The 498672-nt window shown below is 40.2% G+C and overlaps 4 protein-coding genes, 1 long non-coding RNA gene and 1 other non-coding gene across 20 annotated transcripts; 3 read left to right on the top strand and 3 right to left on the bottom strand.

Moving 5' to 3' along the window:
* Positions 1-97058: 97058 nt before the first annotated feature.
* Positions 97059-97167, bottom strand: LOC120753580 (U5 spliceosomal RNA). Its single transcript, XR_005701167.1, has one exon. It is a non-coding gene; the product is annotated as a U5 spliceosomal RNA (small nuclear RNA).
* A 21487-nt stretch (positions 97168-118654) lies between these two features.
* Positions 118655-356136, bottom strand: CTBP1 (C-terminal binding protein 1). Of its 10 annotated transcripts, none has more exons than XM_040063732.2 (10): positions 355970-356136; positions 300186-300344; positions 154292-154446; positions 144393-144537; positions 140278-140484; positions 134328-134542; positions 130325-130455; positions 128086-128213; positions 124722-124839; positions 118655-120127 (listed from the first exon to the last, which is right to left on the bottom strand). In XM_040063732.2, the coding sequence occupies exons 2-10, from the start codon at positions 300241-300243 to the stop codon at positions 119941-119943; spliced, it is 1344 nt and encodes a 447-aa protein (XP_039919666.1). In that variant the 5' UTR covers positions 300244-300344; positions 355970-356136; the 3' UTR covers positions 118655-119940. The 10 variants fall into 10 exon arrangements, with proteins under 10 accessions (XP_039919666.1, XP_039919667.1, XP_058276475.1 ...); XM_040063733.1 differs by lacking the exon at positions 355970-356136 and adding an exon at positions 351099-351173; XM_058420492.1 differs by lacking the exon at positions 355970-356136 and adding an exon at positions 157829-158045 and having other exon boundaries at positions 300186-300273.
* Positions 356137-356705: 569 nt separating this feature from the next.
* Positions 356706-405855, top strand: MAEA (macrophage erythroblast attacher, E3 ubiquitin ligase). Of its 5 annotated transcripts, XM_040065042.2 has the most exons (11): positions 356782-356911; positions 364561-364659; positions 366059-366241; positions 374489-374671; positions 378097-378300; positions 391992-392114; positions 395050-395126; positions 401108-401216; positions 403165-403298; positions 404012-404207; positions 404607-405855. In XM_040065042.2, the coding sequence occupies exons 3-11, from the start codon at positions 366206-366208 to the stop codon at positions 404700-404702; spliced, it is 1158 nt and encodes a 385-aa protein (XP_039920976.1). In that variant the 5' UTR covers positions 356782-356911; positions 364561-364659; positions 366059-366205; the 3' UTR covers positions 404703-405855. The 5 variants fall into 5 exon arrangements, with proteins under 5 accessions (XP_039920979.1, XP_039920975.1, XP_039920980.1 ...); XM_040065043.2 differs by lacking the exon at positions 366059-366241; XM_040065045.1 differs by lacking the exons at positions 356782-356911; positions 364561-364659; positions 366059-366241 and adding an exon at positions 356706-356761.
* Positions 405856-421882: 16027 nt separating this feature from the next.
* On the top strand, positions 421883-466061 carry UVSSA (UV stimulated scaffold protein A). Its single transcript, XM_040065345.1, has 13 exons — positions 421883-422124; positions 422362-422692; positions 426100-426220; positions 427278-427703; positions 428763-428872; positions 429411-429539; positions 442751-442862; positions 451085-451262; positions 452180-452329; positions 456743-456926; positions 457777-457888; positions 462325-462508; positions 465647-466061. Exons 1-13 carry the CDS (start codon positions 422027-422029, stop codon positions 465738-465740), a joined length of 2229 nt encoding a protein of 742 aa, XP_039921279.1. The 5' UTR covers positions 421883-422026; the 3' UTR covers positions 465741-466061.
* Positions 466062-474745: 8684 nt separating this feature from the next.
* On the bottom strand, positions 474746-480742 carry NKX1-1 (NK1 homeobox 1). Its single transcript, XM_040064139.2, has 2 exons — positions 480277-480742; positions 474746-476535 (listed from the first exon to the last, which is right to left on the bottom strand). The coding sequence occupies exons 1-2, from the start codon at positions 480740-480742 to the stop codon at positions 475739-475741; spliced, it is 1263 nt and encodes a 420-aa protein (XP_039920073.1). The 3' UTR covers positions 474746-475738.
* Positions 480743-488429: 7687 nt separating this feature from the next.
* Positions 488430-492252, top strand: LOC120753218 (uncharacterized). 2 transcript variants are annotated; one of them, XR_005701020.1, is made up of 3 exons: positions 488430-488576; positions 489066-489144; positions 490997-492252. It is a non-coding gene; the product is annotated as an uncharacterized LOC120753218 (long non-coding RNA). The 2 variants fall into 2 exon arrangements; XR_005701019.1 differs by having other exon boundaries at positions 489066-489140.
* Positions 492253-498672: the final 6420 nt, after the last annotated feature.

Raw genomic sequence — 498672 nt, forward strand, 5'->3', positions numbered from 1 at the left:
TGCATCTCAGATCACAGATTGCTGTACAAAGCAGACTATGAAAGAAAAGCGGTCTCTTTAATCACACTGCTTAAGTCGCTGTGGGAAGTAGTTCTGATAACTAAGAAAATAATAGAATTGTGTTTGCTTCAATGTTTTGTTTTTAATTTAGCAATATTACAGACAAATCCTAAAAAGCAACTATTACAAAAATGCATTTTAAAGTGAAAGTGAAAGACTTGCCTGGATTAGTTTACTTTTCCAATGGATAATCCCTGTATTCTATAACTGAAGAGCAGGCAAGAAAAGGAAGGAAACCATTTTTCCTTCTTGAAACCAAAGTGTGTAGTTGTCAGCTGTTTCTTTGGGTTTTGTTGACACATCAGAAAACCGTTTTAACAACTGTGATTCCCATTATTTAGCTCACTGGAACAAATATAGCTGTCAAAGCAAAATAGAGTATTGTAGAATTTCCACACAAAATAAATCATTACCCCTTCAAAAGACAAATGTTAGAATTAATAAAATTTAAAAAGTACATGGAGCTGACATCACGCACTGAAAAATGCTTAGATTCAGCACACTGAATCTAATATTTGTTTACATAAAGTATTGCATGAAATAGAACCAATATTTTGTGTCAGGATGGTGTTTGTGTATAAAACAGCTCTCAGTTGATAATATTCATATAAAACTTAAGAAGAAGATGTTAAATTACTGAAAACACAAAAGAAGGGTTTTTTTCTTCTGAATGCATAGTACTACATACAATGGTGCATGTGTAATAATATGTGCAAACCCCAAAATCTATTAAATTATGTGCTATTCTTGTATTTAATTTTATCTCGACCAAATTAAGTGTTAATAGATTGTGGCCTAATTGTAACATGATGTTTAATTTTTCACCTTATGCAAAATTTTACAGTGGGGAAGTAGAAAACAGCAAGATGTTTCTCATTAAAAAAGTGCATATTTGCTTCTGCAGCTGCAGCTTTGGCTTAATTTCTTAGTTAGAACTCTCAAAGGGCATAGAAAAAATAGTAATAACCACTATGGCCCCAAACTTATCACCTCCTAAATACAAATGGAAAATTTAGACAGGAGGAAAATTAAACTTGGATTCTCTTCTAGTAAAAAAAAAAAAAAAAATCACTAAAAAACACCCAGGAAGCCTCAAAACATCACCAACCCCCCCTGCCCCCAACACATTGACTCATACAGTTAGGCTAATGTCAGTGAACCAAATTCTGAAAAAAAAAACCAACTACTTTTTAGTAATTTGGAGAATGCTGAATTTTTTCTTTCCCTTTTGTAACATACTTTTTTTTTTCCTTTTAACCAGGAAAATCTGTCTGATAAAGAGCTGTACAAGCAGAAATTCAGCTCCTACAGAAGGGAAAAATTTAATTCTTTTGAACATGTACACACGTGTACCAAAAGGTTCCATCTAGATAGAAGGAACATCCACAGCATGAATTGTGGAATAATATAAGAATGTTCATTTTTTGTGAACTCTCAACTCCTCACCTTTGCCCTGCTGATGAATCCATTCCTCCTGGGATGAGTGGATCAGTACCAGACTCTCAGAAATCTGCCAAAAGCAGGAATTCTATGAGACTGACCAAAAAATTGATTTCCAAAGTGAAAGTAACTGTCAAAAAAAAATCTATAGGGAGGTTTTGGAAAGTAAGGGAAGAGAAGATTCCTACTTTTTTTTTTTTTTTTTTTTTTTCCAAATGCAAGATTCATTTCTTAACATTTTGGCCTAATTAGAACACATGTGGTAAAATACATTTTAAAAGCCTGGCAAAATAAAATACTACAAACAATAGGGTGGAGAATGGAAAAGTATGAACAGAGATAAACAGCCTTAATCACAGCTCTTAGCTGTGTATTGGAAAGTGCTCAGTGTTACAAGTTTAGTTTATAAATTTGAATGGAATAGAATGAAAACATATGTTAAATAATAAAAGAACCACTGAAAAATAATAAATTCTGGAGACTCTGGAAAAAAAATTACAATAGCTTAAATAATGAAAGGTCAATACATTTTATTTTGATAGAGGAAAATCACATTTTATCCTGTATTAATATATCTTGTGATTCCAGTGATTAATTCTAGAGATGATACATTTTTGTTAGTTTTATTGTTACAGTGTGGAGGGAAGTCCCATGTATTGTCCTTCCAGTACACCCTCAATCAAAGATCTGGTTAGGAAAAGAAAGCATACACTAAAATTTATATTTTCTGAAAGATCAAAATTTTGACCAATTTTAAAATACTCCCTTGCAGAACATCTCCCAAAGGCAGACACTTTTCTGCAGGAATTAAACAGAATTATTTTATATATAATTAAAACTACAAAATCATTGCTTACATACCAAACTTGACCTTGGTGCTTAGTGATAACAAAAGATGTAATACCTCCTTTGTTCATCCATTATAAACACACATCAAATATTGCAGGGGGAGCATCTGGTTTTAAGAGGCACTTACTTTGGAATGACAGACTCAGAGATGCAATATACCAAAGTGATACGTTTTGATTTCTATTACTAGCCCTCACAATTATCATCAGTATCTCTATAGCGTGTTTTTCCTATTCTGCCAAACAAACCGTATTTCTGTTAATTGTATGACTAAATTAGTAATTCCAAACTTAATACCTCCTAAAGCCATCAGCAGATGTTCCTTTATAATCATTGATGTCATATCCTAAATGATTGAAAAGGAGACATTGGAGTGCTCTGAGTGAATGGTAACTTTGGTGTTCTTGTCTAACTTCAGCTGTGTAATAGGGAAGCATCTGGCCTGCCTCGCTCAAACAGGCTCTCTCTGCAGACAGCAACACTTCCAACAGGAAATTCACCCTGCTTAGAAACACATGGAAGGAACAGCCCTGTCACACTGCTCTCTGTCTCTGCGGGCAGCCCAATTATTCAGCCCAGCCAAAATTGCTACCTTTGAAAATGCAAACTGGCAAAACCAATGCCGTCTTTTTAGCTGAGTATGGTTACGATCTGCAGGTCGGATTCTCTTCTTCATTTCAGCTGATCTTGTTTTATGTTTGAATAAGATGAGAGGCTGCCCAGTCTGGCAGGAGAAAAGGTGTCTCTGGGTGGTGAGTAATATTTAGCACCTTCCACAAGTGACCTCACAGGCAAGTACTACAGTCACATGAAGCCAGGAATAAAGATTCTTAGATTGCTGATGCTTATTTTGAAGTCAAAAATAATAAAGTTATTTTGCTTATGAGATCAGTGTAAGCATTTAGTGCAATATTTTTAAAATATGGAGGACACAAACAAAGCAGAGAGGCAATGGGAGGAAATGGGATTTACTTGGACTTGCAGCTACGTCCTTTGAGAATATGATGTCTTTTCTTTCCTCCTCCTTGCTGCTCTATCAGTCTGTACCATAATTTACTACTGGAGAAAAAAAAATTACTGTTTTCCCTCTAAATAGCTATCAGCATGTTCTTTCTCTATAAATCCTAGTGAGATCCCTGGTGGTGGCATAACAGTTAACAAATACAGAAAGTGATATAGAACAGCTTCATTTCCCCAGCATATTAAAACTACAGTTGTCAGCATTTAATGTCTCTGATATCCTTAACCCCCTACAAGCTGTAGAATTAGCTAAAGCTTTGCCTCCAGGTATCCCATCAGGATGCTCCAATACAGAGATTTACATTCAGTGTAACTCTCTAGGAGTAAAATATCTTTTTTGACATACTTAATGTGTCATAATAACTGCAAATTTATTGTATCAAGCATTAACCACTTTCTCCTTCATACATGCCTGGAGCAAAGAAGAAACATCACTATTACCATAACTATGCTACACTGAATGAACAAATATGCAGAAGCCTTACTGCAGACTTCAATCATTTGCATTATTTTTAAATGATATAATTTTAAAATACATTCATTTTAGAGCCATAAATGAGAATGGAGCAGATGGTTAGAGCTTAATTTAGAGTAATTTGTCTATTAAAATACACTGCATTGCCAGTGAGTCTTTGTTATAACACATTCATTACAATGGAGTTGTAATTTATGGGGTAGAGGGAAAGGTATTGGACCTTTAGGAAAAGTTTAAAATCTTAGAGTATTCAATAAGAGAAATGAACACAGATAAGCATTTCAATACAAGATTGTTAGGAAAAATGGGAAAAGCAAAAATAATACAATTAAGATTTTCAGTCTTTTCAGAACTCACGGTGTTCCTACACAGAAAGGATATTCACATATATTCACATGCACAAATAAAAGGAAGATATTTGTATAATGTTAATCATGGATTTCTTCATTTGCACTCACTTTTAGCTGTTGAAAAATGTAGAGGCTTATGGCTTCACATTACAGCAGTAAAGACTTTTATAAATAATTTTTTAGAAATATTTTGGATAAGCAAGTTATGAATATTGAAATTCATTATTGTATTCTTCTCTGCATTAGAAACATATTTTAAAGCTTTTTCATCTTAATACAAAAGCCTAATAAGGCTGTTAATGGGTACAGGCTGTGTTAGAATTAATTTTATGTTCATTATCTATCTGTGGGGAAAATGAATGAGCAACAGGGAGGCAAAAAACACACATGGGATGTAACAATTCAGGTTAATCAAAGCTAAAGGTAAGGTGGAGGACTTTAAAGGGACATAAAATATAAAAAGAATAAGTTTCTATCAGAGAAAATTCACTGCTGTTCCAGTCAAACTGGCGTTACGTGAAAGAAATCTTTTGTGTTTTCATATACCTTCCCCATATCTAAAGTATTTTTTTAATTCCAGAAAGGAAATGTTTGATCAGAGCACCAAAAATACTCACTTACACTTAGAGGTTGCTCAAAAGATGGTGATTAAACACATAGTTACAAATAAAATTATGTAGAAAACAGTACTAAATCTGTTATGAAGCTTATATTGCATATATATACACATCCATAAAAATAGATATGTGTGTATATACATATATATTTATAACTTATATGTAGTGTTCATATCTGGTTGCAATGAGAGAACACTGACAATTATTAAATATACTAAAAACTGCAGTACCTTGAAACTTGTACAGTTATTTAATTGTGACAAAATGCTAGAATAATTTATTAGGGGTGGTGCTGGGGTAAAAAGTTCATATTCTGGAGGCATGGAATGGTTCGGGTTGGAAGGATCCTTAAAGAGCAGCTGGTTCCAATCCCCTGCCACGGGACACCTTCCACTAGACCAAGTTGCTCCAAGCAAATTTATTGTATCGAGAATTGTCTGCCATATATGACTGTGGCAAGGAGGAAACAGAAGTTTAGGATGAAAGAGTCCAGTTCAGTGTTTTTTCCACAAACCAATAATACCTGAGAAATACCCACATATCCAAAGGCAATTCCTGATTGAGATATTTTAGAACAAAGCTACTAAAAAAGAGCTGCTGTGCAATATCTAATTTTCTAGCTTAATATGAATATGTTCTATTTGATATAAAAGTATTCTGCTCTCCAAGCTGACTGTATAATAGATTAAAACTTTGCTCAATTTAGAAGATCACACATAAATATTATTAGCCTAAAATGGAAAAAAGTGAAAGGCAAATCCATGATATGAGGCTGCAGGTTTATTTTAGAACAAAACACTAACTAAATTTCATATGTGACTTTCAGCTGGTAAAAAAGAATCCTGGATTGTATGAAACTAGAAAAGCGAAGGAACAAGATACCATTGTGTGAATTCCTCTTTTCAAATTGCTCTGATTCTTGCCAAAACTGTATCTTCTCAAGCCTGCTCCAAAAACATGGGTAAGAGTCTAACATCCCCCATAGCTTCTTTCTAATTTATACAGTACATTTTATAAATTAGTGGATATGTTTTTATCCTTTTGTCAAATATCCAAGCAATTACTGAAGTGCTAGATATGGGTAATGACATTTGGTACTACAGTAAGAGAAACCATTTGCAAAATTTCGTACGTAGTATGATCTTTAAGTAGAAATGAGCAAAGAAAAACAAACCAACCCCAAACAGCAGAACTTCACGAACTAAGGAAACAGTCTCTTCATGGAATACATAAACTATTTTAATAAGATAGGGATAGAACTAATTTTTGAAAGAGTATAAAAATCAAGAGAGTTAGAAATCTAGTCATATATCCTAGTGAAATAATTTTAGAGTTAGGATCAAAACTCTCAGTTAATCATTAAAAGCATCCCTTCTGCCCTGGTTTTTTTTTTTTTTTTTTTTTTTTTTTTTTGAAAAGCGGGCTTTGTTTCAATTTATTTTATATTGGATATATAAAACCAAGTCTCTCACAGCTCAGTTCTGATTCGACCTATTGACTACAAAGGGAACTAAGGGTAACTAGCTGAAACTTAAATATCTGACTTCTGGGTCTCTGAAATTCTCCAAAAACGCTAAAACTGTCTTCTACCCTGACAGTTTTAAAACTGTGATTGTGTTATGTATCTTCCTTGCAGCATAAATAAATACAAGCTTTCAATGACCATTTCATAATGACATGAGCTCCAATGCAAACTATTCCACGCATCCAAAAAACTGTGGTACTCATCTGGTCCTGCAACTGGCACACACAGGGCTTAGAGTTTCTGCATGGTGACATGTTTGGGTGTTCTATACTTACCTGAAAAACAGTAAATTCCCCCATAAATTCAAAGATTGGAACTTCACTATGCTTGGCTACAAGCTACTGGATGTTTTATGTAGACCTTTTTAGATTATATATATATATGTAGAAACATTCTGGTAGCACGTAAGTAATATTTTCAAGCAGTAATCACGCAATAAACTGAAGATTTCTAGCTGCCCAAAATCCCTCTGTATCAAAGAATATATACGTTGTGTTTTTGTCAAATATGACTTACTCAGTTTCAGTAAAGTATATTCAACTATATTTTTGGAGCCTGTGCTTTTCCAAATTTGAGATAATTTCCTAGAAGGTTGTTCCATATGAGCAGAAAAATAAACAACATGAAATGTATTAGATTACTTCCAGAAAGACCAAAAATATTGTCAATACTGTTCAATACATTTAATGAGAAATACACGATGTGAAACAAGCCTGATATTTTATAACAGGACTAAATCAAGTCAAAAAATTAACCGTGTTTGGTTCAAACTCATTATACACGTGTTAAATTAGTGTCTTGAAGTCACACTGAGATCCTCTGATGAGAAATGCTGGATTCTGTAAATGAAAAAATACTTTGTTGGTGCAAAAATTAATCTCAAAATTTCCAGAATTCCTAAAAGAAGACTGTAATCCTCTGGCAGCTGGCAATATGTTGTTGATTTATTACATTGCCTGCAGTGAAAGCCTTGGCAGTGTGGTTTCAGGGAGGGTTGAAAGGAGAGTCTTGGTTGTCCCAGCACTGAATCCAACCCCTGAAAGTCTGTGGGGCCATATGGATACATGCTGCATGCCAGGATCCCCACTTTTCCAGGGTCTCTTCTGGACAGGGTGGAATTAACAGTAGCTTCAGGATGAACAATGAAAGGATTAATACCAGTCCTTAATGTAAAAATATAGTGGTCCTGTGAATGGGCATAAAATCAAAGCTTTTACTTGCCTGTTAAGCACTCCTCCCCTCAACTCATAGCATTCTATGTATTCCTGCTTTTCAAAGGTGTCTTGAAACAAATCCAAATACAGACAGATTCTAAACAATGCATGTGGAAATTCCCTCCTCCCTGGAAGATTCAGTCTTGCAGGACTACTAATTGTGGAGTGGTCATCACCCCTTCCATGGGCATTGAATGCTCAGGGTTTCATTTGATTCCAGGCTTGAAAGAGACCATAAATAAAATGCTCTGTTCTTTCCTCTAAAGGGTAACAACACTCTCAACAGTGATAGTAATGTAGAATTGCACCGCAGATTGTTTCTGAAAGCAATAACAATTTTTTATATGTTTAATAGAAATTCATTATTCTGTATCTTAATAGTAAAAATGATGTCTTCAGATGATTAAATGAAACCTGTGTAAATATGAAGAAAGGTTTTATAAAATGAAACCTTTTCACCTAGCCAAAGCAGAGACTTGCTTATTGGTTTGAAGAGCAACTATAGAATAAGATTTATTTCAGAAATCTCTTAGAAGAATGATCAGGGTAATGTTTCATGGAAATAAATTTAAATATAAGACCAGCACAGCTTTTATTTGCTGAAGTATTACTTTCCAACTGCCAAAATATTTCAATGCTACATTTTTCTTATTGATCTACTCCATAGTTTATATCTTAAAACATTCAGCTTAGAAATCATTTACAGGCGTAGGTATTGAGATTCACAGCAGCCCAGAACTGTAATGAGTGGGTGAATATTTGTTTGGTCTACAGCCAAAATTGGCATCTTCTCCTCTGATTTTAATGTGATGATGGATGCTGGGGTGCAGCAGGGCCAATCACTCCTTTGAGCTGAGCAGTGGCAGCAGGGAAGAGTCCCCATGGGGAGAGGAGTCCTGAGCCCTTGGATGGGGCATGGGTAAGGTCCCAGGTCCCAAGTCTCAGAAGGCTGCTGAGGACCATTAACTCCTGCAGGTGTCCTCAGGGTCCTGACAATGTGGAACAGTTAAAAAAATTAATTAAGTAGTAGAAAAACTGAAAAAGAAAAATTCTGCTAGAAAAAAGAAGTCTTTAAGCTTTGAAAGTCACCTGGATAGAAACCTATCTTTGTCCTTGAATATATTTGGTATTCTTTTTCCTATCCAGAGTTCAAACTTTAAGTCTGAAACACAAGAGTGCAACTCAAAACTTTGAGCTAGGCACCAAAAGTATCTTTAACTGCACCAATCTCTCCAAATAGAGCCTTTTCTTCTCCGTGTGCTCAAAAAATGGTATAATGCATTAATTAATTTATTTAGATTGAATATACTAGAATCTTCTGCTCTGGGATTTGTAAGTAATGTCTCAATCAATTGAAATGAGACTCAGCATCATTGACTGCACCCAGTGACCTGAAAATACATTTTCCCCCCAGCTTTTACTAGACATCAACCCACAAAATTTTTATGAAATTGATGTTTGTCTGTAATGTGCATCACTCTAAAACACTTTACAATGCCCTGTATCAGCCCTGAAGAGCAAAGATAATTGAGAAATCCAGCATGAAAAGTACATACACTCTCAAAATACTTCATATCTACAAAGTCAGCACCTGGTGCACATCACATACAAGTTACTGTGAGAGCTTATATTAAAGCTTTCTGTTACAACAACAATAAACTTTGATTTACATGTTCAATATTGGACATATAATTGTAAAAAATTAAATTTTATAATTATATTTGGAGGAAATTCATGGGAATGACAACACAGTTTGAAATCTTAAGTCATTCCCCTGGAGAAGTGCTGCAGTCACACTTTGCTCACCTCAATAGAAAGTTTGTGCACAGATAATTAACTCTTAATTGTTCCTAGAGAAGAAAAGAAATGATGATGATTCTTCCTCTTCTGCACAGACAATAAGAATATTACGAAGATCCTGGCATCATAACACTATAAAATTTGGGGGTTGTTCAAGTGTCATAAAATTAATTGAAACAATTCTTAGCCACTTTTGTGCATGCAATTTGGAACTTTCAGAACTGTGCTGGCTGGCCAACTTATAATGGGAAGAAAGAACTTAGTAAAAGGAATAATTTAAGTTAAGAAACTTGAAAATGCCATCACTGTAAAATTCAAGTACCTTTTTTTGTGTTGGTTGGTTTGTTTTTTTTTTTTCCCTGGCAGCATGGACATTCCCTAGACATCTCTTCTTCTTAATGGAATTCCAGCTTCCAGTGCTGAAGTGCTTAGAATTTAAGGGAACTGTGATATCTCTGTACCTGCCTTATATCTGTGATGTGGTGGCACTGATGACTTAAACATTTTCTGAATTATTTTTGCTGTCAGGCAGCGCTGACAACATACAAAACATAAACAAAATTTGGCAAGCCCCTGGAGGGCAGAGTATTTCTTTGAAGGGTTCTTCCTACAGAATCACTTGATACCAGTGCTCTAAGACAAATTTATTGCTTGGATGAAAAATAACCCACCAGTTTCTGAGTCCCCCAAATGCAGTGTTGAAGACATGTACTTCATCAGGCTCTGAGTGAGAAATGCTACTGACTGGTTTCTTTGACCACGGTTTGCTGTGTGTACAGTAAATTGTTCATGGTATTAGAGGGGATGTGGTGAGCAGGAAGAATAATGACCTGTTTGTCTTATCCCACCTAAGCACAATGGATTGGAAAGAGGTCACGGAAAGGAGAAGCAGATATCTGAATCCCTGAAGAAAAATTATCACACTGAGCCTGGGGAATACTTTGGAATGAAGGTAGGAAGAGACACAGGAAACTGGGAGGTTGTAGCCTGGAAGACTAAGAGGAATGGGAGGATCTTCCTGCAATTGTGAGCAGACCCAGACTGCTCAGAAGTAATGAAAGATTTTCCAAGAAACATAGCAAACTGACTGGAACATATGGCATTTAACCCATATTACTCAAACTTTAGGGCACCCTGTGTTCCCTTGAACACAAAGTTACAGCCTCCTGAGGAGGCTGTGCAGGATAAATAATCATCACTGCTAGAAACCTCATGAATCATCGGGAACATAATTGAATGCATCATTACCAAAACAAAAAGAATGAAAAATTTCATTCCTTGTTTTGCTTTAGATTCTTTTTCAGAAACATCAGTACAAAAGAGAGAAAAATAGTACAGACTGTGTAAATTCATACCAAAAGAGCAAAGTACCCAAAACCTCTGAATATTGTGAGCTGCAAGGTACATTATTCTGCACATAACCATTTAAGAGTGACTGAGTGCCCAACACTTCTGAAGGCACTGCTTTTCAGATGAGCCAAAAATTGTCTCAATTCATAGACAGAGTTGGAAGAGAGAAATGTTGGCACTGGAAATAGAGGAAACCTCTGCTTGCAAAAAGTAATAAGGAAATGAGCAAAGTATTCCATAGAAGAAAATGTCATCTGTGCAAATGCAAGAGAAAGAAGAACTGGTGAGGTAGCAGCACTTCAGAAGTAAAGGTGAGTTCTTACAAACCAAAAGGCATACTGGAATCTATGATACACAACACAAAATAACAGAAATCATCATGTTAGAACATGTATAGAGACATAAAGGTTATCTACCCTATGCCTCACCACTCTGAAAAGTCCTCACTTGGTGTACTGCATCCCATCCCAGATTTACTTGATCAAGAAGGCCACAGATTAGCAAGACTGCTTGTCTTGATACCACATTCCTTCTAATACCTGGCAGAGCTGTTTGGCTTTTGTTTGACTGGACACAGAGCTACACTGACACAATTTTAGACGCTCAGTGCCTGACACCAAGAAAGCACAACTAATATACTCCCTGTGTGAATTGTCTTCTCACCACAATTATCTCTAATTGATTACAAGGAACAGAGATTCTACATAATGTTTTCCTTAATATCCTCCTGCAGTTCCTGACTTGTAAGATATCTGATGTGCAGCTCATTAAAATCTTTGTCCTGCAGAGAAGAACAACTCATTGCCGTTTGCTCCTCTCATAGTATCAGTGATTTTTCCTCTGTACCTTGCAACACTAACAGCTCAAGAATAGCATCCAAATTTACACTAACCTCGCCAAAAAATTATTCATGAAAAGATCATCATAACAACTGATCCAATTCAAGTATTTCTAAACCTCTTTGCTTTGCTAGGGCTGAAGGTCAAGAAACAAACATTCAAGCACACTAGAAGTCTGGGCAGAAGAACATTGAAGAACTGAAGGTCAGCAAGTGCTTATCTCCTGTGAGACTTAATCCAAAGAGCCACAAGTCTCTCTATTCAGATTCAATTCCATCTTTCTTGAATTCTTATAATCAAGCTGAAGCCTATCTTTTTTACATCCCCAGATACATTATTCTTGCCCATTGGCAAATTTCAGACATTATCTCAGCTTTTCAGATGACATTTCCATGGATTATTATGCTGCAAAGCTGTCAACTTCCAGTGTTCATGGTCTCTCACATGGATATTGTCCAACAGTTAATCTCTTCTTACAACCTCTGAGGAATTGGAAATATCAATAGAATATCCTGGAGCAGGTTCTGGAAAATTTCTTAAGTCTTTGAAAATACGGCTTACAAAAAACCCAAACAACAAACAAATCTCCCTGGCCCCGTCAGCTGTTTCTCCTGCTAGAATAAAGAGATAATTATTTCTACAAAAGGAGGTAGGGGAATAAAAATCCAACCTAATTTATGGCCATGGTCTGATAAGTATCACATAAAGACTAATGATTGAAAACCTAAATAAAAGTTTTATTTGCAACAGGTTTACAACTTTAGCTATTAATCCAGTAAAATTAAGGTTGTCTTCCAGCTGCCTCCAGCAGACTTAAGACTTCTTGATGTGTATCCAGGCTCCTTATGGTTTCTTTTATTGCCTTTTAAATACTGCTTTTTGTGTTTCTTTTTTCACATGTGTTTGATAAGCTGTTGGGACTATGAGTTACTGGGATGTGGATGGTGTGAACCACATTGACACTGTATGTATTTTGCCATCACAGTCCTTCTAATCTGATGATCCTCAAAAGGTTTCATGTCTGTGATGGAATAATTAGGAGTCTCACAATCATTCATGTCTTCAGTGTCTGGTGGGATCATAGTAGCTCTTAATAGACATTAGCTTTTGCATCTCCCCTGCACAAGCCAAATGGTATACAAGACTGTTCTTGGTCCTTTTTTGAGGCCCTCTGGCTGGTTGCCAGTACTCTGCTGTGGTTTTCAGCCTTGCAGAGACATTACAGAGTGTTGATAAAATTATCTCAGGATTCATTGCATTCTCCATGTCCTGGAAATTTTGCCCTATGCTGTATTTCCACAAAAAGTGAATATTTCTGAGTAACTTTCAGTCTTACCTCACAGCCCAGAAGTTTCAAAAATGTATCCTGTAACCGTTCAGGCACACTTTGGTAGTGTTTTTTTATAGCCATTTTCTAATGAGTCTGAGATAGGACTGTACCTCAAATTATATTGCTATTCCAGGTGCATTTTCTGAGCATATTAAGTATCTACTAGCAATAGCCTTGGCCTCCTGGTCTTAGATGAGTATTTTTTCTAATTTGCCATTGAAAGTCCCACCTTCCATCTAATCTTTTTGCAGGATAGTAGCATTTTAGTCATGATACATCTTTTTTAGTAATTATAAAGGTTTCTTTTTTTCCTTAAAAAATTTGGGGGTTGAGCACTTGACTGTTTTGTTGGAGGATTTCTCATCAGTTCTAGGCAACTGTGCTGAAAATTTCAAGGGTTTAAATGATATCTCTCTTGTAGGCAGCTAGATCCATCTTTCTTAGCTACGACACTGAAGACATTCTGTATTCTTGTAGGTTTACAGACTGTGAGGAAATATTTCCAGCTTCATCTTGCCTCTAAGTGTGCCATTTCCTTGGTTTCCTTCTCTGTTGGTTCATGGGCTTCTCACCAGGAATCTGCATTTGTCCACTGGCTCCTGAGTTAATTGTAGATGAACAACCCTTGGCCTCACTTCTCCAGTCTAATGTTGCTGTTTACTTGACATTAAATTATGTCTGTCTCCCTAAGCCAGTAGGAATTGAATTTAGTTATTGGTCTAACAGCATAGCTGCAATGATAGAAATAGAATCATTGGCATTTTTCTGCAAAACTTCACCCTTGGCATCTCCTCATCTTCTGAAGTTACATTGAAGTTCTCTTTCCCTTTACTAGAAATCTTTGCAGCCTTGTTGATTGTTACTTCTTCCCTCTTGAGATAGCATAAATTCTTTCCTTATATATTGTGCTTGAGATAGCATAAATTCTTTCCTTATATATTGTGCTTTATTACCTAAAAATAAGTGATTTTTCCTTCTGCACATTGTTTTCCACATAATGTACACCATGAAAATATGCCTGAATATGCATGAAAATATTTCAGGTCATCTGCTTCCCTTCTTGATTCTCATGGTTTGAACCCATGTATTTTGAATTTATTATCTATGGAATTTTGTTGGTATTCATTTTCATTTTGTATTAATCCCTTGTCTTGATCATTTTATTTGGGCTTGTTTTTCATGTCATGTTTTCTGGAATGCCATGTCTTGTGTACAGTCCTACCCCTAGCTAAGTATTTTTAATATATTTGATGTTACATGTGTATTTTGGACTTTTCAGCAATGAGAAATCCTTTTTTTTCTCCCCTCAGCTGGGGGTGTGAGGCCAGTATACCTTTGTACTCTTATTGGGTACATATGGTTAAATGGTATTGTCTTAGATCCATCTCCAATAAAGATGAGGGACTTTACAGTGAATTCCTGGCAGAAATATGAATTACCTGATACTGCATCAACAGGGTATTAGATGAGTGGGCCTGCAGATTCCCCTGTGTTGCATCCACACTGGAGCCAAATTTCAAAATTCAAAGATGTGGACATGGAGTCTAGACTTGAGAACAGCTTTGGAAAATCTCTTGAGCTGCAGTACAGATATATATGGACATAGATAACTGAAATTAAAGTCCTATATAAATGTCTTTTCTGGCCTTTTAGGTGTGTTTCCAATTAATGGCGCATTGCTGCCTTACCCTTTTTTGTATTTTCCATCATTTTCCTGTCTTCATCCTTCATTAACTTTGCACCAGACAGACACCAGTTCTGCTTTCTTACTGATTTCATGCTTGTAGAAGTAGCATTTTAGCTAGAACTTCACAATTCCCTGGCATCTGAGACTTTCCATGATACCTCATACCTTTGTTTCCACTACTGATTTGTTTCCATTTACAACACTTTCCTGTTTGCTGATGCTTTTGCTAGATTGGGCACTGTCGCAGTACTTCATTTACTTACTAGCTAGGTCCTTGCTAGTGAGTAGCATGAACATAGTAAAACCCTTGTAAAACTAAAAATTAACCTGGCATGTAGGTAGCTAAAGATAAGTGATATTATTTACATCCAAATTATCCACTCATCTGTAAGCTACAACAAAAGCAATCAGGACCACTTCTGCAGAGGCTTTGGATATTTTTCTTGTTCTTACAATTAATTGGTCTTGGAGATTTGTTTTTCCTGTTCCTATTTTAAGTAGAAGCACTAAAAACTCATAAAATCCGTGTGTACCATCACCTCTTAGATTAAAACTTTTCATATCCAGCGCTGCATAAAAAGAAGTGAGCCCAGCAGGTGACAGGAGGGAGGTGATCCTCCTCTGTTCCACTCTCATGAGATCCCACATGGAATATTGTCTCCACTTCTGGAGTCCCCAGTTAAAGAAATAAAAGGATCTGTTAAAGGGGTTGAAGAGGAAGGCCATGAAAATGGTCAGAAGAATCCAGACTGACTTTTTTTTTTGAAAAAGGGGGTTTATAAGAAAAAAGGAGAAAACCTTTTTACCAGGGTCTGCAGTGACTGGACAAGGGTCAATGGTTTTATACTGGCAGAGGGCAGATTTACAGTGGATATAAGGCAAAAAGTGAGACTGGAAGGGCTTTGAGAAACCTGGTCTAGTTTAAGGTGTCCCTGCCCATGGCAGAGGGGTTGGACTGGATCTTTGAAGGGCCTTTCTAACCTTAACCTTTCTATGATTCTGTGATCTTCTGTCGCTCTTTGAAAAGGTTTACAGCTCACCCAATCTTCTGAATGCTTACTCAATTCTTTTCACACCTCCATTCAATCAAAATAGTTCATCAGGAATAATTTTGCCATTGCGAAAGTTTTTATACAATGAATTTTAGATTTTTTTTTTTTAATTGAACTTTGGTGGTAATGTATAAGTTTAATCAATTAGCTTTTTATTGGAGTCTATCTCTGGGGTAGAGAATGAGATTGACAATAGAAGAGTTGTTGTCAAATGAGTCACCTCACCTGTGGTGCATCCAATCAAATCTTACATGATTTCGGTCAGGGACCTATTTGAAGTGGATGTTCTTCCACCAAAACCATGATCATGTAAAGTGGGATTCTTATTTCTCCTGACTGCAGCTCTTCCACATAAATAAGTGTTTATTGGAGCAGAAAATTGGACAAGTGCCTGACATACTTAGTGCAGGTTTCTTAACCATAGCTCTTTTCAATAAAGCAAGAAGAATATATCCTTCTTGGACTTAGAGCTTTCTGAATTAAATTTCTGAATTTCCAAAACAACTTCAGTTTCCAATTTACCACTACCTTTTTTTTTTTTTTTTTTTTTTTTTTTTCCCATGGCATTGCAGTGTCATTCCAGATTCAAAATAAAAGAAAGTTGGAGACTGCAAAAATTCAGGAACAATTGAGTCAACTGTAAAAGAAACAAGTTTTATGTGTAATAGAAGGACACTAAATCCCACTGATTTCTGCATCAAGATTACATCTGTAATAAATGTTTCATGTCACATTGGTTCTTCATGGAGACATCAGTAGTTTATTCCTCTGTACCCTAATCTTAAAGAAAAGATAGAGTAACATGCCCTGTTTTCAGTTTTGGCTGCAATGGATCAAGAAGGCTGAAGTTGAGCTAGAGCTCATCCACAGCATAGAAAAAAATAATGAACAGAGATCTGGTGCAGATTTTAGTCTTGTTCTTATTTCAAAGCATCTGAATATTAGTTGTAGACATTGCTAAAATTCATACACAAATCTTGCATGCTATTTTTCACAGGGGAGCAAAACACACTTGATAAAGTATCATTATATCTTTTCTCATCTTCCCAACCAGAATAAAAAAATGTGTCTTTTTTATATTCCAAAGTGGCAACATATTTTATTATTTAAACTTGACCTCTCTTTTAATAGAATAGCACTGTTAGTGGGCATAAGGAAAAGTTCTTGACACAATTTACTCGACTGCAATTTTCTATCTAAAATAAGAGGCTATAAAAGTAGGAAACACAGAGACCTTGAGGGTCAATATAATGACACAATAAGAAGTAACATATACCCAAAAGATGTAGAGTACTATCATGAAAAGCATATAAATGAGATTTTTATTTATAGATACTTGTCATTAATGCATAGTATTTAAGGCCAGAAAATAAAAAGCTCTCTTATTAATATGTTTTGTAAGAGCCTAAAAGTTTAGATGGTTGTAAAAAGATAATAGGAATTTAACAGTTTCTAGGGTTCCTTAATCTTACAATATCAGAAAAAGGAATCTTCTGTAGCCATGGTAACTTTATTCTTGGGTCAATTTTGTTTAAACAATATAATCCAAAATTCACTGTACATATCTTTAAAAATGTGCAACTTTCATATTTCTCCTGATATATATTTTGCAACATTAGACATGAGTGTATTAAAGAGGCTGTTGTCACAACAAAGGCAGCTTAAAGCTGAAAATATAATCTAATCAGGAGATAGAGTAGAAATATTTTCTGTGAAAAACTTGAGGAAGGGGAGGAAAAGGCACAGAAATGAAATGTTATGTGATTTCCAACAGCCAAAGACAAGAATTGCAAAAAAGAGCAATTGCTTGATTTTTTCTAGTTTGCAGACGTTCTCTTTTGGACTGCAGAATTGCCTAGAGCAGTTACCATCAGTGATTCTGGTAAGGAAAATGTAGCAGCAGCAGTCTCCAACACATGTTAAATTTAACACCAATTGCAAAAGGCAGCCGATTTCACAGCCTAGATGAGAAGCTGAAGTATCTAAGACATACCATTACTATTAGTGGGTTAAAATTGCTTCTACTCTGCTTGCAGTTCCATTTATTAACTTTGTTGTATTTTTTTATAGTAAGCAAATTTAAAACTTTTAAAACTTTATCTGTTGGTGAAGCTCATCTTTTTGATCTGGCCTGTAATAAGTTTTCATTTCTCCAAGTGTGGCACTCTTTAAAGCCAGCTTAACATGTCACAGTTCCGTATTCAGCACAACATTCAGGAGGTAAAGGGAGTTCACCCACTTCATGGTGCAGAAACACCAATGTTTGGTCATGGCCATTGTCAGTTTGGAAGAGAAATCTTTCTGTGAGTACAAGTCCCTGGTAGGTAGTCCCCTCACAGGCAGTGACGTAGAAGACCCTATAACAGTCTGGCACTTACATGTTGTCTGAAGAAAAAACACATTTGAGAGAAAAAAGGGAGAAAAAGTTATTATAAAATAGTTCTTTTATTTCCCCTATGGGGAGAGTCTTCACTGAAGTCTGAATTTTCTTTGTTTTTTTTTCTATTTCATCCTTTCCTCAGCTAAAAAAAATATTTGAGCAAGATCATTAGACTTGCTTAAGTTTTTTTCAGCATTACTGACTGGATAATAATGAAAAGGGCTTCAGGCTGTGCTATGAATAGAATGAATGGCAGAATCCTAGTATTTTAAGATGGAAAAGACTTCTTAATTCATGTGCTCCAGCCTTTGATCAAGAGAGACTCTTTGTAAAGCAAGGTCAAATTCTTCAACATTATATTGAATTTTTTAATCCACAATGCCTTCAAAAGATTTTCTCGTTACTGAAAGGAAAGAACCAAAGATCTTTTTTTAAGCATTATCTCCTAAAGACTATTTAGTCAAAAGTAAATAAAAACCTTGGTATCAAAGATAACATTTTTGCTACATCAATAAATAAGAACCAAGATACTTGTGATACCAAGAAAAAAATGGTCATTTGTTTATCTACACATTCCTTTTGCTGTGTAAGTGTTAAAATACAAAACAGTACAAATAGTTGATGAGTCAAACATTAAAACAAAACACTTTTTTTAAAAAATAATTGTTTAGTAAAACAGAGGGAAAGGTCTCAAACCTTTGTACTTTCGGTTCTGTTAAGCAGATGTGTTCCCTTGTGATCTCCTACTTCAAAGATTTTTTCTCACAATATTTATTTATATAAATTTCTGAACGTTTTCTAGCTGCCTTATACTTCGAGCTACTGCAAAATACATTTGTAAACATCATAGGAAAGAGAAGATGAATAGTTTTTCTGTTGGCTAATTCCAAAATATGTCATAATGGCTTTAACAGTGCAGGAATCTCTGGATTACCTCTGGCAGGAGAAGGAGATGGAGGAGGGAGGTTGCTGGGTTTTTTCTCTATATTCACATCAATGGTATCATCTGGAGTTCATCAAGCACTGGTCTGTTTCTAGTATCAGTATTTTGAAACATGCTCTATATACACTATGAGGTTACTCAATTGGAGCTTGTTTTTTTTTTTCTCAGCTCAACCTCATTAACTGAATTAAATAGACTGCTAAGACCTTTGCAATTCTTTTCCGTATATCCATATCCACATTATTTGTCCATCCACTGATTCTTTCTTATGGCATCTGTCACTATCAGCAGCAGCATTTCAGATTTCATGAGACAGTACTCTGCAAAGGAATGAGACAACATGTCAGCTGAAAATTGACAAAATATGTTTGCCCCAAAAGACACTCTGTTGTTCATATGCTTCAGCTCATTCATGAGCAATCCAAGAGAAATTCTGGTGTAAAATATTTTCAGCCAAACTGTAGTCCATTGTGTACAAAATAAAAATAAATTTGTGGTGAGACATAGCTAGTACCATAGAACTGGGGATCGGGACTATTAAATATTCCACTAATCACTTTGTCCTGTTACAATGGCTGTGGTGGGAAAATAGCACAACTAAATGAAGGATTTTTAAGGCTTTCATGAAATAGTGCAGATTTCACAGAATGGGAAGAAAGCAGATGCTTTGCAGTGGTAGCCAGGGCCCCTCCACACTGATGACACAAAACCATGGATTACTCTGAGGCTGTGATCCTGTCCACATTGCACACATTTGGCCTGAATTCTGATTTAGAGAAAACATTCAAAACAGAGCAGAATCCTTATTCTCCATAACCCCATGGGGCTCTGAAGCCTTTCCCCCTCCCTGTCCTCTCTGTCAATATAAATTTTCCCAGCAGTTTCTTTTAGCACAGTGGTCAGGTGATATACTGAAGAACTCTTTTTATCACCTTCTCCAATTAAAAAATTAGGAATCTGCCCCAGGAATCTCTTATTTGTACCTGCAGACCTAAAGAACTTCCATCAGCTGATTATAGATTATACTCAATTTTCTGCTCTTGAACACTAAGAAAAGAACAAATCTTTGACTGCTGCCATCTATGTCATTTTCAAGGACTAGAATGCAGAGAAAAGCTGAGATGGGAAGCGGCCCTTAGAGACCCTCTGGTCCTACCTGCTCAAACAGGGTCAGCTTAAGCAGATGGCCTGTGGCCATGTCTGGTTTGGTCTTGAATTTCTCCAAAATGGAGACTCCACAACCTCTCTGGACAATGTTTTCCAGAGTTCAACTGCTCTCACTGTCTAAAAAATCCTGAACTTTATTTGAATTATATGATATTTCCGATATTTCCATTTATTCCCATGGGTTTCCTTCCTTTCTGTGTGCAGCACTGAAAACTGAAAAGACTCTGGTTCCACCTTCTTTACATCATCTCATCAGGTATTTATGCATGTTGACATGATCCCCCAGTGAGCCATCTCTTCTTCCAGCTGAACAAATCCAGCCCACTCAGCTTCTCCTCGAGTGTCTGATATCCCAATCCCAATTAAATTTTCTTCACCTTTGCTGAACTCATTCCTGGATGTCCATGTCTCCCTTTACTGGGGAGCACGGTGCTGGGCTCTGGACTCCAGATGTGTCTCACCAGTGCTGAGCAGAAGGAGAAGATCACCCTTCTCAACCTGCTGGCAGTGATCTTCCCAAGCTCTTACCAAGGTCTCTTTCTGCAAGTCTGCTCTCCAGATGATTAGTCAGTCATGCTTGAAGCAGTCAGGATCTCCCCTGGCAGTGTCATTGGTGCCTCTTTGGAGGAGCAGCAGGAAATAATAATCCAAGGGCCCTTCAAGCCTAGACAGCCTTTCTACAATGCTCCAGACCTGTACTCCCAACAATAAAGCAAACATCCCCAGGCAGCAGTTCTGGCCATCAGATGGGACCTCCATCCCCTCCCTAAAGCAAGACTTGCCTACTGCTCTCACTTGCTGCTTCCTCCTCATTCCATCCTTGGCTGCTTTGTTGGAAAGAGCTCTCCTGGTCCCTCATCTGAAGTTATGGCACAGAATAGATTCAGATGTGCAAGTGGACATGAGTTATCCACCTGATGCCAGATGCCATCAGCTTAGTCTCAGGAATCTCCAGTTCCCAGCCTGATGAACACAGATTCTGCCTGTGTCCCCTGGAGGTTCAGGTTGTTCTGTCTGCAGAACCTCTGAGAAGGTCAGATCAACCCTTTCCTGGTTGTCCCTGATGCTGTGTAGTCTGCTGACCCCCTCCCATGGTTCTTTTACCTGGGAACACAGCTCCTGTGCCTGGACACAGCTCCTGAGGGCAGGAAGGTCATCTCCCCCTGCCTCAGCAAGACTGGAGCTTGTGACTTGTCTCCTGTACTTTGCTGGGGGTAAAGAGAGTGTGTAATGTGTCCACCTGTCCAGGTATATCCTGCAGAACACAACTCCATGACAGTAAGAGGATCCCTGTGCTGTAGCAGTATCAGCTTCTGTGTTCACTCACAAGAGCAAAATGGTTTTTGGACTCATTTTGCCTAAAAAGCAGCACTGTGACTGCATCACCCCAGTCACAAGGAGGCATCTCATGATCTAGTAACAATTTCCAATCCCTTTTTTTTTTTTTTTTTCAAAGCAGCTGCCTTGACTGCCTGCAGCTTTCCTCACAGATGTAACTGTCACCTTCTCTGACCTCAGTTCTGTGGTCTATCCCTGTTTATAGAGCCTAAGCACCATGAACATGAACAACTTCTAAGATGTTATTCCATATAACTTCATTGCATCCATATTCTCTTTTTTTTTGTTGTTTCTCTCAATGATCCCTGATGATATTTCTAACCTCAGGAGTCATCACATGTCTTGTCTGTTTAATTTCTATTTCCCTGGGCTAGCAGTTAAATGGAGCTGGAGTGAGACTTCTGTGTTCTTAAATCTGTGAAGTAATTTAAGATATGGTTTGTGAGAAGGAAAAAATACAGTATGTGAAATACATCTGTTCTCTGTCCTTTACACTTGGATTTCTAGTTGGAATGTAATCTTATATTTTGCTGATTAGAAAAACCCATGATTTTATTAGTCATTGTAGTGCTGCTAACCTCAAGCACTCAAACACTGTGAGCAAAACACCAAAAGTCCTGCAGTGAAGCTGAAAACCATGAAATCTAAAAATATATATACATGAGGACACTTCATTTCCTGGGCTAAAGTCTTTAGGGCATATTGAGGTCAGATTTTGAGACTTTTTGAGCAAACAGGAAGACTATAAATAAATCTCTTTTAACACAAGTTTATCTCCTTCCTTTTAAGAGCATGGACAATGAGAATCATACTAGTCACAGTAACATAATAAAACCTGGCAATAATGCCATTTTCTTCTTTGTAGGATGAACAATTTGATAGTTTTTTGTCTGTGTGGGGTTTTTTATTCCTTTTGGTTTTGGTTGTTGTTGTTACTTCTGTGCTTTGTTGGCTTTTTCTTTCTTTTTTTTTTTTTTTCCCCAAGCTAGAATTTACAGTTTATGTTGAACCAAGCCTTATTTATTTCAAGTGTGATGGACCTTAGGTCATGTTCCAAAGGCAGGGAATAACCCCACAGAAGAAAATTGTTACAGACAGAAGAAAAATGAAAATAACTGCTCTCTGACAGTAGAGGGTTTTATCTGTGGGGATGAGACTCAGCAGTACAGCCATTCAGAAGCACAAAAGATAAGACAGATAAGACTTAACTTCAATGACCCTTTTAAGGCTTTTTACTATTTGGAGAAGTAAAAGAGGAAGGAAAAAAGGAAAAGCTCACATGAAGTAGGGAGAGTGTCATTTTAGAAGGTAGAAAATTTGGTCTGTATTTTATTTCCCACCATCTCAAGCTCTAGCCATTATCATATGCTAATATAATTGGATGCTCAAGTTACATATTTAGGTGTTTTGGGCAGTTTTGCTGTCTCAAGTCCAGCTTCCCCAAACTGCATTGTCTCATTTAGATGACATCCAGCCAAGTGGCTGCCACCCAGTCACAGGATGGAAAGGATTATGAATAATTTGGGCATGTAAACACATGTAGTGATGGCTGTGGGTTTTCTGTGAGGCCAGCCTCCCTTGAGTTACAGCAAAATCATTATTTTTAGAAAGTGGGAACACATTTATAGGTGTGCTTCAGCTACTGTTGTTCTCCACATGTGAGGACTGCTATACTCTCTCCATACCTAAGTGGGTAATAAAATATGTAGGGTCTTCAGCATAAAGGCTCCAACATTTGATGAAAATTCAGGTCTGCAGAAAGCAACTGGAAGGTATGCCAATCCTTCTGGATACACTGGGATTAACCTGAGCAAACACATGTCCTAATTTCAATATATAAAATACTCTTGGGTATCTTCATTACTCTCAAATGCTACTTTGATTCAATCTATTTCTTAGGGGGTATCCTGCCCGTGCTGCTTCTTTTAAATAACATTCAGCTCAGAGAACCACCATGCATAAAGGATAAAAGTAGTGTATTTGAGCTAGAGCCACAAAATGATTTATGAGTTACAGTAATGAAACGTCATATATCTAATTTTTTTTGGCCAAGCCACATTTACAACCCTGCATTAGGTGACTGGAGTCTCAAAGTGATGCCAGGTAAGTATTAAACATCTCAAAAAAAGATTCAAAAAAGTGAAGTTTCTAAAGTGGGAACTAAAACTGAGTAAAAAAAGGAATGCTTAAGAACACGTCCTAAATGTTTCCTCTTTTCCAAACCTGCATAAGAGCAACCCCTGAGTTAAGGGATACTTCTGAATATAGGTACCACCACATGTCCTTCAAAGGGACGAACAGAATTATTCTTCTCTTTTTTTGTTCAAGTTACCCCACCATGACTCCTCCCTCGCCTTGTGCTGCAATCCCCAGTACAAATCTGACTCTTCTCCTCGACCTGGACATGAAAGAGTCTGGCTCAAGTTCTCCCCTCTGTCTGAGGACATTTCAAATCTATCCTCCAGCTCCTCTGGAGGACATGTAACTCATGAACCAGTTTCATTCTCCATTCTTCTGTCTCAAAATGCTCTATTGCTCAAGAATGAACAAACAAATCAAGATGCATTGGAATAGCAAAAGGGTGATTCTTCATCCTAGTGCAACAAAGGAAGGGAATATTGTCAGGTTCCAGTTTCAGTCCCAATGTCAAACCCTGCTTCTGCATTTCACCCAGTGCCCACTTCAAGTAAACTGTATTTACCATTATGAATTCACATTGCATTTCACATACAAGAAAAGAATCCATTCAGTTTTCTTTTATTTAATTCATTTTCCATATAAGGAAACAGGCACAAGTACAGCAACTTGTAGAAGCAGCACGGAAAAAAACCCCACAGAACCTACACCACCTACACCAAACTCCCTCACTTTTGCTATCAACGAGCCAATATTTGAAAATACGCAATAAAAATATCCACTAACAACTGACAGAATAAGGCTCAGGTCCTACAATGAGGAACCCCCTCTGGCCACAAATGGTTTTAAGGGACTGCTGCCTTCTTTTTTAACCATCTCTTTGTAATACAAACCAACCAAATACAACATAAAATCTGGCTTAAATACAGTGGTTAAGAATAAGGAATTTGCAAAACACTAGCATTCAAACATGCATTTCACCCAAATATCTAGGTTTATATTTTTTCTTTTAATGTACTCAAGGATATTTTCATAAATATAACCTAGCCTCTTAAAAGTCTAGGGATATATATTTCACATTTGGAAAATAACGAGCCATCTAAGAACAAAAGACTTATTAGATTTTTTCAGACTGGGCACAATCTTGAATTAGCTGATCAAAGCTGGAAATAGACACTCTAACCTCAGTATAACTAAAACACCCTGCAAGTTATACAGTGAAAGGCTGCTGGCTCTAGGTAGTGCTTGTTAAGTGTGTTCTGTTCTTTCCATAAAAACATAAGTCAATTTTCAGTATATGGTTTCAATTTGTTAAAAAGTCTGTATAAATTACATTTTATTTTTCCTTGGGAAAATATAGTTGAATATCACGTCAAGAAAAATTGACTTTTTTTATTCTTTTCAATTCTTTACCCCACCCTGCTCAGTGGAGCTGCAGTTTTTCCTTTTTTATTTCCAAGTCAATGTCATTCAAATACAGACTTCTCTTTGTTGCCATTTTTTATGTGTAGCAGCATCTCCTAGGAGCAGTAATAATCCTTGTTAGCCCTTGCACAACTCCTAATCAAAAGGAGCAAATTATTTAGGCTTATGCTTCATGGCTGTCACACTTTTCCTCAAAAAATATCAGAATACCTCTAGGATCAGGAGATAAACAGGTCTTTGCTCTTAGTCTGCCCTTGGTTTCTCATTACCTAATCTCCTCCTTCAGCAGGATGCAGAGAGCTCTTGACCTAAACCCCCAAAATTCTTGAGAAAACCAATTGATATGAACAAGCCTCCTGAGGTGCTGAAAGTTAAATATGTTCTTAAGTGCTTTGCTGGATAATGGCTGAAACACTCAGCACTACATGGGAGTAAGATCTGGGTAAATTCCTATACTTTTTATGCCTACAGAAAGTGGCCTAATTCCTTTATATAACAACACAAGGATTAGCAGAAGGGTGTTCTGCTTGAACCTGGAGGTTTAGGAGGGAATGGATGAGGAAGGAAACATGATCAACATCTTTCCAAAGCTAATAATTTATTTTTTTTTTCCAAGAAGAAAAAAAAGGCACGTTGGCAGATTGTGCATAATTAGTAATAGGTCCAAATCAGAAATTTCTCATTATTTTAAGGCATATTTGTTTAAGCTGCATAAGAAAAGTAATGTTAACTCCAAAGGTTTGGATAGAAATACTCATGAAGTGAGAAGTTTAGTTTGGAAATAGGCCCATGTAACACTCTTCCATTAAATAAATAAATAGTTTTGACTTAAAATTTTGCCTCAGTCAATCCTCCAACTGTTCATTTTTGCAGAATTGAATGTGACGTGTCAGCCTGTGGTCACAGGGTACATTAAGGAAGAGGTGCTGAAGGTAAAGATCCAAAGCCCTGAGACCACTCACGACCAGACAGAGAAAGTCTTTTGCCATGTTTTAAGGGGATGTCATGAGCATGAAACCAGAAATTCAACTCACATAGATATCAAACATCTGTATTTTTCACTCACTTGTGAGGGAGGTGTAGCAGTCCTGATACCTGTCTCTGTTTAGTGTGGGATTTCAGGGCACCGTCACTATAAAAAGGGAATGGAGGAAAAAGGAACCAGGCTTCCTATAAGCAAACTTAATTACCCGAGAAATACAACTAGAAAAACTTGGCACATGAGGGAACAGCATCTAGAGACCTGATTCTGTCCACACAGAGAGCCTCCTTTTCCACTTCCTTATGATTTATAATGTCATGCCTATGTGAAGAAATTAGAAATTTTTTTCTCATGCTGATAGCATTTTGCTCTCATTTTTCAGAGGTAAATGATGGCTCATGGCTGAATGGAGAATGGGGTGTGCATATCTGGGTTTGTGCTTCTGATTGGAAAAACAGATTTCCAAAGTTTTGTCATCTCACTAAGAGTCCAAGGCAATGATTAAATATCTGTGTTCTTAATCCCTTTCATATAGGTAAGTAAGTGTGTGTATGCTTATTTATGGAGAGAGAAAGAGAGAAAAGACAGATTATTTCTGACTGAGGGCTTGATCATCTGTCAAGTAGAAAAGTTTTCACTGACCTCAGCAGTGAATTATCAGGATCAAACTTTCTGACAATCACTTTTAGAAAATACAGGTTTTTAATAAATGGAAAATTATTTTATGCATACATCTCTGCCTCTGTAGTATTGTAGTTCTTTCTGGTTTTGTAATTGACTATCATGCCCACCAGCTTGTTTTGATGTGACTGTGCTCAGAATGTAATGCTTGGTGACATTTTCCAAGATGTTGCAGGGTCCTGCTCCTAAAAATAATATCAACGGGAAAAGGAAGAGTTTTTTCTGTGACTTACTTTCCTTTTAATAAATATGTAACACCATGACAAGCAGGAGAATAATCTTTTCTAATTTATTTGAAGAAGGCACATCCAAGTTTACAGCAATGCATTCACAGTACATTTTGCTAGGAAGGTACAGAAATATCTGAAAAAAAAAAATTCTAAAACCACTGAGAAATTCCAGGCTGTTTTCTTCCTGGTAGTTTGTGTGGTCCCTGTGCTGAGAAGGCTGAAATTCCACTTCTGCTCTTTGGTGGTGATTCAAAGCCAGGCTGCACCATGTATGACCTCTTTAGCATTAGAATGCCCCTTCATAAGATATCTAAAACTTGATTGTCCCACCTATACCTTATTTGTATCACAAATAATTGCCTGGCAGGGGAAAAGATCCTGGCAGGGGAAAAGACTGAGACAGTCACATCTATGGGTACTACAAAGGAAATTATAGTGGAACAATAAGATGTTTGAGTCACATTGGAAATTACTATACCTGACCAATTTAAATCTTATAAAAACTCTCCCCTCTCATGGAATTTTTTTACAAAAGTAATTCTATATGTAAAAGTATGTAAATAACTAATGGCAGCTGATTAAATAATTCTTACCTGAACTGATTTACCACCAACAAATTAACCCACAAAACACCTTGACACAACATTGGCTCTGCAATAACCATCTTCTGCCTCTGGACAGTAGTTCAGAAAGTGGAATCCATTATAACAGCACAGGGAAATGTTGCAAACTATTGGTGACTCCTTAGCCATAAATTAAATATAATGAGCCAATACCATTCCTAATGTAAGCCCCTTAATGCTAGGATTAATTTGATGATGTGTTTATGTGCTGAGGGATCTAGGCAATGGGGAAGGGAAAAAAAAAAAGAAAAAAAAAGAAAAAAAAAAAGAGGGCAATGCCAAACTTGGTGTCAATAACATATCAGAACACTTTCTAGAGATTGTCCACAGTGGTTTACTTTTGAGAAATTATTATCCCAACATCTCTGCCAAGTCTGAGCAGAGCACAAATTATGTGTTACAGATGCATAAATTAGACTAGAGATTAGTAAGATTTATGTACCTGGGGTGCTATTCTTACACCTATTAAGATTATTGACTTCGGAAATGTGCTTTTAGAGGATGTACTTTGTGTCCCAGTCACAGAGTGGGCTGTGCTGTTGTTCCAGATGGCTCCTGTTCTCTCACCACATATCTGTCCCCCTCTCAGCCAGCTGCTGCAGCCCTCAGCCCTGTGCTGGACAAGACCTGCAGCATTTTAAATTTACCCCAGGCTGACTCCTGCAATGTTTTATATAAGTCGCGTTGAGAAGACATCAGACATTTCCCATTCAGTTTACAATTTGTCAACAAACAGGTCGTGTACAGGGCTTTGTAAACATAGAAAGCAACTGTTCTTCAAATTTGATGGCTAATGACTTCCCCATCTGTTGGCTGGAAGTCAAGGGCTGTTTGAACAGCACTTAGCACAACGTGTAGAGAGCACAAACACCACCCATAAACTGTCCCTGGTAACGTATCAAACACTTTTTCCACATAAACAGCTGTTTCAGAAACCCATATTCACAGAATGTTGATTATAGTAGCTGGAGATTTCTCTGTATACAAAAGTCTACTAGTCAAAATCTTAAAGAAATGTAAAGAAAAGAGGGCTTAAGGACTGCGCAGACTGCACAGACTTTCCACATTTGCCAGTTACGTCTGAGCTATGGTTTATTTGTGGAAGTACCACAGGAAGTTCTTGCAGCTGATAAAAACTGAGGATTATCAAATACTGAGCAAAAGGTGGCACAAGTCAAGGAAAATATCACAAGAGTTCAATCCTGTATCACTCTAGAAAACATGTACTTAATGACAAAGAGCTCAAGAAGAGCCGCTTCGGACTTCCTGCACTCCTAAAATTTGCTGCAAGACGGAGTGGATTGACAAGAGTTCAAAGGCATTGCAGGAAGTCAGAATCATTCACTGTCTCAGAGGTTATTGCAGATCTATAACCAAGATCCAGATGAGCTGTTGGTGAAGATTTATTTACTTCTCTAACTATAAATACAACATTTTGTGAGCTGTCTGCTATGCAAAGCAGACACACATGTTCTATTCAACTCCCAAGTCTTCTGAAAGCATCAGACATCACAGACATTTCAGTTCTGTAACACTGTGTGTAACACCCATTTCCAAAAACAAAAAACAAACCAATCAACAAGCTTAGAAACATTTGTTTTATTTTGAAAAGATACTGTGCATTTTTTCTGATGAGAATAATTTTTCCAATAAAGGGGTCAGAAAGCAAAAAGATGTGCGTATTTGTTTCTAGTCAATATTGTGAAACTGCTCCCTGTCCCCTCCAAGCTACCACAGATCAACTCTCAAGAAGTTGCACAACAGTGCTTGTTTTGAGCTGGAAAGATCTTTTTCAGATGAGCAGAGAAAGACACCAGAAGATGTAAAACTAACCAGGACAAACAAAAATGGAGCAATATGCATCTAAGCAACCACAGTCAAAGCTCTCATCCAATGTGCATGAAGCCAGTGCTTGTGACAGAAGCAAAGGAATGCAAAGACAGCTTCCATTTCATGCAGGTTGTTTGAGTATATGCTGGAAAAATTAAGCAATGTGCTAAGAAATCTTAAAATATTCCAATGTGCAAAAGAAGAATTAGTTCCGAATAAAACCCAGTTGTTTGCACATTTGATTCCAAAAGTTCTAGCTATCTCCACCCATGTACTAATGTGCTTTCCAGGTAAAATAGATCTGCACAACAATACCTCTAATAGCCTTCATGGAGTCAGATGAACTCCTTTCCCTGTCATAGGCATCACTAACATCAGAAATCTACATGTGTAACATATGCCCAGAAACTACATTTTCTGCCCTTTGATGCCTGCCATCCAAGAAGGCGAAACAATGTTAGGAGACCATTAAACACAACATGTCTTTCCCTAGAGAAGCACCACAGAAATAACCATTTTCTGGTCCAGCCTCATTGAATAGATCATTGCCAGAACAAGCTGCAGTAGCTCAAAAGTCATCTCACAGAGGACAACCATCCCACAGTGATTCTCCCTCACAGCAAAGCTTTCATTCAAAATCCACTATTTTTCAACAGTTATAAAAGATGAAATATTCTTTTTTCCTTTTTATCTTCCAAACATGGTTTTGTATCTCAAAGGAAAATAACCAAAATCAAGGAGGGCAAATAAACCCAGTTTATTTTGAAGCAGAAAAAGTATTTTTCTGTATTTGGCCACACCTGCCCTTTTAGCTGTAAGGTGTTAGGTGTAAGGAAGGATCAAGGCAAATTTCCTTCTACATTATGTATTTATATGTACAGTCACAAATTTTATGCATAGAATCATAGAATCAATTGGAAAACAATGGAAATGTTTGAGTAAGATCATCTCTAAGATCACCAAGTTTAGCTGCTAACCCAGTAATGCCAAGGCCATTGGGAAACCATGTCCCTTCTCCACCTCTGATACCTTTCAAGAAAGCTACCAGTTTTCTTGTAGCACCTTTGTTCTAAAAATTATGACTAAAATGAGGAATATTTGTAGAATTTACAACTTGTCTCCCTTGAAGTAAGTGTGGCAATGGTAATGAGTGGATTAGGTAGGTACAAATCTAATTTCTGCAGAGCATAGCTGGAAGAGGAGATCTACAATCATGGACTCAGTGCAACAGCAGCAGTAATTTTTTAACACCTCAGACATGTAATACAAGTCCGTGGCAAGCGGCTATAGTTCATATAACCCATTAGTCTTTGAATGATTTTATTTTTCTAGGCCTTTGAAGAGCTTCTATTCATTGCTGACTCTACAGCCAGTTTTTGTTGTTGTTGCTGGAGGCTCTTTTCAGTGAGAGCATCCCATCATGAACTCTTTGCTCATTTTATTGAAGGGTATTTTTTGTAGCTCATCTCATGGAAAAACTCCATTAAATGTTTTTAAACCATCCTTGGGAAGAATATCTTTTGCCCTGAGGACACATCACAGAAGTTAGGGAAAAAGAGCTCCAAAGTTGTAGCTGCATTCAGAGTCTCACACACTTCATCCTCCTCTGGGGTCCACATTACAGAAACCACAGAAGAGCCATTCACTGTCATGCTTTTAATTATGTATATTTTTTACTTTACTTTGTGGTTTTCTTGTAGCTTTTACTTCTGTGACATCACTCTTTCTTTTTTACATTAAAAGTCAGAGACAGAAGAGGAAGCACACCCAATCTGCCAGAAATGTTGGGAATGATTTTTCATATTAATTCCAGAGTTTGCAACCTTTTTTTCTATACAGTTCCTAATGATGAAACATAGTGCTCTGCCTCCCTCCCAGACTTTTGGGGTTTGTCTCTGGACTATGCATCTGTGTAATTTCCAGCACATGCAGTTCTAAATAGTTCTAGCTTTAGACACATCAACAAACAGATTAAATGGTGTGTTGTCCTTAGGAACTGATTGTTTAGTGCCTAAAAAAAACCCCAAAACCAACCAACCAACCAACCAACCAACCAACCAACAAACAAACAAACAAACCCCACAAGCTTTTAGTCCCTAATGTTAATTTTACCAATTTTACTTACATAGTAACCCATAATGAAAATCCTGTATTTTTTGCTGTGCAAAAGAAAAACTCAGCATAGGTGGCATGAGAAGCACTTCACACAATGTTTACCCAAAGAACTTCTCCTGCACTTACTCATTCTTTTACCTGTGTTCTGGCTGACAAAGGAGTGTGTCAGACACGTTTGATTCACATGTAACAAAAGCCTGAATAGCTGCAGTCGCAGGGAAATGTTCAAACTGTGCAAATACCAAGTGTGGTTCCCATCACACATAAAAGAAAACAAACTGAACTCTATCTGGAAAATCTCTCTCTTGCAGTGCCTGAAAAAGGAACATCATGTCACAATGATTCACTGTTCCATGCTGATTTTGAGTGAATGCTGGAGAGCACACGAGCAGAACCCCATTATCTCTGTACCAGAGCACTGCAAAGGCGAGGGGCAGGCAATGCTATTAAGGCCCACACACAATGCCCCAGGACCTACAAAGGGCATTCTGGTCCATGCACTGACTGCCTTCCCACACAGTGAGTTGGGGCCCTGTGTGTCCCCCAGCTGTTTCATCATATCTGCCACTACTAAATCTCTGAGCCAAAAAAAAAAAGTTGTGTTTTTTTTTTTCCTACTTTTTGTGATACAACATGAGGTTTCTTTGTTTGTTTTATGTTCCAGGAGACAAATGATGGGGAAAACATTTCTGAAGCTCTTTCATTTGTCAATGACAAATGCAGAGATTTATATGAAACACAAGCAAAATGGAAATATTGACTCTGAGCCTTCAGTTCAGATGAAAAGTGCTACTACCTAGGTGAAGAGTGTCGTTATTGTAATGAATCAACTGCACACACGTCACAGGCTTAACAAAGTAATGTTTATTGCCAGTAACCTTTGCAATAATCATAGTTTCCAATAAGGACTCTTTAGTTAACCATCAAACAGTTCGGGTGAGATTTCAAGAGTTGTCTAAGTAAATTTGGTGCCAGCTCAGATGGAAAATTGCTGAAAGATGGGTGCCTGACTCCCACAAGGCCTTTGAAAAAGGGCTCATCTTGCATTAATTGAGAGTGGGGAGGAAACAGAAATTCAATATACTGTCACATCAAAAGCAGGAGAAAGGAAATGGCATATTAAACAACTTTGAAGGAAAAGTTCTGTGTCACTGACATAGAAATTGCTGCAGAATCTTTTTATTTACTGGCATTCTACTTTTCTTCACTGTCCGGAGACAGCAGGAATTAAAAAACATGATCTGCAGTGTCTCAAAGTCTTCCTTTGCGTTCTGAAGAACCCTTAGTGGCAAACCACAATCCTATCTCCAGGTCTACATCTGTGCATCTGTGTGGGGCAAAGGGAAGGGACAGAAGATGCCATGGGGATGAGACCAGGAGAACAGCAGCACACACTGCTGCTCGACTTCCTCTCTGCCTCACATTCCAACACCACTGTTGGTACTTCTCAGTGCATACGAAAACTGGTAAAAATATTGACTAGAGAGATCAGGGCGATGATGATGAGGTACATTTCAAATAAAACAAATACTTTCCACAGTACCAGCTAAGATTTGGGCATCCACCCTCAGGCTGCTCAGTAGCTCTTGTGCTCCTTGTGCTTCTGGAAGTACCACTTAATGGCAGCATGAAAACACTGGTTTGCATCTGGAACAGGATCTAATCCTGCAAGAGTCCAGACACTGATCCATGCCTGGTAAGGAAAGTTTTTTACTCCCCCAGGAGCTTTCCTCTCACTGCTCTATCCACAGAACCTGCTGTGTTTGGGGCTTTTTCAGCCCTGTGTTGGGAGAGCAGCAGAAGTCACCACTGGAACTACAGGAGGTTTCCATCCACTGCACTTGCTTATGCACTGCATTAATGACACTGAATGTCATCTTCACACCTCAAATCCTCCCAAGATTTCACTCTAATTGGCAGTTCTGTCCCCCCTCACTAAGGACCATCCAAGGATATCCACTTTCCTGAGGAAACACCAGAGAATGAGGGCACCACTTACTAGGGAGAGCTGAACTGCTCAGGAACCACACACAGCTGGAAATTTACCCCACTGAGAACTCAGGTCACACCAACCTACCAAAGCCACCATGTTTCAGTGATCAGATGGAGAGCTGAGTGAGGGTATTACTGCTCCATCTGGGTTTGAATACTTAGGGGGTCAAATACCACAAGGAAAGAGGTTTCCCAAATAAGCTGGCACTGGTGCAGAGACTTTCATTTGACTCACTTATATTTAATAATGTGAATAAGCACAGGTGATCATAAGGACATGGATAAGGCTCTGCACTTAATCTGTGTTTACTTCTAAAAATTCATTGACGGCAATGAGCTGCAGCATCTTTACTCAAATCCAAAGACTATTTTTCACTTCTGAAAAGCATACAGGACCTGACATATGATAAAAATAAGCCCTAGTAGTACCAATTTCAAGACCATAACACCATAATGACAGGACAAGGGGTAATGAATTTATACTGAAAGAAGTTTGGTTTAGATTGGCAATAAGGAAGAAATTCTTGAGTGAGGGTGGTGAGGCACTGGCACAGGCTGCTCAGAGAAGCTGCCTCATCCCTGGAAGTGCTCAAGATCAGGTTAGATAGGGCTTGGAGAAGTCTGGTCTAGTGGAAAATGTCCCTGCTTATGGCAGGGGCTTGGAACAAGATGATCTTTAAGGTCCCTTCCAACTCGAACCATTCTGTGAATAATAAAAAATTATCATAAAATATTATTACTACAATGATTCAGTATTTTTTTCACCTTACTGGGATGTGTTATGAGCTTCCAAATTAAATTTGTGGTAGAACAGTGGGCTAGCAAGCCTTGTGCCCAGTTTTTGTCAGGAAACAGCTGACTTGCAAGACAAAATATTTCATGGGAATCTTTGAGAAGGTGCCAACCCTCACAATTATACTTGACCTTTCTCTTGCGCACAGCTTCTCAGCACACTCTAGCAATTGCTGCAGCTCTGCACAGGAAGAGCTGAGAAGCCTAATGATGAACATCAGGGTTTTCTGAGTATGTTTTCAGAACTCCTTTCATTTAATGATCATTTATTTCCTTCTATTTTAAAGTTATTCTGTTCCAATTTTCCCACTTACTAGGAGACTGCCGTGGAAGTGATCTGGTGCCAGAGCATGTAGAGAGATGATGATGTGCAGCAACTTCTTCAGACTGACAGACTGCGATTAGATACTAGATACTATAGAACCCTGATTTAAATTCGGGTAGAAAGATTCTTCCATTGCTGAAATTTAAAGAACAGGTAAATATCAATTGTTTTGTGACTTGTTTCTTTCTCCTCATAAGAAACAGCACTTGATTAGGTGAAGGGCACTGCCGCTCAAAGAAAATGATTCTCTCCTCCAACAGTATCAGGATTTGACATGGGTTTTGACCCACAGGTTACAAGAAGGTGGCAGATGTGCAATCTGAACAAAGAGTGGCTGTGCTGCAGAATCAGAGAGCTGTTTTTGCTGTCACAACTACACAATTTCCATTTTTTCATCCTTTAGTCATGCAGTGACACCAAGGTGGAAAATGCAAAGCTTGACCTTACTCAGAGCATATGAAATCCCAGTGGTCGTGGGCTGCTGCAGCCTGGAACAGGGAATGAAAGGGGCTTACAAGGAGACAACAATCATGCCAGAAACCTCTGAAGGCCTTATTTAGGTATGGGCAAGTTTTCAGCTGGAAAATAAATGCTGCAAGTATGAACCTGCAGAATTACCCTACACATGGTGAATCCATAAAATCCCCCAAAATTTGCTGCATGAATGAGGTCTTTGGAAAGATCTCTGGTGTAAGAAGACAAAATCAGTCTGCAAGAAAGAAGTGGAAGAAAGCAAGCTGACTAAGTTTGTGGGTTTTTTTGGTTTTTTTTTTTCAATAGGAATATCAGAAGTCTCAAGAAACCTCAATCCACTGTCTGTATTTTATTTTAGCTGCATCTACTGATACATGTTGACTTCAGGGAACAATTTCCATGCATTTTCCAAAACTTTACCTGTCTATACATTTACATATAATATACTAATACCCTGCAGTAAGGAAAGATTTGCAGCTAAGTTTTAGATAGTAGATCAGGATTTGAGATCCAACATTTGCAACAATCTGACTGTGGCATTAAAAAAATAAATGCTTATTTTGCAAATGGTTCTTATTTCTAGAGCCAAAAATTGTTGTAAAAGGATTACATTAGTAATCAGGAGTCCAGGGAAGCTTATTCAGCTTATTTTACTGCTTCTGTTGATTACACTGTCTTTTGTCTCCATCCAGCAGTGGGAAGCTCTTTATCGTTCTCTGGTTTGGAAAAAGACCCAAGCAGCTAATGTAAAAAAAAAAAAAAAAAAAAAAAAAAAAAAAAAAAAAAAAAAAAAAAAAAAAAAAAAAAAAAATTCTCCTAGTAGCTGCAGCATGATTAATTTTCCACCCCACAAGATCACTGTGAATTTGAAAGCACCCTAGAGCTTTATATGCTACATTATAGTCATCAAGGATCATAAAGCATCTTCTTCCTTCCGCACCACCAGCACTTCAGAGAGCTAGTGTGGTTGAGTGGAATGAGCAAAGAGTTGAAAATCTGGAAATTTTTATTATGAACCTACAACAGCTTGGGTCTTGCCTTTGGCTTTAGTTGCATATTGCTGGACACAGTTCTCTGAAGCACCACAGTCCTGAACTCCAGCTAAGAAATTGAAGACTCCTGCCCATATGACACCCAGACCTTGATACCTGCATTATGAAATGGTGACAAGAATACCAATGTTTTTTCACCATGGATATTGGGGTTTATTGATGAAAAGCAGTAGGTAACAGTAAAACATTTTAATTAAGGTCAGTAAATCATTCTCCAAAGAAAGATTGCTCATTATTTTTGTTCCACATCATTCCCCACAGATAAGTACGTGGAGGAAATCCTGCACATTACATTTCCCCTATTGCTACAGAGAAAGTTGACCTGGGGACAGCTGCCTTTTGCACATCATTGGGACACTCCAATCCCAGCAGCAGTGAGTGGAGACTTTGGAATTTAGGCTTCCTCTCAGCCTTAGAAGTATGGTCATGCCTGGGGTACAGTGGTCTTTAGAGGTACCTAAGCCCTCCAAAACAATAACAGACATTATTACTGTAGGAGTTTTTAAGCTTATCCAAAACCAATTCAACTCTTCCATCAATCTGCAACTCGTCCATCTTTTAGGGGGTAAAGGCAGCTGGCAAATGGAAACACACCTGGGACAGGGACAGTAGGGCATGTGCATCATCTTTACTGCTGCCACCCTGGGAAGAAGCCAGAGAAAAGGTGTGAAATCCAGATTGCATCATGTTGATGATACTGCCCTTGAGTGGCCTCCAGGATGATCCTTAGAGGAAGTGGTCCCTACTGGAAATTTGCAGGAGACAAAACAGTGGGGAGAAGAGTCCACACCTGTATTTAGGAACCTGCATGGTTTGGAGCAGAACAGATTAATTTCTCTCCACCAGTGTGAACAGCCACACTGAAGCCATCAGAATTACACACAGAAGCAAAACTTAGACAAGACTTATCAACATTAACATCCTGATATTGATTAAAGTCAGTTCTGCCTGCAGTTGCACTAGAAAGAAACAGATGTGCAAATATATTCAGGACATGACCTTCAGCATTACTTTTTAGAAAATGTGTTTCTCCTTAGCAGCTTCTGGTTCTGTGTGCATGAATTAATTATACTTTAGACATTCTGTCAGGTGACACTTCAGAAGTTTCTACAAAGAATTAATTCTTGTTTTTTCAGGATGATTTTCTTTAAATAATTTAAAAACTAAAGACAAGTCATCTGAAGCTAAGTTTAAATTTCATCTGCATCTTTTTAAAATGCCATTATACTGGATTTTTACCCTTTTATTTTTACCCACATAATTTTTCCCATCCTTTCCTTCCCTCCTCCTTCCTCTCCACATGAATATTCTAGGTGCCAGCAGAGATCTGTTTGGCTGCACGACTTCCAGTGAAAATGAAAAATAAAAGCCAGCAGTGTAACCCAATGTACCTTTATATAAAAAATATTGAATTGAATTAAGTGTAGCATTAATTTTCATTTTGCATATTTGATAAATCTTGCTGAAAGCCTTCTCCCTGCTATATAGAGGGTCATCCCTTCAATTTATTTTTTGCTCATTTTGTTCCAGTCTCTGAGGTGATGAATTTAACACCTGGTACAATTTTCCTCACGCCTCTTGTTCACTTAAGACTATCAGTGCAAGCCACAATCCATGAGTGTTTATGTTCAGTGTCACCCTGACACTTCCAGCTGAAGACAGCCATGCATCATTTAAATAGATTCATTTTCTTGAGATGGACCCTGCTACTCGTCTCTTTTCCAGCTGGACAAAATAATCAGGTTGTCTCACACCAGCCAACAAAGAGTTCAATCCTCAAGCCCTCAATCTTCCATAAATCTGTCTGCAGAGAGCCACTGCTAGAAATTCTTTGTCGTTTATGTCATATCTTGTAAAATCTATTGGGCCTACTTCGAGCATGTGTCTGTTTTGACTTTTCCTGAAGAACAGTCTCTGGAGGGAAAATCTGAACCCTAGCATTTATCTTTCCATGCATTGGGATAGGAGGTTGTGAAAGGCTTTTTCTCATGGGGATATTTTCCAGTGAGTCAGACTTGCTCTCTCTGGGTTGACAGGCTCTGACAGCAAAGTACTAATACTGTCTTGCAGTATTAGTCAACTGGACTCCAGCTGAGAGCTGAATAAAAAGACAGACCTGCATCCTAAAACTGATTCCCAGGCAAGGCTCCCATTAAAGAAAAACAAGACCTTTTCCTGAGTAATCAAGAGGGACTAAGAAAATTAAGCATGTCTCTGAGTACATAGGGAACTGACAGTTGGGCCCACAAAATTTCTCCAAAACTAAACCCAAACTTAATTTAGGTTTAAAATATATGATGAGAAACAGAATAGATGCACTGTTTTTGATAAACCTGAGCAGTCAAAAATCAATGGTTTGTTCTGCTACGTGGTCAAAGGTGGTTCACGATAAGAGTTGGCTAAAAAAAGCTGAAACATCATTTTCCTTATTTTTATCACAGTAGCACAACTCAGATAAATGAAACATGCTAAGCTAAGTTAAAACCTTTAAAAGCAGTATTCCCTTCAGACTGAAAAATGAAGAGAAAGAAAAAGAAATTACTGTCTAATCCTCATTCATGCTGGATTTTTACCAGATCCAAATTAAGGTAATTTTCTTCTAAACAATTTCAATATTTCATATCAAACTTCTTTCTTTCTGAAAATATTTACCACCTAGCAGTCATACAAACATCTTCATTACAGATTAATTTCTGGTATTTAAATTGGAAATCAGAGTGCCAGATTAGTCAAACGAGTATTTCTCAGAATCACAAAATCTCTATTGCATATTATAGCCCTTATTTTCACTAGCAGAACTGGAGCTTCATTGAAGAGAATTTAAGAATTAGGTCTTCAAATCCAAAAGCAAGGTTATTCTACTCAGAAGAATAAAACAGAGGGGGGAAGAGAGGCAAAAAGAATGAGAGAGAAAAGTAGCAAACCCGACTGGAACAATCTAGTCACACGTGAGCTCATTCACTGAACAATGATCACATCTGTTGTGCTGCTTTTAGACTTGAGACTTCTGCTGGGAGAGAACTGTGGTTGCAGGTCCCAAGGGTGAGAACTGAACTTCAAATATGCACCAGCCAGCCAAGAAACATAGCCTGCCCTGGTGATAAACTGCAAGAAGCCTTCCTCAGCAGGAGGAATGTCAGGGGAACGTGCCAGGGGAGAGAACCACCCAGTGCCTGCTGGGGTACAGGGGTGCCCTTCTGCTGGCGCCGAGCAGATTCCAAATCCACAGTGAGGATCAGCAGGCAGTGGTCATGTTCATTCCTTGGAGTTTGCAGAGAGCAAGTGGATGACTGAGCTGAGGGTTACAGCATCTCAGAAAGAGCTGTGGGGTTCAAATTTCCAGCCAGGAGGGTCCCCACATCCTGGGGACATCAGGCCCAGCATTGCCAGACAGGCAAGGGAGGGGATTGTCCCGCTCTGCTCTGGGCTGGGGCGGCCTCACCTCAAGTGCTGGGGGAGCTTTGGGTGCCAAAATATAAGAAAATATCAATTTATTAGAGAGTGTCCAAAGGAGGCCACGGGGATGGTGAAGGGCCCTGAGGAGAAGCTGTGTGAGGGGAGGCTGAGGGCACTTGGCCTGTTCAGCCTGGAGGAGACTGAGGGGAGACCTCAGTGCAGTTACAAATTCCTCATGAGGGAAGAGGAGGGACAGACACTAATCCCTTCTCTCTGGTGACAGTGACAGGACCCAAGGAATGGCCTGAAGCTGTGTCAGGGGAGGTTTAGGTTGGATATCAGGAAAAGGTTCTTCCCCAGAGGGTGTCTGGGCACTGAACAGGCTCCCCAGGGCAGTGGTCACAGCACCAGCCCGGCAGAGCTCAGGGAGTGTTTGGACAATGCTCTCGGGCACAGGCTGTGACTCTGGGGGATGGTGCTGTGCAGGGCCAGGAGATGGACTGGATCATCCTTGTGAGTCCCTTCTAACTCAGCTTGTTCTGTGGTTCTGTGATTCTAAGTGTGATACAGAAGTGACCCAACCAACATCTGCTTCTCTCTTATGGGCTCATATGATCCCTTTTCCTCCTGCATGGGGGTATCTCCCAGTCCTGGAGTGTTTAACCTTACAGTGTTTTTCTCAATTTCTATATTCTTTGGACAACTGAGGCAGAGAGATTAAAAGTTGCAGAGGGGAAGGTAGGGAGAAAGAACTGTTCAGTACTGAAGCATTGTCACTGGGTCTTCAGAAGTGCCTGGATCCATGAGAAATACAAGGATCTGTGTGCAAAGGTGCTTTTAAGTGTACCCTGCATGGTGGCTGCATGGTGCTCCAAAACATGGCTCTGAATCATTCCTGTCAGCTGGGAGAAGTGGAGAGTGTCAGAGCAAAAAATCCCAAGTCTCATTCTGGCACTGACCATCAGTCTCTTTCTTTTTCTTTTTTCTCTCTCTCATTTTCTTTCTCAATGACCTTAAAATAACGTTTCAAGGAAAACAGAATCATATTTTTTGCTGGAAGAGGAGCAAAAGAATGGAAATTGACTCAATATGTTCTGTAACAAGTCACACTTGAAATTCATGAAAGGTGAAATCAGACTAATTTAGACCGAAAATAAAGCTGTGCCTCTTTTTTTTTTTTTTTTTCTTTTCTAACATTGAAAATTAATCATTGCCACAACTTAAAGGTGTCTGCAAGATTTTCCATCACTTCTAACTAATATATCAGCATTAGATGGCTTTTAAAAAGAAAAATAAAGTTCAAATATAAATTAAAGCAGGAAAGACCTACGACCTCTGTTACACAGGATCAGATGGTCACAGTAGTGTTTTTAGTTTTACAATCTATTAATTAGATCTTTCTATTCCCTTCTTTGGGATTACCCTTTCAATTCCACTTGAGTTCCTGTAGATTTTTCTTCTCAGGCACCTAGACAGGAGGCAGGTCGATTAAAAATACCATTAACCCTACAAAGCCCATTTAGCTGCTACCATTTCTCATCAGGTGGCAATGCAATGTCCAGAGGGAAAGACCAAATCCTACAACAAAAAGGCAAGCCCTGGAAAACCCTTGTGAGTCCTGGGGCATCATCCACATTGTGGAGCACATTTGCAGTGGCAATGACAGCCAAATGTGGCTGTAGCCCATTCTCAAGCTCAGATTCATCTTCCACTTATAAATCTGAGAACTATGTATGATTTGAACTTCAAATAGGAAGCCAGTCCGAGCATAGATGGTAATTTTTTCTTAGACTCTACTCAAATCAGGCAGGGGCCAACACACCATTAGGTATATATGAAGAAACACCTCATCCCAGCATGCTCGAATGTGATCACCCACTTTTCACTTAAAGACGGAAGTTTTGCATAGTTCTTGCTGACCATTCCCAGTAATCACAATTCTGTTCATTCTGGGCTTTCACAAGAGCCTGGCTAACACCTGATTGCTAGCAAAAGGCTTTTCTTCCAATCAGCTTTCAGGCTGAAGAATATCTTATGGGGTTTTGTTGGTATTTTTTTCATTATTTTCAAATGCCATCATTCAACATTTGAAACCACTCCATGAAAAGTCTGTATCTGAGGCACCTTTCCCAACTGAGCACACCCAGGTACCCCATTCTTTCCAGGGTATCCTCCAAGGATAGTAGAGAAACAACCAAATCAGCTCTAAACTCACTGCTTCAGACCCTGTTGGTACTTCAGGCCAGCAGCAATGATTTCACCTCACATGCGTTTTTTCAGTGCGACTATAAAGTAAGAACACATTCATCACCAAGATAAGATTAAACTGCTGATTCTGCATGAACTACTCAGTCCCTAAAACAGGGAAATGGCTAAAATTATTTGGTGGTTTGGTAAATAAGTTATTTAAAGAAACAGCAGCAATTGCTAGTGTTGTCCTTATTTCCATTTATATCCTTATTTATAGTGTTATCCTTATTTACAGGGATAATTTTTACAAACAATGACTTAATAATGCACTTTTTAAAATTAACTCAGAAATGCACTTTTTTTTACAGTAAGTGAGATTTTATTGGTGACTCAAACCTCTAGCAGACCATGAGGCAAGAAAGTAATTTAAATCTTCTCCTGTCTGAGAAATATGAAACACAATATTTTATATAATAATCCAATGCTATGCTCGGTTTTTCATCATAGGGAGATTCCAAGTGCTGCCAGGTCAAAATTGTTCCAGCAGGACAAGATTCATCTCACCTGACTAAATCTATCTGCAGTGTGAAAGCTTCTATCAAAGCCAGTCACCTCCAGTTCCTTTTATGCCACTGCACAGTTTTAAGACTGAGTTCATCTGCCATATTTTAGACATCTTCTGCAGGGTGAGCTGAATCACAACCTACAAGTGCCCATTTCTCCCCACTGGCTCTAAAAAAGCCTTTGCAACTGGCTCAGCTGCACACATCTGCACTGCAACCCTTTCCTGTTGATCAGCCTTGTGGCTGCTGTCTCCAACGATTGCCATTTTAATGTTCTGAGGGGAAATATGCCAAAATATTCAATGGCATTAATAAAATTATGCAGGCAGCTGGTGTCAGTCACACAGCAGATGCTTGAGTGCTGCAGAAACACCATGACTTTCTGAAGGATGTAGCTGTAGGTGTCCTGGAAAGGACAAAAAAAACCAAAAAACAACAGCAACAACAACAAAACCCACAAAACCATTTTTTATTGCAGATACTCATTTCCATGCATCAAATATGACAAGAAGTGGCCGAGGCAATGAGTTTGGAAGAGTGGCCAATCCTACAGAAACTCTGCAAAGAACTACCAAATTCAGTTATTACATTCACAGAGATGTGGATTGCACAATGGGTAGTTTTTTTGAAAATAAGCCATTTTTCAGTCTTGGGCTAGAAAAAAGATTATGAAAGAGATATCTCCCTGTGGATTAGAATAATTGATTTATCTGGTGCTTTCAGAGATATCAATTACTATGTGGATCAGGAACATAATAATCTTCAAAGACTTCTCTTTGAATTTTTATGTCATTATGAGTAGCTTTGAAAAGTTTCCTCAGAGTGTCTATTCAGTCACTGAAACTGCTGCTTTCTTGCACAGGTAGGAAAACAAATAACTATAGTGCTCTTTTGGGGGGCAATTTATTATTTATCTATTTATTATTATTTATTATTTATTTTTGCCATGTTTCTTGAACTCATAACTACTTCAGTGTAACAATCTATCATGAAGGACTGTTTTCCCAGCTCATAAAATTCACATTCTTCAGAGCTGGTAGCAGCTGTTTTGTAGCTGTCATACCACATAATACGGGTAAGGTCATTCTCTGTAGCAAACTCATAAGCCAAATTAGAGAATTTGAACCTGTGCCAAATTTTAAAAGAAGAGATACCATATTATTATGAACCGTGGTGTCCCGAATTTAATGTATTTCTTATTAAAATCAATGGGAAGTTTATTTCAACGAGGGTTGGATGGAGTTGTAATCACATGTCAACAAATGCTCCCCATATGCCGGTTCCAGTGCTAGAACTGCTGTTGATTACATATCCCGACAATGTTCTCGTCAGTCCTGTGGCCAGTGGAACAATTAATTTATATTGTCAGCATTAGAGTTAATTAAAACTAATTTTTATATCGAACACCAGATACTTCACCCTGATAATTTAGTTAGAGAGCAGTCCTGTTTCCAGTTCTACCACCGCATTTTTCCACGTTTTAAGAGTGTTACTACCAGTGGTAATTGCACAGTGGCCAATGACTCTCAAATTGTTTCCCAGACATGGCAAGATTAAGATTATAACAGTCCTGATTGCAGTTCTCCTGACTAAAGAACAAGTTGCAAGGCCTTTTCCTACATCACATTTCTTCCCTTGCCAATAATAGTAAAGATTCTTTAAAATCTTAGACTGAACTACAGGTTCAAGAGTGGGTCTTCCTGCTGGTTTTAGTGTGGGATAGATGAAGATCCAAAAGGAATAAACACAGGAAATAATATGGAAAATCAAAGATTTTTAGAACAATGAATATATGTTTGATGTTACTGTGGGAAATGATCACCTGATAACCAGACTTCATATCAGGCTGAAGCTTCTTAGTAAATTATTTTTCATATATATTTCATATTCTACCCTGATTGGTCACATGTATCGATGTGTGTGTGTGCATGTTTCCCAGTCATTTTGCTCACAGCTGTTGTTTGATGGTTGATCTTTCACCCCCCAGTGAATAATTGTCCTCTTTTTTACATTTCTGTCTCTCTGCATTCAATTTGTCTTCTGTGTTGGGGGCCACTGCTGGCTGAGGATCTGTCCTTGTGGTAACTGAGACAGAGCTATTTCTGTTCCTTAGCCCCTGCTGAGCCAGAGGATTTATTGGTGTGCGGGTATTTGGGTTTGGGCATTGGATTAGACCACTGAAGGAGCAGTTTGGGAGGTAAGGAATGCTGGGAACAGCTTCATGTCAGCTCTGCTGAGCTCCAGTGCCTGATTTTCAAAGTCTCCCTTTTACCTCACTCAGATTTTCCAAATCTAGCTGTCAATGACATGAGAATCCACTTTTTTAGGAGATGTCCTTGCTCTGCCCAGTTTAGAGTAATCTTTCAGGCACTTCCTTTTGTGTGCCTGTCTCTACTTCACACCAAGCAATGAGGGAAGGTGGTCTCTGCAAAATTTCCCTCCAGGCTGAAATGGGCTACACAATCAACAAAACTATGAGTGTTTACACCAGGCAAGGATCTGCCCCATGTTCCTTCCAAATGTGTAAGAATTATGTTTGTTGACAGCACAGTATGTCCATATGGAAATGGTAAGCTTTCATGGGGGGGGGGGGGGGGACAAAAAAAAAAAAATTCAGACATTTTGATTCAAAAAGGAGTCAGGATAACTTCAAAAGCAGCTGCTCAGAATTTCAAAATTATTTCACCATGAATACTGTGTGAAGGAAGTAAAATGTGACTTCAACTACCATAAGGGATCACAAGGTGGGTTCAGCAAGAATAAAACTTGTGAGACTTGTAATTAACAAGAAAATATACAAATTAATCAGCAACTGTCAATCTGGTGCAATAATCAAATATCAGATACTCACAGAAACAGTGAGGTAGTCCCACTGAAAAAAAAAAAAGTTGAATAAAGTCTCCCTGAACTAAAGACAACAATGCAGACTGTATTCAGTAGAAAATTTCAAATTTTTGGCATCCTTGGTAAAGGAAACTAGAGTGTTGCTCCAAGTGTTTAATAAAGCCAGCCAGTATGGTTGAGTGTAAAGTCCAATACCTTATTTCTACACTTTTAAATCTCCTCTGCTTTGAAAGCAAACAATATAAATCAACCTTTTTCCTTTCTGCTCTTCCTAGGGACAATGATTCCACATCACTAATGTTTTGTCTGTGCACTTCAGAGTATCTATTTTTTTTTTTTTTTTGTAAAGAAATAAACATTTATCTACTTTTTGATAGCATTATCAACAGCATTGCAAATATATCAAGTGAGCTGGAGTGAAGAATGTCTGTAAGATAAGGTTTGCAAATAGTGAACTAAATTAAACAAAGCAGAGAAGATTGCATATGGTTCTAAGTAATGTTGTTCTTCCTCTTAATCCTCAAATAGAGTCACTGAATTACACTTCCAGATTTAGTTATGATATTTACAAATTACTTAACTGTGCATTTAAAGAGGGGAAGCTGGCTACAAATGGGGGCAAGCTCATAATTTAAGGTCAAAGTGGTGCCAGCACAGAGCAAATGCTTATTACTGGGGTATTTTTGGTCATGGGGAATTCTCTTTCCCTAAGAACTAATCCCAGAAAAGCATATTTTTATTACATCTTCCAAATCTGGAATTCAGACTTTATGTAAATATACAAGACAGAAGGCCTTTCTTTTTTAAAAATGCTAAGAACTACAGAAACAGCTGAGAATTGTTGAAGAATATTTCCTTTTAAATCATTTGTATGAGCAATTCAAAAACTAAAATATATTTTAAAATATGCAAATAAGAATGAATAGGAAAGTATTGTATGAAAAACATGGCATTTTGCTGGAGGCTACATAAAATCACTTCTTCCTTCCTCCCCTAAACATAGCACCTCTAAATAGAAAAACAAAACAAAAGTTCAAAAGAAATTTACCAGTTTTGGTTTTTTATAACTGAAAACAGAAGACACTTTTTTTTTTTTTAGGATTATATCATTTTTGACTTGAGTTGCCCAGTTGCTCTCCTAAATGCTTTCTCATCTTTTGATATCCATCATATTTTCAATATTTTTTTTTCCTCCAGAATACTTTCATCTAACATCTGTCTCCTTTTTCTTGGTAGGGAACTACAGTGCAGATTTAGAATTTGGAAAAGGTGTAAACAAATACAGTCCCCCAAAACTCAGAGGCACTACTGTGACTTACAGAAAATTAAACAGAGTTAATTTTGACAGGAGCTAAATAAAAGCTATGTCATACAGTGAACTGGGCAACTCTCTTAACAACTTTGGAGGGCAGCTAGACTGCAGAGAGCTCAGGTTAGCCAAGAACAAGTTTTATTTTAGCAGGAATTTGGTGTGTAAAGAAAGAAAAATCGCAGCAGCAGCTATTGCTGGAACTCTGCTGCTATGAACTATGATTAGATGAAGTTACCCAGTTTTTGAGGGTCTCTTCCCACCACATGCACTTTGCTAAGGAGGTACTGGCTGTAACACATCACACAGAATTATCTTCTTGTGTTTGTAAAGTTAGAAAGATACAGCATCATATTGTGGTGCCTGAAATCAGCTGCAAACAAATCCTTGCCGTGAGGTGGCATATGTCAGCAGGAGCTAAAATACCTGAATCTATTCTTATAAATCATTTTAGTGGCATTCATTACACCCATAAGAATATATATATATATACACACATATATATATAAAGTGCCTTGTACTTCTGAACTTCTGAGATTAGTTTCTAGAAAGTCCCACCATCAAGCACCTTAAAGATGAGTAAATTCCATCTCAGTGAAGCGACAGTGAAATGCATGATGATTAAGTTGGAAATAGGACCCAGAGAGAGCACAGAAACCAGTCTCCTCCCTTGGTGTCATTTTGGATTTCCCCCAGCATCCAGCTCTGCAAGCTGAGATGAAAAGCAGCAATAGTTCATTTCCTGAGTGTTACCGTTCAGAATTGTCCTCCAAAACTAACTTGGTAAGCTGAGCCTGCCTATTCTGTCTCAGAAACTCCACTCTAAACCACATCCCTCACTCTTGACATGCTTCACCCTCTTTTTTATCTTTTTATTCAAAATTCACACCCTTTTTTTTTTTTTTTTTTAATCTGTTAATAATCATGGGATTATAAAATGATCCCTTGGTCTCCCCTCCTGCACTCAATGGGATGAGTATGAACACAAAACCCAATTCACACCAAGCACAATTCTCTACTACCCACTGTGTTTGAGGTGGTAATCCGATGGTAGGCTTAATCATTCTAGAACTCATAGAAACTTGAGACAGATACAACATTTTTTAAAATGTCTTAACAATTTAAAAATCATATAAGTATTCCTCACTATCTTTCACTTGGTTCTGGGTCTCTAGTAGAGACAAGATGTGAGAGATTAATCACGGAGTTTTTGGGAAGATTTGTCTGGAAGCTTTTCATACCTTTTCACACTGCTCCTTCCAGAATAGTTTAGCACTGGCTGCTCACACATTGCCCACATCTAAATGTTGGAATTTCTAGCCTCCCATGGCTATTTTTGCTGCCAGACCAGGGAATATGGTGCCTCAGCTGATATGCCAGTTTGTGGGTCTCTGAGAGTAGCAGATTTTTCTTTTCAGGCCAGGAGATAAAAGTGGTGTAGCCAGTATTTAAGCTCTCTGCTTTAATGTCCCAAATATAATAACCAGAAGCTTTTAACTCTGTTCCATGGAAGATGCTGTCCTTGTTCAGCTGATTAGAACTCCACGAAATCAGAAATGCAGGGATTATAAGATCTCTTCTGTGTTTAGGTCTGATCTTAGGATCACTTTCAAGTCCAGGTTCATGGATTAGCCATTAAACAACCCACAGCACACTGGCCAGATGTTCCCTCCAGCCACAACGTCAGCTCAGATGAATTATCTGCCATTCCACCTTCTCCCAGCCACACCTTTCTTTGTTGCACCTGGCTCTGGAGGAGCATCACCAGCCCCTCACAAAATCCCCTGTTCTTCACTTTGAGATCTTTCTTTTCCTTCTCTGCTTCCTGAAAGGAAGAGGAGACAGCCTGTGTATTATCATCACTAGAAGAGGGCTGGAAGGACATATTTTATGACAGTGTTCAGGAAACAAGCCTACTCATATGTTACACAACACAGTGGAGAGAGGGAAGGGTGCTTTGTTTCAGACTGGCCAAAGATACAGAACTAACACTTTCATCTCCAGTTCTTTCAGAAAAATGTGCAAGACAAAATGTTAAAATAGAGGATTCCCTAAAATTTCTACTTTAAAGAGAATACAGACAGGCCTGTGCTTCTTCAGTACTTTCATATGTTTTGGAAAAGTGGGCACTAAAGGATTTATGCCAGTCAAAGTCTGAGGTGCTTCTGGAATTGCATCACTTGTATGAAGAAGCTTGCAGCCTCCAAACCAGCCAGGGAAAACCAAAAGGGTCAGCCTCCAGGTCTGAGTTACATTTCATTTCTTGGTGGGTTTGTTTAGGAGGAAGTTGTTCTATGCATAACATTCTGGCTCCCAAACAGCAGAGATTTGCTGGGCTCATTGTGTTTCAGAGGGAAGAAGTGAGTCAAAAGCTCCTCAGGACTTTCCCACAGGCATTGAATGACCTTGGGCAGATCACTGCAAGACCATATGAAGATCTGATATTAAACAGCAACAGCCACTTTTAGTAAAATAAATGAGATGCCTTTATGCTAGCATCTGGCAGGCTCCTCACCTTCCAATGAAAATCTGAGGACCTTTTCAATGAAGTGTACTGGAGCCACAAGCCCAATTCTGCTTCCAAAAAGAAACAAGAAAGGAGGGCTCATTAGATGCCAACATAACCTTTCAAGTGACCAAATACAGAATCATGAGAGTTTTTTCCTTGGTACTTCTCTTCTACCCTGTAAAACAGTGAGATCTTTTTACCCATCAGACACAACTTTGTTCAGCTTGACTCTTTGGAAAATCGGAAAACTTCCAGCTGCAGAGCCCCACCAAAGTTTACAGTTCTACTATATTTGCAGCTATTAAAACACATATTTTGTTTAATAATTCCAGTGTTTGATGCTTCTACAAACAGCATTCACATTAGCAGTCACAGTCAGTCATGCAGGAAGGAGAAATGGAAATTTTGGAACTGGGCTTTTAGGTTGGAGTAAGGTTCAGGAAGACGAATTCATATTAGTGAAAAACAGACCCTGGCAAACAGACATAGAAAATCACCCCTCAGAGACATTAATAATTTTAATTCAAACCTCACCACAGCTATCACAAAGATAGAAATGGATGACCATAACTCATATGGTCCTCACCTTAATTTTGGAGTCTGTATTTTCTACAAATTACTCTAATTAAGAGGGCCACCAATGCATAGGCAATGGTTCAGCAGCATAATTAATGTCCTAAACACTAAGTCACATTCCTATGCCCACATTCCTGCAGTTATCTCTTTTAAAAGATGCTCATTGCTAAGCCTATACAGACTGAAATGAAATTACAGGCTGACAGAAGAAAAATATGAAATGCAAATGTGTCGGTCTTGAGGAAACATCAAACACTCAAGGACAGTTGCAATCCAGAGAATTTTGTTCTAAATACTGTAATTTATGCATTTTAAACAATTAATTTCTGCCCATTCACACTTGAAATTTTTTTCCCTCCTTACATTTTGTTAAGTGCCTTATTATATTTGCGAGGAAATTTATCTCAATTTACAGAAATCTGTGTTAGCAGTTTACTGTGCATTTCTGACCACAAAGAAGTGAGGGCTCCATCTTTTAACAGGTCTGTGTCTTCATTTTTCTCTCTCAGCAAAACTCTTGCAAACTCCAACTATAAGCAGTTACAAAGGAATACAAAAACTCATGGGAAAAGGCCCATTTATTACTCCTATTTTGCAGTCTCACAATCAATCACTTCATCATGAAGTGATAGATAGATATTATCATTAGCAGTTGTTCTGCATTCATGCTAAACCAGTTCTCCTTATCTTTTCTTCTCTTTATCTTTGTTTAATCTCAGAATTCTGAACTTCACTGTCAACAAACTACCTCTTTTCCAATAAGGAAATTATTAATTTTCACATGACTGAAACTAATGAGTTTTTGGAACTTGTTTTCTTCTCCTTGATGTAACCTTGAGTCTGAATTTCCATGGTTTATATTATGCAGTTTGGGTATAACATCCCTATAATTTCTTTCCTGCTTAGTACTTATCATCTCAAAATTAATCCCATCTTAGAAAAGCTTTTTGTCTTAGAATGTCTGCAAATAAATCACTGTATTCTTAGATAATGGAAATTGCCAGTGATTAAATTCAATTTGATAGGGTATGAGTGAAATTCCTCTAACTAGTTATCAACAGTATCTTGATTTTAGGTTTGGATTTATCATTATATTTCCGACATTTACAGCTGCCTGTACTTTTCTTCCAGTAGTTCTCCATATTTCTTTTTGCAGATTGTTTTCTTCAGGCTCTTGAATATATGGGTATTTGGCAGAGATTTTGTAACATATAATCAGAACTGAAAATTATAGTGATCCCATTTGTGTTATTATAGCTGAAGAATGTGTCAGACTTTCCATTTTAAACCTTATACTCTAAAAAATCTATGACTGGTCTTTCTTTGCTGCCAAATATTTTTGCAAAATTTTCAATAAGAATAATGCTATTTATTAGTTTGAAATTTTTCTCAGGATTTCTGGCAGTGAGTGCGAGCTTCTCCTCCAATCCAAAAAAAAAAATCTTCAATTTCCTGTCTCCTTATTCAGTGACTCCATTTTAGACAAAAAAAGTAAGATGGGTTTCTTTTTAAGGACCTGTAGTATTAATGCAGTAGTGGATAAGAGGGATTACTTGAGAATGACTGGAATTATTTCTTTTCACTGAAAACATAATATGTTCCTTCAAGATAGTGCCAAGGTTTTTCTGCCAGAGGAACAAGAAAATGGATAAGAGAATCAGCTCTCTACTCTGGTCAGACTTACTTCTTTTTAACTAAAATATCATCCAAAATAAACCAGACCTTCTCAGGTTCCGGAACATCCCCTAGATAAGGGGACGGTAGCTGTAAAATGAGGAAGTGCTTGGCTAGAGCTGGAGATAGGAAAAGCAACCTGAAGAAGAGCCAAGGTGAGACCGGCCAGGAGATACTCACAGTGGGTTACTTGGCACATCCCACTGGCCTCAAGATCCTCACTTTGTGGCCCCTTAAACAGATGCTGCATATATGTCCTGCCTTCTTCTCTCTTTTTGCCTTCAGCAGGAGGAAAAAAAACTGCACAAATGTAGTAAAATTTGGCCTTCCAGTTTCTCAAACCTATTGGTGAAATGACAGACAATGGCTAAATTCCATCCTGGAAAAGAGTAGAGTAGGTGACACCAAGTATCTCTCACCTCATCGCTCAAATTTTACCTCACAATTTACACTCAATTTCCAGCCCTTTGTTCTGCCCAAGACAGCATAATCGAATTTCCTTTGAGTTTCAGCTGCCTATTCTACCATCAGCTCCTGGGGGACCTTGGGCAAGTGGTAAAATGCAGGTTTCCAGCAAAGCTGGGAAATTACAGCGCCCTCAGAGAGCAGTAAGACAGGTCAGCTTGCTGTGGTTTGGTGAGCTCAGCCCTGATTGCTTTGGCCCTGGCTAAATTTAGGCTTTGAGTCTATTAGAGGTGGCTCTCAAGCACAGAGAGGGAGCAAATGACAAGATGCTTTGCCATGTCCTAACTATCTCCGTGTATAAACAAGATATTTCAAGACCTCAATCCTATGGGAATTGGTTTTGCTGTAAGACAACAGTAGGAAATGTAACACAGGAAGAAAGACAGACTTCGAGCTCCATTTTGGTGATGCAGAACTCTTGGGTCCGTAAAGAAGTCAGAAATCTTGTAAGAATAGTCCTGGTTCTGAGGATCTCTCCGTTTTCTCTCCACTAATGCATGGAAATCCTACAAAATGGAATTTTGCCTCCTGATATTTAGACACATCCAGTTCTTGTCCTACATAGTGAGAAAGATTTCTTGCTGAGCTGGGTTTTTTTGCCAGTTAGTTTGCATAAAATGTTGAGGATTAAAAGAACTCAGCTCTTGATGTACTTAGCTTATATATTTTACATAACTTTTTAAAAGGAAATAATAACTATGAAGACTGTGAGATAACACATGCCAGTTTTTCCACTATGAAGTAAATCCCGTTGTCAGTATTTCCATTCACTCTCATTGCCTATAATCAAAGGCAGTGGGAATAAACTCTGGAAGTCTCACCTTCAGTGGATGGACTCCAAACCTCAGTATGGCATGTCTGACATGACACATATGGAATATTCATTGCCTTTGAACCAAAACCTGCAATGAGGGGTTCTCTAGAACTGCAGATGGAGAAGCTGCCAGCAAATGGGAATGCAAGCTGCAAGTAAAGAACGATGAAACTTCAAAACATCTCTCCTCTGCTCCCCCGGGTGATTCCCTGGCTGCTGGGTTAGATCCTCAGCATGAGAGTGGCAGGTATTAAAAGCAACCTTAAATACTTGTATAAAATCTGGGCAATCCCTGTCCTAAAAGGCACTGCCCTGCGTATCTTTTCTCACATCTCCAAAATGCCATTAAGCGAGCTCACAGTGCCTAAAACTCGTCCGTAGGGTCCTGCCAAGGGTCATGTTGGGTCTTCTACAATGGGTAACCCATGCTTTAGATGGGAAGAGGACTCAGTGGTGGGCTGATACCACAGCACACTTTGTTGAAAGTTCGCTGGCTTAAAAAAACCATGAAGGAACCTGCCTTGGGTGGTAAAAGAATATTTTTAAGAAGTTCTCTACAAAGCGATCCCTGGCTCACTGGTATCCCAGTGTATTGCATTTGGGAAGAAAATTAAACCCCTGAATCCAGAGTACAGACCAACAGCTCTACCACCCTGGGCCAAGAGCTCACTCCTGGATAAAGCACTCTATTTGCAGGGGTCACTTTTTACCTGCGCACTTTATTTTGGAAACCCTCATGTATGTGGCCCAAGCTAAACAGAGAGAGTTCATAAGTTTTTAGGGGTAGCATATTTCATGTTTTTCCTGCAGTTTATTGGCAAATTAATCCTAATGCATTCAAATTACATCATGAAGTGTAATGTAAAGATATTTCATGAAGGTTACCTTAATAGGGTGTGAAAACCTGATGAAGGGTAATTCAGAGGGAACTGCTTGGCCCATCTCCTATTTACTTGGAAACATTACTGCCTTAAAAAACCCTTAAAAATATTACTTATTTTTATGGCTCAAAACCCTTTAATTTGGAGATTTTTATGACTCCTTTACAATACACATCGATTTAAATAATGTTTTAAACTAAAACGGATCATTTACTGCCAACTGTGCTTCAGGCGTATCATTGATTAGTCCAAGTGTGATAAAACAACCTTGTTTTTATTCATACTTTAAGAGAATAATAAAACCTGCATAGTTGGAAATACTGAAGCAATTTCTTGGCCCAAAGCTATTTAACTATGAATTATTCACATCTAGTTTATTTTTTTTTTCTTTTAAATTCATGAATCGCCAGAATGGTTTTGTAAAGTGTATCAGTGAAACCATGTTTCTAATTATTAAAGGGAGGGTGGAAGAATCAGAATGCATCATACATGTAAAGGGGTCATTTTTTATTTGTCTTCTTTTGCAAGGCACTGGAATCTCCTTGGAAATTAGTTATTCAGTATTCTCACTATATTTTAATTTGTGGTCCATAGAGAGAGAATATAGAAAGAGCTGCTTTTTTCAACTAACTTTTGCAAACAAACTTATTCTCACATTCTGTAACACTGGAACTGCATAGACTTAGGGATATTTAGGGATTTCACAGAAAAATTACTGGTAGCCCATTGCCCAGAACTGGCCTGCAGTGATCAGAGGAAATTACAGAAATAGAAAAAATTTTGTTTGCATCTTCATAAGAAATGGTTCCTGTAACAGTGATAGGGTGTCTATCTGGATATCACACTGCTGCAAGCGGGACTTTTTCCTTAACTGCTGCAAAATATCATAGCCAAAAATATCTTTTATAAGTGAAAGAACCCAAACATTCATCCGGCTCTTGCAACCCTTCCATCTCGTGTAGCCTTACCATGCTTCCTGCTCTCCATGGTCTGAACCCTGACAGTGGAGAAAATGAAACGGAGATAAAACTTTCTTCTTTCTTCACTGAATTTCAGTAGAACACCAGCAAATCACTTCATCTCAGTGCACCCCCAGTCCCTACACAAACAGACACACACACAAGACTTTATTTGGAGTATTGTTGGGGTTTAAGTCTCCTGTGGAATTTTTTCCCCCCTCCCAAGTTGCTAGGAGACTAAGTGCTGAGTGCTTAACGTAGACAAAAGAACTGATAACTTAGTTTTGGGGGAGGGAAAAAAAGCTCCCGGAGAGAGCGGAGGGTGGGGGGATCTCGCGGTTTTTTTCTTTTTTTTCTTCTTCCGGGGGGAGCACGGATGGGGCCACGGCTGGCTGGAGTCCACGGTTAACGAAGGAGTCTGGTCCTGGGAATTCTACCATCTGTTGGAGTGCCCAGGAATTCGGAGTTTCTTCGCTGTCCTGCTGGATTTTGGGTGAGCCCGGGTCCCGCCGCTGCAGCTTCTCCGGCACTGCCACCTCTGCCTGCCGAGGACACCCCCTGCCTGCGGAGGACAGCCCACCGCGCCCGGCTTCCAGCCATCAGCGCCGGAGCTTCCACCGTGTGCCCTCGGGGTTCTTGGTTCTGTTCTACTATTGTTATAATTGCTGTTGGTTTTTTTTGTCTGTCCTGTTATATTTACTAGTAAAGGACTGTTATTCCTTTTCCCCATAGCTCTGACTGAAAAGTTTTATTCTTAATCTTCTGAATTATAATAACACGGAAGGAAGGATTCAAATTCCTCATTTCCTAGAGAGGCCTGCCTCTCCATAGCAGATACCTGTCTTTTCAAAAACCAAGACAAGTATAAACTCTTCAGTCTACAAAACGCTTTTCTCTGTATAATACTCAGTGCAATTCTGTACTTGGTAACATACTGAATTATTTTTCCTTATACAATCACAGAAAACTATATGGATTGTAAAGACATCATCTAGCCCAAAAGAGAGTTCAAAGCAGGTCCAGCTAGATCAGCTTATACAGGGACTTTTTGAGTTTTGCATATTTCCAAAGCTGATGTTTGCAAACCTCTCTAGGTCTGTGCTCCTGAGTAATCCACCTCATGGTGAAAACCCTTCTCCTTTTATCTTATCAGAATTCTCTTTCAGCTCAAGTCCACGGCCACAGGACTCCAGGTTTGTCCTTTCCATACTCTCAATTTGCTTGCAGCAAGATCTCCCTTTACCATCTCTGTTTCTGCTCACACTTCATCTTCTCCAGCTGCTTGACCATCCAGGTAAGATTATGCTCTCAAGGACTCCTGATGTTTTCCTCTTCTTCAAATCTACTTGTAACCAGGGCCCCAGAATTGAGTACAACTACCAGAGTTGCACATCAAGAATGATGCTGTGCCTGCGTGGCTGCCACTCCCACAGGATGCACTGAGCCTTCAGCAGTAAGACAGAGAAAACAGAAAAATTCAGGGTTACTGAAAGAAGGGGCAAGACACAGACAGCAAGGAATGGGCTTAAATGCTGGTTGCCAACTTGAAACCAACACTTCCAGATAGCCAAAGCAGATTAAATGGTCCTGTGGAATGGGAACCCAAAACTATGGAGAAGTGAAGATACTCAAACACCAAAAATTCACAAATCACAAAGTGCCACCGTATGCCATCCAGTCTTACAAATTATAAAATTTTGAACAAAAATGTATCATAAAAAGGCATTAGAGACTGTATGGAGCTTCAAATGGATTTATGCTGTTTGCAATACTCATGGTTCTTCCTAGGACTTAAAAATTAATCTAAATGGTTGTTACTGAAGACACTTAAGAGTTTTCTAAGTCTGGAAAATGCAAAGAAACTCAGCACAGAGCTTGCAACAATGAAAAATGAGAAGAATCCAACCTTTTAACTTGGCTTCAAGGCCACATGTGGTCCCACTCTCCAGATATATCTGCCACACAAGGCTTAGCACAAGATTAGCCTGGAGGAATTGTGTCTTTTCTCAGCTTTACCCCACAGCCAGATGGGTTAGAGGACTTGTCTGAGATGGAGAAAGTTCACATTTCAGTTAAACTCATTTCACTGCATGGCTCTCTTTCTAGACCAAGGCAATTCTTCTGTACATGACTACAAGCAAATGTCTCCAAGTCTGTGAAAGGTCTGTAAGAAAAATTTAGAGGTATCAATAGGCAACAAAAATGCATCTTCAGGGTGCTAAGAGTAGATTTAATTTGTTTTACATTCTCATGGGAATCCAGTGCCAGATGTTAATCTTTAAGCAGGCATTACCCTCCTCACTACAGACTTGTATGTTTTGAAAAAAATCCTGGCCCCTGATTCAACTTATCAAAATCTGTGTGCCTCAAATTCTATGTAGATTTAGTCCCAACACCATGCTGAGAATTCTCTGCACAGTTTGAGGTAAACCAAGCCATATGTTTGAATACTTGCACCAAGGGAGTCAAACAACAGAGGTATTCTCACCTCATTGACATTTTCCTGGTTTTATTTGGCTCATGAAGTATTAAAATGCTGAAATTGGAAAGCAAAAATTATTTTAAGCTGCTGAACTTGACGAAAAACAATGCTTTCAAGTAGTATGATGAATTTGTTGGGGAGTGATTAGACATTAATAGCAGGTTTGTATACTTAATAAAGTTTGCATAGCCAATTTGCACTTTATAAAGTGCACTCCATTGTTCTGGAGTGTAGCCCTGATGTGGACTTTATGAAGCATGCAGGAGGCAGTACAGACTTTATGAAGCCTACATTGAGGGTAAGTATCAAATTAAACAGGAAAAGCACACCAAGCTCTGACTGATAATGTGGCTTGGAAACTCATGCCTGCCTGCATGAGTTGTTGCTGAGGTCACCCTGGGGCACACAAATCCCCACAAATTCCCACCGTAAAGGCAACCAAAGTATCCAAATGTGACTTCTGCCAACCACAGGCAAGGAGGCTGGGCACCTTAGAGTGCACTCCTGAATATTAGGCAAGAACATTCCTCCATGATGTCTTGACCCCTTTTGGTCAGCATCAGGTCTTTATCTTCAGTGAGGGCACATCGGTTCTGAATGGCTGTTCTTTAAGTTTTAAACTGGACAAAATCTGCTACATCTGAAAGAAAACCCTGCTCAATGAAAGGCTACAGATATTAGCTCCCAAAGCCACACTAATCAGGCAGGTTACTTTTTCTTCCTTTTCCTCACACCTTCATAATCTCCTGCACAAATCAAAGTTTGCAACTCTCCTTTCAAAACATTACAAATGCTTTAATGTCTTCCTGCAAATATTATCTAGATTGAGTTTGATTTACATTGTAAATAGAGAATGAAACTTCCTTAATGAAAGTTTCAGGGGGGGTTTTTTTGTTTTAATTTCTCAATGCATGCATTGCCAGTGAAATACAGAAACCAGATGTTTTCTAAAAAAAACAGACAAAAAATTACCAGCTCTAAACATTGCATGGATTTTTTTTTTTCCCTATTCAACAAGATTATAATCTAATCCCTATTGATTAGATAATTTTATCTCACTTTTGAGGAAAACTGGCCATCCAGATTGATATTTTGATTGATCACTCCCCAAAGCCTCTTAGTTTACAAATTGGTCTTTTCAGAATTAGAGTTTCACTTGCCTTGCACGCAGCAGCTTAGCAGGGATTGGATTGCTATGTTGTGAACTCTGAAAAGGATCTTTTCCTTTATAACCCAAAAATTATTTCAAGTATGGCATTGCAATGCAGATGACACAATCTTTCCAGCTACGAAATCCATGAGCTAAGATGATTGATTTTTTCTAGTTTAAATCAGTATGAAATTGATTAAATGACCTGGCAAATGCTATCATTCAGCTTGAGAGAGAGAAATCCAGCACGATGTTCCAACAGCTGCTTCATTGCTTGTCCATTACTTAACAACTGAAATACAGCAGTTTGTGTATGACTGGGCGAGGCACAGATATTGTTTTAGAGCATCATTATGAGTCTGGTAAATAGGTTTAGACTAAGGATATGAACGCAAACTCGCTGTAATTTAGTGTAGCAGGATTTAAAGAGCTCATGATTGGCAGCATAACTGATTGTATTGACCAAAAGAGCCGAGGACATCTGGCTTTCCAGCCCTACAGCTGAAAGACCATATGTTATAATGTTAGAGGGGAAAAGATAGTTGTAGACTGATACAAATGAGGAGAGGTCAAAGCTAACACAAGTCCAACCCTGTCGCCAATGTTGCTCCGACAAGGGGTGAATGATGTAGGCTGTTGGGCAATGTACAAATGTTGTCTTGTAGACAAACACACAGCTGAGCTGACGGCTGAATATCTGTGAAAACCTCAGGGATCCCGCCACTTCACCTGATGATGAGAAGAAAAACAGTTTACAAACATCTACAACTTACAAAAGTGTCCCATGTTTGTACCTTCAGCTGTTTCACCGAACTTCAAGTGAGTACAATGTAATTATTTAAGAACAAATAAGGACATATTGCAATTTTCAACAGCAATCCCAGTTTTCCCTGCTTACAGTTCTAGAAACAATGCACCCATTCAAGTTCATGCCAAACCCTCCATTCACTCATAATTTACCGTTTGATGCCCGTTTTAAATGCTAATGTCAAAGTCGAGGTCATAAACATAAAATGGAGAAGAAATGGATTTATTTTCCTTTACTGTTCCCAAAAAGGCATAGCAATTTTATAGGCCCTTCTTACAGTATGGGCTGAAAAGAAAAGCAAAACTTCTGCTGGATTAGGAAAAGAAAGTTATTTTTATACATAAAATGAGAAGTGAGGATGTTGATTTACATAAGACCAAGTGCTACAGTCTGGTGCATCTTTCATTTTTGCCAGTGACAAATGAAAAGGAAGATATATCGAAAATTGCACAGGAAAACTGTGCTCAAGAAATGAGGGAAGTGGAGATCTTTGCTCTCTCAAAGTCACAATCATACTTACAAAGGCTAAAGAAACAAAATTCACACCAATTTGGCTGGAATTTTGAAATGTGCTAACTCAGCATACTGCTGAAGTTTCTGCTGAATTGAGCACTTTTTATTGTTTGAAACAAACATCTGTGATTCAGTGTGATAGATTTTAGTATAATTAGACAATACAGCAAGATTTTTTTTAGAGGAAAACATCAGTATGAATGAATGGCTCTTGCAAACTCCACACACTTAATTTATATTAAATAATAGATTTCTTTCCAGACTATTCCTGTCTAAAGAATACTCTTTTATATTATTAAGTGAAGTCAACGGAGCAGGTAAAAGGGTATTTTTTTTCACCAATATATGATATCAACCACTTTCAACTGGAATTTTTACACTCTATACTGAACTACAGCAGTTTATGTCAGCAGTTTAAGGTTACTTAATACACTGACTTCAAAGTTGCCAAGGCACAAAATGTAGCGCAGCCAAACACTTCCCTACAGGTCACAAAATCATTCACTCTACTGCTTGCTTTCACAGGTAAAGTTAAACAAAGTAGTACTAGACCAGAGCAAGGATGGGGTGGGGGGGAAGAAGATTTGCTTCAGAATCCTTAGGAAATGGATGTTGTTTTCCACTTCCCAAGATAATTAGCAAATATGATCCCCAAGCCTGAATCAGTTTCAGTCTTGGACTTCTAATATTTTTCTAATCAAATTAATCCCAACCACTAGCTATGTGTGGCATTTTACAGTTCTTCCCCCGGATTTCATAACTGATTTATGCAATATGGGCCCTAAAACAGACAACTGCTTTAATTTCAAGGAGCACAGGCTGTAAGCAGAACATACGGTCATTACTCCTTGCAATCCCAGACCCACCATCGTCAAGGAAGCATTAAAGTTCTCTAGATACTTGCAAAAGACCATTGCATAACACATAATTTAGTGTTCAGTATTAATTTCATCACTGGGTTCCTATGATAAAGTGGATACAGATGTTCATTAGCAATGGGAACACAGGCAAACAATGAAGCATTCCAAGAAGCTGCTGCAACTGAAAAGACCGAGGCTGACCATCACGTGCTTCACAGTGTCAAACGTCTCTCTTTTGATCAAAAAAAAGAGAAATCTGACCTTTCCACCATCCACAGGAGACCAAACGAGATATTCTCCTTCTGCCCAGATGCCAAGAGTAAGGCCATTTTATACCGGGTATCTTTAACTCTCAGTGGCCTAAGACAGGTCTGGAAGTATCCAAAAAGCTCATGGCACTTGGGGTTACCCTTATTCTAAGCATGCAGAAGCGTTCACAACCTTCCAGCCAACCAGGATTTGCTCCTACATGTCTTTTCATACAAACAGGCTTCCCTACCACCCCTTTTCCCAAAAAAATCTCCACTGGCTGAGAGGAAGGCATTCAGAGCCTGGCTTTGCTGGTCTTATTTCTGGCAGCAATAGGTAATGAGAAAGATTCCCCCTGGGGCCTTTTCCAGAGGTATTCTCCATCCCAGCTTCCCAATGGAGGAGGTAAACACAAAGAGGATCATCTGCAGGGAACAACAGCTTCGTTTGTCACGTCAAACATGCCAGGCTCTATCCCTGTCCTCTGGAGGGAATCATTCACGTGGAGAAGATTAGCCCAAAGGATTAGCATGCAGCCGGATTATCCACACACACGGCTCAGCCAACTAATAAATCAGCACCTTTATACATTTTTTGCCTATTAACCCTCCCGATTTCCAGGCTTCTGATATTCATCCCTTTGAGCATCACCGTATTTCAGGGGATGATGAGCGCACGACGAAGAGGTGGTTTTGGCTGCTCTGGCGTGTCTGAGCCATTTCTCATCAGCCACAAGATGTCAGTGTTGCTGAATGTTATTATTCTCACCTGCACAGAGGCATCGAGGGATGCCGGGGGCACCTACCAACACCGCGCTCTAAGAAGTAGATCTAACAAAAATTCCACAACAAATAACACACTACCAAGGACAATAAAAATTTGCATAGAAAAGCGTGATTTGACCATAACAGTAATTAGTAAGACTTGAACTACATGGTAATTGCTGCCACCTACTCCTGATCCTTCTGTCTTTTTACAAACTCAAACTCGTGAACGTGTGAGATGGTCCTTGCACAGCAACATCACCAGGAAAGGAGCAAGTGGAGATGACACCAGAACTGTTTCATCATGAAACAGTCAGTCCATCTCTGCAGAAATGCAGCTGTCCAGAAACCCTGGCTCTACACACTCTCGCTAAACATGATATCAGAAATCAAAGAACATGCCAATAGCTATCTCCCTGTTTTACTCTTGGTATTTACCTCCACACCCGTCTGGCTCTGGCAGCAGACTCTGCCCACATGGCTCTATCATGGAGATCTTTCCATGCCCAGACTTGTTTCCACTCTGTATCACCTCCCCAGTTGTATGAGCACACATTTTTATAAGGCCAAAGCAGTTTACTGGACTATCTGGTTTTAAAACACTCTTTCCTCACACCCTTTCCTCTTTCCAGCCCTTCCCAAAAGGTCAAGGTCAGGCAAAAAGGGAACTTTTGAACCAATATTGTTGTGGACTTAATGCATTGTGAATCTGCACCTCGGATTTCCTCTGCAGACCGAATGACCCATATGTTGATTATTTTTCTGCTTCCGTCTTGGTTGCAGGAGATTTGTATCACCAAACACTGACTTGACTTCCACTTCTAAGTATAGCAGAACATGGCTACATTTAGCATGAGAATTCATGTTTACATTGCTTGCTGCCATTCATGTCCGCTGAATTTATTTACTTTTGGAATTACAGGAAGCATGACTGGTGGGAATGGAGACAGCACTGTTCACTGTGCAAAAGCTTTTCGATGAACAGAGATAGATGAATTTATACTCACTTGAAATTAAGAAAAATATGCAATGGCAACATAAGTATTTGAGCTTGGAAGTGGACAATTTAATACATTTGATCTGTCTCTACTTTCTTTTCACCTTTGGAATCATAGAACTCTTTGGGTTGGAAGGAACCTCAAAGACCTTTTCTTTCCACCCTTGCTGCCACAGGCAGGGACAAGAATCTATGTCCCAGTAGCAATACACAAATACATCTCCATTAATGTATCTCCCAATATACAAATATATCTCACAAATCCAAATATTTGAATTATGGGGGACATATTTAGGGGAAAAGGAAGATTTTTACTTAATTCTTGTAGCCTTTTCCTGGCTATGTTCCCTGCCTCTCTTTTCCTTCCTAAAACAGAGCCTGTTCCTTGCAGAATAGTTTACATAGGTAAAACCACAAAAATAAACTTCTGAGAAACTCTTTCCCACTTCCAAATCTTCCCTTCATTTGTGCTGAACACCTCAGCTAGGAAAATCCATCCCCAGACTAATAAAAATCATTCTTCATAATGACAGCTCATGACAGCTCCTCCCTGTTCCATTAAACATTCAGGTTGCAGAGACCATAAATCCCTGTATTTATCTGCATCCCATCTTCGCATTGTATTGAAGTTGGAGTCAGAGATCCTGTTTGCTTGACAAGTTCCTGCCTCCCTGTTAGTGACAGCAGGCACAAACACGCCAATATTCACAGTTTAAGGTCGCTGGCGTGCCCGGCTGCTGGGCAGAGGCGACTGGCTCCATGCTACAGCACAGTGACCATTTGTCTGTGCTTTCCAGCTGCCTGCAAATCTGCTACATTCATGCCCAGAGTGGTAGAGTTGGCAGGAGTGCAGTGGTGAAATTCTCAGAAAAGCCTGATGGTTTCTGTTGAACTCACTTGCCTCATTAAAAAGTTGCATTTGCTGGGGTCATCTGAGGATGAGGATGACTGGGATTTTCTTCTTTTTTTATTTTTTTTCCCTGGGGTCCTACTTGGTTAAGAGTGTTTCCATGCAAATCCTAGGATTTCCAAATCCTAGTATTTGCAAAAATAATAATTCCAAATCCCAGTATTTGCCAAAATAATTTGCAAATCCTACTATTTACCAAAATTCCATAGGCCTGCAGAGATTGTGCACTGCACACCCCTCGGGGAGATGGATGTTAGTTTTCAACAGAATTCCTGGAAAATTTAAAGAGGTGACTGAAGCAGGGTTATTTGATCCAGCTCATATGTAGGTAGCAGGCCAGCTTAGCTAAACGAGGGATTGTGCTTCAGATAACTAGAGCAGTCTAAGAGGTAAATGTTGGGACGGCATGGGAAAGGATTTCATCAGCCCAAAACTAATAAAACCAAGGATGGAAACACAAGACTTAGGAACTAGAGAGCGGAGGAAGATCTAATTTCAGGCACTCTGGTGTAAAGGTGAAACTGCCTTGTTAATGTGCACTTTGGCATAAGCCAGTTCTGGCATCAGAGCCTGCCCTTGGGGGATGTCTTTTTCACCTGCTTTTGCTTTTCTCCACCCCTAACAAACTAATGATTGTGCTGATAGGAGGTAGGATGAGACAAAATCCTGAACTGTTTCTTTTTTGAGAATTGACTTACAGAAAGAAAAATACAGTTCTTCTTTAAAATTACAAAAGGGCAAACTTCAGCCGTGTGGTTTAATTCAGTTTCATATGCAATAACCTTTCAAATGGTGCTTGAAAGCCAAGTCAAATTTCAATATAAATGATATTGTCAGGTTAACATTAATGTATGAGACACTGCCCTTTATGTTTTTCCATCATCTCTTCGAATGAGTTCAACAGTAATTTTAATAGAATCATAAAAATCTTCAATTTCCTCTGTAGATTTAACCAATGCCAAGAGCAGTGAAAGAGTTATGCTTCTGTGTCTTTTGTAATGTTTGTGATTGTTTTAACATCTCCATTCTTGCAGGCCTTGTGTACATAGAGCCTAAGCCTGTTCCTCCCTGCTTAGAAATACCATCCCAGGAAGAACTCTTCAAATTCTTTTGTCTTTTATTTGCTTCTTTCAACAAGGAGGTTAGAACTGGAAGCTGCAAGTGAAAAGCTACAAGTGAAAAAGAAAAGAAAGAAAGAAAGAAAGAAAGAAAAAAAAAAAAAAGAAAAGAGGTATGGAAATATCCAGACACCAATGTGTTTCATAATTTGGCTTCAGGGAATATTCAGAACTGTGAATTAAACAAGGGCACTGGAAAGTTATTTAAATACGTATTAAATGCAGAAATTTAAGTCCACAAAGTACTTTCTTCGGAAACATTCAAGTGACAGAAAACAGTGGGGAGAGCAAAGATACAATCTCAGCTTAAGCCTTTCAACACTTCTCTGTCACTGCAGGACAGAAAACTGCAAAGAGGGTGCAGGAAGGCTGAAGTGTCACCCCAGACACGCCAACTTTGGTGGCCACAGCAGCCCAGCCCCAGTGCAGCCACCTTGAGCTGGTGCAAGCAGCCATGCAAAGGGGTGGGAAATCAGACCAGCTGGAAGCCAAGGATGCAGCCAGTGCTGTCCTGGAGGATGGAATGGCCGTGGTGGATCATGTGTGGAGAGCCTGACTCACCCCTCCCTCCCCAGTGCCATGGGTGAGTGCACTGTGTCCCCAGCCAAAGGCAGCCTCTGCCCAGCATGGATGGGTTCTGGCACCCCATCCTGCCTTCCTGCCCCATGAAACACCCATCCTGGAGGTACCTGTGGGTTTTGAGCAGCCACCCCAGTCATGCCTTCCTTGTCCAGTTTCAAAGAGGAATCACTTGTTCTGGCTGAGTGCCTCTAGAAACAGTAAATGCTGCACAAAGGAGTACAGATTTACATTTTTATATATTTGGGCTGTGAGCAAGACATGGCTTCTAGTACAAAGATAGCTTGATTAGCATCTAAAAATTCACAGATATATAGATTCAATTTTTAAAAAATGGTAGGGTTTGGGGGATTTTTGCCTTGATGTATCTGGTGAAAAACTTTCAGCAAAAGCTCCTCTGTTTCCTTATGAAAAATATTGGTGTGGTCATGTGAAAAGGCAAAATGAAATATTCTGTCTCACTCCGAAGTTTCTGGGGCATCATTTCAGAGGTAGAAGAGGTAATTTGCTGCTTTTATGAATGTGTGCCGAAATTTGGCCAAAACAGCCACTTCAGCTTACAGAGTTTCAGTGAACTTTTTAAGGTGTAAAAGTGCAACTTCCAAGAAACTGTGGAAGTGTAACTCCACTTCCAGTATGTAGGCACAGAACTGGAGTTACTCAAGCTTCCAGGGCTAGACATTGTAAGCTGCCCTCAGAAATGGATTACAGGTTTCACAGTATTACAGGACAATGGATGAACACTGGCAGGTCATCTCATCTTTTCAGATGCCTTACTACAGACACCAGCTCTATGATTTCCAAGTATCTTTGCTATGAACACCTGAAGAACTATGAAATACTAAAGGCTTTGAAATAGGATATCACAATCATCTTATCCTGGTGTGTTTTTTTGACACAGAGGTGTCTGGCTCCACTCAGCATCTGTATGATAGGTATATTAATGACTGTTTACAAGGACTTTATGAACAGAAATGTAGTGGTTTGGGGGAACTACAATGATCCTCTAGCAATGAGAAAGACTGAAGGAAGTCCAGAGTGAAACTAATAATCCCGTATTAATTACTAAACAAAGCCAGAGGCAATACTTAATGAATAATAAATAAATAATACTTAATGAATAATAAATACTTAATACTTAATAAATAATAAATACTTAATAAAGGGACTAAAATACCTGTGATCACATCAGCTCAGAGTTCAGCATGATGCAAAAGAATCAGTGTAAAGCTGTGTTTTAAAAAATAATCTTTAATTAGTGTATTTTTTTAATTTTAAACACTCAGTTCACCCTTTACCAATTCACAGAATGTAGGATTTTTTTCTTGTACTCATGAATTACCTATGCAATGCACCCTTTTCTAAATTCACAACATTTTGATCTGAAGCAGCCTGAATATTTGGGGATGATTTATTGTGTGCCTAGTGATTGACTTCTTTTCTAATGATGGACTATTATTTTAATTTCTTAGGATTTGCCTTTAATGTTTTGCATGGTAAGCAATAATTTTATAGGACTGCATATCCCTAGGTTAGGATTAGCTACAGCCAACCTTATCCTATATTTATTTTTAGCAGAGGATATCTTGAGACTTTACACTTTAAGCATCAGTCATGCTGTGAGAGTAACCCACAAGAACAATCTGGATGATCCATTTTTTAGCAGACATGTATCGCATCAGTAGGACATAAAGCTTCGAGTCCAGAAAATGCTTAATTGTGTTTTTGAATTGGGCCCTGGATAAAACATCAGTTATGGTTATTTGCAAGTCACATTTCAATATCCAGCTTTTCAGGCTGTGTGTTTTTGTAGTTGCAACTTTCCGCCTCCCCCGCACCGATTTAAGTGATGTTATTCTTGGCTAATAGTAATTGTGAGAAAATTGAATTCCATCTGTTTCCACCAAAAGCGGAAAATAGAATGTGAGAATCAATAGAAGACTGCACTTGTTACACACATTTGTCACAATCAGTGACTTTGCTAAGGCAACATGTCCACAAGTATGATTTGCAAAATAAATAGCAAGTCACAGCATCTGATCACCAGCTGGCTTATTTAAAAGTCAGAGCTTCTTCTGACAGCTATGGATCATGAACTTTTAGGCATTGCATGGTCCCTCCAGACTTGTTCAAGGGAAAAGACATCCTTCAGCACAGAAATGGATGGAGGAGAATTTTAACACAGGTCTGGATGTGCACTCCTCATCCAAGTTTTGGGTTTACATGTGGTAGTTTCCCCATCTTAGATGATCACTTTCTCATATCCATGCTGATTACTCCATATCCCCTGTAATTTCACATGTACTTGCTGTACGTCACCAGAGATTGCTCTGTGACTAATGCCAGCATCATTTCAGGTTTTCTCTTTAGCTAATGTCAGAATTGAAATCTCTGTGGCTGCCTTTGGCTAAGCTGTCCAACCCAAGTCACTCAGTGATTCATGGCCTTGACCAAACCATGAAGAGGCAAACACAGAGCACTTTAGTAAGTCCTAGCAAGCCTGTGTTTCATGTACAGGCACAGCACCACTCTCTTTTTTCAAATGCATGTTCGAGGCACTTTGTAGGACATACCAGTGTCTTATCTGCCTGTTTTTATCACAACCATTGGCTGGGTGGATCATTTCAGGAGTCCTTCAGCAAGAATTTCTAGATTCCTTCCCAGAGTACAGTGTGTACTTTATCACAGTTTGCAACACCTTTGTCAAATTCTGCTACAGTCCCTGTGTAATACAGCGTATTTTTGCAGATGGTGCTGTGACACAGCCAGTCTCAGCTCATGATTTCTTGCTGTCAACAAAGCCCAGTTTAGCCATGGCAGCAGAGCATCTCCCATCTCCCCCTGAACCCATCTCCCTCCCCAAGTGTGCAGCATGTCATCCACAGGCTCCATTCCCAAATAAAGCACAGGTCTGGGGTGCACAAAGGTATCAGACTGGTTGCTCTGTAGCTCGGGATCTCCTCAGCACCATGCAAACCTCAGGTCCAGGTCAGTGGCACAGGATGAAGCTGGACTCACTCCACCCACTGCCACCAGGAGGAAGACCGAGGCCACCCCAACTGCATTAGCCAAGAGTCCCTCCCAAGAATAACAGGAACAGCTCACAAATTTAAAAGGTGGACTGGGGATTCCTCAGTCCTTAGGAGGCTCACAATCATGTAACTGGTATGGTTTTCATAAAATGGATACTCGACCTTAAAAGCTCAAGGGCCTTGAGCTTCAAATTTAATGCTTGTTGTTTGCCAAAATGCTCAGGAAAAAGGTGTGTTCGACTGCTGCACTGCAACAGTAAAAAAAGGAGTCATTAACAAGGAACATTGTTGGATGAATAATGCCATTATGTTCGTTAACAGTATGCCTTCATCTGGAAGTCTCTTTGCCATACCTGGGCTTGAATTTCAGCAAAGCGTACATGCAGTGAAACCTGGAAAGTCCAAAGTGGTTAATTACAATGTTCAGCAGCCTAAAAAGACTCCCATAGGCAGAGAGATTTAAGGCAGTGCAACAGCCTGCAATTTAGAGGGAAGCAAGTAAAAAGGGACAGAACAGAGAAGTGTAACAGAAAAAAAACCACTTGGGACAAATAGGGTAAAATTAGGTGTTTAGTTTTTCCTAGAGGCTTTCCTATAGTTTAGGCAGTTATACCATAAAAGTTCTTAAACAAGTCAAAGAAATATTTTCTACAGTGCCTAACAGCTATGAAAATGCTGGAGGGAACAAGGAGTCAACAACTTTAAAAGAGGGCAGACACTTAAATTTATATGTGTAATTATCCCAAATGAAATAAAACATATGGAGATGGATCTGCAGCAGGGTGCAGGACAAAATCCAGTTGCTAAAAGCCAGCCTCCATATGATATGGACTTTTCATATCAGCTGACAGAAAGGTGAAGTTTTGATAATTCATACCAATTTGGTATCTCATAGCAATAAGCCAGAGTTTCATGGTACAGTGAGTGCCAGATACAAATAAGAGTTTCCAAGTCTTACTTTTTAAAATTCAGGGAATTTACAAATGTTAGTAACACATACATTAACATAGAGTTACAGAGAGACATGCAGCTAGTATTTCTTTCCCAGTCATTGCAGAGTCTCTTCCTGCCTTTTCCAGCAGGAAATGGCCAGCTTAGGAATGGGGACAGCATGTGGCTCCAGTCAAAGTGAACATAATGGGAAATGGAAAACCCTGAATGGGGCAAAAGTTCATGAGTTTGGTGCCAGTAATCAGATACTTCTAAGCTTGTTTGGGTTTTGTTGGGAGTGGGGGTTGTGCTTTTTTAAGGGGAAAAAAAAAAAAAAAAAAGAGTGAAATAAATCATATCTGGGAGGAAAATTAGGCTCCCTGAGGATGAAAGCACGAGTAAACTGAAGTGCCAAGATCTGAAGGCAAAAGCTGTGGCAGATCCATATCCTGCATTAATCAAGCAGATACAGAGAGATGTACTGTACTGACCAGCTGGTTATCTGCTTCCTGCCCTCAGAAACAAGATGTCCTGACCACATGTGCCCTAGCACAGGCTGAACCTTAATCCGATCCCAAAAAAATGATAACTAACATCTATCTTAAGAATAACAACCGAATCCAGGACACTCTTTGTTAAAAATGAATCCTCATCCTTTGTTAAAAGTGAGGGGGTTTTGAAACACACTGATTTTAAAGGTTTGGTGTCTATTCTTCCTACATGAGTTTCTGAGTTTTGAATCTCTCAGGTGTACTCAAGCCTGATTTCCAGGTCACTTCTCAAGACTTAGTTCTTGATTCTGTTTTTTTATTACCATCTGCTTCCAGCTGCCTGGTTTCCCAGTCCAGATTGTAGAGGTATTTATTGTTTCTGACTACAGGCAGGTAAATTCCCAACATCCACTGCAGCAAAGTTCTGATTATGAATTGTGTCTGATTGTGTCAGTAGAGTTCTGGGACTGGCTCTCCAAGGAGAAAAAAAGAGTAAATATTGACCCAAGAAGCATCCAGAGGAGCCACTTTATAGATGATTGATGGATAAAGAGATAGGTAAGTGACACGAAATTAAATTGTATACATACAACTCAATAATGTAAAGGTGTAGATATTGATATCAAGAACATCCTGAAAATGGATGTGTGATTGTGCATGGAGAATTCCAAAACTATTTTTATTGTGGCCCAGTAAAGATGAGAATTGGCTAGGTGCTCATGACAGTCATGCTCCAGTTTCTCAAACTGAATAATGGCTAAACTCTGGGTACAGAATTTATTCCTAAAGTCTGATCTAAATCTGCTCTTTTTCAGTTTAAAACCATTGCCCCTTGTCTTGTTGCTGCCTGTATAAATACTCTCTCCTCCTTTATATAAGCTCCCTTAAGGTTCTGGAATCTTTGAAAGATTCCTACACCAGTTTGCACTGGCACCGCTGCCCACCTCACCACAGGCTGAACAGACTTTGTGTGATGTGAATCTCCTCTCACAGAATCCCTGCTTGCTCTGGGAAATCACCTCTCCAGGGGCCCTCTGCTACTTCTCCCTTCTTCACCTAATGTAAGGGGAACAATTCCCAAAGCTCACACTAACACTGAATGTCAGAGGTAAATAAACAAGCTCTCAGCAATGTTGAGCACATCCTCTGAAGGTTCGTGCTGCAATGTGTGGGTGGAGTGTCCTGAGAAACGCGGCTCTGTCTTTGGGTAATTTGTGAAGAACAAAGCTGCTTCCAGCTCATTCTTGCAAGAGCATCTCAGCACAGAGCTTAGCCACAAAACATTTCCCGTCCTGTGATATTTGTCAGCCGAGCAATCTGCAAAAATCCCTGAATTTCAAGGGGAAAATGTGACAGATTGTTTGTCGAATGCAAGCTACTAAAAGTGGTAAATGACTCCTTTTTACTACCTCTCCTGATACACGCAGCTGAACACACAAATCACTTAGTCCGCTGGAAGTCTGGAAAAACTCACAGTTCCGGAGTTAATCATTAATATGGTGGGGTTACAGGGAGGTATTTTTCAGATTGCCTCAGCATGTGGGAAAATCCCATGTGAATTCCCTGCAGGTTTTCAAGAAATAGCCTTTTCTATTTGGCTCAGATGCATTTGTAATTGTTTACATAAATTGAATATGAAGTATCAAGGTCAGATATTTTCCAGAAAGCCAAAGCAAACAATTTACCATTCTGTTGCAGAAGAAAACACCAGAACAATTCCATCATAGGCCAACTTCCTTTTCTTTCTCTTGCTCTATGTGGTATTACACTATATAGCAAAAACACTGAAACTCTGATTGCTTAAAAGCATGTCAATCTACTGGGTACAGAATGCCCTCATTGAGAGAAGTAGCAACAAGTTTAACCTCACATTCTCAAAACAAGTCTATTTCCTACATTCTGTTTTCCAGATATCCATCATAAGGTGCAGTATCAGCTCAGTTCCCAGCATAAGCTCTGAGAACCTAAAAAATTATATTCATACAATTATAATGGCTTGATTTTTATGGGCTGTCTATCTTCCAGTTCATATTATCAGAGCAAAGGATAACCAAGAACAATGTTTTCTTTTTCTTCTCAAGTTGATAAGGTTCCTACCAAATCAATGCATTATCTGCTGACATTTTTCCCAAAAAAACCCACTCAGAATGACCTTTGTGCTACCTAACCCCAATGACTTTGGATGCTTTCTTGGATGACTGGAAAAGTCATCCAGTCTTTCAGCAGCTTTGGAAGGAGAAAACCTTTTCCCTACTAACCCTACTCAGCTGGGATAGAAACCTTCTGTATGACACCCTGGCCATGACCCCTAGTCAGGGTTTTGTCACCAGCAATGAGGGTTTCAGAATTAAAGTAGCCTAATACAAGCCAAAAAATTCAGAATTTCTCCCAAGAGGGGCCAATCCTCTTGACCAATCCCATAATACATAGACCACAAATTTTGTAGGACTAAACAGATGAAGTTTGCACCATAACTGGCTCTCCTGACCCCTCTGATGCTCAGAAGCTCACACTGGGAAGTCACTTCTGTAGGCAGAACCATACAAATCGTTTATGTTGGAAAAGATCTTTAAGATCATCAAATCCAACTATTAACAAAGCACTGCCAAGCCCACCACAATATAAACCAACATAATAACAGCAAAAGGTATTTTAAAAAAAATGAAACTTCTATGCAACACCATCAGTTTAAAGATTATGTATCTTATGAAAGTCTAACACTTAATTATAGGAAATTAAATAAGAAATAAATAAGAAGTAATAATTGTACAGTGGCCTCTCTGATAGATTAACAGAGCAGAGTACTAAAAGGTGTTATGAATCCAGGGAAATTGTATATGGATCATCTTATTAGAAAAAAAACAAACAACCAACCACCACCACCAAAAAATAAAAACAAAAACCAAACCAAAAAAAACACAACAAAACAAAAAAAAACAACCAAACAAACACACACACACACACATACACACACACACAAAAAAAAAAAAAAAAAAAAAAAAAAAAAAAAAAACCAAAAACCCACAACATAATAACAACAGGAAGCCCAAATTTCATTTTAGACCCATATTCAAACATCTGTAATTCCTCCTTCAGAAAGCTGAGCACTCAGCATTTGCACTGCTTGAGAAATTCCAGCTGATAAAAACAGCTGGAAACAAATATAGGTCAGTAAAAAGTATTTTTAAGAATTAGACATCTTTGAGAATGGTACCACCATGTATTTTCTTAAAATCTCGCATTCCTTAGGGTACCAGAGTCCAACAAAGACGTGGAAGCTCCCTTAGAGGGTACTGCCTACCCAAACTCCAGGTCACATCCAAGACTGGGCATTTACCTAGGGATGCTTTAACAAAAACTCATGAAAATCCTTGCTGCAATAAAACTTGGAAAATAAATATCAGGATGAGAAATGTAGGTTTGGGCCAGTGTTCTCAGGAAGGACCCAGGCCAATTAGTCTGAGCTCAGGCAAGAATGAGGGAAGGTTTATACACCATAAATTATGAAGAATGATTAAAAGGATGGGATTTGTTTAGTCTAGAAAGGAGAAAATTAAGAAGAATCATGATAGCAGTCTCCAAACAGAGGCACTTGTAGCTGTGTAAGGAAGGAAATGACCATCTCCTGCGATCCCTGGGAGCCTGGAAAGAAGCAATGGTGTCACACAGGCCCCTGGGAAGGACATGAGCAAGGCAGTAGGAAAGAAGTTTGTAACATTAAGCAGTGATAAGCCTTGAAAACATTTCCTAGGAAGGTTGTGGGACCTCTCTCACTGCTAGTTTTTGTAAACATGCGAAGCAAACATATGTCAGGAGTAGTTAGTGTGAAGCCAACCCCACCTGGGTGAGGGAAGGGATGGGTGACCTCCCAAGAGCTCACCCAGCCCTATTTTCAATTATTCTGTTCTTCCTTTCTTAGGCTGTGTGGAGAGATGTGCAATTGCTTGTCACAACCTGTTTATAAAAGGCAATTCTCTTGCGAAATTCCAATAGGACACCCCAAGACAGCACATTAGAAGCAAACACTAAATCTTATCTCATTTCTTTACGCTGCTGCCTTGACACCACAGACTTCTCTTCCAGTCCTGCTTTTCATCCGGTTGTCACGGGTTGGGTCCAAGATTTTTAAGAATCCATTCAGAAGCACTGTTAAAAGATAAGTCTCCATCTCAATGAATAATTAACAACAAAGTTCCAAATGTTTTTAGAAATAGAAAATGTAGTTAACTAATGCTGTAATTGATAGTAAGACATCAGGAAGGAAAGGCACCACTGACTAGGATATATCCTCCAGTCCTGTAATTCTTATCCTGAAGATAAGCAAATACTAAAATTAATTCAGCAATTTGGTTTTGATGCACCAAAAACATCTCTGGAAAGAACATGTTTATTCTACTCTTATGCACTCCTCATCCAGAATTCTCATTAATTCAGGTCCAAAGCTACTGAAAGATTTAATTTTTTATCTCTGTTCCATTGGGAACCAGGTAATTGAGCATCACTGCAGAGCTGAGCCTGGATTTATACATCATGTCCAGTGTCATCCTGAAGAGTCTTCCCAAGGCTGCCTGGCCATGGACCTAAGGACTCCAAGCACTGTCTGCCCACAGCTGTGGTCATGGAGAAGTTCTCCGAGCAGGCTTTACCTAAGTGCAAACAAATACACTCATACAAATAAACACACATAGTTTGACATTTTATGCAGGCCTGGAGTGTTTGGTAAAAGGTCAGAAAACCACAACAAAAAACATTTCAGTGTTTTCATTACTTCCTTCCACCTAAAAATGTTCCTCTGCTTTTGAGGCTGCGATCTTCCTTCTCAGAAACTTTCAGACGCTAAAGACTTTCTCATTCTAGGCCACATCTCTTTTTCTATTTTTTTAATTTCCTCCCTCATTTTTCAAGAATTCATCTGGAAATTCAAATTAAGTTTTTTTGGTTTTTATTTTAGTTAACAAGTGATTGTACAATGTCTACACTGAACAATGATGCTGTTATTTGGGCTGATTGTCTGAATGATGTCCCTTTTCCTTTCTTAAGAGTTTTTCTGCCTCAAATCCCCATTTAGATTTCTTGTGACTGTTTGGACATGTGCTGTGTCCTGCAGACATTGCTGTCATTTGCAGACTTTGTAAGATCAAAGAGTAATTTCTAGCCTTTGAAGCTCACCACTTTAAAATCTACTTTCTGAATTACTGAAAGAGTTTTTCTACAACATCTTGGCTTCCTATAATACCTTTGTAAGTTTCTCTTCCTGACCACATGAGCCCAATGCCAACCCTAATGTCACCATTGATTAAATGCATTTGACATGTGGTGCCTCTCCCTCTGCTCCACCACAGCTGGCACTCCACAATGCAAAAACAAGTGAGGGAGATAAGAATATCTCCAGGTTGTAGCTGGAACGTAGGAAATTCAGTTTTGCCCACTTAGTGTCAGATGGAATTCTCCTGCAAAACTTGGTTGCAGACATCCTGAATGATTACAGAATCATGGAATGGTTTGGGTTGGAAAGGACCTTAAATGTCATCTGATTTCCCCCCCTGCCATGAGCAGGGACACCTGCCACTAGACCAGGTTGCTCCAAGCCCCATCCAGCCTGGCCTTGAAGTTCCAGGGATGAGGAGGCCACAGACTCTCTGGGCAATTGATAATCAATGATGATTGATCTTACAGTGTATTTTTTACCTTGATCCATCCCATCACAGTGGCATTCCCTCTCAGCCAGAGTGGTGACACAGACTCATATTTAGCCATACATAACTCTATGTAGCCTGTGAAGTAATGTGTGTGTTTTGCTGTTTTAAGTGAACTGCTATTTATGCCTTTTTTTCCCTAGATCACAATATCAGAATAATGATGGGAATATTTTAAACTAATGAAAGGATATGTTCTGATCATAACTCATTAACTCTGGACTGAAAAGTGCTACTATCCAATAATCCTAATGGCAAGTAATAATTTCTTTCTCCTTGGAATGGAGAATTTCAATTCACTGCAAATTCAAAACAATTTAACAATAAGACTGACAACGGGAACAAGAGAAGAGCCACATCTATTTAGACAACATAAAGCAGTGCTTGCTGTACAGCAGTGGCTTGTGACTGACTGAACAACTGGGAAAACTCAGCAGGGCTGCTTTTTGAAGAGAAAGATGGATAAGTGTAAATTCATTTGGGCACGACAAGCCGATAGCGAACGCAACAGCGACACAATTATCTGCCTTCAAAAGACAATGAGGAAGACACATTTCTTTATTCATATGGTGCCATTAAAAATAAATAAACTAACGAAGTGACAAAGGCACGTGGGCTGCAGTATTATTCCACCACAAAACACTTGGTTTCTGGAGAGACCTTCTGCAAGGGCAGGAGTCCCCCAGGCGCTGCTGCAGAAGACGCAGCCTCACGCTGCTGGGAAAAGCTCTTCCATGGAATAATTAAGCAACAAACCCAACTGTGGAAAGCTTTGGGAGTCAAAGTCCCCCATCCTCATCCTTCACAGTAAATAAAGGGTAAGTGATTGTCTTTGTATGAAAACAACCTTCCCCTCTACATTGGAGAATGGCAATGGGAATTACAGAAGCCTCCAAATTTGCTCAGATCTCATGCACAGTGCTGTGTCAAGGCAAGCCTGGAGGATTATGAAAGAGTAATTGCTCTGCAATAGTTCCTCTTTGTGCTGCTTTGCTCTTTGGATTGCTGTATGGATTGGTCTCCTCTCAGTTCCCTGAGTAAATTGCCTCTCCCAGCCATTCCATGTGATGGTTTTGGGATATCCTGAAGTAAAATGGCTCAAGGCTGAGGTCTGCTAGGACCCTGGAGATGTCCAGCCCAGGGTGTAAGTCATTGCATGCATATTGCAAAATAAATGTCAAAAGTTTTCAGTATTCACAGGCAAATGCAGAGAAGCCTTAAAAATAAAAACAAAAATAAATACAAAGGAATGCTTTACTCTTTATCAGGATGAGAGGAAAAGGCTCTTCACATCCCTGCTTATACATCAAGGTCTCCCCCCTTTCCCCAGTTCTCACATTAAGGCTGCGTTCACCCGCCTCCCCGTCTCACTTTGAACCAAGGAGGGACGGCTGATGTTTCCTCTGAGACCACAAATATGAGAGCAGGCACAGCAAGAAGAATCCCACACCATTATGGAACCAGATTTTGCAATCCTTTTTGCTCCACTTCCTCCCTTGAAATTAAAGCCTCATGTGTCAATGTCACACTACTCCAGCCAGATTCCTTCTCCTCCTCCCTCCAGCCCAGTTTTCTTCTGCTCCGAGCTGACATCAAGGACACAGCTCCCTACAGCAGCAGAATGGACACTGGAAGGGGATGTTGAGGGGATTTTCCATAACCCTAGTGCTAGAGAGCAGAATTAATTCCATCTGTAATACAAGAGGCTCTTCCCACATCCTTTTCTGGAGTATGGCAGAGTTATTGATCTACTCTCTTTCCCATAAGGTCTGTTTCCTGGGATGCACTTGAGAGCAGATTTAGAAAATACAATTGGCTGAACAAAATACGAAATATTCTTGTGTTGGGGATGGGAGCTGAGGGGGTTCTGAGGCATTCCAGCATCAGTCTTCAAAAAAATTAATTTACATTTATTCACAGTAGTTGGATGAATTAACCTTATTTTCTCAAGCTTTTCCCTTAGATGAATAGGACTGCCAAGAGGAAAGAACACAGAGGTGCTCATACCACCACATTTCATGGCATTTAATCACCCTTGATATTTAGTCTTCCTAGAGCCCAGTCTGTTGCCAAAGGAATCATCATAAAAGGGCAACACAGAGTCCACCTCTGGGCAGAGGCAGCCAACGGTCCCTGGGCAGTGCAGAGAAGCTTGAATCACCTTTCTAGATGTGTGACAAGAAATCCTGCTTTTGGAAGGCTAATGTTTGATGAGATTAAAGTAAAGGGATGTTTTTACAAAGAACTTAGTCTGAGCTCCTACCCAAGTACTCTTACGCTTCTCTCCTGTTTGACACAAAACTTCTTGCACCCAGTTCTGCTGTGCCTTCAGTCTGATTTACTGGGGTGAGAAGGTTCTGCTGGAACATAAGCTGGAAACCAGGGCTGGAAAAAAACTGCTGCATGGGACAAATCTCAGAAATTTAAAAAAAAAAAAAAAACCAAACCAAACCAAAACAAAATGACTTGTTCTGTGAAGAAGAAAATGTTGCAATGTACAAACCCAAAACACACAAAACTCAGACTGGTCAGTCACAGCACTTCATCTCTATGTTTCTGAGAAGTTTACTGAAATACCAACCTTTTATTGCTTTTTGTTTCCAGAAGGGATGTGGCAATTTCAGAATATAAATTTTGAAATGTCACTGTCCTTCAAACAGTGAGGCTTAGCCTTTTCTGCCAGTATTTCTCATTTCAATCAATTGGCAGGTCCTGAGGAAAAAATACTTAGGTAAAAAAAAAAAAAAAAAGTGTTTCTTACAGGTTCTGAGAACCTTGCAGAGCACACTGCAGCACAAATGTAAGCTGCATCAATCAAGTGCAAATATCGCCTTGGTTCTTTCCCACAGCTTCCCAAATGACACATATCCAATGGCTGCTTGTCCCTTCAGCCAGCCCAGGAAGTGAGCAGATAACATGGGGTTCTTGCACCCCTGCTGAGTCCAAATAAACCACACAATAAAATAACCAGGGAGGTCATTCTTCAATTTACTTTTCTCTACACATTGAGCATATAGAAAGCTGGTGCTGAAGATGGTGGCTTGAGAGGACAGTGAATCTTTAATCAGGGTTTATATTGCTTTTTGGAAGACACAAGCTGGCAGATATTAGTCTGTGGTATTTGAACAGTCTTATCTTTGGATGACAGGACTTCTCTTTTAAAAAATTAGTTTGCTTCAAAAAGCAAGCATCCATGTTGATGTTCACTCTCCTGCACAAGCCCTCTCACCCTTCCCCAGACCTCTCTGGCAGCTCTGTCATCCCAGGTGCTGGCATGTGGCTGGGCATGTTTCTGCTTTGGAGAGGGAGACATCCTTCCTGGCTGCTGACAAAACCAAAAGGAATTCCTGATACTAAATTAGGTTCTTGGGAGGGTGCATTATACCCATTTGCAACTAATTGTCAGGTTAGAGATTCATAATGGGAACTGATTCCAGAACAACACAAAGGACTCAGATGCACATCTTCAGCAAGGACATTTATACAGGAAAACCATAGACTATCCTGAGTTGGAAAGGACTCACAAGGATCATCCAGTCCATCTCCTGGCCCTGCACAGCACCATCCCCCAGAGTCACAGCCTGTGCCCGAGAGCATTGTCCAAACACTCCCTGAGCTCTGCCAGGCTGGTGCTGTGACCACTGCCCTGGGGAGCCTGTTCAGTGCCCAGACACCCTCTGGGGAAGAACCTTTTCCTGATATCCAACCTAAACCTCTCGGGACACAGCTTCAGGCCATTCCTTGGGTCCTGTCACTGTCACCAGAGAGAAGGGATCAGTGTCTGTCCCTCCTCTTCTCCTCATGAGGAATTTGTAACTGCACTGAGGTCTCCCCTCAGTCTCCTCCAGGCTGAACAGGCCAAGTGCCCTCAGCTACTCCTCACACAGCTTCTCCTCAAGGTCCTTCTCCATCTTTGTTGCCCTCCTTTGGATGTTCTCTAATAGTTTCATGTCTTTCTTATGTTGCAGGGCTCAGAACTTCTGCCAGGACTCAAGTTGAGACCACTCCAGTGCAGAGCAGAGCAGAGCAGAACAATCCCCTCCCTTGCCCGTCTCGTGATGCTGTGCTTGATGCCCCCCATCAAAAGCCCTATCCTGACTCCAGGCTGCCATCAGACAGGAGCTGACATCCTGAAATCATTCTTAAAAGTGTTTAGGGTGCAACTTGAATCTGGGTAGTAAAAAGTTCACAGATCTGTCCACCTTGAGACCATCTCCCAGGAGAGGATGCTCAACTGTGTGTGTGCAGAACTGACACAGAGGCTGGGCTCTCGACTCCCCCACCTTAAGCCCATGTGAAAGTGTGTGTTTATCTTCAGGCATAAAGTTTTTTAAAAAGCTTTCATTGGCTTGCACAGGGTGGTAGACGGCAGGATTAATGGCTGTTCTTCAAAGCTATAAACTGCACGGTGTGTTTGCTCAGACTTTGAGCCATGAGTTACTGCTGTAATTAAATCCAGAAGGAGGGACCATAATAACGTTCTGACTTGATTTCCAGTGGCAGAGCACTGATTAAGAGTGCTACATAATAAATGAGAGGCATTTCAGAATCACACTGTTGATGTTATCTGTAATTTTTTTGTAATTGGAAAAGCCTAAAGAAAATTGTATATTATAATTACATGCATTATTAATCCTACTCTAATATGAATTCTTCTATGATTACAGGTTGCAGCACAATTTCTGCAATTTTTTGTACGAGGTCCAGTGTTTACCAAGTATGTCAGAATTTCTAAAAACCCTTTTAAGCAACAGATAATTTGGACTATATTATTTCAGACTCATGCAAAAGCAGAGAAAGTTCCAGTTTATGACTCAAAAATCCAAAAGGAAACAAATATTTTAGGGTCAATCATTTTACTCTTTAAACTCCACGGCATGATGAAAAGAACATTAATATAGCAAATTTCTATGCAGTTCTTCACACAGAAGTCTTGAATAACTGAATGTGAAAGGAGGTATGCAGGATTTTGAATGATTAAAAGCCCACAATTTATTATTCCTTCAGCTCTTTGAGAGAGGACTGACCTAAGCACAGGGTTTTGTTCTTGAAAAAATTCTATTCTACCATTCTCTGTGGTTATTTAGTGTATAATCTTTTTAATATTCTTCATTTAAATCAGCATGGAGTTAGCAGAAGATAAACAGAGAAGCTGTGGATAACTCACCCCTGAAGTGTTCAAGGCCAGATTGGACAGGCCTCTGTGTGACCTGGTCTAGTAAAAATTGTCCCAACCCATAGCAGAGGGTTGGAATGAGATGATCTTTAAGATCCCTTCCAACCCAAGCCATTCTATGATTCTACAAACTAAGTTGTGTCTTTTATCATCTTTTTTTTCTATTCATTTTACTTAAAGGTACAAGACAATAGGATATATGGTAAGATACTGGATTTCCAACAATGAAGGCTCCAGCATTTCCAAGCAGTGAAGGTTCCTATTTTGATCTATATTTTCTGATCTATCTTTAGTAAATCTTTCTCCCTTTAGTTAATATTATTATTGTTATTGTTATTTTTTTTATAGCAAACGGCTCAGTTAAGTTCTATGCTGACCTTTTCCTGAGGTGATTTGGAGTACTGCAGAAGTCAATATTTTCTGGGCTTCTCTGTGATGAGAAGATGCATTAACAGCCCTTTCAGTGCTTGATGGTTACCAGAATATCTCCAAGGCTTCTTGTACTCACATGAGACAGCAGGCAGATCTCATACAGTGCTGGAGCTGAATCGTTTGACACACATTTGGGTTAACTTCACCATGTCTGCTAATGTCTGATTCCCATTTTAACTAATTTGGTGGACAAACTCCACATCCAAAAAGAAATTAGAAAACCCTTACCAAGCAGTAAAGCCAAAGCAACGTACTTTCAGCACTCTCATGAACTCAGAGATAACAGAATCCACTTGGATTTACCACATACCGAGCCTGAAATATCAGAAATTAGAATATGAAAGTGTGGGAGTGGACAAGTACAAATACACAAAAGCAATTCTCTCATCTCTGACCCCATAATGTCAGTAATCACCCAAATGGATCTCCCAGGACTGCAAATCCAAGTGCCAAGACCACCAACATCACAGGACCACCCAAGGCCAGCCTCTGCCAGCCAGAACCACACAACTCCCATATGGCTCAGGGAGTCAAGGCCACGTTAATGCCTGGTAAAGGCCATTTGGAGAATTGTTACAGGGAGGTTCTGAACACGTTCCAGTCACTGAGTGTTGATTCTGGCAGGCTCAAATTGAGCCATGCTCAGTCCCACACTGAGTCCCTGCACTGCAGTCAGGGGCTCCCTCCAGATGGTTACAGATGCCTCTGAACAGGGACCAGCTGGTTAATGTTTCCTTGCCTTGGTTACAAGCAGATAAAACCATTTGCGTCACGGCTACTTTTGATGGAAAATGGTTTTGCTTAATTCACTTTTGGCTCGGTAAGGGGCGTTTTTTAGCTGGAGACAATAGGGTTATTCTGTCAGATTATGGAAATGTTTCACACAGGTTTGCCTGTCATTTAAATGCTCAGTCCAAACTCAACTGAACTTTCTTAAGACAGACACAAAGGCCTCCGCTGGTGCTGTCACAGGAAATGCATTGGTTGTCTCGTTCACTTATTAGCTGCATTTTGCCATAACATGGCACGAGCTTTGATTTCAAGTTTTCTGGAGCGATTCCAACCTGGAGGAGGATTAGTCCCCATTCGTGTTTTGTCTTCATTGTCTTCTTATGGTATCTTACAAAGTTTTCCTTGCAGATACTTCTAGCCCTAATTCTTGCAGGTGAGAGATTTCCTTCTTTAATTTGTAACTGTTAATAATTAAAGAAGGAAATAAGAAGCAATATGGTGGAAAAATCTTCTCATTCCCCAGATCCTCAGGATTGTTTCAGGACAGAGATTCACCCAGCTGGAACAACACTGAATGGACTGGGAAGTGGTAATTTATCTGATCTTACCTTGGAAATTCTAATGCCCGATCTCATCCCCAGAATATATTTGATTTTATTTGTATTATGAAGCAAAGGGCCCTTCTACCAAGTAAGATCTTTCCGTTTCTCCCTATTTTCTGGGAAGATTTTACTTTTGTCTGAGCTACCAGATACAAATGTACCAAATTCCCTTAATACAGGATTCCTCCATCCAAACGTTTTGAAGCACAAGTATTATTCTTTACAGATTAAGTGAGGTAACCCAATTCACCTGATCAGATTTAAATGCAAACCAATAATCAATCAGTTAGATAATTTCTTAATTCAGAGATTTTCTCAATAGTACTAGCTTAAATTTATTAGTTTCTCAATACAATTGCTTAAAAACTCAAAAATTCATATTTTCCTTGGTCACACACACACACAAATCATATACCTCAACCTCTAAAGTGTGTGTGTGTATATATATATATATGTGTGTGTGTATATATATATATATATATGTGTGTGTGTGTGTGTGTGTGTGTGTATTTTTTTTTTTTTTTTAGTAGTGAGATCTAGACAAACAGCACCAGGAGTACAGATTTCTGGGTTTGGTCAGATTAATCTTTGGTGAACCTGGATTAGTCTTGAGAATTATTAAAACAGACCTGCTACAAGCGTGAAGAAGGGGAGCCACAGTGTGAAACAGTTCATTTCAACAGGAAAAAATTATTTCTTGTGAAGAGTTGTCATTGACAATGGTATAAAAATAACTGCAGACTACCTTAGCCGTGCTGGGAAATTTGCTTTGCTGGTACCCTAAACATGGAAGTGCAATATAAATTGTGTACATTTTCCTTTTCTGCTAACTGCTTTCTCTGCCATAAAAAGAGTCTCTGACTGCTAAAGCAAATTGATTCCATGTGCCAACTCCCCTACAAAATTAGTGAATCTAGTAGTGGATTCACTGCCCCTTTATGGATGCCTGCATCACTTACTGCTCTGGGAATGGGTCCGATGGGGTGATTCAAGACCATCTTATGCAGCGCACATGCAATTATTGCTGGGACAAGGACCCATTTTATACAAAGCTGTATTTATCCTTGGTGTGAAACGACGCTGCTTCAAATTATCTGAGTGACTCTATAGAGACTGTGTTCAGCAGTTACTCGTTAACATTGCAGTCTCCAGATGGGCAAAGACAGATCACATGGATTTATACATTTATTGAATAGCCAAATTCGGCAGCTCCTTTAAAATGATATCTAAATATTTTCTAACATAGCTAAGAGGTCACTGATCTATTTTAGAGTACTGCTTACAAAATCAAAATTTACTGCCTTTAAAAGCAATCTATGGGCTGGATTGTCTTTAAAAGTGCTGTAATTCTTGCTGAATATAATTGGCCACATTACTTGCCAAATTATGGCACAAATTGATATCCCTGCCTTTGAATAAATTTTGCTTCATGTGTTTAAACTCCAGATGTGGATAATACCTCTGGTTCATCTACATGTGATTGTATTTCTGCTACCCTTAGTGGTTGATGCTAAATCAAGTCTGACAGACTGAGATGTGACAGTATATTCCCATTTCAGAGACTGTGGAGCTTCTCATAAGAGAAGCCCAGAAATTATTTATTTCTGCAGCATTCCAAATCACCTAAGGAAAAGGTGAATGCTGAATTTAACCAAGATGTTTGCTTAAAAAAAAATAAAAATAAAAATTAAAAAAAAGGGGGACAGAAAGATTCATTGCTTAGAAACTGAAGATAAGGTAAATCAAATAATTATCATCACTATAAGCATGTGTCTTCAAACAGTGGGAAGATGGTAAACTCCGTCTCCTCCGGTGCCCTAGTGAAGAAACAGGTATTGGTCAGAACTGAAACAGAAGTTATGGAGAAAGGATTCACTGGGTGGTAGCTGATGGCCAGGGTTGGGACCTGTAAGAATTTGGTTATGTTTTGAACCGATCATCCATGAATCTAAATCTTTTCAAGTGTCATGATTTTGGTTATGTTTTCCCTCCCCTCTTTATGAGGCTCTTGAGCAATCTGCAGGACCCTTGTCTGATCATTTCATCTGCCCTAAGTCTGCTGTTTCTCAGAGAGAAATGTGTGAGGCAATTTACTAGTGTGTTGTTAAAACCTCTTCCCATAGATGGATGCGTGCTCATGTGTTGCCATGTTAACAGGAGTTATATAAAACATGCTCTCATTAGAATCTCCTGGAATAAAAATATTACTTCAGCTACACAAACCTAATTTTTGTGATCACAGAACATCCTATCCACCATTGCTTCCTGACTCCAACAGCATTGGATCACTGTGAAGCTCAGAGAGAGAGAGAGAGAGAAAAGGGAAACTAGCACCTTGTTTAACTTCCAGCCTGGTGCCAATACTTTTCTCACTGCAAGACAGAATAACCAAGGACCCAAAGTAAATTAATTCTCTGTTCAAACATTGCTATCAGAAATTATGTATGGCAGAGTTCCCTGAAAATCACCAGCATATGGAGAATTTCTTCAAAGATTTACAGTTCCCCAGGCTCTCTCAGATGAAGAAAACATATTTAAAGAAGGGAACAGCAAGTAAGAGTGACGAGCAGCATCATGTTGCCTTAACAGAATGTCTACCATCCAAATGATGGCGTCTTTGATCACTTGGAGCCAAGTCCTCCCATAGCCGTGTCTGACAACTGCCCTCTCCCTGCTCACCTCAGGTGTTTAATTACACATAAGAGAGCAGCAATAAATGAACAGAATTATGCAAAGCAGTACCCTCTCAGGATGGAAATAATGACACAGCCATGAACATTTCTCTCAGTAAATCACTTACATCCCTAGATTTGGAAAGAGTTATCAAACAATAGCCCTGAAAAGAATGAAAGATGCCTTTACTTGAAGGCAGTATGAGCATATGCCACTTCCCAAAAGTTTGCCCAATCTGTTCTTAATGACCTTACAATCACAATCTCCAAGAAACCTATTCCACAGGTTTACTGCCCTTCAAGACCTTTTCCTAACTCTCAATTTAAGTGTCTCTTCTGTTATTTTACAAAGACTACTATTTGTCCTGACAATCATGAGCACAGAAAGCCTTCCTGTCCTCTTTGAAATGGCTCTTTTTGTGACACTACACAACCCCATGCCTTTCAACTTTTACTCACAGGTCAGAGATTAAAAAAATAAAACAGGAAAACCCCTCACACTCTTTATCAGAGGAGGACATTAAACTCTGCCCTGTACATCCACAATTCCCTCAAAAATTAATTAATGAGAACTGGCCATTGGTTTCTCATGCTGAGCAGAGCAGAGAGGCCTCCTGTCTGACCCTGATGGTGGGATGTTTGTCATTCTCACAACACCAAGCCATTGCCTACTCACAGGAAATTTTTGATCTATTATACTAAAAGACAATTTGCTGGAGAAGAGCTTTTAGCCAGTTCTTTCCCAGCCTGTTTTCTTAGTGGAGTATGTCTGGTTAAGAAAAATTTTCACTCGTCCTCCACTGAATTTAGCCTTGTTTCTTTGGAAATTTGTATCCTGCATTTCACAAATATAACCCATTCCTCCAATGTGCTTGCAGTCCTTTCTCAGTTTTATGCCTGCCGTGAACTTTCCAAGCGAACCTTAACTTTTTTTCCCAATCAAGCTGTGTGACCTTTTTGCGTCCCCAGACCAACCCATGAAGGTTTTTTTTTCAGTAAGAGAAATTAAAATAATTTAACACAACTGATTTTTCACCAACTCATACCGACTACTTGTCTTCCAACTATTTTTGCAATTGTTACAGACAATTTGTTACCGTCAATTTTATTTTATTCTAGAACTGTTAATCTGACTGGACTGTAATTCCCAAGTTACTCTGGGAAAAAATAATTTTTACCCCCTCTCCAGTATTCTTCAATCTTATTGTAATTATCTGCAGACAGCTTTCATTCTCCACTGAGTAGCAGACCAATCCTCCCTTTGATCTTTCTCATTCTATTAATGGATCTTACAGAATTATTTCTGGTTATCTTTGAGGTCTCATTTTGTGCCTTGGCCTTTCTGGTTTCAACCCTGAATACTTGTATTGTTTTTTCAGATTTATTCTTAGAAATTTGACCTCATCTTTTTCTCCGTGTGTTTCTGTCTGGTGTTGAAGTTACGGAAAAACCCTTCATCATCTACCCAGCTCAGCACCTACTGAATTTCCTGTTCCTGCATTTGGGCAGCCTGAATTCAGCCCTCAACTTACTCTGAAAACTTGACAACTTTGTCCTCTGTTAGTCTTACCTCTTATGAATTCTTATGTATCACATTTGAGTTCATCAATAACTGTCTTCTCGAAACTCACAGCTTTTACCATGATCTCCCCCATCTTCCTCTTCTGACACAGAAGTCCCTAGGCAATTGAAGGAAAAAACAACAAACAGACAAAACAAAAACAAACAAACAAAAACAACCTAGAAATCATCCAGCAAGTATTACAGTCACCCGTCATTGGTGACTTCCTGTTTTGGTTGCTCATGTAGCGTGAGAGTTTCAGAGGGTTTCGTGACTGTCTCCATCCAAAATAATGAGACGTTTTCTGATCCTTTACTCAATGAGCCATAAGCTCTCAGTCCTGAAGTTCTGTTCTCCTGATGACCCCAAAAAACACCTAATAATCTCAACAGTTCAACCAAAACAGAAAGTGAAAGCATGACACCCCTCCTTGAGCAGTGACACCATATTTCACCACACTCTTTGTGAGTATTTGCATCGGCAGCTTTCAATTTCTTCCGTGGACAAAGCTTAAGTTTTAACCTTGAACTTCCTAGGGCTCATTGACAAAACAAAGCCCCAGCATAGAAGGAGAGTTCATCTGGGTCTCTTTTGAGGTACCACTCACCAATGGCACGTTCAATTTTAAGCACTTGCTTCAAGACACAGCTTCCCCTGATGGGGCAATTTACCCCAAATGGAATAAATTCAGAAAACATGGCAATTAGTCCAAATCAGCCTTTGACAGCAAAGCATTTAATCACCACCTAGAAGTAGTTATTTGAACAACTGTGGGTTTGGAACAGCATCCCCCCAAGTGCTTAAAATAACCCAGCAAGACCTAGAATCCTGGAAATCAGCACTGACACCAACTCCTCCTACACTGCTTACTCTATACCAGCCTTCCCTTCCCAGATCTGCTGCCACGGGTGGAAAGTGAAACAGGTTTGTCATCTTCACAAGGAACTTTGCAGCTTCTCATTGAGGTTTCATTCCAAGACAAATCCCAGACGTACAAGAACCCTCTGGCTACTCTGCATACACCCCTCTGCATGTGGGATTGACCTGATTGTTCTCATGTGGTCATGTCCCCTCCTGGTGCTGCTCAGAGAGACCCTTTGGACTGCGGGGGATGGGACTTTTGGAGGCTGCCAGAGGCTGGGCACAGCCTGCAGCAGCTGATGCTCATGGAGATGGTGCCTGCCAGAAGAGCTGACTGGGCCATGGAGAGTGCTCCAACAATGTTCTGCACACACATGGGGACAGTTCTTTGGGTGCCCTCAGCACTGCAAGAGATGGATGCCTGTTTCACGCCTTATAACACAAGGCTGTCACAAGAGTGACAGTGGTAGGAGTGTTTCAGATGCCTGTTAAACAATGAGTAGGTTATGAAGGACAAAACAGCATCAGCTTTTCAATACACTGAAAAACATAAAAACGTATAAAACAATATTAAGAGAAAATCTCTCTCTTTTTTTTTTTTTTTTTTTTTTTGCAGTTAGACATTTTAGTCTCTGGCCTGTGGAAATATAGGCAACAGCTGCCCTTTTGGCTGGACAGATGAGCCCCAAAACGCCAACGTCCAGTAATTTCTGGGAAGGTGTCCAGAGGCTGACCTCTGTCCCCAGCCTTCTGCAGGGCTTGGGAGCAGCCCCTGTATTCAGCCCAGCACACTCTTTTTTTTTCTCTGGCTTTTGGGGTGATTATCAGCAGAGAACCACTCTTTGAATGTGATCTTCTCAACAATTGAATAGGCAGCAGAATACCCTCGATGGAAAATCCCCACATCAGAAAGATTCTGTGCCTGGAAGCTGGCCAGGGGTTGCTGGCCTGCAGACTGGATTGCGAGATCCATCTTTGCAGCCAAGAATTTTCCCTGCTGGACCAAAGAAATGCAGGAATCTGTTTCCAAGCAGCAGCAAGTAGAAAAAAAAAAAGTGCATGGGGTGAGACAAGTCCAGTCAGTGCACAGCAGGAGAATGTAAGGTGATATTTCACATTCCCTGCCCCTGTCTGCTGTGTGGTCCAGCAGCAGCCAACTGTATGTGCATAATTCCCAGGAAAGGGATGGGAAGAAGGACCAGATGTTTAGAAGACAACAAACCTGAGACCTTCCAGGGAGAGCTGCCTACACTGGCCGTGTGAGAATGTGAAGGGAAGAACTGGGTTAAACCCGTGTTTCTCCTTCCCACTGAATCCACTGACTCTTCCCCGGAACCCAGACACCAAATGCTCTTCTCTTCAGCAAAGTCCAGCCAGAAGACATGGTGACTCCCTTGACGCAGCCATCTCTTTACTCAGCTGGGACTCAGGTATAAATCCTAAGTTAACCTGACAGAGCTTAGGGCCCATCTTCCACAAACTGTGGAGTATTTGCCTGTGGGACATTATTAAATCCCTGAAAAATAGCACAAGGTATTACTTGGAAGCAACTTTCCCTATCCCTCCCCTTTTCTTAATGTTCTTGTCAACAGTGCAGTCCTGTGCAATGCAGGGGAATACTGCAGGGAACCTGTAGAAGAGCTGCCTGTTACAGTATTGGCATCCAGCCCAGCCTGTGGGATCAGCCTCTGTGGAGTGAGGGATCCCCACTCCAACCCAAATTTCATAAACTTGTTCATCTCTTTATTGCTCACTCTCTACAGCAGCTCTTGGTCCAGCTGGGGAAGGAGTGTGCTGAAAAATTAATGAGGAGATTTAAATATCTGATTAAAAGATAAGTAGATGGGGGAGATGCAGGAGAAGCAGGAGGAGTTTTAAGGATGCCTCTGGTTCTGCTAGGTGTAACCTGTCTCTGCAGAATGGATCCAAATATATCCTCTGTGCTAGAGACCAGATATCTGCCTGGATCTTGATATTATCCTCTATTTTCAGAAGTCAAATTGCCCTTCCTGTCAGTCCAGACCAGCCTCTGCTGCACCAGTTTCCCTTTAAAATTTTCTATTATTTATTTTTGAGAGACTATAAGGGTCAATACCAGGGGAAATTAGATTTCCTTTGCTTTCCATAACTGCATTTCTCACAGTTTACTGGGCCAGAGAGATGGAAGCTTCTATTAGTAAACCAGTTTTTTATTATTAAAACAGTCTCATCACTGCTTTAAGCGAACAAATTGATTGACCAAGCTTTCAGGTACAACTTTGGGTGCCAGCAGGCTTGAATCAGTCACTGCACTGACTCTGCTCCACCAAGAAAAATTCCCATCCATTAAAGCTGATCATATATTTCCCTCTCCTTTGCGGAGAAAAGGAAAATTAAAAAGAAAAAGAAAAAAAAGGAAAAAAAAGTAATCTGAGAGAAATTAATGCTACAATAATGAAATAAAATTATATTAGAGGCAGTCTCACACAGAAGGGCATGAGAACTGAGCACTCAGAAGGCCACACCACTCCTAGTGTGCCCCTGCACTGAGCAGGCTCTAATCAATGGCACATGGCATTTCTGCTAAACACAGCCCAAAGCATGTCACAAGGAATTAGGGAGGCTATTTCAGCCCTAGCCTGGTCTTCCTGCTTTTATGAGTTAAAATCTGATCGCTAAGTCTGTTTGAAAACAATTGTTGTGGTTTAATTTTCTATGGTGGCAATAAGTCAATTGCCAGTCTAATATCTCCTGGTCCCCAGGCCGCAAACAGTGAAGAACTCAGTCTGTGGTAGAACTCAGTCTGTCTGTACATCCTAGAAGCCTTCCAAGCCTGCAGCTTGGCTCGTTCTTCCACGTGTACCAATCTGCTAAATGTCCCTACATGTGCTAATATTTTCAGTTACCACCTTCTAAAGCCTGAAATAACATATACATGTTTTTGTTCTAAATCCACATCTAACACTCTGTGATTTGATAGCTTGATTCTTCTCTTGCATTTGTCTAAGCCTGCATTAATTCGTAGGAGAGGCATGATTCAATCTGAACCTTATTGATAGAACCAGCTAATGGCTGGGATTTACATAGAAATAGTACAGGCATCAAAAGCTATCCAGGAGTTTTAAGCATCAGGAATAATCACAGTACAATGAATAAGATCATATGAATAATTCAAGAGATTCAGCCTCACAAATTTGGATTCCTGTAAGTTCACTGTTCTTTTTTTCCAGAATTGTAAGCTTAAAAAAAAAAAAAAAAAAAAAAAAAGCATCAGTCCTTGTATATATATTTAGCTCATCTTAAAAAAACATTATGTTCCTAGTAGTTCCCTGTGATTCATAAGAGTACATGTAGGTGTGTTAGACCAAAACCAGTACTTCTTTAGGCTAAAGTTTTCTAAAATATCTACTGACCACAAGGCAGGAGAACTTTCAAACAGAAATAAAAAATAAGGGTCAGCTTTAATTTCTATTTTATTTTTTCAATTTTTAAACATTTGTTCAAAATATTTTTTGGTCTGGCAGAAGAGCAGAATTCTGGGCTAGCCTTGGGCACCCTCCGGCTACTATAAATACCCTGTTTCGAACAATCTCACACAATTCCTCTTTGAATGCAGCCTGTGTGGGAGCTGTGCCAAAATACTGATTGCAGTGATTGTGCCCAAGGCTCTGCACTGGCCCTGCACTGCTGGCACGGTCCAAGCTGCCCCTCAGTTTTGTCCTCTCCTTGAGCCACTTGGTAAACATGTCTGGGCAGAGAGAAGTCCTGAATTCCCCAGCCCTGGAAGTGTTCAGCTCCAGGCTGGACGGGGCTCTGAGCAACCTGAGCTAGTGGAAGGTGTCCTTGCCCATGGCAAGGGTTTGGAATGAGATGGGCTTTGAGGTTCCTTCCGACGCAAACCATATTGTGTTTCTATGATTTTTCTCACTCCTAAACTTTTGCATGGCTCTATCAGCCATTTTTATTCTCTGTCACCCATTTTTATTCTCAGTTGACAATTTTTATTCTCTGTTGCCCTTTCCTCAGTGTTTCAGCCCCATTTTTTCAGTACTCAGCAGACTGCTTGAGTCCTTGCAGTGCGTGGAAAGGGTGGCCCAGACTGCAGGAATTCGCAGCCCTTGGAGAAGGGCAGACCCAGGTTCCAGCCCTGTCTCTGAATGCATTTGTTAGAAAGGATACAGCAGGATCTTGTTTGAATAGACAATAGACAGGAAATTAACAGTTAAGGCTGAAACTCTAGTCCTTCATACCTGTGATTAAAAGAAAACAGATATCATGCTGAAAGAGAAATACAATTTCAGCCTTCATGTAGCACTGTCCTTCTAACAGTGCTTCCCATCAGGCATTATTTCTCTGCAGATATTAGCCATTAATTTCCTTCATTTAAGGTAAAAAATACCCACAAAAGATTATAAAACACTCTGTATTCCCAAACAGACAGCTCATAATGGCTCATCCTGAATATGCCATTCTGTCTCTCCACACAGATATTAAATGGCTGAGATAAATCGTGGCTTGGGGGTTTACAGAGGCATCATGTCAGCAATAGCAATGGATTACAAACTTCCTCTTTTAGACAGCAAACACCAATTACCAGCATCATTTTCCTTCATGCTCTGAATAGTGAAGGGAGGGTTGTCATCCATAATTTTTCATTTCTCAGTAGATGGACACTGATATGGCAATGCTCATTGCAACTGAACCCATTGATATCCAAAGTCATCATTACACAAAATGCCACCTTGCAGGACCCATGGGGTGAGAGCAGGGATCCTGCTCCATCTTTGCATCCCTGCAAAGTGTGGGGGGGTGTGGGGAGACCTGCAACGTATTTGTTGGACATATTTGCACCACAAGCAAATGCAACACTTACGATAAAAACACATTTTTTCAGAAGACAGGCTGGAGAACAAGGCTGATGGGAACCTTGTGGAGCTCAGCACAGCAAATACCAAGTCCTGCATCTGGGATAACCCTATACAGCAGAACAGCCTGGGGACCAACTGCTGCTCTAACTAGGGCTCTGAAATCTTTGGAAATAACAAAGATTCTACTGGGCAAGGATTGAGCAACTTCAGCCTCCTTTGAGGATGGCCCAGTTGTAAGCAGAAGTCAGGTCAGAAATCTTCCAACCAAAATATTTCAGGGAATTCAACCCATGACCTTCCCAAGAGCTCCAAGCATGGGAGAAGTCTCCTAAGTGAATCTCTTTCTTGCTGGGTGATATTAGGCTTTTCAGCTCAAGCTTAAAAAGTGTTCTTTAGAAACTTGCTAGCAATAATACACCAAGAGATCTATCTGAAAACAATAACTAAACATAAATGATTAAAAAAAAAAAGACTGATCCCACTTGCAAGCATTCAAATGTGCCAAGTGCTAAATTGTAACATAATCCACAGACCTGGATGCCTGTGCCTGTTTCAGACAGTGCTGGATGAGGGCTGTGCAGAGCACAGGCTGCCCATGCTGGCCCTTGTTCTGTGAGCAGATCAGCAGCCCTGAACCCTCAGTGAGTGTAGTGGTCTGAAAATAGCCTGGGTTTTGGTGAAGAGAAAAAAAAACAAGGAGAACATGGAAGCAAAACCCCCATGGACTTCACCGGGATATGAGGATGTGACAACTGTTCATCAGCATGGCCAGGACCAAGGGATCACCACTCAAAACAGCCTGGAGTGGTTAGGAGGCTCTGGAGATTCTTCTTGAAGTTTCTGCTTAGGAAGGGCACCCAATGCAGAGCAAGTGGCATCTGTAAGAGGATGGATCATAAGTGGGCACATTTCTAATCACAGAATCATAGAATCAGAATGGTCTGGGTTGGAAGGGACCTTAAACATCATCTAGTTCCAACCCCCCTACCACAGGCAGGAACAATTTCCTCTAGACGAGGCTGCACAAAACTCCATCCAACCTGCCCTTGAACATTGCCAGGGATGGGGCATCCACAACTTCTCAGAGTAACCTGAGCCTGTGCCTATGTGCTGCAATTGTAACCTGCGTGCATCAGGCAACACAAGTACTGGAAGTAAAGCTCACACACAACTCCAACACACTCCAACAATCGAAACTACCTTTCCCAGCAGTTGTCCTTATCCCATTTTTTGCTGCCTAGCAGAAGCTTCCATTTTTCAAAGTATTAAGGCACAAGGTTGGCACACATTCCCAAGAGCAAAGATAGGATAAAGCTGCAGACAGGAAGGAAACAATCCCATTAACCCCTGTGAATAGGAAGGTCTGCAGCAAGTAGGTCTGTTTGACCCCTTACTCCACCAGCTCCGTTTCCAGGTTGAATCATTCCAGCATGAGGAGGAGCGCTCAAAAGGGTGCTGGGACTCATCCAAGGGGGCTCCACTCCCAGATAGGACTCATGGCACACTCAGATTGCTGAGAATACAGCGTGAGTTTTCCATGTACTCATGCTGCCAACTGGAAAAAAGGAATGACAGGCATGTGCAGCCCATCCTCGGGAATCATCTCAGGTCCCTTCCACCATCACTTCTGCTCACAGGTGTGCACCAGGCTGCGTATCCTGTGTGTCTCCTGCTTTTGTTAGTCATTTCATTTGCAGGCAAGGTCTACTACGTCTGCTGCTCCCTTAATTATGGAAAAGTTGTCTGTGCACAGTTTAAACAAGCCCCCGTTCTGCTCTTTATCAATATTGCACACGCTTCCTGTCTCTCCAACGCTCTGCTTTGCAGCCACACAACATTTGTTCATAGCTGCAGGCTATGTCAGCAAGGCTTTGATAGAGCAACAAAAGAGTTCCTCGCTCAAAAAAACAGCAGAGAGAGAATCGACCCGAGAGCTGTGAGCGCTGCTGGGATTGCAGCCGGATGGAGCTGCACCGGCTCGGGGCTGGAAATAGGATTTTCCAAGATGCACAGGGAATGCTGCAATACCCACAACTCCCCTGGGAGTTGTTGTCTGTGCTCTTCCAGTCTGGGGTTTCAGCTGTGAGTGAGCATCCAGGCACACACTGCAGCACTTCAGGAGGCTCCAGGCTACTCTGCCAGATGTCACATGGAAGTACAGGGCAGGAAAATCTCTCCTGCAGTCAAGGGACACGCACACCAAGTGCCTTGGAGGTCTTGAAAGCTCTTACCTCAGGTGTCTAACTTAGGTTTGCAAAGTGTCAGTGTGTCCAGGCAGCATTCACAGCCCTTCAGCACAGGGCACCAGCAGCCCATCCATGTGTTCAGCAGAGGTTCCTTCTGACCTTCCCATCCCTGGAGGTGCTCAAGGCCAGGCTGGATGGAGCTCTGAGCAGCGGGGGCTACTGGAAAGTGTCCCTGCCCATGGCAAGGGCTTGGAATGAGATGGTCTCTAAGGTCCCTTCCAACTCTAACCATTCCGTGATTCTGCGATCTTCAACAAGAAAGTTGTAAAGCTTATGACAAGTTTCTGTATTTTGCGTCTCTCCAGTTTAAAGAACACTTGTAAACACAAACTGTGCACCAGCATCATTATCCACACCAAGAAACACTCTGTTTATGCCCTGAGCTTTTTCATCACAGAAGCAAAATCAGGCTTTTGCTGATTGCCAAATACCAGGAAACTTTAAACCAAGAATCAGTTTTGTTATAGAGGATAAATGCCATTGAATCTATCACGCTGTGAATGAGGGCTTACCTTTCATTTTTGTAATGATTGAAACAAACTTGTGAATCACATACTTACGGAGGTAATTACCTGTTGTTTTTATGCAAGGGTTGATTTATTTCTGGTGGCTTTAGCACCAGTTTCCAAGTGATTGATTTTGGACCCTTCTGTTCTGAGCTGTCTGGACCGACCTAATTTCAAAAAGGCTTTGAAGGTCAGCACTTTCTGAAATTGAAACTTTGCTGAAGTTCTCCTCTTGTACATACACATTAAAAAAATCATAATTTGCTTTTTTAATCCCCAGCTGTCACTGCCTAGTCTCATGACCTTAAATGAACAAGAAGAAAGGAAATAGAAGATCCGTAGCCTACAAAAATGTTAGAAGGGTGTGACTGTTTTACTGCAGAAACAATACTAGGGTGTATAACTCAATATACAGAAGAAAAATTACACTAACCAGGAAAATCCAAACAAATGTCACAGCCCTGACAAGTGCTGGCAGTTCAGTTTTAACTCACATCATTGGAACTTGCTGCCAGGTAAAATCCAAGGCTCAGAGACTGAACATTAGTCAGAGCAAAGGTCCATTCAGAGCCCAGCACCTTGTGGCTTGCACGAGAAGGAGAGAGTGTAATACTTGGCCAAACCAGGAGAATTGCAAGTGCTCGAGTAGGATGTGGCACCTGGACCCCTATTCTTTTGGTTGCCACCATGTGCTGACCTCCTCACCATTTGCCAAAGACCTTTCTGAATTCACCTTTGTTTTTTCAACAGCCTATGCCAAGAGGGTCAAGTGACCTCAGCTGACCCATATTCTGGGTTAAAACTACTGCAGTCCAATCATTTTGATGCTACTGGTTCTTCCTTTGTGTAGAAGAGCAATGAGTCAAAATTATCTCTTGGCTGACCAAACCAAAACCCCTGAGAGGGCCTTTGGAGAAGGCCCTTGTTCTTCCACAGCCATTACCAATTCCTGGACCTTTTCCAGTTCCACTTGGTTCTCTTCAGAGAGTGTGGCCAGCTCATCATTTAAGCTGGTAGCATAAAATGTCTCCATACAAGAGCAAAATGTGGTTCATTTTCCCTTGCCTGAAGATGTTCAGATGCATTTACAGACACCTTCACATCAGGTACTTAAGCCCACAGATGAGAAAAAACTACAGATATATGTGGACTTCCAGCAATTCTGATTTCAGGTTTCCATTGCACCTTGAAGTGTAGTGCCAGGCGCCAAGAGGGACACAAACCTAAAATTTTTAAATCACACTCTGCATGTCAGGACCTCTGTGATATCCACTGCTGGATTTTAGCTCAGTTTGACACAGCCAGAACTGCAGTTTGGCTAAAAAGAAGCTTGAATTTTTTGTTTGTGGAGGGGCTGTGCTGCGCTGGTGTGTCCAGAGCTCATGAATGAAACCTCAGGTCCAGCAAAGATGGGCCAACAGATGATGCTGGGTCCTGCTTCCTTTCTGGGACTCAAACCAAGGTAACCCTCTGGCTTAGTTTTGAGGTTTTACAGTGTGACAGACTAAGTGCTTTACCTCAGAGCTCCTTACCTGTGCTCTGCCTGGCTTTGGTACAAGGTAAAACTAGAACCTGCAGTTTATTACCACCAGAATAATGTGCTCAGTTGTTCCACCAACAGAGGAACACAATTCAGAAATACCTTATGCTGAAGCGTCCCCCTTTTTTGTGACTACCCCACAGGTCAGTCATCGGGCAGAAGTGCCCTTCATCCCTCTGCCACAGCCTCCCAGCTCCCCTCTGCCGCTGCAGCTCCAGCAGAGGAAGCCTGAGAGGGTCACCAAGGCACATCGAGCAGCTCAGCTGCTCCCTCCTTCTTACCACCAGAATCACAGAATCACAGAATGTCTACACTGGAAGAGACCTTCAAGATCATTAAGTCTAACCCATGCCCTAACACCCCAACTAAACAATGGCATCGAGTGCCACATCCAGTCTTCTTTTAAACACATCCAGGGATGGTGACTCCACCACCTCCCCTGGCAGACCATTACAGTACTTTATCACTCTTTCAGTGTAAATCTTTTCCCTTATATCCAACCTAAATATCCCTTGGTGCAGCCTGCGTCCTCTCATTCTGTCAGTTGCTGCCTGGAGAAAGAGACCAACCCCAGCTGACCACAATCACCTTTCAGGAGGCTGTAGAGAGTGACAAGGTCACCTCTGAGTCTCCTTTTCTCCAGGCTGAACAACCCCAGCTCCCTCAGCTGTTCCTCACAGGGTTTGTGTTCCAAGTCCTTCACCAGTCTTGTTGCCTCCTCTGGACACACTCAAGCATCTCAACGTCCTTCCTAAACTGAGAGACCCAGAACCGGACACAGCACTGGAGGTGTGGCCTCACCAGTGCCGAGTACTGGGGAAGAATCACCTCCCTGCTCCTGCTGGCCACACCATTCCTGATCCAGGCCAGGTGCCATTGACCCTCTTGGCCACCTGGGCACCCCGCTGGCTCATGTTCAGCTGCTGGCACCAGCACCCCCAGGTCCCTTTCCTCCTGGGCACTGTCCAGCCACACCGTCCCCAGCCTGTAACACTGCAGGGGGTGATTGTGGCCAAAATGTAGGACTCAGCACTTGGACTTATTAAACTTCAAAAAATTATTAATTACTTGTGATTGTTCCTCCACAGAAATCTTTAGTAAGGCAAAAGATTTATTCAATCTGAAGAGACACCCGAGCACTCAACCTCCCTCTGCCAGAGGACAAGGAGGAAAGGGGGAGATTTCTGCAACTCCAGAGTCTTGCAGGCAGTTTTCTCTTTCAGGATGACTAGGATTGCTAAATAAAAATGACCATTTGAGGATTTTGAGTCATCAGAGCCATTTTCAAGCAGGCTGGGTATGCAAGAATCATGTACACACGGATGCCAGCAGTTTGGTCACAGCTTCAGGTCCCTGCACCTCTGGAGCTGGGACAGGTGCTGCTGATGCTCCTGTGGGGAAAAGACTATAGCAAGTTCTCTGCCAAGGATTGATGTGAGCATAGCCCCATCTCTGCAAACACAAAATCACAGACAGAATAATAAAATTGTTTAGAGTGGTGTAAGTAGCCACACGAATATGCAGGAGGCCTATAAAAATCTTTTCAGGCTGCTTGCAGATTTCTCACGCAGGAAAGGTGAAGCAGAGAATAGTACTCTCTCTATAAGATGAAGATAAGGAATTGACTGGGAGTTCTACTGATGGAAATGTGATAAGAAAGAATGAATGGCAGGGCTAAGAAATGGCCCTGCTTCCAAAGAGTGGGCAGAAGAGTGTCTAGCTGCCTTTTTAATCATGTAGTCTTTATTTCCAGCTGCAGTTAGGGATCAGCTGGTGTTTCTTTCAGCTATGCAGAAATTGGAGTAATATAATAAGTCCTCTTCCATGTGCAATTTTCAAGTGCCTGTAAGACATTTTACTGCTCAGATGATAGCAACACTTCCAAAGGCATGTAAGTCAGGTAGGAAAGCCTTCCTTTTCAGATATGACTTGGATCTCAATCTATAGGGGTTTTGGGAGTTAACTGCTGGTGAAGTATTCAGTTTTCACCAACACTCAAGAAAATCAAAGTGGGATTATTAGAGAGGAAAAAGAAGATACCAGGAATCTTTCTGTAGCAGGGTTTTAGGAGCCTAAGTACCAGTGCTCTTCAGATTTGGTCCTAAAGATCCAAAACTTGGTGCTAAAAACAGAGCCCCAAACCCTCACTGTGGGCTCTGCAAAGTCACCTTCCCACCTGTACCACAGCAGCCAGGACTTTTTAACAGCCTCTCAGGACTCACATCTCAGTGCCCTGAAACTCTAGAATGGTACTTCAAGCAGGTCTGCAGGGCAACAGATTGTCTTGTCTCTTGGTTTATTCAGCAGGACAGGGACGTTCATCTGTGGCTTCATTATCCCTCCCTTGGCATCCAAATGCTTTTCGCTGGCACAGCAAGGAATCAAGCAGAACTCAATGACCCTTGATATTTAAACAGCTTTGTATTACATTATCTGCCCAAGATGAAGAGTGCTTGAGCAGTGTTTTTTCTCTTTTCCTGAGATATCTCAAGATATTTTTTTTCTGCAGGACTGTAGCCGCTCTCTAAAACCACTTGGACGACAACCTCTTGGCACAGAAGTGTACGTGGGAACATATGGCCAATCTTTATTTTGGCGTGCTGGGGAGGTTAGCAGAGGTTGCTCCCAAACCAGGCCAGTGCTGCTGCACACCTGCCACCCAGCTGGAGCTACTCACACTGGATCCAGCACAGCTCTGTGGTGCAGAACGGGCCATCCCGAGCACAAGGGACCGCTGTGGACAATTTGCAACAGCCCAGAGAACTCCTACCTCCCACTCCCCATCCACTCATCCCAACGCCCGTTCAATTTAACCAGCCACTCTGAAATTTAGGCTTGGAGTTTAGTGGGATGGGAACTTGCACTGAAGATGCTAACAGCACAAAGGGTGGATTTCAGTGTCTAGAATTTGTGATTCTGCCTGGAAGTCCGTGGAAATGCCAGAGCACTGCATTACTCCTATAAAAGGAGTCAGCAGAGAGGGCTGCAGCTGTGTGAAATACTGACACCACTCTGATGTGATCTATCCTTAGAGCACGGCCCTGCTCTGCAAACTGCAGTGTCCCACAGCCGAGCCTGCCTGAAATGCTCAGCACATGATTCATCCAAGTCTCTTCTTCAGGAAAAATAACAAATGGGGTGTGTGAATGCAGCAAAAGCCAAAAAAGCTGCAGAAGATACATCTTGTCTAATGCCTTGCAAACACAACAGATCCCTGATAGATGTTGGCAACACCCCTGCCAGTATAACTCTCTCAGACCATCTCCTGAGGCCCAAACCATGTCATGGCCTGAAGTGTTATGTGCACTGAATGAGGTCAGGCACTCCCGGGGCTCTGGTGACCCTGTTGACTTGAGAAGACGACGAACAGGCTGCATAAAGTACAGGCTCCACAGTGTCCTTGTGTCACCAGGAGTCCTAGAAATGTCCCACATCACTGCTCAAAGCCTTTAGGAAGGAGTCAAGGCTGTTTCATTGACATGATACCATGGGATATAGAGCAGACAGCTTAAGTCAGACCCTTGCTCTGTCCCTGCTGTCTACAGCTCCTGGTATACTTAAAATAGCAATTAGAGATGGCCTCATGTGTTAATAGTCATATAAGCACTTGAGATTAGACAAACATCACAGTTTTTCTCACCTAAAGGCAGCTCATTTTATCAGTGATCTGCACATTAGTCTTGTTTCTATTAAAGGCACTAAAACACCCCCAAATCCCAACATCTTGAAACACCAGCATCAAAACCAGTAAGACAGATGACATTTAAAATACAGATTAAGGGACCATTGGGAGTGCAACATATATATCAGAACTTCATACTCACCTAACATGGCACATGGCACTGTACAACCCTGCACACTCTCAGCCAGTGGGTCAGGGCTGGGCTTGGGTAGAGGAACCGGTCCCAAGAATAGGCTGTCAAGGCTCTACTGCCTGCATGAATATTTCTGATGTGGTGGCTTGGAGGAGAGGAAGTGGAAGAGTTGTTTCCTGACCTGCTGCCCCTTCTGCACAGGGGCCAAGGACAGGTCCTTCTCGCTGGAAATGCTCAGGGATCAACCAGCAGGACTCTACCATGCGTGATTAAATTGAACACAATTCAAATGAAACTTTGTGTTCCTGCATAAAAAAGAGAGATTTTGAAAGTGTGACCAAAGGTGTTCCTGCAAAAGCAAACAAACAAACAAACAAACAAACAAAACAACAAAAAAAACCCACTGAAAGTGAGATTTTGAAATTGTGATCAAAGTCTTATGTAGATTTTCACCAAATTCAGAGGATCAATCCCATAATACTTTCTTAGGGCAAGTGAACTATCCCACAAGAACTGGTGTGTGATTCCCAATGGAAACAATTGAGCAGGATAAGGGAGTAAATGTGCTTTCCAATGCCATGAAAAAAACTAGAGAAAAGCTGAAGTGGATGGATTCCAAGATACTTCAAAGAGGCAAACTCTTCTGTCCAGACATCTGAGAAAGTCATTGATGATTAGAGCATGAATGTCAACCTGAAAAATTTATTGGCACACCTCGGAGTCTGTGACAACTTAACTAAGAGGGCAAAATTGCTTTACAAGAAGAAAGGCACAAAAGTGTGATGAAGTGTGCAACTTTATTAAGTAATTTTTGGGTAGACAATTTAAAAGACCCATTCATTCCTCTTGTAATTAATTATAGCTGGGGTAAAAAGACACGGAATAGAGTGTCTTCATCACCAGCCATCAACATCTGCAGTGCAGGTGCCTGGCCAAAGAGGACACCCTCAGGCACCCACCAAGAATGAGATGATGTGCTCTGACATGACTTTCACCTCCGTTGATCATAAAGGGAGTTTAAACATCTGGGAGCTACAGCCATCACAAATATGAGCAACTTCAGACCAGGGCAAAAGAAAGTTAGGTAGGAGCTAAGGGGATTGAAAGATTTTACAATGGCAGCCTTTGGAACTCTCATTTCACATACCAAAATGCTTCAACAGCTCATGAAGAAAGCAAGGAAGAGGAGCTTGTTTCATGGTCTGTAGGATTTGCTGATTGGAGTTATTCCTTCATTAAAAATTAAGCTCTCCATCCTGCAGGAGTGTCTTGTCTCTTTTCCATCTAACCTATGACAGAAGTCTTCCCACTGGCAGGGAGGAGCAAGGAAGGGCTGCTCCACATCTCCAGCTGGGTCTGCTAGGCAGGGTCATTGTGTGGGACTCTGCAGCACTGACAGGTTCCTCCCAGCTGGAGGAAAAACTTCAGGATATTCTGGGGCCACTGTAACCATCCTGCTCCAGGAGAGACATCTTTCATCTGGGGCACTGGGCAAACTAGACAGGGGACAATTAAACAACTCAAAGGAATGCAAATGGATGTTGAATCCAGGAAAAGATCTCAACATTTCAAGGAGAGATGTTCTGAGCATTGCAGAGTGCACACATTCTCATTACTGGGGATCTTTAGCACAGCCGTATAAGGGTTCAGGTTTGAAAACTTGCTATGAAATACAAAACCTTACCAGTACATAAGCAGTTTGCTGCACCTGAGGAACATCACCCTCTCTGTGCTTCTCTCTTCCAATGGGAAGACTCAGGATTGCTGCTTTTCCTCCAAAATTCCTGCCATGGTGAAAAGCACAAGCACTGACTGCTCAGGTGTTTCCACCAGTAACCCACCGAAAACTCCCTCCCCACATCTGCCACTCACACAGCTAGCACAGAGATCCCAAGAGAAGAAAATTAGAGACTTAAGGAAAAAGCAGTGGGAAGGAGCGTTTTCAAATCTTCCCACATTTTGTTGGCATACCTCATTTATAAGTGGCATTAATCCACGGCTAACAGGAGAGAACTGAAGCTCAACAGCTTAAGCAAACAGCCACTCCTGGAAGAGTTTGGATTCATTTGTAAGAAGAAATTTTTGTAGATCCAAACCACAGCAAAAGATTTCTTTTCAATTTCACAAATCAAAGCTGGAATATTATTTTTTGCAGGTACTGCTTTTTCCATCAAAGAAATTTTCAACTGAACATTTCTGCTTGGTTTTCAAATTGTTTTTTAGTACCTTTGTGACTGTCAGGAGAGGTTTCTGGATAGACTCAGTTTATTTTCCTTTCTCTATTAAAGATATAAAATCTGATGGAGTTTGAAAATTCAGTAACACTTTGATTAAACACTGTGATTATAACAATAAATAAATGGTATAAGTAAAAAAAAAATATATATAGATTCCAGAGACCGAATAGTTTATTTAAACTTTCCAAGGCCCCAGTGAATGCATCTCCAGGAGTGGATTGAGACATCAGAGGAGCAAAAACTAGTCACTTTTGTAATCCAAGAAGGAATTTTTACTCATATGAACTTAATGTAGCCCAGACAAACTCACAAAGCATTTAAACCATGTAACAGTTTAAATATTCAGTTCAATACTCTAGATGGTGTTAAATGCAATGCCTGGAAATCCAGTATTGTGTCTGGAAAGCATCTAAGCAGGAATGTGGCACACTAAAGCCCAGCGCTCTTCTCTTGCTCTTTTGAGGCAGCCTTCAGATAGGGAGGTTTGAAAGACATCACAACCTGTAAAAACACACATCTTTTCTTCTGATGTTGTTGATACTGCTCCACGTGGTCCCAAATATGAAAATGCATCCAAATAAATGCTTACTCAATACCTGAGATTTTACTCTTCCATTTGTAAAGTTGGATTGTACTGTAGAATTAAACTTGAATATTTTCAGGCAAGCCAAATAACAACCCACCAGGCATATTTGTAGGTCGGATTTTGTCTTCCCATCATGAGGCTTAGACCTTGTCTTCTTGCAGGTGACCAAAGCTTGGGCAAGGTGTTTCTCTCCTGAGAGAACCTATCTCAAAGGAGGAATTACTGTGGTGGAATTCTGTGGCATGGCACTTTAGTGATACATGCTACAAATAAATTCTCAGAATTATTTCTTTTAATAATTTGTCCTAGGTTACAATGTAAGATGTGCCCAAAGTACGTATTCTATCACCATCTACATGAAATGTTGAAACTAGGTTGGGCAGTGTTTCCCTTGCCCCTTCCCTCCAGACTATCTTCTGTTAATGGCCCATCAATGGCCTGCTGCATGACTCCCAGATAACTCCCTCTGGGGGCTAACTCTGTTTAATGGGCAATCGAGGACCCGTTGCAAGACTGATAAAATGATATCAGGCCATTGTGAGATGCTCCACCCGGGGGGAGGAGCCAAGCATTCCCACCTGGATACAATCTGGGATTTGGGACAGCACAGGCAGCCTTACCCACTGGATTCCCAGAGGATAACAGCTACCAGACCTTTCTGTGGGAGCACTGCTTCAACAAGACCACTTCACCTGGACTGCTACCGCCACAGTTTCAGGTTGCATTCTGACTCTGTCAGTGATCTTTCGTACCATTGCATGTGTTTTATTTTATTTTACCTTTTTTTCTCTCCTATTAAATTGGTTTTTTTCTGACTTGGACTCTCTGGCTGGTTTTGCCTTCAAGCCAGCACATAATTTTTACCCCAAATCATTTCAGCAATCCCATTACATGACTGCACCATCAACATCTGTCTTGTCATGAATGAAGGGTCAGGAGAAAGGGGTTGGGGGGAGGAAGGTATTCTAAAAGCCAGGTTTCCATGTCGGCATGCCCATTCTGCCCATGTGCTGTTGAAGTTTGCTTTCCAAGGCCTTGAGGGCACATCCTTCCTCTCTACCATGTACATTTCCTGTCCTTTGCTATGCAGGATGGACAAGCCAAAACCCCTACTGCTCCAAATTCATCTTCAGCCTCACAGGGTGAGAACTTCTCACCTGAAACCCTGCTGGATGCCTGACCCTCACAGACCTGAGTCTCCACAAACAGCACTTCCAGCAGTTTCACCACATCTACGTTTAGAGAGTTTAATTTAATTTTATATATATATATTTATGTACATATAAACAAGAAAACAGCTAAATGATCGACTGCAGCAATCCTAACCAGCTCGTGCTCCACACAAACTGCTGTCATGTATCAGACCCTTTTAACAAAGAGACAAGCAAAAGCAGGGCCAAGAACGTTACCTTGGCTATGTCCCAAGTGAGAAAGCATTTGGGGCTTGCAGCAAAAGCTCTTGGTTGTGGGTGAATGTGAACAATTCCCAGTGCAAAGCACTTATCTTAAAAGCAAAGCTTTGAGCACGCAGCATGAATCAGAATTCTGAGTGCTTCTCATCCCTTACTTTTCTCAAATCCTGCTGGAGGGGTCCAGAAAGCTTGAGTTAAAGAGAACCAGAGCTGCTGATCCACAGCAGGAGTGAGCATTAACAACTGCCTGACCCCCTACAGCCATAGCCTCCTCTCCATGACCACTTATGGCATGACCCTCTGCAGAGGTCCAGGACTGGAGAAACCACAGCTTTGATGGGGTGATGAAAAATCCAGCCTGGCTGATGTCTCATTCTAGTGTGAGGGTGGGAGAAAACTCTTCTCCCTGTTGCACCATGCCTCACACCTCAGAAACTCATTGTGGCTGGGGAATGTGCAGAGAATCAGACACAAATCTGCTGCTGGAGCAAAGTCACAGCATTTTACCCTGGTGATGAACTTTTTCTCTCATTTCCATTTTCATTGAAATATCAATTTGCATTTATTAAAAAGCTCTTACCCTCCTCTCCAGAAAAAGGAAAAAAAAAAAAAAGAACAACCACCCTGATCTAAAGACAGGGATTGGTTTACATAAAATCCTATTAGTTTAGCTGATTGCTTCCAAAACATTTCTGAGAAAGCCTTCCATTACCATACAAATGGTGCTGGGCCTTTTGCAGGCTAACTGCTAGAAAGCATAATGATTTGGGCAAATATTCATCAAGGCAGCTGCTTCTGTGAGTGGGTGTGAGCCTGCTGCACACCAGGAAAGGAAAGAACAAGAAATAGTTGCTCTCCTCCTCTGTGAAGGCAGCAACTACACCAGCCCCAGCGCTCTCCCCATATTCCCGCAGCAGTACCCCAAACAAACAGGGAGCACACTTGTCAGTGAGCCTGTGGAGCCAGGGAAAATGAGGAATACAGTGATAACGAGGAGTTTGGGAGAGGAGGAGGCGCTGGCAGCCCGGAGTGACCGCATGTGACAGAGCAGAGCAGCCGGGAGCGTGCCCACCACCTTGGCTGAGAGCTGCATTCCTCCTCGGTGTCATCATCTTCCCCTCCTCGCTGGAATAACCACGACATCTCCCAAGCTCTTCCTGGCCCATGAAGCCAAGAGAGCTAACAGTGCTGGAGGTTTTTAGATGCTTGTGCAGTTTTTGGAGGTGTTGGCATCAAGTCATTCCTGATGCTCTGAGCAACCTGACCTTGGCTAAGATGCCCCTGCTCGCTACAGGAGGATTTGGCCAGATGATCTTTAAAGGTCCTTTCCAACCCAATCCATTCTGTGCTTCTGTGACCCCTGAAGCTTGCTGGTCATGTCTTTGGGATTGCAGGGTGTAACCTGGGTGATGTGAAAACAGCCAGGAGTGAGGACAATCACCTTGGTGGCCACCTGGGCATTGTGGTGAGCAGGAGGTGCTCCGTGTTTCTAGAAGGAAAGCTCCCCACTGAAGGTCTGGCAAAGTCTGCAAAGATTTTACCAATTCAGTGCTTTTGAGTGACTGGATAACCACAGACCCCTGCTGTCATGTGGATGATGCCTGACACTTTCCTGTAAAGGTAAAGCCTTTCTTGAGCACTCCCCAGAGGTGCTTTTAGTGAATCAGACAGCCATGTGAACAAGGCAAGGATCCAGATCTAAAACACTGTCATAAATTTGGTGAAGATCCCAAATCTGGGAAAAGAACCTGTTTTTGTACTTTAACAACAATCATTGCAATCACCTTTGGGAGAGCAAACATCTCATTAATAGCAGTCATGGGATGCAGGAACAACCTCAGTAACTACTGTAACACAGAAAGCCACAAAAAACTTCATTTGTCTTTAAGAAAAAAAAAGGGGGGGGGGGTGGAGGGGGAGAATATCGGTGCCTAAAGATGCAACATGAGAGAGCAGTAAAAATTTAAACATTCAGCAGCTATCCACTTAATGTTTATGGGCAATTTCCTATTCTAATAAGCCAAAATAAAAAATAAAATTAAAAAAAAAAATAAAAAATAGAAGAGCTATGGTACCAGTGAGGTATCATGAATTGTTGCTGAAAATAAAATAAAATATCAAATCCCAGGGACTTTTCATCAAGGGGATGAGTGAAGAGAACATGCCAGTCCTAGGGCTGTGTTGCAACTTCCCAGAAAGCACCTCCCAATCTCACCCCACCAGCTCCAGGCAAATGAGTTCTAATTATCCAGTTTGAACCCGACCAGCACTGGTTACCCCACTCCCAGCCTGCTTTAGGAGCTCTGTGTGGAAACAAAGCACAGGGGGATTGTGAGGTGCTCTTCCCTCCCCAGCATCTCAGCCACCAGTGAGGCAGCAGGGACTGGGCTGCTAAGGAAAGCTCCCCAATAGACAGTGGAGGTCTGGAGCACCTGGTCAATTCAGTAGATTTGTCCCCTTTCAGGGAAGTTTTTCCCAAAGATACCTTTCTCTTCAATTTATAATTTTCTACAGACTTAACATGTCATTCAGGGGTCAAAATTATACCAGAGCTGAGCAGGGGTTCTTCTGCTTTTTTGACTGAGGTGACACAGCACAGAGGGACCATCCAACAAAAGAGACTTGGTCACACCTGGCCTTAAGCCCAACGTGCAGAGGAAGCTGGAGGGGCGGATGTGGAGGGACAGCCTTCCAAAGCAAACCCAGACTGTGTCTGCCCCTGTGTTTTTGCTGTTCAAGGTCACCAGTCAGTTCAGCGTGGCCCTGCCAACACCAACAGCAGCCTCTGTGTGTGCCCCCAGCCACGTCTGCCACAACAGGAGGGCACAACACCCCTGGCAGGGCCCTGGCTGCTCTTCCACCACTGCCCCTGCCTGAGCAGGGACCTGGACCTGGTGACCCGCCGTGGTCCCTTCCAACCCAACCCATTCTGGGATTCTGCTTTCTGGGACTTGGATTGACCAGCCAGGCTGAGCCCAGGGGCAGATCCCAGATCTGACACAAATCAGCAGATGCAGAAGGACTACCAAAAACCCAGTTACCTTTGCCTGCCTGCTCCCAGCCTGGGGTGTGAACAAGGAGCAGCAGGCAGGCAGCAGACAAAACAGCTTTATCCTTCCTTGCACTTCCAACCCTGCCCACAATTTTCCAGCTGCAGTCTGTCCCTGATGCCATGTGAGGAGTAGAGGGGAGCCAAAGGGAAAAACCAAAAAGAGCCCTTTCTGAAGACATCAGGCCAGTTGTACATTGGGAGGGAAAACCCTTGCTGATGCGAGACCCCTTCCCATCTGCTCCATGGAGGTGACTGGCCGAGGCAGTGGAGCGTGAGATTTGATTATAGTTATTGTCTTAACGCAGAGCTGAAATTGTTCCGAACACATGGAGCTTCTGGGAACAGGCAAGCATCCAAAATAATCTTTGGGCTGCGAACACAGTGACGAAGAGATGGCATAAACCGACAAACATCACAAACCCCTTTGGAGTCTACTTCCCATCGAGCGGGGTTATCCCTGTCAGTCTGCAATTTCACCTCCAGACAGTTCCCACTTTCCTGCTGGCCTTGGCAGACACGTTGTTTTTCAACAAGGAAAAAAATACGTTTATCAAGGGACCACAAACCAGCCCAACCCAATTAAATCAAACCCGGTGGCTGCCGGGCCGTGCTTCCCTCCGCAGTCGGTTCTGATCTCCTGCCTGTCCTGCAAAACCAGCGACAGCACGGAATGCAGCAACACAATTAGGACCAAAGCCCAGATCTGTACAGGTATTTAAGTGGCAGTTGGACATGTAAATATCTTTGTGGAGTGACATGCAGTCCTCAGGGCAGAAATAGGGTTTTTTTTACAGAGGAGGAACCACATCTATTCCCATGCATATTCCTGGGAACTCTTACACAACTCCAGGGTTGAGCAACACCTGTAGCTCAGGTTGTGGGAAGCCAGAGGCAGGGGGGGCCACAGTGCCTTCCCCAGCCACTCCTTTTTCTCTTAAGCTCCAGAAGTTGGAAGCATTTATTACTCTCCTGCTTCTCATTAAAATAAGCCCGACTTCCTGGAGGCCGTGCAAAGCTTTCAGCAGTCAGCAGCACACGGCAAATTAGAGCTAACGGGTTTGCTGGAACTTTTCACACTCTACATCCTTGGAAAAGACATTTCCAGCAGTCCACACCACATCATCAGCGGGTGCTTTTTGTCTGCTGGGTAGTTCCTGGTGGTAGAGCAGAGCTTGGTGAGCACCAGTGGGGATTTTACACAATAATTGGCCAGTGTGCACAAGGCTTAGGAGTTTGACTGCTGGCACCAGTGAAGCAGGATTTGGCTGCTCCCCCTGAGTCTGCTAATACCCAGATATGCAAAGGAATCTAAACAGCTTATGATATTCCAGGTGGGCAAAGCACTGTGTAGGGTAGGAGTTCACAAAAAGTCAATCCAGGAGAATTAGTATTTCTTCTGGCTGCTGTATCCTGCCTAATTCTAACTCCACAAGGAGTTATTTCACTGTGGCATCTGTAAAATGAGCCATGAAATTCCTTTTGTGCTGACTTGGCCACGGGTACCCCTGCAAGGGAAATTCACTTAGAACACCCTTCAGAGAAATTCAAGGTTGGAATGGACAAGAACAATCTGCAAGCAGGTTGTGTCAGGTACTGCTCTGAGTGGGGAATGAAAGTCCCCCTCAAATGCCTCTATATTAAAACTTCATTTTTGTGCCTCTGCAATAATGCATGGCCATATTTCCCTCTTCCAGCGTGCTCCTTCTGAATCACATTTCCTCCTGGCATTTGGAAGAGCGAATAGCAACAACAACTGTGAAACCTCTGTGGCCTCGCCAAGTGTGAACCAGCCTCCCTGCTGGGAAAGGTTCTAGGAAAGGACATTCTGGACAATAGGAGCAGGCGCTGCCAATATTCTGTTCTAATCTTTTTGTCAAGTGCAACGTGTTTTTGTTAATTTTCCTGCTGCAGCAGACCTGTGAGCCCTGCCTGCTGTGCCAGGTTCCTCTCCTGGCCATCCCACGTTGCTCTGATTCACTCAGCCCCTGGGTTCTCGCACATCTCTATTACTCAGAGAAAGCCCTGTCCTCTGATTGCAAATGCTGAACAGCTTAAAGACATTTTATATCTGATTAAGCACTTTGTAAGTCTGTTCATGCAAGTATCAGGCCAAATTTCCTCATTCTGTAGGCATAAGAATATATTTTTTGCTTAGTTCAATAAAACCATTTGTATTCATCTCTACTGATTCCACTATTGTTTTCCCTTGCTCAGCAAGATGTATATTACACTCTGTTTAATTGTGTGTTTGATCTTTACTACTTAACCAGCTCTATTTATCATTAGAATGCATCAGTACATTATAAAGCTTTCAGGCACATTTATCAACATAACAAAGCTCCCACTACAGAAGAGTCCTCCAGGGAAATAAAGCAACAACAACAACAAATACTTCAATGCAATCCACTTAACAGTACAAATATTTGTAATTACAAAAATCTTTAAGAGTGCTTCTTCCATAAATGGCATGTTTTACTTAAAATTGCATTTATAATGTAATAGTTCCTCCAGTGTATGCAGCTGATGGGTTCCTCAAATTAAAGAAAGCAAGGCAAATTAGCTGCTTTCTCATATATTCCCTTTTGCTAATGTGAAGGCAGAACTCAAGTTCACTGATGTGCCACTGAAAATTTAGTTACCCCAATAAAATGAATTGAAAACATTTAGAACATTAAAAAAACACTAGTGTGTGATTAATAACTAATAAATACATTACAGTGTGAATGCAATGCTGCAAGCCATGTAGGAACCAAGCCTACAACAATCAATTAACTATTGATTGCAATGCTTGTTAATCATTGATTAACCCTTTATGAATAACAGATACATTACCCTTGCTGTAAACTGGAACCACCAGGTTCTTTTACATGGCTCTTCATGTTTTTCATGTCCATCAAATACATGTTGTCAATCTATTTTAATTCCAGCAAAATATATACTTTTATATATTTAGTATTCTTGGAAATCTGGTTTTACTCCATTAACAGGTTTTTGCGGGGGTTGTTTTATTTTTTCTGGGGTTTTTTTTGTTTGTTAGCTTTTGTTTTGGTTTTTTGTTGTTGTTGTTTTGGTTTGTTGTTGTTGTTTTGGTTTGTTGTTGTTGTTGCTGCCTCATAGGAAACTATTGCAAACTGAAGGGCACCTCAGGAAGTTAGCTAAAAACTGTCATGTCACCTGATCAATCACAGTATTAAAACAGCCAGAACTCTTTGAAGCCACAAAAACTAAAGGTGAATTCGTGAATACAGATCTTAAAATATCAGCATTAAGATTCTGAAGGCAAGTACTCAAAAATTAGCAAATCCAAACCTTGATATTTTGAGAACATCAGAGTGGCCACATGAACATCATGATGCTCAAGTGGCCAGCACCATGCTGCATTTTCCATAGGACTGTACAGAACTTTCCACTCAGAAATCCAGTAGCCTTCCATCAGAAGACCAATGCTCCATTAATAAGTGACTGGTCAAAAATCTGTTTCATATCTACTGGTTTTTTTCTAGATCCAAAGTATTGGCATTATTATTGTGCCTAATTTTAACACTCAGACTTTAATGTGCAGTCTGCCAGCAACACAGAGAAAGAAAAGAAATCAAACACTGCCTACATTTCACAAAGTTCCAGACCAGGAGGTTCCCACCACAATCCAAAATGTGGTATTTCAGACCATTTTGGGTACTTCAGATCATCACTTGCCTTTCCAAGCAAAACCATTGCCAAAGAGGAGACAGTGAAGATGCCACTGAAGCCATTGCAGGACCCAGGTGTGCAGGGGGTGAATTTCATGTCCCAGCATCTCTGAAGAACAGGTATCACTACCCAAATCCAGGTAGGATCAGCAGGGCAGTGAGGTGCACGGCTGCAAGGATATTGTCATGGAATTGGGCAAGGGTAGGACAGGCTTGGATGTGTGAGAGCTGACTGAAGCGAGCCAGCCAAAAGCGCTGCAGTCATCACAGAAATGGAGCTGGAAACCGCCACGAGGGCCCCTGGAAGCTATTGAGAAAACAAAAAAACCTCCAGACCCTGACGGAAATCTGTAACTTGAGACATCTCCAGTAGGCAAAAGTGCAAGGATATATTCCACAGAGGACAAAATTTCATAGAGTCAGGATAACAAACAGCATAATCTGTGCCCCAGCTCTGGAAAGTGCCAAGGGTGTCTATGTTTCTCCTCTGGTTTTCTTTCATGCTTCCCCCCCACCTCTCCCCCTCCATATTTGGTCCTCTAAAACCTTTGGAGAAGGAATCATCCAATATTCATTTGTTTGTTTACATATAGAAGAAATCATTTACAGAACCCCTGTCCTGAGCAGATCTCATCAGTAATTTTAGAAGGGAAATTACACCTGATTTGTGATTAACGGGGGAGCCAGTGCAGGCACTGCTTTTTAAGAGTCTCACCAGCTTGGTTAATACCTTATCCTCTTCAGACTCTGGGACGTGATGGCAAAATCTGCTGCCAGCCTCGAATGACCAACCCGTGAAGAACAGGAGCATTTGCAGACCTTCGAAAGGAAGATGCTCCATGTGTGGTATCTAAAAACGCCCAAAACAGCTTATAAAAGATAATATTGATGGAGGCGGCTTAAAGCAGCGGCGGGGAAAGCCCAGCCAGGTTTTCCCGGGGGTTGCACACCTCGTTCCCATGCACGAAGTGCATTTTGCACAAGGTGCATTTTGCACGAAGTGCATTTTGCACAAGGTGCATTTTGCACAAGGTGCATTTTGCACGAAGTGCATTTTGCACAAAGTGCATTTTGCACGAAGTGCATTTTGCACGAAGTGCATTTTGCACAAGGTGCATTTTGCACGAAGTGCATTTTGCACAAAGTGCATTTTGCCATCTAGTGGCTACCGCGGGGGGACCTCCGGTGTCCTGCGCCTTTGTCACCATCAGCCCCCATCCCTTGGGAGGGAAACAGCAGAAGATTAAAAAAAAATAAAGCATGTATGACAGGCACAGGCCAGATCACCCGCAGGTCTGAAATTTTAGCAGAGAAACCCATAGAAAAGCTCGCGTAGCACAGGCCGGGTGCTGCAGAGCCAGGACACGGCCCTGGCTGGGAGCGGCGAGCACGGGGGAATTCTGAGAAGGGAATCTGAGAAAACAACAGCTCGGCGTCTGACTTGGTTCCTACTGTAAAATGCAGGGGCTGGCACAGGACGAGCTCGGATTATCCCGTCACTGCGGCCAAGGTTTGGGTTGGTACCGCAGCAGCCGGCACCTCCAGGAGCCCGGGGCTGTCGGGTGGGGAAGGAAGGACATCAATCCCATCGCGTTCTTCTCCTGCATTTTCATGGGATTAGCTTGCTGAGAAGGTCAGGCTGCAATTTCTACCCCCTGACACGTTTGGCCTCGCAAAGGCAGGCTGGGCGAGCACTGCAATTCTGAAAGTCCAGACTCCTGGAATGAACACACTGAAAAAAACATTAAAAAAAACCCCACAACATATCACAAACAAAACATTGCCCTTTCTACCCAGGAATCTACATCCCCCAAAGGCATTTCAGAGGCTGATGGAGCTGAGCCTAAGCAGCTGTTTAAGAGTGTTTCCAACATCTGGAGTTTTAAACCTTGCAACAATAGATTTTTGGGGTGGATTATCTATCAGATGTGGATTATCAAAGCAGTTTTTCAAAGAACAGCTCTGCAGGTTGGAGAGGTTTCATCCTTCTGTGTCCTCTGGGGAGGGATTTGGTGGGGGCTGCATGTATCTGGAGAGAGAGAGGATAAGGAGCAGCACATGGAGGTGTCTCTCTGGATGACACTTTATTTCTGCTGTGTGCATCTCCTAAGTAGCAAAGCCACTTTGAAACTAGAAAATTAAAGAATTACAATGAGAGGTTTATTCTGGACATACTCAGATCTGCAGAGACTCTCCCTGGTTTGCTCCACTGTGATCTCAAGAACTCAGCTGGAAAAACTCCATTCATGAGGAGCTTTTCGTCTTAGGATTTCACTTAGGTCACTGAAGACAAGCAGAAGAGAGAGGCTTGACAGATGAATCTAGATTTAAGAGCAGCCACCATCTAATGGCACAACAGCCTTTTTTTTCCAAGGGAAACTGTGGTGTCTCCTTAGTTCTGAACTCTGCTGTGTCACAGAAACATCACAAACTACCAGGAGCCACTGCAGCTCCACTGACAATTAATTGCAGATGAAAATGAGTGAGCTTTGGGGATCACTGTGACATCAGAAAGCTTATCCTACTTCCTGCAAAGTTAGATGTAACACACAGAGTTCTCCAAATGATGAGGTTTGGTCCAGACCCTGTGTCACTTGGAAAGGCATTCACTGGAATGACGTTTTGCTCCAGGATGTATCCAAAAATCCAAGTGGTTATGTGCCTCAGTCCAAGGGGGTACAATTTAATACTGCTCTTTGAACAGAATCAAGACTTCTATTTTTCCCTTAAATAGGATCAGAACTCAGCCACTAGTTACATGATTCAAAGCCAGGGCTTTTTCCTTTAAATTTATGGAGGTTGGAAACCACTGAAATGAGCTGAGTCACAGCGGAGGTTTTTCACTCTTACCTGTGCTTCTTGCAATATGAGGGCTGCATCCTGCACGGAAAGTGGCTGGTATGCAGGAGGAAAAGAAAAAATGAAAAAGAAAACTGCAGCTGAACTGAAGAATATGAACACTTGAAAACCTCATTTCAGCCATCAATTTCAAAGGACAGGCACTCCATGCCAGGAATGGGAAGTGATGGCCTTGGAGATAATTACCGAGTGCTGCAACTTAAGAGACAAAAATCTATGACCAGAACCTCATAACACAAAAAACGTATTTCACACACACTAAGCCTTGAAAAAACATGAGCAAGCAAACAGCAAAATGAACAAAAACTTGTATCAAAAAGAGGCTGGAAATCCCCTGACCCCATTTTCACATGGAAACCGCTGGTGCTGATAACTGCAAAATGTGTTACTGGAAAACACCAACAGCAGATTTTTTTTTCTGTTGTGGTTTAAGAGCAGTAAAATACAGCACGGACTTAACTTTACATGAGGGCTTAACTAAAATCCTACTGAACAGCAGCAGGGACTTAAATGGGATTTGCTCTGGTGCTTTTAGGTGTGCTGAGGAGGAAGTTTGTTGCTTCCCAAGCTCCCAGGGATGCGAGAGGCTGTGGAGTCGATAGCTGTGTTGGAGGCAACTGGCTTGAGAATCCAATCCATTGCATTGGGAGGGACATTTTGAAAATGGCTGGAGGGGTTTGGAAACACAAATCTGGGATGTCAGCTCTTCAGGAGATTTATTTTTAGATGTTGATTTGCTGCCCTAACTCCTAGAGTTTATCTGGGGAGTCAGCTCCATAAGCTTTTCCCAGATTCCAAAAGGTCTCTGTTTACACAGCGCAGACAAATAAATAGCACTGTCACACTGACACGTAATTGTCTGCTTCTAATACGTCAAACCTGACACATAACAAAAGGTTATTGTGGCAATTTAAGCTATCATCTTGCTCCACTTCATTGCTTTAAATCTTTGACCCTTGAAACATTTAATTTTGGGGTTCTTTTTAAACTTCCTTTAATTCTTGAGCCAGCAACTCCTTATCCTTTTTAGACAGCATATGAAAGAAGGGGGGTAGATATGTAGTTAAAGACTGTGTAAGGAACAAATATCTTCAAGGGACTGGCATGCTCAGAGAATTATCTGTGTCATCCTGGGCATGTCCCAAGTGCCTCTAATCATCCCAAGGACATACTTTAGTCTGTTTATGGTGGTCATGACACCATCATGACCTCCCCAAAACAAACAGTGCTGCTTCAAGAAAACACTCCATTATAGCTCCAAGCAGAAGTGTAAACGCAAAGGAAAGTGCTGAGACCAGACACAAAGAGGCTCATTTGTTTCTGTGGTACAGAAAATGAAGGAAGGAAACTCCAGATGAGGATCTGCATTAAAAAACAGATCAGCTGGGCGATCCCAAACCCCAAACCGGATACAAAATCTCTAATACACAACATGGGTTTAGGGAGGTGGCGTGCAAGGTCAGCCAAGGACAGCTGGGTCTGTGTCAAGCTGAAACTCACAGATGGAAAGTAGAACTGCCTTCCAGAAAAGGGAAGAATTCTAGGGGTAACAGTCCAGGTCCCCCAAAGGCTAGGAAAGAGACAAGGAAGGACTCGAGGCACATGCTGAGGGGCTGATCTGAAGTGTGAGACCCAGGCAAGGTCCGTTCTGCAAGAGGCAGACACAAAGCGTGCAGGTGGTGGATGAAAGGAGCACTCGGATGATGACAGCAGGACCATCAGCGTGGAGCTTTGGCTGCTAATGAGGGGCTACCTAGGGAAAGGACAAAGAGGATTAATTAATTTCTCAAGCGCTTGTGACTTTGAAGGAAAACAGTTTACCAAGGAAATTGGAAAGTTGATGGAAGGAAGAAGACAACAGTTGAAAGGCTGAGATCAGAAACCCTGAAATTCCATCTGCAGAAGATAACCATAATGAACTCTGCCATTCCAATGGGCAAAAATACAGAGCCACAAAGAAAGGATGTATAGTGCAATGGAAGCAACTGGAAAAGAAAACAGATGAATAACACAGCCTATTCCTCCTGGAAGATGTGTCACTGACCTCAGTACAAAGGCAAAATGGCTAAAATGTGACACGCTCACTAAATTGAAGCCAGCCTACATGACCTCATGTTTAACATTAAACAATAACTGGAATTTAGAGGCAGGGAAAGCCAAGTTAAATAAAGCCATTTAAAAATTACAGTGATGGTCATCCCCTCTTTAAACAAACTATTAAAGGAAACAGAAAAAAAAAATCACATGACATTTTAACATAAATACTAGAAAACTTTCTGGAAGATTTACTGAATTCAAAATGTGGCATCATGTTTAAGGAAGACTCGTATCACCTATCACACTTTAACAGCTTTACTAAGTGGCCAGACAAATGATCTAATACCACACTCTGCCTTCAAACTGATGACTTCTTTTTTTTTTTTTTTTCTTTTTTTTTTTCAATTTACAAAATAGTAAGGTTAGAGTGAACTGAATAAAGGAAATATTGGTAGTGCTGCCTTCTCCTTCAAGCAGAACAACCAACTCTATGTACCCACTCAAACAAGAGGAGAAAACCCTTCAGTCTGAGACAAGGAGCAAGCTGGGAACAGATGGACTGCAGCAGTCATGGTCATTTGGAAAGCCAGCCATAACCATCGGTGGAAACCAAACAAGAAAATAAGGCATTTTGTAAAAAAACCCTGTAATAAGGAAAAAAGCCTCGAGTCTTGTTAAAAAGGAAGCTAAAATGTTTTACCCTGAATGGAAAAAAAGCCTCTAGTTGTTGATTTGGTTGCAATCTTGTACAACCTTTAAACAACATTCTCACATTCTGGATTATAAAAACAAAATTGTACATAGAAAAAAGGACCCAAACACAAAACAAAAACCCCAACCCAAGCTGCAGAGACTTCAGGACTGAGTCCCAGGACATCCCTGATGACAGAGAACTTTTCCTAACCCCATTCAAACTGCCACGTACCAGCATTTCTTTAACATTTTTCCGTCCTCCACAGCATTTGTTACTTATAGCCACTTCCCCAACTCAGCCTTCACTTTTTAAGCTGAAAATATCAAGTTACCCTGATTTTCTACCCTGACTCCTGCACACCATCAGTGAATTTGAGAGCCTGACTCTCCTCTGGCTTCAGCTCCAGCTCAGTCTTTTGAAAATGCCTGAGGAAAATTACTGAGCAAATGCAACAGGTCCTGTGTAACATCTCTGATCCATTCTCAGACCTACCAAAACCACTGTGCCAGATGACTCTGCCACCACACTGCTCCTTCCCACCGCACCAATCCACCAATCCTACTGGGGGTCTTTTTTCCAATGAATTTTTGTTTGGTTTGCAACCACCTGACTTTGCATCTGCACAACTGGCACCTTTCTGCCTGCTCTTGCACCAAATTCTAGTGCAGCCCCAGAGTCTCTCCCGTCATTCTGCTGTTGCCTGCAGCCTTTGAGCCAGCAGCATTCTTGTCATGTTAAGCCTCATTCTTCATCAAGACCTGCAATTCATATAATGCCACCAAAAGAAATCATGTTCAAGGCATGCACTTGGACCAAACTCCTCTTTCAACACTACCTCAGGTCACCTATAGCCTCTGCTGCCACCTCCTTCTCCACTGCGTCTTTTTCCACTAACTGCATCTTCTGCTGTCTACACTTACTTAACACATCCTTCACCCAACAGAGGAAAATCTCATCACATTTCCACTACCCAACAAAAGCAGTCATAACAGACAGAAGGTTGCTCTGGCTTAACAGCTTTTTGTTTATTATGGGCTCCTTCTCCAACCAGTCACTTACCCCAAGTTTAGCTTTTCATTGCTTCTCAGATTTTTAGACCACAGCCCAAAGTCAGTACCCATCAGTCTTTTCACTGCCTAGATGGCTTTTCCTTTCTGAAGCAGGAAACTGCATTACTCTGCTCCAGCCAGACCAAAATAACCTCAAACACCAACAAAAACACTTTGAACCCAGTGCATTTCAGGCTCAAATCTTTGAAAAGCTTTGTGCCTAAACACGGACAACAGCTCAAATGCTTCAGAACTGAGCCCAAGAAGTGCACACAATAAACACCATTTCCAGTTCAATTATGGATCCACTAGAAACAAATCGTACTTACACAAGCCATGTCCAAATGATGCAAGGAAGCCTCTTGGTTTTTCCCTGGGAGATGGGGCTGCAAATGTGGCTGTCAGCACTTCTTGGCAGCCAGATGTTAAACGTTTGTGTTTTACATATGTTAAAGAAGCAACTTCAGTCTGACAAAGCAGCATCTTAAAATATGAATTACCCAAGAAATACGAAATCCCGCTTCAACAGCAGGAGACTGCATTTGGTGCTTTTCAAGTTTTTGGCCTCAAAGCTTAGAAGTGTCTTTGCTGGGATAACTCACAGCTTTAGGGCTGTTTTCTGTTTCGTTTCACAGAGGGAACAGAAATAGTTTTACCAGCAAATAAATTGTAATGGATGACATTTTTAGCTCTGAATGTTCAAGGCAAAAACTTCCTTTCTTCCATGGAGACAAAACTGCACTGTACATAGTGCTCCCTGCATACAAACCCACAAATTTCTGAGTTTTGTGATTTGCAGCCTCTTACCCTTTCCTGAACTGAGGCGGAGGCTGTGCAGGAACAGGGGCCAGAACTTTTCACAGATCCTATAAATCCAGCTCATCAACCTTAGGTGGGTGCATTGTTCAGACTAATAGTGAATAAAGAGACAACAGACCACCAAGGAGGTTCAGGTCCAGGCTCATTTTGCCCACCACCGATTTCCCTCCTGAAGCAGCTAAACTTTTTAACTTTTCAGAGACGAAGGACAGCTTACCCAGGAAATGTTGGAACAGCTTCCAGCTGGAATCTAACCTGCCTTGAACACACTTCTGCCTGTGCTCAAAGAAACAAACTCCTTCAATATAGCAAATAAAATTACATCCTGCTGCACCTTTCCATCATCACAGAAGCAAATAAAACAATGGACACTTCTCATGTTGGACTTCGGCAAAAGACATTTATTATTATTATTACTGTTGTTGTTGTGTTGCTGTTGTACCTCCTCTGCTCTGCCCACAGTGGTGGCATAAATGCTGTTACCACATTGTAGCTGATGATGCCGGTGTACAAATCAAAATCCATCTTAATTTCAAACTCCATTTGAAACACAGGAAAAAAGATCAACATTTACGAAATGTAAAGGGAAAAATGGTATGGAAAGAATTTTTTTTTTTTTTTTATTTTTCAAGCTTCCAAGACAGTATTACAAACAACAGAGAGCAAAGTAAAGCTAGAAATGAAATACTTGACAGCATCTGTTTAAAAATTACAGCTAAGAAACCTAATAAAAGTTGAATAAACAGTTACTAGAAATAAAAATTTTTACACATATGATATTTGTCTGGGATTTTTATTTCTTTAAAATAATTCATACAAATGGTTACAGTCACAAACATGATTTTAACCAAAAATATTGCTAGCCTACCACATTACCAGGAAGGAATCAATGTAGGCAATGAAATGCTGCTACTTTTCAGTAGTCTAGTGCCTTTTCCAGATACCACCAATAATATATACTTTAACTGGTGACAAAAAGCACAATGCTCGTTTATACAAAACCTCTTTTTTTCCTCAAAATCTCTTTGCAAGGTTGTCTTCATTTTGAAATAAGGGAATTCATGCCAAAATTAGGAGAAACTGTTTTTCTTTTGTTTACTAAATTATTCTAAAAAATAAGACAAGCAGGTAGAAAAAACAATGCACTGTGTGGCGTAGAAAGAAAAATGGGAAAAATTCATTGTCCTGAGAAGTTTGCCAACTGCCTCATTTTTTGGGCATGTTTGAAAATATAAAAGAAAGGATTTTTAATCTCAAAACTGGTTTGTTGAATGCCTCCCTTATGTTTTTCCTCGTTGACAGCTAAGCAAACAAACCCTTTTTAATGTTCTAGAAACTGTACACAGACAAGTACATTCATGATATAATTAACTACTAACTTCTCTTGCTTAACAAAGAACCCATAGGACACAGAAACAGTGAATCAGTCCACTGGACAGGGACAAACTACAATTTATACGGAGGAAAAAATGTTTCCAAATCTTCTTTTTGTCTCCCACCTTTTCCTTTTATACTGTATATTGGACCAGTTTCTAAACCAATAATCGTCTCCTCCTGTAAGTTCATGGTTTTGCCTTTAATCAAAATCCAGGGTTTTGCTTTGCGTTGTGTTGTTTTCCACGCGCCGCGGCTGAAGTCTCCGACGTTGGGAATGCTGTTGTTGGCTACAATTGGTCGCTCGGGTGGTCTCTATCAGCTTCTGGTTTGACAGTTTGGCCGGGGGAAGGAGCATGGGGCGGGTGGGCTACGGCAGGGAGGCCGTGTGATAGAGACATGGGGTTGGGGACTATTCCTTCTACTGCCGCAGGTATGCCAGTGGAGGCCACGCTTACAACGCCCGGGGGATACCTGCTGGGAGGAGAGAACCAGAGCACACGTTAAAACCAGACTGAGCAGAGCCCACCCTGCCTCCTGCTAGAGCTACAGAGATGATGCTTCTGCTTTCGGACCCGTTAGAGACGGGGGCTCAGCTCCAGGTGAGATGCCACGTGCAGATGCTGCTACATAAAGCGACAGATGCTGTATTTCAACCGAACGAGACATGAAAGTTTGCCAGATTGTTTCTTCAGATTTAATACCAGGAGTAACAGCAAAGGAAACCACCTTCAAGTTTTGCTCCTCTCAAAGCATAACCTCAACAAGAAGTAATTCCAGCTGGGTCCGTGCCATGTGTTCTCTACAACTTTTCCTTTATTTCCTCTTTCATTCTCATGTAAGAATTTTGAATTTTCGTTGTCGTTTGAGAAAATATTTCTTTACATTGTTTTTGCAGTCTTAGCTTCCTGACAGTTCCCCCAAAAAGCCATCACATCCACACACTCAGGACAAACTCAAGCCTGCTGTGAGTGATCACACCACCTGTAGGCCAGATAAGTGTGTTCCCAATTGTACATATATTTACAGGGCTTCCTATGCTAATTCCCTCTCCACAGAGGTTCCTTCGAATTAATTTGCAGTTGCTAATGGAATTAGTTGCTTGTTTCAGCAACTCCATTTGAATCTTACTAATCAAATTTGCTTCAATTCCTATGAAAACAGTCAGACAGCATTGTTTTACCTAAATTTAATTTTGAAACAGCTTTTCTGTTATTCTAGGTGCCTTGCAAGACACACGACACAATTTCATTTTAAAGTCTAACACTGCAGCTCTTCACAACATGCAATCTCTACTTTCTAACAACGTATTCCCTGAGTATCAACACACCAGAGCTGGATTAAAGCCAAGGAGAGAGCAACTTCTGTAACTGTGTCTTCCTCAGGAAGAAAAGCCTGAGCCTCCCCTTGTGAAAATGGACAGTGCTGAATCAGGAGCACTGAGAGTTACCTAATGAGCATGTGAAACATTTCAAACTGCACGGCTGCAATTCCACTCTGACCCCAAATTTCTGTACAAAAGGACACTCCCTTGGACCCCAAGTCATAACCACCAGGATTCTACCTGCCAGCACCTCACCCTGGGTACAGGTTTCCTACAGACTTTTAGTAACATACAGAGGCCCTATAACTGTTTTTCTTGTCCTAAAACTACACAGTGGCAGCAGCCCATATACAGATACCATACTGTTCCACAGAAACTGCATTTTACTTGACAACTCCTAACCCTGCTGTGCAATCCTCTTTTTGTCATTTCTGTCCCTTTTTAATCATCAGCGTTGCTCAAATCCTGTCTCTGAAAGAGCACATAAACTCAAGCCCCTACCCATGAGCATATGTATTTTATAGAACTTTTCCTTTTGCTATTAATTATTGCTTTTCTAGTCTTTCCATTTTTTTTTCTGGTCTTAACCAGCAAATACATGCTCTCTAACACTTCATGAAGCTCTCCTCTATGTTCCTCCTCTGGCAGCAGTAAGTTGAAATGTTTTCCAGGTAAAATGTCAGCTGAATTAAATTTTTGTGAAACCAGAAGTGAGCAATCAGTTATACCTCTTCTGCTAATTTGTACTCTTCCATCCTCTTCCCCCACACAGGAGGAAAAATACAGTACCCCTCTTAATTACAACAGATGGACAACTTTAATTTCTACTTTGCTCTCATCTAACTTTTTAATTGCAGAAGCACCTTGAACTCACTACGTTAAGCTCTGTTCAAAAAACAGAGTCTGTCCTAGAAGAGGTTCAACTTGTAAGTGCACTCTTATCATGCATTGAGTATGAAAAATCACCAGTGAAGTACCTCAACATGAATAACTCCTGATTTAGCAACATTCAACTATTCCCATCCAAGTACTGCTTCAGTACTTTGGTACTCACAGAATCATGGAATGGTTTGGGATGGAAGGGACCTTAAAGATCATCCTGTTCCAACCCCCTGCCATGGGCAGGAGGGACACCTTCCACTAGACCAGGCTGCTCAGAGCCACATCCAGCCTTATCCTCTACCTGTTAGGAGGCAGGAAGATGTGTGGAAATGTCTGCAGATGGTACAATCACTGTTACCGCTGCTGAATTTCTCTGTGCCTGTGGCCTGCCTGCTCTGTGACACAGGAAATGCCAGGGGATTATTTCACAGGCAGCTTGGTAACAAATGGACAGCAATAACACAAGATCAGGGTATGTTATGCTGCTTCACCAAGACCACTACAAATAATTCCTTCTCAGGAGTATTGTTGATCTTTACTCTTGGGATAGGTCCTGTTTGCATGACCTTAGTGCTGACAGGGCGTCTCGCATTTCACACAGTAACTGCTTTTGTTTTCCCCAGAATATGATGATATTCAGATGATCTAGATTACAATCTGCTGACTAATGCTCAATGTTCTTGGCTTGTGATAATATCTGATAATTTGAGATTTCTCTCCCACATGAAAATACAAGTAAATTATATATCCAAAATAAAACAGCCTCATTAGTTTTAGTTCACCAAAAGAGGAGATCAGCATTTTTTAACATATAAATTATTATCCCAGGTCTTATCTTCTAATGCAATTACATGAGTATGATACAGTTATGAGCACATCTGAAACATCATACTGTCTGTGAAAGACTCCAGAACTCACTCAGCTCAACAAAATCTTGGATTGCCAAGAAAAGACAGAAAAATTTTGTTTGAACAATCAATTTGAATGCTGTACTTAATCCAGGTAGGAATCCAGCATCAGCAAACACTGCTATTGAAACCAGTTTCTTCATAAAACCTGAGCTCACATGATGCATATTTTGCACTTCATGCAGTAGTAACTGCCTTTACCCACATTCAAACACTATTCTATTGCCCCTCCAAAAAGCTTTTAACATTTATTGTATAACTATTAACTCCTGCCTCAAAATTTCTAAAATCAGTTTTATTTTGCATTTGAAAATAATTAAATGAGAATTTTACAATAAATTTTCTTTATCAAAAGAATGGACTGAAACAATGTCTTAAAAAGCCACTCAGTTCTGTGTTTATCCTGCTTAAATTGAATACATATGGTCTTTACCTTGTAAATCATTAACTCCCCCAAACATTCCTAAGTTGAAATTAATTTCTGGCTGCAAAGCCTGCTTCTGCTGGACTTGTGACCCCCCCAAAATGAGAACAAAACCCTGCATTTTATTTGGGCATGGACCCCTGTTCTTAACTGCCACGACAGGGTAGGAGTTATTGCCTCCTGTCCAGCAACACCTGCCTTTAAGCCCCAATTACATTGAGCCATACCCTCACTACTCCAAATTGAAGTTTGAAACCAGATGCTGTGTGGTGGAGAATATGTGTGCTTGAGCAAATAAAAACACCCTCCTTAGATATTTAGGGCTATGGGTATACTTCCAGAAATAAACATCTTCAAATGATGTGATCACCAAAACCAAGTTATTCTTTTCCCTTGGTGCACCTATGGCTCCTGATGAGGAGATGGTGGCAGAGGGTGGTGACACTCATCCCTGCCACCCCTCCATCCTCTTCTGATGAGATTGTTCCAACTCATTGGGACAGGATAACTCTGCCACACTTCTCAGCAGGGTACAGATGCACAGGGCACTCAAGCAGACTAACACAAAATCAGGAAAACACTCCCCCGCACTAAAAGTATGGGGAGTCCTCCTAAAGAACAACAAAGGTGAAGTAGATGCATGAAGAAGGACAGTGGGAAAGATTAGGATAATGGGGCATGACAAAATAGTGAGAGGACTGCATTGCACTTTCCGCAAGGCACTGAGGGAAGCAGGCAATTCTAGCTTTCTGCCACTTTCATCCTACCTATGTGTAAATATCAGACTGGAAAATACAAAAACTGCAGGTGTTTTTCATGAACAGAAGTTGTCTGAAGCTGGCTACTAGAAGAATCTGCTGCTAGAATAGCTGCTAGGGATAAAGGGGCAGAGAAAGACTCTTGAGCAAACAAAACAACTAAAGAATGTGCATATTAGATGTAAAAAATTGTCCCTTTCTATTAATTATTAAGACCTGCTTTCACAGTTGACTGAGAATACATAGATCAAGTCTCTCAAAAGCTTCTGCTTAAAAATGAAACATATAATTTAGAAAAAAGTATTTTAAACATATTTTCATAATCACCACAGGCTGTTCCACTGTTTTCAATACTGAGTTATTTGTTCTCTCTCATGTCTGGAGGCCACAAAACAACTCAAGTTTATTACTGAGTCTTTCTGTAACCTACAGCTGCATCATTACCTTCAGCAAAGGAACATAAAACTTCCACTGTAACACTGGAGATGACTAGAACTGTTTTACTTGAATATACAAGCAAATGTATATTGCTCACACACTAACCCAACAAAAAAGATTGTAACAGAATTCATAGTTAGAGACAGCATGACTCACATCAACCAACAAAACAGGATTATTCTCCTAAACACAACAATTACAAAAACAATACAGCTGGTATGTAATGCAAAAACACTTCAGTCATTAATAGGAAAGTCTTTTACCTATTCTTGAATACCTACACTGAAGTATGGATTATTTCACTGAATTATTTCTTCTACCTCTTCAGCACACTTACCTGTATGCAGCACCATTAAGCTCTGGATGAACAACTGCAGGGTCCATGCTGGCCCAATGTGTAGCTGCAGTCAAGTGATCTTTGTTAACACAGTTCTTCAGACTGTCTGGAATACGACCTGAGATGAAGCGAGGAGGAGGAAATAAAAATGTATAAAAATTGTGTGCCTTATACTCTTAGTAGGTCTATGTTGAAAATACTTACAAACATTTGTGTATTTAAATCAATACATAAAAGGACATTAAGAGCTTATTTCTGATCCTTCCTGTAGCCTTTTGCCTGGGACTTAGGTAAGAATGGCTGAAATGCTTGCTTTAATTTTGATTTCCCTGTATCTCTTTATTCCTTGTATACTGGGTCTCAGTAAAACCAAAATCAGTAAGATTCATCTTTCCAAGACGCTGTAATTTGGATACAGAGCATAGCTACCAATCAAATTCTGTAGTGTATCCCCCTGCTTTCTGTCCTTAACATCACTTTCCTCCTTTTCCTTCCACCTGCCACAGCAATTAAAAACACTTAAAGATGTATTTATACACAAATACAGAATTCTGAATGGAATTGTGCCATAAACCTGAATACGATCAACACTTATTCCCCATCCTCCTGAACTTTCCCTTGTTTATCTAAATTGCTCTTCACTTTTATTTACTGCAATGTATTAATCCTCAGCCATGCCTTTCATCCCTACATAAAATGAAAATACACCAGAATTTCCTTTCTTCACTTCTTCAAAACCTTTCCTTAACCTCTGAAGTACAACTGAAGTTTTAAGACTGGAAAATCTGTCAACCTGATCCAGCATATACTGGACAAGCCTGTGACTGTCTTCTGCAGAATTATCTTCAGCCCTGTAACAAGTGACATGAGCAGATCCAACACAGATTTTCTTCAGAGCAACAGGAATATTTCCACCTATTTTAACAGGAGAGAGATCAATTGGAGCATGTGTTTTTTCTGACATCTGCTTTAATGTGTCTTCATTCAAGTTCAATTTTACAGTGCATTTGTACATAGAGGAGCGGAAAGAAGTAATTTTGAGTCCACCCCTGCCACTGCTGGCAATGCTACTCCAGGAATCCTTTCAAAACCGACTGTGCTCCATCATTAAAGAATTCAGCCTTTTGTCTCTAGCTTCCTATTGGAAATTTGATTCGGGACTTCACTATCTTTGCCTGCTCTTTCTATCCATCAGCCTGGCCACAATGGGGCTGTAAAAAAGCCTTTTCACAAAACTGCTTCTTGTGCAGTGCATTCCATCAAATAGGTGTTACTCCATGACTTCAGCTGATGTCCCTGAACCTGTCATGTCTCCTGTGCACAAGCTGAAAGGGCTTTTAGCTCAGGACTGAACAAGGTGAGGTACATGCCCTTCACATTACAGGTGAATTCCAACCATCTAGAAATCTTCTTCAAAATGTAGCTGAAATATACATCTATCTAAACTTCTGCCAGAACTGTCCAGAAATTTAAACATATCTTTCTTCTTCTGTTGTTTTCTTCAATCCCATCTTCCTCTTTGACCCCCTTGTTCTTCATTTTGCTAACTTCCCCAGGCATGTTCTACAAGTCTTCCCCCAAAACCCAGTATTTTTTTTTTTTTTTATTTTAAACTTATAATGATCTTTTCACTTGCCATGCTTGCCTTCCTCTTACTTCCATTCCAGTGGTCCTCTTTATTTCATATCTGGAATGCTTTCAAGTTTAAAAACATATTTCAAGGTATTTAATCTCTGCTGATTATTTCTATTTTACACATGACAACATCATTGACTTTTAAGCAACAGCAGAAGCACTTAACATTTTTATTGTCAGATGGTAGTAATAGCCTTCATTCCTACACTTCACACCTTTTTCCAATTATTCTCTCTCTCTACACCCTCTCTTCTTTGTGCTCTCCCTATGGTTTTCATATACCCAGCTTTATCCCACATTTCCTGTATCTTTCCTACATTTGTTTCACTGCAATTCAATGTCATTCTCACTTCCCTAACACTGGTCTCAGTTTGATCTTACTAAAAGCCATATGCAAACACTGAAGTGCTGACAGCTTCGATACAAATCAATGATCCAGATCGCTGAGAGCACCATCACACACTTGAAGGAACTGTAGGTCTGCCCTCCTAGGCACATATGCTTGGGCTACTGCACAGACTTACCATAAAACTAGCTCTGGATAGCTGGCTCTTCTTCAGTTTTCAGATCATAGCCTATTAACACTGATTTGCACATCAATCCTCCCCCACACAGGTATCGGATGCTGGTTTGTGCAATCTCCCCCAGAGCTATCTGGGAGCAGCCAACACTTATTGAACACCCTAACAAACAAATGTACCACTGGAGCTCTGGAGTACAGCCACAAGGACCAGCTCCAGCTAAGGGACAGTCAGGCTCTTCAGGTCACCTCTAAAACAGAGTGAAATTGTCCAGTAAAGGACAATTCAGATGAGGAGTTTAAGTGGTGCCTTTAATTAGCATCCAGAAGAGAATCTTCTTTCTGCAAAGGCTATAAATGAAACTAAATTGCCTGGCCTCTCTAGGCACAGGCCAGAGGGAAGGCTACTGCCAGTGCTTTTTGTGTAACAGAGCAATGTGCTGGCACTGAACTACTCTCAAGGTGACACAGATGGCCCTGCATGTCTGCAGAGCATTCAGACGATAGCGCCAAGGGGGACACAGCAAAGTCCAACTAAAGAGAAAACATTAGTGCTTAATGAATCATTTTCCAGTATGAAAATCCTTCCTTTTATTTTAGGCTACAAGGGATTCAAACCCATGCCAAATGGCTCAGTCCTCTCATTTTACTTATTAGCAGTGCATGTTCGAGACGTAGCTGTTTTCTCTTATGTGAGCAGTTTACAATTACATGGCAGTTATATAACAAAGACACTCTGCCCTTTAAAATGCCAGACTTCTTTAGCAAGGCTTTAAAGAGGGGAACATCTAAAATAGAATAACCTCCCAACAAAATACTGAAAACTTTACCTAGAGAACCGCTCATGACAGGTGTAAGGGAGCACCTAGGAAAAGCTGAGGAAGACACCAGCAATACCAGGAAGACTAGCAGTCAAACCCATCAAGTGGGTAATAGTTATATGCAACAAAGAAAAAAGCAGATTTTTCACATATATTTCCTTTACATGAAAAAAGTAAATTTTTTTGCAATGCCTCCCCTTCAAGAAGCCCCAAAATTACTCGTTCCAATTCTGAAATCAGACTTAGCGGGCATTTGCTGATTTCTGTGTTCCAAATATTAGAAACAAAACGCAAGGCTGCTTCTTTTTGGCATCTTTCAAGGCTGAAGAAATAGGTTTCTTAAAAAGAACTACTCAGGGAAGGAGCTAATAATAATGTGAGTCAGTACCTGTGATCGCCCTTCGGATCTCTCGTGCTGCTTCCTCCCGCATCTCAATCGAGGCTTGTTCACTATACCAGGCTGCGTGTGGGGTACAGATCAGGTTTGGTGCATCCTTCAAGGGGCCCTGACTAAAGCTAAATGAAAATTTAAAACAAGATCAAATGACAAAAAATATTGGGAGGCACAGAGAAAGCAAGGTGGGGGATCCAGATGGGTTTGTACATACACAGATTAATTTCTACAACACAAAAGAATTGCGTTTCTATTCTTTACTGAGTTTGTTTATAAATCTGCCTGTTAATTTAACGTACTATTTAGGGTACAAATAAGTAACAATCACTTCTTATAGACTTAAAGGGTGGAACTTAAGTATAGCAGCAACATTAGCTTCTGTCCAATGCACTTATTTTAACTACAGCCACTGCCACTCCAGTTCTGGGGCAGAAATGCATAAAGGAAAACCCCAAGTAATTTAGGATGCCATTCCATTTGTCCAGTTCATCACAATTTTACTCTTATTGCATTAACCAACAAAGCTCTTCTCTGTCAGTAGGACATCTAGTCATTTAAAGAAAAAAAAAAAAATCTTATTTCCAAATCAGAACTGTGTCCATCAGCAGCCTCTATGCCTTTTGGATAACTGAGGGGTTTTTCCTTGAATTTTTAACTATTTTTTCTTTCTTGTTCCTTTACAGAAACTCCACAGAAAGAAGGAAATTTACTTTACAGACTGGTTTTAAGGGAAAGCAATGAATCTGTGTAAAAGTGTTATCACAGATACCAAGTAGAGAAACTGAAAATAATGGAAACTTGCTCCTCCTACTTATTTCCAGTTTTAATAATCTTGCAGTCAACTGTAACAGGAGAGCAAATGTTTTAAGACAAAAGCGTGCCTTCAGAGTTGGTCATAATTCAAAAAATGATAGAATTCATCTACAGTTCAATAAACATCAAAATATCTGGCAAAACTCTTTCAATAAAGAGTTGCACACTGTGATCAGACAGACATGCAGCACTGAAGCCAAAGGAAACTGTGGCTGGAATCCTGCAACTGGATCTCTGCACGTGGCATCTCCATGCAGTAAATGGGGCTTCCCAGAGGTGCAATGGGCTGCTTGTGCAGATCCCAGATAGGAACTGGGAAGAATGTATGTAGCTGCAAACCCCTTGAGCTGCTACACTCTGGCTCTGCACAGCACCACTGTGTTGCAATGACTGTGTTCAGGAGTAAATGAATCCAGGGTATGCGTAAATAAAATGAAATATTTGTGATGTGGCATTGTGCCTCAGAAGATACAAAAATTCTGACTTAAAAGGATATTATTCTATTTTTTCAAAGGTTCTATTTCCCCCTCAAGCTGGAATGAGAGATACTGTCCTCTCTCCAATCTTTACCACCTGCCCTGAATCTGTTCTTCTTCAAAAACTTATGTGGATTGTTCCAGTTAAAAATAACATTTTTCCCTGCCCAGGCTGAAAAAGGCTTGTCACATGCAAGGACTAAGCTACAGCACTCTGTTCTCAAGACTCAAGGACATATGAAATAGGCTCATTTTGATTAGTAGTGCTGATATCTCAATGCCACTTAGGGGAGTGGTACATTTCTGCTTGAAACACTGGACTTGTCAGTCATTGAAAAACTCAGGCTTGTGCTACCAGCCCTGCTATTGACAGTAGAGTTCCTATTCCCCTTAGGGTAAAACAAAACAAAACCTGCACTCTGACAGCCTTGGCGAACTTTTTTTTGCCATCTCTTACACACTTATGGCTTCCCTGCAGAGGCAATCTGGACAAATGTCTCTTCCTTCAAAAAGGCGTCATGAAGCAGTTACTTCTCACACCACATCTCAACTCCTTGCCTTTGAAAGACTCTGTTCAGACATCAGTTACCTCCAGAGCTGCATCAGTGGCAAAGGTGCACTCCCCTTAAAGCCATGGCCAAAGCCATGGCCAGGATTTGAACCCAGGTTCCTGCCATTTCTACTAAATAAACCCACTGGATTTTGGTTTTTTTTCTTTTTAAGGAATTAAATCTTGGACGTCACTTTTTTCACTTCTAACCACATACACAAGCTCCATCTACATTTGCATTAGTGCTACACAGATTCATGCTGCTTTGCTAAGGAGTATTTAGCTACCAAATGAACGGAAAACTCAATTTACTTGTTGCTGTTGATTGTATCATGCACTAAGACTTAAAAATAAGAAAATGAACAAAATAAAAAGAAAAGAAAAGGAAAAGCACCTGAATGGTTCTGACTCATGTACATCTAAGGCTGCCCCTCGTATCCTTCCTTCCTTCAGGGCCTGTGCAAGTGCTTTTTCGTCTACTAACCCACCTCGAGCTGTGTTGACCAGGAAAGCCCCTTGTCTCATCTAGGGAAAGTTAAAAACAAGAATGATGAAATAAAAATAAATGAAATAAAATCGTTGTGGCATTATTTTTTACTCAAAAGAAGCATCCATTATAACAAAGGCTATTCAGCTGGTTTAAAACTGTAACAGTTGTCTTCCCTCTCCATTGGAAAAGTACCACCAAATGTGATGCTTCTAACATAAAATGCTATTTCACAGCACTTAATAACCTTTTGTTTCTTGTAAGTAGTGTCTTTTAATAGAAGCGTTGTTTCAGATATTGTGCAGTAACATGATCAAAAGATACAACTGTGCATATGAAAGTGACAGATCATTTTAAGCCTTTTTATTTCACTGTGAAATTGCATGAGACAGAAACTACAGCACATTCTTAAACAAATTCATATTTTGTGGCTTTCAACTTTCACACAAATAAAAGGCTACATGAATTTTTCAGAAAAACCAATGCTTTTGGATTTTCAAACACTTTTCCCTTTAGCTGCCAAAACACAGTAGATGTATGTATTATTTATTTCTGTTACTTCAGCTTCCTCCTCCCCTGTGAGACTTTTCAAATAAAGGTCTAAAGAATTCTTCTATTATTCAATTAAAAGGCATGAAAATGAATTTGGTTGAGAACGCTGTGTGCCCAGGAGAGAAGCTGTGCTGTGCATTGTGCAGATTAGCATTGTAGATGACACTACAATCAGAGTGGGGAGAACTACAAGAATTTACACCGTAATATATCCACAACTGGAAAACAAAGTGGTGGTTTAAGTAAGAGAAATAGTACTGAAATAAACATAAATTACAACCTCCTGCTTCCAGCCACCCTGGTATTTCATCTTTGACAGGTGTCTCAAGCACCTCTGCGCATGAAGGAAAGCACATGAAGAGCAGGAACCACGGTGAAGATGAATAATGAAAATCTCATTTTGTACTGACTCTGTCTCTCACCATAAAAATAAGCAAACCCCAACATTTTGACACCAACTCAACTCCATGAAACCTACACATCAAACTAAACCTTAGGTAAGTGGATCCTTACATTCAAATACCGATTCAAAATGCCAAATTCATCAACAAGAGGTTTGAAGAAGTCAGTCTTTTCTTTTTTTTTTTTTTTAAATGAGGTCATAGGTAATAGGTAATATCAATATGCACATGGTAGCAGTGTTTTATAAAGAAAAAACCCACCATATTTTCCTGGCCAGCTCTCTAGGTTTAACGTGGCCCTGCCTCTCTCCATTTGCAGACTCCTGGACGTACAGGAGAACCATCCATTGGTCGATACAGCAAAACCAAACTCCACTTACAGGAGCAGAACTAAAGGATGCTTCTCTCAGCTTTATGTAATTAACTTGGGAATCAGAACAGCAAAGAAACAGGGCCAGGATCTTAAGCTGGTGTGGTAACAAGAGGAGCTTCCTTATGGAAACAATCACTGCACCTCCCATTCTTGGGTCAGGTGTAGGAACTGTACCAAAACCAGCACAGGTGGGCTCACCCAAGAGCCATTCACAGCTGTGCAGACACACCATAAAGGCTCATGGGAGCTCATATACCCTTCCCATTTCTGTGCCAATGGGTCATTTGAGTTGTAAGTACAGCTTGCTGTATTTACAGGCCCTCTGAAGGACGTGAACATTTTACTTAAAGTGAATCCTGTTAAGATCTTCTGTCCAATCTGTCCAACAACCTTGCTCGAGTTTTCATTTTAGAACTATTTACAAAACTCCAGAACTAGCACTAGGACACGTTCAAATCAAACAGAACATGTCTGCATAAATGCATTCTAGAGGGAATGAATTATGTGACTCATGACAAACTGTCAGGGTGGATGCATCTGGAGATGATCCTTAACAATGGGTGGAAGCTTGCAAGAGCTTCACAGCTGGAACTGCTGACGTCTGTTAAATTCACCGACACCAAACCTGCAGAGCTGCTTTACGGAAGTATTGCATTTAAAGTGCAGGTTTTTTTCTTCAAATCTGTATAACTAAAGATGACCTCAATCTCTTAAGAGCACCTGAATTCATTCAAGAGCACGAGTTCATTGAAATACTTCTCTGAGCTACTCTGGGACTACAAGGACAAGCAGGATGGCTGTACAGAATAATGATTTAATTCACTAGAAAAGTTACCTAAGACAAGACAGACATCAAATTTTCAAAGATATTTTAAGTTTATGTCATTTCAGGCTCAAAAAATTCAGGGTGAGACTTCAGTGAAATGAAATGCACCATACTTTTCTGTATTTTGTTTAAAAGCTGGTTATTACATGAGCATGCAATATTGGAGAAAAATGGTATGCAATGCTCTCTAGAAATTCTAGGCCAACTCCAACATCTGTCAGCCTAAATCAGAATATGCTCTATATAAACTAAGCAGTCAGAGGGGTTACAGTTTCATGGGTTTCACATCCACTTTATTATCTAGAGCAAGAACTATCATCTAACACTTTAATTAATTCTTGCTTTGATCATGAAGGATAACAAATAGGAAGACAAATTCTTTCAAGATACTTTCCAGTGCTGAGTTTATTACAGGCATTTAATTTCAGATGGTTATTACTCAGTTTTAACATGTTTTTCCTTTGTTTGTTTCTTCGATTAATGCACTGTGTCTTTTCCAAAGCTCGACACATTTCTCTACCTCCACTCAAAAGCTTCCTGTGGTAAATTGGCCCGTTTCACAATTGCTGTATAATAAAGTGACCAATGCTCAATGGTCCCACAAAATTCAGTATGATGCTTTTTGGGTCTAGATGTCTGCTTAAAAAGACATCTCACCATGTAATAAGAACTGAATGTACCCAGCCACACAACAAAAGGCAATATTCAAGGCAGGGTGACAGAGCTCTGCTCTCCTAGATTTCATTTTAAGCTTCTTAATTTTTTTGAGTTTTAAATCCTAAATCCTGATTTTATCTTGCAATGGATTTGCAAAATCCCTAAACTCTCAAATCAAGAAGTGTGTTGTACTGTCATTTTTCTGCCATGATCCTACATGACTGTGGAACATGTTCAGTAAATTCTTCAGTTCTAAAGTTCAAGAGTAGTAGGTACAAACTATTTCTCAGAAGACAAGCAAGGATTTTACTGCAAGAGTGCTACTGGCATTGTTAAGAACATATAAACCCACTATATATATATATCTATATATATAAAGAACAGCCAAACTTACTATTCCATCGTAGGGTTTCTTTCCTGTACACTGCCTCCATTCTTATGTCTCAGTGTTTTACTTCTGGCTGTTACCTATACTGAAGTTGGAGTCCAACTTTTTCATTAAGTGTCTGGCTTCTAGTATCAAATTTATCAGTAACAGAGCAATTACTACACCCAGATTTTGAAATTTATTTTACATACTACCTACAACTTTAGGGAGAAGTTAGTACTAATTTCAAGAAATATTATTTCTCCTAATAATGCAATGCTGTAAATGAGCTCCATCCTTGAAGTGCTCCGCGAGCATCGGGACTGAGCACAGGGGGGAGCCATTTAGTCATAATCCTTAAACTGCATCGAAGTCACTCAAACTGAGAGACAACAGTGAAAGGCAGAATTGCTACCTGAAAATACACATGTAAAGGAAGAAGCTACTACAAGACACAGAAAAAGTGCTTTTACGTCAACGCCACTTCATTAAATCTGAGCGATATTAAGAACAGCAAATTATTTCCACAAATGCAATGTTACCGAGCCAAAAAGACAGTAAAAGCAACAACACATAAGCAACCAGCTAGTTCCTAACAAATTACAGACCTGTTTGCTCTTAGAGCAGGAAAAGAGGAAGATTTCTATCAAATGAGAATCTGCCTATTTACAGATATAAACACTACAGAGTTGGCAAACAGCACTGGTGCGGAGGGCACGCACAGAGATCATTACCTGCTTTATGGTGAAGTCATTAATAAGATGATGATTGTGTTCATTCAAGTTGCAGTGCAGGGTAACACAGTCACTGTGGAACAGCAGGTCCTGCAAAGTGCTCACCCGCTGCAGTCCCAGAGCACGCTCCATGCCATCCGAGAGGTACGGGTCATAGAAAATCACACTGAAGCCAAAGGCTTTGGCACGTAGTGCTACTGCTTGCCCAACACGCCCTAGAACAAGATAAACACGCCATGAGAGCAGATGTGAGGCAGCTGCTGTAAGGTGGCCTCCTCCTTCCTAATGGGAGAGCTTGTATCAAACCGTAACACTTGGTAGAGCAACTGCCAAGGGCAGAAAACGGAGGCGTCTCCCATCCCACTCGGAATCGTCCCTGGGATCAGAAATGGTACATCTGGACTGTTTCACACTGCCTTGAAACAAAGCAAGAGGCTTGCACCTTTTGTCACCAGATATGTGAAATGCCAGAAGATGTCACGTAATCTGCAATAACCTGTGTAACGCAAGGCTTGCCTGCTGGGCCTGTTTATGGCAAAACACCGCTGCCTGTGAACACATCCTGCCAAAGGCTTATCCTTACCCATGTCAAACCAGCTGGCTTTAATAAAAAGCTATAAAATTAATCCTCAAAAATGGATGCAATGACAGATAATTTGTTTAATCTCAAGCGCAACCATTCTCAATACATGAAATCTCATTTCTGGCATTTTCTTTCATTTTGAAGAACATCCTTCCAGCGTTAAAATGCCTACAAGAATCCTGTCATCTAAGGCTTTAAAAAATTTTTATTCAGCTACCTGAACGATAAATAAGCACAATACATCATATGGCACCTAATTAAGAAGAGCACGGTCCCACTTGGAATTCACACTTTCCTTACTGCCTTATTTCAGAGCTGTGCCCAAAAGTGCTGTATGGGCATGACTCCATACACAAGTACCAGGAGGTGTGTACTTCCCTTTGGCACACTACCAGTAAAACACAGAGGGGAAAAAACCCCTGAGTACATCTAATGAGTTACAGGCATTTTGAGGATTAAGAACTAACATGCTTTTCAAGTTAGAAGTTTACAGACCAAATATTCATGATAGAGTACTACAAATGCTGGATAAAGATGTTTCAAAAGCATCACTTGACACACCATAATAATAATGCCTAATTAAAGGGAAAAAAAAAAGTCAACAAGTCTTCCTTTGGAATGTCTAAGTTTATTCAAAAACACATCAAATCAACCCAGGGAAATCCTCTCTCTTTCCAATTGTGCTTGAAGGGATTTCCCTCTGCTTTTCAGTTTCTCTTTGAATAAACTTCAGAAGCCACAGGAAGAAAGGTTTTTGCTGATCACTTAATGTGAGCACAGCAATTCTGCAGTGCTTAGTGACAGATGTGCTTAGAATATTAAACAGTATATCAATCTGACGGGGGCTGTCTGCATTTCTTTGGGGATAGCAGGTTAGAATACTCCTCAAATCTTTCATTTCAACACTTGCATGCATGTTATTTGTTCGCCTTCCAAGATGTTTTTATAAATTTGAATTAGAAAATTTTTAACACAAACACTGTATTGTTTCCAAATTTTGGCATGTTCACAGCTCAAGGAATCAGTCACACAACTGTAAGCATTTTTAATTTTTTTTAACAAAGCATATAACTGTTACTCCAGCTTCATTCATTTTCACATGCAACATTCTGTCATCTGTTCTTTTTTAACACTCTTTACAACACGAATACCTGAGGGGATTCACAACAGCAAGATCTCTTACAACAGCATCTCCAGTTAAAGCTACATTCTTCATTCACCCCACCCAGGCTAATAAACCAAGGCCTTCTTCAATGGGCAGAAAAGTTTCTATAAGAAACATTTGGGAATCACATCTCTATTTCTAACCAGAATTATCCTGCTACAAATATTTGATAGAAAAAAAACTCTTCTGCAATTGAAAATTGTATTTAGTCTTACTAATTAAACAAGTATACAGCTGGACACAAGGAATCTGCCAATTTCTTTTTATATTACCATCTAACATAAAGAACAACCACAAAACTGACATTTTTTTTTTCCTTTCCTGAAAAGCCTCAATTATATAAGACTCTCCTGAGCATGAGGGGTGGTTCAGAACCTACCTCAATACACTGAGGACAATACAGCACATAAAGCATCCCACCTTTGGGACAACTCTATGTTAAAAGCATATCAAATTGTTATGAATATTCATGGCTGCTTCCAGGGAGGGCAAAACCTTAAGCCCAAAACCTTAAATTAATTTCTTGGTCGGTAGTGTGAGAAGAATGCAGAAAATGAATGTTGCATACAATTGCAAAAGAAGCAGAAAGCAACAAATGCATATTTTCAAAATCGAAGTTCTAGCAAGGTCCATTCATCATTTCAGAAGACAGAAACACCCAAGTCTCTTGTTACAGCCTCATCCATTCACTCCTCTACAAGTCTCCCAATTCCTCCCAAGCCAAGTGTCCCAATTTATCAGTGTGTCTGACCTTGACCCTGCCAGTGACCTGAGTGTGACAGTACAGCAGCTACAGGTCAAGGACCTGGCTCAGCCCTTGGGCAATGCACACTCATCCTCTGCTGGTATTACAAAGTTTTATAAAATGACCTTGACATCATGGAAATGATGATAATGACCTGCCTGAAGACAGCTATGGAATGACAGAGTGCTTTCACTTAGCAGCTCTTCCCTGCCTGTGCAACAGCAATGGAGAATATGGGTAATTTTTCCTCCTTCCTGGAGAATTCTGAAATGTGGAGAGTGCTGTTTTGTTACATTTCCTGCTGAGCACATTAAGAGAGACAGTAGGACTGCTAAGAGTAGATCATTTATTGCAGAGTAGTACCACCCAACTCTTAAGCCTTATTGTCTTATAACACAGGTTAGTAATTTGGCCAAGCATCTAGGTAGGGCACTTGGGACTGTTGAGAAGAGAGCAGGTGAGGAAAGACAAATTGAGTGATGACATTCACTGTGATGTGGAGACAAATTTATTTAGAAGAATTTCACCTTTCCCGGGTGAGGAAATGCATTAGTCATTAGTCATCAGCATTTCTCACTGAGAAGGAAGGGAAAGGGAGTGTGACTTCACTGCTGTAAAATTATCATTAGAGCAGAACCAGGGCCAGATGTCTATTCATCCAAGTACTTACGTGCTGCTCATAAATATTCCTTCATAAAAATCCCACAAACCCCTACATTTCTAGATATAAGGTGAAAAGGTAGCTTTTTTTTTTTTAAATTAAATGTGGGGCTTATTATCCACACTTGTGATGCATCACTTAAAATACAGGACACTGGATAGTAATAAAGATTAAAAGTGACAAAGACAGTTGTTTAATGGTGTGATATTATTATTTATGTAAGGCCCAAAGATCAGACACTTCAGGAAGACAGAAAGAGGCCCGGGCTGTGCCCTAAGGAGCTCAGGGGCTAACCAAACAACACAACAATGACGGATGGGATCCAACAAGCACACAAGGAGGCATTAAGCCCTTGAGTCTCTGCTTATCTTCAAGCTCAGTACAAGCAGAGGATGAGAGATGGGGTTAGATTTAAAGGAGGAACACAGAGTAATAGGATTAAGCAGGACAGACCAAGTGTCAAAGCAGGAATATGCATGAGAGGAGGGAAAGAGAGTGGGTGATGGAAAGAAGGCGAGTCACGAAACTTGGCTAGATCAGTGGATAAGGAAGTGAGTAGCTGAAACTTTGGAGACATAGTCACTCCTTGCACAGAGATAGGCAAGAGCTAGGGTGTTTCTCTTTGGCAAAGAGAAAAGCCCAGGAGCAGATGTTAAGAAGGTCTGCAGTTAGCTGCTGCGGCAGCAGTGATAAATTTAAGCAACCCACTGCTGAAGACACCACAATTTTTAAGACAAGAATAGAGAAACATAGTTGTGGTTGAGAGGAGATGATCTCAGACACATGTTAACGACAGAGGATAGAAACTGAGATGCTACACAGAAACAGAGGAAAAGGGCTTAGCAACAGATGATGAGAAGTGTTTGTGTGTAATACATTCACTACATAGCATCTGGGTGGATCATCACTTCTGACACTGACATGTCTAAATAATAAACTGAGGCAAAACTCCAGATGTGGGGAGAGGCCACTAGTGAAGAAACACAACCAAAGGACAACAGTCTTTGGTTGTAAATACATGTTAGAATCTGAAACTCAATGCAGGTAACCTCTTGCAGTGGTCTGTACTAGAGAAGGGCGCACGTCACAGCCTAAATGCCTGAAGTGCTCACACAGAAATTCTGGTAAATCTTCTAAGTCTGTATTTTCACTCTTCATTAATACACAGATTCATATGAGTTTGTTAGAACAGGTCAAAATTAAAGTGTGGTGCTAATTCACATGCATTCAAAAGAAGGAAGAGGGAAGTTTTCAAAAGTGACCTTACAATTTAGTATTCTTTGAAATTGTGAATATTCTAAGGTAGGAAATATATAGGACTAACAAAAGGGCAGAGATAATGACTGGTCAGTAACTGCAAGAGATGTGTGCCCTTAAAAATCAGACTTTACTAGCCTTTATAGTGTAACATGCACACAAAAGGCTTGCTTTTTAGAACTAAAACCAAAACCAAGCATTTTGTAAAGCTTTATACACATACTGGCAATCTGATTACCCATTTGTTTCTCTATACTTTTCAGTCATTGAGCACAAAACCAGCAAAACTCACTTAAGAAAGTCAATGATGAAAGACTTTTTTTTTCTAGTGAAGTCTGAATTTGTTCAGTAGAAACACCAAACTGAATGACAACAGTACAGATATCGGCAGGAAATGTGCACGTTGCATGTGAGCCAAAGCTTGTTTCAAAAACCAGGTATGCATTTCTATTTTGGAAACACTGCAGGCAACTGTCTATTATTTATGTACAGACACTATGACTGTGAGCACAATAATCACTGTGTGTTTAAATGAGATGCATAATTAAATTAGTATAGATTTGAGAAAGCAGCTTCATGACTAATTTCTTGAAAGTCATATTTTAAAGGCAATTCTTTGATTGTGAAGATGGTTCTGGCGTATTGCACACTCATTTAAATGAGTACTGTGTAACACCAAGCTATTTTCAGCTTCCAAAAGTAAGAGGTTGTGGCTTGAATTATTTGACAGTGATGCGTAACTGGAGCAGTCATTTAAATATGATGCTTTGTTGTCAAAATCGTATTAATAATTCCCGTGGATGAATAGCACAGCAATTACATCCACAGTCTATCAGATCTCTATAAGACAAGCACATGACTGAATAATTTTAATATAGAAACTGACTTGCTTGTTTTTCTTCTCTACTTCTGTAACAGACACTAATTAATTCATCTCAAGCAAGCCTGTCCATCTGTTGGATGCTGAAAAACATTTAGGGTTACTCAGAGAGGTAAGTAGGTGACTTTATTAGGTCTGGAAACATTTCAAACTTTCTTGTATATATTCTTCTTCTCATTAGAGTTGAAATACAATTACAGATTCGGCTCAACCAAATGCACACAATAACTGCTCTCCAGGATGTTACTGAAGCAAAGACTTTTTAGTTATGTAAAAAAGTGTAAAAGGAAGGAAGTCCAAACAAAACCAGATATGAAAATGGGTAAGGGATAAAACATACACATGTAAGTGGCCTGAAGTAGCAGGATCCTTGTCCTGGAAAAGGGAAGTGATGATGTCTCCTCTTACAAGCAGTATGCCTGACAGCAGGCAATATGACAATAAAAGGACGTACAGAAACTCAGAGAATATCAGCAATAAAAGACGTTTTCTGAGGAAAATGATTATGTCTAAAGGGAAAACATTTGAGTTATATAATCATCAGGAATAAATGCCTGACGTGGAGTGAACAAATGTTCCAATTTTACAGCTCAAACCTTCACTTTTTTTTTAAGCAACGGACGGCAAAGAGCACGAAAACACGTACGAAGACAACATACCTAATCCAATAATGCCCAAGGTCTCCCCTCTGATCCGGGCAGCTCCAGAGGCCACTTCCCGAATCTGCTCCACGCTCTGTACCCTCGTGCCTTCCCTCAGGGCCTGGTGCAGCCAGGTGGTTCTCCTGTACAGGTTCAGGATGTGGCACATGGTGGAATCTGCCGTTTCTTCTACGGAGGCGGCTGGCACGTTACACACGGCGATCCCTGCAAGCAGTGGGGAGAGGATGCCAGTTGCCAAACAATGCTTACTTTTCCATATTTAACAGCAACATAGGAGCATGATGTTTGAAATACAGGTATTTCAATGTGTCTTGCGCAAATATTAAGTTTCTGACTGTAACGGCAGGCAGATTACCTGGCATAATAGTTGACAACGATGTGCCAACTTATTTCTCTGATTTTTTTTATTACTAATTATTACGCTTTTATTTTTTGCAAACTAAGTCAGACAGTAAACAGGCCACTGAAACCACAGCAGGAAAGCACTGAAGATAGTTGGGAACATGAATCTTGGTAAGCATTTTACATTTTCACTGAGCTTGGTGTTTTGAATAGCAAAAAGAAATCTGCCTTGCTCTCAACAGTGTGGTCAATGATCATGGTATAGGTTTAATTGTGCGAGTTAGCTTTCCACCACTGAGCTAATACCCTCCCAAAAGCTACCTATGCAAGTCACTAAAAAGATAAAATAATTTATAATGACAGCAACTCTTATAAAGCCTTCACAGGATGACTGTCAGCAATTCTACAATCATGTATAAGTAATCATGATACAGGGAAGGACAATCAGTTACACGTTGAACAGGGGTTTTTAAATTAAAACTGACAAAACCCCAGGCATTTCCTGGTCCCCCACATCAAATGGAACCCATCTAATCGTCAATAGGAAAATGCAAAATCTGCTTCTGCATATAAAGGTAATGTAATGCCAAGTAAGTCCATGTTCCTAACAGGTGAAAAGCTACCAGCTGAAACTAACATAACATCAAGCAGCTTAAAGTGTTACAGACTTTCACGGAAAATTGTGGAAGGTGGATTATTGATTCAAGACTCACAATAAGCCTATTTTACTTCAAAAAACAGATGAAGCAACAAGCAATTGTAATTGCATGCAGGTTATCCCATTCTGCTTTTTACCTTTTAGTATTCAATACACAGCAGTTAAGCAAAATGCTTGAAAAACTTTGTGTCCTTTTTGACTTGTCTCTCTTCAGTCTTTCCATGTTCTGCATGTTCTCTCTCTAATCATCAGCTCCCACAAATGTTTGTGTCTCAGTTCTGCTGACTGAGACAACAAACAGCACACAGTATAATTTCATGGTGAAGGAAAAAAAAAAAGCATTTTGTATCCTAAAAGCACCCAAAACCTGTTTTCACTGTTTGGGATTTTACACAACTAAATATTCAGTAAGTCCTCAGCTAATGCCAGAGTATGTTAGGAAGCAAAGAAGAAGAATAAACATTGTCTTCAAAAACAGCATCAATAGTAATATGATAAATAATAAGCTCATACTATATTTATCTATGCTTTACATTCAAATGCCTTTATTCTGCTGCCGAGTACTTTTTTACAGTTTTCTCTACATCACTAAAAACCAGCACAAGGGATTTACAGAACTATTTTTCTTTCCTCTGCTGCAGAGATAAGCCTGTCTGCTGAGTCACTGCCCTTAAGACTTACAAGAAGATATACCAGCAACATTTGCTGGAGTATTAAGCTTAGCATCCTGCTAACATCAACGGTAGCAAGAAACTCACCGTTTTTAAAAATGGGGGAAAAAGCTCAACTGGGAGGGAGAGGTGAAGGACTGAAAAACAACATCCCTCTAAGTACCTCACATTAAACACCTGCATTTGTTTATACAAAAAAAGGTCTTTTTCATGGAGCAACAATGCAGGTTTTAGATGGCAATGTAAATTTAATAAATGTGTCTCCTAATACCTGCCATCAACAAAATTACGCTTTAAAGGGAGCTTAAAGAATTATATTATGTATTTGGGAAGAGGAATAATATACCTTCTTCCCTAATAGGTTTCCTCAGGAAACTGAGGGAACAGAAGTCAGATAATTTCTCTCCTGAACGGTAGGAATTTATTTTTCCATATTTTTCTTTAACTTTAAAAGCAGCTCATTTTTGAAAGGCAGAGACACAGCGAACCACAGAAAGCAGCAAGAGAGAGGTAAGGAAATGAAGAGACATTTCACATGGGAAAAGACAACACTCTCTCATCTCACATCCATCAATCAATGCTCCCTTCCCTTTCCCCACTGCTTTCAGTGATTTTGTGCACAGGTTCAATGCTGATAAATGCAGGAGTCAACAGGCTTTACCTGGGCTCCCGCTTCACTTGCATCCAGCTACACCCACAGCCTGTATGTATTTTCTAGTCAACTATTAATAAAGTGGAGAAAAAGCATGTTTTATGCAAGAAACACGTATTTTCATGCTTTGTGAGAAGATTAAAAGTGCTAATATAAAATAATGCTTAATAGGAAAAGCCGTAAACAACCCCCCGTGCCAGCTGTATAAAAATAAGTCAGGAAGTTACTACAGGTGAGTTCAGGGATATGTTGGACTCTGGTCTAAATCTACACTTCAAAAGCAAATCAAAGCCTTTTATAAAGAGCAGATCACTCTCACATTACCTCCTTAAGATTTGTATTACTTATACCAGTTCAACAAATGGAAGGCTCTTTGTCTCAAATATTTCATTCCAGCCATTTCACCCAAACTAAATACTAAAATCAGAGATTTTACTGTAATCTTTCTACCATTTACTGGCTTCTGACAGTGGACAATAATATTTTGTAAATTAAGGGATACAAAAGCAGGTTGGACCCTAACTTTATAAGTCAGTCTAATCACAAGACAGGAACTGAATGATGAATGTGGCCATTCAGCATTTCACATGAACAAGAATTTCCCAAATCTGCTGTGTATTCTAGCTTGAAGAATTATGTGGCTGTGCTGAGGTTATAACTCAGGTTACACCCCAGCATAGAGACCTGCAGAAGAGGCAGCCAGCAAACCTCCAAAGATCTTCCTCTTATCAGGGATTTTCTCCACAAACTGGGCTCCTGACTGGTCTGAGCCTTTGATCTGCACCTACATTTCGGCTTTTGATCTAGGATTTTACCCCAGGCTAATCTCTCCACACACACAGGTTCTCTGAGGCTCACAACACTGACTGTCTGACTGTGGCACCAGTTAAAGCAGGCAAAGCACAGCCTTGCACACTTTCAGCCCTGACCTGTTCTTTATAAAACTCAGCAAGGAGTGTTTAAGGCTCTGCCACCATTACAACAGGTGAGTATTTTTTTTATCATTAACTGATAAACAGACCACACCACAGCTCCTCACTGCATCAGTGGGGCTATTGCTACGACTAAACACTGTCACACTGAAATGAATTCCAAGATCTTTCCAGAGCACAACGAGAAACATATTTGGTCTCCACAACCTTGGAAAAGAAACAAAGAAAATCTTTACTCCAAGTGGTAGGCTGAACTTTAGATTACAGGTAGGAGACAGTTTAACCTAAAGTAAGAAAAGTGCAGATCAGACTGTTTTGTTTTTTTTTTCTTCAAATGTCAAGCACCATCTCTTCATAGTTCCAGTAGCTGAATTTATTCTGAAAATGCAACAACTGATTCTTCTATAAAATCAGTATTTCTGCTTTATGAAGTGGTTTAGTATTAAATCTCATGCATCATAAATAAATCTCAGACAGTTGCTAATGATCTCAGCTCCTTATTGAAACAGAGGCAGTATGCCATGGTTATGGAATTATATTTTGTAATTGAATTACAGAGGTAGTAATTAAAATATACAATTGGGGTAAAAAAGAAAGAGATGAAAAATTATGGCCTTACTCCTTGGGTTTATATTGAGCAGGTGGATTCTCATCCTGCCACAAAGCTATTAATATTATCACTTAATTAACTAATGCTAGTATCTCCATAATGAGTTTTATACTCTGATGAGAAAATTATACAGCTTACATATGACGCTAGTATAACATACACAGAAAACATTAATACAAAGATTTAGATGCTATCCCATTTCTGGAGGCAAGTGTAAGATGCAAAATCAAGTTTGTAATAGCCATACCTAAATCCCCAGCAGATTTGATGTCAATATTATCAAAACCGCTGCCAATTCGGACAATTATTCGAAGTGCTTTAAATTTCTCCAGGTCTTCTCGAGTTAAAGTTATAGTGTGATACATCAGTGCACCCACTGCTTCATTTAGTACCTGTAAATAAAATGGAAGAAAAAATACTTATTGTTTTCTTTCACAGATTCTCAGCTTAATCTCATACACATATTTTCAAGTATAAAAGACAGTAAAAGGATTAAATACAGATTCGGTTTGTTTTTCATTAAAAGGTTGTTTTTCCAAATACCTCCCAGCCCCTTGGTAAGCCTTTTTCATCTGAAGTCTCCATTCTAGCATGATGGGAACAGCTTCAACAGATCGGAGTGATCTGATCTGTACCTGTGTTCTTAATAAAGAGGGAAAACTCTCCTCATTCCACAGGAAATGCTCTGCAGTAGAGATCCCAAATACAGGTGCTGCTGGACTGTATCTGCACACACAGAAGCAGCACAACACGGGAGCAAACGCTCCCCACACACAGTATTTTATGCTTAGGCAGCTGACATTCAGCTTTGAATGGAGTTACAGAGCAGTATCTCTTCACAAGCACAGTGGTACAGGCATTCACTGCCCTATTAATACCACTTGATACCTGAATAGAAAACATTCAGTGAACACAAACCCCTTCGACAACAGAGACTGAAATTGGTCAATTCATTCACAAGAACAGAAGTGTTTGCTCCTCAGTTTACTGACAATGAAAATAAGCTCTGGCTGATGGAAAACTGGATGTCACATAAATTGGTATTAACTGAGATGCCAAACTTGACACTATTCAGGAAAATCCAAAGCCTCTGAGAAATAAGAAATTTGCATAAAGTAAAAATGCTGCACAAAACCCCCTAAAACTTGTGAGAGCAACAAAAATGCAAAATAAAAGATAGTCAGAAACCCCTGTCAAGGTAAATTATATTAGAGTGCATCCAACCTACTCAAGAGCACTTAAGAAGAAGGGGTGTGGAGCAGGGAGAGGGAGAAGGGAAGGGGTGTGGAAAAGGGAGCCAGACATGCCCAGCAGTTTTGAATTCTGCTACCAGTTACACTGCCCCACACAGCTGATATAAATTTATTTTTCAGATAGCAGAGAGCATTTTCCTCTTTATATGCAAATTGCATGACTTTACTTCTTCACAACACTTCCCTGTGCTCATGCCTTCAATGCCCTAGCTAATATTCTAATCATTCTAGGGACACAAAACATGCAGAAATCATTTCAGTAGCTAAGCCAGCTGTAATGACTTTAAGAGATTCCTATGACACACTTCACATAAAAGTTTTGCAGAGGCTCTAAATTTCTTATTCAACAGACTTTTGGGTCTGGTACATGTACAGACTCTGTCATATGAATTATTTCTGCTCATATGAGCATTTCCTAATAATCAACATACATGTGTTTTAAAAAAAACTATTGTAGCAAAGCAGTCTTGCACACAGAGGATTACAATTGCTGGAACCCAGGATCTGCAGCAGTATTTAAAAACGCATAAAGAAAAAATTTAAAATAAAATAAACCCAAACGCCACAGAAAATTAAAGAAAAGCACTTATTACTGAATACTTCACAGGATTGTTTATGCTATTTCAACATCTGTTTCTGGACTGAGAACTTCAGTTCTAACTCAGATAAAGACCAGATTCCTTTGAGCAGAATTTGCATTAACTAGTAAGAACTGCAAAAAAAAAATTTACAAATTACACATCCTTCAAGAATGCAGCTACAACATAATTCAAAGACCAGCTGTAGGCTCTGATCTTATAAAATGATTACACACACACAAAACTTGATTTTAATGGTGCAAACAAGTCCTTTGGAGATTACATCCAGCAGTTCCGAATCAGAAAGACTGAAATCACCAGAATGTGTTACCTTGAGCTGTTACACAGGTTTAATAAAAACCCAACACAGTTTACTGGGCTCACTTCTCCAGTGACATTACAGTGGGCAGGGACCAAGCCCGAGGCACCCTACACAAGAAACAGTCCCTCTTAGGATCACAGAGCCCACCTAAAATGCCCTTAGCTTATTTCTGCTCCCACTAGAGGCTGAAATAATCTTTTTTTTCAAGGATCTACCAGGCTCAGTGACGTGGAAATTTCTTCCAATTCAGTTGCAGCACTTGTTGCTTGAAGCCTCAAGGTCAAGTTATGATATCCTGGTTGTCTCCAACAAGGCGTGTCCCCTATTCTGTGTTGTATTATTTATTTTCCCCCATCCCTCCCAAGGTTGCTCTGGATGCCTGTGCTGTAGGAGAAAACATCCTCTGTGTAGCTGTCAGATGAGCTAAAAATGAAGAAGCCTAGAAGTTCCAAGGACACACCTCTAAGGCTCTGTGACAGTCAGAGCCCCCACCCCCAGACTGGAAAAGGCCAGTGCTGGGTGTACTTTGGGGGTGCAGAGCTGCCATTGCTTTAAGGACTGCAACCAGCAGGGGTTAAAGCACAGCTGAACTGGCTCAGACATTTGTGTTTTAGTATCACAATGATTCGCTTCGGGAAGCAGATTTTCATTTCATAATCATGCATATTTTATTAACTTAGCCAGTCAATTCTGGCATTTGGACTCTAAGAGCTTTGGTGTAGACCCATTATGACACATTTTTTGGGCCCATCTAGGTTATGGCTTGGCACTAGGAGGAGACAGAAGAGTACTGGAAAGCTTGGGAATGTGTTCAATAAAAGGGAAAATATTTCCTAGCTATAGCTTAATGCTGACACTAGCCATTTCCACAGGCAGTTATTTACCCATCATATGGGATATGGAACAAGCAAATACAAGTGACAAATCTCTTAGAATTTCTTTTTAGTGACTGAGCCTCTCCTAGGATTATGGGCTAGTTAGCAAGGAAATCCACTATTAAAATGTAACACCCTGCAAGTGTGTTTTATCACATTAATTTGATCATTTAATTATGTTACTGCTTTTTGCTTCTGGACATTGATCAAAAAATGCCAAAAAGGCAGAAAATAATAGCAGAAAATCTGAAGTTAGAAACATTCAGTATTGGTGAATGTTAATAATGCTACTTAGATTAAAGAATCAGTGGAAGTTTCTGTATTTTGGATTTACCTGCATTAATTATATTCTCAGTCATTATATATACTAAATGCACACAAGGAAGTCTGATAAGTTTTTCAACGAGTAAAACCAAACTTAACCTAAAACTGAACACATGAAACTGACATCCAGTACAAATATCAACAATTCCAGAAAACTAAATTATCTTTAGGAAAAAAAAAAAAAAATCTGTGCACAGAAGTAACTTACTGATGATTTAATGGAAGAGATGGATGCACTGAGAAAATCAGGGAGAATATGCAAATTTTCTCCATCATTTGCCATAATGAACTTGATGGAATTTTTAACAAATTCAAGAACAATTTTATTACAAGGAGATCAAACTTGTAAGCGAGATAGCAGGAGAGGCAGAAATTCCAGACCAGCCTGAGTATGTGGCAGTCAGACCATGCTGTTTGATGATTTCTTGTGAGGAAAGGCAATGGAAAAACCTGACAGAAAATGAGCAGAGTCAGGAGCTGTGTTCCTCCAACAGCCATTCCTGCTTTCATCACACTGCAACTGTGCTCTCTGGGAAGAAAGGATCCGAGGCAAAAGCTGAAACGTGGGATATGAGTTGGCTTCCTTCTGTTAGCAAATGATTATGCAGCTCACCTGCCTGATTTCTGTGCCTTCAGACTTGCTTCCAGGTTAAACTACAGCTCACTGTTGAAAGTCTTTTTCATCCCCTATTCCACGAGCTGACAGCTTTTCCCATCACAACAGCTTGGACAGGTCTTTCTGCTGTTCTTCAACCTCCAAATGACTACTCTGCTTTCACAACATGCCAGCTCACCAAGGCTCTTAGGGAACAGGTGACACAGTAGTAGGAGACATTTCTATTTCCAAGAACTTAACAAATCCTGAATACTGATTACCCAAGGTTGAAATCATTCTAAATGTTTTCCCATCTACATTTTCCTCCCTTCTTTCAGCACCAGAGTAGTCATCAGGCCAAACATCACTGAGTCACCACTGTGACACACACATCTCATTAGCTGGGGAAGAACTCTGAGCATCTTGCTTACTTTTACAAAAGCATATATCACAACATGCTAAGAACTAAACAGCAAGGCCTCCTCTTCTTGGAGCATCTCAAGACACTTCTAGAGATTTGACTATGAGAGGCTGATCCCAGACACTCATGGATGGAATCCAGAGCACAGAAACATAATACAGTACATAAAATGCCATAGTAATTCAATGCAGAGACATTAAAAAAAAATAATTATAAATTACAAGCCGAATATGACAAGGTATCCACCTTAAAATCAAAAATCATCACTAGAAAGTGCTGTATTTAATCTGGTTCTAGAAACTATTAAGCGCTGCATTTCTTGGACTTGAAGTTTGATGTGTCATCTCTAAGAAAAAAATGTTCCAGTGTCACCAACAGACTTGAGATATTTTGCACATTTGGGTGGAACAAATGTACTTTACCAAAACCTGAGTAGGCCTTGCCTTATTTAACTTGCAAAAAGCAGATGCACGTTGGATTTGTAACCAACAGTCTGTCACATGGGGAAGGCTGCAAAGACTTGGAGCTACTCTCAAAGCCTCCCTACAACACTGCAAAGGGTCCATGTGACACCAACACCATTAAAGCTAAAAAGAAAAGCCAGCATGCTCAAGTGGTATTTAGTGGCTCTCCAAAGCTGTTATACTGTGTTGCTTTTTACAAGTTCTTGCTTCTCTTTACAAGCTCTCAGCTCCCTGGTAGGTTCCTATGATCCATGGCACTGTCAGTAACCCAGCTATTTCATATAAACTTTACTCAGCCAGGATACTCTCTAGTGAGGACCCTAAACATTAATACTTAAGTTTATACTGTCCATAAATACAAGTACAAATATTTTACACAAACATAAACAAAACTTACTTGCAGGCTCCTGAAAACACACTCTCTAAAAGCCTATATATCCATACACTATATAAACTACATACATATACATGTGACATATATATATGATAGTGCATTTCTAGACTTCTAAAAATTAACATTAAAATATATCCACACAAATAGACACACAACTACATAAATAACCTGTATAGTCTATACACAACTTCCTTTTAAATACTAGATTGAAGCCAGTTTTCCAACCCAGGATTTATTGACCATTACATGCAGTTTTAATGACAGAAGTCAATTTGAGAATACAGACTATGAAAACATTTTTACTAAATAAAAGGCTTCAATGAAAAACCTTTAACAGGAGCTCTGTGTGTTACCTTGTCTATTAATTGGGCTGAATTGTGGCTATTCATAAGGCTGAATTCAGGTCAAGTCTATCAGACACTACACCAGATTGAACATCTGTACCAAACGATATTATGGAGTTATAGAAGTCACTGGTGAAAACTCAACCCAGTTTTTCCCAAAGTCTTTCATAAGGAGTCTGATCCAAAGCTCACTCGGTTTCAGTACATTTACAAGGTTTTGGATCAGCTCCGAGGTGACAACTTATTTCCAAACAGACAGTACTGTTTAGAACAAGGCTGTTCCTTTCAAACTGTGTTCTTTGAGAATTTAAATCTGATGGAAAACTAAAATGCTTCAACTGCATCATGAATATAAACAGCACTGCTGGTGTAAACACAAGCTTTACTGCTAAACAAAGAACTGGAAGCTCGAAAAATTATCTCACTTAACCCTTGCTGTAACACAGACTAATCAAAGAGCTGAACAACAGCACCATTCTGAATTTATTTGTATCAGTTTCAAGACATTTGTCACTTTTCAGCTCCTGTTTGAAATGGGCTTTGATAAAACTGCCGTCACTAGAACTGTTTCTCCATTTAATTCCTATGTACAAGTGTGACTGAAAAATTTTAGGTTCTGTTGAACAGAAGTTCAGCTCTTAATGTTTTTAACTGAAAACTACAAATATGGAAATGCAGTATCCTTTGGAAAATGATTTTATGTTGTGCTCAGAAAACAGGAGTCAGAGGATCTGACACATTCCAGCCCAGTCTCTGCTAAGGCTGGGGCACAGGTTTACCCAACAGACTGGTCCCACCTCCATCCAATGACTACTCACTTCTCTCATCAGTGTTCTGGTCAACTGGGTAAATGCTTGAAGCTGTAAACCAAACAATCACACACTTTTTTCTTCTACCTGATTTGCAACAGCATGTAGCAAAGCACACAATTACAAAAAAAAAAGAGAATGACAAAACACACTCAGCTTCAAATAAACTCTTAACTTCTTTCAAGCCTGTACCTTTTGTTTTAAGGACCATTCCTAATCAGTTGTGTTTCCGGTCTTTCATCTGAGTTTGCAAGAATCACTATTTTCTCTCTTCTTGATTGAGACGCCTATTACCAGCTCTTGCACATTGTTCACATTTATCCCTCTCGATCTACACAGCACTTCCATGTTACAGAACACACAGCAAAGGTCAGGAAGCCCAAAAAGCAAAGAACATGAACTCAAAAAAATCTTGGGCAGCACAAAGACCTCAAGGGTGTGCTTGAGTCTGTTATGCCTTTAGAGGTACAGAAGTGGAAAAGAGCAGCAATATTGCAGGAATCAGAGTGCTGGGTAGGCTGCCAAGGAGCCAGGAAAAGCAGGAAACTGTGAATGGCACCGAAACTAAGAGGAATTGGGAAAAAGAGGCAAACAGACAAGGGAGCATGAGATACTGAAAAAAAAAAGTTGATCTGGAATGAGGATGGAAGCAAGCTAAGTGTTTCTAAATAATTTTTCTGGATGAACAACTGTATTTTTGGCAGAACAAACCAAAACACTGTGTACACTTGGAAGCAGTCTTAGATAGTTACTGAGAGAACTTATTTACACATCATTTATTTGTAAAATAAAAGCCAATTTAAGCACAGTGAGTAACTTTTACAGACAGTAATGCAATCTCTAATAAGAAATTTAAACACTGAAATCTTAAAATATTTTTACCCTAAATGACAGAAGTTTTCTGATAGGATGCAATGAACCGAACTCCCAGTTATGCCATGATAAGAGTCTGATAAACGTAAAGCTCAACTTCACACAGCCATATGCAACATCTACAATAAAACAGAACTCAGGGGTTAAGGGATAAAAACATCTATTGCAGCCTTGTAGGCTGGCTTGAAAATAAACTGTTTTTTCGAGGGAGAATGGGACACAAAGAAACAAAACAAAAACCAGTAGAACCTTACACATGAGTAGATTTTTGAGGAAGTATGATAAGTAACTCTAACTACAAAGTTATTTCAAAACACTGGGTCACTCTCAGTAAATGTCAATATTCATTAAGCACTGGCAGCCTGATTTTTTAGAAGGAGGACAATGTATCTTTACCATCAAAGTTGCTTTCCAAAGCAGTTGAATAGGGAACAAACGCTTTGACCTAGGATCTTCACCTTCTACTTCATGTCGTTATTTATTTGCAACTTTAAAACTTGCTACTTATTTTCCACAGTTTAATCTCCTCAGCCATAAAAAGTGATTGACAAAGGAATGCTTGGCAGAAGGGAATTGCTACAGAACTGCAACTCAGGAATTGCCCAGTTGGAGAAAACTTCCTTGAATGAGCACACACAGTAAGGTATTTGCTAAAATCCTGCTTTCGACCCTGCACATAAATGGCATTCAAATCTTCACATGTTTTCCACCTTCCTTTGTGTTAAAATCTCTCAGCCTCCTTGCTCCTCTATGAAAAACTACCTAGCTTGTACTTTGCTGTCTCACAAGCTGCGATAGATTCCCCTTTATTTCCCTGAAAAACGGAAAACATAGTATTTTAAAGCACTGTCTTGTCCCTGAGACTCTCATGACCAGCAGAAATCCCTTCTGCAGGTTCCAAAATGTTAATTTCTTAAACTCTGACTCCTCACACCCCTGTATTTAAGGCTCCACAACTGTGCAAGCTGAGTCAAAATGGGTTTCTACTTTCCTAGACATCCTTCTGCTGTCTTTCACTCCTTCCCTTCCCATCTGATTCTTGGTTCACATCTTTACCCCAGCCCCATTACCACCACCCACCTAAGAGTTATCAAACAATGTCAATCACCTTTCAAACCCCATCCTAAACTTCCCAGACTCCAGCTTGCTTCCCTGCAACTTCATGTCAAATATATCTGTACCTGCTAGCCTATTAATTCAGTAGCTCTTCTTATTATCTAATCAAAATCTGTATTTCATCTAACAGGGCAATATCATTTAGTATGGCCACGAATGTGCATTCATAAATACATGAACATTTTTGGTTCTGCTTTAAATATGCAACTCTCTATTTCATAACCTCCCGTGAAAACAATTTTATATTTAGCAAAGGACCATTCCCAAATAACATATTATTCAAACAGAACTAAAATACAAATATTCCTCTAAAGATTGTTGAAAAATAGCAATTTTTCACTGCAGATGAACAGTGAACACTTTTCACACAGAAGTGAACATAGCTTAACACTTCATAAAACTCTTGATCTATGTTAAAGGAATACAAGAGTATGATAATGAATTCAGGTTTGTGACTTTTGTTGTAGAGATTTATTACCTTGCAGACCCAAATGTTTTAGGACAATCTCATCCTTTAGATAAGCAAAAATCCTTATGGCACTAATAAGTAGTGAAAATACATTTTCCTGATGTATTATTGAGATCATTGAGAATTAATTATTTTTGTATAATAAAAAGCAAAGTATGCAAAAAGCTTTAGTATAATCCCCTCAATACAGCAGTGTTGTGAAGATCAGCAAGAGATTACCTATGTCACTCATCAGTTATTCAAATACTTCTGCAAACCTGCAATTTGAGAGACACACACTCCATCTCAGGACCTGAAAAGTTCATTTATTACACACTACTAACAGAAAATATCTACTGTTTTTATGCAAGGCATTCATGGAACAGAGGAATTCTCCAGTCTTGATGCACCAGAAGTAAATGATGTTGATTTTAGTAATCAAATCATAGAACATACAGGTGGTGCAATGGCCAATGCTACAGCATTCACCCGAAGAGCAGATTGCTCTTATTTACTAATAAAAGTAGAACAGCACTTATATTACTTATTCTTCATGTGTCATTTAGTCCTTGTAAATGGAATCCATGTATTAACTACTAACAGCGATGTGAGATAGGAAAACAGTAAAAGAAACTTCTCAACATGATAAAAAGAAATACACAGATAAAAGGCATTCTATCATATTTTAATTCTTGATATGTAATAAAGTGAAAAGGAATTGAGAAAAAAAGCTTGGATTTCCTCTAAATTAAAACAACCTACATATTTTCCTTGAACCTTATAAATTAAGTTTTATTTTATTAGAAATCTCAACAAACATTATCTCTGCAGGTCCATTATGAATGAAGACCAAGAAGTTTTCAATTCCTTGCATGAAGTCTCAAGTTAGGTTGAGATTCACCACATTTTCCATGCAAATTCTGGGTTAGCATTTGCATTGAAACTCTCCTGCAGTGACAATTCTCTGGTTAGTGCAGAGACCAACCTGCCTAACCCAACCTGCACAACTCCTTGGCTAAACAAAGAAATCAGAAAGTTACCCACACAGACAATCCAGTACTTGAGATTTGTCTTTCCAGGCAACAGCTGAGCAGCAGAAATGTTTCCAAGGAGCATTTCAAGATACCATGTAGTAGTATTTTTGCCCAGAAGTAACTCCCTCCATGAACCTAATCCAATAGGGAAGCAGAAGGACATCCAGCCAAGGACACACTAAAGCAGAGCTCTCCACAGACATTGTAATGACACGTTACAGCTGACACAACACTGCTCCGAACCACTGAAAATTTGCATTTCCTAAAACACCTCAGTTTTCCCTCTTCAACATTACCTTCTCATGAATTTCTTGTGTAGACTGAGCATCACAAAATGCCACTGTGGCTACATCCTTCAGAATAGGCATTTCTACTGTACAGTCCCTGCCATCCAGCAACGCTACCAAAGGGCGCGGGTGCATGGGCCCATTCATGATCGGAGGTCGAATGCCTGCAAAGAAACAGAGTGGATTTGTTATTCAGGCCGTGCAAATGTAATTAAAAGTAGGTTATAGCTAGTCTTGTTTATTCTGATAGCAGAAAAACGTCTCAAGGACTGAAGCTAATAAAACAGGAACACGTTTACACTCAGCTGTCAACCAAACACAGAAGCCCTTACAAAGAAATGCCACAGAGGTTCAGAAGGCTGAACTTTGAAAGATGGAGAAAACCACTGAGGGAACAGTTTACTTGTTTTTTAAAGATACATCCTTACTGCACTAGTAACAAGTGTCTGTGCAACCTTATTCAACCTTTAGGTTTTGATTGGATTTTACATCTTTGTGAGCTCTAAAAAGAGTGAGAAATATCTTGCCCAGGCTTGCAAGAAGAGTGGAGCTTATGGAATATCATAAGCAACTGAGTGAGGATTTCAGTATTCAATTTACATACATAATGATGATTCTGCTGAGATGAAAATTTAACTTTAAAAAGCCTACAACAGCAAAATTTTCCATTTACTGAGGGTCCAGTGTCCAAGTTTACAGGCAAATTGCTGATCTATGTAGGTCTCCTGAGACTTTAGAAGCTTTACCAAACAGTTCTATTTTGCTTAGTCAAACACATCATACTTAATCCACCACTGCAAACTCTTACAAAACATGAAAAAAAAGTCCCTCCCTAAATCAACATCACACTCCAAACACTGTGGAGTGACAAAGAAATTCACGTCAAATATCTGAGAGAAGGAAAATCAGTCCAAACTGAAGACCTAATTTTCAGCCTCTTTACAGAGTCTGGAAATGAGAAGTAATCCGTAAGATGTTTAGAGAGCATCTCTTTAACAATATAGATGCTATAAATACACTGAAGTACTCAAGGGAATAATATTAAACCATTACATTGACAAAAAGTAGTTAAGCATGGGTGGGAAAAAGGACTTCCTGAGGAGATAATGAAAAGCAAAACGAACAGTAAAGTACAAGATTTTTTTTCCTCTTTTAAAATAAGAAGATTTAAGGACTGCAAAGTGAATCAGGCCAGATATTTCTTGTATACAAATTTCAGCACATTTTTGTTGCAGCGTGAATTTTAAAGCATTGCTTATTTCCTTGATAATCCAAGTTAGTCCAAGACCAATGCAAATGACTGAGGTGCCCCAGTTAACTTCTACAAGCAATCCTTGCATCTTAAGTCCCAGCCTGTGTCAGAAAGCAAGTCCTGAAAGACTGGTACCTGCATTTCAAGTGGATGGAAAATGAGTAGAATCCCAGCTGCGCAAGGTATCTGGTGAAAAAAAACAGCTGCTGGGAAGAGATTTTCACAACTCAACAAAAGCAGCATTAACTTCCTCCTGGGACCAGCTGAAGGACAGCTCCAGAGACTGCTGCCTTCACAGTCCCTCTCAATGGCCTAGCCTGAACCCAAAAATCCCATGTTCACTCCCAACCAACTCAGGATGGCCCAGTACCACTACAGTCTGGCACTTAAATTCTTTACCTATTCAAATAGTTTTTATACATGAAGACAAGAGAACAGTCACTACATTTGTTTTTTTTCTGTTCTACTTCCAGCACGTCCCCACATCTGAGGATACCCATGGACTGTCTCTGCAGTACTCTCACAATTTTTCAGATGGGAAAAAACACCCACCAGCAAAGTTTTCCATGGAAATTACACTCTGTTGCAAGAACACCCACTCCTAACCTCTACTATGATAGACATGCTTAGAAATGCTTCTGGTACACAATTATTTCAGTGATATTCAGCCACCAAAACTAAATGGGAGACATTAATACGTAATTTTTGAAAATTCTGCATCTTGATAGCTTATTCTTCATATTTGTTTGAACCAAAAATGGCCACATAACTCTCATACAGATATTTTTACTGAATAAACTACATACCAGTAATGTAGTACAGGACACACACACTAGAATATACAACATAAAACTACTTAAGTTATTAATGGAACAATTACATCCTTCAATGGGGTTTTAATTATAAAATACCACATTAAAATTACTTAAAAACATCCTAGGATAAAGCATGTTATAGACTTGTTCACATTTTTTTAAAAACAGTATATAGAAAAGCATTAATAAAATGCAATTATGTCTAGAAACAAATACAAAAATGACATTGCAAGACCTCTTCCTTTTGCTTAGAGTGACTGTGCTCACTCAACAACTGAAATGTTATGGTCATGGTCTTGTCAGTACAGCAAAGCCAGAATTTCAATTACAAGTCTGAATGCCAGGAAAAAAAAATGAAATAAAAACCCCCTGACCAACCAACCAAAACCACCAAACTGAGATCTTTGATACAAAAGTTGTTGCAGATGAATGAAGAAAAATGTGGCAGAGGTGATTTCCCTTAGAGCTACAACTAAAGCACCTCTGTCAACAGCAGAGCACATAGTCCAAACCGAACAAAGTAGATGAGATTAAAAACCTCTCACTTTAAGAAACACTTTTCTGATTACAGCTATCTCAAAAAATCATGAAATGTTACAGCACTGAACAGAGCCCTTTCAGATAATGATTTCCCTAAAATACATAAAGGTGTGGTCTGGTTTGCCCCACATGCCAGTATCTCTAAGATTTCAACCAAGTTCCTTGTGCGACACTGGTGCGAAGGGGAATGCCAGACCAAGCCCCAAAGCACAGGAACAGAAGTCAAAAAAACAACCAGAAGGACAAATCCTCCCTTAGAGGATTTAAGGCTTTTGTAAGACTCCTCAGAACTCAAATACATCCACTGACCTTGACCACAAAAACCCTACAAACCTCTGCTTGCCAAAATCCTTTCTGAACTTCAGCACAGACTTCCTGTTGCACAATTTTTCTGCCTAAATATCCTGCCACTGAATGGCAGGCAGTAACTCCCCACTTAGGTTAACTTACAGGAACTTCATCACAGTGGCAGTCACTATTTAAAGTTTCCATTTGGGAAGATATGGCTTCGCTATGAATCAGAACCTTTTGTACAAAAAGCTTCCTCTTCCACCATTTCGATACAATCTGCCTGGTTTTTATCTGGAAACATCACACTGCACAGCGCCTTTGGCTTTGCAGGAGACACCCAGAGAGGCAGCAGAAAGCAATGTGTATTTAAGAGCAGTATTTTCCATGCCTGCATTTAGAGTGAATAACGCAACCCTGTGCCAGAGAAGTAACTGTAAAGCGGTCAGAAGTGACATTCAACACACCAAATGTGAAACTGATTCAAAAAAATAATTTCACTTAGCTGGCTTATTTAAGTACTATGGTATAGCATTTCACATTACATAGATAACACAAATTATACCATCCACCCCCACATCCTATAACCTTTGTTACAGGAAAACAATCTCAGTTTATCCTAACTCAAGACTTTCAGGAACCCCTACCAACCTGACATTTCTTAATCTGAGCTTGATTTCCAGGGTCATGAATTCGATTTCTCAATGCTTTAAAATCTTCAGTATTCTGAGGCAAAATAGCAGCCTGTCATTCCATCCTCATTTCCATGTCTTTAATTTTTCTTGCAGCCTCCTGTAATCTTGAACCAAAGCTTTTATACTTCTTATCCACTGCAACCTCTGTAGCCTGGATGGTGTTCAAATTTTTACTAAAAATTAAACACAAACAATACATTAAAACAACATTAAGGGTCTGACTCGTGCTCATAGAAGGCAGGAAACCCAAAGTTAAAGCTTCTCACTGCATCTGTACCCTTCCCCCTATGGCTGCTGGCTTTCCACCACACCTGCTGTGCTGCCACTGGCCATTAACATTCCAGGGAAACCAGTGGAGTGTTAAGACACAGGACAGCAGGTGCATTGTAAATACACCTACCTGGAAGGGTCGGCACCACTCACATGGCCAAGGCTTTGCCTGGGTGAGCAGGGACCCAGGGATAGTGTTTGATCTCCCAAAATCCGCATGCTGGAGGGCCAAGTGGAGATGGAGTGAGAAGCCTTAACTCTGAACTTGATGGTTTTGCTGGGTGTAAGTCAGGCCCTTAAGGTTATCTAAATGTATTAAGGAAAAAACCTAACACTTTCCCAACAGTTGTAATCCAGCTGTTAGTCTGGGGTTTCTGCCCTGCCCCCATGTGGAAATAATCTGGTGGGGAAGCTCTTATCCCAGTAATAGCTACTGTGCCAGTGGCTGCCGGAATTTTTCTAAATTAATACCAGGTATAAGGTGCAGAGTCAGAGCAGCTGTCCTTAGGCAGGAGCTATTCACCATGTGGCTCACAGCACAGTGCCTTTGCACAGCTGCAGTCTGGACTAGCTCTCCTGGAAAAAAAACCCAAAAAAAACCCCAAAACTCATTCTAGTCCAGCTCTTACAGAAATAAACTTGGGAATTGAAAATCCAGTTTTTAGCTGCAAAACCTGAGAGGAGACCAGCCCTGTGCTCAACTGACTGTGGGTCCCACAAACAAGGGGATTAATGAGCTCATCATCCAGCTGCAACCAAACAGGAATGGAAGGGCCAGGAATTATTTTACCTCCATACCTTTGACAGCATGGGGCCCTACAAGTGATCAGACCAACTTCAGTACAAGATATATTTTCCTAAACTGGGAAGAAGCCACCTAAGCAGGGTAGTGTCCTCCTCCCTCCCAAATCCAACCTGCATCTCCTGCTCTTCAAACAAAAGTGTGTTGTTTGTCCTACACTCCAAGGGGGAAGAAGCCAGTGCCATTAGGCATGCTCAGGACTGCAGGGTAAGAAAGCTCTCCCTGACATAATCCAGGCTGTTAAACTGTATTTTAAATTTTTCGTAAAACAACCTTTAATGGTACAAACTGACGGTAACCGAAGCAATCACTTTGCCCCAATACCAGAGATCTCAAAGTATGCTGCCACGGTTTACTGACATTAGAAAATGTACTGAAATGCAAAGCTATCAAATTAATTGTCAACCACGTAATTTTCACATTTTTCTCCTGCTGATTAACGTAACATCATTAGGCTGGGGAGTGTCTCATATAAGGCATACGTGTTAAAAGTAAAGGACACTGTCAGGTTTGTAGGCCCAAAACTTGACCTACCTTTCATTTCCTTAAATCTGTTTGCAAAGTCCATGCAATTCTTTAAATGTGTTTTTCTTTTTTCAAAACAAACGCTTCAAGTCTTTTTTCTGAAAAACACATCAATGCCAAAAAGCACAACACTTATCAGTAACCCTCTAATCACAAACCAAGAGGCACATGAAATGGAGGACAGCAGCCTGGCAAGAGACTTTTCCTGTCACTGGGGATTCGTACAAGTGCAAAGATTAAATAAGGAGGAAAAATCCCTTGACAATGTCCTTTTCAAAGACTTTGTGGTAAAAGACTTCCTTCATACACTGGAAAACATCAAAGTGATTTACTTTTTTAACAACATGCAAACTACTGAAAAACCTAGTCAATATTTACAAAAACCAAGACCTGAAAATGACAGGTTGGACGTTCATCTAATTTATAGTCTTGCACACGTAACATGAAACTAGCCCCTTTGGCATTTACCTTTATTTTATATTCTTACCTAGGTGTAAATTCAGTGAGAGCTGTCACTTATTTTCCATAAACCCCCACAAAAATTTGCATAATTTTCAAAAATAAATGCTAGTATTAATTCAAGGAAAGAATGAATTGTCAAAAAAAAAAATAACCTCCTCATAACACGAACACAGAAGCTGTTATGAATTTGATTTGCCAATATGCGCTATTAAAATTCCTAGAAACCCCATACATAAAAACATATTTTAAAGTCCCTGACCAATCATGCATTTTTACATTTTGGACTCTTTTGGCAGACTCATTGTTTTGTGCACCACGAACCCAAGTTCAAGATCTGAGATTCAAGTTAGAGCAAAACTCTAAGAGCCAATTAGAAGTAAAGTTGAAAATAGACCTCAGGTACAAGGATCACTGAAATGGATGCAAAAAAAAAAGGAAAAAAAAGCATTTATCATCTTTCAGTATTTTGATATTCAGCATATTTAGATGCTGAATATGCAACAAAAATCTCATGATTTCATCAGAATCTGAGCCAACACTTTTTGCTGCTGCCTTCAAGACCAGCAGGATACAATTTCCAATGATTTGGGATGCAGGACTGGAGGGAGGCACAGGGGAGAATACTTTTAAATAAAGAACACCAGCAAGGGACCGGTGACAACCACCCTCAGAAGACTGAAGTAGTTAGCAGATTAAATTTAATTTCCTCCTTTTCTCTTGTCATTTAATGCCTCTAACTCTATTTTCTAAGATTTTAGGAACCTGCTGCAAGGCTTATTAAAACTTAGAGGAACAATCCCAAACTGATTTTCCAAGTATCAAGATGGACTTCAGAGCACACATGCAAAGGGAAGCTGAGCATACGCTGCACTCGAAGCACACGTGCAGCCCCTATGGAAGTCCCCAGGGCTCAGAGGTTAACACTGAGCACACAGTGGATGAACACCGCTGGTATCTACGCTTTTTATTTACCTGAACTCAGTAAGAACGAGTCATCTTCCTTCTTTTCTTTTTAATTTGCAAGAGCCCAAGAAAAATACAAGCGGTTTCCTGTGCTGTGTTGACCCACTGATGTGCAGAGCAGTCACGCCCGGCTGTATCCTCCCGTTAATTGCGAGGCTTGAAACGCGCCCAGAGCTCTGCGGGATGCTCACGGCTCGGTCCTGACACAAAATGTTAACCCAACACCGCCACTGTGCATCACCAGTCCAGCACACAGCCCTCCGCGTGTGTGAGATTTCTGCACGCATCACATCATTACTGCGCTGCCTCCGAGGAAGGAGCCTGGGCACCCCAAACAATCACTACAGACACAACACAACGGCCTCAGCAGAAACTATTTGAGACTTGCTTGATTTTCCCTTTTGGTACAATCAAAACAAAAGAAGCCAATGATTTCTGTTTAAAAAATTCTGCATTTCCCTGCTGTTACTAGAACCTGAATCATATTCCTCATTACTTTCCTATACTCACACAGCAAGTCAATGTGCCATTCTCAGGACATTATTCTGACAACCATGGGGACAGGGGGGTTAGCTGTGTTTTTTTAATAATGATCCCTAACCAGACTTTTTTTTTTTAATCTAGTAATTTTGCACTTACTTGTCTAACATCTGTCAGTGTGAACACAAAATCCGAAGTGCTTGTCAGGGTACAAAAAAACCAAACATTCCACAAGGCACATCTTGAAAGCCTTTGATCAGAAACAGTGTTCCGTTAAGGAGAAACAAAATAATCTGGCAATATTTTCTATTACTACACATGTACCTCAAACATCAGTGTGAAGAGTGGAAGTATTTCACATCTGTCAAAAAATTACTCAAATTACATATTTGGAGCATGCTGTAAAGATATGCCTAATCTAAACTAACGCTTTTCAAAATAAGACTGAAAACAGTATGAATCACACCTATTTAATGTAAAATAAACAAGCAGTAACAGAACTATGCACTGCGGTAAAATGTTTTAATTTTCCATCACAACTTAAAAAGCAAAACAAATGACAATGTTCAGTAACAACTATATCAAGTACCAAACCCAGAAAGTCTAAGTATCTGCAATAAAACACACATAAAAACAAATGTTGCAGCAGTGTTTTCAAGTAACAGATACACGACAGCGAACTCCAGAGAAAGGAAAATCTATATAAAGAACTGAGCTCTCCTTGGATGGGCCTGTGCACAGTGAGTATTTACCTGGTTCAAAACTTCTTAGCTTTATTAGGTAATAAGTGAAGGAAGGGGGAGGATAAATAAATTGACAACAGTGGAGCTGTCCTAGTTCCGTTCACTCACATCAATCTCAGATTCTAAGAAATTCTGGCTAAGGCTGCCAATCCTGTTCGTAATTCCACAGGTTTTACAGTGACAGTGGAACGCCCCTGCCCACACACGCTGTGGCAGAAGCCACGAAAAAACACTTGGTCACTTACAGGAATCCCTGCAGTAAACTTGGAGACAGGACCTACAAATTAAAACTCGACGAACTTGAGAATTACGACTCTCAGCAACCACATCTGCCCACAGCTATGGACATCAATCTCCCAGTTACCGATGGGGCAGCTCCTCCAAAATACAGAGCTGAAGGCATGAATCAAGCCTGCATTACAGACGTTCCCACAACACACCATATGCTGGGAATATATCAGAATACAGCTCCACTTTCCTCTTCCCCCAGAACAGTGCCCATGGCTGGTTGATTGTGGCATCTGGAGGGTGACCCACCCATACAAGCTCCCAAACCCTGGTTTAAAATACAACTGAGCTTATACTTTAAACCAGAAACTTTAGTGGTGGATGGGTGTGACTTTAAAAAAAAAAAAAAAGGGGCAGAAAATTCCTGCTGGCAGAAACTGGAAAAACAATCTGTTTCAACAATTGCACTAGGAGCAGAATGATTAACTCCCTGAGCCATTCCAGTAATACATATCATGCCAAGACTTACTAAAACACTTTCCACAGAAGAAGTGGTACTGGAGATTTTTAGGGCAATACTGAGGATAAATAACACCAGACTGGAACAGATTGGCGAAAGAGGGCTGTGCTGCACATGAAGTGCATCTCAGTGGCCTTTATCCTCATTCCTTTATCCATGTATTCAATAGAAAGCATGCAACCATTGACTTTCCATTTTAAATCAAGTTATCAGAACTAGCATCTTGGCTGAGATTTTGATAAAAGTTCAACAGCCACAAAAATGCTAATTTAAAATGTAATTCCCTCAAGGAACGAGTCTTGATGTGCCAATGACATATGTATTTGAACTATGAAATAAAGAAGCAGAAAATTAGATTTTTTCCTCTCAACCAAAAATGTTACTCTTATAACAAGTTATTTTATTCCAGCAGGTTTGAGGTTTTTGTTTGTTTTGCTTTAAACCACTGCCTGAGCTGGAAACATGCTGTAGGAGAAAACACCACTTTTTAGCTTTGTCATTTACAATTGCTTTCAGAGTATTAATTTCACATTATGCTTTAAAGACATTGCCAAGAATTTATTACAACATAAAGTTTCTGAATGCAGCCTGTGCTAATGGTTATGCTCTCTGTGCTTTTCTTGTATTTTAGATGTTGTACAGGATGCTGTCTCTGACAAAGAAACCAAATAATCCACGTGGAGCCAACTTCAAAGGCTTCCTTTATTCTGCTCCCAAACACCGAAAGCAACTTCTCCAACAGCACACCTGTACTTTGACCCAAGAACGTTAAACTACTACCTAGGACACTCCTTATTTTCCTTATCAAAATGTCTGAAGATAAGCAAGTGTGGGGCCTTGGATAACCAAATTATTTACACAAGGTTTATTTTTTTTTTCCCCTCGAGGTCTGTAGAACACACTCGGATGACACTAAAAATAACAGTATGGAAGTATTTTACATATTCAACACTGACCTCTTCAATTTCTTGGTAACTCCTTAACTTTTTTTTTTTATTTTGGAAAGCATCAGATGTGAGGCAATATCCTCCCAACTGAACATCACGATGCTGTGTGTCAGCAATCCTGACAGTGAAACAACAACAACAAAAAACTGTGATTTGTTTAGGGATGGAAAGAAATGAGGAAAGCTGGAAAATTTAAGACAGACAGCTAAAAACTTGAACAAATATACATATGTACACACACATACACGTAGTCCAAACTGCTAAGATGAGCAAAATTAAAACAGGTCAATTCAACACAGTATTAAGCATTCTGGTAAATGAGGATAGTAAAATCCCTCAAGTTACACTTCATTATGTTCTTCTGAAAACTAAAGCAACTCTGACAAACACTAAATCTTTGTAAAGGGCTCCTTAAAGCCTTTTTCTCTCTCCCTGCCTGGTTCCTCCCACAGCCCCTGACCTCTGCTGCTATCTGCCAATATTAAGAAAATGGCTGATGATGATTACAAACTAGAGAACAAGTGTTGTTGTAAAACTGAGAAAATTTGGAGTATAGTGAAATTGAAACCCTGCATGTCCCATTCTGAGTCCTCTGCAGCTTAAATAAATAGCTTTTTCTAAAAAGATAGTCATTTTGAAGGTAAGCAAACAGGATGTATAAAAAATGACAAGCTCACTGAAAACCAGCCAGTAACAACAGTCAAAGTGCCAAATAAAATAGGCAGTTTAAGGCAAAATCTGGGTTTATGTTATCATGTTACATTTAATCATAATATAACCAAAGCACATGATGTAAGAGAGCTGTTCTACTGAGCTTTTCTTTAAGTAGAAATTTGAGTTTCAATTACAAAGGCTCTGGTCTCAACATCACAGTTAAAGCTGCACAGAAAAACAGTTCAAATTGGGAGTTATTTCCATGACTTGATGAGAAGCAAAATATTTCTTCCCACACATACCACATGTTGAAGGGACTTAGGGAAGGTTTTTGAACATTTTAAGATCTTTCTTATGGTGAAAAGCCAGAAGTGGTTAAAAATTACCTATATTTGCATTTTTTTACTAGGCTTTATAGCTTCTTTTAGTCTCCATAGTTTAACCATTTTCAACTTGAAAAGGATCCGTTCACATGCACTAAAATGCTTTGCAGATAATTATAAATTTTTCAGGGCACAAATCATATTCTGTCTCTGTAATCAGTGCTAGAAAACATCAGTTACAGGGAAACTATTATGTAAGGAGTTACTGAATCCACTATTAACAGTTAGAGAATCTAAAGGCAAAAAAGTACTCATCACTCTCAACATGGATTTCTTGCCACTTTCTCTCTCTGTGTATTTTTGGTGTGATTGAGTGCTAGTATTTTGGAAGATGCGTTCACTATTACATTTCTCTGTAAATACAGTTAACATGACAGTTCATAGTTTTATTCTAGCCTGTGTGGTTTAGCCTAAAAACAAACTTGCTCCAGCTCGTGTGTCCGCCAATGCGCAGGCAGAGACATTTACAAAATCTGCCCACGGCACATCTGCGCATCACACAAATGTCATCTCCCCCTCTCACAGTGACAGCCTTAGACTTCTGCAGTGACACACTTTGTGAAAAACAGACAATTACAAAAAATAGACCCCTTCTGAAACAAAATATAGACTGACAACAGCCGGAGAAGCAACTACATAGGTCTGATTTCCATTTGACTGGATGTAGTAAAAAAAAAAAAAAAAAAAAAAAAAAAAAAAATCCCCAAATAAGAAATCTTACTCGATGATTTTTCTACATTTTTTAAACCAGAAACAGGAGGGATGTGAGTAGCAGGATAAACAGTAGCGTGCTGAAAGGCTGCAGGAGCCCTCTGTCTCTGCAAGTCGACAGGAAACACATTACTTGGAATTTTATCATTCAAAGATAATCAAACCATCACTGAGTTCATGCAAAGTAAACTTGAAACTCGTTCTGTTGTTCAGAAAGTGGACATGGCATAGGGAAAGATGTTGGCAAACGGGTTTAACTGCTTCCTACTGGCTGTGATTTCTGAAAAATTGGGAGAAAATGACAGCTGAGAGCTTCCCCAGCACAACACAACAGCAACTAGGTAACTCCCAGAAACCAAGAAACCACTATGACTGTTTTCCAGAACATCACAGCAGAACATGAAACTTGACTCCTTGACCTTGGGATTGAGACAGAGTAACAGGTCTTCATAATACATTATTTTCCCCATTTTCTGGATATAAAGCTAACCAAACTCGTGCAGGTGTATCACTGCAAAAGTAAAAAACCAGAAGTCATTTATTACTTCTGCTCCCTAACTTTGGCTATAGCCACTCTCCTTTTGCTTACTGACAGCACAGCAATTATTTCAGAAGAAACTGTAGCTTTTAAAGCATTTTCATCAACCTTTTCATTTGTTCTGTCCCTCTGGGTCAGGACAGTCACCTCAGCCACAAAAGGAAGACCAAAAACAGGTGCTGAGAACAACAAATGAAATCAGAAAAGTAACTCTTTCTGATGAAAATGGTACATTTGTGAGTAACCCAGATAAGTCATTTATTTCATCTGCACTGTAAACCAGATTAAAGTAAGGTTCATTCAACCAGTGATTAAACAGGTGCTGGTCAATGAAGTAAATACTTTAAGAAGAAACTTTTTTTTTTTAAATAATCAATTAGCCTTATTTCCTAATAAAGTCTACACCATCACAGTACATTGTGAAATGTGACCCTCAGCCTGAGATAAAATTCTCAATTTCATCGGAGCTATACATCCCTTAAAGCTTATGTTAAATACTTCACATAACAATAATTAAATTTTATGTCAAAAATATTTACAGGACAACATGACTAGCAGCTTAATTCTCTGGGAGGTCTGACATGGACCCACAACAGAATATGGGAGAGCTTTCCACTGTATGGGAAGCCTTTGATTTCAGTGAGTAGTCTACCCACCTCCGGATAAATTAGTTTCAGAAGGGACACCAGCCACACACAACATCTGGAAAAATACGCAAGAGGAGGCTGTGATGGTTACTGAAAGTTTAGTTCTGAAAAGAATATGAAAGTAGAGTTCAACCTACACCAGAAACATTACAATTCAGTGTGGGGATTAATTGAATTAACAGTGGGAGTTTTAGCCTCAGTGTGTTTGTCTGCAGCCCTTCCTGGGCCAGGAGCACCATCAGGGAGGGATGGGGAGGGAAAAAACAGTTTAGTGCATCCTGCCACCAGTTACTCTGCAGTACACCAAGACTGGTGTGGGACTTTTTTTTTTCAACAGATGTGTTGAGAGAATGAGGGTGGGGGGGGTTGAAGGGAGGAAGGAATGGTTTTATTCTGCATGATGAGATAATGTCACACAGGAAACATCAAGGCTCAACTTCTTCTCACAGCTGCATTATGATTAGTGAAAATCTGGTCTGTAAACTGTAAAAAAAGTCCTCATCTGCTGTACTAAACTCTCTCAACCTCCAAGAAAACCACTGGCAAGTAACTACATGAAAGCTCTCAACAGTTTTGGCAGAAGGGTTTGACATGAAGCGAAATCTTTCGTTTCCACCCAAGTTATTTAAAGAAAATACAAAATGCAAAAACATGGGGGTTGGACCTAGAGAGATTGGTTTCTTTTGTTTTACAGTTATTTTTTTAAACTGTCCAGAGGGAATGAGCAATATGGTTGCTGAGTAATGCCATGACATTCATAACATAGGGCAAAATGGCATGAACAAAATATTTCTAACCTGCAGGTCTGTAGTGCTTTCACTTAATTTGTTACATGCTGCACAGACTTACAGCTTCAAAATTCAACCGCGTGTACTTTAACTTAGAGAATAAAGAAAAAGCAGTTCAGTACTACACCCAAGCAGGCCAGATGAACTGACTGTTTATTAAACATGTAAAATTGAGTTATGAACAGTACCAATTGAATTTATTTGTTTTGCACACTCCCTAATAAGTGGTTAGTGAAACAAAGTGTCTGAAGCCTGGAACAGGATAGAGAAGAACGAGCCAAAGTACATGAATTCAAATCTTATTTTTATTCTGCATATCCAATCTGTACAAAGCCCTTCAGACAAAGGTCTGGAGCTGTTAGGAATGAGATTAAATCTCATCCTAAAGAACTTGAAAGCAACTACACTGGAAACAAAAATTCTGCAGCCGCTTATAGCAGATCTTAAATTAGATAGTTATCAATCGTTAAAACAGTATTTACTCAGATAGAGTTCCAAATCTCTATAAATCTGAACGAATACTAATAGCCAACTACTTCCTGTGAAGATGTGTGATAGCACTAGCTAGTTTTTCTCCAAGCAGCAGTCACTGCAGGACATGATCACATCACCATGAATACTGCTCCAGTAACTCTAAAAGAAGCTCAGAATGCAACTTTTGCCAGTATCGAGGTATTTCAGGAACTTCAAACTCCACTAACTAAAAATCACAAAATATTAATGAAATTATTTCCCTTACTTTCAGTACTGATCAAATCTCTTTAACTTTTTTCCCCCAGTGAAATGCAGTGAAAACCTAAAAGAAAACAGGGTACTCTGCCAATAATAATAATAAAAAAAGAGAGCAATGTCAATAAATACATTAACGAAACAAAAATTGGGTGGCATCATTTTGCATGACTAAGAAGTGTTGGTTACTTTCCGAGTGTAAACTAAGTTTTGGTGTTAGTCTTTGTTTCACTGATTCTGCTAAGTTATATGTATAAAAAATCATATATGAAGTACTGTCTTTGTAGTACAGTGCACATGATGCAGTATTTTTTTTTGCTTGCTTTCAGAGCATATTTTTCCACGTAAGACAGAAGGCAAGATAATTTACATTGCATCGGAAAGCATGCACGTATTAATGATGGGGAATGATGAAGAACATAAATGATTTCCATTTTCACATTCAAAAACAAGTACCTGCAAATTAATGCTAAAAGCAACTGGCCTATAAAGGAGCCATGTTTCCATGACAACTGATCACAGAAAGACATATAATTCAACAAAAAATGAAAAACCTACAAAACAAGAAAATAAAGAGCAAGCAGAAGTGCTGGAAATCAAGATCCTGACCATACCCAACTATTTTACAGGAATAGCAAAGAGTACAACAGTTAAATTGCAATTTAAGACGTGCACAGTGTGCAGCTAATGCCACTTCATCATTCCAACACTACTAAAAGCTGTCAGTCTCTAGTCAAGCAAAACAAGATTCAGAACACTTCTCTTAAGGAGGGAACATTTGCTCAATTCTTATGGAGGTTTCACAGTTGGTGGACATGAAAGCACCAAGTTACTTTTCAGTGCACATCTTTCATTAGGATTTTAATTTTTTGTCCTTAAGGCCTTGCTTTGTACCTCACTCACATCTGGGGTCCTGCAGTCTGTCAGCAGAGTTGGTTGCAGAGCGAGGCTGTTGTTACCTGAGTGCTCATTGCAAAATCAGGCACATTAGGAATGAGCAGACAGGTATCTGCACACAAGCACACATGGCCATGTGCATGTATTTATCTGATGTCATTAAATTTTTCTGTGTGTCTGAACAAAATTCAACTTCACAGCTGAAAAAACTGTGCTACCACTAACAGAACTACAGCAAACAGGTAAGTTCATAAATAAAATCATGGAATATTCAGTCAACACATGTCAATTTCTATATGGACAAACCACACTTAATTTAAGCAAGGAAACTTAGAAAAATTGAATTGACGAAAGTGCTACTGGATCTAAATATAACTAGTTCCAAGGTACTGACATTTACATGCAGTAAAACCAGCAGTTTATGTTTTTTAAACCTCAAGAAATAAATAACCCAAACTAAAAGGTCCATAAACCCTGTGATCTAAATAAATACAAACTGAAGACAGGACAATAAATTTCCACTTCTTAGTATGCCTTTATTTTATCAAGCAACAGTGCTTTTTCTTCCTATTTAGCTCTTAAGAACATATTAAAAGTCATTAGAGGTTTAAAACAGATAAAAAATTATGGTTACAGAACTGGAAGTTGGAAACACCACCACTAATGTACTTCAGTCCATTTGAATTTTACAGTTTTGTCACTTTCTGCATGAGAATAGAAAATTACAAGTGCTTGTACCCACCCAACTGACTTCATATTTATGTGAACGTGGAGGTTACATGACAATGGGCCTAAACACCGCATGGAAAAACGCAAAGTTCACAGAAAACGATCTTTAGTTTCATTTATGAGCCTCAGTCTGCATAGGGACTTCAATGACATCAGTGGATGAAAGAAAATAATTATACAGCTATGTTCCATCTTATCCAGATAGCACGAAAGATTAAGGGTTTCAGACTGTCTTCCTCTGTCTATTCAGAATTTACTAAGAACTGAAATTTTAGATGTGACAGTTGCTTGCTGCCCTTTTAAACAGGCATTGATTTTTCTAGGAAAAGTTTTGCCCTTTAAGGGTAAGAAGTGTTTGTATTCTAGTAGAAAAGATCTAAGCTGAAAAGTTTTTAAGCCACCAAGATGCCTTTTCTTTTTTTTTTTAATAAAACCCATGCTTATATCACAGCTCAGAAAACTATACAATAAACATTCAGCATCCCTGAAATTTTCTAAGTCTCACTTCATTTTTCCAATCTTTCCCTAAGGCTGGCCACACCTAACTGACTGCACTTCTGCAGTTCTTGTACAAGCTGTGGAGAGGTCAGGATTTCTGCAACTTTCTTCCTGTATAAACTATTGTTTCTAGGCTTATACACTAAATTCCTGTGTGGGTCCTTAAAGGAAAAAAAAAAAACAAAACCTGATAAAAAGAAAAATTTACACACAGGCTCAAGACACACTGACTATTCCCAACTGATAAAATTCCATTTGTAAAGTCATGTACGTCACAATAACCTTTGCGGCATGCCAACTCTTCAGAAACTCCTTAACTATAAAGATATGAATTCCAACAGGGAAAACTGTAATTTAATCAATCCCTATCAATGTGTAATATTACAGAAGTTAACAAAACAGCAGCAGCAACTAAAAGCTGCCTGTGCTGTGACTGGCTGACAGTACCTGCACTCCATGCTCCATGCTCCCCTAACAATTAATTCCTGCTATGTTTTGGAAGGATCAGGAGTGGCAAAGCTGGGTAAGATCAAAGGTCACTCCAGCTTCTCACACCTTTGCCTCTTTTTATCTATTGTCAAAGAATCTCTTCTGTTCTACAAACACCTTTCTATTTTTTGGAGCCTTCTGAAAGTCAGTTTTATACTGATGACATCGCTTCGCTACCATAGATGAAATCATCCACAGAGCGCATGGATTTTTCACACAGCACTGCCTTGGGCAAGATCTTAAAAGGCAACGGAGCAGAAGATTCCATGTTATTTAAATATGAAGAGAAGAACAATAATGAAATAAAGAAAAAATAAATCATTTTCAACAGAGCAACTGGAAGGGCAAACAGCAACAATTTCCCATTCAGCAACACTTCTTAGCCTTGGCCAGCACTGTCTGTTTATATAACTGAAAGAAAGAATGCTGCCCTGAACTTGCCCATTATCCCACAGAAAAGGTATTGTGGGAATGTTAGCTTTTACCTGGCTAGCTTCCAGATGCTGGCAAGAAAAAACACCCTTTTAAAATTTTAGTCAACTGAAAAATACTCAACATTTTTTGCATTTTACAATTATTCCAAGTTATGTATAAACTAACATAGGCCTTGAACTAAATCATATAAAATGGTCATAATAAGATGACGGACTGCTGCGCAAAAGAAGGAATCAAGGGGTCTCACAGCCAAACCAAACAGCCAGTACTGTATTTCTCAAACTACAGCAGCTTTGCTGAAAGCAGGCAAGTTTCTACAATAGCAGAAATGTTTGCCATGTCCATAAGAGCATTTGCTGGACAATGAGAGCAGTAACTAAAAAAAAGTGCCATCCCAATTTCAGGAATGCAGCCCAATGCTGTGATGTTGAGCTGGCAACATGTGACAAAGACGTTCTTCGAAGCCTGCATTCTGCCATACAGTTAATGAGAGAGAAATGTATCTTGCTATGTCTAATATCTGCATGGGACCCACGACAAACTGCAACACAGAACAGTCAGAATCGTTAGATTGGAAAAGACCCCCAAGATCATGAAGTCCAATCTGACACTACCAAGGCCATCACTAAACCATGTCCCAAGAGCCACATCTACAGGTCTTGCAAGTACCTCCAAGGCCAAGTGCCTCTACCACTGCCCTGGGCAGCCTGTTATAATGCTTCACAGCCCTTTCTGTGAAGAAATTTTTCCTAATATCCAGTCTAAACCATATCACATAGGTATAAAGATAAGTAAGGTCTCACCTCAGCCTCCTTTTCTCCAGGATAAACAACTGGACACACTTCAGCAACTCGACGTTTTTTTTACGGTGAGGGGACAACAGAAACACAGGATTCAGGGTGTGGCCTCACCAGTACTGAGTACAGAGGGACAATCAGTGCCCTGGTCCTGCTGGACACACTACTGCTGAGACAGCTCAGGATGCCACTGGCCTTCTTAGCTACCTGGGCACATTGTGGCTCATGTTCAACCACTGCTGACCAGCAACCCCAGGTCCTTTCCCACTGGACACTTCCCACCCAAACTGCCCCCAGCCTGGAGCTGCAGGAAGTTGTTGAGACCCAGGGGCAGGACCTAGCACTTGGCCTTCTTGAACCTCAGACTCACTGATCCATCCTGCCGAAACCCCTCGTGTTCTCCAGCAGGTTAACGCTCATACCCAGCTCAGTGTCATCTGAGGACTTGCGGAGAGTACCCTCAATGCCCTCACCCAGGTCATCAATAAGAATATTAAAGGGAACTGGAGAGAACCAAGCACAGTAACTGCGGACTTGAGAAGACCCCAACACAAAATGAGCAAAAATCCCCTTTCTGTTTTAAACAGAAGGCATTTTTCTTGCTCTTTTCCATCTGGCACTTCAAGTAGCTGTCTTTACTTAACAGTCGTCTTGAAGTTTTTTAATAAGTCGTACAATGTGCAAACTCAAACCAAAAGAAATTATCCCTTATTTCTTCTCTTCCAAAGTTCAACTGTTAGGTAAAAATAGATCACAACCATGTCTCTGCTCCAAGCCTTTGCATCCCAGCAGGAACAAGGATACTCGGTGCTGACACACCATCCCCATATTCCAGTGCACAGCAGCACATGGAGCTGCAGCCTCCTCACCTACCAGTACTCTGCTGGTTCATTTGCATGCGTGTCCTGTCCAGCTAATTGGAGGAATACAACTTCCCGATTCAAATATACAGGAAGGGTTTTTACTGCTTGAAGAGAAAGAGCTTTAATGGTGGAAATTACTTTTTTAATTTGGAGAAAGCAAACCCTTCAGTCACAGTGGAATGTTTTTGCACGGCGTTGTGTTCAGTCAAGCCACAGGCTGTCTTTTTAATAAGTGCATTTAATTTAAGTCAGTTCACAAACGAAAGCTCACTGCCTCCAAAACTGTTTCTGTGTGATAAAACAAAGACACAAAAAAGATGAACCAAGCACCTACTCAGAGCACCACTAACTGAAGAATCCTAATCTAATTTGGTGCCATTTCCCACAGATCCCAGAGTGCTTTCCCAGGTAAGCTCACCATCATCTGCATGCACAGAATGCAGGGTGGGACTGGGCACAGAAGAATTAAGTGAATTTATCTCAGGTCGCTTCTGAGGCTTCTCACAAATGGGACAGAACCACCATGACCATCTGGGCCATTCCACAGCCACTTGGGACATCTGCTACCACTGCCATCTCTGCTCTCCTCTCTCTTCCAATTTCCCTGGCAATAATTAGACCACATTTCCCCTGAAAGTCAGTATCTGCACTTGATTTCAGCACTAAACTAAGATTTTTAGTGACCAGAAACTTCTTCTACAACAAAAAAAACAAACCAAGCTACCAAAAAAAAAAAAAAAAAAAAAAAAAAAAAAAAAAAAGGCAACAACAAAACAAAACAAACCACACCATAAACAAAAAACCTCCACACCCAAAACACAAACAAAACCAACAACCCCACCACCACCACAAAACAACTTCAGGAAGGTGATTCAGTTCTCATGTAGGACATTAAATTCCTAACACAGGTCCTTCAGTGATGTTCCTTTTATAGAGAGGTACAAATCCCACACAAAGCACCTGTATTTATGCTCGTGTGCTTCAAAACTAGAACACACATGCCTAACAATGTCATTGCAAAGTACAAAGTAATTCGGTTTTTCTGATTCCTAAATATCTTAATGCAAATGTGAAATAAGCTCAGTACACTTAATCTCACTTTACTTACTTAAAAAAGAATTCAAACAGGCCTGCACTACCTTAACTAACTTGATTTAAAATCATACTTAAGTAAATGCAAGCAGTTTCCCAAGTATTATATGGCTTATTCATGGACTACTTCTTTCACTGCGCAGTCCTGTGATCAAAGACATCTTAGATGTAAGAGGTGAGGTTATTTACTATTTATAAAAGCATCTACTGTTTAATCTTCTTTTTAGAATTGGTCTTCTAAAATGAAAACTAATCTTTATTAATTCTCTTTGAAAAAATCTGAGAAAGTAGTAGATGAATTTGAACATAATTTTTTCCTGCGCAAAGAAAGGAAAATGCTCTCCTGCCAATAAATCTTTAGGGCACTTCAATAGCTGCTGGAATTGTGTAAACCACACTTTGGAATATTCATCATTTCTCTGAGAGAGTATCCCCAGGACAGCAAAAACCCCAAACTTCATTTTCAACTTCTCAGGAGTTTTTTGGGTTTGGTTTTTTTTTTTTTTTTTCCCTTAACTGTGGGGTCTAAGAAAATAGTTTCTCTTTACATATTTGTTAACAGATTTTTTAAATGTATTAAAAAAAAAAAAAAAAAAAAAAAACAAAAAACCCAAAGCCACACAGCTCAGAAAAATCAGTAACAGAATTTAACAGACTTAAAAAGCAGTTCAGAGGGAAGATGGTAGCAAAGTTATGAAAATCAATGCAAAACTGCAATATTCCCAGTACTTCAAGTTCTCAATTACCAGCTCCATGCAAGACACTCTTTTGTACTTTCTTTACTCACAGGACTAAGAAAATAAGACTCATGATTTTGGAGAGTTCCCATAATCCTGAGTCTTTCAACTGAGTGGCAGAACTTGTTCCTCAACTGAAGTAATGAAACAAACCAATCCCGGAACAAAATTTTAGTAGAAGTGTTATCCTGCACTAACTCAGGTTCAGTGTGGAGGATGCAGCCAGAATCCTTTCCATTTGTGAGCCCACTCCAACTCCCATCAATATCAACCAGAATCTGCTGAATAATTTAATGTCCTGCACAATCCAAATCTGCTAAGATAGGAAAAGTTGTGCCTGCAGCTTGCTGTTCTCCTAATTCCTACTAAAAACCTTTTCTATGTCTTTCTCTAAGGAGATGGTTCTCACTGCTGAATACACAATTCAATGTCAAAACGATGCTGGTTTTAAATTGTAGATGGCTGCAGGGTGGTCATGAGACAAATGCCAGAAGTATTTGCACACCTTTCTATTGACAGTAAGAAGGAAAATCATCTGGATTCAAGGATTCAAAACATGAGATCTTTTAAACAAAGACATGGTAAGAGAAAGCTTTGAACAGAAGCCTGCCAAACAGAAACAACATATATAACCAGACCCAAAAGGCAATATATTGTGAAACCTTTCAAAACTGCACAATACTATAGGAATTAAGTAAACTTAAAACTCCCCTGCAATAATCTCGTCATAGCTAATTTGTGATTTCCTGTACGCTCAGTACTAACAGCACAATGGAGCCTCTATTGTGGGCCTCCTCCCACAAGCTTTTAAAAAATGCAAGACATTCTTTTTATCTAGACTGGCGTGGCTAAAATACATCGAGCTCTACATAGATAAATGGTAATTTTAGATGCTGTTTCTGCTCATAGAGACAAAAAATAAAAATGTGCTGCCTGGTGGTGCCAAGTTTAAAGTTCACAAAAGATCAGTGCTGTGTTGGCTGGATTGCTGACCACGGATCTCAGAGAGGGCAGATGAAGGAAGCCACTTTAGTTTTAAAGTAACAAGAAGATTCTACATTGAGAACTCTCTGCAAATTCAAGACAATTCAAATCAACATTGAGAGTCTCTCAGGAGCTGAAAAAAATGAATGAAAATTTGACAGAATTCATGGGATAAAGAAACTGCAGTATTCACTGCAAATCTGAATTGAGGGTGAAAGCAGTGACTCCTTTTGGTGCAAGTAACTAGTTTATGAAGGTACTAAAATTGATGTTGCATACTTTTTTATCTTAAAGGAACCTGAAAGCTAACACAAACCAACCAAAATGAACAGGACTTTCTACTGGTAGCAGAAATGAAAGACAGTATTTCTGGCACAGGACAGGCTGGGAAAAAAGCACAACCAGCACAGACAGACTTTGAGTATGCAGGAGAGAATTTGGTGGGGATGCAAAATAAAACCTAAAATGCTGCAGTGGCTTTGATCAGCACCTTAATGACCTTTCTTAGTCAAAAAATAATGTGTTAAAATGGAATTAGCTGCCCAGTTCCAGTCAGCATGGGAACACACATACAACACTGAATTACTTAAGAGCACTTCTCAGTAACCCTGATTATATGAATGGGAAAATCAACGACATGAGAAAGGCTGTGATACACATTAATACTGCTCACTGAAGCACCAGACACACATTAAGATGGTTGGTAGACCACAAATGTGAAAACGCTCATTACCCGGTTGAAAATAAACAGTTTAACATATCTGGTACAACACATTAAAGTGAAAAAATATTTAAGTATCAGTTTAAGAGTTTGGAGACTGGCTTGTGGTTATCTCTGCTAAACACTTTTGTCCTGCATGACTCTGCAAAGACTGAAGCTATGCACTCAGCAAGAGACAAACTGGCTGCAGCCATCTAATGAAATTTGACTCATCTGGGAATTTTGATGAAGTGCTCCACACCACTGTTTCTGCTAAGCCATACATTTTCCTTGCAGGATTGAGTGCTGCAAATACGCAAAAAGCAACATCAACTTTGGACTGTTTGGCTCAAAATAGAAGATTAATTCTGAAAATCCATATTCAGGTAAAAATACCACAGAAGCCAATGGAAATTCTGCAATTATAAATTAAAGGTACAGGGATCCGCATCGATGGCACAGTCATTACCGTCTGTCAGCCCCCAGCAGCATCTCCTGCAGACTCTAAGTCTGACTAAGAGCTGCCTGGGGCAGCTCTCTTCCTACAAACCCTTCTGCACATCAGCCCAATCCAACTGGAGAGCACACATCCTGGTACAGCCAGCTCCTTTCTGGCTCATTCTCCCAACTTCTGACTCACCCAAGGGCTATGATGACATTTTGCAGAGTGAAAAAAACCTACGTGTAGTAGCAGATGATGAAAATCCCCTGCAGTGCTGCTTCTCTCCTGGCTCTTTTCTGAGCCCTGCCCGGCCAGTGCACTGTCCGAGCACGCTGCAGGACGGCCCACTGGCCATTCCTCTGCCTGCCAGGCACACAGGGCTTCACGGCACACGCTGCATGCTCCTGCCAGAGGCCAGGAATACAGCTTGATGGGAATGCAGCAGGGACAGACTTGGAGAGTACCATTTGCCATTCCTGCTGTCATCACGTGGCAGTCACAGGCTAACTCCTACTGATCATGTTTAGAGGGTGGGAAAGAACAATCTGCCACATGGCAGCAGCAACAGCAGCAAGCCTGGCTTTCAGAGGCTCTGACGAGCAAAACTGAAAGCAGGACCATTCTCTTCTGCTGCCCCAAGACCTCAGCTTTCCTAAACTGTTGTGGTTGGACCCTGCCCTGACTGTCCAACAACCTGTGGGTGAGGGTCTGCGTCCCCTCTGCACAAAACCAGACACATTCAGGTAAATGTGCACAACACTGGGCTGCCCACCATGGTTTTCCCAACTACAGACATTTCTCACTTCAGAAGGTCACGTGTGAACCAAGCACAGAAGGTGCAAAGCAATGCCTGCTCTGAAAGGCAGCTAAAGTCATGGTCTTGTCATGTTCTACATGGCAGTGTGAGAATTCATGGCTATTAAAGCTTTCAGCACATCCTGCCAGGACAGAACTCCCACCTCCCTCATCACAGGGTGTTGCCTCTGTCCCATAGTGGAAGATGGAATCTATCAAAAAATGTTGGAGCTGTTTATGAAGACCGTTAGAGCACATCCAACAATACAGAGTTTGGGCTGCTCACAGGAATCTGGAACTGTGACTCAAGTCAAGTAAGAAATGTTTCCCTGCTTCCTTCCTTTTTTTTTTTTTTGCGAGTTGGCATCAGAGCTCCCCTAAATAGACCAAAGGAGAGGAGGGGTAACGTGGTGAGCTCTGGCACACACACAGGCAGAAAGCACGAACAACTTTCACTGCAGACTTATGTAACTTTGCCGGTGGTGACACAACTCGCTGAAGGGTGCTTTAGGCACAGATAAGGGACATCCACTGACCTGTAAATAGAATTGTTAAAATATGCCTTAAAATACCTCACATAAAGCAAAATTATATAATAACATTACCTCGTGCTTTAATACTGGGACAACAAAGGCTTCATAAGCAACAGAAATAAAAGCTTTCTATTAATACCTCAACTTCAGAATTAGCTGAACAATTGTCCCCAGGGCAAGCTTGTTCTGCTTTCTGCATAGAATCCCTCCCTTCTGGCTGACTACCCTGGCAGGTATACTGCAAAAAGTTCCTCTAAAAGCCCCTTGAAAAAGGCAGACATTAAAAAAGATGAAAATGTAAGGGTGAGCAATAGTCATCCAAAATAAATACTAGCACAAAATATGCCATTGTATTAACTACACTTAGTTCGAAGAAAGAAAAAAATCAAACTATGTCAATTTTCAATTACGTTGATTAGACACAAACTGGATAATTAGTAAATGGAATAATAATACAGGAAACATGATATGTTTGAAAAGAAGTGACAAAAATATTCCAAAAGAGAGAACAAGCTAATTCACAATCTTCCTCAAAAATTAATTACTCATTCTGTTATAGCAAACATAAACACTTTATATTTTGCACATCAAAAAACAATTAACCTATTCATCTAAGGCACAGATGTTTTTCAGGAGAGGCTCTTTTGAGCTTTTTTTTTTTTTTGGTGTTTAATTTTACCTTGTGATTTATTATTATTATTATTATTTCATTACTGGAAATTCATTTTGTTACTGCTGGAACACCCATAGGGGTAAAGACCCAGGTGTGGGCAGAGTCTGCTGGTGGGGCTGGGGAATCCAGATCCAGATCCTCCCATCCCGACACACCAGAGATCACAGCTACCAGGAGGCACAAATTAGAGGAGCCCAGTGACTGCTTCCTGTTCCTTGAGGAACCAGATAGATCTCTGGTCATGTTCAAAAACAATCTGAAGTTTTAACCCACTTCAACCACCAAACCAAAGCTGAACACTCAAGGGCCCCAAAAGCGCCAAAACTGTCTGACCTGGGAACTCTCGGCGCCTTTTTCACATCATGAACAATTTGGGACGCTTACTCCGTTTCCCCTTTCCACAGCACCTCCACACGAGGCCACACACCAGCTTGAGTCAGCCAACACTCGGATGCTGCCAGATTCCCAAAACACTCCTGATCACGTTAATCATTTGGGGAGATGGGCTGAGGATTACTGTGCACTGGAAAAGATCCTGTCGTAATCACAGCTCAGAGATCCTAAACCGCCCGCCACAGCTGAAAGCGCCGCCGCACTTCTCCGGCTCTCCCAGAGGAACGGTGGCGAGGGAGCAAAGGGTTACACTGCAGCAGGAAATGTTAATTTTAGATTTATCTGCAACGCATGTTTTCCTGATCAATTCAGAGATTAAAATGAATCATCATCGTTGCTCTTGAGGCAAGAGGGGAGAAAGAGACCCAAAATTACAGCTGGGAATTCGTCTTCCCAAACTGTAAATGCACTGCTCTGCTGTCTGTGAGTGAGAAAGCACGTGCAGCTGAGGAACTAAGGCTAAAGGGCTCTGTTCTACAACTTTTATCCTCACCTTAAGTTTTAGGACATGTATTAAAAGTGTAACTTCATCTCTACTCTCACACTAAATAAATAATTATGGGGCCAGGAGGTGAGGGAGCCTCAGAGGAGGCTGTTACGCTGCTGCACTGCCAACTGCTCTGGGATTTGAAAGCTTGACACATGCTGGAGTATCACCTCATCAATGTTCCCAGCTGGCTTGGGAGGCAAAAACCTGACTACTCTTAAAGGCGGGTCTCTCACACACGAGCAGCCAAGTGCTCCAGATAAGCTTCAAGAAATACAGTTATTACAAATGCACGGTAAGTAAGGGAAAACAAGATGGCAACAAGCACTTTTAGCCCAAAACATCAGCACAGTTTCAAGTTCAGCATTGTATTTCACATAAGCAAATAAAGATGATGTTGCTTCTCAGTATCTTTGCTTAAAAGACATTAAAATCTGTGCCCTCCTATACACTTAATGCTGTTCAAACTGTTTTCCGGTAAAATAAGATTTTTTACCTTTTTTTTTTTCATATTTCACATTAAAAAAGGAATATCAGTTTCCTCCCCAATAAAGATGACCCAGCCTGGTCAGTGATCTGCAGGAGTTGTTCTTATTTGATAACAAGGGATCGACTTTATGTTTCAAAACGTTAGCAAGTACACTACTGTATCTGTATGATAACACTTCACAGTATGCAGCCCAATCCTAATCTCTCGGATCACACTTTTGGCTAAGAGCTGCAACCCACTCTGTTTACAGTGCAAATAAAACAATAGCTCTCAGAAACGGAGAGATTAATAAATTGAAGGATCACACATCTTTAACAAAGGGCAGACACTATTTTATCTTTATGATGCAGAAGGACAAGTCAAGAGGTAACCCAACTGACAAGCATAAGGGCACTTGTAATTTGTTTTATCATGCTATCAGAACTCCACAGGATGACAAAGTATCACGGCATATACAATATTTACGATGAAGAGCTTCCTACACGTAGTGTACTGCGTGCTCAGAAGCCGCACGCTCCAGCTATTCCTTAACTACATATGCCAACACTCAACTGCAAAATTCACAAAGGTGACTGGTGTAGTTTCATTTCAAAATAGCAGTTTCATTGATTAAACTCCTCTCCTGAGCATGACTACAGCAGTTCTCAGGATTATTACTATTTTATTTGCCAAATCAGTAATGAAGTAACATATTCCCTGATGGAGAAACACCGAATCTGTGTTATTTAGGGGGGTATGAGGGGGGGTTGTTTACAGAGGGACAGAGAACACACCACTGACTCTGCACCAGTTTACACCTTCAGTGACGTCAAACAAACATGGAGCAATTAAATTCACGTCCCAAGCATTATTCTATATTAACAATGACAAAAATGACGGAACAATTTAACTCCCCCACTTTCTTTCATCTGTTTAGGAATTGCAGCCACCTCATAAACACCCACTTCTTGTTCAGGCTGGAAAAGAGGTAGGTTGGGGGCAGAGGGTTGTTTGTTTCCTTTTGGTTTGAAATACACCAGTGAATTGCCAATGGGCAAAATATTTTGTCACTACCTCACTCTGGGGATGGCTGACATAATAATAAACTGACGAGAATGCTATCTGTCAAACATTAAGGAATTCCAATATTGAAATCTTGCTGCCTTTGGGGGTCAATGAAGAGCAACATTAAAAAATACACTAAAGTTAGCAGTTTGGGCTGCTAATTTTACACGCCTGCTTCACCAACACACAGCTAAAAATAGAGAAAACAGATAAGAGCACAGAACAAAGAGATGTGCCGGACAATTATCTTTCTGCCAGCAGTCTAATTTATACTCAGCTTTTTAACCCTTCTTATTTATAAAGCGAACAGATTTTTAAAGTATTACTTTATGTAATCTCAATATGAAATTATTAGAGAACGTTTTATTTTTCTTAGTGTTTTCTTCCTCCCTTCCTAGTGGGACAGAATAATGAGATTTAGAATATTTTAATAAGGGCATCAGGCTACTTGCCAAGGGGCTTGAATACTAAATAAGAATATTTACATCTTTTCAGACCCTGGAGGAGGAATCAGTGCAATGCACTTGAAACACGTACACACATCGCAAATATGACAGTTAATTTTAATTCACTGGAAAAGAAAGTACACACTCACTTCAGTTTATTAGGCCTCATTATTTTCAATGAGGCTGAAGGGATGATGATCTTTAGCTGCTCCAACGTGGCCTAAAAGCAAACATTCTTCCTGATAAAGAAGACACTTACTAAAATATAAGGCACTGTGAAATTGTTCAATTTAAGTTACAACAGGTGTAATTTTAAAAACAAGCCTTTTAACAATATTTTCTACCGTTATTCTGTCCAGCTCGGTTCTACGACTTAAATCCTGACTTTCGAATTTAATTTTTTAGAGGAAAACAAAGCACCATAGCAGTCTGACTCATATCTACTGTAAACAGGCTTATTCAATGCTTTGTAGCTTTCTTTTTGGTAAAATTTGCTTACAAAATGATAATGTTTATAAACAGAATCGACATTCTGTCTCCTTATGTCTGGAGGCAGGAAAAAAAAAAAATCACCTTCGGATTAACATGACAATTTATGCCAGGCAATTCTGGAGGCATATCTGTAACATCACCCTGTGCATATTATTCACATCGCCTTAAAAAACTACAGCATCTATACATGCTCAAAAAAAAAAAAAAAAAAAAAGAAAAGAAGAAAGAAACAGAGAAATTGAGGTTTAGGGTGAAGAGTCTTACCTCTGATACACAACCCGTCTGCAGCTCTGCCAAAACCATCCCACCAGCCAGGCCTTAAGCACTTTTTTTACAGCAATAAAACGCCGCTTTTAAACTTCCTGTTTATCCAAACACCGGCCCAGCTTTCCCGCAGCTCGGAGCCGGCACCGCTCACCCCACGAGCGAGAGGAGGGAACGAACACCCCAAACCCTTCCCGGGGGACCCAACGCCCCAAACCCCTCCCGGGCGCAGCTTCACCGCCCTTTGAGTTTGGTACTTCGGGACGACTCGCACCGCCCGCCTCCCGTTTTTATTTCCCTTTATGTTTTCACCCAACCTCCAAAAGCAGCCGCCGGGCAAAGTTGCGCCGGCGTTGCGGCCGCCAGGGCAGCGGGGGCCCGGAGCGGCGGTGACGGGCACACAAAGCGCGGCGGCGGCCGCTCGTGCGTGTGTCCCCCCCTCCGCCCCGCTCCCCGCCCGCCCCGCACCGCGGCGAGCAGGCCGGATGGTTACCTAGAGGCAAGCCCTTGTTCAGGAGGTGCGAACTTCCCATGGAGGCGCCGCGCTCCGTCCGCGCCCGCCGCGGGGAGGAGGAGGACGAGGACGACGAGGAGGATGCCGGGGGGCAGCGCCGCTCGGAGCCGCCGCGGCAGCCGCGGCATATGGCGGCCGCTCCGTGGGCGCCCCCGAACTGAGCGGCGCCTCGGTGCGCGCCCCCGCCGCCGGGCGCGTCCCCGCCGCCGCCGCGCGCACGCGCGCCCGCCCGCCCCCGCGGAGGGAGGGGCGGGGTGGGGTGGGGCGGAGGGGGGAAGCGGGGGGGAGCGGCCGCTGCCGCCGCCGCCGCGCCCCCCAGGCTCGATCTCCTGGTTCTAGGCGGGCGCCGAGACAGACGAGACAGCGGGGCGGGCGAGCCTGGGTCGGCCGCGCGCAGCGAAACGGGGACCTGCCCCGGGACGCGATGTCACCGCTGCTTTTCTTTTTTTTTTCTTTTGTTTTGTTTGTTTTGTTCCAACTTCGGCAAAGTTAACGCCGCTTGCGTTCAGAGAGTCACGGAACGGGTCAAGTTGGAAGGGACCACAGCGGGTCATCGAGTCCAACCTCCCTGCTCAAACAAGGTTTTCCCAGAGCGCATGGCTCAGGGACTGCATCCAGACGGGTCTGGAACATCTCCAGGGAGGGAAACTCCACACCCTCTCTGGGCAAGGTATTCCATGTGCAGTCACTGCGAAGGACAGAAGTTCCTCCTCGTATTCAGGTGGAACTTTCTGCTCATCACTTTCTGCCCGTTCCTGGCATCCCAATACATCAGCATTTCTGGTGTATTGCTGTGTTTGTGATTCGGATAAAGCTTTTCACTCACGAGCTAACAGGAATTAACACAAATAAAGCCGTAACACTCTTAATTTTGCCCCTGGTGAGGGTCTGTGCCTCCTGCAGCTTCCTTGATCCGCCCCGAAGAGCCCCGGTCTCCGCAGGGTCGGCACCGCCGCGAGCGGGGGCAGCTCTTGGAGCAAGAGCAGCGAATCGCCCGAGCTCCGAGAATCCAAGGCTGGTTTCTCCCCCACGGGGGTGCTCCCATCGCGCACACGTGGCCGCGCTCCCTCGGGGTCACCCCGCGCCCGCCATGCCCTCCCCGCCCGAACAGCGGCGGCGGCGGCCGACGCAAACCAAAGTGGCGGCGGCGCCCCCGCGGCCGCTGTGTCGGCTGACGGCGGCCCCGCCCGGGCGCGGTGAGGGAGCGGCGGCCGCCATGGCCCCGCCGCCTCCTGCCCCGCGGCTTTTCTCTCCTTAGCGCCCGGAGGTCCTCTCCATTCCCCACCCCCCCCCGAAACTTTCACTCTACTGGCATAGCCGCCTCTTCCTTCTTCCCAGCTGCGGGCGGGAAGCGGAGCCACGGCCGTTCGCTCGTCCGTCCACACCCACAGCCCAGCCCAGCCCAGCCCGGCAGCGAATATCCCTTCTCTGGGTTTTTCCAGAAATAAAACGATCGTTTCCTGTCAGCAAACGGCCCCAGCATCCCTCAGGGACCCCGATTGTCTCGGAAAAGGACAGAGACTCCTGGGTAGCATACAGGAGCAATTCACGGGGAGAACGGACAGGGCTGTAGGTTTTCCCCTGGGCTTTTTTGGGAGTTGGTTTGTCTGTGAGGGGAATATTTGAACCCAGAGGTTATGAAGGGTGGTTTCAGCCTCCAGTTGTGTGGATTTCAGGAATCCGTTCAGGGCACAACTCAAGGATTTTAGCATACAGGCAGCCTTCAGCTGCTTGGCTCCAGCTCCCTCATAACTTGTTTTCTCCCATCATTTCTCCGGTAGTGTGTCCTTTCCATGAGATTATCCACCGGGATTGGGAGGTAACTCCCAGAACAAGTTTATGCAGCCTCTGACTTATCTCCATTTTCCTCCTGTATCCCTGGGAAAACCTTTTGTGGCTCAGCACAGGCGTCTTAGACATCCCTCAAGGAAAAGTTTCCCTAAATTCTCACTGTGCATCGCTAGGGCAGCATCTAGCCAAGCGCCTCATGTGGGGTTTGTATAAATAAATTTGGGTTTAATCACTTTAAAGTGGCTAACCACTTTATTGCCATTTATAGTTGTTAGCAAATATAAAAACACATACATATCAAAGCACTAAGGAGACAATATTTTTTTTTCCCTCCCTCGCTGCTTCAATTGCCATGTGGCAAAGTAGCAGGAATGAGCATTAGGGGGTCAAACACGCTTAAACCACAAGAGAAATCTCTGTGAATACCAATATGAATATGAAAAATCTCCAGAGGGGAAAAACAAAACAAAACAAAAAAACCCTACTGGAAAAGGAGAAAATCAGAAATGAAATTAAGAATTCAGTTGCATTTTTTAATAGAGAAACATAAACAGATCCAGGCACTGAGACCCATGTCCTTGATGGGGTTACATGCCTGGGCAAATGTTTAGGTCTAAACTGGAACTGCTGCTTCGGGGAGGGAGGGGAGTGTGGCGCAAAATATTATGACAAGGGGAGTGCTCTAAGTGAGGATAAGTTGGCATGATGAACAGATGGAGGATTCAATAACAGGAGGTTATTAATACTGCAGTTTGGTATTCTCTGCGCTACTTCGTGAAGGGATTCATATGCTTGCTCTTTTTCTTTCTGATTGTACACAGACCTAACAAATACACACACAGTAGGTAACATGGGACTCGGTTCCCTCCTGGCACATGCGTCACAAGTTCATGCTTCCTGGGAAAACATCATGGGCTGGATCCTCAGCTGATGCTGACTGGACCAACAGTGTTCCCCTCCAGCAGCAGGCAAGCCGAGTTGCATCTGCTGAAGGAAAGAGGTTATCTGACCCCTTCTCCCCAGCCAAAAGATCTCTCCACCCTGCTCAACAGCTGCCACAAGGCACCTGCTCTACAGAATAAACTCTGCAGGCTCTCAGGATGGAAAAGAACATGAAATAACTCCAGAGAAATTGAAGTTTTCCTTCAGAACACAATGCAGTGCTCTTTCTGTAGAAGAAAATGTGGCTCATTTTCCCCCAAATTCAGCCCTCCTCCCCTACATGGCTGTCAGTGGCCTCGTTTTGGATTGGACATGAGAAAATCCAGGAGCAGCCCAGCTGACTCCAGCCAAGCCTCTGGTTGCCCCCATCCTGCTTTTGTTTCCTGCTTTCTCCAGCAGCTCGCCTCTGGATCACCTCACATTCAGTCATCCTCACAATTTTTACACTATAGCTCACACAGCTACAATACATCTTTCACAAAGCCTAACAATCCCCATCCTCTTACAACTGTTACTGCAACCTCTTTTTTAACAGCAGTGTAACGCAGCTGAGTGTCTTCTGTGCCCTGCCCTAAGAATTATCGCATTTTTCAAAGCCCCCAAACTGTTTCTTGGCTTCTTAAGAGTCAGCTGGAGGAGCACATGTGCTGCGGAGCAAATACATTGTTTTAAGTGTATCTGTTAACAGCCACATGTATAATTTAAGTACAAGTTTTATTCCCCTCAGAATGGGCAATCATAAGGGCATGACCTTAGGCTTTCACAAATTCAGTGCATTAGGGTGTACTATCTTTAGCAGACATGACTTTGAAGATAGTGAAAGAGGAAGTTTTACTGTTTTACCCCCTAAGCAATGAGCCAAGATACATGTTGAATGTTTTCTGAAGTGAATAGCGAGGTTTGACAGTTTTCTTACACAAAAATACTGCTATTGTGTGCTTACAGATTTTCTTTGGTTTGTCACAGCCTTGCGTGCTGGTTCTTTCATGCATGATTTTGCTTTGTTATCAAACAGACATCATTCATTGTAACAGTTTTTAAACCCATAAATTTAAAAACTTCATGCATTTCTAATCAAAATGCAAGATTATGTTTCAATGGAGTATCTTAACTTTTGTCAACAGTAAGTCTTGCAGATGCTATTAGGAGATCCTAGGAGAGATTTATGTCAGAAGAAAAGAATGGTTGGCTAAAGCAGGCCCAACACTTAACCTTTATACTAAAATAGATTGTTTAAATGTGTAATCAAACTAAGTCAATTCAATTTTTTTAAAATATGGAAAGAAAACTTTGTTTGGATTTAAATACTTCCTTAATTCTTTCACTTAGATCCTGAAAAGCATTTGTTTATGTAACACACAGAGAGATCAGCCTACTTTGATTTTGCAATTGCGTATTTTAAATACAGCTTCTTTTTTTTCAGTTATAACTTCCTCTGTGTGCAACTTCCCACTGCAAGAAGTTAATGCTTTCTGGTTCGTGTGAAAGTCATTTTGGAGAAAAATCTTCAGTAGGTTCTCAGGAGAAAATGGGAAAAAAAGAATAATTGACTAAAGAGAACCACCTCATCTTTAAGAAATTGTGGTCATTGCAAGCATGAAATAAAATAGAGGACCTTCGTCTACTGTTAGAAAGAAGGTGAAGGATCAAAGTAGTAGATTAAAGTAACACTTAATGAACAAGAAGTTCAGCTGTGTCAAACATTCAGAGTCATTTTTGAAATGCCAAATGTGCATTGCTCCTTTCTCAGAATGGAACAGCTCTACTAGCTCTATGCTGGAAATACAAAGTGAAAAAGCTTGTAGTGAGCTGAATGAATGAAAGAATAAGTTCCCTTCAAACCACTGAACACAAAACCCTCTCTCCTCTGATGTTATCTGTATTAAGTGACTAAGGGGTTTTCTTCTTGATCTCACCCTCTTCATGCAAGTGACAAAAACATAAGAACCAGGGTGGAATTAAATCATCTGCATTTTCTGGTTGTCGTGAAATGAGACATATTATTATTTTCCATCTAGTCAGGAGGAGTTACCAAACCATCTCCAGGACGGTCTGTGTTCTGGCTGAAGAGAAAAAGAAGATAGAGATGAACAGCAGAAGAAACCGATCAAGAACCATTAGTGGATGTCAGCCATTGTCCATCTGTTCACAGTGGAATAAATCCAGACCTGAAGGAACAACTGCAACCTGCCCCATATGGCTCGCTCCCTTCTGCACTGGCAGGGCTTCTTTGGGGATTTGACATTAGATGAGGTAAAGGAGAAGCAGCACAATCTGTGTTCCCAGGAATGAACAGCCAATTAACATCAAAGGACAAAAAATGGGTTAGTGACCCCGGGACGGTTTTCTCCTCCTCACCTGTCTGAAATCGTGGAGCTCATTCAAACTGTGCAAGTTGCAGAGATATTATGCTGAGGGTCTGCTGTTAATGAAATCTTAAAAATTGACATTTAGCTACTAACAAAATTCTGTGGACAGTGGGTATCCCTCACTTGGTGAGACCACGGATCCTGTTGTCTCCCAAAGTGTTAAAGAAGGTGTTTAGAATATATTACACTCACATTCCATTAAAAATTATAATGCACTGTGCTTTCAACAGAATGAACCAGCATAACAACATTCTGCATTTACTTTTATAGAACTGGATTATTGAATAGTAATTTACTTCTCAAGTTTTAAATCAGTCTGGGCCTGGTCATGAAGCAAAGTGCTACTTTTTAGGTGATTAAGGGAAGTAGGCTCTGGCCTATGCAGAATAGTTATGAAATCTGCCTGTCTCTTTAGAATTATAATGAGAACCAGATACTCTTTATGATGCTGCATCTTGCATGCAAAAAAAATGAGATCTACATATTAAGGCAAACTGAAAGGATCAAAACCCACAAGTCTGTACTAGATTCAATAACCTGTTTGGTGGTGGTAATTTCACAGGTAATACTGAGAATAATGAACCATCCAATGGCCTAAACAGAACCAGTGGATGTCCTGAGTGAACTTGCTACTGTGGGTGTGTCTTACTGGGCTGCAGTGTTATTTGCACTCTACTATCCTCCACCTCCTCTTGAGTTCTAACACACTAGGCATCTTATTTTTGTCAAAGTTGCACAACAAGTAGCCAGGGAAAAAAGCAAAAGTTGTATCAGAGATTGTTTTCAAATTCCCAAACAATTATATTTGCATTTGTGACCATCATTCATTCACTACGTGGCATAGAAAGCATCATACTTCCTTGTTTGAAACATACACCACAAGACTGAGGATGTCTTCAAGAAAAATTCAATTTAAAACTTAAATCAAAGAACGTATGAAGTCAAAGCCACATCTCACTAAGAATTTAGTGAGAGACTTTGCTCTGAAACCAGCACAAGTCCTACCCATCTGAAAAATTAGCAAGGATACTAAAGGATGAAAAAAGCAGAACAGTGTTAAATGAAAATGCCCATTTGCTGTCAAGGACCTTAAGCACAACCACGCACTGGGATTATGTACATTTATGACTTTGAAATCAACTCTCCAGCCTTGTCAGATTTACTCAGGATGATGACAAGTTACCAGGCTTGAATTTCATCCTCTTCCAAACTGAGCACTGCTTTGTACTACCATGAAATACTGCACTACCAGCACTCCTCCATCACCTAGTGCTAAGGTACGAGAGTAGTTCATTAGTGAGCAAAAAGTGACCTCTAGTGAATCACCACACCAGCTCCTGAGACAGCACCTCCCTGGCTGTCCCTGACTGATCACATCCCCAATCCAATTAAAATCTGATCATGCTGCACCCCAACACCAGTCAGCAGCTGCACTCCATCAGTCAAGCACTTCAGGTACCTTCAGTAACACACACTTTGCACAGCAGCTGTAACAAGCAACAGAAGACATTGGCACATGGGAAAACCTGAACGCATTTGTCCGAACACAGTAAAACCTGCTCACTGATAACTGTTGGATAATTTAACAGACTAAAACAAAAAATGCAAGCTCTACCTGGAGATTAAAATTATTTAGTTTAATTTAAAAAGTAGTATATCCAGAGATTTGTTAACAAAATGAGGAAACCCCCCTATTAAATACGTAAAAATAATACCAATGTTAGAGATCTTTGTGCTCTAAGAAAACAGGAAAATTAGAGTAGAGAAGAACAGTAAGCAAAGAGATGGGCAGTGAAAATAAATTCCATATTTACAACATATGGAACAATATCCAGGCTAGGCAATCCATTACAGTGAATGGCCGATGGTTTTACAACAGCAAAAAGAAACTAGCAAGGTTTCATGTGTAAAAAACGTATCCCATTAGCCAAAGAAGCATATTCCATGTTCTCTGCCTCCATATACATGGTGACACACCAATATTTTTAACCTTCTCCTAATACATGTATCCTTTTATAACAAACATCTGTAGGAGGTTATTGAGCAGCTCACCTTTTTTTCTTTATTAAACCAAAATAGTCTTGTGCAGCTTTTTTACTTCCTGTTCTCAAGACTTAAAACTGAATAGCTGAAAAGTAAACTGCAAGAAATTCCTATGAAAGACTCCCGAGATACAATTCAGATCCATAAGGGACATCAATTTATGTGAATTACAGAGTGATATGGAAAAAAAAAAAAATTGAAGTATATTGAAAACACTCCCTTTGTATAACTGAGTAATGAGAGAGCAGCATGTTTTCCTAGCAGAAAGACCACACTACTTGTATTCAAGTAACAGAATTTCACTACAGAAGCAAAGGAGATTCAAAGAGGTGATAATCAGTATCAACAGATTTACTGCTATTTGAGCTGATCTTTACTGCCAAATACCCTGACTTAGAGACTAAGGCAGGACTAAGCATTATGATAGGATGGTATTATTTAAAGATTAATGGATAAACTTTCCGAAGGCCTTATCATATTACAGGAAGAAGATAGTGCAGGGAGAACACATCTCATGAAAACGTTTGCTAAATCATCGTCTTTTTAACGGTTCAACTCCTCTACAGAGGAAAACACCATCTGACAGAGATGTTTTGTTCAATTTGTATCACAGCACAGCACAACTCTGGTCCTACAAGTGTCTTCTGGGAACTCCATCATCTCACAACAACCATTACTCTCGACAGCAGGATTTAAACACAGCTCTTGTTGTGCCAGGCAGGCACTGGCAAGGTGGCTGGGCTGACACATCTGCAGCGTTTGTGATTCACAAATGGCACTGTGGAAAGCCCACAAAGAGTTCATCCTGAGCTCTAAACAGAATCGTTTGAGATCACTGAGTGCAAGCATTAACCCAGCACTGCCAAGGCCATTATTACACTGTGTCCCCAGGTGCTACATCTACATGTCTTTTAAATACCTCCAAGGACAGTGACTCAACCACTGCCCTGGACGGGCTGTTCCAATGCTTGAGCACCCATTCCACGTAGAAATTTTTCCTGATATCCAATCTAAACCTCCCTGGCACAACTGGAAGCCACTTCCTCTTGTCATGTCACTTGTCCAGGTCCTCCTCTCATCCCCTGAGTGAGTGACCCTGTCATGGAAGGGGATCAGGTTGGTCAAGCAGGACCTGCCTTTCATAAAGCCCAGACTGACAGGCCTGTAGTTCCCAGATCCTCCTTCTGGCCCCTCTGGTGGATGGGTGTTGTATTTGCGAACCTCCAGTCCCCTGGGACCTCCCCAGTGAGCCAGAACTGCTGGTAAATGATAGAAAGTGGCCTGCAGAACAAAACAAATGGCATTAAAATAAATTCAATGGCAGTTTTGAAAAGTAGATTTCCTGGAACAGAGTATTGAGTAGAAGAGGACTTGGAACATTATGTACCTTTTGAAAGCAGTTTCAATTAATGCACACCATGTTGCATATCTTGCCTTTTTTTTTTTTTTTTTTCTTTTTTTTCCATTTATTTCATCAAGACAATTACTTGGTTTCTTAACATATGCTGTCTTTTTCATGAAGCAGGGTATCTTATACTGCTTTTATGTAATGAACTATTATTTTTCACTACACTGATGTGCCATCTGAATTACAAAACCACAAGTAACGCAATACACATTAAAAATCTGCAACACTGATGCAATTAACCATTTTTAAGTTTTCATTTTTATCACATAATTCCAAGGAAGATCTTAAGGTATATAAAGCCTCTTTTCTTTCAAATTCTTATGGTTTCTTTGGGACCTATACAATTTTATGAACAGCTGAAGAGTCACTGATATTAGAATACTCTTTTATTAATTTGCAGTATTTACGTATCTGGAAGAATGATCACAGTACAGGCTTGTACATCACCACAGGAAGAAGAAAGTTCAGCAGACACAGACAAAAAAGGGAAATACTTCCATGCAAACAGATTGGGTTCTTAATTAAAATGATTTGATACGCCTTATGAACAATGCAAGTTATATCACAGATGATGAAGTTACCTTAGGAAAAATGTACTTTAAACTTAACTACTGGAGGCTAAAGACAACTGAGCTGTAATAATAAGTAAATGTATATAGATAAGGTATAAATAATTAATTCTCTTTTCCTGAAAGACCTGGAAACAAATTGGAGCACGTTGTGTATCGCTGTACTTGCTGATCTCTAACTGAAGTGGCTTCCGAGCCCCGTGACCCAGAAAGGTTAAAGTTTGTGTCTTTCCCAGAGGCTGCACCTCTATGATTAACATTACAGAGAAGCCCACATCAGAAAGAACTATCACAAGGGAGGAATGAACAGTAATTCATGGAGATAATAAATAGTCTAAGGAGAAAAAGAAAAAAAACAACCCTACTTTGGTTCAATGAGTATTATGAATGCTTTTCCTTTTATGCCTCATAACTGTAACTTTTACTAAATACCATGTACTGAAGGAGATGATTTGTTTGTTTCTTGAGGTTTTACAATCACAACCAGAATTAAGTGTTCCCAGTCTATTCCTGATTTGTTCCTGACGAGATTTACAACTGTACTAAAATCTATGGATGTTTTCAGATGTAGACAGATGTCTGAGAGGCCATAGGCTGAGGTCATCAAACTCATCTCATTTGTGACCTAAGCTTAGTCTCTTGGCTCTCTTAAAAAAAAAAAAAAAAAAAAAAAGGGGTGGGGGGGAGTGCAGGGGGAAGGGAAATGATGGAAGGGAAAGGACACCAAAGAAATTGTTTGCTAGTCTATCTAGAAATTTTTCCAGTTAACTTTTAATCCAATAGCACATGCACTGTTCAGTAACATTAAGCCAAGATGATGCACATTGCGAAGATATATAATATATACTTGGTCATCTATCATTAACTGCTCCTCGCAGCCTAATTATTGTTTATGGCATTATTAGCAGTCAACTGTCTGTTATTTTCTGCACATCTAACCAACCAGATTTTCAAGAACTCACATTTAAATCTCATTTCAAAGGCCATTTTACTGCACTGAGTTAAACTGCTTAAATTCATATGTATTTTACATAAACCTTCATTTATCAACAAACAGCTCAATTTCTTGGTTCTTAAAACATTCAAAGAAAAAAAAAAAAAAAAAAAAGTACCATGCTGATGCTGACATCATTTTGGCTGCTTAGGGGAAGATAAAATTGGGTCTCTCAAAGCTGCAGGCAAAATACTACAATGGATAACAAATATTCCTTGTGTATACATGATTGGAACGGCTGTCTCCATTGGGCGCTGACTGTACATTGTGGAGCACAGAATGGATGCAGAGAATATTTTATTGTTAGAGTCAGCTCATGTGGACATGCAGTATTCAAACAGTTTATTTTGCAATCGCTGCTACCTGCTCCCTGACCCCAGAGATGCCTTCCTGCTTACATCAAGCGACAATCAAACCTCCAAAACACTACAGAAATCCACCATGTAAATAAATAAATATATATATACACTTGTGGAACAGGGGTTTATTTAGAAAAAAAAGCAAAGATTCAGTGATGGAAAATTTTCTGAATCTTTTTCGCTCTGATGGCTGCTGAGTAGTCTAAATTTTTACATATAATCCACTGTTAGGCTCAACACTGTTTCTGCTCTTAAAAAAAAAAAAAAAAAAAAAAAAGAGGAAAGGAGAAAAGAGGTTTTGCACAGGAGCATTAATCGTTCCAGTTGCCCTGTGGCAAATGGGGAAAATATGTCAATGTGAATTACTGTACTGTCTCCATGGATCAAGATTTCTCTTAGTGCTTTCAAAATTCCACTAACAGAAACAATTGCTAAGAGCATTTGCTACTTAGCCTGCTACGCTGGAATCAAATAAGACCCTAGGATCAACTAATGCTAAAATATTATCTTCTGTATTGATTTTCTCTCTCTACATTAACTGAGGAAAGAAACAGCTAAATAATTTCAGCTGGAAAGAACACTCTATTGCTCTCACAAGGACATCCAAAGAACTTAAATAATCAAGATAATTGCAAAATAGATTTCTGAGCAGAAATGTAAGAATATCACAGTATAATTTTACTTCTTTCTGACCTAAACAAGTTGTATTATATATATGACTCACTATATGGTTAAATGCAATATCTCTCTCTACAGAAACCAAGCACACCCACACAGATGCATTAGAAAAAATAATTCTAATTGTGAGCAGTTGTGCACGCACATCCAGATTCGAAGGAGTGAGCCAAATATTAATAAATACATCCCAAGTCCATTTTCTCTACTGGAAGGCTACTTTATGGGTGGTTTACTAAATCCTTTTAATATCTTTTTCCTAGTACTAGATTATGGTCTCAATTAATTAGTAAAGTAATTGTTGAAATTCTTGGGCCATTGAGCAGATATGGTATGAAAATTTATTTCTAAATCCGATCTGGCCAACAAGAATGAACAACTAATGAAATCCAGACACTGTGTACTTACACACTGTTGATTAATTCTACTAAATAGCAAATTATTTTCATTAGAATGTAGAAATCTTAATTCTTATACAACATTCATCATCAGGATTCATAAATATCTAACCAATTCATTTAAGGCAACCAAGAAGATGCAACAAATCAGAGCTCTGCAGGATGTCCAAGTTAGCACTACTGACATTTTGGTTTAAGAAGTTAGTGCTACACAAGGCTGATTAAAACAAACATATTAAAAAGATTATGATCAGTTATCTTAGGACATATTTGTCAATGAAAAACTCTCTCAATAAAGATGTTTCTAATGGGTATTTGTCATCATCTTCACCAATAATGTGGACATAAATAGAAAATCTTTGCAAAAATTACTACGAACATCATAAAAACAATAATAACTCACTAAAAATAATAGCAAAAGTGCAATCATGCAGTCATTTGGGATCACAGATAAATAAAGAAACAAAACATGGTTTAATAAATCTAAGATGGAAAGCTTTGTCATTAGAAAAGACTACTGTCACTCTGACAGGGTAGGGAATTGGAGGCTTAAAAGGGATGTGCAACTGTCTGAGTGCAAGAACCACTCCTCAACATGAGGAAGTCATGTTTTCCTTGAAAAAATCCTTAAATTCAAGTATGGAGGAAATTTTTTCCAGTGTGGAGAGGATTACCGTCATTATAAATAATGAACTGTTGCTGCCAGCTCTGGCATCCATATTCTGTACGGGCGAAAGGCTGCAAAAAGAAAAACTCAATGCTAGAGGAAAAAAAAGCCACGAGGAACACAATGTACTCAGATTGCCAAAAAACCCCTGAGAGATAACATGATTACACTTTGCAGGGGGAAATACCAGACTCTAAAAGCCTGCCTAATCTTAAAGGAAGACATCATAACACAGAGCAGCTTAGAAGCTCATTCAAAAGTCTGTGTTTTCTAGCTTATTTGTTGTTGTTGTTCAAGTGGATGTTATTGACTATATTACAAAGATTATGGTCATGTCTTTATCTCCTGAGTACTTCAGATGCTGTTCTGAAAGAGCAGTCTAATAAAACATTTGGGGCTGAACTGTATTAGGTATGTGCGTGATACAAAGAGGGTTTGAGGTAACCTGGTAATTCCTTCCTGATCCTGCACTTTGGGGAGTTACAGCTCCAAAAACTTGAAGCTGACTAATGGTTGGTCACTGCTCCACCGCCTCTAGGAGCGAGCAGAACAGATGAGCTGTCTCTCACAGAGCATCATCTCCTGATATCAGTCTCTCCCTGCTCCTGATATCCATTAACAAGAAGCAATTACTAATGAGAAGTTGTGATGAAGAGGGATGTCTTACCATAAACCAGCTGATTTCCTGGAGAGAGCTCCTGGTGATCCCACTGAGAGCACCACAGACAAGAGGAAAGACATTTCTCCAGGGCTTCAGCAGGAAGGCCTACACAGCATGGGAAACACTGACCTTAAGGACTTTCAGTTCTAAATTGATGACAAGTCCTTTTTACTGCCATTAAATAACTGGAATAATTTGGGGCTCATGCACTTGTGTATCCAAGTGCACCGACATGGGATGTCTGGAGAGCAGTGATGAATAAACAGATCACGGTGCTGGGTGCTCCAAGCACAGTCTGGAAGGAGATGGAGTTTGTGGCACCTTCATCACCCCACACAGGGATGCTGCTGGCAGAGGTGTCCTCCACCAGATAATGGCAACGAGTCCTGAAGGACCAGCACTGCTGCCTTCCTCACGTTTAGCTCAGTCAGTGCTTCTCTAAACACGTCGTCTCTCAGCACTGCAAGACTATTCTTGTATTCTGTCAAGCAGAATTGGATGCTGCCCGCCAATTTTTGGTATTTAACTTGCTGACATTCTAACTGATGACACAGCTTAGACTTTTCCATTCAGTTTGCAAAAAATTGCACAAGACAGAGCCTAGAGGAATTCTGCTGGCAGTCACTTTTGTAAGGGAACAGAGGCGCCTCAAAACTGGGAGAAATTAGAAGGATTAATGCACAAGCCAAGATTTGGGAAACATACAATCAGTTCCTGATTCTGTCACCAGCCTCCTATCAGCCTTGTGACACTAAACCACTTCCCTTCTATGTCTATGTATCCAGGTTCCTCATCCTTAAAATATGTATAGTATTTTCCTATAAACACTCATGCTTGCTGTCAGAGCAAATCCATAAAATATTTAGATATCCCACTACAACTGAGGAGTAATTTTCCATATGACTAATGAGACCAAGGACAGGCATACATTCATCCATGGTGTTGATCTCAGCTGTGCCAGCAATGTGGCATCATTCTGGCTTTGAAGTGGATATAGTAAAGATTAGATAGTGCTACCCTGGAAAGAAATATCCTATAGCACTCTGTAGGAGGCTGATTATCTAACCTGCAGTTTATGTTCCCCTGGATCTGTGTCCATGAACACACGTTCCCCTATGGCCAATCAAGTGGAGTTCCTACTGCCAGAAAAAAAATATAATATAAACTTCGAGGTCTGTAAAATTACATTTGTTTTAATACAACTACCGTGTTTTGAAAGTATCACCTCAGCCTCCCACTGAATCATATTTTAACTTATTTTTGTTGACTTCTACTAGAAGTGAACATTTCACATGAAGAACAGAGCTGATGAGAGAAGAGTGGTCCCTTCCAAGGCAGATAAACCTGGCAGGTCAAGATTAAGAAAAAAACTTATTTTCATTAAAAAAAAAAAAAAAAATCCAATTGGGAAGCTAAACTGGAAAAATTGCAATAAGAATTTTGTTGGGCAAAACCCTGAAAGTTCACCAAAACAGTAATAAGTTAATCATGGAGTATGGAAAGGAGAAATTTAGATCAATAAAAATTGTATTTATGTGTTGCAAAAGCATTTACACCAACAAAAAAACCCCTACTGTTAGAATCACGAAAAGACTGTCAACCCCAGTCTGGTTTATACATTTATTTTTAAATGCCAGATATACCTATGCTGTACAGAACTAAACCCAGCAGGAGTAAGACAATCTTGCTTCCTATGAGATGGCTATCTCAGCTCTGAGCTTTTAGCAATCTGTGTAACTGTACTCCAGTCACAACCATATCCATCAATAATAGATGTCAGTGCCTCCATCTGCCTGTGCTCTTCTCTCATCCCTAATTTTTACCCAGCAAAGACCTGTGTGTGTTTAACTCACCATGCCCTGTGCCATGGACATCCCACCCCTCAGCTCCAGACACACAGGTCCTCTGAATCCAGCTGAAACCAAAATCTGCCTCAAATTTGACTCCTCATCCTCCCCCACAGGGCTACTATTAATTGCACTAAACACTTCTTAGATTAAAAAAATAATCAAATATTTCCTGGGACCTGAGAGACACAACACACAAGTTATAGTTATGGCACATGAAGTAAGTGTGAACTCTGAATAGGTCTACAGATTCCAGAATCAATTTTTCTGTTTTCCAATCTATTGGGAAAACGGAGAAGTCTCTTTTTCCTTTATGAACCAAGCCTCAATGTTCCTGAAATCAATGAAGATTTGCCACCCAAGTATGCAAGATTTCCACATGCTAAGACTGAATTTTCCAATAAAATCTGTAACTATTTACTATATAAAATGACATTAACACAAGCTAATTTTTGTTTTTCATCGCTCTTAAAATAATTATGAACATGAAACAACAATATCACTGTTACTCAGATGGTAGTTTTCAGGATGTTAAACTGAAAAACTAGAGGGATTCAATTAAACATTTAATGTAGAGGACAGGACAGTTGGGTGTGCCAAAATAAGCTTCAGCTCACAGCTGTACTAAAACTTTGAAAGATTTTCAGTAAAATAAATCCATATTTTATTAAAATGCTTGCTACAGCTATTGGAATAACATATGCCATCATAAAATAAATGTTTAAATCAGTAATGTACCCTGCCCTGGATAATGCCTGCCTTAAAATCAATGGTCTTGGTAACTCATTCTGATTTTTAGTAAAATACAGATAATAAGAACCATGTTTACCACACATTCTCTTGGCTAAACTCTCTCTCCAATTACAAATTATCTATAGGCAAGATGAAAAGGGAGAAAATGTGAGCTATAAACAGGTATTTATAGGATGAAAAATTGGCCTCTTTGCTGACATCAATCTCAGAAAGCAGAAGGGGATGATTTCTGCCGTGGAATAACTTTTTCCAGGAAAAATCCCTCTGAACTCCAGAGCTTGCTGCTCCTGCAGCCAACCTCTCACCAGGATTTAACCCATTTGCCCATGGTCAGGTGAGAGCAGCACAGTCATGTGGACTTGTCCCATCTTTCCAAAAGGGCTTAGCAGAACCTGACACCTTGCTTGTATTTCAGACCTTAACTAATGATTGTTAATATAAGCTCTCAATATAAGTTGATAGCACTTCCAAGAGAAGGGTGTTACTAAGTTTAATGGAGAGAATAAAACTGGCTTTGTCCTACACTTCTGACTCTCTTTTAGCAGGCTCAATGCAAGCCTGTTGTCACTGAAGGCCTCTAACCATGAATACAGTGGAGAATGGGCTGAGAGCCCTGGGGAGAAGGACTTTGGGGTGCTGGTGGGTGAGAAGCTCCACATGGCCTGGCCATGTGCACTCACAGCCCAGAAACCACCCATGTCCTGGGCTGCATCCAAAGCAGGGTGGGCAGAGCAAGGGAGGGCACTTTGCCCCTCTGCTCCGCTCTGGTGAGACCCTACCTGCAGGGCTGCCTCCATCTCTGGGCTCCCAATGTAAGTATAACATGGATCTGCTGGAGCAAGTCCAGGGGAGGCCACAAAAGTGATAAGAGGGTTGGAGCCCCTCTGCTGTGGGGACAGGCTGAGAGAGCTGGGGGTCTCCTGCCTGGAGAGGAGAAGGCTCCAGGGAGACCTTGGAGCACCTTCTGGTGACTAAAGGGGCTTCAAGAAATCTGGAAAGAGACTTTTGACAAGGACATGAAGTGACAGGACAAGGGGAATGGCTTCAAACTGACAGAAAGTAGGTTTAGACTAGATAATAAGGAAGAAATTCTTTACTGAGAGGGTGGTGAGACACTGGCACAAGTTGCTCTGAGCAATTATGGCTGCCCCATTCCTGGAAGCGTCCAAGACCAGGTTGGATGGAGCTTTGAGCAGCCTGGTCTAGTGGAAGGTGTCCCTGCCCATGACAAGGGCACTGGAACAAGGTGATCTTTACAGGCATTTCAAACCCAACCATTCTGTTACTTTATAAACTAAACAAGTGAAAAACACAAGCTTTGAAATCTGGAGATACCGGTTATAGTCAAAAGCTGCAGTTCCACTCTAGTATCACTGCCTGCCTTCATCTGCTACTGTTAAATGAGTAAGTTCTTCAAACATGACAGATCCTCCTCCACTTGCTATGGTCTCCAGAAAATGAAGAGTAGGTGGCACTAAACATGACCTCTGAGCCCCATCATCCAACCAGAGCTTTACCCCTCTGCTTGGCCACCTGACACAACCATCCCACCACACCCCCATCTTGGAGAACACTGTGGAAGTACCAAAAGCCTTGTTCAAACTGAGGAAAACATTATCCACCACTGTCCCCTGATCCCCAAATGCGTCCAGATTTCCACCAAAGTGAATCTGCCTACAGAGCAGAATCTATCTGTGATAAATTCATGCTGACTGTTCCCAGTCACCCTCTTCTGCATCATGTCCCTGGAAACACATTCCCAGTCCTCATACTACCGCTGGAGTTTTAGAAGCTGTTCCTTGCCCTTGACATTCAAGTCTAAATGTGAGCTTTGATTTTCCTAACACCATCCCTGCATGCCAGGGCAGTATTTCTAAATTCCTCCTTTGTAGTCTCTCCCCTCTTTCACCCATACAATGCCCTTAGATTTCCAAGTTTACTGGAGGCTGTGTAACGACTCTGCAGATCCAATTTACACATATCATTTCCTGAGCAATTTAATGTAATGATTTGCTTGCATGTTTCATTCAGAAAGAAGAAGTTATTTTCTTTTTAAACAAAGCCAAACTTTAAGGAGCACTGACATCTATAATGGGACTTGGAAGGCAGCATGTGAGTAGCATTTAAAGGCCTACTGGGAGCAAAATTACAGCTCTTTAGAAGAGTGTGGTTTCTAAAATTTAGTTTAACTGTTGCCTAGGCCTCTTCTTAAATTCTTATCTGGACTAATCATTACAAACAATGAGGTGACTATTCAGAGAAATACCCAGTTTTAGTATTTTAGCCGCAGTTTGGGCAATTAAAAAACACAACCACACAGATTAGGAAATATTTCCTAGAGTCTTCTCTTCCAGCATCCACAGAAATATCATCCTGTGGTACATTTTTGTAAATGTGATTACACAGTCATTTATATATATGACATTTTTGCAGTAATTGTACTAGCACAGCTAAGTAATTGTACTTGAAAATTCGATGATGGAAACAAGTTTTTCTTTCCTGCATTCATCACTACTGAAACGAGAATGCAGTGGGTCTTTTAATAAATAATAATCTAATTTCTGGATGTTCTAAGTACAAACCTTGCGATTTAAATATAGCTCAGTCTGCTAAGTGTTCCTACGAAAAAAAGACAATTTAGACCTCCATCAATTATAACAGATGGCAAACTGATTTCTGTTTAAGTAAAAAGTTTGCTTGGGTTAAATAAAGTTCTAATTTATTATTTCTACATTTTGTTTTATTTAATTAAACTGCCCCCTGGAGATGAAAAATGTGGTCAGGTTATCAAATATTTGTCCATAAATAATGCATAAAAATATGGCCATTGCATTCCTAATCACTCGCTTTAGATAATTTTTTAAAAGTGCATTTAACATTAGTGATTTTGATGTTCATCATCTCAAACCACATGGACCAAATAACAGGAGTGCAGCCCAAAAGAGGTAAGGTTTCAGATATAAATCCTTGAATAGAGTAGGGGAATGTGGTAGGGCACTGTGCCAAGGTGGGATTTGTACCTGAAACCACTACACCTATCACTTTAATTTACTGAGATTGCTCTTCAGAGGAAATCATTTGAAGGAGGACTTCCCCTGCACTCCAGCCAGGGTCAGGCAGGGGCTGCTTTGAAAAAGAAGTCAGTGAGCTTGGCCATCCTCCCCTGAGTAACCTCGGCTGGTCTCTCCTTGCCCTCAAAATCCCTCCTGCTGTTTCCCACATTGAAATTCTAATGGTTTGCTCCTCTTAACTTCGATGGTTAAAATGACCTAATTTTGCAAATTTTGACATCTCCATGAGATGATGCAAGAGGAAAAAGAAAAAAAAAAATCATCCTGAGGAAAGTAACATTTCTATGTCCTGCTCCTGATGCAAGAGACCTGTTAAGTCTTGATGTTACTGAGTTGGCTTCATTTGTACTGATCTGCAGTATCAGACATTTCTCATAACTCCATACACAGATTTATGTTGCCTACGTATTTTGTGATTTGATTGCTTAAAAACAAAACAGTGTGGACTCATATAACAAATTCATGAGTTGGAATCGTGGACATCACAGTTACACTGAAAAATCCATGCAGATTTCCCTCAACATAAGAAAATACCAGAGTCATCTCACAAAAACACCCTTCAAGTTTTGAAACGTATCCTAAGCGTAAGAATTATGTGGACTTTGATGAGAAAAGGAGTAAGATCCAGAGTTCAGGACCTCCTGCTGGTTCTTCTCTCCTCCATCCTTTGGTGGCTGCTGGTATCCGTGGAATTGCTCACATGATCTGTTACAAACCATTGCTTCCAGATTTCAAACTGAACTTCATCCAGGGAACCCAACTTCAGACTTTTCTGCCCCGCCTCCTCCTGCTGTTCAAATGTAGCCTTAACTTTGTGACACTGCTCTCAAGAAAACTGAAGCAGAAAAGTCTTTAAGCATAGCAAAACATTCCCTAGGTCCTGCACGAAGAACCGCACAGCTACCAGCATTTCATGACCCCTAAACCCCTGACTGGTGCATCCCATCCCAACGTTTCGGTCCAAGATGCATGCAGGGTCCTGCAGGGCACCACTGGACCAGCAGGACATCTCCATTGCCCAGTTGAGAATAAAACCAATTTACAGAGGGGAATTTGTGTGCTTCCGCACAGAAAGCATGCAGTCAGGCAAGCCCACATCCATTGTTCCCCTGAGCGCCTCTTGCACCATCACATCCCAGACAAGGAAAAGCTGAAGATCCTGAAGAACTGCTGCATTTTGGGTCAGCACCATATATTTAAGCCTATGTAACTGAGGTTTATTAATCTCCTGGAAAACAATAACATGCATTGCCACTCTTGTGTTTATTGTACGTACTTGTCAACAGGATTTTCGTCATTCCTGCTTTCAGTCTAACAGCACAAATATTTTGACAACAAAGGTTGGAAAGAAGATGAAAGATTTCATGTCAACATGGACCAGTATGAAAACAATAGACCCTTAAGTCATTTGATTTACTTGAGTTTTCTGTCAGGTGTTGAACTAGGACATTTCTTCCTGGGAATGGCCATTTCATGTTCAAACGAAAGGGAAGGCCAATATAGCTGTGTTTTTTGATGGGAAAAAAAACCTCCAGGAAGTAAATATTTGCTCTCTGGCATATTTGGGGCTTAAAATGATTTTAAAAGGGAGTGATCTGCTTAGAAGGTATAACAAGGCATCTAACAGTAATTTATATTGTGGCTTTGTACAGGCACAGGACAATAGCGCTCCCCAAAACAAGAACATAAAACATTGTGTTGAATGTTGAGGAAGGCAAGGAGGAAAGGAGAGTGATCTTGGAAGAGTTCAAGGCCAAGTTGGATGCATCTTTTTCTTCCAGTTGGACTAGTGGAAGGTGGGAAAGTATCCCTGCCCATGGCAGGGGGATTGGAACAAGATCTGTAACATTCCTTCCAACCCAAACCATTTTATGATTCATTCTGTGATTCTTAAATTACTTTTATATTTCATATGAATCCTTATAACTGAAATATAAAGCAAAATAAAAAGTGTTCCTCATGCTTCAGACAATAAATAAAAGTGGAACCATAATGGCCAAATGGTACCTCTCAAATCAGTGGGGATTTGAGCAGCTTTTCTTTCTGAAAATGAAATATTGGACTAGATGAGACATCCACTACAGGCCACATTCACTAAATCCATACAGCAGATGAAGTGGAACAGATTACAAGCAATATATATGCATACATTAGTGTCCGTGACATGTCAAAAAAAGCCTCAGTGTTCAGGTACCAAAAACATAAAATCAATGGATGCAGCCAGGCCAGGCCATCTCCAAGATGTTTAAACAGGTGTTTGTGAGTCTCATATGAGGCAGAAGCATAATGTTTTAATTGCCAGCCTTTATAACCATGTAACAAAATACTTCAAACAACTGAAGGTGCAAATATGATGATTGAAATGTAGTCAGTCTTGCTAAGATGTTCTCTAGTTGAATGCAGGGAAGTAATTATTTTCCTAAATTATTTACAAAAGATACTTGTGAGAGGCAATGTGCCCATGTTATTGCCGCTGCAATCTTTGTTTCCTTAACTTAACCGAGGGAATATCAAGAAGCTAAACTGATAACACATAGAAAAGGAAGAAAATAGTGGCTGCAAAACAAATACCACACTTCTCCCCTCTGGAATCTTACGGGGTGTCAGTGCTGGGTTATTTGGAAACCTGTAATTCATACATTTCAACACGTGTCTTTTGGAGATACACGGCCTTGGCGCAGCATTGCCTGTGCTGATGCAACGCAAAGTGCAGGTGGCAAACAAAAATGCAATTAATCTGTCAAACAGCACAATGAAACGTTGGAATACATATCTGAAACACTCAAACCCTGAATCTCTTCTGACCAGGATGTCAGGTTTTTTTCCTGGCCATCTGGGGAACATGAGAGGCACAGAAAGTTCTAGAATATTGTATTTATCTGCAATATCCAAACGTGGGAACAGGCTGAGTAATTCTGGGCAAATTCAAATGGTAGAGCAGGTGTAGAGCAGGGCTTAAGTATTGACCTGCACACATAAAACCCAGCAGTTTTTCTTTGAAAGCAATAGGGATTACAGAGAATTCCTCATTACAGGTCATACCCAAAGATACAAATGCTGCACCTAATTATGTCCTCAGTGCTACTCCTACTATTTAACTTTTCAGTTCTTCTAATGGCCTACATGGTCCATCAGTCCATCAATAAAAAATTTAAGAGCTTATAATAAGTATTTCAAGAAAAGTAGCACTGAGAGCACCAGAGAAGAAATTTAGTCTATTAAATAAAAATAAAAATGGATGAAAAGCAAAACAATTTTTAAAAACTAGAAACAGGGTAAATAGCATCAACACACCGTAACTTCTGTATTTTAAAAGGGTAATGAGAAATTAAAAATTAAATACTGAATATGCATTTTCTTAAACTACATAAAAACAAGATTTCGCATGTTATATAGAAAATAAAAGTCAATCACTGGAGATGGTACATATTCCAAACTTTTGACTACTTTGAAATGAAGTATCTATGTGAAGAGCAGCTAATTCAGTCACAAAAAGATAATCAATGGTTTCCTTGCCAGAGGCAAAAGTTCTAGAACTGCCAAGTGGTTTGTCATGAATTTTCTTTTCTTGAATCTGCTGACTTTTACAGTGCAATGCAAGATCCATTAAACTCTTCCATCCAGCTTTTAGTAGGTATGAAACGAAGAATGCTGCCAACCCAACACAGAATTGTCAATAAAGCAAAAATCACAAACTCCAGAAACACTCATCTTAAGATGCTGAGGGAAGGGGAAGGGAAGAGAACAGTATTTTTAACTGCTCATTTATATGAAAGTGTATTCTTTCAGGTGTTCCATCAGCCCTTTCACACAAAAAGGGTGTTATAATTTTGCACTGTAACACAAGCAAGTTCATGGAGGAGGAGTGGTTGTTTCTGTACACACATTTCTTTTATTTTTTCATTTTTTAATAATGACAGAGCAGCTCAAAATCTACTTCTTTTGTTTGGGAAAGAAAAAAAATTGAAAGAAAAAGAAAAAAAAAAGTGAAAGAAAACAGACTGAAAATTGGCACTATGCATCTAATGCAAATTAAGTGGAATAAACAAGATCCATTTGAAATTTTTTTAATGGATCAGCAACTGCAAGAAGCCAGATGACCTCTGGAAGAAACCCCAATATGTACTTACAAATAAGAAGTTTAGATGTGATTTTGTTATACTTATGTAGTCCCTCTTATCTCTTCACCATCTGTCTCTACTAAGAAGGTTTTCTTCTGGCCAATTGAGTAGTGAACATAATGCAGTGGACAGGCTGACTTATTTGAGGTGGGTGATGACGAACAACTTGGATGTCCTGGCAATTGTAGCTTATTTGATTATAGGGAAAGTTACAGTAAGAAGTAAAATATTGCTGCTATTGCACATTTCACCTCTTTTTATTTTTGTTTTCTTTTCTGGTAACAACTTCTCTTAAAAGCAGATGCTACTCTCTCTTATTTAATATGAAAAATGAAAAATATGTATGTTGAAACTGCTACAGGCATGCAAACATACATTTGCTGTATTTTCAAACACATTTAATTATTAACATTATGCCTGAGTCCTGGTGTTGGTCCATTATGTTTAGAGTGATAGAATATTTGCAGATGGTTAATCCCAAACTAGTTTTATATAATTTATACATGATTTTATATGAGTTTTACCTCACATTTGTCATAGGTTGCAATGCAAGATGTAACCAAAAGTATGTATTCTATTATCATCTGTTAAAACCAGGTGGGGCAGTGTTTCTTTATCTCTTCCATGACCCATCCTCTATCCGTGGGGATATCTTCTGTTAATGGGCCATTGAGGCTCACTGCATGACTGATGAAATTACACCATCCCATTGTGAGATGCTCCACTCAGGGAGAGGAGCCAAGCATTCCTACCTGGATAAAATCTAAGATTCAGAACAGGACAGCCTGTTTGCACTGGATTTCCAAAGGAAGACCAGACCCATCTTGCCACCACAGGACTTTCAGAGGAAAACCACACCCTTCTACAGAGTCATTGCTTCAACAGAACCACATCTGTCACTCCAGAGGAAGGACTCGATTGGACTGCTACCAACACCCTGACTAACAGCTTTTCAGGTTGTGTTCTGACTGTCAGTGTTTTCTTTTTGTTTGGTTGGTTTTTTGTACTACTACATTTTTATGTTAAACTTCCTAGTAAAGGAAGATTCCCATATCTCTGCCTGAGAGCCCTTAATTTCAAAATTATAATCATTCAGAGGAAAGGGGTTTACATTCTCCATTTCAATGGAGGCTCCTGCCTTCCTTAGCAGACACCTGTTTTTCCAAACCAGGACACTTTCACATTATGTTCCTACAGCAACAGTTTCAAGTACAACTGTAAATCAAGTTTTGCTCTCTGTAAATACTTTTGTCTTTAAAAGAATTAGGAGAAATTTTGTATATACAATAGTGAAATCTATTTTACAAGTCACATTACAGACTTTACTTTCAAACCAGTATTAAGGTACAACTAAAGCTTTTGTTGATCTTGAGACTGTAAAATGCCACATGCTACTAAAACAAACTTTCCTTTTTGTTAAATATTTTGAAGAGTGCTAGAGTGACTACTATATTTAGTAATGGTGAAACTCAACAGCTTCTAGAATTTCTTGCACTGAATGCATGCACGACTCAAACACTGCTAACTGTACACTACAGACTTTGGAGTTGGAGAGAAAGCAAATAAGCTCCAAATGAGATGGGGTTTCTTTCCCATTTATTAAATACATTACATCTCACATGCACACAATGATGGCGTGATTCCATTTCTGAGACAGAGCCCATCCAATAAAAATGTGCACACAGAGGTTTTTGGGAGGTGTATAAATGTATGAATTCTGTATCTGAGAGAACTGAAGCCTCTGCATGCAGCAGAAGGCACTTACTCTGCATTGGAACCAAAATTAACTTGGAAACCTGCATTTATTGCTGAAAAATCAACCCGCTGAGAGGGTATCTTAAAAATTTTCCAAACAACCTATTATTATCTCTATTCTGCTAACATCTAAATGTGCCAAATGAAATCATAGCCCCATGGCGTGAAGTCAGAATGAGCAAATGTCTCCCATTAGAGATGAAGGAGATAAGGCAAAGGGAAAAAGAGGCATAGACAGTTGAAGTGACTTGGTTGATGAAAACAAATCCATCACTGGCTAAGCCAGTAACATGAAGCCAGTCAGCTTTCAACACCAGAACAGTTAGCAGTTTGGAATTTGACCCCTCAAATTGGTATTTCCAGTATACATCTAGGCATCGCACTTGTTTGTTCACAGAATTCCCCCTCATTCCTCATCCCAGACCCTGAGGACACTTGTGCAAAAACCAACGAGCGAAACACTTTGCTTTGTGTTTTTGGAAACCAACGGTAAGACTATTTTTTAATGTTTTTCTTCATTCCTTTCCTCACTCAACTGAAAATAAAAGGCAATTTTGCAAAAACAAAGAGCAATAACATCTGTGCTTTTCTTATCCTTAACCCTTTAAACATCATGGCACTCCTCACACAACAATCAGCAGAGGCAGTTGCATTGTCAACCACAGGAAGCTGAGAGAAAAAGGCAGCAATGAGAATGTGTAAAAGTTTTTCTGGTTCAGGTAACTTCAATTTATTTATTTTCTGTGTGGGCAGTCTGTACTAGGCAGCTGTCTTAGGAAACAGCAATCCCTCTGAGCCCAGTCACATGCAGAGCCCAGAGCCCCAAAGATGCTGGGACCAAAAGGGGCAGACTTGGTCTTCTGCATTTTGCTGGAAATGGCTCCATAAAGAAAACAACACTGGTCATTGCACAGCTGGTCCTAATATCAGCTTGAGGATGGGAGGACTGGAAGAGCAGTGGCACAAGAAGCCAGATGAGTTGGCTTCCAAGTGATCTTGGTATAAGTGTGAATCAGAAACACAGAGCTGAAAACCATCCCATAAATCCAGCCACCTCCTTCCAACTTTGTAAAACAAAAGCCCTGCATGTTATGGATCTCACACTCAGTTACCATTATGGACCTAGGCACATTTGGAGAGGGAAGAAAGTGAAAAATTAAGTTGCTAAAATATAATTTACATCAATGAGAGAGAGAAATAAGAGGGGAAAAACTGGTCTCTTTTTTATTAAGCATGAATTTAACTGTGACCTGACCAGTGCAAATAAAAAATAATGATAGCATGCAGAGATGCACATTAAAGATTTAGAAACTGTCTTTAATGCACAAACTCCATGAAAATCAGACTCAAAGCATGTCAGGGCTGCTGCCTCCTACAGAAAAGTGGAGCTGGGTGTCAGAAGCCCAAACCTCCTGTTTCGCCTCCAATAATTTATGAAAGCCCATTTCAGCTGATGGGAAATGATAATGTCTCTGAAAAGCAGCATCAGGAAGGACTGAATAAATCAGTCTTTGCTACAGCTGAGGAGAAAACCAGAATATGTTATACTTCCAGTTCTAAATGAAGAAAATCTACTGACTTTGAGTGTGATAAAAATATTACCACGTACTGTCACTTCTTTTGCTGCCTTCAATTAATTTTTCTCTCTGTCACATCTAGATAAATGCTTGCAATCTTTACTCCTCAAGACTGTAAGCTGTTTTTCATTTTTGATATTACAAAGTCTATATGATATGTGTGTGAGAAAGACTATGATTTAATAGTAGTGTAATACTTTAAAAATGCATTATTATATAATGTCTTTATTTAATCCAATATATTTTTTTAAATTAAAAACACATCAAATAAAAATCCATGGGACTCTTGTCCAAAATTACTCAAACCACACAATAAATCCATCACAAAACTATCTTTGTGTGGTGAAATCATGAAATGACTTTGTCAAGTGCAAATATTATTGTGCATTTCAACCTTTTGAGGAATAGCAAAATTGTTTTAAATGAACTTACTACATAATTTTGAGAAACTCTGGCTCTATAAATCTAAACATAAAGTGCAGTAAAATACTTGTAATTAAATGTATGAAAATTAACCATCAAGCCATGAAGTAGAGAAATTAAAGTGAAGCTATGAAAGCATCTAATGGGAAGATAAATTATTTGTTAAAAATACCCAGCAGCGTAAAGGTAATATTCGAAATATTTCCTAGTTGTGCTTCTTGACCTGAATCTGAACTCTTTGTTGCTCGTCTTCCTCCGTTCCTTGGAATCCTACTTTCTTACAGCTGGTATCTGCTCTGATTGAAACTGGACTAAGTCTTGTCCTGGGCCAGAGCAAGGACTCAGACAGCCCAGCGTGTTGCCTGTGGCCATGGCCAAAGCTGAATGCCTCACAACAGCACGAGGATCAAAATATCCACACCGTAGTATTTTTCCAAATGTGGAATAACTCAGGGACCTCCAAAGCAAGAGCTGATGGCTGGGGGATTAAAATACTTAACATATTTCACTTATACTTGACCCAGTTTGTGCCAGATTAGCCTGGAGCTCCATATAAACACCCAGATGCACCTTCCTCTGCCCTCAAGCCCCACCAAAGATCCTCCATCACAATTTACACTTTATTCTTGGAGATGAAAGGAGGGGCAGAAAGCTGAGAATTCCTGGTACCCCAATGATACACCAAAAGCACCAGGAGAAAACACGGCACCAGTTACCCTAACTTAAAACCTAGGAAGTGACCCAGATTCTTCAAGCAGAGCAAGTCTAATATTTAATAATAATATCTAATGTTTAAGAAAGATAAATTGCCTTGGCTAGTAAGAAGTGATTAGTTCTGGAAATATGTACAGTTAGGCCAGAAATAAGGAGTTTAAACATTATCTGGTGATCAGGAGGACAGACTGGGAGGTGCTTTAATTGCACAGATGAAGCACAACCATGGCCAAGAAATCAAGTTATAACAGATTTTTAAAAGTTGAATTATTCACCTCTTACAAGTCTCTCACTAGAGTCTGTTTTGTTTTCTTTCTTTTCATTATCACACATTTAAACAAGAGGTTAAATAATGGTGAAATTAATTGAGCTTAAAACAATTTTTGGAGCAGGACTCTACACAGATAAAAATCATATAGCCTGAAAGGCCAACTTTAATAATTTTCTACTCTGGGGCTTAAAGGAACCGCAGCACAAGACAACAATCTCTTCACCTGGCAGTAATAGACACATTAAAAAAAGAATAAGGCGATTCTCTTCCAAAATTTTCTGGCTAGACCACATTAAATATCCAAAGAGAAAGAAGGTCTGGCTAGAGATTTCTGTGTAGATTGCGTAGTTGCTTATTTGATTTACAAAGGACTCAAAGAGATTTAACACTTTAAAAGGCAGACGAAAGTATGGTTGAAAGTATTTTTTTCAAACCTGACAGAGGTTTTTACTCATTTTTACCTCCAGATCTGAGCCTGTTCTTCACATAGGGCTTTGCCTACACCTCCACTCAAAGAACGAAAAGGAGGCTTGTCCACCTCACAGAAGGATGAATGAATTCAAAAGCCTAAAATCCCAGTGTTAATGTCACAGGTGTTCTCAGAGCAAGCTGCTAATGTCAAAGATATTGAAAAGAAAATTATTTAGACACTGAAATATTGAGATGTTTGATTAACGTTAAGTGGAAAACTCTGGGGCTGGCACCTCAGGTTTTGCACTTCCTACATAGTTGGAAGGTCACATCAGTGGTGTGGGATGTTTTAAAACACACAAATACACAGCACTGAAACACATTTGTTTGTTAATGTACAGAAGGACTAGGCTACCAAGGGAGCTGGAAATTCAGTGCTCAAAACACAGCTTGGAGCAGCCTCTGGATGTTCTACCATCCACAGCTGATGAGTTTGGGGCTGTTGAAGGATATGTCCACACCTCTTGCTGTTGGTGCCCATGGGTCAGACATCCAAAAACTTGTTCTGCCCATTTTTTCAGTCTGTGGAGCAGATATAATCTAACTCCACAATTTCCCAAGGCACCAAGGTCTACATGTTCACCACTTGCTGTGTAACTCATTATTTCATTATTTCATCATCAGGGTTTACATTGGTCTCCCACTGGATTCATTAAATTGCTCCCCTGCTTCAGCGTGGAAGGATTTGATGGAACAGCAGCTCTGCTCTGACGTGTATTTACTGAGAATTGTAAAGTGTCTCCATAAAAATTGCAGATTATGAGTCAAAGTTCATATTGTAGAAATTAATGCTTTTAAGAGTTGTTCTTGCACACATGGGACTCCCAGAGCCATACACCCCAAAATCACTGCAGCTTGCTTTCTTCAAGCAAAAATATCCATCTCTGGAGAATTGCACACGTTTTCCAAGTAAAACTGTACATTTGCAGGTACACTGGGATTCAATGACAATTCAAAGAATAACACATTTTTTCCAGCCAAGTGTGGGAGGGGGTGTGTTCCTATTGCTTTTTCCCCCAAGTATTTTCTGGTACACTACTACTTGAAATGCTCTTTGATAAGGAACACAGCTTCACTATTTTCATACCCGTTAGTGATGGCTGTGGAAAGGCACGTAAATTTAACAAGAGTACAACTCAGTTTGCTATTTTTAAACCTGGAATATTTTATACTGGGGTCTTTTACCACATTAAAACACAATGAAAGCTAGACAGCTAATTATCTAAGAGGTAACAAAACTTTAAACTACACACAGATGTTGAGCTGCACTAAAAGGACAATTATTTGCCAAAATCACTGCCAAATTAAAGTTCCTATTTGGAAACTTTCACACATTTGTGTTTGGTGCAGCTGCAGCTGTTTAACTGCACATAAATTTTGTTTTCCCCTTTCCGATTGTTATTCAAATGGCATTAAAGAGCAATTACAGCAGAATGATAATAACTAGTCCGTTAAAAGTTCAAATTGTAGGAGATCTGTTTTAATTTAAAGTCAATAAAGTATTAGAATAGCAAAATAAATGGATCTCCCTGTATGCACATGAATGTTCCTTTTCTTTCTACACACAGGAATATTCAATATCCACCGAGGCGCCAGGTGCAGCCCTGGCTGCTGTAACTGTGAGCCCTGGGCTGGTGCTCCTCTGCAGATGGACTCTGACTCCCTCAAAGGCAGGGAGGCCCTGCAGAGAGACCTCCACAAATGCGAGGGCTGTGCAATCACCAACCGTGTGAGGTTCAACCAGGGAAAGTGCCGGATTCTGCATCTGGGATGGAGCAGCCCTGGATGTACGGGCAGATGGGGAATGAGGGGCTGGAGAGCAGTGCCATGGAAAGGGACCTGAGAGTGAAAAGTTGAACATGAGCCAGCAGTGCCCTGGCAGCCAGGAGGGACATCCCTGTCCTGGGGACATCCCTGTCCTGGGGACATCAGGCACAGCCGGGCAAGGGAGGGGATTGTCCCGCTATGCTCTGGGCTGGAGCGGCCTCACCTCGAGTGCTGGGGAGCTTTGGGTGCCACAATAAAAGAAAAACATAAAACTATTAGAGAGTGTCCAAAGGAGGCCACGGGGATGGTGAAGGGCCCTGAGGAGAAGCTGTGTGAGGGGAGGCTGAGGGCACTTGGCCTGTTCAGCCTGGAGGAGACTGAGGGGAGACCTCAGTGCAGTTACAAATTCCTCATGAGGGAAGAGGAGGGACAGACACTGATCCCTTCTCTCTGGTGACAGTGACAGGACCCAAGGAATGGCCTGAAGCGGTGTCAGGGGAGGTTTAGGTTGGATATCAGGAAAAGGTTCTTCCCCAGAGGGTGTCTGGGCACTGAACAGGCTCCCCAGGGCAGTGGTCACAGCACCAGCCTGGCAGAGCTCAGGGAGTGTTCGGACAATGCTCTCGGGCACAGGCTGTGACTCTGGGGGATGGTGCTGTGCAGGGCCAGGAGATGGACTGGATCATCCTTGTGGGTCTCTTCCAACTGAGCATATTATATGCATCTGTTCTGTATATATAAATATATGTGTGTGTGTGTGTGTATGTGTGTGTAAATGTTGCAGACACCTTTGCATGGCCAGGTAACTCCCATGCAGTCCTGGCCCCTGGTTTTGCCCAGGCTGGAGCTGAGTGGGCACATACCTGGTGCAGAGCGGAGCCTCACATGGCTCACTACCAGGCATTTCATTTAGCTGGCTGCACAAATCTCCAGACCACAAAACTCCACAGCCTTCATCATTTCCATATTTATACTGCACCTAAATACTCCCAATGGACTTGATTACCTCTTGCACAAAAAAACCCTCTTAAAAATTTGGCCTTGGAAACAGATCTAGAGGATATAAATCAGCACTAGTGAAGCACCAGAACGGACACCACCAAAACACATCCTGGTACAGCCCCTAAGGGTTCTCCTTATCAAACTGGGCAGACAAAACAGTTCTGTCTGTCATAAACCTAATGGATTTATGAGATTTCAGCTGTACAACAACATCAAAGCCCACCTTAAAGGAGCTCATAAAAAGGAAGGACAGATAGTGACAGGACAAGGGGCAATGGTTTTAAACAGAAAGAGGGCAGGTTTGGATTAGTTTTTAGGAAGAAATTCTTTACTCAAAGGGTGGTGAAGCACTCTAAGATCGTGCGCAGAGAAGTTGTAGATGCCCCATTCCTGGAAGTGCCCTGGCTGCTTTATTGGCAAATTAGGTATTTTTATGACATGGCCTGGAAATAAATGTTTCACCTAAGCAATACCAACCCATTCCCAACTCACGTGTAATCTCCCACCTAGAGAAATGCATCCTCAGGCACCTAAATACTTACAAAATGCATCATTTAGACAACTGGATTAATCCCATCCTTATGGGTGAAAACTATTCATTAAGTATAGCAAACCAAATTCCCTACTCTCCAATTTTCTAAATTCTTATCTCCATTACTGATGTCAAATCCTTAAGGAAAGATTTCCTATTTCTTCTGTGCTGGAGTGGATTGAAACCCCAGCAGCAAAGCTATGAGCTCTCATCTGCAGTATGCTATGGGCCACTTTCCCAGCTCATACTCAAATGAATTATGGGGTTTTAAACTGAATTGCCTTAAGAATCATTTTTTCAGACTCGGCATAAGTTCGGCAGTGTTCCAGTCCCTGAGAAATATTCTGAAGTCTGCAGATAGCAAATCATTAACATTTTGAAGACTCAGTAAAAATGGAATCAGAAGATTTATCTGCTGAAAATTGGTCAATCTAGTCCACATCCTGACTCTGGAAGTTGTCCAAGCACCTGATGTTTGAAGAGCAAATTTTCTGCAAGTAAGGAAAAAATATATTTACTTTTGACTTGCATTGTCAGTCCTCCCCATACAATCACACTGGAAGCTTTTATCACTCTTAAAATTTTCATTTGCATACTCTGTTTAATTATTCAACTGTAAATTCTAACCTGTTCTATTCTAAATGGGCGCCCATGAAGCAGCTACATTTTGAGCCCAGTCCTTTTCAAGACTTGGCATCAATGTTTTTAGTGAGGCTAATAACTAACCAGCTCCAAACCTTCCATCCCTTAGTAAACCTGCACTTACACCAATCAAATTTAGATGCTTGTTCCTCTATCAGTGCAAAAACTCTCTGCCAACACATTTTTTGTTGTGCTGTTGACATAAAAATATCAGATACCTGTACTTAGAGAAAGTGTTCTTCAGGAGCTACAAATTATTCCCTACAAGGAGAGCGGGCACCTCTGTGGAAGCAGGTGTTCAGAAAATCAATCACTTCTCCCAGTCCTGAGCTTCATTTAAAAAGCCCTGTCTTATAATACCATCTGATCTTGAGTTTATCTTGAAAAAAATGAGTACATAATTTTCCCTGGGAAGACAATAAAGGATATAAAATCCTTTGAAAGCACTTCTTGTCCATTTCTGAAGCTAAAAATTTATTCTGTTTCTTCTTGTGAGAGGGCACTGAGAGGGGATACACAAGTGCAGAATGAAAAGAAATTGGGGAAAGAGGAGAGTATCTCATTTCTTTCAACTCCAGGAATCCTGTCTGTGGCCTTGAGATGCTGTCAGAGGAAGAGTCAGAGCAAGGAAAATGTTCTCCTCTTGCACAGACCTGCCTTTCAGGGTATTCTCTGAGTAAAGAACCGAGCCAAGATTAGAATCTAAGTTGCTTTTCTCTTTTGAGATTCCAGAGATGTGATATACCAGTAAGCTTTTTAAGGTCCCAGCCCAAAAGCAGTCACATCTTTCATGATAAGCACACCCCTAAAAGAACAAAGCAAGCATCAGCTCTTTTTTATGTATTATGAAATATTACAACCTAGAAGATCCTTTTGTCAGTACCAATGTAAACAGAGTCTGCTTTTTGCTCCTCTGTTTCCGAGCTTGAAGAGATACACAGATCACTTCCTTTCCTTCATAAATCAGAGGTGCCAAATCTTGTGTCTTTATACAAATTCATCCAGACATTTAGCAGCGCTGTTCCAGGAAAAAAATAATCTGATTTTACTAATGAAGTCATTAACAACTGTACTTTGTGTGCAGGCTTCAAAACCTCTCTGTGAAGATCCAAGTAGAGAAAGGACTGAGAAACACACGAAAGAACAGTGATTTTACAGGAACCTTGAATTTGTCCACCAACAGGTCCAGCAGCTCTCAGAAGAGCAGTGGTCACCAGGTGTTAACAGAAGAGCACAGGAGGACCAGAGGCAAAAAGAGGAATACTGTCCGCAGTATCCATCTCAGTGCCACCAGCTCAAAAACTAAACCAAACCAAAAACCACCCAACCAACCAACCAACCAAAACAAACAACAAGAACCAAACCAAAAACCCCAAAACAAGCAAAAAATATCAAACAACAACCAAAAGAAACCTCAAAACCCTCAGAAAGACCCCGAAACAAACCAACACCCCCCCCCCCAAAAAAAAAACCATCAAAACCCCAAAAAACAACGTAATTCCTCAAAATAAAAGTGGAAGAAGTTACTTTACTTGGAAGGAGGAAGAAATGCTGAGAAAACAGTTTTATAACTTTTAGTGGAGCTGAAAAGAAAATGGCTTGCTTTTGACCAAAACTACTTTTCTGCTCACTTCCCTCATTTCCGCAGGGTTATCACAGAGGTGACTTCTAAACAGCAATTTCTCTTACTTAATGACTTACTAAGTATCTATCCATTGCCAAATGAGTTATCATCTAAGGCTGAGTTATAATCTAATCTAATAAACAGGAAAACATCACAGAGAAAGTGAGGCAAATCATATGAAACCAGAAATTATGAAAGAATATGCTTTGATGAACGACTAACCAGCTTTCTGAAGTTACACTGTTTACATATGAAAAGAGGATTGCACAAAGTTCCAGAAGCTCAAATATTATAAGCTCTGATGTTCTATCCACCTCCCATTAGAACTAATTGAAGGCGCTTTTGCCCTGAGGCGTTGGATGGGAGATAAAAGGAAAGGTGAAGTACAGATGAGGCTACTATGGTTATGGCTAGTGAAAATAATGCCAACATCCAGCAGACAGGGACAGCCAGTGTGGAGACTCAATTACAGAGAGCACCTCTCAGTGCCAAGGCACGCCAGCACCACGGTCTGGGACAAGGAATTTGATTCTGTAGAGGCCATTTATCTTAAAAATTAAATAAACTGATTTGGGGAAATGATGAAGGCAATCAGAATGCCCAAGGAAAAATTTTGCAATCAATGATCAATTCTTCAGACTTCAGTTGCTTTAAGCGGAAATATTTTTATGAAATAAAAGCCAGACTGAGACAGGTTTGGAGAACTGATGGTTCAGACCTCCAGGATTTCTTCAGAAAATCTCACACTACCACCAAAACCCCACAACTGATTCTTTGTGTGCCTCTTGACATAAAAACCACACTTTCTCCTAAAAGGGTTCAGCTAACTCTAGCATTTGTTCCCACTCATTCTATCCCGCTCTTTGCCACACTGCTTGGAGGAGAAGGATATAGAACATTTTTCAGAAACTGTCATATCCTTGCAGATTAGTGGGTTAATGTATCAGCCTTTCACCTTTGGAAACCACAGTTCAACAGTCTGAATTACTATGGTAATAAATGTAGTATTGTTTTGGTTCAATACAGACTTGTGTTTGAAGAACTGTAACAAAATATTTTTATAACCTTGTGGAAAAGATAAGAAGTTGGCAATTCTCTTTTATGCTATAGATTTCGTCTGTAATCTCAAGGAAGCTAATTAAACCCAGCCTTTGAAAATAATTAGCAGTCTAACACTGATTTTACTAAGTCTGGTTTAAATAAAACTACTTTCTTTGATAAACTAAGCTATGATATAAGTATAAATTATTTCTTTAAACAGGGTCAGAGCAGGTAATATAGGTTACAGGCCAATTTTAAAAAAATGTACATCTAGCTCAGGTAAGAGGTAAAAAAAATGTGACTCTTTTAGAAACAGGGAGAAAAAAAACTTTGTTACAAGTCAGATTTTCAGCTTAAACCAGTCAGCTTTCCACATCTCAATAATAAAGCTGTGAAAAATAGAGCTTGCTAAAAAAACAACCAAGCCCACACTGGGATACCTTACAATTGGTGAAGACTTACTCAGCAGCCTTGTGACAGCTCTATCCAGCAGGGTATGTATCTCCATGGATTTTAACTACAGATTACTCATGACTAAAGATAGCAGTGCACTGTGGTCAAAATGATCTTTATAACCAGTATATTTAAAGATTTACAAAATCAAGTCACCAATCCTTCCCAAAAAGTGGATGGATCTTTAAGTTATTGTTTTTAAGAACTCGGAGCCCTAGGCAGGATATATTGTTCTTTTAAAGAAAGGCAAAGCCTCCTAAACCCAAACTCGCTGCAAACAAGCACAGAGCCAGATAATTTCCTGCTTTCGCACAACTAACCGGCATGTTAATTCTTTTACTGTAGCAGGGATTATAAAAAAAGCCCTAGTCTATTGATTTTAATGGTGCTGTCACTGTAGCAGAATAATGCTTTTCCAGTATCACTTTGCATTACTGCTTCAACCTCTGATGACAGATGAAAAGTACTGAATTTTCGCCAAAAGCTGAATACGCCATTATCTCTTTTTGCACAGCTGCGCAGACATACCCTAACACAGACTGGGGCTTGCTACCATTTTGTTCAGGGCTTAAAAGGAAAATAAAAATAAAAAAAAAAAATTAAAAGATCCCATATCCTGAAGGCAAAGACAACCTGAAACTTTGCTCAAAGAAGCGTGAAAGCACAATTCCTTTACCAAATGCACCTCAGAATGTCACATTACCATATGCGGAGTTAGTAATGGGCAGCTGAACTCTGAAACGCTTCTTAGGTTTTGTTCTCTGTTTGTTCCTGTCAGTTCAGCAGATTCCAGAAACGGCATAAAAAAATGCATAAAGGTTTATATTAACTCAGTCTAAGTTATAATGTAATCTAGATACTATTGGGACTAGAGGCACCTAAGCCTGAACAGGACCTTTTGAATCACTGACTCCAGTTTTCAACTACCATTCACAATTCGTTTTTAAAAATAAATCACACTAGAGCCAGCTTGGTATCCAGACCCACTGCGTCTGTCAGAGCGATCACTCATGGTCAGAAGCCTCCCAGCCTCAAGCCTGAAAGCAGTAATTGTCAGTTTACATCAATTTAATTCTTATGCTAATGCTGGCATTCAGCTGAAGGAACTCCTTCAACTCCCTCCTTCTTTAATTCTGTGATATCCTTGCAGACAGCAAACATACACAGGCTCTCAGCCCACATTTTGCCTGCTGCCAGCCACTCGATCCAGGACACACATGCACACATTTTCCTCCATCACCTTAGCAGATCTTCCCTGCCCTGTCCTGCTATGAATTCTTCATTTGTGAATGTGATGACAAAAGTAACACACTTCGGGTCTGAAATGGCACAAAAGCTTTATTCAGTGTCATTATGATTTTCCTCTCTTCAGTGGAAGTTTCTTACACAGAGCATTGCACTTGGCCTGTCTCATGGCCACACCTCATTAGTGGCTGGCAGGTAACCTGCACCATCTACCACAACCAGTATCTTCCCTTCCTATGCCATTTCCAACAGTGGGATAATGTGAGCTGAGAAGCTTATAGTCAAAAAACCCCAAACAGCAGTATTTCAGCACATGTCCTTGCAGTTCATGGTATGAAATTGAAAGCTATTTGTATTTTACCCATCCTCATTATCTTCGTCGCAGATATTCTGATCATTTACTACTCATTGGTAATTCTGTCCTATTCCACAGTCTCAGCATATTGCACTTGATCACTCTTCCTGCAAGATCCCTACTGAAAATATTAAATAAAACAGACACCAGGACCAATTCACACATCACTAGAACTCCTTTTTCTGCCTTAGTTCTTTACATCAAATCCTCTATCACACTCACCATCCTTTAAATAATTCTAATCGCCTCCAGTTTCACTAACAATTTCCTGAAGTGATGCTTATATAGGCACTTCACTGAAGCCCAGACTGAGCAGAAGTATCAGTTACTTATTTTAGTAAACTCAGACTAGACTTTATGACATTTCTATCTGCTAGATCAGAATCTATTTATTTCCTCTAACCCTTTCCAAAGGATGTGAGTGAGGTGTGGCTAAAAAAGGTCAGCAGCCCTTTTAATAGGCTTCGCTTCTCCTGTTAAAACTCTGGTTGTATTTTGCAATTAGTAATTGCTGTTTCTCCGTCCTCAATGTCATTTGCCATCTTCTCCAATATCAGCCTGTTGGGAAAGGAAATAGCCATTTTGGGCATAACTAGTTACATTTAAGATCAACTTCATCCAGGATTAAGGCAGTCCCACTTTCAGATTAAGGTAGTTCCATTTAGATTTTCTTCTAGTAATGTCTAGTTGTCCTCTGAATTTACATTTGCAAGATTAAGTCAGCACAACTTTTTGGTTACTCTCTCTTAATCACTACACCTCTGACATGCTGCTTTTTCCTCATCTGCCCTTGATTTCCCTGTTTAGCCAATTTATACATTCCAGGGGGGCTGCTCATTCCCAGTCCCCTTCTGCAAGTTCCTTTTCAATTCTGCCTGCCCAGCACATCCCCACATTGGTTGAGAGCGTAAGATACAAGAAGCATTTATAACTCTGACCTTCAGATACTCTACACCTCCAAATTCAAGTCCTTAAGCACCTGGGCCCAGCTGACATGACCAAGTTACTCTTTTATCCGAGCTAAAGATCTCACACTTCTAATTTCAACACAAAAATTCTCTAGTGTAATCAAACAGGCCAGAAGAAATTGAAGGATTGTGAAAGACCCTCAACTCAAAGGTCAACTTGATTGCTATTATAAATTACAGGGGAACAGCAATCTTATCTTCCTAACGAGGATAAAGAAAGAGTGTTAACCCGAGGGTGGGATGTATTTACTTACACAGCAGTATCCTGCACTGCTGTAGCACGGCTGCTTTTGAAGGGGACTGCCACAGCGCTCTGCTAAGACAGCAAAACTGTTTTCTAAGAATCTCAAGTGTAACCTGACAAAATGTTTTCTCCGTTCAGGTAGGGAGGGATGGAGACTGCTGCCTGGGTGTCAAATGGCACAGAATGAGGGGCAGTGTTTTGTGTAAAAGAAGAGGAAAAAAATGCAAAGATAAATTAACAGAAATGGAGAATGTAGTGGAGGGAGCCTGAAAAGCAAGGCTTTGACAAGTTTCTCTGTCTTCAGAGGGTCTTTACTAAACACTAACTCAGCCTGCTGGAATTTGCTGTGCTACAATAAAATACCATCTGCAACACGAGACCTAGGACAAGGGGGGATGACTTTAAACTGGAAGAGAGTAGGTTTAAATTAGATATTAGGAAGAAATGCTTTACTGTGAGGGTGGTGAGGCACTAGGACAGGTTTGCCCAGAGAAGCTGGGGATGGTCCATCCCTGGAAGTGTTCAAGGCCAGGCTGGATGGGACTTCGAGCAACCAGGTCTAGTGGAAGGTGTCCCTGCCCATGGCAGAGGGTGGGACTGGATGAGCTTTAGGGTCACCTCCAACCCAAACCATTCTGTGATTCAAGCTGGGGTTGAGGAAGACGTCTCATACGAGCTCATCAAGACTGTGTAACTTTTAGTAAGGTTGTATATACATCTATAAGTGATCCATGTCACAAAACAAATGTTAATTCTGTAAATAGAAGACAGTACTGTCACCACAGGAGTTGCTTCAGTACTTTCTCAGTAGTGTAACAAGAGAATAAAAACTGAATGGGGAAAGTGCCGTGCTTGTCATGGTTTATGGATGGAAAGTCCTCCGCATATCTGTGTTCAGCCACCTGCCTTCAGCAAATTATAGTACAACATACGTGTACCCATACAGAACTAACAGCTCCCAGGTTAGCAGCAATAAAATATCACCCAGTGACATCTCTGAAGATGCCTAAGCACACAGTGCATTAAAATAAATTCGAACAATAGGCTCAAATTAGATGAAAAAAAATCTCAATAAGCCTCCTGCTCTTTATTTTATGTATGTGGCAGACAGCTTCCATTCCCTTTATGCATATATACAATCTTATTCTGAGCAAAACATCTTATTCCACTGAAAATGGTGGTAACGTTTCTGTTAATATTTCTGTTAGCATTTCTTTACACAATGAGTGGCCATAGAGCTGAAAAGCTGCCAGGAAAACCTTGAACACTTACCATGGACCTAGCAGAACAGATTTACAATTAAACCTTCTTCTTAGGACAAAATGCATTTTTCCTACAAAAAAAAAGTCTTAACTTTGTTGCTAATCACATAAAAAAAATAAGATACCATACTGATTTAGTCAACTGAGAGGTTCACAGGACAATATTTATACTTCAAATTTCCTGAAAGCCAAACTTTTCTGGAAGAGAAAACTGAATCAATCCTTTACCATGGGCATTGCCATACCATGGGCATTGCCATACATTGCCATTGTAGACCAGCAAAATGTTTACACAAAAAAGTGAGGTCAACCTGCGTTCTTTTGGGGTGAAATGGTCATGATGTGAAAAGTTAGAGGGAGTGATGCGGATGGCTATAGGCTGAATGGGAGCAAGGTAAGACAGATGGGAAACCATGGCACTGGACAAATACTGAGCACAAAAAGGGCCGATGCCACTTCCCCTCCCCCAGCTCAGCATGAGTGCATTCAGGATATTTTTATCCAACTATTTATTGTGCTCTTTTGCTCCATCTGCCGGCTCTGCAGCAGCAGGCAATGCATTCCACACCTATTACAATAACAGTACCAACAAAAAAGGAAGATAAAAATATGAGTGAAAAAGTATTTACCATTACCAAGCATATGAACTTTTATCCACATATTGTCCTTTGCATTTTAGACGTATCTGGAGGGCATTTTCTCTGCTATATGCTATATGCCTAAGAAGTACTTTGTAATTTACATTGTTAAGCAACAGAAAAATATTATTCTGAGTATGAATGGTTTTCAGAGTTCAAATTCCTTTATTTCTTGATGGTATAATGAAAAACAAGAAGTGGAATGATTTTCTTACACTTAAAATCATAGTAAATCTACGTACAAATAGATTATCCATATATAGATTTACATGGACACAGGTGCTTATTTAATAAATCAAATTTTATTAAGGAAAAGTGTCATTCCAGGGTATTTTATTACACCCCTTGAGGGAATCATATTTCACCACAGAATCAAAAACTGGGACTTAGTGGGAAGTAAAGGGATCCTTAGTGCACCTACTAACTAGAGCAACACCCAAGTCACCCCTTTGAAAAACCCGTAGAACTCCTAAAGCAACTTATTCCAGGTAATTGAACCCCAGGCATTGAAACAGATGCGCTGAACAGCGCAATGATGTGACAGCTACAGCTGAACAGTGCTCCACACTCCGAGGTGGGCACCACGTAAACACCTGGAGCATCTTTAGGTGGCTGAGAGCACGGAATTCTTGGGCTTGCAGTAAACCAGAAGTATCCCATTAGCACTTCAATGGACCAACCTGCAGCTCTGGTGGGCAGAGGTCACCTCTGTCCTACCCTCCTGCCACCTGCAGCTTCTGGCCCAGGTGTCAGCAGGTTAAGATGCACAGTGGAAATGTGCACATCCCTTAAATCCCTTTGCACTCTGGTGCAAAGGAAGACGTAAATTAATTGCCAGGCTGATAATTTTTTGGCTGCTCCAAGTTAAGCACATGCTATAGTAAGCAGGGGGCTGCTACTTTTTATTTAAGTCTGGCAATTTGATTTTTCACTTGTCAAAAGCACATTTAAATGTGACTAGATAAAAGCGTGGTTGGGGTTGGAAATTCTGGTATTCTTGTGAATGAGAGACAGAGGGAAAATATTCCAGTAATGCTGAAATTTTCTTCCTTTTATAATATGGGTAAAGGAAAAAAAAAAAATATAGGAGATAGAATAGAGCCAGAATATAAAATCCATTTTGCAACAGGACTTTAACTGAGGTAGTAGTAATTTTTATGATATCAAGCTCAGTATTATTCCAAAGTTAGTTCTTCTTACAATTCAGGGCTTGTGGAATAAATGCTTGCTCTGCTCAGAAATTCTTCCTGTAGTACCTGATCCCTCTCAGAGGCGAGGAGCCAAACTAGTCAGTACTTTCGTTTGACATGGTGCTGCTATTCATAACATTTTAATGTTCAAATGTAGCCAAAAGTTTAAGCTTCTACTTTTTTATTCAGATCGTATTAGTCAATGCTTTTATCGGTGGTGGGGGAATGTCTCTCACATCCTCTGATAGAGCAGTTTAAGATGCAGAAGCTGCCAAACAGCGTATAAAGAACAGTAATGACGTTTTTTGGAAAGTGAAAACAAACATTCAGTATTTCAAATTACACTATTAGATAATTGCACAACTCAAATCTCAAAGCATATGCAGGCTGTATAAGGTATCACGTATCTATCTCTATGGCAGCTAAGTAATAACAGGGAACGTAAATCTAAAGAAATCAGAATTGTGTATCTGTTGTCAGCTTAGTGTGATTTCTAAAGAGACAAAAGTCTCTTGAATTTTATTTTTTAAAGCTATTACTGAGGAAAATACTATCCAACACCAACAGTTTTGGGTTTTTTTTCCATTGATGTTTTTATAATGTGCCTAATTTTACACTTTGACAGCTCCCACATTATTCATCTAAGGTCACACAAGAACACTGCAAACGGAACAATGTTCCAGAGGAACACGGAATAACTGTATTGAATAACAGTCTAAATGGAGTTGTTTAGCAAGATAGCAGAGCACGGATGTGGCAGCACAACAGCAGATTTCGCCTCTTCCTGGTACCTGTTGTGTAAGGAACAAAATGGGCTCCGTCCAGAGGAGCATTCCCACAGCACCTCCTCGTGCAGCTGCAGGTGTTCCCAAACCCAAGAGTAAATTAAATAACAAGAGGTGGGGAGAGAGTGGAGGAGTGTGGGTTTGTTTTGGTCTGTCCTTTACAGTCAGGGCAGCAGAGGGTCTGTGCTACCCACCAGAGCCCAGCAATTCTGCACAGGGAGAGAGCAGGGAGTGAGCAAAGGGTGACCAAGACCGACTTTCAAAAAATATAGAGAATCACAGAAAAGCCCTCCAAGATCATCAAGTCCACCTGTTAGAACTGCCAAGGCCACCACTAAGCCACGTCCCCAAGTGCCACATGTGCATGTCTTTTAAGTATCTCCAGGGATGTGACTCCACCACTGCCCTGGGCAGCCTGTTCCAATGCATGACAACCCTTTCTGTGTAGAAATCTTCCCTAACATCCAATCCAACCCCCCCCGATGATATTTGAGGCCATTTCCTCTTGCCCTGTCACTTGTCACCTGGGAGAAGAGCCTGACCCCTACCTGGCTGCACCCTCCTGTCAGGGAGGTGTGGAGAGCTACAGTAAGGTCCCAGCTGAGCATCCTTTTCTCAGGCTGAGCCCCCCAACTCCCTCAGCTGCTCCTCATCAGACTCATGGTCCAGACTCTTCCCCAGCTCTTCTCTGGACCTGCTGCAGCATCTCAATGTCATTCTTTTCATGCAGGGCCCTAAACTGAACACAGAGATGTAAAAGTTAAATTCCAGTCTTCATTAAGGTCTTTCATGTCTGTCCTCTGTTCCTCAGTTTCTCATGTGGCAAAAGAAAAGCTCACAGAACTTTTTATAAAATACTACGTATACACTGCTTACTAATTATTCAGTACTTTGATTTATGCATATCCCTAAAATCCTTCTCTAGAATTTCAGCTGATGGTATTATAGATGTCTGGCTTTGAGAAGTCAGCGAGACAGCAATTAGCTCCAGGCTTAAATGAAGAGCAATGCGTATAGATTCTATACTAATTAGAAACAACTCATTTCTACAAGTAAGGATTTTTTTTTTCCCCCTCTTCCCTGCAAATATTTATGCACTCATTTAAAACCTGAGTGCAACTGTGTAATACAGCCAGCTTAAACAATACAGTTGAATGCTTGGTTAGAATGCAAAACAATATGAAATTAATGTCTGCAGTACTGAAATCTAACACACATTTCAGGGAAAGTGCAGTAAGGCCATGAAGCACAACTCTGTCTCCTGGGCCTCAGTACTAATTGCTTGTGGACTTTGCAAGATGTTAGAAACAGCAGAAAATCACCAAGTCTTTTCTCAGTGGAAATCATGAGAAAAATATCGTTTCTTCTGACCACAACAATAAATGCTTTTAAACACGCAAAGTCGTCAAAAGACTTTCTAAGCAACTCAGAAGAAATCACTTCAGACAGGATTACTACTTTGTATGTATATCCAGAGCCCTGCAGGCATACTAGAGTCAGATTTGTTAATTCTGCACCAGTCTGCTTTGACTTTACCACGAGGCTTTTGAAATGTTAAAAAAAAAAATCAGAGATTGAAAACATGAAGCTTAAAGAAACCTCATATTGCTTTATATTGTAAATATCCTCTATCAGGAACAGGAGAAGCTTGCTGTCCTTTCAGTTTTGTTTGGCCATGATCAATCTGAAAAATTCCTTTTTCTTTATTCCACTTCCATTTGCAAGAACAGCTCAGTGGAGAAGACTCCCCCAAAACAATGGAAAATCACTGCATAGGACCCTGCACATTCTTGCACGTGAGCCCAAAGCTGTTCTTGGGAAGAGCATCCAATACAGATGCGTTGTGTTTAGAAAATCCAGCCCTTTACTTATTGATGAAAATTAGCAGTGCAGTGCTCCCGGTGAAATCTTGCATTTTCCCCTGCAAAAACCCAGCCCTTTTTCTCTGTGTCTCTAATGTCTGGATTATGGGAGCAAAGCAGAGCCAAGGATGGATACATCATTTTTGTTGGAATTATTCCCTCCCTGCCTTGCCTTTCGCATCCTCCAGGCATGGCTGCAGCAGCACAGATGTGATTTTTAGTGCAAACGTGGTCTAAAATTCTTTTGTCCCAGATACAACACAACTAATCCTTATCTGGGAGTTGGCCTAACAAATACAAAATACTCACCTTTTCAAATGCTCACAGCATGGACTAACTGGCAGCCTTGAAGGACTCATCACCTACTGCTCTCAGCTAAGGACAGCCCTTCCTTGCCTGACCAAACTCAGCACTTGTAACACCTCCCTCCTGAGAGCAGGCACCTGCTTTTCAAGACTTAGATAATTCCTAGAAAATGCCAATGGCACTGCGGATTGACTTGTATCAAGAGGTGCATGAGGTGTTATTTTCTTCCTTCTCCAGTCTGAATGTGAATGAGAAATTTTAGATTATAACAATGATCTCAATGAGTCAATAAACAAGAAATAAAATTAGGGGTAATCATGATGATTTAGATCAGTCAGTGTTGGTTTTATCCATCCTTCTCCATCAAGGATTACCTGTTTATTTTTATTTACAAATAAATCTCAGTGTCTTTGAAGGAAACAGACCTCACAGCCTGTCATTAAAAGTCCTCAGATGCATCCACCCATGAACACAGTTCAGCTTTATCCATACCTCCAGCATATTTATCCATGTGCAAAGGACATGACCAAAGAGCATTACTACTCATACATATAACTAACATATGAAGTAAGTCAAGGAAAATAAACTTCTGGAAGGTTCTTATCAGTAAGTTACTTTGATAGCTTTTATAGGAGAGAGGAAACAATCCTGGGAAGGTACTAAGGGAAGTTTTCTCAAGTCAAGCTGCAAAGCTGGAGGCTGTGAATCTCATCTTGCAAAATTGGGAAAACCCTCTCCTCCAGTGCTGGGCCATTCAGTGCAGGAATGCCATCACTTTTAAGAAAGTGTCTCAGTATCCTTAGAAACAAAGTCTGTAATTCTTAAAAGTGACTACTGCTTGGGCCTGGAAGTGATGACAATCCATCCTTTGAAAAATCAGATACTGTCATGTTCTCACACAAACATAAAAGGCACTGAAATTTTCCAGTTAATTTTGAAAGTGTCGGCCCAGAGGTACACTTTGGAGCTCTGAATACACCGTTCTCTTCCCAGCTTAAAACGCTGTTTAATTGAGTTAATAAGTAGTCTACTTCTCAAATTGCTGTAAAGCAAAATGTACTTTTCTGTATTTTTCTGCACTTTTCAGGATTTCCAGGTTTTCTAATGAACAGCATTTTAACAAAGTATTTTCACACTCTAATGCTTTCTCCCTTGATTTCACTACACATCAGACATCCCACTGTTCCAGTCCCCCAAACAATACACCTGTTGTTCCCAGTACAACCGTTGGCGTGACTAACAAAGCCCTGCTGTTCACATTTCAGTTTAAAATGCCACATTCTGGATATCCTGAAATAGTTTGTTCTGATTTCAGAAGAAAAACGCGTTATTTAGGACATATGCAATAAGGAATCATCACAGCATTGCTCTCCAAAAAACCTGTGTTCATATTGTCACTAAGTACAGAGATATGCGCGTATTAAAAAAAAAAAAACTTCAAAATCTTAACTTTAGTTGAACCCATTTGATTTTCCTACAACAATCCATACCCAACAAAATACACTCATACACCATCTATGCAAATGAGAACCTCGCCTGAGCAATGAAGCTTAAACAACACCTAAACATACAAGGATGAGGCAGGCAGTGATTTAAACATCATCAGCAGAGCAGGAAGTGAGATAAATTAACACCCCCCCTCCTTGAAAACTGAACTCAATATGAAACTTTGGTTAGAGAACAACTTGACTGCAGCCAACCTGACCATATCTCAAACCTTCTGTGTAAGCAAGGTTTCTCTCGCTTCTGTGTAAGCGCTAAGTGGGAAAGATAAATCCTGGTACACGTAGAATAATATCCTGATTATTTATTAAAATGTGCTTCTCCCTACACAAATGTGTTAGATCCATATTAGGTTCTTTCCTATTAGGTAAAACTAATTTATTTGGTATAGGGCAAATGGAGAAAAAACGAGACCATTTTAAAATTGCCTAAGGTCACTTCATGGGCAAAACAATGTATTTAAACTGCAGAGATGACAACATGCTTAATATGACTACACAGAAATTGCTTCCTTGATGACAATACATTAAAATCCTCATTGAATATTCATAGAATTTTTGACAAGATTGAGTGACACGTAATCCCAGCCCCAGCAAGCGCTGAGCTGATAGTCTCCCTGTGCAAGGATGGATGCCACACCAGCCAGGTCATCTTTGTTCCTCCCAGGGCCAGGAACGGCTGCACAGAACATCCCCGCTCCCAGATTTTAATAACTCGTCAGGCTGACACAAATGGAGGAAGAGGAAATCAAATGTACAAAGCTCCTCTGTGCATCGGATGCCAGAGTGAGGAAGGGCCTTTATCACAACGGTACAATAAGTGAGTGGAAGAGCTGCAATTTCCTTGTAGCAACAGAAAATTAGAGAAATAGCAAAGAAAAATCCTCTGAGTGACTTTCGCTTAGTAAGTTACGACCTCTGCATGATAAATAGGTAAGCAGAGTTTAAATGATGTGAAATATGTCAATTCAGAATGCATTAGGATGCCATTAACAGACAGTAGCTTAGACATCAGGAAAATATTAAGATGGATAGATCACTTAGCAACAATAGGACAAAGGGGGTTTTAATAAAGGCACTGCAAGACAATGCCAGACTGATGCCAGACTAATGCCACCAATGATCTGGAGCGCCTTTTTTTTGTCAGATGTGCACCAATGTGATAAAAACCAATTGTGTCGAGACAAACAAGAGTAGACTGTTGAAAAACAGGCAAACCAAAGCCCTATCTATTAATCAAGTAAAAAACTGGACTGATAAATTCTGTACCAGTAATGCAAAGTGACTAATACCGTATTTCCACACCACAATAAAACTGTTCTGTAACTTCCTAACTGCAAAAGTGATACACAATGCATTGCTTATGCCATCACTCCAATGCCAGGCAGCATCTATGACTTCATCTGATACAGTTTTTGGATGACCCCAGGCCATAGTGGAGAGCACTTGTTTGGGAAACGGTATTGCTCCGCTTAGGGGCACTGGGACATGACAGAAGTTTACAAAAGAAAATAAATCATATGTGACTGTCTCACAGGGTTAAATGATACACTTCTAACTGGTTTTTAAGCCTGGAAAACAAACGGAATTCTAAAATACTTGCAGAAATACCAGCCTGGCATGGGGGACAGTAAGGAAGACATACAACAGTGCACCGTAACAAAAAGGAAAAACAAAATTCAGAGAATTAATTTTCTCTTGTTTACTTGTAAGCCGCAGGCTGACATCTTTGCAACAGCTCCAGCCACACAGTTGCACCTGGTACACAGAAAACTCATTTTTTTGCCACTCCAGAGCATTAACCTTTGATTTTTACACTGCAGGCTATTCACATGAGCTGCTCATGGAAGCATCTTATCTACATCTAAAAAGGAGGGTGTTTGTACAAACCCAGGGGTGCCCAGCGATGCCCCTTAAAGCCATCACTTCCACCAAGTGCAGGGAGATGACACACAACTGTTCAGAGACTGCTCTTGGCTCTGCCTGCAGTCTGCCAGCCCCTTTCACTGTCAGTCAGCCTGATGATGTCAGTATGTATGGGAGTGAAGTTCGAGGATATTAAAACTCCTCCAGAGTGAACGCTTAAAAAAACCCCCAAAAAACACCAACCAAAACAAAAAAGAACAATTCTTTCTGCTTGGGAAATTTTAACGTTCACGGGAAATAAAAAATCAGTTGTGACGCAGGAGGTGTTGTGAGGCCAAAGCTCTGCCATGTTTGAACAGTCAATAACATCAGAAAAAATAATGGGGGCAAACATTTTTGGAGGTGGAGCCGCACAGCACAGCTGTCTGCAGCTGCAGCAGCAGATGCTGCCACACAGGGCAGGGAGCAGGACAGCAGGATGGAGAGAGGATGGAGTCCCAGGAGCCACAACCCCTCTGATACATCCACTCCTTGTTTACAACCGTACTGTTTCAAATAAGTTGTAAATTCTTTTTTAAGTGAAGGGGAAAAAAAAAAAAAAAATCATTTGCCAAACCCTCAGCTACAAGTGACAGGCAGAGCCCAAGTACAGCAGCTTCTCCTTTTTTTTTTACCCCACTTACAAGACAGCTGTAAGTGCAGACACCTGATAGCACAGATAATGACAGCAGCACGCTGCTCTGAGCCATGTACCTTTCACAGACAAGCTGCTGCTTTCATTTGCTGCAATCCTGCTCCATGCCTCACGCAGCTGCAAACAAATAACAACACTTTTTAGGAAAATAGCTCCACGATAAAGGTAAGGAAGGGATTTCTGTGCTACACATCACAGAGCTTCTGCCTCTGTTGTGAATTTCCTCTTAATAATTCACCTCTCACAGCCCAGTCTCAATTCCTGCAGAGAGAATCCCCCTGAAGAAGAGCATGAATTGCACCCCTCTGGGGTCACAGTGGGTGGTTAACAGAGATTTGCCATCAGCCTCTTCTGTTCCTCACATGCCTGAAAGCAGAAACAGGCTCACTGGCTAAGGAAAACACCACATTTTACTGCAAATCACAGAATGGTTTGAATAGGAAGGCACCTTATCTCGTTCCAACCCTCTGCCACGGGCAGGGACACCTTCCACTGCACCAGGGTGCTCCAATCCCCACCCAACCTGGCCTTGGACATTGCAGGGATGGGGCAGCCACAGCTTCCCTGGGCACCCTGTGCCAGGGCCTCAGCACCCTCACAGGGAAGCATTCCTTCCCAATATCCCATCAAACCTACCCTCTGTAGGTAAGGCTGTTTCCTGTGCTTTTGCAGAATCTTGCATTAAACGGGCTGCAACTTTGCAACTGCTTTGATGAAAACGGTTCTTTCTTTTTTCAGTATTTGAAAATTGGCCTTTTAGAATCAACTGTGGTACCTAACAGGGGTTTGGTTTCAGTGTCCTTCATCCTGCTGGGAGCAGAGGAAGAGAACACTCTTAACACACTGCCTTGTGCTCTTACGCCAAAAGATGCTCCCAAGACTGTGGTTTCTCCTGCAGGGAGAGTTCCCACCATCATCCATCCAACACCTTCTGGTATGCAGGCAGAGATGGATGTGCGTGATGAGGGCAGGCAGCTTCACCTGAAGCAAATGCTCTGAGAAGCTTGAGTAAAATCAGTCCAAGTACTTTTAAAAGAAATTCTCAGTCACCCCAGATCAAATGGAAAATGCTGTAACAGAGATGAAAATGCAACTGGAAGTGCTTGCAGAATTAGAGAGTGGTTCAACTTAACAAAAAAAAAAAAAAAAACCCCAAACCACCAACACTGCACTTGGCCTGTTTCTCAGAACTCGCTAAAAAAAGGACAATTGCTGAGAATTTCAGACAATTGGCCAGATTGCACTTACAAGTTCAAAACCGCTTTTGCCTGTACTTTGAATAAAAAGCCCTCTGCAGCACAGGGGACCCTCTACACCTTGGTTAAATTACACTGGGTTTGTTTCACACTTCAAACAAGCTTTTTTTTTTTTTTTGTCTAACTTTCATTTCCCCTTCTTTTAATGCAGACAATGCTGAAGATTAAAGTGTATCCAGGAAAGAGGTGTTGAAAGTTGGAAATAAACACAGGGAAATTTTGCAACAGCAGAGGAAATGAAAACTTTCTAGTCACAAGTACTTCAGTGCAGCCTGCTGCTGCATGGGCTGATGGCTCTGCAGCAGTATTGTAAAAATTACTCATTTTCTTCTAATTACATCCAATGTGCATTTGTACACTCTGAATCACCTTTACAGAAGAAACAGGATAAATGGGGAAAAAAATTATAAGTTTATAATTGGTATGCTTCCAAAAAGCAATACATGAAATGCAAACCTCACCAGGCAGTGGACCAAGGTTAATGCCATCTCGCTTAATATATATTATATTATATTATATTATATTATATTATATTATATTATATTATATTATATTATATTATATTATATTATATTATATTATGGCTCTATTTTCAGCAGTGCTTTTTGCATTCACTCTATTTTAACCCTCTATATTGATTAACTCCATCTCGTTTCACACATGCTATATATTCAGCATTTTTTTACCAATATTTTTTTCATTCACTAGAATTAAACTCACTATATCTACTTGTATATAAACACTAACTAATCATGGTAATGTAGCATTAGATGTCACCAGTGTTCACCTGTTTCACTTCTCAGCCTCAACTGAGCACCGACATTCATTTTCTGCCTTTAATAAATATCCTGGTTTACTTCACTACCCAGGTTTGTTCTTTCCACAAGGTGAAAGCATTTCCCCAGGAATCCCCTGAAGCCAGTGTTAACATCTATGAAAAACTTTACTCTCCTTTAGAAAGTTATTTGGAAATTTTCTTCAGAAAATGTTCCTTTCCCCACTTCTGAGTACTTTGCTGATTCCTCCCATTCTCCAGTCACGTTATCCAGGTACCAGGAATGTCTGTGGAGTTCTCAGGGTGCTCATGATGTCTACAAGCCTGAGGGTCTAGCCTGGAAGAGCACATTTGGAAGAACAGTCTTGCAAGGGGAAGTCCAGACTGTATTTTAGAGATTTCAACCAGGAATGTGAACAAGAATCTCAATTTGTTCAACCACGGACATGGCACAGCCAAGAGGGCTCCGGAATCGCCCCTTCCCAGGAAAGCTGATCCCTGCTTCACAGGCTGCAGGCACTGCAGCTTGTCAAAAAGGGCTTTTCTATCAAAAACTTTCAGGAATAACACCACAGAAAATCAAAACCCTCTTCCAAACCTCGCTCCAAAAGCACATAAATCCCCATTTAGCACCACTCGCTTGCAGGCACTGAGGCTGAACTACACAAAGTCTCCAGGTATATTTTAAAAAGCCCAAATTAACTTGATTCAGTAGCTGCAGGAGCTTTGCACTATTTATCCAGCTGCAAGGCCACTTGGATGATTTGTTTTTCCTAAATATGTGAATACTTTGTACCGCTATTTGTTAACTGTTTGATTAAATAACATAATGCAGGAGGTGATGAACCCTTGGCACATCTCTGAATCTGTCACCTCGTCCTTTATCCAAAGCTCTCTCTTTGATTCTGGCCATCAAACATAAAACAAGCAGCAGATGTCGACAGATAACTCACTCAGTAGTTACCTGTGGCACATAAACCACACAGTTCCAGCAAGGCAAAAAGGCTGATGCGAGCTTTCACACTCCAGCAGGTGCATTATTACTAACACAGTATTAAACAGCAGTTATTGATTTGCCTGTTCCATTTTAGTTGGAGCCTAAAGAAGCTAACAGAGAGCACAGCTGATGGGAAGGGGCTGGGCTCTGCTTTGTGTTTTGCTTGGTTTAAAAAAAAAAAAAAAAAAAATCTTAGATATTTCCTTAACTCGGGATTCAAAGCTTCAAACCTTTAAACTTCCATATAAACCAGTGAATTTTATGTGGCTGAAAATAAAAACAAAGATGGATTTAAAAATTAAAACTCTAGAAGAAAGAGGAGCATAAAACCATAAAAATATGACTTCCAAGTATTGCAAAGTGTGAGTTAAAAGTGCTCAGGCAGCTTCCCCTCTCTGTGAAAGCTCACGGGCCCACCTCAATTAAGTAGAAAGCAATCAATGAAAAAAAGCCTCAACATTTCAAATAGGAGTCAGGACTGGTATGCATTCACTTTTCTTCCAGGATTTCCAGTCAGGACCATGACAAGAGCAGCTCTCCAAGCACCCCAGAACATCTTCACTGCAGCACTTGATGTCTGGCTGACACACTTTTTAAAAGTTTCACATTCAGAAAGTGACCCTTCTTTTGGAAGAGCACACAACTTGCACGGATCCATAGAGAGCAGTCAGGGATTAATTCACAACACACACGGTGCCCAAAAATACCCAATCCATTTCTCAGATTTGTATGTGGAGTCTTTTGCTTCTGGAGCTTCCCTTCAACTGTCCATGTAGGAAAGAAAATTTCTGCAGACAGGAAATTTTTATGCCGGTAAGATTCACCACCAGCTTCTTACACGGTTGGAATTGGTCGATGTCTAAGTTCCCTGAATGGCAAATGGCTGTCACCTACAAAATCCCATTCTATCCCTTGATAGCATTCACACATTCATTAGAGAAAACCAACAACCTAGCATAAACATTTAACAAAAACATTTAGGAAGCAAGAAAGAGAAATTAGCAGTTTTCGTCTAGGTCTTCTTGAGCAGCAGTAAGAAGCATTACATCTCCAAAAGAAAAAAAAAAAAAAAAATAGATATCTTGGCTCCCACAGATAATAGGCCACAAGCAGGCAGGAATAATTACAATCTGCTGACCTGTGTGTGTGAAACACTGAGATGTAAAAACAACAGAATCATGGCTTTGTAAATCATGGATGGAGAAAGCGTAAGTACTTCCACCCATTCCACAGGATTACATCAGCTTTTTCAATCATCAGTTAAATGCATCATTCAACATCCCCATTTTAGTGTTTTCTGAGACATCATGATCTCTGCAAGTAACTGCATCTTTCATTTAAAATTACTTTCCAAGCAGAAGAAGAAATTGGAGTAAACTGAATGAATTTAAATTCATTACCAATTAAGTGTAATTTAATTCATGATTCTTTCAACTTTCTCGTGAGAATTGGGAGCTGCAGGAGGGTTGCATACCTGACTGATGGGGCTTGATTTACTGCTGCTGCACCCCCAGGAAATCACATCCAGCTATATTTAGCTATCAGAAACCTCTTGGCCCAGAAAAAAAGATGTTTACAAAAACAGATTTTAAGAACAACATCTGCGTAAGAACTGAGCGTGTGTTTCTAAAAAGGTAACAACATGCTGGCTTTTAGGAAGATAATCAAACCCCCAAAGTTAGCATCCAGGATGGTTAATCAGAGAGACTCCAGCTCACATGACAGAGCTGGAAACCTAAATAAGAGGCGAGAAGCAGCTAATAAACCAGATGAGATCCTGATTAGCCAGATTTCCGAGGTTATAGGTGTCAAAAATGTTAATTATAGATTTATAAAACGCTTGTACCTAATTTCCACCTCTGTGAGCAAGCCAGTGAGCCAGTCAAGTCCTGGTTTAACCAGGGGACAAGATAAGGAGGTGTGCGTGACCTACAGTCCTGAACGGCGACGGTTCCGTAAGCAGAGAGAAATCCACAGCATCAGCCAGCCCAGCATGGAGCATCCCACTGGCTCCTGCATTTTCCTGCCTTCCCACAGCATTGCTGCACAGGTGATTCCTCCTTGTTTCTGCTGGGGAACGTGCAACAGCTTTTACCAGCATCACCCTCTGCCTTGCCTCCGAGCAGGCACCAGCCAGGTGCTGAGAAATGTGCTCTCATCCTGAGTTTAACTTTGGGTTTGCATTTGGAAGTACCAATGTAATATTTATTTTTTTTTTTTAATTAATTTTAAAAATTTGTTCCTGGCCAGCAAAGAAAAATTATATTTGCGTTGACCCAAATTCCTGAGGAGTTAGCTATAATAATATATAATATAGGATAATGCCTAAATTAGCTACAACACACAGAACTGGCAAGCACTTGTGGGAGAACAGGAATGCCCAAGTATTTGTTAGAGACGAGCAGTGGAAAAGGTGCCAGCTCTCCACAAGAAAGGAGAATCCCAGCAGAAAAAGCTTTGCCCAGCCTAACTCAGCTGTGGAGCCTCAGAGGAGCACACGGGTCTCCTGGCAGTAAGAGGTGCAAGGACAGCTGTAAAAAATCTGCTGTTCATTCTTCCTGCATCGTCCCGAGCATCTTAATTCTATTTGCAAGAGCTGTGATGAGTGAAGAGGGTGGTAAGGGAAAAGGGATTACTGTCCAGGGATTGAGAAAGAAAACAGTAGGTATGGGCATGAGGAATCTGGTCAGGAATTAAATTTGACACAGAGCAATTTCAGATATAACAAGATAACATATGTGAAATTCATATTTGAAGATCATGAAGATTCAAAAAGGTCTTAAACATGAGTCTTCTCCCTTTACTAACATTTTTAATTGCTTTTTTTTCAGCAAAGAAATTCATCCCCTAGCCCACCTTTATTCAAGGCGCAGAAGCAGAGATTCCACATCAGCATATGTTAGTTATAAAACAAGTTTTCCTAAAATTCACAAAAGAAAAATAGTGCTGCAATTGGGCTCTTATAAAATACAAGAAAATATAAAAATTTTTTCAGCATCTGGAACTGCTCCACTCAGCCCCTTGGGGCTGCTCAGATATTCCGCTGCTATCGACTCCCCACTCAGGTCTAATATTTCAGCAGAAAAAACAATGAAGTTGGGAAAACTTGCCAATATTAACTATAAACTCTACAAAATGAAAAGCAGGTTTTTCTTATTATCCAAGCTGTTACTCTTTTCAATTAGATGACTAATTCCGTGACTATTCCTTTAAATTAGGTGACTTGGAACGAGAGCACTTTTAACCATAATTAAAAAGAAAATCTCTTGATACTGAGATAACTCAGGTAACTGCAGTTCCCATCTTTAAAATTTGGCATGACACAACTTCATCGTACCCTACAGGTGACTAAATAAAAACATTGATTAATCGAAGTTTATCTTCCACATCAAGGTACAATCAGAGCAGCAATTCAGCTGCAGAGTACTGTTCTACTTGTAACAAGCCGTGCTCTGGGGGCAGAATAATTTGTTTCCTATACTAAATTGGCTGTATTTATACATATATATTTAAATGGTTATATATCCTCATATATATTTACTTTATATGTGTATGTGCACTTATGCGCGTATATAAAATATATATGTATATAAAAGCTCAGTACCACTTTCTTTTGCCCGTGGTGCTCATTTCACAGGACCAGCTGCCCTGCTGATGTTAACAGGATTCTAGCATCATAAATCAAGAAAGAATACATCCTCCCCTCAGTCTCTGGGCCACACGTGGGGAGGTGTAAGAGCAGTGCCAGGGCAGCAGGAGCTGCAGGAGCCACCCAAGGAGTTGGGATAGTGCAGACACAGCTCCTTCAGACTCAGCTCAGCACTGCCCCTGCAAGGGCCGAGGCATTTCAGCTGTTAATTTAAAACCAGCTCGGTGTGTCTGTGGGAGCTGTGAAATACCCAATAAAAATACCACGTGGAGATGCCCAGAAACTCTCCTGCGCTGCTGCCAGCACCAGTTACCTGGCAAGGTGTTTTCTTGTGCTGTGGAGATCTTCTGCTAGATAAGTAAAACTCTGGTCTGCATTCAGACTTTGCAAACTTCAGCAGCATCTGGGCTTGCTTCGCCACAAAAGGTGGGGTCCCCATCAGCCAGACAGATTTATTACCCTGTAACTCACAGTTCAGGTTTTCAGCTGAAATGAAAGGCTGGCAGAAAATTCAGGCAAAATGGCAAGTAAAAACTTCTGATTTTCTAACTGGAAAGAAGTATACAAAATCCAGAGCTTTGTTAAAACAAATTTTACCGAAGTTCTATGAAATCTAGCGTTCATAAACATATCCCTGCCATTTGTAAAATTCTGTGGTAACTACCTTTAAAAAAACCCCATCTGTAATATGGAAAGGAGCATGGTCGACAAAGGACTTGCAATGTCTTGGGCTTATTTAAGAATCTCCTTGCTTAAGAAAGGCTACTTTTACTTAACAGTGTGTAGAACAAGAAGGCATTTGGAAGTCTCTCACTTAGAATGCAGTGGCAGGAATTGGCATTATAGAAATACATTTCTATTACTAGACATTTAATTTTAAACCCTTGCGTTCATGAAGTATTTACTGCCACAGCACACAAGACATAAGTGCACTTTTCCAAATATAATCCCCCATCTGATCTGTAATTTAGTTTTTATAAACTCAGTAAGTGCTGTAGTAATGCCATTCAACAGCCTTACTTTCAAATTGAATCAAACTCTGTACTACCATCCCGAAATAGTTTTGTGATTTCCACTGTCCTGCTGTCAACAGATCACTGAGTTCATCTGAGCTGAAATGCGATGTCACAAATTTAGCTGAAAAACATCTTCCACGTGCTTTCTCCATAGAGAACCCAGGCTGGATGATTTCCCTCTTTGAGTAAACAGGTATATATAAAACATACAAGATACTCTGGACATAATTCACATTCATGAAAGTCTTATTTGTTTCCCAATTCCCATCCTCTGGACGAGGCCATTAAAAATGTCTCCACCAATATCCTGTGACAAAGCTAAAAATCTCCAGTTTCTCTTGCTGAACCTCTTCCCCGAAAGTGCTAATGGGTAACAAAGCAGACATTAATTGAAATTGATTTTTGCTGAAGCAATTTTTACATCTACGAATTTTTCTAGGAAGAAAACAAAGAAATCATTGGCAAACAGCGCTTGAGCAGCAGTCGGGGATGGTTGGGAAACAGACATAAGCAGGAAAGAACGGGTTTATGTTTTGAACAAATTATTGTTTCCTAAAGAGAAACAAGCTGGAAATCAATAGTATTAAATCAAACAGTGGCAACCAGTCCAAAATGTTTGCCAAGCTAAGGTGGGCTAAATGCCACTGCCGTGAGACCCTTTCAAGTAAGGTCTCTTTCTAATATCCAATCAACTTCCCCTGGCACAACTTGAAGCCATTTCCTCTTGTACCATCACTTCTTACTTGGGAAAAGAGACCAACCATCACCTTAGAGCAACACACAAAATTAGAAAATTAATGGGGTTTAAGTAAGTCCCAATAATAAATTATCATCTGCTCATCCATTAAATAACACTGTCAAATAGTATTTGTTAGCACTCTAGGGAATGACAGAGTGCAAACAGGAGTTGCTTCCAGGCATTGCTGCCACATCAAGAGTGGAAGCAATGCCTGGGACGGGTAATATCTGCACACCAGCTAGAAGGGATGATGGAAAATACATTCAAAAGCATGCCCAAATAGTTCATTCCTACAGCTCATCCTTATTCAACTCACACTGAATCACCTGTCTTAAAAAACACATTATTTCCCTGTGTGGCTGCTGTGCTTTTTTATTAACACAACTGCAGTCTCTTGTGTTAAGGGTCCAGTTCAGCGCAGCACTGCGTGTTGTACAGGCTGACGCTTTGTAGTGTAACTCCACAGCTTGCTCCCTCCTGAAAGTGCCCACACTCCCTGCACTGCCTCATTTTCCTTGGAACTACAAGGAAATAATGGCATTTAAAGAAAGAGAGAGAAAATCAAGTGCCTGAGTGCCTGCAGGAGTATTTTTGGTTGGCATTTAGCTGCTGCTGGTTCCCGATGCCCACAGAGAGTGACAAGTGTAACTTTAAAATCGTAAGAGAACAAACAGAAAATCTTTCCCTGGCAAGCTGTCAAAAAAACCAAACACTACTAAACTGCACAGTAGAGTTTTATTCTGGGTGGGCCCTGGATACAAGCACAGAAAAACTGAACAGTATCAATTTCAAAAAAAAAAAAAAAAAAAAAAGCTAAGAGAATCGGAGCTTTGTTTAATAGAAAAGAACTGCGAGAAGAAAAAGAAAAATGCCTTGACTGTTCAGAATTTCTTTATAATATTTAGGATTTTTTACTGTAACTTAATTAAAATTTTATAATAACCCCCACATAACCAGGTCTCATAGTGCTAGGTCGTATCTTGAATATTTAGGTTACTAGCATGGATTCAGCCACTGAATGGAAATTAGGTCTAAGACCAACGGACGTCACTGGAAGTTAGCATCATCCACCCAGAGCTGGGGGAGTTTTTAAAAAGTCTCCTCTTCCATGACCAAATGGTCAATTACTGTCTCAGAAACTATAATATTAAACCCATTTCAATGAGTAGATTCTACACCATTAACAAAAAATGAAGGTCCTGCCACAATACAGCTCAGAGTGAGCACTGCAGTGAACACAAGCCAAGTTTCATTTCTCTCTTAACATAAGGGGATGCATTTTTCCACTTGTGTGTTTTTAAAATACAAAAAATATAAAATATAGAAGTTTCTTAGATTAAAATTAACAGTCATTAAATAAACAGCTTGTTAGAAGAATTTAGACAACTCAGATTCGCACAGGCAATGTATCTTTTCAACAAAAACAAAGTATCAAATATTAAATTAGAAGATGAATCAACTTCAAATTTCTCTAGCCAAGTCTTGCTTCACCTGGAATAAAACCAAGGAGGCACTAACAAAAAGTATAACACATCCAACTAGGAAACCAGGGGTTTTATTGACTTCCAAATGAATTAACAAAAGAAAGCGTAAAATGGCTCAGTCTATTTTTCCTTTGCAGGGCAGTTAAGGTTTTGGTAACTTAGATCAACTACACCTATCAGAAAATCTCCAAAGGAATCAAGTTATATTGTGCCTCCATGACTCCCTATCCTGTGAAGATGTTAAGCTCAGACAGGTAAAACCAAAGTCATGAGCACACCTGCCCTGTGCTAAAACTCTCCTGTAATGATGGAGCTGAAACACCTGCACACCCAGGACTCAGGGCGGGACAGTGAGCAGGGTCCAGCACCTCTGGGCAGCTCCACGTGGGCAGCGCTGCCTGCCCTGGGAAACAACAGACACAACCGGTTATGGATCCACAGCCAATGGCATCCCACCCTCACTCATTAATTACAGCTACACAGCCTGTATTTAATTACCTTTTACGAGCAGGAGGCTCAATTAGATGAGTAAGGATGCTGTACACTAACGCTCCGTTTATGCAGATTCTGTTATTATAAATCAGAAAATTAAAAACGGAGATGGCGCTTATGATTCCTGATTAAGGCTCTGTAACAAATAACAGCCGTTCCTGTTCAATCTCATCCCCACGTAGATCCTGACCAGGACTCTGCTCAGTCAGGCCCCCAGACCTGTGTGGGTCAATACTAAACCAGCAGAATGCCAGTGACCACCCCACTGACCCCACCGGGATCTGCACCCAGATGGAAGAGCACGCTCCGTGAACACTACAGATCACACCGACAGGAGCAACCAGGGCATCCTCTGCTGGGAATGTTGCCACGGTGGTCCAAACCCAAGCCTTGGTGGGACTTGGGTTGCTCCCCCCAGTTCTGCAACCCAGCAACATCCAGGAAACTCAGTTTGATCTCCAGCCATAAAACAAAGAGGCAAGAAACTGAAAAATGGAGAAATGTCAGGGAAATTCCAGTTTCTTCCTTCACCTGCATCAACTCAAATGGTTTTTGAAAATATACACTTTTCTGTATTTTACATGCAATGTTTTTAAGGTCTGCCTGAATTCAGATTTTTTTTGATCCAAACTTTGCCAGTTGTTTGGAGCCTGTCTGCCATGGCGCCGCTACCAAGCAGAGTCTTATTAATCTAAGTTTAAGAAAATAAAGCACTTTTTTTTTTCTGAAGCAGAAAAACAAAGAAACTTAATATTTACCATATGATGGTATCAAATGCAGAGAGGAAAAAGGAAAAAAAAAAAAAAAAAAAAAAAAGCCCACTATGCATTGATTCCCTCTCTGGGAAATTAAGCAAAGAGCACGGGACGTTTTAGCAGAGAGGAAAACAAGTCTTTCCCCAAAAGGCAGTAACTGGGATGTACACGGGGTCAGGGTTACACAACCCCGGCAAGCCGTGATTGATTTTCCCTCCAGCCAGGGAGAGCCGAGCGTCCCGGAATGCCTCCATCCCCTTCTCCAGCTCACCTTCTCCAGCTAAAGCCTCAGGGAACAGCAGCAACGATGAATGGTGCTACTGTTTGGGTTTTAATTGGTGGGAAAAACCTTATTCTTAAACTTTTTCTTTTTTTTTTTTTTTTAGCTTTCAGTTACAAGCACCACCAGCAAGTAAAAAAAAACAAAACCAAACAACACCAACCTCATGACTTGACATTCTTTAAAACAGCTTTAGTTAAAAGTAAGTCAGTGAAACCAGGGCTGTGATACAGAACGTATTTGCTCATTCAAACACTGGGCTCAAATGGGCATTTTGCAATTCTGAACCGGACCTGCAGACGAGTCCTGAAAAAATATTATATCAGAAAAGCTTTTGGTAATTTGATTATGAATTTTAAAATAAGCCCGTTTTCCTCCCCGTTACAAAAGAGAGCATCCACATCTGAAAGAAGTTATTTTCCACCCATGTAGGGATTCCACCCATAATAAAAGGTCACTTATTACCCCACTTTGTGAATACAAAAGAAACCTCCAGCTGAATGGGGTCTCCACCGAGGGGAACAGATGGGCCAAGCGTGTAACACAGCGCTGCTGTATTGACTGGTGATGGAACCGAAATCGCATCGCCATGGCAACCCCTGCGCTGCCTCCTCCCTCAAGACAACAAGAAATAGCTCACGAGAGGTATTTTAGGAAACCCATAAAAAGAGAAAAACTGTGTTTCCTCCTTTCTAATTAGTTAAAATGTACCTACAAAAGGTGCTTTTGGGAAATGGGTGGATGGCGTTTGCTTCCACCAAGTGAAAGATCATCTTTGCCTGTGCTGTAGAGACTTGCAGTGAATGCTGGGTCCTGATCAGCCTTCCAAAATGTTAACTCCAAACTTTAGAGCCCTTCCACTGAAAATCGTTAGGCTGATTTTCTGGTGTATCTACTTTGGGGCTTTATTTTCCTAATTCGATAGAGAGCTGTCTAAAGCAAGGTCTAATGAAATCCAGCCTGTTTCTTCTCTGCAAAAGACCAGAGGTTACGCCTACCTGCAGTGCTCACGCAGTTTTTGGTATCACTATTGTATTTAATAAATACAAATGCTGAGGACGACTTTTGCTTTGCAAAAGTCCCTTTATAAGATTGCATTAAAAAAAAAAACCAAAAAACACAAGAACAAACTCTCTAGTGTGAGGGAGGGAATGGAAGGAGGGCGGGTGCCAATGAACTCCTGACTTCTTTTAAGCAGGATATCCCCAAGATTTCAAACAATAATAAACACTTCATTCTTCAAATACAGTTCTCTGAAGTACTTGTTTCCTTCCAATTGAAATTAATTGGGACTTAATTTTCAGGAGAAGATTCCATCTCTAATTTCAGGCTTGGTTACCGCGATAGACGTCAGAGACATTAAAATCGTGAGGTATCATTTACAAAAGGACAGATCTCCAAACATAAACTGCTTATTAAGTGGTCCTAGTGAATCTCTTGCACTAAGCTTATGAAACTAATAGACATATTTGATTTGCATAGCATTACCTCTAAACACCAAGAACATAACCCAAAGCAGTTCCAGCTGTTTCATGTATACTTGAATAATTTTGGAAACTTTCATTTCTGACGCACCCCTGAAGGGCCCCACTTGGATTATAAATGTTTTTGTTTTGGTTGGCAGAAGCCCCTGTACAATCTTTGATTTAATATCAGCTTTAAAGCAATAATAAAAATAATAATCTCACTAACATGCCAAACCACCCATGCTGCCGTGGACCCCAGGGGAGGGACCGGCTGTGGGAATCCTGCTCGTCTGTTCCTGTTGTGTTTTCTTAACTCTGGGGATTTGAAGATGCTGTAACAGAGATTTCCTTGCCCCAATGTCTGGGCAGCTGAACTCAGTACCTTTCCACAATTAAGTAATCCCAGCACTGGCACAGTAGGTTGTGTGTAGCTGCTGCAATTCAGTGTAAAAGACCAGCCAAACTACACGTGATTTCCGAATATTAAAGATTTTTGGGGAATAATCACGAAGCTTCCTAAAGTTTGGTACAGCAGGCAACAGAAACAAGATAAAGGCCTTGGCTGCTCACTTTTTTAATTGTTAAATTCTGAAACTCAGTGGGTTTTATCCTCACATCTAGGAATTGGCAGTACATAAAATGCATGGGATTTTTGTAGGCTTTTGCTCACTTCTTTTTTCATAAGGCACTGAAGTTCTCCTTCAAAAAAGTCCAAAAATGGCAGAAAATCTCTCTGCAGCCTTTTTCTGCTTGCCACTGCTCACTCACTCTTTTTCACCTTTCTTGTTTCTTATTTACAACATACACTTCAGCTCAAAGCATTTCCACTCCTTCCCACACAGAACCCACTGGATGATGCTCCTCCACAGAGAGCTCCTGTGCAAGGAGCTGCAGGTGACAGGACCTTTACTTTCTACTGCTAAAAACCATATGGTTCCATCCCCAAACTCTTGCACACTCATCCCATTTGCTTTAGGCTGTGTTAGTCATCCTCTCCACACCCCTCACCATTGATGAACTGAGGTATCACTCTTGGGGTTAAACAGTATCACCTCGTATCTAGCTAAAATTTGTCTAATTTATGATACCTTGGAAAAGTTTATGTTTTCATCCTGGATAAGGCAAGTATCTCTCTTCTGTCTCAAATGACATGGCCTTTACATCATCTTTGTGCATCTTCTCCAAAAGTTTCCCCACCTGAGGGAGAGACCAGCTCTCAGTTCCCCTGGAGCAGCAATTCCCTGTGCCTGAAATGGGAGTGATGCCTCATTTTGGCCACGGCTCTGCAAAGGCAACTCTGGAAGTCCATGGTCATCTGCAGAGTTGACTCACCACTGCAAGTATGACATGCAGCTTTTGCTTTTGTGCATCTGACTTCATTCTCCAAGTTATTAAATCATATATTAAAATATCCCCATAAAACCAGGTGATCCAGACCTATCTGTGCCTACAACTTCCCGTCTTCAGTAATATCCATCTTTGTCTCAACAACAAACATCAGTGATGTCTTTACAATTTTTTTTCCACATCACGGGTAAAAATGTCAGCAAGGATAAAGACAAAAAATTCTCTACAGGGCTCTGGTACAAACTGCCCATTTTTAATCCACTTAAATCTTTACAGTGTTCATTTTGCATCATTCTGGTTTTCTACTTAGTATGTTGTATGGTGTCAAGTCAAATGTCACAGAGAAACCTAGTTTGTTAAATCAACACTATCACCCTCGTTAAAAATAATCCCATAAAAAGATCCTGCAGTTTGATAATTTATATACTATAAATCCGTGCAGACAACATAATTTTCTACAGTTTCTACCCACACTGTTGTTTTTTTAAAACATTGAAAGCAAACTATTAGCAAAGGCAAAAAGACGTTGTAATCAGCAGAAAGTAATTTATACCACACAAAAAAATTATTTACAACCTTTTGAAGCTAAACCTGAGAGTTAAAATGGGCACCACTGAACCCAGGTGTCTTGAGCTGCAGCAATAGCATCATTTTAAGAACATCTACCTCAGTCAGTAAGGTCCCCGATGCACCATTCACATTCCTGTCACTGCAATCAGGAGCAAGATTCCTCATCTTCAAAAAATTATATTTTCAAAAAAGATATTGTCACATCTTTATTCCTCAGATTCCATCTTACTAATTGAAAATTTAAAAAATGTGTTTGACTCTGTGGAGGAAGAGAAAGAAACAATAATATTCCCAGAGCTGCGGTGACATAAAGATATTGGTACAATAGGAAACTCATTTTGTCACTATATCGCACTATGTAAATAGAAAACATAATTAATAAGGACAGGCATGTTAATTTTGGTTCCTTTCAAAACCTGCCGGCAAGGGGAGGAAGAGGGGGAATGACAATATATGGCAATAGCAAGAAAAACAGTTGCAAATGAGACATTTTTCAGCTCTCTTAAGCAGCTTTAGTAACAACTCAGAATAAACATAAACTTAAAAACATTTTCATACCCTTTAGAGTGCTCCATTTAAATAGCATATTTAATCTGAGTCATATGTACCATGATAACAATGCTCTTTTTGCCCTCAATATGAATTATGACTATTAAATATGTACATGAAATAGCAGCCCATGCTGGAATGTCTCCAGAATTAAACTCTCAATAGGAGTTTTTTTCCCCCTTTTTTCATTTTTTTGGGGGGGGGTGTGGGGTGGGGTGTTTGTTTGTTTGCTTGGTTTTTTTCTGGTTTGGTCTTTTTTCTTACTTGAAGCCACAGTGATATTCAAAACTAGGTCAAGCTTACAACACTCAACAAAAGTAAAAGGATCTGCAATTTCTCGGATTATTTTTTTAAAGTATCTTCCTTTAAAATCTACCATTAAAATTTTTTTTGTTTCCTTTGTGAAAAAGACAAATACAGATTTCTCTATCTCCCTGAAAACAAGCATCCACAAAAATAAGGTAACTACTAAAAGACAGCTTTTTTCCTGCCCTTGGGAGGCATTACTACTCTGACATTACATTACCTATCAAGTAAAGCCTCTCAAACTATATGTAATCTAAAGAGTAACTCACTGAGCAAAACAGAATTTCTAAGAGAGTAAGAGCAACCAATTATCCAATTTTTAGCAATAAATATGTATAAAATACACAGGATTCTGGTTTGCTATACATATGACTAAAATGGACATACACAACAACATGACATTGTCATCAGCTGTCTCTTCATTTGCATTTATCACTTTCTAAATTCTAACAGATGCCAAAGTCAACTTGTATTATATTTTTAAGAATAAAACAGATTTAGAAAATTAAGGGAAGGAGTCATTACCTTCCTCTCAGCAGTGTGTTAAGCCCTTGATGTGCTTGACCCTTCCCACTTCCCCACCTGAGAGGCAAATCTGCCCCTAGACTGCTGCACAGTGATGGGAGAGCATCTTCTGCCAGCAAAACCAAGGAACCAGCCAGTTCAGTTCTAACAAACCCACCACAGCCACTCCTCCCTCCATCCCCATTCCAACACTGGGTAGACAACACAGTGCTTTCCAATCACTCCAGGGACCTCCACCCTTATTAAAAGTCACATTTTCACCTTGCAGTGTAACACTCATCACCATCTTTGCAAAAACCTGCTTGCTGCTGGTTATGACTCGCAGATTTCCTGCATTACAGTTTTTCAATGAACAGTGATTTACCTAACGAAAAGTGCATTTATCAAGACAAACTCTAAACAAGTGTAAATCTGAAATTTAAATTCCATCTCTCTGATAAAACGCTGCAGCCAGATCAAAGAAATCAAAGTGGCACGGTTGCTGCAACGCATGAAAAACACCAGCTCCAACTGCGAGAGCTGTGGAAGTGAAGAGCTGGGATGCTTGGGAGAGGGACTGACAGCACGGAGGAGAAGTGAAACCTGATGAGGAGGAGACCTGTGATCACCCAAGAAACCACCTTCAGCCTCTGATGTAGGATCTGATCCAATAAGGGCACAGAGCTAAGGAAACACAGGGTCAGATCAACAGAGCCTGCGCAGAGGATCCTCAGTGGTGAACCTTGCTTTCAGTCAAGTCTGTGATAAGTGAGCCAGAGAAGATCTCTGGTCAGTAACAGGGCAAAGTAAATTTAAAGAGTGATTAATAAACAAATGCCAGTCTACTAAAACTAATTGTCAATGTTGGATACCCTTGAGTGGGTTTGGATTCACACACCATCAATGATAACCAGTGGAACAGCAATAACCTGGGAAGAACAACCAACAAAGGATTAAGAGAAAACCTCAGCATAAAATCTTGTAACAGCTTTGGCTGGAAAAGAGAACAAGATCATCTGGTGCAACCCAACCTCCTTCTCAAAACAGGGCTCCAAATGCAATTTGTACAATATTACTTCCTAATGATTCGGGAAATTGATATCTTGGTCAAGAAGTCCAGGGATTGCTGAGAAGCTACAGTATCACCAGTGATGGAACAATGTTGCAACAGGAGTAACTAGAAGACCAAAGTTGAGGTCAGGATTTATTAACAGCTATTGATGAAAGCAGTCAAGAGACACAAAGCCATTTACAATGACTAAATAAACCAGTGTGGATTCCTTGAGGCACTCAAGAAGTGCCACCATTAACCGGATGAAGAAGATGACAAACTCCTGACAGACCACCATAAGTTCTGGTAAGATCAAGACAAAAACAGATTTTCAAACAAACCTAATAAATTATATGAGAAGCTGGGCAAAGAATGCTGAATTTCTCTATAGGGCTTGACATCCTCATCTCTCAAAAATAAACCAGTGCTGTGAAAAAGCTAACAAAAAAAAAAAGTGTGTTGACTTCACAGTACTTGTCTTGAGCTGCGCATCCCTGGTGTCAAAAAAGGCAGAATTGTACCATGAAGAGGCTCTGTCAGTTTTCCTTTTCTCTTAGCTGGTGTGCCATGCCTTGAAATGAAACCCAAAATTCGCATTTTCTAAGGGACCAAGAGACCAGCAATGCTGAAGCTGCTGGATGAGAGCAAAGGGTTAGCACTGGGCCAGGTGGGAAGGCAGGGAACTGGAGCTTCCAAATTCAAGCAGTAATTTCCGAAGAGTCGACCTACGTCCAAGACAACCCCGGCTCAAAGGCTCCCATCAGACTCTTTCCACTGTGAGCACATGGGAATTGAGTGCCTCGGTCCCCTCCTGCAGCCTGAGGGACCAGCAGGAGCCTCCTGTCACTGCCAGCTGAAAAGCCTTTCATATTAGGAAAACCTTCTGTCAGGATCCTTCGGGACAATGACAATAATCACACTAAATTATGAATAAAAGAAGCAATGGCTTGTTTCTGGAAAAACACCAAAACTGAGGGGAAAAGGCTTATGAAAGTATTTCTAATAGATCTCTGAAAAACTGTCTACAGCTTATCAGTGAACACATCTTGGCATGAAGAATGAATAATTCCAGGAGCATTTGATATCTTGATATAATTTACATATATATAAATGTGATGCAAATGTATATAATGTGAATTTACAGAAACACAAATTTCTTCTAGAAGGGCACAGAGCCAAACTAGAAGAGAACAATGGACAAGGTATAAAATACAGTTGCTCTTCCCATGCCTCTTGCAGGGGTTTTCCTGATTCATGATAACAGTATAAAGCAACAATATTTTATTCATCAAAATATATTGCTGATAAATCTTCGGTGACTTTCCATGGCAGTTCCATAACTCCTGAAATCACTTGGAGTTTTAGCTAGTATTTCCTCTCACTACAACTTGGTTTGCTTAAAAAATTTACATTAGTTACTCAACACTTCTCTAAGCAATGAAACCCAGGCAGAAATCTGTTTATTGGTGGTATCCCAATCCCCATATAATACAACATTCAGTATTTCCTTGCAATTGGCCCCACAATTTATAAGCCCACACCACTATGGATATACATAGGACAAGATATTTATTGCAACTCATCCAAAGTTTCTTGACTGTTGATTCTGTATTTGCTTCCCAGAGTCCTGCTGAACATTTATGTAAGATGATTGCTTTTAATCTTTCTGTATTTGCTTCAGACATGCCCTGACAACCACTTAGAAAAGTGGTATTTTCCTGACAAAATGAATCATTTGTCTTCTACTACCAAGTTGCAGAGCTTTGTTACAGAAATAGAAAGGCTAGAACATGCCCTAGGAAGTCTCTTTCTCTGCTTTGAAATTATAGGGAGCAGATATACTCAATTTGTAAATCCTGTGATAAAAAAAAAAAAAAAATTAAAATGGGAAAAAAAGTGGCACAATTTCCTGAAGCCCGAGCTCACAATGGGAACAACATACTGTGACAAGTGGATTGCAAGAGGAAAGATACAGTGTGGAATTGCACAACTCCTTTCTAAGTCAAAGTACTGACACCATGTTCAACTGAGAAAACCTTTTGTGCCTCTGATTTAATGATAAATTTCATGTGATTTCTCCTGGTTGGAGGAATGGAACAGAAAAAAAAATGAAAACACTGTCTTGATGTGCTAGCATTAAACATCTCCTGTAAGAAATAAACTTTGTGTCTTTGATTGTTACATAAAATTCTATTTTCAGCCTGAACAAGAGGGAGAAAAAGAACAAGAAAATAACCACAATTATTCTCAAACCAAGAATCCATTAGAGGTCTAAAAACATGAAGGAGAAATCCTTTTTAAGGAAGAAAATACTTCCATTTCTAGCCCTATATTCCAGCTTTCACCACCTCTGCTTGGCAAACTGTGGTCAGTGCTGAACTCCTACTCACCCAACGCATCTGGAACAGTCTCACCCTCCTCAAACTCGTGTCCTTCACAGCATTAACCCTTCTGGTTTTTTCCAGCTCTGACCTTCCCAAGGCCATTGCTTCCTAACTATTTTCTGACATGCCCCTCCTTCCCAGAAATGAGCCCTCCTCCTCTAATATTCACCCAGGTTCAGATCCTCTTCTTTCCTCTGCCCATCCTGTTCCTTGATCTGAGCAAACTCCATCACTCTTATCCTGACAGCTCACACTGAGTTTCTTCAAGATGAAACTAGTATTAAATTTTGCAAAGGTGCAGAATGTGCATTCAGCTACAACCAAAGCAGAATCATCACTTTGCTCTCCATCCTCCCTGGAGACCTCAACCATCTTATAATTTTTCCCCTCAGCAGATAATTTCATCAGGCCACTGCGTCACAGCAGAACATCAACAGAAATTTGCCCTCCCTCTTCCTGAGCCTTTTTGGACAGATCTAAGTTGCGCTGTTTCTACTCTGCAAGTTACAAAACTGAGGAGGAGCAGCATCTTCTTATGACCATGAAGTCATCTACTAAACCTTTCCCCCAACGGCCTTTATGATAACTACATTCCCCCACCAGGCTTTTGCCAGATACTTGGTATTTTCTTCCCTTATTCTTTTCATCATCTCTCTCTTTAAGCCTCTGCATTTAATTGGCCTTGGTGCTCAGGCACAACTGAAGGGGTTTTTTTCCCCATTCGTGTGTAAAAGATGTGATTGCAGTTGCTCGCCTACATTTTGCTTACTGAGGATACAGTTCACCATTTTCCAGCTCACTGTACTCGCCTTCAAGCTTTCTGGCTTTTATAGACAGCGTTATTCCTACATATGTCGTCTTTTTTCCCCTTGACAAAAAATCGCCCACTGATGTCTCTTTGTTAGAATACAACAAATCATAATTATTAGTCAATGCTATAAATGTCCACCACGGGACAAAAGCAAATCTGGGGCTTTTCCTTCACTGAAAAACCCTTTGGTTTAGAGTTGCATCCTACTTCTAGCCTATTTCATCTGCCAGTTGAAATACAGAGTGACCTCTCCATATGGCACTTCCAACATACCGATAAAATATACAGATGCACAAATGTTTTGTCTAAAGCATGGAGAAACTGGAAAGCATCCTTCAGTTCCAATTTATTATTGTCTTTGCACTGATACCGTAATTTAGAAAAATTAAAATGTTCCAAAGTTTGTGTTTGATAATAACTAACATTTCTAAAGCAGTTTTTCAGATGCTCTTTTTGAAAAAAATGGACTATATATGTCTTCAGTATTAAGCAAAAGGGGTTTTGTGAAGAAAAATACCAGTTACTGATGTCTATCCGACAATCAAATGTGCCCCTGTGTGGGCTGTACACACTCATTCTCAGAACAGACCTGCTGATGACTGAGCTACTGCTTTCAGAGAAATTAATTTTTTTCCTTCAAAATCCTTCAGAAAGTTGGGTGGGGGTTTTTTTAGCAATAATTCCAAAACATTTCAAGTCATGTGAATAAAGATCTCAATTATTTAACCAAAATAACACAGTCATAACCACAGAGAGAACAGTCTTTTTTATTTTCGTGAAAAGGACAAAGGTTCAATACCATAAAGTTCAAACCCATATGGAGAAACAGCAGGATGAAATTTACTAATATGCCCTAAAATCTGAAACATAGACCTGATCTAAAATAAAATCCCAACCCCTCAGATGCTTCTGCTTCATCCTCTGCATTCAAGAACTGAAACCACGAGATGTAGAAAAGACAACTCTTCTGCAGTATGTTGGTACCCACAAGCACCTTTACAGATCTAAAAGCATGAATTTACTATTTTTCTGGAGGCAAAAAAAAGAACATCTTCCCCAGGTGTTGCACTCCCCCTCTCCATCAGGGAGCACCCATCCCATACATTGCCTTTCTTCTGCAAGCGTAGCGTCCAACCTCACAACCAACCCATCGCCAGCAAGGGATGCAGGTCAGTGATCTCCCAACAGCTGGCCCTCAAAGGCCACAGCTGGATGAACTGAATCTTTATAAGCAACCAGGACACCACCAACTAAATTTCCAAAGCGGCCGAGGTGAATGTGTCAGAGGGATGTAAAAAACTCCTGTTCAGGCATTTCCTCCTCAACAAAAGAAAAGCTTTTCTTGCAGGCTCTGGTGGCAACACAAGCAGCTAATGTTGGGCATGTGTAATCCAAGCACAGAGGCTGTTGGGAATATTAATCCAAGGGGCTCCACCTGTTCAAGAGCAGATGGGGCACCAGAATTCAGAAAGATCCATGAGGGCTTTAGGAGCATCCAAAAACTTGGCACCATCCCCTGACCAGGACATAGCAACTTGGCTCCATCAGGAAAAGAAAAGCAAGTAAAATTAAACTTTGCAGAACGCAGATCTGAACAATGCACATGGTTTGTCCCTTCATCTTCCATGACAGCAATGCCACTATATGTGTTTGAAGAAGTTCCTCTGCAGCGGTGCCTTCAAACTGTAACTTGCTGCACATGCTCTCTCCTTATCTCCAGATGTTAAAATCAAGTTAATCTCTCAGCAGAAAAGCACGGATTGCTGTCCTTGGACCATGTGCACCACATCCCATGCAAGGCTCGCTGATGCTACGTGATCACCAACCAGAAGAAACAAAGAACTGCAAGGTAACAGAAACTGGAGGTGCACATGGGACCCAAGAAATGCTCCTTCGTAATAAACACACAATATCTGACAGAAAAAAATTATGTCCCATTATGCCCCCTGGGTATACTCAGGGTGTACTTAGCTCTTTGTTTCTCCACAATGCTTTTCAAAAGGTTGATCCATCCTTTCCCCAGCTGCTCTCACAAATGCATCCTGTCCCATACTAAATTCAGCGTACTTAAGATGTGCTGTACTTCATCCACTAGAGCATCCAGTAGAGCATCCATCTGCTCTATTCCCACTCTGATCCAGCTCCCACCTGGCTGGCACAGCCCAAAATCTTATGGCAGAAGATGGGCATGGCAACCTGGGGCTCAGCTGGGAGCTTTCCACTGAGAGCCTGCCAACATTTCCTTGAATCCATTCTTCCCACTATGCTCTCCTGTACCCACAGCAACGATGAAATCACTATTAATTACGGCCTTTTGCCTGACCCACTTATCTCAGAATTGCAGTATCTGGGACGGGCTAAAAACAGGAAAAAAAAAAGAAAAGGAGGGAAGCTGCTCATTTTGCTTCCTGGACAACTCCTTTTACAAAAGCCAACTCTGTTTTGATTTTCGCCACTATTTTTTTCCTCTGTCTTTCCTTTCTTCTTCAACTTCTCTTCTGTATCTTCCTTTTGTTTCTCTCTGCAAGAAGAGGAAGTGGGTTAGGAAAAAGGAACGATGGAGAACGCTGATCTAAATTGCTTCACATCTTCAAATATGTGGAGAGAAAATGATGGGGCGTGGGAAGGGAATGAAGCCCTGTGGGTTTTCTTTTCCAGATGACTTTCTTTCCTTCTGGCTCATGACTGAACGTGATATGAGAGAATAAGAACTGCTGGAGATTTTGGCAAATATTGAAAAGGAGAACATGCAACTACAATTATTCGGAGAATAAGAAGCAAATGCTAAAGAAAAAATAAACCCCACACATACAGACTATGGTCTCTTTCCAGAGGGAGATGATTTTATTCAGTCTGAATAAAATGTGTTTATTTTTCCCATTAATTCAAGTGTGGATTTCATATAAAATTCACAAATACCTATGTCATATACAGCAAGGAACACCAGCTTAGAGGCATCAGAAAGCATTCTTTTATTAGAAGAGAGAAGACACGCGATTCTGTTTCATAAAAGATGACAAGGAACCAGAAAGAGATGAAAGCACAACCTTAATATTGCAACTAACAATGTTAAAATGTTCTTGCCTACACATTAGGAGGCTCCACCATGCATTTTTTGTTTAGACTGATTCCTGCACAGAAAATAGATTAAAACTGACCCTGGTGCTGTGTTTCTGGTTCAGAAGAAAGGAACAGCAGAGTACATGAGCGTGCCTGGGTTTGTTTGACAGAACCTGAGCTGTCCTCCAGGTACCGAAGCAGAAGGCACCGAGCTGCAGCTGCCCACAGAGATCCACGTTCCCCTCTGAAATGGCTCACACGTCCTCCCTCATCACCCTCGCACAAACCAACACCGCCACGAGAACTGCAAACCCACCGACAGCGAACGCAAGCGCAGAAAATGAGTATTTACTGAAACATACGCTGCTCTTGAGACGTCCTTTCATGGGTTTGTTTTCTTACTTGTGACCTTTGGGAAGGAAGGACATGTTCAAACCTCAGCTGCTGTTTGTTTGCAGAGGTGATACCATCCGTGCAATGAACGCAGTACACGCATCTGATTATTTGCCTTCAACAAATGCATCAGAGAAAACAATTTGTTTGTTTTTAACACGTTTAAAATGGAGGTATCTTTCACTGGGAGAAGAGTTTTCCATAGGAACAGGGTTTGCACTTTGTGACGTTTTCAGAAAGACCTAAGAAATAATATAAAATAACAACTATTTCTGCCTCCTGCCAGGCTTGTTGGAGTATTTTAAAACAGCTTTGCTAAAATAAACCAACTTTTTTTTCCCCTGAACAGATTTGCCATCAGGGAACCAAATTCTACCCTTATAAGGCTACAGCAAAACAAAAGTCCCGAAAAAAGTACAAAATATAGTCCCTTTTTAAACTCAGGAAACAGGAATATTAACATGCAACAGGTTTAAAATCAGTTTCTTCAGAATTTGCAATAGTCAGATGCTTCAGAAGTTAATGTTCCCAAAGATCACCTTCTGGTCCTTCACTCCACTCCTCTCCATCTAGTGAGATCTTAAAATGGTTAGAGCTACAAAGCTAAAGCAGATATTTTAAATCCACAGCCAATATTCAGACTTTACCCACTGCAATGTTTTACACACGCAGACATGGTTACTTTTACCATTAAAGAACTCAAACTGTTATGGCAAAGCAGAAATTATTTAAACTTCACCTACAAGCACTGATCCTGCCTCAGTATTAAGACACAAATATACACAAAGAGAAAGGAAAACCCCTTAGTGTTAAACATTGGAGAAAGATCTTTAAAATAATGGACTCTAAAATAGTTTATAATAATCTCAAATAATGTCTGTGCTAGGCTGATACAGAAAGCAAACTAATTGAAAAAAAAAAATCAATGTTAAAGATTAACGTTTCGGTTCTCTCCAAGGCAGGACAAATTGCAGGAAAAGAAGGTTGAAAAGCCAAGGGTTTTCTTTTCCATTTTACCAAATTTCTGCTGTGGACCTTATTCTATTTGAGAAGTTGCATGAGAAGCAAATGCTCTAAAGCTGAGCTGAACCTCACCCAAGGTTAAGCGAACACCAAACACAGACCACTTCCTTTGGGTTCTTGGTACAAAAACAAAATATTACCAAAATAAGCAGCAACAAAGGATGCTGCTACAGCAGCTTGTACGAGCAGTTCGTGGCTGATGTCTGCAGCATTCCAAGTCTGGGTAAGTAAACTTTAAAGGATCTTGAGGGAAAAAGTTATTTTCATCCTCTTTTCTCATTACCCGACACAACGAGTGGAGTCGTACAAGAGATTTTACTGTAGCACGTACAAAAGCAGCGGCACACCAGTGAGCACTTCATTAATTAAAAGCCAGAAAAGGAAGTTTGCTAAACGAAGCAAATGTTCTTATCACTCCTATCTATATTCATTAAAACTGACAGGAAACCAAATATCACCATCTGTCTACTTGCAATAAAGACACTAAAAACAGCTCCGGGGTAGAAGAATAATACAAAGTATAAAACTGCAGTTTTTCAAGTTTCAGTTTGAAATGGACAGGAGAGAAACTGATGTCAGATGAGGGAGAATGAAGGATGACAAGGAGCTGGTACGTGAGACTGAAAAAAGAAATTACATGTTTTAGAACAGAAATTGAAGACCCCTTGAAATCTCAGAAAACAAACAACAAACTCAAGTTTGCACCTTCAGATCAATGGGTCTGGGAAAAGCCAAGTGTTGCAACAGCAGCTCAGCTCATTTGCCTATTTAGAAATAACTGCTACCAAAAACAGTCAGAAATTTGTATTATGCAGCATAGACTGTGAATTTATGATGGTCAAGCAAGTCCCAGGAAACACTTGTGCTTTATTATGCCCTGATGCACTCTCTTCAGATTTAAAAGAGATCATTCTTTTAATTATTCCTATATTTGGATTTTGCTTACAAATCAACATCTTGGTAGAAAATTAAATAAGATTTGATGAAAGGAAAAGGATGGCAGAGGTATTAACTTAGCTCTGAAAAAAAAATCAGGTCTCACACCAGCAGTGGATGAGGTCAACTGAAGGTCGCTGACTTAAGGTACTTTTCAGCATTTGTACAATTCTTACCTTCTAGTAATCACCCTTTTTTTTTTTTTTTTTTTTTTTTTCTGCACAGCAGGGGAGAAGAGCGAAAAAACAAATAGTTGGTAATAAGATATTTAATGACAGAAATGAAAATAAACTACTGCTCGCACTCTCAAGAGCACAACTCCCTGTCGTTAATTCTGCACCATTCCCCAGCTGCATTTTGCATAGCAATGAAAAGCACTTCCAGTTCCTCTCGATGCTGCATAAAATATTAGCTCCACAGTCACAGTTTTTAAGACTAAATAAGGCTAAAGTAATTTAAGGCTGAGATAAACATACAAAAAAGAAAATTCATTGTGAAAACGTCTCCCAGCCCCCTGTGGGGCCGAGGTACCGGAGCACATATGGTGCGGAGCAGATCCCTGAGACCTACAGGAAATACAAATGGGGTCAGGAGAGGAGGAGCGAGGGAGTTCAAGGCTAAATTAAAGCCTTATTGATTTTTATTATTATGTTCCTCCAAGATGGCACTTTTTTGGGGTGGGTTTTTTTCGGTTTTTGGGGGGGGTTTTGTTGTTGTTGTGGTTGGTTGGTTGGTTTTTGGGGGTTTATTTTATTTTCTGTCCTAAGAACAATAATTCATACCTCAAAAAAGGCTCTCATTAATATTCTATGAGAATGCTTTTTTAGCCTCAATACAATTACAGCAGAGCAATTATTACTCTTCTCTTAATACTTTAACAATACTAGCAGAACTATTAACAGCTCAGCATAATGAGGCATTTGTGAAACAGAATTGTAGGGCTATTTCTGTTTACTAAAGAAACCACAACAGAATTATACAAGTTAAATAAAATCTGAGTGTAAAAAAGTCACAATAAACTGATGTGCAAATGTGCCATCAGATTCCTTCCTGATTCTGAGGAATCTCCTTTTCAGAGTCAAGTCAATCCTGTAAGGATATAGGAAAACCAAATATTTTAAAGTGAAGGTTGAAATTCAAGAGTAAATTCTCTTTTACATTCAATATATAAAGAAGACATCTATTTGTCCATGCCAATGAAATCATTGGGATGCTTAGAAAGGATTTGGTAGGCAAACATGGAGATATGTAACAGAAGAGAAAATACAAAAACATCCATAAAAAAGTCCTGAGTGTGCTGTAAAAATGCATCCAGGCTGATGCTGGAGAATGTTTGTTTATTCTAAGGTGGTTATACAGCATCTAAAACACACAAGAAAAATTGCTGCAGTGGGAAGGAAAAGTCAGTGTTGACATGTCACCTTTATAAACCTTTTAATAAAAAGCTGCATAGTAAGGGCAGCAAGCATAACCCAGATTATTAGATTTTGGAAAATTTTATTTTATATATGCCTTGTTAGAGCTCCTCTTTTGCTGCTGAGAGTAGTAACTGTGGAAGTTGCATTTAAAATTATTTGCTAACAGAAAGCAAATGAATACTCAGGTTCTTCAGGAGCATGGATAATCAGTGGAAAAGGTGAAATTCTCTGTCAAAAGGAGAAAGCACAATTCAATTCCTGTACTCCTCCAGTCCACAGCTGCCACAGTAACAGTGTGCAAACCAACGCATCTTCCACAGCACATATGGGAGAAAACCAGCCCCAGGCTCCTTGGATTTGAGAATGCCAGGCTGGGAAAAGCCTTCTTGGGAACTGAGAAAAGGTCCATTTCCTACAGTCCTCTTAAAAAGGTAAATGAAGCTGAATCCTGAAACACAGTGTCGTAGTCCCTCCCGTTCCCATACTGGTGAAGCTGCTTGTGTACTGCTTTCCTTTAATTATGGGAAGCTTTGCTCTAATATCATACACACACAATACTACCAGTATTATTAATTTATGTTTGTTTATATACATACATATGAAAATATCAACCTATTAAAGACCAGTGTGGCATTTTTTTAATCTTGTACCCACCTCTTCTATGAGCTGATACATCTCCTTTGCCTGGTCTCTAGCCACAGATGAAGCAGTCCCTTCTGTGAGGTACCCCCAACAGCCCCTTTTTCTGGTTGTACCAACCCCCCTTCTTGCTCACAGGATTACATAACTGTGTTTAAATCCAGGATGGGTTTTGCCCTTTCGTACTCTTCTCCTCAACCTGATACATACAATGAACTCTGGATTTGTCAGGTTTGATCCTAGCTTGCAGTATGACTTATTCTGGTGAGCATTTTGCTTTAACACCTCCTCATCCACTGCAACACCTCCTGGATATTATTCTTGAATTTGCTTTAGATAGTCAATAACAGTTTTCCACACACTTTTGTAAAAGCCTCCCTAAAAATCCACTTTTAAGTGACTGCTCCAGTGACAATATCCCAGTCACAACGCCCTCGTGTCTTTTATTTAAAGTACAGCACCATCACCTCTGCACACCAGTGATGTAAGTAAGGCTTGTCACGCTTTTCCTCTAGAGCATTAAAAAAAACTGACCCAAAACCAAGTCCATCCTAAGTGTACCTTTTAATCCACACAAAGCCAAAGTAATTTATTACTATTTACATTGCTTTAATAGCTTTTTTGAGTTGCTATTTAGATGGTCTTAGTAGTAATGACTGCAGCAAGCTGGAACAGGTTCACCACAAAAAGAGAACCCAGGGCAGCACTAAAAATAAAACCTGGTTGTCTTGAAGCCTGGGAAAAATACAGCAATGCTCCAAGGGTGTCAGTACAAACCTGCAAAACAAATTTTCTACACAGACAACATTTCTTATTCATCAATTTGAATGGACAGATATTTGCAGACGGAGAATAATTCAGTTTCTACACGTTTCTTGGAAACTCCCAGCATCATGCTCCCCTTTCCCACGTGTTTCTTCTCCCACACTTAATTTGTCTGCCCTCTACCATCTTTCTTGCCTCGAACCAGGCTCAGGCCAACTATTTCTCCATGTCCTGGTTTTGCCTTTCTCTCCCTATGCCCAAATGATGTGATGTAGGTGATGGCTGAGCCTGCCAGGGCAAGGTCTCAGTAAGCTCCAGTGCAGGAGGGTCTCACCTCTTGGGTAACAATGCAACCTTTTTCTGCCATTTCTTTACCTATGCAGTAATTATAGTCCTTTTTTTTTTTCCCTTTTCCCAGCCTATCCCATTATTTCTCTCTCTTTTACATACTATCCATTATTTTTCAGGGTTTTTTTCCTTTTTTTATCATCCTATCACTACCACAGTTTTTAAGAGAAAGCTCAGGCTGTTAAGTGTCTCACACCTGTCATTTCAGCATTATGATTAGGAAGCAGATTCTGAAAATTCTGATGCCACCATAAAACTGGTAAACTAAGAAATCTCGCCTTAGATTCCATCACTTTATCACTGTTCTTGTATGCTTCCCTAGATACCTGCTGATCACCATCACAGACAGGATATTGAATTGTAAGTGCTTGCTCTGAATCAGAACAGCTGTTCTTACAGATTTATTGCTAAAACAACATGGGTTCTGCCAGACCTAAGAAAATCAGCAAGAAATAAAGTTACAGACTCTTGTATTTTGCTACAAGTGGCTTTGGTACTTGGAAATTCCCTTTGTCTATGCTTGTCAGACAGCTATGCAAAGAGAGTTAATTCTGGTAAAGATTAACACATATGTAAAGTACCCAGATGATTTCTTTGATTGTGATAGGAAACATTTAGATATATGAAATCCAGCACAAAATACTTTTCAGCTTCTGAGAAATATGGGTGAAAATACTTTGAACATGATTATGGCAAGAGCATTGTCCCTATTAACATAAAAAAGAAAAACGATTTGTTGGAAAACACTCACCATTTGAGGTATTCCATACTGCTTTCCAATATTATTTTCCCAGAGACACCAAGAATGGTTTGGTTTTGTGGTTTGGGTGGGGTGGGGGAGAAAGTTGTTGTTGTTTTGGGAAAACCTACCAAAGCTTGCTTTGTTTGTTTGCTGAACCTCAGCTACAGCAGTAAGTGGCTGCTGGCAGACCTAACTTCAAAAGCCAGCTGCAGGAGAAACTGTCATTATTTCATCCATACAATCTAGAACTAAAAAACTTTTTAAAAGATGTATAAAACAAACAAACAAAATTTTAAAAATATTCCAAAGAAACAGCAGAAGGTTTCCTCAATGGCAAAGTCCCAAGCCCAGTTGGCCAAACCCCTCCAACCACGTACCCACCCTTGGGTTTGAGATCCAAGTTAAACTCCACTCCCCACCAGTCTTATCGTGCCAAATTCAGAGCAGGAGGAAAATATCCAAAGGACTACAGCACAGGCAGAGCACGGACACACACAGCAGCACTCCCAGGGGCCTGTTCTGCAGTTGGATTTTATTAAGGAAAACATACACTTCTGTGCTCCAGTCAGAAATATTCAGGGGCTCCAGCGCATGAACAGTAACTCAACAACCCCATTTCCTTGTCCGTATCATAAAATAAACAGTCTCCAAGATGGACTCCATGGATTTATGTCCTATTGAAAGAATTTAGTAATTGGAGGGGGGGGGGATAAAACCACAAGTAAAGAGAACAGTTCAAAATGTGCAGTAAATAGTTTTGAAAGCAATATTCTCATCTGGGTGTATTGCAACAGACGTTTATCATGAGCTACTACAACAGTTAATCTAACTCCCAGCCAGATTACTTTTTTGCCTTTGGAAACAAGCCTTTTTTCCAGGGGCAACTTACAGAAAACAAGGGGATGTGCCAGAACTGACAGCAAGCAGTTAACTGAATGGAGCAGGAAGAAAAAAAGAAAAAGAAAAAAAAGAAAAAAAAAAGGAAAAAAAGAAAAAAATCAAATAAACTGATATCTGGCCCAAAAGACTTAGATGAACAGGTGTATGTGTGGGTGGGATTGGAAGGAAAAAAATAAAGAAAAACGTTTAAACAAAGCCTCCATTGGCATTCTGGTCACTGAAGTGGGTACACATAAAATGAGCCAAACAGCATTTTTGTGCAATTCAGCAAATAATGGATTTTTTTGTTATTATTCTTTTTTTGAAAGGGTACAAAATATGTTTGTTGAACTTGGGTTTCAAAATGTGGTACCAATAAGCCACAGTAACAACTCACAGGTTATTCTATTCCAAGATATTCTGAGGAAGAATGAAAAAAGGAAGGTACGAAACTACTTATGCAATCTGGTATTTACTCTGTAAAGATACAAATGCAAATCGCAATTTAAAGCATCATTATTTAAAGCTGAAATTACCATCTCTTAACAAATGCAAATCAGATCCCCCGTTTACAACATTTCCTCAAGGCAAGTGAAGGGCTAGTAAGTCCATGCCCAGAGCCATTCTTCTGCTCCCGATTTCACAGGCATTTAATTTTGTAAAAACCTTGTGTATACATGTGTCCTGTGAAAAGAGTGAGCAGTCCATCCCCTTTGCCCATCCAAAAGAGATCAGCAGGACAGGTGGGTGCACCATGTTCTCAGTGCACTCACCTGAGCATCACCTATGGCTCCCCCACCCCTGGGGCCACACTGCACCCTGGCTGCCCCAGGACCCATGGAAAACTGCAGGAAGGCAGAGGTGGTTTTGAGGATTTGCAGCCTTGCACAGCTTACAAGGCTACCTGCAACTTCCACATGAAGCCCACACCTTCCCCTTCATGTTCCCAGCTGCGGTAACACAAGAATGGGAGTCACAAATTCTGGAAACTTTGGTCTAAACTTCCTTCCTTAGTGATGAGAATCTCAGCTTGTTGGTTGTTTGGGGTTTTTTAAACAGAGAAAAACAAATGCCAATCTGTCAACTGTAAAAAAGATGTAAAGAGATTTTGTTCCTCTAATTGCTCGGCAGAACAATAAATGAATAAAAAGCTCTAGGAAGTCCTTTCCACTCGGCAGTATTTCTGCTGGTAATGCAAAACAATTTTTCTTGGTACTTCTCTTCATCAACAAGAACAACAGCTAACATTACCAGTCCTTTCATATTTGATGAAGAGATTGATGTTATTTATTCAAGAAAGTCTTTATAAATATTGCTTCCCTTCTAAAAAGACCAATGACCACAGAACCATTTGCCAGCAGTACCTCTACTCAGCCCTTGGTCCCTTCCAGGCCATTGGAACAGCCACCCATTAGTCTACTGACTAAAATACAACCATGTGCAGCTTGTTTTGTTAAGGTTTTTTCCCCCTCATATATCAAAAGTCGTAAGTGTCAAGGGAAAGGCTTTGTTTTCTAAATTTTTAGTATTCCAGAGAAATATACTGACATTGCATTCCACAAGTCTTGCCAAGAACGTCTTTTGTGTTCACAGCTTCAATGTTGATGATAAATTTTGAACACTAACAGTACAAAGTATGATTTAAATCAGAGCCTAAATCATAAACGTAAAAGTAATTTAAGCTAGTGAACTGGAAACCTTAATTTAAATAATCTCATTTTGCCAATATAGTTTTCCAAAAGACCTATTTGCTTTCAGTGGTTGTTAGTTCTCATTGAGAAGGTAAATAAACTACATGCATCTATTAAAATGATTATGAAGTCTAATATATTCTATAGCTTTTATTTTCACATTTTATTAAGTAGACAATTTACTAGGCAATTATTTTTTTAACTACGATTCCTAAGTGCTTCAAAAATATTTAGTGAGTCCTAAAGCACCTTTTATAATGACGATTATACTCATTTTATAGAAGGATACCCCAAAGAAGAGACAATTAACTAGTCTGGGCTCTTTCCTTCACACATTAAACTAGCTCTAAGGTAACATGATTGATCTCCACTATAACAGCAAACTGTTACACATCATTTTTCACTCTGACCGAGCAATTGTAATAATTTGCAGTTATTGAGTAAGAGATCTATTAGAAGCAAAGACTCAGGAGCAGCAGAGGAAGGCTGAACTAAATATCTGTACAAGAATCAGGAGGTTTTGCTGGATGGTTTCACCAAGCTATGACACTTGGAACTATTTTTACTTTGTCTCCTAAAATGTGGATGTAAAGGTAGCACACGACACAGTCTGCTGCTGTCTTCACAACACCACAGCTTGCTCGATGAGCGACCTCAATTGTTTTGCCCTGAATGACGGCAGAAATAGCAGCGAGCACTGAGATGGCTTACAGAGCCCAAGAGAACGAACACGCCACACTTTCCAAGTTGTACAGCCTTTAGTCTGAGTTTCTTAAAATTATGCCTCAAAATTTTGCAGGATGTTGTGCCAACAGCAGTTAGAGTCAGTGTTTCAGTACCATTTCTGCATACTGAATATTGCTCATCCCAGGCTGGCTGGGACCTTACACTTGCACAGTTTCTTTCCTGAGGGACAGCAGCGGCCTGGAATATTCACTAGTCAGGACAGGCCGTGTATGAAAAGTGGCAGAAGTGGCACAGAATTATTTTTAACATTTTTCCACAGTCTCTCATCACTGTGCCCATTTTTCATTGTGCCCTAAGTTGCCTCATGATGGGAAATCACATCTTTCCAAAATCACCTTCCGATCTCCCAAGCCGGCCCTTACCGAGGAGGAGCACCAGTGTCTCTCAGGCTACTTTAGCCTCTGTGAATTTGCCTCTCCTGGGATGGACACAAAAATATTAGCAGTTAGACATTAATGACCATCTCTGAGCTTAGGAGTGGCGAGAGGCACCCTCTGCTCCATGGTGCAGGAAAACAGAACAGTAAAAGACACACTGGTCCACGAAGAGACAAATTTGACAGAAGTAACCATACAAAATGCCAGCTCCTCCCCTCTGATAAGAGGATGACCACTACAGGGATGTAGAGCAGAAGAGTCTTGAGGGGACAACCCATTGCTTTGACACCGCAGGATTCCCTCACCTCACTTCAAAGCCTCATCGGCAGTTTCAGGAAACAGAATGGTGTTCCCTCCAAAATCGATGGCAATACTGTGTGCCAGACCCCAAACCACAGCCCATCCACAGGCCACACACACCGCGTGCTCTGCCTACACACAAGCACAGGAATCGGGGGCTGCAGGAGCCAGCTGCGGGTCAGGGACCTCGCCGTGCCCAAGCACGGCCCCTGCTAAAGCGAAACCGAAAGGTTTCGCACTCACGGCCAGCAGCAGCAGCATTTCCTGCCCAAGTTTCCCAAGGAGCTACACCAAGAGAATCCCCACACTGCCCTGGTTTCCCGTCCTCCAGGCAGGCTCCAGCCCATGCTGCCCTGCCACGAGGCTCCGGGCAGGATGCTGCTGGTGTGGGAAGCGAGCGGGATCCGATGGGAACGCCGGTCCCGAAAGCCAGATGTTGTGTAAATCCATATTTCATCAAAACAGTTAATTGTGACAAGAAGACCGTAAAAATCCTTGTACCGCTTAAATTATTTCTCCATTTAGAGCAACTCTAGTACCAGGAAATGTTACACATTGCACTTTATAACCAACTGGCAGCGCTCAGTGATAACATTACAGCTCTGTTAAATAACAGATATAAAAATCACAGATCTTTAGCAAGTACAAATTAATTTTTCTCCCGTCATTCAACATAATCATTTACAAACAAACATGCCATGCAATTGTCATTAAAAGTTTTCCAATCTAGCGCTGCATGTGTTTAAATATGAAAATTATACTTCTGAAATAAACATTGCTGCTATCGGGGAAAAGTGCTACCATAAGTCACGTCACTATAAGACAGAAACTACCACCATGAAGACTCAGTAATCCCTCACATTTCACCACGGAAATGTTTTCTTTCCATCCATCAAGGTCACGATAAAAGGAAAAAAGCAAACAAAAACCAGCTACAAAACAACTAGGCAGCACCTGCTAAAACTCTGATTGTTTCAGACCCACAAGTAAATAAAATAAGAAATTCAGAGACTGTTTTGTAATGAATGAATGAATGACTTATCCATATTACTGTTCCCAAACCTCCAGTAATCTATGTTAAGCAAATTCATTTTATCTATGTGAATCTTCTTGCGCACACCGAAGTCTAACTGTTATCCAACTCATACAATTAGGAAAAAATATAACCACAAAAATCAACTAACAGGGTTTCACTTTTTTCTAACACAACCTTTTTTTTTTTTTAATGTTCCATTATTCAAAAAAAATATTTATTAAGAGTTCATTATCTATTCATACTTGGAAAATACATTTTTTAGTAACATGTATCTCCTTTAGATATTAAGTCTGCACTTTGCAACATTTAGAGTAAGAAAGACAAGGTTTTTTGCAGTCCCATGGGGTCACAGAGAAGCAATGCAAAGGGAAAGGAAAGCCTTTATCTGCTCCCCCTCAGCTGCCTGGGTGAGAAAACAAGCAGGAGGCATGCAGGGTAATTCGGTTCTGCAGTGCTCACATCATCTTTCATATTTCTGTTACCGCCACAAGCAGGCAACGCCTGCCAGCCTAGCTGCAGTTTGTTTACACACTATTAAAAACCAGAACTTGCTACTTAGGCTAAAAAAGTCTCACTAGGTATCAAACAGACATAGATCTTATTTTGTCTGTTGTCTCAGGATGTTCTGAAAAAAGTTTATATAATGCATGAAAATTATGCATGCCATTATGTAACAAAATCAAAGTGCCATCAAATGTACACATGGGTACTTCTACTTTCAAACAGCAGTTGCTGAACTGTAGCTGGCTTCATTTTAAAAGTACAGATCACTTGTACTTTTAAATAGCATTTATTTAACCATAATAATTTATACATAACTCTCTGAACTTCTCACCTACTCAAGTAATCACAATCACCTCATTATAGCACACTGATAAATTCAAGTTAAACTCTCATTTCAGACGATTTGGGTAGATGATCAAAGAACTGCAGGTGCACAGTTTTTCCCTGGGAGGTGACAAATCACTGGTGGTGCAACAGGTACTGTTCCTATCCATCATCATTTTTCCCAACAAGGATCCCCCTGTCACGGTCCTAGTTGGCAGTCAGGATGTTTGTGCACCCATGGGTGCTTGGGCAGGAGGTGAGGACACACGAGCCTGGGGCAGTGCAACTCCCCTGGCCACTTCCCACACCCCTGAGGAGCTGGGGCTGCTCCTGCTTGGTAGGGCCAGACTGAAATTCTTCCATCCCTCCGTGTAAAAACCTGTATTGATTCTCACAGCTTCAGGCTAGCAACAAAAAAATTAAGTTTTTAGCCCTAGCAACAGAGCTGGCCCCACAAGCATCCTTCTGCCTCTGCAATGGCAAGAAGCAAGGGGTTCGTCACACATGCAGATGAAAATCACACTGACTACACCGACAGAACCATTGATTTTAACCCAAATTTTATATGAGGCACCTTAAAGGTTCGGTGGCAATTTTTTCTGAAAGAAACATTCAAGCACTGATTTCTGAATGGCCATAATCAACTATTTCTATCCAAAATCTGCAGTTTTCACACATGTCACAGAAATGGTCATACAAATACTACAGCTTCCAGTACCATCTCCAGCTGGGGATGCTCACAGTGTATTTAAATTCCCAGCTAACAGAAAGCACAGGACCCAGACCTAACTGCAGCCTTATGCAGAGAAAAATGCCACAGAGAAAAAAGTTGCAAAATCTGTCAGCAGATTTCTCTGTCTGAAAACATATCTCCTCCATCAGAAATAACTTTTGCCATGAAAAACATCAGGAAACTCATAAGTTAAAAACGTGGATGTGGTTTTTATAAGATGTTACTGAAGAAATAGAATAAATACAGTTGATTGTAAAACACCTCATGAAAAAGAACGGAGATACGTTGCAAAATAACAGAGCTAAATTTGTCCGTGAAACGTAAAACAGATTAAAAGCCAAGATAAAAATAGAGAGTATTTAACTTAATATTTGTTATTTTAAACTCAACCCAAAGTACGTTCAGATAACCGCACCTAACCACATCGATTTACAATCAACCAAAAGGGGAGGTATTTGATATCTGACGAATCGACGGAAATAACTTATGGGAAGAATCCCGGGTTCTCCTCTGGGATCTGACAACATCCCCCAGCCGATTCCCATTTACTTCCCGCAATTCAGCACACGCAAGCCTCGATTTTCCAACGGGAGACACCCGCAGCGCCAACTCCGCTCTCGCCAAGTTCCCGGCAGCGCAGCGCCGGGACGGGCGGCGGGGACCCCGCGGCGGTCCCGGGGCACCCCCGGCGCCGGGAATAACGCAGCCCACCCCGGATCCATCCCCTCGCCTTCCCGGCGGCGCTGCCCGGGAAAACTCCCGCTGCCCCCGGCACAAAGAGCCGCATCCCCCGAGCAGCGGGCAGGATGCGGCCGGCGCTGCCCCCGGCGCTGCGCTGGCGCAGCCCCCGCCCAGCGGCAGCCGGGGGGGTGCGGTGCAAAAATAATTATTTAAAAATATATATATTAAAAAAAAACCAAAAATCCACCATCGTGGCTCAGGACGCTGCGCAGGGACGGGGCAGCGCGGCGGGTACCGAGCATCCCTGCATCCATCCGTCCCCCCATGCCGCCCTCCATCCATCCATCCATCCATCCATCCGCCCACACGCCCACCTTGCATCCCGCCGCCGGCTCCACACCGGAATCCGCCGCCACCGCCGCCGCCGCTGCTGAAAATACGGGGCAGGCGGGCGGACCAATGGGGGCGGAGAGCGCCGCGCCCGCAGCCAATGGCGGCCGCCCGCCGCCGGCGGCCGGCCAATCAGGGCGCAGCTCATTAGGCGGCGGCGGCCGGGAGCGGCGGGGGCGGGGAGCGGCTCTGCCCGTTCCCCGCGCCCGCCCCCCGCGATTAATTCTTTCCCTCCCTTTTTCCTCGATTTTTTTCCTTCCCCACCCCGCCTTCTTTTATCCCACCCTTTTTCTTTCTTGTTTTGTTTTTTTTTGTTTGTTTCTTATTTCTCTCCTCCCCCCTCTCTCTCGCTCCCCCCTTTTAACTTCCCTCTGCCCTTCTTATTTTGGTCAGGGCCTTTTCCTGGATTTTTTTTTATATTGTCCCCCCACTGTACATTAATTATAGAGACCAAAAACTTGGGGAGCCCCCGGGGAAGTTGTTCTGCTCCATGTGGAAGGATGCCCTCGTCTAAATCAGGACCGATCGCTGGGAAGCACCAGAGAGTAATATTTTAGAGAATCCAAAAAGATGGGGAGAACTAAGCCACTAGAACTACTCCAGCCAAAATCTGATCTCAGCCCCTGGTTTTGGTATGGCACACTAGCTCAGAGCATGCCTACAACAAGCTCCCAGGATGCAGAACCACCCTGTAAAAATAACAAAACGAAACCAGCAGATGTTTCCACCACACAGCTCCACTCCAGCATGCAAAACTGCTTAATCTGTATCACCGCTGCGAAATTCTTAGCAAAGTTTCTGATTCAAGTCAAACAATTGTGGGTATAAATACCTGCTCTGCTAAAATATATGGAACAAACAGGCTTTTTTTTTTTTTTAATTAAAATTCTTTCAAATTAATTCTTGAAAATAAACTTTTCAATCAACATAACTCATGACTACTTTATATTACAGCAGAAAAATATCTACTGTAGAACATGGGTATAAAAATGTCTCAGAATTTTCTTCTGTTTTTCCATTCTGGTGACCCTAACAATTCCTAAGTTCAGAGTGAACTGAAATAGTGACAATCCTGTTTTTGATGCTGTGCTCCTTCTGACCTCACCCCCAGCGTTTAAAATCACTAAAATGTATTTGCTCAGAGCCCTTGCCTGAGCAGGCCAGGTTATGAATATATTCACAGAGTTGGGCTAATACAGGATAATACACGCTGTGAAGTGATAAACCTGATATCAACCCAAGTCTTGATGATAACTTAGAGGAGAAAGCTTTTCTTTTGCTGATCAAGAGAGGTTTTCGCCTAAGGTGCCCCAAGAGCCAAGAACACTGTGACGCTACGAGCTGCTGACAGGCAACCAATAACTGTGACAAATTATACATTCATGGCATCTGCAACAATCAATAAACTGACTCACCAAATTAATAAAATATAGATCACAAAGCATACATTTTTATAAAAGAATAATTTCATGATAACCAAGTAATGTGGATGCTTCCAAGCATAAGATTAAATTACATGCTGAGCAAACCTGGCATTCTGTGATAAACTATGAAAATAGTCTTTGCAACAGCAACTGAGGAAGAACATTGCTGACACAGTCTATAAACATGTGTTATAAAGCACAACTGAAAGTAACCAAAAAAACCCAAACAAACAAACAAATCCAACCAGCAACCAAAACCAAAAACAACCACAGTGAACTGGCTACTGGAGAATTCACTACCATATCAGCAATAATTACTTTCTAGACTTCTTTTTTTGTAATTCATTCCTTCAAATACGATGCTGATTTTGGTATTAAAAGTAATAAAACCAGATTACCTACATAGGAGATTATTTACACCAAATTAATTCCTTAACTAGGCAGACTTCAGCAGTTATTACTGGAGTACGCAAAGATTTTTAGCACAGTTAGGATGACAGCAAATGTACTTAAATACACAAAGCAAGACTGACCCTGCTGGTCGTAATTTTGTGCCTGATAAATAACTCTTAAGTTTAAAGAACTTGCTTGAACTGAACTTAAGAACACAATGAATCCCACTGAATTTGAAGGTCTTACGCTTTACACATCATAAAGTGTTTTCCTGCATGGATATTTTCCCCTGCTGAGGAAGGCAGTGAGAAGAGGTTTCCCAACCTTCTGTAAAGGTGTTGGAGAAGTTCTTCCTTTCCCAGGGAGGAAGATGGAACATCTGTTACAGCAAAGCCTTCACTGCTGGGAAGAACGTACTTAGGCACATGCTCAGTGTCCACTGTCTGTGTTGTGTTCTTCCTACACAGCTCTGAATCATATCCTAAATGAAGAATTTAAAATACTGGGGTCATGTTTACTAAAGTTTACAATTATTAGTTCCTGAAACTCCTTAGTACTTGGTGTCTCCAGGCTAACTACACCATACCAACTGCATTAGAAGGCTGTCCTAAATTAGTTTTAATCCTCTACAATATCCAGATAACGTGATGCTTTCAGGGTGTCTTCACATGATTGATGTCTTGTCAGATCTTCTAAATACGTCTTTTATAGCAAAATATCCAGCATTTCCTGAATGTGGACTTTCATACTTTCGAGTATTTTACATCCATAATGTTTAGCCATTTCCTCAGCTTCCACGGATTTCCTAGCTAAACACATGAGATGTGCTGTTTCCTGTCCTTCTTTCTAGATAATAAATAATGGAATCTTAATTCTGAACTGCTGTCATGAAACAAAAATCAAATAGAGCGTAAGTGATACAAAAACAATATTTGTTTATACTAGGTCCATTATTAATTCTTTCTTAAACAAATGGCATTTAATAGTACATTAAACACGTAAACAGGAACATATTCAAAGTTATAATCCCATCAGCTCCTTCTCATGACATTCATCTTCTCAAAGGCAATATCCACATTTCAATCTAATAATTTGTTGAACATCGTTAAGTTAACAAACAGACATGGTTCCTAAAAAACAGCTTACTACTTAAATAAGCTGCTGCCTTCCCGATCTTAGGCAACCCAGATCAGTTCTCTGATTCTCTGGCATATTATTAGCAACCAGAAATCTATTTTCTTTCAATATTAAGTATCTTTATTTAGAAAACATACCTACATATCCCACTTACAGACAACCACTTATCTAAATATTTTACAAGCATTCTGCATGGTGATCATTTAATTTACTAAGAAAATACCCACATTACTGTGAATTTTTTCAGTCCCCAAAACGTGCCTACAGATAGCAGCAGTGCATATTTTAGAGAAGCAGCAAACAGGACCAGCTTCAGAATTACACCCACCACCCTCCACATAAGATGAGGCAAGAGCATTTTTTCTTGCCATGAGTTACCACTCCCTTCTATCAGCAATTATTTAACTTTCAAAAATAGCAGCAACTAGACAAACTATGAGCTATAATTACGCAAATTTATCCCTGATGTTAAGACTGCATACATGCAGATATGTATGCCTAATCCACTCTAAAACGTGTAATGTTAAGTATTATAATCAAATATATACCAGGGCGTCTTTATCTCATCACCCAAATGACAACATCTCTATGCTAAACATCTGTGAGCCATTCCAGTGGCCTACAATGCCCATTATTACTTTTTTATCTGGTACCACTCACTCAACCCTGGTACATTTTCTTCTACTACACTTTCCTCCTTCCTGATGAGTTCTAAGTCCACAGGAGTCAAAGGCAGGACTAGCTTTGCTTCCAGGAGGGGAACAAATAAATATATCTATATGTATCTATCCATATAGCTGTCTATATATCACTGAGGGCAGCACAAAAGCTGTCTCAGGTTGGAAGTCTGTATTCTGGAAATATCTAAAGGCTGGCAGTATTAGATGTACCGTACACAGTTGGCCTGGTTTTGTGTTCTGCTTCATATAGGACCTTGGGCTAGAGGGCACTTCATGGCCTGACCCAGCTCAATAATCATTTCATTAAGTACTTCAAGACTAAATTGCATCATTCATTTCTTGGAAACTGGAATTATTGAATATCTTAAGTTACTTAATTAAAAGCAAATTAAAATTTATCTACTCCTGCACTACTAGTCTGACTCAAAGCAAGCACCTCCCATGTTGAGAGAGGTCTTGATAGACCACTGTCTCTCCAAAAGTACCAACAATTCTGCTAAATCTCTATCATGCTGTGAAGCGCTGCCTCTCACACAGCTGCATTTATCCTGTCTGTACATCCAGTTATCACAGAATGGTTTGGGTTGGGAGGAATCTTAAAGATCATCCAGTTCCAACCCCCAGCCATGGGCAGGGACACCTTCCACCACACCAGGCTGCTCCAATGCCCATCCAACCTGGCCTTGAACATTTCCAGGGATGGGGCAACCACAGCTGCTCTGGGCACCCTGTGCCAGGGCCTCACCACTGTCACAGGGAAGAACTTCTTCCTTATATCTGATCTAACCCTGCCCTCTGCCAGTTTGAAGCCATTCCCCCTGGTCCTGTCTCTCCATGCCCTCGTCAGAAGCCCCTCTCCAGCTCTCATTGTCACTCCTGTTAGGTTCTGGAAGGTGCCCTTTCAGCTGTCTCCATAGCAGAGGTGCTCCAGCCCTTTGAGCATCTTCATGGCCTCCTCTGGACTTGCTCCAACAGATCCACAAACTTCTTATTTTGAGGTCTCAGAGCTGGACTCAGTGACTCCAGGTGGGGTCTCTGGCTTCATCTTCAGCCATCCCCAAAGCAGTGGGTGAGGGCAGGGAGGTCACACAGGAGGCAGCACCATGGGCAGGTCAGGGGTGGGGTTCGGGTGATCTGAGCATTTCTTTTATTCACCTGTCAAACCTACCACATTTAGCATGCAGTTACCACGATACAACAATGAACTCAGGTTAGCATTTTTTTGGTTAAGCTTTTCTGGTTATTCTTTGCACTCTTGTAGGGCATTAAAAGTCGCAGATTCATAGGATCTATTTTTTTGCAGTGAAACTTAACAAAAAGATCAGAATCTAATAGGGTTTTCTTTCTCCACATTTGTTTTCAATGGTGATAAAATAAATCGCTCCACTAAAAAGCCTTGATACTTTCTGTTTTAAAGCACAAGAACAAATGCTATTTTTAAAGTCAAAATGTGTTATAATGATAGGGTTGAGGTTTGGGGTGGGTTTGGTGTTTTTTGGGGTTTTTTTTTGAAAGAGGAAAAATCTATTTTTTTCAGTTACAGTGAAAATTCTGAATGCATATTCACATCATTTTGCAAAACTGTCAACACTAGATGCACACTTCTTTCTTTGAACTATCTCCCTGTGTTGCAACCCTCATCTAAATTTGAAAATATTTTGGTAAACATAGCTGACGTTTCATGGGTGCAATTTTGAGACCATAAGGAATTTAAGAAAACCGTTGATACTGCATTAAAATCTAAAATTGGCTTTTAAGAATCCATCAGCTTTCTCAAAACAGCAACTATTAAGAAAAACAACCAGAAATCAGTATCTGTAGCTAATCTGCTTTCTCCTAGATTTTCTTCCCTGTAGTGTTGTTTTGGAACTTTTGAGCTCTTTTTGAAGGATATTTGTACATTCTTTTGTGGTAACATATTTTATACATCACTTAAATATGTTCTTCTCTTACAATTACACATTTAGCCCACATATCAAGGTAATTGTATCACAACATTTATCTCAACAGGCTTTTACTTCCAGAGCAGGTTGTCTCAAGTATAGTTGATAACATCCACACTTTGCTCAGATAAAGAAAATAGTTTGAATAAAGCATTATGAGCACTAGTGGCGTAACACATTTCTTTGAAGCACAGGTCTGAGAAGATTTCCCTTGGGAAGTTATAGGAGCAATGTAAAATAATTTCTTTCGTGAACTTAAATTTCCTTATTAAGGAAATCCCTGTTTTGTTTTGTTGCCACCACTTTCCTTGGAAAGCTGTGGTGGACTTTGGGGGCTCTGCCCATCAGGAATCCTCTTCCAGAATTCAACCTCAATTCATTCAGCAGTTGTTTGCACCATTTTTTTCTTCTGCAGACATTGGCTTTCAGTTCTTTTCCTCTTGCTCCACAGAGTATCTAAAGATGAATAGAAGATGAATATATTTCTCATGCCTCCCTCTGAGATGACAGCCTCTTCACCTTACTCATTAAACTGTTCAGAAATGATGAACTCATACTGATAGTGCAGAATATTCAGAAATGATGAAGTTACTGATAGAGCAGAATATTCTGCTCCCTTGTTTTTATGCATATCACAGGGGCTGCTAAAGCACATCCCGTGATCATCCAAGTACTATTTATCTATAATGAGAATCTTGTTGCAAGTTTCTATTTTACAAAACTCTATCACCCACTTAGAAGAGATGACCTTGGATTTTATATTTTGAATTTTATTCTACTTCTATTATCCCAGTGTTCAATGCAACCTCAGTTATTTCTATATAATATCCTGATTCCTTGTAATATTCAGGATGCCTTCCAATTTAGCCATTAGCACAGCCCCTCTCCTCATGACAGGCAATCCATGTGAAGCAAGCCAAGCTCAGTTCTCCACTGGTAACCTCTCCTGCAACACCACACCTTTTAGAAAAAAAAAAAAAATCATCTTTCTTTTTGAATAACACCTGGTATGAATTTCCATGGGAAAAAAATAGTTCTTCAGCCCAGTTTTCCAGCAGCACCCACTCCCTTCTCATTGCACCCATCGTTGTGCTGAGAGCTAAGACACACAGAATGAAGCCGTGCCTCCAGCTGCTCACACAAGGACCGCGTCTGCACTCTGCCACCTCATTATTCAGCAGATGGTCCTGAGTGACGTGTCCTGGCTCCAGACCTTGGACAACGCTGGGCACGTACTGCGGGATCGGCCTCTGTGGTCGGAGTCACGCTCGGGCTTGGTGGATGCTTTACTCCAACAACCAAGGTCTCACTGACCTTCAAGAGGCCGCCAAAACCCAAACCTCAGCTTGTTTCTTCACTCCTGGTAGCTCATAAGGTAGAAGCCTATAATTCTTAGCGGCAGTAAATACTAATTTTTATGAGTCTTGAATTAATTCACAATAAGCTCTACAGTATCCCATAAAACGCACAAGTGCTGAGGGCTGTGCTGAAGTTGGTTTTTTGTTTTTTTTTAACAAGAGATAATGTCTGGATTTCAAAACACTGTGGTGGTTTAGAAATGAAGGGTGAAGACTCCACCAGAGAGGTGAAAGAAGCTGCCCTGCACACCACATGGCTGCCTTCGGGACACTGGAGTCTTCAGAACCTTTGAAAGAAATGGTCCTGCCAAAAACTGCTACTGCTTAAGCAGGTTTAACCATTTTTAGAAGCACTGCCAATACCAAGGCATCCAAGCAGAGTCTTTGCCTGTACCTGTCTCCCTATCCCCAGAACAATCAAACGGTATCGTTAAATCACTCGGCATCGTTAGAGCAGTCCAGGACTGCCCTGGAGGCACTGAACCCAAATCCCTCTTCCAAATGGATCCTCCTTGGCTTGAGCAGGCCAGCAGGGATACAGACCTCTGGCCAACAGGGTGGGATTTCTGCACAGGTGCCAGGGAGCTGGAGGACCTGTGTCTCTCCCTCTCTGCTGAGTGAGGTGTGTTACACGCAACGCCGCACTTTAATTATGCAATTACACAGAACTGAACGACGCAGCTCTGGAGTTTTGCAGACACAACCCTGCTCCTGGCAGCACCTCCCTCAGCGGTTAAACTCTGAAGCCACGTGCAGGGCGAGGAGTTTTCTCAAACCCTTCCAAGAACATCAGTAAGGCAGTCCTAGCTAGGAACTTCACTCAGCTTCGTGCTCATTAAATCACAGCTGTTTCGCCTTGATGCTGTATTAGATCAGACATCACTGAACCTTGCCTCTCTGGGCGTGTGTACACGAATATGCTTCTCCCTTTGTCCTGCAAAACAAACTCCTAACAGAAAAGTGCTTATTTTAAAACTAACTGGAATTAAATGCCAATTAACAGTTCATAACAATCCTAAGATAACATTTCAAATCTATTGAATCCCGTAATAAACTGACTTCAGGGCTGACATTGGTTAGGTTTCAGCTATTGTTTTGACTCCGAAAGAAACTACCAGTGAATTAAAAATCCTAAATTATCTTAAGCATGAACACCTCAATTGAAAATGCTCCTGAGCTTCCCTACCTGCTCACAAGGAGCCCAACACACCTCAGTTCCCTTGCCCACCATTCTCATTGCAGCTCTGCATGCATTAGGAAGGGTTTTGGAGCTTTTACACATATTTATTAATTACCTCTTCTTTAAAAGAAGAAGATGGACTTTTATCCTGTTTCTCTATCCCTTCATAAACTCTTTGGATCACAGGTAACAGAACATATTTAGCTTACCTGGAATGACAATACTGTTCAATTTGGATAATATAAACCTATTTTTCACTGAAAGGAATACGTTTGTCTTCAAAGATGTCTCAAATACAGGCAACAACCCACTGACCAAAAGTATAGAACTAGGTAAAACACACACTAACTAACATCATTCATTGTGTTTTGCGCCCACATTCTCGCTAGAGTGAGATGACTTCTCGCAGCCCCTCTTGCAACAGGAGTAAGGATAGAGCAGCTTCAAGGGTTAAATCAGAAACAACAGCTTAACACTTATTTTTATATTTGTCTGTTTCTGTATGCCTTTTTCTGAGCTGTTCAATACCCTTCAGAAGCTCAAGAAAAAAAAAAAAAAAGGCTTAACCATTTTTAGAAGTCCTGGCAATACAAAGGCTTCAAACCAGAGTATTTGCCTGTACTTGAGGCTTCTTTCTGTGAAGAAAAAAAGCTCTGTAATTCTCCAAAAAAAGCAGCAACTGATCCCGTAGTGAAGGCTGAACTCTACGATACCCTTGACACGTCCTATTTCAGTTCTTTGCTAAAATGCACTGAATAATACATAATGGAAAAAAGACAAGGGTTGTAACTTAATCTGGGCTGTAAATCCCTGCTCCAGACACACATCTCTCCTCCACCACCTGAATGAACATACAATGGACAGATGAGGAAGAACGGCTTCCATTGCACACCTGTAACACTTCTGTGCCACTTATAATGCTTAAGATTATTTGAACAAACTTACTTATTACTTAATCACAGAAGAAAAACTCAATATAGCTTAGAAAAGGAAAAAAAAAAAAAGAAAAAAGCGGGAGTAATTTTACAAGGTAGCAAAGTTCCCCACAGCAGTCCTTGGCATGGACAGCACTTAAAAATAGGTGAAAAGCTACAGCCATTCAAGGAGAAACTAGTTTCATCTTGTTTGAAGTAGAAATTCCCTACACCAACTAAGCAAACATCCTCATCCCTTCAATAACCCAAACGCTTGAAGCCAAAGTAACAAAGCAAACAAATATTTTCAACAATATTTCTTCATTTTGTAGCATTGTCATGTCTGGGGCACCTAGAATTTTCTGGACAGTGCTAGGAAGTATTATTTCACATTTTGCACCAGTGAATAATCTAGAAAAAAAAAAATTTAGCCCCATGAGAAGGTCCACATACAAACATACAAACTTTACCAAGTATACAGAAGTACTTGCCCTACACAGCCATTTAATTAACAGTCATTTAATCATATAAAATGTTGGATATATCAGAGTAAGAAAGCTGGAGTCATTAAAAAAACCCAGATTTAACACTAAGACATGCAAAAAATCCAAAAGGTAAAGAATTGATTAATGACAGGGATGATGTAAGAATAAAACTTAATCATTGAAATGAACACAATTTTTTAAAAAAATCTTTGCAGAGCACCATACAGTACCAAAGTCTTCCCAAACTGACATCCACAGTGCCATAAGTACCTTATCCATTCTCTTAAATCCAGCACTAGCATATTTCCTACTATAAATACCTCAAATATCCATAAACAATAACAGTGTTCTTCTCAGCAATAACAAGATAGCATTAATATATAAAAAATAGATTTTTATTTCCATTATGAAATATTTTAATTATTGCATCTAAATAATTGCATGTAGAAAGACTGAGGCCTTTGCTTTTTAAAACAGACAAAATGGGTGCAATGAGAAAAAAAAACCAATTTCTATATCGCAATATTTACAACCTGTCATTTGCTTATACACCTACAGATAAATCAAGAGATACTAAAAATATTTTCCTCCAACTAGTTTTAGTCAAGTTCTCATTTTAAAATTGCTCATTTACTCCCTTTGCTGAGTGAAGTATATTTTGAATCTGACATTTCCCCCCACGCCCACAAGAGGAAATCCCATCACCAAAAGGGTTAATTCATTCTCTAGAAGTGACTGTATCTGAAAAGATCAAACTGTCCTTTTGGTCCACTGGGCTTTTGGGGTGAGGAAGAGTGAAATACCTAAAATTTACAGCATCAGTAAACAAAAACAACTGAGGTCTACATTAAATGGCTCACTAGAGCATGTAACACTGTAGGGAAATGGGATTTTACAAGGATACAGAGGAGCAGATTTTCCATATTTGAAGAGTCAACCAAAAAGGAACAATATCAGATAGTCATAGCATGAAGCAATAGGAATGTTACATGAAAATATTTGAGGTTTAATATGCTGATTTGCAAATTTTTATTAATTAGCTAGATATTGTTACAATGGAAATATCTGCTTAAAATTTTTAGTGCAGTTGAAGCTCTTAAAAAAGAAGAAAGAGAGGGGAGAGAATTGTATGTCAGAAAAGGAGAATAAAAATACAGAGCCTGTGTTTAAGATAATATCCACTGTCTCAATAAAATATGTAAACCAACTTGCTATGGCTCATGATCTAGCCATGGTAAAACCTTGTCTTCAAGGGACTGCCAACAGCATAATGTGAAGAAACTTATTGATTAAAAAAAAAAAAAAAAAAAAAAAAAAAAAAAAAAAAAAAAAAAAAAAAAGAATACTCATTTCCAAAAAATGTTCTGGTTTTACTAAAGCTGAAGAGTAGAAACAGCCCCACATTAGCGATTACTTACATAAAATGCTACTGCTGAATTGGAAAAGTCAAAGCAAACAAAGAGAGCTTGCATTAAATGAATTAATGCTATTTTAAGTTCTCCTCTGTCGTGGCCATGGAAGCCTGTAGAGGAGCAGCAAGGTGTGCCTGTAAGGAACCTCACACCTCAGAACGATGGGAGAGGAGGCAGGGAGTGAAAGTGAAATCTGTCCTCTGGAAGCCAACTTCGTCTCAAATGCTCTAAGGTTTCTGACACTAAGGAAACCCAGAAGCCTGAGGTTTACACTGAGGGCTGTGAAGTCTCACGTGGGCAGAAAACATTTTTTTTTAAATTCTGTTTTCTTACACTGCTACACTTTTATTGATTTACTCTGGATTTGAACAGACACATTTCTTTTGATATTACTCAACCAACCAGCATCAAAATATATAATTGAAGGTGTTGCATATGTGTATAAAATCCACAACTGAGCAGACTGACAGAAAGAAGTAAAAGGTGCATTTGCTCTGGATTTACATGAATTGCTGCAGCTGAATCTTGACTCTTTCTTCACTGTTTTTAGTAGAAGCACAGAATTGACATCAGTGAAATGATGGGAACATTGGGAAGGATGAACAGGTGACATCAATTTTTCCTTCAGAGTCTCCAGTTAAAGAGAAGATTTTGTTTTCTCAGGGAACAGTTGACATGGCTGATGAGTCTGTGGTGGGTCTGAGAAGGTTGCAGTGGCCATTGGGGAAAAGAGAATGACCAGGATCATCACCAGAAATTGATATAATTGCTATAAATAATGGAAAAACCTGAAAGGTTTAGAATTTCATGACATCCTATAGGTGGTCCCGGGATTAATGTCTCCTTGAAGAAGAGATTTGAAGAAAAACATTAAGAAATCACTGTAAGGAAATCACTGTCCAGTCCTCAGTGGAAGGAACCACAGTGCATTATCCTACACAACACAGCATGTCACAGAGTCCAGAAATCTAGATTTATTCAAATAAGTCAAGCAGCCGTTAATCTTTAAATTTAAAAATATTTTTAAGCTTTTACTTATCCTAGTTGATAGGATTTTTTTTTTTTTTTAATAAATAACTTAGTGTACGAACACACAGAAACTAGTCTAAGAGCTGAGCTGCACAAGAGGCTGGATGAATCATTATTAAAATTAAATCTTGCTGATAGTCCTGGATAAACACACATCCTCGTCTGTGACTTCCAAAAAGCTTCCAGGGCAGTTGCGTCACTGGAACAGGATGCACAGCTCAGATACCGAGGTACACAAGACTCTCACCCTACACAGGCAACCACAGACAACCTCCATCACCTCCATTCCAGCTCGAAGTATTTTACAGATTTAACCACTTTATGATCTCGAATGTCTTGATAGCAGTTGGATCATCTAGAGCTCAGAAAACATGCCACAGTTTTCTTGAAAACATTGAGCATCTACCAAACCTAGGTGATTTACACATAATGGTAGAATTCAGGTGACTTAAAATGTTAGTTGGTAATTTGTGGATATATGTGCTGTCGAAAACAAAATTAGAGATACGCAGTTTTGTCTTCTAATTGTAGTCCTTCCTTTAGTCTATTATATTTTACATATTTTTTTATATTGCTCACACAACAATGGATTTGCTGTTTCTGGAAAAACCCGTAACCTGCATCTACTTTCAACTCCTGACAGCACACTAAGTTATCTTGCCATCTCATCTCAGACCACAAGAAAAAACATCCTCACCAGTTCTTCATGTAAAGGTTAAGAAGCATTTGCTCTCAAGCTCATTCTATTAAACTTTTTTCCCCTGATTAATGGTTAACTGGCAATAAGTTTGCACTTTTTTAGAGATATTTATTGCAGATTACAAGCACCGTGCTGAGAAGCACATATGTAATAAGGTTTATTTCTATTTTCATGCTACTCCTTGCCAAAAACGCACGGTGAAACCCATCTGTTGTATTTCCCGTCTGAGGTTAGACAAGAAAAGGAGACTCTACATAGCACTCTGTCACTGCAAACAATATTGATTAAAGCAGAGTTTGGAGATGGAATCCAAAGTGCTTACTCAGAGCAGGCATTCTGCCTCATTGATGCACACAGATGAAAATGTATATAAAATATGACACACACACACACAGAGAAGAAATAATTACATGGGGAAACACAGCTCTGGATTCTGAGATAAAGACCTAAGGAGAAGCTGAATCATCAGAGAATTGTTTCTGTACATTTGCTCACATGTACCTTCAAACATGCAATTTTTTGTACCAATGTTTTGTTTGTTTTTTTTATTTGTGCCAGTTTAATAAATGAAATCTCTGTCTGACAAACTGAGGAATACTTGGGAGCCCTTCTTTTGTGCCTTGTATAACGGATGCAAGTGCTCTGATAGGGCAACGCACACTGCATTGTTTTTCACTTTCTCACAGAAAACAGACACTGTCCCTCTTTGCAGATGGCCAGCCTTCACAATGTTTTAACTGTACTCATTTCCTCATTCAAGACACAAGAAATGTTCTTCCTTTTATCTGTCAAGTAAATTCAGGCAACACAAAATTCAATGCTAATTTAGTGTGTGAAGGAGCATAAGTAATGAGGACGTTGGTAAAATCAGCTGAGATGATGCAAGTGGATTCTGATAAAGGGAGGAAGAAACAGCACCAAAATATCAGACATAAATGGAAACAAAAATATCTGATACGCAGCTTACTTTAAAGGGAATGGGGTAGGCAGACACACAAGAATGGCATTATGTTGACTCCAAAGGGAAAGTATTTCAGAATTGGAGACATCCTAGTATTTAGGAACGTATGGGCATATAAATCATTATTGAAACATGTGATTGTACCCCCCAGACAGGAGACTGAGCTCCAAGGGAAAATTAACATACAGAATAATTGTAGGATCTGCCATCACAACATACAAGGATTTGAATTAAAATATAAAGCAATTCAGCTTCAACACCAAATTTTGAAAAGCTGTTTGCACTCTGGATACAGAGATCAACAGGACTGTACAACTTCAGTACAGGCATAAACACACAACTTATTTTTCTTTGCTCCCTTCCGAAAAGTAAACACATGCACACGGTTTTAAGGAGTGCTGCATTCAGAGCTCCAGAAAGGGAAGTCCTCGCTATTAAAAAAACAGCACAATGGACAGCCTAAGATAAAATTTCAGCTTCTAAATGCTCTCTCATCAGGAATGAGTGACTTTTACTGTAAAGATACAGAAACAAAGCCAACAGGGTAGCTTTCAAGAACAACTGCTCTCCCATCCAAACCTCAGATCCAAGGAAGTTGATCTGAGTCCTCACCAGGCTCAGATCCTTCCTACCACCTAGAGAACCTAAAGGAGGAGGATTATCCAAAGTACAGGTTCCTTTACATTTGACTAGAAATGATGGAAACTTCCAGATCATGTCATCTCAAGTAAACCCTTAGAGAATTTATAGATGACATTTCTTCTTCAACTCATGATCTCACTGGCTTAACTGCGGCTCATCACATTGCTGCAAAACTCAGGGACAGAACTCGCAATTCAGGCCAGAAATAAAAAGTTTATCCAGCAAATCGCCACAGAATTTGTTAAACCTCCTTCTGTGGATCAGAGTTAAAAGGTACTGTGCCCAAGGGTGATGAGCTAGTGCCTCCTCACTGAAACAGCCACTGCCAAGGGTAGAGAAAACAGTAACGTGGTTGTGGTAATACAGACATCAAACAGCATCTTGACAAACCCCAAAATTCAGTATTAGTGTCATATTTCAACAACCTGAGAGATTACATTTCAATAAACCAGAAAGTTACGCTCTGGCTGGGGATGAGTTTCCTTTAAGACGGAATGTTTGTTTTAATTTATTTGACTCTCTAGTTCAACAAAAAGTTTCCTGTTATCACACAGATGTTTGAGGGAAGGCCAAAGCAAACAGTTTTACCAGCTTCATTCTATGCATCTTCACATCCCTCTGTCGGTCTATTACTTCTTGGACTGACATTAAAGGCTCCATCAGAAACGCCAAAGTTTGCCGGATACTTCTCCATTCTTCCTTCAACTTTATCAGTGCAATAGAAAGATGTTGCTCTTCAAAAAAAAACCCCACTAGTCAACACAATTTGCACAGCCTACAGACACATCATGTAGAATTTAAACATTCAGGGGTATAAAGAATGCTTGGCATAGACACCGAGTTGTAATTGAGACCATCCCCGGGACTAATAAACTGTTCTAGAAATGACACATCACCCCCTTTAATCTGTAGATGCCTGTTAGTTAATATCTGCTAGGTAATGTTTGCATCACTGCTCTTATTTTAGGGCAGATCCCCAGTTCAATGCAATTTACTGGTAATTAAATTTTTAATTTTTTTTTTTTTCCTGGAGATAAATCTTATCCTAATGAAACTATACCTGCCTTATCTAGTACCCAATCTCTGGCTGTGTAGAAGCATCACTTCCATAATGTACTGGATGCAGTCCAAACCTGAGAAATTACTTCTATGTACTCACTTTCAAACATGTTGGAAATCTTGGAGAAGTATAGTAAAATGGTTCTGGTAACTGTATTACTAAAGCAATAAAATCAACACAGTATTTTTATGTTTAGTAATAGGGCTTAACAAATATAGAGCACAGTAACAGCAAACCAAAATCCACTTATATTTTTATTGCTCCTTCTTCAAAAAAAAAAGAAATAAAAGATACCACTCATAAAATTGTTGTAATTAGACATAAGTTTCTTCATTTTCTTTCATTGTAGTTTATATAACTGCTGTTAGAAGTTAGACACTTCATGAGGCAATATTTAATTTTTTTTTTTTTTTTTAATCCCTGTACTAATAGAACCAGTTTGTTTTCAAGAACGTTTTGCATTACTGTACACCGGCAGCAGAAATATATCTGTGGTTTCCATGTGAAAACTCCCGAGGAAGAAGGAATCTGTCCTTTACGCATGATAAAATCTCGTGACACAGCAAAATATTGCTGCTGCAGTGTCCTCAAGGTACGCCCTTCCGAGAGCCTGCTCACTCACAACTGCTGCAATAATCCATTTAGTAAAAATCATTTACATGCACAAAAACACCTCAGCTGCTGAATCATGAAGTAAGTATATAATAATTACGTGCTATAGCTTTTCAGCTTGATAATGCTATTATTTTTCTTTCGCATTTGCTCTGTAAATATGTTTCAATTATTCCTTAATACAGACAGTTGCTTGAATAGGCAAATTATTAAACACTAACTAACACTGTTCTATAATAGCTTGTTGGGGGTTTTATTAAACTACATATAGACTTTTCACCTTGCTATAAAACCAGTAATGAGTTAAGGCTCAGACAGATGAGTGTTATCATCCTTTCACACATAAGGAAACAACTACAGGGAGAAATTGCTGCCACAAGGATTCGAAGCACAGCTGGCTACTCCTTGTTCTGTTCTCCTGTATCTTTAATCACACACCACACCACTTGTACGGATCTGGTCACAGATGGGTTATGCAAATCAATCCCATGTTGTGCATTACTGCAAGCACAGGGAGCTACTTTTTTTTTTTTAATTATCCTGCTTCTCTTTCTTTGACTACTTCAGCCATACTGAGATAGAAAAAAACCTCAAAAAACAAACAAACCAACCAACAAACACCCCCCCCCCCAAAAAAAAAACCCAAAACAAAACAAAACAAAACCACACCAAAAACAACCACTCAAAAAAACACCAACCCAAATGGTGATCTCTAAAATTAGTATTTTTCACAACACCTACAGAATGGATATTTGAAGAAGTGAAAAGCATTATTAATTGCACTGCAAGTCCTAATGGGGAGGTATGAGAAATGCCCAGCAGCAGGTACCTGAGGCTGTAGACACTGAAGTGCTGGGTTATAGACTGTGCACTACAGGTGAGCAGTATAGCTCTAATTTCTGACTCTAATGATGAAGCTGAAAGCTTTAAAGAACTGAAGGACACTCCAAAGTTTTACTAAGTTTGGGTAAGGAAGATAGAAGACTTCCACAACTGAGGGTGCAAGAAAAGTTTGTTGGTATGGGTTCAGGCCAAAGGTTCATCTTGCTAAATAGTGGTTGGGTCTTCTGTTTTTTCCCCCGCCTGCTAGATTCAGGAAAAGAACAGTGAGAAAAAGAAGATGAAAAAAGGGCAAGACTTGCATTTCAGAATCTCTCCCTGCCACCAGCAATTTGCCATTCAAGAGCTCCATCAATCAGAATTGTTTCAGCAAACCCAGTGGATTTTTCTTCCACGAACCTATTCACTCTTCCAACCTTTGTGAAACTTCAGTAGCCTAAATTATCCTGCAGTAGAGCTCCATAACTCACCTGATGTATGAAGAAATGCTTTCTACACCGACACGCTGCAGTTCCACTCACTGCCCGCTGGTTATCGCTTTGAGAACGGAAACAAGTTTGCAGAGATAACAAGAGAGGGGTTTGGGACTCCTGTGTGGGAAGTAGGACATTGTTTTCAATCCTAGAGTTGAAGAGAGTATTTTAAGTGCTACACTTCCATTAAAGTAGGTCAAAATCTTCTTCCTTATTCCCAGAAAGGGACTTGATGTTCTGACTATCAATAGTGTAGAGTGCAGTGCTGAGTCAGGTATTTTTCAAGCACAGCTCATCAAGACTTTTGCAAGGAGAAGTGTTAGTGCTCCCCATTCCTGCTTGCCAGTTGGATCCACATAGAGCCATGGAGAAGATCACAGACCTCAGGCAAGTCCTGAACTGCTTCCAAAAAGCACTTGCTTTCAACTCCAACAGCCCTCTCCAACCTCCCAGGTCTTTACAGGATGCCACTCATAGCTTGGATACCTGAGGAAGGCACCTTCAGATCACATCAGAACATAAAAAATCCTGAGTGCATAGCTTACTTCTGTTAAGAGTTCTCACCTTTACACCACAGCAGCTGTTTGAATTCCTGTTTCCCTCATTTGACTGGGGGAAGCCAGAACAGACAGCCCAACAGTGTCAATGCGGGCTGCAGCTACAAGACCCATAATCAATATGCTGTCAGCAATTTAGGATTTAATTAAGATACCATGGACATCTCTGTGTCCCTGAAACATGAGGTTAGAATGGCTTATCCCGTATTATGAAATGCAGTAAAAATCATGCAAATTAGAACTAGAGGAAAAAGTGGCCAGAAAAAATGAGAGCTGAGGAGTTTCCTAATGACCTGATTCAGCTGACAGCTCACCATGCTTATGGTTCAGTTACTACACAAAGCTTTTATGGTATTTTGCAGAGTAAGTAAAGGTATCATAATAAAACTACTGTAAATACATTTTTTCCACATCACTTCTGTTTTGACTAACACCAAATTCAGTGAGTGACACCCTGGTTTATCATGCAATCTTTTATCCCACTTTATTTTCAACCAGACAAATGTTTTTAGAGAAGACACTGTCAAATTTGAAAAACATAAAACTGGGGAGGATTATAGCCAAGCTTCACAGAAACTGAGTTCTGAAAACATCCCATCCAGCATACTCTAAATGTTTCTATCAAATTTCCTGCCATTTAAAAAATATGCTAATCTCAAGCATTGATGGAACATCTTCAAATGGTGAGTGCATCTTAAAATAACCTAACCAACTGCTGAAACCTCATGTCTAGATACATTTTTGTCTTAGTAGCAGCTATGCTGGTACTCTTCTTGCTGATAACATCATATTACCAATATTATTCTTATATAATAAACCCAGAAAGAGAAAGCTTACCCTTACCTGCTGTAGAGGCCAAACAAAAAACCTTTCAGCAAGTAAAACAGAACCAAAGCAGTGAGATAAATATTAAAAGACATTTCCTTGTACTTGACTAGCAACTTGACTGTTGTTGTGGACAGCACCTTCTACAATAAAATCAGCACCACAGGTCACAACAGACAATGGAGCAGGTGCAGCTGAACACTCAACTAATGCTTGAAGATTAACTGGTTCAAGGGCCTGGTACTTTAGGTGTCATAAAACAAAAAATATTGGCAACAGTGCCAGCATATCTTGTTTCCTGAATCGTCATCAGTAGATGAATATTGGAGTGGGGTTTTTTGAAATTAACTCCTTTTTTTCCAGCTTATACTTTCTTACCAAATTAGTTTTTATTTTCTCAACCCATAATCCTTTAATGCTACTGAAAGGACATAATGTAATCGAAATGTAATTGATTAAAAGGGAAACACATCATTAATAGAAACCACAAAAAAGCATTATGCATATATCAATGGGGAGAACAATGTCATCTGGTTTTGGATGCAAAATCATTAGGCATTACTGCCAATCTACAACACAGATTATACTCCTAATGTCAAGGATATGATGATATCTTGAATGTCCTTTTATGTATAATTTTAGCTTTCCCTCCCTCCCCCTGCTCTGTCCTTCACAGCCAAGGAATGCTGTATAGAATCACTTCTCCAGAACCTTACAGTTTTCAGTACATTTACCTAAAATATGAGGTTCTAGCAGTTTTGCCAAGCTAAACTCCTTTACATCATCTCAAGCTTTCAGATAGTAAAGTAGCCCAGGTAAATGAAGTATAAATTTATGGACTTTCTACAAATAATGAAAACTCTGCTTCTACTATTTTATGAAGTCTTTATTTAAAAGACAATTTAAGGTTTATAAAAACACTGGCATCTGTAAACTTGGCAGCCTAAGTCAGGGTCTGTCTCATGCTTCAGCTACATTTAAAAACTTACCAAAAAATCAAAAAAGACACTTGTACAGCAGAAGGAAGCAGGGAGTATTCAGCAGCCTTTAAATTAACTGCAACTAATAAATCAACCTCCTTTTATGCTGGATGTAATGGAGTTCAATTATAACACCAAATCAAAGAAAGATTTTCAACAGAAAATATACCTCTATGCTCCTATGGAGAAATGCTGATAAGCCTTTAATTTCAGTACCTTGTGGCAGCTCTGGCCTACGGAATTGTTGCAAATAGGCAAAGATTTCCAGGAATCAGAATTCCAGGAACCAGTCCAGCTTTGATAAGACAACAAGCTCTGCCACACTCAGGCATCAAGAGAAAACAAAAAGGAGAGCAGATACAAACTGCACCCAGACCAAAGAACTGCACAGGGTACATGAAAGACAAAATGGACACAAAATTAGAGGTCACAGCTACTCTAAGACTGAGGAGTCAGGTGCAGGAATCCCCTAAATATCCATTTAAACATGCTTTTTAATTTGAATACCTCATTTTTTGTTAAATAAATACCTAATTTTTGGATACAAAATATTTTATTACATTTTCAAGTGATCTGTATTGTGCATGTGTACTCATATATACTCAAAAGGAGTTTTAAGAGATGCATGAAGTTATTAAAAATAAGCACTCCAAAACGTAGTAGTGTCCTCTTGTTTGTGCCAACTGGGCTCAATTAGCACAATTATTAGTACAAATCTTTCCTGTTAAATTGAACATTCATAATTGACTTGTATAGAATGAGGCTAAGCTACCTTTTTAAACTTTGAACTCCATCTTTCTGTCACAAAAATCTTCTGTCAAATTTTATCAATGCAAAAGGATAAACCTGCCTCCGCGTTAAAGCAAGTTTAAGCTAAGTTACAAGTCTGCCTTGTAAATAATTTAAAAAGAGAGCTTTTAAAACGACATAAAATGCAAGGTTTTTATCTAGAACAATCCAATAAACTTTATTCAGCCAATGTGTTCTCCACTGAGATGATTGTAGCAGGAGGTACAAGTCAATCACCTCTCTGGAGCGTTTCATGGCTCAGGAAAGACCACAGCTCGTACCCAACAAGCTCCACCATCAGCGGAGCTGACATGAAATCCCCACTGGTGTTTCTCTTTAAAAGGAGGAATCCACAACTCCAAGGCAGGGCAGGAGTGTTTTCCATGACTGATCCCTTAGTATTACTAACTGTTAAATAATTTCAAACTATGTGGAAAACGATGATTTTAGGAACATATTTGCAGGTGCTTCCATTCATGAAAGACTAATGCAAATAAAATCAATGTGAATGGAACAAAGTCGAACATTAAATTAAAAAAAACAACATTTAATGCTAATGAATTTCAGTGGAAATCCACTTGTGTATCACCAGGAAAAAAAAAAAAAAAAAAGGCAACCAACACATCACAAAGAATAATTTAAGAAACACCAGAAAACCAGGAATGAAACAAAACTTATTTATTCCCTCATTAGGAAAGAGAAGCAGAAAAACAAAGAAAATGACTCAGGATTGCTGGGGAAAAGGCAGCTGAAGACCACATTTGACTACAAGACCACACACTCTCAGATGCACCAGTGCTGTCACCTTGGTACCAGCGCCTCTCAGGAGCTGCTGTGAAGTTTCTTTCACCAAATATTTCAGGACACAGACATGCTGTTGATTACTGTACTCACAAGGAACCTGTAAAACCACTGATTTATGGTTATCACAGATAAAGAGAAGCAACTGACTAAAAAATTCTTCATTGGATGTTTGCAGCTCTGGAATGAACTTCCTTTTACTTCCCTCCATCAACATCTTGGACAGGGGGCAAAACTCATCTAATCATCTGACATTTTGAGAAGTTTCACAGACTGACACACAAAAATTAAACAGGAAAGGATTTTGTAAACTTCAAGATTATATTAACTAACATTTCAGAATTCTAGTGAAGGATTAGGTACCAAGGAAAGTTCAAACCAAGTTAGCGTCCCTTTCAAAAACATCACAGTTTAATTTTATTTAGATACAGCTAAGAGATTAGGGAGGAAAACATGGTCTGGAGATATGATACACTGCTTTTAGAAATATTTTTTTAGGGCAAGTTTCTTATGAGACCAGAGAGGAGGCGTCAAGGACATGAATAGCCCATTGATGGGGGCACTCACCTCAAAGAGAAGAAACAGTTTTAAATCTCCTTCCAAAACTTACATACACAGAAGCACTAGAAACAAAGAGGCTTGAATTTCCCTCCCTGAGTCATTACTGAACTCATTTATCCTTTTTTTTCCCCCTGACACAATGAGTTGAGCTTGCATTACCCAGCACACAGACAGCAGCAAACAACACAGAAAGGGTAACAAACCTCCCTTCAAAAAACTCATCAGCTTTGGATTGATGACAACCTGGAACAGAAAGTTTCCCTCTTCCAGGGAAGACACCTTTACCTATTGAGGAGCCACTGTAGGAGCAGTGCTTTGAGAATCAAGTTTAAGATTCCCTGGTCTAGGGAGGGAATGTGATTTGGGTCTAGCGATGGACTTCACTTCCTTGGCCAAGGAATAATCAGGTGGCATTTCTTATTTCTGTCTGCAATATTTAAGCACCTTTCAGACAGATTTGCAAAGGAAGCCAGGCTCACCTAATTGTGTCTGTCCATCTACCTGCTGGGACCTCCAGAATTAAATCCTTAACTCACCCAGCAAATTTCAGCCAAAAGCTGCCAGTCGTCTCAAGGAGAATTAAGAAAAGGGCACCAGATGAGAAGGCAGACACAAATTAGAGGCTGTGCCCTGTGAAAGGCTCCAGTAGGACATCAGCACTAATCCCTTCCATCATACTGCCAATCTCCAGACACGGCCTCGTCAGCACTCAGGCATCTGTGAGAGGAGCTGGGACATGCACTGCACACCAATTCCTGCAGAAAAGCGCCACACTCTGTGCCTCCACCTCTCTGCAAAACAGGCTCCAGCTGACTCGTGCTGCCTGTGATCACAGGAGGCTTTTGCTCGCTCTGCATGTGCCTCCTGAAGAGCTCATTCAGTTTGAGGGTCCTGCCTTGTCATATGCACAAAATGCACACAAAACTGCTCAAATCTGCAAGAGGAAAGAAAATTAAGAAGGTCAGGGCTTTGAGCAACCTGGTCTGGTGGAAGATGTCCCTGCCCATGGCAGAGGGATTAGAACAAGATGATCATTAAGGCCCCTTCCAAGCCATCCTGTGATTCTCTTGAAAGTGTGGCATGTACTCGAATTTTATCCATAAAGTACAAAGGGATTTCAAGGTGCTGATGATTTTAGACGGGTTTTGAGGTACTGAGAAACCTGCTTTTCCCATAACTCCTAACTTTGGGTGTCTACATCCTTTTGCAGATCTGGACTGAAGCGTGTTGCTAGGCTGCCAACAACTGCCAGGCAACAAATCACAGCACACAGATTGAAGCCATGCTTACAATGCAATATAATGAGCATGTTTTATTGTTAAGAAATCAATAATCTGCATTGCCATAATAAAATGTAAAATGTGATTATGTTTTTCCCAGGGGGTAGAAAAAATAAGAATAAAAAAAACTGTAAATCATTTTTATTGCCTTTCCAAAGTAAAACTTATACATTCATTCTTCAATCTGTTATAAAATCAAATTAATTTCCACTATTAATGAACAAAACCTCTCTCGTTGCACAACATGTAATTAAGAGTGATACTACTTTCTGGGCTCCTTCTATTCATTGGCCTATCAAATTATTAAAACAAAGCAGTTACTATGGTAACTAATTCATTCTCTGCATTATTATATTGTTTCTAAACATCACTGTCGACTCATTCTGACTTACATGCCCTAAATTCCAGATTGAAATTCTAAACTTTTGCCTTGTTTGTCAGAAAAGCCCTTTACAATCTATGCATTCATGCAGATACGGCCAGCTAGAGCACAGCTGCTTTTGTTTATTGCAACAAAATGTAACTGTTACTAAATTATTGGAGTTTGATAAATTGATGATGCCTGCATGGAAGTGCAGGGCAGCACTCAGGGACCAAGCATGGGAGTCTGTGGAGCACTGCAGAAATGGGCAAACATGAGCATCTGCAGGTTAGCTAAACTAGCAACAACAACCAAAAATGACTGGCAGATGTTGTGGAAATTAAGTAACACCTGCCTAAGTGGTATTTGATACCCAGGAAAAAACCACATGCGTGTGACTGATGCAATCTTCAAGACAGAAAGGAACAGCAGGGAACAAGAAATAGTGATAAAACTGTCTGGGAAAAAGTTTTCTTAGCACTTAGTAAAACTATTTCTTCAAATGCGCACTCCTTGACAACAAGAGGCATTTATCACGTATTTAATTAAAACTTATAATTATTCTTGATTACCTATTAGCAGGAGTCATAGTCTAATTGTATTTGAGTGTCATTATCTAGCACACAAGGAAACTTCCTGAAAAATACAGGTAGGATCAAAAGAATAAAGAGTCTTTACTCTTCATCTTTTGCTCTCCTACTGCCACTGCCTGTAATTTTTGTCCTGTTTTTTTGCCGTGTCTCCAGTTAATTGGCAGAATGAAAGGTTTGAAAATTCAGTGCATGGGAGGATACTTTGAAAAATAAGCATCAGGGAAAAGGGAAACATGAATAATTTTTAACAGCTAATTTCTGGCTTTAAAAAAATCCCAAATACATCTGCTCAAAGTCACAAGCAATTTAAATGTCGTTCTCATAGGAAAGGGTGGAAGAAAGAACCTTTTTATTTAGGTATCTGAGCAGGGCTACAAACCACTGCAGAGCTCTGGATCTCCAGTGGTACCACAGGGTGTGTTTTCACCTGCAGCAAGTGTGTATTTTCACAATTAGCAAAACCTCGTGTTTTAAAGGGTTTCCAAGAGTATTACAAGAGCCTGCTGCTATTCACATCCCAGAACGTCTCTGACTGTTTGCTGTCACAGAAAAAGAAGATGCAGAGGCAGCTTTTGTTTTTCTATCCTGCTACCTGACTTGAGAAGAGCTACAGGATAAAACATAGGTTTCTTTACCCCAAATGACCCGTCCATCAGACCACAATGACTTCTCTAATGAGGAGGGACATCTCTGCTAGAGATGATTAGATGATTTTGCCCTCCCTGGCAAAGCCCCCATGCAATTCCTCCTGTTTAAGGAGAGGCACCCTTCAAGTTCAGTATTGACCTCTTGGAACGAGGACACAGGAATGGAGCAGCAGAAGCCTCCAGCACTAAAAGACTGTCTCCACTTTTATTTTCTTGTTTCCACTTGCATAATCACGCTCCCATCCTGACTGCCCTAAGAGAGGAAACAAAAAATCCTTTTTTGCATCTCAGACTGCACTTCCCTGAGGATGGGAACTGCCTCTGTGAAAGCTGAACATGACTGCTTTAATTAGATGACTACGTAAATTTTTCAGTATGTTTACCTAGACATTTAATCTTTGTACAGTTCAGTTTTCCAGAGCACAGTGTAAAGCAACATCAGAGCATCTTCCCTGACCCCAGGCAAGTACATATTACCATCAAGTACTTAAGACTTCTAAAGCTTTTAAAATTTTTACCAGGCACTCATCTGCTCTGTATAAAAGCTAAATATCTAGTCTGAAAATATTTTTATTAATAGAAGAATAGGAGGAATAAATTCTCTGGAGATTATTCAGGATTTAGAGGATGAAGTGTAGTTATGTACTGGATTCTGACTCAAACATCTGACACTACAAATACAATTAATACAACCCTGCAAAACCAGCACCATGCTATATTATTTTCTGTATTTAACACTGTCTTTGACACTAACATTAAGGGAAACTATTCTGACTTTACTACAGCGTCAATATGCAATTTTCTGGATAGATCACGGCTGAACATAGCTGTTGTAACCAAGCAGTGTGTTTTATTTTAATACAGCAACCAAAATGTGACAACACAGATAAAATGCATGATGCTGGACACCACAAAATTGCAGGTTTTCTTTACAACATGCACAACTTAAATCAGTGACACGAGCATTTTAGCAAAACTTTAAAATCTCAGACTGTTTTCTCCGTGGATTTTTTTCCCTCCAATTTTCTTACTGAAGTAATGCTTTTCATTAGCAGCTACTATTACTTTAGAGTAAAATGGGCTTCTAAGCCAATTCTCTTTCCATACAACTTGCATTGTTACTATAATACCTCTGCAACATTGCAGTACTTAAGTGGATGCAAACCCAAAGCCTGGCTAGCTGAAGACTCAGATGCAGGTTACTGCAGGAAGCCAAAATAAAGCCAAAAACCCACTTTGCACTGCAAATAGTAATATTAAGGACAAAGCCAAAAAAACAAATACAAGACTTCATAAGCATTTCAATTATAATTCTAATGAGATAAAGGATGCTTTTGCAGTAAACAACCCAAATATACAGATAATTTTTCTTTGAAAAGAGGCAAACAATCTTGTTATGTTGAGATTCCTGGTAGCACCATTTATTATTTTATTATTTAAAAGTCAACTTATCTGAGTCCTTAGAATACCCTCACCATTCTTTGAAGGCAACTTTTACTTAATTCTCTGTATTACCACATGTTGTAATTTTTGAATACAGAAAAATAGTGTTGAATTGATAAAACGTGCTTGTATGCAATGCACCAAAGTGTACATTTTTGTTAAAACACTTGTATCTGAATGTAAATTGGTTTACTTATAAAATATTCTTCTATAGGTTATTTATAGAAAACTCTGCTTGCTTAAACACTTTCATTTGCTACACTTGAAAGGTTTGATGGCCACTCCTCAGAAAGATTTGGGTAGCTTTTACTATCTGATTCCTAATTTAATTTATACTGAATTGCTATGGAGAAAAGGAATTTACTCCCATTCAAATCCTCATGCATTTGCCAAAGGCACTTAAGGTTAGAAAATCACATTTTTGCAAAGGTTAATTGGTGCTCTATAAAGGAGCTCCTTTGACTTAGGAAACAAATGATAACATATTAGGAATCTTTTAGCTCCCTCTGCTGCCCTAATCCTTCACTAAGCCGCCTTCTGAAGTCTGTCAGAGACACCAAGAAGCAAGGCAGCCCATTAATCCCTTTTTAAGAAACATTTGGCATATTAAGTATGCCCAGTACTAAGATCAGTACATAGGAAGAAAACTCCGTAAAGAACTCTTTGATTTACCATTGCCTGTGCATTTTATTATTGCCTTTCTTTCTCCAGTATCTGTTAGAAGTGAGACAATGAAGAACATGTTTGACTTTGGATGCCAGTTATGGAAACTGGTAGCTCTTATTCTCCAAAAAACTTGACATCTGCAATTTCCACTTACATAAGAGCGAGCTAAGGGCACTCACTGCCTGGAAACATTTAGTCCTCCTTCCTCTTATTTACAGATCCACTTACATGGTACAGACCAACTTCAGTAAAAAATCCCTTTTGAAATTCAGGGAAAGCCCAGAGCTTGCCAAAGTCTTCTCATTAATATGCAGAAAACTTAACTGCCTCCTTCACCACTGCAAGGGGTCAAAGCCCAGTTTACACAAACCAGACAGGATCCATCAATGGTCATGAAAAAAACACCTGGTATTTGTCATGCCAGTACTTCCCACTTGTTAAGAAGCCAAGGTATTACACACACAAGAAAAAAAAAATCAGGAAAGAAAAAGCATTTTTCTTTTAATTAAGTCACTCTTTATTACAAGATTTCTCTATCAATTTGGAAAAACAACCAAATTCAATTCATATCTGTTTTTTTCCCCGGCGCATTCCTTCTGGAACCGTCAACATACTCCACATCAACTATGAACTGAAGATTCATCTTATTAAATCTCAGGCAGAAAAAAAGAAGCTCTAAAATCACAAATGTTTCCTTATAGGGAAAGAAAGCCCAGGAATAGAAGCTACTCATTTATCATGGCTTTTTACTGTCCTTCAAAGTGCATCACACTTTGCCAGTAATCAAACCTTCCCAAAGAAAGGCTGCCCTTCATAAAAGCAAAGATGAGAGATTTTATCTGAAATTTCAGAAATTCATCCCATTAATATGTACTTTCTTTTCCAGTTTATGATCCCAGCCAACTCTTCATTTCTTAGGTGATAAAGCATCACTGTTAAAACAGCTAAAATACATCCCAAGTTTTCTTCTGGGCACTTTTTAAAAAGATGAAGCAACGTGCATAGAAAGAATAACATTAATACTAGTGCTGCACAAAAAGGAAAAAAAAATATTGTTTGAGTATTCTGAGTGCTAAGATGCTTTTTGCTTCATCAAAACTAGAAGGAAAAAACAACAACAACAAACAACATCTGCCTGGGGATTGACAGGGTCTTCATAGACTTGTACTTGGCACATGTTGCAGTCTTCGCTGTATAAATATCACATGAGTTGCCCTGGGAAGAAATTCCTGGTTTCAGGCAATTACCTAATTGGGAAAGTCACTCTCAATTTTCCACTTCCATTTCCAGCATTGTGCTGTACTTTAATCCCTAATACCTGTGCAAACAAGCAAGAAGAAACGAGAGAAGCCCCTTTCTTCCTCCACCAGTGCTCCCTAAAGCTTGGAAACCCACCAAAAGCAATGTATAATAAATATATAGTGCTCAGGCAGCCAAAGTAATGTATTTAAAAATAATTCACAGTGTTCACCAAGCCTGTTGACAGACAATTCAGACAATCCCCCTGCATGCAGCCACCTCCTGTTCCTTTCTGCTTCATCTATTAGCATCCAGCAAATGCAACAGAGGTCAGACATCCCAAGGTAACTGCCAAGCAACGGTCAGTAAAACATACATGCATTTAATTAAAGATTTCTAGAATATAAGCAAATAAACAGAATTGTTTACAGTTTGTCACAATATAAAGCACAATAATACCTTAATTAGAGATAACAACTTTTCAAAATGCCAAAAACATTTTGAATTTTTCAAATTACCCACAAAATGAACACATTTTATTTTTGCACTGTGACACTTCCAACTGTTCTGCCAAATGTATACTACTATAATTACGCTTTGCAATCACCAACATCACCGGAGAGGGGGACAAAGAACAATATAATCAGTAACTAATTAATCTTTCACATGTCTTGATACCATTTATCTCCAAGGGAAGAATCCTAAATGATATTTTACAAACTGGAACGTAAGTTTAATATTAGCATCTCAGACTGCCTCGAATCATGTCCTTACGCCTAAGCATAATTCACAGTTACTGGTGGAAGTTAGAAACCAGAATTTAATACTTGGCTTTTTTAAGGGACAGTCTCCAATGGCAGAACATTGAAATGTGCACAAAAAAATATAATTGCAAACAGCTTCGGTATTAAAAGCAAATATTCAATTTCATATTTAAGAAATCCTCAAAAGGAATCCTAGGTACCTCAGAGACAAAATCACTCTGCTACATTAAGCTACGTTATGTTCAGTAACTCATGAAAAAATAGGTAGTTAGGGTAGTTAGCAAGTTATTGCAGCCTATTTTTAAGTAAACTTGCAATAGAAATAAAGTGCATCTTTTAAAGGGAAAGTTCAAGAGAAGAAAGCAATGCACAAACTGATCAACAGAAAAGCTGCCCGAGAAGCTAAACCACCTTTAATAGCTCTACAGCTCATTACATTCCCTGAGCTTTTTAAAACATCACATGTATCTCTAAAATATCAAATATTTGTGTAATGAAAGGCACATATATCAGAGAATGATTCTGCATTATTAATTTTTAAACCTGAACAGGACCATATGTAGAAAAAAAGCCATTAGAAAACAAACCAACCCCCCTAGTTTTTATCCCATTTTATGCTATTTGAAATCATCAGGCAGGGAAATGTGTTTACAAGCCTCAAAGACCATTTGAACAAATAGACACACAAGAGCAGAGCACAGTTCCAACACTTGGGAGCCAAACGGGGTTCCCCTAGCTATGAAATTTCAAGCATGTTTCCATACCTCTTGTTTTACCCCATCTCCTCCTGATCATCTTCTGCCTGGCCTTCCCACTGTATTTTCCCAATCTGGCTATTTGGGAAATGGGATTAAGGAAGTAGAAGGCGGCTAAAAAAGAACACCTTTTTTTTTTCCTTCATTACTTTTCAAGTGGATCAATTCCCTCCACTGCATGGCCACAGAGATTTTACCATAGGATGGATGCAGTGAATTGTGCAGGGCAGGGAAAAACAAGCCAGACAAAAGGTGCTGATTAAACAGCATCACTGGATGTGAGCACGAAGCCTGGGGGAAGCCGCTGCTATTTCAGTCACAGTGGCTGCTGGTCTGTCACCTCTGTCCCTGGCAATGTTCCTTCCCACGTCATCACAGACTTCTTGCCTCTTAGGTTGTTCTCTTGCTGAATACAATAAGCTCATAAGGAGGCTGAGATTGCACTGAGTGGGCTGAGCTGCTCTAACTGTTGGCTGCCGTCAAAAGGGACAGGTTTGTCATTCTTCTTCACATCTTGCTGATTCAGCTGACTAACACAGGCCAAAGGAAAAAAAAACGTTAATGTTCTCCATTTTTTTATTGAAGAGCTGGATACAGAAACTCTAGCATGGGGAACTGAGACTAGGAGCAGAGAAGAGGAGTATGCATACTCCGAGATCAGTTCGAACTGATCCAACTGCAGAGATGCACAGAAAGTGGGGCAGCCTTCTCAATTTCATTGTCCTCTGCAGTCAGTTCCCCGTTCCTCTGAGCAGGGATCAGTCTCCAGTGAGCAGGTTCAACTGGCCACTTGGCCAAGCAGTCTAGGTGGGACACAGTAACAGTTTGGACCTGGCAACCATGGGTGGGCTTGGCCAGTTTTAGAAGACTTACAAGGAGATTAACCACCCAAACCAAATGTGGAGCTGCACCCTTTGATACTTGGATGAAATGTCCCTTTCTCTGGCTACGTTAGGCTAAAAGGTTCCAACAACCCCACCAAGCTTTTCCAACATCCCCTTCCATGCAACTGCTCTATCAGCTGAACAGTGACCTAGACTGAGGAATTCACCTAAATGGAAAATACACCAATAAACGGTTTTAGTATGAGTCAACTTCTCAGGGCAGCTCATGGAGGCGTCACACTCACATCAGCACAAAAAAAAAGGAATAAAAATCCACTGCGAGGGACTCTTCACACAACACAGCTGCTGGGAAATCGTCTCAAGACCAACATGTGGAGGAGACAAAGGTTTCACCTCCAGTTCACACCATTAGACACGATGCAGAGACCGTGTGCCCACCAATCTGTACACTGTCTCCCATTGTGTCAGAAAGAAATTAATTATTCCCTTGCCTTTTAGTGAGAAACTAACATTTTAATATAAAAATTCATTTAGTCCAGACCATTCATGTATATTCTTAAAAACAGGACATTATTCCTTGATCAGCTTTCATACCAGCTCTAAAACCCCTCTTGGAGAGAAAAGCAGAAATATGCAATTTGTCCTTTGTGACCTAAGTTAAAATGACAGACCCAAATGATTACAACTCCTTTCACTAGAATTCACGCTATTTTTATTAATATTCTGTGGGCCTGACATTTCTAAGTCTATAGAGACTTTAGCCTGCTAGCAGTGCTAACTCTTTCCCAAGGGAAAGTTCTCAAGAAAGCTTCTTCTCAAAACAATCTTGGCAAAACAACTATCCTTTCCCAAAACAATCTTTCTCCAGGTGGTGCTCTGCTGTTTCTCTAGTTTCACCAATGAATTAGAGAGGTGTCGTTCCTATTCACCAATCATGTTAAGTCTGTATCAGAACACCTTATAAAAGGTGGTAAGAATTAGAAAATAAAGTCTTTTATACTCTTTGCCTTCTGAAATACTTGGAGTTTTTAATCTTTCGTGTCCTACAGCGACAATACTCATTTAACGTTTGGGGGTCTCCTGCAATTTTTGTTTTGTTTTCATCTGATTTTTTACTTCCTTTCAAGGATCATATAGAAGCTGTTAAATCAATCTACATGAAGTAAGCCTGTAGAGAAAGACTACTGAGAGCACTATGTGGTCATCTTGCCGTTTTGCAATTGTTGTTTTATGTAAACCCTTAGTCTTTTACAGTGTTTGGGTAGAATGTTGTAAAATGCTAAGATGAAAGCCAACTCAATTGTAGAACAGGTCGCAGACAAGTTTCTTTTATTTGTCTAGATCCATTTCCACCCAAAAACCAGCATTTGTGCACATTCAACAGGATTATCTCAATTATCTCAACAGGAACTACAACTCAATTAAAAATACACGGAGTGACCAAAAGGAAATATCAGAATTCCACAAAATGAACACAGTTAACATTATAAAATTGAAATGTCCAACCTTCAAATATGCGATCCAGACGTTGCCGCTTCACTTTGTGTTTGTCCATTAGAGACATAAAAGTGGAAGCTCAAAGAACGTCCCCACACAGCTTGGTGATGCTCTTCTCACACCAGCCACCAGGCAGAAATGCTCAGTCTTTTAGAAGCTTATTTACACCTGTGAACAAAAAGGTAAATTTTAAAATATATCATTTTTTGCACCTTTGCCCAGATGATCTGGACATGATGCTTATGCAATCTAAAGAATTTTAAAAACCCCACTTCAATCACTTCAAACACCCCAGTTCTTCAATCATTTTGGGTGAACTGGTATTTATTTTACAGCAAACTGTCTTCTAAGCACAGAGATACAAAGCACACAGCACAACTCGGACCAACCAGTATGGAAAGGTTCCAAGACAGCTGCTGTTCTCTGCCTTTTCATTGTCAAATACTATTCTGCCCTTCCACTGAACAAACCATGAGCTAATGCAGGCACCTTGGGCAGGCACCGGTCCATATTCCCATAAATTGACAGAAACATGTTCACCCAAGACGAAACTGGAAAGCCACAACTTTGCAACACAAAGCTCACAGTGAGAGAAAACATTCCTTTCACTCTTAACTTTCAGGCTCTTGATGATAACATAATCCAGAGTTTCAGCTTGGAACTTGAAGGAACCCAAGTCAAGGGGCACAGACACAGGGAAACGCATCCCGGTGACAAGAGAATGCCAACATCTCTATCAACCAAATGGCATTTGGAGCAGGTTTATGCATGACTAGGCAAAGCTCTTTGGCAGCAGATACAGCCAGGCACTCTTCAGATACCGTGGAGCAGCGCAAGGCAGCAGAAGGGCATTGCAACGAGCAGGCTGCATTTTAAGCCAAACCATTGAGAAGCAGGAAGCGGGGATGGGGAGAGAGGAGGAAAAATCCCTCAATGAGAACCTAATCATAGCAGTAGAACATAAAATGCACATGAGCAAGTGAACGTGGTAGAACTGTGGATACAGATGCTCTAAAAAGCATAACCAGAGCACCACTTCTATTCACCTTTCAATATCTGAGTAGACTTTGAGAAACAAACACAGAGCACACTGTAGTACAAGCACTGTGCACAATAAAATGAGCCAAATAATCCACCTCCCTGTTTTGTTTCTTTTTATTCCTGCCCAGCAACTTTCAACATCAGTGGATAGGATTAAATGGCCTTACAAGTGACTGAACCTAGAAATCTGCTTGGTTCTTTCCAGAGGCTGAACTGCACTAAAACCAAATATAGGCACATTTTATTAACATATCATCAAGATTCATGAACTCCTAGTGAAATTATAAGAAAAATATTTTGAGTATCAAGAACTGCACATTTGCATTTAAACTAAGTATCTTTATCAGTACTACCCTGCTCAGTGCATCTGGACTTTTAATAAAGTTGCCTCTTGTGTTTGTTGGTTGGTTTTTGGGTTGGTTTTTTTTTGGTATTTTTTTTAATTTAAAATGGAGTTAATGTGCAACATTCATCATGCTTCTAACTCTTCATTCTCCTCATCATCCTCTTCACTTCCCCTCCACACCTCTTTATCCTCAAAGCCAAGATTCTTCTGCTCTTTTGCATAGCATCTGATTTCAGCTGAACATAATGTCCTATCATGAAAGGGAGAAGAAAAATTGAAGAAGAATGCAGGAATGCAGAATCTTTTTTTTTTTTTTTTACTTTTTAAAAACAAAGACTGTTGTTATTTTTGAAATTCACTTCTGAATTTCTCAACACTGGTATTCTTCCAAAATACAATGTTCTTTGATATTGAACGTGGCTGTGTTACAAGACTGCACAAGCACTGCATCAAATCCAACATGCATTTTATAATCTTAAAAGCCAACTATGCAAGTTTAGAACTAGAAAACCGCCAGCCTTGGCTTAAGCCAACACCCAAAACCTGTGCACAGAATCAGCCTTAAACTAGTCTTTAATTTATTTGCTTATCATTTCTCTTTTATAATTTACTTCCTTCAATTATCACACAGAAAGATCTAAAGCATAAAGACCAAACCAGAATATAATGAACATTTTAAACAACTAGTCTTGGTTTAAATTTGTACAGTTTATTTAATTTCCCATTTTGTAGAAACATACAGGCCTGCTGGCCTCCTTGTGCTGTTTTGTTTATTCATTCAGCAAAAGATTTTTCCACTGTAGTCACTCTGCATACAAAGCTGGATGACAGCTGTGAAGAACAGACCATCTGTAACTATTGACCTACCACTGAAAGTGTCACCAGATGTTTTCTATCTGTCTGCAGTAGCTTCAAAGTGTATCATATAAATCAAGTCATTTTTTTGCTTTCAAGTATTGTTTTAACATTATGTTATTGATAGTAAGTTGTCACAAGTTTAAAAAAAATTGAGCAAAAAATAAATTAACATGTTAACACCATTCTAAGTTGAACCCTCATACAGTTTTATTACTTACACATCATGTTCCAAAAGAAAGAGCAGATGATGATATGGGAAGCGCTTCCCAACAAAACAAAAGCCTTGTAATTGTGGAAGTGTTAGTTACTGCAATTGCTAAACCACAACATGAATAATTGTATTTGAGAAAATCTCTAAAAATACAAGCACAGTGCCTGATGATCTAAAAATCTGATCACCAAACAGTATTTAAGACCAGACTTCTGCAGTTCAGTATTTAAAGATAAAATGAGAATCAAAGTGATTTAAGAACATATAGTGCTTATCATATATGTCAAGTACAAAGCCATCAATACCAGCAATGCACAGGACCCTTTTGAGCAGTACACATTTCAGATCAAAATATACACTGTTGCCAACAATATTACAGGTTTTCCTCCATTTAAGCAGATGATTTCAGTGTATTTTTAAAGATAATATTTCTCTGGGTATATTGCTGGAGCATTTAGCTCTTTCTTAAGAAAGGAAAAGCTTTACTCTGAGACCTCAAGATAAAAGGAAAAGTGATTCTCCAACTTATTTCCAGCAGAGAGAACAAATCCTACAGGCTAAAACAGAAATGATAAAAAAGTCAGTCAATTGAATTCAATTTTTAAAACAGATCATACTGGTAATGAATAAAGGATGAACATTAGCTGTGAGTGAGAAGATTTGAAGGAAGGCCCATTCAAAAACCAGAGAAAGAGGATGAAAAGGAAGAAAACTAAGAAATTAATTTTTTTAAAAGCACAAAACAGTAAGCTAATTATACACACCCTGTGTATAAGTGGGTTGTGACAAATTCCACAATATCAGAGAAGGATTCCCCTCAAACCCAAAACGTTGCAGCATGCAGTGTTGGACCATTTCCTTTGCATCAGTCTAATGGAGGAGTCTGGCATGGACCAAACTGTTTGAGCTAGATCTGAACAGAAGAACAGCATCACCTCAGATTAGTTACCTCACTCTCAAAGAGACCCAGAGTATAAACTCCTGAGCACAGACTTTCACCCACAAACCGCAGGAGGTTGTTTTCTACCTTTGCCCCACTGTCAGTTGCAGGCAGAGATTTGTAGCCCACCCCAAATCACATGATGAAGCATAAGAAATCCAAAACAAAATTAAATTCACAGAACAGATTGGCAGGTCATTAGAGGATAAGGCCATGAAAACCTGTGTTACCCTTGGGAATCTCAACCCTCACTTAACTCAGCCATTCTAGCTAACACTCCTTTGTCTAAAGCTATAGTGAATTATTCAAATATTTTTTCTTTCTACTAACAACCATCAAAAAGTATACTGTAAGGCTATCACAAGAAATACTGTAAGTTTACTTTCCAAATTCCAGTGCCATCAGTTTTGATGATCAAGAATAAGAGAAATTTCCAAGACGAGACAGACGAACACTTCACTTCTCCTTCCTTCCCATCCAAACTGGTAACATCTCTATTTTCCATCACACCTCACAAGCCTTGAAGTGGCCATTCTGCACACCCCTGGAAGCAATAAGTAAAGATAATCAAAGTGGTTCTCCTCATGTTAGAAAGACTTCAATTTTCCTAAATAATTATACATTTTAGTTTGCAGTAACTGTTTGTTTCAGTTAATAAATAGACCATTTAATCCAACCCTCCTGCCATGGGCAGGAACAACTTCCAGTAGACCAGGTTGCTCAAACCCCAACATGGCCTTGAACACTTCCAACAAGGAAGTCTCCACACTTCTCTAGGCAATTGTTTCAGTGTCTCATCATCCTCACTACCTTTTTCATTAAAAATCTTTTTAAGCAAGTCAAGCATACCTCAAAGTTATTACTAAGAAATGGAAATGTATCTAAATCTCAAAATATTTCTGTAGTACAAGACAAAGTATCTTGTGTTTGGCAGAAGAGAGGATCTAATCCTGTTGATGAAGAGACAAAAGTAGAATGACATAAAAATGCTAAGAGAAATTTCTTTTATTTGAACATTAACTTAAAGATGTATTTACTCAGTAAAGCAGTCAGCTTTCTGAGGCTATGGCAAGAAATGGGCTCTAACTCTGTGAAAAGGAAAAATAAAGTTTATTATATAAGAAAGAAACACGCTACTTTAAAAGCTCTATAATTTGTAGGTGAACCTTTCTAATGTCAGTAGCAGCAGTATCAGTTCTGTATAAAACAGAAATTTTGGATCAGAGGGCTGGTGTTTCATAATGGAAATTAGGCAATGCTTATGCCTCGAAATTATACAGTGTACTATACCTAAACATGAAATATAACAAAGAGAAATATATGATATTTTTTTCCTTCTATATGCCATTTTATAAAAGTATTCTTTAACAAGACTTTTCCATTGGTGCTTGAAAACTTTCCAATTAAATATATGGAGGAACCTCAAATAGGAGGATTAATAAAAGAGGACAAAGACTTTTGTTAGGGTATTTCTTCAAAATGCAGCAGAGACTGCTCCAACACTGTTTCATTTTCTTTGGAAGTTCTGCAGGACAGCTTTTGTTCTCACATCCTTTCCTGAAGATCCTGTGACTTACACTAAAAACTTGTGCAGTATGAAACCATCACATTACTATCACTGTGCTGAAAAATACTCCTGCAAAGATTTAAGCTACACTTAAAAATAAGTATGGCACATTGAGCAGAACAAAAGGAGATTAATTGCCAGAAGAAAAAGTATATGTCAGCCTTTTTGTGAAAAAAATTGGAGTTATTCCATCTTGTCTTATGAAAACTAATACTGAATTAAGGAGGAAATATATAATTATATTTGCCTGTCAGACAATTTATCTTGCCATTAAGGATTGCTAAACCACTTTGCCTTACCATTAGATGTCAGTACAGTCTAAGAGAAACTGTACAGGGAGCTTCAAGATCAATAAATTAATCACAAAAATGAAGCCATTACCAAATTAGACACAAAAACACACATTAGCTACTCCGAAAAGGACTAAAACCCCAAACATTCTAACGACTTTTCCTAAATCTAAGGTGAATCTGTCTCAAAAAGATGGAGGACTAGAAGAAGTGCCTGAACAGGCAGTTAAGCATGGTCCAAAGCATGAAATAGCTTGCTGAAAAACTCTCCCAGCTTGAAGACAGTATGACTGAGTAGAATACAACAAAGGCATAAAATACACTCCATGTCTCAACTCAGTGTCTGGGGAGCACACAGTGAAATAGCAAGCCAGAATATTAAAAACAACAGGAAGCTTTGTCGTGGAGTATGTAATTAAATTGTAACATCTGGTGTCACAGGTATTGTGGATGCCAAAACCTTAAGTGGTTCTTAAAAGGGATAAGACAAGTTTATGGAAAACACATCAGTGGCCACTGATAATAGCAGTCACAACACTAACCCAGGTCAGAAATCCATAAGCTGGTAAATGCCAAAGGCAGGGAAAATGTCAGCACATGCTTTGTTCTCACAATCAGCAATGACTGCACTGTGTTCCACTGACCAAATGTCTGTTTGGTTCAGCACCCAGCATTTGCCAAGAAATGGGGTGCTGCGTTAAAAGAGCAAGAGCAGAACAAACAGGCTCCTTCCTTCAAGCACAAACCAGTGGCCACTTCTGGAGCCAGAACACAGGAGAAATGGAGCTGCAGCCCCTTTCCACACTCTTAGGAAATGCAGAGATAAACTACAAAATGGACTGACCCAGCCATGAAGAAAGTGAGGTTCACAGCTCACAGGGATGCACAAAAAACATCCTAAGTGCAAAATAAAACTGAACTTACTACTTATTAGTACTACTAACAAGTTAGTACTAACACACACTCCAAAGGTACTACTGGAATCATCAGACTGACCATCTCTCCAATGTACAGCCTAAGAGACTTCTAGAAAATCATCATAATTAAAAAACCACCAGTGCCACAGACTCCACCCTAGCACGTGGAAAGCTCTTCCAGCAGTAGGTATCCTTTATTCCTGACTGGTTTTCCTTGTCAGTTTGGCTTAAAATTCCAGTGATTAGATTCTTCTTTGCCTGGCAGAGAGAACTGCCTCATGTTCTTTGCACAGGTACCTCTTAGGTATCACCAAGCCATCCCTTGGTCTACTTGCAGAAGAGACCAAGCTCCTTGATACACTCCTAGGAAGTTGCATTTCTGATCCTAAACTCTGCCAAACCTGTGCATCCTTAAATTCAAGAGCAAGTCACTAATATACTGGTTAGTGAGTGCTAGAACAAGACAAAGCCTTGTGACTGCCAGAGCAGTTACATCAGTATCCAAAGCAGAAGAACCTTTACCAGTCTATGTCACAGTTCTTGAATACATTCAGGGACCACAACTGAGATTAAAAGACTTTGAACTCGCTTCAGCAGTTTTTTCATCACCAGTGCAAAGCCAGTTGTTTTTAGGATGGGGTTCTCTGCCCCAGGAATACAGCCAACAGTCTCCCCTGCTGTATTTATGACTCAAAATTTGAATACAATTTTACAGAATCATCCAGGTTGGAAGAGAACTTCAGTATCATCAGCATTTTTCTTCTCTGTTTATGAGTGAAGGTGGTTTTTCCTGTTGATAAAAATGTTCAAAATAAGGCCAAGAACACTCTTTGTCAGCACACCACTAAAACCAAGGGTTATGGGCTTTTGACATATTGTCCACTATTTTATAATACTGTGAATTCCCACTTGGACTATTCTTTATTTTTAATTACTTCAGTACCAAATAAAATGCCTTCCAAAATTTACTGTAATAATTTGATAATCATAAGCCCTTATTTTTATGGCACAGGACTGTAAAACAGCCTTTTAGACAGGGAATATGGTGAAAACAGTAGAAGAGTTAGTGGTGATAATTCTATCATTACAAGCTTTTTATGAGGTATTTGTCTTCACCAGAAGGTTTTCTGGGTTTTTTTTTCCCAGAGCTTTTTTTTTCCCCCCTCAACAGCATTCTCTCTCAATTATACATCTGTCCACAAGCCAAAAATTTCTCACTGCTGAAAATGAATTACTGCAGATGTGTATGACTACAGACAGATGGGAAGCATCTCTGCTATCTCAGATTTCTAGGTCATGAATAAAACTTCACTGAAGAACTCAAGCTATTAGAAAATTATTAAAGGCTAGCAACCTAAGACACGTACATTTTTTAAGTGAAATTGAGCTGATTTATTTAGTGTCAGAAAACACTCACTGAGCAACATTGCAGCTATGATTCTCATCACACAGTACTTCTAAAAACTTCCATTTCAGGTATTCAGCACAAGCTTCTTCAGGAAGCCCAGCATTGTAACAATGCTCAGTCTTACTCACAAACAGATTTAAAGGAAGGAAAAATGAAGAAACTGGTGCAGACTAATATGAACCTGATTCACTCACATGTTGAATTCCTGGTTTTACCTCTGACTCTCCTGACCTGAGGAATTAAACCTGATGGATTCATCCTTCACTTCACCCACAGCTGCTTTGGTTTGTAAAGCAACACAAATCCAGAGCCCAGTGCCCAGAGTACAAAGTACTTTGGAACTTCCAATCAAAAACCATCCAGAAATGTCAAAAAAGTCAGTTGCTAGGTCAGTGTTAATCACTTATGCATTTTTCAAAGTCTGAAAAGAAAGAAAACTACACTGAAAGAAGATCAATCTCTATTCCCTTTTGGTTTTTTAATAGTTTTTGGTTTTGTTTTCTGAACAGGCAGAAGAGCTGGAAGCCTTCCTCCTTTTTGGAGATTTGGATAAAAGAGACAGCAACTTTGTGAATGAATGAAACACCATCTCAGGGACTTTGAGAGACAACAGCAGTGAAACTGAACTGCCTCTCATTCAAAACAGAAGATTATCATTATTTGAATCAGAAACTCAAGTGAATAATATGTATTTAATATTTTCATGCACCTGAGAAAGTGTAACAGGATGCAAAGTATTAGTCAGCACTCATGACAACAAAAAAACTAATTGCCTTGGTTAATGAATTCTCTAAGAAAGGAAACAATTACCAGTGCATTTCATGAATCTCTGTTGCTAGAAAGGATTCGAACCACCAAGGAGAAAAGATTACTTTTAATCTTTTATTGATTTATTGATCCTTTTTTTTTTTCTCTCCAAGAAAGACACAAACCCACATCAAAATGCCAGGCACATTGACTATGTGCCTACTCCACATGTGAAACTGGTTCATCTGTCACAGATCTACTATTAGAAGTACTCCATGGATGTCCAGAAACCTGCGCTTTACAGCTTAAAACTCCTGCTTAAAAAACATACGCTTGTGCAATGGAAAAGTGGGAAAGAGTGGGGAAAAAAGAAAGCTCTATTCCAAAAGTAAATAAGAAATCACATCTAAAGACATTTAGGTTAGAAATTTATTTACGGCTAATTGGGTCTAGACAAAGAACTGTGCAGCTGGTGTTTTTTCTCTACACCAAAAAGCCTCACGTTGGATACTGTGAGTCCAAGGGAAGCCTCCTAAGCTGATGAGAGGCTTGGAGCCCTCTGCTGTGGGGACAGGCTGAGACAGCCGGGGGCCTCCTGCCTGGAGAAGGCTCCAGGGAAACCTTGGAGCATCTTCCAGTGACTAAAGGGGCTTCAAGAAATCTGGAGAGAGACTTTTGACAAGGACATGGAGTGACAAGATAAGGAGGAATGGCTTCAAACTGACAGAGGGCAGGGTTAGATTGGATATAGGGAAGAAATTCTTTATTGCGGGGGTGGTGAGACATTGGAATAAGGTGCCCAGAGAAGCTGTGGCTGCCCCATCCCTGGAAGTGTCCAAGGCCAGGATGGACAGGGCTTGGAGCACCCTGGGACAGTGGAAGGTGTCCCTGCCCATGGCCAGGGGTAGAACTGGGTGATCTTTAAGGTCCATCCCAACTCAAAGCATTTTATGATTCTATGGACATGTGCATCCTTGCTGCTCTAAGAAAGAATGTCAAGTACTGGGAAAACATTTTTGAGATTGAAAACTTTACTTTCCACCCAAAAAGTAAACTGAGTAATATTTAAAAGCTATGATTGTGCATTATTTCTTCAATATTACTTTTATACCTAGAAAATATTTTAGTGTAATAACTTTCTACAGATAAGGCCAATACGATTCTTGGTCCCATTTTTTGTGTTCCCATATTACTGCCCTGTAGCAGCAACATACCCACACAGCAGGATCAGTATCACAACACCACAAACCTTAGAATTTATATATATATATATTTTTTTTATTATTTTATATTTTTTTTATTTTTTCTTTCCTATGGAAAGCTAACATCACATGTTTTCAAGATGTCAAGATGTACAGTACTGCAGCACTAGATTGGATACACCTGGCATCCTTCACTTAAGGCATCTCTAAGCCAAGTAAGTATAAATTAATTTTGTAATATTTTGTGTTAGAGTACTCATTACAGATTTTAAGAAAGGAAGTTTAACTGTTTCATCTATTAACTACTACATATATAATTTTTGCTCAGTTACTAGAAGAAGAAAGAAAAAAGCAAGAAGGAAAAAACTAATAATTTTGCAGGATTAGTCTTCCAGAGATTGTTTCCAGTTAGGTTCTGGTTGAAAAAAGAAAATACCAAGGAAAAAACTTTGCTACTATAGCTCCTACTCTTCAGACTGCAGCAATTCATTCCAGCCAGAATAAAAGATACCTGGTCTGGGTATTTATCTATTGCTAGCTCAGGTGTCCAGATAAAACTATATTTTTCAGTAGTACCTAAATTAAAAATATATTTTTTTTTAAATTGTACATTGCCATATAAAAATTACATGTATTTGGGGTTGTTTTGTTCGTTTGTTTTTTTTAATACATTACAAATGCTGGAGCATTTCTTTCTCCCCCTTTAATGAGAAGACAATTTCTATCACCTAAACATACTAAAATGGTAAAGATCAAGTGGATTTACTCAGCATTTTCCATAAATCAATATTTAAAATATTATAAATTATGCAATTTATACATGATTACTGATACCATTTAGCAATAGCATTTCTACATTTCTTTGACATTTCTGAAATGTAATTCTACTGATATCCAGTACATAAATCCTCTGGAAGTTTGTGGAGTCAAAAGACCTAAGTTTCTTTATGAGCAAGTATAACTACATTAAAAAGGATTTTTCCAGTGTACCACTAGATATTGAAAAAATGTCTCCCCTCCTTGCTAAGCAAAAAAGGCAAGAGACAAGAGACAAGCTTCATTTACACCCTTTATGTTTTAATTTAAGCCATCTTTATCAAGCTTTGCACCTTTATGCACAGTCCCATCAGCCCCAGAATAGTTTGGTTTGGAAGGACCTCTAAAGACCATCTCGTCCAACTCCCTGCCCCTCCTTGATGGTCAGGGATGCCTTGGACTCCACCAGGTCACTCAAAGCCTCATCCAACACTTCCAGTGATGGAGCATCCCTGGATGCGCAACCACCTCAAGATGTTGCATTTTATAGATCCAATACAGTTGGCAAGTGTCACAAATTGTTGCTATAAAAACCACAGCTATCAGAATATCCGTTTGTCAAAACAGAAGATACTACTGAATTCTAAAAAAATGCCTACAAGTTTAATTTCCAGTTTATTTCCCACTGTAGCTCCCCCAGCCTTGGACTCCTGGAAACAGCAATCCAGCCTCGAAGGCATCACTGACCATCTTCACAGAATGAAGTAATTGTTTAATTGGCAATTCTTTACCCTGCACTTTGGTGTCAATCTCCGTCTCCTGACGTGACATTTCATTAAGAAATTTCCAGCCAACTACACCCCCATTTCAGCCACAGTAATACAGTGCACTTTCACACCTTGCTAAATTCTATATACAATCTTTGTCACAATTACAGGGATTGCTTACGCAGAAGATAAACGTTAGTGGCTGGGATATTGAATTCTTTAACACAACTGAATGTGGGAAAACAAAGAATTAAAAGTACAATTAGTCTCACACATCTGAAACTGGCTGACAACTGGGTTTGGTATGATACAATGTATTGTAACCAACACTACTCATTTACTAAACTGATTTTGTTTTGTCTATATTCATCATTTAAACTCATCCACTCATTCTTTTATTCAGTAGGAAGGCAGAGGAAAGAATTATAGACCCTGCAAGCTGCTTAGCTGAAGGTCTGCAAAACTTGCTTTCAGATACACAGTTTTTGAACTAGATTTCCCTCTCTTCTGCTCACATAGTGTTAAGAAGTCATTTTCTAGAGAAAGGACATTAAAAACCTGGGACGTGTGTTTTTTATCTCTGCATTCAAAAGTTACCTTTAAGGGCTTTCAAACATCACAGAGCAGCAGCTTGCTCAGTTTTTGAGACCCACTTCAATGCAAAACTACTTGGTCTTTCAGGTGAAGCAATTCTGAAGTTTGCAGAGGAGGACAAAAAGGCACTGAAATCATTAGGCAGGCGTGAGAAATCTTGAAGAAGCTTCTCCATGCTCATGTCAGAATGCAAGATCCCTATATTACATACGCCAACAACCTGGCAGTATAAGTCAGTTCAAATGCATGAAACTTTTGTTTTATTCCAGAAGGGTTTTAGTGCAACTACATTCATCACAGCATCTCAATAGCTATCTGAGATATAACTCATGTAACTATAAATTACCACAGTTTATACTCTCTCTCATGTCTGGGAAGAGAACTCTCTGTGCAGCAGATATTTTTAGTTTCCTTATTTGAACATATATGCTGGTTTGTATCAGTTACAGAAGAAAGATCAAGCAAATGCACTTGGCAGCTGGTCTGGAAAGTGATAAGACCATAATAGTCTTTAATGGAAATTAATTCCAGTCCTAACGCTACACTAGGAAATAAAATTTCCAGCCCATATTAACTTGAAGGTTAGCTCTTCTTGATTATTTAGAATGCTTCTGTTACTGAAGAGGGAAGTTTTAATCAAGAAGTTTTAAACTGTTCTAAGTTCATAACATCCTGAAAATAAGGCCAAAGCTGTCAATATAAATATTCCTTCAAGATCTAAGAAAAGACTTCAAAAAATTGGTAAAAAGACTGAAAGTTAGATGTGGACAAAGTGGTTTGCATGCCTCAAGAATTGTGTTCCTTAATTTCTGAAGAAAGCTAGAGGTGTGAGACAAGAGAAGTAGCATTGCACATTATGTGCAGCACCCAAGCCACCACTTCACATCGTCACACCTCTTCACCCCTCATCAGGGAGATAAATGAAGAATTACTCCTTGTGGGACTCTTCCTAGAGGAGATGTGGTGGTGTCAGACTGCGTCAGTATATACTGAATATGCTTCTTTAAGAAACCCTTGAACCATTTGACTGTATTGATCTCCTGTCAGAGAGAAGAATGACATTTCTTGCCTATGCGAATGTCACACTGTCACCAAGAACGAGAAGAGACGTCCACTCACCACCCATCAGTGAGTCCCTCAGCAGTGGCCTGTGCTGCTCTCCAAGGCATACTCTGCCACAGTGCTGACTTTTAAAAAGGTCTAGATAAATATTTACATAAAGGAGATCAACTTCCCATTGATTTCTGGTATACTATGAGCTCTTCCAGTAATGTCAAACGAATTATATTTGGCTAGAATCAGAGTACCGGGAGAGTTTTGCAGTCCTGCACCCAGGAGGAAAACCAGAAGTCTTTCAGGCAAACTTCACTGTGCTACTTTTAATTATCAGTGGTCCAAGTTGTTCATAACTCTCCCACTGGCCAACTACTTCAAAAGTACCGCTCAAAGGGGGTTCATCAGAAGACCTGCAGGAATCACTGTACAAAATTGCTGCTCTTGGAATCTGCCTTCATAGCTGGGAAACCTTAGTATTTCATGCTTTCCTTACTTTTGGAGCATCACAAAGCCTGCTGTCCCATCCTCTTTGTACTACAGCTTCCTCACCTCCTCCTCAAGATGACTCCTGAACTCTGCATAGTATTGCTTAGTCCTCCTTATCCACTTTTCTAAACAGCAAATTCAAAACAAACTTCAGAAGACATATTCTTGGTGTTCTTTATAAAACAAATACTAGGAGATGCTTTTTTACTAAGAAACAAAATGTTTTCCTCCACACTCTAAAAAGAAGTTGTAGCAACTTTACTAAACCATATCTGGAGCCATGGTTAGAACTGCAGCAATGCCAAAAAGATCCTGCTAGAGATGCTCGGACTCTAAAAGTAAGCAAACAGGTAACAAAAAAAATCTGTTTTCATTTAAAAAAAAAAAAAAAAAAAAAAAAAAAAAAAAAAAAAAAAAAAAAAAAAAAAAAAAAAAAAAAGTCTTGGAACAAATAGACTTAAAGAAAAAGGAAACAGTGGTCTACAACATGACTATAGTATTTCCATAAGTAGAGTACCAAGAACACAAATTACAACTTAAGTGCTCTCATTATAAACACCATAACTTTTGTGTTTCAATTTATTGTACGTAAATGAATTTTAAACCAGGTAAAATATAATAATTATGTAATCTGCATATGGAGAAATAAACATGAGAACCAGGGCCCAAATAATACTCATTTTGCTTCAGTTGCTTGTATTATTTCTTCAGAACTAGTTCAAAGACTGCCTCCAGAATATAAAGACCCTGCAACCTTTTCTTGAATGTTTGAATAACAGCTCTCCCTACACATAATCAGACTTGAAAACATAAAAGTATTTTGCTTGAATAAATAACATCAGAAGTTCAAGACTCTGAGATGAGTATATTTGCCATTACTTCAAAAGCAAATAAAAAATTCTTCCCTGAAAAATCAAGCCTTAAAATAGACCAAAGTACAACATGTGCCTTTGTTTTATCTGAGTGTTGCATATCTGGACTGAGATTGTTAGCTTCTCTGTGTCAAGATCTAGATGAAAATTATCTGCATAAAGGGAGTAAAATGTCAAATTCTGAATATCTGACAATTCTACAACAGATGGCCTTAAATATTAGTGATTCAGTTGTTGCTGGCATTGGGTCAGTTCTTTACTTGTTAATTAAAGACCTGAATTTTGAACTATTATTTTGCTATAAAATGCCCATCAGCCAAGAAAAAAAATTAGAAAATGCATGGCTAAAGATTTTTAAAAGCTTGCTCTCTGCTTGTGCAAGAATTTCCATTCTGGCTGATTAATAAAATTCCAAGTTGGGAAAAAACCCTCCTTTCCCAGTTGTTTTAATAAAACCCAGATCTTGCTTTTAGTAAATACTGGCAGTATGCAGGTGCAGAAATGCTCAGCCCTATCCATTTCACCTCACATGAGGATATATTTTATAGTTTAAGATGCGCAGATAGCAAATGTTCAGCCTCTTCTTCCAGAAGGCACAGTCTGGCTTTGGAAAGGAAGCCACAGGAGGGGTGACAGGAAGCTTGTCACTTTTGCTCTGCAAAGGAATATCCAGGGTCAGTCCTCCTCCACCACAAACTGGAGCTTGCCAGGAGTTCGCTCATCATTTGTATCACAAAGCTTCTCCTTCAGACGGGACCTGCCTCTGCCTGTGTGTCACTGCTGAATATCCCTATCTCCTCTTCTCTCTTTCAGCTGAAAACAGAACATTTAATCTTGTCTAACTTTCAAGTCCACTCCAAATTGCCCCGAGATGCTCAGGGCAGCTTTAGGACCCCAAGAAATGTCCCTGTCACACTCGCCCACACCCTGCCTTGGGAATGGTCCCAGCAAGGGGTGAAGGAGTGCCATGCCACTTCTTAAATCAGCTACACGCAAACAGATTCATGAACTGGAAGCAACTGAAGAAAAGTGAAATGCCTGAAAGAGATAAAATTCAATAGTGCTCATTAAGTTCAAGTTCGTCCTAAATTATATCAAAGTCATCCTCTAACTGAGGAAAACCAAAGAGCAAGTAACAAGCCGCACAACCAACAATGACAACAACCTCCCTCATTGACATTTTCTTTCCACCGGATGTCCTCTGTGCGGAAATCCATTCCCCCAAATCACTTCCTCTAAGCCAGTCTACATTCACATTGGTGATGAGACCCTCACCAGCAGTTTCCACTGGGAGCAATTCCCCAAAGAGCTTGAAACTAAAGCTTCTTCCCTCCTGAAGCATCAGTTTGTTATCTGATGCTTTGGAATCTATATGCAAGAGCGCATAAGGGTTGGCAATTACACAGTCGGGTATTTATAAACTCTGAGAATATTACCATATGTTAGAAAGCAAAAACGATATACCACTAAATAAACTTTCCCTTGCCATTAGATGCACATTCCCTGAAAAAAATACAATTAGGCAGTAATCAGCCTTGACAATACATATTTAAATGTAAGATAAAATTACTTTTTTTAATAGAAGGAAATTAAATTTTGCATGAGTATGTGATTTCCAAGTATTTCTATGCAATGACAGATTTAACAGTAGCCAGAAGATGCATTTGAAGTAAATGGAAATATTAAGCTTAGAAATCTAACTTCTATAATTTCTTTATTTTACAACTGCCCAAACACTGCTCTGAAATACTGTGGAACACTGATTTGCTTTTAAATAGTAGTATATCTTTGACTTCTGCATAAGGCAAACACAGCAACTTCAGACCTTTTAAACTAAGCCTTGACAGGTATTTCACTTCATTTATAAGTTACACTTACAAAAATGTTTCATTTAAATGTCCAGTAAGTACAACAATCACCTTTTAAGAATGCACCCACTTTGAAAGAAATCCTTCTTGACACATTTCATTTTGGATTCCACCCATGTAGATGCAGTTATCTAATGTTTAACATAAGCTGTGGATGCAGTTGGGGAAGTTACATTGGTCAGACGTGGTAGTGGATAAAATTCATGTTTCTTTGCGTTTTGTTTGATGTTAGATGGCCATTTCTAACTGGCTCTGCTTGCCCCAGAGGGCACAGCTGGAGAAGCGCACAGCACAAACACAACTGGCTCAGAAAGCGGCAAAACATCTGCCACTGTTCCCAAAGTGAAACACTTGACCCCTTCTAATTCTTAATTCTCTATTGCTTATTAGAAGTAGCAAATTTGACAACACTGGGGGAAAAGAAAAAAAGAAAAAAAAAAAACCAAAACCAGAAAATTAAGACTCATTAAAACATCCTCTATGCCTGAGAACAAATGGCTGCCTATGGATCAAGTGAGCAAATTTTGATCACAGGGCGTAGGATATTTTTTGCTGCAGATCCCAAGGACTGAAAGAACAATGCCATAAATTAATAATAGTGAGTCTATAAAGGTTGAATTGATACTGACATCTTGGATATTATTACAGTAAATGACAGATTAATGGACAAAGGCAGGAGATCCCAAAAGTCATCCCAGATATTTAATTACTAGGAAGTAACCAATATTCATATTAATTAGCACAGCTAAAAATCCCATCGAGCAGCAAATGATTTCAAAGGAAATTTTGGCTATAACAATTAGAAGTTAAGTAGTAACTTAGGCCAATGCCAGCACAGAATAAATGATTTAATGATCCCCATAGAAAGTTTTATTTCACTGAGATCAATATCTGACCCCTATTATACACTAAAAGCCATGCCTAAAACCAATTATAAGAACTATTGTTGGTACTCTCAATTACAAAGAAATTTCCTTCTCAATTGTCATTCCATCAAAATTAAATACATAATATAGAACTCAATGCAACTTTCTGGCATCTCAAGAGCAATAGGAGCTATTGATATTTAAACATTTTATTAAAAAAAAACCCTGCAAATCTTCAGTACTCAACTTCCTGACTTATAAAAAAAGCAAAGCATTTTGCACCAATGCATATTTCTAAATGCAACATATTGTTATAATTTCTAAGTGAATCATGGAATAGGGTTGAAAAGGACCTTAAAGATCATCTCATTCCAACCCTCTACCATGGGCAAGGAGATATTCTACCAGACCAGGTGCTCAGGACCCTGTCCAACCTGGCCTTGAACATTTCCAGGGACGGGGCATCCACAGCTTCTCTGGGCAACCTGTTCCAGGGCCTCACCACCCTCACAGTACAGAATCTCTTCCTAATATTTAACTTAATTTCCCTGCTTTCAGTTTGAACCCATTACACCTTGTTCTATCACTACAGTTCCTGATCAATGAGCATCAATAGCAAGACTGATTTATCACTGCACAGCAAAATTAAAACAAAACAAAATGTTGTGAACTTCAGATTTTACATTATTAAAAGGATATTTTAAAAATATAATCCCTTTCAAACTTGACTTTCATCAAATGCAACAAGTACCCCATGCAAAATAAATGGGCTTGTGATGAGGTGAACCTTTTTAAACTAAAGGGGTAAAGGTGAGTCTCTACCATTACGAAACAAAGGAAAAGTTTCTTCAGCTAAAGAGTGCTGGAACAGGCTGCCCAGGGAAGAGATGGAATCACCATCCCTGGAAGTATTCAAAGGACATGTGGCTGTGGCACCTGGAGACGTTAATGGTGAACACGGCTGTGCTGAGTTAATGGTTGGACTCAATGATCTTAGAGGTCTTTTACAACCTTAATGATTCTACAATTTTTAGAGGTAATACTTTTTATATTATAAAATCTATATATCCTCTACAAATCCTATTTGGCAATGAAATACTCATATTCCAATTTTGCACACTGTATTTACCCAGACCACATCTTGCTTGTGCACAAATTCTGCTTGTGAATGATAGCAGGCAGCAACAAGGATAATTGTCACATATCAATCAAACATCACGTGAAAAGGCAGTTAAACTGACAAAATAGGACCTGAATGATGGAATACTCAATTAAAAGTCAAGAACTAATGGAAATACAATTCTTTACTAACTTGACTTCCCTTATGTTTGTCATGGTCTGAAAGCAGGCTGGTATTGTGCTAGTCTAAAATAATCTAGTTTTGTATTTATTTTATATATGTGTACATAACAGTCTAAATCTTCATAAATATCTTCATAAAAAGCTTCCTACTGTGCTAATGTAATAGGCACTTTAAAAAAACCTTAATCCAGAGTCATTCTAATTTTGATGTTAGACCAGTTGACTCATACATTGATTCAAACATAATCATGCTTCTAGGGTTATATCTGCTACTCATGAGAGATGGGACAGAAAAAAACAAAAACCTAAAACCAAAAGCAAATAACAAATACCTGCTTTTCAATTCTGTATTCAATTTGCACTACTTACACTATTGTTTTCCTTCAGTGAGCAATTCCCTTAAAAGCTTAATTTTTTTTAACCAAGTTTGTTTTCAGGAAAAGAAATATAGCTTCCAGAAATTATTTGAGGAACAACTATTAATCTCTTTAATACTGGAAAGTGTAGTTATAAACTAGACATTAACCTGAAAATACACTGGACAATTATTATGGAAATAAGTTAGCAGTTAAGGTAGCACATCCCTTAATAGAAAGATGTAAATAATGAATACAAAATTAATGGGAAAGTTCTCCAGTTCCACTGCAAAATTGAAATTTAAACCAAAGGCAAACTTATAATGAATTTTGGAAAAAGACTTTCCTACGGCAAGATCATTAATTGCTTTCAAGTTTTTTAAATAGACAAAAGAATAAAACCTCCATATAAAATATAACTGTAAAAGTCCTATGTTATCAAAAGAAAAGTACAGTAATTCATCTAGACAGTTCTCACTCTAATGCCACTTTATGATTACTGAGGTTAAAAATGGGATCATGAAATAAAGAAGATTAATTTCTCAGAAGTTTTTACAGCTGAAAGTGGACACTAAAGATTAACTACAAAGACAAGAAATCTAGGCCCTACAAGGACGAGAAAATTAGACCATCTGTATTACATCAAGTATTACTTTATGAATTATTCTTGGCTTTTCATCAAACTCTGACCCTTATAAACATCCTTTTTGCTTAAAGCTTTAAAGACTACAGCTGTTCTTATTAATGGTTTTGGAAATCACTGCTCAAAACCTTTAAAATGGAATATCTGAAAAGACTCAGCAAAACTGATATTTACCAAAAAAAGCTTATAACTAAAGTAAGCTTTCAAGATTCTGAAGATGAAAATAGCAAGAACAAATAATAAGGATAAACACAACTAGCTTAAGAAAACTTCAGGAAGAAACTATGAAATATGGGAAAATGATTTAAAGATTATATACTGAGTATTGGTGAATATTGAAATATAAGGCACAGAAGGCTTTTCTCCTCTGAAAATAAAAAGGATCTGTATACTGGATTTAAATTTATCATACCTGCTGCTTACTCTGAAAGTTAAATTAGAATGAAGCATTCATAATTCCAATATAACTTGGAATAACCAGTTATAAAATTACAGTAAGAAAATGTTGGCATTCATTTAATTCATCTGTTCCAACCCTTTTACTGAAGTAGTAGAACAAAGTTATACAAATGTATATGTTCTACAACCAGCAATAAAAAAAAATACACTGTTGAGATTCTAAATAAGCACATGTATCAGAAAATAGAAAGGATTTTCTATAGCTACAAACCAGTAGCCTCCCCCTCTCCACATGTTTTATGTTTTAATTTTCCAATATATAATGACAAATGTACAAGAGAGCATCTCTTATGGTTTTAAGACCCAAAATAAGCTGGGCAATCAATTCCTATGTGGAGCAATCTTACTGCAGTCCTTCCAATAAAAATGATAGCAAACAGAATCAGCAGCAGAGCAGCTTTATTGCTCTGAGGTTGCACCTGAGATAACCAGGGAGGAAATGTAAGAATTAATAAGCAGATTAATAAGGCAAAACGGCTCACAACCTTGCTCTGTGGCACGTTGCTATCATTTCCACAAAAGAGAACCAAATTTTCAGCTACTAAAGCATTGCTCATCTGTTGCTACAGGTAGGCCCAAAGGTCTGGTGGCCAGCCAGAGGCTGCAGGACTCCAGTGCACAGCCCAGAATAACGTAATTTTATACAACCACAGCTGGCTTAGGCAATGTCTAGAACTACACCCTCAGAACTCTGGCAGCTACAGGGAAAATTCAGGAAAGCCATCCAAGAAATTCGCTTTTATGTCATAAAATAACCTATGGAGTTTTGGATACCCAAAGTGAACTCTTACTTCAGGTCCGATCTATCTTCCCAAGAGGCAAGGAACGCTTCTGGAATTCTTCATTTTTGGCATTTATTTGATCTTCAAATCTCAAGCCCATTTATACAGCTCCAAATACAATCTAACTGAAGTTCCTTAGGCTACTCCTCTGGTAATGTTCCAATGAAATTCAGAAGTCTACTGTCACAGAATCACAGAAGATTTGGATTTAAAAATCATCTCATTCCAACCCTCCTGCCATGGGCAGGGATACCTTCCACTACACCAGGTTGCTCCAAGCCCCATCCAACCTGGCCTTGGACACTTCCAGGGATGGAGCAGACGCAGCTTCTCTGGGCATCCTGTGCCAGGGCCTCCCCACCCTCTGGGCGAAGAACTGTAGTGGATTATGTAATTTAGAAAGGTGTTTTCTATTTCATCTGTTGAAGGCTGGGTTTTTTGGGACATGTTTTGTCCTCCTCTTGCTCCTCCAGGGGGGAAGGAGGAGGATGCCTCCTCATAATGGCCCAGCCATTAAATCCAGGTGGGGCAGTGTTTCTTATCTCTTTCACCACCCCTCCATCCTCCAGGGGAACATCTTCTGATAATGGGCCATCAGGGCCCACCAGTGACATGACACATTCCATCATCCCATTGCGAGATGCTCCACACAGTGGGGAGGAGCCAGCTGTTCCCAGCTAGATAAAAACTGGGACTGAAGGACACAAGGGATCCTGTTTTTCCACTGGATTCCTGGAGGAAGACCAGACCCATCTCGTCACCACTGGATTTTCTACAGGACCATCTCTACTTCACAGAACCACATCTGTTACTCCAAGAGGATTTATTTGGGCTCCTTCCAATACCCTGACCAACAGGATGCCAGGTCATATCCCTGACTCTGTCAGGGTTTTTTCCAGGATCTTTGTTTGCTTCCTTGCTTGTATTTTTTGTACTACTACATTTGTATTTTCATTTTTATTTTTAATATTCCTAGTAAAGAACTGTTACTCCTATTTCCCCTATCTTTGCCTGAAAGGCCCTAACTGCAGAATCATAATAATTGGAGGGAAGGGGGTTTACATTCTCCACTCCAAGGGAGGCTCTAGTTTCCCCTGGCAGACAACTATCTTTCAAAACCAAGACAAGAACCTTTCTAACATCCAACCTAAACTTTTTCTGACACAACTTCAGGCCATTTCCTCTTAGCATCTGCCATCTCAGCACACGTGCCTGTGTACCTGCATCTCATTCCTGGCAAGAGGTAAAGAAAAAGGTAGGATCTGCAGTTTCCAGACCCCCAGCACAGATCTATTAGGCCTGGTGCTGTATTTATAGCAAACAACAGCTTTAACAATAATACTACACTAGTATGATTTCTTGGAAAATTTGTGTAATGTCTTCTGCCAACCTGCTGCCAAAATTTAATGCAGCTGAGTATCTGCAGCTTCAAAATGAAGGAGCAAATGTGGAGAGGTCATCGGGCAAATCACAAAGTCTTCCAGAAACACCACAAGGACTTAATTTCCTGGAGGTCAAAATTCTAATTTAAAAGATCAGGTATTCCCACCTTTGGGGGGAAAAAAAAAAAAAAAAACAAAAAAAAAACAAAAAAAAACAAAAAAAAAAACAAAAAAAAAAACACCACCCAAACCTGCCCTGAACATCATAAAGCTCAAATTACTTGCAGTATCACTTCTAGTCTTCAGGACTAAAAACTATATAAAACCTCTCCAAATCTCAGAGGAAAAATAGTTTTACTCGTTTATGAAAAATCACAATTCAGAGGACCTCCCCTCCTTTTTTCTACAGCAATGAGGCAGAATTGCACTCTAGAAATGTTCAGTAGAGTGGATTTTCAGGTGATCTCACATTTATTACACAAGCTTAAAGCAGAGCACCATACCTAACAAAATGAGATTCAAGTGATTCTGCCTGTATGCTTCTGATTCAGAATAATTTACAGTCAATTTACTTTCCAACTTTCCAGTTCTAAAGATTTTTGTCTGAAGAAGAAATCAGAGGGGGAAAAGGACTCAAAAAAGAGATGAGTACAGGCACCACAGGACTCCCTGGTTTCACACCATCCAGCAAAAAGGGCTCTGAAGAATGTGACAGCCAGTCCTCTGATCTGTGATTCCTTGATGTCTCCTCCCAAAGCACTTACTTTAGTTTCAAGTAACAAGATGAAGATACCTTTTTCCCAGTCCTTGAGTCTCACACTAAAGTCCTTCAGTAGACTAATACAAATGAAAATAAAATCAGTCCCTTTGTAAAGACCTAAGATCTCAAATATACAATAAAAAATAAACATTGTATCAGTATCTACTAGCATTGATTTAAGCTTATTTGAACTGAGCAAAGTCAAATATTAAGTTTTTACTTCTTTGCTTTAAATGCTTCTACTTAAGAGCAAAGACATTTTATTTATATAGTTATCCCTGGAGAGAGAGTTCAAGCTATTTTTTTAAAGATGGTGAAACTCTGAGCTTCAGATGCCTACATAAGATGCACTAAAAACCCTTAAAGAAGCATTTATGTTCAAATACTAGTGTGATAATATTCATACTGTCAACAAGGGAAACTGAATCTGCAAGGCATGAAAAACTTTGGAGGTCACCAGTTTAAAAAAAAATCTGTTTGATTATTCTGCAATGATTAGAACTTTGCCTCTCCACAGCATAAATTGTCTCAGTGTACAAAAAGAAAAAAAAGTGAGTAAAGCAGTAAAAAAAGGCCCTTACAGTTTGATATTGATTCTCTTAGAGTTGTTCCAAAGGACAGTGTTTCTTCTTGAAGACAGAATATAGACTGTCTTCTTTTCCAGTGACAGCCACACTAACTCCGGCGTCTTCTATTGAAAAACATGTCAGACTTGTGCCTGCTAGAACAAGGGTTTTTTTCCCCCAAGAAAAGACCTCAGAAATGTATCTGTAATATTTTAAGTGATTTTTTTCCTCTCTTTCAGAAAAACAGTTAGCCACATTTAATTTTTACCTTTTGTTAGATCTTTCTTCCCCTTAGTCCCGTTCTCAGCTACAAACAATTGAAAGCATCACTTGTAACTGTGAAACACTAAAACGGGATTTTCTTCATTACTTCCCATTATAAAGTACAGTATAGTAACACTGAATATTGCCCACAACTTCACTGCACTCCAAAAATGCCTGTAGTACTTCTTTTTTATCAAAGTAAACTGCACCTCTACATTAACAGATGTTTTTCTTAATTAAAACAAAACAAAAACAAAACCAGCTACCACAGTTACTGATTCAAGCATTTCTAGCACATTTATTGTGTCCTCTTTTTCCATATATAATTTATATTTTGTGTGTATTGCAAGAAAACAAGACATTGCAGGGCTATTCTCAGATAGCAAAAGCCTTTAAAAGCAATGTTTAACTTCTGTGACTTGTTCAATCAACTCCAATTAAATCACTTGGTAAGAATGGATTAATCCCAGGAGGGAATGCTGCACATATTAAGTCATTACACTTTTCAGGGAAACTGACATATTCCTGTATTTAGAAAATTTATAGAACAGTGCAGCTGGTAAGACCTGATTATAGCTGTACATCACTGATAAAAACATTAATGGATTAATAATATCTATTTCATATAAACACAATTTTCAATGGATGAGCAAAAAAAAAAAATCAATTTCTGGAGGCACGTAGCTGTGCATATGCACCTAAGAAGCTACTACCAGTTTTAAGTTAAAAGTAATTTAATCCACATATTTCTCTTCTAGGCATCAAACCCTGAAGTGTTTATTAGAATCATTCCAAGTATTTTTCTCTCTCATAGTTAGAACACACTAAATCGTTAAATTCAAAAGGAAAAAAATTACCCAAGATGTTTTCAGACACCCTTTGCATCCAGAAATTCCAGCTGAGATGACTTTAGACTTGCTCTTATTGTACCACCCGGAGACATGAAAGACCTGTTAAGTCATCCTAATAGGGAACTCGTCCCTGGGGTGTCTTCTGCATGTGATACATTTCATTGACTCTGATAGTAAAAGGGTCATAAGCAGAAGCAACAAATATGCAATGTAGCACTGAATGTACATTCTGGATTTATAAGAGAAAATTGAAAGCACTGCAGCACCAAAACCTAATACACCGTTAAATACAGCATAAAACACAATAAATACCTCTACACCTTACTTTTATTATATATTTTACGAATATTTTAAGCCACAGTACATTAAGCTATTTTACACCCAGCATGAGGCTCTGCAGGTGATACATGAGAGCTCCATCTTATTTCTCCTCCTCAGAATGTTCTTATTTATATTTCATATGCAGTTTGTCACAATTTAATTTAAATAGCTGTTAAATAACTGTTAATCTGGTCCTAAACCCATTATATGCTTTTACATCACATTCAAGAAGTGCAGTACTTAGAACATCCAAGTTGTTTTTCTGCATACATACCTAAAAATATATAGACTTTAAGACAGCAGCCACTATATATCATTGGAATGTATTATAGCAAAGTGTAATAACATTTGTAGAAAGCACGAGATTCAGTGTGCAGTATGAAGAGCAAAGACTCATGTTGAGAAATGTTTCTTTTTTGTAAGTTGATAGGATAAACACACCCCTGGAACATTCCGTCCATGGCAGGAGACTAAAAAAAAAAAAAAAAATAATGCCAAATTAGCTGTTCAATGCTGACAGAGTGAATGGGACTTTGCCCAAAAAAACCTCACATGCATTAGAAAAATTCCATCAAAAACCAAGCTTAGCACTACATCTTCTTCGTGAAGAATGCACCTCAAACTTCTAAACAGAAATAAACTCTGTCCACTGAAGGCACTCACACAATGATGGACAAATGGAGACACCTTTAAATGCAACTCTGGAAACACAGTATGAAGGGCTACCAAGAAGTCAAAGTGCAAATCCTCCAAATATCTGTTGGTCTGAAACCTCTTGAAAGTAAATGAAGTAAAAAAAAAAAGTAAATGAGTCATATGAACAAGAACTTTTAATATCTATTCAAACACTGACTTTTCTCATACTCAATAGCTGACAAAAGACTCGGGATTCACAAATTTAGTCCCTAACAACAAAATCAAGCACAATCAGATCATACAAACTAGAAAAAAAAAAGGAAAAACAACCATGACTCAAGCTGCCTCTGGACTGTTGCATCCTTGGGAGCTTTTTTTTGACTTGTCTTCTCAGAGATATTAGATTGTGTCATGACCAAGTGGTGCAGCTTTATTGAGTTTAAAATAGCAAACAAAGATTGATGCAATACAGCAGCCTTCATGAACTTACCAGCAGTGTAAGGGCTGGACCTGGAAATACAAGAGACAAACATAACCACAAGGATGCCCATGCATCAACTGCTGCATCCAGGAGGTGAACATTTTCACGTGAACATTTTCTGTTTGGTTTATACTATAGATGCTTTTAACTGAACTGCAACATCTAGTCTAGTTCAAAGAACTGGACTTACTCAATTCTGTTTTTTTCTTTTCTGCTCATTCTGAAGCACAATACTAGCCATTTCTAGATCCATGACTTATAAAAGCTTTGGATCTTTGCCTGTGATTAAGCTTTTTGCTGATGGCATTTATACGGGACAGGTACAACAGACAAGTCGTGCGGCAAAGAAAAAAGCAGAGTCTTTATAAAAAAATCAAAATCTGTAAACTTTCAAGACTCTGAATCACTGACACCTCACCTTTTGTACTATAAGACAGAAAAAAGAGCAACAAAATAAGATGGATCATGCAAATGCCCTCAAAAGTAAGTGCCTGCCTATGATGCATCAAAATAAACCTTCTTCCCTGTAACTATGTGGAAAATACCATCCTGATGACTTCTGTGAGCTATTGCTACATTTTAGGCTTCAAAAGCATTCATAAACTATTCAAAAAACCCTCATGTGGGAAAATGTAGCTGGTTTTCAGCACATTAATACTAGGTTCCTATATATCTAAGTCAATTGATTTGATTCTTTACCAGCTACACAGATAAACACAAAAATAAACTATTTTGTGAACATTCTGCAATTCCTCTGAGAGCAGCTGTTACTGTAAACATGTTTCGCTAGAGGCAAACTGTGTTCTTTCTCTTTTCATGTAATTCCTGCCTTCCTCTAATTTTCAAGGTTGCTTTAGTGGGAATAAAACAATAGTCAGCCAAGCCACATAACACTATAGTTTAAGTTTTACAAAAATGTTTCCCCACACAGTAATACCTATTTTATACACACAAATCTTCCGGCTCCTGAGAATGCAAAGTCTGAGTCAATTCATGTGTTTATTGTGGGCTTCTTTTTCAGGGAAAGATTTTACAAACTACTACAAACTGCACCACTACAGTACTGAAGCTATTCAATACTAACACGCAGTTTTCTGCATGAGAATTTTGAATTACTGTATGAATTCTGCTTCAGTTACAGCTTATCTCATATAAATATCTTGTTATCAAAACAAAGAAGTTCTAGTTGGTTTTTCTAAATTCCCCTAAAAAATCAAGCAAAAAAACTTATATTGAAGGGGAACTGGTACAAGAAGGGATTTAATACAGCTGGGGTCTTACATATACACACTGATAATTTCAGCATTTCCTAAGATCGGATGCGGCAGTCGGTGCCATAGTTTAGTTGAAGAGTTAGGGCGTGGGTTGGACTCGATGATCTTAAAGGTCTTTTCCATTCTCGTGATTCTGTGATCTGAAATCATCTCACACAGAAGCACAAAAGCAGGTGAAGGAGAAGGTATTTATGCACAACAAACATGGATTGACCACAGACACATCATGCTTGAGCAGCCCAAAGGCAAAAGACCACAGGGAAGACAAAGCCCCACATCTCGTAGCAGCCTCAGCTGGGAGGTGGGGGAGCAGGAGCTGCACCAAGGGCTCACACAGGCTGTGAACTGGCTGCACCACTCAGCCCAAAGAGATTAAATCAGTGCCTTGGCTGGTGGCACATAATAAGCCAAGCAGTTATTAATATTTGAAATCCTTTTCAGCAAACCAGAGGAAGAAACAGAATACATCTACAGCAAATCCAGTACAGTATCAAGCTTGCAAAGTGGAGGATTGATATAATATAGAGATTCAGCTGAAAGGAACCTTGATAAACTAGGGAGCCGGGCCAGCAGAAGGGTACCAATAAGTAGAAAATTGCACACCTGGATCAGAGAGACCCCACATCTCAGTACAGACTGGGAACAGACTGCAGCCCTGCTGGAAAGGTCCTGAAAGAGTCAGCTTGGGGAAAAAAACTATCACAGAGACAAACTTATCTCAGCAGCAGGGAGAATAACAGACCTCAAAAGCAAAGTTGCAGCTTGGGACGTTCACACTGGTCTCAGACCTTTTCCTCAGGGCACAGGCAGTGCAGCAGTGGAAGAAGTTGTCCAAAGAGATGATTGAAGATCTCCTCCCTGGAGATCTCTAAAATGAGGCAGACAAAGCCAGAGCTGGCACAACCTCGTGCTGTCAAGAGCTCTGCTCTGATGGGGAGAGTGGACAAGATATCCTGCAGAAGTCCCTTAAACCCCATAGGTTTGTGATTCTAATCCACAAGAATCCTTTACAAAAATTCTTTCGTACCTTGGGACATTTTCCCTCAGCAAGGTATTAGCCAAGAGAAGTCTATTTTCACATCTAATTTATCTAGAGAAAGATTTTCTCATGCAAGTACAATCAACCTCTGCTAAAAGTAAACTTGTTAACTATTTCAAGGTTAACTATTACAAGCCTCCAGGTTTCAGCTGTTGAGTAACTGGTCTAACTAATCCAAACCAATACTGCTGTTGGGTGAAAGGAATGTCTGTGGTAGTTGCTATGCCCAAGCAAAAAAAGGAGCTGCAAATTTTCCTCATCCTCCCCTAAAGCTTCTGTCTGTGAGAAATGTTCAGCATTAACTGAAAGGCTGACCTTAGACTAATTGATTTATTGGCTTGTAGCATAGCAAAATATCTCAGTTTCCTGAGGACAAACCTTGGCTGCAGGTTGAGGTTTTTGTGGGTTTTTTTGGTTTTCATTTTAGCTGAACATTACTATGTACCTGTCTGCTAGGAAAGACAAAATAAAGTCTTGGTCACAGCAGACATCATCAACATCGCATTTGTAACACTAGAGCCGATTTTAGGCTCAAGCTTCTTTAGGTGCTCACATTCAAGCAAGGTCTAAACAATGCTTTTCCGAGGTTGATAAGTCTATGTAACTAAAAATCTGGTCCCAGCTAGAACAGACATTTCCATTATTTCATTGGGTTTTTCTGATCCTGAAATACATTCCCTTCTCATAATGTCGACCATGCTACTGTAAAGTTGGCTTACTTTTGAATATTTCACCCCTTTTTGCCCCAACTTCTCCACTACACCAAACACAAATTATTAGTCTGCACTCTGAAGACTTCTATAAAATTGCCCAATGACAACTACTGCTCTCACTCAAGAGGAATGAATTAACTTATGTTTTCATAAACCTATGAAGGCAAACTCCACCGAAACACCTGTGGCATTTTCAAGCAAGCATCCCTGAGCCTCCTACTGTGAGATGTCTCTCTTACACTTGAGACAAGTTCCCATACAAACATTAGCAAATTCATTTTTCTACAGTAATTCATAACTTTGTACCAATTCAAACAAACTCTAGAGCATCTCAAATGGCCAAGTAGGCACCCTCAGAGATCAACTATTAAAGCAGATGCTCCACAAGAAAGAAAAGGTAAAGATTTAGCACCATCCACATTTTTTATACAGCATCCCAAAATGCTTTACTTTATCAGAAGGATTAAAACCCACACCTCTCACCTACCAAAAGTGTTTAGGGCAAAGCAAGTCTAGAATAGGCTGTCTTCTACCCATTTGGTTACATCTGAGGCACAGCACAAGGGATAATTCAAAACTGAAAGGGGTGGGACAGAAAGTACATGTGACTATTCTGTAAGAAGAAAGGACACCCAGCTGAGGCAGTAATCTCAGGTCTGGTTATCTGCTTTTGAATTTATTTCAACATTTAGTAGAAAGCACTCAAGACATTAAAAAAAAAAAAAAAAAAAAAAAAAAATCAGTTCAACTTCCAAAGCAGGTTCTTCAAGATGATTATAGAGCTGAAGGTAAGGAGGCAGTGTTCATTTCCCAGCTTCATGGCACACAAACAAATACTGTAAAGCCAGCATTCCTACTGCCTTATTCTCAGGCTACAGAAATATTTCTCATAAAAGTATCCCACTAAGCCAGTAAACAAATACATGTTGCCACCTGCTAGAAATGAGAAACAACTGTTCACAGCACACTGTTCAGAGAGCAGTGCAAATCTGCTTGTGCCATGTGTAGAAGCTGTAAACTACTTGTCTAACTTGGCAAAGAGAATATTAGGGAAACTTTACAAGTCTCTGCACTTGTTTATGATGAGACATTAATTTATATCATTCCTGATTAGATCCATGCAAATACTTTAGATCTATAAATAAGACTCCCTGTTGAACTACATGAAGCTAATTCAAAACAAGACATTCTTTAGCTGGAATGTGAGCAGCTGTGCAAAAAAATAATTGGGATTGCTAGTCAAGGACTTCTATTTCAAAGTATTCCCCACGTAAACATGTTTTTTGTTGTGCTACTCTACAATTGGTTATTGTATTTCTATTTACAGTATGATATTGTAACTCCTTGATGTCATTAAAGAGTTGAAGGCAGAGAACCTTTCTTCTCTTTGCAGGGGAGCCCACCAGTGCTCTGGCCTCTCACAAATTATCTGTGTTATCACAGCCAGGATCAGAGCACAAAGCAATACAGTTTAAACTCACAGAATACAATTATAGAATACTCATCATAAGACCATAAAGAACTTGAAAAAACAAACTCTTAAATGTGCCGAATAGGGACGCTTGAAGCAGTTATTAGTATTTTTTCTTGCATCAGGTCTTTGGATGTACTTTATACCCGCAACTTTCATTCCATTCCTAAACTCAGCCATCTGTTATGCCTGAATTGCTGTTATCAGTCTATCTGTTATGCTCTCCAGCAATATAAATTTCTTACTTTGTCAAGTCTCAAACATGAATTACAATTTCTCCGGTGAATAAAGTAAAAATTAAATTTAAACTCTCTGCATGATCAAACATCCTTCCACTGTCCAGATATGTGGGCTCTGAAAACACAGATTTTCTTCAGAAGTCTTTAGAAAGAACTGCATTGAGAATGAGCATTTGCTTTCCGTGGCAGTAATCCTCTCTTTATTACAACGTCCCTTGGTAGTCTCCAGTTACAGCAGTTACACACCGTAGAAAGTCAAGAGCTGAAATTAATTTTTCTTTAAACTTACTGTTTGCAACAGGAAGTGTGTTTAGTCAGGTCTAAGTAGGAAGTTACAACTTTTATTGATAGACTTGCAGTTGGGCAAAAATATTCTAGGCAGTTCAGACCCCAGAAAAGCAGTTTAGGGTCACTTTTCAAAGCAGCAGCTGGATTGGTTCCTGAAAATGAGAACTTGAATGAGAACATTCAGAGGCTGGCAAAACATCTGGTTAGTAGCAATAGCTCTGATTACCTCTGACTTTCAAATTACTGGAAATCCAAGGCCTGACTCTTGCACATCAGCCAGGTCAGGGAATGAAGATCCCCAGCACTGGTTACAGCCTTGAACTTTGCTCACCCCAAACACAAAAGAGACAGAAGCGCCAGGTTTAAGAGCACAAGAATCAAAATTACAGTGAGGGAACAGGAAATGGGGACTAAAAGAATGAGAGTGAGCACAAAGTTTGATTGCGGTTTTGCTCTCTCTCCTATTTAGTGTCGCAGTTTTGTCATCAACTACAAAATCCTGTAAAAACTACTTAAACTGATTTTTGGTAAGCAACCAAGAGATAGTTCCCTGATAATAAAACTTCTAGTTAAAAATCACTTTACCACTGGTTATAGAAAATCATTTAGTTATATTAATTCTAGTTTTATATTGGTTAGTTTTTGGAAAACTCTCATATTTAGGAGCTATATATTAGGGAAATAATGGAATAAGGTGTTTGAAGATAAACACTCAATAAACACTTAATATTCAACCAAAGAACCACCTGTATTTTCTGTAACTTATATTAAAATCAATGCTAAACATACTGACTAGTAAAAAAACACTGTTAGTACATGCATCCCAAATTCTCTTTCTAAGGCTTGTTTTTAGTGCCTTATCAATTACATTTTAGTGCACAGGAAATTTAATTGACACAATTAAATCAGATTAAATTAACATGATTAAGGGTGCAAAATCAGGTATGTCAAAGTTAGGAAACACTAAAATTAGAAAGTAACATGCTCTGCATTTTTCTAAATAGGAAGAAACCTTATGAGAGAAAATCCACCTTATTCCTCAAGAATTTGTTTATTGATTGTGTATTGTATTCAAATCCCGCTCCCAAAAAAGAAAACCCTAATGTGCTTTTCTGTGGCACTTTCAACTGTAATACCTGAATACTCATAGATTCATTTCTTTTCACAGAACATTGTGAAGAAAGCATCTTTTGCAATCTGCAAAATAATGAAACTAAGGCATAAGGGGGTTAAGTTCAGAGGTATTAAATGATTCCAATAGCCAATACAAGACTGTTAGACCTCACTTGTCAAAGACCATGATTCATACAGTCAAATATTCAAGCCCTGTCTTAAAGTACATCACACCATTCCATAGGTATGGTCAGCCACAGCTGCTAAAAGAAGGTAACAGTCAAGTGTCTCCCTTCAATTCTCCCAGGCAAGAGATTTCATTCCTCATTTGTACAGCTTGGTGTTTGACTATCCAGCGAGTCAATACATCCCAAAGAACAAAAATAATGCTAAGATAACCGCAAAATTACTGACTTCTGCTGACTTAGTGAGCTAAACTAGTTTGGCAAGCAGGAGATTTGATGTAAAGGAAGAAAAGTGACAGCTTCAGGAGGGGGAGTGGGATTCCCCTCTTGGAGGCAATTGTTTGTCGGATCATCGTGCCCAGCTGAATGACTGCCCTACGAACAGACTGCCAAAGCTGGCAACTACCCCAGGGGAAAAAAAACAGCCATCACAAACCTTTCTAGCAGGGCAAGTACAGAAGAAACACCTGTCTCGTTTCCCCAGAAAACAGCTTTTCTGATTTTAACTGAGACCCACCACTGCTGCATCCTAAGGAACAGATCTATCCAGGGAAACCACCCACTTCCTAAAAACCATGCCCATTCCTGGTTTTGCAACAAAAGGTAAAAGAGCTCATAAGCAATGACTTCTCTTACCATACTTTTGCTCTGACCCATTTCCAAACCAGAGTGCTGGGCTGCCACAAACAAGAAATGACACCTCCAGCACACTGAATCAAGCAGAAACCCTGTTGACAACAGAATATATAGATAAATAATAAAAGATTTTATCATAGTGAAACAGCATATCCATTTACCACATTCTGAGGGCTTTACTCTGGAAACCTAATAACTTATTTTAGTATGCACTATGCATTCGCTGAGCCCTCCAGCACCTTTTTTTAAATGGAAGGAATAAAAATTCTGTCACACGGAACGTTACTGACAGCGAAAAGTTTCGTATTTGCCATAGTAGCTGTGCCACATGGGCAGTGACACTGATGGACAGAGAGTACAAAACAAACAGATATAAATTGTCTCTGAGCAACAAGACCAGGCCTTAGGGCTTCACTCCATAAATACTCCCAGCTATGCTGATGCAACTGTTCGCAGGAATGCACAGTGCGACACAATGCTGAAATGTTGGTGTTTTTTAATCAAAGAGAAAACAAACGATCAAACAAAAGACTGCAAAAATCCCAGCCACCTTTTAAGCACAGTTTTCGTCATTAGTAAAGTTTATACACCCAAAAGGAATTAGATTTTAATAGAGGATAAGGGAGGAGGGAACATCAAACTGTATTTTCACATATGACACATCAGAACAGTGTTTCATTTGTCCTGCCATCACGGGTTTCATTTCCCTTGGTCTCAATTCAGCATGTGATCTTCTCATTGGGAATGTGAAGGGTTAAACATCTGAATAATTCAACAGTCCAATTATTTTCATTTTCAACTCCTCTGTTCTTATTTTGACAGCAGTGTCATTTTCATGGACTACAGGTTCTTAGCCAGAACCTCTTTAACTGACTTTTTGAGGTTTTTATTTGAATGCAGTGATTATTTTCCAATTTTGATGAAAACATTTGGGGCAAATTCCAATAAACTAATAACCAGATAAAATTCCAAGTGCAACCTTCCCAAATTTCCAGCAAGCATTGGAAAGCATGAATAACTGTCCTCCTTTTCCAAATGTTCCTCAGTTGGAGATACACTTCATTCTTCTTACCCTTTCCTGAGATGGAGAAAAACCTTCTCTATGGAATTCTTGAAAATATTGCAGAGATATTTAATGCTACATGCAATTTCATTTTAATGCCAATTTTTAAGTTGCCTTTATTTTTCATCTTTCCTTTATTTTTCTATTTGCAGCATCCCACACTAGTATAAAATTAACACTTGGCTAACACATTTGATGGATTTGTTAGTCACAAACTGCATGTTCCAACAATATTAAAATGACATTAATGAGAAAATTGCAAAGCTTTTTAAATCAAATTGAGCCTTTTTAATTTACTTTTTTTTTTTTTTTTTTTTTTTTTTTTTTTTTTTTTTTTTTAATAGCAGAACCCCTGACTGAGCTATATTACAAAGAAAAGATGTTTGTTTGAAATACTGGAAAGAATTTTATTCTGCTGTTTCCATCTCTTTGTTCCACCTTTGGTATTGCAAATCAGATCAGCTCCTATGCTCATGTCTGGCAATCAATAAACAGCATTCAAGTCTGTATAATTTTTGGCAGGTTGTTGTCACTTTACTGGCTGTAATTAAAATAACAAGCAATCAAATAGTAACTTATGTATTGCAAATAAAATAAATTGTGAAACACACAACTTGTTCGCCAGCTTTTACAGAACTAAACATCCAAGTGCTTTTCATATACTCTAGGTACTTCCAGAAAGCAGCAATGATACTGCAAAGTTTCACAGGCTGATTTCTTTAACGTCTCCATCCTGGTTGTGCTGAGCTGACTCTAACCAGCTCTCCCACAAGTCCCCAGTGAAAGATCAAAATTCTATTTCTTATTTTTAAATACCTGAAGTTTATTTTCTTAATTCCTTTATAGCAAAAAATGTGTAATCCTCATATAGAAGTATCACCATTCTAAATATTTCAAAGTGAGAGAAAAGTCCAAGACAAATTAAAGCATTTTGTTAGCTTCCTCCTGTCCCCTCATCTTTAAAAACAACTAACTCTTAAGGGTTCCCAGTGTCAAATACTTACACACTACAAATACTTAAAACTACAAAAAAGTTCTAGTACGCTATTTTAAATACTCCTAATTTACTCAAAAAACCCATGAAAATATATTTATTGAAATGTATTTTCAAGCTTGAATTTAAAGCACTTGGGAACGAGACAAATTTTAACTGCAGAAAGGAAAACTTCATAAACTTTTCAGAGAATCAGCATACTTGGCCCTGCAATTTTCCTGTATCAACGTACACACTGAGAATGAAAAACAAGGAATGTAAATTTATGAGTAATGCTAGTAACACAATGAGAAACTCATTATTTTAAATTACAATATGCAGGCACATTTACAAAACAGTCTGCAAATTCCTTTCCAACTTCTCTAGAATAAAAGAAAACCACATAAGCTATAATTTAAGATTTAGGTACTACGTAGATATTCTTTGTTAATTTTTAGTATACTAGAGAGGTTCAGCTGCAGCATAAAAGGTAACAGAAAAAGCAAAGTGAACAACAGAGTAATACCATCTACCTATGGTGGTTAAAGTTAATATCAATTCTTTCTACAGGGGATATTTTCAGAAATCATTCTGATAGCTGAACATGACTCTTTTTGTGAGCCAAACTACTTCAAAAGTAGCAAGAGAATCTCTTCATAGATAGATAGATATAGTGTTATTTATGTGTTTTATCATTATTTTAATAAATATCACAAATGTACTACTACAACCCAGAGCTATTTTCTGGAATAGGCCTGAAAGAAATGTAAAACATGGTATAGAGGGCTCAATTTTCAATTTTGTAGAGAACTCCATTTCCAAGCAACAGGACCACTTGAGGCAATCTAGAGAACAGGACACCCTCACTCTCAACAGAATACAAGATTAAGAGCCCAGATTAATTTCTGAACTTGACCAGACTTTTCCAGAAAGCAAAACCCACATGATTCTAGGCAAAGATACCAGATATTCTACTAATTTATTTTTATAGTTTCTTGACTAAGTGGTTCCACCTGTTTCAATATCCAGAAGCATACTTTCTTCTACAGACATTTGAAAGCAGAGGGGGGAAAGAGAGAAGCTTTCCTGGCCTCTGTGGGCATAAATCAGGTTTAATTTAGGAACAACCAAACAAACTGCAGTCCTTGTTAGACTAACACGGCACATTCCAACAGCCTTGCTCCTGATTTCAGAACCACAGGAAGCACTGCCATGTTTCCATGGGCTGGTGCAGCAGCCCAAAGCAGACAGCTCTTAAATCACCCAACAGGAACTTTCAAGAACTTGACACTGAGAAAGAAGCAGACAAAAAGAAGCAGGTTTGAAAGTATGTATAAAAAAAAATTCCAGTCCTATGGTAAGGCTCAAGAATGTATCTGTCAATCAGCCATTGAAAACAGTCTGGGAAATAGTCTTCTTAAACCATTGGATTAATGAACAGTTCAAATTGCACAGTCTAACAGCATTTAAGTGTTTCCACATCAGAAGTTTGTTGGGTTTTTTGGGTTTTTTTTCCTTAAAATAGCAGTTCCATGCAGACACTACTAAAACAAATCAGCTGTAATTAGGAAAAAAAAAAAAAATTAAGGTCCCTTGAGTGCAAATTTGCAGTAGATAAAATCTTAAATAAAGAAATACAGTCATTAGTGGGTGTATGCTTTAATTAAAAAATAATTTGACCAATTTCATCACACTTTTTCACCAGGTAGAACTCTCAAGATCCAGATTAATTAAATCTCACTAAACACTCCGGCCATGAGAATAAAAAAAAAAAGATACGTTTCTCCAGCATAACTTTGAATTGTCTGGGCAGATATATGAGATAGCAAAAAAAAAAAAAAAAAAATCCATCTGCCCTAAAATTGTAGACAGAATTGCCCTTAAGGACAAACACATAAATCTCATTATCAAATTTCTGGGCACAGGTTTCAGGTGGAACAGTAAATTCACCATTCTCCTCGAGAGGCTCATTAGGTTCACTATTTGATGCGACTAAACTTATGCTGGGAGGACATTAAGGTTTTCTCATTAAACCTTTCATCTTTGGAGGGATGGGAGGGGAGAAGGGGGGATCTCCAGAAGTTTGCACCATGAACGGGTGCAAACAATGAGAGTGGAGCCTGACCCAAGCCCAATTCCCACCCACCTGTCCTGGAAATTCAGCATTTTAATCAGTGCCTGGGCGGAAGGAGAAGGTCTGCAAAGGCTGAGCTTTCACTGCCCAAGCAGCAATTGCACAATAATACCACAGTAGGCCAAACAGCTCTGGAAATTAAGAAGAAAAATCTTTTAAAACTCCACTTTCTGAGAAAACAACTTAATTCATGTGGAAGTATGGACCATAATGAACTCCCAAATGCTTCAGCAACAGAGTCATGAATAAACCCATGTGGGCTGAATAAGCATTTACACAAATGCACTCAGAGGGTTCATAAAATACCAGGCCACACCAGATTAAAAAAAAAAAGAAAACCACAGGATGAAAATGTTCTAGACCTGCATCTCATATCTTTAAAGCCAAACTGTAAAATAGAGAAAGCTGGCATGCTCTGAAGAGAGATCTTTTGAAAACCAAAACACAGAGCGCACCAACTCCTTGACTGGTGCTCCCAAACAACTGCCTACGTGTGTCCTTGTACACACTAGGAAGTATTAAAGAACACTTTAATTAAATGGATAGATTGAATCTTTAACTGATAGCTCATAGCACTCATAGCTTCACACTGGAAATTGGTTAAATATGGTAGTCATTGCCAACAGTTGACTACTCCAGAATGCATATGCCAAAAAAACAAATAAAACATACTGACAGAGTTATGTCCCTCCATTAAAAAGCATAATTAAAAAAAAAAAAAAAAAAAAGTGAGAGGTACTGAAACTTCTTGTGCTGTTCTATTCTTAGGTTCACAGAAAAAGTACCTGGAAGGGAAAGCTCAAGAGGTCACCTGGTCTGTTCCTTTCCCAAGCCCAGATCATCTTCCCTCAATCCACACACAGTTGTCTAAACAGGAGATTAAGGTCTCAAGTAACAGAGACTGTGTAGGATTTCCAGACAGAGGACCCCAGAGTTTCTGTACCATTATGCTTAAAAAAAAAAAACCAAAACTTTTGGTTGGATAGTAATAAAGTTCAACCTGCCTGACTCTCTCTTACTGATCCAAGTTCAGTATTTCTTCTACTCTCCTACCATGTCTCTACAAATACTTCTTGCACACCTAAAAGCTGTTACATCGACCTTCAGTAACCTTCTCTTCAGATTAAACTTTAATTAGTTCTTTTAGTCCTCATTCCAAGTCAGGTTTTCCAAGACTTAAGTCTACGTGACAATTTAATACAATTTAAAAATTAATATAATTTATTAGAATTTCATATCTTGCAATGAAACCTGGCATAAAATTAAGTACTGTGAAACAAACAAAAAATCTTGAAAGAATCCTAGAACAGCCTCACATCAAACAAACATTTTAAAAAGCTGAACGTGAGAAATTAAAGGGTTTCTTTGGTGCCAATAGTTTAGCCAACCTCAGTATCACTACAGGTGAAGTACTACATCACAGTTTTATCAGTAACTTTCACTAACAAAATCATGAGCAAACTGACAAACCAGATGCTTTTTCTCATACAAGTAATCACACTGGCATATATCTTCTTATTGGGTTGTTTGCCTTCCTTTTCCTACAGTACTCATATTGATGGAAAACAAATACCTATGAACAGTTTTGTCATCACCTCTTCTGCTCCAGGAACACAACACGTAACTGGTGTGCAGCTCACACATCACCCTCACTGGCTGCAACAGTTTATGTCACTTCACAGAAAGGCATTTCTATAATTAGATTAATTTCTGTCTCAATATTAAACATGCTATATTACAAAAACATCTGACCCAAATAAAAGCTGAAAGCAGCTGTTGTTTTTCCAAGATAATTCTTCCAGCAATCCCATCACAGAGAAACAGAAAAAGTCACAAAGCTTTTTTAGAGCAAACGTGAAATTTAATTTTTTTTAGATTATTTCCAAACTTTAGGTCTTCAACACTGAAAATCCAGTTTCCAAATAACATTATTAACACTATTGCATGTTCTAGCTCAGAAAAGGACTTTATGTCAGACAGACTTTTAATAAAACAACTTGTCTTAACACCTTTGTTGATTTCTCACCAACATTCAGCCTTATATTTTCGGACAGTAGCAGACAATTTCAGAATCCAACATGACAAAGAACCAGACGTAATGAACAAAAAATCTAGTACACCAACCAAAAAGGAACACAAAGGAGTCCTAAAGGCATCATCTTCATTTTATCCTGGTAATCGCTTGGCCATACCATGACTTCCACCACATTTCTGTACAATCAAGATTATCCCCTAGTGATTCCAATGGAAGTGGAAGGCAGAAACAATGTTCAGCTTTAAGAGGAACACGGCATTATGGTACCAGTGATTTGTTTTAATACCCAACAGATGTTAACAAGGTTTTATACTGCTTGGCAGGGTTTTGCTGTGCTGTAAACCTGACTAAGACACAAGACAGAGGTGGTGGTTATTGCCTTACCTTTCAGGTCTACGTCAACTTTGTAGCTCATCAACCATAATCCAAATCCATTAAAGCCACATTAAACTATCAGAAAGCTACAAACACCGGAAAAATGTGCCTATCACCTTAACCTATGACTTGATCAGCATCAGATACAACAATAGTTTTATATGACAAATTGAACCTAGAGCAATAAAAGTTTCCATGTCATCTTTAAATCACACGTTTTCTTTCTTCTGTCTTGAAGTATGGAGATCTATAACTCATAAAAGCAGCAATCACTTCACCCAAGAGACACAAGCCCTGAGATATCAGAATCTTGTTTTAACACAAATTTCTGGAACACCTGAGGGTTCATCTGATTTTTTTTTCAGTGACCAAAGAAGAATCTAAACATTTCCAGCATCAATGCCTCACCAAAAAAAGCACACTTCCCCCATAGAAGTGTACCTCTGCCTAAAGCGCATGCTCACAACCATCTTCCTAAAAATTATCTGGAATTAGAACTAAATGTAACAGCTGTTTAAATGTTATAAAATCTAGAGCCTTGTCCCCCAGAACCAGGCAGAGGAGGGAACAAATTCTCTTTCTCCTGAGCTCATTCAAACACTTGAAGCAGAAAGTTGCTTAATAATTTTAATAACACAGAGTAATTCTTAACCTGACTCTCAAGGATGCAGAAGCCCACAATGAAAGTGCCAAACTTTGAAACACAGAGAACTGAAAACTCACAGCACTCTGCTTTTGCTTTTTGTGCTTTCACATATGAAGTATATTATAGAGTTAATAAAGATACTTATGCTCTTTTTTCTATCATGTCACCCCCCAAATCCTCCCCAATCCCAAATGTAGAATATTAAAAAAAAAGTTTGGGTGAACACCAATTTTTTTACACACCTAATTGTGACACTCCTGTTATAACATCTCAAATTACACGTCTGCATCTAAAATGCTTTATGACATTATTGATCTTATAATAAATGCATCTCCAAACAGCCTACATCAGGAAGCTTTTCTGTGTCTAGAAAAACAGTACCCTGTGACATAAAGTACCTTGAGTTTGGAAAGCAAAAAAAAGCAAACACAAATGATTAGTAGTTTATTTCAAATCTTGCAATAGCAAATCCCCAGGCAAAAAAAAACCCCAAACAAACAAAAAACAAAACAAAACAAAACAAACAAACAAAAAAAACAAAAAAAAAAAAAAAAAAAAAAAAACAAAAAAAACACCACACACACAAAAAAAACCAAACACACCACCACAGTAAAATGGAAATGGAATCATGCCTACTTTGACAAACAGCAGCCACAAAAATAAGATGGCAATTTCATACTCCCTCTTGCACTGTAATCTAAGTCACTCTACCATATCCTCACAGGTAAGAGATTTTACAAGGTATCAAAGAACCATCATTAATAAGGGAAAAGCAATGCAAAGAATGAATAGGGAAGGCTTCTCACTGGAGAGGATGTGGGTTACATCAACCCTTACCATTTGAATGCACGATTTTATTTCCAGGCTCAGTGAATTTTCTGCTCTGCTTGAATAGGTATTAGGTCTTGGCAAACAATCCATCCCCAAACCTTATGGACAGGAGATGAAGACTGTAAATTTTACAGTTCAAGCACTGTGTAGTTGGTGAAAAGATCCCAGATATTTTCTCGAGGAAAGATTATCTATATATCATCAGGTGACTACAGAACTTGCTGTAGGACACTTTTTGCTCTGAAGAAGAAGAAAAACTCACTGCAGCTTCCACTTTGAGCAGGATACAGAGACATTGATGAGCCTGAGCCTTCTTTCTCATCAGTAGGACAAAAAGAATGGTAGATATTTTTGAGACCACCATCTATTATCACCTTACCTGCAACCTCTTAGTCCCTTAGAGCCCACAAAAGCCTTTCACTACAACCTACTCAACACATCACTACAATTTTACTGTTTGTTCAAGTGTCACCACCATTCATCAGCACCGAAGGTCAGGCTTGCAGCGAACTTTCTGTTCATTTTCACAGTTCTTTAACTACTCCTTGTGTGAATCCATCTTGTGTTTCCTGTTTCATGCTCTGACAGACTCCTCAGGATACGTTTTTTTTCCTCTCCCTATGCTGACAAATGTCCAATAGAAAACTGGTCTATAACTTGGTTTAATAAGGCGCTATAACCAGGCTGGGTAGACTACAGAGTTCTATCACACATTTTTGAAAACAGAAAACTTTCAAAACTCCTTTTTTGTACCAGTGTCTTGGGTTGGAAGACATAACCAAAAGTGTGTATTCTACTGCCTTCTGTTGAAACTGGTTGGGAAGGTGTTTTTCTTGATCTCTTCTATGACCCATTCCTCACAACTCCAGGGGGGAGGGGGGCATGAGCTTTCTGCTGATGGGCCAGCTGTTAAAACCAGGTACAGCAATGTTCTTTATCTCTTCCACGACCCATCCTTCCTCCAGGCGATATCTTCTGTTAATGGGCCATCAAGGCTCACTGCATGACGGATACAATTACATCATCCCATTGGGAGATGCTCCACCCAGCAGGAGGAGCCAAGCATTCCTACCTGGATAAAACCTGAGATTCAGAACACCAGCACAGCCTGTTTGCACTGGATTACCAGAGGAAGACCGGACCCATCTCACCACCACAGGACTTTCAGAGGAAAACCACACTCTTCTACAGGATCATGTCTGCTCCAACAGAACAGAACCACATCTTTCATTCCAGAAGGATTTAATTGGACTGCTACCAACACCCTGGCCAACAGAGTGCCAGGTTGTATTCTGACTCTGTCAGTGTTTTTTTTGTTTGCTTTTTTGTACTACTGCATTTTATTTTTTTTTTTTAATATTCCTAGCGAAGAACTGTTATTCCTATTCCCATATCTTTGCCTGAAAGCCCTTTAATTTCAAAATTATAATAATTCATAGGGAGGGGTTTACATTCTCCATTCAAAGGGAGGCTCCAGCTTTTCCTGGCAGACACCTGTCTTTCCAAACTGGGACAACCAGGATCTCTGAAAACTCAAACAATGGAAGCTTTTGGCTTGTCAATTTGAATTTCAGATTCTTGTTGGATCTGGAGTTTGCAATCACCAACATGACAAAATCTTTCCCCACACAAGAACTGCAGCAGGAATTCCCACTGATGTTTGCTTAGCATAACCTTCCCAATTACTTAAGAGTCAGTGTTGAAGAGAGAAACCTCCATCACAGAGTGTGTTTTGGGACATGCAACTGCCAATTGCCATGGATGTTTGTCTTGGACAAAGCAAAATACTTTGGGTTGAATGTCATGTCATTTATTTTGGTAGGATAACTAAACAGCGACAGGATGTTTGTTTATTCTGCTGACAAACTGCACCCATAAAGCTTAAGAGATGCACTGCATTTGACAAGAAAATGATGCTGGAAACCACCTTCTTTGATACATCACTGTTTTGTTAAAACCCCATACAGACTCATTTTGTATAGACACCAGTTCCATTACTTACAATGATTTTATGAAAGAACAATATTCTTCCTTAGAGAATCAGCACACACATAATAAAAGACAATTTCTTTGTTACTGCATAGCACTAGCTAATGTGCCAGTGTCTTATTTAATTTAAAATTTGAACTGAATTTAGTTTTAATCTCAAGTTAACTGTCCTATCCAGAGGTATGTATCAATGCTGAACAACTAAAAAAAATGTAATGCTGAATTACAACCTATACTGCCTTATCCTACTTTTTAGGAGACCCATTTTTACTGTCAGTCTTGAAATCAATGTGAACACCAAGTTGAAAAAATACCAAATCACACTGAAAACTGTGTAAATTTTCATGGCATGGAAACCAATATTCAGGATTATTTTAACAAGCAGCTAAGCATAAACTATTTCTAAATTAAAATTTTACTGCAGTCCCAAGCTGATGAAATATGTAACATTTTTCCTATCAAAGTGCAGCAAGTCAAAGCTAGAACTCTACAACCTCTTAAAAATCACATTAAAATTATCTGATCCTTTTAACACCTAGTTTTTACATCACACCTTTCACTTCAAGGCTCTAAAAAACATGCAAAGACTGATAATAACAAAAAAAAAAAAAAAAAAAAAAGCTAATTTAAGAGAAAAAACACTGTATAGGTTCCTTACTCTAGACAAACTTCTCAGGATGATGGGGCAAATTAATATCCACACTGCACATTTTTAGCCATTTTGCAGTTAATAGGCTTCTTCAGATGTTTTTACTGCATAGTCAATGGTTTCTATTTGCAACAATAGTGACCGTCATTTTTAATTAGCATTGGGTAACAGCCTACTAACATAAAAGACTTTCTATAGTTACAATAAATAACCACAGGCTCCTAAAAAGCCCTCAGAGCAGCTTCAGGTATACCCTGGTTTCTTGGACTGCAACACACACACACACAATAATTTCTTCCAGAACTTTTCAAACTTGGTCATTGCAAACTATGACCCATTTTATAGCAATTACAAATTTAGGAAAGAAGACTGAGTGTACAGTGAGCATACGCTTAGAAATTACTGCCTGCAGCCTTAAAAAAAGTCCATTGTGAACCTTAGTGATAAGAAAGATGATAGAATCATTCAATATCCTGAGGTGAAAGAGATCCACAATGATCATCAAATTGCAACTACTGGATGGTAAATGGTAATGTGTTTTAGTAATTACAATTTAAAGCCAAATGATGAAATTAAGACATCTTTCAGGATATAAAGTCATCCCAATCTAAAAGTAACAGTTGATACTCTATACAAAAGCCCTCACGTTTTATAACACAAAGCTATGAATTGTATCATGAAGGAGAGGTACTCTAACTTTAAGGAAGAGTTGGAAAATTGACACCAGGTGTTAAAAAAGTTACTGTTCTAGGTACAGATCATTTCTTATCAAACATTAATTCCCAATTATGACATTTGCAGAATTTCCTGTAAATAGCATTATGGAAATGGCTGTCAACCAGAGAAGTGGCTTCACAAAAATTACTCCAGTCCAGCTGAGGATATTGCTCCCAAAACATACATCAGAAATGCATAGCATGGTGCTCTGCACATTTCAGCCTTACTTTCCAATTGTCAGAATGTCATCATCTTGTCTCAAAACATTAGAAAATATTTTGTACTCTGTGTCCTTTCAAATAATTTGAGGTACTCCAGCTGACAATACTCTGACTCATCAATATTATGCAGACGGAAATTGCCCACAAAATCAAAGCACCGGGATAGAAAAGAGCTGGCAAGGAGTTGTTTATTGAGGCAGAAGCAATCATAAACATGCTGAGGAACTTCCCAGACTGTACTCATAATTCTCATTAGAACATGCTGCCCTTATGTTAGGAGAAGGGTCAGTTTAGCATTTTATTCTGTAGACCTCTACAGAAAATACCCACTTATATCTTCAGGCTTGCTAATAGACTGTCCCTCTCTCCTAAGAGAGATCTGAACAACCACAATCTACAAATCTACTCAAGACAAGATTGCTGTGCCTTTCCTTACCCAATTCTGACATTGCTCCATCTAGAAACACATCCAAAGGAACAGAAAATCTTACTGGCATTTCCAAGAAACCTGTCACTAGCAGGCAGAGCAACTGCTAATGGGCTCTAAATCAGAGAAGGAAAATTATGTATATGCATTTAGGACATGTTACTGCAAGGCAAAACATTATCAACTACAAACACTGAAACAATGTAAAACAGAGGTAAAGATGTAGTCAGATACAGAAAAAAGTCAAATGCAAGCATACAAAACTTAGAATGACATCAAATACTGCTGGAAATATCTGCCATACTTATCTATGCATCTACTAACTTTGGTGTGCAATGCTAATTAGAAACTTCAAACTATCTACTCCTTCAACTTGTGCACTCCACTGCTAGCTTCTTGTGCTCTCTAGGTTTATAATGCTGCCCCCAGTCACAGCAAGAACAGGCAATCCTTTCTGCACAAGCTTTTAACATTTCCACAAGTTATGTTCTCCTTTAGTTAGGTGGGCAGAGATGCTCAAATTAAAAGCAAAGACATTAAGTTTTATTCAAATTAAGTATCAATAAGGTGCAGAAACCTTGACACACAGCCAGGATACAAGCGTGTTGATTTTGATCTGTTCTTGCAAGGATCAGAAAAGTTACATTTTTAATTGCTCCAACAGGGATGAACATACCTTGGTTTTGACATCTTCACCAGTCTAACAACACAGGGCTGAAAGTAATACACTCTATCCCCAACAGATTAAATTATTTTATCTGCTTAACTTTTATGGCCCAATGACTCTACTACAATCTTTGCCTTCTTCAAGTTAACTTCCCAGGAGATAAAAATCTGCAAAATCCATTTCCCATCCCACAGACATAGAGTAAAATGGGAAATGGCAATTGTTTCTCTAGAGAATCCTTCCCAGATACTTTGACCTTAAAAGTAAACAGGATCTTTTCTGTCATTTCTGTGCCAATGTTTGAGGAAACACATCAACCTGTGCACAACAATTTAAGTGTAGCACATCTCTTTGCCTGCTTCTCACAGTCTGAACTCCACTGGTCATCTTTCAACTCATGTTGAACCATACAATGGAGTTTCTTTTTAATCTATTTGTACTAGAGGGCCTGAGGAATGATATAATAACTGTATTAGATCAAATTCACATCACCTATATGAAAAAGGATGACTATCACCCCCTGATACCACTCCCTCACTGCAGAGATGAAAGATGAAAGAAGAGAGGATCTTAGAAGTTGTTATTTAAAGAATACATTATTCTAAGTATTTTTAAGTATAGCATTTTTTATTTCTACTTGTCTGTCACAGCGCAGCATAAACAAAGCACCAGAAAAGATACACATACAATTTACAGTTTAAAAGGAGATATGAGAACATGTCACACCATATCCTTTCTGGAGGCATATCAGTAAGCAAAACAGGGATTTTATGAAAGAGCTACCAAAAAAAAAAAAAAAGGCATGCAGAAGCTTTCAAACCATCATTATTTCCTTTCAAAACACTGGGAATATATTCCAGTTCACACAGGCATTACCAGATCACAACGTTATCCCTGATTAACTTTCCTCTACAAAACCCAAGCACAGATACCTAAGAAAAGTAGAGAAATACCTCAAGAACACAGCGTAAGTGAGAATGATTTCCACAGAAAAAACACCTGATCTTTACTGTTCTAAAGGGAAACTGTCATGTATTTGCTGCTCTTCAGATTTACCAAGATAATGAATGACATAATTTACAAGACAAAGCGTACACTCAGTTTCTCAAAGCTACCAGGAATCCTTCTCCACACACACACACTTCTTACTGAGAAATATAAACAGAGGCTGTTTGGATACAAAAGCTTTTATTTATTCTATTTTTTATGTGCTAAGACATATTCCAGGCACTGTGTACTCAGAAAATGCCATTGTATAAACAAATTTTACAAACTAAGCCATATTGTCTTTTTCTCCAGATGAGGAAAAATATTCCTTTCAAATGGAATACTGTTGGAAAAATTGCTTTTTAATATTAGAGTTCTTTTTAGAATAAGACCTTGTCCTTTAAACAGAAAAATAAAAGTATATTTTTAAAAGTGCTAGGGACTATTTCAATTACATCAAAAAAACCACCCAGAACCCCAAACCAAACCACAGCAAGTGATCATTTGTAGTAACAATACTGATTCTGCTGTCTACAAAGATAAAGATACAAGTAGGTAACTGAAGCAGGGTCACACACAAAGGAAACTGTGAAAACTTAGCGTGCAATTTGTACTTCAACCTATGATTTACTAAATTTTGTCATCAAGTTTTATATGTAAATGTTCTTCTCTGGCAATTGATTAAACTGATCAGATTTGGCAAGTCACAAATGATCTGCCTTATTGTGTCCTGTGATGAATAACTAGTACAGGCTGACAGTCTGCTTGAATTCTTCCTATACTATCTCACAATTTTCAGCATTGAACTACCCTCATATACTCTATACTGCACCTAAAACCAATTTCCACAACCTCATACAATGTGCAAATATGAGTAAGAATCATCTCTCAAATACCTGGGAGCACTTCAGACTTCACATCCCACTGGAGAATTTCCATGAGAGTTCTCAAAATGAACAAGGTAAATACTGCAAACCCTTATTCACTTCAGCACACCCAGTGACTTCAGTGGAATTACTCAGCTCCTGGAGGGTGAGCACAAACACAGCCATTTGCACGGGACTTCTCAGTCTTGCAATCTACAAATTTACTTGGGAAGGCCAGAGGTTCTCCAATATTACTGTAAATAGACTCACTGGGGAAATGGAGGCTTGGTTGGGGTTTTATTCCAGCATCCTAAGATGTTGCTAAAACTACACTTCTGGCTGGATCCCTACAGAACAACTCAATAAAGGCCCAACTTTTGTTCAAGACTTAAACCAGACGTGTAATCTGTCAATACTCACTCTCAAGTTACCAACTAGACGATATTCAGCTACCTCACAAAAACCCCACAAGAGTCACAAGTGTCTGAAAAAGCCTCATCAGCACTAACTCTGAATTTTTTTCTGGAAACATTTTATTATCAAATCACTAGTATTTTAATTCTTTTTAATGTTTTAAGACTTTTGATGCAAATATGTCAGTATCCACCGTGTATGCTTCTCTAAGACAAAATATTGCTTGTCTCAAAATTTCATCAGTAATATTGAAGGAATTACCATTACACCTGTTTAGTGGATGGAAAACAGAAAAAGAAAGGTGAATTGACTGCCCTAATCCAGTACCAAAGAAAGAAAAATACTACTTCTTCCATTTGCACTATTCCTATCCATTAGGTTATACAGCATCCTGTGCCTGAAGTATCAGGTAGATTGCTCTTAAATATAATACATCCTAATAAAGGAGGATGATAATTTCAAAACACACTGAAAAGGAAATGAATTGTCACACATCAATAGCTATATCTGAGTTTTGCTCTAGATATGAAAGCTTTCTGCTTCAATCTAAAATAGCAATCTCTATATATTAATAATTTTTTTCTCTGAAATTATAATCCATTATTAATGCAATAACAATGTACCATTTCATAAATGTCAACTCCAACGTGAAGAAAAAAAGCAAAATATTGTCCACTGATAGCAGCAATTCAATTCTTTTTCCTCCTCTTCCTCCTTATTAGCACAGAATACAATTAGTGAACTTTTAGTACCTTTGAAGAAATGACGATTTTAAAAGAAAATTAAGTAAAATGTGTTGATCATTCCTATTGTGAAAACAATCTGTAACAAATATGAATTTCACTGGTTTTGGGTCTATTTTTTATGATTTGGCCTGAAGCCCAGAAGCATACATTCCATTCATGGGTTTAACCTGCAATGTTGCACAGTGATAGTGAACCCAGTCTCCTGAACAGGTACCTGATAACACCCTCTTAGAGCAGCTGATAGGGGAAATTGTGGAATTATGACCCACAAAAAGCTCCAAGTGTTTCCTACCAAATCCACAAACACCTTAAAACTCCTAACACCGTGTGTCTAGGCTATGATCAACTACCAGTTCTCCTGCAAACTTCTCATAAAACAGCCTCAGTGCGGGCAGGGAGGAGGGAAAACCCAAAACCTTACAGGATTTTATCAAAGGTGTGTCTAATGCATTGCCAAAGCCCCCAATACACTTGAGCATCTATTACTAGAAAGCTGAACGCACCTCATGTCCCCCAGATGTCTCTGCACTCTCACAGTAAATATACTTTTCACGGTTACAGGGAAATGATCCCTCTTTGCTGGAAATTGAACCTGACCTCTCCCCCTTCTGTTTCCTAAGCTTTCAAATAGCTAATCACTAATTGGCATCTCTGGTGGCTCTCTCAGAACACCAGAGTTTTTTGTGCAAGCATGACAATCCTTCCCAAAGCTCTTGGAGCTGATCAGCATAATCTGAAGTTCTTCCCTGAGAAACTGAGGATAACACTGAAGCCTCTCAACTCAAGAAAAATCAGAAACGAGGTCCAAGTCTCTCTGGCTGCAGTCCAAACTCCCCCAATATCTACCAGCTAGAACACTAAGCTCTGATTTTATTTCCTACTTCCTATGACCACCATTTTTGAAGTTTAAAAAAATCCTAAACACATATCATACACATGCTTAAAAATAGGAACACTAAGCAATCCAAATAAATCAATGCTGCTTCAGTCTGCAAAAACCTAAAATTCATTCATTCAGAACAGCAGACTTTACCTGATTTTGTGCTGTCACTTGATAATGTAGAAATCTATGCTGGGTTCTGCTTTTGTTTTCTTGGAGTAGGAGAATTATTTTAACATGGAGAGGATTGATTTTGTTCCTGTATGCATGAGCTGCTGTTGATATCCCCAACCAGAAAGACTCCCTTCTAGAATTATCATCAATACATATTACAAGAGAGTGTTTACTTCCACCCTGCCTCTCTTTTAAAAGCCTCCACAGTGTTAATTCCCAGAGCAAGGCTACAGGTCTCCTACTCAAAATTTCTCTTTATATTTTCTAATCCTTTTCTCCTTAATCTCCATTATACGAAAAGAAATCCACATATGCAAGGTCTGTGGGAAGCTAAGTAACTTTACCTCTCACCATAGTTACCACATCTGATTTAACCACTGGCTCCGGACATTGAATCCTTGTCCTTTAAGATTTCAGATTTTATTTGTGCATGCCTCGATACATTCATCAAGCATAAAATTCTACAACCAGACTGATTTTAATATCATTAGTAGACAATTACATTTCAATTTATGCAACTGTAAGATAACATACCATCCACCTCTGCTCTTTCTGTACGGCTGTTTTCCAGAAGCAAAAATGTTTAAATGCGTTACTATGACCGTCATTGACAAGGTTTTCTGTCTAATCCAGTTCTTTGAATGATTCTGAAACAATGTTACGTTCATATTTTCATTAGTGTGTTTAACTATTCTATTAGACTTTTGTGTTTCTCATGGTAACCAATTTTATTTGACTTAAGGGAAGCTGTTTGAATATTTAAAGGCACTCCGAGATGGCAGGAGTTTATCTAGGAGCATACATGTTGTGTCACAGATATTCCTTTCCTCGCTCTTTTGGATTCCCCCTCCCTTTCCGACCCCCCTTCAAAAACAGCAGCAAACAAATGAGAATCTCGATCTGCCACACTGCACCGGGAACGTGCTCACTTCATCTCTTTATGTAAATATGCAAGTTACAATGGGCACATTTCGAAACCACAAGCTCGGTAGGTAAAACAGATGCTCCTTACGTTCCTTCATATGCACTGAATCCCTCTGCCAGAATCACCAGGCGCAACACAAGAACTAAAGTATAAACATCTGCAACACCTCTCTGTTTTGCTAACATTCTTTCACACGTTTTCTTGCTAACTCCAAAAAGGCTCGACGGTGTGAAAAGAGAGAGAGAGGGGGGGAAAAAAAAATAAATAAAACGCACAAAACCAACAACAAACAGTGAAATTGGAAACATCTGCGAGATAGCTACGGAAAACGGAACGAAACACGAATAAACAAAAACATGGCGAAAGTGGCCTGGGGTTGTTACACTGTCAGATCATTTTTCCAAGCCCAACATCAAGGCTTTTGTTACAACCAAAGCGGTCATTTGCATGGAGAACCAACAGGGTTTCTTCTCCTTCGGCGTCTCCCCGGCCGTAACACACACTCACACACACGCAGGGTGGAAGCCGAAGCCTCCCCCGGCACACAAACACCGCGGCCGAACGCGCACTCGGCCCCGCCGCGGAGCCCCCCGCGCACGCAGCGCTCGGCCGCGGAGACGCGATTTAGCTGTAAAATACAAGAGACGAACCTTTGGAGCGCTGCCCCAGCCGGAGTTCTCTCCCCTCTCCCTTCTGCTCTGGCTGTTGCTGACAAGATCAGGCTGAGATTAACAAGTCCATGCTACTCTGCCAGCCTCGCTCCTCCGGCGGCTGCACACACGCCGGGGGCTCGCAATAATACCAAACTTTGGGAAAGTTAAAAATGGAATGGATGGAAGGAATGTAAAGCACAATGGCAGGGAAGCAGAAAACACTGCCTGGACAATTATTGCAGCAGCACGCAGGGCACTGCTCTGTAGTCAAGGCTGTGTCAGCACTTTCTTTCTAAACCCCCCCCCCCCCGCCCCCCCATTTTCAGGGGGCTGCAACTCAGAAAAAAAAAAAAAAAATGCTTATGGTCAAAAATATTGCAGGTAAACCTCCTTCCCTTTGCATTTTAAATCACCCATTTAGACCATTCAGAAAGTTACAGGAGTCTGTGCACTTTGTCAGGCAGTCCCACATGCCTTTTTTATGCAAATACGAGTCTTTTTTTTTTTTTTTTTAATGAGGTTTCACAAGAATTTGACCTACATTGTGAATGTCTCCCCCCTCCTTTTTTTTTTTTTTTTTTTTTAATAGAAGCAATATAAAAAAAACCTTATCATCAAAACTCGGTTTGCATAAACATGGAATAATTTCTAAGTAAGTTCTACATGCACATTGTCTAAAAGGTTACCAGAGATATGTTACCAGAGATATGAAAATGCTCCCACAGACAATCCAACACAGCCTCTACTGAGGTCTCAACACAAATTCATTATGGTAACTTGGTAACACAAACTGCTGAGGGCATCTGCATTTTCCCCGGATAAGGAAAGGATCCTTATAATCAGGTTAAAATAAGGAAACAAAGCGTTTGATCTGTATTTACTACTTTACAACTACACTCTAAACTGTGGCACGTCAGGGCAATCGCTGCTGCTGTTGTTAATCGCTGAGTTTTGGTCGTGGGTTTGTTTTTTTTTTTTTCCTTTTATTTATTTGTTGGGGTTTTACTCTCAGATACAAAAATAAAACTTTGCCAGCCTTTTTACACAAGCCAGACACACTAAGACACTTCTCAGTTATGTTTAAAATTATTATAACAAAATGAAGAAAAAAACTCCAAACCACGATATATACAGTCATATTACTACTTTCTTTTAAAGTAAAAATACACCTTTATTGTAAAAACTGTGCAACAGCCTAAGCCTGTTGGGCAAGAAAACCAAAGCCTAAGTCTTGACTGATATGGAATAGCCAAGACAACAGGCAGTTCATCTAATCTTTAGAAGACTCAAGTCCATCAAAACTTTTCCATCAAAGGGCATCCCTGTGGTCTGTGTGAACTTCTGACTCCACAGTACTGTTGCATATGTAGGATTTAAAATCAATTGCAGCCATTACAATGGGGCCAGCTATTAAAAATTCTTGGTTGCTGAATAACTCAGAAAAGCAACTTCCCCATTCCCATTATCTTCTAGAAAGTCTTAACATTTGATAAATATATAATATCCATACAATAGATAGTGGTTGGAACAGGATGATTTTTAAGGTCCCTTCCAACCCAAACCATTCTATGATTCCATATTAGTATCCACTCTTAGTACAAGTATCCAATATTAGTACAGGTCATCTCACATTCCTGCCCTGCAAGAATAGCTGCCTGGCATGTTTTTGAAGACAAGCTGATTTGATATTAACACCTTCTTCTGTCAATGCTGTGCACAGCAGTTAAAAAAATACCAAAATTTTTTATTAATCCCATTAATCAGAAGAAAATATTAACACAGATTAAAGGTAATGTCCAAAATATTTTGCAAACACCATAACTCAAGAAAAGAGTGAAGGATTCTGCTTCTCCATTATAATGGAGAATACACTATAATGGACAATACCACCACACCCACCTTGCTCAGAGGAAGAGAACTCTACTGAACAGTGAGGCAACCCGTGCTCCTTCCCACCTGAACCAGCACAGGGCTTCACATTCCTGCCTTAGGCCAGTCTGGTCTGCAAATACAAGAAATGATGGTGACACACAACCACTTCTGCCACCTGGCACTGGGGTTATAATGGCCACGGAGAGGAAAGAGAAGCAAGTGTGGTAAAATCTCAATCCACAGTAGTTTTCTTCAGTGTATGAAAGCAGAGCACTGAGGTTTCTGTTCTGCTCCACCAAACACACTGAGGGTTTATGTTCTTGAAAGATACATAATTTGCATGCAGTGTTTAATGGTAGACAGATGTTTTTCTCTGATCATTAATCTGAAGCAAAGCGGAAGACTACTGGAAACAAATGAGTAAAGTTCTCCTAAAGGTTTGGAATATTCTGTGCACCTGCTTAAGTTAAACTAATCGCTAATTCACATTAACAAGACATTGAACAGGACAAACACGAACACATTATTTTTCAACTGAACAATACCAAGAAATACAAAATGGAACCTGATTTTTTCATCTTCCTTTTGTGACACCATGGAACAAGGAAAAAATATATAAGATATAGTACAAAACTTCTTAGTAGATCCAACTTCATATTCCCTATTGAAGAATAAAGTGGTAGGATTTATAAAAACTCAAAAAGCAAAGGCATATAGGCAATTAAACTAAATTTAATTAAGACTTGGTTTTATAAGTTTGTATGGTAGGTTAAGCAGAAGACATATATTAACCTAATATTAAAGAGAAAAGTACAACCTTTGTATATTACCCAGGAATAACAATAGCCATTTGGTTTAACTTAGCAGGAAACTACAGATTTTAACAACTTCAAAAGATCATTAGCTTAGTTCTAATCCCCACATTTACCATGTCAACATTGACACTATAAATCAACAGCTGCAGCCTAAAGCTGAAAACATGCCAGAAATATGCATAGGTTGTATCAATATTTGCACATGGAGCCTTGAACATAAACTAGTTGACACTCAACACTTCAAGCTTCCTCCCTGAAGTTGCAATATTTAAAGGTTAAAGATTAGACATGCTCCCTCTTGTGTTAAACTAAGAATACACGAATACATGCTGTTTTCTCTGACATGATGGTTGCCTGGCCATCTGTTTCACTAAGCAACCCCTTTAGCTCTGGCTACTAAAGTCTGAGAAAGCTTCACCAGGAACCCTCCAGTTTAAAGACAGATACAGTCTCAGCACGTAAACTGTATCCACAGGGTATCTGTGTTACATTAAATTAGCTACTGTGTTATCAGAAAGGACCATTATGAGATTACATACAAACAAAACCTGTTGCAAATAAGCGTTTTGGACAAATATATACATGACTTGATCAATTACATGGCAAGTCACACTTCTTCAGTCCCTATAAGCATCACAGAGCCAAGTTCAAGCTGCTCAGTACCATTAATCATGAGCAATACTGAAGAGCAAATTTCCTTCTAAATATTAGCTTACAGGATATTTAAGACAGACAGGAAGAACAGGAATATTTTACAATGCCACATAATTATGTTTGTAAATACAGCAACAATTGAGCAAAGTTTTCAATCCTCCACCCAAGCAGCTCAGGGTGAACAAATCCCAGCACAGAACCTTAATGGAGTCAAAATCCCCCTTATAAAAATTCTCTTGCAGGATCTGGTCCCAAGATCGTGTCTAGACACGAATGCTAATCCCAGGTGTAACTAACACAAAAGTTTTTACTAATACACTTCTCAAACAAAGGCTTTGCACCTGGTGTGGGCTTGGTAAATTATGTTTGGGCATACATTTGCTAGTTATGGTCAGCACAAGGCTGAATGCCAGGGCAGCTGTGAGTAAATATCAGTAAATAGTTCAGAGTCGAGAGCTGAAGAGAATCTAACACTCAACTACGACTTCCCACATTCTCTTTTATTCACCCCCATCCCTTTGCAGTGGACAGATACTTGCAGTGCAGAGAGGTCTATGCACATCAGAAATAATGCCACCAAATATCCTAAGAAACATACTTGCTCTTTCAAACAGTGAAAGTTAAGTGCGTTCGCTCTTCCTGGAAGTATCGGTGTTTATTTTCCCACAGTCTTCTGCAGACCAGTAAAAACATAACCACAATGTTTAGAGAGCAATAAACCATCACAGTTACTGATAGATACAGGGTTTGAGGTCTCTTTAAAGCCTAGCAGCACACTGCTTAAAGCACATTTACTGCCAGTGCATCAAGAAACTAAACTTTTGACATCGACTTCAGCAACAAACGAAAGTTTGTATAAGTTTTTATTTACTGCACGCACAGCTCCTATGGGCACATTCCCCTTCTGCTGCAAACTCGGTGTGATGAAAGCCTGACCCAGTGCCCTGTGTCACGCACTGAGGTGCTCAGGTCACAGCGAGGAGCCGAACATCGAGACACTGCCCTCTACGCAGCATCCAGAAAGTAGCTTTTATATTAGGACTGGCACTCAAGAGTAGTTTTATTCCCTCGCACACAAAAGTAGGAACTCTGCAGGATCACGTCCTTTTTTTTTTTTTTTTTTTTTTTTTTTTAATGGAAACACTCACGTACGTCCGGCAGAGGAATTACTGCTCTCTTAAACCGGTGCTTGTCACCTTACAGGGGCCGGCCAGAGGTCAGCGGGTCACGCAAAGCCTCTGAGTGCAGCCATGGAGATCCACAGCTCGCCGGGGATCCTGCCGGGAGCCCGCGCACCCGGCACCGGCCAGAGCAGCCCCAACTCCGCACCTGTAGCGCCCGGCGGCACCGGGGGCGGCAGCCCCGCTCCCCGGCGCGGCTGCGAGGGCAGCGGGACCCATGATCGGACAACCAGAGACCCCGGCGCCCGCACGGAGCCATCCCCCCCTCCCCACCCCGTCCCCCGCGGTGCGGGCGGGACCGGCCCGGCTGCGGCGGGAGCTGCGCCCGCCCCACGCCTCCGCTCACCGGGGAAACTCGGCGCCGGCCCGGGGAGCCGAGGGCAGGGGGCTGCCGCCGTCTCCGCTATTTAAACCTCTTCCCGCCGTCTCCGCCTCACTGGCTCCCACTCGCTCCCTCCGCCCCGCGGAACTCACGGGGGGCGGCCCCGCCCCTCCCGATGTACACACGGCCACACGCCTCCCGCCGCCCCGCCCACCCCCCAGAAGCTCGGGCCATTGGTTCAGCAGCCTGCCCGTCAACGTGACAGGCTACAGCATTGGTTGGCGGCGCTGTTTATCACAGCACGCCCCGCCCCGAGCCCCGCCCCTCCCCTTCCCGGACACCTCGGGGGTGTTAAAACGGCCGTTTGAAGTCAGCAGCAAAATTTACTTTTAGGCCCCGCCCAAGATTGTGCGCTGAGCCCCAGGATATGTTCTGATTGGGCGACAGGAAATCGTTCTCTGTCGCCACTGGCTAGCCGGGTGTCCATAACCCCACCAAATCCCGCCTATCCCGATGCCGTAATCCCATTTGATTTGTCCGCGCATCCGCGTGGCCACGCCCATTCCCACAGCGCTGTCCATTCAGGCGCGGCTCCCCGCGCTCTGGGGCGGTGCCAGCAATCACGGCAGGGGAACGTGAGGAAGGGAGTCGCTCATTGGGCAGCGCGCCGTCGCTCTCCCCCCGTCACCGCCCCCGCGGACCGTACCAAGCCGCGGCGGCGCGGGGTGGCGGGGGGGAGCGCGCGGCGTTGGTTCGGGCCGTGTCCATGAGGGCCGGGGCGGGGCGCGCGCTGTTTCCCGGCATGCCGCGCGCGCCGTAGGTAGCTCCCGCCGGGACGCGCTGGGAAGGAGGGCGGGAGGGAAAGGAGGGAGGGGGGAGGCCGGTGCCCGAACCAAGATGGCGGTGCAGGAATCGGCCGCTCAGCTCTCAATGACTCTGAAGGTGCAGGAGTACCCCACTCTCAAGGTGGGTGCCGGGCTGCCCCCGGCTCGGGGGGAGCGCGTTAACGCCCTCAGCGTCCCGCCCGAGCAGCGCTGAGCGGGAGCCCCTTCTCCCCAACGTTCTCCCCGCCTCGGGAGCCCCGGGGCTGTGGGATGGAGGTTGGGAACGATTACTGTCGCGTAGTTCCCGCCTGTCCCCGTTTTTCCTCTGCTTGACGTCTCGGCTGGTGCCTCTCCGCTTCTGCTCTTCCCATCCCCCTCCGCGGAGGGAGAGGGACGTGCCTGGAATATGCGGCTCTTCCCTGGTGTCTCCGTGCCCTGAGAGGACGGGGGAGGCCCCCGGGCCACTCTGGGGACACAAAAAGAGCTGGAAAGGAGCTGGGAGAGAAGTGAGGTCCTTGTGATCGCGGGGCGGTGTGAGGGGGGAGTGGGCTCGGACGGAGCCGGGCTGGGGGAGAGGGATTGGGGCGTGTGAGTGGAACGAACTCCCTCAGGAACACCGGGGACTGCCTGAAGTGCTCATCCCAGATGATTATCTGGATCTACGTGGCGTTGTTAGGAGACGTGTTAAAGGGGAGGGAGTGGAGGTGGCAGTATAATATGGTTCCCTGGCTGCTTGGTCCCCCGAAGATGGAGATGAGCTTAAAATACAAAAAGGGACAGACGTACTGGAGGGCTGTGGAGGCGAATAAGCAAAATAGAGTTTGGTAAAAGCTTTTCCTTGAGGTACTGCGGCTCTCTGAAGGATGGAAGTCTCCCAAGGCTGCACGGGTGGTCTTGGGCTTTAACCAGGTGTTGTGAGGCAGGTGAAGGACTCAGCGATGACCTTAACGCTCAGTGCCTCCGAGAAGTGTTGAACTGCAAAGATGATGCTCATAGGAATCAACGGGAACCTTTGTTTGAAGTCTCGTGTTGTGTATACAGGAGATCTACCACAGAAATAGCAGCAAGCGTGGAAGGGACCTGGGAGACGGATCTCTGTTGCAAAATGCTTATTTAAACACCTCTCGTGTCAGCTTATCCACATTTTGCCGTCTGTAGAAGATGTTTTTGCAAAGTCAACTTCGTTGTGCTGAGATCATGCTGTGCCTTCACATGCCAAGCATTGTGTGCTCTTTGCAGCGTTGGTTCTGCAGGCTCTCTGGCCATGCTCTTGTGTCCTCCTCCACTTGCTCCGTTCTGCTGAGGTCCTTAGAAGCAGAAGGACAAAGTGTTGATTCCCGTTTTACATGTGAAGGCTCCTTTATGTCACCCAGAAGTACTTTGAACCTGATAGCATCAGGCTTAAAATTTAAAATAGCTCTAAAGAGCTCTCTACCACTTTCCACAGCCAGAACAATGTGAAGGCATTTAATGTTAAGAACATTGTTTTAAGACTGCATTTTAGGTGTATTCCAGTTGTTACCACAGCTTTGGTTGCTACATTCCAGAAAAATTACTGCAGTGAGGATCAGTGAGTTTTTTGTTTTGGTGCTTATGACTTAAGATGAATTGTCAAGGTGCCAGCCATTTAAAAGGTAGAGAATATTTTGGACTAATTCTTTTATTTCCACAAGTTTTCTTTTTACCTAAAATATCTCAACAAAAATATACATCATAACAGAATGGAATGTTGTTTGTAAAGTTAGCAAGCTAAATAGTAAGTGGGTGAGACACCCTTGCGCTGAAACTTTTTAATTTTCAAGCAAAGGTGATGTTTATTGACTTTTCCCAGCAGTCATTCCACTTTTGGGTTGTTCCTGCAATCTTTAACAACATTTTTCATTGTTTAAAAAAAACCTGCCAGAACAGTGTCTGCTCAAATCTTTTGAATGTGTCCTCTGAAATGTTCTTAGCTGTGAGTCATATATCAAAACATTTTAGTGGTGGAGGTGAAAAAGCAGCATAAGAAATGAGCACTAAGGCTAAAGTCTGCTAAAGTAAGTTGATATGGAATCTTATTTTGCTCTTTAGGAGTGAGGTACCTAAAAGTTTCTGTGGGAATGAGACTGAATTTTTATTTCCATTTTATTCAAATGCTGTGTAAAGCGAGTGTGCATCACTTTTTTTTTTTTTAATTTATTTTGTTCATCATCACAGTAGTTCAGATATTTCTTTTGGAGCTCTGGACACTGGTGATTTTCCCTTATGTGAGTAAAATATAAAAGATTGCAGACTTGTATTTATATCCTTCCTGTTTCCTCCCTCTAGCTTCCTCATGCCAGCTTCACTAGATAATAGTTGTGTAATAGTTCTACATTTACAGTGTGTTCCACAGAGCGCTTTTCATGTGAAAGGGTGCTTCAAACTGCAGAGGGAAATCCCTGTTCTATAGCTAAATTGTGGTTGCTGCTGGAGTGGAAATACTTCAGCTGTTCTTCAGCAGTTCAGGGGAAGTAAATAGAGTTCTTCAGCTGAATCTAGAGAAGCTCTTTAATTGTACAAAATAATTCTTGAATATCCCCCTCCCACCCCCTCCATCCCTTCTCAAGGACAAGAAGGTTGTCAGCTATTCTTCTACGAAACTGCTGTGGATTTTTTTTTTTTTTTTTTTTTTAATCCTACTGATGGGGAATTCTGCTAGTCTCAGATGAGAGCATGTAAGATGAAAGCTGACAATTTGAAAATGCATGAATGCAAACATTGTTATCATAGTTCTTTGCTGAAAATAATAAACAAGTGATGACAGGAAGCTGGATAATTCATCCGTATCTTTAGAACTATGAATAATTATTAAACTGATAGCAAGCTCTATAGGCTAAGACCCCAAAAGTGGAAGATGGAAGACCCAAGAGCAGGAATGATCACTTTTAGAATATTCTGGGTTGTTTGTTGGCAAGCAGTTTTGGGTTAGCTGGTCTCCTACTGCTTTAAAAAAAGTTCATCAACAGTAGAGTTGTAGAAGCACAGGATATATCAGTGCCTTCTGAGAGCTACTGTTTGGTTTCTTTTGTTGGCAGCTCTGTCAGGGAAAATACTGTCAGCAGATTTAATAAGATACTAATTTCTCATGTAAGTGCAATTGTTGGACTGTTACAGGGAAACATGTAGGAGACTGGGATTGTATGAAGTGCATAGTTTCTGTCCTGAGTCCACAGAATATCTGAGGTTAGAAAGGACCTCTGCAGACAGTCTAGTCCAGTAGCCTGCCCTCCAAGCATGGTCAGCTGGAGCAGGTTGCCCAGCACCATGGCCAGACTGTTCTCAATTATCTCCCAAGATGGAGACTTCAGCCTCTCTTGGTAAACCTATTCCAGTGTTTGACTGCTGTTGGGGTACTAAAAGAAAGTAATCTTTTGTTTGACAAGAAACTTTTTATATTTCAGTGTGTGCCCATTGCCTGTTGTACTTTTATAGGGCACTGCTGAGAGGAGTCTGGCTTCATCTTCTTTGTTGTCTCCATCGGGTATTCAGACATTAATAAGGCTTCCCCTGAGCCTCTTCTGGGCTGAACAATCCCAGCTCTCTCAGCCCTTCTTCCCATGTCAGATTCTTCAATCTATTACTGATCCTCTGTCGCCTTTTCCTTACTCATTCCAGTATATGTCCATGTTTCTGTTGTACTGGAGAGCCAAAACCTGAACACGGCACTTTGGATGGGGCTAAGTTCTAATTAGAGTGGAGGGGAAGGATCACCTTCCTTGACCTCCTGGCAGTGTTTTTCCTGGCACAGCCTGGGGTGCTGTTGGTAACCTTTGCTGCAGGGGCACATTGCTGTCATGGGCAACTCGTCCAGCAGACCCCAGGCTCTGTTCCGCAAAGCTGCTTCCCAGGTTTTTGGTCTCCAGCATGTCCTGGTACAAAGGGTTGTTTTTTCTCAAGTGTAAGACTTTGTTTCCCTTTGTTGAATTTTATGGGTTTCTTGTTTGCCCATTTCTCCAGCCTTGTGAGATCTGTAGGAAAGTCACCACAACCCCCTCATGTATTAACAGCTCCTCCCAGTTTTGCGTCCACTGCAGACTGCGGAGGTGCACTCTGACCATCATCCAGGTCACTAATGGAGATGTCAAACAGTTCAGATCCACTTTTATTACCCAGTGAGGCAGAAGTGGAAAGTTAATTTTTTGCATAACTGGTTGCTGTACTTTATTTTTTTCCCACGTTTATAAGCTTTACTCTAAGTTGGATTTGAACCTAATTTTGAGTCAAGGGTACTTTTGACAAAACTTGGAACAGGTTTGAAGCAGCAAAAGTTGTTCAGTGAAAGTGGTTCAAGCAGAACTTGACTGAAGTAACAACTTGTAACATTTAATTCACTGTCTGTACATCAATGTAAGAAAATATATGTCATGATAGAAGCACAGAATGGTTTGAGTTGGAAGGGACAATAAAGATCATCTTGTTCCAACCTTCCTGCCAGGGTCAGGGACACCTTCCACTAGACCAAGTTGCTCAAAGGCTTATCCAGCCTGGCCTTGAACGCTCCCAGGGAGGAGGAATCCACAACTTTCTGGGCAGCCTGTTCAAGTGTTTTGCCATCCTCACAATAAAAGAATTTCTTCCTCATATCTAATCTAAACCTGCCCTCTTTTAGTTGGAAGCCATTCCCCCTTGTCCTGTCGCTACCTGCCATTGTAAAAACTCCCATTCCAGCTCTCTTGTAGGCGCCTTTTTAGATTATCTAAGTGCTTTTCAGATAGAAGGTTGGCAAAATAAGCTAAGCCTGGATGTTGGTAACAGCTCTGCACTAACTCATCGTGAATACTTATCTCATACTAAATCCATCTTCAACTTGGGTGCTCTGACTCACCAAGTTGTCCAATGTCCATGCCGAGCGTTCCTGTGCTGCTGAATAATGCACTTCCTGTTTTGACACATTGAGTGTGTGTCTGTGTGTGTGTCAGCAAACAAGTGTGACATCTTTTGTACTGCTGTTGTTTTCCTGTGCTAGGCTCTGTTCTAAAAAGCACTGTTTTAATAAAAAGCTAACACTGCAGGACTTTGTCAGAAGTTTGACATTGTAAAGTAGCTGAAGAAATTGGCTCCTGTTGGTGTCTCTTCCAGCCCTGCCCATTCACTCTAAGATACATTTTAAAGTCATTAATGAAGGAAGAAAACACAGTAAAAGGCAGTGTGGTCATGAGCTAGAGCTGTTGCTTGGTTATCAGTACCCCAGTATGCCTGTAGGAAAATACTTGAAGAAGGCTATTCTCAAACATCTTACAGAAGATTTCCTGTTAGTGTCTTCAAAGTGAACACTTACCTGATGTTGCAATTCCTAGTTGCACCATACTTGATTTGTAGTGTTTTCACAGGACAGTGGCCTGTGATCTTGTGAGTTTGGTTTGTGTACGTTTTCTGGTGTAGGAATAATATCTTTGTATGGTAGCTAGCACATGGGGGATCTTTAAATGTTGACATAAAACAAGATTTAAGTCTTGGCATAGAGAGTGTTTTTCAAGAGCTGGGAAATGAGTAAACATGAGCTTCAAACATTTCCTAGGTACTGTTATAGGAGGAAAATGCTTTACTTGGTGTGCTCCCTAGGCATCTTCCCATTGTCTTTCAAATCAGTAGCTCCTGTATAGTCAGCATAGGAGTGTGCCTTTTGAGCTCACAGATTTAGGGAAGTACTGTTCTGGCAGATGGGTACTTGCTGTAAGGGCACACTGACAGGATCCATCAGTCCTTGTTAAATCAAAACGCTGCCTGCATTGTACACTTGGCCTCCCACAACTTACAGCCTGAAGATACACTATGTGGGAAGTATTTGCTAACCCAGAATGTGAAATACGCCAGAGTAACTGATTACTTACAATATGTGATATTTGATTTAAATAAAACAGTTTTTAAAGACACTTTTATTTTGACAGGCAGTAATTTAACTACTTCACAACTTCTTTTGATTTACCTCAGCTTTTTTGAAGAGCTCTGTGGATTGACTTGTGAACTAGGGAAAATGAAAGTAAAACAGATAATACATTGAGCAGAACTTTATATTCTGATATGGGTTTGCTAATTTGAATTAATAATGCTTAATTGTCTTGCAAGAAATGCTGTCACTTTGGCTGGAATAGGTTATTTGGGAGCAATCTGATTGGAAATGGGATCTTTAGCCAGTATCACGGTGTCTGGACTGTGCGAACACACAGAAGGACAACGACCTCTTTCATTCAAAGAGGTAAAGAGGTGGTGCTGTGATTAAAATGAACAAATATTTGGAGAAGAAAGAAGGATCAAAACAAATGGAAGGAGTTGCTCAGGACACAAACCTGCTGAGTGACCTTAGCTTTGCAATTCAAGCTGCTTCTTTTGCCAGGGAGCAATGCTTAGGTTCTTGTTCGTACTCCAGTATTCCTACAAAAAAAAAGAAAAGCAAGGACATTTCTTTTGAGGTGGAAGTCCAGGGTGGCAGCCGTAAACAAGTGCATTGAAAAGGACTGACCTCTGATGTCCTCAGGGTAGTTCTAGAGAGGGCTCTAAAAGGGCTGCCAACTTCCTTATGTAAGGACGTAACACAGTTTTCTATAACAGTAAAATGGCTTTGTAAAGCACTTAATTTTCTTGTAAGAAACCTTGTTCAAAAGTTCATCATGTATTTAGAGGTAAGTTACTTGTAGTTTGTTTAACAGGATAACATTTTGAAGGAGTGTGATTGCTTCTGTTGACTGTGTGTGTAGCAGATGGACGGTCCAAGAATTTTTGCTGCTTGTTCTCTCCTATACTGAAGTCATAGCTTTGAATAATATAATGATGGTTTCTTCTGAGATGCAGCTGCTCTGGAATACACAACTTCCTGAGTTGTAAAACTGACTTTTTTATAACTAAGGCAAGCGACTAGGCTTTACTCTTCCAAAACATTGAAGCTGTTTTTAAAAATAACTGTTTCTTTAATAATCCAAATTACCTCCAACTGCTTTTCGGCTTATGAAATTACTTTGTTTGGATCTGTATCTTCAAGATTTTATTTTAGTGCTTTTACCTAATTAACCTAAACCTAGACATTATTTTAAGCTATCCATTCCTGAAATATGCTACTACTCTTTTAAGTTTACTTTCCTTTTCTGATTTTGCCTAGAACAAAGAAAAGCTATTACTATTTTAAGGAATTGATAAGAGCTACTCATCAGAAGAGTTCACTGAAGAGATGGTGATACCATTTACCTTTTGGATAAGTCCAGTGACCAATAATGATGCTGACTCTGGTCTGAAGTAGTCCAGGAATTGTTGAGGGAAAAAAATGAACTATATAAAAATACAGGATTTCAGTAATTCTGCATGGAAATGCTTAATTGTTACTTCTTTGAGGGAAAAATTTCTGTAGTTTATTGTACCCTGCCTCATTTTTCTATAGCATCATATATAATAGATGTCCTCTACTTTCCTGTTTTGTTGGAGCAGTGAGCATAGTGATCTAATTTAGTCTCAAGAAAACATCTAAGAGCATGAAGGTGTTTCTTGTGAGGTTTAGTTTTTCTCTTGACACTGTTTATTAAAACTCCTCAGGAGATGCTTAATTTTTCTTACATGTTCCTATGTTTCCTGTTCTTTTTGCCTAAAGTAATGCTAAGGTGTCTTTGCTTCTAGTTTTTTGAAAGGCAGTTTCATCACTGCACCTCTCTGTTTTCCCTAGCTCTCTGGCCAGGCTTAATTTCATGTAGGAGCATTTGAGAAAAAGCTTATTTATATCTCAAAGTCTTCAACTGAATTGTCTTGGAGACCTGTAGATTCATACAAATTTCTGGTGCTTTTCAGGTGTTTTAAGCTAACACAGTTGAGGAGAGGATGCACACCATTTTTCTGACCCTTGAAAGGAGAGCATAGTTCTGTAATGGTTCCCCCCCACCTGATCTGGTAGGACTCTTTTTATTTTATATTTCTTGAAACTTTTTTTCCTTCTCCCTCGTTTTGTGACTTCATATACTTGATAGGATTTTTAAAAATTCATTTCTAATTCCCTCTTGCTCATGACTGAGTTAATTTGAAAAGATACACAATTTAGATTTTTATGGGTTTTTTTTTAAACCACATTTTATGTGGGAAGGAGTTACTTTCAGCCAAGATACTTTACAACTGAGGAAGGAAGACGCACAGAGATTTGTCAAGTCAGGATATATAGTTAAAAGTTCCCTCTATAGGAATTGGTACCAGTTTGACCCAATTAACTACTTTCTATCAAATGCAGAAGGAAAATGGACGTTCTTCACAGAATTGCAAACCTATGTAAAAAATGCTTGTTTCTGTTGTCTATACTGTTTTCTGTGAAAATCAGTTTTTAGCAAAGAAACCTCTGAAAATTCCTGTTAACAGGAGTCTGAATAATAGTTAAAGGTCTTACATATACAACCAAATATTTTTTCCTTCAGTTTATTGTTTTGAAGTCTCACTTTTACTCTATAATTCACAGCAACCAAATGATAGCTATACAAACTGTTCTTTACTTCTCTCTGCTGCATTTGAATGTATGCAGTTACTGTGGGCTAGAAACTTTTTGATTTATGTTGTGATCTGAAAGTGATTATGTTTTACTTTCCATTTTTATTTGGAGCTCCTTAGGTTTGAATCTATATAAGTAAGGAAGGAATTTGGCCAATGTTGTAGTATGTGACCAGATCAGTGTGAGAACTGGTGTGCTGAAGGTCTACTGTAAGGTTGAAGATTTGGAGAATAAAGGCTTACATTTTTTTCAAAACTTCAGTCATGCAAGAAATGTGTAATTCAGTCTTTCCGTGTTGCTCTGTAGCAGTTAGGAAAATTTGTGGGCAGCATCAAGGTGATATTTGGAATTCCGCACAGTTGCCATTAGGCTTTGGCCTAACATCCTACACCTCCAGAGGAGCAGAAATGCAGCACGTAACACTTGTTATAAAAAGCCTTTTTGTCTTGGGAGAAATCTCTTTCTCCTGTGTTCAGTCCTCCTCTTAATTCTCTGACAAATGCTGAAGTAATCTGAGGATTTTGATGGGTAGCTGTGGAAGAAAGACAATGTAGAAGACTGTTTCCCTGCTTCTACTTTAAGTAAAATTTTAGTGAGATTCTTAATATATGTAATTGATTTTTCCCTTCCAACCGATGGCTTATTGATGCAGAAATAGTATCCTGACTAATCTAATATGGAATAATGTACATCAGTTAATGTGACTTGTAAAAAGTGCATGCCATGTAAAGATATTGGAGTTGTTTTTAAAAAACTGAAGGAGGCAGTGAGGCAGACTTGGTTGATAGTTTATTCATATTACTGAATGTTTTTTAGAGATAAGCCTTACCAGGAACTCTTACAAGAAAGACTGAAGCCCTTATGCGGATAAGGAACTGGGCAAGATTAAAAACAAACATCAAGATTTAGTAACCAGCTTCTGTAATGGAGGAAGATTTCTGTTAGGATTCTGCTGGCATCCTGATGATATTCAGCTGTTTGAGCAGCCTGGAAGAAAGAGTAAGTGCTGAGATGAAGCAGTTTCCTTATGATACTAAGATAATTGGGGTATTGCAAATATAGCCCAAGTGTGAACCATTAGAGAAAAGCAGTGAGAGACTGAATGGGTGTTAAAATAGATTAAATTCAGTATAGACAAGTGCAATATGATACAGCTTTTAGGTATGATGGAAAGAAAATTAGTTCTAGTCTTATATGTGCAATAACTGAGTTAGAAATGATCATCATTGGTTAGTGGGATCTTAGGGCTAATAATGAATGTTTTCTGTAAGTCGTCAGGTTAATGTTGACAAACACGGGACAGAAGTGTTGCGAAAGGGAAGAATGGAGAACTCTAAACACAGCAGTTAAAATCCATGGTTTCTTGTTCTCTCAAGTAGTATGAGTAACTCTTACTATCTCCCTTCTCACATCCTGAAAAGGTGTAGTAGAACTGGAAAATGTCTACAGAAGGGCAAGAATGATTAGAGAGGTGGAATGTATGTCTTCAAAAAATGGTTTAAAAAGAGTCTCTTCAGTCTCAAGGTATGTGAGGAGTATGTAGGAGAAAGAGAGGGTTCCCTTTTTTGCTTCCAAAACAAGAACAAAAGGGTTTCAAATTAGCTGAAAAGTCAAAACCAGAGAGTTTTTCTTCACATAGCTGTGAGCCTGTGAAACGTCTCACAACAGGATGTTGCAGTGCTAAAACTCAGGTCAACAGCAACCAGCAGAGTTCACGGGTGAGAAACACCCTGTGGTGTTTCTTCTGTTAAACTCCCATCTCCAGCTCAAGAAGTCCAAAGAGACTGTTTGGGATTAGTAACTTTGTTCTTGGCTTTTTTCAAGTGCCATCCTCTTTGTGAATATCATCAGAGAAAAGATAGTGACATGGGAGGGGGGCTGTTGGTCTTATCTGGTATGGCCACTCAGATCTTTGTATGGAAATGTATTTGATGTCTAAGTTAGCAAAGATGAATTCATTAAATTAAAGTAGGAAAGTACTTCTGCAGACTCAGATCCAGGCTTCTGCTTGAACCTTGGCTAACTTCAAAAGCTAATCTGAGTTGCTCTGAGTCCTGCCAAGTTCTGAAAATTTTTGAGGGTGGAGATTCCGTCACCTTTCTGGGCTGCTGTTCCAGTGCTTACCAAGTCTTCTGATTGAAATATTTTTATGTCCAGCTGGAATTTTCTTTAGTGACAGTTGTCAACTCTGCCTCCTTCCTTTTTGCTCTGTAACTTCGGGAAGTCTGGCAAGCTCTTATCTGTGACCTTCACCTTTCGGTGGTAGAAAGCTTCTATCAGATTGTGCTGCTTCCAACTCCCTGCAGCCTTCCGTTCTACAATGGAAACAAGCCTGCCCCTCTCAGCTTCTCTTGGATTTTTTTTTTTTAATCCTCCAACCAGCTCACTGTCGTGGCAGCCTTCTGGACTCTCTCCAGTTTGTCAGGATCTCTTTTTTAGTGGGTAGGGAGGAGTGACCTGAAAACCAGACTCAGTATTCCAGATGAATCTGCATAAGTGCTGAGCATAAACAATCACTCCTCTCAACCCACTGCCTTTAGTCTTGCTAATGCAGCTTGGGATGGGGTTAACCTTCATTGCCATGAGAGCCTATTACTTCATGTCCAACCTGCTGTCCATCAGGACCTGTGTATCTTTTCATGCAGTGGTGAGCCTAGCCAGTTATTCCACAGCCAGTGCTAAAGGCTGGGGTGGTTTTGTGCCAGATACTGAGCCCTGGTGTTCACCTTGATTACGTTTCATAAAGTTCTCAGTGTATTTCTCCAGCTTGTCATTTTTTCTGTATGGCAACTCCAACACCCATTTATATTTATCAAGCACTCTACCAGTTTGTCCCCTGTGAGCTTTCTGACAGTGCGTTCTGTAGTGCAGATGGTTGAAGATGACATGTATGTTGGAGCTGATAACATTCCTGGGGAGTCAAGCAGTACTTGTAATTGGCCACCAGGAAGCTTTGGAACCACTGACCATTATTCTTAGAGCCTGACTATGCAGTCAGTTCCTCACCCATGTTGTATTCAGCCATTGAGTCCATGTCTCTCCTGTTTGGCCACAAGTGAGACAATGTCAAAAACCTCACTACTATTGGCATGAAAGGCTGCCGGCGTGCTCCTGCCGTTCAGAGATCACTGAAAGCAAACAATATTGTCAGGCTTGATTTGCTTATGACAGTTCTGGTTATTCCTAGTCACCTTTATAAGCTTGGAAATGGTTTCCATAGGTTTAGGTTTTTTTCTGTAACTTTCACAAGAGCTGAGGTGGGGCAGACCAGCCTGTAGTTTTTGTGATCTTCCAGGTTCTTTCTTGACTTGGCCTTTTTAGGCAACTTATCTTGTCCACCATGACATTCCAGCCATGGTAGCAGGTTTGCTGTGTCATCCAAGAACTCTCTCCTTTCCTCCCTTCTGTCCCTATGTACCTGTGTGAGTACTCCTTTGATAGCTTTGTCAATCATCTCTCGAGGTCTGTGTATCTTCAGCTTGCTTTGAACTTCTTACATGAGCAAATAATACCTCTCTCCCCAGACTCAGTTGCTCATACGTCATCAGGAAGGCCTAGGAGAAGACCTACCCAGTAAAGACAAAGAAGGCATTTAGAAGTGAGACTTTATTGTCCTTTGTAGCTAGGTCACAAACTCAATTCTGTAGATGCTTTTTCTCTTCCTTAAACTGCTTGTATCTATAAGGCCCTGGTAATTGCAATTACATATTTGAGGTCTAGTTGAATGTGATGTTGTGGGAAGTCATGTTATCTGTGATGGTAACAAGTGCTGGATTTCTAGCTGTGACTCAGAAGGCTTTTGTGACTGCACAGCTACAACACCTCTGCAAAGAGGACCTCTCCACAGTTCATGTTTGTTTTGTCATGTTGTATTCTGTCCCAAGCAGAGAGCCTTTCAGTAGTCACTGCATTCAATTTGTTTGCAAACCCCGGGTGCTCAGTGAGTGACTGTGTCTGTTGTAGAAGCTGCAAGTGGGCATCTAAATGTGGCTAAAACTTCACTACATTCTCAAAATGCCATGCATTCTCAAAATGCTTAAGAAAATTCAAGGTGCTACAATGAGCATAAGTCCAGTCTGGATGTCTGACTTCCAACAACATAAATGCCTTTGAGGAAGCAAAGTAAGCTTTGATCACTATAATTAATGAACTTCTATGAGGGGAAAATGGTCTGCATTCTCCTCTCCCTTTTGATATTGTTAAAGGCTATATACATTGTGTGTTCTCATCACGTTTTCTAAAGACGTTTTTCTGTGAGTCTGTAGAGATAAGCAAGAGCTGAGGTGGGAGTGTGATCAGCAGCTGTTTGTATATATTCAGTTTATGGAGAGAGTATGAAATGTGCACACATAGATACATTCAGAAAACCTTAAGAAGGAAAGCAAAATTAATCTCAGTAAAATCTTGATAATGAGTATGCATTGAGTATACAAAGCAATATGCATTGTAGGATGCTGTGTAAAGGATTAGCTGGTTTAGAATTGTAGAATGGTTTTCTTTGAAGGGAGCTTAGGGATAATTTTATTCCAGCCTCCTTGCCATGTCCATTAGACTGGATTGCTGAAAGCCCCATCCAACCTGGCCTTGAATGCTACCAGGGATGGGTCATCCATCGTTTCTCTGGATAACTGGTGTCAGGGCCTTAACACCCTCACAGTAGAGAATTTCTTCCTCATATCTAATCTAATCTAACCTTGCCTCTGCCATTTTGAAGCCATTCCCCCTTGCCCTGTCACTCCATGCCCTTGTGAAAAGTCCCTTTCCAGCTCTCTTAGAGCCTCTTTAGGTACTGGAAGGTGCCATAAGGTCTTCCCAGAGCCTTTTGTTCTCCAGGCTGGACACCTGCAGCTGTCTCAGGCTGTCTCCACAGCAGAGGGGCTCCAGCCCTCTGATCACCTTTGTAGCCTCCTCTGGACTCAATGCAGCACATTCAGATTCTTCTTGTATTTGGAGGCCCCAGAGCTGGGTGGGGCTTCACAAGAGCAGAGTAGAGGGGCAAGACTGCCTCCCTTGACCAGCTGCTCACACTTATGACCCAGTCCTGTATGCAGTTGTATTAATGTTATTTAAAATATTTCTTTAAATATTTATCTCCAAGCTTATAATAAACACTTGAGAAGTATATACAGTTTGCAAAACATTGTGTTACAATATATGCAAGCATTTAATACTGGCTGGGGTTTTTTTCTACTTTTAATGTGTTTTCAAAAAGCTCAAGAAAATGGAATCACTTAGTAAGTGAATGGCTTGTTGAAAACATATATTTATGAAAATGTATTTAAATTCACTATGCTTCAGGGTATTTCAAGTTGCATTTGATACGGCTCATGAAAAGAAAGATTGCCCCAATTTGAATAGTTTTAGCCACTTCATGATTTGAGAACTCTGCCTTGCTTTGGTCCCTTATTTGCATTCATGGGCAGGAAGAGGACTGTGTTTGGGCTGAAGGCCAGATAGTAAACTTCACAGTTGAGTTCCTAAGTGGACACTTAAAAACTCCCCCTGACATCCTTAGCTCTGTAGTTTTCTGCTCCCTGCTCTCAACTGAACAGCCAACATGTTCCTCCTATGGCAGTCTTTCCTTCTCTTCCACCAGTTCAAGCTTGTACACCCAGAACAACCCTCTTCTAAGTCTTGACTACAGAGCTAGAGGTTGTTGGAGCATGTTCTGGGACAGCACACCACTTTTTTGGCTTTCTAAAAACAGTGAAGCAACTCCTGAAATGAAGAAAATACTTGGATCAGGTTAATCAGTTGTGTGTGCCTCTTTGTTAGTGTTAAGCACCTGGAAAGTCATGCTGCAGTTGCAGAAGCCTCCAGCCAAGAAGACTTTACTTCACATCACAGCAAAGTTTTGATCTTGGAAAAACTTGTGTTACTGTAATTTTACCCCTTGTGTAGGTTGTTCTAACTTCAGTCAAATTCCTTTTCACTAGGTTTAAGTTTGACCTGGTCTAGTACATTCTTAGGTTGAATAATGTGTCTGCAGCTGTGGAAGCTGATGAACAAAAGGAGCAGAACCTATTTAGTACAACTGGATTTAAATGTGCTGCCCACTAATATTTTACAACTCTCTTTTGTATCCTCTTGTATGTTCAAGGTAGGAGCCAACTGGGTGTGGTTTTTCAGGCTCTAACGAGTAGGACAAGTTGGTATTGTGCTTATACAGAGCACATCCTGGTCAGTACTTGCTGCTTTATTTCAGATCTTCTAGTAGGTGATTTATTCTTTTTTTCCTTAAGGTAATGTTTCCCTAGGCTGAGTTCTGTAGGTCACTCTTGTCTCTAAATAATGACTGTGTAATCCAGGTTTGGTCACAGAATGGTACTGGCAGGAAAGATTCCATGTCTCTTATAGGTTTATGGCAATTGTAAATCTTATGTTTGTCTCTTGGTCTGAAAAGTTTGGTGTTCACAGTGTTCTAACAATGGTACCTGAAAATCAAAGTAAACTATAATTAAACATTTTTAGAATTGCATTGTCCAGGACACTTCTTATATGTTCTCCTTCCATGAACTTTCATTATTGGTGGAAAAAAAATGATCCTACTGGTACAGTGCCTGTAACTTTTGAAGAGTTCTGCAGTAAAGCAAGCCAGTGCTGGGGAGCTGGATCTTTTGGAGTTGGAGGAGTAATAAAAGAACCAGCAGATCAGGATGCAAATTCAAGATAAAATGCTGCTTTGTAAGGAATGTAGCAGTAGCTGTTCTAAATTTTGTCCCTGTAAAGTAACTGTAAAAGCTGTTCCTAGATATGATTCGCAAATATTCTCATGAAAACTGCTGGCTCTATAATAAGAAAAAAATGCCTGTGCAAATTATGAAAATCTCTGGTAAAGTGTGTTTACTGTCAGCTTCAGTTATGCAAATAATTTCAATGTACCTTTAATTTCCCTTGTTATGACACAATAAATTATGTTTCTCAATAAGTTTACTTTTATTTACTTAGTGGAAACATTTCAACTTATAGTCTCTTCCACACAAGACATTCAGATTGTTTTTATGGTAGGGGAAAAAAGGGTAAGAGAAGATTCAAAAACCTATTGCACCTAGATACATTTGAAATGATATATAGTGATACTAGCTGAAGTTGAAAGTTCAATTGTTCTAAATGTCATATGAACACAAACTGTGCCAGAAATCTGCATGCTGAAGAGACAGCACAGGAAATGGGTGCTGTTACTGCTTTTGAGTGCAGATAAGGAACTAGGGAAAAGGGAGATTAAACACAGACTTTTTTTCCCCAGCTGACTAGATCTGTGTCCAAGTGACTGCTCAAAATTTAACAAAAGCACTTTCTGTACTAAAAAAGATACCTCAAATTAATAGTAGCTTATGAAAGTTTATTGATGCAGATTTTCAGTGTGGCGTGGAAAGCTGATTAGGCAAATACTTGCAGAAATATTTTTTTGTGAACAGTAAGAAAAATGCAGCGGTGGAAAAAGAAGGGAAGAAGTTGTCTTTATGCTGTCAGGCATCAGGTTTTAGCATTGGAAATAAGTTTCCATGTTCAAAAACATGAGATGTCAAAATAATGGCCTCCTAGACTATCCATTTTATCTGTGGATCTCTAAAATATTTCATATTTTTTGTGAAAATGGTAAAAAAAAGAGGGTTGGCGATGGAAGATTGTTATATAGGCAATTAAGTAGGTGTTGAAGCCTATTAATTTTCGTGGTTTGAGTTTTGGGTGGGTGTACTGCTGGGATTTTGGGGCAAAATGTATAAGGAAAATAATTGTTTTGGCTTGATACTTCCTGTGGTAGAATCTTATCCTGACATTTTTTTAGGTCTTAGTTTGAGATACCAAAACCATTAAATAGATCATTTCAGTCCTGAGGAGAGGAGCCCTTTCATATCTTACCAAGATTATCCTTGTGTTTTATTACTGCTATAAATGCAAAGTCTTGAAAAGTAAATGCTTTGACTCATCTTCCTTCCTCTGAACCAAAGTGTTCTCTAATGGGGAATTGCAGTGGTTCTGTAGAAACCTCTTTGCTAATGGAGCCCAGAAGGAGTGTGGCCCCTGAGGATATTTCCTTGCAAGCAGATAATTAGAATGAGGAAAACTGAGACCTTGATATAATTGATTAGAAGTTATATGCTTGAAAGATTTGTAATCAAACATATACGTGATATGTACCAAACAGAGCATTGATTTGTGTTTCCTGTTTTACCTTTAACGTGGATAATCTGATTGCTGGCTAAATTATGCCTTTGATTAATGGAAAAGCAATCAAGATTATCATAACTGCCTGAAAGAACTACTTTTGGACTTTTTAAAGATTAAAGATACGGCTGAATTAAGTATATAGCACTGGAATGTTTTTTAAAATTCCTGTTCCTGTGAAGTAATAGAACTTCCTGTCTAATTTTCTTGTGCTGCCACTTTAGTGGAAGCAGCTTAACACTTCCTGCAAACTTTCCCCAAATCTTTCCCCAGGCTGTAGACTGCTCCTATCCACGTGTTCCTAATGGCCATCAGTAGCAGTTTTGATTCGACTGTTCCACAAAGGTGTGGGAGAAGGTCAGGAGACCTCCAAGACTGGCAAAGCTCTTAACTCAGGAATGAAGCATTAGAGGAAATTAACTACTTTAGTCATACATTGTAGGCTTTTGTCACTAGAAGAAAATTTACATGGGGTTTCTCTTGGCTTTCCTTATAGTCCTTGGGGAAATAATAATAAAAAGTAGTCTTTCATGGGTAGAGGTATGTAGGAGACTTGTTGGATTTCCTGAATAACTGTTGGTGTGGTGTAGTATGTATAAATTTTTCAGTAGCCAATATACATAATACATGCTTTCTCTCAGAGGTAACTCTCTTTTTTAATGAATTCATGAAGGGAAGAAATATAAAATCAGAGAGCTATGTGCTGAAGGGTGATCTCTTAGTTGTAGTTCAATTCATAGCTTTCCTTTTGTAGGTACAAGTTTGTCTTCACTTCCTGTTGTTCCTGGGCTGTTTCCATCAGTGCTTCCTACAGCCAGAGCAGGATAGGTGAACCTGGTATCAGACAAGATACTGCAGCATTTTTCCTGTTGTTTTTTCATAATCTTTGGAGTGTGAGCTCCTTGCTGAGAGAACTTAAATAAGTAGTATTTTAGCATGGGAACTCAAGTTCAATCAGTGACCTCTAGTCCCCTGGAACTAAGGTGTTCTTTGGGCTGCATCAGATGAAATCATCAGTCTTTCTAAGCTCTGACTTTTAAATACAGAAATTTTAATGACTTGATATTTCTCCTTTAGGTGCCATATGAAACGCTGAACAAACGATTCCGAGCTGCACAGAAGAACATTGATCGGGAGACCAGCCACGTTACCATGGTGGTGGCAGAGCTGGAGAAGACGCTGAGCAGTTGTCCTGCTGTGGACTCGGTTGTCAGCCTCCTGGATGGAGTCGTTGAAAAACTCAGTGTTCTGAAACGCAAGGTGAGTGCTGTTCTGCCTTCATTGCAATGCTGTTTGCTTGGATTTTCTTTTCAACATAACGGGCATTACAGGCTCTTTAAAGACCTTGCTTCACTGTGCTTAAGAAATGTGATTTGGTGGTCCTTGTCTAAGTATAACGAACTTCAGTCGAGAGGTAAAATTAATGCGTATTTATAGTCCTCAAAAGGACTTTCTTTACTAACAGAAAAGAAATAGTAGCAAAGTTAATTTATTTGTATCAGTTCCTGCTTGTCTAATGGAAAGGTTTGTGCAATTGAAATAAATTGATCACCGGAACAGCAAAACAGGTAGAAGATAAAGCTGAAAAATGTGAAACCCCCCAGGGCAGGAATAGCTGCATGCAGTGTTGAGACTTCTCTGCAGAAGAATGTGCAAGTTGTCCTGGATTGTTACTTGAAATTTTTTTATGAATACTTAATTTGCAATTTGAAAGATTCCTAGGGAATATTAAGAGCCTTTTAAACAAAATTTGGCAGGATAACCTGCTTCTATCTGTTAAGCTCGAACAAAATGCAACCAGCCTTTCATGTCTTTACCACATCTTTCTTAGAAAAAGATGTAGATGTTCTCAGAAAAAGAAGTATAATCCATCCTTATTTGGGATGGGAATATTACTCATCCCTAGAGTCATCGGAACACTTACTTGAAACAAGTCTTGCAGAAAAATGAAAATAGCTCTGTCACCTGACTTGAGAGCACTGCTTCTCCAGAAATAAATAGATGAAACATAGTAGCAGAGTCATTTCATTAAAACTTACATGAAATAACCAACAGATGTAAATCTTGAGACAGTACTACGTGAAGCATCAAAATACCTTGGAGATTTGCAACGTGAAAATAACTCTGTCATGTGTGTTGATTTGGGGTTTTCTGCTTGAACAAGTTAGCTAGGTGTTGAAAAGCTGTTCTGCAGAAGACTTCATAAATTAATTGCTCTTTTCATCCTCAGCTTGTGAGACTTAAAGAGGTCTTAAAAGATATGTTTTATTCACTTCTCGGTTACTTACAGAAAAATAAGAGCTATTTCTGAAAGAGGTGTTGGATGTTGCTTGTAGGTGTGTAGTAATGATGTGGAGGAGTAAAAGTTATTTACTTGTTAAAGCTTTGCTGACTGTGGGGGTGTGTCTGAAGGCATTGCTGAATGTTTTGGGTGCAAAGCCCCATTTTAGTTTAATTGCTCATTTGTTTTCGACTGCCTGAAATACTCTGGGGAATCTTATAGCTGTTCAGAAAAAAAAAAAAAAAAAATAAAGTTGTTTAACAGTAAAAGTCCTCTGAAATACAAAGGTCTTGTTTCTGCTCCAAACCCTCAACTCCCAGCTCTCTTCTCTATAATCTCTGCCCCGAGCAAAATGATTGGTTTTTTTAGAGCCTTTGGACACATGTGGGATCTGTTTCCTCCTGTGTTTAGACAAGGATCTCATGAACAGCTGAGATGGCCATAATAGAATTAGATGGTTCCTTTATTTAACACCCTACTCACTCTTGAAAGAGAGCTTTTAAATGCAGCAGGTTTCTTGGGTTCTGAAAATGATCCTGGGGAAGGATAGGTCTTTGTGTTTTCTCTTTTGTGTCCTGTTTAATGTGCTTGTTTCTTCAAGTTCTGTTAACATCCAGCAGGGCAAGTCCAGATATCAGAGGGTTTTGAAAAGGATCTGTAGCCTTTCTGAATGTACTAGAAGGGTCAAAAAACCAGCAAGAGCTGTATAGGTCCAGATACAAAGCCATATAAGAAGAGCCCTTTGGAAGGAGAAATGGTCTAACCTTTGTGCCTGGCTGCCTCGACTTCTTAGTTGTATTCAGAATATTTCTCAAGGTTCCCTTCACATCTGATAATGCTGCAGACATATAAAAAGTGAAAGTATGTTTTGTCTTAAGTTAGTGTTTGCTTGCTGAAGAGGAAGAGACCCAGTTTATATCTCAAATAAAATACTTGTCTCCAAACTGTATGTTATAAAATAAAACTAAAGTCAAACTTCAGTAAAAATAACTCCTGCTACAGATGTTTACATGAATGTTATTAAGAGACTCTTGTGTAGTGACTAGTGGTTTAGATACTTGAATTTGATATCAAGGGCCAGATCAGTCTGGCTTAATTGGGGGGTGGGGGGGAAATAAGTTCAGTGAGCTTTCCTTGCAAGTTTTCTCTCATTTCACTTTGCTTTTCAAAGCAGATCCTTCTGCAGTCTGTCTATAGGCAGACATGGTAAATACAATTCGAACCTGTGCTTCCAGAGCTGGAGCTGTACCACAGATGATACTATAGTTTGAGTTCTGGAAAGGTCGCTGTGTCAGCATGGAGTGCAGAGTGGGCTGCCAGAAGCCTGCCAGGTTCTGCCTGTGCCTTCCAGCTGCCAGAGCTGTGCAGTGGCTCAAACACAAAGCCAGCAGGTTTGAAGTCACCACGGGGCATTCTGCAATTGCAACTTGAAATTGCATCACTAGTGATATAATGCAGATGGGAAAGGTAGTAACCATCCTCTGCTGGTTTGCCTTTACCTTAGCAGGCATGTAAAGGTCCTTCCAGCTTTCTGGAGTTTTGTAGCCCGACATGGCTCAGAGTTGTCACATGCTGTGTACTGAGTCAGCCAGCTTGGAATGGTGACTTTAAGGTTGAAGGAAAGCAGCTATGAGCTGAGTGATTTGGTTTTAATTTAAAAAAAAAAAATAAATGTGGCAATACCTTGGGGGAGTGGTGTGTGTTTTTTGCTGGATATGCCAATATGTTGAGTTAAAATCGTCAATCTAGTTCCTCTGGACAAATACGTTTTCCTAAGTAAAGCTGCTGAACAAGGGATGCATGTTTCCACAGTAGCAGAGTTATATAAAATAGTACTAGTTTAACAAAACTGATGATTTTGAAAAGCTGGTTTTAGATCCTTGAATTACAGGTGCCAAGAGGCCAACGGTTTGTATAATTTCCAACATTGCATGACTGATTAAAATGGCTCCAGTGTATTAGAAGTAATGTGGGTTTACTCTGCATCACTCCTCAGTAGAACTAATCCAGCAGGACAGCTGCTGGAGGAAGAAGCCATGCATATATTAGAGGTGGAAATTTTGCTTTTCAACTGTTTGGATCAGATGACTGCAAATCTTCACAAAGCTCTTTGCAGGCTAGAGCTGCCATAGTTGATACATTTCTGGGTTTGGGTGAACTACAAATTTGGCAGAAAAGTGTATACATAATATCAAATATATCAAAACTTCTGTGCAAGAATATCTCAGAACTGGACCAGCCATGCAGAAACTTATGCACTGCCATAGGAAATACTTCTAATCAAAAGAAACACTACTGGGAGTAGCTGTATGACATATAAAGAATGCTTACAAACAATTACTGTGTTTTGCTTTAAAAGGAGATTGAAAATGTGTAGCTCTTACTGTTAATTTTTACTTTCTAGGCCGTTGAGTCAATCCAGGCTGAAGATGAAAGTGCGAAGCTCTGCAAACGCAGGATTGAACATCTGAAGGAGCACAGCAGTGACCAGCCGGCTCCTGCCAACATGTGGAAGAAGAAACGCATGGATCGTATGATGGTGGAACATCTCCTGCGCTGTGGCTACTACAACACAGCTGTCAAACTAGCCAGACAAAGTGGCATCGAGGTGGGTGGCAGTGTGGATTAACTTGCTAACAAAATGGTAGTAAAGAGGAAGTTAGAAAATGAGAACAAGCTGCTTTAGCCTTGTGGCAGTTATTTTTATGTATTGGTGTGCCTTCCTCGCTAATGTTTGTGTTAATCTTTTTAGGCTTGAGTTTGTTCTCCTTACTTGGTGTAAATTGTGCTTTAATGTATTAAAATAAGTCAAAATTGAAGGCATAGTTTTTAGTCACAAATTAAATGCTTTCAGATAAACACCTTTCTCTATTAAAACTCAGGTTAATTCTCAAATGTCATACAAAATTTCTTGTTAGAGGCCTTTAGGCTGCTGATTAAGCAGGTGGTGGAGCTTCCCATCTGTCTAGCCCCACTCAGCTGATATGTGTAGGTGAGCAGACTGAGCAGAGCAGCATTTGCTAATTGCAGGAACAACTGTTCTATTGTATCATCTGGTTAATGCACTGAAAGGAAGGGTGGCTTTTACTTGGGAAAAGAAATTTTGATACAATTTGGATTTTTTTGTAGCCATTATATCTTGCACGATCCTAAGAACGTTTTGCTGGTTTCCTTGTTTCACCATTCTGTGCTTGTTACTTTCATTTTCATGGTTGGCCAGTTGGTTTTTCTTGGGTTCACAGTGGGTCATAAAGTGTTTGGAGTTTGTGTACTTTGGTGTAGATTCTTTTTGCAGACTGATGAATCCTGATTGTGGTCCTCTAACAGCCACAAGGACATTAAAACTGATTTTTAAAAAATTTGTTGTTTGTCTAGAGAAATAATGTTTTGCAGATTTTAGGTAGCCTTTGCTATTTGATCCTAAGCGATCCTTGAATATTCTTTTGATATTCCTGATTCCAGAAGGCATGCAACTCTTCTAGTTAAAATCTTACTCTTATAAAGATGCTGAAAGTTGAGTTCTCTTGCAGGACTTTCGTACTTTGCCTTTCTTAAGTGGAATAGTTGAACACATCTCTCTCATTTTGTTGGAGAAAAAGATATTTTTGTTGCTAATGTCAAATTAGAGGATATATACTTGTTCTTTGTCATGTAACAGGGACCTATTTGTCATGTGTCTTATTTCTTGGCTTCTTTACTGGCCTAATCCTGTTCAGCCAGCAGCAATTTCAGTAAATGCCAAATAGGAAATAGCATGTAGAGGCTGAATAGAAGTGAGAGGGGAAGTGGGTTACAAAGTATTAATAGGAAATAGTCCTGAAAAAATCAACTGAAGAGGCTGTTGTACCTCACTAGAGATACAGCCCATGCACGTGAGTCAAAAATACCCAAGGCAATTGCGCTGGGATATCTACAGCTTGACTGGTCAGCAGCTCTCCCACTTGTGTTACATGTTTCCCTCTGTTTTGAGCAGGAGCTCATCTCTGCTGAATCATCTACTAGGTCTGCTGAAAAAGCAGTATGGAAATAATTTTCACTTTCATAGCAAGCTCTATTATCCTGATTAAGTAATGCTCAGCTTTGGTTTGGACATGAGCATGGAAGTCTGTTGTGACATACTGCAAGATGCTGTGGTAAAAGCATCATACTTAAAGCTTTTCATTCTGTTTGTTGAATAGAAAAATTGTGTCAAAAAGGGAGTTTTAAATAAGATTATTTACCTTCTGCCTGCAAGCCTAACTCTTAATTTGCATAACATCACAGTAATTTGAATAATACAGAACAGAGTTGTATGTTGAATGCACTGAGGCAATTTTTCTTCTAGTTTGCTCAAATTATGCATTTTAGTCAGCATTATGGTTTGTTTTGGCTTAATGAAGATAAGGCTTCCCTCAGTTTCTCTGCTTTGCCACTTGGTCTTTCTTACTGAATGGTGACCCTCCTTGTGAACAGCTTTTACAGCGTATGATGCTGGGACTTGTTTGTAACACAGAATTTGTGGTTTTGCTGGCTTAATAAGACAGCAGCTTTGTTTCTTTTTGTTCCTTTCTTGCTAAAGGATCTGAGCATTGAAATGTTCTCTAGTGCTTACTAATGTAACTTTGCTGTAGAGAGTAGCAAATATCATATTATTCTCTCATCCCAAGTAATCTTTGTTTACTGTGGTCTCACTTGGTATTTCGATTAATATCCCCACTACCACTCTTGTCTTGATTTTTGTTACCACTGAATAGACATTATACCTTAAGTACAACTTTGAAAAAAGGTGCTGTTATTGTTCAGCTTGTCCAGCAGCCAGAAGTGAAGCTGGTGGACAAGTTAAGCACAGCCCAGCAATGCTTAACTCTTGTGGCAAAGACAATTCAGCAGCACTCTGGGTTGCAGTGGGATAAGCAGCAGCAGCAGGGATGTGATCCAGCCTCTCTTCTCAACTCTGGTTAGACCCATCTGGAGTGCTGTACCCAGTTCTGGGCTCCCCAGCAGACACAAGACTTGTGGAGTCTCCCTGTACGGATTTGATCAAAACCAGACTGGAATGGGAAAGATCCCAAGTAACCTGTTAGAGGTGACCCTGCTTTGAGCAGGGAGACTACACAAGTTCCAGAAGTCTGAACCTCAACCACTCTGTGATTCTGTTCCTCCTGTTGCAGGGCAAATGGCCGAGGTGCCCTTTGGTGCTCTTCGGAAAGGCTGAAGGAAGCAGCTCTTTCCAGTTCAGTTGTAGCTTGGGGATGCCAGGTTAAACACTTTCCAGTAGTTGTTAGACCAGTCTTGGGAGCAAGTCTCAGCCTGCCTGATTTAAGTTTCTTGTGTGGTTCCTGAATATGAAAAGACTCGCAGAGCTGCCAAGGTGCTTCATGGGTGAAGCATGTCAGAAACAATTCTGCTTCAGTGACCAAAGGGAAATGATTAAATCATACCTATGTTTGAGTAAACTGTCTGCTGTGTACTATTGGCAAAGATTGACTGTATGCCATAGTGTCCAATTCTAATAGTTTTTGATGGTCTGTGACAAATTTTAGGCTGTTTTCTAAATTAATTACCTCCAGAGGAATGATAGGCTATGAAATCTTGTAATAGAAGATAAGTGCTTAAACCCCATGGTTGTAAACTAGGAAGCAAACAGAATGGAAAGCAATGCTGGATGTGACAAATTATAGAGAAATTTTAAATATCAGTTGTGAACTAGCTCAAGTAAGGAATCACTTTGAGCATAAGGCATTTATACAGCATAAAGTTATGGCAATATAAGAAATAAACTCCAAACATTAAATATTTGTTATATGTATTTAAAGTAATGCTGCTTGGGAAGGTAAACCAGAATGTAATATTAAAATAAGAGCTGACAGTCAGACAGAAATGTTTGTGCCAAAGTAAATATGGGGCAAAGGGGATTCTATTGTGGAATTTATTTTTTTTTTAATGTCTTCTGGCTCCATAATGATGTGAAAAACAGTTTGGGGTGAAGATACAAACTAGATGTTAAGGGTTTTGTGGTGTTTTGTTTTGTTTTTTGGGTTGTTTTTGTTGTTGTTGCATATGAATAAAACTCATCAGTATAGGCTTATTAGAATAAATAGAATCAAAATAAGGTCATTATTACAACCTAGTAATGCTACACCTATACAAAATTGTCTATTTTCATCTGCAAATTCATATTTTCAGCTAGCTGGCAAGGTTGTCAGTTAACTCCAACTTTGTTATTTCATGTTCTGCTACACTGCTGTCTCATTTCTGTGCCATTAATTGATATGCAAATCTAGTTTAGGAAAAGTGGTGTTCCAGCAGGAAGTTGGTTTCTGTTTGTAGATAAATTTTATAATTAGGCTATGTGTGTGATGCTTAGTACTGTTTCTGGAGGTGGTGGGGTTTAAAATTTTATTTGTTTTTCCAGCCTTTTCCTTAATAGGCTAGGAAGAAAAAAAATAAACATGTAAAGTGTCCTTACATTCTTTGCTTAATTATGTATAGCTGTAGTGATTTTTGCCTGTAGGATTGAAAACAAACCCAGATTCTAAAGCTTCCAGTCTCCCTAATCATATGCTGTAAATCCTCTTTCCATCTTTGCTTAGCTTATTTTAGTAAAAGAATGTATCTCCTTGCCTTAATGCTCATGCTGTACCAAAGCTGTAGAAGTGGCAATGTTTTTTCTGCGAAGAATAACAAATACAACCTGATTTTTAGTGTGTTAGGGCAGGGAGCAAATTACTTAAAAATCTATAATTCGCTGAGGAACAGAAGAGCTACTGCACCCCTGGGCAGGGTGGGCAGTGACATTGTAATGTGGGCAGTTAAATGCTCGAGTTGAAAAAACTCTTCAATAGCTTAAAACTGGTTAATTTGACCTTAAATCAGGGATTACGTATATCAATTAAAATTCTGCTAATTAACATTCTTAGAGCAGTAATGAAGTACTTCATCATCCTTCAAAGATACATAACTAGCCCTCTGCATTCATACCACGGAGTGCTTTTTGCTTTTGAGAATTGGGGGGAACCGAGTATTCCATTGACTTCAGGAGTTTTGTCTAGACATATGACCATTGTCAACATGGATCATATTAGAAGGGCTTCTTCACACTTCAAGTATTGACAATTGACAGTCCCAAAAAGATAACAATTTTCTTGATGTAGGAGTTCAGGTCTCCAGTTATTGTCAATAGTTTTTTTCCTGAGCAGAACTTCTTCATCTGTGGTAATGGTTATTTACTGGAGAATAGCAAAACAGGGCAGATATTGAAAAGCCATTCTAAAATTATTTAATTGTCTTTCAAAGTAGTAAATAAATTTCTTTTTAAAAATTACTTTTGTTTAAATAAGGAATAGTAGTCACTGGAAAAACTGATTATCTTCTGTTCTTCTCTCCCTCCCTTTTGTTCCAGTTAGTCTTTTTTACTGCATCATTGCGGCTTCAGTTTTTGTAGAACTGTTTTTGGAGGGATTAGCCTAATTAGAAAAGATACCTGCAACAAAGTCAAGTGTGTTCCACTCTCTTAATTTTGTTACAGAAAGCTGTGAAATCTTACTTGATGTCCTGTGGTATAAGAGAAACTTGAATTCTTGGAGTCAAGCTTCATGGCTTTTGACCAAGTATCTGATCTTTTTTCTTTCTCTATTCTATATCAGTGTTCCTTTTTTCAATCCCAAAGTTAAATGTTCTTTCCTTGCTTTATAAAAGTGTTCCTCAGCACTGTGATATGGATCCTTCAGCTGACACCTCAGTAGAATGCTACTGAAGATTTCTTGTCTGCTATGGGGCAAAATCTTCCTGAAGCTGCTATTTTTGAAGTAATCCATTGGGAGGTGGAAAATAACGTGCCCATTTGAGCATCACAAAAAGGAGCAGTCTTAACTCAAAAAAGCTGAATAAACACATCTTTTAACAATCATACAAAGGTACCTTTAGAAATCCTCCTTGTTAAGATGCATAGTCCAAGAATGGCTTGTAGGCAAACACACACGTATGTACTAAAGTAATTAATCAAAACACATTTATATTCATCACAATTCAATTTCAAATAGGTAAATAATATTCATCATAATGCTTGAATGTATTATTTACTTCACTGTCATGCTGAAATAGCCAAGCTGACTTTCTAGATGCAGGCTGAATGGTAAAAAGTGTCTTTTGCCAGGAGCTATTTGTGTCCCTCTCCTGTGACTTGCTGTTCCCACACTAGAGATGTTACAGGAAAACTATGTATGAAGGAGCTCTGAAATTGGTATAACTAATTTAAAGGTGCCATGATTTTAGCTTGTGCTGTGTGGAGTTACCCTGCAGTACCAGGCTATAGAGTGCTGCTTGGAAACTCCTTTAAATGTGTTTTGACTGTACCTAGCGTAGGCATGGCAACTTCGAGTAGATTGGTATAATGAATGTCTGGGTGTGTTCATCTGAATTTCAAAGTGCTGCAATTCTTGCACAGCCTTACATCTGCAGTTTGTCTCAAGCATCTTGAGGAATTAGAATTATGTAAATGTGAAATAGTCAAGATCGAAGCAGAATAACAAACTTCCTCATTACAAATCATTTGACACTTCAAAAGCCAACAACATGAATTGTGCTGTGATGTTGAACATCTTGTTTTTTTCAGCCCATTTAGACAAAGTGGGTTACCTGTAGTGTATCATAACTAAGCCAATTTATTACAAAATACTTAATCTGGAAGGCAGGTGATGCAAGAAAAATTATTGAATTGAAATTTAATCTAAATAGGGAATGGTGTTATCACCCGCAGATTATCCATGAGTAGAAGAGGTTTGGGTTCAGTTATGCCTCTTCCTATCCTTTCTTCCTGCCACACTTTCCTTCAAAGTGCAAATCTTAGCTCACATTTAACACTTGCTCCTACTACTACATTAAGTGATGGGATAATGTTTTGTCAGAGAATGTGTGTAGCTGCCCAGACAGACTGATCCTGAATGGACAAAAGCTGCAGGGCTTGTGCTCCACTAGCAAGGGATTGGGTGCCTTGCCTCTGCTAGAAGAGGCTGTGACAGAAAACGAGGCACTTTTTTTCCGCCCAATGATGCATCTTAAGCTCTAGAGGTTTTGTCACATTACTGTAGTGTAGTCATTTATTGCTGTACTTAGTGTGATATAATATGCTGATGGGTAAAGGTACAGCCATTTGCTGAGCTACAAAAATTGCTGAGGCAGGAGCAGAGGGTGTGTTGGAAAAACAGATTGCTAATAACCAGCCTCAGTGCTTGCTCCAGCTCTGAGGCTCTTCCAAGCAGCTCATGTCCTTGAGTGAAAGGAGGTGGATGAAACAATTGTTTTTGCTTGACTCTGGAGCTGCCAGTGCCAGAATATGTGTAATTTTGGTGACCACACTTTAGGAAGCTGTTGGAAAAACTGGATGGAGGGAGAGGATGACTGGAAAATATTATGGGTGGGTGCTTTTGGTAGGTGTGAGAGCAGAGGTCAAATACCAAGGAGTTTTGTAATCTAGTCAGAAAAATTGAAGTTGGACACAAGTTTTAGAACATGAATTAATCTCTAGAACTAATGAACAAAAGTACCAGTATCCTCTAATGTTATACAAAGACCATGCTCTTCTGACACTGAGTGTAAGATACTGGGGTCCTTCAAAAATAACCAGGCAGAACTAAGAGGTCTGTGCTATGCTGCTGGTATGCAAGATGCTCTCATGTGAAAGCTTGACTAAACACCATGGGTACTGTGTTTACTTTGTAGACAAAAACATTTCTGGCTCTTCTGTTGATGAATCTGTGGTTTGGCTGTCTGTTTTTGCATTCTTCCCCAATAACTAGCTCTGCAGCTGGCTTTGAGTAAGGCATTCTGTCAGTTACTCCATTTAGTTTCTCTCTAATCCTGTTAATGTGAGTAACATTATAACACTTAATAGCAGCTTAATGAACTTCAGACAATGTTATTTTATGAGCAGAGAGTGAGGAGGCCCCTTACTGTTAATTTGTGCTCCACTTTAACTGGTCTTCAGTAATTGGTGGTGTTGCTGTATTGTCACCATCTATGCCATTATTTTCTTAATTTGTGTCTCCCTTCAACATCAGTGGAGTTCATACATACCCTGTGTTGACTTTGGAGAAACTGTTACCCCAGCAGCCTTTTATTCCTGCACTTGTATTGGGGCAGAGGACTTGGATTGTGGTCCCAATTCCTGTTACTGCACTGTCCCCCTCTTCACCTGCACCTCATTTTTTCCTTCTTGCACATGTGTTGAAGTAGGCAGTGTGGCTGTGGTGTTGTCTTGGTTTTGAAAAGACAGGTGTCTGCTAAGGAGAGGCAGGCCTCTCTAGGAAATGAGGAATTCAAATCTTTCCCTCCGTGTTATTATAATTTGGAAAATTAAAAATAAAACTTTTCAGTCAGAGCTATGGGTAAAAGGAATAACAGTCCTTTACTAGTAAATATAACAGGACAGACAAAAAACAACAGTAATTATAACAATAGTAGAACAGAACTAAAAACCTCGAGGGCACACGGTGGAAGCTCCGGCGCTGATGGCTGGAAGCTGGGCGCGGCGGACTGTCCTCCGCAGGCAGGGGGTGTCCTCGGCAGGCAGAGGTGGCAGTGCCGGAGAAGCCGCGGCGGCGGGACCCGGTCTCACCCAAAATCCAGCAGGACAACGAAGAAACTCCAAATTCCTGGATACTCCAACAGATGATAGAATTCCCAGGACCAGACTCCTTCGTTAACTGTGGACTCCAAACAACCGTGGCCCGCGCGGTGCTCCCCCCCGGAAGAAGAAAAGAAAAAGCCGCGAGATCCCCCCACCCTCCGCTCTCTCCGGGAGCTTTTTTCCCTCCCCCAAAACTAAGTTATCAGTTCTTTTGTCCACGTTAAGCACTCAGCACTTAGTCTCCTAGCAACTTGGGAGGGGGGAAAAAATTCCACAGAGACTTAAACCCCAACAGGTGTTGTCCAGGCTTCCTGCCAAGTGATGCCTATTTCAGTGTTTCCCCACTGAAAATACACTGACCTCCTCTTTCCCAGCTGCTCCTGTGGTCTTACCTTGTAACTCCTTGTATTTTCCTTCTCCCTGGGCTGTGTAACAATGATCACAGCCTGAGACGATGTCTGGATTTGCTGCGTCTTCATCACAGGGGAAATTTTAACAAATGCATATATTAATATAAAAGATTAAATTGACCTCTTTCTTTGTAACTGTTCATTACTGCATTTCTATTTCACTTCCACAGACCTAAATTATACCAAAAGTTGTGTTGCAAGGGGAGAGTGTGTGAGTAGTCATTAAAAGCTTAACACAGTTTTTCTGAAGTTGTTGTTTGAGTGATCTAAGTGTTTATTGTATTTCATATACAAGTAGTTTACCATGCTGCTGAATGCTGAAGTGCATCAGCAGAGGCTTTTTTATGAGGGTATTGCTCTTATGCATGTAATGTGTATAGATAGATAGATAATCAATCTTATTAAAGCTGTTATTGGTACATAGGCTTGGCAATGAGCCACTGATTGCTTTAGGCATACTGGCCTATTTTCAATTTCATATTGATGCTAGTAAGCAATTAAAAATAAACAATCTGCATTTTTGAAAAATACACAAACAGTATCTTATGCTATTACAAACTGCTTATTTTGTACAAGAAATAGCCTATTTTATGAGAGCTGCTTTTTTCCACTGAGGAAACTTTCTTTTCTACCAAATGCTGCCTTTTCTCACTGAATCAAGTATTTTATCTTGTTTAAGCCTAACATTTTTGATTAATTATTCTTGTTTTGAGAATAGCTTATGAGAGATTTGAAAATATCAAGTATTGGGTGTTCTAGTACTTATTTCTGGTTGGTTTTGAGCCCTGTTAAAGATTCACATTTCTAATGTGAAATATTCCGGGGGTTAGATTAATACATTTATGTTCATATGAAGTATATGGGATTTTATCACACATCCCTTCTGATGCTTTCCAGACTTTTGACTGGAGATCTCATAAAGTAAAAATACTTCATCTCATGTGCATATTGCAGACCAGTGTAGAGGAATGACTTGACCTGACTGCTCCAAATTTTAAAATGTTACATAAAAATCCTTGTGTGAATACTACATGAATTTCTGTAGTTATTTTGCTGCTGCAGAAAATATGTTTTTGTTCTAAGTCATTTGACATACGATCTAATGCAAAGTTGCTCTTCTTGTTGCATCTGGTGCTGAAAATTCTGAGCACTTTTCTTGGTGAATTTGGAGCCACATATGTAGATCTGGGTTTTTTTGCAGTTCACTGCTGAATTCTCTTAATTGCGCAGTCTAAAGTTACAGCCTTTCTTTAGCTTTAAATTCAGTTTAAATTCACATTTTTATATATATTTGCCAGTTTGGTTCACAACTTTGTAATAGACTTAGCTGTGTTTAATTTTAAATTCATGTGAAGCTTATATATTTGCCAGTTAAACCAAATTACCCTACTGCCTTTATACATACCTTCTCATTATTTCACAGCTATTATTCTTCACAGCCTTTACTGTATTTTTTGTGAATCACTTCTTCTTTTCTGTCATGCAACCACATAAGTTCATTAAGTTCTGGGCCCATTTTCATCCTTCTCTTACTTCTGGTGTTTCAGACTAGCATTCATTTTTGCTGCAGTCTTTCCCTCCAGTGAGGGCAGGAGCTGGAGCCTCCTGAAAACAAGGCAGTGCTAAGGAGAGCACCTTGGCAAGGAGTGAGCTGCCCTGAGAGTTCAACCCAGTTCAGCCCTGCTCGTGCCCACCAGAGAGTCCAGCAGCTGCTCAGAGGAGGGGATGTGCATAAACATGCTTGGGATGATCTTACTGAGCACCCATCTGAGCAAATGGCATCCAGCTTTTATGTTGGCCAGGAGTATGTGTCTAGTAATCATCATCATAAAGGCATCCTCATTCTTCATAGTATTTTATACCTAATAATTGGAGTTCTGTGCAGAATCATAGGGTTGGTAACCTCCCTCCCTGGAGGCACTTGCAGCTTAAAAAGGAGCAGTGATATTTTAAAAACTATATATATGTAAATCAGGCAAAGCACAGGGTGATGGATAGCTGTATTCTTGTTTAAATAAGTATCTCTGCTTTCACTAAAGTGTCTTCAGCCTTCATGTGCAGTTTTCTCTAATAATAAGTGTCTTTCTCTGGAGCTTTCACTGTTGGGATGGAATTAAATAATTCTTTTATAATAAAGTTCACGCAGTGTTGAGGTAGTTACCCTTCTAAAATCTGGTTAGTGACTGTTGTATAGAAGGGAAAGTTAATTCACTTTAGTCCAATACCCGTTTTTTAAAGCAGAAATTATAAAATCCAGGTGGTACTCCCTGGTTTGTACTGTGCTCCCCCCTTGAGTGTTTGGATAACTGTTGCTAATACTTAATGTAGCAAGTTCTCCTCCTTGAGACATTTGAGACTATTTTTCAGTACAGTTGGAGAATTAAATGAAAGTTTCATGAAAATCAGTCTTCCTGCCCAATCTCAGGTATTGTGTATTTGTAATCAAGTGATTTAGCAAAGTTATGACGATGCACAGGAGGCAGGAAGGTCTGTGCTAAGAGTTATGGTTTGATCCCAGTACTGAAATAATCTGTGTACGGGGTAAGGTTCTCCTTAGTTCTGCAGTACTGGCAGGAAAGTATTGCAACCCTGTTCCAGTGTGAAAGCTGAAAGTGTGAAATGAAGGGAGACACCAGTGTTGTAAAGAGGGTGATTAAAGAGTTTAGCATTCCTTTTTAGTTTATATACAAGTCAGAAAACGTTTGCCACGGTGCTGAATACTGTGTCGTTCCGAGGGGGAGTGTATGGCAACAGATTTCTTGCTTCTGCTTTTTCTGCACCTGCAAAATCAAGTGGCAGTATTTCTCTAAAACTGTGTATTTACATTTACTCAATTTTATATGTAAATTATATAAGAGAGGCTCTTTGTAGCAGCCTGTGAAATCTTAATCCTGTTTTGGGAGCTGAGAAAAACAATGTTTCTGTATCATCTGCAGCCTCTGCGACTCTGAATTGCAGAATACTTTCAGAAAGCTACTCAGGATTGGGATCTTAACTGGGATTTTTTTGACTGGAACATGAGAAACTTGTTACAAATGCTAAACTGGTTCCTGTCCATCCAAGATGAGACAGACAAGTTGTACTCCCAACTGGTCTGTGTAGAAGAGCTGTGCTAGCTTTGATAAATCTCTGATGCTCCTTTCTTCTGTTTCCTTAGTCCTAGCTAGCGAAGAGGCACCAAGAGCAGGCACCACCAGAAAAGATAGGGAAGTATGATTGGATTTAAAAAACCCTGCGTGGCATGTGGGGTTTTTAAAGGTTTATTGCCTATTTGTGTCTTAGTATTTTTGTGGTAATCAGTCTGCATGATTAAGACTTCTAACTACTTCTAATCAAATGCAAAAGCTATTCCTGTCTCTACAAAAGGATTTCTTAATGTCTTTTTTTATATTGTTCCTTAACTTTCTATCAAGTCAACAGAGAAGAAAATCCTATTTATTGGTGCAATTTAAATGTAATTGTTGGTTCTGAAAGAAACTCTTTTAATTTAAAATGTTCTCTTCTGTTTTCTGGATACATACTGTCTATTTAATAGAGAAGGCTGCCAAGCTTTGACTTCTTTTGGCAACTGCGACTCTAATTAGCATTTCTGTTAAATAGAACCTTTTTCATTTTACATTTTCAAAAGCAGTGTAGAAATTCTCTTTTTATTTAAGTTTTGTCTGCCTCGGCAGCAATTGCAGTCTTTTTGCTCATAGTAGAGGGCTGCTATACCAACACCTGATTGATAAATACAGATAGCTGGGATTCTCTCACCAGCCCATGGGCTTAGAACAAATGATGCCCTTATGCTTCTTAATTTTATTTTTTTTTTTGTAATGAAGCTTCAACTATAAAAAGCTAACAAATGAGATTAAACCCGTGATTTGTTTCTGCTTAGCAGATACAGTCTTTTTTTGATGTAAAAGCAAATGCTTTTGTTTTAATTTGGTGTAAAAGCAAATGCTGCTCATTAAGAGGACACACAGCTCCAATAAGATTGAGGAGATATATGGAGATGTTATTGTTTGTAACTTAAATGGAATTGTCTTTCCACTCAGCAGCTGTATGGAATGCAAGCAGGATAATTATTATGACTGCATTACATGTCAAGCTGCTTACACAGATGAGTTAATGGGCAAGAGGTTTTCATATGGTCACCTTATCATGCACAGGGGAGTAATGAACTTTTCTTCCACTTGAGCATATCATCAGGAGAACTTCAAACCAGCAAAAAGATTATTCTCATGTTCTTGTAGGAATACTTTAAAAATACTGTTGTGGAACAGGTTACCATTCTTTCAGTCCATTTGCCAGCACATTGATAAAATAGATTTTTTTTTTTAACCCTAAGGGTATGGGAAGTGTCCATTAAAGTCCAGTCTCAATGTTGTTCTGTAAACTTATAGCTGTCTGAATTCTGAGCTCAGCCTAACTTACCTGGATTTGATACCAGTAGGGTTGTGGGAGACCCTTTATTCTTTTGATGGTAAATGGTTTTATTGCTATGATCATACAACCTATAAAATAAATGTTAATGTTTCAGTTTTAAAATTCAAGCAATGAGAGAAAGATTTAGTAAAAGCTGCAAGTTCTGCTGCACTTTAGAAATATATGTGGCTTGTTTAAATTTCTGTAAATAACCATTCTGATAACCCTAACATGATTTAGTCCACTTTCACAATAGTATTAGACTTCCTGAATTTATAAGGGAAAACTGGGTAATGAAATGCAACATGTGAATGTGATATAGCTGATGCTAGTTCTGGTTTTCAGCTCTGTCTCATGAAAGGTAGAATTTCTAAGATTAAATATATTCAGCTGTTCCAACAGCTGAAAATGCTACATCTAAGAGAGTGGTTTTGTTCACTAGACCTATGGTAATATTTGTGATATTAAGCATGTCAATTGTATAAAAATGTGCAAGATTCTAGGTATAATCTTTAATAGTTTAATAGGTTTTTTGATTGTTTGGGTTTTTTGGGTTTTGTTGTTGTTTGGTTTTTTGTTTGTTTTTTTTTGTGTGTGTGTTTTTGTGTGGGTTTTTTTGGGGGGGGGGAGGGGGGTTGGTTTTTTTGTTTTAGTTCTGTTATGTAACTAGACTCAGAGAACTGCTGTCACTATCAGAACATTCCAGTCCATGGAAATATCCTGTAATGTCTTTTTGCAAAGTACAATTCTAAAATCCAGAGGCCTTGAGAAGAAAGTTTTTTGTATCTCTGTATTCCAACTAAGTTGAAGAATTGCTGTGTAAAGTATGAGTACAATTTAACAAGACCTTTCATCCTTTTTTGTTTTTTGAAGGACTTGGTAAATATTGAGATGTTTTTGACTGCTAAGGAAGTGGAAGAGTCATTGGAAAGACAAGAGACTATGACTTGCTTGGCTTGGTGTCATGACAACAAATCCAGACTCAGAAAAATGAAGGTACGAGAATGCGACATGTTTACATTTTGCTTAAACTGTTTTCTAAATTACTTGGATGCTGGATGTAGTCAATATGTTTTAAATTACAGGTCTTGTATAAAAGTAAAGACAGTAAGTATTAAAATGTTCTTAAAAGGCATAGGTAGTTGGAGCTAAACAGGCTCAGAAATCTCAGACGTGGAAGTGAGTGAAAGGTCATCTTCTGGATTCAGTGTTGTCTCAACAAATTATGCTCAAATAAAATACAGTACTCAGTTGGGTTTAGTGTAATTTATAAACAAATAAATGCAGAAATACATAGTGTCTTGATGCATGCAAACTTACATTAATACCTCTGCGCGTCCTGGTGAGACTATAACTCAGTTTATATGTGCAGGTGTCTTAAGAATGAGATTAATTGGTAACCTCTGCCCTCAGGTTTAAAATTTCAGAGAGAAATTTCATGCAGATTTTAGTCTTAGTAATTTTTAACTGTTGAATATAAGACAAAATTATAGAGTAATGAACTAACTTGCTGTGAGAAAATACAAAAATAAAAGCTGGAATCTAATCAAGTAATAAATACAAAAAGTCCTCCTCAAGCCGTTGAGTACCATGAGCAGAACATGCTGTGTACTTGGTGCTCTGCAGTCCATTTAAATTTCCTTGTCTCTTAAATTATGCATTTCAAAACATGCTGTAATCTTTTATAGGGCTTGCAGAAATCTGTTTTTAACTGATATTAACCAAAATCCCTGCCTCCCTCAAAGATGTTTGTGTCTTATATTTTTTAAACTAAGCACTTTCTTTTACCAAAAATATTTGAGTGCACTTAGCAATAAGCAAAGAGTGACATTCTCTGTCACTCAGGGGTGCCAAACTGAGAACGAGCCGAAGACGGGATGCAAAATTAAATCGGCCAGTGATTACTCTAGAGAAAATGATGATCTTGTTATGGAAACCATTAGAGGAAAACCAGAATTGGTATGTAAACCACGTTGCATAATTATACTGATAAAAAAATCCCCCCTGTGTAATCTTAAAATGTTAAGTAATACAAGAAATAAAATCTGAACATCTTACATTTTCATTACCAATTTTTGACAAGCAGTAAATAAGGAAAAATCTTCCCCATCCTCTTTTTGAAAAACAAACTACAACAAAAATCTATTTCTGCAAGCCCTACACTTTTTTCTTCTCTGTTTCTTTTTTAATCAAACAAAAACCAAAGCTAAGGCAGTGAGAGATCAGAGTTGGAAGAAGAGAAATTACTATGCTTCTTTTTGAAACACAAACATTTCTGCTTCTAGTTGCTCAAGTTGCTTAGCTACTCATTGACGTTAATGTTCTAAAATCCCAGCCACCACCTACCTGAATGCAAGCCTTATCTAAAATCTAAACTATTTGATGGCCTGGGAAAGCAGTCACATAATCTTTATAGATGTGAGCGATCTGAAATCTTGTGAAGAGCTGCTGTGGGGTTGTTTGAAGGTACACAGAGTTGGAATGTGCATCATCTGTTTGTCTAGAACTCTCTGCTTCTAGTTACACTGGTCTGCAGAACCCCTGGGGCCATTGGCTTGCACTTTACTTGAAAATTCATTTGTTTGGCCATGTGAGTTTTGCTGTTGAAACATCTTAGCAAAATAGGAAGCCCTGGGATTTAGTATTATTTATAATTAAAAAGCATGATCAGATTTTTAGTAGAAACAAGCTTGTTTAAAATGCTAGATGAGGGGTTTGTGAAGATTTGGATAACACGGTATTTTAAAATAGTCCTATTGAAAATCTCAAGAGGAGAATTTTTTATTTTCTGCTAAATCTGGGATTAAATACAGAAAAATGCATAGTTGAAGAATATTTTTTCTGTTCCTTAAACTAGTAAGTTTCAACATATGAAAGAATGCATCATTTTTTATGTTCAAATGGCTTATGTTTAAAATCTTAAATAAGCAGTTGTTACAATGCGTGCATTAGTCACCTCAGGCAGCTAACTCATAGAGATTCAGAGTTGCTCAAATTCCTCCTGAAGTCACTGAGGAATTTTGATATGACTGTGCTGATGACAATAAACAAAAGGCAACTATTCATTAGAAACAAGGATAAAGAAAAAACACTCAGCAAGTGGAGCAGAGGAACACGGGGAATAGAGTTCTTTACGAGTCAGAGCATTTTGGGTTTTCATTATTTTTGTAAAGTTATCAAACAGTTGACTGTGTCCCTATAAAGAAGCATAGTGATTTGTTCTTTTATTGGGGGGAGAATCTTTTTAATTCCACATATTCAAAGTTTTTTAATAGATTTTCTGAACTGGTCATGGAATTTGATATAAAGGGACACTGTCAACTTCATTAGGCTTCAAATTTTACCTTTTTCCATAAACAGGTAAATGCCACTTGTTTTTTTAGCTCGAGACTTGTTTCCAGCATGGCTTTGAGATGTTTGACAAGAGTGGGATAGAAGCTTGAAGAAAGAGAGGGAGGGTATTGCAGCAACTTAAACTTTGTGCTGGTTTTTGTTAATTTTGGAGTTTTTCAAAAAACACTCAAAGGCTTGTTTTCTTCCTTGCAGTCTTCTGGATAGACCTGTCTAAATTATCACATAGCCCCAAACTACTGTTGAGTCTACTACTTTAAACTGTAAGAGAATACAAAGAAACCATTACTCTCATTTGTGTCTCAGGTAACAAGGCTTTCAGTCATTAGGAGAAAGTTCATCCCTGCCGAAGTTTTAAAGGAGTCAAGAGGAGGAGGATTTTGTTTGCTTTTAGGGAATTCTGTGCTGATCTTGTCTGTAGAGTCAGCATTTCAACCTTTTTTGCATGAATGCCTAAAAGCAAGCAAACCAGGTTGCATGTTATTAACACTTTCTTTTTTGTTGTGCACACATAGTCGTTAACAAACCATGCGGTGCAGCTTTGGCACCATCTAAGACCCTGTCTTGTCTTTAATCTCAGAGCTGTCTGGAGTTCAGCCTAAGGATTCAGGAGTTCATTGAACTCATTCGACAGAACAAGAGACTGGATGCTGTGAGGTATGAAATTAGGATGCTTTCCAAACAGTTTTCTTAACAAGATGGTATTATGCTTCATTAGAAACATGTGACTATTGTTGCAACACCCAGAAGCCCTGTAAAGCCTTGAAGGGTCTTTTGCCTGGTGTTGTCATCAGTCTTTGGATTTCAGCTGGGCTTGGATTTTTTTTTTAAAGGCAAAGTGTCATTCCACAGATGCACCTTCTTAAAGAATTGATGTTATCCATGAAACTCTGTGTCTTCTTATTCTTCAAAATCAAGGTTTAGAAAATTAACCTGTCTAAAAAATCAAATGGATTTTCTGGTGGGATACAGTGTACTATATAAATATATATTCACCCTTAACTAATTTTCAAGAGGCTTCTTATGGCAATTCATTACAGTTTTAATCACCAGAAATACTAAAAGATTAATGAAACCTTCCTCTAAAGCTTTAACATTTAACTGAATTCTCTTCTGCTTTGCTTTTTCATTAAACTTTTTGTTCTGCAAGTTACCTGCAAGGCTGTGTTCACCCCCTGTATTGATGCCTAATTTAGATTTCTATGTGGCTGTGGGTGGGAGAGGGATGAGCTGTGTTAGGCTTTCCTCCCTCCATTCCTCTGGCTCCAGATGAAGAAACCAACTCAATATCCATTTTTACCTGTTCTGAATTACTTCAGTGGGGACTACAGAGAGACAGTAACAATGCCCAGTGGGGTTGTGAATCAGTAACAGAAGTGCAGTCACACCTCAGCACTGCCTGACTTCAACCACAAGAGAGTTTTTTCTGACAATACTTTTCATACCAGCACATGAAGCAATTTATACATCTGAGTTAATGGTCCTGATTTAAGGTGGAATAATGTTCCAGGATAACACAAGAAACTAGTCCTGCTGAAATAACTCGAATTTTGATACTGGGACAAAGAAATGCATTGATAATTTGATAAGCAGTGACCTTGTCAGCACCAAGGTATGGTGCATGTGGCAGAGCTACTGGAGCTTACATGTGCACAAGGGAGGGAGAACTCTCTGCAGGTTGTTTTGCAAGAATATTTAAACCTGAAGAGAGGTGAGAAGTTCAGCCTGAAGCTTTGCTGTTACATCCTGATGAGAACACTGTTGCCATGTAATATTTTTATGTTAAGGAAGTTCCAAGTTCTGCTGCCTTTAAAGCCAAACTAGGTACTTGAGAAACTGAAACTTGTGTTTGTGGCAGAGCTGATTTTTTGGTCAGAGTAGCAGAGAGGTACAGAAAACCATCATAAAGTATGCACAGACTGAAAACATTCTAGCATATTCCCAAATCTAGATGGAGAAGCTCTCCTGCAGGGCAGAGGTTTAGGGTTATTTTCAAGTTTTATTTCTAATTCCATTCAGATGCGTGGCTTGCTTTGCACTAATATCATTCCTACTTTGCCCTACTTGCACTTAAATCATCTTTGCTCTGGTCCCAGCCAATGCAAATGTGCAATCTGATAAACTCCAGCTAATTTTTATGTTAATAATTAAAACCAAACATAATTAAAAACAAAACCTGCAAGCTAGCATTTAGATATATGCACTTACCCTTTGACAGAATTATCAAATCCTAAGGAATTGTCAAGTACTTAAGAAAGGGATGAAAGAGACTCAACTCCATTATCTGTCCTCTGAAGCCCATGGTGCTCTTTATACCAAATGAATACTGTGCCTTTAGCTTTATTCTCAGTTTGTTTCTTTGCCAAGAGTGCAGTCATGCATCTTAACAATGCGTAGTCCATGCTCTAAAAACTATTCTCTTTGAGCTCCAGCTTCCTTATGTAGCTTGGAAACCAGAGGGCAGGCACAGAGCTGGAATAAGGAAATAGGCTGAGAACTGGGACAAAGCAGATAAGGTCCTTCTGTACTTTAATGTTACTGGCTGTTTGTTTCGCTCTCATCCCTTTTCCACATCAGAAGTGGTAAAATTTGCAAGCTGTCAGCCCTCAAGAGGACACAGCATGCTTTGTGTGGAATAACCAGTCTGAGATTTAGAACTTAGAGCTCCTATGGCAAACAAGGCATCCATATTGAGTGTTGCTGGGGTGAAGTGTGTATATTCCATATACCTGCTGAAATTCAAGGTTGACATACCTTTTATACTTGGCAATTGTAAGTTGCCAGTCATGGCAGTGCTGCTTTAACTTCATAACCAATTGTAAAAGGAAAAGAAGTGGAAGTGTTACTATATCTTAATTGACTCCCTTTTAGCAGCATGAGTTTTGCTTATTTTGTACATTCAGACTTCAATATCTCAGTGCTTCCTTTCAATAATGTGGCTTAAAAACTCTAAGTTTTTACCATTGCATTCTAATTTGTTTCAAAATAAATAAGTAATGAATAAGAGAATACATCTTGGGGAGGTGTGGCATAAATTTCATCGCTTCTAGCCAACCTTTGCAACTTGTGGTTTTATTAGCTTGCTTTTTTTAAGTGCCTGCTGCAAGATTCTTTCAGTATTGTGTCTGTGGTGCAATAAATAGGTCAGGCATCCATTAGAAAGCAGAGAAAGAGGCTGTTTACCAAGGAGTTTCCTGTATGAGTGGAACTGGGGGAACTGACATTTTGTTGAAACGCAGCTGGTGTTTAAATAAGTTTGAAAGCTTTTGCTGCCTGCTGAGAACCTCTGAAGTGACATTGCTTTTACATTAAAATTGATGTGAACTTTAAAATTAGCCATCTTATTAAATAAGTGTTTGAATTTGTGTAGCTTTTTAGAATGAGTACAAACAGACTTTCCTCTACCTTATCAGAGTAGCCTTGAAAGTGCAAGTTTCAAGAATGTAAAAACTGTTCTTGAATACAAAGAGTAAATCTCTTAACCTTAAATATAACACAAAGTTTTTTGCTTAGTATCATTAGCCTTTAACTCTCCATCTCTAGGGTTTTTTTGTCAAATTTGTACCTATAAAATAACTATAAATGACTGATGACATCAATTTCACTTTAGGAGCTCTCACTAATTTCATCCTGGGAAAATTGACAGCATTTTGAAATTTTGCTCTTATGCAGTGCCAGAGATACACAAAGTTCTCAGCTAAAAGCTTAACAAAGCTTTTGTGCACTTCTTGTTCCGAGGATACAAAGGACAAAAAGGAGTAAATAATAGCTGATGGTGGGCAAAGTTAGGAGAAAATGGCTACAGTTTGTCATTTTAGTCAACTTCCCTCCTACAGTCAGGAATGAACATCTTATTTTTTTGGTTGTATAAAAATAATAAAACTTTTGAGCACTTTGAATATAAATTCTGCTGGTTATCATAAGGGTCTGAGATAAAGGCATTCAGGCATTGGCCAAAAAAACTGAGTAAGAAACAAGTCTTTTCTTGATAACATCTTATATTTGTGTTCAGTTTTTGCTACTGTCCAGTAAGTATGTTCATTTCTGTATTCAGATGTATGTAGATGTATAAGCTGGACACTGTAAATGTGGATCCTTTTGTAACAATTTAATGTACCCTTAGTGAACTCTAGGTCTTCAAGTCTTTGTAAATATTTGTCAAATACAATATGTCAGCTCTACCTGTGTGGGCTGGCGGTGCGCACAAAAGATGATGGACTTTGTCCTTGCAGAGTCCTTGAATTGTTCTGGGATTCAGAAAACAAAATTTTCTACCTATTACTTAGATCTGTCACAGGAATTCAGTGGCTTCAGGGATGTCTATTGTCAGGATTAAAAAAAATGTTTTCTAGGAAAATTTAGACCCCTGCCTTAGCTATAGAGACTCATATGTACTGATGGTGGTGAAAATTTTGCATTTAAACATTGTAATGTTCAGAGACATCCAGGAGCATAACAACACTTGCACAGAGATGGAAATAGCTGAATGACAAGGAAAGGGGTGAACAGCGGTATGAGGGCAAATAAGGTGTTATTTCACTTGTATTCCCAAGTAACTTACAGTAATGTGTTTTCTTCCCAGTGTAAAAAAGACTTGAGTGTTAGGAATTAATGAACTTGCTTCACCTTTGAAAGATATCTTGCTCCATTTTAATTTCACAGTGGATGAAATTCAGCCATAGCATGAAGACCTTGTGGGAAACCTTTGGGGTTTTTTGTTTTTTGGGGTTTTTTTTAAAGAACACAGGAGAGAGGGAAAGTCAAGAGCTGAAGACTAATTAACACAAAGTCACTTTGGAAAACCTAATTTATTCTGGCTGAACCCTAACCAGCCACTACATCCCAGTGTGTTCAGTACTTTGCAAGTGATGGAAGGCTGATGGCCTGGCAGGGGGGAGAACCTCAACACTAACCAGGCTGGTGCAAACTGAAGTGTCACTTCTGCTTTGCCATCATGGAACACAACTGCACTCTAATCAGTTATTCTGAGAATAATTTTTCCCCTCTTTTCTCTCATGCATGCACAGATAGTAATTTATCTCAACTGGTAGATCTGAATTTTTTTGTTTGCTTAATCTTTGCTTTCAAAAGCTCTTCATTTCATCTGCAGCTCTCCACCCTTATTTTAGCTTTCTTCCAGTGTTTCCAGGCTATCTCTTCTCTCAGGCCAGGGGATTTGTGCTTTTGCCCTCATAACAGTAATCACCTGAGCAACAATGTTTACATTCCTGAATTGCTCACCCAGCATAGGAAATTGGGTGGAAACATTCTGTCCTACATAACTTCCATTGCTTCCTGGCTTGGGTGGGAGAGGAAGTGAGAGTACTGAAACACTGCTAAAGAGACTTTCTCATGGTATTGATGACCTCAGTGTAGTAGTCAAATTCAGAATTGGGGAAAACCACCCCCCCAAAAAAAACCACAACACCTTGTGTTTTTCACTCAAGCCATGAAATGGGCATTTTGAAAATACTGTCTGTTCCTAAAAGGAATTTAAGAATTAATAAAATATTCTTCAAAAATTAAAAAAGAGTGAACTCTTCGTAGGGGACTTGAGAGATGACTTGGTATCTTCCCTGTAATACAAACTGAGCAGAAGTCACAGCGTAGGGAAAATTTTCCTACACTTATGCAATGCCAGAAATTCAGTATAATGCTGCTTCCATAGCCAGCCTGCTGTGCTACATCTGTGCACCACTGAAAACAGGAGCTTTTAGCAGAAATGCTGAACTCATCATCCACCTTAAAGGCTGAAGGGTCTTCCTGCACACTTACACTCCAACTTGAGAATTACTGATCTTAGGAAGACTAGACTGGGGAAACTTTCATATTGGGTTTTAAAGTAGTTGAATATCCTCATAATCCAGTAATCATTTTGTGGTTTCTTGCTATTTCCAGAAAAATATTCAAGTTTGTATTTTTGATTTAAATATGTTTCTGGTAGTTCTGTCACTTCTTTCAAATAGCCAAGCTTTCAGCCATGTGTGTATCCCTTAAAATCTGTATGTGTTAAAGTAGAAAAAAATTATACTAAAGTTCTCTCTTTTTTATTATTTTCCTAGCTAGAAAAAGTGCTCTTAACAAGCTGGTTTCTATTACATTGCCCTACAATTTCTTTTAGTCTGCACAGAAAGTGATATTGTCTTCTACCCTATTCCCCTGCCCCCAAAACATCATTTATTCAAAATAAACATTACCCCAGATGTCAGTATAAACAAAGCAGATATTTGAACACTCTTAATGTGTAATGGGTCTGGAACAGCTGATTTTCAGACTGTCTTTATCTCACTTGTGAGTGTATACCAGAGGAGTGTCATACACTGAGCCTCCTTGAGCACAGTATTACACTTCTAATAATCATGGTTGTTTTAGTTCTAGGTGAGGCAAGACTTCAGACTATAGTAAAAAAATTCTGGTTTCTAAGAAATTACAGTGTAAAAATGCTAAATCTTAGTCACTCTTGCATTCCCATTTGCAGGATATGTTTTTTCGAGTCCTTTAAATGTACCTAGAGCACACCTGGAATTCATCTATTGAAAGCAGAATCCAGAGGTTTTCTCCAAAATCTTCCATAATTAAGTAAATTTACTTGATTTGGAAACAAGGCTGTCTAATAAAGTATCAATTCTCTATTTCAGACATGCAAGAAAGCACTTCAGTCAGGCTGAGGGAAGCCAGCTGGATGAGGTTCGACAGGTGATGGGAATGTTGGCCTTTCCTTCAGACACTCACATCTCTCCCTATAAGGTAACATTGAAATTCAGTGCTGCAACACAATAATAAAACAGATGTTTCAGTTCTTTTTTCAGCACAGGAAAATGCATTGATAATATCAAAATAAATTTTTTTTTGTACTTTTACTTCCTAAATTCCAACTTTGTGAGAGTTCTTAATTTTAGAACCAGTCCTTGTAATTAATCCAGAAGAGTATTTGTATTATGTAAAGTATTTGTATTGTTTCAGTTGGACTGTAATAGTAACCTGGATTCCCACTGAGCTGGGTTTACCATAAACCCAGCATTAGAGAGCTGTGGGGCTGGAAGCACAAGAATTAAATATATAGCAAGAGACAGAAGATGGGGAAGTACAAAGGGGAAAACAAATTATCTTGTTCACCATACAGAACTGTGGCTTTAATACATCAGCAGCTGTTCTTAATTCTACTTCTCACATTACTGTTCTTGCAGTGGTTGGGATGAAGAAAGGAAAGATGGTTTGAATGATGTGAAAGCAGTATTTTTGTTCCTTAAAATAAGTTTTCATTTATTTGGATTATGCAAATCAATGTGGATATTAGTGGTAATATCTACATCTAATTTAAATCAAGCAAAATTCATAGGTAGCTACTGTTTCTACAGACTGAGCTCTGTGGTCATGTGCTAATTCACTTCTTTTTAACTTGGCTTTGGAGCAGAAAGTAGAGAAGAGTTGAGTTGTCAAAGTAAGGCAAGAATTCCATGAAATGCCAAGCCAATATGTGACTGTGCCAGAATAAACACATTTTCTAAACATGATGATGAAATCATGGTTTAACAAAAACAGCACTCAAAAAAACCTTGAAATGAACAACCCACAGAATCAATATGAATTTCTTTGCTCATCTCAGAGTCCTAGGAGGATCCTGGTATTTTATATGCTAGATTTGATCTAAGTTATGAGTATAAATGATATATGTGTTAGAAGACTGTGGGTGTAAGATAGAGCTTATCATTATTTTAGTACTTAGAAATAGGCAGGAAGTAAAAATCCCATATTTTATTCTAAGGGCTGGTTTGGATGGAGTGTTTAATAAGGGAGAGCAAGGTGAAGAAGCTAGGACTGCTTCATGTACAACCATACAGTGAGAACAAATTCCCTGATACTTATGGATATGACTTAAACCATTGTAGTTTATGGAAGTGAAGTTTTGAATTCTCTAATAATTACCTAGTTCAACATGATCACACCATGTGGTTGTTTGGAGTTACCTTTAATGTCTTGACTATGAGTTCTGTACATAAATGGCTTCCTGAAATGCCTGTAAGTAAATTCTTATTAAATATTTGACAGTTTGTGAGGTCATATCTCTAACAAACTGATTTTTATTAATCCAAGGAAAGAAGCATCTTCTATAACCAAAGAATAGGTCTTTCTCCAGCTTTTGCTTTCAGGACTTAAAGGAAAATGTTTACTATTGTGGCAAAACAAGCTGTTTTCTTTTGCTATCCCTTGAACACTCCTATGTCACTGTGCCTTCCATTAGACCAGATTTCTTGGAGCCCAATCTAACCTGGCCTTGAACGGTAGAATCACTGATTTTTTAAAGGTTGGAAAAGACCCCTGAGATTGTCCAACCATCAGTCCAGAACCATCACTAAACCATGTCCTCATCTGCCTTAACAATTAATGTTGTTTCCTAAGCAGTCCAGTAGTCTAAGGAACTAAATGGAAGAATTAACCTCACCAGGATTTACATACCTTGATTAGAACATTTGGTAGATGATAGAGATTGAATATTGCTCCAGCTATTTTAAATAACACTTGATTTAATAAGGTAGTGTTAAAAGGTACTTTTTAAACCTTATGCATTGGGGTTTCCACTTCTGTTTTCTGATGGGTTTGCTGGAGTGAGTTTTGTACAGTTTGCCCTCCCAGGCTTTTGCCCCCTGGGACAATTAGATTGAAAGCAACTTATAGTTGTGTTGTTTTTTAACAGGATCTCTTGGACCCTGCTCGATGGAGAATGCTGATCCAACAGTTTAGATATGATAACTACAGACTACATCAGCTGGGAAACAATTCTGTTTTTACTATAACACTCCAGGCAGGCCTTTCAGCTATAAAAACACCGTATCCTTTAATGCAGATGTTACTGGGAGTGAAAGAAAGCCTTGTGGGGGTTTATTTTTGGCTTATGGATGCTTTTCAGAGAGCTCAAATAAGAAAAGTTGACAGTTCAATATTTTTACTCATGAGTTGTTCAAATGGAGTATAAATTGGTCACTACTGAATTAAGGGGAGATTATAATAAATAGCATTATGGTTTAAAAAAAAAAAAAAAAAAGGCGTGCCCAAACAAAAATTTTAAGGTAAAATGTAATTGTGTTTGGTTTGGCTGTCTCTTCATGTCTGAAATTAGTGAATATGCCTGCAAGGGTTAGTGAGCTGGGTCACAATTACTGGTTTGTAAGCACTTTAAGCACAAACTTACCTGCCAGGTTTTATGTGAATATTCAAAGACAGCTGCATCTTTTGAAACTTCATTGGGTTTGCTGCACGCTGTGTTGTGCTGGAGAAGGGCTGGTGCTGCTGGAGGGCTGCACCTCAGAAGCTTTACCTGTGCAGGCTGCCGGACACGCATTTTGCTCACTCTTGTTCCTTGAAGCAGAGCAAACCCTTGATGCATTTGCGTAGACATTAAACTTGAATTTCGCGTTCCTGTGCATTCTGTCACCTGCGCTCTGTTGGCACAGCTGACGCTCTTTTAATTTTCAGGTTTCCATCCAATGGGAAGCTAATTAGGGTTTCATTGTGGCAATTGTTCCCTAACTTGCTGTTAACAGACAGTGTTATAAAGAGGATGGGAGCTCAAAAAACCCCGACTGCCCTGTGTGTAGCAAATCCCTGAACAAGCTGGCTCAGCCCCTGCCGATGGCACATTGTGCCAACTCCCGACTAGTCTGCAAGATTTCGGGGGATGTAATGAACGAAAATAATCCTCCTATGATGTTACCAAATGGATATGTCTATGGATACAATGTAAGTGTGGCGCTCAATGACTTGCTGAAGGCTAAAACAGCAGCAGTTAGAATAACTTGCTAAATCAAAATAAGAGTTTATTAGTCAGAAGCTAGAAAAATACTTCTTGCAGTAATGTTTTTTTAAGGACTGTATATTTAGCTGCTTAAATTGGTCTTAATGAAGACATACTAATGGTCACATACCTAACTATGTGAATTTATAACACGAGATCAAATGGCATTGGAAATCTTTCCCTCCAGAGAGCAATAATGTAGAATAAGTAACTTCTGGGGGCAAAGACGTTTTGACCTCAGACCACAACATTTTTTTTTAAATTACAAGTTCATTTCCTAGACAGTTCAATAATGCTTTGAGTTACTGTTGTGAAGATTATCTTTTGGTTTCACTCTTTTTCAGTCTCTGCTTTCTATTCGTCAAGATGACAAAGTAATTTGCCCAAGAACCAAAGAAGTCTTCAACTTCTCACAAGCTGAGAAAGTCTACATCATGTAGGTCTGTAAAACACAGGATGAAGTGCCGCTGGAATTCTGACACAGTGTATCTTGGCATACCCTGTAAAAAGGGGGGGCCTTAATGTGTGGCAAAGAAGCAAAACCTGCCACCTTGGGGAGCAGACCTGTCGGTGGCATTATTGTTTCTTGCGACCAAAGATCAATGAGCAACAATAAACACTCTAGAAAGGAAAAAAAAAAAAAAAAAAGGAAAAAAAACAAAAGAAAAGGAAAAAAAAAAAAAGAGAGAGGAATTATGACTTAAGTTTGTACTTGAATAAAAAAACGCAAAAACAAATTTTGATTGTTAAGGTTTTGTAACATAAAGTCAAAAATTGGACTCTTCTCAAAGAAAAGTACTTTCATCTTCTAAAGGATAGCTTTCTTTAAAGACGGACACTTGCACTGGGGGAAAAGTTACAACAGAATTGAAATGAAATCCATTTTTCTTCCCTCTTTTTCACAATTGTCCAAGACCCTTTTGTTATCAGAGATCAGTACTACCAACGTGTTCTCCTTTAAGCTCCTCTTTGCCTTTTTTATGATCCTCTGGTGAAGTAATCCTGAACATGAATGATGTAACTTATTTCCGTGGGAAGATATTTTTTATGTCTTTGACACAAGGTGGCTTCTCTGGAGGATCAAATAGGGACTGGTTTGAAGGAGTATGAAGTCTTATTCCAAACCCAAATATTTTAAAGAGGTTGCATAAGTATCAAGAAGAACTGAGAACATTTCAGGCAAAATCCAATGCTTGTTTAAATGTTCTTTTTCCAGTCTACCATAGTGTTAAAGTCCTTCTAAAGTTATTAGTTATGTGCATAGGGTTCAATATGAAATCATTAGTGCTACTGCCTTATTTCTTGCTTTGAGAATGTACTCACATGACAATGAGCTGGTATTCTTAAGTGTTGGGCGAAGTTTCTGAAGATGCCTTGCAGGATGATTACATAATTTTAGGGTCTAAATAGTATTCATTACTGAAACTAATAGTTCAATTTTAACAACTGCAGAACACATACTTATGACTTTTCAAAAAAATTAAACCATTGTAGTTTAAACAAAACCATATTGTAGAGGTTTGTATTTAGCGCTTATTTTTGCATGTTGATGTTGATTAGCTAATAAAAGATTGTAAATGTAAGACATGTTAATAAAAATTGTTTTCCATTTCTTGATTATATAAAATCAGAAAGCTGTTTTGTGTTTAAATGTAAAAAGAATTAACTCTCAGTGGCCTCTTTTCTTAAAAGAAGTGTAACTTCCAAGCGTTGGTTTTCAGTGTTCCGCAAGATTTAAAAGAAAACTAACAACACAAACGCATACTGAAAACCAAACCAAAATACCCCAGCAGACCAAAAAAATGCCACACAGCAGCTATAAATGTTGTTCTTCAGAGCATTTCAGTCAAATAATATTTTTGGTTTAAACTTTTCGTATATGAACAGTATACTTCAGGGTTTTTTCTGTCTCTTCCTAGAAGACTGCCTCATGTCCTAGAGCCTTCCTGTTAATAAAATGTTGTGGGTGATGTTAGGTGTGGGTTTTTCATGCTTTAAAGAATGCTAACAAAGCACAGATGAAGGACCACAACTTCTTTTCATGTTCAGCACTTAAAGGTCACAGATATTGCTAAACTGCTGTGAAACTGTAAATACTGGGATTTCCAGGAAGCTGTGTCTGAGAAGGTTCTGTTTTCAGTAGGCATCAGTTATTGATGCTTCAGAACAGGTGTGTCTGCACCACTGCCAGCTTGGCACGGGCCAGTGCTCCTGCACTCACTGCTGGAAGGAAAGGGTCTGTTCTCTGGACGTTTTCTGAAGTGGCAGATTTGATGATTCCTTAGAATAAATGCAATGTACCAAGAGTGGAGGCAGATACTGAGAGAACTTAGGTAACTGGAGTAATCTGCTGTCAGTTATGCTCTCTTCCTTCCTCCTGGGACAAGAGTTGGAGCACCCTCACCTCAAGAGTGGGGGAGGATGTCATCCTGAGGAGCAATATTACTCAAACCCACGTGGAACAGCATCTCCGGTTCTTTGGGACACTGCATTGTTGCAGAAGGGCCAGCATCGCTTTGAGCATGGCAACCTCACTTTTCCTTCCTTTACAGAAATTTATAAAAGGCCAAAGCAGGAAAGAAGCTGAAGATTTCTCTTGGACCTGAGGGAATGTGTGGTAAATACCCAGCAATTGTAGGGCATGGAAATTGTTGCTTTTGCTTCTCTTAAATACCAGTTAGAACTATGGTTTCCTGAGACCAGCCTTTTTTGATTTCTGTGACCTGAGCAGAGTGGTGGAGAAACCCACACGCAAAAAGAACCCTAGTTTGGGATGGGAAAAGAAGAGAAGAGAACAGCTGTCCTACAAGGAGAGCCTCTGTTTATGGGAGGTGTGATTCCAGAGGGCCAGGTGCCAAATGAGGGCTCAGTCCCTGATGGTGTGTTACAAGGGAGTGTTCCAGAAGGAGCGTAGGGGAACTTCAGCTGTTTGTTAGCTCTGACTGCTCACTTTGGAAAGCAGCAATCACACAACCCACTCTGACTGCAGCGATGCCTGTGTGCCACAGGCAGCTGGAGCCTCCTGGCTGGCCCTTCTGAACTGCTGGGCTGCTCTCAGGCTTGCTCTGCCATGGCTTTGGAAGCCTCCAGCTGTATGAGGGTCAGCAGTGGTGGCAGGCACAGACTGCTTTGGTGCAGCTTGGTGCTCTAGTTTGCATTCCCTGGCTGCTCGGTGCAACCTTGAGCTCCTGGTCCAACAGAGCTGTTGGTTCACAGCTCATCTCACAGGTGGCCCCAGACGTCAAACCAAGAGCAGAAGGTGACTCAGTAAGTAGAAGGTTATTTGAAATGGTTGAAGCTCTGTAGTAGAGCAAAGATCTGGCTGATCTGGAAATGAACAATATCCTTCATTGTGATGTTTTTTTCAATCTTGCCAGGCAACTTAAAGAGGCTCTGGATTTTGGTTGCTGTGTTCCTGTTTGAAGGCAACAGTTTGTCCCAGTTGTGATCAGGACAGGTTCCTCTGATTTCCAGTTACACCAAGGATGAGAATTGCCTCAACCTTTCCTTCTGTTTGTTGTGGTCCGAAGCCCTACTCAGAATGCTGAAGATTTTCCAGTATTGTGAAAAGAGAGATATTGGTAACTCTTCACAGTGCCCTGGGGGTTTTTTGTACCTGTTTCAGCTTCCATTTTCTTCCAGGCTGAGAAGGGTTCAGGTTGCTGAGGTCACAACATTTTGTAGGTAGGAAATAGCAAAGCTGGTACCAAACTCAGGCAAAACATTTTCCTGCAAGCTTTAAAGACTGATGAACTGGTAAGGGTTTGGGGTTGGTTTGTTTTCTGTTTTTTTTTTTTTTTTTTTTTTTTTTTTTTTTTTTTTTTTTTTTTTAATATAAGCACAGCCTTTCCTACTCAGTAATAAAATTACTCCTTAGGGGGAAAAAAAAATTATTTGGGACAGGAAAAATGAGAAAATTACAGCTGGAAATCTGCCAAAAAGAAGCCTTTCAACATGCATAATGGACCACTATTCAGAAAAAAAAAGAGAATACTCTGGCTTGCTTATTTTTCAGCCTCAGGTAGCCTGAGCAGAGTGAGTTGGGAAACACTAAACACTTTTATCGAGGGTGCTTTGAGACCCACACTGTGACAATGTGCACTGGGTGTCCTGTTGCATTATAGAGGTCACTTGATACAACAAAATGAGTATTTAAAAATTTTCCATCCTTCTTTTTCATGTTTCATAATGAGGTATTCTGAACTCATTATTCCGGAGAATGAATAAAGACCAGCCCAGATCCACACGATAGTTGGTCGAATCTAATCTTCATCTCATCCTTGAACAGATAAATTACTTTCCAGTAGTTTCCTCTAGTCACTGAATCTGTTCCTTGTTTGATGATGAGGAGGGTCAGATATTTACCAGGATCTCCCTGCCATTACGCTTTTCCAAAGATTCAGTGTCTGGTTGGTTCTGTAACATGCATCGGCCACACTGAAAGGCAGCATTTTTCTTAATTCAGTCATTTATTTTAAAGATTTGGCCTTGTTAGCTAAGCTCTGAGAAGTTTTCAGCAGCTCAGCTTGCTCTTTGTTTTAGAAGGAGATGTAGGATGGGCAGATCAGGACAGCAGAATTTATCTCTTCATTAACACATCCTCTTCGAGCCAGGTAGATGCTCTCTGTAGAAGTATCTGGCACAGTCAGGGGAAAAAATCTTGCAATCAAGGCCAGAGAGAGGGAGCAAGAAGTCACAGTTCAGTTACTGTTGGATGTGAGGGCTGAAGATGCTTTTGGCACAGCAGCTGTAGAGCTGACACAAAGTAGTTCTGCCTTATAGCTGGCTTTTGTGAGAAATTATATGAGAATAGGCATTGAAAAAAAAATCCTAAGAGATGTAGTCCTGATCTCAGCTTGAACTGAAGCTCTAAAACTGTACATGGGAGTTCTTAACATCTAAAATTAGTCCTCATTGCTAGCTGGCAACAAGTTGGTTTCACTGAGGAGCTCACAGTTGTGAATTGGGTATTTTTTGACTACACCATAAAATCCTGCTCTTTGATCATGTTGCCATTATCAGAGATCCGTATCCTAAGCCAGAGGAAATCAGCTGTAGGATAAATAGCACCACAAGTAGAACAATAGGAAATAGCAGAACAACAAGAAACGGAAAGGGCTGCTGAACAAGAAAAGCTGCTTGGTTTGACTCATTAAAAATTAGATCAAGCATCAGCATAGAGCTAAGGAATGTTATCAGCCAGTTACCTTTCAAAGAGATTAAAATAACTGGAGCTTTAAAAGTGAAAGAAGAAAAAATTAACTTGGAATTAGTGTCATAGAGATCCAGACTTGGATACAAAACTGCACCCAGCACCTTGCTGCTTGCTCCTAATGAAGATGGGAATGTGCGACATCGGTGGGCGGCGTGGAGAGGAGATGCACTGAGGAAACCAGAAATAACTTAGCAACATGGAAGTGAAAAAAGATGTGCCTGTTATAGAAACCAAGTGATCAGTCTCCTGGGATTGTTAATTGTTCAGCTCTAACAGAAAGAAGCTGCTCTAGTATCCAGTCTGGGAGTCATATCACGTAGAATCAGAGTGGTTTGGGTTGGAAGCCACCTTGCAAATCATCTCATTCCAACCCCTTGCCCTCGGCAGGGACACCTTCCACTATCCCAGAGTGCTCCAAGCCCTGTCCAGCCTGGCCTTGGACACTGCCAGGGATCCAGGGGCAGCCACGGCTTCTCTTGGCATCCTGTGCCAGGGCCTCCCCACCCTCACAACAAAGAATTTCTTCCCTATATCCAATCTAACGCTGCCCCCTGCCAGTTTGAAGCCACTGCCCCTTGTCCTGTCAGTCCATGGCCTTGTCAAAAGTCCTTCTCCAGCTTCTTTGTAACCTCTTTAGGTTCTAGAAGGTGATGGAAGGTCTCCCCAAAGCCCTCTGCAAGCCGAATACCCCCAGCTGTCTCAGGCTGTCTCCACAGCAGAGGGGCTCCAGCCCTGTGATCACCTTTGTGCCCTCTGGACTCGCTCCAGCACATTCAGATCTTTCTGATGTTGGGCCTGCAGAGGGTCTGGTGCTGCTGTGCTGGATGCTGGAGCACAGTCCTGGATGTTCAGGTCTCTTACACTGAGGCTGGAGAAGAGAAATTGCTGAGCTGTTCATTTTCCCAAACTAAAATGGAAAACTAAAGCTGGTTAATTGGGGGATAACATCTGTACCCACTCCTTTCACACTATTTCCTATTCCATAGGATTAAATTTTATGTTGTGCATTTAAGGAAATAATTGTAGCTACCCCACAGAGCAGAGGAGCAAATTTTCCCAGGGAGATCATCTGTATTCCCAGCCAGGACTTCTTCCTGACAGCCAGAAGGAAGAATGAGGAGAAAAAGATTATAGGATCTATTCACTTCAGAACAAAAAGATCTTTAACTAACTTAAATATTTTGTTCCCCACCCATGGAGATTAAGCAGGATCATACGGACAAATTCCCCAAAAGGAAATAAACAGATAATAAACTAGCAGACAATTTCCTTTTCTTTCTTTGCAAAACACAGCAGGACAAATTGCTCAGAAGGGCCAGGAGTAGAGCTGTGGGAAGTTCTTCAGGGTGCTCGGGTGTGCCCCTCGGGGAGATTATCTCCTCTTTCAAGTAGCAGCTTTAGGGACGAAAACCAGAGAAATATTTTATTAAATACTGGAGCAGTCAGGGGGAAATTAATCTTAGAAAAGCTCAAGTTGCTCTGGATGCGGTCATTAAGGAAAACCTTGTATTAATTCCTGCCAGGAAGGGCATCATCCTGGCATCGTGCTGTAATGCCCAGCTAACCCTTGCACTGGAACCAGCTCTGTGCCCTGCTGGCAGAACTGCTCTGGGACAGCAGAAACCCACCAGGCAGGGTGAACCCCTGGCTGCTGTTGCTGGCCCCCCTCTTTTGGAGGTGGCTCCTCGGTGGAAGCTGTTTTCACCAGTGGTGTGGGGGAAGAGCCCCTTTCTCCATGAGGATCGTGACACGATTTTCTATTTTAAACTGTGTGCACTCAAGTCGCTGTCTCATTGTCCTGCTTCTCCGTGCACAGGAGCTCATGAAATTATTTGTTCCTATTTGTGGCCGTAAGGAACATCGGTTTACAGGGCTGATTTCCACCATAGGAAACGGAGAAGAATTCAGGCTGGCTGGGGGACGCACCAGGACAGCGTCTCTATGGGCTGCTGCTGGAGCTAGGGAAGCAGCAGCAGCAGCATCTTGTGCTCTGTGTGCCAGCTGCAGCACCTGAGCAGGATGGGGGGATCTGCTGTGGAGAGGAGGGGAACCCCCAGCTCTGATTAACAGAGTGCAGTGTCACATTCCTGTCTCAGAAACATTACAGCCTGCTTCTGGCTCTCTCCTGGCGTCAGCACGAGGCTTGAGCCAAACAGGCTTGGAGTCTGTAAATGAATCTTGCCCTCAGGGCATTTGCAACTTGCCCATCCTCTGGGTACAGAAGGTGCCTGGAGCAGCTGCGCTGCCATCCTTTGTGTGTGAGAGCTGCTCCAGGAGGAACGACCCTAGAATGGGACAAATACCATGGAGTGAGTGATCCTATCTTGTTAGACGGTCAGACAGGGAAGAACGGATGAGAATTGATGTTGCTGATGCAAATCTGCTAGCTTTTCTTTTCCAGCAGCACTTTGCAAATGTTGATCTCAGATATACACAGCCTCTGATGATCCGGGCTTTGTGGCATCTGTTTTCTTTGAATGTCACTGTCACATCCATTGCCAGCTATCTGGCTTCAGTGCTGCATTATCCTACTTCAATAAGCAGTGAATAAACAGGGTGCTGGTGTTACAGGACAGCGAATGATTCAGTTTAACTACCAGGTATAGAGAAAAGCCCAGAGGCTACAGCTGAATCGCTGTTTTGCTCTTTCAGTGAGTAACAGACCTTCTTTGACACACCTAATTTTTAGAATAATTGGAAAGAATGTCACCTGCCCTGCTTAGAGAGAAATTATCCTGCCCTTGGCCAACACATACTCCCTGTGTTTCTGAACCTTCTTCTGAGGAGGTAAAATTAAGAATTCCTCACTGAAGTAAGATTAGCAGCTGCTGCATCCAGAAATACCTCCCTTATTCTAAACCAATTAGCAAAGGATAATGACTGGTTTCTTTGCACTGGGAAACCATAAATAACATCACCTGTGATCTCTGCATTTGAGGGTGTGAGATGCTGGAGTAATTTTTTATCTGAATAAAGTGTTTGTCTTTATTCTTTCCCTCCACATCTTGTATTTCCAGGAACATCATGACAAGAAATCAGAGTGCTGGTGCCAGTTTCGTCTTGGCTAAAGAAGCCAAGAGTCTTTGGGCCAGTAAATCTAACACTGAAACTCTGGGTGGCTATTTAAAAAATATTATTTCAAAATAACACCTCAAGGTATAGGTGAAGATCATGCTCAGGTGAAAAGACAAAAGATCTGGGCTAAAACATGAAGTCTCATAGAAAAAGTTTCTGGAATGTTCTAAAACTTTGTGCAAATCCCATTGAATGCATCAGTATGGATCATTTCTATTAAAATACCAAAGATTAAAAATGCCACCTCACAGCTTCATCTGCTTCAGGCAGTTCCAGGGGCTGCTCCCACCATTAGAGGAACTTTTACCCTTCTCTGTCCTTAGGTAGAGTCTCGAAATCTGGAACATTCTTGACAACTTCCCATAGTCACTTTTAAAACAAGGATGCTTCAAAGAGGCACAATATCCTTTTTTCTTACACTCTGAGTGTTTGCAAAACACTCTCCCTCTGTGCTGTCCCCTCTCCAGGATCCACTGACAACTCCACAGCATGAGTAGTCAGGGTCCTGCTTTAACAGTCACTGTCTGAGTCACCAGGATTTTCATGTCCTGCCATCTCTGTTTTGTGTAAAAAGTCTTTTCTTTAATGTAGTGCCTTCCAAAAAAGCCAGTGGTAACAGATCTCCAGTGTCCTGATTTTGGATCTCAAGTCTCAAAACTTTTTACAATCCAGGGCTGTTTGGTTCAAGCACATCTGTCAGAAAAACATCATCATGACACAGAGAATCTGTTTCCTCACTGGTAAAATATGTGCCTGGTTTCCAGTTTGAATTCATCTTTTGTTTCTTGTGTTTTTCACTGCTATACTCAGAATCATTTAATGTGATTTTTTTTTCCCAGAAGATTTTTTTTTTTTAATGAACAAGTTACCTCACAATAATCAAAACTGATTTAAATCTTTACTGGTAGGCTCTATTGCAGCTATTTCTTTTCTGCTGTTTGTTCTTGTGCCCTTCCTATACATCACAGAATTTTTAAAGAACTTTATAAAATGCATATTTTAGTATTTGCTGTGCTGTTTATATATTTTACAGAGCTTAAACTGCTTAGTGCTTTTTGTTATTGCTCTGAAACTGTTTAACCCTGCTGTTCCCACAGTGTGATTCTGTATAATAAAGACATATTTGAAATTTGCTGATGGTTCTGAAATAGCAAGAACTGCTGCTTTTTCTATGCAGCAAATACAGAATATGGATTGATGTTAAAATATTGCTGTGCAGTTCAAGATCTGTGATACTTTTAAAGAGACAGTGCAGTGTATTTCTGCATCAGATAGATTTTGTTCCATAGGGTTTTAATTGCACCATTTGGAACAGGGTCCAAGCAGTGATAGAAGCATTTGGAGATGAGAGAAACCATACTGATTGCAGATAGTTTGGATTCCTTGTTTGCAGTAAGTAAAGTTACACCCTGTTTGACACATGTAAGGGAACCTCTCACCACTTCCATCATTTCCTCTGGAGCCACTTTAACCAGCCTGTGGTTCTGGTGCCCAGGGCAGTGTTTTGGCAGCTCCCTTGTGATTTCAGTTCACCAGCACTGGCCTTTCAAGGGAGAGTCACTTCTCTGACAGGAACAGGTTGTAATAAGAAGGGAAAATAATCTTTTTTTTCCAGCAGATTTTTGGTGCCATCAAGATTTTTTCATCGATTTCTTAACTAGCTCAAATATCTTCCATACTGATTTTTTAAATTGGCTTTAGAGTTTGGGGAGGAAGAGGTGTTTTTTGGTTTTTTTTTTGTTTTGTTTTTTTGTTTTTTTTTTTTTAATGGGGTTGGTTTTCTTTGTTTTGGGTGGGTTTTTTGTGTGTGTGTGTGTGTGCATGTGTGTTTAGAAAAAAAGACAGTGTACCATTAGACACTGTTAATGTTCCTGTATTTTTCTGTTTCTATATTTTGGTTTACTCCATTAATTTCCCATTGCAAGCACAGCCAGTCCTTCTTGGAAAATGCTCCCACCTTCAGTTCTTTCTCAGAGACATGTGTTCTCTTTTAAACTGTCATTAAAATTACTTTCTGTGATGTGATACTCAGGAATGCTTTGTTCAAACAAAATCTCTTCTTTGCCTATTTTATTGTGATACTGTGATTATGTTTAAAGGTTCAGATCTGTTTCAAGATTTATTCCTGGCTTGGAAGCAGTCTGGCTTTGCACAGGGATGGAAAATGCAATGGAATATGGGAAAAAGGGCTGTCAGTGGAGTTCTTAAGAGATATTACATATATATACGTATGTATATATGTGGGTGTGTGTACGTATATACAGATAAATATAACGTGCCATATTTAAGTATCTTTCATATGTGGCTTTGACAATGCTGGGTTAATGACTGGACTTGATCTTGGGGATCCTTTCCAATATAAATGATTCCATGGCTTTCCCAGGCGACCCCTAAGGTTTTGGATCTGGCACGTGCACCCCCGTTGCCCCAGACTGCTGCTACAAAGCCTGTAAGCTCAAATCCTACCGTTTAAAAACAAAATCAAATCTCTCACCCACAGTGAAAACGATTTGTAGTTGGTGCTGAGAACCTCGAGCAGGATTTCCAAGCCGAGGAGCAGCGGTCTCAGCCCCAGCCTTTCCTGGCTGGACTGCAGCAGGTGTTCCTGCATTGCCACCTGCTGGGGGCTGCGCCCAGGGCAGCCCCGGCGGGGACAAGGGGACACCGGGACATGGGGACACCGGGGACATGGGGATACGGGGACACCGGGACATGGGGACACCGGGGACATGGGGACACCGGGGAGACGGGGACATGGGGATACGGGGATATGGGGACACAGGGATATGGGGACACCGGGGACACCGGGGACACTGGGTACATGGGGACACGGGGACACGGGGACATGGGGACACCGGGGACACCGGGGACATGGGGACACGGGGACACCGGGACATGGGGACACCGGGGACATGGGGACACCGGGGAGACGGGGACACCGGGGAGACGGGGACATGGGGATACGGGGATATGGGGACACGGGGACATGGGGACACCGGGGACATGGGGAGACGGGAGACATGGGGACACGGGGACACCGGCCACACGGGGACATGGGGACATGGGGACATGGGGATATGGGGACACGGGAACACTGGGTACATGGGGATATGGGGACACCGGGGACACGGGGACACGGGGACACCGGGGAGACGGGGACATGGGGATATGGGGACACGGGGACACCGGGGACACGGGGACAGCCCGCACCTGGCAGCCCCTCCTGCAGGAGCTCCGTCTCCTGTGGTCCCACGGCGTGTGGCTTTGCATCGGCAGAAATGCCCCGGGCTGCTCCTGGAGGGGGAAGTAAATAGAGTTTAAGGCGTGTGTGATTCACTAGGCACGCTTGTGGTGAGCTGTGAAAGTTCGGAGCCTTACAATGTCGGTTTTTACTCTAATCTGCAAATAAACTCATCTTAGAAGTGCATTAGGCTTCTGCATAAATTTCATTTTTATTCTCATTTGAAGAGGTACTTATCTGAAAAGTGTATTTCTCATAGCTCTGTGAGCTTAACTAATGTTTTATATATATATATATATATATATTTATTTATTTATTTATTTCCCTAAAAAAGGACATAGCTTTAGGGGGATTTTGGGGTTTAGTTGTTTTTGTTTCATTGGGTATTTTTGGTTGTTTGTTTTCTTTAATAAATAAATAAAACACTTTGTAAACAGATGTACAACTTTTTCCCTCAGCAGTCAGGAGGCCGTGTCTCTCAGGGGCTGTGCCCCTCGTGGCCATGCAGGAATGCGGTGACAAAGCCAATGACAGAGTATTTTCTGTTATTTCAGCTCTCAGTCACCCAGCTCAGACCACTGTTGGCAGTGCAGTTTCCTCTACTATCCATCCCTACAAAGACACCTTGTCCACTTGAAACTGCTGACTCCCAGTTCTGTTTACATTTCAAAAACAATAAACTCCCTACTTCACTGGAATTCAGGTTCCATGACCTGGAGCAGAACTGGATGTCAAGGATACCAAGAAAATTTTTTGTACAGTTTACCGAGCAATGCTCACCACAAATACTGCTTTTTCAGTATGTGATATAATTTTACCACTATGACTCGTGCAGAGAGGAAAAATAAGAATTACTCATTTAAGAGGCCTTTTAGCAGCCAGGCGAGACGAGCTGAAACACAGAACAGTGGTGGCTGCATGGGTTACACCGCTGAGGGCACCCTGTAGGAGGTGCTGCTGCCCAAGGGATGGGATCATATGTGCTGCCTGCACCTGCAAGTCTCATTCCACGCTGTACTGAGGTTCAACTGCCTAAAAAACTGACAAACATTTAGGAATCCTAATACGGCAAAATACCAAAGAGCGTTGGTCAGTGGAACTGTCGTGACACGCTGCAGAAACTGAGAGCATGCAAAGCGGCCCAAAAACATGAAATATGAATAAATATTTTCCCATTCTGCTCCAACTTAGGTATTGATCCACGGAAGTGCAACACACCTCCTTAAAAGCATAAATAAATAGATACAGACACTTCACAAGACCCACTACCTCCTGCTTTTCAAGACGCCTTCTTCTTCCTTTTAGTTGTATTTCAACATTTCCTTCCCTCTCAAACTGTGGCCTTTGCACTCCATTTTTGTCCCAACTACCTTGTAATCTCCTCAAGCCAGGGACTTCCCTCCTGCCTGCAAAGGCCGACCTGTATAAATAATCTCTTCATAGAGACAAGGGATTCTTTTATCATAACAGTAAAAGAAATTCCCTGGAAAAGCTTGTTTTGATCCACGAGGCTTTCTTGCTCGCTGCAAATAAAAGATGTGGAAATGCAGGACAGGGCTGAAGGCTGACAGCAGGCTCGTTTGGGCACCATCCTGGGGCTGAGGGGGTGCAGTGAGTTTAGATGGATGGCTGAGGACTCTGGATTGCAGCATCACTGTGGGTCCAAGCTCTGCCTGGTGTGTGAACAGGACAGAGAAATCTCTCTGCAATGGAAAACCCCAGAGCACAGCTGAGCAGAGCAGAGCAGAGCAGAGCAGAGCAGAGCAGAGCAGAGCAGACGGTGCTTGTGCAGTGGTGTGTGAAGGCTGCGAGGCACACACAGACCCAGCACCCATCCATGGCTGAAATGGTGACACCAGGAATGGATTTCACTTCCCTTTAACTGGAGGCAGCACTGCAGCTTTTAGCAGCTTCAGAGCAGTTCTCTCCTTTCTGCACCCTTGGGAAAAGAAAAACAAAAAAAGGAATTAATTTGGGTGTCTGAGCCACAGCTCCATGCAGTCTCTCATCTGGATAAACCAGCTTGAGCAACTGCACCTCTACTACAGCCTAAGGCTTTCCAAGGATGGAACAGCTCAGGCATCCATCAGGCACAAGGAGCTTCTAAACAGCACCATCAGTGAGTGAATGCGACACCCAAACCAGTCTCTTCAGGTTGTTTAAGGAATTTCTGCTAATACCAAATATTTGAAAGCAGTATTTACACACACACGGAAGTGTCATTTCTGTCTCTGTATGATTTAGCATATATATAATATATATACCTTCTGTATGATTTAGCATCAGGGAGTCTTCATGCAGAATTTGGGCTGGATTTCCTCTTTTGAAGGACCCTTGGGGGTCCTCTTTTCCTCTGCAGTTTCCTTTTCTATATGTTAGCAACCTTCATGCTGCTCCTTTTCTGCACTATCTGATCTGAGTCCTGACTTAAAGGCTGGTATCCCCCTGACCCCCAAAGACACCCCTGTGCAGTACAGTGGGGTGTGTCTTGGTCTTTTCTGGGTGCATTTGTGTAGAAATGTTAACTCCTGGTGTGGATGTATATTGGCTAACACAGAAAAACGCTCATTAAACTCCACTTTTTCTCTACAGATTTTCCAGTAAAGAAAAAAACAATTTACCGTCATTAACAGTAATCAAGTGTGTCCACGTTGGTGTGCAGTTTCAGGAATTGCTGTAAGATAATTTTTAAAATTATTCCAGACACGAATACAAGTTATGTGTAGGAAGGTGCTCCTTGATTTGTGATGGCTCTCCTACAGCTATTGCTGCTGCATCCAACTCACAAGTGGCTATTTAATTAGTGGTCTAGGCCACACAGAGCAGGTTCATTCATCTCCTCCCATGACAGAATTATAAAATGTTACAACAGGCTGAAGTGTTGTCACAGTCAGTATTTCACATAGTTAGAGGAGGTCGCCAAGTACCTTTGACCTTGTATTATTGATGGTTTCATGAATAGGCTATGTCCCCTTTGAGAACATCTGTGTAAATATAGTCTTTACCCCTCACAAGGTAGTTCAGAGCTTTGAAATATCTGTCACCCTTTTGCTCAGCTCAAACTGGTGGTTCAGCATCTGTTCAGCCCACATAGAAGGTAATTTTCTTTACAACTCAATTGGCACCAACTCTGTGACAATTTAATGTAAGTGTTTATCATGTTTCTGTATCTTCAGACCTGAAACAAAAGTTATTTTAACTCCAAATTATTTGTAGGGAAGATTAAGTTCCATTTTGGCAGGCAAAGAAATCCTCCTTTTTAATTTCATGTCATTAAGTTGAATACAGCTATCTTAAAAGTTCAGGGGTGTTTCTTTTTGACTGACATTTTCCTTTGTTGCAAAGCTGGAAAACAACCCTTGGCAAAGAATCATCTAGTAAAATGGTGGAAATGCCTCCTACTGAGATGTTTCTTTTAGTAAAAAAAAAAAAAAAAAAAAAAAAAAAAAAAAGGAAACCAGGTAATTTAGTATTGCACAAAGTCTAAAATAATCCTTCCTAAAGCAATCAGTTTGATCTTTTAAATCTGTGATGGAACAAATGGTTCTTCTTTAACGTAAGAACACCCAGGCCCAAATCATTGTCAGTGGACAAAATTCTGGAATTTTTCTTTCCAAAATTCTTTGGAGTTATGTGTTCAGCCAAAGGTACTGGAGCAACGGAATATGACCTCTGGATGGACCAATTGGTCCTGTCTGGAGATATCTTCCTGTAGGAGGACATTACTCCTGCCAACAGTGACAGTGTTGGGTACTCTGGAGAGGCTGTGGACAGGACAGTGTTTCTGGAAGAATCTGTGCTCCTGCAAGGTGTCACTCACTTTGGAGCACTCACAGTGTCTCACCACATTGCTCTTGCTGATATCTCAGTACAGATGTAAGAAATGCAACTCCTTGATTCAACAATCCAAATAATGTGAAGCTACAGACACAAGCTTTAGTGAAACCATGTGTAAACAAAACAAAACAAAACAAAACAAAACATAACATTAACTCTGAGGCTCTGAAGGGATATCAGCTCTGCCTCTGTGCTTCACAGGGTTCTGTGTTCCCCTCCATGGAACAGTCCAGACCAGCTGGGGAAAATCAATGCAGGTGCAGAGGTTTGTGAGTTTTGCAGTTGAATGAATTTTTCAATGTTCAGGCTCTCTTCAGCCTTTTATCAGGCTGGTCCAGAAGAAAAGAGTATGGAAATGATTGAATGGTGGATATTTGCCACGTTCATTAAAAAGCAGAAGGGAAAGGAGACTCAGCAACTTAAGCCAACACAATTTTATGTAACTGTCTTTGATTTTAATAAATAAATAAATAGCCTGGCTCTCACTAGGATTTGCCTAAGGGACTATCATGAATGAGTTACACAACTCAGCACTCATTCATTCATTGATCAATGGATTCTTTGCAAAACCATATGGCTCCTTGCAGGGTTTTCTTTAAATATTATGCAAAAGTATGAAATCAGTGCCTTTGTAGATGTAAGTCTGTTGCTTGAGGCTCATTTTGAAATTCCATTTCCAGATAGCACAGCAATGCTCCTTTTGCAAGTCATACCCTAACAGAAAGCAGTTGTTCTGGCACTTTCAATCAAATGAAGAAAAAAAAAATAGCTATAAGCAGTGAAAGAGTAAACTGAACTAAACTTTAAAGATGAGTTCTGCCACTCTATGTGACTTTCACATAGAAATACATTGTGCTTGATGGAAGGCAATGCAGAAAGGACAAACATTATTAAAAAGCAGGATGTCATTAGTTTCATGCATTGAGTCAGAAACAGCAATGCCACTGCAAAATGCATGTATTCATTAACTGCAGTGAATCTGGTTGGTGATGTGAGTCCATTTCTAGTGAAAATCGTTCAGTGCCACCTTTCCCGATCACAGGAGCCAGCAGGCACAGCTGCAACACCAATCCACAAAAATCGCTTCCAACACGTGCTTAACTGTGGATTAATGAAAATACCTGTCAGTTAGCTAACAACATCTTCAAAAGATATTTTAGATGTCTTCCTTCTTTAGGATGTTCAAAGTGAGCATCTGCAAGACCATATTTATTCCCAGTGGTTAAGAAGCACTTTGAGAGCTTCTGCAGAGCACCTGTAATTGAGCACCCAGAGCTGCAGGCGGTCAGGTTCTGCCGGCAGTGAATCCAGGGCAGCCTCACCACGTCCCATAATGGAACCAGACCTGTGGGATAGCGCACAAGGACACTTTTGTGTTGGGCCCCTCATGACAAGAGGGAGCCCGAGGTGCTGGAGCCTGTCCAGAGATCGTGACGGAGCTGTGGAAGGGTCTGGAGCACAAGTGCTGGGAGGAGCAGCTGAGGGGGCTGGGGGGGCCCAGCCCCGAGAAGAGGAGGCTCGGGGGACCCTCCTGGATCGCTACAATTCCCTGTCAGGAGGTGGCGGCCAGGAGGGGATCGGGCTCTGCTCCCAGGAACACAGCGACAGGACGACAGGACAGTTTTAAGGCGCGCCAGGGGCGGATTAGGTTGGACATTAGGAGGAACTTCTTCACAGAGAGGGTGATTGGACCTTGGAAGGGGCTGCCCAGGGAGGTGGCGGAGTCACCGTTCCCGGAGCTGTTTAAGGCAAGACTGGAGTGGTGGTGTTTGGCTGGTGTCGATGACCTCGGAGGTGTAATTGATTGTGTGATAAGCAGGGCCGCTGTGTGCCGGCTGCTCGCCCCTCCGGGCAGACTCAGCCCTGCGGACAACGAGGGGTTAAGCATCCCCTCACACAAAAAGGGGGCGCGGCTCCTTTAAGACTTCCCCCGCCCTTCGCCGGCCGCGCTTCCGGGTGCCGCACGTCACGTGGGCGGCGCCGTGCGGAAGTGGCGGGGGGGGGGAGGCGGTGGTAGGTGCCGGGGGGGGGGGGGCGGGGTGGAGGAAGGTACCACCCGCGGGGCGGGGGGAGCAGCACCCCCAACGGGGCGGGGCTCACACAGGGGCGCGGTCTCCGCCGAGGGGCGCGGCCTCCGCGCTCTATGGGCGGGGCCCAGTGTGGGAGAGGCTCGCCGAAGGTCGCGTGCGTTTGTGGGGCGTGGCCCATCCTGGGGGCGTGGCCTGAGCAAGAGGCGGGGGCTCCTCAGGGGCGGGGTTCCGTGCGGGTCGGAAGATGGCACCGCCCAGTCGCAGCCGGGCCTGTCGGCTCTGCTGGTTCCTGATCGAGGCTTCGCCGGCTTGAGAGACGTCCGGGGCGGGTGTCCCGGCAACTCCGGTGCCTCGGTGCCGGCGGAGATGGACCAGCGCCTGGCTGAGCTGGTGGAGGAGCTCACCACTTCGGGGGAGCCGCAGCTGGAGCCTGGCAGGATGAAGGAGCTGAAGAAGATCTGCAAGTACGGCCGGAGGGAGGGGCAGAGCCGGGCCCCGCACGTTGTCCCCTGGCCGGCAGTCCCGGGCGGAGCCGCCCAGAACGCTGTTCCTGGGGCCTGCTGTAGGAACTGTGTGCTGCCATCACAGAAGCTGCTCACCCAAAATTTAAAATAAATTACGTCCCCAAACTTACGTTTTTACGTGCCGAGCCTCTTTTTAAATATCTCCCCCTCCTTTTTCTTCGTTTTCTCCGTGCTCAGGTCGTCGGAGGAGCACATCGGCCTCGCCTACCACCTGCTGGTGACGCGGCTCCAAGAGGAGCACGCCGAGATGCGCTTCTCCGCCTTCCAGGTCGTGCAGGAGCTGTTCGCCAGGTCCCACCAGTTCAGGACGCTGCTCATCGCCAACTTCCAGGAGTTCCTGGAGCTCACGGTGGGGATAGACCACGAGCAGCCGCTTCCCCCGCCTAGGGAGGTGGCACAGAAGCTGAGGAAAGCGGCCATCAAGGCAGTGCAAGACTGGCACGAGAAATACGGGGAGGCCTACAAGCAGCTTTCCCTGGGCTACCACTTCCTAAAGCGGAACAAGAAGGTACTCTGCGCTTTTACCCCGCTCTGTGGTGTTAGGGGATGGTCACCAGGAGACCTTCAAAGCAAAGAAACCAATAAATTTAAAAAAAAAACCAACCTGTAGGTAACAACAGTTGCCTGTAGGGGACCTTCTGTTGATTATTGTCTTTGGAAAACAAACCCCAGGCTTTCTGTTCATCTTTCAGCACTGTCGGTTTTAGAAACCCCAATCTTGTACTGCAGGTCTCTGCCATTTTCAGCAAGTATTGCTCAACAGCTGTCTTTAACCCATTGATTCCTGACTAGAGCCCCAAGGTGTAGCTCTTTGGGAAAGGCAATAATGGCCATGCCTTAAGCTGAGGATAAACAGCTATTAAATCTTTGTATGCTAGTTTAAACTAGCCTGATTTCTGTACTGAAAATCTAGATTCTAGGACCCCTTTACTGTACAACTCTGCAAGTGTATGTGCCTGCCACTCTCAACTGCAGTGTTACTGTGCCAGAAAAGAGGCTTTATGAAAGAGAAATTCCGTGTAAACCATAGCTTTTAGATGTCACTTCAGGTTACTGTGTTTGGAGCATTCTGCTGCTTTACTCTGTCTTCTCAGGTGCAACAGTGAAATGTGGAACACTCTTTTAGCATTCACACTACCTACAATGATAATAACAGGCTTTCAGTACTGATTTTCTTTCTCTTCAGAAAGACACGTTCAGATTCCTAACAGCAGATGAAAACCTTCTGTGATAGGTGATGTATTTCTGTTATTCTGGTTCCATAGTAAGCTAGTGGTGTTCCTTACTGAACGGTGCTGTGCTGGTTTTTATACAGATTTTGGCATCTGCCCACAAAAGAGGATTGTCTTTGAATTATCCTTTTTTATCTTGGTTAAGAAATGAAGAAAACTAAATTATAGTGATGAGGAGAAGTGCAAGACTGAGACAAGGGGTTTTAACACGTAATACAGTTTCACCCAGTTGAACACAAGTGTACAACTGTGCTGAAGTTTGATAGGTCTGTCTGTGCTCCTGTGGTCAGTGGCTGCTCCCCAGTAACAACTGGGGGATCCCTTTTCAGGTTTTGATAGAAGCTGTTCTGTTTTCTAGAGCAGCTGGACTTGAGTTCCTCTACATTAACATTAATATCGATAGAAGCAATCTCAGTTAGTTTGGTAACTCTTGTACTTAAAGAATTGATATGAGCCAACTGGCCTTTTGCCAGTTTCATACTTGAAGTGTGAGAAGCAACCAAAAGTTTTGAGGAGGCATTTGCTACTTTTTCTGTAGTAAAATTAATCAGCTGTTGAGTTTTACTGGTTTGGCACAGTAGTATGGGGCAACTTGCGTTGAGTGTTAGCTCTGTGTGTGGTCCATGGTTGGGTTTTGGTTGGCTTTTTCTTCATGATCACCAAAATCACTTTATAAACAGTCAGAAGATGATAACTGCTGCTCTTTTAGGGAGTAAAGCTAGAGAGCTCCCAAGTCTTTTAATGTTAGTAGGTCAGTAGTAGTAAGTACCAAGCAGGTGCCTCTATAAGTGTTTGACTTTTAAGAGCAAATAATGCTTCAGTATACTTGAAAGTAATTGTTTTCAAACTCCTGTCTCAAAGTTAAGAAGAAAAGGAAAAAAAAAACCCACATATATCCAAATGTTGGTATATTTGGGTACATGACTCATATTGTAGTATCTTTGTATCTGAGGAATGCATGGATGGCATTACAGAACAGGATTTCAAACAGTTCCATGCAGAGTGTAGTACTGCTGTACTCCAGTATTTTCACAAAAGTTGCAGTAATTGTCTCAGCCTGCTGCTTAGCATCCTTTCAGTCGAGCAGTTTTTTGCTCCTCATATATTTAGTTCCATAACTGCAGATCAGTAATAAAAGGCTTCGTGGTCCTTTTGGTGCAGAGAATGGGAAAGAATGGGCAAATGACTCCACTGTAGGTACTCTGGCATGAGGCAGAAGTTGTGCTCTGGGAAGCTGTAGCTGTGTCTGGTTTTCTGTGCAGTCCAGTCTGACTGCCAGCACATGGTGGCTGTAGTTCCTGGGTTCTGTATCTTTGTTTTGCTTCTGTGGGCAGTGTTGCTCTTTGGATGGTTCTGTTTCTCCCAGTTCTGTGTGGGAAGCTGTGCAAACCTGTCAGAAAATCAGGTCTTGAAAACCAAGAAAGCTCACTCTGGTGATCCACATGGTGCAGCAGGTTGGGGAACCAGATATTTTCCCTACCATTCTTCTGCCCACCCATCCCTGCTAAAAAAACCAGCTTGGTGAGCGTGCCTATTTCCTAAACTGATGGAGACCCTCCATGCCAGTTTCTCAGCCAGCTGTTAGACAAGAAGATTGGTGTGACTCCAAAACTTTGTTGTAGGTTGTTGAGAGCCGCTACTGGATGTTTGATGCTTGATTATCTAGCAGTGGCAAGAGCAACAAACCTTCAGTGAGTGCTTGTGATGGAGACATTGCCCCAGAGAGTCTGTGGGCTGCAGAATCAGCAAAGTGCAGGCTTGCTCAGCACTCAGCACTGCCTGTCTGGCAGTTCATAAAAGTTATGTGGTAGCAATCAAAGGAAATTCCATGTTTTTCAAATGGGTTTCCGTATGCACTGATGCAATCAAGTCTCCCTTCTTTAAAACAGGAGTGAATTTTTTTTGCATTTTCAATCCCTTCTAAGACCAAACCAAAAGAAAGAAAAAAACCAATATTGCTAATATTTTAAGAAACAGCATTTTGAGTTATTCAGATTGTTTATAATTCAGCCATAAGGAAGTGAGACTGAATGATTTTTCCCTCAATATCAAAATCCAACAATATAATTTTAAAAACACAAATTTGGTCTTTCTTAATTAATTTGAAGGTCTTGTCTTTTACTTTCCTTTCTTACAAAGTTATTTTGTAAGTTTTTATATATATATATATATATATATGTGTGTGTGTGTGTGTGTGTGTGTGTGTATATACTAGTTGTTACTGTGCTTACAAATTTTCCTGAATTTCCTGGTGGACCTGGTATGATGTTTTCATGTAATCTTAATATCTGGTTAAGATATTAATCAGTTAGTCTTACACAGTCTGTTCCTACTCATTCTCCCTAATTCCTTGTCTCCAGTGCTGTGACAGAAGTCTCCCAAAGCCCAGTTTGTTCCTGTCTTCTGGATGTAAAAATCTAATGGGTTTGTTTTTCTACCTTATGATTTCCTTCTGAAAGCCACTGATTCTCAACAGTCCTTTATTAGCGGGAGTAAAAACTCTGTTCACAATTGCTCTAGTTACTGATTCAAGGGGGAGAAGAGATAAAAGAAAATGCTGCTGAGCTTCTGGCTGATTGCTGATGTTACAGGATTTTTCACCACAGATAAGGATCTTAGGAAATGGATTTTCTATATATTTCTTACGAGGAATGTTACTCTTTTTTCTTAATTTCCTCCTTAGGTGGATTTTCAAGATGTGCATGCCAGAACTGTGGCTGAAAGGAGGAGGGAAGAGGAGAAGCAAAAACGACTGGAGAACATTTACAAAGAAAAAGTCAAAAGAACTGAAAAAGAGATGGAAGGTTGGTTGCTTTGGTTCTTTTAGTGCATTTTTGGTTTGGTTTTTTGTTTGTTTTTTAAAGCAACCTTTTTAAAGGTTATGTAATTTCTGAGAAAAAAGCTATCCAATTCAGTAGAAAGAGATGGAAAAGGAGGAAAATCTTATCAAGATCTGGTCTCTGATTCAGTGAACTATGAGTGCATCACCCCAAGTAAACGAATCATGAGACTTTTTGGAGCTAGTGACTTAATTTCTGTTAGGCACAGACTTCCCAATGTTCCCAGACTTCCCTTGTTGGCCAGTGGCATTACTTATATACACAGTCATTGTGCTCCAGAAATGCAGGCAATGGTGTGTACAGGAATCCTGGATGCAGTGTAGGATAACTGTGAAAAGTGTCACAGTGCAGCTAGAAAATGTAACTGGGGCCTGAGTCTCTGAACTATATGTGCAAAGCAGACACACTTCTGTCACCCCAAATAACAACAGAGATAGTGAGTATATTATCCTGCAGTTATAAATGTTTATTTGATTAAATTACTTAGGTGTATGTAATGCTTGCAATTGTGCCTGCATTTATTCTGCATGATGGAAGTGTTTTCATGCAGGAGAGTGGAATTTTGAAGAGATTTAACTTTGTTAAAATAATTTGTATCAGTAGCATCTCTTCGAGCAATAACATACATTCATGGCTATTCCTACACACAGCTATAAAATTCATGGCTATAAAATGAATACCCACCAACATCACTAAGAATATCTTATTGAACCTGGTTTTCCTTCAAATTCTATTAAGCACTCGAGTCATCTTTACATATTGAAATTTTAGAGAGGATAAGGAAAGGAGGAGTCCTGATTCTACATGCCTGGCTCAGGAAATTCTAGATTTCTTGCTTAGGTATTGTCACTTTTATAAGGACAATTTCTTCAGAGGAGGAAGATCTGTATGGCTTAGCTGTCACTGGATAAATGGATTTCCCCTTTGGCAGTCATATTTGTTTCATACCTCTGTGTCTGCTCTGGAGACGTTAACATTTTACTGTATCTAACAATTTTATAAAACAATTGTGTCTTGATAGAAATGTCCCAAGAGATTGCTGACACACTGACAGAGATGGAAAACTGTTTCCAGCTTCTGATGCCAGATCCTTTCAATTTTGAGGTGAACGACATTGACCCGGAACTCAGCAAACAAACATCTGCTGCTGAGGCCAGACCTGCATCCCCCTTGTCGTCCCACGGGGAAGTTAACCCATCCTATCTGGGGTGCATGGATGATGAGCAGCCGTGCTGCAGCAAGGACATTCCTCCTGTTTCTCAGTGTGTTACAGCTGATGGAGACAAAGAGGCAGATGAGAACCCTGAGCAAAAAGAGCTGGATGGAGGCACCTGCTCGGACGTTCAGTGCAGTGGCCCTGCTCTCGATGACGATGATTACCAGACTTTTGTTAGGAACCATGGCCTTATTTCACATAAATATACTCTAGACCTTGAAGTCTCCACAGGTACCTGGAAAAATTTTTGACATATAGCTGGAGGCAGCCTTTCTCTGAAGTGTTTTGTGCTTTTGGTTTTGTTTCTGTTACATTTTGCTTTGGGATTCCTGGACACCACTTTGATTTTATTCTTTTTAATTTATTCTTTATTTTTCTGTTTCTGGTTCCTCTAGTAACTGTTCTTAGTTTTGGGTGCCCTTGTGCGTGATTAGCACATTTCATTAATTGCCTTTTAAGACTGGACTTTCGTACTAGTTGTTGCAAGCCCATTATAGCACTTCATAGTATCTATAATGAGTCTCTTGTGTTTAAAAAAATCTGTTTATCAAATACAATTTTTTTTCTCTTTGTTATTCACGTCTTTCTCTCTTTAGCTGGGGAATAAGCTGCTAGTGTAAAAATCTTAGAGTTGAATGTTTCTGAAACTTTTTCCTTGCAAAGAAGGAAGTAGTTTTGCTAGCAAGTGATTACAACTTTTTTTTTAATAACTTTGTTAGTGTGAATTACCTGTAGAAAAATCAGGATGGTTTGTGTTTTGGAAGTCTCTTACAATTCCAGTCCTAAGGGAATTCCATGTGCAGACAGTAAGGGTGATATCTGCTTCTCTGTTTGCTGACAACAATGGGTGAAAAATATAATTTTTACTTGGATAATGGCATACTTGGCTTCTTTGGCCATCAAGTCCCTGTTACTACCCAGGATAGGGATTATTTTGTATTGCATATGAAGAGATTGGTACATTAAGGCCCAGTTCATTTGACCTAGGGACAAGATGTAATATAAAAAGTGAGACTGAACTGGTCTGTGGTTATTTGGTGATTCCTTAGTAATGATGGCTTAACAACTCTTTCTGGCATGCTGGACTGAGCACTTTTCATATTTTCCTTAGATTTTTTGAATGTGTGGATAGTAATAGAATAATTAATACTGGACGGAGAAGCATTCTGATGTTTGTAACTTGCCCTGAAGTGATCAAATGTCTTGAAAAGAGTAATTTGCCTTCTTTAGCTCCTGTAGTGAAGATACCATAAATGTAATGCACTAACTCTTTTCCCCTGTTTTGAGCAGATATAAAAGTGCAAGAGAATGAAGATAATACTGCCATCATAAACAGTGTCATGGATGCTCACAAACTTCTGAAAAATAAGTTCTGGCCTTCTGTGCAATCCTGGATTCAGGTGGGATAAAGAGATAATTCTTTTTTCTTCATTTTTTAAATAAAAAAATAGTAAAACCAGGACTGGGCTACAGCAAAGCTTGAGGGAGAGTGAGCCAAAGGGAAATAATGGTTGAAGAAACAGAAGCAATTAGAGGAGAGTTCCATTTCCGTAAGGGTGGACTAAAGGAGACTGCAGGAGCTGTGTAGCTTGTTTGGTAGCTCTCAGCCTTGAGTGTGGTACCTATAGGCCATTATTTGTTATTTTTTAAAGACAGGTAAAACTTGGCTTCTTTGCAAAGTCCTGAAGTAAAACACAGCTTATTTTTGCTAGACATCTCTCTGTCAGGTTAGTAATAACTGTTCATTCTTTGGTTTCACTAGTTGATGTTAGTTTTTATAGTCTAGATAGAAAAAGAATTGGCTGCACTAATTGTCACTTGTGAAACAAAGGAATTTGTGACATTGTTTCATTAATTATGAGGGAAAACTGGATTTTTTTTTTTTTTTTGGCTGAGACTTCTAGAAGCGAATAAGAATATTGTTTTCTTGGTTTGCAGCTACTTACCAGAGCAGGAATCGATGATGATAGGCTAAGATGTGCCATTGAACTCAAGAATAAATTGGAGACAGCTATGAAGAAATACAAAGAAATTAACATTTCCTTTAAAGCAAGAAAAGGAAAGGAGGTGAGTTTCTTAAAATTCTGTTTTACTAGAGAGGACTGTTAGTAAAGCTTACCTTGTATGCAGAAAAATGCTCTTTCTCTTAAGCCCTAACCCAGGAAACTTTTCAACACAAGTTTTATTGTAAAGTACAGTAATTCAGCTGATTGTAGCTTCCCTCAAGGAGCAGTAAACACCTGTATAATATTCCAGGGGCCTGGTTATTAGACCAAAACTGTTCAAAGCATCCCTTTTGTTGTATAGGATAGAGAAACAGATTTTGCTTCCTCTTAGTTGCTTTATGTGTAACACTGTTAAGTCCTCAGCTTCTTTTGTGCATATTTCTCAGCAGACACTGTACTTTTCATGTCCTTTCACAGCTTGCTAAATTCTGAGAGTCTCTCAGTTCAGGAAAGTAGTTTTTCTGCTTTGTAGCATTTACTCTGTACTAAGCGTGTAATGTGATTAAGGTTATCATAGGAAAATTTAGAGCATCAAACTATTTCAAAGAGATTAACTACTTATGACAGTTCTTGTGAAGTAGGTAGACTTTGTGAATAAACAGAGGCTGAAATATCAAATACATTATTCAGATCCAAAAAGGAGTCTATGGCCTGTTTATGTAGATAAACAGCAGAGCTGCTCCATGGTACTAATTTCTGTTTGCTGTCATGAAGTTAAATAACTGTGTAGCATGACACGAAAATAAGTGATTTGGGTCCGAGTCCAGACTAGAGTCTGGTTTGGATTTACTGGGTTGTAAAGGTTTGATCTGGACTTGAGCTAAATTGTGTAGCCTCATTTAGCCATGACTGTGTGTTGTAGATTTTGCCTTCATTGTACAAATGAAGCTAAATCAAGATTAATCTGGTTCATCATCTTAACGCCTCTTGATGTGCCACACCAGTCAAAAATGCCAACTCTGAATGAAAAGTACTGCAAGACTGTCTTGTCAGAGGCTTTTGTCTCCAGTGAAATATGTGTGCTACCTTTATGCAACCAGCTATGAAGGAATCCAGACATCTGCTGTCATTCCTGCCATTTGCTTGACAGGACTTCATTTGCTGCACCTCTGCATGGAATATTGGTTGCTATATTTCTTGTAAGATATAAAAGACCTTCAAGCCTTGATTTTCTTGTGTGTGTGTGAATGTGTACACGTGTGTGTGCTTAGAGTGATATTGTTACCACTTATGAGAGTGACCAATGCTATCTCTATGCTTACATAGCATCTTCAGAACTAATACCTATATTAATTTGAAAGCTATTAAATCCCATTGCTAAAAGGGCAAAAAGATAGGAGGCACATAATGCTCAAAATACTTTCAAAATGAAGCAATGCAGACTGAGTTAACTTAGGCATTGAAAACAATATATAAATATTCCTAGGGTTTCTCTCCAGTGGAAAATAACCAAATGTAAAGTTAGTGTTGAGTTATTTAAAATTTATAACCTGAACATAGAGAGCTTTGTACAGCAGAAGGAAACTGCATAAATTATGTTTTATTCATGTGTCAGATGACTTTATTGAAATGTAAAAACATGGTAAATTAGGAGTCTAGCAGAACAAAATAAACAGAATCTCTTATGCCATGGTTATTAAATCCCAATCTGTCAAATATTTACATGTCAGCATGTGAAACACTGCACACATTTCCTCTTTAATTGAGCATTGCTGCCTGTGTTAGGTGTTGTGCCTTTATTCAGGCATCCTCATGTCCTTGGAGCTGTAGCTCTTGCCATGCCAAAGTTTTGCTGTCTTCTGAATCTCTAAAGCCAAGAGAAGTGGAAGAAGGAAAGCCTGTCTGTCCTTCAAAGCCCTGGCTCCCAGGCACCCTGTCCTGCCAAAGCTTGACAGATGTGACTTTTTGGGACAGATGTGACACATGGGACCAGCGAGGGCTGGACCTGCTCGTGTGGAGATGAGCACACCTGGGCAGTGAAGGGGAGTGTTCAGCAAGCAGAGAGGCAGATTGTGAATCAAGTGGCTGAGTGCAGCGGTCCCATGTAAACTGGTTTGTGGGTGCTCTGTGCCATCTCTGTGTTTGGGTGGCGTGGCAGTTCTGGTGATGCACTCTGAGGCAGCTGTATCCTTAACTGGAGAATGTAAAGGTGAGTTGTTTGTGTACTTGCTCATTTCAACTGTCATGATCCTTCACCACAGCAAGTCATTCTTTGGGGAGGGAGTGGATTTATTTAATTAGCAAACATAAAACAGTGATGGGGTCTTGGCAGCTTGGCTGGGGACTTGGGCTTTCCCATTCTTCTGGGACTTTTTGCATTATTTTTGTGCTCAATCTCCATGCTCCTGTGGTCACTGATTTCCCCTCTTTGCATCTGTTCTATTCTGTGCTTTGGTGCTGTTCTGTCTGGGAGCAGAGGAAGTAAGGGCTTTACCCATCCTCAGACTGAGATCAGAAAAGTTGATAAAGGGAAGGGTTTAGTGAGAGACAATGAAACTGGAGATTTATTACTGTGAACTCTACCATAACTCTCAATCCCACAGAGATTTAAATTGCTATTTTAAAGAGGGAACATCCTGGGGTGCCTTGCCACAGCCATGTGTCATTGCTGCTCTTTTTTAGCTGGTCAGTTATACATGGATATGACTGAAATGCAAATGATTGTATGTATCTGGAGTAATTCTTGATGCTGCAGTTTAATATCAATATACCAACAGTGTAGTTTGATGTAAATTACACTGAGAGCAAGATTCCTGGCCTGATTCCACAGAAGAAATATTTGCTTGGTTCACAAGGTGCGTGCTTTTGGCAATCCTTATTATTACATCCATGCTTTCCATTGTTTCTCATTTAATTTTCCATATCACAGAGCACAAGCCTCCAAGGCAGGAGCCTTTGGCAATCAGAGCCTGTTACACAATTAGCACAAGTTACTTTCTCTGAAGTTCTTTTTACCTTTATCTTTACTGAAAAATGGAGAAGTCAAACCGCTTTGCAAACCCCAGGAGAACTTTCTGGAGGTTTAGGGAACTTCCCTTATACAAAGTCACTTGAAGGAAAGCACGGAACTTTTTACTGCAAGACACTTTGACTTAAAATGGTTTATAGTGACATGAGCTATAACCACTTCTTTATTTTCTCTTCCATGAGAGTGAAGAACACAAACTGTCAGAGAGTCTTAATTTCAAGGAGGGTCATCATTTCTATGTGACACTTACACCCTGCCAGCACGAGTAGCCTGTGTTTTGTGCTTGCCTCTCAGCAGCTATAGGAGGAGAGAGAACAGAAAAACAAAGGTTATCCTTTGACTGTCTAGAAACAAATCCCTTGCAGCAGATTTTATAGTTATTAATACATCCCAACTGCCCAGTCCACACATTCCCCATTCCCACTGCTGTGCCCCCAACAGATCAGAAGTCAAGGCATTTCTTACAAGCTGTTACTTTTTCAAACGGGTGGAGGGTGGACAAAAAAGAGTTAGTGTATTGATCAAAGGCAAATGAGTTTTTGTGTGCTTACACAGGTTACATTCACTGTAGTTAAGTCTTGTTTGAGATGTCAGTCGGGTTTCTGACAGGAAATTAATTTTGAGGCTTTTGAAATTAATTTTTCTGTCAGTCTGGGTTCTGGCTGAATCCAGGTGAAGAGGGTGGGAGCTGTAAAAAGGCTTTGATTTTACGGTACCAGGATGCTCGGGCATGGCCCTTTCTTCTCCGAGCGCCTGCTCGGGATAATTCCAGTGCCCAGTAGAGGGAGTGCAAACTGCACGCTCTGCGTTGTTCTCCTTGCCACCTTGATCCAGCGCCAGCCATCTGCTCCGTCTGTGTTTTCAGGTAAACTTACTACAACAGTAACCTACCAGAGACACTTCAAGTTATTTCGTGACTCTATGAATTATTGGAAAAGTACAGCTGTAATTATTGACTTAGATTGGTGTTTAAAGAGACACTACGGTTTCCAGGCTTCTGATTCTTTTGCAGGAATAACTTATGATCTTGTTCTTAAAAAATTTTTTTTTGGTTGGTTAAAAATATATTTGTTTCTCAATGTCTTCTTCCTTTTCTTATAATACTGGATTTTAATATTTTTCTTGTTTAATATCTGATGTGCTGATTAGATGCAAACGATCTTGCAGTTTTAGAGAGGATGAATACGTACTGTATTTTAAATCATGCACACTACCTTTCACTTACCTCCTTTCCATAAAAAATTACCCATTAGGAATACTTGAAATCCTGACATTGTTACTAGAAATGTAGCTCATTAGCTTGTGTAATTACCATGGGAAGCTGTGGAAGGTTTCGAATTCAGGCTAGCTAAAACTTGGGCAGACAGAATCCAGGAGGAAAGATGATGTGAGAAACATCCCATTCATGTGTCTGTCAGCAGAGGAATCATTTAACAGACTTGTTACACTTGGAATTTTAAATTTCAAATTACATTAACAACCAGGGATATATAGGTTTTCATTAACTGTATTCATTGCTTTTTGTTTCACCTTTCCTTATCTTCTGTCAAATCTAAGCATGCGCTTGGATCTTGATTTATTCGTGTACTTAATTTTATCCATGTGAAACATCTGGTTGAACTCGATAATGCCATTAATAATTAGATTTGGAGGAGCCTGTCCTTGTGTTGTCCAGAATCTTCTACTCAAACCTCACTATAATAAAAGTCAGATTTTTTTCAGAAAGTGTAATGTCACAAAATTGTTACAAATTTACAATTTAATATTTTCTGCTAATTATTTACTCCAAAAATACATTTAAAGGTTACAAATTTAATATGTTTTAAATTAAGCCGTGAGTTCTGCCAATCACTTGGTTACAAGACTTGCTGATTTTTTTTTTCCCATGTCTTCAACTACAGTTTGGCATTTTAGCAATTCTAATGAGTTATTTCTACCTAATCACTTTGTGGCTTATATAACCAGCTCTTTTCGAGTCTGTCTTTTTGCTAAGTTAGTGCCTGCTTTAGAAGAAAAAAAAAGCTGCACTTGAATTTTAGGTTTCTTCTGCTTCTGTAGCCATAGAGAATCCAGTCCTGCTGACAGCTTTCTGTGACAGCTTCCTCTACTCCAATCCTTACAGTTTTTTCCTCTTGTTCATTTTAGAGAAGTTGTTTCTGGGGGTTAGGTAATTGTCCTCAGTGATCCTTCACAGTCCCTGAAACCACATTTCCTAAAACATGCTCAGACCATGCAGCAAGAGAGACACTTTTGTAGAGAAGTCTTTTCCCCAGGTGTTGCTTTTTAACAAAAACCCCAACTCTCAAGAAAAGATTGCCCTTTGAAAACTGAAAGCATTTCATTTTAAGATTTAAATGGTAACTTGATGTTGATTTTTAGTATTTTTTCTATAGAGACGTATAGAAATATTTGATAACTACGCCAGCGTTACACCTAAAGATGTTCTTTACCAGATTTTATACATTGTTAGCATGTAATGTGGTTGGAATAAATAATAAAATTTATTAATACTTATATGATCAAATTGGTAGCCCAGTCAACATTTAAATGTTGGGGTTTGGTTTTTTTTGTTTTTTTTTTGTCTAGGTAATATTTATCAAAAAAGCCAGGTCAACCATAACTGTAAAAAGTAAACACAGGATATTAAGTAGGTAATACAGATACTTAATGCTTCCTCTTCCCTCCTCCCTATTTTAATTGGTGTTATTTTTCTTGTCATGTTTGTCATGTTATTATTATTTCTGTTAAACGTTTCTTTTGTAACCACTTTTCAACTAAAAGAGCTTTCTATTTTTTAAGTTTTATTAGGCTCAAGGACTGATATAAAACCACTGTAAAATTAGCCCTCAGAGCTGCACTCCCTTGTTGAAGTGTCTGATCAGCTGGGTGATGGGTTTGGTTGGGTTTGTTTCTTCCCGAGAGCTGAATGTTGCTCTGGTGTGTTTTATGCTTTGCCCTGGCCGTAGCAGCCTGCTATGAAGTTATTAAAAATATCTTGTTATGCAGATCGAGCCATGAATTCTTCAGGTTGTCACTGTGACGACCTCTGATCCCCATCTGATTCGCAGGTCGCACAATGCAATTTGGAGCTCTTCTAATAGAGTGTAAAATAAAGTAGGATGTCTCCATCATCACGTTAACCCTTATGTTAAGTATTTAAGTTTTTCAGGCCGAAGGGTCATCTCCCTTGATTCATCTATGAATACTGAGCAGTGTGTGCTCTGTAAGCAGGAGGTATAAATTTGCTTCCTGCTTTTTGTCCATCCTACCATAAGAGGGGAAATAGTATATTGAAATGAATTTTTTGGTGAGGTTCATAGAGGTACATTGCTAAATGTGTATTTACAAAAATAGAAAAGGAAGAAAATTTTTAGGCTTGAAACATATATTAATGCATTTAAATTTAGCTGATGAGCAGTATAAAAGTAAATATATTCACATCTAAAGTATCCTTGTACCTGAAATCCACAATCAGAAATACATGTAAGCTTATGCGTGTCTTGCATAGAATAATTTGTTTACCTGTCTGTAATAAATTAGGTTTATTTAATTGAGATGTGTATTTACCTGTTATTGTTAGACTTGGAAACCTTCACTAGTTTAACTAAAACTGCTACATCTCCCCTGAAAGTGATACTTTATGAAAAATGTGGACTGTGCAAAAGAACTTGGCCTTTCTGATGTACCTACTTAAGGATTAAGATGATTTATGCCAATGCTTATTGTTGATTTTGGTGGATGGTAGGAGCTCAAGTAGTGAGGTATGAAAATACATCTAAGGACACATCTTGAGTGGTTATTGCTAAAGAAATACTAAACTTGCTTTGCAATCTCTTCCTGAGGTAATAATTTTGTCCAGTGTACCAGTTTTCTAGACTGTCTTTTCTTTGCTGTCCTCTGAAAGCATCCTGTGAAGCCACACACTGGTGTCTGCTGGGTCTATTGGAACCTTGCAGCTTTTTCTGCAAGGATTCATGAACATGCAGAGTCTTTTGAACTGATTTTTGAGCTTGCCCCTCCTGGACTTGCTTTAGGGAAAAACTGGTTCATCAGGTATTTGTTATATTGCTAAAGCAATTTGGAGCAAGGCATGCTCCTTCTCCAGTGTACTTTGGCTAAGTGTTGGGCTGGAACCCTTTAAGCATTTTGGCTAACTCCTGGAAACCAGGAAATCAGATGAAAAGTGCATTCCTAAATAAAAGTCAGCCTGGCCAAGATGCTTATGTGCTGTTGAGCAACTACACATAGAATGAATGGTGATACTTTTACGGGTGAACATAAAATGTGCTTTGCTTGGACTACATATCTAATTTGCAGTCATCGGGGTTTGAATTTATGTTCATATCACAAAGTGAAGGGGAGGGAGGGTGTGTGGGAGGTTCTTATAAATACAGCTCTTTTAGTAGTTTGTGTTTTCCTTGTGTTGCACATGAGGAAACTCAAGCATGGTTCTAAAATCTGTCCAAATGCCAGCGCTTATTTCCATGTCAGTCTGTGTTGGATGATATAAAAGAATGGAAAAGGAGGAACATGTCTTTACATTAAAGATGCACTGTTTGACTATTCAGTTTCTATTACTGGCACTAAAGATTTTTACCCCAGTCACTGTTTTCTTACATAACACATATCCAAATTTCATTTAACATGACTGAAGTACGTTTTGTGTTGCAGTTGAATAAAAAATGCATGTGCTTAAGGTTGCCCCTCTAACTAGGTTCCACAGCAATAAATATTCTGGTTCCCTAACCAAAATCTTCCAGAAAAATATTTAGTTGGCTTTGAGTAGATGCACATGAGATATTGGCATGGTGGAATAATTTGCAAGATCTTTCAGTGAGGGTATTAGCATATAAATAGCAGATGCAATGACGACCATCACAGCTGAGTACATTTAATTTTTAGTTTATAAGATAGAATGGGTTTTTAAATGCATAGCCATCAAGCCTGCTGAAAGACAAATGAAGTTTAGAGTTCACTTGTCTAAGGATGCCTTACATCATTTCTTTTTTTTTTTTAGAAAAGGGAAACAGGCATGCATAAAACTGAACAAAAGTGATTTCTTGGGTGAAAAGTAATTGAGATTGCAAACCAAGTTAATTAGACCTTGCAAAATTTATTTAATGGTCCCAGCTGTAGTTTGCAAGTGGTGTTTTAGTGAGTAGATATGACTTCTTCGTGTGCTATCTTTTCTCTTCCTTCTTTTTCTAAAATAATTAGTAGTGGCTGTACATCTAGTCCTATAAACTGATTGCATTGTGTATTTCAGTAATTTTATTGCTTGCTTTAATTATGATTGCAGAGACTCGGGTTTTTAAATCCTCTTAACAGAATGTAGCGGCCAATTTGTATAAAAGTGAGAAAAGGACCGAGGGCTTTTCTTCACATCTTTCCAAGTGTTGTGTGGAACACGGAGGCTTTTTTCACATTTATTACTGTTTGGGCTGGATGAGCAAGGCCTTTAACTGGGGCTCTGGTTGCACTGAGCTGCACTAACAGATGGAGGCTGTTGGAGCGTTGACTGCAAAGTAAAAGAAACAGTTGCATTTCTACTGGCATCCAGTGTTTTTTCCAGTTTTTTTTGATAAGGCAAAGTGACGAGGAAACATCTGTTTCTTCAAGTTTTTTTGATGAGTTAGGGAGAAAATGGTTTGATTGCACTTGTCTAGTTGGACTAGTCAGCACTATTTTAAATTTTTAGTGAAAAATCTGGAGGATTGTGAAGATGTTCTAAGTGATCACAGTGAAAATAATGCATGTATGTTTTCTGTCTTTTTTTTAATCGTATTCTCATATGTAAGTCCAGCTCAAGAATCTGAAAATTGGCTAGCTAAGTCCTATTTCTTCTCACAGAAATATAGATAGTCAGTGAGAAACCAACACATAGTTTTGCAAACACATCATTCTGTGACTTAGATAAATAAAACCAGAAATAAATACCAGCATTTTAGAGGAGATTACCAGGCTAAAAATTCCCTTTCCCATGGAATTTGAGGAGCAGTGGTGGTGCAAGCAGCCTCTGATTCTGGGGATCTGGTCTCCCTTCAGGTGGACCATTCTCTAGTAACAGAGAGGGCATCTGGTATAAGAATGTGAGAGTGAGTTTCCTCATATCACCTGATAATTAGAATGGATTTGAAACCAGGAGCTTTTTTCTCACATTCTTTGACAGGTGATTGAGAAACAAGCAGTTGTGTGACTACCTATCTTCAAGGTATTTAATCTTGTACACTACAAGGAAAGCTTTACATTGTGGTATTTATCACTCACTCTTATACTTCCCCCTTCAGACATGGTACACTAGAAATTTCATTTTGTTTGTGTCTGTCTTAGCCTCTTTTTTCATGGTTGCAAGTACCTTAACTCCTCATTCCTATAAGGATTATAATTTACTTAATGGGCCACTTAAAACTGTTGTCTTAAATATTTATTTCTTCTGATTTAATGGTGGATTATTTAATTTTTTTTTATTGATTGAAAAGTTTACCTATAGTAGAAACATGGAAAGGAGGTGGTTGAACTTTCCTACTACATCTGTAGAAATTGCTTTTGGAGCTGTCTTCATGCTTGAAAAGTGGAACTTGAAAAGAAACCCATACTTTTCTAGTTACTAATGTTGCCCATGAGCCCTCCAACTTTCTCTAGCAAGGAAATGGAACAAACCAACATAAATGGGGTAGTTCTGATAAAGTACCACTGGAATGAAGTCAAATGAGACATAACTACCTGCTATTACTGTGCAACTTCTTGAATTTCCAACAGTGACAACGTGAATATTTTAAAGTAAAAAGATAACTTATTTATCTTGTTAAGGATTTTATCAAGATAAAGACTTTATGTCTGTTTGAAGAGAAAAGAGGGCTTAATTCCTGCTAGTTGGCTAAGCAGTTAATTTTTTTTTTTTACAGGAAATCTAGATTTAATAGAAGACCCCAGGGAAATTCAAGGGTGTGAACAATACGCATAATATTTTATGAAAATGACCCCCATATTTAAAATCTGGCATTATATGTTATGCATTGTAGCACCAAGTCCACATCTACCTTTTAGAAAATTAAAACACATAAATTCTGTTTAGTGTTTGATATGTGCTGCACTAGCTGAAAGCCATAATGCCCCTAAAACCTTGGGTTGCTTTTCACCTTTCATAAATTCCTGGGTAGATTCTATACAAAAAATAATTTTCAGCTCCGTGGCTCATTGTTATTCAAACTTGATTGATTGTCGTCATTTACTCAGTGAGGAAGTTAAGTGCTCCTGTCATTTCTGAAGAGTATAATTGGGACGTTTCACAGGTCAGCGGTAGTGACAGGTTTCCCTTTTGATTAGTGTTAGACTGATAACAAAAATTACAGTTTTCTATGATTAATGTTTTCTATAGTACTCGAATGCACAGTTCATGGATTGTACCTAAACAAAGTGAATTTGCATCTGATTATGCCTTTTCTCTGTCAGGCTTTTCACGTGCTTTAAAGTTTTAGATCATGCAGGTAATAGAGCAAAGTTGCTTCCAGTGCAGTTTTCAAGTGAAGTCCACTGAATTTTAGTATATTACCATACAGAGAGATATGTGCCTCGAGTGATATGAACAAATTAGGTGAAATTTCAATTAAAGATAGTACTCTGCTTTCCCTCTAGTCCTCTCAGATATGACATGCAAGGAAGTACTGGTATTATATCCCTGCTATTTTAGGTATAATCTGGCAACTTAAGTTAAATGATGAAGCTGGACTGAGTATTTTTCTCCTGCTAGTTTGACACTATTTCTCTTGTTGCTTAAACCTGTTGCTGTTTATTTGTTTACAGTCTGAGTAAAAACTAAGGAAATAAACTGAATTTACTTTCCCTGTTTTATGTTGTGAAAGTTAGTCAGTTTGTACATTAGGACACAAAGTTTTAGACTAAGATCGTCTATGACAAGTTTTATCTTGGTGAAATCTATTTTTAAGAGCTAAGTAAGAAATGGAACCTAAGTATGAGAATTATGATGTCCTGCTTGTAGCTGGAGAATTTCTGGAAGTTATTTGTTGGTGGTTACTGCCAAATTTGAATTGTCCCTAACAGATGAAAAGGGAATGACAACACCAGCAGAATTTCAAAACCAAAGTACAAACCAACTTCCCTTCCATCTCTAGGCTTCTTCAGATGTGCAGTAGAAAACATTATTTTTTTTTCTTTCTAAGGGCCATCAGGAATGTCTTCTAAAGTTGTAGTTTTCAGACAGATATTTCAGCTTTCAAATCCAATGGTGTTGGGAGTTTGTAATTAGTGGTGGAACAATTGATCCTTTCTTTGATTAGAACTCTATTTTGGTTTCTGCTGAGGAGGTCAGGCTCAGTGTGCTTCTGTCTTGGCTGGGCCAGGTATGGCCTGCTTTCCTTTAGATCAGGAAAAATGATTGTAGTGGGAAACAAAAAGCAAACCAAGAGTGCAGGATCCACCAGCAGAGCCTGAATGTTGGCAGCTCTCAAGGGAGGAATAATTGGGCTGAGACTGCATTGGGGTCCTTACCTGTCTTTGGCAGCAGGCTGCTCTCAAACATGATTGCCCTGAGACTTTATTTTAAAATGAAAACTAATTATGTGTTCCCCAGTAAGAATGTCATAGTAAATCAGCTCTTGTCATGGGGACAGTAAATCTGGGGTTTTTTTCCTCTTCTTTTTCACTGGAACTGCAGCTTTCTTAGATCAAAGTAACTTTTGAAACAAAGGGAAGAATCTTACTTCTAACTTGTACCACCCATTCATTATGTTTTAATGTGTATCTGTGTACTAATATCAATTAACATTTTTTGTTAGAAATTAATACAGCCAACAATTAATTATGGCCAGAAAGAAATACTGATTTTTTAAAAAAGTTATTATTTATTTTAATTTTCAAACTGTGTTTAATAAACCAAGATTAGCTGTTAGATTTTTGGCTTCAGAGTATATGTATGATTTAAAGAACTCAGCTGTGACACAAGATTAGGGTAGTGAATTAGATTGGGAAAATTCTGCTGCAGGCAAAACCTGCAGTATCTTCTGGTGCTTCTAACAATGAGTAGTTGGTATGAATATTAACAGAAGCCTGGTGCACTAGAATACAGAAGTAAAGAACACAGCTGAAAATAGTGAAAGTTATGCTATTCCTTATCGTTGCTTTGGGTTGCTGCAGTGAAGTGCAAAAAGTGATAGCCTGTGCTAAGGCTAGATTTAGTGAATACCTCTTACTATTTCCTCGTTAAAGCACATGGCAAACATACAATAAAGTGCTAATTATGTTGTTGGCAATGAGGTGACTCTGAATGTGGGCAAAGGAAGTAAAGCATAAAGACTCCATCATTGTTGCCTTTTGGGGGTAGTTGACACTTGCTTTTTTAAAGCTCTGATAGTACAGGCCATGTGTGGTGACACAGATTCTTTTAGCTTATGTGCAATTTAGAAATAAAAATAATTTTCAGCTATGGAATAAGCTTAGAAAAAGTATAGATTTGATGGCACATATGCAGCAGTTGCTAGCTAATATTGTATATAGGAAGCCACTTATGTGGATGAATTATACTGGTTAGTTAGATCTCCATTTGGGGTCTTTTTGCCTACTCATAGATCCTCAATTTCAGGCTGCAAGACAGACCAAGTGCACATTTAAGAAAATCCTGTTTTTGTTGTCTTCACCAGAGTAGTGTGTGCTGTCTGGTGGTATAAATGGTTGGGATGTACCAAATCAGTTAACAGATGGATGTGTCAAATTATTCTTACGTTGTTGTGAAGGAACACACTGAACCATTGTAGTATACAGATCTGAATATTCTTATTTGGGTCACTATTAGCTTGCCCATCATCAGCTTCCCCTCCTGTCTGCCTGCTCTGGTTTTCAGCTCTTAAACAATGTGTGATACCATTTAACATGCCACAGATTATTTGGTGCTGCTAAATGAGTCAAATCATCCAAATGAGAAGAGGTAAGACTGTAATTTGCTCATTAAGTCAAAATCTCGATGTTATTTTAAGATTTTTTGGTCTTATTTTATAGCTTCACACTTTCTCAGACTTCACCAACTGCATGTGTTGTAATGGATAAAAGGAGCTTTAAAGAAGCCCTTAGGATAGTGTATGGCTTTAGAGATAAAATGTTCAGCAGATAAAATGTTAAGGCCTAATCTTAGATAAAGATTAAATACATATTTAGGGAAATACTTTTGACATAGAGAAGTCTCAGTAGGGCTATCAGGATGTCTGCAAAATATTTTCAATGTGAAGGGAAATGAAAAACAGTCTTTACATTAATATAAAGAGAAAATAACCCCAACAAAAATATCTCTGTAGATGAAAGCCTCGGATGACGATGACGACGATGAGGATGAAGATGAATTTGTGGAGGTCCCTGAGAAGGAAGGTTATGAGCCCCACATTCCAGACCACCTGCGTAAGGAATACGGTGAGTTTGCCCAGCTGTGACAGGCTCTATCCCTGCATGTTACTGCTGCACTAAGGTAAATAAACAGCTGTTCTGAAGTAATAAAGTGATCAGCGGTGTGGGTAATCTCTGCCTGCTCTGAGGAAGTCATTACATGGACACCGGAGCAGTGATTGGCTCTGGATAAACAAATACTTTTAGGAGCAAGAGCAACTGAGATGAGCAGCTTATTTCATTCCATCATCTTCCGTGGGAGTTCAGAGCAAGAAGCAGCACCCCGTGTGCTTGTCAGTGTGCAGAACAAATGCTGGGAGTGAGGGGATTGCAGAGTCAAGTTGACAGTGAGCCTGAATATTACAAATACTGGTGCCAGTCTGGTGAGCTGGCACAAGGTCCTGTTCCATCACCTGCATTAGTAGCAGCTGGTTATGCACAGCCACTTCCATAGAATGGCCAACTTAGAGCTCTGTAGAGTGGCTCTTTTTGTTTAGGTATTGCTGTCAAAAGATGTTAAATGCAGCTCTGCCTTCAGGTGCCACAGAGCACATACCGGATGACAAATTCTTGTTGAAAGTATTTTTAAATACTTGTTGAAAGTAATTTTTAAATGAAGTTATACTTACTGTGTGTTTTTGTGAAATTGAGAGTAATGTTACTGAGAAAAGTTCATCTTAATTCAACTTCAGTGCATTACTCCTTGTCCTTTGTACCTCTTGCTTAGTAAGTCTGCAGCTTTACCTCTGTATAACTCCGTATGTTCGAGGATTCACAAGACTTTAGTACATTGTAGGGAAGGGTAGCTGCCATCAAAAAGCTCTAAAACCTGTAAGAAGCATCTTGCTCCTACATTTGTGCATGAGTATTTGTGTAAGACTGGTGCTGTGGCTTTTTCAATCCTGCTGATGCTTATTTTTCCCATTTCTGCAGTTTACCTCATAAAAGTCAGGCTGCAGCTACCACCTGGAACTCGTTTTCCATATCTTTCACAGGAGCCTAAGTAATCCTAACATGCAAAAGTTCTGTTTATACTTCCCAGCTTCCACTGGAAGTGAAATGTATTCATCTCTTCCCTTTTATCCCATCTTCCTCGTGGACACACATTTTTAAAAAATAAAGCGCCTTACCAGCCTTTGTATCACACTAATGCAATACTTGGCTGCTATTTGAATTCCTTCTTATAGGAAAGGATAAAAGAAGAAGCCTGCTATCTACTCAGGGATATTTTAAAAATCTATATAAAATGGATTAAGAAATTCCCAATTTGTATTTAAACTATTGCTGATAGGAAAATACATTACAGTGAAGAAGTCGATCAATTCAAAAACAAAACCTCTTTCTCATTTTGTATACCTGTGGTTAGGTAAGAGCTAATGGTCCCACTTGGCTGTTCTTTATCTGATGTGTTCATTAAAAATAATATTTTGAAAGAAATTAATCATTCCTGATGCTTCTGAAGACATTCAGCTTTACTTACTGCCATTTAAAGCTATTGTGTAAGTTCCCAGTTTAGGAAATGGTCTGAAAATAACTCAGAATACCTGAAGATCACAGCTTAGAAAATAAAAGTCTCTATGAGTGGAATGTTCTAACTGGAACATTAAACCTTCCATGTAAAATAAAATCCCAGCCTTATATGGAAGGTGTGAACGGTTAAAAGCTTTTTTTCTTTTTGTTGTTACATTTCATGAACAAGCCAGATTAACTTGCTACAGTAAACCAGAAAACAAAGCTGTAAAACACGACTGTGGAAATGGATTGAAATGTGACATGTAAATTATTGATTTAAATGTCACTTTATTTCCTTTCACTTCTCTCACAAAAATGTATCCTACCAACAAGGTAAATTTTGTGGTTCTCCTGAGAGCTGAAAGACTTGTTAAAAATGAAAATTTATTTAGAGAGAAAGACAAGTTCTATGCATAAGTATATAGATGGCATGCAGTTGTATTACCTCTGTGTTTCTGTGATTAATAACCACAAAATTGGTGACAATATTAAATACAGAAGCTGAATTGAGCATGGGTGCACTTTGGGTGGAGGTAGAATTGAACAAGTCAATTTGAATCTTGATGTATAAAATGAAATGTAAATTTGTTAAAAGAATTTAGGTGATTAGATAATTGAAGTGTGAAGATATAACCCATTAGAGGTGTCATGCCAAATTAGCATTACCAGAATTTTAATGACCTCCCATTTGTATAATCCTTATTTACACTTTCATCTGATGTCTGCAGCTGACAAGAGGCCAGCCTTCCTGTGGGACCACGGGGTCATTTAAAATACACTGTGGTGCTAAGGAGGAATATTCAGCTGAAAAAGAAACAACACTGAAAATAATTTTCATATGGTTGCTCAGATCTTGCCACTGGGCACTAGTGTTGCTGATATGGCTGGTATTGCTAAGCCCTGGAAAATGCTGTTATTCATTTAAAGGAAAACTTTAGGGAGAAATAAAATCTTGTTTCCACTGGAGATTTTCCACATTCCAGCCTTTGCTGGACAGCTGTTGGTTCCATTGGCATAAAGTCTTAGGGTGGATGAGGTCAGGGATGGAACTGTGCAGCCCCTGACATTGTTCTTGTCCCATAGAAGAGAATTTTTGGCTGATGCCAAAGGATGAGAGATTCCTTCCTGCCCTTGACCTGGCTTGCAGCTGAGCTCTGAACCTCATGGGAAATGATCTGTTTTGAGGGATGTGCTTTTCCACATGAAAATGGAACAGTTCTCAGCTCTAGTTCAAAGCACCCACTTTAGTTGGTAGTTCTTGTCTGTGTCTTAATGCAAGCATTACTTACCTACACAAAAATGCTTTGGAGGACAGGGGAGTGCTCTTGCTGTTTTACAAGAGGTGACATGAGGTAGCATTCTGACTTGGGACTGTCAGCATGGAAGCAGTCTGTTGGTTATCAAGTTTCATCTTTATCCAAAATTATATTAGGAATAACTGTGCCACCACAAACCGTTATTTCTACTCCAGTTAATAAGATTATTTCTCTTGTATTTTAGCCTTAAGCTGAATGTTTTTAGGTTGCTGATAGCTACTTTACTGGTTCACATTGCATCTTAGAGTCTGCTTGAGATTTCTTTCATATGGGAATCAGAGCTACAGTTCTAAAATCCTAAGGGTTAGCACTGTCCATTTCTGAAATTCTTCCCTCTTTTCCTCACAAAGTGATGTCCTTTTTTTGGGTCAGATATCCCCAGACTGCCTTTCCTAATCTGGTGGTATCTCAGTCCTACTTTTCTGTGTGTTAAGTAGCTGCTGTTGAATCCTTAAACAGACACACATGTGCTGGCTCGATGGAAATTAAAAATTACACCTAAACGTTTTCCTTCCTTACTTCAGTGATTTCTCAGCTTCTCTGGGTCTAGCTTTTCAGTCAGGTTTGATTTATCTGGTCTTCATACCTCAGGAACTTCTGAGGGAATTCTCCCTGCATGTGAAGGATGTGGAGAAACAGCTCAGTGGAGACCACAGCACAAACAAACCAGCAGACTCCAGAGTGTGTGGAGCCCCATTGTCAGGGGCTGAATTTGAGACTTAGAATTACACTGTTAAAGCTAAATAAGGCTTTCACCTGACTTCTCTAAGGAGTAAAAGCATACCATGTTTTATAGGGAGAATGTTAGACAGGATTACTTACTTACCTCTTTGAAATTTGGGTTCCTTTTTCCTAAATTTAGAACACAGTTGTGTTTCTCAGCCTGACAAGTCTAGTATCTAGAAAAAGTTTTCTATTAATATTACTATGAATCCTTTAAAAAAATCAGATGTAATTGTTTTATGATGTAAATAGCATGTGTTGATTTAATATTCAGCATTGAAGTTAAAACTCCAACCCAGACTTTCTGTAATCAAATGTGTGTGTGGTGTCCATTTCTCTTAGGATATAAAACTCTAGAAGTATTTAATTACGGGTTTACAAATGAAGTTGCCTGGTTATATTAATGTGTTTTGATATACCTATATATGCACAAACACAAGTCCTTTATGGAATCACAGAATCATTGTTAAGATTGGAAAAGACCTCTAAAATCATCAAGTCCAACCTTTGACTGAGTACCACCGTGCCCACTAAACCACAGAGCTGCCACATCGACTCATTTTTTGAATAATTCCAGGGATGGTGACTCCAGCACTTCCCCAGGGAGCCTCTTCCAATATCTAACTGCTCTTTTCCGTGAGGAAATATTTCCTAATATCAAATCTGAACCTCCTTTAGCACAGCTTGAACCTACAGAGACCTAGCTACACTTAGGACAGTAAGTGAGTAAAACTGCCATGCGGTATTTGGAATGGAGATTAACTTTTCACATTTATGAAAAAACCATGATTATCCCTTGCAACAAAATACTTCAACATCCATGTAGAGGTATTGACAGTAGATATTTCTTCTGATTCATCCTGAACAGCTGATCATGGAAACCTTCCTCATTCTCAGGAGAGGTCCTTCTATGTAAATAAAATTCCCAGAAAATCTAACAGGATATGGGATATACTTGATTTCTACTAAAGTTCTTGGAAACTCATACTCACTGCACAAGATGTTGGTACACTTTCACGTAGTTTGCCACAGCAGTATCTCAGAGGTTCTACGCAGTGGCCAGGGGATGGAAAATCATAAGGAAGAAGCTTAAAAGGTCAGAGTGTAAGGTATAGAAAGGGCTTGATATAAACCCTGTATATTTGAGATTTTCTGGTTCTTAATTATGATTATAAAGTACCTATAAGTTGGGTTAGGTAACAGTATAACAACATATTTTGTAATTCCAGTAAGCCAAACTAAATGTTTGTGTAATATTAGTGACCTCTTCTCGTTAACTACCATAGTTATCTTTTTTTCTTTAATTTGAATTTCCAAATGAGGATTCCAAGATTTCACATAAATCAGTGTAGCTACGTTCAAAGGCACTGGGAAGCTTTGCAAAGTCCAAAGCTTGTTGAGCTTCCTGAGTAAAATACCAGCAGGCATTTTCATTGTGAGCACAGTAGAGTAAGTGGGGAAATCTTAGACCTGAGCTGCTGGATTTTCCTGACAATCTGGGACAGTGTCTGTACTAGTATAAATCACATACACTTGGCTTGACTAAGATTCAACAAATGGGGAGCAGAAATTATTATGGTGGTTTGTTGGTTTGGGGTTTTTTTTTTCAGGAAAGGTGAAGTCTCTAATACTTGTTTATATTCTATCTCCGTTTTTTCAATTAAACTTCAGTGAATCTGAAGTAGCTTGATTTCGTCTAAATCCACACAGCTGAGGAAAACTGGGCTTGCTTTTTCTCTGAATTTTCACCGAGGGGCTTTTATCTCCCCCTAATCCCACCATTTCTGTCAGGACATAATCTCTTTCTCAAATTTACATTTTAATTACAAGGCCAGCTGAACTAGCTAAAATCAATAATGTCAGCATTCAGCAGCCTAACTTCAGCTGAAACCCCAGCCTCTCTCTTTCCTTCTATCGATTTATCTTGTGAACACGGGCTACTTTATTGCTTCAGGCAATAGGTGCCATTTGGTCAATTTAAACAAAAAAGGGGATTTAAACACTTTTATGATTCTTTCTCAAAGCTGCTATTGGCACAATTTCAACCCAATACTGTACTTGTTAAATAAACCACACGGAACAGCAGAATTCTGAAGAGGAATTTTACTTTTAAAACTGTACTTAATCACATCTATGTTTTAAAAGCAAAACAAAGCAACCCCACCCTGACGTTGGACACCATTCAGCTGGGGTCATCTGCCTGGTCACTCTTGTCTTTATCTTGTGAGCAAAAACTACTTTCGTTCATAAATACTTTTTAAAAACTGCATGGTGGAGTTGATGTTACTGATGTCTTAGTGTAGTTACTTTTAGCTATTTTTCTGTTAATAGTTTAAAATAAGAAATCAATGAGAAAATACTTTGTTCTTGTAACTCTTAAGAATTCCTGTATTGATCTTCCAGATGTGATTTTTATCTGTCTAAATGTCACATTGTCCATTTATCTCTCTTGCCTTTCCTTCGTGCCGCTTGTCTCTGCTGTTCCCCTCCTCCTCAACAAAACCTGTGTTGTGAACAAACAATCATGCTTCCTGTAAACATCATAGGGAAAAAATTGGAAATAAACTTTCAATACATATGCACATATTTTCTCTGAAGATGAGAGGTGTGGTGAGTGACACAAACCTGCTATCTTCTGACTTGTTTTTTTTTTTAACTAGTTGTAAATAGCATGTATACAAGTGCTCTCAAAACGTTTGCTTTAAACAATGCTTTTCAGAAAGGGTCCTTAAAAAATAGACAAAGTTTAAATGCTGAGTACAGTCTAAGAAATTCCACATTACAGATGGTCTATGACATGTTCTTCTCAGTTAACCTTGTTCATGCCAAAGGCCCTGTTTGCAACTGTTTCTATCATTAAAGGAAGTATACTTCTCCAAATACTGATGATTCTAAAGTGTGGTTACAACAATGTTTTTGGGTAATTCTGTTTCACTTTGATAAAAGCACCTGAGAAAGGCATTTTCGCTTTCTGAGATGGAGCCCTGCCCTCCCTCCTTTCCAGAGACATAAATTCAAAATTTCTGCATTATTATGTCACTGAAGCGCTGTTTAAAAGCACATTTTTGTGGAGGCACCATTTTCTCTCTTGAACAAGTCCACAGCCTAATAAGTGTAATTAAATAATTTCTTTTGCTATTTAACCTACATATTTGTCTGCTTAGATCCATCCTATTATATTTAATTATAATTTTCTTTATTCCTGGTCCTTCTGCTAATATTGAGACTGTTTTCCAGTGCAGAGATTAGTCCTTTAAATGGCTTTTGGGTTGTTTTTGGGGTTTTTTTAATAATGTTCTTTAAAGGCTTGTTGACTTTGGAGAATGTAGAGTGTTCAGAGCTTTTGTTAGTGTGTGGTGTGGGCAGGAGTGAATAAGGGAGCAGCAGTGTCAGATGTGCTCAGCAGCAGGATGGACTCTGGGTTTTGAATTAGGATTGTCGCTGTCTCTGGGGAGAGGCTGTCCAGGAATTAGGTTAAACAGGTGTCCTTTTCAGTGCCCTGAGCTTGGAGCTTTGGAAGACAGTTTTGAATGTTGTTCCCTGCACAAGGACTCAGCTCCTGATCTAGGCACTTGGAAAATGTGTTCCTTGGGGTTGGATCCTAAAGCTTGCCATCTCAGCATCTTGGCCTGTGGCTGATGCCATCCGTGCAGTTGCACCCCATGGGTTAAAGGGGATGAGTGATGCAAATGAATCAAGGTCAGGATGAATTACTGGGAGACCTTATACTGTGCTAAGATGTGTCTCAGCAAATTCTTCTGATTTTGTTAGTGGAAAATATATTATTCTCCTAAATAAAAATATTTTGTGTACCAAGCCGACCTGTTGCTATGGGTCTTGCAATTTCCTACTTAGATGATTGGTCAAAGACATAACGTTAACTTTTCCTTTTCTACTTAATATGTTGTGAGCCATTTAATGACTAACAAAGCAAAAATACCTCAGAATGCAGCTTTAGGGCTGGTTAGAACTGGGCAAAAGATTAAAAGTCACAGTTAAGTATTAGCCAAAACATGTGAGATACTTTTGTTACTTTTCGTAAGAAGACTCAAATAATTTGCTGAAAAATTTAGGTTTGTGGAACTGTAACTTCGAGGGATGAGACCTTGCAATTCAATAAATTATTTTATTAAAAGGCTTCCTGAGGGAATCACAGATCACATTAGTGTGAGGGATCATTTCCTTCCAGTTTTTGCTGTCATTGGCTGATAAGTTCTCGTTGCTACTACTGGCTGATGGAGTTGCTCCTCCAGCTCAGCAGGTAAAGGCAGGTGCTGTCTAACTGCTCAGCCTGTCTGATTGCATCCTCACAGTCCATGCTGAGGCTCTAATCTGGCTGTAAAGAGTAATTAAAGTTACCCCACCACTGAGCTGCTGGTGCTGAACATCAGTGCCTGGTGCTGCCTTGCATAGGGCTCATTCCTCAGCTGTAGCTCAGGCATTTCCTGTCTCTTGGTCACTCTCTGGGTGTACTTCCTGCTTCTGCCAGCACTTAGGTATTTTCTCCTGGCAAATCGTGGGGTTTGGTATCTGTGAAAGACAAATGTTCTCTAAATAATTCTGTTTCACTCTGAGTGGGATTGATGCCTCACATAAACTGAAAGAAAGAAGATGCAGGCAGCACCCTGAGCTGTTTGGGTGGGACTGTAAGGGTGGAAGAAGTGAATCACTCCTAATCATCAAGGGTTTTTTTTGCAGGGCTTGAACCCCGGTCACCTCCAAAAGCCCCAGTGGCGAAGGCATCGACAGGAGCGGCTCTGCTGAGCTCCCGCAGTCAGCTCCAAGGGAATGAGGATGAACTCGATCCAACCTGTGCAGCTGCCACGCTGAAACTTCTCAGAGACAAACTTCCAAAGTTACCATCTCCTCGTGCCAGGTCATCTTTGTTTTAATTCTTGTACAAACCTCTTGCTCTTGTGTTTATTAGTCATGCCAGCACACAGAAAAGCATTCAAGGGACCAGGCAAGCTGACAAGGCTGACTTGGTCTCATTTTGAAGTTGCATTCATTGCTTAATGTTGGAGATTTTATTGGTGATTGCACCAGAATCTTAAGGAATCTTTTACTGCTCAGTTAATATAGATCTTACTTGGCATAAATGGCTTTTTTGAAAATACACTGTTCCCTTCTTGGCTAACAACATCCCCCAGCCCATTTATTTGGGTAAATTTTGTTTGCAGCTAAACAGAGTGTATCCTATTGTTCAGTTAGCAAGTAGTTTCAACATCTCTTTGTTCCCAGTGACTTGTGCTGTCAGTGCTGCCTGGAGATGTTATATTGCTTCCAGACATAAATTTGTTATCAATCCTGTTCGAAGTTTGGTGGAACTCCAGCCTTTTGCCTAGCATTTGGCTGTGATTTGAGGATAAGGCTGGAGTCATCAGCTTAGTGGCATGTTCCTAGAAAGACATTTCTGCACGGGCCAGGAAAGCCCAAAAACCTAGCAAACTGGAATTAATCTGAGACTTTCAGTACCACATCTGTGGCTCCTGTGGGAGTACAACATGCATGATGCTCTGCTGCCCCATCAGATCTCTGGCCTTCTGCCCCCACGGCGTGATACGTGGTAGCCAGCACTAGCTGAACATGCAGTGAGCTGCATAGAGAGTGTGTGGAGTTACGTCACATGGTCCTCCTTTGGAAAAAAAAAAAAAAAAAAAAAAAAAGAAGAAGCTTGTTAAAGTAGTTGTAATTATACATGTAACGTAACGTTAGTAATGAAAACAGAAAAAAAAAGAAAAAGTTTCTGTGGTCATTGGTGTTCTGTATTGACTTCTCATCAATTTTCTCCAGTGAATCTGCAACTTCTGAGACAGCAAACTCGGAAGATTCTGAGAGTAAGAGGAGAAAACTAGAAGAAAGAGCTAAAGCTCCCCTCATGCCTTTTGGATTAGACCTTCACTACTGGGGAGAGGATCAACCGAGTGCTGGGAAGATTCTCAAGTAATGCTCTTTTTCTTTTAAGACAAATTAAACAAATAAATAGATGTACTCAGAGGTCATGCAGTGGGGTGACTGCTATTTCTTTTGATAATTACTTTTCTTCTTTACCTTGTGTTGTAGGACCCATAAACAAAGTCAGAAATTCTACCTTTAAATGTTATTTGTTTTGAGAAGATGTGATACTAATTAAATACCCTTTGATGCTTCAAAGCACATTTCTTTTCTGCTCTTTTTATGTTTGCAGCATGGCATCAGTTACTCCAATTTAAGCTGGTACCTCATTATGCAAAGGGCTCTGCCAAGTGTGTGATAGACATTCCCTGAGCTGGAGACTTTAAGATCTAAATAAGTAGCAGGCAAGGTAGGAGAAGGGCTGGGGAAGTGTTTTTCTTGACTTCACAGAGTGGTAACTGAGGAAACTGATACGCTTATTCAGTCACACAAGAGAAAGGTGGCAGTTACAGGATTTGGATTTGGATCTTTCACTTTCCATTGCTGTCTGGGAGGTTTTGTGTTTCATGAGGCATTGCTGACTTAGGGAAAGCTTTAGCAGTGCTGGGGAGAAGAGGTGGTAGGTGCACATCAGAATTTATTTCTAGCAGTTGGTTTTTAAAACCCCTTTTAGTATTTTAGCAAAGTCTTCCCTCTATGTATAAATTTTGTTTAAGTCCACCAGAACTTTTGTATCAATGTGTACCATACCTGGCTTGAAAAAGGCAAAAATCATTGACTGGATGGGTTGCAAATTAAGGTTATATTCTTAGCAGTATTACTTTAACTTAGTTTGTTTTCTCCCCAAAACAAACAAAAAACCCCCAGCCTGTAATCACAGTGCTAAAACAGTGTCAGCAGAAAGGATCAGGAGGAAATCTTTGCACCTGATTTTGTAAAATGCTGAATATCTTTTAAATTACCAAAAACTGCTGCAATTGGATGCATAAAAGTGCTTTAGTGCAGTCACTCCAGGCTTTGGATTCCATCTCATGTGGTATAGGCTCTTCAAAGCCTATGAGAAGATTTTTCAGCAGGGCTTTAAGAAGCATTTGTCTGTGATAATGCCAAAAAGGTAGTAAGGCCTTATTTTACATTGCAAATGAGTTTTTCAAGTCATAAGTGAAATCAGAAGCATATTTCACTGCCTGTCTGCCTTGTGCTGTACTGTTTTATTTTTATGCTTCCCAATAAAATAGAGGGCACACTTTTGAACCGTATAGTCTATAACTACAGATGTGCCAATCCAACTAAAGATAATTTAAGTAACTCTGCACACACAATACCATTGACCCCAGGCATAAAATAGACTGATTGAAAAATTAAGGTAGTTATTGGTCAGCTCCTTTAGCATTTCTATATGCACCCAAACTGGCTCTGTAAGATTCTTAGGGGAAAGAAGCAAACTGAAAAATAGACAGCACATATGGGATGTGTATGGGATTTGAATTTTTACAATCCCAAGGAGAAAAGTCTTTCCATTTCATTTAGCGATGTACTTACTTAATCACAGCATTTCCAATAAATTAAGATTTTGACAGTGAGAATCTTCTACCAGGAAGATTTTCTGAAGAAGTTTTGTTGGGTTTTTTGAGGGGTTGCAGAAGGTAGTGTGTGCTGCACGGTGTTGTATTGTGTAGAGTCTGCTATGTCAGCTTAACAGACTTATTTTGGATAGCATGGACCTTCCAAACTCATCTACCCTCCTCCTTAAATTAAATCTGCTCACTCTTAGGAGCAAAGTAGCTGGTGCAGCACTGACTGTGACTAGGATATTTGAATTAATCCATTTTGCACTTGCTTCAGGATCCCTGTAAACATCTAGGATTAGAATTTATATTTATTCAATGTTTTTATAAAATTCCTGTCATATTAGAAATTAAGATTATATAAATTAATTGAAAGAGTGCAGTAGTTTGCCAAGAGCTTTCTCTTAGATTTCAGTTAACTATTACTTATCTTTTATTCCTCCTCCTCCTTCTCCTCATGTATTGCTGTGTCATTGCTGTTAAAACCTCTGTTATTTATCTGGATTAGGAGCACTCTGAATGTCAGTGAAGTGTTGATATTTTCCATCTTTTAGTTGATTATCTGTTCCTCTTCTGATCCATCTTACAAACAAGTTTTACTTGTCACATGCATCATTTTTTCAAACAAGTATCTGCCTGTTTATAATGTTGCTTAACTTACAACAAGAAATCAGAAAACTTTGGGAACTGCCATTGCTTTGTTCTTCTCTCACCTGCTTTCTCCTGTTGGGAAAAAATAAGGTACATTCTTGTAGTAAACAGTAATATGTATTAATATAGTTATAGGAATCAGGCTATTTTAAGTTCCATTCCCAAATACTGGTCAATGATACATAGGGCAAAACACAATTTTAATATTTTTGACATTTGTTGGGTGCATATTTATGGGAAGGGAGACAGAAAAAATACTAAATAGAACTATTTATATTATATTATTTAAATAGAACTATTTCCTGACTGGAAGAGTTGACATCCACAACTGTGAAATGCTTTTTCATCCTCATGGAACTGTAATTAGATAATTTAGTGGGGGAGGGGAGTTCAGACCACCAAAGGACACTAGAATTTACTAAGAGATTCTGTAAGATTGCCATGCCTCTAAAAATCCTGTATGGTGCCTTTTTTAGGAATGCTTTCCCCTCCGTGTGGCTGCAAGTTTGTGACACAGAGCTGCCAGTCACTCTTGCTTTCAGCATTGCATTAAACTGAGCAAATAAGACATTGATGCTGTTCTTTTATTTACTGTCTATTGTGCAATCTTGCCACATCATTTCTGAAGCTGAAATGCTGTACCATTCAAACATTGGGCTGAAGTAATACTGATTTTTTAGAAAGACTCTCAGAGTTTTGTTTTGTTTTGTTTTTTGCTATATTTTGCAGAAGTGTATAATTAAAAATATTTTGTTTAACCAAAAACTGTGGAAATGCATTATTGTGTTTATTGTTAAACTAGCCTCCACTGGAACTGTTTTGCCTTTATCCCATAATTTACCAGAAGAAAGCTATTTGTACTTTATGAAAGGTTAGCATTTCTCTGGCACTAAGGAGGTGTATTTGATAGAGAAATTACTGGATGGAGTCAATTAGCAGGAATTTTGTTGAACATTTTTCTGATGACAGCAAATCACAGAGATGTTTCAGAGTTTCCTTAATCCCTGTTGAACCTAGTTCTAACCTCTTTACATAATTTAAATGCTCAACTATTGCATTAAAACCAGCAGATATATATGTTGTATGTTGCTATGGTCAGATATTTTCCTTTACTTTTTTTTTTTTTCTTGTCATCTGCTGAAAACTTGGTTAGATAAAATTAATCAAAATTTTTCAAGCCCTTTTCAAGGGATTGTAAGGTGTCCTGTAGGAATTTTATGTCTTTATCAAGACATCTGTCACCTAGGTATCTCCATCTTGCTTGTCATGAGCAGCAGACATGCAGGCTGCAGTTTCTTTTCCTTAGTTTAGGTGTATTTTTTTCCTCTTTAACTTCATATTTCCTTAAATTTGGGGTGGGATTGTTGTTGTTATCTTCAGATATCTTAAAATTAGATACCTAAGCTTAAGCTGGTCACCCTAATTTATTTTCATGATTAAGAGAAACATTTACCATCAAAGGGACAATCATTGCCTCCTAAGATTAGGATCGAGAATAAGTCAGATAATTGTTCTCTGGGGTTGCCTGTTTTTCACTACAGACTGTTTAGGGTGGCTAAAATGAAATTATATGAATGCTGTTGAGAAAATCTTTGTTTGCCTATATGTCTGTAGATGTAGGTAAGGTCTCTAATTCTAAAATAGATTTTCAATGGATTAGCTTAATTTCCTAGAGGAACACTTGTTAATTTCTCAGATTTATGGACACTTTGTAGGAGAACCCTAATGAAAGAATCTGTATGAGGTTCAGCTGATTGTTTGCTTTTTTGGTCTCAGTTTATTGCAACATTCTCTGATTTCAGCTTCTGCTTCTCTGCTGCTGCAGGAGTTCAGCTATCAGGAATAAGATCAGACACATTAAGATCAAACTGTTTCCTCCTTAATCCTTCTTCTGTGCTTACATATAGAAGTATTTTGTTATGAAGGACGTTACATACAGAATTACAAAGTTATTCACTGAATCTGGAAATTGGATAACTGACTCTGGATGTCGGATCATGAACTAAAGCTAGGACTCGTAATAGCTTAGCAGGTTAAACAGGAAATCAATACCAGACAGGCTTTGGTGGTATTTTAAAAATATCTTCATAATACAGGAGCCATAAAGAAAGACTGTTTTTTTAATTCACTAGCAACGCTTCCCTTCCTTTCACATTTGAGTTTAGCACAGGTTGATAATGGCATCTCTATGTGTTTTCTTACAATTTTGTGTGTGAATTATTTTCGTTTGTTGTTTTCCCAGATTTACCTCAGAGCATCGATTTTGGGCACCCAGTGAAGTAGAGGAAGAGGTGGAAAATAAAGAAATAACAGAAATGTTAAAAACCAGGTATATAACATTTGCTGGCAAGTTTGAGCCAGTACAACATAAATGTCGAGCGCCCATGCCTGGTGGAACTCTGTGTGAAAGACAAGATCGGATTAAGGTAGGCACCAAGTTACACAACTTCCAAGATCTGTGCTGTATGGAAAAGATCTCCTTAAAACATCCATAGAAATTTATTTCACATTGTAAGTATAGCTCAAGGGAGTGGAAGAAGCATTGCATTGGAGAAGTTTATTGTTAATATGTGCTTTGTAAGGGAAACATCCTGTTGGTAAAGAAGCTGTAAACATTTAAAGAACTCTCAAATTTTTTTGGCATTCATTGTAGGTTATTTGGATTTTATTTATTAATATGTGATGTGTGAGTGCCTGGCAGTAAGGCAGAGAGTTCTTTGCTGAAAATTTTTCCTCAGATATTTTATATTTGATATTAACTGTTTCTAGAAACTTAAGTGTTTGAGGGGCTAAGAAATTTTATTTACAAATTAAACTTAAGTTCTACACAGCCTCAAGTTATGAGCACTATTGAGCAGAACTATTTTGCTTAAATACTTTGTTTTAGTATCCCTGTTCTTTCTGTATTATCCGAGATTGAGGGATCTGAATGCACTTCAGTACTTTTAATGGGACTGTTACAGGATAGGGATATAGCATAAACAGCAATATATAATGCAGCATTGGTGCCCTAGTTCCAGACTTGACAGGATGTGCTACCTGGTCTCTTGAAATTGGATATTTATTTCAAAAAGAGCGTATTTCTCTAAGATTTTGAATGTATTAAAGGCATGAATTTTATTGGATTCTGATGCTTTCTAAAGAGGACTGAGAGTCAAGTGTAGTCTGTTGCTCAATTCCAGTTTCTAGCTTTAAGCTCTGTTGAATAAAATGTAAACATTTTCATGTCATTCAAAAACTGAGAGGTTTTTTCTTCCCCCCCCTTTCTTTCTCAAGTGCCCTTTCCATGGAAAGATAATTCCTCGGGATGACTCTGGGATTCCTGTTAATGCAGAGGACAGAGCCAGAGAAGAAAAGATGAAGTTTGAGAAGCAAGCAGCCCAGCCAGGTCTGTGTATGCATAGCATCTTGAAAAATAAAATAAATTAAAAAAAAAAAAAAATACTAGGCAGAGGTGAGAAATACCTGTTACCTGTTTTGCTCCTAACCACATTCTCCCATTTACATTCCTATTTGCAGTGATTCTTGCTTATGTGATATATATGGATACGTGTGTATATAGAACAAGGTTAGCATTGCATTTGTGCTTTACTTCCAGTGGCTTTTGTGATGTTCCCAACACTGCTCAGACAGACAAGTTGTAGCTTTTGTCTTAAGGAGCGTGTTTATCAAGGATAGTTGGTCCTGTTCCCTAGCAAATGCTTGATAGTAACTGTTCCTATGCTTCTGCAAAGATGTCTAATCTTGCTGTTCCCTAACAATTGTGATTTATGCAACATAATGATGATATTATTAGGATTATTGTGTTACCACCAGTAATGGGAGGGCATGCTGGATTTTGTTTTTAAACAATTGGAAATGGGCAACAAAAGTATTGGCCTTCTTCTTGCATCATGGCTGCAGCCTGCAGGTGTGGAGGGAAGGCTCCTTCTTCCCCAAGATAATTTGGGTGTTTTTAGCCAGGGTGCAGCTCTAGGCTGGTAGCTGAGGAATGCAAGCAATGAGCAAAACAGCAGGCAATGAGTCCACAGGCAGGAAGACTTCAAGGGGAATAAGAGACTTTCTTGTAATTGTACAGCTAAACCCTATTAGTGATGGACAGCAGATTCCTGGTGGACTACAATCAGGAAGCTGCTGGAAGTTGATGCACTGCAGAGGAAGATGGGAGAGAGGGATCTCTCCAGCAAAGACACAGTGTATAGTTGGAGGGGACAGCATTTCTTTAATCTGCCTTCCTCCAGCCGGTTTTAGTTTTCTCTGGTTTGAGCTTTTTATTCTAGGTGAGTATTCTGCATTCTAATTAAACTTAGCCATAGGCATTAGCGTTTTGATATCCTGTACTGTACTCCCTTGAAGGAGTTCTCTCTTCAGGTTTGACTGACTTGATGTTTGACAATTACGCATATTAATAAAGCTACTGAACCTTTCATGAGACATCTTGAGAGTCTGAGGAAGAGTTACCTGTATTCAGAACAGCGGTCTGTATTCAGAAAGGTCTGTGTGGAATGAGTGTGCATTTAAACATACAATTGACCCACCCGGTGTCCTTTAATACTTGTTTGACTATCTTTGAGTGACTGTGCTTGGTGATTGCAGCAATTACTGAACACCTTCTGGTATTTCAGGTGTCAAAGTGCTACATTTGCAGGTAGTTTCCATCCCTGTTCAGGAAGAGTAAGTGCTCTAAACTGGCATCCAGCCAGCAGCACAGACATTGTTGGACTGTCAAGGGAAAACCAGGATAGGGGTGTGGATGTTGTGTTAAAAAGGAAAGTTCCCAGGTTAGTTACGACAAACTAAAACTAGCAAATTAAACTGATAGGTGTTCTTGAAATCTCAAACTAGAAACCAATATTCTGGTATAAAAATCACTTGGACTGAAAAATATTGATTTTTTTTCCCTGTGAAATTGCCATTGCTCGAGGCTAGTCATAGTATTTATTTTTATTACAGTGTCAGCTTGGTGTTGTTAGAGGCTTCTCACCTCTGGTCCACAAGGATGTGTCTGCTAGTCCCAAACCAGTGTTGGCACTGCTCCTTGTGCTATTGAGTGTGGTTGTTAAGCTGAGATGTCACACAAAGGTCTATCCCATCTGCCTGGGGACATACTGCACAAGCTGTGGCACTTGATTTATTGGACACAACCCTCCATGTTTCTAAAGCCATACGTGTACCAGATATCACTAAATACTTCTATCCACTTTCTTTTTTCCTTTGCCTTTTTTCCTCTCTCACTATTTTTATATTTGCTTTAAAGTATTTTCATCAACTTTTAAAAAAATTTTTTTGCTTGTTTTGAGGCTTGTGGTTTGGAGGGGTGTGTTTGGTTGGTTTTCAGTGGTGTTTGGTTTTGAGGGTTTTTTGGTTACAAAGGTCTTGAAGCAAATCTGAGTAGTGCTGCTATGGGAAATACACAACTGAGACCCCAATGGACAGAAAGGAACTGTTTGATTGACAACATCATTAATGATGGCAGTTTGAAAAATATGGAAAAAAAACCACTTAAATTTGGGGATCAGTTGTGTGGTTAAATTGCACTAAAATTCCTCTTCCATCTCCTTCCCACTGGATGGTGGATTTATTGCTACCTTTGTGTGATTAAAGGGGGAAACAGCTATCTAAAAGTCATATGGTTTGTGTGCTAGTGACTGTGTTTTGACAACACTGTCATTGTTATTATGGATCATTTATTGTCTTAGTACAAAATTTTAAACTCTACCTGATGTCCACAGAAAGGTGCTTTGGTCTCTTCAGTCCTGAGACAGTGAATCAGGTGGGATCACGCTGACCCGCTAATCTGCAGCGTTCATCCTTTTCCAATAGTTCGCACGCAGGAGCAAATTAAGTGCCTATTTTTTGTGTCAACCCTGAAGAGTATCTGGTTTTTCAGCCCTTAGTGACTTGTTAACAAACAGGTATCAGGACAGGCTGGTGAAGGCAGGCCGCTGGCCACTCAGATGTGAAATAGCATCTCTTTACTAACTACAGTATTGATTCCCGCCTACCCTTGCAAACTGTGTAATTTTCTTTTCCCTGCTGCTAAACTCAGTAACAATGTATGAAGAGCTTTAGGGGCCCATCAATGCTCAAAAAGCCTGCTCTTCCCTGGCATTCTATTGATTTTTCTCAAAAGCTTTTAAATTGCTCCTTCATTTTACTCAAATGCTCATTTCATCTCTACTGGATGCCGGCATTTTTTCGTTGTGTTTAAACAATTGCTCCATTCACAGGGTTCCTAAACTGTGACGCCTTCTTATTACTGGGAGATAAACTGTTTAGACAGTTTTCCTTAATCTTGGATTAATCGTTCCTGTATCTGAATTGTGCTGTTCTGTATTCCCTCACTTCAAAAAAAAAAAAGTCTGTGAGGTCTTATGATCTATCAAGTGTATGTGTTCTATTTGCTCCCTTTTCTCCCTCCTGTGCAACTCTTGAACAGCTTCGTTTTCCTCATGCTTTTTGGTGTGTTGGATTTTCATCAGTCCTTGCTTTCATGTATGATGGTAGTTTAGATCTAACCTTTCCTTGGAAAATTGCTCTGGTATTCCTTAACACTGTGTTCTTAAGTGAGGACATTGCCTCTGACCTTCCTGAAATGTTGTTAGCAGTGTTTGTCACACTCAGTGACCATCTTGGTGTATAAATGAAGTTGTACAGTCCTTTAGGACTGTTTATTTTTCTGTATCTACAAAGATGTTAGGTAAGAGGAGTAGACATTTGGTGATACAATTTCTGCAGGCAAGAAAGGCTGACTGACATAAGGGAAACTATGACAAATGACTGGCAATTACTGTTGTTAAAATGCAGACTTCTGGCATTTCTGCTGAGTTTGGACCATGTTCTTTCTGAAGCAGAACTTCCTACATTTTTTTTTCCAACCCATATGCTCAAAGTCTTTACAATGAAATGAATTTTTTCTAAATTTCCTTATGGCAGATGTCCATCCTCCAGCCACATTTTTGTTTTGTACTTTGTGCTACCTTGTTCTGATACGCAAGACTACACTGAAGATAAAAAACTGCAGCTTCCTCAAACAGTCCACAGTCTAAATTGTTCATGCTTTTTCCTCTGGTGGCATTTAATATCAGGATCCACTTACAGTGTATGGCTGGATTCCGAAGCATTAAGGCTTTGAAAAAATGTAAAACAAGATTTTGTTTAGATAAATTAACTTGTGCCATTGTCAAGAGAAGAAACTTCATTTAGATAATTAAACTGAGGCAATATGGGATACTTAGAAAGTAGTATCTTTTTCAGATGCAAAATGAGTGTCATGGCAACAGGGTCATGTTGCCCTACTCAAGAATTTTATGTAGATGTCAGATACCAGTTCATGTTTTAAAGTAAATATTGTTGACGGGAAGAAATCACAATGTTGTCAGCCCCACCCTGCTCAAAAGTTAACATATTCCAATTTTTTAAGGTTTATTTTTAAGCTTATGAAAAATTTATTTCTGCAGATAAATTCCTCAGCTACACTGTGGGCAATTTCATTTCTAAATAATAATCACTGTTTATTCACCTCTCCTACATGGAATAGTTTCCTTGGAACTTTGCTACTGAGTTACTGAAAAAACTTAAAGTCTTCCTACAGAACAGTTTTATCCATAGCAGCTACTAATACAGGTTAACCCAGACTGGCAGCACTTCTTCATAAAGATCTGTCATTTGGGGAACTGCTTTATCCTCCCCTTCCCTCGTGTGTGAAACTTAGGTCACAGCAGCTTTGCTCTCACCCATTGATGACAAGAACCTCTTCCTTTGGGGACTGCAAATCCTCCCTGGGTTTGGAGTTTCAAAGTTCATGTTTTGTCTTTTGAACAGAGTGGAGAGATCCAGAATTCATGAGAGAAGTTGAAGCTGCTACGGGACTGGATCTTGGTTCCTCTAAAAGTAATGGAAAAGGACAGAAAAAGAAAGGGAAGAAGCAAAAATACCCAAATCTGACAGACCTGAAGCAACAGGCTAACACTTCCCGTTCCAGGCTTGAGAAGAAAGTCTTCAATAAGTAAGATACTTCATTCTCTAAAGCCTGTTAAATTACTGTTTCTGTTTGATTCAACAGTACTTTTGTTTCTACATTAACATGCACTTACTAAACAGCTTTTTTGGCTAACTTTGAGCCAGAATGTCTTCCATATGTCTGGAGGGTAAAAAATAGCAGATACTGGCAACCAAGGTTTTTTCTTTGAGGGTGATTTTCAACTCATTTGCAAAATTTCCCTATGAAAGACTTCCTTCATCCTGTCTCAATTTTTTTTAAAACTTTAATTACTGCATTGACTTCTCTGGATGATCATTTATTAGTCAGGCACAGTGGCTCAGGTGGATGTAGGAACCTGCCAGCCACTCTCAAATGGGCTTTAGAACATACAGTAGCTCCATCTGTCCACTATTAATACCATTGCTGTTGCCTGTTCTTGCTTCGATGTGGCTACAACATAAATTTGCCTAAGCATGCTCTGGTCTTTATCAAATGGGAAGCAGCTGCAGCTATTTAAAGAGTTCCACATGTCAAAAATGGAGTAGTCAAAGGAAAGTAAAGTTGTCAAATCAAAAAAAGAAAAATTATTATTGTAAAATCTTTAATGGTGGGTTATTCTCTAAGCGTACTAGATGAGTTGAACAGCATCCAGGACACAATATTTGTTTAAACTCAATTTTCCCTTCTCTGATGTACTGGTTGTAACAACAAAGCCAAACCCACATTGCTTTTGGTTATGGAAATAGCACATTTTCTGTGAAATTCTCATGTCACCTGGTCTTAGTTAGAAGTCAGAGACATACAGTTCTAATGATTAGAATTTCATATCATGGTTTACTGTGGTTTGTGCTAATGATTTTGAGTGTGTGTTAGTGTCAGGCACAGGGAATCAAACCTGTCAAGTTTTTAATAGGTTTCATGCTTTGCAGCACTAAACAAGATGATAACCTTGGCTCCTTATAACAACCCCAAATTACTTGAAATGTATAGGTGATAAACCCAGGCTCTAGTCTGCCAATAAAGCTAAGTGAAATTGCACACAGATCATCAAAGTGGGATCTCATTTCATTTACAGTATCGCACAATCCACCGGTGCTAATGTAAAACCTACATGACATGAAAGTGTCAAGGCCACTCTGCACTGCTAAAGGCTCACTTTTCTCCTACCAATTAGGTAATATTTGAAGTGCAAAACCATGACCACATTTTCCTTACTCTGGTAACTTTATTGGCAGAATTTTGTTAAGAGTATACCTCTTCCAGGGTGGTTTTTCAGAATGGTGGTTTTCATTGCAGTTGCTGCTGAGAAAATCTTTAGTCCCACCATTTAGAGCGTCATTAAGAAGAAACCTCTGTTTTCAGATGTTTCAGAATGGCTTTGGAAATGAAGCCATTACAGAGAGCAGTTACCAAACCAGAAGTCAGCATGTTTCTTGGAGATAACCCTGGAAGCAGAGCTGGATATAGTACAGTATGTAGGGGCTGATCCTGGAAGAGGCTGAGGAGCAGCTCAGGTGCATGTCTTATCTTCATTTTCCTGCACAGCTTGAAACATCCTCAGAAGTGATAAAGGCAGACTGTGACAATGTAGAGTTTTAACAGCATGAGCCTTGAAACCATCTACTTGTGTGATGGAACTTGCCAAACTTGTCGAAATCAAAGGAGACATCAGTCAGTGCCCTGTTTTTGAGTGGGACACAGTCCCTCAAACCAAGCCTGTAGCTGCTCTGCCTCCCACATCAGCAGAGCAGGCAGGTGTTTACCTGGAGATGTGTTAGGAGACAACACCATTCATAGGCAGGGTGACAGCTGAGAGCACCTGCAAACATCAGCCTCAGGTAGCTGAGCTTTTGTGCCAGAGGCATCTAGATTACCCAGTACAAACTGGAACTTTAGAATCCAGGGAGGAACAAAATTCCTGAGGCAGGATGCCTTCAGCTCTGCACAACGGCTGCTTTAAGTTTCTGAGGGGACAGATGTTGACACCAGAACATTTTCCTGACTGCTTCTGCTTCTTACTCCTCTGGAATTGTGAACCCATTCCTCTGCCTTACCAGCTGGAGGATGTAGGAGCTTGCTCTCTCTCTGCCTTTTATGACCATCTCCTACTCCTGTTCATGCTGTCTAGACATCATTTTCCTCACCCCCAAAATCTTAGCTGTGTGATCTTCACTCAGAAGTTTGTGGTGAGGAAAAAAGTGTGGGTGTCTTAATGACCCAGCTCAGAAGCATTGCAGTGCCTCCCTAGAGAAATCTCTGGGCACATCTTTACTGGGAGGAAGCAATGGCAGCCAAGAGAGCAGCAGCAGGGGCACAGACAGGCCCTCACTGGATCTGGGAACACCAGAAAGCTTACCAGCTCTGAAGTTATTCCCTCACTTCCTTTTCAAGCCTGAAGAATGTTCCAGAGTTTTCTTCAAGCAGAGGGCTCAAGTGCTTGCCCATCCCGAGGCAGCAGAGATCCCATTTCCACTTGATGTAGGAATGAGGTATTGGACACGCTGTCCTGCCTGGGCTAAACTCTGAGCGTTTCTGCAGCAGAAGCCTCTCTCTCGGTAGAGATACACAGTAATCTCTGGTGTCTTCCTAAACCAGAGCTGTTCTGGTAGATTAAGAGCTGCTGCTCAGGAATGGGGATGCTGCTGTTGTGAGCAAAAGGGTCTAACTCAGCCCACATCTGATGAAAAAGAGTTTTAGTAACCTGGGGAAGTTGCTAAATGAGTTCACACGAAGTGAACAGCAAACCCTTCCCTCACAAAAACATTCTGGATTGAAGGTTAGATTTCATAAGGGTTTCTGGATATTAATTTTTTTAAATCTTATTAGATACTTTTAGTTGTTTTTTTCCCTGAGAGCACTTAGGTGCTTTTGAAAATCAAACTTGCTCCATGTGACTCTTAGAAATAATGCTGGGAGGGTGGAATACACAGCCATTAAACTGAAAGACTTGAATTTGTTTACTCCTGTTAATAAAATCATTGCTGAATTAAACTATTTATATTGCTGCAGCTAATTTAGTTAACAAGACAAATTTGTTCAGCCTCATCAATGCCATGCTCAGAAGCCTGGTAGCAATTAATCAAATTCCCCAACATTCATAAACGCTCTCTGAGATTGAGTAGACTCAACATAACTGTTATTATTGTTTTGTTTCTCTTTCAGAGGTGCCATGAAACGGATCATGAAAGCCATGAACCGGGTGGACCAAAAGAAGCATGAGAAGTTTGCCAACCAGTTCAACTATGCGCTGAATTAAATTCTCAATCATCTCTGCCCTTCCTTATTACAAGAGTGCAACTGCAAAACCCTTCATCAAAGATATTTGTATTTACACTACAATACTTTGCTAAGCACATTTTTATGGATGCCACTTTGAAATTGTTTCCAAGTTTAACTTATTTGATAATGAATATTAGTTTTGGAAAAGATGTGGTGCTGTGGAATTGAATGCATTTAATAAGTTGATAAGTATTTGAAATATACATGAAATAGAAATGTTTTATGACTTGTACATAATTTGAGTAAACTGTTCTTTTCCTTCCTAAGGGACTCATGTAATTTATACCTCCTTTGCCAACACATGTGTTTAATTTTCCACTTTCATAACTTCAGAGAAAAAGATACCTTAAAAACAATTTGATTGCTGCCAGGGATGGCAATGCACAGAGCATTGTATGAAGTGAGCCACATCAAGCAGCACAGCAGCTCCTGCAGCACCTCTGCAAACACCTTGGTACACAGTAGAAAAACCCAAATCAACTGATGCCTTCAGATGATGAATGGGTAGAGTTTGATTTCTGCAAACTGAATTCCAGGAGCTAATTCAGCCTTGGTAGCTGTGGCACAGATGGAAAAGCTGAAATGGCAAAGATCATCCTGGCCTTCTTCCCAAGATGGTATCCCAGTATCTTTCAGAGCTGCTCCTGGATGGAACATTGTGAAAGTCTATAGATGTACACAGGATGTGCTCCCGTTTAACTGCTGTCAAAAAAGCTCCAGCATGAAGTGAAAATAAGAGGTTTAAAAAAAAAAAAATCACTCAAGTGGCACAAGTGTAAGCCTGGCTTACATCAATTACATCAGGCTAAAGCCCCAGAGTGTGTCTAAGGACCCAGATATAAACACAAAGCACCTGGAATCTTCTAACTCCAGAGAGTTAACGTGCAGTTGGATCCAGTGTGGGTTGTAGTTCTTGGCTGGGAACTTAAACAAATCTTCCAAACTTGTTTGCTGGCTATAGTCAAGCTTAAGGAGAGAGAATGAAACAGTGACCAGTTGTGCTGTTGCAACATTTCATACAGCTTTATGGGTAAAGAAAATCTAGAGAAGCAGGAGGGTGGTGTTCAAAAATCAAACCAGGGTTGTGTCAGTGGGAAAAACAAGAACTGTAAGCAGATTTCTCCATGGTTATTCTTACCTGAGCACACGGTTACACCTGGGGAGTAAAAGCCTGGAAGGAAAAAAGACCACAACACTCAAATACTAAGCATTTAATGACATAAACAAGCTTGGTATGGACCTTGTGAGCAGGGATTCTGCATGAAAGCCATCCTTCAGCACATCCCCTCCCAGGTTTCTGGGGCAGGGTGATGGGCCCATACTCATCTTTTGCATGATGCCTTGTGACTTCATTTTCTCTAAACTCACTTGAGGCGTGGCTTTATCAACCTGGGTATGGCTGAGAGTTTCTATTAGAAAACTGTAACACTAAAAAGTTCCCTAGAAATCACGGTTAAAATATTTATTTGTAGGTTTTTTTCAATTAGCAAGCAAAACATACAAATGGAATTTGTAAGCAGTTCTGCATACACAATAGATTATGCCACACAGAACAGTTTGCATGCTGGGGAATGGCTTCAGTTAATCAAGGGGGGGCATTATCAAAAAAAAAGAACGAAGAAACCAACTCTGTTTTGTGGGGAACAAAAAGTAAGCCTGTTCCATTTAAAGTGGCTGTGGAAATGGGTGATAAGGGTGTTGTTCGTTATAAGGAGCCTCTAGGCAGAAGCAAGAGGTGTTGAATCCCCGGAGCCCAGGCAGCACAAACCCAGTTGAGGTGTGTCACAGTACAGAGCAGAGGCTGATGGCCACCTGCTGGCCTCCCACACTCTGCAAGTGCCTGCTTGTGGTGCAGCTGCTCCTGGGGCTCATCCGTGCTGCTAGACACATTAATGCTTAACTCGGAGCCGATGTGAATGCCTGTAGGTTATACACCAGAAGATGTAAGGGTGTTACAGCAGTACTTAAGTGATGAGAATCGGCTAAAGCCACGCCTTTTGGAATCCCTCACACCCCCGAACTCACACCTTCAGCAAAGTCACTGGTTTTGACTAGACAATGGCAATCGTGATGCCCTTAACAGCTCTCCCATTGGAGCACGCGTTCAGGAGGTCCCCTCTCAGCCTCAGAGGTGACAGTCCCGTGTCCTGGCTCAGGGGACAGCCGAAGCCACCGGCAATTTAAATGCAGGAGAGCTGGTGGGAGACAGCTCACATCACCTGTTTCCCTGTGGGAACTGGAATTGAACCACCATGGAACTAAAACTGGACAGAGTAAAAAAATCTCTACAGGTTACAGACCCCAGACTGGGGCAAGGGAGGGCTAGATCTGCATGCTTGTTCCCTAGATACCTGTCAGGAAAAACACCCCTGAACTTCATGGATTCAGGAGAGAGCTTCCTCACAGATGTCACCAGCTAGATCAGCCCTCAGGACCCCCTGGACACCAGAGCCAGAGAGAAGGGTGTTACTCTGGTAACTTCTGCAGAGCAATTTCTCCATGTGTCTGTTCTAGGATGCTCTGGGACAGCTGCATTTAAATATACCCTAAAAAACTAACAGCATTCTGCTCCTGGGTGAAAATAACGCTTGAATTTGTATCTGCAAACAATCAAGTTCTGACCCAAGTTACCAGTGCTCAACGGTGCTGGGAATGCAGAGGGAAGTTAATGCATAGCCAGGTGAGAAAGAAAAAACAAAGAGAGTCGAGGTGTCAGGGAGAGGTAAGCCAGGAGCTGAAGGTGAAAATCGGGGCAATGTCCTTCCTGACAAGAAAGGACCAGCACACACCCCCAAACAAGAAAACAATCTCGGCAATAGGAACAGTCAGCCACCAGTTATCTGAAGGTTCACCGAGATTGAAGGCAGGTCTGGAGCCAAGTCGGCAAGGAGAGATCAGGGTGAGAATCAGCTACAAAGCCAAGCACAGCCCAGCACCAACACCACAGCTCAGGCAAGAGACCCCACTGAAATGCAGTTCCCCTGCAACCAGCTGGAGGGTTTGGGGGAAGCTCCTGGTGGGTTTCTCCCAGTTTAGCTGTTTTCATGGCAGCCTGAGCCAAAGATGCTGCAGCTGTGCCATATCAGGGCAGAGTTTGGGCACCTGCTGGGCTGTGGGATGGGGACACCAGGAGGATTAAAAAGGTTCTGAGAGGATAATGAGAGACGTTAGATCCTGCTGGTACATTCAGAGCCCTTGGAGCATCCCTCTTACTGGATGTGGTAATGGTATTACAAAATCCTCTACAGAAATTGAAGGAATTAAGAAAGAGGGGAAAGCCTCAAAGCAGCAGCCTAAATCAAACCAATCTGAATCCTCCCCATCCAGCAGCACTTCCACACCCCTTCAGCTGGGAGAGATGCTAAAGATCCCAAAACTTAGCACATCCCCAGAAATTAAGCATTAATGTACCTTAGGACATCCCCTACATGTGGATGAGAGCTAGGGCTGCCTGGTAGCTGGAAAAACTGACCTGTGGGATAAAGTTGTTCTTCTGGATGTGGGAGTCGGATGCTGCCCCTAAAGGAAAGGAAGGAGAAAGATCCCTTAATTGCTCATGTTTCTGAGTTGATGCTTTCCCTCCTCTTCTTCAAAGCTGATTGTGTGGAGAAAGGAAAGGATTCATGTCCTTGCTGAGCCTTTCCTATTAGCTGGCTCTGGGGAATACAGAGCCTAAATGCCGTGCCAGCTCAGGGGAGTGATGGGGGAGCAGGCTCTGCCATGCTGGGAGGAGGGCATGGAGTGTTTGTGCTGGTGACAGGCTGCACCAGAGCCTGGGCAAACTGAGCTAGGCTTATGTCAGCACAATCTGTTTCTCCATCTCTAAATGTGACTGAAATACCATCATTTGGCTTTCTGGGTAGACTTCCCCTTACTTTTCTGCCTGCCAGTGCACTGAGAGAAAAGCCAGCTCTCCTGTGCCAAGTGCATTATCATTATCATGAGGAATCCTCTCTGTTGAGGGGCTAAGAAAAATCTTATTAATTTTTTTTACATGTGGTGCTAATTAGTTTAGATGTAATGAGCAGCATTAGGCTTCTGGCTGCTTTGAAAGGGGTTGTTGAATAACCATTTCTGATGACATTCCAATTTCATAATGACAAGGTGTTTGCATTGCATCCACTATTAATTTGCTGTATTTATAATGCCATTATGGAGGCACTCTTATCCTCATGCACTGAAAAAGGTATATGGAAATATAATATATGATCCTGCTTGTTTGGAAATTGCTTTTCGATATCTTTGAATTTTTGTAATAGTATTTTTGGCAGCTGAAGGCTAACAGCACCACCAGAGAGTCTCCCACACGGTTTCACTAGGGCAGAAATTAAATGCTGCTTCCACATGTGCACGAGTGGTTATTTTCCTCAGTGCTGGAGCAGAAGCAGCAGAGGTGAGTGTGATCAGGTGTGCTGCAGAGCGTGCTCAAGGCAAACACAGTATTTCACTCCAAATCATCCCTACAAGGCACAGTGCTGGTGCTTAAAGGCCCAAAGAGCATCCTTAATCACAACTCTCAAAACATTTAACAGGTCACTGAGAGTGCAGCTTGGTGCTATGAACTCTCAGTCAACACAAGGGGTTGGAGGAGCCCAACCAGCACCTCATTCAAATGCTCTCCCTTCATTTGTCCTCCCCTCCTGCAGACTTTGGGAACCAAGGTACCGGAAATAAACTTGTCACTCTACCTGTGTTACAGTGAAAAGGTGGGAAAGAGTTCCTGCATGTGCAGGATGAGTTCTTGTAATGTATGTGTGTGGATACAGAGAAAAAAAAATATATGAAGAAAGAAAAAAGCAATAATTGATTTGTTTGTACTAAGTTTAGTAGAAATGTTTTGCTTCTCTTGAAAAAGCAGCAGTTTACTGAAGGGGATGAATATTTGCTGTGTAAACCACCACCCCACATAAATGTAACTGTGACAATATTTCAGTTCTTTGCTGTGGTGTCATCTCTCCTTTCTTGTCACTGTAAAATGTTTCTGGTTTGTGTCATTGCAGAGAAGAAAATCTGGAAGTTGTGTTGTAAAAAAAAGTCTATCACTTAGGGTAGACCTGGCTGGCTTTAGCTACCTGAACATGTGTCACATCATAGGAATAAATTAGTAAATCATGTTCAGATATTTCCTGACCCTGCATGTCCAGACTTTTATGTTCTGGCCATGCTCAGTGTTCTGGCTGCTTCTCTATCGATACAGGGTGCATCCATGGGATTTCCAGCATCAACAGGAGTTCTCCTGAGTGGGCACATAGCTATAGCTTTCCAAGGCTGTAATAACCTGTTTAAAGCTTATTCTGTATGATGAATTCACATCTCTGCCAGACAGCATCAGGAAAGAAGAAAGAGCTCTTCTCTTGTCAGGGTTGTTTTCGCTGTGACAGCCCCATTCTGTCCACCTGAGATGTCTGTTTAACGAGAGCATATGGCACAGAACATGAGTGTGTGAGCAAGAGGGAAAGAAGTAAAAAACCCCACCAGATACAGAATGTGGTTTGTGTAAACCATTTATGTAAACCCACTTTGAGCCACAAACTGATTAGGACCCTCTTGGTTTACTTGCCTGTCCCCTTCATCCCCAGTGTTCCTCTGTCCTCTGCCTTGGTTTACCTCCCAGAGTCTGGAAAATTTTCCAATATTAATATATATATAAAATCTTTCTTTTATTTGCTCTTAAGAAAGGCTCCACAATAAATGTACTTACTTGGTTATTTTTGAGACAGAACCTGAAGACCAGAAATACCTGACATTGTAAAATAATTTTCCTTAAATTCAACTGTTCAAGCAGAATTATTTTGTCATGTAATACAGGAACTAATGGATATTTCTTGATATAGCAGATTACAAGTAGACATAGTGGTGTATTTTTGGGAAATGGATTTAAGTTTATACAGACAAAGTTTATTTTTAACATTTCACGTGTGTAATGTAAGACCAGAAACATATAACATGACTGAGTTCAGTCTGGAACAGAAGGTCTGAAATACGTGTCAAAAACCTCTAAGAATTAAAAAAAGTAACTCACTGCACCCTGCTCAAGTGGAAACAACCCAAGGAATTTTTGCAAGTGATAGTACAGGACTGGTTTGCAATGACTTTGTGAGACATCGACTGCTGAATGAAATCAATGACACAAAATATTTCAAAATATTTGCAGTTCTCTCTCAGTTGTTTGGAACATATCTGTTTGTATTTATGTGCTTTTTTTCTATTGACTATAAGACATTTTACTGAACAACTGAAACTTGTTTGGTATAAGCTGAAGTGCATGAAGTAAAATAGATGCTGTTTCCTTTTCTCAACCTCAGTAATTCACAGAGTGAACAACAGCAAGATGCAGTTAATGTCTGAATCTTTTTTCACTAATGCGGGTTTACACCCTTGGATTTAACATTGATTTCATGGGAATTAGTCCAAAAATATGCTGATGCCCCAGATCATCTCTGGTACATGCCAAAGACTTGAACACATTGAATCAGGCTCAATGTGCTGCTCTGTCAGAGCTGAGATTCTGTCCTCTGAAAAATGCTTTGCTCAATGTCCCCTTGGATGTGTTCGATGTTCCAAATCCCCTAACACTAAATTTTATGAATAAATAATAAAGTAATTAAAAAAATAATTTTACTGACAGAATGAACCAGAACAAACATCTCCTGCTTGTGTCATAACCACCATCCCCTCGATCAGTATGTTCTACTTGCTCTGTTCCAGGGCTCGTTGATAATTCATGAAAAATGAGTTCCAAGAACCCTGTGCAAGGGCACTGGGCATGGTGTGCAGGGCAGCAGGAACATCAGACAGGCACCACACGAGAATTGGATTTTGGGCCTTGCTGGGAGGTCACTGTGGGGGCTTTCTGTGCCTGCCTAATGGGACAGCCTCAAATGCTGCATCAAGCCCTGTTTGACTCTCCTGCAGAGCCAGAGAGTCAGCGAGTAGCAACACGGGGGATGGAGCTGGGAGGTTCAGGCAGGTGAGAGCATTTTGCTTTAGCACACCGGGGGCTGAGCATTCACACCTGAAATGTTCCTCAACAGCTGCCCTGTGTCGAGACCATCACTCTTCTCACTGTCAAGTTTACAGCCACAAACTCTAATCTAACACCATGAGCCAGCTGCAGAGTTTTGGTCCAGGGAGCATTATTTGAGCTGGCTCTTGTGTTGGTGGTCCAAATGCCCTCTGGACAGAGACAGTACCTGTGAGCCGAGTGTAAAACACTCCCTACAGCACTGCAGGTGCTGCATGCTGGGAGGGACACACACTAGAGTTGAGGACACACACTAGAGTTGAGGCTGTGCAATTTAGCTCTAGAATTTTATGATCTCAGACCGCTGGATGAGGCATTGGAGCAAGGGTTATCAATAACTTCCTAAACTATGCCGAGAAAGATACCTGCAGCTCTGTTTTCAGCACTGCCATAAAAAGTGAGAAGCCTTGTTAAATCGCATTTAATGACCGGGAATCTCAGGCTGACTCCTTCACCCAGCAGCTGTGAGTAATAATACTCACATGAACAGGTTTCACTGGCAGGACGCTAACCGGCCTGGAATAGGGGAATCATGCACTCTGAAGCTCTGGGCAGCTCCTGTTGGAGCCAAATTATTTCCCGCTGGCAGGGAACTGCTTGGAGCTCCCGGAGTGCAGACAGGGGTTGAATTATCTCTTTATTCAGCTGTGTCATGCCTCACCTCAGTTAACAGTCTGGCTGCTGGTGTCACTTACTCAAACCTGGTGCAAGACGGCATAGTGTGAGAGAATGTCCTGAGTGCCGCTTTCCCAGTTTAGCTGGTTTTCTTCTACCTGTAAGAGCTGTGCAGAGCAGTGCTCCAAGCATTACCACTTGTCGTGTTTTCCCTGAAAATTTACTTCAGAACACCTTTCATCGTAAAAGTTCTTATTTTCACGAATGCAAATGAGTCTGGTCAGAGACTTCTGGTGCTTGTTTATGCTTCGGGGAAGTGGGAACTCGGAGCATCCCGCATTACCTCGAACATCCCGCATCCTCCCCGCGGCTCCCGCAGGCTGCTGCACCCCGCACCCTGCCGGGTCTGCAGCCTGGAGCCGGCTGCACTCGCCCCTGCTCTCCGATATCGGCGGTCCCGGCAGATTTTATTTCCAGGGAGGGCTGAAATATTTGATTCCGGTTCTAGAGCGGGCGTGAGGAAGCGGGATGCGGCTGCACACTCCCAGGTGGGAGCCAGGAGGGAGCAGGGGAAAGGAGCTGAGCGGGGAGCGAAGCCCGCACACCCCGGCACCCCGGGGACCCTCGGCACTGGCGGGGGCAGCGGTACGGAGGTGCCGAGAGGAAGGGGATGCTCTACTACCTAAAAATCCCCCAGGAAAATATCGGTTTCTTAGAATGCTCCCGAGGGGGAAAAAACCCACCACAACCACTCTCTACCCCCACCCCACCCCCCACCCCCCCCCCCCAAAAAAAAACCCAAAACCAAAAACCACCAAAAAACCAAACCAAACGAAATCCAACCCACCAAAAATTAATGGAAAATTAAATCTCTTTGGCGTGGGCTTTGGAGTCACGCAGGGAGTGAGGAAAACGGGATAACAGCATCCCTGCGGCAGCGGGCTGCGAGCTGCTGGGCCGGTGGAGCCCCCTCGGAGTGCTCACGGCGGTTATAGACTTTTCCTTTGAAAGTAAAAAAAAAAAAAAAATAAAAAAAGTATTATAAAAGACCAGCTTTGATACGATTTTAAAAGTATTCAGCGGAACGGCGATGAAAAGATTATTTTTATTTTTAAAGTTGTGGAATCTCAATGAAAGAGCTGATGTACTAAATTTACATAAATCCGAAATGTCGGACTTCCCATCATCGGAAACATGTTTTGTTTTGTCCGTAATATTGCACAAATCGGCAAAGCCAATTAAGAAAATGCTAACAAGAAAACTAAGAAGGGAAATACCCTCCCTCGTAAAAGAAGAATAAAGTTTATTCGCGTATAAGAAATACGCTCTCAGAATAAACGAAAAGAAAAAGAATGATTGATGCAAGACATCCCTCCGAGCGTCTCATGAGGCAGGCGTTTTCCAGAGGAAACTCGTCTTACAAAGATTCACCCGAAAACCAGGGAGTCGCCACCGCGGAAAGCGCCGTTTCTTTAGAGTTTATTGATTGATTTAAAGTGTTTAGCAAACAAAGTGCTCTCTTTAATCACCCCTTGCTCATTACTCCCTCGTCTTATACATTAATTATAAAGTTTAAACTTTTTTTTTTTTTTTTCCTCGTAACAACCAGAAATATACAGAAATTATTAACGTAAAAAACAGCCCTGCACCCCAGGAGCCGCTCTTGCCGCCCTTACCAGGGCAGGAGCCCCGGCCCCGCTCGGGGGTGGATGGACAGTGATGCCTGTAAAAAATATCCCTGGTCACCGTGACAGGGAGCGGCGCATCTTTGCTTCTGCATTGTCGAGGGACAGGACCGATGGTTCTCCGTCTTACCCTGAGAGTCAAATGGGTACATAATATTTTTTTTTTCATTATTATTATTCTTTTAAAGTCTTTCGCTAGTGGCCAGACCAGAATAAAAACAAAGGCAAATAATATTAATAATAATTATTAAATTAACCAAACCCACATAGCAACGAGGGACGGTGAAAATAAAAATAACGGGTAACGATGATTTACATCTACTTGTATGTACACGGGGGAGGGAGGTTTCTCCCCCTCCTTCCCTCAGCAGCGCAGTCCGGACACATCGCGTACAAAAAGGGTCGTAGAAAGGCCCGAGGGTGTGGGAGCCTCCCGCGGGGTCCCGGGAGCCCCTGGCTCCTTTCACCCCCCCGGGTGGGTCGCAGGAACACGGGGCTGTCCCTTTCCCCCGGTCGCTTCTTGGTTTCACCCCTCGGGTGCGGGGTTCGTGCGGTGAGCGGCCCCAGGGCCCGGCCGGGCGATCCTCGGAGGGGCGGCGGGCACAGCGGGAAGGAGCCGGGAGCGAGGAGGAGGAGGAAGGAGCCTCGGGCTTATAGGTGCGGAGTGTAGAAAGCCGGAGCGCCGTAAGTCTGGGAGCCCAGGACGAAGGGCGAGAGGACGGCGGGGCTGGGCAGGAAGGGCAGCTGGGCGGCGCACACCAAGCCTCCGGCCGGGTGCCCGGCGTAGCTGCCGGGGCCGTGCATGGAGAGCGGGGTTCCCATGGGCGGCGAGTGGCTGAGGGGGCTGAGCCCCCCCGGCAGCGCTCCGCCGCCCAGCCCGGCCCCCGCCCCGCCGCCGCCGCCCCCGCCCGTGGGAGCGCTGGTGTCGGCGCCCGGGTTCTGCTTCTTCCACTTGGTGCGGCGGTTCTGGAACCAGATCTTCACCTGCGTCTCGGTGAGGCTGAGGGACAGCGCCAGGTTGAGGCGCTCGCAGACCGACAGGTACCGCGTGGATTTGAACTTGTTTTCCAGCGCCACCAGCTGCTCGTAGGTGAAGGCTGTCCGCGCCCGCCGGGGCTTGCCCGACTTGGAGTCCGAGCCCGTCCGCTTCCTCTTGGGCTTGGCCTGCGGGCCGGGCTGAGCCCCGACGGGCGCCGGCGGCGGCGGCGGAGGGGGCGCCGGGGGAGGGACGATCCCCGCCTCGGCCGCCTCGGCTCGGAGCGGGCCCGGCTCGGGCTCCCCGGGCGCCGCGGGGCCGGAGCTGCCGCTGCTGCCGCTGCTGCCGCTGGTGCTGCCGCTCTCCTCGCTGCACAGCTCCTCGTCGTCCGGCAGCTCGCTGTCGGGGCTGCGGCTCGGCCGGCTGCTGTAGTCCAGGTCACACTCCTCGGCCTTGTAGAGCTCCCCGTCCTCTGCGGACCAAGCGACAGCCGCTGTTAGGGCTCGCCGCCCGACCCGAACCCCGCCCCGCCCGCCCCCAGCCCCGCCGGTGCTGCCCCCGAGGCGGACGGGCTCTGCCGGCAGCCCTCGCCCCGAGGCTTCGCCCACCCGCTGTCCCCCCTGCTCCTGGGGTGCCCGGGCAGCGGGGCAGCCCCTCCCGCCCCTCCCGGCCCCCTCGGCCCCTCCGCCCGCCGTGGGGATGCGGCCGGGCCGGGCCCCTCGGGTGGGGGCTGCTCCTGCCGCCCTGAGCCGGGGTCGGGTTGGGCAGAAGCGCAGGGGATGGGGCTCGGAACTGCAGCTCTGAGGCCGGGAAGGAGCTGTCCGGCCCGGGCTGGCTGTGCCAGCGCTGCCTCGGCAAGAGCTGGTACCGAGACTTGGCCGGGATAGGGGATGTACCCCCCTTCCCACCAGCGCACCCACCGAACACCCGAGGGCTGGAAAGGCCTTTGGGAAGGCGGCAGGGAGAGTATTCCCGGGGTGCCCGGAGGGCAGCGGGGCGCTGGTAGGGGCGAGGAGCGGCCGGGGAGCAGCCCCTGCCCGGGCCGAGCCTGCCGTGCCTGGGGAGCGGGCGGCGGGGATGTCAAAGTGCCTCTTAACAATTTTAGTGACGGAAATCTCCGAATCGATGGGTGATTTGCTGGGTTTTGCTCTGGCATTTTTAACCCTTCCTGCGTCTGGTTTGACCTCTTGTCACTTCCCGAGATGGAAGTATTAAAGTGGAGTAAATACTTGTATTGATTAGCAGAGCAGATACAAACTTAATTAAACTCATTTTGTGCAATGTACAAACTAGTTAACGGTCATTTAATTTATTTGGGTTTATATTATGCTCCAATTAACGGGTCTCCATCGGAGAACAGGGTAATTATCCGATATTTAAGGCTATTGGACTTGTGCTGACGATTCTGTCATTATGAAGCCTGAAAGCAAATGGCGTTTTCCCGAGAACCGGCTCCTTCCCGTCCTGGCCGGGCCCGGGCTCCTTTGGGGGAGCAAGAGGAGAACCCTTCCCCTCGGGACGGGGTGGGGGAGGCCCCGCGGGCAGGTCGGGGGCACAGGCCCTTGAGGACGGTCCTTTTTCGCCGGTGCTTTCAGACACTCCTAAACTTCCCTCCTCTCACTTCTGCAACGGGGCTGTTGCTCTGGGAACCCCTAATCAAGGACTCCTTTAATTTGGTTAACCGAGATACGCGAATAGGAAATGAATCGCTGCCCTGTCACCCTTATCCCGTCCTCAGTTTGTTGGTTTTAATCCCGGACTCCCTAACTCCCGCATGTAAAATTAGGGGTGGTTTTAAAAGTGTGTTTTGTTCAACGCGCTGATTTCAGATATGGCTGGTTCAGTAGCAGAAATAAGGGCAGAGTATTGTTGTCCTTTACACCCCGAAAATATCCCTTCATAACTTACGGTTCATTAAGAACCCTTTCCAGCTTTCTGTTCAGGTCCGAGCATGAAAAACACGGGTGATCGCCGCCGAACAGAAGAGAACCGGCTCTATTTTCTCCCTGCCAGACCCAATGAGCGCAGACAAGCGTCCTGCAACCTGTAGGACCTGCTAGAAATCTCAGGGCGTAATTTTTTGCAGCAACGATTTATAAAAAGTGCGTGTAGCTGCTCCTGCGGGGCAGACTCGGGGGCTGAGCGCAGCTCCAGCACCCACACACGGACCGGACCGGGAAGCTGCAGCTAGCAGTTTCGGAGTTTAATTTTCCGTCTAGGGGATCCCAGCCGTTGGTCAACTAAATTTTTTTAAGGAAAAAAAAAAAAAAAATTGCAACGCGAATAAGATTTGGCGACGGAGTTGGACGCCGGGCTTGTTAATTTGTTTCTGGAATAGGTTAAAGGGTAATTTAATGGGGAGTTTGAACTGTTGTTTTAAACGTTTAAATAGTTTTACGAGCGGCAAGTGACGAGCGCTGTTTTCTCTCTCCTTTGGCCAGAAAGCCTTTGCATTTTTCGGAGGGGTTGGTACTTTTCTGAACAGAGCTACTTTTCAGAACACTTCCCCTACACTAAGCCACCACTTGAACTAATATTAATTACGATGGGGAAAGAGAAGAATTAAATTTCGTGATTTTTCGAGCAGTCCCAGATCTATTCCTGGCCACTGCCCTAACACCAAGGTGTTGTGACCGAAGGAGTCCTTGTGTGGAGTGTCCGGGGAACTTGTCAGCGGGCGAAGAGCGGCGCGATGCCCCCAAACACGTTTATTTTCAGAGAAGGGATGGAGTTGGATTTCTCTCCTTGTCTGGAGATAGAAGTGTGAGATTAGCGATAAATTAACCTCGTCGGTCTTTCTGGTCGCCCAGATCTATTTAATATGACGAAAGTCAGATGAGTTTAGAGTAATAATTACTCCAGCACCGCACCGCTTTTAAAAATCGCTTTTGAATTCTGTTAGTGCCCCATTCCTGCTTTAGCTTTACAGATGAAAAATGCGTCATGGCTCGGGCTGGAGCAGATTCTAGACCTTTTTCGCTGCCTAATTTTACTTGACAGAGTTCCGCTATGGCGGGGTTGGAAACCTTCGAGTCCTCCTCTCTCTCCCCAGACAGAGAAATTATTTTTTTCCTAAGCCGAGAAGTTTATCCCCTCAGCTCGCTGCCTCTTCTTTCCCCTCTCTGGACATGGAATAACTATAGATATTTTCCACAACGACCGCCTTTTCCCGGAAAGCCTCCGCGATCCCCAGAGTCGCGGTGTTTAGAGGTGAGAAAGTTGGGATATTCGGACCCAGAAAGAAAAAGCAATCTAGAGCTTGGGTCGAATGCAATTCCCGATCAATAGCGAGCCCTAATAAGTGTAATAGGTTTTAATCGAGTAATTATCCGAATTTTGACCCTATAATTTAGATGTTAGGGAAGAGTTTGCAAGGTGCTTGAAAGAGATATGCACAATTCGATAATAGGATATCGATCCAAGCAGTCCTACATGCCACTCTGGGGCGATTTTCCCCATTATCCAGCCTCTTTACGCTGCTAAGCACATTTTACCTTAAATGTAATCGAAGGAATTTAATTGTTTTTCCAGAGATAACCAGCATTTTGTCACAATTAGTCTGATTTGTCCTAAAAAAGCCAAGGGGAGAGAGAAAATTGAATCTGTCGCCCAGAGCAACGGGCGGCAGCGGCGGGGGGAGGACGGGAGAGGGGTCCGAGGCTGGGAAGAGAGACACAAAGTCATAAAAGCTTGGGGGGGCCCAGGCGAGGTGCGGGTACCAAGGGAGGGTTTTCGCAGCCTCGGGGCCGGGGCTCCGGCCGTCCGAAGCCGGAGGAGCCGCTTCCAAGTTTACCTGAGCCGGAGCTCACAGGCAGCGCTGGCCGTCCCTGCGAGGAGGAGGAGGAGGATGGCGGGGTTCCTCCCCACCCCAGCCAGGCCGGCATCCCCGGGCTGATCCTGCTGCTCCAGGGGGCACGAACAGCTCCGGCTGTCCCTCCGAGCTCCTCGGCCACGCGGGGAGCGGAGCCAGGCCTGTCCCGAGAGGATGCGCCCGGCTCCCCTCCTGCCATCCCTCCGCCTAACACGGAATTCCACCTCTCTACATCCAGCAGCAGCAGCGCGGGGCGCGTTTGTCCTTCCCCGGAGCCGGCTGCCCGCAGCGCCCCGGCTGCCAGCGGGGGAAGGATGAGATGTCAAAGCATGCCAGACCCTGTCGGGGGAACTCGGGGCAGCCCCCGGCTCGGAGGGGCTCCGAGCCCCCGGACCTACTTACTGATCAGCTCTGCGGACTTCTTGCACGCGTCGAAATCTTCGGCGAGAGCCTTTTGCTCGGCCAGCTCCGTCCCTGAGTCCTCGGGTTTATCCTCCGCCCCCAGAGCGAACTCGGTCCCCGCCGATTTGTACAAGCCCGCGCAGTGCCGCCGCTTGCTGTTGAACTTGTTAGGGTCCAGGATGTCGAGCACGGAGAAGGAGGTGGTTCTGTGCACCATGGGCAGCGCGGCCACTGCCCCCTCTTGTCCGGGGGTGTTGCTCTGGCTGTCCCCTTGCCTGTCCCGGTTGGCAGGGCAGTAGAGCGGCAGCTCGCCGCCGGCCGAGAGCCGCTGCTCCCCGCGGCCGTCCATCCCTTCCCCGTGGCAGCCGCGGGGCTCCCCGCCGATGCCGGCCGCCGGGGCTGTCACCGCCGCGGCTGCCGCTGCCGGGATGGAGATGTCACCGACCTTGTCTCTGCTCACATTCATGACTCTTCGCAGAGTCCCTCTCGGCTGCAACTTCTCCCCCCTGCCCTCCCCTCTCGCTCTCCCCCTCCTTCCTCCGGCGAAGTTGATCCGGAAACTCCTCCCCGGCTCCGCTCCGGCTCAGGACGAGCCGCTGCCTTCAGCTCCCCGGGGCTGCGCTGGGTCCAGCCGCCGGGATCCTCCGGAGGAGGCAGGGAGTCACAAGGTGATGCTCGGCTCAGAGCCTCCACTCAGCTGCTCCTTCTTCCTTCTCATCATCCTCGCCAGGCTGCCGGGCGCTCCTGCCCGCCCCCCCCCTCGCTCGCACACACAGAGGCAAAGCTGTATCTTATTTATGCATTCATATTTAGCACTGGATTGTAATTGGCTACAAATTAATCCCTTGCCCATAATAGTCTGTAATCTTCATCACTGGAAGAGAGACGCGTTGAAAGTGTGTGCCGGGGGGAGGGGGGCAGAGAGGAGAGAGCGAATGAAGGATGGTGTTGGCTGTGATATACTTGGCTGTCAGCTCTGTTTCAGCACACCTCCACTCATCTGGAAAGCATCTAAATAGCCTTATTTGGAGAAGTGGGAGGAGATGACGCTTTCTTTTAAATAATTGCGGGATCAATATAAAGAAGATATTATACACAAAAACGGGGAACTTAAGGTCTTCCAGCCCTAATAGTGGAGTTAGATGATCAAAAGCGAATTGTGTGTGTGTGTGTGTGTGTGTGTGTGTGGGCTCAGAGGTGTCAGCCCCCAGCACCTGTTTCCCTTCCCTGCTGGGTTTATTAAATTAGAACAAAAGGAGAAAATTGTGGACAGAGGTTTAGCGGTTGGAGCGAGGCTTGTGTCCGCGGACACACACACACACACACACACACACACACACACCCTCACAGGCTTCTTTCTCCTCCTTAGCTAATTAATTACAATTAAATCTCAAATGTAAGTGCCAAGAAAGTGCCAGAAGAAAATTAATACGTTTAAACGGCACAAGACAAAACGCGACGATAAATAAATCCAGAGTAACTGGGAGAAAAGGTCTTTTCCCTTCCATGCAAGGAGTAAAGGTATAACCAGACCTAAGTTACACTTTCGGAAATTACTCTCATATTAAAAACGGTTTTAACTGTAGAAAATTAAGACGTAGGAACAAAATTGTCAGTGAATTATAGAACATGTTTTCCCATCCTCTACCTAATTTTCTTCTCTTTCGTGTATAGTTGTGTGTTCTTTGATCATATCAATTTCATTCTTGTTTTGGACGCTCCATCGCTACTCAGTTTGAATTAGCTGCCAGAGGAAAAAAAAAAAAAAAAAAAAGGTGGGGGGGGGGGACTGTAGGAAAATAAAGAAAGCATAAAAGGAAAATTAGATTTTTTTTTGTCTTTGAGGCTGGTGACACATACAAGGACAGGTCCTTTGCAATTACCGCGGGCAATGATCCTTTAGAAAGCAGAAATTAAAAGTTGGGAGAAATAATGGGTAAAACAATCAGCTTGTAATTTTGGTAGGTCTTGGACATGATTAGTCCATCAGCGGGCTGGACCCAGGGGAGTCCCGCTGAGCCGGAGCCCACAACAGCCCCCGCTCATATATTATACAGCAGCCCTTAGATTTTAATCAGACACCACAACAGTGTCCTTTCTCTTTTATGACTTTATTATGCTTTATCTTTAAATTATAAATCACCTCCTGGGTTGAAATGGTATGTATAATCTCTGATCATGTGTAGGTAATTACCTCTCCCCCTTGTCCTGACCTCACCGAACACACAGCGAGAGCGAAGTTTTAATCTGCGTGTGCACACGCTCACACGAACCCACACTCAGGGGTTTGTTGGTTTGTTTGTTAACAGCTCCTCTTTCCTTCCTCCTCCGGCCGTGCCTCTGGTCCCATCTTTTCTTTCGGATAAATTTTCCTAGCATTACTCCTGCCAGCAGCGTTGGGAATATTATTTATGAAAAGTAGATGGTGGTTTAGGTAGATGCCAGTGACTCGGATGTATGATTCGCCGTCGCACTGCACTGGACTGTACTTGTACTTCTCTCTCTCTCTTTTTTTTTTTTTTTTTTTTTTTTTTTTTGATGGTGGTGGTGGTGATGGTGGGTTGGAATGCCGTTATTTGGGGGTAGTGGTTGTAGGATATTTTTTTTTTTTTTTTTTATTTTATTTTTTTTTTTTATACCCTGGGCCAATGCTTGTCGGGGAAAAAAAAAAAAAAAAAAGAAAAAAAAAATCCTAATTGTAATTGACTCCTGTGCTCGGGCAGGGACCGTCCCCAGGTGTGCCGGACCCGGCGCGGCGACATCAGCACAAATTCACGGGTTAGCGCTGGGTGCTGCGAGCAGAAGGACCCGCATCCCTAGGGAGCAGCCCCGAACACAGGACCCTCCTGTTCGCCCCCACGGCTCTCAGGCGCCACCGGGCACCGACAGCCACATCCCCCCGCCGCCGGGAGCCGAGGGGGTGCGCAGCGATGCTGGGCAGCCACTGCCGGGACCCCCGGTCCTCACGGCGCTTTTGTTTGTTGGCGGTTTAAAGCGAGTGTTATAAAGATGTTCTATTGCTCCTAATCACAATTGATTGTCAATTAGAGCCTCATTTGTGCAATCTCCATCCATCTGCCATCTCTGGTTATCTGCTCACCAGAAAGTTAGCGCTGATTATGGGGCCCTAGATGAGTTGTGACATGTAATATCTCGCCAGTGGTCGGCCCGGGTGACCGGTCCCATCTTCCTCTCTTTCCATTTTCCTTGCAGGATGGACGAGCAACAGCCTCTCCTGACTCGCTCGTCCTGCGGGACCAGCTGAGGGGGTGCTGGGGGTGAGGGGCTGGCAGGGCACCCCCAGACAGGCGGCATGGGCGCCGTGCAGGGCCAGGTCCCCGTATTTTGGGTCCGGATCCCTCGCCCTGCTGAGGAAAGCTCCCACGGAAACGTTTCCTTCTCCGAAACAAATAGGGAATCACACGGAACACCGTCGCGTTTTTACGAGCCTCCCCGCCGCAGAGATGGTTATCTCTGTAGTTAGGCTGAATTATACCTGCGGGGAGGTGATATTTCCAGAGCCTGAAGGCGCCGGTGGCCACAGCATCTCTCGGGAGACGCCACTAGCCCCATGGCCATCACGTGTGCCCCCGGGGTGTCGCATTTGGGGACGGGATCCGATGCCTTGGTTCTGCCAGGGCAGGGCAGGTGGGACCCTGCTGAGGGCTCCTGCTGCCTTAGGTCACTCTTCACACAGGAGGGAGCCAGGCTGGGACCTCTGCGGGCTCCGAGGTGCCCCCTGCTTTTAACTTAATTAGCTAATACCGATTTTTAAATGATATTTCAGCGACTTTTATTTTTTTTTTTTTTTTTTTTTTTAACTGTTCTCCAGTGTTCTCCAGCCATCCCTCTCCCCGTCCCTTGGGGTCTAGAGCTTCGGGTAATTAAGGGCATTTATCGCCGCGGTGAAACAATTTAGCAGCCTTCACTGCGCCGAGAAGGTCACTCCGGTGGCTGCACCAGGCGCGGAGGCTCCGCGTCTCTCCGCGCTCGGCGCTGCCCGCGGGCGGGGGGCTTTCCACGGCCGTGTCTGCCCTCCCTTGGGCTTCTGGGCTTGTCCACATTGTTTCCAAATACAATCGGGCTCCGAGATTCATCTTGCTTTGACCGGGTTACATAATAATAATAATAATAATAATAATAATAGCTTTGCTTCTGGGGCTGCAAGCAGGAGCAGGATCAGTCCCTGAGCCTCGCATGTGGCTCTTGGTCTCATCCTGATTTTGTGCCCCGCGGGTGTCTCCCCGTGCAGGGCAGAACTGAGGACCAGCGGTCACCCCGGGATCCCCGTCTCACCTCCATCCACACACACACCCCCAAGCTAAAATCAGGGAATTAATTAACTCTACCCACGAAGGCAAATGATTTAGGAAGAAAAAAAAAAAGAAAAAAAAAAAATCTGAAGCAGATCTCGCCCTCTATCAATGCGGTGTCAGGTCCTCATAGTAGAAGATTTAAAAGCCCTGGGGATTCCAGGTTAGAGTAGTAATGAGCTTAATTGAGGTTAATGCTTCCTGCACAGCTCCTTGATTATTAAATTAATATTATCACACACATGAATCATAATTAGAAGTTTAAATAATGCTCTAGGGGAATCCTCGGAGGATCTATTAAACAGTTCCCTTCCCTGTGTGCGGCTCCCTCCCCGCTCCGCGGCAGCCCGAGGGCAGCCGGGGATGGGCGCCGCTGCAGGGGGGCGGAGGGGGGAGATGTCCCCGAGTGTCACCGCGGGACAGCGAGAGGGCAGCGCACTCACGGGTCCCTCCTCGCCCTTCAAGCCTCAGCCCGCTGGATCCCCGTTTAACCAGCCGCTCCTCCCCGCCCCTCGCCTCCTAATTTGGGCGCTTATCTCCCAGCGCCCGGGGGTTTATATAAAATACTAATAAAGTGCCTTCTTGTCACTTATCGCGGCCGGGATCGGCTCTGCAGGGGCTTTTTTTTTCTGCACACCTCGCGAAAGCCGATCCGTTTTGCTGGCTGGAGGTGCCGCCGAGAGCATCCCCGGGCCGCCCGCCGGGATGCGGGGCAGGGAGGGGGGGTGAGAGGGGACATGGCCCCTCCTTGCCCCGGTACCAACCCGGGCTGCGGCTCCAGGCCCTGGCACGGCCGTGACACGCGTGGGAAGCAGCCGAGGATGGGGAAGTCTTTCCTGGCTGGGGGAGCGCCCTCGATCCCGGCCCCATCTCCCGAGCCGGGTGCCTCAGCACCGGGGAGCCACACGTGCTGCGAGGACAAGCGGCTCGATTGTCATTAGTGTATTATTATTATTATTATTATTATTACTACTACTGTTTCTATGGGAAGATTGAAAAAGGGGGAGAAGCAGTGGCGGAGGGGGCACGCACAGCCCCTCTGCATCGTGGGGGCCGTACACGTAAATAGAAAAATAAAATATAAGAGAAATCAGATGGCCGGCGTACATGCAGCTCTCTCCTGCTCTCTCTTTCTCTTTCTATTTATTTTCCTCTCTGTTGCTGAAACATATTGAAGGGGGAGAAAAAGGAAACATTAAGATCAACTGTGAGCCTTGCCGACGGTTTAACGATTTCAAATGAGCTCTGACTCTGGTGAAAATCTGACAATTACCCATCAGGATGGCAGATGATGGTTAAAATTACCAGAAATCAATATTCTCACCGGGTGTCCCAGCCTGATAAGAGAGACCAAGACAATGTTGACTATTAAAGTCGACAGCTTGAGATATTACACTATTAGTTATGCTATTTTTAATAATCTATAATATTTGGGCTATAATTAATTAATTATACGGGTCAGATAATATCTGGGGCTGGAATGAGGTCTGAAGGGTCTATTAAGGTTGGTAATGAGAAAGGAGAAATCTAATCTAAGGACGAGGAGCCGTGAAGTAACAAATATACAACAGACTTCAGATAGAGCGAGAGGGAAGGAGAAGGGCTATTGCAGACTCAGTGCACACACCTCTGCTCTGCTCATCTCCCAGCCAGGTGCTGCCCCTGATAGCATCTCCCCTTGCTCCTTTATGCACTTCCACTGCTCCTGGAAGAGGTCTGGCTCTCACTGGGATGCCACAGTTCCTGGGAAGCCAGGGAAGGGAAAAGATTGGATGTGTATTAAGGAATTAATGCTAGAAAATAGGGGAAAGAAAATCATCCTAAATAAACCCCAAGAAGTCATCTGTATCCATCCTGCTCCTGGCCCTAGGTGCAAATTCCTCCTGTTATTGGGATGTGGGGACACTTTGGGTGGTTCAAGAAGTTCAACCCTCCTTTCAAATAATGCTCTGCCCCCGCTCACAGGTGGGGTTTGACATTGTCCCTGGCATCTAAACAGCCTTCAAGCAGTGGCTTTAGATGTATCCCTACATCCCAATGGCACTAATGGCACATGCATGTGTGTGTAAACATCAATGTCTGTGAATAGATTATATAGGGAAACAACATTATGTATGGATGGTTTTTTCTATAGATACAAATGTTTATATATGAATGTACACAAAATAAACATGAGGAAGAATAAAAACTGACTGCATTGTAATGCACATATATAAATACATCTATTTCTCTATCTCAAAGATATTCACTTCTCTGCAAATGAACTTCAAGGCAGACCCTGTCCATTATAAACTCACTCCTTGCTCAGCGTTACTAACCAATATTCTAGGTGTGACACTCAGGGCTTTACCTATTTTACATCGATTATAAAAGCTGCTCCTTCTACTGCTATGATAATCCTTTTTCTAGGGGTGTGTTATTTTTCATATTAGTTCTACCCTTATTAGTTACAGGAGGATGTGTTGAACAACATCCTTTTGTACAGAGTGATGAAACCTACATTTTCTAGTTATGCTTAGATTGGCCAGGGTACTAATCCTTTCTTTTCCCGAGTAACATCTTAATTCCATAATTTTTCAATAGGCCTCTCCTGTCATACTTTTCTCAGCACTCTATTTATAAGATAGTACTTGTTGAGAACTGGAAACCGCTGAAGTATTTAAAAAACCTCTTGCAATAGCAGACATCTTTCTGGGACAACTCTTATAGTTGGATATAGGATTTGTTCCTTCCCCAGTTATCTCTGCTGTCAGCTGAAACCCAAAGCCAAGTCTGCCCTGCTCTATGTTTCCTTTGCATCCAACATGGATATTTCCCTCCTCTTCCTCAGCCAGTGCCGAACCAAGGCAGTTATAGGTGCCAACCAAAGGCAAAACTGAGAAGCTTCTAGATGGACATGGGAAACAATTTCTGCAGACACTGCTCACAGCATCTCAGGCAGGAGCAGCCCTGAGGGTGAATGAAGGTCCTTACTCAGCAGGTGAGGAGGAAGGGAGAAAAAGAAATCCTGTTTCTTTCATTATTTCCTATGTAATAGGAGTAAATTAACAAGAAGACTGAAATGGTTCACTGCTAATGTTTATAGAAGAGGTAAGCAATGCTGCCAGGACTTAGCAGTCATGATGGGTTTGTGGAAATGTCTCGAGCTTTTGTCAATGGCTGTGTAATTTTCAAACACTGCCAGAGATTGGGAAGTGTGAGCGTGTGTGGGGCAGTTGGAGGAGGCTGGCACTGAGTCTCCAAGTGTTTCAGGTCAGGAGCAGGGCAAGAAGCCAAAGCAGCAGCCTAACAACTTAATTGCTTGATAGGATAAGCCTGGTGAATTCAATGACAACTGCCACATCCCTAATTTGCCCATATTGACGGGTTGCTCGTGTTGCCGATACTCTGAGCTACAGAAAATGGTGCCGGGGTCTTTCCATAGTAAGGTCCCAGTTTTCTGACCAAGTTCTGCAACATCCCAGGATTCTCCCATCTGCTGCAGAACTTCACTGGTGTCCCCAAAGCACTGCTTGTGGTGACGCTTGTTTTAAAAGGGACACAGCAGGCCCGTAGGTAGTTCATATAGTTATGAATTGAATCGCTCTTGTCAAAGACAACCTCAGATGGGTGAGCAGCACCTGTCTCTTGTGATTTTATTTAGAAATGCAGGTGATAAAGATATGAGACACACTGAGAAGAAAAGGATTACCCTTTTAGATCTAATCTAGAGAGTTAAGTCAAGGGGCAGCCCTACAAAGTGCTGCAAATTAGGCTGGCTGTGTCAGCTGATTTACACAGGAGGGGGCTGAATGCAAAATTGCCTGATGCTTTTATTGTGAGACCTCGTTGATATTTGAAATCCTGCTCCTGTCAGTACTGAGAAACTTCCTGTATATTCAGGCAAGAGTGTTGAAGGCACTACCTAAAGTGCTTTTGTAACTGGGTTGGAGTGGTTTAAAACATGCCTGGCATGCAGTTACTCCTCTCTTAACGCTATGGTCCCAGGTGAGTGGTGGTGATTCACTATTCAGTTCCATACTGGGGAGGAGGGAATGAAATTTTTTAGGCTGCCTAAATGTAGATTGAAAGCATGTCCTCTTATTTATAGCCAAACCAAGTGGGTATATTGAAGCATTTTGCAACCATTTTCTCTGCATTTAGAACAGATGCAAAAAACCCCCCTGCATTAGGTAAGAAACAATGGAGTTGCTGTGCTGTACAGAATTGTTTCTTAATTTAGACATTTGAATGCCAAGTGCAGGTTAGGACTCCCATTTTATCTGTATATTCAACATAAAAACTTGGATTTAAACTCTCAGCCAGGAACCTTGGAGTCTGAATCAAATTGATTCATAGTTTATTAATTTAAATTAAGAGCTGTAATATTCTCCAAGCAGTTGGATTGATTGCTGGAGAAGATCCAAACAATGTTGGCTGATGTGTATATGCTGGGAAAATTACTGTAAACCTGACACACAGTATCTGCATTGTCAGTCTTACAGGATGAAAAGTTTGTGGAATCCATTGGTCAGGAATCCTAAAAGGGAAGAAAAAACACCATAAAGCATAGTAAGTCAGTGGCTGATAATAATGTGACATTTGTTATTTACCTTTTTTAGTATCAGTGGGGCATCAGTTTCTGAAGATTAAGGAAAACCAGGGAAAAGATTTGTAAAAAAGCTGTAAAACTAACAGCTTGAAGTTCAAAGTAGTAAAGAATCCAGTCCTGTCCCTCCATGCTAAAAAAAAACCCAGAGTAGTTAAAAGAGTAATATTTATTGTACTTTGTAGTGAATCAACAATACCCAGAACACTAAAAACAAGTGTCAGCCAGTACAGTAATTGCAGCTACAGAAATAACAAACAGAACTATATTCTTAGCTATTTATAACTGAACTGCACTGGGCTTTGCTTAGAAAATAGCATCATTCTGTAAATGATATCACTCTCCACTAAGCAGAGCTGTGTGTCAAACCTGGAGTCCTTGCTCCAGTTTAACATCTGTTCAGGGAAAGCAGCACTTGCTCATGTTTTTATCACTGGATGATGGGAATATAACTACAGCTGTATATATAACATTGCTTTGATAAGCATATCAAAAATTGAAGGAGAAGAAATCATAAATTGATATATAAGTTTGTCTGTAACAATAGTTCTTTCCCATAAATAATATAACTCCCTTTTTCTGGCTATTGAAACAACTGCAGACAAAGACAAGAAGAATAATCTGCACCTGCAGCTGAACAAGGAATGGGAACAAAATTCCCAGCTGTCAGATTCTCACAATAAACTTAGCATGGAAAGCACATCAGAATAGATGGGGATGGGAAAGTTTCCCCAAATTACAAAGTTTATGCTTCAATTCTGCTGCCCAGAAGTTAAAGTCCAAAAGTTGTCTATTCCACCTGTCTAGGCTGTCACCTTAATTATGGCATAGAAGAAAATGTTTCCATGGGACATTTCATTCCACTAGTATCTAAGGGACACAGAAAAATCCTGCAGGTGATAACAAGCACCACTGCTCCTGCCTTTTCAGGCAGGGAAACCAGTCCAGGTTCCTGGTTGCAGCTTGTCATTTAAACACACAAGTACACGCAGGCATTTCCCAAGTGTTTTGCGAGACTGAGTGAAGAGCAGAAGGATTTTTGAAATTGATGTTTCTGACGTGTTCTTTTTGCCTTAGTCCTACTTTTATTTCCAAATTGTAAAGATGATGAGTTTGTACCAGATACATGTTCCTCTTAGTGAGCTATCAGTTGTGTCCTACACCCCGATTTTAAGCCTCACTGAAACCAAGAAGAATCTTGGTGTTAGTTGACACAGGCTCAGTTCAAAGGCTGTTTCACTCACATCTCCATTTAATTTTTAAGCGAATCAATTGCTGTAAAGCTGATGACACATGTATCTTTATTAGACTGACCCAGTTATCAGTATAGGTTCACTTTGTACCCCCTTGGGTTGCCAAACACAATCTGTTTGACTGATGTCAGGCCCATTCCTGTGCATGATCATTCTTCCAGCAGTCAATACCCAGGTTTTTTAAGTTATCGACCAGACAGCTATTGGATGAGGCAGGGCCACATGGCCTACTGACCCAAAATACTGTAACAAAAGTGGTGAAGATATGAAATCAATGACTTTATTGAAACAAATATCTGAGCTGACACTTCCTGCAGAAGGATTAAACGAGGAAGGCTGTTGTGGAAATGGGTCAAGCTGCACATGGCTGATGCATGTAGGAATTCAGTCAGGTTAATGGGAATTCACATGTGAGGGAAGGAAGAAAAGAAGCAGCATTCGGTCCAGTGTCAGGGTGTGCTGGGCTCCACAAGGCTGTGCAGTCCAGCCAAAGGACACGCACAAAGGCCAGAGGGACCAGGATGTACCTGGAATGACATTGCTGATGACACTCTGTTTCTCCCCAGGTCCTTGAATAGCTCCATCAGCTGCACTGAGGGGCTGCCACTGTGTGTTTGCAGTGGAGCACTGCCTGCCCTGGGCTGGCTTTCAAGGCAAAGTGTTTCTCATCTCTTTCCATCGCTGACTTTGGGGAGGGGTTGTAGGTTCTCGGTGATGCACAAGTTCTGGCAGCCCCTGGGGAGCTAGGGGTGTACGGATATATTCTGTATGCACCTGTATTGTTCTTGCATTCAAAAGTGTTTGCACGGCTTCACAAGGATGGAGAAGCACTGCTAAACCCATACCCCATGCATATGCACATGCTTTATTTATTTGGTTAGTGTTTCAGATTTCATGGGTATTTTAAACTAACTAGCATAGCCTTGTCATCATTAACATGTGCTCAGTGGTTATGGTGCTTCTACAGTGTTGCTTTTTATCCTAAATGCTTGGGAAAAACCTCAGCCTTTTAGGTGAATCCAAGCATTTCTCAAAGCAGAACGTGTATAAAATCAGCACCTGTTAATGTATAAAATCTCTGCCGTCCCTTACTGTGGAGTTGCAAGGAAAATAATTTAATAAAATAAGTTACTTTATTTTCTCAAAAATAACATTTTTGCTTGATTGTGAAACTGAGCAAAAAGAAAGAGTGAAGAAAAGCTCAATAAACAGCCATTTTATTACTGTTGCTAGAAATAAAATAAGGGTAAGGGAGACTTGGCTACTGTTTTATTGTAGCTGTGAATTCACTTCTTTCCTTTAAGTGTCTGTCACATTAGTAGAAAAATACAGATCACTCTGAAGTGTGTACACTGGCAGTGACTATGCCCATTTTTCATTTTAAATAACTTTCAGCTGGTTTTCCCTTTCCACAGTTGGAGGTGGCAGGCTGGGATAGGAAGGGGTGCAAAATGAAAGCAGCATGTTTTCGTGGGCTTCGGGTGAGAATTTGGTACAAGTGGCTTTGCTCAGTTCTTACTGTAATACATTCTCAGTTTAATTGAGGGAGTTAAAATGAAAAGAATTAGCTTGAATATGTGTGCTTTATATAATCCTGTCACAATATGTTAAATGTAATAACAAACCAAATTATTCCCAAATCGCTTCTCACTATTGAATGTGTATTTTGTGAACTGAAATGAATTAACTATGAAGCCACTTTGCATCAGTGTTTTTGTATGTCAAACATTTGACTCTACCACAATGCTGAAATGATGGCTTGTAAGTCATCCCTAGTAGATATATGCAAGTTTAGCTGGATTAGTTGAGAATTAAACTTTAAAATGGGCTTGTGAAATAATTTTTAATAAAAAATATGTTTACACCATAAACAATAATAAGGTTTTACTTAATACATGTATTTGAGAGATGAGCTTGAAAAATGCCTAGTCATAGGAGACATGTAGGAATTAGGATAGAAATTAACTCAGTAGTAAAATCCAAACAGGAGTTAAGTTCCTCCAAGGCACGGTACGTGTTTGCTGCTCATATATGACAGCCCTGTAGCACTTGCTGTTAAATTAACCAGGTGCACTGGCAGCCCTGAAATCCCCTGGGCTGCACCCAAACCACCGTGGGCAGCAGGGCAAGGAGGGGATTGTGCCCTTCTCCTCCCCTTTTGTGAGATCCCCCCTGCAGAGCTGCATCCAGCTCTGGGCTCCTCACACAGGAATGATATCCACCCGCTGGAGCCAGCCCAGAAGAGACCACCAAGGTGACGAGAGGTATGGAGCACCTCTCCTACGAGGAAAAGCTGAGAGTATTGGGCTGCTAAGGCTGGAGAAGAGAAAGCTTCAGGGGGACCTAATTGTGGCCTTCCAGGACCTGAAGAAAGCCTAGGAAAGATGGAGAGGGACATTTTTACAAGAGCAGGTGGTGACAGGACAAGGGGGAATGGCTTCCAACTGAGAGAGAATAGGTTTAGATTAGATATTAGGGAAAAAAAAAAATACCTTGAGGATGGTGAGGCACAGGAACTAGCTGCTTAGCTGCTCAGAGAGGTTGTGGATACCCCACCCCTGGCAGTGTTCAAGGCTGGATGGGGCTTGGAGCAACCTGGTCTAATGGAAGATGTCCCTGCCCATGGCAAGGGAACTAGGTGGTCATTAAATGTCCCTTCCAACACAAACCATTTTATTGCTCAAAACACTACCAACTGTAATGAAAAGCAACATAAAATGACAAAAAATGGACTTTAAAGTTATATTAAAATATCAAATAACATAAATAATATTATGGTAGTGACTATCCCTGTAATGAGTAGTCAGGGAGGGAACATGCAGCCATAGCATTTGTCTTTTTATGTAGAGATTCACCTTCATGAGATGTCTTACTGTAGCTTCTTCAGAACTTGACTGTGAGCTGGTGTATTTTGTAGCACAATCCATATCTTTCCATATTCTCTGTCTCTGTGTGGAAATGTTTCTGTAATTCACCACAGTTCAGTAATCACAACTCTGTGTTTCTTGGCTGGTTCTGGCTCCTACATTTCTTTGGATTTATGGGTTATATTGCTTTGGATTTACAGAAAAAAACCCTATGTTCTGGTGTTACAAATACAGTTTTTCTAAAAGACAGTCAACAGCTCTCAGCCACAGCCCACTATTCTTTAGAAACTCATCCTCTTTATTATTTCAAAGCAATGAAAGCAAGACAGTTATTAAATTACTTTTTTTTTTTTTTTTTTTTTTTTTTTTTTTTTTTTTTTTGAGTCTTTTGTATGACACTTTCTGTGAAAAAATGGTCCCTGGATTTTAGGGCTTGATTAAAGGCTGTATTTGAGAATGGCACCTGAGTTCTTCCTTAAAGCAGCAGTTCCTTCCAAGAGTTACCAACCCTCAGAAGAAGAGCATGGAATGTCAACCTTATTTTTGACCTGAGGTTTTTTTTCCTCAGGTCCAGCTAGCGACCCAGGTTTTGTTTTTCTCCATTAGACTAAACTGATCTCTGGCATCTGACAGTTTCCTTCAACTTTACTTTCATGGCATATTTTATATGGAATTATTGCTTCTGAATGTTATCTGGCTGTTTTCTACAGTAAGTTGGTGACAGAAACCCTGATGCTTTAGTATTGTTATAGTAATGGGGATCTGGCATGGCATGGCACAGACCTCTCCATAAATAAGTGTATATACATAAACACTTCTATTTCTTCGAAGTCTTTCTGTGACAATATGACATTTTCCTCATGTGTGTTTCTAGGTTTTGGTGTATTTGAGCCTAGATTAATATCCCTGCTCTTCTTCTTTCCCCCACTGTAGCTTCTGACAAACTTTGGTCCAGAAGTTTCGTCTCAGGCTGCTGGTGGGAAGCCCTCACGGGAACTGAACTTTGTTGAAGGGCTATCAGAATTAAATTATTTATAATGAGCATGCCTGACAATTAGGTAATGCAAACCACTGGCTGGGAGTGTGAAATGAATACATTATATTCAAAAAAGGGGAGGAAGTCGTGATGTTTGTGCAGCAGGCACTGTTTGCCAAACCACAGTATTTACATTCGGTACCTATTTCGCTTAAATGTTTATACCTTAAGAGATATTTTCTCAAGATTGAGAGAGTGCCTGATATAATAGCAGGTAATCTGTGCTGAACCTGAGCATCAACTGATTACCAGGCTTGCCTGAATTACTATATGCTATTACAGTATTTTAGGAACCTGTAATATACACCATTACTTTCTCTTGTGAAAGTCCTTAGACTGACTTGCCGTTGCCATTTTTCCCTCTCTGGCAAATAAATATCATAGTGAATCCAATACAATCAGCAGAGTGTAACCAGAGTGTATGAATTTTTTTGCACAGATAATTAAAGCCCAATGTTCTCCACTGTAACAATTACAAGTACTTGAGAAAACAGTGACAAGGTCATCCCGTGAATGCAGCCATCAATCAGGGAATTCACTGCCTTAATAAAACAATAACTCACTTGTTTAGAAACCAATGCACAAAGGAAGTGACAACAAAATTGTTTCCTTGGACATATGTTCCCTTAACCACATAAATGTGGAGCAATAGCACACATAGTGCGTTTAGCTAATTAAGACCAATTTCTCCTATCTGCCCCGGGTACCTTAAGTTGTGACTAAATCTCTTTGTTGGAACAGAAAAGGCCACTTGGATTGTGTGTGCACATGTGAAGGAATCTCTCTTTTCCTTTGGGAATGATGTGGTGGCAAATGTCCCCTATGGACAGCCCAGGCCAGTGTTTGCTGTGCTTCCCCAGCAGCACCCACAGCACTCGGGTAAAGAGAGATGTGACTCCAGCATCACACAGTTGCACACAATTGATGCTCAGGCATGGCCTTGGATTAGAAAGGGAGGCTTTTGAGCTTTTCCAGTGCCATGGTCTGGGATGAGGATCTGCCTTTCTGTAATCTGAATAGACTGTGGCCAGTGGGTCATGCTGGGTGATGTATGACAGGGTCCCATCACAGGGACTTGTATCCTGGGCTTTTCCTTGCCCTGGCTCAGTGTAGGCACTTCAGCTGCATCTCTCCTGCCCTTGAAGCAAACTCCCTGGGGCTGTCAATAGTGCCTGGGTCTGCACTGGAAGGATACTCAAGAAGTGCAGAACATCTTAGAAGTGAAGCTTAAAAAAACTAGCTGAGTACCATATTACTCATTTGGGAGTAGACTGATCCACAGGCTAATGGGTCTGTTGAAGGGTAAATAGTGTACAGGTAAAGGGAACATCCATTTTTCTATTGATGGAGGTTGCTGACTGAAACTGAACTGCTTTTCAAAACAGTATCAGTAAGAGTTGTCTCCTGATAGCCATGTCTTGGCAATGGTGGAACGTAGCATTCCTGTACAGAACTTTTTAATTTGTAAGCTTACTTTTGAAATCATTGTTCATTTTGGGAAGCGGGTATCACGTCATATGCAATAGAAACAGGGGAAAATACAATGAAATGTTCAATTTGAGCCAAAGCACTTGTGAGGTGCGGCTCACAGCGTGCATGGTAATCAGTTAATAATACATAGTTCTCACCTTTACTTCCCACATTTCAGCCTTGACCTTGCCCAGAACTGGAGAATTTTCTCATTGACTTCCTTGCCAGGGATCAGGCTGAGAGTTTGCTGTTAGAAAATCTCACAAACTTCCACTGTTTGAGTGCAGGCTAAAAAGTGGAGAATGTGATTGTGAAAAGGAAGTCTGGTTTCTTTTATCTAACTATTGTAGAATTAATTGATGTTTTTAATTTATTTTTGTGAATGTAATTATGAACTGATCTCTCAGAGACTGAAAGCTGCTTTTATGTTATATACCAGTAGCTACAAAGGTAATTTTGCAGGCTTCTGTGTTTAATCATTTGCATTTATTCTCATTACTGCATACGTATGGCAGAACTGAAGTGCAGAACTGTATTTCTAAGGCAACAGTAATTTTTTCAGACACTAATTAAGCCTATTAGAAGTACTGATCTTCTCACACTCACATTCACAGAATAAAGGTATCAAAGCAGCAATTTGATGTGTTGGATGAGAAATTACTAATTTTTTTCACAGTTTTATGTCATGCATTTGCAATATGTCTTCTTGAACTACTCAGGGCCAAATTCAATGAGCTTCTCCTGGGACTGGCCATGGTGAATTTGAAGAGGGGCACAGAGAGCCGTGGCTGTAGTGATGGTACATGACCTTGGCTTTACAAGCTTTCCTCAGCTCCACAGACCCCTGGAGTCCTGTGCTTGTTCCAGGCACTCTTACCTCACCCTCATGGCTGTGTGAGAATTCTTTCCCCTACAGAAGCCACTAAATGGTTCAAGAAATGTTTTAACTCTCTTTTTGGGGAGCCTTACACAGCCAAGAGCTGCTGACTTTGCGAGGTCCATCAAAAACACAGATTTGCAGTGCACGGTGAGGGTAGCTGTAGGTGCTGGTGTCCTGTTCCCGGAGGCTCTCCTAGCCCTGAAGAACTGGAATGTCACTAATAGGCCACTGTTATTTTTTGGCGAGCCGCTGAACTGCTGGCTATGTCTATATTTAGTGGTGGTGTAACTTAAATCAGAGCCCTGATGTTATTAACAGCGTCGTGAACGCCTAATTGGATTTGAGAAACACACTCAGGGCCAGCCTCTCTTCTCAGTTACACCTGGGCAGCTCTGCTAGGACAGATGGGTTTGTCTTCTGGTTTCCAGAGATGAGTTTTGTCATTCACCTCCAAGTAAACACAGATTTAAAAAAATGCACTGTTAGGGTTATTTGGGGGAGAGTAGTGGGAACTGTGGCCTGTGGAGTAGAGTTATGCATCCGAAACGTAAGCTTGTAGGATAATTCAGGTTAGAAGGGATCTGGTGAAGTCTCTAGACCCACCTCCTGATCAGAGCAAGATCATATCTGGCCAGTTTGCTCACAGCTTTATCCAGCCTTATTTTGAAAACTTCCAAGGATGGAGGCACATCCTCTGTGGGTAACTGTTCCCTTGCTTGACTGTAAAAAAGTTCCTGATGATTTTCAGTTTATCTTGTCTCCTCTTGTGACTCTTATCTCTTATCCTCCCACTATAAAATTCGATAAAGTATGTGGCTCCATCATTTCGATGACCTCCTCCTGGCACCAAGCCTTTAATTCACACCAATGACAGCTGGGGGTCACATCTAGGCTTTTTCTCCCACAAAAGGCTGGATATGAACCATATGATCTTTCAAGGTCCCTTCCAGCCTGGGCTGTTCAATGACTGTTTAATTGACTGTTTATTGTGTTAATTTTCTTTTGCAAGTTCTTTCAAGCTAGCAGGTGCCCCTCTTCCCTAGTTTAGTCCAACCTTCTCCAGTTCAAAGTGATTCCTTTCCAAAAGTCCTGTTCAAGGTCAGGCAGAACTACTGTGCAGGTGGAGAGCTGCTTCCAAGCAGGACTGGGAAACTCCAGAAGGGGTATTTCCAGTTTTCCTGTGTATGTTTTTCCTATAGGGTGTCTCCAAGGCATATTGGGGCTTGTCTAAGTATCCCAAGCACACACGATTCTGGAAGATTTTGACGTGATCTTCCCCAGCTGAAACTGGAGCGAGAGCTTGGGGATGAAGGTCTCAGTTTAGCAAAACCTTTAAGATGCTTGAAATTGTTTTGCAGGGTAGGAATAGGTTGAAGTATCCTCTTTAAGGCAAAACCTGCATTTAAATACTTCACCAGCCTGTGCTCTAAACCCATGGACTGTGAATGTGCAGGCTGTGTCATAATGTGGTTTTTTGCAATGTTATATATGAAAAGAGAAAAGAATTACTGGTTGGTAAATTTAGATCATTGTTATTAGAACAGACCCCCTTGCAGGTAGTTTCATTTTGTTATAAAAGTGTCAACTCTTTATAGAGATAAGAGCATCAATCTGTTTATGACTTTTTCTGTGACAAATATAGCAAGAATTTCTCGCTATCTTGACAATTAGTGATCTTTTTTGTCCTGAAGTTCAGTTATGCTGACCTCCCTGTCACAACCCTGACTATATTTCCAAAGTGTGTTTTCTCTTGTCACAGGAGAAATCTGTAGCACAGAAACAGAACCAGCTTTCCACAATTCATGGGGAAAAAAAAAAAGTAAAAAAAAAAATTTCTGTTACTGTGACAGAACAGATACTGTATAGAAAGAATTGCTTACAGATACAATGTAAGTTAATTATATCTTTTCCAAAGTATATTGAAAAATTCTTGTTAATGACTGAAATGAAATACTTATGATTACAGGAAATGAAATTACTTACAACATT

Source organism: Hirundo rustica, chromosome 5 (assembly GCF_015227805.2).
Source record: "Hirundo rustica isolate bHirRus1 chromosome 5, bHirRus1.pri.v3, whole genome shotgun sequence".
NCBI lineage: Eukaryota > Metazoa > Chordata > Aves > Passeriformes > Hirundinidae > Hirundo > Hirundo rustica.

Excerpts from the sequence above, each read along its gene's own strand:
- CTBP1 (XM_040063732.2), bottom strand. The coding sequence starts at position 300,243 with ATGTCTCTAATGGACAAACACAAAGTGAAGCGGCAACGTCTGGATCGC. Across the intron at positions 130,456-134,327 it reads ATGACTTCACCATAAAGCAG|ATGAGACAAGGGGCTTTCCT; the intron begins GTAATGATCTCT and ends AACTTTCCCTAG. Across the intron at positions 124,840-128,085 it reads GATCCGAAGGGCGATCACAG|GTCGTATTCCAGACAGTCTG; the intron begins GTACTGACTCAC and ends GCTTCATCTCAG.
- NKX1-1 (XM_040064139.2), bottom strand. The coding sequence starts at position 480,742 with ATGAATGTGAGCAGAGACAAGGTCGGTGACATCTCCATCCCGGCAGCG. Across the intron at positions 476,536-480,276 it reads GAAGTCCGCAGAGCTGATCA|AGGACGGGGAGCTCTACAAG; the intron begins GTAAGTAGGTCC and ends CTTGGTCCGCAG.
- MAEA (XM_040065041.2), top strand. The coding sequence starts at position 356,843 with ATGGCGGTGCAGGAATCGGCCGCTCAGCTCTCAATGACTCTGAAGGTG. Across the intron at positions 395,127-401,107 it reads AAGAGACTGGATGCTGTGAG|ACATGCAAGAAAGCACTTCA; the intron begins GTATGAAATTAG and ends TCTCTATTTCAG. Across the intron at positions 401,217-403,164 it reads CTCACATCTCTCCCTATAAG|GATCTCTTGGACCCTGCTCG; the intron begins GTAACATTGAAA and ends GTTTTTTAACAG.
- UVSSA (XM_040065345.1), top strand. The coding sequence starts at position 422,027 with ATGGACCAGCGCCTGGCTGAGCTGGTGGAGGAGCTCACCACTTCGGGG. Across the intron at positions 451,263-452,179 it reads TTACCATCTCCTCGTGCCAG|TGAATCTGCAACTTCTGAGA; the intron begins GTCATCTTTGTT and ends AATTTTCTCCAG. Across the intron at positions 456,927-457,776 it reads AAAGACAAGATCGGATTAAG|TGCCCTTTCCATGGAAAGAT; the intron begins GTAGGCACCAAG and ends TTCTTTCTCAAG.